This window comes from Diorhabda carinulata, chromosome 7 (assembly GCF_026250575.1).
Source record: "Diorhabda carinulata isolate Delta chromosome 7, icDioCari1.1, whole genome shotgun sequence".
NCBI lineage: Eukaryota > Metazoa > Arthropoda > Insecta > Coleoptera > Chrysomelidae > Diorhabda > Diorhabda carinulata.
Genome location: NC_079466.1, coordinates 3,097,243 through 3,584,829, shown reverse-complemented (window position 1 = coordinate 3,584,829; position 487,587 = coordinate 3,097,243). Strand labels below are relative to the sequence as shown.

The window sequence follows — 487,587 nt, the reverse complement described above, 5'->3', positions numbered from 1 at the left end:
AGTCTATGGTCATTGACATCCTTCCTCCACCAAAGGATGCGGTGTATTTCCGGAATGCTGCTCATCTTTAGCTAAGAAATAACCAAAGGAGGCGACAATTTTTCGCCCGGCTGCATCCAACAACATACTTCAGAGGGGATTTATTGATCTCAATCAAATTAAAATTGATATAAGACAGGAAATTCGTCTAATAGATATAAACGGCGTCCCATACTTTTTCTCTATCCTCTATTTTTCTGTCTCTAGTGGGACCTTCACTCTTCCAGCTCCATCATCAACAATTGACGTGATTTCTTGTTACGCATCTTCAATTTTTTCTATAAAGAAACATTACACCTTATTCTAATTCGTATACAACAGGAAATTTTACATAATTTATTGAAAGAACTATTTCGATTACTGCCAGCTTTTGTCCTTCTTACTTGTTATTATTATATAAGTTCTTCAGAACATGTCCAAAATATGTAATTTTAGGACTTTCAAACCCCTCGCCCGTCCTTGTTACAGGTTGTCACACTTTCGTAATATCTGTCCAGATAAAACGTCACCCAATTTTAAAATTTATGCATTTATTTAAAAATAAACTTGTTGTTTCTATTAAATAATGTAATAAAATCAACATAAAGTCTAATATTTAAGATTATAGTTTCTGATTCACATCTAAATTTCGCGTTTTAGTTTTAACAGACTACGTCACAAAACTTTTAACCTCCCCTGGCCCTTGTTTTATTGTCACATTTCTGTGATATTCACCCTCCCCATCAACGTGTGACATAATATATGGATGACTCCTAGTTACAATATTTTGCTTAAATCACCTGCAAGTGCCTTTGCCATTGTTGCCAATGTTATTGACAATTTAATTTTGATCCTTAAGAGATTCACCGCATTCAATAATAAATAATCATAAAATTTCACTATGTATCACATTTTGTATCTCCACCACTGAAGTCATAAAGTCACCGGAGGTAGCAAGTGCGAACATGTGATGCAACTGTCGAGCGGCACATACGTTTGACCAAGAGATTGAGATATTTGCGATTCAAAAGAACTAAAAAATATTGCTCCACTTTTTTTTAACAGAATTAATGATTGTGGGTTTTCATTCATGCTTGGTTGGAGTAGGTAGCGTTGAAATTTATGGTTTCAACTTTATTTATTTACTTACTTTTTACGGGTTTAATTTCATGTTCTATTATTTATACGGTGCGCTTAGATCAAAAGGTGGGTAATTTTAAAGAAGATAATTTCGTTTTAAACTCAACATTAACTATTTTTTGGAATTAATCATAAAGATTGATCGGAATAGTTGATAGGACTATAGTATTGTTATCACATCTCTCGGGTGGTAAATTGAGAAATTACATTTTTTATTTCAAAATGCATATTAACAAAATAATAAGGAAGCTCGATTATAATAATTTATGTACTCCTAAAATAATCACACAATAAAGTATGATATACGTAGCAATAAATTCACACAAACTAGGATGATGTAGGGTATTTTATTGTGTGTTGACTATTCCCTCAATTATTTCTGTTCGAGCTGCAATTGAAAATAAACACGCCGAAACAAGTGGATCCATTTTGGATTGGAATATAAGAGGATAAAATTTTTTGTTTCAACCCCTTGAGGCGCGTTCTCACGATGCGAATTTTGTTGACCGAATTGACACGATTTGAATCAGATTGAGTTCATACTAGTACTAAAAATTCATGTCGAATGTTGTAGTTGGTGTAAGAGCTAAAAAATGTTTTATGTACCTCGAGAAAACGCGACGATTTTGGGTGAGGCAACGGATTTTAAGAAGAAATCAGTTGGGAGCATCAGAAGAATTGTTAAAGATACTTAAAGATATAAAAACGATTAGAGAATATCTGAAGAAAAATTTAACGAATTCCTGGGAAAAGTTCGGGGAGGTCTAAAAAAACAAGATGCAGTAATGCGGCAAGCACTACAGGAGATTTCATTCCACACTTGCTTCCGTGCCTAAAAATATAATTTCCAGTTTTCTAAGGGATGTTTGTATGACAATTTATCAGGTGCTACAAGCTTTTGTCAAGATAAGTATAGATAACGTTATTATTATTATAATTAACATTAACATTACGGAGAACTCTAAGACTCTGGTTCCGCTGGTAAAATACCAGTTAACCAGTCATCAGATGTTACATTGAATCCTAGCAGGATGATACCTATATTATGTCCCATTCTCCTTTTAAATATTCCAAGCTGTTGGGTGGCTCTAACTGTAAAAAATCATCAATTTATATTTCCAGCGCCCCTATTGTCTCTCACACGTCGAAAAAATATGGCTAGAAGATTTGCTGTCTACATAACAGAATATTTTGAACTTAATTTCTATTCATATTTTCACTTAGACTCATAAATTCATTAGATCTTCTTTGGTTAGTGTGTATTTTTCTTTTCAATAACGTCTGTAGATTATCAGAATGATCTTTCTTCTATCTATCTCATTAATAGCATTTATTGTATGATGAATTTATTCACACCTAATTCAGTCTGTTTTCTATCTCATTTACCTCCATGCCAGAGCATTCTCAAACCAATATTGGAGATTACCTTTTTTTGCTCCACTGATTCAACTTCTCTAGCCATTCCTAAACGAATTCTTGTCTTATGACATTGGAGCTTAAAGCTCTAATGGTTGCTTGAGTATCAGAATAATATCTCCTGTCTGCGATATCTCCTTACCAAATTGAGCTGACCACATTTTTCGATGGTAAATATTTATTCTGGAAAATAGTTGTTGCATTAAAATTATTTGCTTCTGGGCCCCTGCATTGCTGTTCAAGTCCAAACTGCCGTTTTGGAGCCATTCCTATACCTTCTGTGGGAACTTCTATTCATTTCTGATATGATGCATTATCTCACTTATTTCCACATGTTCGCTTGCAAGTAATTTCTTTTTTGATATTTCGTCCTGAGGTATGTCTCAGGTTTGTTCAAATTCTGGTAAGAATCTCGGCCTATGCCTAATGATTCCTCTAGAGATTATTGGTAAAAAAAAAACAGTTAGATTGGTTCATATCCAACGCCTTAATGAAGTTAATATATCGATCAAACATCATCAATTGTTTAAACAAACCTCAAAGTTGAACCTTACTCAAACGTTTCGATATTTGAATTACTATCTACTCTAGCTGTTACATCATCAGTGAAGCACGGTTTTAACAGGATGGCGTTCCCTCTCATTTTGGTATGATTGTCAGAAAAAATCTTGATAAATATTTTCAGGTCATTTGATGAGACTACGTGGTTTAATTGAATTGCCATAAAAATTTACAGAATTAATTCTCAATGACCTTACAAAGGTAGAAATGCAACAGTCATATCGTACGATTGGTTCAAATAAATGTGTAGTAGATGTTATCAAAGAATATAGTCAAGTATTTTACATAAAAAATTTTATTTTGTAAATATTCCATTACGTCTTTGGTAATTGGAACTTTACAGTTGGTTCCTTTGGAGCGAACTTTAATGGTAGTAATCAAATACTAGGGGTTATTAGCTCTACATTGATAACACTGAATTTTTGACATTGGATCATTGCAAGAAATCTTATATACCTACATCTCCAGATACAATGGAAACCAGAACTGCATGAAGACGATCAATTCCATATACCTGGAATAAGATTTTTTGTTTGTCATCAGTCAGACGACTCAGAACAAATTTGGCATTCCCCCATTTTCCTACCACAAGGACCAGTACGAGATTTCTAGTTCTTGAATAAGTTTTCAAAGAAAAGTCGTTTATTTGAAAGATGCTTTCCAATTTTTCAAATTTACTATTTTTAAAGTTGTTCCTCGTCCTAAGCTGACTATTTTCCACTTTTAAATTGTACCTACCATTTTAAAATCGTCACATTATTATCTCATTATAGTAGCAGACTGGTAAAACGTCTTATTTCAACAAATGCGGATAAGGGACATTCCAGTGTAAATATTTCCAGCATAATTAAATCGTTTCCTTCTATGGTACTTCAACCTGCTGCGTGCCTTGACCTCCCAGATCAGCGATGGGGAAACTTTTTTCCTCGCGTGCCAATTTTTGCCAACGAAATATATGGCGGGCCGAGTTAATCAAGTAGGACCTACGGGTTTTGTGCCCGACGTGTACTGCCTTCACTGCCATTTCATGAGAATGTCATTTCTGATAAAAAGAAAATTGTACTTAACTTTTGTTTGCTGGTCGCGGGCCGGATTTCAACGCTTTGCGGGCCGGAGATGGCCCGCGGGCCGTAGTTTCCCCATACCTGTCCCAGATGTTACTATCTAGAACTGCTCTTTTACAGTTGCGTATCCTAAGAAGACGAATTGCGTTTTCTGTGACTACTGTCTTCTCTGAGGTCTTTCAATTGGCTTACATCCTTAAAAATTGATTTTAAGTACTTTTCTCGGCATTTTCTGTTCATCCATTCGCACTACATGACCATCGCAGTCTTTGTACTCTGACAAATTCCGTGATCTGAAGTTCCTTGTAGGTATTTTTGATATAAGTAACTCATGATTATATCTAGCTCACATTTCTCAGTATTTTTCTTTCAAAAGGATTTGTCTGGATCATAGCAGCAGTTTATAGTACTTACCTTATTTGCCTATTAACCTATTCTTTACTTTGTATTATCCTTTCTATCCTTGGTTAGCTGTACACCCAGGCGTGAGTAATTGTTGTTATAAAAACTTATTAGCTGTATACTTTCATTACACCACGTAAATAAATTCAAGTTATATTTTTTCAAAATCAAATCGTAACAGTGGCTCTTCTAATAACTCATTATTCCGTTGGTACCTCGTAGTATTCATTAACTCTGTATCAATTTTGAGGAAACTTAAAGAAAAATTTTATACCTCAATTATATGAATAAAATAAAATATTTTATGCTCCTCGTAAATATATATATTCATTCTATAAACAACTTTTCAAAAGTTTCACTTGATTCGACCATGTGATTTTAAGTTGGCGCCGAAACACGCGATTGGGAGTTGACCACAGTCACATGGCCTAGTTACGTCATCGTAGCTCAGGCGACGCGTGTCGGAGCGAGAAAGTTAACCTCATAAATCGGGTGCGAACGAGAGAGACGTACATAAAGCATGGTTAGCGGGGAGCGTCAACCATTATCTTGCGTCCCCGTGCGTCTGTTCCGCTTCAACATCGCTAACTGCTTTACGAGTGCGAGAGAAATGACAAAAGTGGTCCGCCCATAAACAGATCCGAGCCCCTTTACTCCTCAGGCCGATCGGGCGGAGCAGTCGAAGAGCTCGTAAACCATTTCTCTAACACTTAACTCACGTATAGCATAGGACAAGTTTGTGTCTCGCGCCTCTATACCGAACTATCAAATGCTATTTCAATAATAACGAATAAAATAGAAAATACGATTCAATATACATAGTTGTTTACAATAACCAGTCACGTGTTACGAGTTCAATTGTTTTAATTTTTTTTTTAATTAAATCTCATTGTAGTGACCGATGGACTTCTTGTTCCGGGCTTCTTCCGGGTCCTTCTGTTAGGTATCCGGCGGACCAACAGCGGAATTCAAAAGGTCAGTGCCTGTTTAATTACTTCCCACTATTAATCTCCTCCCTCCATCAGACAAAATTTATGACCCAATAAATCCAATATTATTTCATGTTTATGCTATTAAATGCTAATTTTATTTATTGAACCATGGCATCCTAATTGAATTAATGTATGTAGTAGGGGCATCATCGACAATTTTATATAATAAACACAAACATTGAACAGGCAAACTAAATAAAACCTAACCTCAACTTATCATGCTTATTATTCAAATAACCTCATATGTTATTTTTGAATAATAACCGATGAAATTGGGAAGTCTAAAATGGTTGTTTCAAATTTCGCGGTTCATCACTATTGTCTATACAGATAGAAACTGGAAATTGTACATTATAAACATAACTCGTGTATATTAGAGTTCAAGTTATCTTTCACATTTTCATGTTACTAAGTGCCTAAATCGCTACTTAAATTGTATAAATTTAGAATATGTTAACCTGATTTTTGTTTTACATATATTCATGATTCTAGTCACACACGATATTTGTCTATTTTTTATTATTATCATTGAATCAATGATAATAATTCAATTCTCAATAGGTGCAATTTATTAAAGTGGGTACACTCAAATATTTATTTTGCTATTACTCAAGAACAAGAATACCATGATTAATACAATTAAATTAGATCGTGTTTATCGTAATTTATCTTCTTTATACTTCTCCTTTATAGACTATAATCTTCTCATAGCTCACTTAATAAAAGGTGTGGGGTATCTAGATATGTATGTCCTGGAAGCAGGTGCAAATATCTCGAATGCAATATCTAACCACTTTGATATAATTTGTATTAAGAAAAAATTTATCAACAAGAATTTGTCGTCGTTTAATAATGTTTATTTCAAACAAAAGATTAATAACGTGACTAAAACTATGAGGGTACCTACACAGTATTTGTCTTGTACTACATTCTATTCGATAATTAAGTATAATAAAGCTTCACCTGTTTCAACTGAAACAACGTATTTCATGTAACAAATTTTCATCTAAAATCACATACGAAAATGAAACCATAAGTACGTTTAAAGAAGCGTCATATACCGTCGGAAAGCGCTTTTATTTCGGGCGATTAAGTACATTTTTACCTATAGAAAGTAAGTAGACTAATTCAATTAGGTTATATTTCAAATCTATTAACTATTTCATACGAGTTTACTTAGTGTGACTAGAAATCGCTATAAAACAATTTATATCGTCGTAATTCTTAAAAGACTGAACAATAGACGTACGTAACAGTCTGCGTTATTTGTACGCATCGTGTTAACACCTCTCTAAAGCGATATAAAGGCTCTTATAGTCGTGTTTTTTCAAAAGATCTCTATAATTTTTTGCTGAGATCGCTTTCATCTGTTTCCACACTTTTTATTAACCAAAATTGTCTTCCATTCTATGATATATTGTAATCCTTTTATCCGTCGCTATTAAAACTAGATGTCATCTACATATTCATATAACATACACCTGTTAATATCATTAGACATTACTCACAGTATATTTATTATAATTTATTACGAAACATATCACAGTTGAAAGAATTTTATAAAGGATGAAAAGTGGTAAAACGTTTTGAAATCTTTCCATCTAAATCTTTAGTACACTTTAGTACGCGTAAAACTTCAGATACTCATATCATAAAATGTAAAGTAGAATATCCTGAGGAATTAACTTATAGTTGTTCTATGCCGATCATTAAAAGGAAATACATATATAAAAAATATAAATTAAAAACCAAATTTAAACAATTGCAAAATTTCTTTTAGCTTTTCGGGTTATATAATACATCTAATTAACTAAGCCGTCTTTTTTCGATAAGGAGTCATTATCAATCTCACAGCAATTATTTTGATTTCATTGTTCACCTCAATAACATATCTAGTTTCCGAAATCATGTCTTCAGCGTTATGAAGTTAAAATATACTTTAATGTTTTCTTGTGGTGAATAATAATATTGTTTTAATCATCATATATTTGGTTACTAGGTGGTCGAAGAGCTCTTGTTTTCACGTTTAGATTTTCTCTCCTCCAATATAATCTCCCATCTCTCTTAAAAACTTCTAACACCAGCTAAACTGAAATTTTTTTCGGAAAGATTCGAGTGAAGCTCATGTTTATATTAAAGTTTTGTACAGTTTGTTTTTTTCGTTGTAACGAATCTATCTGATTAGATTTTCTCCCAGTTGACGTTTTACGTGCCACTTCCATTCTTTCGTTGCTTAAAAAGAACGGGTATTAATGGTTCCTTCTCCTACTCGAGTCATATATGACAACTACAATAAATGAAGTTTTCCTATACATGGTTAAATTGCAATTAAATTCCACAGAAGTATGAAACATAATTTTGTACCAAATTCAATTAAGCAATAACGCTTTTTACTGCCTATTGTTACAAAAAAATTCTGCGTGTTTTCTATATCAACAGAAATGTAAATCTTAACTTAGTTTACAATCCTTACATATTCTCTAACTATTAAGATTACCTAGTTATATTATTTTTATTAAAACTAGAAAACTTTTGTCAAAAATTGAAATAGTTTTTTAATAATTTTGAAACGATAACCAAACATTCTATTTTGAAACCGATAATATTACACATCTTGTTTTAGAAAATTCCTATGACTAATATATGATGTCCAGCAGCAATAGTTTTTGCAATTGCTGTTTTCAATTACGTTTACATAACGCTCATTCTTCGGCTTTTGATATAAAAAGTTTGGTAAAAGCGTTTTCGAAATACTCTTCATTATTTGTCAAAAAAAATTTCATAACGAACTAAATAGGAAATGAAAATCACATGAAGTAATATTTGGAGACTATGTATATTGTTCACTGTTCCAATTTAAGTAGTTTTTCCACCGTGATTCTTGCAGTATACTGTCGGGCGTTGACGTATGGTCTTTTTTCCACTTTTCACTTTGATTTTTATATATTGGTAAGTAAGTTCATGATAAAAATCCACAAAATACAACATCACCTTTTAAGCACGCAAGCAAGTCATCAGCATTGCCCTTGTTTTTTCCTCCATTGAAAACTTGTTTTTAACAAGGCAATCGGTTTTAACAAGAAAAAGAACTGTAGATTGTGACGCTTTGATTATGGTTGTAAATTTACTCTTCAAACTTTTGAACATACCAAGTACCCGTAATAGATTTGAAAAAGGTTTATGTGAACAATTTAGAGCTGATACAAGGATTGAGGATTTCTAGCTTGAACAGGCAGATATACTTTCTGACCAAAATTAGACACACTGGCTCTTCTACTATCGTCATTTAACAATTTCTCTTTGACAATTTTCTTAAACCAACGATGGTATTTCCTTTCTTTCTCCTCCAATAATCTGGACCCAAAGCACCAGGTATATTTCACAGCCTCATTTGCTTCGGCACCAGAAGCTCATAAAGCATGAAATATCGAATATGCTCTTCATCTACCATGTTATGCCGGTACTTTCGTAAAATAAAACATTTCGAAAAAAATCTTAGTTTAAAATTGCTAGTTAATTAGACTCCATAGTTTATGTCACACGTTTGTAGGTTATGTTAATTAAGTTAGCGTCGAGCAGAATTGAAACTGATACTAGAAAACAACATTTCCAGAATTTTTGTTATTATAATTTTTATTTAGATTTATACGATTTATACTCAAGTTTTGAGATATGTGATGTGAATATCTCAAATCTGACCTTACCATCATATGACTTTCGACGTGGATTAAACCAATAGCAGTGTTCAACTCGATTCGACTATTGGTGATGAAATACAATCTTGGATTTCCGTGTTTTGCTAGTTTTCCTAATTCAATCGTTGTCGCACTTCGGTAAAGGAGGAGTTTCGTGACGGTCGTCCATAATCACCTGTGGTACCAGAAAATATCGATGCTGTACATAAACTGATATTGCAAGATCGTCATGTGACATACCGAGACATACGTGGGCATTAGTTTCACTCACATACATTCAATAATGCATGAACTTTTGACTGTCAATGCCTCAGGATTGGACAATCGCTTAAAAGAAAAGCTTTGTAGCGTGCAAAGAAAATGTCGCCAGCGTTCCATTAGATTAACGTAGAACAGTTAATTCTTAATGGTACATCAGCATTTGTTTGCCAGAAGAAAAATCAAGAAACCAATTACCGACGAACAAATCATGCGAGCTCTCACACATAAGTACAAACAAAAACATGTTCTAACAGTCAAAACATCGATGGGTTATCCGCAGTATAACAGAAGAAACGGTTTATGAGTTCAAATTACATGGTTTGGCGGTGCTTCAATCAGAAAGGCTTCGACAATTGGTTCAAACGCATGCAAAAATGTATTAATCTTAACAAAGAATATTTTGAAAAAAATGAATATTTGTTTTTATTTGTCAAAACTTATCTCAAAACTTAACTAGCAACGCTCGTATCATTATCTATAAGTTCCATAGTTGTTCTCATAATTCAACGTATATAAAAAAATTTTCATTTAAAAAGCAACGTTTCGACTATCGCTGTATTGTAGCAACAACTTTCAATTATTTAGCTTATTTAGAGAGCCTCATTGTGTCAATTTCTTTCATGTGCATGTTACAGGTGTTCAAAAATCAAATATTTTATTATAAAAAAAATTTGAGGAGACACGTTGGATATTAAACTACATTCTTATGTGATTGAATATTTGCTTACATCTGGACTAATGGTGAAAAGCTTCAATTAAACTGTTTTTCGTTATTTATGTATCAAATCTATTTCTGCTTCTCTTAGTCCATAATTTTCTATAATACCCTAGGCTTATTCCTTTTTTAAAACATATTTCTAAACTTATTCCTTTTCGGAAGCCACTTAGGATTGATTCAATTAGTGTTAATCTTGTTGTTTTGGTTCCAAAATCTTCTTTGACTTTGTTGTTTTTGCAAATTGGAATAATGTATATTTTTCACTCTTTCGAATGTCACTACCGTAGCTCACTTCAATGACCTTTCACCCAACTGTCGTATTTTAATAGCCATATGAAGAGCTGATAAAAATGATATATAATCAAATAAATTGAAACTATTTTTTTTATACCAGGCCATAAATTGTAGCCGCACAAATTGATTTATTTTGACTATATATTTTGTGAGAAATCAGCTCCACATTCTATTCTCACTTATTTACAAGTTATTACATGTTTTTGCAGCGTTTCCTTTTATTTCTGTTCTTCATCTCTTCTCGACTTTTCATACTTCCTATATCTGCCTATCTATCTACTTCTTGATCTTCCCTCAAAGTTCATGCATACTAGTTGCTCATTATTTTCAACTTCCATTGGTCCGTGGATTTTACCAAATTATTTTTCTTTCATATAATCTTAGTTGTTCTATGAACACATTCTTTACAATAATATATTGATGTTGCTAACCGAAACGAAATTAATTAGATAGAAACAATTTTTTTAAACATTTTTTAATATGTAATTTAGGTACTTCAATGAATGAACTTTTTAACATATTGACTTCTAGATAAGAATATTTCGTACTAATTTTTTTCTGCTCCAAAATTGAATGACAAAAATCAAGGTTTGATATATACTGAGTTGCATCACGCCCTTATTCACATTCCTTACTTCGGCCAAAAGAAAATTTTTCATCACTATATCACTATTCCGATTTTGTTTGTGATTTGAAAGCGAGTTTGTAAATCGATAAAGTGTCTTGGAAATTACAAACGACACTATAAAGAATACTTTATACCTGGAATTATTGCATCTACAACTATAGTATTGATACCTTCAAATCGAATCGCTTCTTTTGGTACATACTAGTTGCGTCCCGCGGTCAACCGGACCTGTAAGGGTCTATACTAGTTGCGTCCAGGTTGACCTCTAAATTAAATGTTGAATGAAATACTTCACATGCATATATAGGGCGGAAAGTGGGAATCTTCTGCAATGTACCATTCAACAAGGTAATTTGCGAATTCCCGAACAGATATCTGATTTGTTAAACAGCTGCAAACTCTTCGGCAAAACAATTACCCATTACTTAATAGAGGCAGTCGGAACAAATTTTCCAAGTATTCACCAGTTTCTTCCACAATTTCGAGAAATGCCCAATAACTTCAAAATCATACCCAATTATGCATAAAAAAAATGATGGCATCAAGTTTTTTGTGATATAAATTTGAGTTTTGAAAGATATTCTTCCACATTTTTCTTCAGTATCAAAAACCAAAAAAACATATTTGATGAAATAGTATTTTGAAAATTATAATTATTTAGTAATTATGTGTTAGATGATTTCCCAGTAAAAATTAATTTGAATTGTATCGGTTCATTAGCGATCTTGTTTTAAGAAAATCAATAACTCATTATTCATAACTTATTGTATTATCAGTAATTTACCAATGAGGGAACAATTTCTCAATGTTTAGTTAAAATAACAGATTTCATCCAGATAAGTGCAAAGTTGCTTGCTTATATGATGTCAAATTTTATGGTACATATTCCAGTTAGAATCATAGAATGAAAGAAAGTAGAACAACCTTTCTTTCTTGAGGTGTACGAGTGTTTTAGTGATCATCGCTATTCAACTTGCACACCGTATCCATGTCAATGTTGCGCTGTGCATATTACCGTGTAAGCAGTCGATTGTTTGTCGGTAAGTAACTCCAGCAAAGTCGATTAAGAGAAAAAAGATTCCCACGAACAGTTAAAATATTATAGATATATATGATATAGATTCACTTTTACATTTACATTTCTTTTTATTTTATTAAATTTCAAAATGAGTAAGTTGCTTTACAGTACTCGATAAAAGCTTTAATTTACTATTGTAGTTAAAGTATATCAGACCAACTATTTTTTGGAACTAGAAATGTTTCCTCTTTAACATGCTGGTCGTGTTACTAGGTTACGAATTTGTAATGTAAATGTGATAGTTCTTCGCTTAAAAATTCATAGTATTTCAACAAAGCAATTACTCTTTGATCTTAAATGTGTTATTTTATATAATGAAATACCACGTGTATCAAATTGAATACACTGTGGTCAAAAAGACGTGAATTGTTAAACGTTATAACTTTAAATTCTCCGACAGGAGACTCTTCCTCAGAAAGTTATATTCGGCGTCAGCTATAGTATATAAATAACTGGCACTCAGATGGGGTGAACAATTGATATTAAATTGGACGCCACCAGCTTTTTAACGAACGACGTTAACAATTAATAAAAAAAGGCGGAAAAGCTGGAAATAACTCATGAAATAAATTAAATATAAAAATTGAATAATCTAAAACTATCCCCGGATACGATTATCCAAATTAATATTTATTGCTAAGAACAATAAAAAAACAACAAATAAATTTATTGAAAAAATAATAAACACAACATGTATTGAAGATATGGCTGGGATTTATCTATCAAAATCCGAGATGGTTGCAGCCCACAACTGGATTCCGATTTGTTGGAGTGAGTTGAATTTGTAGTCTGGTGGTTGGATCCTTTTGGTCGAAGCTCCCAATCTGGCAGGTGTAGAACCGTGGGGAAAAAATAAAAAGAGAAAGGAAATGGAAATAGCGATGGAAATTGTTGAAGAAGGAAGGAGTACGAAGAACATTAAAAAAACTGAATTTATATTTTTTTATAATATAAGTTCTATTCTATTCGTTCTGTTCCCCAAATATGGAAACTATCATACCAAATTTGCTTAAAACAAAAGGAAATCCACAAAGATAACTGGAATTTTTGTGAGCACAATGACTTACCAGCGAATATAAAGAATAAAATCATCACAAATTTACTAAAATTTACTTTGATTTGAAATGTAAATAGACGAGGAAGAATTCGAATCAATTTCCAGGTTTTATTCAATTTTTCGAATGTAGTGGGATGTCGTGGGCTTCCAAACAAAGGAATATTTAAAATCGTAACATTTTTGATATCATATTTGTTGTTTTCTTTCAGTTCTTCAGCTTCTCCATCTATATCGTCAGAAATTCTGTATAACCGCAACTGCGGAAGTAGGAACTAAAATAAATCCCTCCAAACTCAACTAGTTTTGCATAGAAAAAATGAATTTTTATTCAAATTTGAGAACTATGATCAATATAAACATTTGTTTTCTGAATTTGCCAAAAATGTTCAGGTGACGACACAAGAGATTCGTTTACAGAGGGATAGTAGCTGTTCACTACGAAAAATTTAACTCAAGATCTTAAACAATTTCTAATGAGGCGTGGTTTGTAATTTATCGTTAAATGGATAGATCTTTTTTCAAATGATGTATAACCTTCGAAAAATTACCATTACTCGTTTTTACTAACTTACGTACCAAGGGTAGCTAATTTATTATATCTAAAAACAAGTGGTGATTAAGTGATTATAATTTTTTTACCTAATTAAGTTTTCATCTAACCAATGAAAACCACAATTGAAGTATACCTCAACGAAACCATTTGGAATAGAAAACGTAGCTATAAAAGAAACAATAACCACAGAATCCTCTTGATAAGGTTTTACATAGGCCGAAGCTAAAAAATTGTGGCGATATTAGTAATAAAAATAGTATCTAGAGATATTTAATGAAACAAATATGCTATCTTCTAAATCTTTTCTGCATAGAGAAGAATCATTGTCACTGTTAAGAGAAGTGTTTGCGAATATTAGAACGCTTTTTCAAAGAAACGATATGTACTAACTTAGTTCGAGAACTACGTATTGGATTCTCCAAAAAGTACATTTGCCTTTCAACAATACTCAACGCAGTCTAGGCTACCAACATCTTATTGGGTAAGGTAGAACTTTTGTAGTAATAGTCGGTAGTTAGTACCAACTATCTCCAATCTAAATATATTTATTAGGAAACAGTAATTATTACTATTTTCTTTATTTGCAGTAGGTGGTTACTGCCTTGGAATTTTTGGAATCGTTGGTGACATTCATACTGTTTACACTACCACTACACCTATACTCACAATTACACTGTCTGACGTGCCTTTCAATAACCAAGTAATTACCAATAACCAATCATTTTCAGTGACCGTAAAAACAGTTTTTACAGTTCACCTTCACTCTTTGAAGACGATAACTTCGTTATCGAAATGCGCGTAAGACAGTGTAATTGTGAGTGTTGGTGTTGTGGTAGTGTAAACAGTGTGTTCAGTAGGTCGTATCTACCACTAAGGTAATTAGCGACAAGATTATAAATGAGCTAGAGGCTTTTTAATAGTTAATATCATTTAAATATTTCGAAAGATTTTGCTTTCCACTATACTTTTTTTAGTTTGCCTTGAAAATGAGAAAGTTTCGAAACAAACAAAAATTAATCGTTTTTGTTGACTCTATCGCTCAAATATATGAACATTATAAAAATTATTTTATATGTCAATTAAAAACAGCAAAGAAACGTTACTAATTTCAACCAAATTCTATGCCAATAATCTTAAGTACGTAATCGTAATCAGGTTAAATTGTTTGAGCCGTTTTTGAATTATAATGAAGAAGCGATATCAAAATTTGACACCATATTTAAAGTAATGCACAAAATTATTGAAACGTACAACGTTTATTATTATGGCTCCTTTATTGGATGAGAAAAGATAGAAATTCTAATGATGGTAGCTTACGGGGTTACTTTGAAGTCGTGAAGAAGCATGTGCCTTATTTAAGAAAAACCTCCAATTACTAGAAGCACAGTAAGCAGAGTTGTTTCAAAGTTTAATGAAGTTTGAGGGATGACTCAAAAACTGGGAGACTAGAAATAAGAGACGATGCAACAAAATATTTTTCACTCGTTTGTAGTGAGGTTAATAAAAGAGAAAAAGTTCAAACATTGTTTTGGGATGAACCGGACGGATTTTTAACAGCAAAGCAGTATTTGGATCCAAATAATAAGGAAAACTTGTATTTCCGAAGCTGGTTTCTGGATTCTCATTTTGGATGAAGATAGATTGGAAAACATGAATCTTTCCTGTGGGAACATTTCAAAAGTATAACCCCGCAGATTATCAACAACTGTAAGAAATAGCTTTGGTTTAATAGACTGTTAATTTCATTCAACACTTGAATTATTTATTATAAGTAATGCAGAAAACAAGCGTTATCAAATAATGTGGAAAACCGAGATTCGTATTTAAAAAAATACTGATAACGATTGAAGATTTATTTTTTTTATTTATGTCTGAAGACGCGAAATATTATAACCGTTTTCATCATGTATATTCCAAAATAAGGTAGGTTCATTTATATCGATTAATTTTGGTCTATATATTTGGTTGACTTGGCGTATGCAAAGACCTTCTATAGACACGTATTTATAAAACATTTGTTAGACTTAAGAAATAATGGAATAAATTTGATTTTTTTCCGGAATATCAACATAAAAAATGTATCGGACGACGTGGGTAGAAACTAACTGTTACACATCTGTATACAAATTGCAAAAGAATAAATTTTGAGGTTCGTTTCTTTACCGACAATAGTTTTTTCGAGGTCAAAAATTGGTATATTATTTGAGAAGATATAAGGATTTCTAAGAATATGAAAATAGTACCGATTGACCTTCTTAAAAAATGAAAAAAGGACATTCTCGATTCATATTTTAAAATTTTTGTCATCTACCTGCTGTAACATGAGTTATGTATTCACATTGTTTGTCATTAGAAGCGCTTCAGAACCCCCAAAGACGATAGACTTTTTATCGACCGATAGTTTAATCAGTATGTATAAAAGTAAGCACATTACACCGATTTGGTAGCGGCTAACAAATAATACATACTAATACTGATTAACTGTTATATAAAACTATCGGTATACGAAAGGTTTGTAGGGACTCCAGCTTTGGTGCAAAATTTCTCAGTTTAATTATGTAGTGATCCAAGACATTCATAATTATTGAGAAACTTCTGTATAAATTAAACGTGGAAACACTTTAATACCGTACATAAAAATTTTACATATATAGCTGCGTTCCGTTCACAACTTCTTTTATGTCATCATCGCTATTCTTTCTGTCAAACATCTCCTCAATAATTGAAAATTTTTTATTTTTTAAGAAGTATAGGATTTTATTTTGAAAAAAACTACAAGAAGCAGTTACAATGAACTGTTCACCGAAGGCGCCTTTCAATTTGGCCATTGTTTCGCGTGCTGTGTGATATGTGACACTGTCTTTTTAAAACTACATGTCAGGCATGTCCAATTCTTCCATTCTGAGCAAAAAAATCGTCAATCATCACATGGTAGCGCTCGCCATTCACAGTAACGTTCCGGCCTTCGTTGCTTTTGAAGAAGTACGGCCCGATGATGCCACCAGCTCATAATCCACGCCAAACAATGACTTTTTCGGGATGAATTGGTAGCTCTTGCAACGTTTATGGCTAAACTTCACTTTAGATGCGGCAATTTTGCTTGTTGACGTTCAATTCAACCAGGAATGAGCTTCGTCGCTGAACACAATTTTTCGATAAAAAAGTAGATCTCACTCCAACTATCCCAGCGCTTATTCACTAAATGTTCATGGGAGATGCAATTCTTGCACCAGCAAGGTAAGGTTTTACATCCAAATCCTTTCGGCGGCGGCGAATCGACATTTCACGATCATCAGAAACACTGGCGGATACAGCCGCAATAATTTCTTCGCTCCTCGCTGTACGTTTGCGTGTTAGTGGTTTAATGTCCAATAGTGTAAACTGGGTACGAAATTTAGTCACAAGTTTCCGAATAGCGTTGCAAGCGTTGATCGTTCGTAAGTCGATTCGTGATTAAATTATAGAAAAAACTGAACAAGTTTGACAATGACACAAGACAAGATTCACGCGTGATCTGTCAAAAACAGTGTTGCCAAAAAGATACCAGCAAAAAAATCACTCTTTATTTAATATAAATATATAAAATACAATGTTAGAAGATAAGTAAAGCCACTACTGGAGCGGAAGTGAAGATTCGTCGTTAGAGGATAAATGATTGTTAACAACTTTAATGTAGTTCTTATAAATATGATGTTTTTTTGAGAGTTTTGGGCTGATATACAGAGCAAACAATGATTATGTGATTATTTGGAAGAAAATGAATTCATTATAACACATATTTGAGTATTTTCAGTTTATTTTCAAGACAGTTCCAACAACTACCAAGTTTGCGTTTTCGACCACGACCCTCTTATCCTTATTACCTCCAATAAAAGTTGTTGAGTGGTTAAGAATCTTAATACAGATAGATGTAGATTGTTTGGGAAGTTTTTTTGGCTATTCAGCCACTCTGCACGTATACCTAGAAGATATTTTGTATAGGACTCTACAACTCATTACTCTGCTTCCAAAATACTTAGCCTCCTCTCATAATAGACTATTTTTCTGGGTTCTTCCTCTTCCCACTTCTCAAGATGTGTTAGTATTACTCCTTCAAGGTACTTATGACTTTTAGTAAAATGGGCAGATATAGGTAACACCAATTATAAGCGTTCAAGGCACTTACTTACAGTCTATTCACGATGTAATAAACTGACAGGGTAGTTGATTCCTGCAAAAATCTTTTTTTGCTAAATTGATTATTCAATATGGGATAGAATACCTAGCTACCAATTGATACCACTAAATAAAAAATTAGATAACCCAATATGTAAATACTACAGAGCAATATGCATATTATACTTATCGATTTGACAGCTGCATTCGAAGCAATAGAAATAAAACTGTTATGGGATATTATAAGGAAAATAGGTATCAGTAAAAACATAACAGAGCTAAAAAAATCAATGTAAGTAAGAGGAAAAGTTCAAATAGACGGAGAACGTCGACGAAGCTAAGATTTAGAGGTTTTACGATAGACAAAAACAAGGAGATAGTCCTAGTCCGAGATGATAAAAACAATAGAAGAATTAAAACAAACATCTCAATACTTTGATGCACGAAAGGGCAAAAAGAGCTCAAGAAGAAGATTATTCAATGTATATCGTTCTAGGGGGAAACCATTTTCGAAGGATTATATCTCTGTTATGTTCCATTAAAGCACGCCTATTTTTAATCTGTTTTCCAAATGTATCAAAGGTTCTGGTAAATGAGTTACCTGTGAAATTTTTTCACAATGATCGATTTGGTTTGAAATTTTCAGAAGAATCTTCATGAAGTTTCTAAGAAATGATTGATTTGGAAACTCAGTTTCAATGTATTTTCCTCATATTTTCGCTATAATCAGGATACCACACCATACATTATTAGACCAATAATCCAGAAGAGGAATTAGAATGGCGGGCCAGACGTAGTGCATATAGAGTATCATTAAACGAAATTTGGAATATCTCGACCGGTAACACGTACCACCAAAAAAAAAACCATACATTCAACCTAGTAAGCACAGACAAAATCATGGGTAGGATAAATGTTGACAAATAACTAGATTAAGAATCTGCAAGAGTCAAATTAAAATATGTTTTGATGTTATTATGATTTTATATCTTATGGTGAATTACTTTTGTCAAATGAATCACTAATTGTTTCACTGTGACTACATTAATAGTATTACTGAATAAAATACGTAAGGAATAAGGAAAGTGTGCGTGCTTGTTGCATCACTGCTTTATATGTACCTAAATGTCAGATGGAATACCTAAATAAACATGTTCACTATCATCTCAATAATTGAGTGGTTGAAAATTTATAAATGAACGTACATACTTCTTGTAAAAACGAACTACAGATACTATTTTTTCATAGCTTTTAAACAAAACATCCCCTGACAACAATATGTCCGTCAATCCAAATCTTTCTCGTTTGAAGCCTCATATTCATAAATAAAAAGCCAAACCATTGTTAAAAGTGTATAGTTTTTATCTATTAGTCCTTTATATCATATGTAATTTAGCTAATGATTCATATCGTTTTGACTTGTGGATTCGACGATATATCTATATCTATAGCCGAGTTTATTCGTAATTCGCAAAAAAATTCTAATATGGTATATAGGTAGATTTGGAAATCGAGATCTAATCCGCTTTTTGAATAAATCCAAACTATACTTCAATCATATCTAAATCATCATATAATTTGTGATTGATTTTCTTTTTCTCCTTATGCCTTCTTCGGCTTCAGATTGAGTCTCCATGTTCTCTTCCATGTTGTTGTTTATCATTACTGGTTTTTGCTTGCATGCTTTATCTGAAACACCCAATTCTATATTGCATATAATTATTACTGAAATAGTTATATAATTATTTATTTGGTATAATATTGTTGATTCATTGACTTTGTCAATTCTGCGTCTATCTTCTCGTCTTCTATGATGGATGTTACTTGATATGACGATACTGCTCCTCTAAAATATTTCTATTTAATCTCTTCAGTTTCTTATATTATTTAATTTTCACTACTTTTAATACTATTGTTTGCATTTCCATCTTTTCTAAGCATACCCACACCTCCTCTCTATTTGCATACATTATCTAAAATCACACTTAGATGAATTACATTCAAAATATATCACCAGGTATATTTATGTTGTTATACATCAAACTGACTGATTTTAATTAATTAATTATTCTTATTAGTACTATATTATCTAATAAACAATGTTAAACCTGAAACTATTTTTAAAAATAGTTAATTATGTAGTAATGCATAACGGGCTAATCAAACCCTGTGAATTCGCCTTTTTTGGCTTGACTACTTTTTGGTATTAACTTTACGACACTACTGTTTGACGCTTATGACGTTCTCTGTCTTTTTCTAACTCGCTGAACGTCTGTCACGACTTGGCTGAGGTCGTAGAGATTAACTTTATGTGACGTGGTGTATTACACACTTCCAGTGGATTTTATGAGGGATAAATGCAGACTATTACTTCAACGCTGTTATTTTATGAGATCTAGATATTGCACTGATTTCTTAACGACCTGCCACCTGTTTGTATTCAATGGGGTTAGAACTTAATAGTTATATAAGTGCACACTTTATTGTTTTAATACAGCGCAATTACTCGGAAAAATTATGAATGTTTTTTTTTTCAATATTTCGTATTATGACAATATTTGCAAGAAAATACGTTGGTAGTTTTCACTTTGGTGAAACTAGAAAATTTTATTATCAATTCAAATAAATGTTTATGCCGAATTTCAAGGATTTCACTCTGAATAGAAGCTCGCTGGAATTCCAGTATTCTGTAAAAAATTGATGGATCCATCTTTATAAACAGGCTTCAAATTGAAATTCAACAGGGGTGATATTGTTCAGTATTTTTTTTAAGTGTTATTATACCCACCTAAATACAACCTTTTGTATTTTACTGGGCTTTTAATTCATTTGGAAAGTTCTATATGTTCCATAAGGTTTACTAAACCATTTGCATTTTTCTTGGAATTAAATGCAATAAAATTATTATATTGTGAAAAAAGTACTTCATGTTTCATTATAATCTCTTTATGTGAATATGTCAAATCTGACATAGTCATCATGAAATTTAACGTTTTTAATGGCAAAGTACTCATAACGTATTGTTGTACAAGTACTATATGAATTGTTTACCGATACTTGAAATAATCATCTAGGTCAAAATATGCAATTGAATCGCGAACATTTACGTGCGATAATTTTCTATGATTTTTGACGTGAATTAAATAAACAGCAGTGTGCCGATCAATTCGCTCCTACTTTTGGTGATGAAAGACCATCTCGATCCACAGTGATTCACTGATTTTCCGAATTCATTTTTTTATGTAAAAAGAAAGCAAAAGGAGTTCGAGCCCTTTTCCTCTCGAGTAATTCAAGTAGTGTCTACCGTGTGGAGATGACTGTGGATATTGATCTTGAACTTCTGTAGGTTATAGTGCTCGGGTAGCCGATTCTAGGCGTCTGCAGGCGAACTCGGTGCTCATGAGCCACGTCTGTCTGTCGATCGGGTTTGTAGTTTTGTCGAGTACATCATTGATATACAGGAAAAAAAGAGTGGGTGACAAGAATTATCCCTGGGGAACACCAGAGATGACCTCAAATATTTATGAGGCTTGTCCATCGATAGCGACTTGGAAGGATAGGTTTTTGAGGATACACAGCTAGAGGATAAGTGAGAAGGTCCCCGGTTGATCTATATTTACGGAAGCAGTATTGTTGGTCGCTGAAGATGTTACTAGACTCTAGATATCTCAAGATTTGCTAGTTAACGACTTTTTCATGACCTTGGCAATGACTGGGAGTAACGCAATCGGAAACCGTCTTTTTCCCTTTTTTTGGTATGGGTAAATCGTGGTCGCACTTCTCTACAGGATAAATTTAGTGGTCGTCCAAAATGTTGTGCTGTGTTTCTGAAACTAGTGTGTATAAAATAATTGAAACAAGAGATAAAACAATCGATATTGATACTTCGGAGGCTTTGACTAAAGGAATGAAGCAAATTTAATGACAAAAGCACACAGCTTACTAGTCGTGAATTTTTTATTAATAAGGAATAACAACTGTTAAGAAAATTGTTTTCTCTTTCCAGTCTGACGAAAATCTGTCGAAAAAGATCTAGACGTGCTTTGTTTCTAGTTTGATGAGAAAGAGGAACAGTACTCTATTGGAAATTTATCTGAAAGAAATAGTAGAGTTTTGAGAAGGGAGTAGACAAATATATTATACAGATGAAACTTGGTTGAGTGAAGGACATACTAAAACAAACATTTCGAAGGATATAAATATTTAAAGAAAACATCACGTCTTGAAGAAATTTTAAAAACTAGATCTGGAAAAGAAATATACCTTTAAGAACACATGTTGGTAGTAACTTAGGATTTGTTAAGATAGGTTTAAAAAATGTTGATTAGCATGTGGAAATCGATGTGGAACATTATAAAAAAAGCTTTTATCTCTTAAAAATCGAGCTACCACCTGTTATATGGATAGCACTCTAGCACTCCATACCACAACCGATATGTAGAACCGCCCTACAGAGAAAAGCTCAAATTGCAGATTGGCTTGCAAATAAAAATATCAAATTCAATAAACTAATTTTGAAAATCGAATTACTAAACTTAGAACGATGGCCCTAGATAAATATACGAAATATGTATGGGTTGAACTGGCATGAGAACAAGACGTAATTCAACTTCGATTGTTATCCTACCACTAGAGCTTAAATGGGCTCCAATAAAAATTAATTAGCGAGGAACAATGTTACTTTCGATTTAAATGTTTGGTGGTGCCCGTAACAGTTTAACCTTACAAGCGTGAATAAAATCTATCGAATATACTCGTATATTAAAATAAGAGCGGATTAGGTACGTGGAATCTTGATAATTGAATCGAAATTACCATCGAACCCGTAGTTATAGATCTAAGCGTAGACACTACTGCTAAATCTGAAAATGAAATAGAATACTAACATTAAAATGAAGGTAACTTGTATCTGCTAACATTTTCATATTTTATAGAAAAAGCATCAAATTATTTTTAACTATCTTTTAACTATTGCTACTTTCACCTCAAAAGGCTATCACAGTTTAACAGGGATATTATATACAGAGGTGGATTTACCAGCAAGCTCAATAGGCTGTAGCCTGTAGCACCAGATTTCAAGAGGCGGCAAATTTCGTTTTCATTGGTCAAAAAATCTAATTTTGGTTTATAAAATTGGAGAAAAATATTGTTCAAACCAAGAGGAAAAGGAAATAAAGCAGCCGTTAAAGATTCCTGTGAGTGATTACTTTAGAGTTAATACATTGTCATAGATAGACTCATACCCCAGTTGTTACCATCGGTTCTACCGATTGGTGCCCTGGATAATATGTATTAAAATGATTAGTTCAAAGCTATTTTCAACCTGTGAGAATTTTGATACAATTAAGTCCTGGATCATTACTTAGTCTGTCTTCGGTCCTGTGTGAAGACAATTTGGAAAACATTTATTCATACTTTCATATAACACTTTGTATTGCTACGGATACACCTAGGGTTGCCAGATCGCCAAACCGTATAGCCGGGACAAACCATCCAGTTTAGCCCGACATTTTGGTAAAAAGGCCAGACACCCCAGAATTGTGTGTCTCAGTATTAATAGATAAAACAAAATAATTGTGTTGAAAATCAAGTTTTTCTTATTATTACTATAAATCTAGTTAAATTTTAATGAAATATAAATAAATTCGAATGCCAAATCAGTCTAAATATCTTATTATTAATATTTCATTCAAAATTAAAATCTAGATAAACATTTATCAATTTTTTTAATATCAATTTTTAATGAAATGCAATTGCATAAATGTGTCTTATTTATTTGCTGCTACTTTCCAAAACAAAATAAAAAACAATCTAATCCAAACAAACTTCTTCTATTTAAGTTAAACATTGAAAATAATTATTTAATTTTTTATTGGCAGAAGCCTGCAACTGTAAAAATCCTTACCCGTCAAATGTTTTAAATCAAAGTATATAACCAAAATTTTAGCTACAGTGTCAACATCTTTTGTGTTCTTTTGATCTATCAAGGAAAAAACTTTTTCAACGTTTGTGTTATGTCCTAGGATAGAAAAGTGATACTGACCAAGAATTCTGAAAAGCAATATTGACTACTCATCGATTTAAAACAGACTTCTTGTGTGGAAACTAGGGTTTTGCATTTGATCAAAATATTTACAGGACTACCAACGGCTGGAGTGACCGACAGTCGACTCGACCACGCTCGGCGCTCGTTCGTTTGTGAAATATAAAAAGCCTAACAAAAACGGGACACCATGAGCTTTAGCCGTACATGCAATCGGAAAGCCTAACTATGAGTCGCTTTATCCGGACGCCTGGCAACGCTAGATACACCAGCAACAAATTATTCGAATGAGAAAAGCTTTTCTTACTTGGAAGGATCCCACAGGTTACCTTTTTATTAACCAATTGTATCATAAATATTTATATGACTAAAGAGATATTATGGGGTTTAAAATATAATTTGGAGTACACATTTCGGTGACCGATCTATGTTTTATAAACGTTTATTCTATCTGATTCCCAACATTTCATAAAACTACGTTATTATTGCTTTTAAGGAACTTCAGGGCAAATCGTTTAAGTCATTTAATAGGTTTACAAGTACCGTTTTTCGCCTCGTTTATAAATAGGATCTGCTTTCTGTTTAAGCGATCTTAAGAAGTCTTAATCACATAATACAACTATTCTTATAACCTTCATAAGATTCGATGGGAATAAACAAATTAGCGTAGTTATTGAAGCTCGTAAATTGATTATTCAAAACATCGTAGCGACTGGTAAGTATTAGCATCATGGTCATGAAGATCAACTGCTCAATCGTCTGGAATATATTAATAATATGCCAGTTGCTAAAGTTTCAGTAAACATCAATATTTATGGATTAGCTTTGACTAAAACAATAACTTTCGCCCATGTTATGTATATGTATATTTTCGAACAACCATTATTCATACCGATTGGATTTTATGAATATGGAAAACCTTGTTCTGCATTCATATTTACATTCTGTAGTTTAAGAGGCACAGAAGATAATAGAAAATAGTTTAACACATAAATTAGGTGTTTCAATTACTCATATAAGTCTCATTTGAGTCTCCTTACCGCTTTGTTTCATGAGAAAATAACTGAAATCAGGAAATCAAAATAATGTATGGTTGGTGTTTTCATGCATGATTTATAAATAATACAAGACAACAACACTGTTTAACTAATTTGTAAAGTGTTTTATCAAATCACAGAAAATATTACATGACACAAATATGATCTTGCTTGGGTCGTTGCCGTTGACAAAGGATTATTCATTTTTTTACTTGTTCAGAACCATTTTCTGGAAATTTTCCATTGATGCTGATGAGAGTCATTAACGGCATAAAAATATTAATTTTCTTGTTTGGCAGAATTATAGGAATAGTTGAAGTTGCTTACATTCAATGGAGGGTAGTCTTTTATTGGAATAAAGGTTTCACAATGAAGTGGATTTTGTTGGTAAATTTTGGTAAAATACTTGTCGTCTTTCTGTCTTTAACATCATTTCAGGATTAATAATATTTTCATTCATATTATTATATTATTCACCTTACATGCACCATTAAACATCTTTCAATGTTTCAAATTCTTTCAAATGATAAGTAAAAAGTAATTTCATTCTTCACTAATACAATTACTCAGTGATGACTTATGAGTATAACAAAATAGTTTTATAGTTGTTTTATAGTATATAATTGTTCTTTTATGAATGTTTTGACCACCTCAATAAAACGGTCGATTAAAATGGTCCTATTTAGAGGAGTAAGAGTTGTTTAGATAATGTATAATCGTGTTTTGTGAATTCAAAAGGTAACAAAAATATGTATGAATAAGAAGAAGATGATTGAAATTTTCTTTACTTATGATAATGTCCATCAAATACTTCTTTGCCGTGAAAATACCTAATCAAGTATCTCATACATAAACTTTTCATAAAATTTCAAATTATAAATTTGAATTTTTTTTTCTGGTAAATAATATTAACTAAGGTATCGAATTTCAGTAGTCAGTAGAAGCAGCAAGAGATTAATAACCTACAGGTAGCAAATCTGTAAATCTGCCAATAATTACATATCTCCATGTGATGTATTTGACGCAAGAAATGATTCTACACTACTCTTTGGAGGCCATGCCCAATGGTTAACAATCCGTTTAAACGGATTTAAACTTTCACAGGGACAACCTATACAATCTAAAGATAGCAAAAATGAATTTTGCGATCAATTTTTTAACAAAAATACTAGTAATAAAATTTGTGGTTTAGGAGATGTGGATTTCTAAATCTTTATAGATCCCAAGGGATTTATAAATTGTTATTATTCATTGAAAATACTTACGGGAGGTATGAAAACACAATCAAACCTTTCTTGGGGGGCTAAGAAATAAATAAGCATTTCTACTACATACTATCGAGTATTATATTACTGGCATGAGGAAAAACTTGAAAGAGATTAATAATTATTTTCTATCTAGTAGACTACTGTCAAATAAGCCACTACGTGATATTCAGTTAACAATTGCAAGCGACTTAATTTGTTAATGTGAGTTTGCTGTCAATCTTTTCAAAACCTGTCATATCGTTTTGAAAGTTTCATTATGGTAGAATTTACCTTTAGTGAATATACAAACATACATTTGATGTAGGGTTTGGCTTCTGGTAACTCGTCAGAAGCCAGACAGTTGTATACTGAACGCTTTCCAGGTAGAATTATACCCGACTGTAGAACTTTTGTTAGGGTTGATCGAAGCACAGGTTTTTCTACAAAAATCCTATACATAGGATTCTCCAGGAGAAACTTTTTAACCCTTTCACATCTAAAAAGTGCATGTCATGGAAGTAGAGGATTATCCAGCAAAACTGGCCTACGCTCTTTGGTTTCTTGATAAGCAACGAGTTGAAGATACATTAGTTGGAAAAGTACTGTTTACTGAGGAAGCTGGTTTTATTAATTCGCATAATTTACACTTATAGACAAATAAAAATCCTCATGGTATAATTTAAATAAAGAATCAAACAGAATCAACATTGATTTTGTGTTAATGTGTGGCAAGGCAACAGGCTGATATTTTTTTGATAATAATCTGTATGGTCAGCCATATTCTCCAAAATGATTTCCCACCCATGTTATGTGATATGGGTGGGTCACGTACGATTGAGCCCCTCCCCACTTTCTAAATGAAGTGAAAAATCATCTTAATAGCATTTTTCCTAATAGGTGTAATGTCCAGGGGGGTCCATTTGCGTGGCCACCACGGTACTTTGAATTGAATACAATAGATTCATTTTTCTGGAGATATTATAAATTATTATTGTATTAAAATTCTGGTATATGCAACACCCGTGAACACAAGAAACGAAATGACGGAATAAAACAAAATCTTGGAATGCTCTTCCAAGTTCAAAGAAATATCCTCCGTAGACTCCGGAAGTGTGTTCAAATTCAAGATGCCCATTTATAGTTTTTTTGGTCTTATTTATTGTAAGTAATTTCAATAAATAATTACAAATTATGATAATTTTCTTCAGAATGTTTCTTTATAGCGTACAGATTCCTTGGCATGTACAAAGATCTAAAAATCTACATCTACGTCCCTGGCCTTCAGATAGTAGTATGAAATTATATATTCCGGCAAACACATACTATGAATATACGTAATCATCCAATAAAAATTCATAATGTTCGAATGTATAATTTAGAAAATATACTTAAATATAAGTTCTTATTCCAAATCTTTAAAGGCTTATAAATCGTCGTGTCTGAAATATTCACTCACTCCCGAATATTCGGCATTAAGTTTCGGAATACTCTGAATATTTGAATGTACCTAGCTCAAACCATAAACGTATAAGATCGTTTTAGCAACGTAAATTAAATTTCTCTAATTCATATCTCAAAATCATATCATACAATTGTTCAAATTCATTTTTTACTTTATATAACGTTTTGATAACGTTAATGGAAGAGTGATATTCTATTAGAGTCAAAATTGTCGCGTGTCGCATCGATTTCTTTGGTTGGAAATATAACATCATGTCTTTTCCTACATTATGTGATTTTTATTTGTAGAAATACTGTAATTATATTAACAAATTTTATTTTGAATTGAATGAAAACCATTAGAACAATCCTGTATAGTTCGAAGCGATAGTGAGAGAGGCACCTTCCAAAATATCTACCGGTCGTATGATAAGTGATAAGAAAGCCTTAATTATACTTCAGGGAAGGTCTATTTTATTCCTTTCTATTCTGTCGACGAAAGAGTTCTGACGATACCGAACCAACAATTGTTCCGCAAGTAGAGGGAATTGGCTCGTAATAGAGTGTTTACCAGCGCACAGTGGGTCGTAATTTCGACTCATTTGTGTAGAAACGGGTCGCGTTATAATAACGTTTATGGTTATTGGCCACCTGTTTAGAGATATTTCTGATGGACGCAGTGGATTGCCAGACCATTTTCCTGCTATGGTGTTTTCGTGTACGTGAATCATTCATTCAACTGAATTATTGGATTCTAATTGCTGTTTAGTAAGATTATGTAGTGATGTTAAAAATATTGAAATAGGTTCCATGAAAATACTCGTTATAATTTTAAAAAATTAATAGGATCAACAATTCTTCGAAAAAATCATTGTCTTTTGAGTATGCCTCTTCAATAATATTCGGAGGGTTCTGAGCTCTTTTTTGAGTAGAAAATCTTGGAATTCCAATTATTATTTGATTCCACAAAAGTAAATTTCATTACCCATATTATCCTATACTATTTTAATTCCCATTGCAGTTACGTGTTACTACTTTTTTGTTTTTTTTTTATTCCAAACCTCTTTATTAATTTGTCTCAATTGTCCAATTCGTTGGACAATTCCAGTCGTTGTAGCTGAAAAAGATATTCGGGTCAACGCTAATACGCTAAATTTTACTGTTTTGAGTACGAAAAAATCAGTATGAAATACCTGGTTCCGAATTGGGGTAAAGTACTGCGGCTCTAAATAGTCACTTTCATTACAGTTTGACCAATACACGGTAGACAATAAATTTTTGTACTTTTGTAACCAGTCTAGTGTTTGAAAGAGAGGTTGGGTTTCTTGCTAGATCCTCCGCTTTTTGGATATTTAGGTTAGCTTTAGGGGAGAACCAATAATTCTCTGTGCAAAATTATTTTACACAAACAATGTTTTTTACATTATTACTAGCAGTTAGTACTAGTGCAAATATACAGCTGTGCGGGACGATACATGGTTGTATACGCGCAATTGTCCAGATACTTTGACAATGTCTTGAACAACTTTGCCTCGAATATTGAAGTTAAACTTAATACTGCATCTTTGAAGATCAATTGAATGCAAGAGTTATTAAAACATGGTATAATTTTGAGAAGAAAATTCGAGCGTTTTGGCAACTTCTATAATATTTTCATCTCGGTCGAAGTTCACTTCACTTTCACATTCATGGACAAACATAATTGAGATTTTGGAGTAGACAGAGCCTTCAATGAAAACTCTTCCATATTCTCCAAGAGTGACGGTTTGGACGGCAATATATCTTTAAAAAGCATAGTTGGTCCGTACTTTTCTACAAGGCTAGCAGATAGAGAAAAGACCATACATTCATGCAGTAAGATGGCGAAACATGTTATATATCCAACGAGAGCTTCCCTGTGGTTAAAGAAATGCTCCCGAACAAACTGATCTCATGCATAGAAGGTATTCCATGGCCCGCCCTATCCCCGTTTAATTTATTTCCTTAAATTTTCTTGAAAGTCTAGTCCAAGCAAATAAACCACGAACAATACTCCCAATATTGGAAAAAATTTTTAGATGGTCAGCGATAAGATGGACAATATTATTTTTAAGATATAATTTTCCGTTTATCTTGAATAAACATTCGTTTTCTTCAATTGAAAATTGTAAAAATTGCTGTAGAAGCTCACTTCATGATGCTGAATTATCTTTTTGAATCTCTGACTGAATTAAGCAAGGAAACACTATTTTATTTTCGGATAATGTGACGCCGACATAGCGAAAGATATACTAAAGAATTTACTAACGAGCAACTTCTTTTCGAAGGTAAATCAGTATTGTATGGATAGTTGTATCATCTGAGCATTGCACAAAGTTAGTCCTCTTCCAGGGAACGTTAGCTACGGTACTTAATAATAATTCTAGATAATCATTATTTTCTTCGAAGATGAAGAAAAATATTACATAAATTGTTTGGCCTATTTTTTGTGCAAATAATCATTATTTTTTTATAAATAATTTTCTTCTTATCCCACTGTATATACCTTACATTGAATGTATCAATCCTGATAGGTCAAGATATTGCAGTTTTCTATATTTCACTGTATTTTCCGTTACCATCTTTTCACCACTTCTCCATTAGTTACTATTTCTGTTGAATGCTAAAATTAACAGTTTTTTAGCAATCATTTGTAACGTATACAAACATTTTGTGAAAGATAACTCACACACTTTCATGTTAATAATAGTATGCAATTCAATATAATAAAGACCTTTTCAATTTAAAAGTGGTGCAGCTAATACCTGGTATCGAATTAATTATAACCTAGCGCGTTAATTCTATATTAGAATTCTTCGTACGCCTATTTTATATTTAGGTACTTGTTATGTGAAGTTATCATAGTTTCTATAACTAGTGGTTAATATTCCGTCGAGTATTCACAAATTATACAATCATAATGAAAATTTCCAAGGAAAAGTATTTACATTCTCATTTCAAAAAATTTGGAAATCCTTTCTTTGTCTTAATATTTGAAAGCTTCCTGTAAAATTTTATATTTAAATTACAGAAAGGATAAGTAATATATATATATATATATATATATATATATATATATTTTAAGTAAGTACCGTTTTGCGATTCCGCCGCCGCAGCCCCAAGGTCGGCGTTCCGCACATGCGCGCTGGTTACCTAAATCTCTTGTCTACGCACTGACGCCTTTACAGTCTGATTCTTCATTGCGTACGTTGTTTATTGAGTGTTTAAGATGCCTCAAAAATATTGAGTCCCGTCGATTGTGAAGTACGGGCTGTTATACGTTTTTTTAGTGCTAAAGGCGTAAAACCGATCGATATTCATCGTGAGATCTGTGAAGTTTACGGACAAAACATTATGAGAGATCATCACCGAAAAAAGTGAAGTTTAAGCAAACAATTTTTACCCGGAAAATCATGTGCACAGTTTTTTGGGAGAGAAAAGGAGTATTGCTAGTGGAGTTTCGGCCTCGTATTGAGACAATCAATGCAGCGTCTTATTGTGAGACATTGAACTATCTGCGTCGTGCAATCCAGAACAAAAGACGTGGCAAGTTTAGTAAGGGTATCGTTTTGCTGCATGACCATGTCATCCTCCCTACAGCCCTGATCTGGCGCCCAGTGACTACCATTTGTTCCTGCACTTGAAGAAATACCTGGGCGGTCAGCGTGTCTTCAAGACGATAACGAAGTCAAAACAGTTATGATACAGTGGTTAACAAGTCAGGCGGCAGAATTTTATGAGGAGGGTATTCAAAAACTGGTGCCACGTTATGACAAGTGCCTCAATATTCACGGAAATTATGTAGAAAAGTAGATTAAGGTACAGGCTTTCATGTAAAATTATTGCGATATCTTTGCACTTCTTTTTTTTTAAGTTGACTAACTTCAATATATTTTCTGAGTTTTCGAATATATTCATCGTCTGGGAAATAATTAATTAAGATTTCCGGTGATTTTGATATTATTAAAGCTTGTAAAAATTTTTAAACTCATGGAATTCAAAATTCAATATTCAAATTGACTTTCATTGAAATATTGATTAATTGAAATATTTCAAATTTTTCATGAATTTTTCACTCAGTTTCATGACTTCATCGTTGGCCCTTTATTCGGCTGTCATTACTGCTAATCTACCAGCAGATATGGCACCGATTCTGTAATTAGATCTGAGTGTTGGATTTTTGAGGTCCTTCAAATTAGCTATTTGGGAACGTATTCTGTTTTTATATCGCATAACGGTATTTTTGAATTTTGTGAATATTGCTTCTCCCAATTTTTCAGCCAATTCTTTCGCAGATGCACAACCTGAAAACAAAATGTAACCTTGGGTCATTTGGAGCTTCTATAAAATATTTAGACTTCTTGGATGGCCCAATATAAATTTAAATCAAGTCTAAAATAAAAAAATAATGAATTTACCTTCAAAATTGTCATATGTGGAATCCGTCTTAATAGCTGCAGCCAACATTTCCCTGCATTTTAGTCTCACCGAATTTGTGGTATTTGAATGTTAGTATTAATTCGTCGAGGTACCCAGAGTAGACTCTCTGTTATTTTCAAGGCTTACTTGCTGAATCTACAGTTTTTGTCCTCTGTCATGCCTTAAGGTTGTTTTTGAAGAGGCAATGACCTGTCAGGAGATAGACCACCGGCTTAATGTCGTTTATAAAAATCTCCAGGAGCTCCTTGAACTTCTTCTTTTGGATTGTCTTAAGCTTGCAGTGTTTCTACACATGATCCCTAAGCTGAGATCCATAGCGGGACACACATTATTTGACCAGATGAGAAATGATAAAATAAGGGAGATATGCGACGTCCAGAATGTGGTGGGATGGGCGAGAAATCAGCGAAGGGAATGGAGAGACCACGTGGACAGAATGTCAGATGACAGGTTGGCAAAGATTGCAAAGGAAGAAAGACTACCAGGACGACCACCTACAAGATGGTATGAAAGCTTGTCTTCATAATCCCAGCTGCAGCTAAGCAACCATTGATGCAAACACAGTCCTAGAGTACTATGATGAAGAAGGAGAAGATCCTTAAGCAATCCGTTCAGTTCGTTATTGATGTGACGTGTCAATAGACCACAGTAACCTGATTAAAAATATGAAGACGCTGTTTTTTTGGCAAATACATAAAGATGAACACAAGAAGGTAGAAGGAAACAATCTCGCGAAGAAGAGGACCCTGATTTTCTTCACAAGATCGGAACGGTTATGTCTGTCATTTAGAATCAAGAGTAAAAGGTCTAATAAATACATGAACCTTAGCAGTATCGCATTCTTACATTGTTGCTGTCTGTACGTTTAAGTGCTTGGCTCGATATTATTCTTCAGTAGGTGGCATTCAGATTCATTTGGAGTATATACTGGTATTTACATGAGGTGAATAATCTACATTACTTTGGTGCCTTTCATCAGCTTTTCATCAGAACAAACGTTCAAAATTTCTCATTACCTTGCATTACCAGTATTCAAAGAAACAAAATGAATAAAACCAGTTATATTATAAAAACAATTCTAGATGTCTATGTGCTTAATCTAACGGGGATAAAATTATCTGGAGAGGACTAATAAGTTAAAACTTTCAATTCACTTGAAGAAAATCGAGATGAATTAATATTCTTTATATATGGGTGAGTAAGAGATACAAGAGAAGCAACAACCATAATAATTAATCAACAAATATGAATGAGAATTTTAAATGCTTCAAATAGCTGGACATTTTCATTCTGATTTCGAGTTTCGATTGATATCTGCAGTATAATCCTTCTATCTCATTTGAGAGTAACTCCAACATCTTTAATTCATTCATTCAACTAATTCCGTTCAACTTTTCTGTTCTCGTGCTATACTTCATGTGTTGTGGCTTAATTTTTATAATATTTGTTTTTTAGTATATATAAATTAGATTACAGATAGGTAGATATAAGTCTTCTCAATGGGAATTAGTGGTAATTTCAGTCATAAACTAGTTTGTAGGGCATATAATAAAAAAATCTAACCACACTTTATACGTTAAATCAATATGTCCTACTAGAATATTTGATGAAGAACTTTTCTTCAACCACACCATTATTTGGAAAATAATATATAATGTAAGGAGATATATGTTATCGGACACTCAGTAAAACCTACAATCCAAAATTTACTGATTTATTCTTATCTAGTTTTCTCAGAATATATACTAAGTAGAAGAAACTACTCATAAATGAAAGTCTTGTTTGTCAAATTTAATGGAAGCGTACATTGGAATTTTAAATGGGCATCCAATTTAATATATTTATGTTTAATAAGCTAATAATGTGCCTGATAATCAGAGTCATTCTTGAAGTCAAAATATTTAACAAACTACGCGTCTTCCGACGGAACTTGTTTTTTGGCTCATGTAATTTATGATAAATTACGATCATTACTGAATGTTAAACTGTAACTGTGGAGAAAAATATCAGCAATTACAATTTGCTTCGCCAAATTTCACACTTAATTGCAAATTTGGGTTACAAAAATATAATTTGTTTAATTTGAAGCAACTGTTGGAAGACAAAGATCAATGAGCACAAGAATATATGGATCTTCACTAAATAATTATTATAGAAGGAGAGTTATTGGTTGCAATTATTAGCTTTTTACATCGTTATTAGGTAAGGTTTAATGCATTGCCTCAAATAGTGGCTTTTTTCATTTCATGTCAAAGTTTAGAGAATATTATTGCAAACACTACTGTTTTAATGTCGTTTTGATAGGTAAATGCATGCATAGCTAGGATTACCGTCTAAAATTTCTGTTTTTTTTTCGTTCACAGAGTTATCTTATTAATAATATACGATGTTGGTCCCAGAAGTACCTGGACCAATAAAGAAAATACAAACATGTTGGAAAAAAATATATTTATTTTTCAGCCTACACTACTTTTAGATACATTACGATGTTCATTAAGCTCGAAACCCGTTTTGTAATAATAATCGTCAAGCTGACCACCGAGCCATTCTTCTTCAAAGTCTAGGAAAAGAAAATAATCTGAATGTGCTAAATACCATTGCAATAACGGATTTGTAAGCTCGTGCATTATCTTGATGGAAAAACACTTTCTTATTAGCCAAATGAGGCCGTTTTTGGTTGATTTCTCCGATGCAATAAGTTCGCATAATACTTGCCGTTGATAGTTTTTCCTTTTTCAAGATGGTCGATGAAAATTATCCCACGTGAAGCCCAATAAACAGACGCCTATAAATGGAACGGTCTCTGCCTTCTTTGGAACCGATTCTCTTTTTCAGTCAATTGTTTTGATTGTTCTTTTGTTTTGGTTGTTGAGTGTCGACCCACGTTTCAACCATGGTTATGAAACGGTGCAAAAATTCGGCTTTATTTCTGTTAAACAAAGCTGGAAACATCTTCACGACGCTGTTTTTATTCCATTGTAAGCAAACGCGGTACCCATCTAACGCACAGCTTTTTCATGTCGAAATTTTCAGATAATATGTGATGTACCGCACTTTTTGAAATGCCTACTGAGTCTAATAGCTCACTCACTTTTAGTCGACGATCATCCAGTACCACTTTGTCGATTTGTTTCAACATTTTTGGAGTCGCCACGTCAATTGATCGACCACTACGGCCTCGTTTAAATTCTGCTGTTGTTAACGAAGGAGCAGTCTCATCCAAGTAGAATCTAGTTCAGCTTTTATATTCGGCTGATGCCTTTCAAATAAATGTATCGAATCACATAACAATGATCAGTTTTTCCATGTTTACAAATTCACTGAAAACATTCACTATTGATGGCTGCCAAACAAATACTAAACAACGTGGCGCCTTCAAACTTGAAACATATGGTGTATAGATTGTATACTTTCTAATAGAGAGTTAATTTTCAAACAACTACCGCCACCTCTAATTCAGGCCAGGTACATCTGGCAGTATCCTTGTAGAATTATTATTTGTATTTGTTGTTGGAGTAAATGACATAGTTTTACTCATTTACATAAAAGTGTGTGAAGACTATTAGTTATCATTTTCTGACAGGTTTTGCTGATTTTTATATCACTTTCACAGCTTTTGGAACAATATTATTGATATTATATCTAAATAACTTACTCTGTACAGTTAAGCGAAATCTTCAGTTTTGCAGAGGACTCTGAGTGTTCTATGAGAGTTATTATTTGAACCACATTAACAAAAAATCGGAACTAGATTCCCAAAACATTCTAAACTAGTTCAATCACAAACCCTCAGTCTAATTTAATTTAAATACAAAATAAAGCACTTTAGCATTCTTATAAAAAGTAAGTAGATAAAATTTTATATTGTTCTATCTAAAACTGTCTCAAAATTGAATATATAGAAAACAATGAGGACTCTTAGTAACTTTACCAGCATAACCTCTTCTCTAAAAAAATCTGATTAATGCGGTTGGTGGTGAACCAATTCGAAATACAATTAGTAAATTTGAGTTTCTTTTTTATCAAATGCGGTCACTTTTTGGCAATTTTTCCATTACCTTATTAAGCAAAGATGCTTAACACTGTTCTGCCATTGTTTAACGTTTTTGAAGAGTCGATAAATCCCATTCCAAAAGAATGATCGCAATCACTTTTTTGGTAATCTACTATCTCGACTTTTTTCATTTACCATATACAGTTTTTAATCTACTTCAAAACTCGACTAAGTTTCCTCAAATTGCGTCGATACTTAATTTTTACCATTTCATAAAAAATCACACTACGACACACTTGTCAAATAGAAACTAAGTATTCATAATAGCTGAAATTTTAGTGTGGTATCTTTAGGTTGAAGTCAGAGAATTTTAAATTGTGATTTGCAGGACTGATTGAGTATTTCTTATTAATTGATTGTCGCTGGAAATATTTAATATACTAAATATATAATGTGAAGAATATAATAAGATTTTCCGTTTAGTTAAAACAAAAATATGAAGGTTTTACCAATCAATGATGTTCAAGAGACTAAGAAAAAAGTGCAATTTCTGAAAATCCATTAAATGGGTTTCTGAGTTAAAACGACGAATATAAGAATGCTTCCTCAAGCGTCTATTCCTCATTGCTTGTCGGTTAAAGCACAGATGATCATATAAAAATAATTAAATATAGACAGAACAGAATAAATATCTCTATCGATTAAAATAACAAAAATATTCGTAGAAGGCTTATTCGAGTAACATCAACCGTTTCACCACCCTACTCAAAATCGGGAAACTCTATTTACTCAATAGATGATTTCATTATTTTTTGCTCAAAGTATTGTAATGATTAACTAATACGAATGATTTCAAACCCTAAATACTTTCATAAAATTAATTGCAGCAATTATTATCAATTTCTATGTTGAAGAGAATACATTCATCAATTATATATTCAACTACTTTACCAATTGCACAGCTTGAAAGTAAGACGTAATATATTACCGTATTCAGTTATTTCGACTTACTTTATTCAGATTGTTGTTCACCAGTATATTATTATTTGCACCAGCAGCGCATCAAACAACCGCTTATAAAGGCAACCCAAAAAACGAGCTTTAGAAGACATATATATCAAATGCGTTAGTATATAGGCATTTATCTAGTATTACAATTTGATAACTGAGTAGTGCCAGTTCAAATTACTATTTTTGTCAGTAGTTAAACATTTTTTACTTCTCGTATGTGACGACATCTGATATATCACTTTATAAACATTAAGGATTTTGTGATCAGATCTTTATACTCTTGATACTTAAAATCTATGAAAAGATATTGATTCGATTTTTTGAAATATTACACTTCACATAAGTGAAGACAGATTTAGATTACTAGATACACTACCACGAATATTTTGCTTGTAGATTTTCATAACCGTGTTATTAACTAAAGGAAATCTTGAACTGAAAAAGTATAGTGTTAATGTAGTGATAATTAAAATAACAATTGAGAACTAAGAGCAGGGAAAAAGATCATTTCAGACAAGTTATTGAAAATTTTAAAAGTTAAACGGAGAAGAGCCCATAGTTTTCAAGCGGATTGACCAGTCAAGATTCTTTTTTCTGTTGGCACATTCTCTACGTTTCGTTTTGGAAAATCCGAGTTGAGATTTAAATATAGTTATTCCGCGTTTGAACTTCTTTCAAAGAATTTTAAGAGATTGCAAAAAATTTACATTTTGAAGCTCTTTGTTTCTTTCCAGTTTCTGCAAAGATACAAGAAAATCCTTGCATTCGCAGAGTGTGGGGAAAATAAAATTTCAATATAAATTCTAGTAAAGTATAGAGTATAAGAAACGGTGTAATTGAAACTAAAATCCACAACTGAAAACCATCGTTCAATTTCCATGTATATGTATGAAAATTCGGGTTCATATCGTCTATGAACTTGTTTGATGCCTATTTGCTACTCTTTCCTTCTGCTACAGTTCTTATTGTTCGGATTCCGTACATTCATTGATTTTTTTATTCCATGCATCCATGATTATCTGGGTCTTGATTTTTTCCTGTTCTTCTGTAGGATCCACTTCATTATTTTTTGCAATCCCCATCCTCTGCACGTACCCTTTTATGCACGCCTTTGAAGCATCTCGGAATTTATTCAGTCCGTTGTTCACAATGTGTCATTATATGTGCTTGTAACATTTAAATCTTATATGCTAATTCACGGCTGTCAATTTTCTACTTAATTATTTGATAATTCTTGAAAGCTATCGAACTGTATCGATTTTACTATTATTAACTTCCGCCACTATAATTGAATATGTTGAAGAAAATGTGGAAAAAAGTTAAATTTCTAAATCGAGTTGCTAATATACAGTTTTGTATGTATATTGAACCCGCATACACAACATAGAATAACAAAATTAATAATAATAATAATTTAGTGTTAGTAAACAAGCTAAAAAAAGTTGTTATAAAAATTGAGGCAACAAGATAATTGTGAAAAATGTTGGAATTCTAAATAACTCTATCTTTTTTTCCCAATAATTCATCAATTCGAAAATATCATTAGTTAGAAGACAGTTATGCAAAAAACAATCAATATTTCATAAATACGCACGACACTCATAACTAATTAAGAAATGAAAAATAATGTTTATTCCCCGTATAAAGTTCGGTAAACATCTAACAAACTGTCATTCCACATGGACTCATCATCTTCACTGTTTACCAATGAAAACATTGAATCGTGAACATAAATGCATTTTTATTGGCCGAAGCCGGATGTACACCATTTCTTCGAAATATTCCTGCTAAAAAGTCTGCGATAAGCAGTGGCGTGGCTTGGTGAGATTAATTTTATTAATAAATTTCTTTAAATAAATAGAAATATGGCGTTATTTAGACCATGGGCGAATGAAGACAATGAAACTGCACAGTATAGTGAGAATAAAGACAGGTTTGAATTTAATATTAAAGATTTAGATATACAAACAGAGCAAATTATTTTAAGTATATTGGAATGTTTGATTATAACTATAGTGAATTAATTAGAGTAAATAAACTTTCCATTTACCGAGTAGTCACGAAAGGGGTTGCTGTGAATCATTAAGAGAACCGAAAAACATGTAAAGAAAAACCGAAATCAGTTGATAAAGCTACTCAAGATTTTATACGTAGGACAGGGCTGTGACATTAGAATTAATACAGCACAAGGTATTTGATTATCCAGAATACAATTATACCAGTTTAGAAACATTGCCTTTTGTCCGGATGTGGTTTTAAACACAAAAAACTAAATAACCGAATCGTCAAGGATCGTTCGATGGCGTCAGATAAAAGACTACCGAAGTTTTAATAGACACATAATTTATCTAGACGAAACATAGTTTGACAGTCACGATGTAGTAAATAAAAGTAAAGAAAATAAAAATTGCTGTTTGAATGGGCCTTGTTCTAATAGGAAACGCATTATAATAGTACAGGAAGCATAGCATAATGCTTTATTAATGTCTACTAGAAAAATTAAAACCTGTGCAGCTGATTATCATGAAGATAGGACAGCAGAAGTATTTGAAAAGTGGTTTAATAGACAGCTTTTACCTAACATTCCACCACAATCAGTAATCGTTTTGGACAACGCATCCTACCACTAGCGGCAACTCCTTAAGATACCAAATAGTAGTAACAAAGCTCATATTTTAGCATTTATGTCTGAAAATATACTCCTATTCCTGTCAGCGATCGTAAAAAAAGTCCAACAAACAAATAATTGCTTACTGTTATTAAAGGTCTGAAGTTAGAGGAAATTTATTATATTGACAAGCTCTGCAAAGAACAGGGTCATACTCTTCTCACAGTTACAACGTAAAATCAGAATTATGAAAATGTAATCGGTCTCTAGAACTGAGTAAAGAGGTTGTAGAACTCGTAAAGAAAGTTCTAGCAGCAGGCCACCAAGAGCTTTGGAAAAATTGTGTTGAACATATTATCAAAGAAGAAGATGAGTATGTGGTATCACCCTCTTAACAACCCTTCATAATTCAATCAAATGATGACTCTAGTTCAGGCGATTCTGACTACCATTATTATTTATAAAGATTCTTTGGAATTGAAATACTTTTTTTCTTTTGTTTTATAACTTCTAATACTATTTACTTGAGGCTCTAACTATGTGATATGTATGCTAGATGAAAGATTGAACTTGCAGTGACATAAAAAATCACTTTTTGACCCTATATTTAGAATAGTAGTACGTCAATATCCACATACATACACTAAGTATGTATGTTCAGACTATATTATTTGCCATTGCTCTGGCCGAATGTCTGTGAGGTCGATTATCACCAATATCGCAGGAGCAATAACGAAAACCTTGGTCATTGTCGTTTGAAACAACAATTTTGATAGTTTTATGAACTTTCCCTAACTCTCTACGATGAGATACAGCATTTTGAAAATAGAAAAAAAAATAGAATTAGATTAAAAGTCTAAATTTTTAAACAATATTACCTTCGAAAAAAGTTTAAAGCGTCATGAAAATTTAAGATACCTAACATGCAGATTACAGTTGTAGCTACTCTAATTATAAGGTTAATAATAGGTTATTCTCCATATTTTTCACCTGAAAATGTAAAAAATATTTATTTCTTATCGATAATATTTTAAAAATAGTTCCCATTAGGATTAATCCACTTTCACATATGTTTGAACAAATTTTCGAGGCATGTTTACTACCTTCTATGTAACTTCAAAAATTGCGTTTAGAATGCAAAAAGACCTTTTCTGTTAAAAAAAACTTTAACCAATACTTATTTGCTTTCCTATGGATAAAACAAGAATCATTAAATGGCAAATCCGGGCTGTAAAAGGCATTGACTTCTTCTTTGACGTTTCTTAAATCCCACAACCAAAATGGGGTTCACCGATAGTTGTATCTAGTGACACTGAAACCATCACTAACAACTTTGGTGGGATTTGGCTTGTATAAGAACCTCACAGCTTCTGCTTTATATGCTTCAGAAATAACTCCAGACCATTATATAAACTTCTATCTAGTTACAGCTCACTTTTTCCAGAAAGATCTAGAAGAATACCTGAATGGTTATCGATTAGTTTCGGCTTTCGCTACATTAAGTTATGACCGGCGCTCTCAGATAACTTGTGGGTTTACCTGTAAATCGGTGATAATAGTATGGTATTTTATTTACGAGTAATACTCCTAGAGCAAAAATCATTCTTCTGAGTAATAACTATTAATACTCGCTCAATGAATAATTATACTATTACTAACAAATATCATTTGAAACATTAGTATGAGTTCATTAAGTATTGTAGAGATATGAATTAACAAATTTCCTCCCTCAAAATTATGTTTCGACTATTCAAAAAATCATTCTGTGAAACTGATCCTATAGAATGAAAAGTTTCATTGAGCCTTGTGTAATTATCAATTATAATTTCATTCATACATTATAAGGTGAAATATTTCACAACTAATTACTATTCCCGTGATGTGAAGTGTTTATAAAATTATCTGGGGAGATGCAATTTAATTATTCCCATATTTATATTCAAAAAACTCGCATAACATACATATTCATAATAAATCATTGACTTTTAATAGGTTTATAGCTATAGACGAGAGCTTATCTCTTCATCTTCATCACAAATTACACGATCAGGTCGCTAAATGGATACTATTAGCATTGAAAATCAGTAAATTGTTTTGAGCAGAAGCAGTTTTTTGTGATTAGTGAATTAATTTTGATTCTTTGCTTGCCACTGGCAACAAAAAGTTGATATTTAGTAACTCCAGTTTATTGCTTTTGCGCGTCAAACTTGAAATAAAAATTTGTATATTTAAACTTTTAAACATTTGACAGTTTCCTCAATATTTAAATAATAGTTTTACGATATAGTGACAGATATATCCCGAGTGCAACTTGTCACTAAAATCGTCTCAACTCTCGTGTATTGATTCGATGTTGAAAACATCTGCAAAAAATTATATTGACTTAAGTCAGTTCAAAAGGTTCGAAACTACAATTTTAAAAAACTAGGAATTTTATACAAACCTTCTCACATTGTTATAATTACTAGAATTGCTGGTGCCTGTAATCATGTCGAATTGGTAGAAATAATTTGAAATCTTTTTTAAAAGTTACTATTTTTTTTTTATTCAATGAGACAAAGGACTTGGACACTGCCATAAAAATATTATTTATTGACTATTTAACAAAATATTTTGCATTAAGAAAATAAATACACCGCCACGATTTCTTAAAATATTCCATAGGAAAGTGTTATGATCAAGTTGTGGGAATGATCGCCATTATCAAAATAAGAAACCGCTGTTTATGTACAAATTTTCGTCGATTATCCCGTATTTCATTGATAAACAGTGGAGGTGATATCACAGAATTAAAGTAACTATATATATTATAATATAACTGTGATATAACATTTTCCTACTTTCGAATATTTATAGTTTGTTTATAATAAAATATGAAATACAAAATAATCATCCAATTCAACGATATTTCAGAAGGGAAAATATTCCATCGAATATTTATTGGTATCACAAAAAAAGTAAAGATAAAAAATTTTCATTGAAAATGAAGAATAACAAGTCATCATGTGAAGATGAAATTGAAATCGGAGATATGAAGCATGGGGCAGCTGTACATCAAGCTGTTTGCAAACTGTTTAAACGCCTGGCCACTAAGTGGTACAATTCCATCTCCATGGGATCGAGCCACTATAAAACTACAGACCCTAAGTCTCCCCTCACACGTATAAATTATTCACGAGAGGAATCACATTTAATAACTTATATCTATACCAACTTCCAGACACTCATCGAAAGGTGCGTGGATTATAACCAACCATATTAATATTTGTTGAGTTCGAAAAGGCATTCGATAGTATAAATCTAAAAGGAAATGTTGCATGCCCTTACATAGTGCCGTATTGACCAGAAGTATATAACTATAATGAAAAATATAAGAGCTTGTGATAAAATACACGAAAAAAATTTAAGATTTTCACATCGAATGAGAACTACGTCAGGGATGTGTTCTATCGCCAAAGTTATACACGGCGCTATTGGGTTCTATATTTAAAAGAGTGGATTAGTATAAAAATGAGTTAAGGCGATTTACCCTACAATTACAATGTATCCTCATGAATCCTCTGTCCATAAAATTCGTATTTCAGTCGTGTATCATATTAAATAACTAGTTGTAATAATTTAGTCTGATATCGAAATCTCAAACATTCAGACTCTGCTCTAGGACCATATGATATGGGTGCAATCATAGTATAATTAGTATATTATAAGTTAATACTTCTTTAGATATCTTGGGCCAGAAATAATATATAGACATCATATTACTATTTAATAAAGAGAAATGACAATATCTAAACTAAATGAAATATAATTTGTTAAAGAATTCGATTACTGTACTTATGCCACTTAATTGGGCATTAAGATTTTAAAAATTCTTGGTTTTTAATATGATGAAGTCTTAAAGAAAAGTCGAAACGCCAACTTTATCTATCTTCCAAAAGTTATTCAAAAAAACTGATTCTGAAGAGACCTAAAAGGAAGAAGATTTAGAAACATGTACATACCAAAATTAAAAAAAATTATATTATGCTTTATAGTGGTGGACCTAAAATTCTGAAAATAATTTCCACCTATTTCTTGGGGAAACTTTTTTTATAATATTTCACCTGAAGCTGTAGTATAATCGGTTACTGAGATATGGCCGACGGCCATATTTAGAACATAAAATTGGCAACCAGACCTGTGAGATAAAACGTAGAAGCAGAAAACATAAAACGGAGCAGAAATCCTGATACCCACAAAAATTATTGGGAATGGATAATTTGATTAACAATCGAAATGTAACTGGGTAAGCTAGATATCTAGATTTACAGAGGGACTCTGGACAAAAAAGATTTTGGAGACGAGACCTCATCAACATGCACATTGTAGTAGAGAACGTCCTCCAATGAGATGGTGCGATGATGTGGTAAAAATTGGTACATTTCCTTTTTATTTTTTCTACAGTAAGCCTTTGGCGCATACTGCTGATTGTGATGATCCGTTGTGCATGTTCAATAGCACTATGCGTGGAGTCCACTTTCACTTGGAATGGTCTTCTTCTAAACATGTCTGCTCCATTAGCTCAGCATTGTGAGCGTGGGTTGCGTATAAAAATAAAATTATTCGCTGCGGTTTTGACCTCCTCAAGTATAATCACAATATCACAACTTACGGCTGTAGTATACTGGTCCATCTGGATAACTAAGAAAGTCGCTTGTAACACTTACAAATGTATTATCCGCATTAGCTCGCTTTTGTCCTCATCTTTTGCAGTATACGCTTTATTCTTTCTCGCAATAGGCTTCAATTAATTGTTTTTGCCATCCTCATCAGCCACAGAACACCTTTTGCATATTAGGAATTGATCTTTAAAAGGTGTAAAAAGCATAATTGTAATGTGTATAAATATGTTTATATGAATAGCAATCCTTTTTCACTAGAGTAACTCTTACATTTTTTTATACTTTTGGTGTTTCTTATTTCTCATTCTTACTGCAAAAAATTCAATATGCTTTTTTATGTTTTTGACTAGTCGTGTTTGGAGGAGTTTTATGACCTCTTTTGTCAGTGTCTGGAACAAGCCCAGTAGTCTCATACTTGTTTGCGTTGTTTTTTTTTAGAGGACCATTGCTTATAGAATGTTGACAGGAAGGAAGTTTTGCAAACTCTCGTCTCTCGGCCTTGTTTGACAAAATAAAATACATAGCTGAAATTTTTTTCTTGTCTTCTCTGTTCGAGTCATTTCCTTATCCTGCTGGTTTCGCTTTTTGTCACTAACTTCTAAATTTTCTTCCACTGGAGATGATATTTTCAATAGAGTTTTCCGTAAAAGTCTCCTTTGGAAAATATTCAAGGAGAGTCAGATCATTGTTAATATTATTCTTCTCCTTGAAGAAAATTATTAATTTAATTCGTTTTCTCCAATATTGAGAGGTATCAAGAAAAACAAGGAGCAAGGGCAAGGAGATATTATTTTCATTAGTGTGATACGTTTCAGACTGTCTGATTGAAGGCTCGTCTCACTCAGCTCACTAGAATGGTGTGTCTCATACTTTCTTCTAGAATTTGACCATTTTCTCTTCATATTCATTTGGTTACAACTGAATATATATTTAGAAAAGTTTTTACGTTTAACTTCAACAAATCCTCTTTCAACAGATTTCTTTATAGAAAAAAAAACTAATCTTGAGATGTGTTCAATCTTCAATTGTGTATTTTCCTTTGTCAACTGACATATAAGTCAAGAACGCTTCATTTTAATTGAAACAGCTCAAAAGGTTGTTGCAAACAAAACACAAATAACATTCCACTACTAGGTATAGCTGTTTCTTAATCTACACAATTGCACGGCGATAAAAATACCCGATAGCCCTTGTGAACTTTTACCATCAAAATGATGGCCGATTTGAGATGATGTCAAAGAGATAAAATCACCCAAGGTTTACTTCTATAAGATGATGCTTATTTGGGTAAAGTGATAGTGGGTTGTTATTTCCTTAAAAAAATATTCGATTTGGGTGTTTTTACCACTAATAGAGGAAAATCAGCTTTTCATTTGGGTTAAATATCTCATTTTCAGAAATAATTGGACGTGAGTATTCTTACCTTTCGACCCTCGATATACAAAACACTCTAATCTGATATCTTCTGCTCTAAACCATCAAATTATTTGGTAACTGTCACGACAACTAACAACTATTGAGAAAAAAAGACGAGATATTGACTTGAAAATGAATTGGAGCAATATAATACAAATATCCTCGGATGGCGCCGGGCCTGATTATTCCTCAATCGGCCAGAAAGCTAAAGAGAGAAAGAGAGAAACGTGTAGTAGAATGGTTTGTTATTGCTACGGAAAACGTAAATGCCGGTTCATATAAATGATCACTTACAATTCAGTAGATTTATGGGTACCTCTACGTTTGTATACACTTATAAATATATTGTCCGTTGATATTTATTAGCGACAAATTTGGATTATTCCGGTGCAGCTTATTTATGGTTTACTTTCGTACACAGTTTTTGAAATATACAACCAAAAAAGGTATATCTGGATAACAGGTGTAATAATTCCAACTTCTAATCCTTTAAGTAATTTTTATCTGTTCCATAAATCATTGTATTCCATAGAACTTATAAGCTACGTGCGCAAAAATTACATAACTGTTAACTTCAGGAAATAAATTTAACTAAGAGAAAAAGTCTCATTTTTGCATACTTCTTAGTAAGTTTTTTTATTCTATAAAAATAGAAATTAACCAATTTCGTTTATTTAAAAATGAACGGTAGCACAATTTCTAGGACCTAACCTAACCAAAAAATAAAATATATGGGAGAAATTTTGTGGAAAACCAAATACTAGTTGCAAATGCACGAAAGGCGTTTAGGTATAGAAGATTTGTTCACTGGCTTGAAATTTCTAAATCGTAATGCTGTTCACTCCTATTGGAGAAGATTTATTTTAAGAAGGTTTTTCATTTCAAATTACACTAAAGACTTTTATGGAGAACTGATTGTTGATATTTTTATGAATATCTCACTGCAATCATAGATTTATTACCAATTATGCCGAAAAAGAAGCTATTGTATTTAAGTAGACATTCAAAATTTGAGTATTTTGAAGTATTGTGGCTATCACCTTATTACTGTGAACTTAATCCCATTGAATTTCTAATCATGTTACTCCGTATTAAAAAATTTAGAGGAATTGAAAAAAATGTGATTATTTTATGGTTAATCGAAATAACAAAAAGTAGCTTGAAGTCTTACGAAAAAACACGCATTTATAGTTTCTTAAGTTATGGTTCTAAATTTTCTATCCTATCGCTGATTATTAAAAATATCGAAAAATCAAAATGTATTTTGTTGGTTTTCCGTTTTCTTGTGATTTGATTTAGAAATCTGCGTCAATTGTAAAAAAGAGTACAAAAGCAATTTCCTTTGTAGTGTTCTACCAGATTAATGATATCGATTTTGTAAGAAGAAAAATAAATTCCAAAAGTGTGTTTATCATTTCCTAAAGACCTGAGCAATGGGCGGATCAGTTTTTCTTACATCAAGAAATCTGAACCCTTATCTAATGCTATAAAACATTCAAAAGAAATAGTAAACAACCCATTAGAAGTCTGGCGCGGGGGTAAAAACTCCCACATAAGGAGATAAGAGGTTATTTCTTTTCTGATTAATGTTTCGGAAGGAAAGAAACATATTTTGACAACAAAAAATGTTTGAACACATTTATTATTGCGTGACATTTGGATTGCAATGTAATACTATTGTACGACTTCCTTTAACAGATTATAGAGACATTTTCAAAGATTTAATATCACAAGGTGATCGGATATATTGAAATGAATAGAGAACTAAAGTAATATATTTTTTAGACGACGCCATCTGAAAATTGTTCGTTCTGTATTCATTTACATACCGAAAGTTGCGTTTTGAGTGTTCCATGTAGTGAAACACTTTTGGGACGCTCTGGAGTAGACAACTCGTCCAACAAAGTAGCACTTTCAGTCCTTGGCATACAAATTTTCATTCTCATATATATGTTTATATATTGTATAACAAAAATTCATACGTTTAATTATAAATTGAGTTGCTTCATTGTATAGAGATCTGTTTGTAAATTGTAGAATCGGGTAGAAATTATCACTAACCATCATGATAAGAAACTTAAAATTCACTTCTACAACTTATGTTTTATGGTGATACCAAAAGCTTAAACTTATGTGAAAATATAAACTACTATTAGTCAAGGTATTGTATATTATGTATATTACAATGCACAATTATGGACAAGAAAGCAACTTGAATACTTCTTTAGTGAGGAAATTTCAATATCCTGATATAAATCAATTATAAACAACGTATCTAAATTCTATTTTCAGTAAAATCTGGTAAAACATTCTATGGTATCCTTCCTAAATTGTAGTTGATGTACCTCTACTCGTACCGACACGAATGTCGACCGTTTGCTCATGCTGACCGCCGCCTAAACCGATGGAGGTATTACACAATAATATAAATATGGTACCACTCTTGAACAAAAATAAATACGAAAAGCATGAATTTGTTGTACGATAGTGACGGAAGAGTCTGGTCGACTTCCAATTCGCGTCTGAAGGCTGTTAATTGTTGTTGAAATACTCACGACAATTTCATCGGAAATATGCTTATCGGCCAAACAGTGTTTAAGCTCTGGAACAGCTAAGGATACGAGTTTTCCGTGTGCAAGTCAAATTAGATTGGATGTTGTACTGACCATGCCTAGTATGAGGTCTATGGGATTTTTTATATCACGATTAAGTCATCTCCAAAAGGAAGTTATTATAGTGACGTAGTCGAGGTCACAGAAATTGTAACCGTGGTTTAAAAAAGATTATTTATTTTCAAAAAAAATTTCATTTGCTTGTTTTCTGTTAATAAATTACATGAACTAAATTACCAAACATTGACCTTATACCATAAAAATAATATAAAAAGTGTATAAAAATGTTTACATAATAATAATGATGTGCGTGTGTTTTTTTTTGATAAATATAAGCAAATGAATAGATATAAAGGGTTACTATTAGATTATCAAAATTATAGTAGTTAGTAAATTACACTAAGCATACTTTTCAACTTCTGTATTATATTTTCGACCATCTTATATCGTGCTGCTTGATTAATTATACCGAACAACGATGACACAACGTCCTTATACTATTTCTCATTGACTTAAGAAAAAATCTTTCACTGTGTGGGTTTCCTATTTTGTTAAAAACATTCCAATATATTCCAAAGAAATTTCATCTTACATTTCTGGCAACCATATAAATTTATCTTTCGACTTGGACACTTATTCAAAAATACCGTGAGCTCGTAGGTGTTAGATTTATGGTTCTTGTAGTTGTATAGTTTTATACGAGTGCCAACAGCTAAGGTGAAATATTATATTCTGAACATGACCTTACATATTAGATATGAAAAATATTTGATTTATTATCGACCTGTAACTGACAACCGTTTATCCACACTCTTCACACCGTAATATTCCTATAAACTAAAACAAATTTCTGTATATATTGCTTGTTACATAAATAGTATAACTAAATAATTATCTTCAATAGTTTAGAACATATACAAAAAGCTCTGTTTTCTCATATATACATATATAATGTATCAACATACTAGAATATCTTAGTATACTTCTTCTTTACGTATTGAGACTACAAAGTCAACTTTTAAATAAAAAGTAGCAAAAATTGCGAAACCAACAAAATATTAGCTCAAGTAAAGTAGAAACGGTGGAGCTCTTTAATCATGTGACTAATACGTCAGCCAGAATATTCATATGGATCAAATCAAAATGTAGCAACTAGCAAAACTCTTTTGATAAAAATATCCTTGTTCCTTGTTCGTGGTGATTAAATTACAAAATTCAAAATTAATTTTAATAATGCTGGCTTATTACTGGAGAGCTGATTTTTCCACGATAATTTTTCAATGCCTTTTTCCATATTTTCAAGACCCTTCTATCACATTATCCATCCCTACTAACATACTTATTAAATGTCTTGTAGTGGGCCCACTCATTGGCAGTGCCAAGAACTTAATTTGTTTCCTTTGGCATATGTCCATGTTTCATCTACAAATATAACTTCAATGGAAATAGACTATCACGATTTTCTCTATATTTTCGAAGAAAACCTGCTCTTTATATTTATATTTTTCAGTTCGTCATTTATGGTTTTGTCAGTAACATGTTTGGATTATGGATGCTTAAGCATTTTATTACTCTTTTATGATTAAAAATAGACTATAACAGAAAACAAGAATGAATAGAAATATAATTGATTTTACTGGTCGATTATGTAAGTTAACTTTTGTATATAAATTAGTTTGATTTTATTGGCGTATTTTTGAGTTGGATTCGCTCGAAGTAATTCTTAAATTTCAACGGATAATGTTCGTATCTTGCAACTATATCCATCGTACAAATTCTAGTAACTTTTTAAAATATTTTCTATTCTTTTATTAGTGTTAAATTATGTAGACCCTTGCTCCAATTTCCTCTTAAATAATATTTTAGTTTTTTTATCTAAATGGAAATGAAAAATCGTTAAAATCCCATTCCAAATACAATTTGTTTCTCGTAAGCTTCAAATCAGCGTTTTATTCAAATTTGAAATAATTCCAAGAGTTGTGTGTGTATATTTGCATCTATTTTTCTTTTTTAAATTCCGGTCCAAACGAGAACGCTCAGTGGGTTAATTTTGAAAGGCGCCCGCGATGGTTGACTTTCCAAGAGCAAGGAACCACTTCTTAACGAAAACATGCGACAAGCGACCTTTCAGCCAGAATAACGTGGGTTCTTGTGACAGTGAGGATGTCACTAGTATTTGCTTTAAAAACACCAACGTTGAAAAAATAACAAATACAAAGGGAGACATGCAAAACAAAAAAGTTCTTTTAGCATGTATCATCGATGATGCTAATGAATAAGTTGTGGTTGGTTTGTTTTTTCAGATTTTTTAGCGAGGTTTTATGGTAATAAGAGTAACTTCACTTTTTCATTCGTCGAATATAAATGAATTGAATATTTTGACGAATCTTTACTAGAATTTCACACAACTCAAATCGTATTTTAAATTGCCTTTAAAAAAGCCAGATTTTTATTTTTTTACTAACTAGCTGAATTAGAGAATTGACAAAGACTAGGACGAATGTATATCATAAACTATAGAGAAGACAGTGAATGATATCCAGAGAATCAAAACACTGTATTGAGAGAAAACTACATTATCTACACAAATAATAATCGAATTCTTGAAACCTATTGAGAAATTTTAAACCTCATCACAATCGAACGTTTCAGTACACAAGAAACATAAAGAGGATTGAAACGTTAACTAAATGCCAAATTGAAAAATATAGAAAATAGCAATAACATTAAAAAATAAGGTATTATTGAAATATAGAGAAGAATGTTGAAACTTTAGGCATTGGGTGACTTATAGAAGCCATGTATATGGCCCCTTAGAGTCGATACATTTCGACGCCATGACGACAGCATACAGACAGATTATCCACAAAAAAACTACAGGCTGGACCAACTCGCCATGCAAAAATCTGGATTCAGGCCTCGGATGAAAGTCTAATCATTTAACAATAAGGGCTTGGAGGCACATATCACTGAGGGAGAACAGTGGATTGGTGATCAAGCCCGCTATACTAAATAATGGAGCCACCTGGTAAACAAATGGCTCCAGGTTGAATGGTTTGGCCGGAGCAGAGTCCTGCAGAGGACACCCCAAAATAAGCGAATATTTTTCGCTTGGGAAATACGCTACGGTTTTCCAAGCGAAAGTATTAGTTGTGATACTCTGAAAAGGAAAGGTTATGCTGTAGGCTAGTGCTGGAGTGCAACAACGTCCTCCAAAATCTGGTATTGGTATCTAAAAGGGATGCTATCGCATTTTCAACGGTGTGTTTGCAAGGCGGGTTATTAATTATAGAAGCCAAGGCTGGATTTGATAAATATTAGAGGATATCTGAAACAGTAGAAAGCTGTGGTGTTTGCTTCCAAACGCATTTATGGGATAACTTTGCAGGACTGTTTGGAGTTGGTCAACGCTGTATGAGTATGATCAAAACCAAGGGCGAAACAAGGATCCACCACAATATAACATAAACCAAACAAAAGTCAAAATGATGGTTTTCTAGGGTTAGGGACAACGGAGAAGGCCTAGATGAGTTTGACAATCAATAAAGTCAAAGAAAACTACTTGTACGCAACGTGTGTCATTGATAGTATTAAGGACATATTAAACCATATTCATATCATCTAATCGAGAATGTTTAAAGACTTGTTGTTATTTTTTCTTTTAAAAAAACCTTTATTTAACCGGTAGCATTGAACTCACTAATTAGATTGTTAGATTTTATATCAACTTTCAGTAAAAGAGACAAAGAGGTTGTTCCACATAGGTTCTAATTACTCATATCTGATACGGATTTATAGCATGCAATTATGGCGAAGAAGCTTCAAGTTTCGAGTCTTAGCTTCTAAGTATACAAGCGAGAACTTTCTCGCTATACACAAGCATATTCAGTAACTTCTCCGTGAATTACGGCTCCTCAGCTATGTCATATAGGTATTTCATTACCAGCCTGATTTATATGCTGATTTATTTAGTAGCAACTTTGCAAAATGTATCCAGTAATTAAAATACACTTCTACCAAGCTCCGTAACATATTTCGTTGTTGCAATGTATATACTTCACTGTTTAATATATATTTAATTGACTATATGAAACCTAAATTGAAAATAAGAATATATTTAGGTCGTTTATATAGCAGTTTCATTAGCAATTGCAGAAGCTGTTATTGGAAATAGTAATCAAAGACTCACTTTGCTAATTAGAACTTGTATGTGCAAAGTAATGAAATGAAAAAAATTTGCTTCTCGTTTATATTCCAAGGAAGATATAGTGGACGTATTTCAAAATGCAAAATCTCAATTTGTGTTCATGTTCAACCAAACAAAATAGCTGAAACTTAAGCTTATACGTATTTTATTGGTCCTAATAATCATAAAACTTATTTCAATGATAGCTACCTTCTATCGTAGCGCATCAGCGTATAAATAAATGAGATTTTTAGTTAATTCTGGTTTTGTTTGATGGAATGTATTTTTTTGACAATGAAAAAATGAAATTCCATAGACTAGTCATGAAATTCCTAAGTAAATTATTTCTATTAACTTCATTATTGTTTCACTTAATATACTACATATTAAAACCGAGCTTTTATTTTACTAAATTAACTCAGATATCTATATTTTTTGAGTTTGCAATCCCATTGTAAATGACCCATAGCTAAGATCAGTTTCTTGGTAAAATAAGCACTGCTGGTGTTTTGGATACCTGATTGTTTGCTCGGTTTCGTTTCTGCGGTTCAGCCACCTTGGTTTGATAATGGGCATTCAAAATTAAATTATCAGATGCCTGTAACCTGCCCTATCTAATAGTTTTTCCCTTCGTTGAAATAATGAAATTAGAAATCTTAATAATACGAAATTTTTCTGTTTTTTTTTTCAGGTAGGCAGTGTTCAGTGTTCTTATAATTGATTATAGGAAAGGTGAGTAACATTTTGCTATAAGTATGAAATTTGCATCTGAATAATACACTGCAAATGGGGCAAGTCTATCGTTTCTTCTGTGAAATCATCATAAAAATAATTCATGAAGGCAAATTATCTGCAAATATAAAAATAAAGTGAAACTATATAATTTTAATATTTATATATTTGTGAATAACTTACTTCTAGTTGCATATGAACCAAAATTTGTTGTTGAAATATTTATCACTAATCTTCTTTTGAGTTTGATTTAAGTAGCTCTAACTGTACTCGGCCTCACTATTATCAAATTATAGAAATAAATATACCCACTATAACTTTTCCTTTTACAATAAATACATAAACACTATTTTCCATCCACATATACTTAATTTGGCTAAGACGATTTGTTCTAAAAATTGTAGATAAGGAAGTGACAACAAATGTTTGTTGTGGTTTTTCCAAGGATAAAAATTGAAACATTGAGTATTGATCAGATAGGTTACCAGATTTAACCCCAGCAAAATATGTTACTCGGAAGAAATATAGACAGCATGAGGCATACTTTTTTAAATACTTTGTATATGCATGGGAAATTTCAATATCTGATGACTGCATTTTATTTTTGACTCCATGCAGAACAGTTTATGAACAACGGCGTGGTTCTAAATTCATACGAAAAAATTCATGAGATGATTGCTCATATGGAATTGAGGTATCACCTGTAAAAGGTAATGACTAAAATTGAGTTTCGATTATTTTCATCTAGCCGTGTGCGGCAATCCATGACACGTAGAGTACGTTCATCTATTTTGGCTAAAAGTATTTTCCACCCAATTTATTGAAAAATTATAAATTATAGTGTTTATTTTTTTCCCCAGTTATTGCTTTCGAAAAAACAATTCGAGAACACAAAATACTTCTAATTTGAACAAGAATTATAATTTTATTTCATAAAACAACAATATACTCCTCTCTCTTCGCAATACACCTTTCCATACGTTTTTCCATTGATCGAAGCAGTACTGAAAGTCTTCTTTGGTGAGCGCCTTTAGAAGCTATTCCGTTTTTTGCTTTAACACTTCCATCGACTCAAATCGGGCCCCTTTCAAAGCAGATTCTATTTTTGGAAACAAAAAAAGTCGCACAGTGCCAAATCTGGTGAGTACGAAGGGTGATCGAGCACTGGAGTGCGCTTATTGGCCAAATAATTTTGATCAGAAGTCAAATTTGTGTAACCGTCAATCATCCGTATGCTCATTCGACGATGTGCACGCACAATTTGGTTGATTTTGGTCCCTGTTTCCGGAGTTGAAACAGTCATAGAGCGACCTGGGCGTTGTTCGGCTTCAGTGCTCTCTCGGTCTTCACTAAAGCGCTAACAACACTCAAAAACATGCGTACGAGTTAGAGAATTGTCCCCATTGGCCTTTTGCAACAATTTATAGCACTCAGTCGGAGTAACGAAAATTCATGCATGAGAAAAAACACGTTCGTTTCAAACCGCTACTGCACAAATACTATAATAGTGACGGAAACGTGTTTTGGGACGTGTATGGACAAGATATCTGGATACCCAACGCACGACTCGTTTTTTATCCCACCTGTCTAGGGCGCCCTCTAGGTGCGTAGTCTCGTTATTCAATAGCCAGACCTCCTATAATATAAGAGGTATATTGAAAAAATACCCTTGGTTAGTCCTTTGCGAATGTACAAAAATTACAGAATTTCAAGTTTCTAGTACTATTGAGATTTCAAAAAAAAACAACTCAAAAATACCGTTTAAGGATGATATCTCTGAAAGGAATGGGTTGAGGACATTATGTTATAAAAAAGATTTCATACGAGCAATCACCTAAATTTAGTTGCATGAATTTATAAACACCCTGTATATTTATGAAAGTAAATAACGACTAGTTCGTTGAGAGTCTTTATCCATGAAACATCCTTGTCATGTGAGTAGGAAGTGCTAATTATTTATACCCTCTTTCTCTGTCTACAGTTTAATACAACTTTATTACATGATGCGCCTATGTTCACTTATTGACGATACAAAAAATATGTTTTTGTTACGTTTTCAGTTATTCAGTTACACGCATCGGTGAAAACGATATTCCATCAATCAATGTTACTGTCAAAGCTCCGAAACAATGCCACGTTGTCGTGTAATTGTACCTCATACATCATGCGCATTGATAAAATCCATCTATTTAAATCTGCATAAAGTGGCGGTTTTTGCTCTTTTACACTTGGAGGATTTAGGTATAAAATATTCGTGGGACTTGGATGGATCATTTCTTGAAATAGATTTAAGGAGTAAATCTTTTCCAACTAAATAAATACGTGTCATAATTATAATGAATACGACATTTATCGCATTTTGTGCATACAATCATGATTGCAATTTCATACACTTTTTAATCACAAATAATAATCACTCTTTATTATAAAACAAAGTCCTCAGCCACGCCTGTCTGTTCCGCTAAAAATCCAAGAACTACCCGAGGGATTCTATTCCAATAGCTAGAGAGATTCATGAGAAAAGTTTTGTGTAAACTGGTTGAAATATGATGATGATTGTTGGAAAAAGTCGTCAAGCTGACTGGGAGCTTTCATCGAAAAAGCTGCCCAATACTTTGAAATACAACAACACAATGTAAAGAGGGATTATTATTATCATTGAAAACGTTTTTATTAATAAACGTTTGGTGCCGCTCCAACGTTTCAGTACAAATGGGGTAAAAATACAATGTATAGGCCGACGGCTTGGTAATATCACCCTAATCGTCATACTTTGCGGTGTACTATATATTGATGGCTTCTTGCTAATCAAACCATCATCTCTAACTAATTGATTTGTCTTCGCTATGTGCTAAATTTAACTCTCAGAATCTTCCTTCTCTGTTACCCCTGAATGGTAGCTAAAAAATATGGTCTCAAATATGCAACAAAAAATGTTTTAATATTATATCCTATATACCATTTAGGAAGAGCTCACTATATCTATTTTCTGACAAAATATTGAAATGAGGCAACATTATTTAAATAGATACAGCATTAATCTTATTAACTTACGCTAGTTAGGTTCATACTTAAGGCGAGATAATGCTTGCATTGTTATATTCTTGTACACGATATAATTGAAATGAGCTTCATGCAAAAAATTAACGCACGCGAAAATAAATTCAATCACCTTTTGATGACAGGTGTATTTAACTTATAAATAGAAACTGAAACTGTTACCAATGTTGTATGTAAAGAAATTTGTTAGTTTTTATTTTTATGATAAAGTTAAAATACTTCAAGTAATAGATTATTTCAAATAATAACCAGAAAACTCAGTTAAAGTATACAGTAGTTAAATTTTCTACTTAACCTCGTTATTATAAGAATCCTAGTTACCTGATTGTAAGGTGACCATTCGTATTGATTTTACCAGTACAGAACTGGTCACTGATGTACTTGTCCCTTAAGCAAATCAAATATTGGCTGAAGATTTGAGAAACGTAAGTTTAATTTTAGTGTACTTAGACTCCTCAAATCACAAAGAAATTTAACTTATTCTTTTACTTGTCAGATATTTTTCGTACAAGAATGGAATACAGGTAAAAATAATTGAAGTAAAGTATTCGCTAAGAGGAACGTCTGACATAGTTACCGAATATATTGTAGAGGTCTACAGAAAACATAATTTTGAAAGCAAGATGTTAGGGTTTGTACCGACAACACCAACATTAACTTTGGAGGCATAATAATATTTTTGCCAAGCTAAAAGCTAGTTTGGACGGACGGGAGCTTGGAGAAATTTGTTGTTCGACGCATATTATAAACAATTTTACTGTGCGCGTCAGTGAATTAAAAGAATTTTGTAATTTTGTAGACATAGAATAAAAAAAACTTTTGGGTTACAGTGCTACGCGGTGGTTAGCATTACGATCAGCTATTGAGCACGTGTTGGAAATATTTCCTGCATCAAAATCGTATTTTGCGTCTAATGAAAAAACTCCTACAATTATTGAAAATTATTTTGAGAATCCTGAAACCGGATCTTGGCTTTTCTTTCTCCATAATGTCGTCGTCAATGTTTCATAACACGGTTTTAGAGATAGAAGGACAGGATATTTCTATGTTGGAAACTACTACTTGGAGACTACTTAGTTAAATGGAATATTTGCAAAGAAAAAGTGGTGGAGTTTTACAGCATATGTTTTCAGTATCAGGAAGAATGGAAAGGACATTTGGGGGAATCGAGAAGTTTAATTGGATTACATGAAACATGAAACCTACGCATCAAATGGTTCAAGATTGCAGTGACTATTTAATTCAACATTATCCTGAAATAAATTTAATTGAATAACTAGTGCACCGACCGAACGGGTTTTTTCTTTATTAATCAACATCTGGACTAACGAGAAAATTGAAAGTGGAAACTTGCAACCTCTATAGAATTCTATGGAAATATACCGGAAAACAAAAATTTGTTAAAAGTAATTCATTCCTCAGAAAAATATAAAAAAACAAAATAAATTAATAAACTCCTTATGTTTTATTATGTTATTATATTAGGTATGGCTTATCATGTTATGTTATGTTTATTATGTTTTATTTTTATATTGTAAAATCATATTTTATATTTTCACATTTCTTGTATTTAGAGAAACGTAACATTTTTTGATATCTTAAAGTTTTTTATTTACTTAGATATACAGGCTGGTCGTTGGGTGAATTTTTGATAAAAATTTATAAAGTTGCTCGAAATTTATGTTGTCCTAGTTTCAGGTTAAAAAAATATCACCTTACCTGATTATTACTATATGTAACTGGTGATATAAAATAATTCATTCTGATTTTATGAATATTTATATATTTTCAGTTTCAATACTTCCATTGTTCGAAATAGTGCAACAAGTCTTTTTCTGTGAGTTGCTTTTTTTCAAAACTTCAACAGATTCAAATATCGTTATATCATATTATAAATATAGGAAAGGGGTTAAAGGCGCATAGTGCAAGATCCAAGATTCAATCGTATTCAATATCAATTTTGGGCACTGGTTTAGCAAACACTTTTCATGTTAAAATTTCAAAGTAAAATTTTCCGCATACATTGTTTGTCAATTCCTACGACTACTTAGCTGACGTCAAATCGAACCAGATTTTTCAATATTTTCATCCGTTTTTGAAGTGATAGGATGAAAATAAGTGGACGTGAATCATCTTCAACGTCTTCTCCTTTATCTAGGAAACGCTCAATCTTCTCAAAACGCGTGGACGCGGCAAACATCCATTGTCATACACTTGTTTCAACTTCTCCATCCCATTTAATTTTTGGGTAATATTTAAATATAACTATCTTGATTTTCATAGCATGCTTTTTTCCTTATTTTTATAGCAATTATCTTCTCTAATCAACTAAATTTACTATATAATCAAACGCAATAGGGATAAAACAAATTAATACGTAGATTATTGATATCTCCTCATTAAACCACTCTGTCGATTCTAATGAGTAAGTTTTTGACATTCAGCCAACTCTATACACCAATTGCAATTTGCAAATAATCTCACTATAATTTGAATCACTACACGATTTTTTCAATGTCAGTAATTTTCATAATAATTTTTATAGAAAAATACCAATTAGCATCAAGCCAAATGAATGTGTGTGCTTACATTTTGCTAATCCTGATTTTATAACTAAATTTCGTACCTTCATTACCAATTATTCAAACTTTTACGTAAATATTATGTTATATTCAAATATAATCCTTATAATCGACAGATGAAGCTGATGCGACACTGCGACAGACAAAATGTGTAAGTATAAAGGCGGGAACACACCTTTCATGCATCTTTCTGATCCGACTACGAACATACAGTCGGACAAGTGTCTGAGAGGGAAATGATACTAGAGTTTGAACAGCGTAGTTCACACCTTTCCGATACGTGCCCGATCCCAGTCCTACACGACTTGCAGTCTATTCGTTTCACGGCTGTAGGATACGTGTCGGTTGAAATCTGTGATAATATTTTTGAGTTTTTGCAGTGTTTGTTACTGAATTGGCAATAATGTCGGGTATAAAACCGAAAGAACTTAATCAAAAAGTGAGGAAGTATCTAGTACTATATGACAAGACAAATAAGTAGTACCTAAATACTGACTACAAAGGTATGATCTGGAAAAAGCTGAGAAGGAATTAAATGTCAAAGGTACGAATGTATCGGCCATAGCACCGATCCGTTCTTTGGAGCAAAATCGGACCCGAGTCGGATCGAAGTGGTGTCTGACAAGTGTGTGTCTCGGCCATAATATGGTCTACTAATCATGCGAAGCCGGTGCGGATGATTTTCATATTCCATGAAATACGAATTGATTATTAATTTTGAACGGTAGAAATAAACGGTACTTGTCATTATATATATATAAATTTCCTTGGTAATATTATTACTATAAAATGTCATTTGCTATTTGAATTTCATTCCCTTATTAGACGTAATTTGTTAGTTCCTATAATTTAGTTCATTATAGTGTCTCAATGAATAATTGAAATTCAATAAAAAGAAGACACAACGAGAATATAATTACAGGAAAATTATGATACGTCTACTAAACATGTAATTTGTAAAAGCATTTTTAAAATCAAAATAATATTTCTAATAGAAAGAAATTTTTAATGCAAACTGATGTTTTTATATTCGTTTATATTAATACCGTCCGAGTTCAAATATAAAAAATTATGGCTCTGGAGGTCGGAATCCACATTAATCACGTCTACTTATAAACATTGTAACAACACTAACGAGTGGTCACCTCGAAGTTGTTTTAATTCCAGATACCGCTTCAACACATGTAATCATCGCCACAAAATTTTAGTTCGCTTCCAGTTTGGTGGTATTATTATTACAAATATATCACAAATTAAAATAAAATCATGTTTTTGAAATAGCATTTGATACGCTATATGAAAATTCATTTCCGAGCATTCTGTCTCTCAATACGTCAGTTGAAAAATTAATTTCGCCTTTTACATTGCTAGAAGATTTATTGATAATTTTGATTAATTTTCACTGATATTCGATGCAATTTATATCTACTTGTTGTAACTATAAATTGAATCTTTATGTACTAGCTGTTTAGGAGCGGAATTATTTTTCTCGGTATGTCACTTCACTTTATATCCTTATACTTTGTAGCACCAAAGAATTTTGTCACTTTTTTGTAATTTTTTTCTAATTTTGGATCATTAATTACAAGCAATTTGTTTACCCGCTGACTTATTATGCATTATTATGGAATTTTAAAAATTAGGGCTTTCGCAAATTTTTAAAATTCATTTCTCTATTGTATATTGTTTAGTATCTACCTAATGCTAAAATACATTAAATAAAATAAAATTTATTATTTAGAAATTCTAGGTTTTAATTCTTGAATTTTCCTTTACAAAGTGAATGAATGAATCCTTTACGATTTGTATCATGTACTCGGACTACCTTTTCATTTACCTGGAATATTCCCATCCCGAGTTGACTCATCCTTATTTCAACGTCACGAGTTGTAGCGCTCCCGTAGCAAGTAATAAGATAAAATAATAATTGATGGAAAATGACTGTTAGATCACAACAGACAACAGATAAATCCTTTTATCATTTCAATAAAGAAAAACCCGAAGAAAGAGGAAAAGCAATACCATTCCACGGAAAAAAATAGCTAATGTTTCTTCTTATATATATAATAACTATATCGAACTTTTTATCGCCGTTCCAACCATGGTAAAAAACATAAAACGTATGATATGATATCTCTCCTATTTTCCAATAAACTAACAGTGTATTGATTTTTTTTGAAAGTTCTTCTTCATTCCTCAGTTAGGTATTGTGAATTTTTTGTTTCATTGGTGCCCAGTGAAAAAAGTCTGATATTGATACATCTGGAAATTTGAATGACCAAACTATCAACGATTTTTTTTTTAAAGTTTTGTTCTTCAAATGTTTTCCTTGACCAATATTATATTTCAAACATTTTGACCGTTTGGTCGGTTACCATCTTCAGAGTCAGAAAATTTGATTGGTTATCAGAACGTGCATCAATCAATATAATTGAGAGTGTTAGTATTGGATATTCCATACGGCGTAAATTCAATTTCGCTTATTTTGAAACATCAGCGAACAATGTACAATTTATACTCGCGTTTTTAAGCTGGTCGTGGGATTATTTTTAGTATAATTTGATTTCTCCTTTGTACAGAATTAATTTTAGAAGTTGCTTCAATTCCGTACCATTTTCATTGAATATATTGACTACTTTGTTCAATATGCCACAGCTAGGACAATCTGCAGGTTATATATTAAATATTCTACATATTCCTCGACCCGGCGTCCAAATATGCACTTGCCTTCACTCCAGACTAAGCATTGTACCATGGGATCTGTGTACGACATAGTGTACATACACTCGCGTGCTCGTGAGAAAGTCTGTTCCGCCAAGTATGCACCCCTGAATAAATCCATGGATGAATGCGAAGCAGGACATTTCAACACCCCGTGTCATTTCGACAGATCCTAATTGTATTTTGCATCGTGGTTTCGTGCGCGGACTCCTTCTTCTCTGCTATGTTTTATTGGGGATTCGTGAGGTTTTTTCTTTTTCTTGTTAAGGGTTAGCCCGCTGGTTATACATCCTTGTCGTTGTGATTATCTGGTCGTCGTGTGTGTGTGTATGTGTGTTTTTGCTGCCTCGGGTAAACCCTTTCCAATCTTCTTCGAAAAGAAAATATCTAATCCTAGTATTACTTCACCTTCTTTACAGCTGTCCCCGATGTATAAAGCGGCACTTAGTTATGGACTTTTCGATCTTAAGTGGTAAAAACATATTTGTGGCAATTATAGAAGGACTTATGTGGATTCGTAATAAGTATCAGTATCGCCGTCTAAGTTTGTCTCGATATTTATGGTACTATTGAATAACTGTGACTACTATTGAGTGACTGAGATGTTAATGTACTGGTATCATATTGAGCATCGTAATAACTTTGGTATTTTGTATTAATTATTTTATTACAAATTGGAGTGCGCCAATACATAATATGTTATATATCTGTTAATTTTAATACTATACTGTATTATTATATATAAGAATTGTACGTGTGTAGAGAATCTTATTACCATTATCAAGTTATGTAAAATTGAGGTTACTTTTTAGCATTATCACCAAACAGATTGAGACATTTTCAGTATCTGTGGACTCATTTTCCAATGCAACATATCGAAAAAATTTGACGCCAATGACTTCAAAAGGGTATTGACTTTGTTTTCGAAGCAACGTCCCCCCTATCTTCAATAGAAAAAAGTGAATGTTGCCTGGTACTATGTCAGGACTATACAGCGCAGTGTAGGATGGAAAATCTTAGAATGCAATTGTTCCAGAGGCTATTTAGTAGCACCAGAAATGTAGGCATTAGTTAGTACTATTCCAGAAGTAATCATACCTCTTCTATGATTTGATCAGCTCTCCGCAAACGTCGTAAATAAAATAATATAAAGATTTTCAGGAAAAACCAATAACGGCAACCTTGTTTATGTGGTGGTATCACAACGTCCACGTCAACAATGGCGGAGTGTGATGTCCAAGAGCTGCGTAGTCTCCTACAGAACATGTCCACTTTTTCCTTTTCTCGTAGCAGCTTCACTGAGCGTTTGAAACGAAGTTGAAAAAAGCCTGTATTCTTTTTTTGAATAAAACTTGTGTTGCCTTCAAAATATTCTGTCCATTTTTTTTTTATTTTACAAACATTTCCCACATGTCTAGTGTCTAGAGGCACCTTCTGTTGATTTCAAATTTTAAACTCTCAGCATTAAAACGATCCTATTCGATATAGTTCACTTTAAATTCGATAGAAACAATAGAGAGAATGAATCTATCAAAATTGAAGATGAATGTGGGTCCAAATTTAGAAACCAAGTGCATTGCGTTAATTGAAAAGCAATGAATTATTACTATTGAAATTCCCATTTTTCTTATCTAATGACATCGACTTCTAATGCTGTTTTGTATATCTTTTATCACGCAACGAACAAGTATGTAAGAAACCATTTCTCATTTTTTAAAAAACAAGTTTTAATGAAACGCACATTCCATGAGGCGATTTTGGTTTGAGGAAATGATAAAATAGGAGGACGTTCGAGAAACCGGTTACACTGTATCAATATATACCAGTGACGAAGATGTAAGAACAAATCAAAATGGAATATAATTAATATAACCTCTTTTTTATTTCAATTCAAATAAAGGAAAGAATAGAATATTTAACCAAAACATAAGAGATAAAAAACGTCAATAATATGATCATAATAAAAAACAAAGTATAATGAACCAATTATAAATATTACAAACACAAATGATGGTATCTTTCAAGAATATAGAGATCGGAAAAAAAGAAACGAAAAATCACACAATACATTTTGTCTTATGTATGTGAAAGAGAAACAATATGCATATGAAAGAGTTCAAACATCCAGTATCAACAGTTTAAATAAGATGAACTGGAGCATTAAGACCGTGGCTGTACGTATAATTTTACCTATTGATCTATAGCAACGGCTTTGTAAAGTACTTGTCTGTCAGCTATGCGGTTTACCTCTCCTGGTTTTAAAGAAGTTTCAATCTTAGTTCTATTTGGTTGCTTGCAGAAACGACAAAAGCTTTTCCTAGTTTCCCCAATGTTCTTTAGATAGTAATTCACCAGAAAAAATCCAGTGAGCATTCCAGCAACTTTTCTTAGCTCAACTTTACATCAACATTTAACACAGGATTGAAACCTGGAGGAAATACTTGAATCTGTGATTGAAAATCCGCTGACTATGCTTCAATTACAGAATACAAGTAGTATCCATTCAGTTCAATCATAGTTGTATAATTAATATCCTAATGCCTTTATAAACTATTGAGAAACAGAATATTGTCATACTACTGTTTCGGATGAACAATGAACGGCAGAAATATGTCTAATCGAAGTAAGACATCCCATACATGTATGCTGGTGAGGATCAGAAGTAGTAGTGGAAGCTATACTACAAAGGCAAACAGGATAGGAAATGTACCTGAAAATATCTAATCTTAATGGTTAGTGGAGGTAGAGGAGGACTTACGCAGCTACAAGATTGAAGGAATAATAACAGTTCGAAAGAAACACAAACTAGCAAATAAGCGAATAAGTGATGCACCAAGATGGTGGACTAATACAACCAGTTAAAAGGGTTCATTATTCGAAAGCGGCACATATTTTATTATATTAATCGTATGAATTACCTGGTGTTGTTAATAGTAATCTAAACTAATCCTGAATTTGGAATTGATCCGCTTCTGGTAACCAGTGTTTAATCAGGTCCCATCTTATCTATTTAGCTCTACCACTAATCTACGCTTATTGTATTTGTGCTTGGTTAAGTAACATAATTATTTGTACCAAGCGCTTTAAATACGTTTACTTTAATACCCTACTATGGTCAAGGCTAAGAATTTTTTCAATAAATCTATTAGATTGAGATAGATATAACAAAATCTATTTTGCAAAATACTGGCCATGTTTCTACTTTTATGTTTCTTCACTTTGATAACAAAACCGTCATGTTAAGTCCCTGACACTTTTTGGTATAATAAACAATATGCTTTCATGTATTTCTAGCTTTGCGGTATAATTATAATCACGTTGATAACCAAGAAGTAGAAGCGCCAAGAGTAGACGAAATTCTGAAAACTTTACAATTGTCAAAAAATTGAAAGTTAGGAAACATTTGTATTTAGTTGGTGAAACATGGACCGAAAATATTACACGAAATTATAACAAATATATTCAATAAGTCCCTGATGAATGGGAACGCAATCCCAGAAGATTGAAATATGGCGTATATTACGTCAATATATAGTTTATCACCAATATTTCAAAAACAGAATATCCGCCGGTAGGTAAAACGGTAGAGATCCTGAACTGCAAATAAATAGGGTTAGACGATGTAGACGTTTCAAATACCAAGAAAGTAAAATTTCAGAAGATGGAACAAAAACATGAGAAATGGAGTGTAACAAGAGAAACAATCTACACAAATTCTCTCGTCGTCTTTGGTCTGGAAACATTAACCCAAACAAAAAAAAAATGACAATCTAGAAAGTCATAGTGAAGCCCATTTTAAAGTATGGATGCTGGCAACAGACGGATAGACAGAAGAAAACCAGATCAGAATATATTCGAAATGAAGATATACGACGAGGAACAGATTGATTATACACGACTTTAGAGAGAAAACAGACTAAACAATTGCTCTGGTACGGACATGTGATGAGGATGGAGGAGTAGAACAGGTGGCCGAAGAAATCATTGATGTATTAACTGCGGAATAGAAGAAGACGAGGAGGACCCTCAAGGACCTGGAAGGGCGGGATGGATCCAACGATGAAAAAGAGACTTATCCAGGAAAACGAGCGGATAGATAGAAAATTGTAGCATTCAAAATACACCCATACGACTTATCTCTCATTACATGTCGGCTTTAATTACCAACATACTGCCTGCAACATGCCTTTCCTCAATTTTTGCGTGGTGGATTCTTTCTTTGAAATAGTTTCACACTGTATGGTGAATAAAACAGTAGAAAAAAAAACGAAATTGTTTTAAAAAATTATAGAGAAAGACAAGTTGATATGAGATAATTTAAGTCACAATAACAATTCTTATATACTTTTGTGAATTATATATATATAGAAGACAACATTTGCGATACCGAATGACAGCGGGATCCGATAAGTTCGTGCTAAACATGGTATATGCTGACAAAGTAATCTACAAATAGAAAATGCGAAGATAAATAAGTTCTACTGTTTGAGATGTATTAAACACTATAATTTAAAACATATAAACAAAGCCTTATTTACGACATATGTAACTGTCTCAATTATTGTTCTTCGGCCACTGTATTCGTTCTTTCTCATTATTCCACACATGCATTATTTATGGTATATTCGCTTGAAGCCGAATAGGACCAGTACATTGACATAATCATTATGAACAATAATAACGATGTTATTGCCATAAACTGGTGAATTCTTTTAATTGGTAGTGAAAAATTGCAATTTGATAGTTTCAAAACATAAGAAAAAATTAGTAAATATTATATTATACAACAAGTGAAGAAAGTCCAGCTTTTTCTACGAGTCAGAAACGTACTTTCCCCACGTGTTGCACACTATACTTTGTCTATATAGAAAATGCAGGTGGAATGATATGATATTTTGTGTTATAGTTTTACACATAAAATGAAATAACACTAACACTGATTGTATAGCAGACACGCCATCCACCACACCACTGACCCTCAATATTTTATTGTAAATAAATACAAATTTGGAATCGAATGTTTAATAATAAATTCTCTAATTTTCTTACCAATTGAAATCCCACTACTTACAAAAATCTAAGTGGATTCAGGAAAAAGCACCAAATGATAAAAACATGAACGTCGACATGTGCTTGGCACACAAGAATCACAAAGCTTCCTTCCTAGAGTGTTGTGTGGAATATCAAACTTTCAAACATTACAAATTATCTGTATTTTTGTTGCCGTATCCTAAATACAAGATACTCTATTAAATTGGTAACTTGACTATTAACATAGATTTTCGTCTTGGTCCCTTCCATTTTCATCATGTAATAATGCACTTATTTAGAATTTGTTTCTGCATTCCACAAGATAATAGTTTGTATTTGAGCGGAATTTTGAAGATCACGAAGCCCTTTTTCTGGTGTTTGAGGGTCAAGGAGAAACGCAACTGTGATTGACGCACAGATCTCAAAAACGACAATTTGGAACATGCGTTTGAAACATTGCGCAGTGCGCACGCATGTACCCAAATTGTGTAATTGCATAGCAAAAAATATGTTTCATATTTTGGAACAAAATTGTCGGGCTATTTTTTCAAAAAAGGTAATTTGTGATACATGTATATACGGGGTGTTTTAGAATTGGTTGTTATACCAACTTTTTTCCCTATAGAATCATATCCCGAGAGATTGGAGTGCTATTCCGAAACACCTTGTATAAATATTATTTTTCCATCTGATACCTAGTACAGTAGAAACTCGATTATCCGACCCTCAGTTATACGGATTCGCGATTATCCGGACTATCAACCGCGACCAATTAAATAATTAAGTAATATTGAGATAAGTTACAAAATATAAAATATCAAAGAGTGGGTCACTTGTGACAATAATGATCAAGACTTTCAGATTTTGTCGGATGACGAAATCGTAGAAAATATATTGCAGATAAATGAATAGCAGGAAATGCAAGAAGATGAAACAGAAGAAAATCTAGACGTGGAAAATGATGTAGGATCATGGATCATCTCATGATTAAGCACTTCAGGCTCTGAAAACAGCTCTCAAATGGTTTGATAAACAAACAGAGAGTGATACTGTGAGTTTTCTACAGCTGAAACCAATTAGTGATATAGCAGCAATGAAGAGATAAAGTAGCTTACCTCAAATGCCAATTACCAAATATTTGAAGCCAAATTAAACTTAGTATTAAATTATTATTACTTTTGATTGATAATATTATTATTTATCAATGAATATTACTATTATTAAACTCATTTTATTTCATAAAACCCGCTTTTCTTTATATATTCGATTATCGGGACTTTCGATTATCCGAATTCCTAACGACAACAATTACTCCGGTGAATCGAGCTTCCACTGTACTTCGCAACATTAAATATTGTTATTTGAGTGTATAAACCTTGTAAGTTTTGGACAACTCCTCAAAATATATCAAAAGTACACATTTGAAAAAAGATTTTTCCTTTCTTCTCCACTCCGTAAAGTTTCCGTATGCCAATATATACTTTTTATTAAAGCATTAATAAAAACTACCTTAAGAATTTAAAAAAAAACTTCCATAATATGACAGTGGATTCTACTACAAGGAATAGGGCAGTCTACTTTCATTAGCCTCAAACTATTTTCTGTCGTCTTAATCACAACATACGTGTAGCTATCCTCTGAAAGCTTTCTTTTTGGTAAATTGAGGATAGCATTTTGCTGCTAGGTATTTTTTAAGTGTTATTGGATATTTATACGACTCATATGATTATTCGATGATGATGATGACTTTGTTGGCTCAGAGTTTGATGTCATATCGGGTGTATATGGCACAACTTATATAAATAAGTCACCCCACTCCCTATCTAAGTGGCTTGTCTCTCTTTTGTTTCTTCTGCCTTTCTGTTCCCATTAAAAAATTTTGCAGAAAAGCAGTGTAACTCTTTTCATAATGTTTCATGAGTCCAGTCCAGTTAATATTTCTTCAATATTCTGAATTTATATATTAGTCCGTTTCAATTTTCTGGGACCGTTTGTCACGTTAAGCTTTAATTTTTTTTAAACTAAAATTTTATTCACCTTATAAAGTGGGGTTTACATGGAAAAAACCCATTATGTTGTATGTTTACATTTTGCTATAAAATGAGGTAATGTCATGTAATTTGTGACGTAAGAAGACAGTCTTTGTTTTGCCCATATTCTTTGTGGAAGAGTCCTTGGATCGTAGCCACTGGGTTTTGTCGATTTTTATTAATTCTTCATATACATGTATGTTTAGGCAAAGTGATATCTTATATTTATGAGCGTTATATGGTTTTTAAATTGAATAAGATATGAGAAAATCACATGGGTTTCCATATGAACTGTGTAATTGATAGAAACCGAAATGATCCTCTCCAGTAACAGTTTTCGGACATCGTCTTAGGCTAGATTGGAACTCCTGAACAAATTATGTTATTTTTTCACTGTACAAAATTTCATTCTCCCATCTTCTTTCCAATGATTTGTGAAAAAGGAATCAAGAATTTAATGAAAATGGTTAAATACTTCTCGAACAGTTAAAAAATTTAGTTCCACCTATTATTTTCATTTCCACTTTCAAAATATGGGTAAATTATAGGATTCGCTTCGCCGTGGCTTCAAGGTAAATCATAAACAAGTCAATTTTTATATTTGGTAAACGTCCCTACTAGAGCCTAGTACAGAGAGAGGAGAAACAGTTGAAAAGAGACGAAAACATCTATTCACATATGCTCAAAAAGTTATTTTTAACTTTTTAAGTTTGTAATCAAAGAATTTGCAGAAGATGTTCTGTCCAAGAAACAATGTTTTTGACACTAATTTCTCAAACTACATCGTACAAAAATGCAAAGCTATATGTGCCAATGAATCAAAAAATTTCAATATCAGGAATTTTTTTAAAAATCAAACCTGATAGGAACAAAGTATATTCGCATCAAACATACTGCCAAATTTTCGAGGTATTCTTGCAGAACTGAAAAGGAAACATATCCTTGAGATATGTTTGGTACGAATACTAGAAAGATTTTAAAACAACTTGGTTTTAGATATAAAACAGTCAATAAAAAGCAAACAGTAATGGAAAGTAGTCAATTGATAAAGTGGAAAAATTAATTTTTAACGAAAATTTTAACTTAAACGAAATATGGCTTAACAGCTACGATACTGTTTTATATTTTGAAGAGCGTTATACAATGAAGCAACTCAAAGAGGTATATAAACAGAAATAATCGCTAAAAAATATACTGTAGACGAAATAGCTAAAAAGAATGGTTAGATTGTTTCAAAAATACCTCCGTACTACTGTGTTTTAAATCCAATTGCTTCAATATAGTCCCAGCTAAAAAGACAGACAAAATATAACACTTTATTCAAAAATTCCTATTCCGTTGAGGAACAGATAATAAAAGAATGCTCAAACATTAGCACTCAGAATTGGTTCAATGCCATAAATCACGTAAAGAGAGTTCAAAATCAATATATGCAATCAGTTTTCAATAGACTTGTAATTGATTTAAACGAAAGTGAATCTAAGGAATATGAATGTGTTGCTATGATTCAGATTAATTGTATTGTAATTTGTAGTATATGTATTATAAAAGAAGACCACAGGAGAAAAACTTGGTAAATAACAATTTTAGAATTTGAGAATTTAAAATGTTATTTCCCCCTATGATTTTACCGTCTCAATAATTTTTTCTGTCAAACATTATTCAGCTCTTACGACTAACTTTCATCAAAAAGTGTGTACTCTAGTTTTTAAGTTACAAATGAAACATTTTAGCAGCAAAAACATCTCCTTGTTTAATTTTAAATTACCTTCGCTTGTGATATTAAGTATAGCTCTGAACACTTCTTAATGATGAGTTCCTTATCTATAATTATAATTTTACAAAGTGCGAATATCTGTGATAACATTAACGCTATTTGATGACCAACATTTTACATGATTTGTTCTTCGATAATTAATATCTAATAAATAAAACAATATCTTGGCTCCATCATAGTATATGTGAAAATTCGTTATTGTCACAATTTTTTCATTTATTTATAAGTTAGATCGTTCATCCTATTTATCATTTTCGGAAATTCTCATAATATAATACTAGTTATATTTAAGTTTCGTGGGTTTAAGTGGGTTATCGTAAATACTGTCTTGGGGATTTTTGACGCTACGCAATGACAGAGGCAGTCTATAAATCTTGAGTTCATGCGACCATTCAGCAGCTTTGAATTGAATACACAAATTGATTCAGTACATATATATATATATATATATATATATATATATATATATATATATATATATATTCGATTTTCCTGGTATCTTCTAAATGATGTTTTTGTTGGAGTGTTTTCTAAAAGTGTATATGCAGATATATCAGTGTGAAATTCTAACAGTTACGTAGACATGGCTAATTTGTATGTATCGTTATTTGAATGAACAATGGGTGGTAACTTATTTAAATAAAATTTGTTAATGAATAATTGGTAGGCGTTTTGGTAACCATACGAAACAGTAAATCAATTGATTTGGCGCCGCAATTAAATTAATATTAAATTATACTACTGATAGTATCTAGTTTATGAACAAATACTCAATGCCAACACTTGTTTTAAATATTCATGTGTATTCGATTGCTGACAATATCATGTTAACAATTGATTGAGATTGAACTGGACTATTAATATAGTATTTTTTTGTGGCTTTGATAATGGAAGCCCATTCAAACAGGTTTGGGAAAGAAAACCCGTTATAAAGAGCAGACATAACGGTTAGGAGAGAATTAATAAGAGTAATAGTTAAACAACAACTCACTGTATACCATGTGTGTCTATTAAGTAACGAGATTAGCGTTGCTGCATAAAAAGTACGCAAGCGCCAAAGGTTAGCGACTGTCAACTGTTTTGCCTGAAGTCTTTGGAATGCGATGTCCACCATGTCTGTAGACCAACCAATGTATAGGGGTGTTTTTTTGCATTGACGTGAAAATAATCGGCGTAAAAATAAAGCCACAGATTATTGTGAAATTTCATATGAAACTTGGAAAAACAGCAACCAAAACTTATGATTTAGTATAAGTGTAAGACAATGAATGTTTGTCGCGTCCAAATGATTTTGAGTGTATGTAGCGTTTTCAAAAAGTTAAATATGATTCGCGTTCGCTCTTAGCCCTACCTACGTCAAAAAACGGATGAAAATTACGAAAAAGTCGGTGATCTTGTTCGATCTGATTGTAGACTAAGTATTTGTTCTAATGCTGAATCTATAGGAATCTACAAAGAATGTGTACGTCAAATTTTCTACAACAAATTTTAAAGTAATTCAAAATATTTGTATTAACAATCAAAGCGATTGAAATCGTCTCAAACATATTAGAAAAGCTAACAACCAGTGAAGAATCGAATCTGCATTAAAAGGAACAATATTTAAGTTTGTTGAAGCTGTAGACCTTTGTGGATCCAAATGGATAGGGCGTGAGGTAATCATAATTATCGAATAAGTTTGATACGGAAAAATGACAATTTTTGTGAACTGCTCCACTCAATATCACTCACATTATGTGAGGAGGACTGATTTACATCACTAAATTGATATTAAAAGTTTATAGTTAGGAACATTTAACTGTATTTTTAGTATTTCTCTCCGAAGAGATTATAACAGACTAAGAATATTTAGAGAATGTTCTTTATTTTATCGGAAAAGAAGTGCATACAGGGCATAAAAAATCGGGGGACGGCGATGGAGAGATGATGACAGAATGCCAAATGACCGGTTAAGAAACACACATCGACCGACCGGATGATCACTTTTAAGATTATTTGAAATCTGGTTACGATCCCAATTGTTTCTTAAATAAACATGTACGAAGAAAAAAATTAGAAATAATTACTCGTTATTCAATTTTTAAGAAACGATTAGTGAACACAGCAACATTTCATATTATCAAGATTTTTACAACAAACTTAAAATTCAACATTTCTCTTTGAACCTTGAGTCGCCCTTAGTTCTCTTGACTGTACCTAGTTTTGACCAAATACATTGCTTATCATCGTCTAAGCCCGTGACTACCAAAGTGCTCGAGGTGTCCACGGAAGACTCAGCCACATCACAAGTTTCCATATATAGATCTAATCTAATCACTTTTTTTCGAGATTTGGAAATTGGTTATAATGTAGCTGCAAGAGGTCCACCGAATCCAGCAAAATTTTGAAAGACATCTTTGAAACAAAAAAGTTTGGGAGCTATTGGTCTAAACGAATAGTTCTATTGATTATATGTAATGCAATTATATAAAGCTCTTTCTGATAAAAACATCCTCATACTATAGAGAGAGGCCATTAATTTATTTTAATCATATTTAAATAAGTAGTGAACATTTACTATATTTCTTTCGAAACTTTTTTACCGTTTATATTTTTTAATTGATTGGGATTACTCAGGTAATAAATTCTTATATTTCACATTCCAATTTTGAAATCTACATGAATTTGATTATCATATATTATTTATTTAGTTAAATATTGTCTCAATACACTTAAATGTAATTCAATAAACTCGATTATAATTAATTGTTTAGTGTAATTTACGCCTTTAAATTGTAATTTATTGTTTTTTTAATTGAAAGTAGACAGCTATTTCTTAGCATTGAACTTTTAGTGACAACGCAATTGAAAAAGTATTCCTTATTAACATAACTCACACAATTTGCATAAACTGAAACAAATTGAAAAACAATTTATTAGATTCTAAGTGTAAATATTATGAAGTCACAAAAGTACTGCATTGTCCATTCATTTAACATCGTTATCGTTTCGAAATATCCTCATGGTTTCTCAAGAATAATTTTTTGTATGGCAAGTAATAGCTTCGTGGTATACGAGTTTCCCGAATAGTTAAAATATCTGAGTAAAAATGGATTTTCAACAATGGAAATAACGATGAATAAGGAAACAGATTGTCCATGTAAAATCATTATTTTGATGTTATCAATCTAGAAGTACTAACAATTGACTACCTACTTTTCCTAATAATCTTTTGTATTTGTATTTGGTTCCTTGTCCTGGTGAAATCTAAAGTTTGACATCTTTTGTATTATGGTTTTATATCCAAATCTAATGGACAATCATGACGACATAATTATTCGACCTTGTTTCTATCATGTACTAGATTGATTTTGTGATTAAAATGCTATTTTTTATTATGTTTATTACTGCACATATTTTTAGAAATTTATTCCCTCGCGTAGATAGATTTCGGCGATATTTACGTATTAAAGTACGTGGTCAACGTTTCTCTTTCACCAGAAGAAATGGTTGATGCGTTCAAATTACAAATTTTGGAGGTACCTCAATCGAACTGAAAAAAACGCGTCGACAATTGGTTTACACGCATGCAAAAGTGTATTAATCTTAATGAAGAATATTTTATATCCAATTGTAAATATTTCTTTCTATTTGTCTATCTCAAAACTAGATATTTTGGTACTCCTCATTAAAGCACCTTGTGATAGACGACATTTTTTTGTTCATTATCAGGCGAAAGAACAAATAACGTAGATGGTCCTTCGACCCGTGAACATTCCAGATGTAATTGACCATGGATTTTCTAGATTTCTACCACTACCACAGATTGGCGTTGTGATTTGTAAATGGTCACGGTTAACACAAAAGATAAATTGAAGTCGTTTAAATTCAAACGGCAAATCGGTTAAGCTCATCGGGATCCTCGGAATGAGAACTTCCTTGTTTTCTAATTTTCCTTTGAGTGTAATCGCGTAAGTCACATTGCTCGTCACTTTACTTACTTAAATATTGCTGCGCTCGACATGCTCTAAAAGCGTCAAAATAGTGTTTTTATAAAACACATGCAACAAATAACTATATTCGCACTAATTTCAATTTATTTTTAAAATATCTATATAATTGTGATATAATTTTGTTAATCTAATACACTTTTCTGAAAAATCATCTGCACGAATGAATATCACCATAATCATTTTTTTAATTACGAAATATATCAATACGAGCGCTGAAAATTAACTCGATGCAACATCATCTGAAAATTTAATTTAGCGTTAATTTAAATCGCGTAGATTTTGAATCATTTATTGATTACGAGCTGTCTCTGGTATTGTAATTCACGATGCGCATGGCAATTCAAACAGAAATAAACTGCAAGATTTATGACATGTTCTAAATTAAAGTACATCCTGTGTAAAAACAATGAATTCCTAATTAGACATCGGCTGAAATGTTTATAATCGATAAATCATTTGCAGTTTCGTAGGAAGCAATTATAGAAAAATGGTATCATAATTTTTATTTGATAATAGAAGTGAAGAGAATAACTGAAATATACCCAAAGTCATCAAATTACTTAGTAAGTACGAACTTCATCAACTATTTTTGGCAACTATCAACTTTAAATTGAGAGTGACTGAAATGATGAAGCATTGTTGGAGGGTAATAAGACTTATTAGAAAACGCTTTGAAGAAGCCCCGACAGGTGATACGTCTGCCGTACCCAACGATATTTCTAGCTTTGCAAACTTTTCTCAGCCGACAGTAAACAACGCATAGTTGGCCGGAGTCCATCAAAAACAAAACAGAATTGTCAGCCACGCACTTCGCCATCTTGACATATGGGTATTCGGAATTTATGAACATCGTTATTAATTTCAGGGGGCTCATTAATCACTTATCTAGTATATTAAGTGTTGTTCTATTTAAATTTGTTTTACATTGAGATTAGGTTTAGATAAATAGAAAAAACGTGGGATAAATACCTAATTTTTTCTTATTCCTCCATTAGGAAGGCAATACCAGTTTACGAGGATGATATTTATTATTCAACGTATCTCCTTTTAGCTTCATACACTTTTTCCAGCATTTTTCAATGATTTCGACACTCTTTTCAAAATAAGAATCGTCGAGCTACCCGAAATAGCTAAAAACTGACGACATCACCTTTTTCAAACTTTATTTCATTACTTTTGGCCTTTTCAATAACGGATGTGGGATCTGGTGCATTGCTTTGATAAAACAACACTTTCTTCTTGGCCAAACGCAGCTACTTTTGCTCTAAACAAATGTCTTCATAATTTTAAAATGCGAATCACGGAGGATATTAAAAGCTTACTTTTTTCAGGATAAATTAAAAATAATTGAGAATCATACAATTGACAAAGTGTTCTCGATCATCGGAAGTCTTCAGTGTTTTTTTTTTTGAATTTGTGGTTAAAGATATAAAAATATTATTACTACTTCTGTAATATATCGTGCAAAGAGTTTAACTCTCATGTTGTAAGGAATACAAAGTGAAAAGATCCCCGGAGCCAAATTAAAAGGAGGCGGAGAATCAATAACTATTTGTAAAATTGAATAATACTTCTGCCAAGAAGCAAAATTTGATAAAACTCTTAATTACTTTAAACGATGTTTTTCACAGCTTCCCAAAATTCTGTTGTAGAGAAAATTAGATAAGAAATCTTGTGTTATACAGGCCAAAAGTACCAGAAGAATGGAAATATTAAGGTATATCGAACAATCACTATCGATTTTGATAATTTCATAATCATTTCTATCGGAAAATATCTACATATATTGGAGATACATTTCAATTGTCTCTGTCAATATCAAGTGTAAAGGATTTAAACATCTACTATCCAAATTTTGTTTACTGAACACAGAAAATGTCCTTATTTTTTAGGTATCAGATCAAATATACCAGATCCAAAATGTGACATGTACATACATTAGACTTTTGTTTATTGAAAGAAGATATAAGGAAAAATAAGTAGAGGTATTGATTTGAATAATGGTTTGATAAAAATATTAGCAAAATGAAATTTTCATATGTTATATTGATAAAATTGATCTATGAACTTTTTTGTCAATGATTGCAGTATATATCTGGAAAATATATAGATTAGAGCTCGTCTGCGAATTTTGTTAGTCCCTATTTTTACTAGACTAATCAGAATAGAATATTTAAATGAAACACAAATTTCCAATTGGAAAAGAAAGAATTTCTTCGCAATTCAATGATTTGTAAGGGACTAATTCATATTTCACTTCATTTCAAAAGTTTGAAAATCTTAAAATTACTTCATCAACAATTAGTAGAAGAAAAAATTAGATGCGAATATTCCTTGGAGAAGTATTTTCAGACAACCATAAAGTTTTTGTAGTTATATCGTTTGCAACTACAACAGTTATGGTTTTGTAATGATTTCACTCCTTTTTTGTTGTAACATTGTGAATGATGTTACCAATTTTATAACAGGAAAGAAATAAAAGTGACAAGTGAGCGGATTTTGAACTTGTTGGAACGTAAGATCCTAAGAAAGATTTTTGGCTCTGCTTGCGAGAACGGTGCGTGGAAAATCTGGAGTATTGCTGACCTGGGACAGATGTATGACGAGCCAGATTTGGTGGTGTTCATCCGGGGTACGCGTTTGGGGTGATACTATGCCTAGAACCAAATTTTAACAGCATTGGGATCGGAATTTTTCACGTTTTACAGTTAATTAGTTACTTTTCCTAGTGCAAATTGCTACAGAGTTTACTAATTACTTGTTACTAGTGGTATGTTAACTTTCGCCTTTCGGATTGATTGTGTTAGAAAAAGATTGAATATGAATTTTGCTTTTTATAAACTCATGTTCATAATAATGCATTTAGAATGAAGAATTATCATTTCAGGTAATTGCATTTTTATTACTTTCCAATTACAATGATAAAGGTGGATTTTCTCAGATAACAATCATGCTTAAGAACAATTGATACATTAAAACATTGATTTCCATTCGTTTTTCGCTCATACAACCTACACAAGAATAGACACGAATACTTCTTTCATCAATCAACTTTCGAAGACTACACACTTTTAGCCACTAAATCTTAAAACAGTACGCATGAGCTGATATTAAACTCTTTGATTACTTCTAGAGCTTCCATACCTGCTTGTTATCATTCAATTCCTAATTGAACTCGAATTAAGTGATTAAGGTAATGAGACATACATAAATGAGTTTAAAAAAATATAAATCAGTCCTATCTCATCTGAAAATGAGTTAAAAAAGTAATTTAGGACGTAAATTAAAGCTAGAATCCTTCTAAAAGCTCAAATATTTCATTGATGTTGGGTAAGAACCGTATATAAGTGGTGGTTTTGTATGAAGCATCTCAGTTAAAAAAAACTCAACTCGATACTATCCTGTAGCATGTAAATAAGCTTTAATAATGAATTATTTTGTTAATATTCGGAATATTAATGGAAACATGTTTGGAAATATCCTCGGCGAACCCTGACGTGTATATTAATCAAGTACTGATTTATTACACAAAACCAAGAGTTCGTAATATAGTATTCGTTAGGTCAATTTAAGGATTAATTCGATTTTTTAAAATTATTTTAATATCAGGTATTATATCATAATTATTTCAAAATAGATTAATTTTCTGACGCACCTTCTGTTTCTATTCGAGAGGATAATTCCGAGAAGTCTTAATTTGCATGTTTATGAAGATGGATACTTGTTTTTGACAAGTATATAAAAGTTTATACGAAATTGGTCAGCTACATAAAAACTTTTGACTTCAAGGCGGAGGTATGTTGATGTAAAAGTGTGACAGATAAGTAATCGTCTACTATTTATGGAATTGTGTATCAAAAATATATTATAGATAATTTGATGAAAAGGAAAATGAAATAAATCTGATGATATTAACAAAAATATATTATATAATCAAATACTAATTTTCAGCATGAGTCATGAATCTTTCTGTTAAGAATGTCACAAACTGAGTTATGTGTTCTAAGCATAATAAGAAATGGGCATTGATAGAAAGAAAATATATAATCATATAGCGCCAATACCACTCCAGAAAAATGCAAGATTTTAGCAAACAAAATAAAAATTCACTATTAAGATAAGACGTGGGCTAAAAGGATTAAATCCCGAGATCCTGTAATTCCGAAAACCCGGTATCCCTGAATCCTGACATCTATATCTACCTCTAGTTTACACATTTTTAGTTACACATACTGAACTAATCATGTAAATAATTAAAATAACTGATAATTATAAAATTAAAGCAATTATGGGGAGAACTTTTTGAGCATAGTGAATTCCCTACGGGTGTATGCTTAGTGCAGTTCTAATCTACCTCTATACTCCATGGTACATATTTGAGTGAACTGTCAGACCTGCATCCAACCCCAAATAATCTACCAAGAAATAGACATAGAAGCAGGAGGTTTTAAAGCTGCAAAATATATTGACATGGATTGTATTCAATATTTTTTGATTGATGGTTAAAAAATGAAAATAACCAAGCTTGGTGAAGTAAACAAAGAAATGTGGTCAGTGCTGCTGCTGCATTGCTTTTAAAGTCTGATGGACAGAAAAGAACACCCAGGCGATGGTAGGCCAAGCCGTAGCTAGATAAAACAAGGGTAAACAATAGTTTAGCTATAGAATTAAAACGGGAAAAAATTCTTTGAGAATGAGAAAAGATACATACGAAAAACACCTCAGGAAAATAGCAGATCATAAACTCATTTCTCCCTAAAATTGTAGCTTGCACGCATTGAAAATGGGACTGGACCTATAATGCTACAAGTGTCAGTTCTTTCATGAAACAATCAGCTGAGCTTCATCTGCGCATGCTTTGGATCAAGAAATATTGCGTCTTTCATTGCATTACACGTTCATTACACGTTGTCTTGAATAATTTCAAGCGGCTTTAAGAAACATGTCGTGTCATTTTACTAAACTGCGTCTCAACTTTCGATTCACCTAAAAAATTTACTTTCTTGCGTCAATCGTGCAGGTTGGTACTAATTCAAGAAGAGTAATTAGTAAAGTAGAGGAGGACTCTTCACATTAAGCGAAATTATTGTCCATAACATGATGTTGACGATAAAAAATTGAATGATGAGACATCTGAAAGTTCTCATACATTGATCCCTGACAAGCAAAACAGTAAGTAAATAAGTTTTAAAATCAAAACATGTAACCATCTAGAAAAATATAACTAATTTTAAACATAGAATGTCGAATTAAGATTTCATAAATTTATACTCACATTAAAGCATATTAAATATTAAATTGCCTTCCAAATAAAATATTTTTTTCCAATGAATGATTTAAAAAATATATAGTCAAGTCAAAAGTTTACAGTGGGCTGATTTCTATGCACGCAAATATATAATGGTCCACTAGAAATTCTTAACCTTCTTCTATCATAACTCTATTGCAATAAATATAAAACAAATGTGTTTTCCTTGATCTGAAGCTTTCTCCTTTAATTCGGCAAGATTTGTTTGTAGAATTTGGTTAAGACCTGCTACAACTAATCAGAAGAACTCGAAAGATAAACAAAAACTACAGAGGAAAAGCTCAGGCCATTAATTTTGGAAACTTCCATGAAATATTTTCCAACGTTTTATCCGTTGAACTGATTAGGAAAGTTATTGTATAAAACTTTGTTGTTAGTTGGTATCAGAATGTTTACTTTCCATTTTCTTTATTTGCATTTGTAGCACCCCAAACTAATGCTACTACTAAAGCCGATAATATTGTTATTTTGGTGAAAACAGGATTGGGCCTTAAAATACTTTTTAAGTTTTTTAAATTTTTTCTTGTGTTGATGTTGGCCCAAGTATCTCATAGATGAGTTCTCTCATAGCTCAATCGGAACATATTATTATAATGCTGTTATTTATTCGCACTTTTTCTCTAAAAAATCTATTAAAAAATAATTGAACGCAATTATTCCGTCATCAGTGTCATTAAATACAGAGGTCGGTATTTTAGGCAACAAATTTGCATTAAGAGGAAAAAAAGCAATGAATTTATCAAAAGAAATTACGAAGAGAATTCGCAAAAGGGTTACTGTAATTGTTCAAATTGATGCCCATCTTGATCAATGCAATGTTTCTTAACGGTGAGGTGGGTCCACCGTGCATGTCCAGCGAAACATGTCAAGCAGTGCGCGAAGAGTTTCAAATTCTTCTTCAATTGCAGCTTGGGGGTCGAGAAGGGCGCGTGGTTACTTGAAAAAAAATAACAGGGTCACTCAACTAATTTTCTATCCATTCAGGGTAGGTACTTTCTTTTTTTTTATTGTTGACAATATCCTTTAGAAGATTAAATGATATAAATTGACAACAATTAACGTATTTCGAAATTTAAATGTTTATACCATGATAGCTCAGCGGTAGAGCTTTTGTGTTCCTTCTCGGAGGTCTGCAGTTATATCCTCAACGCTGGTCGATTCTTCTTTCACTTATTTCAATACCTTTTTTTATGTTATATTAATATTTGGAGTCACAGGGGCCTGTAGATGCGATAAACTCGTTCATTTGAAGTACAGCACAATCCAAGATATAGGAAATTTAATTTTAGTGAATATCACAAACACAAAAAACAACGGTCGTTTACTATACTTGGCGATTTTTATCTAAACTTGGCCATACAGTATACGGCACTTCGTCCGAATGATATAGATCTGCAGCGATTTTTTATTAAATATCGAAACAGTAAATGTCACCTTGTGTTAATGGATACACATAAAATTTCAAACGTTTTTGAAATTAACAAATCCTTATAAATATACGGGACATTACCTTCCAGGACTTCATCAACTATTATAGTTGACAACGGAGGGGACATTACCGCTTTAAAAGGATATGGTGGATGGAAATCCATCACTGTTGCTGAAGGGTACTTAGAAGATTCTGTTTCCAACAAGAAACAAACTGCACAAAAAATACTGCATTGGGAAGAACAATCATGTAAGAGTTCTGGAATTAAAAGAGATTTATATTCAGGAAACCTTTCAAATGAAAATATTTCCAACATAAGAAATATACACAAACACCTCAGTAATCATAACTTTTACACCGATGACAAGATGTCGAAGCCGAAAGCGGTGGCAGTGGCCCAAATTTAAATAACTTCAGTATACAAAACTGCACCTTTAATATCACAATTAAAAAATAGGTAATATTTATGCAAGTCATAACTGATTTTGTCATTTGTATTAATAAATAGTTGAGACATAAAAAATATATTAAATTTTTTATTTAATTTATTTTTACGTTTGAAGAAAAAATAGTATATGTCACTCGACAGTGCAAGAATCTGCGACAATAAACCTGTGTTGGTAAGAAAACTTTTAAAAGAATCAAATAGCTGTCTCGTAGTTATACTATGAAATTAAAAATGACTGATTCCGAGTTTTCTACGATTTCACAGAAATTAGAAGAAGTCAAAGTAGATTCATTAAATGGCAAATAAGAAAATAAGCAATTCTTTCGAATGTAGACGTTTCAAATTATTTCAAACTAATCACATTTCCGAAACAAAATTGAAAAGGTTATAAAGCCAAGGAAGCTGAGATTTTTGTGAGTACACAAATTAGTAAATTGTCAAATAATGTTGCCGATGAAGTATTTAATAGTAAAGGTTTTTGTTGTATGTGGGATTGCAGATACTTGTCGAGTTTGTGAAATGAGACAGATAATATTAGATGTTATTGAAACTTCGGAAACGTTATTAATTGAGAAACTCATGGAAACAGGATATTTGTAATTACTGAATTAATTTTACGGAAAGTACATAGCCCCTCGTACAGCAGCGGCAAAGGGTCGCCGCCTGTTCCAGGCAAATCACAATGGAAAATATATCAAACTAGTTATAAAGGTTTCCAAAACAGTGGCTAATTTTTTTCTTGAAAATGTTAACTCATATACAGGTCATTCATTTCGAAGATCGTTCACATGCTACACTTGAATCTGGGGGGACTTAATGACACTAAAGAAATATGGCGGGTGGAAATCATCAGCGGTCACTGGAGGGTATATTGATGAATCGGTAACTCACAGTTAATAGAGTGTTTAGAACGTGTGGTAGTGTTGAAATAACACCGAATTTGTGACCAAGTACATCAACGGTAGTTCTTAAGGGCAGGAACAAATAAAATTTCAACCAAATAAAATGTGTACTTTTGATATAAAGGAAAAGTAACTTTATTGTATAATAAAATATTCTAAAATTAAATATCTACCTTTGTTTATGGGTTTATATAGAATCCTTTTTATCAAGTTTTCATCGGATATTCAATAACGTAAATGTGTAAAATAAATTAAAAATTAACCAATTTTTAAAAAGCCGTTACAAAATAGATAATTTCAATACCGCACATTCGCCAATTTCCATTCGAATAAATTACAAATGAAAACTAATTTGAAAACACCAATATGGCGTTCATTCGTTTACATACACAGTGTATAGAATTCGTTCGCATCGGTGGACGGGACATGCATAATGCGTAAGCAATCACAGAGGAAGGGACGTAAAACGTGTCCAAACGGGATGGAGCGGGGTGAAATTCTACACCATGGAAATGAAACAGCTGTGCCTCTCTGTGCTCAAAGGGGTTGAAGTCTGTGCACGATCCAATTTGTCATTGTGTTTCGTTTCCAACTAAATATTAACTAGGCTGCATTAAACTTTAGAGAGTATTATCTACGAATTATAACTACGTATAACTACAGGCCTTTTGAAATTAGATCGGGGAATCCGAGAATTTTGTTGAAGTTGATGTTTTTCATTGGTTTAACGTATAATCAGACATGGACGTAAATTAGGGGAATAAAGATACCTCATTCGACTCATTACAATTTAAATAAATACAAGATATAATTTGGGGAGAATCTCTCGAAAATAATAAATATACTGTTCCAATCAAAATTTTAGTACTCATGATCATACAAATTAACGCAATTCATTGTATAATACATACCTAATATTGATTAATATAAACCAGAAAATTTAAAAAGAAAAATGAATATTTAATAATGGGAAACGAGGAAGAGAATAAATCATACCCAAATTTCAGCCATTTTGGACGCCATTTCTGTTTGACTATTGTTGTGAAAATATTCCTGAAAATTTGAGAATTGACCAATAAGCTGTCATTAAATATTTGATTTTGAATGGGATTATGCCTACGTGAATGAAAGAGGAGTTAAACATAGTGTACGGAGACTCCCGACCATTATTTACGAGCTTAATATTTTGGGCAGCCGAATTCAATCGCAACCTTATTAGCTTGACGATCGTTCGGGACAGCAAAAAATTGCACTACAACTAACAAAAGTATTGAAAAAGTTCATCAAATGCTGCTGAATAGTCATCTCAGATTAAGGTTAGAGACGTAGAAGATGTTATCGGAATGAACCTGCTCCGAAAAAGGCAAAGACGGTTTCATTGGCTGGAACAGTGATTGTTAAAAAAATGTGAAACAATAGCAGGAGATTATTACGAATCAATTTCGTCTACTCCAGAACCTGTTCAGTTTATAGCGTATGTGCCACCGAACAATTTCTCTAGGATTTGACAATAAATTCACAACGGCTTCGTCCACTGAATGTATCCATTACTTAATATGGTAAATTTGTGAAAATGCCACCGCATTTGAAAATGAGGAAGTACTCTTTCATCAGGAAACCGCACTTCTTTACACTTCGGTGATTGTCTAGGCAAAAATTCCACTTCGAATTGGTTGACTATTCAAAGTAAACAACAAATATGATCCCCAGTGGCTTTTTTGTTGAATTTTGCCTGTTCACAATAGATGAGAATTTGATCGTAAACTGCTATTTCGTGAGAAAGACGGAAACCATTATTTGGAACGGTTGAAAGCAAAATGTTTTGTTCCTTTATTAATTCAGAAACGTTTAAGAAAATCCTCGAAAATGCACTGCTAGTCAAGGACCGTACGTTTAAAGAGAAAATTCAAATTTTATTTCATCCTTTACTTTGTTTTGAATGAAATACTTTAATGTATTCATTGATTACGTATATTTGATGACTAGAGATTACTTGGGATAATAAGGTCATTAGTGAATGTTCCAGTGAAGCTGGACAATTATAAAATAAGTTACTAATAATTGATATTTGTTTCTATTTATTCATAAACCAGTTATTTCTAAGAAAGACTGTATCATGTGAAAAGACTTTTGAAAATAATAGAACAAATAATATTTGTATACTTCGTATTGGGGAGTTGAAAAAGCGATAAATTGAAATATTCAGAAACATATGTATCTCCACGGGAATTCTTTATTTAGAATCGCTAAAATATAAATTAGATGTTCACAGTTGATTCCGTATTTAACAATATAAAATCGCTCAACAATAGCGCTGATTGATCTACCTTTGGAGTTATTAAAAAAAACACCCTTTGGATAACTTCGCACTAATATATCATCATAGTTTTATTTAGTTCTTTTCGCTGAAATTATTCATGCTTCGCAGCGTATATGATTTATTTATAAAAAATTTAATGAAGCTTGAAATGAATTTCAAAAGATATCAAAATAAGAATGGTGTTCTATTGTTAAAGAATTACATTCGCAGCTCTACCTACGGAGGGGTGTTGGGACGATACACGAACACCATTTTGAATAACATATGGTGAATCTAGTCAAATCAAAAACGAATATCGAATTAGTGGTAATGCAAAAAATTCAATTTTCTAGATACTTTTTGATTTTTTGGTTTGCTATTTATGATAGCAAACCATTCTATCTATTGAAGGGATTGCAGATCTTTAATTTACAATATTTGTATTAGTACAAATAGAAAATATGTAAGTAGTTTATAATTTCCATATGGAAACAAATAATCAACTCGTTGAATTATTCCATTCCAATATTTGGAAAAATATTAAACAACGTTGTTGACTACATTCTTAAATTCATTGTGCTTCACGTAAAACACTTTTAGTATTTATTTAATTATTTACTATTTAGGTAATAGTAATCAGATTTATGTCATCTATACAGATTCTGTTACATAACTTAGTGAAAAGAATGAAAATATTCAGTTACGTACCAACTTTTCGATTGTCCCAAGGCACAGCTCATGTGATATTATGATTTTCAATATTTATAAATTATATATTGAGATCTTGACGTTTAATAGATCCCCTTCTATATATTCACCTGTCTAAAAATGCATAACTACCAACAGTTCTTGTGAAATAGGTAGGTGGACCATTTTATTCAAACCGAATACCTTTATTTGGGACATTTGCTCGGATAGGACCAGGAAATTCCCAGAACAAAACTTCTTCGAGAGATTAATAAAAAAATATTGGTCTGATTTTTTATACAATCCTTGTTCATTCGCTTTTTTTGGGCGTTGAGTACGCCTTCCCTCATCCAGCGTAGGCCCAATTTTACACAATTACACTCTCTGATGCGCGTTTCAATAACAAAGTTATCATCTTCACAGTCTGAAAGTGAATTAAAATTAATTTGAATTACTTGTTTTGTACTAACTTTTCCCACCAATAAACCCCGAGAAAAATAATTCCACCGGCAAAACCACTTAGGGGGAATCTTCACGTTTATTCCTTAATTACTAAACTATAGAGTTTTACAATTTCAATGCTTGTAGGAAATTGTGTGGCTTCAATTCTTGCATCAGCCGTATCTTATAAGGTTTTACACCCAAAACCTTTCGTAAAAGTTTCCAAAATATATTCATGTAAAAATGTTGATTTGGGTAGAAACTTTTACTGTCTATAAAACTGTAGAAACTCTTTTTATTCCAAAATGCAAACGCGTTTTTTTTATTTTGTTGTATACTTCCAACAGCAATTGATTAATTTCAGACCAAGAAAATTTTACTTAACAATATTTGGAAGGAATGCGTATGAAACAACAGCCTCAATGTATGTACCGATTATAAACCAGTATAGGTACTATATACAAACGCATTCAATAGAATCTCGTTCGCGATTCACATAACTCAGAATTATTGATAAATATTCTGTATATGCAGTAGATATGATTCAGTTGAACATCGATACGCAATCGAATATTTCAACAAGATTGATCTCGATAGTGTACAATGACACGCCTGAAACTGGTTTCATTTTTTCGCAAATAATTGACTGTGAATTTTTAATTTTCAAGTTAATACTAAGTGGTACAGGTTAGAAAATAACACAAATTCTTTGAACAATCTCATGACTTGATTCATTTATAACCAGTGAGGGATTTAAAGTAATTAGAGGCTAATAAAAAGTCAATAGTCCATAAATATTTTTTTTAATTTTAAACATGACACGATGTCTATTGTAGATGTGTTACGGAGAGCGTTTTTTATTAAACACTAACTTACACATCTAATGTCATATTTTTTTCATGGAAGTATAAAATCCTGTGGACGAATTCAGGAAAAACATCGTCTGCTGCTATTATTGTTTCTCTTGAAGGACGAAGTTTCCAAATTTCCAAATTACGAGTAATATCTGATTTTTAGTGAGTGAATAAAATGATACAAACTCTAATATTAAGAGAAAAATGAATAAGATACATAATAAACTACGAGATTTTTGTAAGTACTTAATTTTTATACAATATTTCAGCTTATTAATAAATTAAATATACGAATAAGTTTATTATAATGAATATAAAATGAACTTCTTATCATGTACCTTACTAAATTAGCCCTACCGCAGGACAATGAAAGATTTTATGATAAAGGCTATTAATTTTCGATGTATCATTTTAAATTCTGGGGAAGTGCAGTTAAAGAGGCTGGGTGGCTTTATCATTAAAAAACTCTGTGTCGAAAGCAAAAAGGGCGACCAGAAATTGGCCGCGATCCATTACCAACCCTACGTTATTCACCCTCCCAAAGTAAGAATATACTTAAGCTAATTATAATGTGAAAAATATCACAACACGAACTCCTGCAAATTTATTTCCCATTATCTGTTTTTTCTCGCTCTCCATCTACGAAGTTTCCGACTTTTTTTGGGCACATAACTCTCTAACCGGGTGCATATCCAACTTTAGATTGTATAAAGTATAATGTACAAAGAAACCCCTAATGTAAAATCGATGGAACACCATTACAGTCGAGACCGACTTCTAACTTCCCTAAATCATTGGTCCAAACGTGTTTCGTAACTTATTTCCTTAGATTTTACTTTTGCTGACTGCGATCTTTATGTGCATAAATAGCGAGGGTTTGTATAGTAGTAACTTTGTTATATTTGGAGTTATTTCATCAACTTGGAATTGAGAAATGAATATATGTGATAAAAAAACTATCAACGAAATTCTGTAAAAGAGAAAACCACTGGTATTATTTATATGAATTCTCAAACGTTCTTTCCTTTGTATATGCCAGTTAAACAAATTAAACTTGCTTCTACATTGATAGAAAATTGATTGATGATTCTTTATTATTAAAATTGAACAAATTACTAATAACTTTGCCTAATCTACATTGATATTTGCGTCCACCCATTTGATTAAACTATTAACTATTCATGTACATAATAATTAACGAATTGGTTCGGAGAATAAATGAACTATATTTTAAGTAATTTGTCAGAATTTCAAAAAAAGGGTGGTGATTGAAATTATTGTATTACAATTTTCTATTAATACATTTTAAAAAGGTAATTGATCATTTTATATTAAACTCACTAAAGAAATAAAAAAAAAACATGCTTGAAACCATGTTCAATGTAATCTCAGTGCCTAAAGTTGACTTTTTTTCATTAGTTAGTAGGCCGATACCTTGAAAGCTAAATCGGCCGGTATTTACGACACAATACGCGATTAGTTTCATGTACTTGTGAACTTTTTTAATATCTAATCTATTCCTATATCTACTATCTACAGTAATCTACTAATTGTGGTGTCACTTTGTTGTTAAATGTAAAACTATTGTTAAATTCTTATTTATTTGTCATGCATTAGTTCTTATTTTATTAATGTTAGTATTGTTACAATAAAAATAAAATAAAAATACGAAATAAAATAAGAGTTGAACTCTCCATGCATTTTATAATTGTCATGTAGGTTTACTGAAGTCTCCGGCTACCCGGTGAACCTTAGGCCCTTACTCCAGGATTTGTCCAGGAGTCTCTCAGTTCCGGTCGTAAGTTAGGTTAGGTTAAGTCCTTGTGTCTACGTGTTGTTTCTTCTGTGCATCTCCTGCTCTTGCTCGGAGATGCTTCCTACTAGTTTATTTAATTTATTGAATAGTTCATGGTTTATCTGATTTATTTTTGTGCGAGATCTCTTCTGAAGTTGTTTGGGCCCAGATATTGTCGACATTCAAATACAACATGTTTGGGTTAAATCTGTTAAGGTAAGTTGTATATGGTCCGTGACCAGTGAGGTAGTGTGTAAACCCTGGCGTTGGGTTGAGGGACTTTTGTTCCAATCTGACCTCGATTTTTGATATAAATTGGTAGAGTCTTCTTCTCTTTTCATTGATTTCCCAATCTCTTTGCCATTTGTGCTTTGTTGTATTATTTATCTTGGCTTTGTTTGTAATTTCTGGTTCTGTTTCTAATATTTTTTCCACTTTTCGTTCAGATGTTCAGAATTATGAACCAATAGATGGATGCTCTTCGCCTAACTTCCAAGCAAAGTGTAATGCCAAATGCTCCAGTCATTCTGACTAGGAACCCCTTTCTGGGTCGTTCTAGCTTTTCTCTATATTTAATGTTTTTCAGTCTATGTATCCATATACTCGCACTGTATCCTGCTACAGACGCTAGTATTGTATTCATATATATTCTAATATGACGATATGGCAACTTATATTCCCTCTGCGCGAGAGTCTATGCATTACCATGATCGCCGACTCATAGACACTTTTGTTGTAATGACTGAACAGACCTGACTCGTCCAGCACCAGTCCAAGGTCTTTACACTTCTTCGATCTTCTTACTTTGTAATTTTATAAAAGTATCTCTTGCAAGTTTGCATTAAACTATATGTAGTTTTTTTCCCGGAACTTCTAGTTTGACTTCTCTGCACCAGTTTGATAGAATGTTCCACAAACTATTTGCCTTAGCTTCCAGATGGTCATCATCATATGCAATCACCCCACTTGTGTGTTCGCTTTGGCTCACCTTGTCCAACAAATCTTCCATTATGAGGTCCTCAAAAATGGGACCACATACGGATTCTTGTGGAAATCCTTTCGTTAGATGTCCCGTTTTGCCGTCATTTAGACAGTGTAATGTGGCAAACCTATCTTGTCAATAACTTTTGAGTGTGCAGTAAAGGTCTCGAATATTAAATTTGTCTCAATCTGTCGAACAGCGCTAGCCACCAGAGATTGTCAAAAGCACCAGAGATTGTCAAAAGCACCAGAGATGTCGATAAATATGGTAATGACATATTTGTATGAGTGTCATGAATTTTCTGCATTCCTATGTTTATGGTATCTTCAGTTGATTTACCCTTCCATTAACCATATTGGTTTGGGTTTAATCCTGTTGTTTCCCATAATTGCATAGCAATTTTTCAACGTTTTCTCCCATAGTGTTTAACAAGAAGATTGGCCTCTAAGTCTCCTTTTCTTTATTATTACAATATTTGCTTGTTTATGAATGTTTGGAAATTTCACCTGTCGCATACATTCATTGTAAAGCGGACTGAAGCCTCCAAGGGGTTTACCGTCCATATCGCAGTGCCTGAAGTTGACAGAAAAAAAATCTATTTTAGCTTTCATCATAAAAATAACCGAAGAAGGATTTTTCCAATTAGGCACAAGAAACGGCCCCATAGAACAATTATATTCCCGATCCCAGTTCAGTGTTAGCGAACAGAAATTAATCAAAAGCAAAGAAGTACCGGATTTTATGGTACGTTTCCATAAATATCATTTATACGCTGCATAAATGAGATAAATTGCTTTTTTTTTTATTTTAATTGTCTATCATTAGTTTATTTATAGAATACCTAGTTATTTCATAGAATAAGTAGTTAAAGTGTCAAATAAATAACATATTACCCACTTTAACGGACAAGATAAGTTAGTTCATAAAATAACTTAGTATTCTATAAAATAAATGCTTTATATACTTTAACAGAAACATGTATACTAATATATTGCAACGCCACATCAACCGAACACATTAAAAAATAATTTACTGGACAAAATAAATATCATCCCAAATCTTATAATAATGATTATACTATTAGAAACATTGAGCAAAATCTCAATTTTGTGTACTGTAATTTCGTATAAAATTTCATTTACAAAATAAATTTTACTCGTGTGGGGAATGTTGTATTTTCTTCCGGAAAACCTGACAGCTAAATAGTCTTTTCGTTAAATATTTCTCCTACTTCGTTGAATAATTATCGTTGCGCACTTTCTTCAAGGAATTAGTTTATAGTCGATCATCCACTCTATACGAAGAGATTAATAAAATCTGTCTAGATTTCGAAACGTACTCTCTATCTACAACACCTAACAGCGGCAGAGGTTCAAATAAATTTTAATAATTTTGTGGTAAACTTATTCTTCACACTTCATGCTGCGTACCTGGTAGGTTGGAATACGTAATAAAAAAAATTAAGTTACAAAAAAAGCACCACTGCATCATCGACTCTACATGCCACAATCGAGAGCTTTAACCTTTTCGGCTTAAATCTAGTATATATAAACCTAAATGGTTTTCAATTTGTACTCGTTGAACTCTCTTTAACGCGCAGTTGTAAATTTTATTACTTTATTGCTGATATTGGTGACAGCTATTTTTATGAATTTGGAGAATCTTGAGATCCAAGTTGTTTTAATAAATTCAATTATGCCGACATCGGCAGTTTGGTCGTTATTGACATAAAAAAATGATAACCAGTTAATCAGAATATATATTTAGTATTTGTTGTTTAATATATTCTTTTCAATAGGCTCAATGGATATGACAACGGAGCCAATATGAGAGGTCATAAAGCAGGAGTGCAACCTAAATTTATCATTTCAAATTCGCGAGCCTTCCAATACCAATACCAATGCCAATGATATGGCAAAAGCATCATTTGAGGCCGCTAATTTTTTCAATACTATCCAAAAAATATACAATCTATTTTTTTCGGTTTCTACTTTTCAATGGACAATGCTTTAAAGGATTAACTTTGAAACCATTAAGTGACACTAGATGGGATAGTAGAATAGAGGTATAAAACCCTTAAGGTTTCATTTGAGAGATACAGTTCATGTTTTTGTGCTCAGTATTTATTTAGTATAAAGTATTAAACTGTATTAATTCAATAAGCAAAGTGTTGCAAACAAAAGATTAAGATTTAACATCTGCACTTGAAATTTTACAATACTGCAAAAAATTCTTTAGGGATCTAAGATCAGAAGAGTCCTTTAATGAAACTATTGCTGATACAAAAGTAGTAGCTGATGAAATTGACGTTGATTTTTAAACAACAATACAACGACGCCAAGTAAGAATAAAGAAAACCTTCGTATGAAAAAAACTTTTCATACGAAACGCGAGTTGAACCGATTTTAAAAGAAAGTATAAAATATACTTTTCATTTTACAATTGATCAAGCACTGAATGTACTGTATACTAGATTTGTACAGCACTATTTTCATACGACTTAAAAAACATGTCTAAAGAACTCTATTAAAACACTGCAAGGATATGCAAATAATTTTAACTGATGGCTATTATGTTGCTCCAAACCTCAAGAATATTGTTTACTACACCAGTAACTATATCAAGTGGGGAAAGGAGTTTCTCTAAACTAAAATTAATAAAGAAATTCTTACGATCCATTACCACGCAAAATCGTCTTTGGCTATTGAGCTTAGGAGTATTGGAAAGATATTTTTTATATGTACTGTTTTGTTCAAGTGCAGTAGAAGTAAAAATATTATAATTTTTTTCGTAGTCTCTGGTAACATTCTATAAAATAATTATTGTAAATATCTTACCAGTCTCAAACTATTGCTCTGACTAGATTGTTTAAAGGGACGGCAATTTGTCTTTTTGTCCAGGGCGACAAAAAATCTAGAGCGGGCGCTGGTATGAAATGAATTTGTGGTATTCGCCTACCTCAAAATCAAATTAAAATGGTGAGCGAAGTTGCAATTTTACTTTCAAACGAACAAACAAAAGAGAAAAGTGGAAATAAAAATGTAAATTTGAGTTTTACGGACACTACAAAGTTAAGAACAACTATTTTTTTCACATTAAAGTAACGGAAAGTTACTCTTCCGTGAAATCGCACTAGTAGGTACAATGATCTATACAATAATGGTATAAATATATGTATTGATACTACTACTCTTAAAACTGTTTATAGTTATTAGTTTATACATAGTGTTTATAGGAATTTTGATGCTTTGTGCCCTTTACATTTAACGCTTCATCTATTTCAGATGGTTTTTTAGTAAAAGTCCTTACTTTTTGAATGTTTATTTGGGTCTTCATTTTGTTGTTCCTAATCAGTTATAATTTCAGTTTATAGAGTCAAATGTATTTGAATGCGAATGTAGAAATAATTATTGATAAGGTAATACTTCATTGTAATCGTAATGCTTCATAGAAACAAGAGTAATTATTATGGTTTAATTAGCTTCAAAAGAACCGACGTAACGTAATGTTTTCATCACAATTTCTTCGAGACATTTCTAATATCTATTTCTAACGTCATGAAGATTTCGGTGTTTTTTTGGATAATAATTAAATGTAATTATCATGTTTTACAATGTGTTTCAAGTTGTTTATCAGCGTACAAAAAATACTAATTAGGATAATTATTTTTTTTTCTTCATGATATGAGCACGTCATAGATGAAATAATTCAAGGTAATCCATTTGTTTCATCTAACACAATGTACCAATTAATGAATGTATAATTTTCATTATATTCATCTTTGATTGAAATCAACAAAATAACGGTAGATAGGAATACATTTGTGCTTTGTAATATATTTAATACTATTTAGAGAAACTATTGTGGATATGATGGTAATATCGCACGAGGTCGCCTGTGGTATCGTGTTCAATATTTTCACTACAATATGCATAATCTACACGAGTAAAACTGTATATTTCTTCTACGACCCACTTAATATAAAACTGGAGAGACTAAGCTGCTATATCACGCTATAACTCCAAATCAATCATTTTGATGGATTAAGTATCTCTTTCTATTTATTTCATTCTTTGTTAAACATTTAGAAATGGGGCTCCATCCCAAACTTACTCGAATATCGAATTGGGTTATGTTAGGTCAATCGTGAAAAAGTATGTATTTCTTTTATTTAATATTATAGGTTTCAAGCACTTGACAGTTAATCATATTTATAACATCGCGGATGTTGATTCCGGTGCATACACCCAAAACGTGGAGTGTGGCATGATGAACGTGTTAGTTTGCCAAAAAATTGCCACCGTGATTTTTAAATGGATAATTATATCGCAGCATTTCTGTTTATACCCCGTTATGTTAATCACACTGATCGCTTGAATGCATTAGCTACAGCGATTCGCGATTTACATATTAAATGTAATTGTTAATCATTTTGTAATTGTTGATAATTCGTTTTAAGATATAAAATAAAGAATTTATGAAACAGTAAACTAAAATTATGTTAAAAATTATTTTTTTTCCCTATAACCATTTAAAAAAATGTTTCCCTACCCAAACATAACTTAATTTACCCCCTAAAAGGATCAAAAAATTTCCGGAGTAAGTTTGGGGTGGAGACCCACTTCTAAATATACTTTTTTACATTAAAACGAGTGTTAATAATTTATATTAACTTTTGACCATAAGGATATAAAACATATATAAAAACTTTGTCATTAATCATTTATTCAAATAATGAGTGTTTTACTATTTTGTTACCAAAATTAATAAGCAGCATTAAGAATATTACGTGAGCTGACGTCTTCTAAATCGAAAATAATTTTATTCGGGTTCTGGCTATATCAGAACAGCCACAACGCGTTTGCCAGAACGCGTTGTGGCTGTTTTCGGTCTATGAGCGTAGCATCTTTACGAAAATGGTCCCAGAAGTACCTGGCCTGACCTTAGACGGCTGTAGTTGCTTGAAAAAAAAAACACTGTGTCAGAAAGTACACAGCTTATGCAGCATATGTTTGAAGTTAATCTATACAGTATATGTTGCAAGTTTGAAGACTCTACGTTGATTAGTATTTGTTAGGGATACAATACTTATATTTGAAAAACCTTAGCGCAAAGCTGAACTAGGTTCTACTCTGAGTAAGATTAGGGGATGTTCATTATATCTTTATAAATCCAAACCCGCTATGTAATCATATTTTCCAATAAAAAATCCCCAATAAGCAAGTGAACATGTTGCATTGTTTAAAATTGATAACTTGCAGTCAACAGTTTTTGAAATAAGGGCATGTTTTTAGAAAAAACTGAAATATAAACTAAGTTCAATCCAAAGATTATTTGTAACAAAGTTTTTGCTTTGATAAATATTTTGACATTTTTTTTATTATTTCTCTATGCAATTCAATTAGATATTTTGTTTATTAATTTCCTTCTTGAAGACGCAAAAAGGACTACCGAACGATTGAATTATTCATCAAAAAAATACCAGCCATATAATATATATCTTATCCGAGAGCTGTTGTAATATGACAATGTTGGGCGTTGTAATTTTGTGAGAAAATGATAAAATAATCTTACGTGGAAAGCAGGTTTGCAATTAACGTTTTTTATTTAAATGGAGCAGTTGAAACAATTGTTGTTAGGAGTTAAAAAAGATTGCAGCTAAAAGTTCGAAAAAGGAAATATTTAATTTTTATAGCAAAAAAGTAAAATCAATGAATTCATCTTTACTTCTGTAATATATTGCGATTTGTGGTCATCTTCAAGAATATATATCTTAAAAACTATTTTGCTCTTTCTCATTAATCCGGATACTTAAGGTCACTTTTTAATTGTGAAAAAATGCTTCTAAGGTACAGAATAAGACACAAAATAGGTGACAATTCTACTAACTGATATCAGAACTTACCCAAGCGCATTGAAATGTACAAAATTTGCAAATTGTCTGGTGAATAGGTTTAGTATCTGTAGCTTCCAATGATAATGTATTGACTAGACGTTTATGCTCAAAAGACTGAGCTCCACTGTCGAACCACAACGAACAAACATTATTTAGGGTGTGTTCTCTTTTTTCTAATATAAATATTTTAGCAAGAATATGAGAAAAGATTATAAAGAGCTTGATGTTGTCGATAGTTCATGCCATTAAATCAGATTAAGCTCACAATGTTTTAACAATTATTTTTCACCTTACATCCTGCCTACAATGAGCAGATAATGATTTTCGAGTATGTCATGATGTCTTCGATTTTAATCTCATGCTCAAGGCATTTCCGAAATCAACTTTTAATATCAACGATCAATAATTTTCCTGTTCTTTTCTCGGGAGTTTCTATATTTTCATTATATCATATTTTACTAACCTTGTCTGTCGGTAAAATAATTTTTCTATATCTTATATCATGATCACCTAATGAAATTTTAATTTGTGATATTGAAGATGGACAAATACCGATCCACTCACAAAGGTTCCGTCGCTTTTCAATTAGCTTGTAAAAGCGGAAAGAAACAAATGTTTTGTCGTACACACTCATTCTTAACGATCTAATATTGTCTTGTTCCGCAAAACCCCAAAAAAGGAAGGTTATTCGTTCATCCCATCGTCCTTTTCTCTATTAAATTTTTGCCTCACGCAATTAGTTTTCCAGCAAACCTTTATGTCTAATTATACTGAGGGCAAATTTCTTCTGGTAGCCGGCGAAATTTATTAGCAGTCTCCGGTAGTGGACACAAAACACGCGTTTCATAAGTGCAGACAACGGTCGTTGAGAATGTGATGTAATGGAAAAATACCGAAAGTTGGAGAATTGCGAGGAGAACAGCGGTGGTATACAAGCTGGTGATATTAAATTTTCCAACCTTCTGCGTTTGTAATGTATTGGCGTTGGGGAGAATGATGGTTTTTGTTGTAAAGAACGATATGTTGAGATTCTCGTCTTAAGTTATAAGTAGCGTATGCAATGTTCGTGATAAGTTGATCAAGTAATTTTGAAATGTAAAGAATCTCTTCTCAATAATTCCGTTATACAATATTAGATATTTTAGACTTAGAATTATCATTGAAACAAACCTAACCTAACCTTGCGCTAAATTCAGCTGAATAATCTGGTCAACCAAATTTTTAAACTATTTTTCTCTCTATTAAAAAAGTTTCTCTATAGATATATTAGAAACTAGGTACCTAAAATCCATCCGCGGCATCCGCAAGGATAGTACGATGGCGACAAGGTTATCTATGTCAGATAAAAGACTACCGAAGTTCTAATAGACGAATGGGGTACAATAAGGGCTCAGTTCACGTCTGGTACCCTGTTTAAACCAAACTTCCTTACAGGCAGGTACGTTTCACTCGTCTATTTACGTTTTATAATTGAAAATTCAGTTGTAAGAAGTTAACGGGGTATAAGTAAGTCTTATAAGTAAGACTACAATTAAGTGCATCTTCACTTCTGCGATGGGTCCTCATAAATATGCTAATGCATGTTTACAATCATCTGTACATACAATATAAAAGATTATTATTTTTTGTAACATCAAATAACTTGAGTTTGATTCAAGTATAAATTACCTGCTGAAGCTGCGCAACCATGGTTTTGTACATCCTGATTTTTTCTTGACTTTTCATTAATAGTTAAAGTAACAGGACACCAAAGGACGTACAGGTCCTTTGAGAATACAAATATCATTCTTACGACAAAGTTGAACATAACCTATAGCTTTGTCGCCGTAACTATCACGTGGTGCTGTACAAGTAATGTAATAATTTATTATATTTAATATAACGGAGATTAAATACTTGAATATTTCCATTTATAATATTTTTTTTAACAAACTTACTTTGATGCCTTGGCACCTCGAACTTTAGCAGTATTGAGCCGAACGTCATTTTTTAAACAATTTGTTATCATAAATATATCAACATCATGTTGTCAGATTTTGACTTTATAAATCCTTTGTCTCTAAAAATAATTATTTTCTAGCAATAAATATTATTGTTATAGCTGTATGAAATAGCTTCAACATTACGACGTCATCAAAATTTTCTCAAGTTTTTCGTATAAAATGTCAATATTATTAATAATAAAGTTGTAAAATACATAAAAAAATTAATAATTTTTAAAAATCTCAATTAATAAAGATTCGATTGCTTTTTAACGAATACTTTCTCGCATGAGTTACATATTTTTAAAAGTATTTATAAAATTAATAAATTTATAAAATGAGGTATCTACGGTAGATCAAACAAAATTTTCGGCAAGAGTTTTTATAATCTGCAGATGATATTGGAAGAACTACACAATTTTTGAATCCATGAAATAATGCAGTGTTTATCTCATTACTAATTAATTTCCATTTATTTCTGTCCTAAAGGAAACAATGAGCTTCATATATTGTGGCATTACAAACATTTAATTTTTGGCGTTATAGATATTTTTCATAGCAAGTAACAATTTATTAATAAAATCATTAAATGGATTATTGAAATTATGCTAATATTACTGGATTACTAAGTAAGTTGATTAAATCAGGTTTTTAAATATTATTCCAACTCCAACTTAATTATTTTCAAGGTATTGAAATTTATTATGTAGCAGTTACATTACATAAAACACATTTGAAAAAAAATGTCTTCCACTAGTTACTTCATGTTGCAAATCGACGATATCGAATTCAGACAATTGGTTAATATTAGTTGTTAGTAGTTATAACTTCAATGGGTTGATTGCTGTTACAATAAGGATCCAAAATAACTTCGAATTTTGGTATATTTTACTTATTTATTTGTAATAAACTCTTTGTTAGTTTGTGAATTAAAATATGATACAAGATTTGTTATTGAAAAGTAGATATTGAAAACTAACATATTTTGAATATTAAAATGTGTGGAAAACTGTACAATGTGGTAATCGGAACTATTTTTACATTAATTAGATGAAGGTTTTTCTCTCTAAATTATCGATAATTATTGATAACCTCCTGGCAGTTTTTGACGAAATTCTAAAGATAATCTTCAATCGTTTGTGTTGAATGTTTTACGTTACAATACAAAATTTCAAACCGTTTCCTGTTCCCAATCTATTCACAAAAAGAAGTGTACTTAAACTTATTTACGTCGCCAAGCTCGGTATAAAAAAATCGCACCGGCGCGAGTGAAACGGAAGGTAAAAGACAGACAAATGAAATAAAATGAATCCGAAGCGATTCATCAGGTTATTCTCGAAAACCCGCAAATAGCACGCAGACAAGACCTGCAAAGAGAGCCAAAGTGTGAGCTTAACAAAACTGAAAATGAACAAAACAAAGACATGATCACATTGGTTGATGCAAATTTAACTACACGCCAGGGATTGATATGAAGCCCCTTAAATTAGAAAAAGGGTGGCCGGAAACAATACGCTCCTAACAAACTTTTAAAAAGATAATTTCCTTTCAGCAGCAACCATATTGCGAGTAGACTCCACTCAAATTTTAATTTGAATGAACTGGGCTATAAATCTACTGTTAGAAATATAATGCGGCATGCCGGGCTGGCGATTTCAACATCAGCTAAATTTACATCGTTATTGCTTTTAAAATTTAGTGCCGAGGAGTTGCAACTACTTTAATTTTTTATTCGTAAGTACACATGAGACATGGGGTCATCGTTTTCATAGGGATTTTCCTTTGCAAATGAGAATATTCTTTTCCTTATTTCTTCCAAGGGGCTTCATTTAATTTATTTGGATACCTACTTTGTAAATAGATTTATTGCAACGAATTGTTTAACTTAAGAAATATATATTTTACTTTTCGAGCGAATTTATCGGACTCTAAATGTTTGTTTGCTACCGTTTCTACTTCTTGTTATATTTGCTATGTAAACTCTGTTAGGGCTTGAAACATCTGCGTTAAGAATGATGCGTTCGTTTATTGATTTTATTTTCTTTGCATTCGAACTCTAAAAACAAAAATATATCTCATAAAATATATGTCTGTATTGTGAATTAAAAGAGCAACTCTTTCGTAATTTGAGTGTAAGTGTTTATTTCCATTAACAAGACATCTATGAATAAATACGTAAGTGCGAAATTCATTTTTTTTTCTAAAGAAATTTGAAACTTACCAGAGATTATGTGAAGGCGCAGTGGTAAAACTCATCATCCCAATGAAAAAATAACTATCTAGAACAAATGGAAAAAAAAAGAAAAAACACATTGGTATTGACACAATCCCACAGTCATTGGCTAAAAAAACCAATAAATGAAAGCGTCATGTATAAACAATAGCCACCTAAAGTGGAGCTCTTTTGACCCTGTATCTTGTTACTATTCTTAAATTTTTATATCCTTCGCAACAATCTGACCAACTTTTTATTTTTGCTGGCATTATTTCTTCATTAATTCTGTAATTCTTCTCATTCCTATTTTAATATGTGGTTTAATTTAATATATCATATTCCCATGTTCTAATATTTCTTTAATTTCATAATTCATGAGTCCTTAATAGTCGTTATCCTCTTTTCTAGCTTAATCCGAGAATCCGTAAATTTTTCTAATCAATTTTTTTTATTTCTTAGACCTTTTGATATGCTTATGCTTTTAAATGTTCTTGATTTTAGGTCTCTTTTTATCTCTAGTTTTTTCCGATAATTTTTGATAGAAAGATAATGACAATTTTCGTATTTATATTAATCAATAGATCACCAATTATGAACATCAAAATCAAAATAAAAATTCATTTTTTCCTACTCCTAACATCTTAAATATGTAGCAATAACTAATTATTTGTAGCTTTAGTAGAATTTACAAAATAGAGCTCTATGAATTTTGTTTAAACTATTTAGGTCTGTTTTATCATTCATAGCTTTCTGGTTCTCATAAATGAACCATTTCCAAAGAAGTAATATTATAAATCAAGTGCCTTGTACTAATTGTGACGTTGTCTACATAGGGCAAACCTCTCAGTATTTAGAAAATAGACTAAAAGGTCATCAATACGATAAGAAAAATAGAACTGCATTAGCGAACCACGAAATATCAAAAAAACATAAATTCAATTATAAATATTCAAAAATTCATGGAACGGAATTTGATAATTTTTAGAAACGTTTCACATTTATAAGAACAAAATAGCTATAAATGATAAAAAAGACATGGGCAAATCAAAAAAAATTTTTAGCTCTATGTTGTAAATTCCAATAAAACTACAAATAATTTAAATGATTGCTAGTACATATTTGAGATGTGAGGAAAAAATAAATTTCTATTTTGATTTTATTCTAAATTTGATGTTCGTGATGTAGGTGATCTATTGATTAATGTAAATACCCAAATTATCAGTGTCAATATCATATTTTGACTTAAATAAAAGTCGAAACGTCAGTTTTTATCTCTCTTTCAAGAATTATTAAAAAAAAAAACTAATTTTAAAACCTAAGAGAGACCTAAAATCAAGAACATTTAGAAGCATTTCCCTTTATATAGATATCCTTAGATCGTCCACATTTATTAGTCTTATTGTTGGTTTTATCGCCATTTTAAATTTGATGCTCGACTTATTGACTGGCTCTGCATGATGTTTTTACATATTTATTTTAAGCCCAATACATGCCCGAATAATTTTTGTTGCTAAATATTGTTATCGTGTATTTGAAGGCTTAAACTATTACAATCCTGAATTCATGTATCTGTACTGTTTTTGTTTGGTAAACTTCCTTTTCTTTTATCTTCCCTATATTGTATCTTTTTCTTATTTATCCCTATTCCTTTGTTCCAGCCCTTTTAGTTATTATTTTCCAATGTTTCTTCACAACTTAGTTAGTTCATCCATCAACAAATACTATTGCTCCATTTAATTTATTAATTATTATTCTTTCACAGATTTTTACTTATATCTACTTATTAGGCTTATTGTCATTTACAAAAACTTATTTTAGGAAGTGGTTGACACCTACACTAATCAATAATTACATTATGCGTTTCACTGTGAAATAGGAATTTGTTTTTGTTATGTGGAAATAAAATTCTATGAAATAGTGGTGGTGGCATTTTTTGAATAATTTTCCAATAAGATTATTGAACCAACTACATAATCACTTTTTTGATCAGTTTCCTTTAACATAACGTGAGATTTGTATATAGGTCTTGTACGTACATCATAGTTACGTGACAAATTGAGGTGTCCCAGCAAAAATTTCGAAAACTTTTTTAATCGCGAATTTATTTCTATAGAAGTTAACACGAACCTATTAAATAACTTAAGCATATTCTAATTCAAAATATACTTTTTTTAAAATTTCAGAATTGATATGTTTCTCGACCAAATAAAGTTAATATTGGCAATAAATTATTAAATAGATATGATGTAGATCCGAAAATCTTATACCCATTTTCATATCGTCAAATCCACATATCACAACTTGAACATTTTTCACATCCAATATGTATCAGAAATTGAACAATGGGCTATTTTTACTCACTTGAGAGACAAATTCTGGGGGTTTTATCTCATTTTTCTACCCTCGTCTTCCCCAACAAAGATAGATTACTCCGCCATTCTTGCAATTTCCCTGTCGTATCTAAGGCGATAAATCTTCGGTGATATATCACCATTTGGTGACTTAGGGTGAGTATACGCGGCGATCGTAGCGCCATAGGGCGGAGGAATTCCGAATAAAGAAATACGATCATATCAAAATCTCGTAGACCGAAGCGAGTTTATACCTCAATTTGAATTTGAATTGCATATTCAGCTTCGTTTTCAAATAAAAAAAAATTTCAAATATAATATATATCTGTGAAAGCGAAAAAAATTTATACTAGTGATATTATTATTAATATCATAGAATATATTAAGTGCAATCTTGGAAAATTGATTTAATTTGTTTCTCAATTACTTGCAGTGGCTCAATCGTATTAATCTAAAAATAATGTAAATGCATTTGAATATCTAATTGATAAGTGATAATATTAGGTGATTGATAGTACTGTCACTAAAAAATATTGCAAATGGAAATAAGATGTTGGAAGATAATACTCATGAAATTATTGAAATCCAAATTCATCTCTTTCATTACGTCAGTTGAATCAATTGAATTCGCCTACAATTAAAACTATTTTCCTAAACAATGTGTATTTATACAAATAATATGCTTATATCAATAAGCTTGAGTGAGATTTTTCAAATGAAAACAGAATAACAGAAATAAAGAATAGTAATGAACACAACTGGTCTTTGGGTTTGGGTCTTGCAGAAAAAGCAAGACCAAGACAAAGAACAAGCAGTCTAAGATTTATGCAGCTCCAAGACCTAGTATTGCAAAATTCACGCGCGACTAAGACGGAACACGCAAAACTCTTGTAGTTTTGCGTTTTTTTCGCAAAATTTTTATTTAACAGTTGCTCATAATTTTGGGGTCGAAATTTTGAAGCCAAAATAGGGAAAATTTCCTTCAAACGATTGTGCAAAAAGTATTAGATACTTTATGGTTATGTCCTTATATTTAGCGATAGTTGCATAGACGTACGTGATGTAGTTAATTGGGTGAATATTTCAACCCAACTTTACATTGAAGTAAGGCAGGAGCCGTATATGCTTAATGCTTATAAATAGCTCACTCGTATTTAAAAATCAAACGAATATTTGGGTATCTTCAAACTTAATATTTATATCGATATGTCATTCAATCAGAGATTAAACTTAAGTACAAGATTTAGCACCAGAAACAAAAATATAATTGAAACAATGGACTCCAATCAAAGAACGTGCTTAGAGATTAATAATTTTACATAAGACAACAGAGGTAAAACTTTTGGAAAGCTCATCGTATTCAGCTGCAGTTTCATCTCGGTATCCATCTACAGCACCTATATATGGACAACATCACATAGTAATAAAATTAGCAAAACGAAGAATTAAATGTAGAGGTAAATACTATAAGCGTTATTAGAAGACAAAAAAAAAGATTTAATAAGGACCATACTCGAAGTTAACAGATGTATATGGGAATAGGATATAACATTAGACAAAAGAGAGCAAATAAATTATTTACTTAAGACCTTAGCATTATAAAAGAGAATCAGACAACATATCATGTTAGTAGATCCAATAGATGAATATTATTACACCGACAAAAATATAAGATAATTTCCATTAATTTCAATCAGTATTTATTCAGAATCAAAATTGATATGGTTGATAAGTTAAATCAATAATTTGACTAACTGTATTTTTCAATGGCAAAACAGGTTTATTGAATTAAAACAAACCCGCCGAAGAACATTGCAATGCCGCGAATTGTGAACCCAACCTTGAATGCAATAGTTGTGAAGATATTTGTTGATTTCCATCGACCATCGTCCTGTATTTATGCCAACCAGCTGGTCGTTCGCTTATACAGTGAAAAAAAAATGGGACGCGGATATGAAATAGAAGTCAAGGACTACCACATTACGTTAAGTGAGTGTCTGAGATTGCCATTGTTATTCTTCAATCGTTTTGTAACAAATTTTATGGCGTTCTCGAAAGATTCAAGTAGTAAATGCTCGATACTGTATGAATATTCACATTGATTTTAATCGTGTTTCAAATTATTTGAGAGATAATTTTATTGAAAATTGAATTTATTCCAATATTATTCAATGGAATATTTGATTCAAATTTTAATAAAAATGGATCGAATCATTACTTAAATTTCCTTCCCATATGTACAATGATTTTCTCAACAACAATCGAATTATTTCAATAAATTTGATATTAGTGTAAGTCATAATACATAATCCAAATATTTCACTAATTTCAAATCTAAAACACCCAAAAACAAAAGAAGTAATATTATAAATCAAGTGCCTTGTACTGATTGTGACGATGTCTACATGGGGCAGACATCTCAGTATTTAGAACATAGACTAAACGATCATCAAGAGGATAAAAATAAAACTGCATCAACGAACCACGAAATATTGAAAAAACATAAATTCTTTCATGAAGATTCAAAAATTCGTTAAAGAATATCAAATACACGAAAAAGAGAGTTTTTAAAAATGGTTCACATTCATGGGAACGAGAAAGCTATCAATGTTAAATTGCTGTTAAATTTTTGTTATAAAATATTTCTGTTATATTGTTTTTATTTTTATTTTGAGATTCACGATGTAAGTAATCTAATGATTAATATAAATACGCAAATTGTCAGTGTCAAATATTATTTTAATGAAGATTGAAACGTCAAATTTCACCTGTCTCCAAAATTAAAAATAAAAAAACTAATTTCAATTCAGAGAGATCGTAAATTAAGACGATTTAGAAATATAAAAATATTACATATGTTTTTAAAAAAGAATTCAGCACGAAAGTGAATAGGAAAGTTTCATATCAATGCATTCAATGAATATTTGTAACAAAAGACAGGTTACTATATTTTATCCTTTCCTAGTTTCGGGGTTGTGTCCTGATGAATTCGTTCCTTAATGAATATGTGTAATAAATATCGAGACCCTCCAGAATTGTGGTTTCGAGATATTCCACTCGTATTCCATTTAAGAAGTAGCTACCGATTAATACTTGTATTTTTAATTTAGTTCGGCGATTTATTTCAGTTGGGGTGTTGAAATAACCATAGTCCTTCCATTAGACTTATTTTACCAATTTATACAATGGATTTTGTTCATTCAGAGAAAAGATAAGTCATTATATAAACTGTTTCAATTTAAATGAGTATAATCAACAAATCAAATATTTTGTTTTGCAACTAGGAAATTTTTCTTAGGGGAAAAGTCCAACAAGAGAGATATGACTCGAAACCAAACTACACGACTTTGCACTGAAGTTTTACTTCCATATTTGAGTTTTACTTCAGCTTTTGCATAAAAACGTTGAAGTTCTTGAATGAATAGCGAAAATACTTTGTTTCATGCAAATGTTGCAACCGTAATTTCTTATTATGACGTTGATGTATGCCTTCTTGAAGTTTATATGACATTAAATATTCATTGTTATACGGAAAAATTGTAAAATTTAAGGTACAAAATGGATGAACTATCTTTTAATATCTTAGTTTCGAAGAAAAACACAAAGTAAAGTTGTTCCCGTGTTGCAAGAATAAAGTACTGAAGTATACCTCAAGGAAAAGACATTTTTAAATAGTAACAGACGGCTTCTTCTTAATGCTTCTGTATTTCACTCCTAAGCAGTGATATCCAGCAGGCTAGATGTAAGTCAAAAGTCGTATATGTTCACTTTAAGTCACAAAATACAGTTGACTGCGTAGCTAGAAAGTTTCTAGTCTGATTTTCATGCAATTTTGGTTGATGCTGTTACACAGATTACATTTATTATGATCTACATTCATTCATCTTATTTAGCTGAGTATTACAAACCAGTTTTTCAATTTATACATGCTTGAAATCGAGAGAATAAATGTCAATTTTAAATTCAAAGAGAAAAAACCTACAAATCTTCTGCTTCTTATGAACTTCAATTATTCGCTATTCAAATACTCATCATGATCACTTTATTTTCATTCTTTCACAAAATTTTAATCAGCAATTTAACATAAGAAGTTGCAGACATTAAGTAACTTGTAATTTTTCTTCTATTCTCAAAACAACAGTGTAGCATATGACATTCCTTTACACGATACAACCAAAGGTACCGATAATTTCAAGATATGAGGGTCTGTCAGGCTTCAATAAATATTCCTATATTATTATATATTTGCTGGAGCCAGAGCTACCGTAAAAATATTAATTCGACTTGCAGGACTCTATAAACAAAAAATTATCAAAAGTTCTTTGGTACATTTTTTGTTCGCCAAAAGGTACCTGTGTGAAAAATCTTTACGTCAAATTGCAATAAAAGTATTTATAAAAATAACTGATATTATTACAAAAACTTCGTGATTTTTATATGAGGACTCTACTACAACTTTTCCTCTCTCTGCGTAAAGAGATTTTTATTTTCGTTTAAGTCATATTATGGAATTGGAAATTAAAATTTCCAGCAAACTTGTTATTTGACTAGGTAATTCAATTCAATTCAAAATTGGATTTAACAATGAAAAGGCAAGTCTTCAACGGCAAAAAAAGGGTTTCTATTTATTTCTAAAGAAATAATAACATTTTAAAAATTGATTGACTGTCCTTAAAAGATCTTTGAACCAAACAATTTTAGTAAATAATGTGAGCAGGGCAGATCCTTAGCTGGAATTGTGTGATTTGCAATTAGATTCAGTTTTTCAACATGTTATTCTTAAAATTTAAATAGGAATGCTCTTCCTCTGATAAATCTCTTGCCTGTTACTACGTTTATCCTCATTTTTTTGTGATATTTGTGATAATACTCAACCAAGCATTTTTTCTTTACAAAGCATAGATACGAAATAGTAAAAAAATTTTGTTTGATAACTCCTTATTAATTTCGTCTTTCTATTTTTTGTGATTATTTTTGATATGCTATATTCTTAATATTCCTTGCGGGTGAGGATAATTAGTACGTCGTCATTGCATCCAATGTTCAACACTTTATTTTCTCACATACATAGTGAAGAAACCACATGTATCAATACTAACCCCTACATTTCGAATTGAAGATATATTGACCTCTTTTGAATCAAAAAAAAAAATAGTATTGGTTGATTAAATTTTATCTAACATATAAGAATTGTGGTAATTAAGAAATTAACCGCTGAAGTGGCTTGGAGCATTTTCATATAAATAATTCATTCTATGGAGATAAATAGCTCACAAGTAAATGTATGCTCTAACGTTAAGAAGCAGAATCGGAGTTAGCTCTAATACAATAAGTCGATGAAAATTTTTACAATAACGTTTATTTGTTGTCAGACATTGAACTTAAATTTCTTTATTTCCGCTGTGTATAAAATTTATTTTCGTTTGCTAAATCTGTATGTAGAAGTTGCATGCAAGTAATACTGGTCAATTACCTAAATGTCACAAATAGAAAATATTCTTCATCTTTTATCTTTGTTTTAGGAGAATTTATAACAATACACTTTCGTCTTTTAAGATACAATAGTCCACATGTAACCTTCATTTCATAGTTTTCTAAGAACTGTAAATATTCGCATAGACCGCATGGTCCAGATGTTGTGATCTCAGTATGTTCTTATGCAGTTGACACAGGATAGAGACAAGTGCAAATAAAATCATCACATTCCACCTCAAACAAATAGTCTCAACTATGACGAAGTTATGTACCTGGTTTTCTTTCGTATTATTAGTGAAAGTAAGTTACAAGACAATGCACAACAGAATTTTTTCATTTTTAAGTGAAAATTATACAATAATTGTTGAACATTTGCCTGATTTGTAATTTCTTATTATTTTGTAAGCTAAGGTCCATTTCGCACCAAGCCAGTCTAGTCCATTCGCGTCCAGTCAAGTCGGACGCTTTTAAATTTGAAATATTAACTTACCATTAAAACAAAGAGAATGTGTAAATCTGGTTTCATACTAAGCGCGTCCCGTCAAGTCCCGCTTAGTATGAAACCAGATTTACACATTAAAATAATAATAAAGAAACGTTTACGTGGTCTCCGTTTTATATCTGAATGAGATAGAGGAAGTAATTCATCAATTTTTCAGCAGATTCGGGCTTCAAGCTTCAAATTGTGAAAACTGTGGTTAATAAAGAGCGTCGATGTATGTGTCGATCACGTTAAGTAAATAAAAATCATTTTCCTACGACTATTAGTACTCTGTATAAATAAATATTGTTGTAAATGTGTTGAATCTAGATATAAAATTTTTCTTTCCTCATTCGTATTATCAATATATCGAAGATATTGCTTCAATTGCTATTGGTCATATTATGTATTATTTATTTGTTAATCGTCAAATCATAGGAAAACTTCCTCTGAGATTGATTCTCTGATATATTTTACTGAAAAAAATCGTATGAAACCGTATGTCCTGCCCTGTAAATAACTGCTTAGAAATGTTTGGTATTCAAATTCAAACCAGTTTGGAAAAATTGTCTGCCCAATTATTTTCTATGCTTCTTTTCGAGAAGCTAATTTAGAATTCAAACTTGATAATTAGTATATACTCTTATATATTCGAAATCTAAAATTTTTTGTTTAACTTGTGTCAATGCATTAATTTATGATTGGATAATTTTCACGGTTTGTCAGATAAAAATGAAATAGTTTTAAGTGAATATTTGTCGGTCCTTCTTTAAAAGATACCAAAAAGTTTTTCTGATTAATATAAGTTGAATTCACCTGAAAAAGAAACCGATCACGTCACGAAAGGCTGCTGCCGAATTTATTAAAATTAGTGTCAACCAATACTTGATACCACATAAGAATGCAACTTAATCATTAGATAAAAATGGTAAATGTTACATCCTATCTATACTTTAAGAAAATAAGACGAATTCCACTGGCTTTGTTGTATTATCAGGATAAAAACGAGCTCAAAAGGTTTGAATTCAGGTAAAGAGGGTGTGGTTTTCTGTAATATCAACGTTTTTGTATAGAGCGGAAGATGTTCCTTCACGATTCATCACATTTCACAATTTGCATTTGATTCACTGAAGAACTTCACTCCAAGAAGAATAGAACTGTTTACTTGGTATGGTTCTTGAATGGTTAGGAATATTGTGCAAAAACAATTGAGTAAATACAAGATCGTTTAATTGTTCTTTTACTGGATAATTCATATTCAAAGTAAGATATGGTTTGGTGTGCGATATCTCTGATATAAAAATATCGTAGCAGCTGAATCGTGGAAATTTAAGGATTCACTGAACCGAAGTAATTGAGTTAAGCGGAGTAGGTAAAGGGGAGGTAACAGCTGCGGTCGTATTATTACAATGAAGCCTATATGGCTGATGAACAAGTTCCCCAAGTTACAGGAAAACCGCAAGGAACCTTTAACACCAACCTTCTTAATTGTGATATTCTTAATGGAACGATTTGTGGAAAGGGAAAGGGAAAGGAAACATCCTTCAATTAGTTTGAGTTGAAATGAGCGTTAACGTGATTGTACTAACCGAGTTATTTTTCCAAAAAATGAATGAAAAATGTAAGTCGTGTGGATAGAAATCCATTGTTGATTTTTTTATTATACATATGACATACATACGACAAGTCATTGAATATTATCTGGCCGAACAATTTTACAAACAGTGGAATAAGTTTCGTTATTTGCATCTTTAATTGGTATTGTCACAAACAAGTTCCCAAAATGAGTACTTATGCCTGCCCTGTCCAGCTACAATGGTTTTCTAAAATCGAAGAATTCGCGCGGCGCCTTTCATCTGCTTTTTTTATAAATAGAAGGAGGTTTATTACAGTATTTCTTTTAAATAATTTCTTGTGTTTCTTTTTGTTCCAGAACTTTGTAGAATTTTATTTGTGGTGTATAAATAAGTTAGTTAGTATTAAATGAAAAGTCTTAGTGAAGAGAACGACTTAGTAGAACTAATCGTAGAAATTGTTTAAGTGATATTTATGAGTAAATTATTATAAGTTAGATGTTTTTATTGTACTTAGTATATAAATATATCAAGAACCTAAGAGATATTTTTATCAATTAACCCCACAAATAGAAATAATAATTATAAATAAATACGAAAAACGTTACAATATTAATCTCCAACGAATCAACCCTTTTTGATTGATTCCAAGACCTCAATGTGCCTACTTGGAATTTCACCGAAGAAATGAAAGTTGTAGCAAAAAATATTAAAGTGATTAAAATAGAAATAAATGATGTTATATCCACAGTAAATTTGCCAATCGACTAATGCCAATGGAATGAATACGACTAAACTGAATATAGTTGCATAGAAAACCAAAACTAATATTATAAATAGCAAACAACAAGTTGTATAAGATGATGTATAAGATGACTTTAGACTAACCAAGTATAGGGAACTTCTGGAAAATAAAGAGCAAAATGCTCTAATGGGTTATGGCTCTAAATTGGAAACATAGAGAGAAGAAGCCCTCTTTAAAAATAACGAGAACAGAACAATACAATAACTTTAATAACAATGAAACATCAAAAATACTGACATTTATATACCTACTAAAATATATTTCTGAAGTTATATTTCAAAATGGCACAAACGTTGATTAATTGACATCTCTTTTGATATAATTGAATACTATTTCCAAATTTAGAAGTTAAATTACTATGAAAAGGATAATATATACTAAGACGATTCAACTGAAAATTAGTTACGGCTTAATGACGTAATTCTTATACCGTGTGAACGAGGAACGGAACCTTTTGTCGTCCTGCATATTGAAAAGAACATTTGTATATAGGAAAATTTTTATTAAAGGAAATGATTGTATACCACTCTGTAATTTCTTCTGGTTAGGAAAACATATTTTTTTAGAAAAGATTTATTACCATTTTACATCCTGTTTATGAATATCCTTCGGATAAAAAATGGAATCATAACAAAGGTCTAACTAGCATTTCAACAACTTTGGAATTACTTAAAAAATAATTATAAAATCGAATGAAAAACTCATCTCAAAGCAGTTCTTTTGGGGAATCTTCGTGATTTGACTGAATTTCCACAGAAGAAAATGTAGGGCTACTATACAGTGACTGCGGGACATGCAGTGTAAGTATCGTCTTGCAAGGAATTATGTTGAATGACGTCGAACTTCATATTATATAATTATAAACTGCCCAACGACGAATGATCTGGAAAGCGTGACAGATAAAACATCACTTAGAATGTTCACAGATGGAATCGCTATAGAAAAACCATCCCTAAATAATGATAAAACCTAGGAAATGCCTCAGGTTGATGCATCGAAAAAGTTTAACGGACGAATCTAAAGCAGAAAAAACAGAACTGGAATAGAAGTGTAAGGGTCCTGAGCAAAACAATCTGAAAGCCTGAGCAACAGACCAAACATTTTTCGAATAGAAATTTATGCAATTGAAAAATATATCCAGTTCAATCTAAAGAGGAATTATCGCAGATCATAATCCTATTCGATAACCAAGCAGCCATTAGAAGTTTAAGCTTCAATATTATAAAATACAAACTCATATGGAATTGCCTAGAGAAATTAAACGAACTAGGCGGGGGCAGACAAGCCATTCATGGGACCTGAAACCTGTGGTATCAACTACAGAACAATAGAAGAAAAAAAAAATTAGTAAAGTAGATAGGAGTAAGATCAATTATTGGGATAACATACAGCCGCTGAGACAGATAAGATCTGAATGTATTAACCTAAATAAGATCAATCTAAGAATACCAATAAGAGTCCTAACGGAGCACTATCGCTTCAATAGACGTCCAAAGATACTAGAATTAGCAGATAATGGGGAATGTATATTTTGTTGCTCAGAGGACGAAACCTCTATCCACATTCTCCAGAACATTATACCTAGAATATGAAGATATTTGGCAGTTACAGCTTTCTTATAGTTTGAATTCTCTAAAAGAAGTAGGATTAATTCAGCTGTAAACACTTGGCTCCCCAATATCGCAGCTAGGGGATACAATAGATCATTTGGGTCGCAGCGTATTTGATATTTCAATAGATTCAAACATACAAGAGAACAAAAAAAACTTTTTTTATTGGAATGAAGTATTGTTAGTTTTTAATAGAAAATTAGTGACACTTTAATCACCGCATCAATCAAAGCAGGAAATGAAGATTATGCTGATCATTTTTTTCAACTATTGGTTTAAGTATGATCATAATTTGTTGCAAACGGAACAACTGTCATCTCCAAATGTCAAAAGAGAGCTTATCCGTTCGAGAAAAAAAAACATTCTTTATCATGATAATGTAACTGTACTACTTTGACGAGGATTAATTTTACGCGATTTATGTTTGTGTCTACCCATAGTATCTGTTATCTGTTTTTGTGAGGTATTTTGAGATAAAATTCTCATATAATAAAATAATAATATTCGCGGCAGTCATGCTATTCCTGTGAACCCAGAATGATGTTGATCCTCCAACAGCTTCAATACAAATTGATAACCATATATTATAAAATTATGGATTAAACCCTCAAATTATTTGAGAAAGAATTTGTAATGTATCTTTTTGTACATTTTACCTTTCAGTTCTACAACAACCTTAAATTACTTAATAAAAATAATAGTGGTGTATAAAATAATACCCTTGAGCATACAGAAGTGTGATAATCGCTTCTTCATAACTGCGAAGAGCAAGTTTTTTGGTATATGATGATACATTTCGCATTTAGTTCCAACTTATTTAAGCAACAAAAATTTCTTTATACTGGAAATATTTTCACATAAATGACTAACCCGTTATTTATATCGTCAGTAATATATTTTAAACTACATAGTGGCTTTAAATTATAACAGGGATAAGCGATGTAACTTGATGTAAAATAAAAGAAAAAAAAGCTGCAGGTGGGAAATAGCGGCTTTTAAAGAAATTTGTTATATAAGCTGTTATCCAAAATCTATAAAATCCGACGACACCTGCTTAATAACTTCATCTTAAAAGAATATATTTTGAGTCTTGTTCATGCAAGAATATGAAAAGTAGTTAATCAGTGGAGAAGAAATATATAATACCTTACAAAAACGTGCGTGTTTTGAAGTTTACAGGGCAATACCACTAAGCCAAGGAACGTGAAGAAATGCTGCTGAAGTTCTGGATGACAGCAAGGTTGCATTTCCAAAGATATCTCAAACAAGCTCCTTATTGCTCTAATACTCTTGTAACTGGAACAATTTTTGTTTTCATGATGTGAGAAGATGTGGTTTGTACTTGAATTTTGGGACCACAATGATAAATAACACGAACTGCATGTAACTGATTCGATTATTGTAAAACATCAGCATCATATGAATTATAAGAGTTCTTGAGATAACTTATCAATTAATTCATTTGATTTTAATTGATAATGGAATAAATTGTTTTGATGAAATTTGTTGTGATAGATACTTGAGCAATAATTATTTCTACCCTATGTTGAAAATCTATTCATTTCATGATATTGTAAAAATATTCTATTTCAACAAAACAATGACTACATTCTGTTTCTTTAGAATGTTGCTTATTATTTCTTATCGATTTGGAATTTTCTGCCTAATTTTTGCAAACTAATTCTGTTTTTCGTGAGCCGTTTTAACCAAAGCTTCCCTCCTCTTTTTTGCATTTTATTTTGCTTTTGTGCCTGATCCTGGTTTTCTATCTAAATTGATTGTGTGGCTATTATCATTCTTACAAAGTGATTAACCGTAAACGATTTCTTCACATCTTGATTTTGTTCATGAAACTTAAAAGCAGAGACGTAATGTTTATATTTAGGACATTTGACAACTGCCTAATTACGAGAAACGATTAATTACAATCTCTGTCAACGCCCACTTTACTTACTAAGCTGTACTGATATTTTGTCCCCACACCCTAATTCAGTAAGTGAACATCTATTAGTTGTATAGACTTCGGCGAGATAATTAAAGTGAACCCCTCTCTTTTTTCGGCGCCACCTCGGTCCAAGAACAAGCAATTCTCTTGATGCTCGCCATTATCTTCAGATGTCAATAAATACCTGCTCTCCACTTGACTAGAATATTTGAAAAAGATAAAGAAAACCTTTTTTGAGTATAAATTATTTTTAATTATACTATAAGCTAACATAAGTATTAACAAATTTTTGAAAAATTTTATTTTCTGAGTAATTATGAATTTTATTTATGAAACCAGCGTCCCCACTCGGTTTCCCATGCAACTTATTACTAACTGTTGATTGATATCGTGAATAAAATATGAAGTGTGAACAAAAGCATGATTATTGACGTTCCCAAATGCTAAAACATTTGGAATATGTTGAAAATATCTGATTTCTAATTGGTTCTACACATATATATTTGATATCTTCGAATCATACCATCACACCTTGTCTCAATTATTACTTCTGGTTTTCACTTACTGTACAATATAGAATACAACTAAATACCTAATTTAATTGAGCTTGCAAAATCAGCTTAATTTTTTCGGTGAACAAAACGTAATCGGCAATTCTGTCAACCAGCTTTATGATAACGGTTACCCGAAATCAAAGGTTCAGATTGAAGCTTTCTTGCCTGTACTAGTAGTAATTCTGTGGCTAAAGATGCAGCTACATTTATCTACTAAAATGTTCATTTTGGAATTGAGAAGACCTTATCTCAAAAACTGTGATCTATAGTCATCCATATTTTCGTTCTCACAATGTTTGTGCTATGAAAAATGAAGGTTGTCACAACAAGGAACTTATGACGTTATCAGAGCTATGGTTGTTAGCTATAAAAACTAAATTGACTTTATATTTTGACTTGTACAAGCATTTTTCAGCTAAACGTTTCCTAATAAACGAAAAGAGATGATATGATTGGAAGAATACATCACATTTTGAACACCTAGGACCTTTAATTACATAGTTATTTGTTGTAGTTGTTAACTGTTATATTTGGTCTACTCAATTATTTGTTCTTGTTGTTAGTAATATTAGAGACAGTTTACAAATTTCTTAAGCTATCTCGGAACAGAAATATACCTTTTAAAACTTGTAGATCGCTTTTATTTATTTTTTCTCTTTCGGTCTGAATATGAACTTTAAACTCTAAGAAAAAATTTTTATGAAAGCCTACATTTTCTCGAGTATCTCAAACAATATTTTACAAAATTGAATACTTAGACGAATTACATATTATTATATAAAAATAATACTAATAATGGGTAGTTTAATATTTCATAAACTTTGTTGTTTGTTGACAACATGCAACACATTATTTTCGGTACAATACCTACCAACCATCCTCTTTACATGTCTACCTAACAAAAGCATTTAACATCCTCTAGGCAATTGGCCGAGCTTCCCCCTCCCAAATTTCTGTCGGCTCACCCTTAATGGTCCTGGGAGATTTAAACTTATCTCTCAATGCCACCAATCCCCCACTTAAATACGATAGGTCCGATCAGTTCTGAGTGGTAAACCTGAAACAATTTAAAATTATGAATTAGTTGATAGCTGATTCCCTTCTTAGAACAGTTCATAATTGTTTTATGAGTTTTGAAATGATTTTTTTTTAACGCGCGTCTTCGCTCTATGGTGCTATTAAGTTGTTTTTGATTTTGGTTCTTTTGTTTTTTAGTGTTGTTTGTGACGGTGTTTGGTTATGTTTAACGATTGCTGACATACCTCTGTGGATTATAGAAGTGAGTAATACATTTAATTTTATTATAATTATCAATTTTTATAGACTTAAATTGAAGTACTCATCATATAATAAGTGTTTTTGAAATTAGATTTCTACGTTTTTAATAACATGAAATGGGATTAGTTATAGAAAAATATTTAGATCGATTCGAAATATCATTTACTAACCTATATCTTATAAAAATATTTTATATTGATTATTAGAATAAACGTAGAAGCTGATAAAGAATACTTATGAAATATCATTGATTTAAATGACATGAAGTATTAGCAAAAATCTATTTACGTTTAGCAACTTTCATCCAGCTTCAATAATAGTGTAATTTATATCAAATGCATATTTATTAAGAATTAATCAGATTTTAATAAATGATTTATACCATCTGTAAGGTGTAAAATTGAATGTGTATGTATATTTATCATATATTGTCAATATAAATGATGTATGAGTGACCTCAAACGCCTATTAAATGTTAAATAACACCAATCAAGGTCACTAATATTACAAATTATAATATTAGAGTATTTTTAAATATAGTATCAAATTGATCCAAGTCATGTTTTTGTGAAGTTTGTATACTAATTGTTTTCGATCTCGCAAATTCAGAATTGTAAATTTTGAAATAGGTGAATCGATTGAAACTAGAGCTTTAATCGCAAGTCTGCATAGTCTTTGCAAAAGTAACGCCTAATTAAAAATATCTCGATGTACCTTGTACTACAACGTGAAAAAATATGGATCCACCAGGGGGGCCACTACAATCGCTGATAAACGTATTGTATTGATCAGTAAACTCAACTGACAACTTACAGAGATAGTAGCTCAGATCAATAAATCTAAGGATCTGCCTTTGAGTACTTCTGCAGTCAAAAGGAGAGTGAAAGAAGTTGGCTTTTTTGGAAGGGTGGCAGTGGAAAAACCTCTTTTAAGATATCATAATGAAATTAAGAGGTTGCAGTTGGGTAAAGAGCATGAACGTATGAAGAGTGGGAAAAGCTTTATGATGAGTCAAAGATTGAGGTTTTTCGGTCAAAGAGTATTTGTGTGCAGTTCAAAGGATGATGCTAGATCCATGTGTACCTAAGCCCGACTATAAAATGTTTTGGAGAAAGAGCGACTGATGACCTGGTAAAAATTGAAGGGATTTTGAAGAATGGAGGTTTTAAAAAATATTAATGAAAATGTGATACGTTCTGGCAAACGTCTTATCGGCAAAACATTTCTCTTACACCAATACAAATATCCAACGGATTCTTCGAAGCTGTGCAAGGAAAGAATTGGAATGTACTGAATTTAATTATTTTGCCTTCACAGTCGTTCGGCGTTAACCCGATTGAGTCGGATAAGGAAGTCAGAAAGCAGTCTCCTATTTCCTATCATCACATAAGCTAAAACTTCTCACCGGTAGTCTAAAGAGGAATTCTAATTGTTTTTCATAGATTATGATGATAAACGGTTTACGTGACGAAAATATACCTTTTTTAAAAAATTAAATATTAAGTAGAACCAAATTTAAATTTCAAACTATATCTATTACTTTAATACCGCGTTGGTTAATGCTTTTCATCACACCTTACCACTGATCACCTTTCATTTCTATAGTAGTTTTGTTGGTATTGAATTGCTCAAATCTCACAGTAAATTCATCTTTAGTTTTTTCTATGAGTGTGCTGAAATCATTTGTGACAACGATATTACTTTAAAAATTGAAAATAAAGTAATTTACCGTTCTGAATATCTTCTGCAAGCTTTTTAATTCACTGTGATCACTCCTTTCTTCATTTAAAAATGTATTTATTTCATTCAAGCACAAAACAAAACGTTTCAACGCCTCACCTTTAGGAAAACAACTCACTTTATTTTGAGAAAGGAGGTCGGCATATTGAGTCTTCATTTCTTATAACAATTCTTAAAACTGGCTATGGTAAAGTGCTTTTGACAAGTTGCTATAAACAAAGCACTTCTTGCTATATTATGCAGGGAAACTTCAGAATTTCGTGGTTTATTTTGCTCTGAAGAATCGTTATTGTCCCTTAATTTTTTCCCTCCATACATCTGGCTCCAACAGTTGCTATTGAAACAATTTTATTAAAATTAATTCAATTGTATTCGAGGCAATTTACATTCGCTATACCTTCCCCTCTAGTTTGTCCCAAGAGCTGTAGTAGTTCTAAGTTCTTTTTTTGGATCTTGGGAAGACATTTATCTGTTAAAAAGAGCAATGTGTGCCGTGTCTTTTATGTCATATGTCGATAACAAGTGAAAAGGCAGAAGTTGAATATCTTCCATTTGCAAATATGTTCATTTGAAGACATTTGACTATTTTATTCTATTCTACCTTGTACTGTTTCGGCGGATAATGGCAATTCTTTCAATATTTAAAATAACGAAACAATGCACGTATGAAGCAATTCTCGTCAATAGATCTAGAACGATATTTATTTTTTCAAAATCAATAATATTTGGGTATGAAGCAGATAGCTTGCGAAGTTTTGTAGGCACTTGTAAGACAAGATTTTCTTTCCTTTTTCTAACTATGGCGTACATTTCTTCTGCTTTGGTCACAGTATGTGCCGAGCAACTGCGACAGCAGCGCTGAAATAGGAACCGAGCTTATATTGTGAATATTCCTTGTATTTCTCCTTATATTGATTTGTGGAGTGCACTTGAGAGATATATATATAACATAACACTATTCCAAATGCACATCATATTCTTTAATAATTTAATAAATATTTATTAAATAGGATACACTAACGCTTAATATGAAGATAAGAAAAATAAATTCACTTCTACACTGACTAATGATTGCACCTCCATTTACACTAGGCGAAAGAAAATAAATTTCACGCTTTCATAAATATTAACAACGCCGTCTTTCTTGTCCATTATCCTAAAATAATTTTCGCTGGAAACTATTTTTCAAAAAAGTACCGACTGGAACCGATTCTGATATAAACGGACATTTCGGTATTTGAATTTTAATTGGGAAGGTTTATATAGAATTATCTGGTTTTCGATTCAACGTTCTCATTAATGCAGGAAGAATAAATTACATTTTTAAACATACAACTCATATGCTTTTTTGTTCCATAGACCACTTCCAACTTTTTGCTGTATCCGCACCAATTTCCAAATCTTCTTAAAAAAGTGAAGATTAGAGTTTTAACGAAAAATTACTTAAAAGTTTTTGAAAAAAAAAAGTTAGAATTGCTGTTAGATTGCTTGATAGGGTTAATTATTTGAAAATAAAATCAACTAAGCAAAGTTGGCCAATCGGAAAAACGACTCCATCCACCTCTACTTCTTTGAAATCTAGAGTAACTCACAGCACAACAACCAATCAATTCTCACCAATATTATTTAGAAAACTTCTCATTCGAAGTGCCAAAAAGAAATATAGTATATTTTCTTATGTATTTATTCAAATATATAAATTATTACACTAATAATTATTATTGTTAAAACAGTCGTAATATAAGCAAAAATGAACAATTTTAAGATAATGTAACTTCTACAATGGTAATTATAAAAAAATATAATTTTAATGAGAGGGATGCACTTGATACATTGACAGCAAATTATCAATATTTGGCTTGAACTTTTTTAAAGTATAACTTCCCGTTCTGTGATATTCAATCTGCTCCTTTTTTTCTTGTTAATAATTTTGTAATGACACTGAAACTTTTTTCGCCAAGATATGACCAGGGAAATGATATCAGAAGCTTTTACTCAATTCCCTACAGTCCAGGAAATTTTTCAGGTATTTCCACCTGAGCTAGTTAAAATTTTTATTACTCTCTTTTAAATGTCACTTTCAGCTCCTCGTTGGTGCTAAGCTCGGGTAGCTCCTTTTGTAATATCGCATTCTCCACTTCCGTTTCAACAATTTCAATATTCGAATCTGATTTGAATATCATCATGCAGGGCAATCACATCTTGAACGTGAGTCTCAATATCTTCATCAAGGCATTTTACTATAGAACTGAACATCCGTGGAGACCCAGGGTACATTAGTATGAATGAAGTTTCGATAGCGCTTATTGATTCCATGTGTTCTGAAGAAAGTTATTGAAAATCAAATTTAAAATTATTGGGAATATGGATTTTTTTGTTGGTTTAATCAAAAATATAGCCCAAATCAAAATTGTGAATCAAAAAATTATATACAGTAAAAGCTCTTTATTCGCGAATACAGAAACCGTGAATACGGAATGGTAATTTGAATGGGATTATGGGGGATACGTTCTTAGGTGACAAAATAAATACATAAAAAACAAATATACAGAAAAAATCAATTTTATTTAAGTTTTTGAACATTTAGATCAATTATCTTTGAAGAATTTTGTAATTTTCTCTTACTTGGCAGTTTTTAAAAGCTCCTTCAATTCAGACATACGGAGCAGTCGCATTAGCAATTTGCCTCTTAAAAATAAAGCTTCTTTCCATGGACGAATCAATGTTCATAAAGAAATCGCAAAGCTCATTTGCCATTCTTAAACCTTCAATAAGATTTTCCAAATTAAATGTCACATTTCCAGTGCTTGTTGAAGCCTCTTCTTCAATGGGCTGTGATTTAACATTTTCTCAACTTTCTTCTTCAACATAGGTTGAAGCAAAGCCGTCGTGTTGGGAGGTAAAAATGACACTTTTATATTTGGATGCATAGTTTTAAGTTCGCGAGGATGACCTGGTGCATTGTCCAAAAGTAAAAGTGGTTTAAAGTCTAAATTCTGTTTTTCAAAACAATTCCAGAACCAGTCACAAAAATAGCGCTTGTAACCCATGCTTTCTTATTAGCACGCCAAAACACTGGCAGGTTGTCCTTGTTTTAATTTTTTAAAGCCCGAGGATTAAACGATCTGTGAAGCATCAGTGGCTTAATGACACAATCTCCAGATGCATTCAAACATAACAGCAGTGTAACTCTATCGTTTGCTACCTTAAATCCAGAAGCAGACTTTTAAAAATAAATGTTTTATTTGGCCTTGTCTTCCAAAACAGTGCAGTTTCGTCTGCATTAAATACTTGCTGAAATATGTATCCTCCATCAGCTACTAGGTTTGCAAATTCTTCTGGATATGGCTTTGCTGCGCATCAACGGCAAGTCTCAACGCGTTTCTACAATTAACAGTCGCTGAGCTTCTTAAAATATTATCTGCCTATATTTTTAGGAGAAGTCAAGCCAACATTTTAGTTCTCACTATCGAAATCAAATAAATTTCCACTGACCTCCACTTACGATTGTGGAACCCCATTTTTTGTCACACCCAACGTAAACCCCCTTTCGAGTCTCCCGTGAATCCACCTGGAACACTTTGGAGATCACGGCTTTATTTTTTTTTTATTCCATCAATGTTGTAAAAGGATTTTAAAATTACAAGATATTTTATAGACTATATTCATTCAGAATATTCAAGCAATCTTGAGGAATGGATATCAAATTTTTCCAAGACTCCCAAGACGAAATGTTTGTATTTATAGTATTACCCTAACTGCAACTTTCTCTCCTTGATTGTCGTGAGTAGATCTTTATGTTTACTCATTATATATAGGACCTCTATATTTATTTTGTGTTTCGTCCAAAATATCCGCAGTATTCGCCTGTATGCGTACATTTCGAACGCCACAATTTTCTTCTTCGTGGCCGCATCCATGGTCCAACTGCGTATTAGCGCAGCATTCTGGAGTTCCAGGCTGCGGTGTGCCAGAAGCATCCTCATGTTGTTCAGAGTTTTCCGTGATTGCTCAATTCTTGATCTGATTTCGAAATTTGGGTCGCATTGCTGGTTGACGAGCGTGCCCAGATATCTTAGAGATGATACTTATTTAATGATCTCTCCACAGATTCTTAGAGTGGAGTTTCTTTGTATTTTTGAGAATAGCAATAGTTTGCTCTTAGACGTATTAATATAAGTATCTAATTGCTCACTATATTCTACAATAACGTCTATCAGAGGTTGAAGTTCTGGTAGGCTACTGGCCACTACCACGGTATCATCTGCGTAAGGAAGATTGTTTATAATGTTTTCATTGATCGTATGCATGTCGTTGTATTCTCGAGGTCTTCGTTCGATACTGCCTCAGAGTAGAGGTTAAACAACCTTGTCACACGCTTCTTCTTATTGCTATATCTTCTGATGTGTACCCTTAGAATTTAATTACTATTGTTTGGTGCCTGTAAAGACCGGTTATGATCTTTAGAACTTGTACGTCGATCCCAGTTGATATTAGGATGTGACAGACAGTTCCTTATCTGCCACCAATCAAAAAAAACAGCTTATCCCAATCTCATTTTCACTGTAGAAGTCCTCAAACGCAGATCCCCATATTTATTGATCTGGGCTACTATCTCTGGACCTATGAGTTGTCAATTACGTTTACTCCTGGTGGAAGCGTATTTTCTCACGTTGTAGTCCAAGAGATACGTCGAGGTATTTTTAATTCGGCGGCAATGGTACGATCACTTTTGCCTAGTCTATGAAAACTTGCTATTGATGCACATATTTCAACCATTAGCTCCCATTTGATAGCTTACAAGTTTGTCTTGCGTCTCACAGGGCTCACTGACAGACTGAACTATAATCACAGACAAAATATAAACATGTTCTCGTCAAATGTAAACAAATAACAAATACAGTATGAAAGAGAAATTTGTATTATTTGAAATTTCATCAATGGATTATTAGGCAGGCGCAAACTTTTGAACGTTAGTGTATGTTAATGTGATTACAATAAATCACTATTAAGTTCTGCAGAATTTTTTTTTAATTGAGTTATAAACATTCAGATTATTTGTGTAAATTGTGATAAATAATTGACATTTATAGTAAAATTGTGTCCTCTTATTGTTACTGTATTTTCAGGCATTGAGTCTTTAGTATTCAATATCTCTCTCAGTTGATTACAGTATTTCAGTTTCGTGTTTATGTTATACACATGCTTAGCATTATTAAAGAACGGGAACAAACTAGTCGATGACTTGACGAGCAATTCGGAACTTATATATAAAAATGGTATTTCACCGGAAGGTGCACGTACAAAACACACAATAAAAAATAAATAATTTGTATTCCTTCAATAAAACGAAGAATTTTTAAGTTCAACACTGTTTCTAACGGGTTTTAATGGATACATGAGCAATATCAATGTTGAAAAAACAGTAAATATGAGTTGTGAACCAAAATAAAAATTATTGATATAAAACAAAGAATGAAACACGATATATATTTTAACGTATTTGTTTGGGTATAATTTTATTTATTCAATTAGAATAACTGTTCTATGTTCTATAATTCAACATATCGGATTTCTATGTACATTCTCGGTAAAGCGGAACAAGACGAACTCACTATTATGTGATCTAAAATAGGTAACACTTCACTATCACGAACTTTGATCTATTTATTTTGATTTCTATCTCATATTTCCATCAAGTCCTTTAAACTTTTGACTTTGAACTAATGATTTAACGTTTTATAATCCTTTTTGCTTGATGAAGATTGGAACCCGACAACCTAACAAACTTTCCCACTTTATAATAGACGTATATGGTCGTTTTTAAACCAATCTTTTCAAATGCTTTGAACTGACAGAAAGGGTCCAATATATTAAGCAACAAAATATTTTAATTCACGTACACTACTATTTGGTGCAAGATAATATAGTCGCTATGTTGTTTCTTTGAAGTTTTCGTCATTGTTAACTTGATTGTTACAATATAAAGCTCTTAAGTACATTAAAGGCACATCGAAAACTTACACGATATATTTTCTCGGAAAGGCAGTGGACTGTAAATTACCAAACTTTACTTTTAAATTTCGTTAAAGAACTTTATAATTGTGAGACACATATTTGAGAGAGTCTAAATCATTGTAATCCGTTTATCTGCCTTTATCTAAACTTTGCTATTTCGCTGCTCGTATCTCTCTTCCCAAAGGACACGACGGGCCCTTCCTGCTATACTTGGTCCTTGCCCTTTCTTGCCTGCCATTTAGTTAAACTGAGTTTCCTTTTCTCCTTTGGCAATCTGGCTCGGGACGATAGCAGATTTATTTATTAAGTAGATGTGTTTCTCTTTATTATATCGATTGTTCCTAATTTATTTAGTTTCTAGTTATTTTATTACACATTACAAATCGTAATTATGATATTATAATGTAAATACCTAAGTGACACTTGTTGAGTATCTTATTAGTCCTCTTATTAGTGGTTAGTTACATTCTTGTAAACCTGTTAAGACTTGACCTCAATTTTCATTTAAATTCTGATAGTTATATGAACTGAATGTAAACTGAAAAAATTACCGGAAAATGGCGCATAAAAAAATTCATATGTTGTTTTTGTGTCTATTATAATCATCCAATCTTTCAATGCCTCGAGTTGTTCATCTTATTTTTGTCGAATATTATTTATGACTTTGAATTTTTTGTTCAAGGAAAATTGAATAGTTTCTAGTGTTTTTTAGCGTTTTCGACAAGTGGTCTATTGTTTCTGTGGCACTGTAGTCATAGGTATTTGTAAGCCCTTATTTTATCACGGATTACGGTATGTTCAGTTGATGAATTGTTTGGCTGCAGGAGTTGACGAGACCGTTAGCATCACTGAGGCGATTTAGTCTGAAAAGGCAATATATTATAATGAAATTCAATAATATATTTTAGTAAAAACTAGTCTTATATCAGAAATATCTAGCTACGTCATTTCATTGCTCTTTCTATTTAAATATTTAATGTAATGTGCAAAATACAACCCTTTGTACTAGTATAATTTCATCATTTGTATTATGTTAAATGAGATGTTGCGCTTTGACATTTTTGTATCACATAAAAAGATATTTTAGACTCTCTGTCGATCTTCTTGCGGTATTCGTGATAATTTACGATGGCAATAAAAGTCAGATCACCTTGTACCCACAATAAATTCTCACTTATTAACAAATAGACCCAAAACAGTTATTCAAAATTAGAAGGTCTTGAATGTTTTTTTTTTTTCGGTAATTTAAAGTGCAATGCTCTACGCAATAAACCACTTTAAAAAATGCAGTCTCAGTGGATTACCAATGACTTTTAAAAAGGGATACATAGACTCTAAAACTTATCATGATACTTTTGATTTTCAGAAATATATTGATGATGAACTCGTAATAATTCAAGAGTAATTTCTTCATGCTTAGCTCATTTAGATAAAATTGTCTCTTATTTGCAAATTATTTATGATAATCAGCAGACGTAGCGTGTCGTATACATTTGGAGCGAATAATATGCTACAAGAAATTGGTTGGACGAGGAGAAAAATTATTTTTTCAAATTTATGAATTTCCTCACTCACAAAGATATTAACTTGAATCTAAGAATACGATACACTAGATGTTACCTAGGGTCGATATTACTATAGACTGAAAAAATGACAAATGGAGAGATCCTCAGAAAATAGGGAAAATACAGAATTTCCTGAATATAGAAAGAAGTATAAAAGGCCCAAAGTACCGACTTCCTCAACTCAACTCAAAAAAACAAATGTATTGGCTGAGGAACATAGTCCATAGAAGAGTGGACAGGCCTGAGAAATATGGAAGATCTGGTCTACATAGCGGCGGATAGAGAAACCTACGAAAATGTAATCACCAACATTTAATAATAGTGGATAGGTAACAGAAGAAGATGTTATTTGCAATTTAATACTTTTCTGAAAACTAAATCTTATCATCTTGGTTGATCCGATTGATGATCTGTTCAAAAAACAAGGCGATACGAGTTCAAACTCCTTGTCCGAACAAATAGAAATTAACAAAAACGTTCGGATCTGTAATCAAACTGGAGTTTATAACGATATAATATGTAATAATAAATTTACATAAATATTTTAGAAACTGGGGAAAACACAAAATAAATTCTTAGCTAGCTATCAAATATATTACTGAAGTTGCTCACTAGAACAAACCTGTACGTTCCAGAAGGCATTTATTGAAATAAAAAGCCACCCAAAACTTCCATCATCCGTTAATCTAATTCAAGAGAGTCCAGTATTTATTATAGTTTTGATTTCCTTTCTACTGGGTTTAGTGGTAGTCCCTAACTATAATTATTCCTCCAGCATAGTTACAAGTACTTTACTCCTTGTACCTTCTATTTTGCGTTGGTGTGCTTTGCAACCTCTAGAAAATAAATATCACTTACCTACTCAAATAGTTCAGTTTTAGACCTCAGCAAAGCTCTCCCTACTCATCGATATCTTACTCATTCCCAGGAACAGCAGGTTCTCTAGTTGATTACGTTTCTGATTTATTTGCTCGTATTCTTATTGGCGTCTCTACTACTTGTCGTGGTCCAATTGTTTTCTCTGGTTACCTGACGGAGGTTGTTAACATTTCTATGTTGAGATGGATCCTCAGCTTTTCGAAATAACTGGCGTTCCCATTCTGAATCTTTTCGTCTAAATCTTCTTGTACTTGTTGTAAATGAATCTTTCTATCAATAATGAAGGGAATCTAACAAATTTTTATAGTTTTTCGTTAATGTACCTTGTTTTCATATATCAGATCATTTATTGATTATATTTCACGTAACTTCGCTTTTTAATAAAGTGTGTGTGTATCATGTGTTAACGTATATAATGAATTTGTCATTCTGTATGACCTGTGGATGTAAACGTTTATTTTCGTTGACAACATCTGTAACTTCTATAACGTAAATAATAAAATAAAAAACTAAAAGTGGCACATTTGAGCGGAGAAATAAATTCTGTGGTAGATAATGCCACAAAACCATTTATTAATAAATATATTTAAGTAGTGGATATAACAGTCTTTTAATATATCACCTATCTACGCTACTGACGTTAAAGAGCAATGGAATCCCGTTCTTCTTTAAGAATTATGGCCAGGAAAATAGTTTTTGTTCGAAAACCTTCAAAGAGCGAGGTCAGACTCTCGTCCCCCGTCCGATATAGGACCCCAAAGACTTCTCTGTCGAGAAAGAGAATAACAAAAAAACAAGAATTTTTTGTGCGTTTTATTGTTGGCGAACAATAGACTTTTTTGACTGTGAGGAAATACCAAAGGACAAGTTTCGCTTTAAATATAGAATTGTTTTGCGCCTGCTGCGGTATTTTTAGGATTATGTTAATCTCTAGGATGGAATATGGACAGTGCCAAAATGTGATGAACAAAAGAATGGGTTTGACGGTATTTTACTGCTCATATTTTAATATATTCCAATTACTGACCTAGTTATAGCTTATTATATTTTGATATTTAGCTAACGAAACGACGAAAGTGATTATTAACTAAACCGTTTCATTGAAATTTGTATTCTATATGATAGTAATCAGAACAAGACTAAGATGGATGAAATTGAAGACAGAAAACAATACGAAATGATTAGAAAGAAGAGTAATAAGCTTATGAGGAAAAGAAAACGTGAATTAATAATACTGTTAGAGAAATAAAACGGGAATGTTTAAATAAAAATAGAGTTTCTACAAAAAAGTAAATTAATCTAATAAACATACAAAGGTAATGTAAAAAAAATTAAGGATAAAGAAGGCAACCCGACGGAAAAAAACACCAAAATGAACAAATATCAGATTACTTTAAGAACTAGTTAACTGAACCAAGCACAGAAAAAAACAAGCAGCAGGAGAAAAATGATCGAGAACCTTATTAGAAGAAATAACAATAGAAAAAGTTGAGGAAATCATAAATAAAATAAGAAATGGAAAAGTACCTGGTAAAGTTGAATTAAGCATAGAGCTGATAAAGTATGGAGAAAAAACAAACTTCAAGAAAGAATATACCAACTAATTAGGAAAATCTGTTTTTGGGAGAGGATGCCAAAAGTATGAAACTAGGACAAATTATCACTATAAACAAGGTGATCAACACTGATCAACTATAAGGTATCATCCTGTTAAAAGTTGCATATAACATTCTATTAACAGTAATATAAAAACGACTAGCTAGTAGCACTCAAGAAATAGTGGGACAATATCAATGCGGTGTAGGTCAACAATAGATGCATTACAAACCATAAAACAGACAGGCTCTTCATCGATTTTGAACATGCCTTTGACTCAATAAAGAGAAACAATTTATCTACAGCAATAAAAGAACATGTTATAGATGCTAATACTCAAGATGACTAAAAGTGAGACAAGAGTCAGTATATTAATACCTAAAGGAGAATCTGGTGAGTTTGTGATTAACAACTCGCAACGTTAAACAAGACAGTTGCACAGAGAAAACGGATGGGCTCAATAATCAATGAAAACAAAAAAATATAATGAGATTTTGAATGCAATGTCAAGGGGGAAAGGTGAAAGTTGTCGAGTATGAACTTATGGAAGTGGAAAGTTTAGTACTAGATAGAAGAAAAAATAATGAATACAAATTCCATGCTAATTGGAAATTTACTAACCTTTTCACTGCTAGTGTGACTTTATCAATCTTTTCTGAAATCCATAAGAATGGGTTTACGGGATTATTTTAGTAAATTGTAGCAGTCAAATGTTTAAAATCCCGCGCTCGACTTTATGGATGCTCCGCAAGCACAGAACATTCGTCTGAACCTACTCAAATAGGGCCCTGCTTCGCCCTATTTGCTTCACTGGTCCGACTACAGAAGAGCGTCGCAGTGAAAAGGTTAAAAACTAAACTACCCACAAAAAAGAAGAAAGATCAATATATTATAAAACACCAGTAATGGTGTACTCAGCTGAAACAGTGACACTAACAACAAACGAACAAAAATGGAAACGAACGGAAAGAAAGATAAGAAAAGAAGTGAATTAAAATAGGTTATTGATTGAAGATTAACAAAAGATATGGAAGCTTAAAAATGTTGTAGTGGAAACGATACGTAGAACATAGAACTGTTGTTACTACATCTTTTGAAACCGGTGATGAATCAAATGAAAATAACATCGACTACGTTCAAACCTCATTCATTCTTTATGATTTTATTGTTAGAGTACCTTAGAGATAGAAAGTGTAATGTTATATAATCGAATATACATTTATTTATTTATTATATATTTTTGAGAGAACCATACTGTGGTTTTTGCTTTCAGATATATAATTTGATTGACCTGCTTTACAAAAAGTTTATAATACACTCCAAATAAGGTAGCAGAATCTTACAATAAAAAATCAACAATTTGTATCGAAATATATAGGTAGGTAATATACAAAATAAAAGTATATAGAAATAAAGGAATGTCCGTACAGCTTCTGGTATAACTACTTAAAGTAATTATTCATTCTGTTTTTGGTATCAAAGTCCAACTTAGTACTATCAAAGTACAACAAGATTACTGTCTTCCATAATGTCATCAAATGCAAATTATCCTGCTTTAGCAAACGCTACTCACACGAAAATCTCTACATTGGTGTCAATTTAACACAAAATTTGGGTGGAATTGGTACAGTTGTTCATTACTTTAGACAAATGAAAATAATTTCTGGTTATAATGCTACTGAAAACCCTTGGTTGGAATAACTCCAGATCTTCTATGAAAACCATCTGCTCTCAAAGGTTTTCTCCACAAATATTTAGTTAGTGTCTGTCAGCAATATTGTAATCGTAATATCGAAATGTACAAAAATGGGCAATTCGTAGAACATAGTTTTTGAAAGTTGTATCAATATTTTGAAGCTAATTTCTTCAAGCGACAAATACAAAAATTAAACTAATAAGTTTTCCCATGGAAATTCATTGACTGGTTTGAGCTACTTCATTATTTGGTCGGTCACATTAAATATATATCTACATATGGTAGGAGCTACGAAATATTTTGGTATTGTCTACATTAGTTTTATCCAAACACGAAATATTTGAATACAGTGCAAAAGTATTTGATAAAGTTTGTTACTAAAAATCACAAAATATTCACCTGCTCACTCTGTTCAGCAAATAGACTCCTACCTGTAAGACCTTACATTCAAAGTTAAACAAGAAAACTAATATTCAGAGCTCTGATTGATTAAAGCAGAGATTCCTCAAGGCAGTGTTCTGGCGCCAATACTGTACCTGTTATATACTTGTAATATCCCTGTTAAGGAAAATGGCGAAATTTGCAGACGAAATTGCAATACTAGCTGTTAGAGAATCAAATAGAGAGGTTGTCAAGAATCTTAAAATTTAATTAACAAAATAGATGACTTTTTAAAATCAATTAGGAAAAAAATGCCCAAATCAACCTATAAGAAGATAAACTTCTTTCAGTTTCAGACTAAACAATAAGATTATCTCATATAAGAAAACTGTCAAATATCTAGGAATACATCTGGATACGAAACTAAAGTGGCAGCAATATATTAAAAAGAAAATAAAGAAGCTGAAACTATGATATAACAAATTATAGTGGTTACTAGGAAGAAGCTCACAACTTAACTAAGGAATATAGTTAACGCCTCGTGGTATGTCTGCAATAAAGATCTAAACCCAGAACACAGTCAAAGATTGCTGAATGATTGCTGAACTTCTCGATAATCAAGATATAGTCCGCAGGCTTGAACTTGTGTGAAAAGTGATAGTTATAACCCAGTTCAATAGTTAATATCCACAATGTCTATTTCTTAAGTGAACCATTGGGAATATTTAGGACAGTAAAGTATTTAGTCGATAACTGCCTGTAGATAAATTGATATAATTTGCAATTTATTTATTTATTTTTTCAAATTATGACAGTATCAAAATATAGCAGTTGAATGAAAAAAACATTTCATCATTTCGAAAGCTCGGGCTATCGTTAAACGTTTACATTTAGGTTATTTTATGTATTAAATTCGCCTTACGATGGCGAGTTAATGGAAGAGAGACTTTTCAATTAGAAACTTACTTAACTATAACAAAATATTATATTTCATATATTCTAAATAATTATCTTTCGGAAGTTTCAATAAATGCTTTCATATTTTTTGATTTCGGAATCAAAACGAATCAGCATTAGATTGGACAGTTATCGTTTTCCCCTTTTCTTAATAATCAATAAAGATTAAATATTTGGAATACCAAATGGATATGACATTATTGGCCAAAACAACGGTTTTGCTCTATTAGTATACTTTTATCAAATGATATCTAATATATGCTTTTTGGGAGTAACGGTGAACCTAAAATATGTCAACTGTTATTATGACTAATTTTACAAGCAGAAAACCAGTTGTTCCATCGAACTTTCAGCATAATATTTACCTAAAGTTTATTCGGTTCTTTCAATAATTTACTTCAGATTCCAAATTCGTTTTTGTCCATATTTATCCAACAACGGAAACAGTTTTTTTGATATGAGTATTTTATTTTGACATTAGAATTGGTCAGATATTAGTACAAAGCTACCTTTATAATATAAAATCAACGATTTGGGGTTCAAGCTGCATATCTACAGTTTTTTCTTCATTCTTGTTCTGCTATTCTTACACTAAGGAAACAACCAAATTTATACATTCAAATTATTAAGCAGAATTATTGCAACTTCAACATTTGATGATTAATATTTATTTAAAGAGTTTTCCACCGCTTTAAACGAAAATATATATGCTAATTGGGCGCGATTTTTGTCTGTTTGTAAGAGATAAAATTTTAAACTAATGATTTATTTTTGGTGACCCCTTTCGTGGGTCCAGAAACAAACGGTCGCGTACTAAGCAATGCCAACGAATCACCAACGTTGTCCCTCTGCTTAATTGCCATGTAATATATGGGCATTCATAATTGCCGGCCACAAAGAATTCATTTATTATATATGGGGGTGTTTCCTCTAACGAAATGCATCATGGCTGTATGACACAATAATTTTCTTTCTTATTTGAACATCTGTTATGTTTCAATTAGTATTCAATTGAACTAATGTGAAGTTTACGTTCATGATCGGTTAATTTATAAATTCTTGTACAAAATTAAAGTACTACTGCATTAATCAACCTAAATATTAAACATGAAATGGAAATTATTCTAGATATCAACCAAACATGGTATAAACATCGTATTGTGCTATATTTTTGCTAGATAGGCATAATTAAGAAACTAAAACTTAAAATTGGAAAAAATAAAAATCAATAACACAGAATGGATTCATCTGAGTCAACATCAATACCGTTTCGGATTTCTTCTATCACTTTTCATTCTATTTGTTCATCATACCATGTTTACAATCATTCCGTGCTTAACAAAAGCTTGCAGGAAATTCTCCCACTTCCCAAAGACACCGCCATCGGTTGACTATGATTGACAGCAGGGAGTCGTCGAAATCGAATCCTTTTTAAGCTCATCCCACAGATTTGTCGATGAGCATTGACCAGCATAAATGAAAAATAAGGTCCAAGAAATGGAGCTAAGAGCATTCTTGAATGTCAATAATATTAAACACCGTGCATCTCATACGTATAGTTATCAACTGGTATAATAAAAAATTCCTCCCCAACAATATTTTAGAGCTATCAGCAAAAGGCACTTTAGGGGAGTTATTCTAACTTGCATATATTTCTCCTTAATAGACACACTTTAATTTATCTGGAGCAGAATCAGAAAACAAAACCATTCTAATACACGTTGATTCTAAGAAACCACATCCAATCTTCATGAGGCCTTCTTCAACCAACTTTGAACAAAGTATACCACAGAATCGAACAGATAAATTGATTGATACTTCGCAGTCTTGGAACATAGAAATGCAATTTTATTTACAATTCCACCAACATAGAAGATATCGCCAATCATCAACCTGATCGGGTATTTTTGCTATGCGATACTAGACGCTGTTCGTATGTTCATCAGCGATAAGGGTGACTTTTATATAATAATAGAACCGATACTTGAGTGTCATTAAAAACTTATAATAAAATAAAATTAAGGACAATCTAAATAAAACATGAAAACAAAAAGTTTATTTTTTAGACAGCCAGTATAAATTAGTGTAAATGAAGTTAATAAAACAACACAATCTTTTAAAACAAATATATATGCTTCAATTAGAAACGCAAAACTGCAGTTTTTGTCGATAATTTCGGTTAATTAAATTTTTCCAAAAAAAATCTGCGAGCCATATAATTTCTTGGATAGTTTTAAATAATATTTTATTTACTGAAACGTCGTTCGTCTGAAGTAAATAGTCAATACCAGAGCAAAATTTGGGAAAGAGGAAGTGAGATAATTTTTGACTATAATATCCAATATTTAAACTGGCTGCTTTTGATTACTGCGTAAGAAGATCTTTGAATGAAGTTATTTTCTTAAAGAATTATATACCGTCTTCTAGGGCACTATGAACGAGTCCAAAAAGTTTCCAACTATTACCGCCTTTGCTATTTTGTTATCAAATAAAGAATGTGTCTAGAGTAGAAAACCGTGAACCACTACCACAAGGTATACTTAATATTTTTCAAAGTATGTTGTCGAGAAAATGGGACACAAACAGATTTTTCATGTTTCTATATCCACCACAAATACTTTCATGCTTAGAAATTCATAAAAAACTTTACTGTATTCATAAAATTAGATACAGCCTACGGATACCCATTAAGCACGTCAAACTTTACACGTTGTACTTGATATTGATTACATAATTATCACTTTGATTGAATGAATGCTCTAATTATCTCGGTTTAGTAACAATATTTGTTCATTATTAAAAAGAATAATAATTTCTTTCATTTTTACAATTTAATTGTAAAACTGTAACGACACAAGAAATCTTCTTCGTAAGTCGACAACTACTGCGTTTATTCAATAACAGAACAATTTCCCAATTTGAAAACTGCGAGAGACATAATACACATGTGTTGAAGTATCGTGATCTATAAGCGAATAAGAAATAATTTACTACAAGAAATTAATATTTCAATATCAACATAAAAGTCATCGACCTCAATAAATGTACCTACCGTCATATAAAAATAGACAATTACATGCTCGGAATGAGAATATCTAAGATAATACTTGAACTGGGAACCTTCATTGTTTATAGACACTACCACTTTGTTGCACGAATCCGATCTGAGAAAACAAATATTTTACTGAAGTTCTACACTGACAATAATATCATTATTCCATTTTCATAATGCCCCTAAAAAATAATGTGTGATATGTTATATGATTTTCATCAGTTCATCGCTGAAATCGATTAAAATCGGTTATTAGTCTTTTAGTTTTAGTCAGTGCTTTCCTTCTCTGGCTACAGTGTATGCTGAATTTAATAGCAAAAGGACTAAATGATCGTCCACTGTGGTTACCTCAGGAATTATCGAAGCTGTGAGTAAACTAGTGCCCAAAATCTTTAATTTATCTATTGAAAAATCAAGATGTTTTACATTGGAATGGCAGTGGTCTAAACAACTGTTAGAGATCACATATGTTTTACCAAACGAAGTTTAAATGGATGCCTTATTTTTTAACTGACGCCCAAAAAACAGCTAGGGGGGATTGCGCCAGAGTTGGGATTGCGGTTGCAGCAAAAACTGCTTGTGCTAACATTAACGCTGCCCTCATCTTAAAAAGAATTTATATAGAGACGATTATACTGGAAAATCAAAGAACAGTGATTACTTACTGGTATATCACATAATAAGTTTGCGATTAAATAAAAAAAATCGTCAAAAAACCAGCTTGAGTGGGATTGATTGACATTGATTCCTGCTGAAATTTTTTTTTTGTTTGGCTTAGTGTTTTGAAAGAGAATAATGTTATTCAAAAATAACCACGAAAAACGGTTACTTGAAGACAAGTTTAGTAGTTTATATAAAATTTTCATACAACAAGGCCCTCTGAGAAATCTCCTGTTCAGACTTCTCCAAGGTCTATCGATTTTTTCCCATCAAGGACGTCTTCGACTATTTAACAACATTGACGGCCGATGAAGAGAAAATTGAAAATGTGTTTAATTAATGTTTTTTATGTATATAGAGTTTGATTGAGAATATAGCAAAGAAATCGAATAAAATCGTTGAAAATATTATTATAGTATTTGTCAGCATCTTGATGTCCTATCGTTATTCATATTATAGTTCGAGCTTAAAAAGCTTATATATTAAAAAAATTGATGATTTCCATTCCGATTCCGTTCAGGCGTTCTACCCAACCGATTTGCTTAATTTTTTTTTTTCAATGAAAGGTATTGATGCACAGATCAGCCATCAACCATCGGATTTCATCTAATTTTCACCATTCTCAAGTTATACTCAAATGCGATTTCCCCCTGTACATCACTTATGGGACTTTCTATCCTCAATATCTCAGGTTCTATTCAAGATAGAGACTTCGTTTTGGCTTAAGAACACTCGCTGAAACACCTTCTTTCTTTTGAGTTTTTGAACACTTAAATCGGTTGAGTTGGAGAGGAGCTAGACGCGGACATTCAATGTGGAGTTATGGATTTTTGTAGATTTTTGGCAATTTTTCTACATTCAAATACATATCTATATCTCAGGTTCTAATATAGCTATGGAGTTCGTTCTTTTCTACTATAATGATTTCTGATATTTAATGGATTCGATGCGAGCGAAGCCGCGGGTAAAAGCTAGTGTGTAATGAATCTTATTGATCTCAATTTTGAAAAAGAATTTTGTATTCGAGTAGTGCAGAATGAGTATTTTAATGAGTCGTCGCCTTATTTGATTTTTTTACTATAAAAATATAAACGCAGTTTTTCAATATTTTTTGTTCTGTTCCAGGTAAGCGACAAGTTACCAATATCAATATAATAGACAAATGGAGGCGAAACAGGTAATTAACATCATAAAATAATAATTTCCTGTTATTATTGCAGCCTCAAATACATAGTTTTGAGTATCGAATTTCTTAATTTAAAGAATTTAGCACTGTATTACGAATCTCTCTTAACTCTTGAATATTGATGGATTTTTTATCTATCTTATAATATCACCCTATTCGTCACATTATAAAACTTTTATCCAACATAAATATCATTGTTATAACCAAATTTTCTAATGTAGAAATTGATTTATTATCTTGCTACTTGGATCATCAACGCTGATTCACTTAGGATTTAGTTTCTAGATATCTTATATTTCACCTTATACTATCGTCACCACACCAACACTTGAAATTATACTGTACAGCGTGCATTTCGTTGACTCAGTTATCATCCTCAGCGACTGAAGGTGAAAACACAGAAAGGGATGAGCTTACCTTCAATTTCCGAAAAGGATAACTTGATTATATCAAAACATAAGTCGGATACTGAATGTTTACACCACCACTACACCAAACTAGTTTACCTTCAGTCTCTGAAGACGATAACTTGATTATCGAAACGCAAATCAGACAGTGTAGTCCAGAAATTCCAACTTATAAGTCATATAGTTTAATTGTGAATCGTGGGTTTGGTATTACATCACCAACATTTCCTGAAATTCTAACTAACAGATTATTATCGTTATCCTTTGTATGAAGAAACTATATAGTTTTTCTTCTTCATTGTTATTTACAACTTTATTAATCGGAAAAAAATAATTTCTGCAACCATTTGGTGACTGGGATAACTTATTGTTTTGTTTGATATAGAATTTTCAAAATTTAAAAGTATAATGTCTTCTTTTCAATTAAATAATTCACCCATACTGATTTCTCTAATCTAAACACGTAGGAACTTGTTTGAACCATATTCACTTCCCTTATAGCCTAAGACTAAAATCTCTTCTATTTTCAGTTTTATATACATGATGTCTATTATTTTGTATGTAAAAATTTCTATTTAAAGAGCTACTGGCATTTCACTCAAACAATTATGAGATTCAACTGAGCTCAAATAATTTCGTGAGGCCAGACTAACCAATAATTAAAAGATAACAGGCTATATTGATTTATGTTGTAGCAGAAGACAGACTTTAAATGGTACTCTTTTGTAGAATGGTCGGTATATAAAAAGAAGAGAGTAATTTAATATCGATATACGAAGATTTCGTGCTAGGCATCACTTTAATTTGAAAATAATCTTATATTATTGATAAATAATAGGAAATTGTTTGATTATTGACTTTGAAACCAAAGTATCCAAATTACCGTGAAAATAAAACACAGAAGGATGCTTTGAGTTCGATATACTATGTTCTATGTGTCTAAATGTTCTTATCTCTCACATTAAATGAGATTTGTGACTTCAAAATAGGTATTTATTCATGAGGTAATGTCATCGTTGAAGTTACCTTTCGGTTCAAGTCAACAAAAAATAGTCACTAACATAGATAGATAGATAGAAAATAGATGGTGTACGAGCTTATCTTTTAAATTTTAAATACGAATCATCAAGATATGTTTCTTGATATGCCACGCTAAACTCGGATATCAATAACCACAAAAAACCTTTTACTACTGCCTTTGTTTTGTCGTGAGAAGATCTAGCAATTGCGCTTTCTCTGAGGTCACTGGTACCTTTCTTCTAGCCATTGTAATTTTCGACACTTTTTCCTTCAGGAAATAATCTTACATTACGAATGTAGTGACCACAGTCCAAGAATTTTTTAATAACAGCATCGCTTCCACAAGTGTCTAGTCGTTACAGATTGCGTTAAAACGAGAGCATATGAATAACATATGCTTTCGCGTCGTCAGAACCGTTCCAAAATAACCATGCCCTAAAATTATCTGCTTCAGATACCTAGTAAAGGGAACACCTCCCTTTCATTATGACAATTACCATCGGTCAATGTTCTGTTGACGTTAGTCTGATGTAAGATTCTCAGTGTAGTAGACTCCTCCGTTAGTAAAGAGCTTGTCTTGACTGAGCCAAGACTTAGCTAAGTCTGTGAAATAACATAAATCACTTAGTCAATCCATTCATGTAAACTTTTACTACGCGATTCCTGAGTTCCAAAGGCACCCGATCACTGGCAAAAGCAGTAATTTCCTGCTTCCTGCATTTGGTCATCAAATAATGAATATAATGTCTACTCTACACATCATGTTATTGTTTTGATTTATTTTCCAACAAATATATCAACTCTTATTGCCACAATTTCAAGCATATTAATTTGTATCTCTATTCGCACGAATGTCTTGGTATGTTTTGCTGGAGAAGATGAAACTCAATTCTTGGTATTCTATTAAAGCTATTTCTCTCCACTCCTTTCGGCTCCTTACCTTTTTTCTTCATTTCTGGATGTTTTTCTCTATAAGGTATTCTTCCACTACTTCCCTCAACCGTTTTCTTGGTCTAAATAACCTAACCTAACTTTGTCTACTCTCCTCAAAAAATTCTTTTCAGTATTTGTCTCTCCCATATTTCCAATTTCTGTTTTTTTCGTTATTACTCAGGTTTCACAAGGATATGTCAGGGTGGATCTCAAAATTGTTTTATAAATTCGAACGTAGATCTGGATATCTCTTTCGATGTTAATATTCTTCTAAGGCTGCCTGCACAGCTGTTACTTTTAGCAATTCTTAGTTGGATTTCCTCTTTTTCTTGGCATTAATTATCTAATAGTACACCCAAATACATGAAATTTTCTACTTCCTCGAACTCTACTAACGTCCCATCATATATAAGTATTTTGAAATTGTTTTTTGTCTTCCTTCCATATTTATTCTTTATTTCCATAAAACATAAATTTTGTTTTGTCATTATTGTAGGCCTATCTTTTCTGCTACTGCTATTAGTTGTTTTGTAGTTTCTCCAATCTTTCTTCTGTTTCTTCTGAATTAATGACTTTTGTTAAATATCATACCTTTTCTGTTGATATTGGTTCTTCTTATTATACCTTCCAAAGCTAGATTAAATATTACCGTTGATAGAGGGTCGCCTTGTCTTAATCCTTGTTGTTTTTTGAAAGGTCCTCTAAAGTTATTTTAGCTAATTTATTTGCAATTTTTATTTTGTTTTTCCAAATTCAGTTCCCTCCAAAATGTCAAAGAAATGTTTCCAATCTACATCACCAAACAATTTTTGACGGGTATATGAAAGTTTTATACAGAGTGAGCTAGAGCTATACATATGGGCACAACAATTTTCCAGACATCTTAACAACTGATGTTTCCAGCTCTCCTCGAGGTCCACTGTGAGCTTTGTGCGATTCTATCTCGAAATTTCGTGTGTTTCTCAGCATTTTAATTCATCTACACACCAATTCTACGTTAGTGCTACCATTGCAATCAAGGGCGTTGCTAGAGAAGTAGGGCGGTCGCTACCTTCTCCCTTGGGTCAGGTAATAATATCCAGCCCAGAGGTAACTTTTGAGAATTCAGGTACAATATTTCACAACAAAGGAATACCAAACTCAAAACAAAATAATAACGTAGTTGATGATAATTCTAGTTTAGTAGGTATACGTTCCGTTTCGCAATTCAAAATATTATATACTTATGTATATTTATCTTAAACATTGTTCCAAGATTCGGTACCTTATTAGTTTTAAAAATGTTTATATCATTTGTCTTGACCCAAAACAGTTGTTGAAGATTGTTCGGGGATTATTATTGGATCATTATTTAAGGTATATCCACTTTGTAAACCAACATTATACATGTGTATTATGTTTCAACAGAATTGAAATCATCCGAACAGTTTAGACGATTATTCTATTTCGGTAGCTATATGGTTGGTAGAGAATATTAATGGAAAGTGACGTGATAATAATTAATACAAAATATTATCACTTGACGAAAGCTAAAATTACGAATTGAAAACATTTTCATTTGTTCAATTACATCCCAGAGTCATACGGGAAGTCATAGAAAAAGAAAGTAGTGAAGTAAAATGAAGAAAGTGAATAAATTTGGTGTATTTTGATCTATTGATTACAGAAAAATTCTAGTAAATCTCAGAATATCAAAGCATTGATCAATCTAAAAAAAATATTTTAAATATGTTCAAATATCTCCTATATAAAATTCCATTTTTATTTAAAGGGTTTAAATCAATGCTCTGTGGGAATGTGGAATGAAAAATATAAAACAGAAAAAACCATACTGTCACATTTAATAAATAAATAAACATCCATTCACAGTATGAGGCAAAGTATTTGGATAATAAACACGCTGTAAGACTAAAACTACACTTTCCGAGAATGGGAGGAATAAGTTTCATTAATATATTTAATTATTATATATATAATATACACGTTGTAGTCGAGAATGTCGTACACTTCATGTATAGTGTAATTGTTTGGAGAGGTGGATTAAGATCCTCATTTTTTCAAACGACGATTGAGGAGTACATATTTAGGGGTAAATTGAAATATAGGATGATCAATTCCATGTCACTATCTACACTTTATTAATACAAAGACATTTGGTATTTCTATGACTGTTTTAATAATAATAGCTCACAAAAATATACTTTATATACTAAACTGCCAAAAAAACAGAAAAACTTTTCCTCATCTCTATTGATTCGTCATTGTTGAATTTTTAACCGAGGAAAAACAATCTTTTTTCACCATAAAAAACATGACATATTACTTTTTGAATGAATTATATTTAATAGAGTCAATTATTATTGTTAAGATAAAACAATTACAATTCTGGAAGATATTCCACGTAAGCTAATTAGAACCCTGATTTTATGAGATATTTTGATTTGTTTGGAAAAAGATGGGCAATTCAATATTTTGTTAGAAATTCCAATTTAAACTATCATCTGTATATACTTCTACTACGGAAGTAGATTTCCAGCTGTCGCGTCGTGACCTTTTATGGATGTAATGTTGCCTCCCCTGCATTGGCCAGAAAAGTTACAGAGCTTCTCCTGAAACAGTGGCCTGTGCAGCTCTTATACATGTCTTTTTCAAGCTATTTTGTAATCACGCTGGGAATTGATTGATATCCGTATAAAAAAAGTTTGTTTCTTTATCAGCATTCTAAATAAATTTATTGATATCATCCCCTGATTTAGATTTCTTTCTCCTATATCTGACGCTTTTGTTCTCGATAAGCAAGAATAATTTGAAAAACTTCCTTATAACAACAATTTCCTTAACATTCAAGGTATTTTTCAATATTAAGTAGACACTCCATAACGTAGGAGGTTCCATGGTTGATCTATCCTCAAAATAGCATACAAGCACATTTTCAGAAACTATTTTTACATGTTTCTTGTCGCCACATTCACAAAAATGGTCAAATGTTTTCTCAGATATAACTACCACTATGTCAGTCAATATCCATCTTGAAAATAACTTGAAGCAACTACGAGCAAACACAGTCAAAAACGTGGCGTGCCAACAACCTGTTTCTATAATAACGGCACACGAATGCTGTTTTGATTTGTATCAAATAGTTATTTTCAAAACAACAGTCGCTCAAAAGCGTAAACTTATCGGGATAAACAACCACGTCAATATGTATTGGAAGTATTTATTTCTAATATATTTCAGACGAGGTAAATCGATATTCACAGTTGTATAAAAAATGTTGTTTGTATTTCGTGTATAAAATTCGTGTTTTCATGGCACATCGCAAGAGAATTTTTGGTATCAACCTTCAGTCTCGGCGAAAAATTTACACTCTCCTGTGCCACTAAGAAAATACTACTTGAGAAGATCTGCTTAATCTGTACTCGCACTGATAAGTATTATTACTGCTCTTAAATCTTAGATGCATCAACAAAAAGTCTCCATAAGATTCATTTGCGAATAATAAAGATTTAAAGAAGACCCATAGCATCTTGGAAATAATCTTGGAATTTTAATAACCCTCGAATATAACTCAAAACAGATTGCCTAAGAAAATCTATTTGTAGACAAAAATATTGAGAGAGGCTGCCCCTTGTGAGGATTCGGTTTTGGATCATGTAATTTAATAATTATTTCTGTGTTAATGCTATTCAGCACGGCATATATTTGGATCCATTTTTTATCTTATTTATCGATAGAAAATGCAAAATAGAGCTGATAAACTTACTTCACCATATCTGTTATTATTCCATGTTATTTTAGTTGTCGTCTCTGTTTAATAGCTTTGATCCAATAGACAAAGAAAATCTCGTTAGGAAAGGTTTTCGGGGAGAATAGATAACAACTTTTATCGCCTGCTGAAACTAACGCGACGGTATATGAGAAACCAAAGAACAGAATTAGGAAATTGTGATGTAAAAAAGAATCTTGTACCAAATATTTGAGATGTTGAGAACGGGGAAATTCCTTGGTTTGGATGACATTAAATGGCACAATAGAAGAATGTAAAAATTTTTAAACTAAAATTAAACATTATTCATATTGGAGCATTTTTAAAATTTTTATTTATCTGTAATAATATGTTGAAAATAAATAAACCACTAAATACGTACATGGGCACTATGTAAACCTTATCAGAATCTAAATGTTTAGTGTGTATCTATCAAATTAACCACAGTAAAATCACAACGAACTCCCTTATTTTCTCTTAAAACTCTCTGAATCCAATTTTTAAAAAAACCGTTTTACATAATCTAAAAATGATGTGAGTCTAGACTGAGGATATTAAAATACTCATAAATAGAATATTGTTGCAATTAATGTTACTAGTTGAAAAGTATTTAGAACTAGAAAACAAGTTAAAACCTGAAATGATCTTTTTCCTACTATACATTTTGTGGTCAATTTCTGTATAGTATTGTATACAAAACTCACAGTAGAAGAGAAAAAGATCAACAAAATCTAAAATCTCCATTTAAAATCGTTTTGCATGAGATAATTAGGAAAAAAACGTTCAAATTGCCGAATTCAAAACATCCTTCCAGTGAATTTTGAGAAGGCTAACTCGCCGATTTACTACGCAGACTAGACGAAATCAATCTTATATTTATATCTCTACAGGATGCTCTGGAACTTAATGCAAACAATTCGGGAGTGAGTAGACGTGAAAAAATACTGTGACATATGACTCATCTCATATGACTACTCGTTTCTGAGTTATAGGCCTTCACAGGTGCGAAATCAGAGCTTATATTCAAGTTTATTTTCTAAATTATACATTCGAACATTATGGATTTTTAATGGATGATTACGTATTTCTATCTAGTGTGCTTTAAGAAATAAATAATTCTGCACTACTATCTCAAGGCCGGGGTCAACAATCCTCAACTTTTACAGGGACAACCTGTACAATCTAAAGATAGCAGCAATGAATTTTTCAATCGATTATTTAACTCGATTGTGGTTTAGGAGATATGATATTTGGATCGCTGTACATTCCGAGGAAACTATTCGCCATTATGAGTCATTTTGAAGAAAATTATCAGAAATTGTAATTATTTAGTGAAAATACTCATGGGAGGTATTAACACACAATCATACATTTCTAATTGAATTGCATACTATCGAACATCGTGTTACTTACATAAGGAAAAAATTGAAATGTAGAAACATTCAATTGATTAGCCGACAATGAGACATCCATTAAAAATTCGAATGTTTTATTTAGAAATTCTGATTTCGCAGCTTCAAATGCCTACAGCTTTGAAACGAGGAGTCGTATGAGTATTTTTTTATGGCACAACATTATTTTTACGTCATCTACTCACTCCCGGAGTTTTTGCTTTGAGTTCAAACCCTGTATATCATAATTTTATGCCAGTGTTATTCAAAAAAGTTCTCTTATGCTTTTATACGAAAAAATGTGCTCTAATAAATCGACAGATGAGACTTTTTCCGATTTATTTAAACTATTTCACTACCATCAGTACTTTCTGCGATACATCATGTAATAATAAAAATTTATAGGGAACTACTATGTAGATATTCATATGATACTTTTACCCGCGGCTTCGCTTGCATCGAATCCATTAAATAAGTATCAGAAATCATTATAATAGAAAAGAACGAACTCTGTAGCTATATTAGAACCTGAGATATAAATCTTTAAATGTAGAGAAATTGCCAAAAATCTACAAAAATCCATAACTCCACATTGAATGTCCGCGCCTAGCTCCTCTCCAACTCAACCGATTTAAGTGTTCAAAAACTCAAAAGAAAGAAGGTGTTTTAGCGAGTGTTCTTAATCTAAAACAAACTCTGTAGCTATATTAGAACCTGAGATATAGATCTTTAAATGTAGATTAAATGTAGAAAAATTGCCAAAAACCTACAAAAATCCATAACTCCACATTGAATGTCCGCGCCTAGCTCCTCTCCAACTCAACCGATTTAAGTGTTCAAAAACTCAAAAGAAAGAAGGTGTTTTAGCAAGTGTTCTTAATCTAAAACGAACTCTGTAGCTATATTAGAACCTGAGATATAGATCTTTAAATGTAGAGAAATTGCCAAAAATCTACAAAAATCCATAACTCCACATTGAATGTCCGCGCCTAGCTCCTCTCCAACTCAACCGATTTAAGTGTTCAAAAACTCAAAAGAAAGAAGGTGTTTTAGCGAGTGTTCTTAATCTAAAACAAACTCTGTAGCTATATTAGAACCTGAGATATAGATCTTTAAATGTAGATTAAATGTAGAAAAATTGCCAAAAACCTACAAAAATCCATAACTCCACATTGAATGTCCGCGCCTAGCTCCTCTCCAACTCAACCGATTTAAGTGTTCAAAAACTCAAAAGAAAGAAGGTGTTTTAGCGAGTGTTCTTAATCTAAAACGAACTCTGTAGCTATATTAGAACCTGAGATATAGATCTTTGAATGTAGAAAAATTGCCAAAAACCTACAAAAATCCATAACTCCACATTGAATGTCCGCGCCTAGCTCATCTCCAACTCAACCGATTCAAGTGTTCAAAAACTCAAAAGAAAGAAGGTGTTTTAGCGAGTGTTCTTAATCTAAAACAAACTCTGTAGCTATATTAGAACCTGAGATATAGATCTTTGAATGTAGAAAAATTGCCAAAAACCTACAAAAATCCATAACTCCACATTGAATGTCCGCGCCTAGCTCCTCTCCAACTCAACCGATTTAAGTGTTCAAAAACTCAAAAGAAAGAAGGTGTTTGAGCAAGTGTTCTTAAACCAAAACGAAGTCTCTATCTTGAATAGAACCTGAGATATTGAGGATAGAACGTGTGTATGTGAAAAACTTCCATAAGTAATGTACAGGGGGAAATCGCATTTGAGTATAACTTGAGAATGGTGGAAATTAGATGAAACCCGATGGTTGATGGCTGATCTGTGCATCAATACCTTTACTTGAAAAAGAAAAATTAAGCAAATCGGTTGGGTAAAACGCCTAAACGGACTCTGAAGATTTCTCTATGAATTAATGTACGCTTATAGGTATATGTTTTACTAATGCATTGGTCTAACAAAAACCAACTCTTGCGGTTTTGATTTATATTCTGTGGTAAGTACTTGAAATTTTATACAAAGTGGTCAATTAATAAATGTTAAAGACAAGATGAATTTATGAACAATTACATATAATTGTGTAGCAAAATTTTTGAAAATTACTAATATAGATAAATTTATTCGGTGCAACTCCGTATAGGGGAATTATCCGAAGCGGTAGACTGTCGGTAATTGTAGAGTAATTGATTGCTCTTAATTGCTCCTCTGTCAATAGATTATAAACACAACCCACGATCAAGTTTGCTCATGCTTTTATGTACTGTTACATAGAGCACATCATGATTGTGGTATTGTGTGGCATTGAAACCGAGCAACATGCTACAATTTACCTAACAGGTTTCATTATACAGGGAGTTCATTGTTTCCAGAAATGATATTCTGTATTAATTAAAACTGATTTCAATTTTAGTATAACAAAGTTTCGGTGAATTTTGAATCGTATTCGTTTCGTGATTTGCGGAATTTTCACCATAATATTTGCCATTAAATATTCATATAGGATTGTAAATTATATGGATAAATTTTTCAAAAGTTGAAATTATATTTGCAACTATATAAGAATTGATTACACAAGCATAAAATATAGTAGATAGGCGAATTGATAGTCAGGTTCGTGTAGTTTATTATCAACAAAACTGTATCAATTACATCATATACAAAAAACTATTTTAGTTAAAAAAGGCTTGGAACTGTTTGGGAGGCTTTCCCTGATATTAACCACATTATCTTTCGCGCTTTACCAACGAAAGTGATCCTCCTTATTAATGGTTTGCTGACAAGGGCGAGAATAATTTTTTAAGATCAAAATTTTTGAAACCAAACCGATCAAACTAAACCTGACTATCAATCACTTATTACCAAAAGTACCAAACTTTTAATGAAACTTCGCTTTTCCTCTTCGAAAGTAAGAAAGCCAACTGTACCTAAATTAGTCTTCCGGTATCTCCATTGTTTAATAGAGTAATTTTTGAATAGGTAGACGAATTACATTACTTGGTACTTTTACAGACTTTAAAATACTAAACATCTCAAAACAAGAATATATTTGGAAGACTGGAAAATCATCAAAGACGTCAGTTTACCAAAATAGTATCACTCTTAACCATTATACTGATCATTCTCACAATTGTATCACAATAACTTGGAAATTCCAATGTTTTCAATGGAGATATAAATAGAATATATTTATTGTAATATGTCTCAATAGAATATAATACTTACATACTCTTGAATTTTTTGTACCCTGCTTAATTTCGGTATAAGTATACGGATTGATTATGATAGCGGTTTCATTTGTATTTGTTCCAAAGTATTATGGGTTGATAACATTTTGATTATATACTAGGATATGTTTAAATGAAAAGTTGCTTAAGATTTTCTTTGTTGATATTAATGCTCGCGAGGTGAAAGTTTTTCATTTAAATATATAAGTTTCCAGTTACATACGTACATCTTTATTCACATTTAGTGCCCAATTTTTTGAAGAGAAAGAAAAATAATACACAAAAAAAATAACGACCAATCAGACAATTAAGATTATAAGCATTTAAATAGTTTTTGAACAATTTAAAAGACACAAATGATGATTAAACCTGAATACTACAGACAAAAGTCGTCCGACGGATCGACCGTCCGATAAGACCTTACGCGATATCGTTGAATTATTATTTAGGTATATAGTATTTATTTCCTTTAAAGGATTATTCAAGTAACAAACAATAATTTTTTTATTCACATATGAACCCGTTTGTAGCTACAAATCTATTTGAAATTATTCAGTTTTCATTTAATTAAAGATTAATGCTTAAAGAACTAATTAAATAAGCAGAAAATAACCAAAGACAAAGAAATATTATATAGGTAGATGAGCCCCAATAAAAAAAAAACGAAAACATATAATTAAAACGATACAATAATACGCCATGAGGTACATTTGGAAAACTTTAAGGATAAAAATATCCCTGTTAAAACAAAACGTTCAGCCATGATTATCTAGAAACCAGAAAAACAATTCAAAAAAGGCAAGACACAGCTAATAGTATCAGTAAGAGCCATGGAAAATGGTAGAGACGAAACACCGTAATGAATAGAAAAACCAGAGTGATCAATATCAATCTTTGGCTTAACGCGAGGCAAGGCAAAATGAAAAGAATGTACAGTGTAACATTTCCAAGAAATTGAGAAATAATAGATTAAAACAGTTACAACCAGAGTAGTGTGGACTGAACCAGGAAATCATATATCCGACACCTAATGAAAGAAGAAAAGTCATATTCGGAGTATAGATGACTCTTCATACTGAAAATGTTTTTAGGAATATTCACAGTTTTGTGTCGTATGTTGATTTCTTTCGTAGACTTCCAGAGGTATTTTGTATTTTATACTCTCAACGAATTAATACAAACTTCCTTTTCATGCAGATATTATTTTAGAAAAGAAATTTTACTGTTTATCATTTAGCGAATATGGTGAGTTCTAAATTCTGCTCACGACTCGTGATAAAACAGTGATCAAATCTTGTTCAAGAATCCATCTCAATTCGTTTAATGTTTTTTATATATATTTTTAAACAATATAGTAGAGATGTAGAAACTGTCAATCTAATTAATAGTTTGATTCCAAGAAATCCAGCTGTAGACAAATATTTTCGTGTAAAAACAAAATTAATGAATACTTAATTTTTCATTTATTTTTTTCTTGAAAAACCGTAATCTTTATAAGGTAGTTAGTACCTATAATCAATTCTTTAACGGTGTTGAAAATTGGCCAAAAATTCTTTCTGTAATTATTGCCTAAATCATTATGTTTTCAAAAGGTATTGTTTTATTAGATACGTTATATACTTCTGACAAATCTCTTTTGTTTTCATTTATAGAGATTAAGAGACTATTTTTGTAAGTCAACAAATGCAGGAATTGTCATCAGCTGAAAACACACGCCACACACAAATACTTACGATGACTTATCTATAAAAACACTAAAATCCGCTAAATCGCATCGAGCAGACAGTGGCGTAAATCTTTAGCGTTTAACTTAAAAGTCTGCCTATTCGTACACTTCTAAATTTCAGGAGTTTAAGCCGCATCTGCCATAATGGATTAGGGTTGAGCCTCGCGCCTAGTGCCTAAGTGCGAGACGAATCCATGGCCCGCTGAATCTGACAGCGAATGGTCGTCTTGCCCCTCTCTCCCCCTAAACACACCATAAGCCTGACCCTAATCTAGCTGGCTGACAGTTCAACAGCTGCTTTCCGATAAAGCTAACCATGAACGTATGAGTATTAGTTGGCCGACGTCTCAGCGTGCGGATTATTTATGAGTTCTTAGGAAACTTTCAAAAATTAATTAGACATAAATCAGTGTCTATTTATCGGATAGTTTTTGGCTTAGTTTGGAATTCTATGAACGTTGTGTATGCATAGCAGGAACCTGTTGTGAAATTTTACTGTGTTAACTTGTTAAAGCCAACCATGTACAGTGCTTTTAAATGTTTAAATAGTGTCTGTGATTTAGAGAATGGGATTATTAATTATATATATATATCATAGTCATGTGAGTACCCAATAGCATTTATTTCTTATAATCAGGCAACTATTCATAGTTTTATATTTAGTCTTTGGTATCTAATAAGTAATTTAAATTGTTCTTTAATGTTTGAATAAGAATAATCCAATGAGAACCATTTATATCTCTGGTTGATGAATAAATTAACAAGGTGAATATGATAATAATGATAACAACAGTTTCTTCAATTGAAACTGAAAATCAAACACCTAATTTCTCGTTCATCAACAATGAAAATAAATTCAAACTAAGTATAATTCAAATATAATTTTTTCGTTCTATAATAAATACAATTTTATTATTAATATCTGACTGGATTCTCTATAAATCTACTTTTGAGGTAAATCACTTTCAAATTTGCTCTATTTCGAAACAAAATAATAAAATTTTATATCGAATTAGTCAAGATGCCAAATTTCAGACATTGTAAAAGAATTTATCGATAGATTTGTAGATTTATATTGTCAATCCTCAATTTCACATAAATAATCACAAATTAAGATGAATCCATCGATGGAAAATTGAGATATGAGAACAGTATGATGTATCTTGAAAAAGAATATATTCTAGAATGATCATTCATATTTAGGATGGGAACAAGTATTATTCCAAATATGTTTTTTCACTTTACTTTCGTTTTTCATCGACTTTGAATCATTTTTTTTAACTTTAAATACTTGAATGACAAAATGCCGTATTCTAAAATTCATTCATTCATATGAATACGTTATATACCAAAATATACTTTTTTGACTTATCCTAAATTGATCCACAGTCATGTTGTCCGAAGTATTTACACTAAATTTTGCCTATATTATTTAAAGTTGCACAATATTGATAAAGCAATTTATCACAATTCAAATTACATATAATATAAGCAATAGTGCAATAATGTTGATTATTAGTAATCAGCTTGAGTATTTTTAACGTGTATGGACCGCTTTAGCTTCGTCTACACTCAAGATATGTAAAACTATGGTTATTCTTGGAGCTGTCAGGCCGCTGCCCTTTTCGGCATGGCCTCCTATATTTATAATGGCTTCTCTTGATTTGTGGGTTTATTAGATACCAACTAATTTGAATGTGTGGTAAGCACTAGAACACGAGGGAGAACAGTCGATGTGTTTATAATCGAATTTATTTCGGTAATCGATATAAAACACGTACAATAAAATAACAATGATTTGTTGTATATTCTGGTTATATCTATAATTATATATTTTATGAATGAATGGATTGAATAAAATGATTGATTGGTTATTAACTTCACGTTGGATTGATAAAATGAGTATAATTAACAAAATAACACGATTTTTTTTTGTCTACAAGATTGTATTCAAGAATTAATTGGTTTATGAAATTTTATAAAATAAACTGTAATGGGAATAAAAATTTAACTGAGTACCTATTTTCTACTTATAGAGAAAGAATTATAGATAGCATTTCCAAATTCTACTTTATATAGTTCAATATTTTTTGTATTTAAAATCTCAAATGAAAATAAATTACTAATATGTACAACTTTTCATCACCTTCCGATTCAAAGTCCTCTTTATTTTCGGTTTCTATATAAGTCCAAGTTTATTCTATATTATTATCGATACTTTTTAAATTAAATTAATTTAGTCCGCCTTTTGTTTATAGTATCTAATTTGTTTGAGCAATGAGCATCTGTCAAACATATCCACACAAATTTAGTTAATGAAGTCTAACGTTATTTGCTTTATGTCTGAATGTCATTATTTCGTGTCTCGCTACACGTCCTCAATGGTTCACCTTAGTATATCCGAGTATTGTAATGTTTTTCTTATTTATTCATATGATTTCTATTCGTGGGGTTAATTAATGAACATTGTTTCTTACGTTCTTAGTATATTTAAATACTATACACTACACTAACTTATAATAATTGACTTAACACTACCACTCAACTTCATAAAAATTTATTTACTGTTCACTACGACTATTTATTATAAACTGAACTAAACTACGATACAGAAACTTCTTATGTATATATCCCAAACGAATTATAAAAGTTCTACAGAAATAAAGAAACAAAACAAATAAATAAATAGTCCTTCCTAGAAATTACTCAAAAGAAACAATGTAAATAAGCCGCTTGCTATTAAAACTTATATAAGAACGGAGATCAAACAAATTCCGGGTATTTAATCAAAGGCGGCGCCTTCGCCGAATTTCAGGATTCTACTATATCCAAGGACGACCAGCTACAGTGCGGAGATGAGTTCGTAACAGTATTTTAATTGATCGCCTAGATGCCAATTCTCTTCATGTCATGATACTCTTAACTCTGCTGTTATAGCTTTAAAACATAACTTTTGTCAACGGCATTATCCTTTCGATAGTTCAAATAAATGCTTTTTGAAACTGGTTTTATGAACACAAACTTGTACTAGCTTTAATTAAATATATTCTATCGCAAACTAAAGATATAAGTAAAATAAAATATTATAGATGTAAAAACTGTTTAGATAAATCCTAGAAAAATAACATTTTGTGGTCATGGAGTAGGAGTTTCCTAGAGTTTTCCTAACAATGGGTTATTTTGAAAATATCAAAAAATGTTATTGAGTCAAAATAGAAATATTTAATGTACATATTTTGAAATTATCTTCTCCAATAACTCCATTGGAAATTAAACATTAGTTTTCAAATGATAACCCTCGTATATTGTACTAATTTCGAATTGGTGTTTTGAAGTTTTAGACACAAGGTTTCTTGTTGTGTGGTAGAGGACACGTTTATTTCTTCTTTTAAATGGATCACACTCTATTTTATAGCCCAATTAGAATCTTGGGCTATTCAATTTTTGTCAAGCATTTCCTGCACCCAAAACTTTTTTGAAACAGAGTTACTTAACATTCCTAGTAATGAGAATCAATTTCAATAACCTATTCATTCCAAACAAAAAATTTATCAAAAGTATAACTATAAGCGTAATTTTAAACTAAATATTTTTACTGATAGCAGTTTTCTATGAATTTGATTAGATCGGAATGCCTCTCAATTTCTGTTAAATCAAGACTGAGCTGGCCAATCAGCTTGGCCTCCTCTTCTGGTCCACCTGTGTCCGAATCTCGTATATGTGCAATATTCTGATGATCATTATGATATATTTCCTGAATCTGTTCAATTGCAATCCTAGCATGTCTTCTAAATTCTATATTAAATATTAATTCACAGAATGTGCCACTGTTATACAAAGGTAGTACGCGTGACCATTTCAGGAAACATGTAATAAACCGTGAGTCCACGGGGACTCATCATCTCCACTGTTTACCAATGAAAACATTAAATCGTGAACATAAATGCATTTCTATTGGCCGCAGCAGTATGTACACAATTTCTTCGAAATATTCCTGCCAGAAAGTCTTCGATAAGCATTGGCGTGGCTTGTTGATTTTAATTTAATTCATAACTTTATTTAAATAAACAGCAATTTGGCGTTCTTTAGACCACGGGCGAATAAAGACAATGAAACTGTGAGAATAAAAACAGGTTAGATATACAAACACAGCGAGTTATTTTAAATATATTCGAAGGTTAAAAAAAGGAAAATATTCAGCAATCTGGAAATTCAATCATAATAAGAATTGCTGAATTAACTAGAGTAAATAAATTCAGTCACTAAAGAGGTTGCTGTGGATCATTCACAGAATCGAAAAATATGTAAAGAAAAACCGAAATAAATTAACACAACTACTACTCAAGATTGTCTACTTAGGATATATTATCCAGAATACCAATTTAGAAACAGATTTGTTACGTAGGACAATTTATAGTTTATATAAGGAGCGCAGGGTTGCGCCATTAGAAGTAATACATCAAAAGGTAGCAAATTTTCTAATTTACATTACGTCAAGTTTTATTTTGTCGGCATGTGGTTTTAAACACAAAAAACTGAATAAACGCATGGCAATAACCGAATCGTCAAGGATAGTTCTAGTAAAAGACTAACGAAGTTCTAATAGACAAATGGAATACAAAAAGGGTTATGGTACCCTGTTTAAACCAAACTCCCTTACAAGCAAGTACATTTTTTTCGTTTATTCGTCTATTGTCAACAAGTTAACGAGGTATAATAATGATTTTTTTCCAAATAGAACTAGAACGAAGTGCATCTGTCTAAATAACGGCGTAATATGCCTAGTGTATGCTGATTCGATTGCCTTTTAACTAATACTTTCTCAAATAAATTACACATAATTAATTTATAGGCTGAGGTATCTACGCCCAAGATAGATAGAAGAACTATATCCATTTCTAGCAAAACCCTCTTGATATTGCCTTCAGTAGTGTACAGTAATGTTTGCTTTATTCAGTTACCTTCTCACTATGAGGTAACCAAAAAAATTAGAATCGACCTTCCTCATACCTTTTATATGAATTTAATTACCCACACTTTTATAACAGTTAAAGGGTGACACATGTATTAAACTTAGACCACCTGTTTAATTAATTAGTATTCAGGTATGACTTTGTGATCAAATTCTTACGCTGATTGTAACTTTGAGATAAACTCAAAAGAATATGCCAACTTCTTCGTAAGTAAACAACATAAATCATTTGAAACCATAAAACTGAAGGTTTTATGTCTTTAGAATACTGATGGAAATATAGTAGTAAGCACTAAATCACACCAATTATCAATTTTAATGTACTTGATTATCTTTGATATAATTATTTTGTGTTTTATAGCGATCATATACCTACACATTTGTAACGGAAGTAGAAATACGTGAAAGACTTTACAAGACGATGGTATCCGTCATAAAATATGAACATTGTGTAAGTGCATGCGTTGAAATTCCATTTCGAACGCAAATTTTCTTATTTGATGATAAATATAAAGAGCAACTTGTAAGAATGAGAATCTATCAAATGATATACGAGGTATGTAATGAAGAAAATGATTGATACGGTTTTCAACTGGCCCCTTGAATGTTCCTCAGAGATTCAACATGACGGATACCTTGCTATGCATTTAGAATATTCTCAACATGATTAACAAACACGTAGAGATTTTCAAGTTGGCACTGCTTAAGCACAAATCGTTTGTCAAAATTTGACACAAGAGATCTTACACTTAGAGGTGTGTCTAAGCGAAGTTGACGTTCTCTGACTAACAGAAAACGTATACTTTTGATAAGCAATTGTCCACATTTAGCTGTTTCAACTTTTTAAGACACATTGACGGATTCACGCAAACCTTGGCACTACGTCACTGTCAAAATAATTTGTGTGCTACACGGAGTTGATATGATAAACCAGGGATGGGAAAACTACGGCCCACGGGCCATCTTCGGCCCGCAAAGCGTTGAAATTCGGCCCGCGACCATCAAACAAAAATCAAGTACACTTTTCGCATTATAAGTTATAACATTCTCATCAAGTGGCGGTAATGGCAGTGCACGTCGCACATAAAACAACATGTGCGAGCGCGGACTGGGGTATGAACGAAAACCGAAACAGAAGATCGGGTAGGCGCGCACGATCCGTCTAAATGAAGTCCGACTGTCGTCTAACGCACTACCCATTTGAAGCAACTATTTTTGAACACTAGTAAATTGAATTTTATCTAGGACACTATACCCAAATATAGTTGCCCACGCCCAGAAAATAATGTTTGGTACAAGCTATTTGTGCAAACAAACGTTTTCAATAATGAACCTAAGAAAAAATTTTCTTTGCGATACGCTTTCGGATAACCTCCTTTTCCCATTGTTAAAAATTTGGCGCAGTCGACTTATGATGAAGTCATGCAGAGACAAAAACTGTTCCACATGTTTCCACAAAGACCAGCACTCCTCAACCTTCTACTTCGAAGCTAACTAAGGTTCAATTAATTGCACTTAGCGCTTCAGAAAAATTATAGTAATATTTTAAGTCTTTCAAGTTTAATATTTTAGAAATAAATCGCTACTGGTGCTATCTTGCTAATGAGGGTATGATTTTATTTGAATGTGGAATTTATTAGGGTTAAATAACATACTGGAATGCCCATAGGATAACGGAAAAGCTGATCTATTAGGGAAAAAATCAGTATTTAAAGAAGTATTTTGTTATATTTAAAATATAACTATCCTGGAGAAGAAGCAGTTGCGTAGATTCTATGCAAGTACCTATTCGTTTCAGCACTATCCCAACACGTATGAACTGCTGGAACCAAAAAGACTGCAAAGTGTAGAAATAATGAGATATCATCATTTTTGGACATGTATATTCAAAAACTATGTACGTGGGTAAGAAGTAATATTCTATTCAATTTTAAATTGTGTCTTCGTATTTTGTACGGAAGTTTCTACAATCACTATATGGACAATTCTTAAGGAACTCTCTATTTGTCTACTTCTCAGTGTTAACTGAAGCAGTAAATGTTTCCACCCTCCTCTGAGGGACAGTTGATCTAGAGCTCCATCTTAAACTAAGCCAACAGCTTTTTTCCAGTCTGTAAAATTAATATTTACTAGCTTTTACCCGCGGCTTCGCTCGCATCGAATCCAGAAATCATTATAATAGAAAAGAACGACCTCTGTAGCTATATTTGAACCTGAGATATAGATCTTTAAATGTAGAAAAATTGCCAAAAATCTACAAAAATCCATAACTCCACATTGAATGTCTGCGCCTAGCTCCTCTCCAACTCAACCGATTTAAGTGTTCAAAAACTCAAAAGAAAGAAGGTGTTTCAGCGAGTGTTCTTAAGCCAAAACGAAGTCTCTATCTTGAATAGAACCTGAGATATTGAGGATAGAAAGTCCCATAAGTAATGTACAGGGGGAAATCGCATTTGAGTATAACTTGAGAATGGTGAAAATTAGTATTTATAGAATTTTATTACGTATCTTCCTCCGCGTAGTCTTGCACTTTTACTTGTATAATATAGATTGAGTGAAAATCAATAACAAGTTCCAATTGCGTAGAATTCGTTCCAATTTCTTATAAAGGTATTCTAAATGATTATGTGACATGTGTTGCCTTGTATGGAAATTCTAATATGTCACAAGTATTTTCTTTGAAAAAAAGTTTCCGTTTTTGGAATCAGATTACAAATCTGACGATTTTAGTCGAACCTTTCGTAGTGTAGGCTGAGTCTAGACTGAGTATTATGAAATGCATCCTTGGAATATAGATTAATATAATTGCTGTAAAAAATTGCACTGTTGCAAATAATTGAAAATTCGCACAATTGGCCCACCTAAGGTGACAACCATATAAAAAAATTACACACATTTTATAACCTACCACATGTGGTGTACATCACCAGCATACGAAATGATGTTTATTTATTTTATATGATTATAATTATCGCAATTTTTATGCGATACATAACCTCACATTGATCGTAAATACAGTACGCCAGTGCATCTCCTATTGTGTGGTCTAATAGGTCTATTTGTCATCTAGCTAACGTACTAGTGCTATTTTTCTATTAGAGAAGTGTCACGCGTAGCTTATACGAAAGTTTCCTTGAATATATTTATTGAAAACCGAATCAAAAATACTTTGAGGAAATAATAATTAACAAACATTGAGTCATCTGATATTCTAAACTTGATGTTTGTTCATAGCACGTTGCCATTTCGGTATCATTATTACGCGTCATAAAAAACATAATTTTCATTTTTCAATATTTTCGCCGAAATCACAAACGTTACCCAAACAAATTTGCTAACTTTTCGTTATTTTTTTGTCACTCTAGTAGTTTGTACAAATATTCTATACTCTGAACATACACTCGGTGATAATTAATTTATTTCAAACAATATACTAACATCATTTTCCTGTTCTGTACAAGAGACCATAGGTTGGGGTATGTTGACTGATTTCTTATATTAATTGAGCAAAATAGGTAATCACAATAAAACAAATTGTTGTGAATACCTCAAGATACGAGGTCTGGTTATTATACTCCCCTTTCCTCGCCACCCACCTTTCCATATGTTTCTTCCATCGATCGAAGGAGTGCTGGAAGTCTTCTTCGGTGAGTGCTTTTAGGAGCTCTGGCGTTTTTTGCTTTACCGCTCCCATCGACTCAAATCGGGTCCTTTTCAAAGCAAATTTTATCTTCGAAAACAAAAAAAAGTCGCACGGTGCCAAATCTGATGAGTACAGTGGATGTTCGAACACTGGAGTGTCAGATTTTTTGGCACCAACTTCTCCCAGATTTTATCATGTGTAATTCCTCATGTAAAATTTTCTAACCGTTTCTTTATGGGGGTTTACAGCCTCGGTAAGCATGCTCATTTGACGATCTGCACGCACAATTTGTCTCGACATTTTGCATTGGTTCCTTTTTGCGTTTTTGATCTACTGTATGTGATTCGTTCAACTTCATTACTGCTATAAAAACGGATTGAAATATTCAAGGTATTACTTCTTTTAGAAGATCCTACAACAGCATCAGAACATTCTGAAAAAATATACATCGATAATAATAACTGAATTACTCCTGTTAAATAGTGTGTAATAGATGTTGTGCTAAGGATACAGTTAATTTTTGATTTGAACAAAAAAAAACACAGTAATCGTGGATTTCTACCCACCTTTCGATTCACCCTGTGTTATTATTCGTCGTTGTTACACGAACGTATTCTGCGCGCTCTTCTATGTTGACTCACGGTAGTCCCAGCGGTCTAGAATACGGTGGTTAGATGTAAATAACTTCTTTGGGCAAAGTTAAGAAATATCTTGCTATATAGGAAGAAGTGAACTGAATATTATAAAAGGTAGACCATAATCAAATATTATGACAAAATAAACTAGTCTAAGTCGGAAAAGGGACTAAATTAGAATATTTATTCATCCCGAAAATTGCTGAATTTGTAAAATTGTGAAATAAGGGTCATCAATCTGAAAATGAATATAAAAAGATACAAAAGCAAAAGCCATATTTGAATTTATAATGAGTTGCAGCTCGAGTTAATCTCGAATCATACCTCAGTTTAGTGAACAATCTCCTAACATGGTTGAGTCACTGGAAATTGGTTATGACACTTTTGAAATGACAATGAAACATTGCGAATTTTCTCTAGATGCGATAAAAATGAAGTAGTGAAGAGATAAGGTAGTGGAAACATTGCAGATCACATAAAATTTTTTACCACGAACTACCACTACTCTAGACACAATCAAAGTTAGTTCTAAAATGTAGTTTTTCATACAATATACCATATAAAGATCTCGCGTTGGCATGTCGCAGGTAGTAGACCATATTATGTCTACATGTTTTGTCTGTCGCCGGGTCGCATCTGCATTATGTGTCAAATATGTAAATAAGATCCAAATTTAATATAATGTAGGTGCATACTACTTAATTTATTCTATTCTATAAACATCATAAACATAGAAACAATCACACAATTTTTTTATATATAACAATGACAACTTCTTTCTGAGGAATTCGCTAGAATAAATTTCCGTGGGCATTCAATTCTGGAGACAATTGTAAGATATTCATTAAAAGTATATGGTTTGGAAAATTATGGTAATGTGGATGAAATACTTGATGTAACTAATGTATGTAATGTATAATGATTAAACTTTAGCTGCAAATTAAGGTTAATAGTATATGTATAATAGAGACTATTATTCACGAGGCATAAATCACCAATTGAATAATACATCATTATACGCGAGTAGAATACTATACTTTATCCACAACTACTGAATATTTTTGTTCAAGTTTTTTTGTTAAAAAAATTTATTACATTATTAGAAACACTATTATTTTATTCTAACAAATATTTCATAATACATATTATTATTCATGTAAACTTGACTTTTTCGGAAATAAATTTGTTGAGGCAACTTCAGGAGCGACTCTAATTTCTGGTGATGTTTACGAAAATCACTTTCATTTCTATATACATTTAAAGTTTGTTTTTCAACGTAATTTAACATAACATCCTAAAACACTAACAGATCTAAACACATAATAATAATGACATTTTATTCCAAGAGCTGTACACTTCAATTTATGAATTGTTTCAAAAATCATGGTACGTTCAGAATCGGATATACGTCAAACATATTCGTGTCGCTGACAGTGTTCTAATCTGGTCAAGGAAAAGTTACTTTTTGAATTTTTTTTGTACAAAACTAAATTGAAAATATATAGCAGTGTTTTGGATGCAAAAATTTTTTGTATAAAAGCAATAACAAATAACAAGGTCAAGAAAGCATCTGACTGCAGTGATTAATGATTTATCAATCACTGCAGTGATGAATGGGTATTATTAAGGTCGAAAGCAAACGTAAATGAGTAAATTATACAACACTCGTAGATAAAAACGTTTTTGTGTATATATACGAAATAGAAATATCTCACCGTAAAGAGTTTTCTTATATTTCAAAGAAATTAAGAGATGTAGATGGACCGCGGATCAACTATTTCCGACAGTTAAAAATTCCTCATGAATCAATCTAACCATTCGTGGCAACCGTATAATAATCTGTTTTGTACTGTAAAAAACAATATAATTTAATTATAAAAAAAATAATAAAAAATTTCTAATCAATCAACTGACTCTATGAAAAATAATGTCAATTTTCAAAACAAGTCTTCGAAAAGGACAATTTCAAAGCTTTAACTCGTGTTAACGCTGCTGCTGCAAAATTAATCAATACTAGAAACTTTAAATTGAATATGCATATTAGTTTCTGGGTATTGTTTGATTCCTTTATATATTGGTAATTTTCTGTACTGAAAAATAAAAAATTTGTTAACTTTTAGGTGTGAGTTACTATGATAAAATGATTTGGGAAAACGGTTATCCAGTCATAAAGTAGATGTTTATCTTGGCAACGGATATCCCGTTGCGTTATATTTCACGCCGCACATTAACGCAACACGCTACCTAAACGTATTTTTTTTTAATTTATGTATTACAGTATTCACAAACCCAAGATGGACAAATTACAATTAAGCAAAAAACAATATTTTCACAATGTTTACAGTGTTAAATACAGGAAACTGTAGATTAATGGTAAATATAATTTATGGTCGTCATCGACACAAATTAGCAATGCATTGAAGATAATTACTTGGTAACAATATAATGATATGTTTTGAAATAAATTAAATATTTCTAATGGCAATTTTTAAATACAATAATAAATATTACAAAACTTCCAATAAAAATTGATGAAAATGAATACGTATATTCTATGAAATGAAGAAAAATTTGGAAAGGAAAATATAATCAAAATAATATGAAAAAACAGAGAATAAGATGTTTATGGGGCATATGTGGTGGAGACTCAGTAACTTCGTAAATGCTACAATGCGATCCAGGAGGTAGAAGGAATAGGGAATATCCAGATCATAGGGGGTAAAAGAAGTAGAGAAGGGCCTGAGTAAAACGGGAAATAAGCAATGGAAACAGAAGACCAAGGACAGGACCGCTTGGAAAATACAATTGGCAACAGAGTGGAATAAATAGACAATGGGGATTAATCCAATCCAAAAAGGACAAAGAAAGTTTTACGCGGCTCAAGTCGACAACCATATATATGTACTATTCTTCTGATGCCTATTGTGTTTTTGGCCGTTCCGAACGTTCGTCGCTGGTCAACCTGATATGGCCACATTTGAATTCAGTTACCAAAACTTTACGACCGTATAGATACACTGTGTTTAATTCCCCTATAATTGTATTGACTTTTAAAAACAAATTTTTATTATTAGGTCGACACTAAATTTTCTCCATTTTCAGGAAAATCTTCATCATGATCCACTTATTCGGTTATCAAACAGAAACTATTCACCTGAAATGGCTGAAATTACTCGCCCGATCTTTGCTTTTCCTGGAAGACAGATAGTGGGCTGTTGTTCTGAATGGAAGTGCACACATGCCGTGGGCCATCTCCCAGCACCTATTCAACGTTTCAGTCACTTATTTTATCCTCACCACATGTATTATTTGGTATAGAAGTGCCACATGTATTGGGGCAGAATATTGGATATTGATGAGGTTCTAACTAAAACGAGAGAAACTCGTAAAATAGTTAGTAATATTGCTAACTTTTCCTTGAATGTTGACCTTCATCTTCTCTAGAAGTTCGTCAAATGATGCCATAGATATTCGAAAAAACTTAGTATCCTCCTACAAAATAACGAAAAGAATGCTCTATGAAATTATCTTACGTCTTGATAATTATCTATTTATGAAATACTCACGGATTATTGATGTAAAATTAGAACTCAACATAATCCGGGCAGACACTGTAATTTCTCTCGCATTCGGGCAAAACCCGGACCGGACGTTCGCCCAGACCGTGAGTCCTCTGTTTAACTAAGGTTCGGTATTAAGAAGTAGGTAGAGGTAAATAAGAACTAAATGTATTTTGTACATATAATGAATCAAATTTGGAAATTATTTAGCCAGCATATAACATTTTTGCGAAGGCGAGGCGCAAGTACTATTTCTAGTATTTGGAAAGTAAAGTGACGGAGTTAAGTTGCTTCAATCCAATTATACGAAATCTATTGTTGTGTTTTTTAATTTAAACTATAAAGATAAGGGATCGTGCTCAGCTAATATACGTATCCACTTCAATTTGGCATAATCGCAAAATTAGAACTTTGTTATGATATTAATAATAAAAAATCTCTCTTTCGGGGTTTCAAATAATAGCCACAAAGTATTGGAAGAATAATTAAATCATGATTAACGTGCTTTGGTGTTCTTTATTTTTAAAAAGTCTAGTTAAATATTCGATTTGGCTTATTTGAATGCCATTATGTACTGTAGCAAATCTTAATACTCTCTTAAAAGCTATTAACATTGTAATATAAATTTGTTTGTTAACGGATTGTTAAGTGGTGTCAAAAAATGGAATACAGTAAAAATCTTGGTAATAAATTTACAACCATTAGTAAATCGAGAGAAATTAACCCATTGAAGTGATGGTTTTATTAGACGTTCAATTCAGATTGGGAGTGAGATACTTGAGGTTTTATAAACACATTTCAAATTTAATGAAGTTATAAATCAACTATATTAAACAAACCATAACCTAACATCAACTTGTGGTTAAGTTGAGTCACAATAAAAATAGTAAATGTTACAGTTTAACCTTTTAATCTATCAATTTCAACCGCATACCCATGAGCATGATCTTATTTATAAGTGCAAGAGTTTATGAAGCGTGAAACTGTTCACATTTTCTTGATTGCGCCACTTTATATAATTTTATGTAGATATATGCGAGATATGGGAGTCTGTATATCCACTTTTTATTAGAAATCGTTTCCTCTGTGTGACTCCTTGTGCGATTTTTTCAAATTAAATTGGTTGGGGGTCCCAATGGTACGATTGAAACGGCTTCCTGTTTGTAGTCTGATTTTTAATTTTAATATAAAAAAAGGTCATAAACATAGAAAATAACGCTTTCTAAAATGATACATTGCAAGATATTTTTCTTGGAAATATACGAGAGATCATAAATATCTGTTAATGTAATAGACGTATCTTATCTCACATCGTCACATGTATTGACGTTTTTATGTTAACGACGACATGGACAAGCTTGGCCAGTCAACAAGTGAAATGACTGGAACCTGCAATGGGAATTCTTCATCCTGTATAAAATATAAACTCCTGGACAAATCCCATAATCCTGTTTTGACAGTAATTCGTATTAATCCTCGTTATCGACTATAACTGTGTTAACTTTTTCTTCTGTTGATAAAAGGGAAGTTTCTGTAAGAAGAGTTGTTGATTGTAATTGTTTTCATTGTTGAGAAATTGATTTGGGAGTATATCAAGTAAAAAATTAACCGCCAAAGAAATTTGTCAATGGAGGAGGCAGTGCGAACATCGACTCTCCTGAATGAAGGATATTCGGACATTCAATGCGATATGTTGCTGGTTTGTTAACCAAGACAAGGGCGAAAACTTTGCACTTATCAAATTGACGATCGTTTTTTGAGACAACGTGCTCTTAGAAACAGGAGAGTTACCAGCAATTTGCTAAAAAATGAATTATCAGATGTTCGAAATATCGATACCTATATCTCCTCGAACGGTTAGAAACAGGGCTAAGCAACAGAAGACCAGCTAAAAAATCCTTGCTTACCAGAGAACACAAAATTCAGAAAAACGGGTTCTGTTCTACGATGAAACTAGAGTTATCCTCAAAGCTCCAGATGGACGTGAACGTGACAGTCGAAGGCAAAAAGAAAGGTTGGGTTGGGTTAAAGTACCTTTTAGTGTTGGCTCTAAAATGTATTGGGAACAAATTTGCTCCGATGCTCGTACGGAACTTGTACGAGGTCTATGAATGCCCAATATTATTTAGACAACATTATTGTCGAACATGTAATGCCTTTTGCTCCGTTTGTTGGGCCTAATTTTTTATTCATGCAGGACAACGATTGTCCTCACGTTGTTAGACAGTTTGTTGGCTACTTACATGATGTCAATATCCCTTTATTATAGAGTGGCCACCTAAAAGTCCGGATAGGAATCCTATAGAACACCTATGGGATTATTTCAAGAAGAGGATTCGAAGTCATATTCAAAGTACAGAAGAAGTGTTCAGGGACTCAGATAACGAATCTTTTAGTAATGACTCCGATGACGTGGATGATGCAGCATGCATCTACTGCAATGACTTTTCAGTAGATCAAGGTCCAAGGAGCAATGGATAAAATGCCAGGCTTCTATTATGTGGGCTCACACTGATTGTGCGGATGTGCCAAAAAAAAACAAAGCAGTTTATTTGTGATGCATGCAAAGACTAGTTTTAGCACGTAATGAACTAAATTTTTAAATGTTAAATCAGAGGATTTCTAGTTATTTCTTTCTTGTTTTATTGGTTTTTCGTATTCTACCAAAAATAAGGTTTTACTTTAAGATTTTTTGTAATACATTTGTTGAAGTGTACGTTTTGTGTTTTAATTTTGACACTTGAAGACTTAGGTTTAGAGGTTTGTTTCCGTTTTTAATTTTTAATACTCTTTAGAACACCAAAAATATTCGCATTAACCGTGTTCAAAATTAAAATATCAATATATATACAAAACATATGTCAATTTGTCTTAACACTCCCCTAAATCAAATAAATTAGAATGCAAAAAATGTATATCAGTTAATTAGCTCCTTAATTGAGAAATCAAGGATAAATAAAAATATGAGTTACATTTTTATACATTATACATAATGTTTTCAATGTCAAATCATATTTTGATAAAGACGATAAAGGTCTAAACGTTAATCTGTACCTGCTTTCTACTATAAAGATCTTCAGTGCCAAGTCGCTAAAATCAATATTTTCGGAGATATCTAACGATAAAGTTTTTGTAATTTCAAATTGTATACATCAAATTATAAAAAGTATCTCATATATCATCCATCACTACTTTCTTAACTAGTAATTATTTTTTTTTTTTAACTGTAACGGTAAAAAGATGTAAATAGTCGGAAGTTTGTCCAATATGAAAATAAGAAACCACCTCTTTCATTTCTTTTTAGTTTTAGTTATCACTTTATACACCACAAAAATTCCTAGCCTGTCAATTTATCTATAAATGTAAAACATTCGATACATATTTTTATTCTTTTTTTACTGTTCCATTAAAATATATTAATTTTAGCGACTTGGTACTAAGAACCTTTTTATAGAAAATTAAGTTTTTTACAACTTTATTGTTCACATTTTTTTGTAACTCTGTGGAAAAACGTGAATTTCATGGAAAACTCAAATTTATGTGGCTGTACTACCTCGCCGGTGGACACTTTTGTAGAGTATTCAGTTCTAAAAAAAAAACTGTCCATGGTCGAAACTATTATAGAACTACCACTGGGCTATAGATATTTGAAAATAAAAAATCAAAGTTTCTGTGTTTTTTAATGGGAAATCTTTACACATCTAGGTCGAGGAATTAAGGGCTCAAAATTTTAGGGAATTCTATTGTAAGTGAGATGAATAATGTAGATTTGAATTTTGTTTAACAACAGTTTTGAATATAACCTTTACTCGGAAGATGAAATCAAAAAAGTATGTCCTACGTTGTGATACTAATATCTGCTAATCAAATATTATAATCATTGGCTGTAGTTGATGATTCACCTTGTACGTTTTGTAACATAATTAAGAATAAAATATTATCATTTCATCATGATTTGTTTAATTGATAGACATTCTTGTTTGTGACATGCTTTTACTAGATGTGAAAAAACAATTAATTAATCAGACATGTTTACTAACCGAAATATATATTGTTGAAAATTAAAGTTACATAAAAATATCCTTGAAAAAAAAATCGTATTGGTGACGGTGCGTCTCGACACTGACAAATGATTGATGACAGTAACAGACCGATCAATTAAGCACAAACATATTTTTAGGTTTTTAAAATGGCGCCCAATATTTCATGTGAAAGAATCGATATTAAAACTCAATTAAATATATTTTTTTTCAAATACGTCTTTTTTCAGCATAACTAATGTTATAGGAACAACAATCTCTGCTTATCTTGTCTAATTCTAAAAGATTTATCTTTTAAATTTTGATTAGTTGTTGTTCTAATGAATATTATGTAACAAACGTATGATTAATAAATAGTACCACTGACCCATTTCACATAGGTACTACTGTGAGTTATAAGAAGCACAATATCGTATAAATTTGAAATTGTGGATGAAATTTACATCAGAAAACGCTAATTGTGTCAAAAGGCTTAATGTATTGTATATAAACGACAATGTATCCAGAAGTTATCAGAATTTTGTAGACGACTTGTTTGTCTTATATAATAAACATGCGTCATGGCGTCACTAGAGATATCACGTTTGCGTAGCCAAAAATTTAATATTAGAGGTTCCTTAAACGCTTATTGAATAATTTAAATTATTTCCATTGATGGAAATGAATTTGAACATGTACAGATGGTGTGTGGTTTCTGAGTTGAAGTCATCAAAAATACTCCAAATAAGTTTTTTATTTTTGTTGCAAGACGAGATACAACTCTTGATACTCATCTTAATTTTATGACGTATTTGATTTCTTCCATGGTTTCGAGAACAGTATATGTTTTTGTAAATTATTTGATGAAGTTGTACTGCGACCTCATAGTATACTGTATACCCATCAGAGCTGCTTTTGTCGACGATCATTTACACCTCGCCCCAGTTTAATCAAGTGCTGTAAGAAATCTAGTGAGAAGATGTGGTATATTTTTTCAAATTTCGAAGGATCCACTTTTCAGATTTATTACTTTTCTTTAAGCCATTGGAAAGCTTTTGCGTCCCATTCTTTGATGTTTATATTTAGGAAAAAAAATTATGTCAAGGACATAATTTCTGATATTGATAAAAAAATTTGGTTCATTTTAGTATTATAAAACAAATATCATTTGAATGACATATGTCGTCTATATATTAATGTACTGAATGTATATGAAATTCATATAAAAATATAAATACCAATTCTAAGGAACTAGAAGAACCATTCGTTTTTTTGATTATTGAAAAGTGACGTCGTTTGCTGTATTTGGTGTTGAGTATAAAGTAGCGTAAATTGAAATTTAGTTTTTCGAAACAATTATCAACCTTGAATCGTCAAATAAATACATTTGATTCTACTGTGCAATATTAAATCCCAAAATTATAATTTTTAATAGTTATTTTGAGAATAATTCTAGAATTTTTAGTCAAATTGATATAATAACAAGTATTTTATATTTTTAGCCCCCCTTGTACCCTTTAGAATACCAAAGTTATATTTTAGAGTCTACATCTACCTGTGGGTATCTGAATGTTCCGATTATTTTTTCTTCCCTTATGTTATACATCTATTACAGATTTCTTTGTGTGAAATACGAAAATCAATAAGTGAATAGTTCAACGATCTTTCACTAGGGAGCGTTATGTGTGGGATACTGACTAGTGCTACTCCCTGTCGGAAAGTAGCCAACAAGACTAAGGCCCGAAATATGAAAATCAATACATTAGTTCAAAAAGTTTTGCTTTGTTTAAAATTAATTTGAATTTGTTTTACTTCTATGATACAGTTTGTTGTTATGAAATATTACCCCTGCTACCTTAAGAAAAAAAGTTTTACAAGAAGTTTTCGTGTCGGTTTCGTAACGTACTTTTTTTGTTATACACACATAATCGACGTTGGATAGAACCACTGTACTAAGTGAAACTGGATGTGAGAATAAAATGCTATTAGAAAATGATTTTAATGGAATGACTAGTTCAGCTACCAGAACCACAAAGTTAGATTTATTTTTTGGGATTAATACAAACTCAAGTTTACCATTACAGTTTTCGAAAACAAAATAATTTCTACTAGACAATATTTTTAAACTAGGAGAACCATTTTAGGAAATCTGAATCACACCACTACAAATCACTAAAAAAGTTATTAGATTGGTAGAGATGACGTAAAATACTAGTGATATTAAAATATAAAGTCTGGAAGTAACGAATCCCAAACTAAAGAATAATTCAACTCAATAGACACAAGGTAAAAGTGACAATAAAATAAAATAAACAAATTGTAAAATTGAATTTATAAAGAATTTCAAGGTCGGTGTCTACCTTTGTAAGAAAGTTAAAAACATTAGCATCTACTATTGTCAAATTTGGTGACACATGAAGTTTTGAAAAGTTTTCTTTTTATTGATACAATGATCTGATCTGAGTCGTTTCTGATCAGATGGTAATAGTTCAGATTGAAGGAAATACTATAGTCGAAAATTGCATATTTCAGGAAGTAGAGAATGTTTGTTTTTTGTAAATAGAACTATATGAGAAATAAATCAGTTTAACAAAGAATTGATTCAGTATGAAATACAAGCAATCATTCCATTGCAATTACAAGAACTTATTTGATCCAGAAATACGACAAATATTTGTTTGTTCCAAAAATAAATAAGAAATTTCCAAATGATACGAAAAAGACCCAAAACCTATTAGAGTTAATCTTTACCCTTAAAACAGTAATTTTAGTACCTAGAAATCAGATGTGGTATAAAAATGGTATAATAATTGAAAGAACTATTTGCATAATTTTTTATTTAACATTATTTGTAACAAATCAACATTTCACAGTAAATCAGACCTATTAAATACATTGTGTATAATACGTTAACTCAAAAAAGAAACAGTAAATAAATTTATATAAAGTTATAGATAATTATTCACTAAGAATCTACCTCACTGTCGACACTAGAGAAAAAAACTATTATTGGTTCTATAAGATCATCAACAATCCTAACTAACTTGAACATTCCATCTTCTTCTTTCAAGACATGTGCAACACAATTTTCTCAGTGAATGTTTGTTAAATTTTCCAAGGATTGCAAGATCCTTTACATCTTTTAGTTTAAAAGTAGTACTATAACATCAATTCATGTATATTCAGGTGAATTAGCTCCTACTTCTGTCAAATAGTGTCGATTAACAATCCATTGAAGCCGATTGAGATAGATTGTCCCTTTATGTCTTCTGATGTCCTTTGAACTTGAATAACATCAATTCATGTGTATTCAGGTAAATGACTACTACTTTTGTCAATCCATTGAAGCCGTTTGCTTTTGCCAGATAGATTGTTCAAATCTGTAGATAATCTTTGAAAAAGCAAATATTTTGGAATTAGTATTACTTTCATTTAGTTAGGTTTCATCAAGGTAATAAATTGGTCTCTGTCTTGCTTATACTGTTTGAAGGATCTTGGATAATTTTTTCTAAACCTTACAATATCGTTGCGTTTATTAAAATACTCTTTCTATTTTTTTAAGTATTCAACAAAATGTAATTCTTAGTACATAAGATGAAATGAATAAAGCTTTCAGCTCATATGAAAATTAGGATAATTTGTGGCTTACTTTGAATTTATTTCTTTCATAACTTTATGTAGTGATGGACTAGAAATTTGTGGTTAATCTGGGCATTTTTTTATTCCAGTAAAATTTTCTTCAAAGTTGGCATTTTAAAAAAGAAACCATGAACAATATGTCAAATTATATTTTATGCTGTATCGTCGAAAATTTCTACAATTCCTTGACGACTCCACTAGTTAGAAGAGCCAATTTTTCCAGTGTTTCTATAATCTTTGAATTGATTTGAAACGTTTTCACCTTTCACCTTTGTCTCTGGTTCATCATCTGAGATTTGTTTATACAATTTTACAATATTTTTCTTCTTTATAAGTGGACTAAAATTACGGAGCTTCGTATCTGTTGGTACATGGAATATTATCGTCCAATTTCAAATTAGTAATGGCAAAAACTGTTTTTATATCCTAATAAAACAATAAAAAGAACGCAAAGTAGAACAAGATAGACACTATTTGTTCATAATTTATACAATTATCAATCATAACATATGTCAAAAGTGGAATCTACATAATTACCGACTTAAGTTAAAATCAATCCTACTTCATTGAAAACGAGGTATATATTTGAACTTCTATAGCTAAAGAAGGTATTCTAATAGTTTTGAATAATCTTTGTGTAAGACTATTCTCGAAAGAAATACATGGTTTCCATCTACTTTACAGAATTTTTAATGAGTGACAAGTAATAGAAATCAATTTGAGTTGTAATCGAAACTATATTTCTTACCGTAATCAGTAATGTTTTCTATTAGGTTTGTTATTTGATAGCTAAATATGTTGCTTTCATTTAAAATTCCTGATCGTCGAGGTTGATAGACCCGCTTAGACGTTTAGGAATTGTAATGTACTTGTCGGTACACAAGTAAGTAATGCTAATTAATTTGGCTGATGAATGCAAAGCAAAAAGTTCAATTTGAAACTGCAATTTCAAAATAAATTTTCTATGTAAGAATATAATTAATGTTTAGGACGTATATAACAGAAGTAACAGGCTTGTATTGAGTAGCAAAGAATTGGTTCTTTGTCTCCTATATGACACTTGTTACAAAAATAAATATGTAAATTTATGATTGTTACTCTACTATTTAATGAATAACTGCAACAACGAAGTATGACTTAATATAGATGTGGGCAACGCCTTTTCAGCACCTATTTTTTCATTCACAAGATCGCGCTCTTCGGAGGTAGTTATAATAGCGAATATACTTCTTGAATAGAACCAAACAAACTTTCAAATTTATATTGTTCTTGTTTAATCCCAGAAATGATCGAATAATTTTATTATCTGTAATGATGTCTGGAGACATTGCATTTTAATGGGCTTATAAACATACCATTATAAAATACTATATTTAACTGATACCTTTTAATAATGAAAACCAGGTCACTAATGAAAAAAAAAATCGCGGAAAACTACAATCAAAACAATTATATGTATGGTTACAATTCATCACAGGTTTTCTCACTTTGTAAAATTATAAGCGGCTTACAGTCACAGATAAGGAATCCATCATTAAGATTTGTGCAGAGTTGTACTTAATATATATATCAAGCGAAGATAATTTCAGTAAAATTAAATACAAAGATGAATTTGTTTCTCAAAAGTTTTATATATAACTAATTACATTTTATAATGGAAATTATCCATAGGGCTATAAAATATTAGGCAGAAAAAGCTGTTGAAACGACTTTTTATTTTTTCTTGTTTTTATTGCTATAATAATATATATGGTAACAGTAAAATCATAATGAGGAATAACTTTTCAACCTCATAGCTATGACAATTTCGTGGAAAATTCTAAAATTGTGACTTATCAAGTTTTTCTCTTATAGTAGTGATTCATAATACATATATACTACATTATAATTATTCTAAAACATTATCATTTTTCTTAGAAACTCTGTCGTATAAATCAATTATAAGTCTATTTAAAACTGGTCGCTCCAATTCTCGGTGCTAATGTTCGATCATTCTTATTTTATTAATTCCACAACGGAGGGGAATTTGTGGGTAAAGTGTCACTGATTCATGTCTATCTTTTTAGTTGGGATCTATTGATTCCATTGAATTTAAAACACAGTTGTACGGAGGAAATCTTAAAATAATAAGGCCATTCTTCTTAGGCTTTTCTTCTACCGTATATACCTCTATGAGTTGCTTCTTTTTATAATGCTTTTCGTAATATAAATCTTGTTCAAGTAACCACTCACGTATGTCTACTTCGGGAGAATATTTAGTTTGAATTTTACTAATTTGTCTTGAATGATACGAAGCGTTATCTAATACAATTATATTGTTTGCATTTAATGCTAGTACCAGTTTTTCTTCGAAGAACGTCCTTTCAATATCCTGTTGGTAATCTAAAGAGCTATCCTTAACAAGAAATTGAAATAAAAAATTTACCTATGGGTTGGGGTTTGCGTTTGAATTATTATTTTATATCTAAAACCAGGTTTTTTCAGATCTTGCTAATGTACCTACCCAACATACCTCAAGGATATGTTTTCTTTTTATGTCTCCAAGAACACCTGGAAGATTTGGCATTATGTTTGATACAAATTGAAATTAACCAGTAGAAGGTTTTATTTTTGACAAATTTCTTGAAATTCTTCTTTCGTCTCATTGTCACACCCTGCTTAGCAATTTTGTAGATTGTAGTCTTTTTTCAATTATTTGAACTATATTTAGGTTAGGCTCTGGTAGGACGCTTACTGAATCTGGAAATCGACCATATTTTTCCAGTATCATTAGATTGAGCAACTGGAATTCCAAGTGATTCATTTTTTGTGAAATGTTTATCTATACTTTCAAATGATTCACTAGTTTACAAAATGAAATATTGTAATGCGGACCTGGATAAGTTGTTTACTATTCAGGTCGCAGTTCTTTTTGTAAAGATAACATTTTGCACTATTTGATGACCGATTTTATTTTCAGAAAATCCTGGAATGGAGAAAAAAAATTATGATATTTATGTTAATTCTCAAAGTATTCTCGTGAAAGTGACAGTATTGCAGAGCCTTTTGTATATAAATCAATAACAAATCGACAAAACACGAAATGCATAGTATCCCCACACGTTATCCCAATCATTTTCCAATCTTACTTTACTTTCAATACGTTTTTGTATACAATTTTAAATCATTCAACGGATTTGTATAATACACATGATTATAATGTTTATTGTTGACTTTTATGAGTTTTACGACGTGTTTAATGGACATAACAGTCACTAAATCCATTTTATGGCACTATAACATAATGAAGTTAATACATATGGGTCTGACGGTATCAAAAAAGCCGCCAGCGAGGTTATGTTTGGTTTGTTTGACTTGTGCAAATTGAGGAGGTACTTAAAATAGACTTTTATAACTTGTTACACAATCAATCAAGTCGAATAGATCTTTAAATAGCGTAGTAAGTAGTCTAACATTTGTTTATCATTTTTATGGTTTATTAGGTCTTTATGTAGAAGCTAAACTTTACTTTTTAATGTAAAAAAATGATCAAACCTAAGTTGATTAATTGGATTAATTAAAGTGCGAAATAGGAAAGAATTATTTCAGAAAAAATTATCGATTATTGTATTCATACAGGGTTTCCTAATTTTACTAATGTGTTCGATGCAAAATGCAGAGCTATCATTTCGTTGGCCATTTTTATAGTAGTATAGTATTTGCAGTAATTAGTTTCAATTAAATAAATATTCATAACGTTAAATAAATATTATCGAAATTCGTTTTGAGAATATCTTACTGGTGCTTTTAGCTTTTCAATTCTGTTATGAAGTAACCCTAAAAAAAGTTCAAAGGATTTGTTCTATTCCTTATATTTGTATTTTTATTATTATGACTACTTATATTTAACTGAAATATTTTATTGTTTCATAGCATTCGTACATTTGTGGTTATCAAGCTAGCATGTCTTAGTACATTACTCCGTGATAACAACGTACAGAAAATAAGTATTAAAATAATAGTTGGCCGGATAGAATACTCAAGAAAAGACCAAACATAAAACTAATTATAAAATATGATTGAAATCTCTGCACTCCGTTGTCCACTCAATAGATCCTTTGCTACCTATCCTTCTGCCTGGAAAACAAGAATCGATATTCGCCAGGTTTTGCGAAATGGAGAGGTCCACTTCGTTGAAATCAGATGTCGAAATTTGGTGTTCGGTATGGAGTGATCTAATTCTTTGACTAAAATATCTTAAATAATATATCACAACGTAATAAGGAAAATGGATGAAACCACAGAGTTGGATTACTGAAGAATTGCAGCAATTATATCTAGATGTGATCAAGTTCAACACAGCATACGAGTTTTAACCAAGGGCAGGTCCAGTAAAAATTTTGAATACACTCCACAAGATTGATTAAAAAGATGGAGTCAAATATTATGTTTCAAAGAGAATATCAATATTAGAAATATTAGACAGAATTGAAAATATTTGCGGGAGGATGAATGTAATCAGAAAATACGTCAATAATTGTTTTCGATTGTCTCATTATCTGTCGATCGAATTTATTTCACAAATGAATTGATTTTGACTTAAATTGACATTGAGTGTACTACACACTAATCATATACATCAATCCCAGTTATCAAACTTATATCACGACAACTTTTATACTACTCTAGCAGCAATATCAACTAACTTTTAAGACCAGAATGGGAATGTACGTTTATTTCAACTATTTCAATCAAATTAATGATTGGTACAGTTTCAAGTAGCTTAAGGACGCAATTATCATCAAAATCGGAATTCACTTAAAAAGTGCGACAAGGAGTTTATTAAAAATACTCGTTCTAATGTAACTGATAACAAATACCGTTAACGAAACCATGTCAGGTTAGTTAAATGTCGTCAATAAGTAATTGATCTCTATATTACATTTAATTGTTATTCAGTAGTGTAATTTGCAGGTTTTATATCAATTTAATAACACTTTATTGGTGTTATTACAGTAATTAAGTTGCGCCTGATACCCGTCATTCTACAACCATTTGACGATGACTTTTATGTTTGTTTATTTAACTTTTCATTAGTACATTCTGTTAAAGATAATAAAAAAATGTATATGTTTTTCATCAGTATAGAGTAAAATGCGTATTGCAGCATTTACAAGGTGTTCAAAAAAATACGTCCATACAACTAGTATGTCTCATACCTTCATCTAGACAAGACAAGACAAGACAAGACAAGACTTACCTTTCTGCCTTATCAGTCTTCTACTATACATAAAAAATAGAACAAAACTTATAAATTTTATTGGCAAATAGGTACTTATAGATCTTATGTCATCTTTAATATACAGGGTTTTCGACCTGTCCAAACTTCTTTCTATTATTCTATACAGCTTATGGTTACAAAAGACCAATAATCAGCGCAAGGTGGGGTGCTAGGAGTTCACGTGCATCGAGCGTACAGGCACATTTAGAAAATATTTCGTGTATCTAGCGCACACTACCTAGGTCGACTCCGAAAGATCGTTCGACGAGCGCACAAGAAAATTCGATATGCCGAAGTGAGTCCTAGAGATGGGCAAACATACGATCTTTTAAATAATTATTATTATTAAAACAAAAAGAAGAACCATCAGCAACATCCAAGATTTTCCAAAATGAGCAAATGTTCAATATTATATAAAATATTGAACAAAAATTGTTTTTTTCTGAGCATTAGTACATTTTTGGTACTTATTAGATTCAAAATTGCTTATTTTGGATTATCCAAAATAATGCCTGTTAATTTAAAATGGTTAGGTTAGGTTAGGTTAGGTTAGGTTAGGTTAAGTTAGGAGACAAAGACTATAATCGCATTCTGGATTCTTTTTTCCATTTCTCGTCTGATTAATTCTTTATCATAATGTACGAAAAACTTTTATTTATAATGATTCATTTTTCAAATTTGAAACGCTACGACTCTTCTGTAGTTCCCTCCCAAACATTCCTAAGAATAGGTATGCTGTAATCCAGCTTTCACTTGTGTATAAACTGTTAGATTATTCATTTTTCTTTTTTTTTCAAATACTGTAGAATATTGTAAAGGAGCACATTGTTTTGTACTTTCCGTAGTCATGATATGTTGCCGTTATTTAAATTTCATCAACACTATCATTTCCTACTTCTACCTTATCTGATTATTTTTTTTTCTCCGTATTTTTTTCTTGCTAAATGATGCTTTATTTCCAGATTTTGTTTTTCAAGTTATTTGTGTTGCTCATTTTTTTTTTCCATTTCTACTAGTTTAATTGAATTTGTCACATTTTGAATATTTACTTTCGAATTATTGGTAGTTTACCAACCTTAATTTTAAATAAAATTTTCGGTTATTATTCTTTTATCTTCATCACAATGTTTTTTAATTCAATTTAGTTAGGTAGTGTGTGGAGTTGTGACATTGATTTTGATTGAATTTATAGCAAAGGGACCTTTTATTGACAAACTTCGATTACCTCCATATTATCGAGTTTTCAACCCAATTATGGATTACACTCATGTTAAATGCAAGTATAGTAGAAATGATATTACAATGAGATAAAAAAAATAAAAAGAAATTATGCTGAAAGTCCTAAGAAGAAATGCAAAGTTAGTTGTTATTCAGGGGAAACAACATGTCGGATCTTCGATACCAGTGCCCTCGATGGTACGTATCTGAACTAATCTATTTTCGCGGTTCGTTTAAATTTACAACACAGAATATCTACTGTTTTCTATGTTATTTATTTCCTCCCAGCTCCGAATGCGCAGTTTCCTGAATTAACGATAAAAAAATGGCACACGTTGTATTTATAAAGTTATATTTACATACATTTTCAACTAAACTAAATGTAGTTTTTTGCAAAAAAAAATAAACTAAAATATTTCAGCCCCTTTCAGACCAGGTATCGGAAAAAAAAATAATATAACAGCAGTAATCACTTGGGCGCAAGCACATTAATCATCTTACGTTACCGCCCCCTTTGGTTGGACACTCACTCTAACATTGACTGATTTATTGATGGAAGTGTCGGCTTTCTTTCGAATAAACATCATACTTGTTTTTGCGATGAGGTTCTGTAAAAGCAGTGAACCTCCTGTGATTCTATAGACCTGTTGTAAAAACAAAAACCGCTTTGTCTTTATTTATATTTTATTCTCGGTAAGATCACAATAAAGCCGAAAAGACAATGAAGTTGTTTAGTTGAATGAAGATGAATTTGAAAACAGATCATGCACATCCATCGAAATTTGTAGCAATAAAAACATAACGTAAAAATATTTTTGTCATTCATTTTTTATTTTTTGAAAAGGTAATGACAAGTTTGGGGTGGTGAAAAAAATAAATTCATCACATAACTTTTAACTGCGTCTGCATCAATGAGAGATAAAGCGAAAGGCATTACATTTCTAAAGGAACTGAAACTATCCTTGCACATTAACTCTGGGGCCATACTCAAAGTGTCATGGAAACTGAGCTTTGATGATCAGTACAAGTTTACAGAAGGAATAAAAATAATGAAATAATGCTGTGAACTCGCCAAATGATGAAAATTCTGACACTAGAAGAAGATACCCATATGATGGGAAAGGTGAAAAAAAATTTCTGTCAAAGTTGATGTTAAGAGAGCAAAGAGTGGCTCCATTGTACTTAGACTTTGCACGAAATATTTGGACTTTTTGTTTGTTATCGAAATTTTCTAATGAATTGTAATAAGTATATTATAAAAACCTGTTCAAGAATCTCACAATTGTTAACGATAAAAAATTTATGTACAAATATAATGTCCGTCTGTTTGTGACAAATTTTTGAAAAAGATTATGAGAAATTTATTTGTAGACTTAACAAATTCTTACTTCTCACGTTATATTCACAGCTGTGAGAACACAACTGTCCAAAGTTTTCGGTTATTTTTAGAATGCTAGTAAACTCAATTTATCTTATATGGTATTAAATAAGTAGATGGATAAACCATAGACAAAGGTTATCTCAGTATTTAGTGTCATATTTATAAATAAATCAAAATAAATTTCTAAATATTCTCTCCTAGATTACATGGTGATAAGCTTAAATTTATTAGAAAAAATGTTTTGAATGATTGGTACAAGTGGATAATTTGTCGATAATTAATGATGTTTTATAGAAATATTTGATATTTGTCAACGACAAGAACACGTTTTCTATCAAATTTTTGACTAAAAAACAAGCTTTGCTAAATTTTTTTCTATTAAATTACGAACAGTTGGCATGTTTTCAAAAACAAAAACAAAGTCAAAGTACATATTTTAGTTATAGTTTTATTAATAAATTTATTTTCCTCGTGATACAACACTTCTGTATCATCGAACCGACATTTATACTCCAAAGCTCAGCTTTAACGCACCCTATGTGCAACTCTCCGAAATTTATACTTGGATGAATCGTGACTAGATGCCGCCACTAGGCTGTTTTTGAGAACAACCCTAGCTGTGGGGTTTGTTGAAAATATGACCGAGGGTAACGACTTTTAAAACTCAGATAATTAGAAAGTTTGATATTCGCCTCTACCACGTAACTTGTTATGCTTCTTACAATTATAGTACAGATGTAATAAAACTTTAAAAATCATGAAATGAATGGTAAATTTTCCACATTGTTAAAATTTGTTATACGTACCATGACAACTTCGCATTTGATACTCTTTATTTGAATTATACTGAATTATACCTTTCTAGTTTATTTGTCGACAAAATTTAATAATCTTTTCTGCTTAAAAAATCAAATCATAAGAATTGACGATTTCAAATACATTTTCAAATATTCCTAACATCAAAGTTATCAACTTAATTTTCACCAATTGCATTGTTTTGAAAATGTTCAAGCAACTTTCAATATCACACATGTATCTGTATAGTATCGATTATAGATATATAGATAGATATTTAGATCATATGCTCACTATTCTCACGTGGCATTCTATTATACGTAAAGTAGCCCCGAGAGTGGATGATCAACAGTAACTTTTAAAGTTAAGCAACGCTAAAAACATCTCAAAGTCTTTAAGAGATAAGTATATCGAACCCACGAATGATAATTAGGACGTCAATATTTGCAATATTGAGCCTTCATGTATTTTAGCAAGTATTAATATGTGCAATTTAACATTTAGTTTATTTATAATGATCCAGGAAATTTCATCTTTATCTTCATATAATCAACTACATATTGTTCTCTTATTCAGATACGAGGGCTGATTTCTTTGCTTCCCCCTTTCCCACAAACCAGTGACTTATCGCGCATATTTCATAAGAAGAAATTTTTTCAGGAATTTGAGGTTCTCCTGAGCGAATTGCTGACGCGGATCTTTCATTAAGCGCGTTATCCAGAGCCGGATTAAGATTTATAAGGCCCGGGGCTAAAATAATGACGGAGCCCCCTTAAGTAATTCGGAAACCCGGAAAAATTCACAAAATAATATCAATACGTTAGATTTGTGGTATCAACACATCAAAAAATACTTGGACCTTGGGCCCGGGGCTATAGCCCTCCCAAGCCCCTAGCTTAATCCTGCCCTGGCGATATCTTGATTAAAAGAACAACTTCGCGCAAAATACCTCACGTAATTTTGATATTAAATATAGATCTCAATAACTGTGACTTCTTTTTGTAGGTAATTCATTAAAATTACATCTTCAGCATCTTAAAAGTTAACATTTCTAGCTGAAGGTTGTATCTTGCGGTGGTTAACCTCGATGTTTTCACCCATCACTCTGCATTTTGGTTTTTATATCATAGTAATGGATTTATCTATTGTTACTAATATTGACAAAAAAAATGTTTATTGTGTTAACGTGTGTACCAACATTTGCTGAAACTCGTGGTACCCATCATGTTGTTATGATCAATTCGGTAGTAAGTATATTTTGTACTACGTGGAAAGAGGGAGCACAAAGTTCAACTATTTGTTTAAAAGTCACACGTCATACATGATCGTGTAGTGGTTGAGGATACTCTACACCACATTTTTACTATTTTATATAATATTACAGATCCCCCTAATCTATCCAACAAATCTTTTTGACTTTGCGTTTGGGTCAAATTTTTTAAACACAAGTATTCAATCACCGCGCTGCTGGACACGATCTATTTTGACATTGAGCTGTGACTCTCGAATTCGGGCTTCTACTCTAGCCTCAACATTTCAGAGTGATGATAATCTGTTGTTATTATATATAAATAGGTCTGGTATTACGCGAAGGGTTGAAGCTAGGTAAAAATATTGATATTTTTTCTCCGATTAAAATTATTTTTGACCTTTACTTTCGAGCAATATATTCCAGTTGGAACTCCGCATGTGCGGAAACCAGATTCTTATCGTTTAACGACAAGCAAATATCTAATTTTCTAACGAAACGCAGCGACGAATGTTTAAGAAAACCGTAGCAATTATTGACAGCTGTTTGGGTGTACCGTTTAAATAAGCATTGAATAATCTGTAGACCGCAGTATCCTTTTTAACGTCATCAGAATAGGATATTTACTTCATGGATTTGTGTTTTTAATCTGAACAGAAGAACAATTGGAACAGCTTCTTCTTAGATATTATAAGTTAGCAAATAATTATTTCAAGGAAACTGAAAATTCTGAATACAACCATCTTATTTTCTTTACAGCGCAATCCTCTGAAGAAAAATAGAAAGATGCATAACGCTGTAGGGTAAATCAAGTTCGATTTTTTTTTAATTATTGATAAATTATCAATGTTAAGAACAGAGCTCGGCACGGCTATTACACTAGATACTAAAGTTAGCCTGCTAGAAGTCATATCGCAGTATTGCCAAGCTATTCAAAAAACTATATATGAAAATACAATCCATTTTCCAGAAATTTCAGAAATGTAGAAAACCATTTTTTCATCATTTTCAATGTTTTTATTAATATTTTGTTGATATTTATCTAACAGTGTTGATTTGCGAACGAATTACTTCAAGAAGGAACAGAAAGAAAATAAATGATTTATCACTTTATATATTTTCCGATATTAAATTAAATTGAGTGACGTCGAATCGTTTCTACTATTGATGAGTGCAGCTTGGCAACAGTGGAGGATTACTTACCGCATGTTATCGGGGCACTGTGTATTGGCCATTACTCTTTAACGGCCTCACACGAATGAACCCACTGATTAGTGCTAAGCAACAATGCCATGACGTGAGAGATAGTCCCAATTATCGAAAAAAATACAACGTAGCTTAAAAATAATTTGAGAAAACGTCAATTTCAAGATTTTTTAGATAAGTGAATAATTTCAGGCATGCCGCTGACGACGTATTGAAATATTTGGAATAACGGTTCAATTTTAGAAACTGAAAATGCGGATAGCAGAGATGATTCCAAGATAACATTTTTGTTTGTAATAATAGAAATGAGGAATTTTTTCGTGGATAGTTGATGAGGACAGTTGTCTCGGTATTATATGAAATGAAAATGATCCAAATAAAACTAAATAAATCATGTATAGACAATTGAAAATTAATCATCCAATTGACTATTTTACATACTTATAAATAATTGATCCAATACAAGCTTATGGTAGATCAGTGGATAAGAAAGAGTATGTAAAATTACTAGAAATAGATGCGAAGTGAAACGTTACTAAATAGGAATTTGATTGTGTCAAATGCTTTGGTTAGGTGATGGATTATATAAATAGATATAAAGGAGCTCAATGTTTATGAATAAATGAAAAAGGGATGTTTGGTGTGCACTTAGACTTTTTATCGAGAGGTTTGGATAGAAAAACTTCGGATGTGAACCTTAGCATTAATTTTAGGGAGCATAAATATGAAATAATCACTTTTACTCTTTTAATATCAAAGTCATCAACCTACTGTATGGAATTCATTGCTTAACATCTTCTCCAGACTTAGCAATAGATAATACAAACCTACTGATAAACGTCTTTCATGCATCTTGAAATTATGAGTGATAGTATCCACTGGATTGATGTAAATGTAGTGTTGGCTAGACATAATTTGGGACCCCAGGTACTACACATTAGAGAGAGGTGCAACAAATATGACAAAATGTGCATTCAATTCACCAACTATTAATTTTCATGTTTGTCAATATTGAATCTAGGATACAGTGTACTCTTGTGATCATGTTTTAATACATATAATTGGATCTCTATCGAAACTTTAGGGTCTTTAAAACAATCAATCAACCTTTATGGTTGCCAAGATAGGTCTAGTCAACACATGACTACCTATTCTGCTCACCTAATAAAAAAATACCATGAACGATGATGGTATTTAGCTGCATTTAAATTTTCCTTTTCCAAAGTATATAATTATTGAAACTTCATTGCGTAGCAATTCTGATTGGTTATGGGAGAGTAAATCAATTTTAGCTTAAGAAGTCACACTGCCTCTAGTCTCGGTTGTCTAACATAATAAATAATACGAAGCGGTTGCCGCCAAAGAAGTTTTTATGATGCTTTCAAAGCTTCATTAAATGTTTTTTAAGATCCTGTATATCATCTGTTTCAACGAGTATGTCTCATGCACTCATGTGTTGAGACAACTAGTTCTGGTTTATCAATCTGCTACTATAGCCGCTTTAGTTAGATTGTGTTTTCAGTGTCAATCGTAAAATATGAATCTCGAGCAACGCATCAACATAAATATGAAAAAAAGTTAAAAGACTAAAAGTGGAAATTTCATTAAAAATAAAAATAAATAAATGAACACACATGATCAGTTTAATAAAATGTGGTAAAGAATCCAAAAGAAGCTCAAAAAATCTTAAATGCTCTCTATGGTTATGATAAGGCAACTTTAAAGTTGAGAACGAGGAATAATTGAACCGATCAAAATGTGTAAAATGTTTATTTCAACCGGTACAGGTTCAAAATAAAAAAATTTATGAGCTCTTACTGTAAGAAGAAAGAGATCTGAAAATGGACAAATGCTTTCGTCCTCATGATAACACGCTTTGTTATCAGTCGCTTTCTTACCAGATTTAGCATCATGCGACTGGTTCTGGTCGAAAATAACATTATGAGAAAGGAAAACGATTGTCATTGTCAAGTTTGTGAAAATAGAATGAAATATAAATACTCACATCGCCAAAATTCTTGAACCACCCTCGTAAATTTTAAAACGAAATATTTATCATTACTCCTCTTTTTTACATTCCAAATTTAGATATCAATATTTAAAATATGGTTCATGTCGATTTATTGATTGTTGAGTATTTCTTTGTGGCGATAGAATTTCAGAAAACAGCGTTTGATGAAAATGTGGAACTAGGCAACTAATATAGAAAAAGATCGGTATGTAATAGGTTATGTACATAGGAATTAAACCATCTTCACCTATAAGAAGAACTTATGTCGTTTCATTTCAAGTACCACTATACAGCGGAGACTTGCTGGAACCAATTTGCGGTAGGAGACCATTAAACGTACCGAGCTACCTTCCAGATGAATTGCCGCTCGTTTAAAGTGGGCACGACCACGTAGAGACTGGCTTTTAGCTGGGATTGTACAGTGACAGGGCTTTCAAATAGACTTTTCTGGAGCAATTTCGCACAATTAATCTTGTTATCACCCTCTAGAAATTCATACCCGAGGAAAGACAAGTTAAATCCTTATTACAGAATAGGGAAGGACACACCATTAACCCATTTTTAACTCTTGAGTAGGTTTCTTGTATATTTAAAATTGGCAATCGTTTTATTTTGCATTATTCTTTGTTTGTAATTTTTTTATTATTCAATTAAAATTCAATTCATTAAATTTTCATTGGATACATAGAATTACGACGTCGGTACGATACGAATGTATCTTAATATCGTTTCCATAAAAAAATATAAAAATAGAAATTCATTTCGCTCAAAGCCAAGAGGCAAACGGATGTTTCTTGAAATGCAGATCGCGATATGAGCAATCAGATAGCGCTTTACAGGGTGTCGTTAGAACACCGCGCTGTCCATTGTACTGTCCGCCATATCAAGAATTTGTAGATGATATGGGAACAAGAAAGAATAGCTGAGAACAACTCTCGCTCAGGCGCAAATAAAAGATATACATCGTAGTTTGCATATGCTCGGTCGAGTTGTCCAAACGTCATGCCATATAGAACCATTCACAAAGACAAGTGGTTACATTTTACGAGGGTCTTATCAAAGTATCCACAATAGTTACATTCACGTTAAGCATCACGATCGATTGGAATTCGTCACTACATGTCGACACTGACTGAATGACTCAAGTCTACGTACAGAAATTCAATACAGTACGAGATAACCTAATTGATAAGGTGTATTTCTTTCATTAACAATTGCTGACATTTAAAAGACATATCGATTGAGTAGCATAGCCGAGGTTATAAATTTTATTATTAAAATAAGTTTAAGAACTGAATATATTCATTATAAGGTAGTCGGAATATTGGATAACGCTCTAAATAAATTAAGATCAAAATCCTCATAATCTATGTAAAAATATGATAACATCCTAATTTTTTTCAATACTATATTTGATATAAATAAATATTAAATAAGAAAATACTCGGAAACGAGTATCTGCCCACGATGTTTAAACTGAGTAATAATTGCATATGTTTGAAAAAAATTGTTGGTTGGTCTTTATAGTTTTGCGATAATATTCTCTGTGCAATTCCATTACTAATTTGTGAGAATATAAAAGTATATGAAAGAATGTCATCCACCACAAATACAACACGAACGAATTAAGTGGAAAATTTTATTGGAAAAATTCAATTTCACTACATGTTAACAACTTGAGACCACAAAAAGGCTACTGAAATAATATTACATGTTCCCAATTCAAGTTTTATTGAAATTAAAAAAAAAATAAAACAGCAGATTTGGATGATAAGTAATCACGTCTTATCCCTTTTGATTTGCATAAAATATCTAAACAGAAAAACACATAAACAGAAGGTGTTTCGGTCAAAGGAGGTAGAGAGATTCTTTGGATAGAATTTGGTAAGATAAAAAAAATTTAATAGGAGGAGGGTTTGTTGGGGTGGGCGCTGATAAAGGAATTGCAGCTCTGCAGTAAGACTGGGGTTGTGGTGGTTGCGTGGAGTTGTGTTTGCTAGTTTAAAGCTGAAGCTACTTGCATGCTAAAACAGAGCTTGCAAGTAAAAACGGCTCTTCTCAGTTTGGGTTCTATTTTTTTGACAAAATTTTATTTATCTTTTTCTGATTTCTGGAAGGTTTTATTGATCTTTCTTATTTTTAAATTTAAAAGGGGGTGGGTGGGTACAGCTTCGGCTGCGTTATTTCCTATGGTCGGCTGAGGTACCGGTTCACCAGGTTGCAAGGAAACCGCAGAAAACCTGCAACACCGAGTTCAAAGGAGGTATAAAGCTGGTTTATATACTGTGACATCTACAGTCTAACCTATATTTGAAACACAAGGTTGAATATTATTTGGAAAATCGATTCATAGTAAAAAGATGATAATTTCTTGTTGCAAATTATTGAACATAAACTAGGACAATTCGATTGAGATTAAAACGATAATTGGACAACCTCATAAAAAGAAGATTCGTTATGGGTGAGGGTATAATGTAGTAATTAAGGAGCATGCTAACGTTGAAGTAGAGATCTTTAACAAAATAAATAATAAAGAAATCTGTGTACATAATTTGTAGGTACGTCGAAATTCTGAGAACAGTTGAAGGACTGCGTGACCTGATAGGAGAAGTTCTTCCGACAGAAAATAAGTCAGCATTCATTTCGTATAAGTACTCGGATTCTTTGAACAGATATTTATATATATTTCTATTATTATAGATTGCGGCAAATTTCTGTGATTACTCGATAATAAGAACTTTTTTGTATATAGCGATTTTAACGAATATTGAAGAATACATTAGTTTAAGTGAAATAGAAGTAGTTAGTATATTTGACGTTATTTCAACAAAAATTGTAAGAATAGAGAAAATATGCATATATCATTAATTTAGAGAATACTCATATTATTTTTATATATATTTTGCTCCCAATATGTCTTTTTTCACGCCGCCTATGTTAGTACTTATCTCAATATCTCCATTCGTATTTTGTCCATAGACTTGTCTACGGGGTGTTAGCGACTTAGCGACATATGACACTGCGAGTACATTCATTCTATTTGTGGCTGATTGAATCAATCCGCTTTATTTCATTCGTATATATTAGCACACTTAACATAATGGATATTGAAAAAAATTATAAATTCAATATATAACAAAGTATATGTACTTAGTACCTAAATTGGAGGTGGATTTCGAGAAATTATCACTAAAGAACAAATTATAATCATTCAAGTGTGAATCTACACATATTTCAGAATTAATCTAAACCTTTTATGGAAAATACCTCTATTTTTAAAAGATTTTAAAACCGTTTTAGATGAACAAGTCTTCCACTTTTCAGGTAACAATGGATTCAACGGGGCTAAAAATTTTATAAAAACGTTTGTTCGCAAATATTATTTTTACCACACTCGGAAACTCATCTGAAAAGGTGGAAAGCTACCCCAGTCATTTCCATAAATTGGGGTTTTTAGGTAACAAATGTACAAATGATGCTATATTCTCCCTCCTGAATAATGTCTACTCTAGCATAAACAGCCATTATTTCACTGCAACAACTTTCTGTGATTTTTCTAAGTCTTTCGATTGTATTAATCATAATATTTTAATTAACAAATTGTTGTACTACGGTTTCAGAGGAATACCTCTATCATAGTTTAAGTCATACCTTACCAATAGAAGTAAGGGTTGATACAACGATGTCTTCTTGCAAGCCAACAGAATATGAAATGCCTCAAGGCTCAGCACTAGGTCCAATTTTGTTTCTTCTATTTATAAACGACATCAGTGGTAAAATATGTCTATTTGCAGACGACACTTGTTTCTATTGGAGCAACTCTGATCTCGCGACACTTCTTAGGACCATATCTGGTGAAATAATCACGCTTAAATCATAGTGCGATTCTAATCTTCTTTGTCTTAACGTTTCTAAAACTACTTTCGCTAGCATACAATAGTAGTTGTGGTATAAATACGTACTAACAAAATGAAGTTGAAAAAATTGTCTGCGTGATGGTCACCACGAATGTTAACAAATTCACACGAATAAGCTTGAAAAGACAGTTCCAGTCGTGCTGTATAGAAAAGAAAATTAACTTGCAATAATAATAATAATAATAATGGATGAGTCATAGATACAACAATATGATGTAGAGACTTTGTGAGGACTGGAAAAATTACCAATAATTACCAATAATTCCAGAAAAAACTTGATAGGACATGCTAGCCGTATTTTGGGATGTTGAAGGCGTAATTTTAATTGATTATCTGCAAAAGGAAACAACATATGTTTATTATACCAAGTTTGTTCCAAAATAGCATAGGCCATCTTCGAATTAGTTGAGTATCCGTCATATTCTCCAGATTGGTAGCCCATCAATTACCGGCTGTTTCCAAAACTTGAAGAGCACTTGCCAAGTGAGCAATAATATACTGCGGTAAATTAGTTTGCAGAGGATAAACAGTGCTTTTTTGAGACACACTATAAATGCTAGTACATTGATTGGAAAGTGTTGAAGCCTTACTGGAGAAAAAAAATATATTCCACAATATTGAATTGTAAGTTTCAGTACAGATTCAACTTATATTCTGAAATTTATTGAACGCCGTAACTGCATTTATAAACCGTCATTTTGTGAATTATATAATCATCAGTCCTGTTACTACAAATAAATTGAATACAGATAAATATTTAATAACAAATCATTTAGTCATATACAAATATCCATGTCATTCAATGTAATTATGAGGCGTGTCTATTTTAAAGAAGCCATCAACTTAACTGACATACTATAAGGGGATGTACTCGAAGAGGCGTAAAACTGTCCGATGTCCAACTCCTCCTTCCTCCAAATATAACAAATTATCAAGTGTACACATTTATTTGCCATGTATATTATACCTACATATGCTTGTAGTGGTTAATAATATGTGTTATGCTCATATAATTAAAAATAATTGGCAGTGCTGTAACATATGAAAATTGTTTAAATACATTATTATTTACACAAGACTTAGTCGTGTCATAATTGGACATTCAATGTAATAAAAATATTATAATATATGTTCAGTGTACTCAAGTTGGTGCCAAACATACAGGAAAACATTCAGGAGGTTATTAGCTCTATAAGAATATGATGGGTCTCTATTTTGTAAAACTTAATCTCAAACAAAGAGATTTGATAATTCTTTCTTTCCTAATTCTTCCCCTCACAATGTAAAAGGAATTGAATACTGACGATTTGGCATTTCCATATGCAGCTTTCTATTTTTTTTTATTAAATTTAAGAATAAATATAAAAACTTAATTTTCTGGTAATACCTCTCGGTAGGTTTTCGTGAAACAGTGAAGAATTAGAATACATGCTTATAGAACTACAACAAGAAGCAAGAAAAGTAGGCCTAGAAATGAACATTTCTAAAACCAAATTCATGACAAACCAACGGACAAACAAAGAGAGTATAAATGTGCGAGGACAACAGATAAAGAAAGTGAACTCTTATATCTACCTAGGTCAAGAATTAACATTGGGTAAAACCAATCAAGAACTTGAAATTAACCACAGAATACATCTAGGATGGGCGGCCTACGGGAAGATGCGACACGTCTTCAACTCCAACCTACCCCTCAAACTAAAAACCAAGGTTTACATGGAATGCATTCTCCCAGTAACAACCCACGGATGTGAAACATGGGTCCTAACAAAGAAAATCTTGAATAAATTAAAGGTACATCAAAGATCAATAGAACGGAAAATGATAGGAATAACGCTTAAAGACCATAAAACCAATGAGTGGATAAGAAATAGAACCAAAATCGAGGACATAGTGAGGCGAATAGGTAGTCTTAAATGGAACTGGGCCGGACATTTTGCTCGAAATAACACCAACTGGAGCGGAAAAATAACAAGATGGAGACCTTGGGGGGAGAAAAGAAGCACCGGCAGACCACAACAAAGATGGTATGATGATATCAAGAGAACAGCCGGACTTAACTGGTACCAAGTGGCACAGAACAGGGAAAACTGGAAAAATATGAGAGAGGCCTATATCCAAAGGATAGAAAACGGCTAGAAGAGAGAGAGAGAGAGAGAGAGAGAGGTTTTCGTTGCTATTTCTTAATTATATACTTATATAAATTCGAGAATTGCTATGGTGTGTTAAAATAAACTGGAAGAGATATCAATAATTATTTAAATGAAATGTTTTCAATGTTTATATTTTGAAATTATCTAATCATTATCTTATTACTATATCTTTTCAAACCTTCGATAGAATGCTCTGCTATACATATTCCTTTAAGAGTTATGAACTCGTTTTTGCGACAATCGTAAAATTAAAAAAAAAATGAATTCCGTAGTATAAGTAATTCTTTTTTTGTATACTGTGAGTATGTAAACTGGAACCTTCCATTTCTTCTTTGAAATGAACCATTCTGCATTTCATAGGACAAATAAAATATCTCGTAATGTAACTTGAATAACGTAAAAAATGAAAATGACTTTCGTCCATCCCGTATACAAAAGTGTCCTAATTGGTTGAGTAACTATTTTCCGAATTGATGGATTGGTAGAGGTGCAGAAGCTCCGATTCGGGGACCACTTCGATCATGCGATTTTGATCCATTGAATTGCACAATTTGGTTATATCTTGAGGAAAAAGTTCGTGCAACCGAGGTGAATTTACCTCAAGAATTGAAAGAGAGAATTAAATGTCACTTTAATGATCCCATAACTGACTCCCAACCGTTTAGAAGATTAATGGATTCTTTGGAAAAAAAAAGATAGACTCTTGTATTCGTGAAAACGTAGGACATTTTGAACACCTACTCTAATTGAATTCTATTTTATGTTATTAGCTTTGTTTTAAATGTTCATCTTGTGTTATTACTTCATAATTTTCATATCAAATATTCCAACAACGAAATTTCAATACAATGTTGCCAGTAGTTGCGGCAAAATCTTAAAATTCAATGAATTTATTTTTATGTCTGAGTCTCATAGAAGGCGCTAGTTACACGGTTCGTACTAAGTAGTATTGAACATAACTTTTTCAATATTAAATTTATTAAACAAAATTTTAAGTGATCTTAAACATCATTTAATTTAACACCAAAAAGGTACTCTTGATAAAACTCGATGCTGTGTGTCGTTTTCGGATTATTTTTATTTGAAAATTATGGAGTAATATGTTTTGGAAGCTGATATATCCAAAGAATTTGTTTATATTTGACTCTCATAGAGGGCGTTAGTTGTACGGTTCGTGTGTTTTTTCCTTAACGCCCTTTATCTTGAATATGAAGATAATTTTTTACTGAGGAAATCACAAATATTTTTCAATTTTCTATTTATCCCAAAGACGGAATCACCTTTTTGTGAAACACCATGTCTGTCCAATTTAATCGAATGTACATTGAGCTACAGATCGTTATTCACAATTTTCAGATAGACGACTCTGTAGAACGTTTCAAAACTTTATTTCAAAAGCTTCAATCGGTATTTCCTTCTCGCTTAAAAAAATCGTATTTCTTAAGTTGTGACGGAGTAATGCAGAACTCTGTATAGTTCTAAAATATGGACTAATAGACACCAAAAGTCGAGTCTCCAACTTAATTTTAATGGGAATGAGGTATGTGATATTTGGAAAAGACTGTTGAGAAACTTCAAAAACAAATGGTTATTAATTGCTCGATCAGTAGTAGTTTTCAAGTATCAATCTTGTTTAATTTTCAACCTCCCCCTTTCTATTTCGACTAAAACTAAAACATATATATCTATTTGGAATGAACTTATATTACACAAGGTGAAAATCAGCTTATCGGCAATAACTCAGTCTATTTCAATCAAATTTCGAACAAAAAGTGTTAATGTTTTACCCCATAAAAAATTCATCAACTATCCAAAAGATTTAACCACTTAATTTAAATGAACAAAAAAGGGGCGTATGGATAAAGTTTGCGCTATATTTGGTCACATTGTATAACTAACATATTGCTCTGAGCATTCGAATGGTAGTTGACCTACAATAGTCAACGAGGACTGATAATTTAATTGATTTAATCAATGGTAGCTTCATCTGTCTTATAACCTTCTTATATTTATTATACTTGAGATAAACGTACCATCCCATGATCTTTGCCGAAAAGACTATTCGCTTTTTCTCGTCCGGTACTTTTTCTCAATTCTTCACATCTGCTTATTAACGGCATCTAATTCTACTGTGCCCTTATAATTTTCTTATTTTAAATACGAGCCCAATTTTAGATTTTATTCCACGATTCCTATACACGCCTACTCAGTCCGGCTAATAATACGGTTCGGCGTTTGATTTATAGCGAAACTGTTCTACTTACATTCTTTTTTCTATCAAAAATAAATCTTTGATTCCGGCAGGTTTTTAGAGGTTATGAGAGGTATTACTTTCTTTCATTAGAATGCTGGTGATACGATTCGTGGTGTGCAAAGTGAAAATTGTACACCATATAGTTTCAATAACGGTTTTAGCATACACATAAGTAGCAAAAGAAAACTGATTAGGAAATAAAACTGTCACAAAGTCACAAATGGAATTTCGATGGAATTGCCCAAAAGATATTTGCGGAATACTTTATATTCGAGTTAATTGAATACTTATCAATCTTATAAATTTAAGAATCATAGAAAATTTTACTCCTATTACAAATTCTTATCAATTTCTGCCTCAACCCAATACTCTGTATGTTTTTCTAATTACGCAATGACATTTATAGATAGGGTTTTAGAAAATCTAATTTTAACATGAAATTTAATATTTAATAATAATCAGATATTGGTAGTAAGTTTGTGAACAAAGCCTCTAAAAATAATACAGAGAAACTAAAGGAATTTCGGTACTTTAATTTTATCCCAGGATTGTTATAAGTAGATTATTTGAAATCTTTTGCTATTTTTTTAATACCTTTTGTATTAAGGATTACGTTTCCATTTTAGTTTGTTTTCCTCTAAAATCTTTTCTATTTTGCAAACTATATTTCCGTTAAATTGAAGGTGAATCTGACGTTATATTCAATTGTTCATAAGTATTGTATATTATTAAGACTACCTGATGACCAGGCAAGAATCTATGGAAATATTTATTGAATTATTAGATTGCCATGGGTCTTTTACAAGTATATAAAGATTCAAGTCGATACAAAGTTAATAATCGTATCCAAAGATTATCTTACATAAACATTTTGATATATTATTACAGTTTAAGCGAATATATAGCATTGAATTATTCGATTATTTACAACAATTAATTAATTAACAGTTTCAAAAGAAAAAGTTCAAACTTTCATTATTGACTTGACAAGATTGAATTTAAGTGATATTAGTTTCAAGTCCATCGTTTAAACTACAATTTCAAAATATTTTTTACATACTTTTTTGTCTCTAATTCCTTGTACATTTTCAAATAACGGTCAAGGATTCAATTTCTTCTTGTACATAATGTTCCCACTACCATCTTACTTAACTCGTCTCGTAGTTTTTGTCTTCCCTTTCGTCCTTTAATAGTTTCCAATCTCATTCTAACAACACTCATATAACTAGAAAGGTATTTTTTGTTTATGTTTCTATATTTATACGTTTTCAATATTTGTCCATTTACTGCACAGTCAATTTTTATCTTTATTTCTTATTTGCTATCTTTGCATCGGTTTAATACGTTCAAGTATTGCCTTCATTTTGTTACAGGTTAAGTACCTAGGTCGTTTTAATTCGCTCTTCCCGACGTTCCTCGACTAAAAAGTCTGTGCTGGGATCTAGTAGGACCTTTACCGAATACGCATATCAACTTCTTGATGGTTCATCTTGAAGCCACAGTTGCCACATACTATACTTTTAAATATACTTATTAAATTGACTTATTCTGAAAACTAAATATTGTGATGCCGACCTGGACAAGAAGTTTACAATTCAGTTCGTAGTTCGGCGTCTTTTATCTCTCTTTGTAAAGAAAAGATTTTCGCTATGGTCAAAATTCTGGTTTGAATCTAACTAATGAAATTTCTACATAACATAAAAACATTTATAATTCTTTCATTTTTTCGTAATAACCAATTAATCACCTCCATTTTTTATATGTTTTCGTTGATCCAATTATTTGTTGGACGATATCCCGATTAGTCGCAGAATTAATAGCCTTTTTGTATTTAGTGTTCAAAGACCAGAAAGAAAAGCAAACCCGAAAAAAATTCTAGAAAAATAAAATGGATTTCCAACAAAGCCGCTTGACGCTTATGAATTATGAAGCTATAATTCAAACAAAAGAAAAGAACGGTTGACAGGAGTTGCTAGGTGGTTGTCCGGTTCCAAGTCGTTACGATTTTACCGCGACTTGAAGCGACTTCATTTCCAAAAAATAAAACTCATGCTTAAAACGCAGCTTTGATTTTACCGTTCAAAATAAGCAAATCAACTTTATTACTTAATAATAACTTTATAAGTTATCTATTGCTCTTAATGATACTAAATATCCCCTTCAATGCATTTAATTCCAGTCTAGTTTTGGCTGTTAAGTTAATCTTACATCCTTTTTTGTGTTTACAAACAATGAAAGAAACCAAAAAAAGGGCAAATCTTATCCCGTCCCCTGAATTGATTTGTATTCTATTATATATAATTTCTCCAGAAATTGTTGATAAAATCCGTGCCCTCATGGCTAGGGATCATCAATAAAGTAGGTGAGATAGCTACTTAAGGATATAAAACTCGAAACAAAAATTCAAAGCTTTAAATATTTTCGAACGTAAGTTTATAATTTTTTTCGTTGAAAGCTCACACTAGATGTAATTTGGGACCATTATGCACCAGACGCAGAAAAAATGGTCGAAATAATGGAATTTATTTCAGGAACGTGCTCCCAAGAAAGCAAAATTCCTTTTTTATGTTAATAAGATCATGAAAACAATGTTTCACAATTCCAAAGGTCTTGATAAATGAAATAATTTGTTTCAATTCTTTCATCAAACCGCCGAAGATCTGAAAACAAAAATACTCTATCTTATCTTTCCTCTCGAAAAATAAAGAAATTTTCGATAAAATTTTGTATTATCTGGATAGTGTACTGATAGTTGTTTTACTTTTTTCTTCAAAATAAAGGAAACATTTCGTTTGTATAAATGCAGATTTATTTTACATTTTCTGAGTATATTTAAAGGCTTTCAAAGAAAAATAAAATAGGTAGCAGTATATTTATAAAACTATCAAAAATATCAATCAATTTCCCATACTATTTCATAGTCAGCTAACGGTAGCGCTATCTATTAAACACCCTTAAAACTATAAAATTCCTAGTTCATAAAAGACTTAATAGATGGCGAACAGTTACAGACTCCAACAATTTCAGGAAAGTATATTCTGTGTTCAGTCGAATGCAGTCGCCGTCCTTGTTGACTTCTAAGCTGCTGTATATTCACATTTCGTTTCATTACTGTCGGTCCAAATATTTTACAACACACAGAACACTGTAATGTAACCAGGATAATTTTAGACTTTATATTCACTTTTTTGAATGGTTATGTTACTGGGAATAATCGTCTTAAGTCGTAAACAGCCGTTTACTCTCATGTTATGAAGCTATAAAATTTTATCACTTAATAATAAAGTGATGGTGAATGTGTTGCTGTTTTGATTTACTTTTTTATGATTCATTTACTAAGTTGTGACAGTAATGGATCATTAAGAATCGTAAATTGTTGTAAATGGCAGAGTTTAATAACTTTATTGCTTTTTAAATGGTTTTATGTAATGTTGTGGGTTCATTCAGAAATTTTGTTTGCAAACAGGAGTTCATTGATGTTTTATAGCTTATTAGATCTACTTAACGAAAATTAGGGTTGGAGGTGTTGATTTAAGTATCTCATAAAGAACATTATGAATTATTAATAATTCGTACAGACCTAAGTGTGAAACCAGTCGAACAGCCATTGGATTGTTTTGATTGTGTCGAACGGAATGACACAAACAAAAACAAATTTGCACCTATAGAGATTCTTTTTGAATACTCTATGAATCAATGAACAACTTATCTTCACGTCATACTGCCTTTAACTCATTACAATTACATTAGAATAAGGCTCAATTATTTATATTTATCATTTTTTAATTATAATTTCTTCAAAAACTAATCTATTTATTCCCTCCAAATTCTTGAAGTGAGACGAATATTTAAAAATGGATTTTCACCTATACATGGACGATCTGGTTGCAATGTAATACAGGAAGGACCAAATAAGATCTAATAATATGAAATAAATATAATCCTATATATAATACTTTATTTCAACAAATTTTTCTTTACATTAAGTGTATGTATAACTTTTTAGACTCGTTGTCCATTATACCACGCAATGTTTCTGTTTTAAGACTTAGTACTTAGTCTAGAATATATGTATTTATAAGTTTATAGTATAACTATGTCTTCTCAATATATCTACTAATAAAAAATCGTATTTAATTAAATCGTTCGAGAGTGATGGTCAAGGCAAATCTGAATTTCGTTAATAGACGTTCGCCAAAAATTTCACGCGACAGGTCGATAGTTTGCCAAGCATATGGGTGCAAAGAACTATTGGTCAAAATAATGCACAAAAAAGTGCATTTAGATAAATGCAAAAGACGCTAGTGTGCTGCTCTTGAATTTTCGAAGCCCCAGAATCTACGAATTTATTTGTTGACATAACCATTTAAATGAGAACACGCGTCATTCGGCTTCAAACCATTTAAATGAACGAATAGCGAGGTAGGAGAGTTTACACACTGCACGAAATATGGTTTTAGAAATGTCTAATGGGGACAAGTTGAGACAGGATCATCTGTAACAATCTGCGCAGTTTCCAGGTTGTCTTCAGTGCGAATATTTCAAGGTGAAATATTTCAGGGACCGTGAACTACTGAATCTAGGTCCTCGAAATGACCGACGAAACACCTAATAATGAAGGCTGTTAGAATTGGTCATACTTGCAAATATTTGAGCTGCAGCATAGCAAAAATATAAAAACTTACACAACAACAATAATTTTAACGTGTAATATTGCATTGTATATTATTCTATAATGCATTTTCAATGTTAATATACACTTTTATATTCTTCTGAAACTTTCTAAGAAAGATCTTTTAGATAATTTGTTTTGGGCCTTCCAAATTTTTCTATCATTTGCAGAATATAGAATATCCAAAATGTGAATTTATTTGCAATCGGGTTCCATTTGCGGTTACGATTTCCATTCTAATCTGTTCTGTTTTCAAAATTGTATACATCGTTTAAGAGGATATTCTGAATTATTCCACATATTTTTATTCTTTCTCCGCAAAATAATAAGATTCTCCATATGTATTGTTGGACCACATATATGGTTAAATTGATTGTCCTTCGGGGGAAACACTTCCGACAAAATTTAATCTGTCATTCGACATGAATACCAAACCTTTCGTAGATGACATGTACGCATATTGAAGTTAATATTAATAAGTGATATGTATTCACTTCTGACAACAATTATGATATAATTATCAATTTATAATCGTAGTACAAGTATAGTTATTCTCTCCCTTTATTGAAAATATTAATGGTTTATATTTGTTTATAAATAAATAACTGATTTAATATTTATAATGAACAGTGGTAATAAATAGGAAGATAATCAAGCAAGAAATGGGAAGTAATACCTGCACCATACCAGTTGCATAAGATGTAACTATAAAATGACCTAAAAATTAAATTTAGTTCCTCTAAAAAATAATCAGAGATATAAATGTGATAAAAATTTATGAAATATTCATTTGTAAATATGTTCATTGCATTGGAATTTCTGGTCGTATTAATAATGTCCAATTAACGAAATAAAAGGAAGTATCTCTGGTAAAATCGTAACACAGTTTGGGCAGATATATTGTCGTGATGGAAAAAATTGTGTTCTCCAACAATTACTTTTGAAAATTTCGAAACATTCATTTGAATTTTCGATGCAAGATATGTTTTTAATTAGCATTAAGTAAAAGCGGCACTCATCTTGCTGATTACTTTCTCATACAAATTATTGATACAGCGTCATCCTTGTTTATATAGCAACATACTTGTTACAAATTATTCCACAGAACGTCAATTGGATATTGCCTCATGTCAAAGTGATACGGCTCGTTCTCCATATTTTATGACAACATAATGATAAGCGTGCAAAATCTACTAAGGCCATTAACATATTTGCCACAGTGCCGCCACTTTCGAAGCGGAAGTAATTTTGTTTTTGTTTTTTATCCTAACAGTTCACATCAAAACACAAAATGTAATCGCTTACAGTAACTTTGTCGACTAGAGAATTCTTTTTCTGAGAATACTTTATAAGTTTATTTTGGAAAGTTATCAAGAATAGAACCATCAATTTTATGGTACACGATGCTGATGAGTACCATAATTATTAAAATATGTAATAATATCGTGAAACAATGCGCATTTTTTGAATGAAAATCGGAAAAAAACGTTCACTAACTTCATTTTTAAATATGTACCTATGTAAAAGTATTTGCTGCTAGCATATGTTCAGACTGTTGTAGTTATTCACCAGGAAAGTTTCCAAACGACCATTTTAATAATGTTACCTCATACCAAAACCAAAGTTTTTATAAATTTTGTAGTCACAGGAGAATTGTTCAAAATTTATAAAATGCAATGTTGCTGTACTTTATATCGATAACTCTATGGCTCACAACATTAAAATATTCAAAACTATAATAGAAATGATTCAGTCTCCAGTGCCACTAGAACCTGAATGCAACCAAGCTGTGGATGCACCTCATCAGCTTCGGTCTTAGCCTATATTCCAATTAACGAAAATATGTTGGAGCGAAACGACCTACCAGGAATTACTTTCCAAAATTGTTCAAGTATAACTGTTACTTTTTTTATATCTTAACTCACTTCAAGTTACAATTTTGATTAAAAGATTAAAAGACATAAGAAAACTGTAGAAAAATTACAGTATATGTACAATATATGTACTTACTTATGTCTTACTCGTTGCAGTGAGTTGGATTATTGTGTTTTCCAACATTTCAACTAACTCAAAAATCTTCCAGATTACTGATAAAGTAGATTTTGATTTGATGACATAATTTTTGAATAAATTACTTAATGTTCTAATAAATCCTATTAGAATACACTATAACTCTAGATTTATAATAAAATAATATGAATTTAGAGCAACTACATTATATGGTGCATAATATTAATATTTTCTCATTTGTTTCAGGTACAGAACTCTATAAATTTGGATTAAAACCCGAGCATCTAAAATTTCGGTAAGTATTTTTATGCCCACACATGTGAACCCAGAAGGCAAGGCATGTGACGTTATATTTGCCCTCACTAGGGACAGGCCCTTCAAGCCCTAGGTGTAATTAATAATCCCTCGACGAGAGAAAGCCCTAACACGAAAGCTTTTGGCAATTAGGTGTTTCGGACCATAGTTTTTGATGGAAACATTAGGACACACTTCGGTTCGGTGTAAATTGCAGCGATAACTGAAGGAAACAGGCTACCGGTATGGTCAATTATTTAGACCGTTCTTGATACTAAACACACCCTAATTTATTTAAGAGATCTAAGACTTTTTGATAATACCACTGATCTTTCAACCGGCACTTCATTTATAATTCGTTACCACAAATAAGAGCCATATTCCTAAAAATTAATGAATTATTATAAATGTTATCTTGCATCTCATAAACTTATAATCACTTCACTATCTTACCGTCAGTTATAAAATAAAAATGATGATAACTTTTTCTCATTATATACACTGTGAATACGATAATTTGTATATCAAGATCTTTACAAAATAAACACTCTGTATATGCCCAAATTGACGAATAATGTCTTGATTGTAACATAATCAACGATAAACACCTATATACATATAGACCTAAATTCAAGGCGATTTATCAACAAAAACATACAAAAAGGTCTAAGAAGAAAAAGTTACAGAAATTTACATAATAATCTATGTAAACTTATGATTTATATTATGAGGAAATATATGGAGTGCCGCAGTTTGTCAAGCAAGTTATCAACCACCTTATAGATATCGATATATTTTCCAGAAGCTCGTTTCAAGATAAAGTATCGTCAATTCAAACTTGTGCAATAGAAACATAAATTGAATTAGAATTGATAGTAGATCGTCGCTAATGTTTCATTCACTCAATGAATAATTTTAGATAGTCTCAATACGTTTAAAATAAGACCTTATTGGAAGGTGCTAAGAATTAGTCTCTAGCTAGATTTCTTGTGAGTAAATAGAAGAATTAAAAAACCACAAACATGAATAAAAACCAAAAACTTGTGTATTTCATGAAAACGAAGGGCAAGTATAACATTAATAATATATACTTTCCATTAAACAACAAAATAAATGTTATGGCTGCCCAACCTAAAGACGCACGTTTTGCGATAAGATACCAAAAATACGAATTGACGATCTTTAGGTGAAAATTGCATATATGGTGATGAAAGAACAATTTTCAATTCCTTAGATTATCAACAATCTCACTTAGAAAAGCTTCCATATTTAATAAATAATATCGGGTTGCTTTCGGAGAAAATTAAGAATGAGATTTTTGAGATGAAGAACGAATGCGTCAGTCACTCAGAGGAACTACCAAAAATAGTGGAGCTAAGTTGTAATTTTTGAAACCGTTGGTGATATTCATACTGAACACACTGTTTACGCCACCCCAACATCAACACAATTACACTGTCTGACGCGCGTTTCGATAACCAAGTTATCGTCTTCAGAGACTGAAGGTAATCTGTGTTCAGTATAAATTTGGATTATTCTTAGTATAATGATATCCAAAGCGCAAATCTCTTGAATAGCTTGAGGTACTGGCTACTCACGAATTCGTCTTTTCGTTACTACATAGTACCAGATATTAAAATCACTTGAACATTTTGAGTAAGTTCAAATTTATGATACTTTCCGCACTGTGGCTTCCTCAGACCGAATATGGTCGGAGATCTTGCAATCATATTAAAACGCACCAATTGAAGAAACATACATTATTTTAGTTCAAATTGAATTGGTTCTCAATAGTGTCACTCCATGTCTTACCTTTAACGATCCGAATGATGTGACGCCATTAACTCATGGCCTTTTTTAATTGGTGGGCAGTTAACTGCTTACCCTGATAAGGATGTTAGTGAAGCTTCTATTAATAGATTTATGTTCTGGGTGCAATGCTCAAAAATTCAATAGAATTTTTGGAAACGTTGGTCGACACAACGTCCTAGATGAAAAAAGATTGAAAAATAATCGTCCGTAGGTGATTCAGTTTCAGTTTGAGCTAAGGATATACCGCGATCAAACTGACCTTTTGCCCTAATTCCAGGGCGCGATGGCAAGTGTCGAACTACCAAAATCAAAACCAGTGACGACCCCAAGTACGATAAAATCATTTTTTAATAAGTTAAAATCTGTGATATTTTTGCGCTGTGGCATCTTCGGCCGATATTTTTCGATTATCTTAAGCATGCCAAATCTTTATTCGAAAATACTCAGTGTGGTTTATATAGCCGAAAGTAGTGGTTCAGATGGACTGGAGAATAGTTCTTAGATAGAAAACAAGTGAAACCGAAATGCGTTGACTGCCTCTAATAATCAATATTTAGTACGTTGTTAAGTATCTTCATTTCTTTACTACTTAGTTGTATTTTGTACTGAAACATTTTTACATATTTATTATTACACCAATTTTAAAACCATATAAATCTTTTATTTTCTGTTCCGGAGAGATACGGTGGTGTTTTTTAATAGTAATAAACCGCAATTAACAATATTGTACGAGTTGTCGGCAATCTTCACAGTCCACTTACAACATCTCGAATCGTACAACCTTTATTCTCATGATCTCTTCCTCCGTTTATATATTTTTGGCCAATCTTGCAGTTGGTAATCCTACAATTTCACATAGCAACCTTAACTAAGCCGCCTAAGCAAGTTCGAACTGAATAGTAAACAGCTTGGCCAGGTCCACATTACAGTTTTCAATTTTCAAAATTAATGAATCATTCAACAGTATAGATAAACAACATTACACAAAAAATTAATATCTTGGAATTTCTAAGTAAAATCTGTGACTCAATCGAATAATACTGAGAAAATAATAAACATGAATAGGGTATTATACATAAATAGAAATATTTTTTCTATAATCATCATGTACGTACTTTTAGTAGGGTTTTGAGTTCACAGTCAGTATTTACTTTCAAGATCAACCATCAACAAGTCGATTTTCAGATTCGGTAAACGTCCTACTAGAGCCTAGAACAGAGAGAGGCTAAACACTTGAAAAGAGACGTCAACCTCTATCATCAGATGCTCGAAAAGTTATTTTAACTGATATTAACCGACTTTGTAGTCGAGCAATGTCCAGAAGAGATGCTAGCTAGAAAACAATGATTTTAACAAATATTTCTATACTCCACAAAATTGTGACATTGGGGCATACAAGGTATGTTTCAGCAATCCTTTGAAAATTAAACCTGATAGGTCCGCTCCAATATACGAAACAATCTGCAGTATGCTTTGGAAGTTCACAAAACTGTCATTACTAGTCCGTTTAAAAACCGACAGAGATCATTTCCCTCTTCCAAGGTGTTGCTATGCTGACGGTACGGAATTTTATTCACGATTATTGCTTTTCGTTGCAGATCATGTTGACCAATTTTCATAAAACAAAATTGGATAATTCTTAAACAGAACAGAACCTATTAATGTCTATAACTACGAAAATCAGGTTATTATAGATTGATCTCAATTATAATTGCTAATATATATAATCCAGTAATCACACTTTCTATCTCAAACGAAAATAAATATTTTATGTAACAAGATCTTCAAGTTGAGTGGAATAGAGATTAAACTAGTCACTGGTAATCTAGTTCTACTCTTAATAATCTCCCCCATATCAAAAATAGTGTGTCCACTCTTCCATGGTCATTTGCTGACCCCTGGAAATGATTTATTTCTTGCTATAGGCTACGAAAATTCGGAGTGACCGGCATTTTGCTCGCAAAGTAGGGAAGGGACCGGAAATACAATTCCGGATTGCCAGCAACTAAATATCAAGAGGCGAAATGTCTCCCCAAGGAATTCTCTGGTGTGATTTCATGCCTAAAGAATCTGAAAATCGTTTACTGGAATTTATTTTAAGGAATGAATAAGAGGAGAGTAAAAAAGAATTGTTTGGGGGTTTGTTTTAAATCGCTGGAGTTAAAGAAATGCTAATTATTTTTTCATTTCATGTTCACTTTATCATATGATATATATATATTTACAAAGAATAATTGATATTTGCTCGAAACATGTCCAAGAATCTGTTTATCATTGTTTATGTTCTTATCCTCACATTCCTAAGATGCTTTCGACGTCAATAACACTTTCTAATTGAATGGAAAAATGATAAGAAAGTGAATTTTTATCTTATACATATCTCACATATAATTTTCCATTTTCTAAATTTATACGAGGGCTATTGAGAAAAATAAAGGTTTTGGAATTGCAAAGTGTAAGAGAAAATAATTATTATCCACATTTCGATAAAGATAAAATTGAGGTATTCATCATAGTGGTGGAGAAGTTTTAAAACTCCTCCGTCATTGACGTCAAACACTCAGAATTTATCTTTTTTTGGTGGAAGTGGTGGGATATAATTTCATCTCACTTACTTATTGTCACCAGTTTTAATAGAGTTATGAATCACCATCTGTTGTAGACCAGAAATGTCGAAACTGTTCCCAACTTCTGAATTTGATGGTCAGTAAGCAATTTTAACACCAAACCAAATGATGCGCTACTAACACAATAGAAGCGATTAAATAAAATTGACAAATAAAGTTCTCCTAAATACTGTCAAAACACCACTACTGTATCCAACTAACAATATTGCATGTTTGAAGCATAGAAACCAGTCCACGTAACTAACTTTTCTAGTGTTCATATACCTCTCCTACAATAACAATCTATTCACCCACGTATGTTTCTGATTGAATAATAAAAGCGAGCAGCCATTTATCAAAATTCATGCATTTCTTAGTTTCTTCATATAAAGAATTAGCCACGGATTACAGTTATAGTTAATATGCTAAAATATGGTAATGTTCGTTTTAAGGGACATATATTTTTACGGTGTATATCTGTTATTTGCGAACATCTTCTATTTCAAGTTTCGAACCCTTTATTCTCAAATATACCGTGTATGCCACAAGTATTAAGTTTTCAGACGATATAATCGGAAAAGAATTTATAAAAAAAAGTTGTAAACAATTTCAAGTGCTCTTCTTGAAAAAGGAATACATGGCCTGTGGTTTGCTGACGTATTTTTTCACATAAATAGTTAATTAAGACATATGTTGTAAAAAATTTGATATTAAGACAGTTGTTAGTTGATATATTATAATAATTTTTTTTAACTTCTTATTTCTTAGATTTTTTTATATGCTTTTGATGAACCTTCTTAATTTAAAGATATCTTTAGATATCTAATTGAAAATTTCGATCTGAATTAAAATATAATTTCACATTGACAATATTCACACTGATATTCATCAATAGATCATCTACAGCATAAATATCGAAATAAAAATTTGTTTTAGTTACAATAAAGTTGTCATATCTCAAAAATAAGTAAAACGTATCGACATGGTCAACAGATGATCAAAACTATGAAAATACTGTTAGGACTGAAGCGGCAGAAGTAGCAATTGTTCTAGATCATACAAAAAATACGGAAAATATAATATATTTTAACTTTAGGTGCCAGATACATTTGGACAGATTACTACAATTTTGTGAGATTATGACTAACCAAATAAAAACAAATACAGACTTTTTCATGGTATAAAACAGACCATTTAGTCCCAGAGCTAGGTACAAAAAATAGGGTCGATAAGGTGCGCTTACTCATTCTCCGCCTATTCGAGTCGCCCCTGACAACTAAAATGAGGGCAGAAACGAGCCGGTTTTTTTGAAATTCATTTATTGCGCCAATTATCAACCGATTTTGATAAAATTTTTTCAAAATTTCTGGGAATAGTTGTTCAGTATTTATTACCGGCTCATGGTACCCCAAGAAACTTCGAGGAACGATATTTAAATAAAAGTAAGTGAAATTTATATTATGCATTTCATTTTTAATAGTCTTTAATCAAAAGATATTATAAGTCATCGAATCAAATAACATCTTATGATTATATTTTAGCGAGTTTCCAAATTTGGATGGAGAAAAATCTATTGATCACGCCTTTACAGAAAAAAATCAATAATTATATAAAGTACTCATAAAATGATATGCAACATTACAGTAGAGCTGTAAGGCAATGCCTTAATGAACGATGTCTTTGAATGACAGGCTCCATTGAATTGCTTGCGAGATATTCCGATTTAACGCCCCAGGGTTTTTTATGAGGTATTGTTATTAACTGAATATGATTCGTTGGCAGAGCTAAGACGGGAAATACTTCGAAACGTTCGATTTAATGTCGAACAGCGAATTTGAATATCTAATTTATTGAATCGATATTAAAAGAATTCGTTAATTTTTGTCAAATTTCCCTCAATTATTGTATATTTTTTGGGAAATTAGTTTCAATTTACTGTTTATGTAACGGAAAAATATGAAATGAAATATTCCATACAGTTTCCTCTTATTGAAAATTTCAAATTGCCAACAATTTCATCACGGAAATGAACGAACGGCATGTCCCTTTGAATTGCAAAATTTGAGAAATCTGATTGGTCGACGGCTGTGTTTTTATTTTGCACACAGGTCGATGATTACCGATGAAATTATCATTTTATCCGCGGTGAGAGCTTTAGCCGAATGACATTTCAAATTTTTCTTTTGAACCATTGGCGAATTTAAGAGAATTTAAGAATTTTTTGTCAACATATAGTAATTTATATATTGAATAATACAAAACATCAGTTAATTGTAGAATTTGGAAACTTGCAAAACGATGGATTTTTGTGATGGAAATGAATATGACGACCTGGAGAGCCTAACTCCCTCTGAAATTGTAGAAAGAAACACACAAATAAGTGGAAATTATTACCGATATGAACATACATATAGATAATTCATTACCCCGTGGTCATATATTGTATGCTCCATGGAACGCTAGTAGCGAAACTTGATGTTAACATTACTAATTTTAGCATATTAAGAGTTCTGTTGAAGAAAAAATCAGTTAATTATGTCGCAAAAAACCAACGTCCTAACCAGTGACAACATTTTTTAATGCAGCTTCTGATGAATTCTATTTGTTAACAAACGTTTGTAATCATGACATGCAACTTTAATTCTTCTACCTAAAATTTACATTTTTAGACCGCCTTTATTTTTGGAAATTGTGGATGTACGCGGAAAGGTGAACTTCACAACGTATTTGTATCAAGCATTCATCATGTTCCGTCTACTAAAACTAATAAACCTCGACAATTGTTATTTCTAGCAATATTTATATGATTAGTAAAAATATATGAATCTACGAACTATGGGAATGACTGAAAAAGATGGAAGATTCTTTGTTAACTTTCAAAAAGCACAAAGCAATTTATAGGTATTGATAAATTTGGTAGATTGAGACTGGGGACTCGAACTTAAGAAAATTAGCAACAATTGTCGCCAAAAAAAACTGATGATCTGGGTCTGAACCGCTATAGTGAATGGTAATCCAGCATAGGTAACTGCTGAAGGTTATGTAAACGATTGAATTAGTTAGAATATAGAAATCTCTATAAATATTGTAAAAGCTGTAGGATTCTCTCATGTATCTTCCCCAAGCCAACCGCATCCATTTTGTGAAATCACACTTGCGCTCCAAAAAAGAATTGTCAGACTGCTACGTATAAAATTCAAAATTTTGTAACAGCTGAGTAACATAAAATGGTAAACATAACTGTTTGCAAGCATCAATTATTATTTTCAAAACTGTAGTAATTTTACCATAAACTTCAATTTTTAGTTTTTCTGTAGTTGACGAAACAATATCGTGTACAAAACGTGTTGTCGTTTTCTCTGAACAATCGTGTGAAATTTTCAATTTTCAACAGTTGTTATACATAAACTATTTTAAAATCGGTGTTAATATTGAAAAAAAAGGGTTGGTGATATTTTTCTAATCTTAAAAATCGTAAAAAATTATAACAAACTTCTACAGAAATTGAATTAATATTTCCAAATATTGGAAGAGACTCCTCCTGTACATAACCATTTTCTCTTATAACGGTCCATAGAAGTTTGTAGTAGATGTTTTCGTTTGCTACCAAATATAAAATTGGAAGTAAGCCGATACCCATAAAATTTAACTTAAATTGGAATGCAAAATTTCTGCATTAATTATAATGGTCACATTTAAATGAAATAGTAATGTATTAAGTAGAATCAATTTTGTAATTTGCAATTATAATATCTGAGTTGTATTTGGAATAGGCCAATTTGCCTACAAGAAAGAGGCGTATCTTGTTATAAAGGCAAAACACGGAAATTTAAATTGTCCTTTGAATTGAAGGGAACAGCAAACAGTTTGATAAAGATTAGAATTTAGAATACTTACTTGTAGCGGGTGTAAGCAAATGGTTGACTCAATTATAATTTGGTAATCCAGAAGAATTTTAAATCAGATAATAATCTGAGTATTGTTACAAGAATGAAGAATGCAGTATTGTTTCACAAAGTTAATTTTTATCTACAAAGAAAAAAGTTCTTAAAGTCGTTCGACAACCGCAAGAAATGTTTCCAATGAAATTTTCGTAGCTTTCGATTTAATCATACTATTTAAATAAATGCTAGTTTGAGAAAACCAAAAAAGTAGATTTTAATGGGAAACCAAACTAAAAATTGGAAAATTTCTTAAAAACATGTGTGTTATGTCGCTAATAAGATACAGGGTGTTAAATTTTTTGTAATAAATGAGCTCTGATTGTTAGTGATGCTACTAAAAGTAATACGAAAGAACATGCCGCTCATTCTATGTGACCTTTGAAATAATGTTGTCAAATACGCAAAAAACGAATAATAAATTTTTATCATACGGATTTTTTGTGTTAATAACGATGCCTGTGTTTACTAATACATACTGATATGGCATAATATGCGAATTATCCAAATAATCGTTTACTGACTATCCGTTCCATATTTCGTGCATCTAGCGCACACTTCCTGTGTCGGATCCACAAGATTGTTCAACGAGCGCACAAGAAAATTTGATGTGCCTAAGTGATTCCTAGAGAAAGGCAAACATAAAAACTTTTTAATAATTATTATCAGACATATTACTAAAGACAAAAATATTATACAAAAAGAAAAAACATCAGCAGTATCTAAGATTTTCCAAAATGAGCAAATCTTCAATACTATATAAAATATCGAACAAAAATTGATAGAAAAAATTATTTTTTCTAAGAATGAGTGCATTTTTAGTATTAGGTTCAAAGGAATTAACAGATTGCGTATTTTGAACGTTTGAAAAAAGCTTTGAATTAAGAATGATTAGGTTAGGTTAGGAGACAATGACTATAATCGCATTGATGAAAAAGTATTAACTCCGTTACTTTTTTGTTAACTCTTTTATAATTTTTCTTCTTTTATTTGCGGTAATAAACATTTCAAGCTAAATACGGGGATTGAAGATACCGTCTTTATACCTGCAAATGTGCGCTCTATGTACCACATATGGGCAGATTTAAATCCTCATGCATCAGTTATAGCACGGTTCCAACACTCCTTTCCGGTCAATGGTTGCCTTGGCATCATCGAGGATTGTTTAATAGGACCGTATTTTCTTCCTAATCAGTTAGACATATCTTCATTTTCAGAAAATGAATGAGGAGGCTCATTAAATACCGTTTTTCTTGACCATTGGATCTGACGAGAATCTAAACACCCGTGGCCCCATAGGTCACCTGGACACAATCCTCTGGAGATTTTCAATATCTTATCATACTAGGCTGTAATGTTATTCGTAACAATTTTAGTATGAAATTCAATATACCATTAGACGTCAAGCGGATGATTGCATTTTGACTAGAAGTGCACATTTTGAACGAAAATAATATAACAATTCGACAACCTGTATCCCACTGACTACAAGATATATTTTAAATTACTAAGAAAACACAACCCTGTAGATATACATACATACAAGTAAATATCTGGTATTAACTATATAAAAGCGAAAAGATCCAATAATAAATGATAAATTCATTTCCATCAATTGATACTAAGCTGTATTTCGGGAAGATTACACATGGTTCAATTTTACAAGTATTATCTGTTTTTCGATGCCTTGTTGTTTCTTCTTCATATACTTTTATATTTTTAAATAGTAGCTCTACTATTAGTTGCAGTAACTGTTCCATATAATAATCAATCAATAATAAAAATTTATGTTTACTACCCGTTCGCATTCAAAGGAAACGATAGTCCTTTAGACTTGATTGACATGAAAATTTTTGATATTTTTCCGATCAAAAGAAGGATTTTCAAGTTTAAGCACATTTCATTGACCTTTCATTTTTTCAAGTCTAAATGAAATTAAATATATATCATTGTCGATTATACATATTTAGAAAATCATCTATCGAGAGCTGCAGGTGCTGAAAAATATTCAGAAAGCAATTAAACGGTAAAATCTGGTCCCATTCTATTATTTATCAATTGATTTCTATGTCTAACTTCTCATTTTACTCTCAAGAGTTTAGATTTCTAGACAAAATAAAGAGCGGATCAACTGCAACAAATAAAAGCACAAATTTCATTAAGCTCGTCAATATTTATTTTCTAAGGATTATATTAAGTAGATCTTTATTTATTTCTTATTTCATCATACAAAAAGCACGATATTTTTGTTTCTTTTTTCATCAGCATTGTGCCAAAGAGAAGAAACTAACTGATAATAAAGAACATATTTCCTTCCACTTTATACTTTCACATATCCTTATCGATCTTGTCTAATTCCATCACTAAAATTTTGTTAGTTTGGTTGAATGCCATAAATCTTGTTTTCCAGATATTTTAGAAAAATCTAAATAGAAGTAGAGGTCAAGTAATCTTCCTGGACCTCTTCTTCCAAAACAATATTTCGAAAATACTTTGTTGACATAGATCCGCTTATTTTGAACAAAATTTGATGATGCTGCTTCTTATAGAAACTATAGATGTTGATCAAATCTGTTGAGACCTAAATCCCACCAATTACATTCAGTTAAAATGCTTGATGACATTGCAAATTACAACGTTGTTCAGATGTTGATGGGAAACTATCAATACTAACAACATGGCAGAAATATGGTTTCATCAAGATGGAGTCGTATTTAACACTATTAATGCATCATTCTGTAGCCATTGCCATTTCTTATGGGTTCACTAGAAGTTCAGTTTTCATTGAAGTCAATCTTCATTCGTATATTTGCAGGCTGCAATACGTGCTTTGTCTCGAGATATTCTTATAAAAATGTGTATTAGCGTATTTTTCTTTTATTGCTTTGAAAAAGTTGTTACTTGCTTTGATATTTGTCATTCTCAAATTAGGTTGTTTGTTGAGTGTTTCACTTTTCACTGTTTCACACCCATATATATATTCTGTTTCAATTTTATTTCAAGATTTGGTTGTACCTCAGTACCAAAGTACATCAATACACATAAGTCTGACATCATACTCACCGAAGTACAATCTCTGATAAGACATGGGAATGAAGTCGTGTTGTGCAGCTCTTTAATCATCTCCAGCATCCTTTGTGTATTTATCTACAGAATTAATTTGCTTAATTTACATCCATTTCCTACTTTGACTTTAATAGTTTATTTATTAGGATAGGAGAGGTTTCGTATTACCATCAGTCTGTTCAAATATCTTTCTTCTTTAATGCACAGCTTATGAAACAAATAGTACAGCGCTGTTACTTCGGAAATTCATCAGTAGTGTTAAGCTTCCTCCAAAGTTAGAAAACTGTATAAAATGGTCGTAATTTTGATGCTGCACTATTAAAAATTTGGTTTGCAAAGAATAAAAAGTACAACAAGTAAATACATAACGGTATTATATAATTTTTTTCTCATGATTCCATATTTGTCTTTAAATAACACCCCAAATTAAACCTCACCGTTATTTCGGCCGATCTTCGTCTAGAGATAAAACAAGTTGAACATCATTATTATTACAATGATACCTAGAACAGTTCTCCATAAAGTGAAAGTTGACGTGCCCTTAAATTGCATAATACCGCTCGTCGAAGGCATAAAACATTTTTACGACTTTTACCTTATGGTCATAAATGTTTTTATCTAAAACTGGAATACCAACTGTTACACTACAATAATTCATTGAATTTACCAAAAAAAGAGAAAGTCTGTTTAAAACGGTTCTATCGTAGGTAAAAAAAAATGTTGCACAATATTTTCAAAATATATGAATAGTTCCGAAAGCTATGTTTCAATAGTAACATGAATTGTTATCGGAATAAGCTTAAATTATGAAAATGCAGATTTTCAAAAAACGAATGATAATCACGTTTTTAGTGACTTTGTACATCACCGAAATGTGTTTAAAAATGATAAATTGTGTGTTTTTTAGAACTTTAGTGAATTTGTTAAAACAAATAATTCAATTTGGTAAGTTATTCTATTTTTCTATCTTTATTGAGCGATAAATATATGTTAGCCACAAGTTTTTATCTTCTCTATGTTATTTTTGATATTAGTTCAAAACCTGCATCATTTTATTATTAAGAAATGTTATGATAAATATCCTTTTTCCAGTTGGTACAATAGACACAGATACTAGTTTCTGTTTAGCGCTTTGATTATTTTGTTAAATTAAAATGCTCTGGATGTTCTCTGGATAAGTATTTTTCTAGAAATGTTATTTCGTATTCATGTTCATATAAGCCTTTTCTTATTACAATTTTTTTTACTCTCAAATATTTGAATATGATTAACAACGCTCATTTTTAATACTAACTAAAGGCTTTAGTTAATTTTCTATAGGAACCTTTGGACGATTCTAGCAATTTAACCATTTTTTTTCAATTGGTTTTTAAGAGATACATTTTCTAATTACTTTATACTTTTTTGTTATAAGCAAGTGTCGAAAGAATGTATAATAAGGTAGAACGTGGAGGTCACAACAAATATATTGACTTGAGCTAGAAATATAACTTTCCTTATCAAGTATTGTTATTGCCTATTCGCAAAGCTCTTAAGCTGTAATTTCTTTCAAATTTAAGATATCGTTCATGGAAATGAATATAAAAGAAAATGTTGAAAAACGTCTGAGTGTGTAGAAACATTCTCGTTTGGCGTCCCTCAAGGATTTGGCCAGTATACATCTTGAAAACTATTTGAATTTTTATATTGAAATTTAAAAGATATAAACCGTCATTAGTGTCCAACGTTTTAAGAGACCGTCTACTTTTTTATATCTACACATTTTGGGTCATTGTTCCACTGCTGTCAAGATCTCAGATCTTTTTTATTTTGAACAGAGCTAACAAACAATAGACACATCCTAGTAACAGCAGTTTTAATTGTTAATCCATTAAGGATATGGAAGAAATAGCATACCTGTTAGATATTTATACAAAAACCGTTTCCACTACAACTACAACTCCAGAGAAAAATTCTTTGCTTATGTCGAACAAAAGTTAAAACATGGGTTTTTCCAATAAAATCTCATTACATCTCATTGTCTGCAACAAAAATTAAGCAGTATTGAAACAATTCAAGCATCATCCTTTCAAAATACATTCAACGCATAGTCTGACTCCTACAGATCCAGAAAGGAGATTCACTTTTGCTGCTGAGATGTCATTACAAATCATAACGACATAGTTAATAGACATAATGGTTGATACTTGTCGGATGAAAATCTAAGATAGGTGTTAGAAGAAACGCAATACAAAATGAATTAATAATATGTGCTGCAGTACGTTTAATAGCCACTTGAATCGGTCGTATTTTTTGGTGGGACATTGACGGGCGAAAAGTATGATGGAAACAGGATGGTTCACCTTCTCAATTTTCTCCGCGATTTGAATGTGTATTTCCAAGACAGATGGATTGAGACAATTGGTACTTTAGCCTGCTCGTTTACAAGGAATAACCATGTTAGTTTTTTTTCTTGAATTATATTTAAAAGTATTAATGTATGCCACAACTTCTATCGATGTAGATGGTGAAAAAACAGAACGAGAGCAAATTATTAAGCGGTAGAAAGGGTTACTGTGTTCCAATTCTCTTTGAATCCATATTCTGTTTGATTTTCGAACAAAACAATTCAATCAATTTATTTGTAGTTGCTAAGTACCAATCGAAAAGATAATTACTGCTGAAATAGTATAAGAAAAACCTTTACGGCAGTGTGGAACAATATACAAGATATCTCATCAAGTTTTATGAAAATGATACAACGTGACCCAAAATATGCCTTAACGAAGTACCTCCTCACTCAAAATATGTACCATTACTCATGGTGTATAACTGTCATGTTTCAAAATCGCAATTCAAATATATATATATATTGGCGAAACTCTCGTGGGATATCACATATAACAAAATACGAAATGAGTACAGCATCTAAACAATTATTTATTTATAAGAGTAACAGTACATTACATTACAAAGTAATAGAAAATCACAAAGTAATCCGACAGAGGAAAACGAGTTTCCTGTTCGCCAATCTGGAGACGCGAGACAAGCATGGCAAGACCCTCCTGGCCATGTTTGTTCCCCTTACAACTAACTTAAAACTAATACAACCTGTTTTGTATAATGTAACAGTATATAAAAATTTTCAATACAATAATACTTATTTTAATCAACGTCGGTATAATTCCTGTTTAGTTTTATAGACTTAGATCATCTGTTGATGTCTTTAACAGGATCAAGTCTTATCTTAATATATATATTTTCGAAATATAATATAATACCCATAAGTTAAAACTAAAACCCAGTTCTTTAGCTTTACCCATTTAATCTATCTTTTACAATCAATAATCTATATCTTTGAGATCGTTCTTCTTGCTTTATTAGCTATTACATATATATATTTTCAATAATCCAATCTTTTAATTTTTTGTGAGAAGCTTTCATACTTATTTCTAGTTCTTTAAGTTCATTTGGCAACATATTAAATATATTTATTGCTTTAATTTTGTTATTTTTATTACTTACAGTTTTGTATGTTTTCGGAAGCTGTATTAATTTACGTCTTGTAGTACTGCTCGAGTTTAAGTATATATTTTATGTTTCCAAGGAATCAAGCTAGAAAGTTAAAAAATGTCAAAGATATTCGTTTAGATTTTGTCCGTTCCTTTAATTTTGTCGGATATTTTAAGTTATCATATTTCTCCTGTGAAATATCTTAAATTATTTTTGCTAAAATTTCTTCCTCGATTATATATATGTGGGTTTCACAATATTTCGTCAAATTGAATGAGTAATAAAATGTCATATTACCTGATAACATTTTTAAGAAATGTATATATTATTATAATATTCAAGTCAACCTACAGTTATTAGACTTAATGCTTGACGATCATCGGTTTATTCTTTAACAATTACAGATGTGGATTCAGTTCAAAATTTATTATTTTCCAGAAACTTAGTATAAAAAAATAAGAGTATTATTTGATAATAAAAAATAAGTCTGTAGCATGTAAAATCAATAACAAATGTTCAATAACACAATATACACAAAATAAAAATGACACTGTTCATCAACAAATTTGGAAAATTTCTGTGATTGTTATTTTTCTTCAGTTTCATTGCTTCCACACATCTTTTGTTATGATTATAACATCCCTCTAACAAAAATAACTTTATCAGTGACTAAGCACAGATGCTGGGAATCATTAACTAAATTCAGGCCTTCGAAAATGGCGAAAATAATAATAATTAAATGAATAGATTTCTCACAAAACATATTACAATAAGTTATTTTTCTTCTGTACAGTTTTTCTTTGAGTAAAACAAGGTGACTGCAACATTTTTGAATCTATAATATACAAAAAAAAATTAATATGTACCAAAACCTTGAATAAATCTATTCTAATGCATAGAAATATTGAAAATGACGAGAGAACAATATTAAATCTTATCCAGAGTAATAAATATAGACAACATATGATATGAAAAGAAACTTGAAGGAAAAAAAGTAGTTGGAAAAATAAAAGCGCAAATATTAAAATACGAAAACACAGTGTATTATTGAAACTCAAGTGCGATCTAGCATGCAAAAAAAGGGTTAGGTCCATATCCTTAAAACTGTATTAAAAATTGTAGTTAATACGTTCCTGTCAATTGAAAACCATCTGAACTTAACGGTAGCATGAAAACCCTAATACTTATACTTTTATCCACCTCCTTATCTCAAGATTCTAATTTATTGCATCACAAAATTATTAACATATTTCAAGAGTGGGCATCCTGCTTTAGAACCGGTTGTTCAATATTTATTGTTTGTCCAAGGGTAATTATCTCTTTATATACCAAAGGTAATACCAATTCATCATCTTATGTAAATAATGTGGTTCAGCACAATTTATTGCAGTATCCACCGTTTGAATTTGTTTACATTATTTTAATAAACAAAACAATATACGACGAATAGATATCTTGTCGATAATTCACATTAATGCCAATTCGGCTATTTATGCCACGATTAATAAATGTTGCCAATTGCAATAACAACTTAATAATTTTGTCGCCAATAAAATTTGTTGTCGCGTGCATCGAATTTGGGCCGGCGGTAAGTTTTTACATAACGTCATTTCCTACTGTTTTCTTTAGTTTTGCCTCATCCAAAGTCTGTCTATCTTGTCTATTGATAATATAGAGTCACGTGAAAAGTATTTTCTTATTCTTATTTAATATTTGTTTAACAATAACTTCAAAATATTCAAGTACATATATACCTTTTGCAATTTCACACGGTGTACGGCAAAGTATAGAATTGAAAAAAATACAACAAAAAAATACAATAGAACAGAACGGATTTCGTGCAGGACGCTTATAATATGATAATACATTTGTTTTACATCATTACCTCGTATATGTCAATCTTGAAAATGTCTACAACACGGCAGCTCGATAAAATCTCAACTTTGTTCGAGATAAATTAAGTTAGTATGTTATTGAAGGACTTATAGAGCTTCTTGGTGATGAAAAGATTTTGAAAATTATCGTAATGAATTATTAGCCATTCGACATTGTATGGAAATGAATTTTTATATGAATAATTTCTTATAATACTTTTTGCGTTAAAATTGAGAAAAAATGCATCATAAAAAAATAAATTTTGTACATTTGGGATATGAATTTCACTCTAGAAATTGAATGATCAATTTCATTTAGCTTCTTAGTTAAGTAAGTAACAGTTGCATGAGATGTAAGTGGTACCCGATTGTTCAAATAAATGAGCAAATTGGTAGCATTCGATAACATTGAAATTATTATTCAAATATTTCGCCAAAGCTGCTAAAAAAATTCTGGAATTCAAGGTAAGCATAAGAACAATGATAGTAGAAATTCTATTCTTTCACATTAATTCATAGCTTCCTTGAATTAAATGATTTGTTTGTCGTTTCGCGTCGATTAACAATTGAAACATATGAAATAAGGTATTTTCAACTTTAATCGTAATAATAGTATCTTAACAAGATAGGTCGTTGACTGTATTTCTTCAAGTTATCATAAGATCATTTATATCATATATATATAATAGTCTAATTTTCAATAAATTGTGTATAATTTCCTCCCGTTGTCAATTTCATGGTTGTAATTCATTAAGACACGTATATATATATATATGTTAAACAAAACAAATTTCACTTTCATTAAATTGAAATTCGTAATAATCGCATGTCAAACAAATTCGTTCTAAAATTACATCTCACGGAATAACTTGAAGTTTCGCAGACCGTAATTTTCCGGTAGAACGTGATTTCTAGAGCGTACTAACAAAGGGAAAAAATAGGAAAAAGGGATAAACCATATACAGTGTCAAATAAAGTCTATTGAATACACAAATCAAAATCTACAGATTATGTGCTGAAATATAAACAAAGAAGTAATAAAATGTCTTTGGTAGTTGATGTCGACTATGAGGTGCGACACAGTTTGAATTTCTTTTTCTTCTTCATGTGCCATGTCTGATCGGACGACCTCCCACTTCCACCAGTGCTGTGCTCTCCATTTACCACAGATATAAGTTTACTTTAATACATAATTCGAACGTCTTTTGTTAAAAAGCTATCTAGAAATGATACTGTTAGTGGTTTGCAAGTGCCTACCATCAAATCCGAATCTGAGTTCGTACTCGGGCCGACTTAGCAGACTTTTGAAGTGACCACAATTCACAAATTCAAGCTTAGGACAAAACTTCTATATCAATTATCTATCTTAATGTCGAACTGCTTCATATTTTTTCTAATTTATTGATTTTTAATTTGGGAAACGTAAGTTTATACTTTTATTCATCTATATTTGAACAGATTTAAATGTAGATTTCGAAAATGCAACGAAATATTCAAGTGCGCCACTGTTTTAAATTGACGGTTTCATGTCAAGAGGTAGTTTTCTGAAAATAGCGGCTGTGCCGTCCCTGTCCTAGGTAGGAGACACCCTCTGGTACCGGAATTACCTTTCTGATTACAAAATAAAATCATGTTTTCGATCTGATTTTTTGGTAATTTAAGTAATCAAATGTAAAACGCCGGAGACCAGGAGGAAATTATACAAATTCAACGAAAATTATCGAAATAATTGTAGCTATACTTCCAACTTGTACGCTTATAATTCATTTTGTTAATTAGAAAAATAATAACAGGATATGAAAACTTTAGAAGAAAGATTATCATCAAGTGAAGGAAATTGCATAAAATATAAAAATGGAGGAAAACGAAACATAAGTATCCATCGAACGGCAAAGTTACCCATTTCATTGAACTTGTGTTGAATTGATTTCATTTGTTATTTCAGTGGAAAAATTTCATTATCATTTTATGAGGAACTCAGGAAGAAATTCCAAATTTGAAAACAGATTTTTAGTCAATAGTCATATAACGGAATCATTTCTCCTTCAAACATTTTTCAATATTCGTTTTAAGCCTTAAATATGGAGGGTGTTCCATAAATAATGTCGGTTTCCAATAATCATTTCTTTTATTAAATATAAATAAACTAAAAAAGCCTTAATATTCAAAGTATTCTGAGGATTTACAAACGTCCAACAATGTTTTGAGACCTCAACATCTCCTTTTTTGCACGCAAACATTTCGCCATGTATCTGAATAAATATTAATCTGACGGTGCATGTCCCCCTAAATGCTAGATGTGAAATGAGTTCAATACCAACAAGTCGTTCGATCTTATTACGAGTAACTTTCGCAGTGTGTTGTTAAGAACTGTAATGTGAGAGAATTCATACATTCGCATCAGAGCTGTTCCCAATATATCTCTTCATTGATAGCTCGACCATCTGGAATGATTTCGAAATAAACTGAACTTTCATAAATTCACCAGATGCACAACAAGGCTTTCTACTCAAATCTAACTCGCTGGTGATTGTCTATTGCGTCACCACTGATTTTTCAAACTCGGGTTATTTGGATCAATCCATTTTTCATCGAAAGGAACAATGCGTCTAATAAAACAATCATCTTTAGGCAGGCAAGGATTTTGAATGGCGATGTATGGTATCTTTAGAAAGTCCAAAGGAGTCTGGTAATCAGCAAGTGCTGGTACTAGGTTTGTCTTCTACTCCTTCCTTTGTAATCTCAACATACCACGCAGGTGGACGACGTGAGCGCAAACGATCTTCAAGCGTTAAAATGATTGAACTAACGCTGTGCCGTTAGATTATTAACTGTAACTTTCCCTTCAATTTTTTACATATTTCATTGCTGCCACGGCTGCTTTAACATTCTGTTTCCAATACACGAATTTAATATTTATTGCACATCATACTATTTCTTATGAAAACTACGTCGTCAATAAACGAAGAGATGGTTTTTAAAAGAAACTAAAGCAATTGTACTATTTATAAGTTTAAAAAATTAACGACATATTTGAACTGAGGAATATGGGGAGGATAATAAAAATGGCATAAGATCAGTTTAGGATAGAAAGAAATAGGCAGATACAAAAAACTGAGCAAAACTACTAGAATAAGTTGTTTTAAAAATGGAGTAAACATAATAATGCAATAAGACCAGCGACGGAACACAAGAAACTAAAAAAAAACAGATTCAGAGTTTACAAACCACAAAGAAATGAATATTATGGATAGATTCTGACCTATAAATATTGTTATTATATGTTATATATTGTATCTAAAACAAAAAATCTAAAGGAGATTCAATTATTTCTTATCAAAACTCACATTAAGATACTCATAATCAAGTAAATAACCAAGATAAGTTATCTGAAACTTCTAACCTAACCTAACCAAAATATAAATGGTTGTATATCAAAAATATCATTCCTACATTCATCTGTGTTGGTTCGAATTTTTATAATTCGCAAACTTTAATTGAAGAAGAAAATATCTACTACCGCAGCAAATATTGAATCACATAGAGGCGGTTTTTAAACTGTTTCCATGTTGTTACATCTCATCTGAGCAGTCAATACTCCCTCATTCGGAATCTGTATTGAAGACAACATCAACCAGGGCTGCTGTTTAGTTCAGGCAATTAGACATAAGCAGATGCTCTTTGATCATATCCTCACTTCCATTTGTGAGCTATCAAATAATGATATCGAACAGTAATTAGAAAAGATCCAATTCAATCTGTCAATTGATCAGCTATTCTATTATTACTGAAAATTAATCAAAATCAATGCTATGTCCACGACTATTGGTCTTGTTTGCTTCTATTTCATCATTGAAATTCGATTACAAAGCAATTTATTTTCTGCCGAAAATAAAGGCCAGATTGGAGAGCGAGAGTGGAATGCCTAAGGGAATTTAGAGGATAAACTCGAGTGGAAAGAAACTATGATCGCCGGAAAATGGGGAAAGTCGCCAATAAATATCTGAACATTCGAGGATATCACATCAGTCCGATTGTACACAATAATCCAGATTGATTATTATAGAGAGAGAAATGCTTCATTATCAAAAAATTGTTTAACGCTTGGAAAACAAAAGTTTGCAAAAACTAAGAATCAAACATACAAATAACTAAATAAAGACACAAATAAAGTTTAACTACAATAACTAACGGCAATTCTAAGGTAATAATTTATATTAAAAATCAATAACAACATTAAACCAGTGCGTAGCATGCTCCGAATTAAATATTCATTGTAAACTATTGAGCCCTTAACTAATTCTGAATGTGGAGTAGATGAAGGTTGTCGAATGATTATGTATATGGAGAAAATTGTCAAAATTGGGCAGATCAGGTTTCACACTGGATGAAATAAGTAATTTTTGGCATAGAATGTATTAAAATCAAGTTAATGAACAAATATTCTTCTGGCAATCTCTTAATGGATAACAATATTTGGGAATCTTTGAAGAAAAATCATTTGCGAATTTTTTACTTAATTTTCTAAGCTTGTATTCCAAATAGAGACAAGATAGTGCGCCTTCTTAGCATCCAGTCTTAGCACCTTTTTGAATGAGAATGTTATTCAGTTTATTCTCTATCAAGCTCTATAAACTTTGTTCAACGTTTCAGTTTTTTGTATTTGTTGGTGAGATAACATTGTTAGAGTAATTTCTTCAAATTTTCAACCAAGCGAGAACCCCAACGAATAAAGCTTGTGCTATGAAATCTGCACATGTAATGTAAACACATTTACCTTGCTCTGTGGTAAAAAATATTTGGTTTTTTTAGATACTCCTCAAACCGACCCCAAGGTTCTCAAGGTAGTCCAAGCTTATGCCACGTGTATCCCAAACGGCCGGCTTGACTTCATTGGCTGAAAATCTCCCTTCAGCCTTTTATGTGCCGATTCACTCCGAGAAACCCGCTATTTAGTCTCTAGTGTGTTGATGTTGATTTACTTTTTGTCCGTAACATAAAAGCGTTCATATTGTGGTTGAATAATCATCCCTGGGAAATTGTGTTTGTGGTGGATTGTGAGCAAACACGGCAGCCACCTTCCATCTTGTGGAAAACACATTAATACTCTAGTGATCATTTAAATGAATCTCCGATCAGTCAACGGTACGTCTTAAATTTTATCAATTATTTTGAGAATAATCGACATGTTTCATACTTGTACATTGACAAGAAAACTCAGTAATCTACTATCCAATAATAAATCACTGGTTTGCGAAAAATCGAAAGGCTCTTGAAATGTGAAGCATTTATGGAGTTGTTGTTATCTTCAACTAATGTTGCACAGAACGATTGTCGGCATGGAACACTATCGTGTCAAATTTTTACTAACGATATTCTTAGACAGGTATGATAGTGATGACGAGACGAACATCGTAAGTTCAGTTTGTTGATGAGTGCTATGTACATCACCTTTATATATAGTATATCCGTAACGCCGAATATACACGGATCAACAAGTTTGGAATGAGTAACAATCTTTGTATTTGAATGGGGAGCTATAGACGGAGGAATTGGTTGCAACCAGTCGGCAACGCGTTGACAACCGATTTAAACAAAACTTGATCTGTTGATTTCAATTTCAATGGACGAAGGTTATCTTGCTTTCAATCTGATGACGACAACAGTTTTTCACCTCAACAGCTTAGTAATTCGTTACTGTAAAATTATTTTCTTCATTTTATTTGTTTTGTTTCTGGAACTGAATTTTTTTTATTATATATAAAAAGCAATCACTCGAGTAGGTCGAGTGATGTCTGAGATGTAGAGATCCCGGTGGATATTGATCTTGATCAAGTTTCTAGTCAGCTCTAGATCGCCTATAAGTCGAATTGCTCTCTTCTGTATTGAGAACGAGCTTCAAATGTGCGAGCAATATTTCAAAGATGAACGAATATGATAGTTAATACATTTGCAAAAGAAGTTTGGATTGGATTGTTTAGTGAGACGCTGAGATAATTTGTTCTTTTAATACTTCTAAATGTTATTAATTTTATAGTTAAACATTAGCCCCTGTCACTTTATTGAAATGAGAAAATGAATATGTTGTTATGATAGAATTATTTAATTTAAAAAATCTGGAAAGCTCAAAATTTCTGAGAATTTCAATTACATCCTATCCTATATCCCGTTTCATACATAAAATTTTACAACATTCTCTGAACCAAAACTATTGTTTACTTTTGAGTCAGTCAGTTTTCGGTCAAAATTGATTCTGCTATATGTGCAGAAAAATGTCACTAATAAGTTGGTAACCAGTTGGTACCTTTTTAGTTGTTTCTTTTCAGTTACTCCGTGTATAGTGGGAAATGCGAAAATCATGAATTATTTGTTTTAAATATTCATTCTTTACTTCTTATAAATAATGATTGTTACAATCATCAATATAAATAACAAAGACAATCAAATCTTAATATGAATATCACAAATTACAAAATTTGCATATTAAATTATCGTATTTATTATGAATATGAACCTATATATCTACATATCCTGTCAGTTACTAAGTAACAATGAGTAATTTATAATTAATCTCTTGGTTAATTTATGACTTCTACCGATTAGCAGAATGTTCCTTATCTACAGGAAAAGTAGCTGAAGAATTTCTATTCAGTTGAAATAAACAAGCCTATATATCATACCGAAATCTCACGTATTCAAGAATATAATTTCTTTTTGGATTTTTATCAAGAATCTGTACAATATCAATTGATTAATCATCAAATGTCTGCTGAAGATGATGTTTGAAATTATGAAAAACATATCTACGCTCAGATTATAAAGGGAATTCTTGTTTTTTTTCTGTCCTAATATCCTTCTCATATCAAAATTACCATTTGCTTGAGGCTTTTCAACTCTTTCTCGGTCTTTGAGGACGTTAACTTGAATAATATAGACGTGACTAGTGGAATTAGGTAGCGCTTTTACTAATCTAGCGATTTTGTTTTATCAAATCCCCTTCATATGTTTGGAAATGCAAAATTTTGAATTTATTACCACTGAATTGTACAGCAATACCTAATCAACTTGTTAACCTGACAATTTACTAGGTCGTAATATCATTACCCAAGAAGTAAGTTTCTTAGTTATTTATAACTATCAGCAAAATTCTAGTTTTTCTTTTCCACTGATGTTTTGATTTAGAGTTATTAAAAAAAATTCCTTAACGATTTGAAGGAAGTGTTTTTTGTATTGATCTTAATTTTATTTGTATATTATTATGGTTAAAAAGGATAATGCCCACTGTAGGTCTTAATAAAAAAAACCAAAGTGATTTACAAAATTAAGTGAGAGGCGCTTGCATGTTAAGAAACCGTCGATTATTCGGATCACGTATGCAGATAATTGTAAATGCATCATTTACACAATCAGATACTGAAGACACAAAAACTTGTATCTAGCAAGGCTCAAGGCTAATTACCAGGGGAGATCAAGGAGGCTGCTAATAGTTTTAAATTAGAATTTAGAGAAATGTGAGATAAAATGATGAAAAATATTGTTCTGTTATATAACAGAACAATAAATTAAAACTTGATAAAGTGGAATGTTTAGAAAACGAGAATTAGAAGGAATGAAAAATTTGGTAGGCGGTCAATTTTCAGCTAAAGATGACCTTAAGAGGACAACAATAAAAGCTTTGTTGGTTTGTGAAACATTTGTGGGTTTTTCTTGGTATAATGGTATAATGTATAAGAAAATGTTTTAAATTGATATAGGGCAAATAAAAATTCAAAAGTCTTAGCTGCTATAATAAACAGAAAAAGTAATTGCTGAAATTTATTTTCAAGTTTTCTATCATTAATTTCCAAGCATGATACCGTATTTTTCATCTAATTTATCACATTACGGTTCTTTTGGTTTCTTACAGTTACATGATCTTCTCTTAGTTTAGTTTCTGATGTTGATTTTTATGAAGTTTTTTGTTTGTGATTATTGCTTCTTATGGTGAATATGTCGAATTCCTTGTTCCATAATTAATTCTACACATCGACTATTATTGTCTATTTTTATTCTAATAAAAAAATTGATTGACAAACTAGTTAATAGGGAATACGTTTTTGCACACAAAGAATTTAATTTTATATCTAGCATCTGACTCCACGAACCTATTGCAGCTAGTATTGTTATAAATACAGAATTCCAGTCCAAATTGATATAGATTCAACAAATGAATTGTTAAGTTGAGTTTATGCGCTCGGCTTTTTCTGATATTTCAAATCTTCAATGATTTGGATCGTGCAGTATTGTTCAAACGCGATGAGGCATTTAAAAATCAGTAGAAGGGGAACTTCCAATCTTATCACATTACAATTATTTTATTATTTTCTTTGGAGTGGAAAATACGAATATTAAATTAAATATTCCACACTAACCAAATGTGATGGAGGTCAACACATGCGGTATACAATATAATTGGAAAATGTACTGGTTGGTATTTGTTTTCAATTTATTCTCACATAATTCACTTTTGGAATAGTTTGTATAATATATAGGCTAAAAGATCTGATTCTCTTGTAATGTTGTATTGCAAATAGTAAACGCCAAGTTAGTTCTAAAGCAGACTAAAAAGGTTGAAGATTTAGGAATGTTTTATAACTAAAATAATGGTCTTTAATGTATTTGTTCATTTTGATATAATTGTTTTCAATGAAACGCACGTTTTATGTAGCTGTATCATAGAATGCAAAGATAAAACTCTTACATCAGCGTTATTATTACATATATTAAGAAAAAAGAAAGAAGTGACTACAAACCAGTCTCGACAATATAAAAAACTGTCCGATTAAGTTCACCAAAACTGTACCACATATTCAAAGAAAAAGAATTCGATATTAGGAAAAGAATGAGATTGAAAAAACTCGAAATTTTGAAAAAATCATTTTGTATTTGAAAACTAATTCACTAATTTCATCTATTATTTTTCCATGAAACAATATTTTGCTCAAAAATGTGTCAAAAATCATTCTAAGTATATTTCCAAGCCTATCATCTATAAAACTATCGACTAAATTCACAATTCTATATATTTCCCATAAAAATTATAACATAAAATAATGGAATATAGCAATTGTTGAAATACTCTGGCACCCGTCAGTTTTGTTATTTATTTCCAACTGAACACATAGCTTTGAATTATGTCTGTAAAGTAGACAGCTTTTTTATTCGACAAATATAGAGTTTAATTAATTGACGCGATAGTGATCAAATAAATATCACAAATAAAACTGCTGCTAACGCCATAGCAATATTGAAATGACGCTGTTTCTCACTGCTCACTGAATGAATTATAGACCAGGACAACAACTCGTTATATTCTCAAAGTAACATAACTAACATTTTGATTTATGTTTGTTTCCAAAAATTAATTTATTGATATAATTTTACAGTTTTTCGTAACTATTATATTACAAATACAACTATCGGAACCGCATAATTTTACATTACAAAGTCCAAAATATTAGCTACGTTACTTGGGATACTGGTGGAGATATAGTAAAGTGATTGACCCAAAGTGTATTCAAGTAAAATATACGATTGAAAAAGAGGTTTCGAAATACATTGTTTCAACTGGTAAGACATCCGCAAACAGATAAAAAATCCCGATGATAAACCAGGTGATTCTTAAAATAACCAGCTCCGATCTTACGTTTATTAGACAAAAAATATAGAATAATATGCAGTTTAACAATTTTGATTATCGGACGAATGTTGAGGAAAAATGTTATTGCTTTATATCAAGTAGAAAATCCAAACAATATCAAATTTACAATCGACAGGGGAAACATGCTAGTTTCCATTGTACATGGGATGTGGAGATGTGTGTGATCATGGAATACGAACTCAAAAATGTCTTCCATAACTATTGAAACTTTTTCGATGCGGTCCTCTAGATTCATTCATTTGATTTGAATTTGGGCATGCGATATAATTAGATAAATATAATCAGTTGCTTGGAGAATAGAGTTTAATTATCATTAACAAAGGGATAAAAATTCAGAGATCTACCAAAACAGTTTTTCACAAAAGCCAATATTCAAGTGACGAACAAAGTTTACCATTAAGTAGAAAACTGATTTCTTCATTATTCACTCATAATGGTAAATTAATATGAACTCAACCAATGAAGCAAAAATTATATATTTAATGTGTTGTTGTTTCATATATGGAATTTAGACTTGAAGATAAGACAAAATGCAATCTGATGACAGTTGTCAAAATCCATATCCCGGCTTTGGAGTAGTTTACAACGGATAGGGGCGGTGTAAATGTGAAATGAGTTAGTTAATGACAAGGAACGTTCGTTTGTAAAAATTCTTCGATCATACACACAATTAGACAGTTAAGTGGAGATTTTAAAATCTGTTTCTACTGGAGAAAGCTAGGTCTATAAATATTATTTTGAGACAACCAAAGTCAAACATTAATGGCGTGGTTATTACTTTCCTGTGATTGATTGTGATTGAATTTACCAACAGACTGAGTAGGTTGTAGCCTACGGTGACAAATTGGTACAATTTTTTTATTTCGATTTACAAACTTTTAAACAAATATTGTTGACACGGACAAGACAAGTTTTAAAATTTTTAAAGAAATGAATAGTTTCCTGTTGTTACTGTGAAAACAGAATTTAGAAAACATTTATTCAAATTTCAATATAGCTCTGTATAACAATAAGCTTTTCTTGCTTGAAAAGCGTGAAGATCTATTCACAATCGACTAAGTCAAGTGCTCAAATTATTAAGTTTTATTGGATGTAATTCAAGTAAAAATCTGTAAAGCCTCCATTGATGTGATTAAAAAATATGATATTATATCATTTCAACATTTATAAATTTTGAATTCTATATTGGTAACAAAAAAGAGACCTTAAGCGGGCTTACAGCTTTCATTTTTATGCTACAAGTCGCTTTTGATTCGTAAATTTCTGGTCTGGTCGCTGGAAGTATTTCTGGCTCTCTAAATCTATCTTGCCCACCAGATATAAAATCTAGAGAGATCGTTTTAAGACCGTTCCATCTTGGAGAAAGTAAAGGAAGACTTGCAGTTATATATTCAGTGAAATTTGAACACTCTAAATAAAATATTTTTATAAGTAAATGTAGAAATAATTATAAAATGTTTATCATAATTGAGCATTCTGTTTCAACTTTCAACTTAGACCAGCTTGTAATATAATATTAACAAGCATAATTAAATACTTGTATAAAGGAACGGAATACAATTCTTTTTAGTGTGAGGTTTAAAAATTAGAATTTAATATCTATCTAACTTGGTTCGATAGAGAACAAAAAGAAAATTTATGGTGTATAGACAGAAGCGTGTTCAGTCACATTATTTATATTTAGCGTTTATATACTACTGATAATTGATTTTGTTCGATGATGAATAATTCTATCATGTATTGTAGGGGTTGATTTATATAAGAAGTCATTCATTTTCTGGTAAAATAGCAGTTTGGGGAGTAGACTTGTCCATAGAAATTTTCTGAAGAGGGTTGAATGCTTCGTCGTATATGATTCATCGTTGGTAATTGGTAAATCACACCATAATCACTATAAAAATATTTTTGAATCTATTTATAAAAAAATGGAACAAAGAAGATACGTCAAAGAATTAATTAATTTGACATGTACAATTTATTCTAAAATTAATTAATAAGAGACAACTTTTTGAAAAGTGAAATATCTGCTCAATTTTTTCATTACTGGAGAATTGAATTTATTGCAGCGGGATAATTAATTTCACGTAATCATATATTATTTTTATTGTTTTAAGAGTATATTATTGATACAGTTAAACTCTTTATTTTTAGTTACCTATAAAAAGAAATGAGTTATGTCGGTTATGAACTGAAAAAGAAATTACTCAAAATTCTCTTATTTATTGATTTTCACATATTTAGTGAAATTTGTAGTACTTTCTAAATTTATACTGTTTTTATAGAAATGGCAATCTAGGGAGCTTGAACAATAGTTTGGATAGGGCGAGGGATTTGCGAATTTGGGGGTAAGACAACGTAGCGACAGGAAGGTCAAAAGAGAGGAACTCAACTGATGAATGTCTCCCGAATATCTTTTGTGTTTACTCAGTCAAGTGTGGGTGCAGCAATGTCGGATTTTCTGAATACAAATAATATCCTACCATAAAATATTCAAAATGGTATTAGTAACATGATTGGTTCAGCTAATATCAATTCACAACTCAATTTTTTTCTTTTTTATTTACATTATTATTCACTATCAATTTCAAGACTCCTTATTCGATTAATGTTCTAGAATAATTAGATGTATAAATAAGAAAAATATATATATATATATATATAACACTTTGAAGTGATAAAACCAAATTTATCAATGACCCCTGTTATCCTCAGTTTATAATGCGTGGAAAAATTAATCAAAAATTGAGATAGGGAATATGATTCACGCAATATCATTAATTTATGCTTCATATCTCGATATTACAATGAGAATACTGCCATCCGTCCAATTGGATAACTGACAGCGTTAATCGTAGGCAGGTGGTGTCGATTATGGGGCGTATTTACTGATTATGTTAGCCCAAGTTGAATCGATAGAATTAAAAACGATCAACATTTGCATCGAATAACGTTCGTACTTTTTCCTTATTTTTGTTTTCATTGTCGCATGAAATTGGCTCTTGAAAAATGCGAATGCCTCTCATAAGTACTTGGGAAAATATGTTAATTTCAAATAATTGTATTCCTCTAAACAAGACGGTTCTAATTTATTTATACCGTTGACAAGAAGGTTGTCTGATTATAATTAGAATAAATTATATTTACGGTGATGGTACACTTGGTGATTATGTTGATGGAAAATGATTCAACTGTGATGAAATATTTTGTATATTTTCAGACTTTAGTCTTCGTACTGCAGAACTTTTAATAAGAAATTAAATAAAATAATATTTACATAATTTTAATTATTAGAATCTGAATTAATACTTTTTCTATTGCTTATCCGAGAAAAAAATAAAAATTCAACTTTGATATTGATGTCTCATAGCTCATAACAAATTTTCAATTATGTGTTTTCCTGTGAAATTTTGCGATATGAGTTTTAGTAAATTATTATTATTTGTAGCCGTTCTTTTTTCTATAACAGAAAATTATGTTTTATAATTTCATCATATTGAAAATTATTTCTTGAAATAGGTAAAAAATTTGACGGTTCGACCTATTCAAATTTAAATATTCTGATATATCTGCTCCTGACCTGTATATATTTTTTATCCTACTTTGCACAGTTCGCATATATTATGTCTTTTTACACCGCATTTCAATTCCTAGTCATAAAGTCCTTTCAACCCTCTAGGTATACATACAACTAATATTCAAGATTCATCTCCACGGTATAAATTCTGTTAGCCGACCTGCTCCAGCTGTTCTTTTCTTTCATGTTGTTACGTTGTTTTTTACTGTTTTTTCAAAGCAGTTGCGGATTGGGCCAGATAGTAACTGTTACCAGAACGTGTATCAATTCCATCTTAGTTGATGAGTAGATATTTTCATGTTATTATAAGTTCATCGGGACCACAATGCAACAACGCTCATTTTTATACTGTTTATAATTCATTGAAAATATTATTCTGATCACAATCGGTGTTCGTAATTTGATATATTAAACTTATATTTTGAGAACATTCGTGTATCACGTGAGATTTGAATTTTAATTCCAATTAATTTTAATAACTGATAAATACGAACAGTATCTTTATATCGTTTTAACAATGAATTGTTATATTAAATAGAAATAAAAAATACAATAGGTTATATTCGGTTTCTGAAGACGATAATTCAGTTGTCGAAACTTGCGTCTGAATTTATTATAAATACCACTAACGGCTCCAGAACACATATTGTATATTATTTTATCTGTTATTTAAAACTTTTTTAGATATTATAAACAGGTTTAATGACGGCGGTACGTTGTTTTGTTATAAAAATGATTTTTATATTAACTTTACACATTGTAAATTATGAGGGATTAATGACTAGGTAAGTAGATTTTTATTGAAAATATGATGACTGATGTTTACAGTTTAGATATTCTTTAATCAGTAAAATTTTTTATCATAATCTACTCCAAACAGTTTACTTATTTTCATCTGAATAGATATTCCTCAATTTGTCGACGCAGACGTGTTTTCTATGGTGGTACTCAGTCTTCAAATAACATTAATCAATACAAGCGTTTATGTCGGCAGGTGCTGCAGAACATATTGGTTGCGATATATGAAGCTATAATTTTTGCCATTTCTTGATTTGAAGATTCCTTTTTTGAGGTATATAATGAGGTCAGAATCCTATCTAGCTTATTTCATGGTTTTGGCTTGAATATTTTCAATATTTTACTCCTCGCGGCTCAAGCCCTCCAAAATTTATAATATACCACCGCGGTGGACTAACTTTAATATATTTTCCGACCTTTCGAATACTTATGTATTGATAGTCTGGGAAATAATTAATTGAGATTTTTTATATTGTTAATGTTTGTAAAGATTTTTTAAACTAATAGAATTCAAAATTCAATATTTCTTATTTAATTGACGTTAGGTTAGTTTAAAAATATTTACAAGCATTAAAAATATCAAAAATCACAGGAAATCTTAATAAATTATTTCCCAGACGATGATTACATAAGCTCGGAAAATATATTAAAATTAGTCCACTTTGGTGTTTCCTTGTCACGTTCCCAGTGAAAAACCGCATATATATATATAACGCTTTTCATCTCTTCTATTAACACTAAAAACTTAGTTAAGCTTGTTTGAATATTTCCTAGCTAATCAAGTTTTTAAATAGAGAAGCTATTCGGTTTTATTTTTTTGCAACAATAATAGATGAACGGAAAAGAGGGAAGAAAACAGTTTTCGTTATCTAATGTGGTCATATCTTAACGTGTACGATTTGGGAGCCTCAAAACACTGCGGCATTAACCTCATTGGCCAAAAAACGTTTCTGCTTTCTAGAGATGAGCTCAATGAATTGTTTCTACTGCATTTGTATTTGTTAGGTATAATAGTATAACCAAAGTTAATCAATATATCACATTTTAACAATTGTATTACGTTCGAAGATATTAAAACTTTTAATCGATTCAAAGTCATGCACCTAGCACCTATAGAGCATATCCTATATCACAAATTTTTATTTTAAGATCTGTAAGTAGGAGGACATCGATTTTATCAATCATTTTTGTAGTAGTTACATTAAATGCTGTTCGTTCAGTAAAGCCGTATTTATTTGGTCACTATTGAAAGCAGAGAATCATTTAAATCATTTCATGAAACGAAGCACTTCCTGGATATTACCTACGTAACTTCACATCGATTTATTTGATCATTTTTCAAAGTTAAAAATATTTATTCAATCAAATTACGTCCTTGTATGTGTAAATAGTGGTTATTTTTTGTTTAATTCGTAATGTCTTATTATACGCAACACAATAGCATTTTGGATCGATCACGGGTTCTGTTTAATTTGTTTCAGTGTTACTAAAAACATATATAGAACAATGTAAAATGAACATAAGAAAATAAAAAAAAATCCGGAAACATAAAGTGTCCTTGCTTCGATTACTTTAGATTTACAAATGATTACGAATTCTTTCTAATTAGGTATTTATTTCAAACTAATCTTCTTCGAATGCTATCTGACAGAAAGATAGTACATCAAAATTTGTAGCTATGTCTACTTGAAGATTTTGCCGTTCCAAATATGGCAATACCTTATTTTTATCAAACTCTGATTCTGAGTGTTATACATAAAAGGTTCGATGATATCCATCGATTTCTCGCTCTGATAAAACCTTCGTTATAATTTACTAATCACAATTATACTCGTGTTTACTTATCAAATCATTTGAAAAATAAATTTGATTTTCTGTTTAATACGCTTAATATGCCTAAAAAATTATATGTACCTGTATATTATACTGTTTAGTCAATCTTGTTGAAATTCTAAAGAAGAAAAATTCTAAAGTTATTTTCAGAATCTTCGGCAATACAAAAAAAAAGGGTGGTTTGAAAAGTGCAACATAAATTTTCAATTTTCCAAATGTGGTTGTAAAGATGAGCCCTGGTATTAGGGATGGTGAAGGGGGGTGAAACGAGAGAGGTATGGCGGGGTATTGATTTAGTAGCTAGCGGGCGTTCTAAGGCTTTGGAAACAGATAGACAGGCAAGTATGACGCATTATATATGGCGCTGGAGACGAAATCATGGACGGAACGGAAACGGATTTTAGAGGGAAGGGGAAGAGCGATGCTCTTTTGTCATTTTCTAAAGAGTAAACAGTGCGATTCGGAGGGTAGGGAATGTTTTTGTGTTTGTGCCTTGGATACTGTTTTACGCAGAAAACTTTTTCAACAAGGGCATTTATCATTGAGAAAAATTGTGTGGATTCTGATGTTTGTTATAAATAAAATTATCATCGCTTCTAGAAAAACACCGCACCGAACAGAAAAACATCTCGATTTTTTGCTTCATTCTTGATTTATACTGAATTATTCCTTCTATTTAATTTTGCTCTAATAATTTCGCTTTTCAATTATTTAAATTCCACAAATACTCTGAGAAACGTTAATCACTTCGCTTTGGGATTGACCGATTTATTCTTATTTAACTTTTAAATGATTATAAGATTTAAAAATTATGCTAGAAAAATAATGATTCGATTAAAAAAATGTGGATTGCTTATAGTATATTTACACTAACATAGTGGACCAACAAACTATATAACAATCTTTTCTGGTCATTACTAATCTACCGACAAAGTGCCGCGGTTATTCAGTGCAAATAAAAAGTTTGCTTGGATTGAAAATTCAAACGAATATTTTGATATCGTTAAACGTAAGCCAACTTAATTTTACCATCAATAAATAATAGTTGATGAAACTTGAGTATACCATTATACCTCATAAACAATTGACTTCACTCTAGAAACTTGCTCCTTCGAAAAAGGAAAAGCCACAACTGGATTATATCAGAAAATTGCCGCGTTTGCTGAGGAAAAATATACTGAACTGTGTTATGTTACCTCATACACTATACTCATTTAATCTGGACTGGTAGGAAGTTATTTTATACGAAGAAATGGAATCGTTTCGGGCGCTATTTCGTTAAACCATTTTCGTATATGAAATTGTAGGATTTTATATATTCCAAGATCCATGATCAACAAACCGCACCCTTTCCCTAGGAACATATTTAGTAGGTTATTATATTAATATATAGTAAAATAGTATTAGTACTTTCTAGAAATTTGAAAAAATCATTGAATATAACAAAATTTAATCAATAGAACTAAATACTGTACGAGGGTTGCTACTTAAGTTTTGAGATATGGTGTGAATATGTCAAATCTGACATTGCAATCAATGGTTAACGTACTCATAACGTGTTGTCTCATATGAGTGCTATTTGAGTTGTTTACAGATATTTGATACATTTTCGTGTTCCGATCGAATTGCTTCGACTTTTGATGATAAAGCACCATCTCGAACCATCGTGTTTCGTTCGTTTGCGAATTCAATCGTGGTCGGATTTTGCTACAGGATGAATTTTGTGAAGGTCGTCTAATATCAGCTAGCGTGCCAGAAATTATCGATGCTTTGCGTAAACTAATATTGCAAGATCGTCATTTGACCGTGAGATTTCAATTTCACTTTGATGAAAATAAGTGATACAACTATAATTTTCGTTTAAAGGCATTCCAAATGTCAGTTTTTTTCTTGCAGTAACAGGGTTATTAGTTCAAAACAAACTATCTTTGAAACTAAAATATAAATCTGCAAGAAAGCTTGTTACTCTGTTCCTAATACAAAAAGTCTTCTCAAAGCGATTTTCTATACAAGATACAATGGTTGCTTCTCAAGTTGTCTAGGATATATCGGTACATTCTTGTGTGGTACTTGTGTTAAAAACTAGTTCTCCAGTTGTGTCAATAGGCAACGATAAGAAACACCTAAGCAAGTGCTCTTCGATGGAATTACCAGCAAGATGAATAGTCCAGCAACATCACTGATACATTTGAAATTAGAATTTATTGTTCTTGTATCTTGTAGATGTCGCTCAAAAATTGCACTCTGGCACTGAAGAAATATGTTTTGCAGAATTTATTGGAGCATACATTGTGTAATGAGCACGACATGTGATTTTATGCATTTTTCAGCAATATTATGATTAATTTTAATACATGTGTTATTTTAATTATTTGATTATGACGGATCTTTACATGAGATTTAGCTGAGCACCGTTTCTTTCGCGTAGAGTGAAGATGATCTGGATTTTATCTATAGATCTGAGTTAGAAAAGATGAAATATTTTTGTCAATTCTTTCCAATAATACGAAACTCGTTAAATTACTTTAGATTTCGATAATTTTTCAAATTATAAGGTTTTATAATAACGCGATGAAAATTATTGGGCGGCCAGAGAATATTGGAAAGTGTATTTGTACAAAAATTGACTAGTTGTTACAATATCATCAATCATCAAATAAAAGAATTATCTCAGTCTGATAATAGTCGGTGAATCGTCTCATTTCTTTTAATTTCTTCCTGTACGTATGGATCAAACTCAGATTCTTGCGAGAGAACTCAATGTGTGGGTAGCTTTTAATTGATTGCACAAATAAATCAGAATATATGTCGAGTTTTGTACAATATAACAATTCCAATTATTCGAAAGTAATATAAATATATTATAGTCATAAAAGCTTTAAAAATTAAAACATCGTTGATTTAAATTTAGTTGTTTTACCAGCTCCCAACTTTTAATTATGTATACAAATTATATACATAAATAAAAAAATAAACTATTTCGACAATAAAAACATAGTCAAGTCATAAATAACCTAATCTATAAATAAAAGATGGTATTTATAATATTCTGGTGACAGCCATAAAAATGATATTAATATTCATTTAAATTTTGGACACAGCCTTCCATTTTTAATAATCATTTAAAGTGACAAACGAACGCCTCTGGTTATATATGGAAGTGGAGACGAAACTCAACGTGAGACCCACATATTTCCTCCTGTAGTTTCGAAAGGAATGCCATGTGTAAAAGTTGTTTCGAAAAGGGAACAGTGATGAGAACTAGACAGCTGGGTTTGAATTTCAGTCCGAAAACGTTCGAAACGAAACGAAAATAATTGTTACTGTCTTCCCTTTTTATATTTATTACAGATCGAATTTATGCAATGCGTTTAAAAAAACGGGATTATCCCAGTTTGTTGTGTCTTCTTACAAATCTAGTTAAAACAGGAATCCGTTTGTTTTTTAGAAGTCTTTATACAGATAAAGGAACCTTCATAAATTGCTAGTAAGTAAGGCGGTAGATAAATTATACACAGCTATTTCTACTGCTTCCTTTTTGTTCCAAGATAGAACGGGGCAATTATATTTATTATAATAAAATTATAATACAGTTATTGGTTACAATTTACTGAAAAAATTGTGATAAAAAATACCCAAAGAATTGTTGAAATATCTTCATTTTATAAATATCATATTTTCTATCAACGAATAGTTTAATGCATTTCATAAATTCTGTAAATTTCCTTCTAAGCATAATTTCATGACGCCTGAATATACATATATTAAATCTTTAACTTATATCCTATTCATCAAATCAAATATGAAATATTTATAATCAATAAAAATAACTTAATGAAACTCAGGTATAGAAACCAATCCCAATTTACTTCACCAACGAATAATCTTGCTTTGAGTCTTTCAACATCATATATATATTTTTTTTAATATTAAATTTTTCTACATAATAAAAAACAAAACATATGGAAAACGAGCGTTTCCAAAACTATCGACTTCCTACAATGAATTTAAGTCGTGATGGCCTAACGGGAGGCGATAATTTCATTTCGAATTTTATGTTTCCAGTTTCCGACGGTCGCTTGGCCGTACGGTTCTTCTATCACTCCAGCTTCATTTTTGAGGTTGCAGTACGAATTAATTTCCGTTGAAATGCAATTTCTAAATATTGTACAGTTATGTTCATAATTCCGAGATTATAAAAGACAGCTAAATACAACTATTAGGATTTCGAAATACTATCTATTCTTTGGAACTATGCGTAAGAAGATATATTATTCAATATCTTAAACATTTATTAACTAAATATTGATCTGATTCGAATCAATGGTGATCGAATAAAAAACTATGGAAAAATTGTAAATATCTTCAGATCTAACTCATGAAATGCATCAAGAACTGTTTAGATGCAACAGTGAACAGCAGAAATCGATGAAAATTCGAAGGTACTTTATTCTTAACGGCTATGTATTTGTTTGCATTTTTTCTTTGAGTAACTGAAAATTTATATATCCACGATAATAAAGTCTCTTAGCATATGAAACTGGCAAATGGAAGTCCTAATTCGATGTTTCAGCACCTCCGTGTGCCTATAACGAATTATAAAATTGTTATTTTCAATTATGAAGTAATAGTACTGAAAATTATCTCAAATAAAAAACTTTGTGTACTTTGTGTACACTATGGTGTTGATGTCACTTTTCTTGGTGGATAGCAGTAGGTCTAAGACTTACAGATTATAGTTCAATAATATCAAAGTAGGATTTGTTTGATAAAAAATTAACAATAGTTGAAAATTCAACAATTAGATAATTTTGATGACCTTGCCAACTACTCTATATAATTTAGTGCACCCATCTCTGTGGAAAAACTGTTCAAGTATCATCTAACCGTACCATCAAAATGGTTGTAGCACCATCGTACTGGAACCAGACTTATTCTGTAAACGAATAAATTCAAGTTCTATCTGGTCTCTTGAAAGTTGAAAATATTTATAACTATTTAATATCTCTCTCATAAGAAGGACCAATCATTATTCCTCTAACCATACCAAAAGTTCAGCTGTTGGGGATATTATGTAAAACTTTCTTCCATCTAATGCGGATTATTATCCGAACTATTGGAAAAACAGTGTTATTCACCTAGTTCAATAACATTTGCTTCGTAAAACTGTAATCGTTTATCAGGATCAACTTCATGCAATGCCGTTTGTAAGGATTAATTTTTTTTAAGTATCCTTCATACTGATATCGTTATCATTATTTAAGTTCGATATACGTTTTTCCTGTACAATTACATCATGCCTATTATATTAATTTTTGGTTATTTCGTGAAATTTCGGGACACTGTAGACATTGAAATATAAGAAATTCTGTCAGCACATTACGAGGATATAGGGGAAAAGTCTTAGCCTACTATAGAACCAAACAATATTTCAATGGCAAAATAATTTATTACTCAACATATTCTCCTTTTAATTGGATACCTAGACCTTTAAAAAAATGTTTCTTCTGCTCCACAGCTTTTATTAACTATCGTTGGAAGAAAATTTACGACCTTTTAAGCTTTTTTTCAGTTGATGAAAGAGATGATAGTCGGATAGAGCCAAATCTGGTGAATAAGGGGGGTTTTCTAGTAATTCAAACCCTAAATCACGAATTTTTTGCATGGCAACATGAGATTTGTGTGCAGGGGCGTTATCCTGCAAAAACAAAACACCTTTGGATAGCTTTCCGTGTATTTTCTCTTTAATTTTTTCCCGTAGAGTGGTCAATAATGTCGAATAGTAATCTCCAGTTATTGTTCTACCCTTATCCAAAAAGTCAATCATGATTACTCCATGGCAATCCCAAAAAAACTAAAGCAAGAAATTTTCTAGCAGGTTTTTGGACACGAAACTTCTTAGGTCTTGGAGAACCAGAGTGTCAAAATTCCATCGATTGTTGCTTTGTTTCTGGATCGTAGAAATGTACCCAAGTCTCATCCAAGTAACAATTCGGTTTAAGAGGTCTACATCGTTTTCGATGTCCAAATTGACGTGAACTATATGATGAACGCGTTCGTATGAAATATTCAATGCTTCAGATATCCGTTTTAGCCCAATTCGACAGTCTGATAAAATCATGTCATGGATTGCATCGATATTTTCGGGGACTGACACTCGATCGGTCATCATCTTCAAATTTACCTCTTTTGAAGCTTGCAGTCCAATTTTTCACGGTCGCATACGAAGAACATCGATCACCAAGGGTATAAAGCATATCTTCGCAAACTTGTAAGTGTGACACAACCAGAACGAAATTTAGATCCCAGTTTTCGAACGTCGCGTTCAATTTTCAGTGAAAATTTCAAATTTAAAACATTATTTACAAGAACTTTTGATTTCTATTACTTTTTTGTGTGTTATTATTTCCATGATATCTATTTAGTTCTATAGTAGATTAAGCAGTTATCAATAATTTATCCGCTCATACGGATTTTGCATTAAAGCTTGAAACTAATAAGCTATTTGTATGCTGAAACGCCAACAAGTATAAAAACTGCAAATTTCAGTGACCTATCAATGCCGCAGCTACATGTCAATTAATTGTACACAGGCGAATAAATAACTTTTCTAGTTCACAAAACTATCGACCTATCAGCTGATCCCATTTATCTACCATTTTACAAAGGTAAACACAACATATGAAAGAAAATCACCTGAAAATATGCTTCGAAAAATGGTAGGAATGCAACAAATGATGTATTTACGAAAAAATATGAAAAGATGTAATAGAAACAACCACCATAAATGTATGAATTTTCTTTATTATTGTTGTCGTTGGTAAGAGATGAGGGAAAGATGGTTTTGGAAATAGATACTACCATTTCAAACTGATAGAAATGAACGGGTGACGACAAATTAATTTTCATCAGATATTGTAAGTAGCTATGCAGCACAAGTGCGTTGAAATAATTAATCAACGAAAAAAAAAAAAAATATTTGAGAAAAACTCAACATACCGATTGGCATACTAGAAGCACCGAGCTTTCAGATACCTAAGCATAAAACAAAAAATTCTCTCCCATTAATTACGTTTATTTCGTGAAATTAAGTTCGAACATTTTAAAAATATTTTCATTTATTAGTTTCGGTCTGAATATATTGTGCGTAACCTTGTTGAGAAACAACGTGATCCCAATCAGAAACCATACTTTCTTTTCACTAAAAACACTCACGCCAACCAACGTCAGTTCACTATAGTTAATCTGAAAGAGAGATGAATTAATCCGAACTCCATGTCGACCAAACACTCTAATTTATAGCTACAGGAAACGAAATTTTGGCAGCGTTTTATCTAAATTTAAAATCTCTGTCGGCACAGAAACTACGGTGTAATTAGTTAGATGGCATTTTATTGTAATTAAAAAGTTTACTTCAGGAGCATGTGGAAGTTGAGAAACGTTCGAAAGTTTCTTCCGTACATGTACTCCGAAACTTATTGTTATTTGGTTTGTCGAAAATGTCAACAAGTCCGTTCGGATGTGTCGAACTCTGATAACTTCGTATTTAGTTAATAGGAACCCACACGAGTTTTCCTGACAGAAATACATAATAAAATTACTCTAGAAACTTTTTCAATAAACGAGAAATGAAAGCGCTAACTTATTTTCCTCTAAAAGTGGAGATAAATTTACGAAAACTTTTTTTCTGTGCATCCGTATTGTTATTGACAATCATAAAAATAAACAGTGAGTATATTGTTTTTATATAAACGAAGACTGTTTTTGTGAGGGATTCAATACATCTAGATATCGCAATAAACATCAAATAAATGAGAAACAAAAAGAAATACAATTTTTGAATACATGGACTTTTAAATGTCATTCACAAATACTCAAAGCATACCTAAATTTAGCCGGTCATAAGTTATTTTTTTCTGTTTTTATAAAATAAATGTGTGTAATAAATGTCTGGACAGTTGAGAAAAATAAATATATACCGTTGAATAATAGGTATTATTGATTTAATAAAATATGTCTGTTTTTGACATACCTATATTTATGTGGTAGATTATGAAGTAATGTTGATGCATAACTAAAAAAAATCGGAAATAATTTCTTAAAAATTTACAACAAAGTAATAAAATACAAAAACTGTTTAGCATTAGAATTTACAATTTATATTTGAACAGTATACGAATGGAATTTCTGAAACCGTTGGTGATATTTATTCTGAACATACTGTTTATACTACCACTGAACTAATTTACGTTTCTGTTTCTGAAGACGATAACTTTGTTATCGAAACGCACGTCAGACAGTGTGATTGTGAGTGTTAGTGTAGTGGTAGTGTAAACAGTGTGTTTAGCGTACAAATAAAAAAAGAAACGATTTCATAATATTCTTTTTTTCTAAAAATGAGGTCCTACCAATTGACCTGCAGAAATTTTATATAAAAGCGGCTTCCCCTAACACAGGTTATGTATAATTGATGAAGAATGTATGAATTGGTTAGTGAAAGTAGCTTAAGACATTTTACATTAAGTCTATTTTTGATGGAGTTGTATAACGATACATTTTTTGTTTTAATGAGTGCACTTCTTTTCTCGAATAAAAAACTTATTGCGGGAGGATGATTCATATTTCTTTAATATACCAACCCAGATAAAACTATTAGTTTTCAAATGAAACTGTCGATACAAACCAATTTACTTCTTTCGTATCGGCTTATATTTTAAATAGATTGTAAAAGTTTCAGGACTGATTAGGAAGTATATCTTAATTTATTTGATATTCTTCTATATAAATTCGGTACGTCACTATAAATGTATCGATTATCAAATTAGACATTTCTCGTAACGCCCAAACACATTGTTCAACTATATTTACATGATGTCGTTAACAAGTGCATTTTAAACATTTATCATTTTCTAAAATATATTAAACCTTCTTCAATACAAGTACTGGCACCAAAAACGGAAGCAGTCTGACAAAGATGAATTTATCAAAAATTTCTTAAATGTTACACACCGGATCATTTTCTCTCCTACCATATCTATCAGATTTATCGAATGGCAAACACACAAATTTTTCATGGAACAAACGAGGTTGCAGTTTAGTTAGACGTTCTTTTTATTATTGAAGTTGGAGAATATTTATTTCGTTTTTTTTATCAGAAGTCAACTATAATATATATTTTTTGCTTTATAGTTATATTCCATGTTCAGAATCATCAATTGAGCAATTTAGTGAATTTTCAAAATCATCTGATGCCCATTTAAAAATAGTGCTTTTGCTGTAAATTTCTGTGTGTTTTCTGAAATTGTTTCTTGGATTTCAAACCTATCCAGTTTTGTTGCGAATGAGCTTCTAAAAGATTTGCTTTTTTAAAAAGTGCGAAATTTCCTCCCGGCAACGTGGTTTTGTTGTTGCAATGTGCTTAGTTGGTTGGAAAGTATATTGAATATCTGTGGAAAATGATCATAATTATTATTATTATAATTTTATTACTTTATTGTAAATTTAAATTTCAAGAAGTAATTTCCAGTATGATCTTTTCTCATTTAATGAAAATGCGTCAATTCCACCTACCGCTATAAGTTTGTCCTTATACTATTAAGATGCCACTGGGTGTCACTTTGCAACCTTAGAACGCAATTAATCTCTAGAAAAAAGTAAGTGTTCTATATTTTGTGCATTGCTTGAGAGCTTAATTGCAGCCTGACTGAAAAAGACTGCAAAAATACTCAGCTTCAGCTATATTTGTTTTACTGAGGCAAATCTCAGCGATATCTGTGAAGTTCTCCTAATATCACAAAAAGAAAACAAACACAAAACAACTACTCGAGAAAATCAAAAAAACTAACACGAGAACATCGATTAACTTAGGCGTAAAGAGAGCAATGTTTTTTATTTGCAATATTTTCACAGATATTCAGTTAAACTGACAACGCCGCTAACGGCATAGATATCAACTCGTGCCCGCAGTGGAACTGGTGACTACCTATAGCTTTAGCATGATTTAAGCTACATTCGAACTTCAATCTGCCAACGGAATGCTAATTTTGCCCTTCTGAACTATGCCGGTCACTCGTTTTTTTATTGTACTCTCTTTTATTTGCCACTCTCTCATTCGAGCCGAGCCGCTCTTCATAATTAAAAAGTGTGGAATAAAACGTAACAGATGTTTAAAATATGCAGATATTTTTTATATAAAAAACGTTCATTCTATGGTATATATATAATATTTTTTCTAACAACAGTTTTTTTTGTGGGTTCAAAATTCAATCCTATCTTATATTGGATATACTAATTTTTAGAATGAAATATGATATGTGCGAACTATTTTTGAAAATGCTATTTCTCAAAATTATCACGGTAAATAGATCCTTATTTACCATGCCATTATTCCTCCACTTTCCATTCTTAAGATATATTTAAAGTCGATAAGTATCAAGAATAAGAGCCAGACTGAAAAGAGACAATCCGAGAAAGAAAAGTAAAAAAGCTTACGTCTTCTGAAGAAGTTTATACTAACAAAAAAGAAAAGACTGACTTGAAACGTTCCAAGTTTCGACTTAATGATTGGGAAAATATTGGAACAGCTTCAATGAAAATCAGAGTTCAATTAGCACACCTAATCAATGCCGATTTTATATTATGGTATGTTCATAGATTTGGGAAAAGAGGCGAAGTCTTTAGCAAAGAAAAATTCATGAAATAATGTCGTAGAGACCGATATCACTACCTGTAATTTCAAAATTGTTCGAAAAACTCTTACTATAAAGATTAAAATCTGTAATAGAAGAAAAGGAGTTAGTCCCCAACCACCGATTTGGATTTAGAAGAAATCTACAGAATAACAGATATGAAAGAAAAATATCCAGAGGACAAAATTTTTTGTTCTAAAATACTTCTAGATGTAGCCCAAGCATTTGACAAGGTATGGTACGAAGGATTGAACTTTATACAAACATTATACCCACCGAATAATTCTTCTGGAATTTTACTAAGGAATATTTCAGAATAAAACAAGAAGAAGCATAACAAAATGAAGTAATAAGGAGCGTGGTCTGTATACGCTGGTATATATTTTCAGACAATCACTTTTTTATTTAAAATCTGTAGAATTTACAATAAGGAAATGGTTAATAGCAATAAATAACTTAGCTTGGCAATTCCATTTCACTTGAAAAATATAGTTTTTCTTCAAAAAATGATATATTTCTTCTTTAACTGACAAAATGTGAAGTTCACAAGCAATTTCGTTGTTAGATATATACTATCGAACATTTGAAATAAGTTTGAATACTTTTGACTTTCTAGAAATACTTAATTTGAGTTGAATGCGGAGCCCCTGAATTGAATACCATAACTTGGTTTGTATATTAGCAACTTGTTATTGATTGTTAGTGGTATATTTGTAATAGTGATCCTCATAGGAACCTAAAGATGTGATACATTATAATAAGCTATATTCACCGTATCCAATAGACTCAAAAAAAGCATCAACATGTACATGTTGAAGCAATCGAGCTGCTAGACAAGAGGGGAATAGAAAGGAAACTTAATTTTTGAATGGGTGAAGTGAAAATGGAGCATAGCACATTCTTCTATCTTGAGCTCTGTTTAATCTTCTCAGCCACATTCTAAGAAACACTGCTGATTATATCTTAGCTTAAGACATGTTAAAACTGAGCCGTATTAAGTATAAAATGTTACGCTCGAAATAGGTCCTTAAGGCTGCAATAAAATTTTAAATTTTGGCGAAGGTGCATATTTTTTATATATTGCGGAATTCGTTTGATCTCCACTCTTTTTATAGCAAGTTGTTTATTTACATGGTTTCTTTTGGATAATTTCTAGAGGGTCTATTTATTTGTTGTGTTTCTTTATGTTCTAGAAGTCTGGATAATTCTTTTGGGATATTCTTTTTTCATATATAAGGAGTTTTGTACTGCAGTTAGTTATAATAAATAAGTCGTAGCGAACAGAAGAAATTAGCAAAGTAAGCGGAGAATTTTAATAATTATTTAGGTTAGTTGAGTGATAGTGATAAGTGAATTATTATAGTTAGTGTAGTGTGTAGTGTTCAAATAAATTAAGAACGTAAAAAACAGTGTCTATTAATTCACCCGCATGATCGATTTTAACCAAATTGTAATGTAACAAAATGCTTAATGAATGTTTAAAAAAAAAACTCCACATTCTTAGGATTAAAAAACCGTATCATTTGTGAGACTTTTTATCTAAACCCTATATAAACACAACCATGATTTTTTATTGTAATTAATGAATCTCGACATATCTGTCGCCTTTGACGCTCTGAATTTAGGGTTAATTCAAATATCTTATAACTTTGTCTATTTGATCAGATTAATTCAGGATCTCTGCCACTGTGGTTGAGAGTTTACTGTGTGTGTACATGCAGTAATTAGAAAACTGCGCTTAAGATGGGAGATGAAACGGTTCGACGGCAAATGATCAGATGCATACTGCTTAAATCAGTGAAAGAGTTTATCGGTTCATTTTTATTCGTTATTCCAAATCTAGTCCACTAGAAATATTATTAATCAATTGAAATTTCATAATGTTGACCTACAAAATTTGCAGCAAGGACTAGAAGTGGAATGATAGGTATTATGGACATACTGAAGCTTCAAGACTTCTTGTGCCTTCCATTATACTCAATAACCAACATTGTAGTTGCAGTTGCAGTCATCAAACTAATTAAGCCGTAAGGACTACAATTATATAGCACATTATTAGTTATATGGATGGACTTCTATGTCTACTGATATGATACTGTTATTTCAACCTTGGTTATATTGATTATTTTATGCTGCTTTTTAGAAAACATAATTGAGTTTAAATTGTAGATGAACTGAAAGGAAAAATTTCTCCACGTTTCCCAATAATTTTTCTAACGAAATATTTACTGAAGAAATATTGTCCACTAGAAGCCGGTATATAGAGATAATCGTACACATCTCGGAAATTAAAAGCAAAGCAGTTTCATGGTCTATTAATAACAGATATTAAAATAAGTACTGAATAAAATGAGGACAAAAGCGTGCAGTTATTTTTTTAAAGTTTGTAAATACTAATTATTTATTCCAAAAACACATTTTTCTAATAAAGTTACTTTATGCGGATGTCCATTTGTATGTTCTACTTGATAATGTTGGTAATGAAAATACGGAGTAGAAACTAATTTATTATAATGAATGTTACACATAAAAAATAGTTTTTACAGTAAAATTGAGAAAATCAATTTGTGCGTTATTCACAATTCATTTTCTGTTTTGTTAGTATTCTTAGTTAGATTCTTCCATTTGTTCTAAGAGCCAGTCTTTATATTTTGACTTTCAGAACAACGTTGTCCAATTTAGTAGTAGCCACGTTGAAATTTTTTAATCGTATCTATTCACATATCAATTATCATTACACACTTTTCGTTGAAAAGTTCTTGCAGATTCATTGGCTTTAATGAGTTCACTCTATATATTTGGCGTTTTTCTCTTTTTTTTTCGAAATGGCTTCCACTTGCTTTGTTTTGGATCAGTATAGGAAAACAGGAAAACTTTTGTCCGTAAATCAAAAGCAATCTGTGGTACGGTGCTTCGATGTTGAGGGATAAAGTCGTCAGCTTATTTTTGAGATATGTTTTTTAGTATATCGTTCCGCAAACGTTCCAGTACTATAATTTCCAGTTGGAACGCTGAAGTTTCTGAAATTAAATATAGCGTGTCCAAAAATTAACGCAAGGTCTCTAAAAAACAGATGGGCATCTGACTGTTTTGGTGAAAATGAACCTGTACACGATAGAATAACGCGTCTTTGTTATTGAACAATATTTTTAAAATGATGAAAATTTGGCTTCCACAGTTCGAAAATTTCATACAAATATGGTCGGAATAGTATTTTAACTTCGCAACTCTGAAGGAGATTAATTTAAAAAATCCGGGAAACAGGATCCATTGTAGATGCCAAATACACTGATGGTCTAAAAAGAAGTTGATCAAATGTCAAAATCGAAGCAGTGCGTGAGAGTGCTGATGACAATTCAGGAACCTCGATTCGGCGTCGTGGAAACTCTCTAAAAGTCAAACACAACTGAAACCTAATGACCATGCACAGCGAAGAGAGTTTGTTGTATAGATTATTGAGCATTAACAAATGGATGCTGATTTTTCGAGCAAAATCATCCTAAGGGACGAAGCACATTCTGTCCTTGATATGTTTGTTGATCGCCACAATTGCTTTTAGGGTTCTGAGAACCCATACGTGATTCTCGAAAACCAAATGCATCCAGAAAAGTGTCACTGTTTGCTATATATTTTGGAGTGGAGGTATAATTGGACCATAGTTTTTTGAAAATGAGGCTGGCCAAGCTGTGACTGTTACTGCTGACTTCTTACCGAAATTGGATGATACTGATGTGGCCAATATGTTGTTTCAACGGTGCCACATATCGGAATGCCCATGAAACACTTCAATTACTTCATGAGACATTTCCAGGTCGTCTACATTCTCGTTTTGGTGATCCTCGTTAAAAAGCATAAAACCACGCGTGCATTAAAAGAGGAGATTCAACGGAACATCAACGATCTCATTTATGGAGAATGGTCATGGAATATTTTGACAAATGAGTGCGTATGTATATGTATGGCGTGGAGGTCATGTGTGCGATTTGTTATTCCATAAATTATCCTATCCTATGTACTTTTTGATTGAATGAAAAGATTAACAACTGTGTTTTCTATTTAATTCAAATCTTCCTTTACTTTTGGGATAATCATTTAAATAAAAATACTAGAGGCAAATTTTGAAGCATCAGTCTTTGTGGTCTCCATTATGCATGATATGTATGACTTGAAATAAATGCAGCATAAGAAATAAATAATAAACTTCTTCAAATGCTTTTTTCATGATACCTCGTATATCTACTCTTGTTTCGAGGTTTTGAATTGTCGGGAATTATGATAGGAAATTTAAATATTACCTAAGATGTTGAGAAATGCTATCAATAAAACTGGATAAACTAGAGAGTTAGCCATTGATCCTTGACATAGAAACTTAACTAGTATTTTACCATATTTGATACAAACTTATATTTTCTAAATTTCACACAAATACCTCGAAAAATACTAGAAATAGTTGTCAAGCATCAAATATTAATGAAAAAACGTTTTTATGGCTTCCGGTAACAAAAAAATTAATTAAATGAGTGTTCTGTTAGCCACAACTATTTTACTATTTATACATCCGTAGTAGATAGGCGAAAGATAATTAAAATTAATTTTTATGTGTTACAAATTTATGCCGTTATCTAAGGTATTCCGTTATAAATGTCCAACAATGAATATATTTGAAAGAAACTTTCTGTTAATGAATACAGGAAAATTTCATAATTTGCCCACTATAATAAGTGGAAACAACAAATAAACGATATTAATACTATTTGCTAAAATTATTAAACCCCTAGTAAGGCCTATAAAGACTATACTGTAAAACTGTAGGAGGACAATACACAAACTCTAAAAATAATAAAAAAAACCATTTCATTCAGAAATTACCTCCAAAAATAAATACAGCTTTGTATTATTAAAAATTATAATTTTCTATTCATTGAATACGTTCAAATTTCAATAATTCACTTCGAATTTTCGAGTTTTGATAGGAATTCTTTTTTTTATTGCGTGACATAAATGTCTCACTATAAATATGTTACAAATAAAATACGGCAAAATAAAATTTAGGGAAGCTAAAAGCGGGCCTAGTTTGAAATATTTACGATCGGTGTTGATAGTTTTAGATTCTATTTTACCTCTTCAAAAGCTACTGTTAAGATCGTGTCGATTACAAAAAAGTGGATATCATCACAATCATATTTTTTCATTTGCATAGGTTGTTCATTTAACACCGATAACTTTGAAATGTTTGCATTACCTTTAACAAAATATTTATTAATTTGAATTGGAATATAGATAAGTGCAAAAATGCAAATAAACAAAGATGTCAATTTAATAAAGTAATTAATTAATTATGTAATGTTATCAATTAGTTTTGAGAAATTCATTCCAAGTAACGGTTTCATTCAGTGAAGAAGATTTTGTGCCATACCTCAAATTGATTCTAGGAACAATTTTTTCAATATTAACAAAGTTTCTTTGCGCCAACTCGTGATTTTAACACCCGCTACAAAATTTTAACTTCTTTTACATTTACATTGTACCAACTCGAGATCGTGGTAGTCATGAAAATTGGACAACTCGTGAAGGAAGATTATGCAGCTCGGTATGTTAATTATGAAATGAAAAACAAAATAAAATATATATTAACAGTGTATTCCAGTAAAAAATGTTTTACATTCGAAACGTATAAAAAAACAATGAAAATTTTCACATTTTGTATCTATAAGAGATCTGTTTCACAAATTCAGTCAGTCATTCAATCCTAACCCACCCTGACCAATTGCAAGAATGCATCATTATGTTGTATAGAATTTTACAAATCTCGGGCTTCTGCAAATTTTAAAAATTCATGTCTCTGGTAAAGCGTACCAAGTTTTTCTGGGTGTGATTTTAGTTAATAGCTCGTTGATTCTCGTGGCTTAAAATTCCGTAATTCTGTTTGTTCACGTAAGTGTTAAAATAGGAGCGTGCTTTATCACTTACTAGAATTTTGAAGTGAAACTATGGATCAATGGCAACGTTATATGCACACAACCTGCAAAATTTTTCGTGATAATTAGGAGGTCACAAGTTCACGATGACGAATTGACACTTTCGAATCATCGTCAATGTATTCGGTTTTTGCGAAAACTGTATATTCAAATTGAAGTTCCCAAAATGAAGAAAAATACTCGTTATTAGAAATATAAACTAATACACATAATTGAAATTTTTGAATTGAAGTTGCTTAATATCAAATTTAATAGAATCAACATTTTTATTATTCTGAAACCAAATATCAAAATATTTTTAGTTGAAGTACTTGTGAAAATGTTTTTTTATGAAATAGTATTTATTGACGATTGTTATCAAACAGTAAACCCATACTTACAATACGTTCATTTGACTTTTAACTAATGCTAATGTCTAATTATGACCTCATGATGTTGACAAATTATGGTTATTTATGATGAAAACCTTTTTTTAAAAACACCTAACCAAAATTGATTTTCACAAATGTACTAATACCAGGTGAGGCTATCAAATGATGAGGATAGAGATATTTATAGGATAGAGACATTTTATTTTGATATTTCGATATATACCCTTACATTGCTTCATGTGAATCTTTCATTTCTGGAAACAGTTTCTCAGTAAGTTCCTTTAGATGGGCGACTCAAATATTGTTCCTTTTAATACATATTTGACCTTAGGAAAGAGTAAGAAGTCGCCTAGCACAAGATCCAAGATTCAATCGTATTCAAAGTGTCACTACAAATATTTTTTTAATCTTGTTGTACAAATGTGAGGATTTTAGGCATCAGTTTTGCAAAAACTTTTTCCATGTTAAAATATCCATGTAAAATTTGCTGCACAAAACCTTTGTTTATTCCTATAGATTCAGTAATCGCACGAATACTTAGTCGACTGTCAGATTGACCAATATCACCAACTTTTTCGATATTTTCATCCGTTTTTGACGTGGAAGGGCGATTTAAACGTGATTCATCTTCAACATCTTCTTGGCCATTCTTGAAAACGCTTAAACCAATCAAAAACGCGTGGTCGAGTCAAACTTACATTACATATTCTTGTTTCGAAAAATTACAAGTTTCAGTTGCAGTTTTCTAAATTTCGTATGAAATTTCACAAAAATCCGATGCTTTAGTTTTACGTCGATCATTTTTATGGTAAAAAAGCCCCTATAGAAACGAAAGGCAGACACGGTAAATATCGCAATCGAAAGAGTATGGTCAACAGCTGATAGTCGTTAACTTTGGCGCAATTGTACTTTATGTATAGCAGCGCTAGTTTCTATATTCAATAGCCACATCGTGTATAACAATTATTCAGCAAAAATACAATAGTCTGATACAGAAGATTACTAAATCGAAAGTATATATTATAAAATAACTGCTGAATCTTATTATTTAAAAAAGAATGAGTTTTCGAGACCAGTAATTAACACAAGCGCAAAGATATTTCTTTTGACATCTTCTTATTTTTTACAGATATTCGAAATTCTTATTTTATGATAAGTAACTTGTGAAAAATAAAAAGTAGAATGTGATGCAAGTAGATGGAAAAGGGGGAGAATATAAGAAAAAATGAAGATAAATAATTTACGGGCGATCTGAGTTCAGGAAGGGGAAGGGGAAGTTTTTAAGGGTTCATCTCGTTTTCCGGATAAATAACTGAAGATTCTACAAATGATTAAAAAAATTAGGATGCGATTTTTTTTTCGTTTCTTAACGTTTTCTGAGAAAACTTACTATACTGTCGAACAGAAACTACTTTTTAAAGCATAATTAGTAAAAAAGAGTTGCGTCTAACCTAATTGTCGAAATCCGTTTCTACAAAAGAAGTAGGAACTTTTATTTATCAACAAGGTATCTTCAAGATGAATTAACTATCAAATTATAGATGAATGAAAATTAAATCATACTACTTCCTCGATTGCTTAATAAATATAATCTAATTAGTAGCCACATTTACGTCCACAAATTTGATAAATGGCAGAAAGTGTTACAAAACACGATCTAAATATATTTTTTATTTATATATTCAAATATATTCTTATGTAAATACAAAATTTGTAGAGCATTAAATTTTTTAAATTTATTTCTGGTTAATTAATACTTTGTTGAATTGACTGAAGGCTTTCAACAAAAATGATAATAACATTTAAATTATTTTTACACTATTTTCTTAGAAAAGAGTTTCCGAAACAAAAACTGATTCGATATAGATTTTTTAGATGGAATTTTAGAACATTAAATAATGATTCTTGCACAGGGGACAAAGATAATACAGGATAAAATCATTACCGCTCAATTAGCAAATTAAAAATCGCTGAAACTCTACCATATTTTTTCTCAAATATTTGAATTTCTTAGTTTCATTTATGGTTCATTGAGAAATTAGGAAAATTCCCTTGAAAAAAGTTTGGGTGCAACCGGAAGGTGAATTAACGTAGTAGATGTGTACCGTCTACTTAACATGTTTCCAAGTGATGATAAAACCTAATATCGGTAGGCTATCTTTAGTTCATAATACCATTTTTTTTTATTTACTTTGATAACAATTATATTCAGTGGAATGTACTAAGGAAGAAAAAGTTGTTGCTGAAGGACTTGCCATAAGTGGCTGACCAAATGTTAAAATAAGATAAAAAATGGAAATTGCCTTATCTCTGCACAAAGATCCACATTTATCAACAGTTTGATTCAACCAAAAGCATACCATCTGTATAAAACATATCTTGTTCCAGATCTGTTGAAGATGAGTCGATGTGACAAGAATAATGGGTTTCCATTGAATATACTCTTTATTTGAATAGAATATTTAACACAATAATAGTTTCTGGAGTCAGGAAACCTCTCTATATGAAGCTCAGACGCAGTATCGTTAGAAAGTTAATGTATTGGTTGACTACATCAACAATATATTTGGTCAACGTGCGTGCTTTTATTCTTCATTTGAATCCTCTTCTTCAGAATAATTATAATTTATAATAAAATAATTAAACAATTATCATAACTATAGAAATTGATTCAAAATAAAAAAACGTGTTGGAAATTACACAAAAATACTAGAAATGAAGAATTCTGGTATATAAGGTTTTGTTAATGAGCTGAAAAATAAATATAAGAGTTTGTTGTGACATTTTTTTTTCTCTTCTTGAATATGAATTTAAAGTTACAATCATATCCCTCCTTCTGTGTAGAAATTGGATCTACTATGAATTTGTTATTATCAATTTCATTGATTTTTTCCGTTATGACAATTATTAAGGGCAAGATTGATGTTATAGAAAATAAAGTAGATAAGGCAATCGAAAGCAAAAAGAAACCTTGCGAAAAAATTATTCAATCAGCTACCTTCTGAAATAAAAATAGCAAAAACTTTTGATAAATTTCGAGGTTTGACAAAGGCATTTCTACTTGAGAGATCTTATTATTCTGTGGCTTAAAAGTTTCTAGTGACAACAAAGATTATCTCTTGTTGAATTTCGAATAGAAATTCATACATAATGACTTGAAAAAATCGGAATCTGTTACGCCCATGAAGAGTTTTTATAAACTTAACCTACTTGCGATCTATCTGTTGGCACAATCTGTTCTCATTTATATACATTGTTTATTTTAATAAAATCACAATATTATATATACAGATCAATATCAATATGACAAATTTAATTGACAAGTAAAAACGTTAATGTTTAATTTTTTTATCTCCTATTTTAGGCGCAAACTGAATACACTGAGCACTTGAGGATGTTAACCCACACACTTTTGATTTTTTAACATACTTTTCCACTTTTCGACAGCTCGGATTTTTAGTTTAATAAGGAATTTTTCATTTTTCAAAATTTGTTGCAGCCATTATATATTGGGTGTCTTCACTACGACTCTTCTGAAAAGAGTTACTATCTCTGGGCTCGTGAGTCGTCGATTACGTTCACTGATCAATACATTTATCCTCAGCAGTTAGTTGGTAGTTTTCGAAGCCGCCCTGAACAATTTCTCTCTCAAAAGCTTCTGAAGGATGCATATTTATTCAAGTTGTATTTCACGGCACGTGGAGGTATTTTCCATTCGGCAGAAATAGTGTAGTTACTTTTGCCTAGACTTTGAAAACTTACGATGAATGCACTACCTTCAGCCGGTAGTTCCTTGGCTTTACCCATTTCCAAACTTACAAGTCGAAATTTGCGACAACAAAATCAATTCATGTACGAACTTCACAAAAATATGTCTTGGTCCAAAAACTATAAATGACAGCATGCTCTAATGTCTCTAGCTGGGACTAAACTACAATCATAAGCCAAAGAAATAATTCAGAGCTACAGAATAATTAATAAATCAGGTACAAGTTTTTATTTGTTGCATTTGCCAGAATATAAACATGCGCTCGTATTAAGTAAACAAATAACGGGCACTTATATTTTTGGTTTGTAATATACCGACCGCTTCGACCTTGGATTAACAATATGTGGTGTATCTAATTATATATAAGCGATTTTACAGTGGCATTATGACAAAATCAAACACCAAAGTGTCCTAACTCCAATATATTTTCGAGTTTTCGAATACTTATGTATTCATCGTTTGGGACTAAAATTATGGTCAGGTACAATATCAATCAATTCAGTCCTATACGATGAATATGTAAGTATTCGGAAGCTCTGAAATATATTAGAATTAGTATAAGAATTAGAATTTTTACAAAGCTGCTTCTCGTGTTTATCTGTTTATCAAAAAAATCCTCCTAAAGATTTTGTTGTGGACTTCACTGTAATATTCACAGAATGTGCATAATATGAATACAATAATTCTAATTTGGCTACCAAGAGGGTAACTTTTGTTCTGTTTACACTACCAAATTCTCAATTACACTGACGCCCGCTTCGATAAGTTTTCATCTTCAGAGATAAAAACGGATAAAACTACATCGGATGGAAATATCTGTTATTCGTTAACTAATAGAGTGTGCTGGAAAGAAATAGGTGTTATGTGTTGATTGATAATTGATTCGATCACTGGTATACCTGACTATAACACAACAAATGAAATTAATTAGCTACATTATCAGCGCATACAAATAAACGGATTGAAGCGCCAGTGGCGGATGAATTGGAGATATATATAAAAAAATAATAAATGTTGTGGGATTGTGGCAATAAAATACCAAAATATATTATTTTAAATACATATTTCTAGCTTCCGAATAATTATGTAATCATTGAAAGAGAATGAGTTAACCGAGAATTATGAGATTTTAAATTTGTAAGAAAAATTTAAATTCTTATGACTCAAAATGACAGTATACTTAAATATTGTGTTTAATTTTATAGATTTCATTAAGTTATTCCGCTACAATTTCGATTAACTCATTCCACGATGATAACTAGTTGGCAAAAACTTCTTTGGAATACCCTCAAAAATTCATCCACTGCCGTGAAACGTCGATCACACGAATGTTCAATTAGATTAAAGAATTAAAGAAATAACACATGGCCAAATCAAGCATCTATTGAACGATTCGAGAACTGCAGATAATTTGATTGCTTCCACTTATCCCGTGTTACGGAAGAATACTGCGTCTGTAACTTTCGTCACAAACCTTTGCTTTTTCTCCCTTCGTTAAATCACACACGGCTGTCCCACCTTTCTAAAATTCCTAAGAAATTCTCACTTTTGAAAATCGTTAAGTGTGGCTTACAACAAGTAACAATGTTTTTTCACATCAGATGTTCTTGTGAAATTGAATTTACTATTGAATCCACCATCAATAATTACATCAGCTGCTTGATAGGTGCATCTTGGATCATCTTTGTATCATTCTTTCATACTTTCCAACTCAAAAGCAGGACTTTCAACATGCATCTCATTAATAAGTGATAGTGGCTTACGTAGAAGTCAAAATATTGGTTTTTCTCAGATTCAGATTAAATATTTGAATTTAGATTTATAAAGAGAGAACACTTTCATCGAGCTCTTCATGTATATGAGCAAAACTACCTTAACTGGTCTTCTGAAACACCCTAAGCAACACTAAAGACAACTGTACTCTCTCAAACTGACAATATAGATTAATTTTTTCCAAGCTCGTGGTTTAACAATTTCCTAAGACAAGAGCTCGATAATTTTGCTGGAATTGATGAAAATACTTGAGAAATGGTCTCAATTCAAATACTGTGATCCTTTGGATGGAAGTCATAGATCTTTTTTCTATGGAGAGACATTGACTAAATAATATATAGTACAACTTAAACAAATTTGGACTATTTGAGACGAATAAATCGATAAAAAATTTACAATATATTTCAAATTTACAGTTCTATCTTGAGCAAAAAAAGCAAGTCAAAGCAAGACATTGTGATAATGTTATTTGCCATAGATAGATTTTCCTTTTTTGGTGTAAAATAGAATATGTTTTTCACCATCAAATATAATTAATATCATTATTTCCTTAATAATTAAACAAGATTTGAACAAACATAACAAATACTGACAAAGCATATCTCTATTATATTATAATACCACTCGAACATGAATATTTTCATGTACTGATAATGTAATTTCATTTTTAGTTTATAAAACTATATACGGATTCAAAACTAGCAAACGTCGAATAAATTTTTCATATACATTCCGGTGATCATTAGAATAATGTTTGTATTTGATTTGACTTCGTATTCCAATTAATCAATCTAATTGATTTGGCAGAGAGTACTAAATGCTGAACGCTTCCAATTGTTCAGTAAATGAATATCTAAAGCCCGACTCAAACTATTCGTGTACTTGGCAAGCATGATGTAAAGACTACAAGGTGTGCTATGGCGCACCAGCTGGGAAGCAGCCAAGGAGAATTCGCTCCCAAAACGACGCGCCAATTTGAAATATTTTAATTGAATCTATGATGTAAAGACTACAAGGTGTGTTCTTCTCGAAGGCTCATTTTCGACTCGTTCTGCGCATCTCTTTGGGAGCGAATTCTCATTGGTTGCTTCCCAGCTGGTGCGCAAGCAAACCTTGTAGTCTTTACATCATAGATTCAATTCAAATGTTTCAAATTGGCGCGTCGTTTTGGGAGCAAATTCTCATTGGCTGCTTCCCAGCTGGTGCGCTATAGCACACCTTGTAGTCTTTACATCATGCTTGGCAATTGCGTGAACTTTATAAAGTGCTATGGCAAGCCGGGCGCTCATACGAAGTGTACAATTAATAAGTACGCGAGCGTGAACATTTGGCTTTAAACATTGACAAATGAATCGTCAAAGCGCCTCGATATAGACAAGTATGTACTTGAATCGTGATCCCTTTGACTTGTGTCAAAAAACTAAAGATTGACAAATAATTATTTGAGTAACCTATTCACGCATCATGGCAAGTATACTCGAGGAACGATTATTCATACCCGAGATGTTTGTATTACATTCGTAAACAAATTTCTCCTCTTTCGTATAGTTTTTCACAACAATATAATATTAATTCAAGAAATAATTGAATTGAAAAAAATTGGAAACTTTGCTGAGATTATCACGTACATTTGTTTCACACAAAACAAAATTCACAGTCCGACAGCTTTCTAAATACGTTCGGGGAATAAACACAAACGCCTTCGACTATTCCTAATGCCTTTGTTGTAGCTCCTCTCGCTCGAGGAAACGGCGAAGGCGGGGGACGCATGAGCATTTCACGTCGCCAGCATCGCGACGCTTAACACAAGTGCGGGATTACCAGCGTCGGTCCAGCAGCTTCATTCTAGTATCTAACCGAATCGCGATTGCTTCTCAACGTTTTGTTCATGATTTCTTATGAATTGCCGCGTGTGCGTGGAAAACGTGATACGTAATAATAATAATCGTAAAGGTAAAATAACCTCATCTTCAGCTTTATAATCAGTGTTGAGTGATTTACATTGAAATGTATATGAGTTCAATTGTTTTTGTTGTCGGTCGATATATCAACAAGATAAATATACAAAAGTTAGTAAATGAGATATTAAATACACTGTTTCATTCTTGTGAATGGACAACTTGTCAATAAGGTTCAATCTCCACTATCCCTAAATTATTTATCCAAAAAAATTCAGCGAATGTTATAATAGTAGTTCCAAATTTCAAAACTTGTATATGAAAATGTTTTAAGAACTTCGTTTGATCACAAAATCACCTTTTGACTTCCATATCAACATTTCAATCTTCCATTTTATTTTCAGCAAGTGGTACAATTTTGTTTATTCTTTCTATTTGTCTTATTCGTATCATCTATGGATATAGTTTTTTTTTACTCGCGTCTCGTTAATTATTTTGATTTTGCTGATAGAAATTTATGATCATCATTTTAGTTTTATTAGTATTCACTTTTATTAATATCTTTTCTATTTTTAAGCTTATTCACGCACATTACCTACAATTTATCATAACTGTACAGTTTCAAACGTGTATCAAATCAATTGATAATGGTCCAATCTATGATTTTACGATTAGTTTCATTCTAAAGACACTTAGTAATATTAGTGTTCTGAAAAATTACATTTACATCATCTACGTTTTGAACATCCACTTGCCATTTGAAAATTTTTGAAATTACAAGGGAGTTTCAAGGATTTTAATAGTTTCTTAATGTTTATTGGAATGTTACATGATAGAATCTCTAAAAATGATTTACCGCTCAAGTGTGACTAGGCACATATTAATCAAAAGATATCGTCACGTTTACGTTCTTATGAAATGAATATTTATGCAACTTATTGGATTATAATAGATCCAATTGAATTAAATACTATTCACTTCTGTTTTTTCGTTGAATTGATTATAATTTGATAAATATTAACGTTCAAATAATCGGCATCTGTTTATTCGTCTAAAGAATATTCTTCTTAAAAATTCTTAAAAGGTTTTTACTGAAAACCTACGTTAAAAGATAGTTGGATCAATCTTCACCAATGTATTTCCAGCACGATGAAAAAAATATTAGATTTGGAAAGCAATTCAAGATGTAAAGGGAATATAAATGAGATCGTAAAAACGAAGATATATACGTGGGCTTGAGAAAAGTGGTCGTAGATAATAGCTATTTCAATTTAACCTGTGTAAGTAAAATTAGACTAAATAAGATAGAGCTACATATGAAAATCTGGAAATTATCAGAACTATTAGATTTGTACTATATAAAGTTTTTCAAATCGAATGTAAAAAGGAAATAATACCAAGTATTTTATGAGAACGGAACAAAACACGATTAGAGCGTACTTAAAAGTTTTCTGCTACCATAAAAACAAAACTAACAAGAATAACCAGGAGCTAACTGGAGGAAGAGAAGAAAGAGAATTCACGAAAATGTAAACGAAACAATAATGACTCGATTTCAATGCAACTCATATACAAAGGGAATATATACTTTTTATACAGGTTAGTGAAGAAGTATCAATAAAACCATATAACTCAATAGCGTTAGGTTAAAATAAATTTGATGTAAGGTAAGGGTTTTTGTTTGAGAAAATGAGGTGCTCAATTTAACCTCATCGAATAATTAGCTACACACGGAAACGAAGTAAATCACTAGATGTTGTTGTCAATTACTTGAATATGCTTAATTAACATCAATTAATGTGATAAATCTTTTGGTTACATCTTTATGTTGTAAGCCGACAAAATATCAAAGACAAAGCGCCATTTATATGATAATGTAAATCTTTCAACAACTGACAACAATAAAAGCTGAAATACATCATGTAACTTTTAATTTTATAGGGAACCGAAGTACTAAAATCAATGTATATGGCAAAAAACTGGTCCATATTATTTTATAAAGACGTCAACTCTGTTTCGTCACGGTGTACTAACCTTTGTTAGATATGGAGGGGAAGTATGCATGCTCGTTGACATTTTAAAATTAATTAGTTATGAATACCGAGCTCTCCGATAGGTCGCAGCTATGAGTGGAGGCTCTACGAATTTATGCCAGTGTCGGACACTCAATTTACGGTGATAGTTTGAAAACGGGCGCGTTGTTTTTGACAATGTGTACGGCAAATTGACTTCTAAAATTGAATCGGTTGTTTTTTGCGTTTCTAAAAATTTGTGAAAATGTGTCGACGGCGAAAGAAGTTTGTGTTTCCGAAAAAAATTTAAGGTGAGCTAATATACTAAATCCAAAAAATTATTAATCATATTTAAAAACATTATAAATTATTATCCAAAATAGGCCTTCAAATATATTAAATGGTTCACAATTTTCCATTTGAGTATTGTATTTCGGACATTCTATGAGATTTACTATTTTAGTTAATGACATGGATTACATCGGGGTTTTCATCCCGTTTTATTTGATAATTATGAACATAGTAGTCTCCAACAATGAAGAAATAATCATTTTTAGTTGTCTTTTATTGAGGAAAGTACATGCTTTAAATATATGAGCCCCGTTCCGTTTCATACTTCTAAAATTTTTAGAGACTAACATTTCAGGAGAAGTAATTCTTTTCATAAATATTATAAAAATTTATCTAATATAACATTTTGACAACAATTGGAAAGTGGTTGTTGAATGTCTGAATAAAATGTATGTATGAATAAACCTCACAGATAATAAAGAAACATCGCTTTGCATCGCCAGTAGTTTTGATATCAATATGGATTCTCCTATGTTTTTAACAATCTTGGGTTTTCAGTTTTCACTAAATTTGCGGGAGATGCTCGTTTCTACTTTTTCAATTTAGGTCCTAGAGTCTCTATAAGGTCTCAAAACATTACAATGCTGATTCTGTAGTTTAACACGCAGCTTGGTTTTGCTACCACTATAAAACCCTCATCCTAGTTCTAATTTTCTTTCATAGCGGGTAACAATTATTCTTTAATTTATATTAAATCTTAGACCTTTTTGTTGCCAATAATAAATAGCACTAGCATAAATAAAAAAACTAATCTTTTATTCATAAGAAAAAATATCTATTTATTCATATATGTGCGGTGTTTTTCACAACAAATTAGATAATATACATAAATATTTATTGAAATTATTTGATAATTACTTTTCATTTAAGTAAAAAAAAATAAAACAATTAATCATTCACTCTAACTTACGTACTTCAATAATAAACAATAGGGCATTGCTTTAGAAAATTTGGATAAATTTGGCTTATCCGCTTGCTCGGACGAATCTGTCAATCCGAAGATAGTCACCATTCCAAATGTCAACTTCTTCAGCTCACTGTAGTCATCCATGCGTTGAATACAAGAGCCTCAATTCGCGAGATTTTATCAGAGCTGTCCACTTTTATTCTCCAAATCTTCTAACTCTGTAAATTTTCCACTGCGCAAAGCTTTATTTTTAAATCGATCAATTTCATTTCTATAGATCGAGCTTCAATTTCAAATAGCTCAATATAAAATTCGTTACTATTTTTGCTGAGCGGATTTACTATCAATGCTAGAGTGGTTTTGTTGATTTTTAATTATTCAAATCTGTCAGCAAATTTATTTTGATACATTCATTGATTCATCTGAAGTAATTCTCAACAGTTGTACTGGTTTTATCGCGATAGTGCTTTAGAAATTGAAAAAAGTGATTTACCACTCTGAATATCTTCTGCAAAAAGAATTAATTTCTCAAATCATAGACTGGGTTTCGCTTTCCGTGGAATTGTAGATTTGGTTTATTCAATTTCTCTGTGATATTAACCATAAAATAAGATTTTTGCAGCCATTTGTCGCTCTGTGATTCAGGATGATTAATGCCTCTCTCATTTAGGAATGTATTTATTTTATTCAAGCACAAAGCAACATATTTCAACACCTTACCTTTGGAAAACCATCGCATTTTATTAAGAAGAAGTAGGTCGGTATACTGAGTCTCCATTTCGTTTTACAATTCTTAAACTGACGATGGTAGAGTGTTTTTGGCAAGATGCTATAAACAATTTTGATTACCAAATTCATAACCTCAACCAAGCGCTTCTTGGTGTATTATGCAGTGAAACTTTATTTTGTTCTGAAGTATCGCTGATGCCCCTTTATCGTTTCCTGTCATCCTTATGGCTTCATATTCTCTTCAAGGCCTTTTTGTGCCGCTATATCTTCCTCTCTAGTTTTTCCTGAAAGTGGTAGCAATCCTGGAAATTTTTCTTTTGGATCTCGGGAAGACATATATCTGACAAAAAGAGCAACTAGTGCCGTGTCTTCTATGTCGCATGACTCATCGATAGTAAGTAAAAAGGCAGTAGAAAGTTGAATATCTTCCACCTGCAAATATGTTACATTTGAATAAATTTCAGCTATTCAATCTTGTACTGTTTTCGCGGATAACAACAAATTTTTGTTTCAACATCTTTGGTTTGTTTTTGAAATTACTGAACAGTTCTTCAGATGCACTTATGAAGTGATCTTTGTTGTGTGTCACGGGGAAGGAGGCCAAAAAAGCGAGTACAAGTCTCTGAGAGTTATAATCGATGCCTAATCCTCGTTAAAAGATTCAAAGCCGCAGCTTCACATCCAAAGAGCCGTATGTGGTTCGCGAGCCGCTGGTTACCATCCCTGCTCTAGTGTATTTGATTCCACTGTTCAAATTGAAGTGTGTATAGTAAATGAAAGAGGTAGAAAGCTTGGAACCTTGCGAAGTGCGAATATCCAGTTTTTCAATTTGTAGATGATAAAGTGTATAAAAATAAGCCCATAATATTTATATCTTGAGATCCTTAATGTTTGGATTAGGACCCTTTTACACTCAACGTATAATATTGATTCTACTTAATTCAAATTCTCTGAACTTATTTTTCTAATAAATTCATTTGTGAGAAATTTGTGTTGGAAATAGCATACGTAACCTGACTAATCTATTTGCAGTTATTTGTATGTTTGTTTCTTAGTTTTTCTCAAGCTTTTGTCTACAAATTGTTAGCAATTTTTTGACAATAAAGAATTTATCTCTCTCTCTCTCTCTCCGTGTCTGTTGAAATCCTTCTTCTTTGTGTTTTGTATTTTTGGTAATCTCATTTGAATTTAACTATTCTGAATTCAACCTGTTTCTTAGCAAAGATCCTTGACTTATTCTGCTATATTTTCGTTATTATTTTGGTTTCTAGAACACTGGTAATAAAATTCTATTTAATCGAGAATAACAAGTGGAGAAGAATTGTAAATTTGACACTTTTCTTTCCATTTTCGAAGAAAAAGACAATTTGGCCACATTGGTTCGTCTAGGTGAATACGGCTAGCTCTGAGCGTGCATCCCGTTTGCCTTGAACCACCTTCCATGTTTTTCAACTATTGGTTTTGTACGTTTGTTTTTCTGTTTTTTAAATAGTATGGTACTTGAGTGATCAGAAATTTTTTTTATTAATCTCATTAATGCCAATAGAAGCGAACTTGTATTGTGGGATCCACTACATAATTATCCCGGATGGCAATAGGGGAAGAAATGTTGGTGGAGATTATTTTCCATGAAGAGAAGTTAGGAAATTCATCATTTTCATTTTTTCGCTTATAAAAGTATTAATTATTAGCAGAAAAATTTTCTTTCTAATAGAATATGGAAAACATATTGAAGGAATGAAATTTAGTGTTTTTGTCCCAATTGTTTTGTGTTTCCTATAGTAATTCCATAAATATTATTAATTATATTTTAAACATTAAAAAGTATTTAAAAAAAATTTGTCGGAAAAAGTGTAAAAAGAAGAAGGTATATTTTTCGAAGCGAAGATCCCAACGTTTAGGGAGACAAAATTTTAATTTAATCAATTCTAGAACGTCGTCGCTTACTGAAACACATAAATCTTTATGAAATCCATTGTCCGCATGTTTTAATTAAATATTCGAGATTGATAAATGGCCGGTATTGTCTGACAAAATATAAAACATTAATTACGTTTTATCCACACCTAGATGTGGATAGAGGACTCTGTTTATTGCAAATTTTGGCTAGGTAGTGACTAATTCAAACAATACTCATTTCATGACTCCATTTATGACAAGTTTTGCTAATTAGGAAATGATCAATTGTTGTAATTGAATGTATTTGACTCAAATTTTGAAATAATCACAAAATATTAGTTAGAATTTATTCAAGTTCTAGAACAAAATGCTCGTACAGCGAGTGTGACAAGATGTGAAAGGTGAACAGACTAAGAAGAGATGATGTAGATCATTAACATTTCTTCTTGAATTTTCTCAAAATTTATCACTTTTACTTCACATTCACTTCATATTAGAATGATTGGTATTGTACGAAGGTAGATATTCAAGTACTTTGAAGCATGTATGGTTGCTTCATACGAGTAATCAAAACGAATCAAATAGATGTCTTTACGATTGGTTCTGTCCATTTTTACTACACAGAATCATTAGTTCGAAGTGCACAAATGGATCAATTCGTGACTCATAGACCTCAAAAGACAGGAAATGCGGAGTGGATTGATGAGTATTTAGAGAACTTCAAAACCTAAATAGTTTGCTTGTAATCTTAAACATTTATTACTTTATTGTAAGTTAATTATAGAAAAAATAGATATTTCAAAATATTAATATTTATTTAACTATCAAATAGAAATGATTTATTCAATATTGAGGGATCACAAAAAGTGTAACGACGGAGACGGATGAAGTGGTGAAATTAAGCGTAACTTATGAACGACCCCTAATAAATATGAGATTGAATAAAATAGAAAATACCTTACGGTTTGATCGGTTGTAAAGATATATACAAAATATTTGTTCTGACTAGGAATATTGAACCTTTTTCATAATGTGCCTGTTGTCTTTTCTATCAACACCTATTTTTAACCTACAAGGACTAAATAGATTTGAGTAAAGGATTCATTTGTTATTAATAATAACGTTATCTTAATAAAGGATTTTTTCTTGATTGAAACGACCTATGACATCTTGATATATAAGGGTTAGTAAGTTACATAGTCCTATATTAAATTCAATAAATCCTGTAATATCATCGATTTTGGGAATTTCAGCCGAAACTCCTTTGAATATTTGAATAAATAAATCCCTATCGAGCTGCGGATGTTATTTATTCAAAGTCTCCTCTCGGACCATTAGTCACCACCTCCCTATTAAACTATTTGGCAATGCGAATCACGCGTTGTGTGTTGTGATTTTGTATTTTGTTAGAGGCTGACGCTGTTTTCAATTAATTTCAAACATGTTTAATAATAATTTCAAGCTGACCACCAGCATTATCCTTCTGACTTTTCAATTAGCTTTTCATTACAGCTACTGCATAATTAAATTTGCAGAATTCAATTTGTACCGGATATCAGGTAATAGGCTCTGTAACTTATATTGAAACAATTATATGAATATTTCTCCCTATTATAGGTCTGAGTTGTACAGGGCTGAGTAAAATGGTACATAATATACCATCAATAGAATGAACGACATTTGGTAGGTCAATTAAACGAAAAGTTTCTCAATAAAAAATTATCTATACACTTAAAGTAAAATAATGAAAAGACTTATTCTAACAGTATGTTTTCTTATACGAGTATACATTCAAATCATTTTCTTATCAAAAAAATTCTTGTTAATACCTTCACCAATAATTTTCACGTAGCAAACCTTTGTCTTAGCGCTTGATGGCGCAAAAAACGGCCCCGAGCCAATCTTTTGAGGTATTTCCCGTTCTTTTGAAATATCAGTATTCTAGAAATTGTGATTTTGACAAATGTTAGAGTTCATCTTCAATTTCAAAGTTACATACCCATACAAATTACAAAGATTACAAGGAAGGATACAAGGATTACGTATTATAAAACTATAAACTACCGGAATTTTCAAAATAGCAACAAATTTAATACATTTTTCAAAGCATATTTTCTATTTAGAATATAACTAAGTGAATTTACATTGTATTTATGTAGCTAAAAAGAGAAACTTTCATTTTCACGGTTTTTAACAGAAGAAAACTTTTATAAGAATAGACGGCATCCGTCACCCACTAAGCGTCAGTGTGAATTTGTGTATGCTAAGTGTTGTTCTGTTTACAATGCCCTATTTTAGACGAGGGTTTAAAAAGTTGGGCACATTAAAATATCCATCCTGTTCATCTTTTATACACTCCAAAGTGAAAGTTCAAAAAGTGTTCTTTGCAAATTTTGATTTACGGTGTAAACTTTTCGAAATGAATAAAAGTGAGTTTGCCTTTATTCTTTTTGAATTTGCATTACTGTGTTTTTATGTAATCTTTAGAATAATACCGAGCACCACATTTTGAGTTTTACCGTCTAGGTATTTTACTCGTATTATTAATATTTCATTATTATTATTATTTTATTATTAATACTACATGGAAAAATAGAAATAATATACTGCGGAATTAAGGGCGGTTTCTAAAACATTAGTCATTCGCGTTCTTCCCCTCCTATTTCGCGAATTGGCGAATGTATGAAGTTGTGATCCGTAAATACAAAGCCTTTCTTGGAAATATATCAACTTTGCAATCGAAAATTGCAGTAACGTGATTTGTAGCTTCACTTTTCAGTTTACCTCATCCATTGTTGTGTTATGGATAAATGTGTCATTTGATACGTAAACACAGCGGTAGAATCTATAATAAAAGTACGCCGCCCCTTTCCTCATATGCGAAATTTATAGAATATGAACAAATATTTTGCCATCATGATTCTATATATCACATTCTTCAACCTATTACATTATTATTGCACACTTATATTTTGACAATTCATTCAAATGAGAGTGCTAGGAATATAGCATAGGGTTAAATAAAGGATAAAATTTCTAAGTATTTTCCAATCATTTGTTTCGTTATCATCATTGGTGAAACAAAAACTATGTTAAGAGAAGAGCCGGGACCGCGAAAACTCTCTTTTTTGTGTACTTACTTATAATCATGAGCCAGAAGGTTACGTGTGTCTGTTGCGCAACGCATCATTGTTCGTTTCTTGGTCAAATATAATATTAAATCCGTGGAAATTTATTGAAAATTATTCGAGAAATTCGGGGATGAGTGCCTCTACAAAACTCGAGTGTATGAATGGTGTTCTGCTTTCCAAAAGGCCAAGAAGTGATGGCAAACTTGTCACATGCTCGGCGTTCCAGCACTGCAAGTTATTCATGAACTTGACTTGGTTATTGCAACATGTGTGGGACATGAACTGAACTGAACAATGAAATGTGAACGCGGAATATTATAGTAACCTTTTAAAATACACGGTGAAGCCTGTCATCAGATTAAAACTATGCGATAGTCCAATCTGTAGTGCGGTAATGCTGCAAAACAATGCCAGATCCCATATACCTCGGCTTACCTTAGAAAAGTTGAGTGAATTGGGTTGGTAAACATTGGAATACTCTTCTTATAGTCTCGATTTGTCATCATGCGACTATTATATCTTTGGTTCATTAGCGCAGCGCGATTAGAAAACAATAAGAATGTGATTACTTGTCAAAATTCAACGCTGCGACTTTTTTATCGCGGTTTATATTTGAAATACCCTCGTATAAGAAAGGGCTCTAGTCTAAATTTGAGCCTCCTCTATATGCACAGATAATATAAGAATATATGCAGGGATGCTGATAGGTCGAAGAAATTGATAGATATATGATACGCACTAAATTAATTAAATTGATACTATTTTACAAAAATTAAATATGGATGTTAAAATAAAAAAACGAGTACATTTATCTATCCCATAACAGTGCCAATAATAACATACATAGTAGAAAATTGGAGAACAGAAGAAATGATGATACAAATTTAATTTTAATAGAAATGAAAGAATAATAGCGAGAGTAACTGAACGAGACATGACAAAAAAGATATTATAGAATAATAGAACGAGATTCAATAAGTGTCATGATATGAATGTGTGAAGCTAGATTTTTAAAACAAAATATTGTTACCGAAAATATCAATTAAAATGAAGACCTGGTCAAGACATAACCGGATAGCTCAAATAAAAGAATCGGGTTTAAATCGGAAATAAGGAAAATGAAAATATACAGAAAACAGTGGGAGAAATAAGAATTCTAATTTTCGAAAATTGAGATGAAAAAATGGTCAACAATAAATATCAATTCCTGGTACTTTCTTTCAAAATCTGTATAGATATTATCATTTGTTTTTTATATTCTAAAATATTTTGCAAATGTCATATTTTACTGATCCCGACAACGTAAAAACCTATTCAATGACTGATGAAAATTAGCAAAATAGTTGTTCATCTTGAAAGTTATTGTTTCTCATAACTATTCCAATTTAGTCGGTCATGGCTACGCTTTCTTGTTAACTTTTCAATTATATGGCGGATATTACAAGATGTCTTTTCGTTTTAACACCGCAATCACTCTTCTCCAGAACGGAAAACATCCTAAATCATACTAAATCGAATTAACAACCCTTTGCACATGACTGTCACCTAGAAAAGAGACGCGAGTACATTTAGCAAAGATAGGAATTTCGTCTCTCTAAAAAGAGAAATATCTCACTTTCTCCCCAACTAGAATAATGAAAGTTACGCCGCAGTATTTTGTAAATCTCTAGACACACCATAGACGTCTCCAGCTGGTTTGTTTTGAAACTATTATAATATTATGAGATGTATAAGTATGATATATTATCTTCGCACCGATGTGAAAATTCGTGTTTATTGGAGCTTTTTTCTACATTTGTATACATCTTATTAATAGGTTTGGTTTGATTCCAGTACAAAAATGACGACAGAAATCCAGTTTGAACTAAAGTTACTCTATTTCAGAATCACGTGTAAGAGGTTATACGAGTTCTGACTTTTAAATAACGAGACTGGTTACGAAAAGGGTTTTATTATAAAAATCATTCTACATTCAAATGCCCCCTTCAATATACTCTCCTCCCTTCGCCATACACCTTTCCATACGTTTTTTCCATTGATCGAAGCAGTGCTGGAAGTCTTCTTTGGTGAGTGCCTCTGTCTTTTGCTTTACGGGACCCTTTCAAATCAGATCTTTTTCTAACATTTATAACCTTTCAAGGAAATCTGAGCAAACCCGTTGATGCAAGAACTTTTGGTCAGGAGTCAGATTTTTTTGGAACAGACTTTTGTCATGTGTAATTCGTCGTGTTAAATTTTTCTAACCGTTTCTTTATCGGCGTTTCCAACTTCGACAATCATCCGGATGCTCATTTGACGATCTGCACTCAAAATTTGTTTGATTTTGGTCACTGATTCCGGAGTTAAAACAGTTACATGACAATCTGGGCATTGGTTTCGTCAGTGCTCTCTCGGTCCACGCTAAAGCGCTTACACCACTCAAAAGCTCGCGCACAAGATAGAGAATTGTCCTCATAGGCCTCTTGCAACAATTTGTAGCACTCAGTCACTCAATTTGACATTAATCCTGTTTTTCGTCACACATGGTTTTCGGCACGAGAAAAAAACACGTTCGATTCAAACTGCTACTGTACAAATACTATAATAGTGACGGAAACGTGTTTTAGGACGTGCAAAGACAAGATATCTAGACACCCAACGGACTCTTCGTTTTTTGCCCCACCCGTTCCTGGCGCCCTATATACGGAGCAACTTATTATATATTTCACTGATGCAGCCTTCATTATACAGTACAAGCTTTGAATAAGGAAGACAAAATTTTTGAGAAAAGATCGATGTAAAAGCTTTGTTTTTAATGAACAGTGTGGTTAATAGAAGTAGTTTTCGTCTTCTTCGATTCTCCTCTTTCAACATCTTTAACTGATGTAGAAGGTTAAGCAAATTTTTATGACATTTTATAAAAAAAAAAATAAATCTACAAATAAACTTGTTTACTCGTCTATAATCATTATTTCTTTTTTATTTTTATTGCTAAAATGATCTCTAATTGTTTGAAGACATCGGTATATAGGCATACACCAGTCCGTATATTAATAACAAATAGAATAAAGTTCTTTTAAAAATTTTGTTTGACGAGTCGCCTTGGCCTTTAAATCGTTCCGCGTTTCTCTCGTTCCAGTCGGCACGGATTCACTACTCTTCCCTACTCTACCTTCCTCTCCTCCATCCACCAAGCACTTTATGGTCTCTGGAAAAGCCTATAAGCGTTATCACTTAGTTCACCCTGCTCGGCCCGTATAATACATTACCGATACTTGCTGAAGTGTGAAGATGTATTTTAGACGTTTTCGGAATTAATCTAAAGATTCGAAGCTGTTTATCAAATGGTTGTCGCTTGTCGATAAAGAAGCGCCATTTAATTGAAAATTGTATGAACAGTTTTTTTGCGATGTGATAGATTGATACGTTTCTTAGAAGTTTAACTATTTTCTTTTTTCTCGGATGTTCGTAAAACTAATTTACTCACAAAACATTAATCCATGTGTAGTTTAAGAAAAATTTATTTATATACAGGATATAGCCCAAATTCCATAAATAATATCTGTTTTATAAATTCAATCACGACTGTTGTATAATGTACCCATTATATATAATCGGTTTTTATAACTTTATCATATAAAACACTACTAAATATTATCAATTTAGTTAGGTACACAAAAAAAATTGAAAAAGTAACTTCATAGACTATAGTCGAACCCGCGACGTGCAGTTGTAAAACACGGAGCATTAACACTGAGTTATCTGCAACATAAAACTCAACAGGACTCGAACATTATTGTGTGTTCAGATGTCTCAATGTTTTAATATGTCGTGTTACAATATGTTGAAATATCCACTAAAAATACATATAGAAAGTAATAAAGAAAGTAACTTTTTTCATAATCACCAGAAATTAGAGAAGCTGCTTAAGCTGCCTCATCAAATTTAATGCCGGAAAAGTTGAAAAGTTTTTAATATGGCATATGATTTCGAACTGGCAACAGGGATTATCAATAACTATAAATAAATACCATCCTCTTGTAACATTAGACACCAAATATCTGTTAACTAAATACATAGATTTTTGTGTTGATTATTATAATTTTCGATAACTCTGTACTATGTTTGAATCAACAATAATATATTATATGATATATTTGTTAGAATAAAATAATAGTGTTTCTAATAATGTAACAAAATTTTCAACAAAAATACTATCATACAAATCTCCTTTTGAGAATTGAAGATTTTATTTTTGGGACTTTTTTTAACTGTTGTAACATACTTTACTTAGTTTGGAACTTATTATTTAACACCAAGTACATTATGTAAAGTTTATAATTACGCAGCCCTCAATAAGAAATATGGAATAAAGAAAATAGAAATATATGTATAGATAAAATGTATCTAATTTTTTCATTCAGGATTCGCTTCACAGAACGAAGATAAAACCCATCAGCATCAACATGTTTTCGATAAAATCGACTAGGGAATCACAAAAAAGAATTGCTTTAGTGTTTGACTAGGAAAAGTATTTATGCGATGATCGTTACTGGCTACGATGACGATAATTCAATTCTGTGCAGCTTTAGCATTGAACTTCATCAGTTTTTGTGTCTTCGAATCATATCGAATAATTGCAACTACACAGAAATTATAATGACGAAAATGTCTGGAATATGAAGAATATCATTAGTTATTTTAGTTGAAAAAGTGTTTTTATTATACCAACTTTCGTTGTACGCTCCTACCAGGGCTTGAATTCGCTATCGGAGTAGTAGCTTTTCCATTAAGTCAAACCCGTCAATGTGTGACAATAAACTAATTTGGAAATTATACTTAATCGCGACATTTTTCTCGTGTTTCTTGTTGCATTGATATGATCTCTTCAATCCTTTACGAGTATTATCTTCCTCATAATTCGTTTTCAACTATTTTCTTTATGTAATCTTTTATTTCATTGCGATGTTGTTGTAAACAATCTTTTCGAGACTCATATCGTTATCACTTACTCGAATTCCTGTCTCCGTGTGTCTATACTATGTTTTCTGCTAGAAGTCCAAATTTTTGTCCTGTTAAGATAATGCCTTTGATATGTTGAGATAATGTCTTTGATAAACATCATTTCCACTTTAAGAATCAGTTTTCTAAATGTATTCTTAAAATTGTTACAGAATGATTTAGTTTCTCCTCTTCACGGAATAATCGAGAAGGGATCTGCTGATTCACTTTGGTTTAGTAACCTCATCATTATAATTATTTCGTGTTTTTAACTAGCGTAACATTATGGAGGTGTCTATAAATGCTAGAGCATAAGTAGTAATGGAAAACTGTGAGAAAACTTAATATGAATGTCACATTCCTTTTTCATTACATGAAAAGATGAAAATCATCTATTGTTGATGATAACTGTCCATACATATACTTTCTGAGGACGCTGTATATGAGAGTCATATGTTCATGTGAGGTTTCAAGACTCCTGACACAATGATTGTGCCAGTTTCAAAATCCATCCAATTAAAAAGTTTTATCCAAAAAAAGTATATTCTTCGAAACCCTTCATTCTCGTAACATTGCCTCTTGATCTCCCCATAAAATTGCATACGCCTAAATCTTCCAATCATTCTTTTATACACTTATCTTTTGTCTTTGAAACTTTGTACATTTCAGCCAGTTATTTTACCTCCATAAACTTAAAGGGCAATGGTTTCATGGTTTCTGATTTATTTCTAAACTGCATCAGTACCACTTATGGTACGTGTAGAACGTAATTAAATATAGTTATAAACAGACTTCAGAAAATTCAACCATTTTTTTTTTCCAATCCATTTACAGGGATGGGAATTTTTTTCAGAAAGTTTCTGCTCTTTAAGGATCATTTTTCAAATTTCGTTTATCTCAAATCGAAATATTTCAAAAAACTAAACTCTTATTTTCTATTTTACTTTATTGTTTATAACTTTTGCATTTTTTTCAGACCCTCTTAGAATTTTGATGGTTTGTTTTAGATGCCATTCCGAATCAAAGCTATTAGCTGCAATGTTTTGATACTTGCTACCCAATCATCCCTTGTATCGTCGCATCAATTGCAGATTATAAAAACCCTTGCCGAAAATTTTGTTTGATCTATCATAGGCGTAGATACTTCATTTTATATATTATAAATATTTTAAAAAATATGTGTATCTTAAGTGAGAAAGGCAATCGAATCATTATAAATTGGACGGCATTATACGCCGTTATTTAGACAGATGCACTTAATTCTAGTTCTTCTTGTAAAATAATCATTATGATATCTCGTTAACTTGTGACAACTGAATATTAAATTATAAAACGTGAATAGACGAGTAAAATGTACCTGCCTGTAAGGAAGTTTGGTTTAAACAGGGTACCAGACGTGAACTGAGCCCTTTTTGTACCCCATTCGTCTATTAGAACTTCGGTAATCTTTTATCTGACGCAAATAATCTTGTCGTCATCGAACTATCCTTGACGATTAGGTTATTGTCATCGGTTCACTCAGTTTTTAGTGTTTAAAACCACATGCCGACAAAATAAAACTTGACGCAATGTAAATTAGAAAATTTGCTACCTTTTGATGTATTACTTCTAATGGCGCAACCCTGCGCTCCTTATATAAACTATAAATTGTCCCACGTATCAAATCTTGAGTAGCTTTGTAAACTGATTTCAGTTTTTCTTTACATATTTTTAGGTTCTGTGAATGATCCACAGCAACCTCCTACTCGACAAATGGAAAATTTATCACTCTGGTTAATTCAGCAGCTCTTATTATGATTGCATTATCAGATTGCTGAATATTTTCCTTTTTTAAACATTCGAATATATTTAAAATAGCTTATTGTGTTTATATCTCTAAATCTTTATTATTAAATTCATACCAGTCTTTACTCTCACTACACCGTGCATACACTTCACGCCATATTTTTATTTATTTGTTAAATTTATGAATAAAATAAATCTCACCGTGCCACGCCACTGCTTATCGCAGGTTTCTGGTAGGAATATTACGAAAAAACTGTATACATACGGCTACGGCCAATAGAAATGCATTTACGATTCGATTGGCAAACAGTGGAGATGATGAGTCCATTTGAACTGACGGTTTGTTAGATGTTTACCAAATTTTATAAGGGAAGTTGGTTCCTCGCATAACTGTCTTCTGCAATTGATATTGGAAGAACTATATATCTATATATCTTTATTTTTACATCTCCAGTTTCCTCTAGTGGTTTACCTACAAAATTGTAGAAAAAAAGTATTCAATAATTTTTGTACAATTTTAGGCTCAAACAAACTGCATTTTTATTAAATTAACCCTCATTTTTTATATATAGTAGATGAACAAATGAGAATAACTATACTTAAACGATAACAGACAACGTTGTATACGGCATTGTCATCACGTGACGTGTGTCAGCCATAAATAACGTTCATTCGGTATCACGGTATGTATTGTTTAATAAAATAATCGCTTTATAAAATTATTGAAAGCTAATAAATCAAGCATTTATTTTACACTGCAGATGCATTTCATATCGGCACGTATGATTGGTTGAACAGATACTCAATCGGAACGGAACAGTAGCCGTAAAAATATTTGTAACGACTATTGGTATCGGCCGTCCGTCGATGGATGATTTATTGGACAGGTCGACAGCATTGTTGCATTATATGTTAGCACCAACGATTGCACCGTTTGATATGTTCTATGAATTATGCAGAATAATGTACTTTGCATATATTCAAGACCGCCGCAGTGGTAGGCAAAACGCCCAATATTGGCTTCTTTAAAATACATCGATCACTTAACCCCTCTAGTAGCACTATATTTCAATCTTATCAACATAAAAAGGGTTTAAGTTGGATAATTTGTACCCCACTAAATATCTAAATAAATAATGGAAATTGATGTATTTGAGAATAATTCATGTTGTTTGCTTTTAAGGTAGAAGTTCTTAACAAAAACAAAGTAGAATCAAGTGTAGAACAGAAATTGCTAAATGTTGTGAAAACTTGACTCAATTTTGTTTTAGGACTACTTTGAAATGGAATCATAGTGTTGATAGGAATAATAATACACCCATATAACTCCGTACAAACTCCAAATATATAAGAATGCATAAAATAAGCAATTTTGATTCAAATTTTTGCTCTAAGCTAAGGATAACAATCATTATTATATTTATATATCTAGTGAAATTTCATCTCATACACATACATATCTACCCACAATTCCAACACATTTTAACCAAAGCAACTTCTTTGATTCTGTACGAGGTATGCATGGTAAATGGCAAGACGGATATGTATTTTTACTGTGAGACACGTACCGCTTTCATTTATGTTGATTTTATCTTAAGAAATAGGCAGAAATAGTTCAGTACAAGATTCGGTGATTGAAGCGAATGAGAATAATGAGTAGTTTAATTTGTCTAGAAAATAGTTTTTATTTTTTTTTTGTTGAATAAAGTATGAAAATTGGGTAATCCGATACATTCATGTTTTTCATTATTGACACTAGTAGTTTTTAGAACGATATGATCCTTGCCCCAAAGAAGGCAAAATAAACATACATTGATTTAATTGTGGCACTTGCTTTGACATGGAATGAATTTCTGAGTTAAAACAGCAAAGTAATTGTAACGTAAACCAATTTCAGAATGAAAAAATAATGATAAATGAGAGAAGTTGATTGTACATCATTTCTTGAATATGTCAACAAATGTCTATAAAAGTATGATGGGCCAAATCGATCCCAAAAATACAAATGTAGTTTAAACATTGTTGTATTCTGCTACCTGTATTTGTTTCTATAAAAAACTTTTAAAAGTTTTATTCTATATCTTACATGTCTATAGGTGTGACATCCATTCCTATAGTATCAGTATCTGTACTCCTGAATTTAGTCACTAGTGGTTATCCTCTATGAACAAAGAACGTTTGATACGAATCTCACTTTATTAAATGAGCATAAGAATAATTATTACAATAGGGCCGTAGTTTTTAGCTTGCCAAAAATTCGGGAGGGAGTAGGGACGTAAAAATAATCAATTCAATAAATAATAACAATAATGATAACCTTCTTCAGAATGTCTCTTTATGGCAAACGGTTTCTTGGCATGTATAACGTTCTAAAAATTTCCATATCCCCTAAATCATAAATTTTATCGAGTTAAACAAAGAGTACCTTTTTGTTAAAAAATCTATTGAAAAATTCATTGTTAACCATGCAAACCTTCCCACGTTATCTAAGATCATAGAAATATTGGTCAAAAAGAGGCTTTTATCATTTCTTTTTAAATATAAAATAATCACTACTCATTAATTTGGGTTTTTAACTCACAAATGCACAAATGATGCTATATTCTCCCTTCAAATTTCTCCCTTTTGATTGAGTTAATCATAATATTTTAATCCATAAATTACAGTACCACGGTTTCAGGGGAACACCTCTCGCATGGTTCAAATGATACTTTACCAACAGAAGTCAGCTTGTAAGGGTAGAGACAACGATGTCATTTTGCAAGCAAATAGAATGTGGAGTGCCCCAAGGCACAGTACTAAGCCCTATTTTGTTTCTTCTGTCGCATAAGAATGTTTTATGTTGCGTCATCTACTCATTCCCGAATTTTTTGCATCAAGTCTATGAACACACCCTGTACAACTTATAAAATACAAAATAACTTTTGAAAAAATCTATTGTATCTGCAACGATCTAAAAACGAAAATAAAAATTTCAATTGGATGTTTATTCGACACCAACCCGCTCAATTAAACTGTATTAATTTGCTATTAAGAAATTTAAAATATTGTTGGGCTGACCGATTATGCAATTGTTTGTTGAATTATTATTTAGCACACATCACTCCTCAAGTAAACTGCTCTTTCACAAGTGTTTACTCATGGCCATTGTCATTCTCTTGATTGTTTATAAAACATTATGTGTGATTAATGGAAAATAAATAATTTCCACTTCAAATATCTCACTCCCTATGTTGAGACCAGCAAACTATAGGTTTGAACCCACCAGTCTGCTACTTTAACCGCCTTAGTGAGGTCGTTTTTGCAGACGTGGAAAATCTGACTGTGGTAACAATTTAATGACTTAACAAATATGCTTTCAAGTCATATAAGCGATTCAAAAAGTAGAAATTGTTCAGTTCCGAACAATACACTGTCGGGACGTTCTACAACCTCATAAACATGGAAATTTGCAAATTAATGAGGAAAGTACTTAAAACTCGTAAGGGTCCATGCAAATCGGCTGATTATGAATCTGAAACAAATCGATGAGCCAGCTACTAACAATTAAAAGTCGTTATTATTATTAATCTCATTATGAAAGAAACTTTCCATTGATAGATTCAAGGTTGATAGTCCAGGGTAGTTCTTTTTGTGGAAATAGTTGAAATTGCCGTAACCTCTTTAGTTGATTAGGTTTAGAACAGAAAAAAACAGAGCTAAATCGATTATTGTGGCCTGTGTTCATCATTGACTGCCTGAAGATTGAAATAATGAATTGAAAGAATGAAGAGAACGGGTTACCATTTTTTATTTTCCAGTTGCCCCAGGCTGCATTATGATATCCACTATTTTGGCAGTTTTAACAATTTTGTTTTACAGATTTTGACAATAACGCCCTCTATAAACACCTAAATCTAAAAATTCAAATTCCTCCATGACCGTTATCGACAAACTAGACTACATTTATTCGTACATATTATTTTCACCTCTTCTCAAAATTTTATCACCAAGTTCTTGCCTTTGGTATGTTGATTATTATTATAAAAAAAAACTAGTTTTTCCTAGTTTTTAGAATGTATGGAATTATAAAACTAGTATTACCAATAAATATTAACTATTGCGAAATAAATATTTATTACCTTACGCTCAAATCAAATATCCATGAAATTTTGGAACGTTACGGTTTCATATATTATATAGGTATAATAAAATGTGGAAATTCACCTGAAATTTTTAATTAATTTAGCAGTATCCATTAAACGTACATTCTCACGATCTAATTATCTGAATACGTGGAATAATCATAGGCATATAATTAATTTGTGCGTCATTTAAATTTAAACTTGTTATTTATCGCTTGGCATACTCTTTTATGAATGTGAGAAATTGAATTTCTGATAAAAAACCGAGATCTAACAGTTTCTATCCAATATTCATATATTGTACGTGTCATCACTTTCTTTTTTAATATTTTCCACCTCGTATACTCGTTTCGTCCGTTATTTAATCTTCGCTTCAACGTCAACATAAATGAATATTCTTAATAACTTAAATTACATCTCATACTGAATAATTTGTCCATATTACGTCATAGCGATATTTTTGATGTCATGTATTCAGTATTTTATCCACGACTGTTGTAGAATGTACCCATGTCTGCATGGTCGACCTTAATAATACCCTTGAATCATTAATCACTGCTGTCAGATGCTTTCTTGATTTACCTATATTATATTGTTTTGATACAAAAAATCAGTTTTATTAATTTTATGACACTAACCTAACACTACTAAATATTTTCAACTGATTCCTGTACATATTCATAAAAAAATTTATAAGTAAATTTTCCTAGTTTAGACTTGAACTCGTGACCTGCAGTTTTATTGCACGGAAAGTTAACAGTGAGCTTTAAGAGACAATTTGTAGGTGTTTCTTAACGTAATATAGCCTGTGAAACAATTTATAGATCGAAGTACTTTTTAAACCAATATAAGTTCAACTTAAACCTGTCAACATTATTGTATGTTTAGATTTCTCAGTGTTTCAATATTTTATGTCAAATTATATTGAAAAATCCACTAAAAATCATATAAAAAATGAAAGTGACTTTTCTTTAACACCATCAGAGAATAGAAAAGCTGCTAAAGTTGCTACTATGTTTTAATGAACAATAATATATTATATGAAATATTTGTTAGAATAAAATAATAGTGTTTCGAATAATGTAACAAAATTTTCCAACACTAATGACTCGGTGATTTATGCCATTCGCTAGCGCTCGTGATAATAACATTCATCATACACTCGTGAATAAAATAATATTGGGGTAATATTATATTGACAGTGTCGTTAAAATGATGTAGATTTTTACTCCCAGTGACGACTACGGATTACAAAAACGGGCTCCTCTTTTAACTTATAATCAGAAAGACAACAAAAAAGACTAGTTTAGATGAATCTCATCCTCTCTAATAATAGTTTTCAGCTGAGTATTAGGATTCTCCACTTTTTTGTTGGAATCTAAGAATAAACATAATTGAAAAATTTGCCTTGGAGTAATTTCATTCATTAAAATAAAATACAATAAAATTCTTTTTTGTTTATAGTTTTTACTGGATTTCTCACAAACTACTACAAAAAATGAAGGCAAATAGATAGAATTTTAGAGGAGGTATTTGCCATCTCACAAACTGTTCTCAAATCACTGTGAAGTAGATATGCATATTTGTGAATTTGCTCGAGCTCGTTTTCAAATCTAGTCCTTTCACTATCAGTTTATTATTTCGTAGTATTAGCAATCAAGTTGAGAAAAAATTCAATTATTCATTCATTTTTTTTCCTTTGTCATAAAATTCTTATATATAAAAAGTACTACAATGCACAGATTTGTCCATATTTGGAGTATTGCTCGCACATTTGGCACTCGGCTCCCAAGCATACCCTGAGGATGCTCGACTCAATATAAAAGAGAACAATTCGACTTATAGGCGATGTAGAGTTAACCAGAAACTTGGACAGCTCAGAGCATAGAAAAATGGTCACCGAGCTGACTCTATTTTCCCATACTACCACCGAAGATGTCCAGGATAATACCACCTAAAGCAGTATTTGCTAGACCTACTCGACAGGCAGACATAGTTCATGAATATCGAGTTCGTCTACAGACACCTAAAATGTCAAATTATTGGGAATTCGTGCAACCCGTGGAATCACCTACCAAGGCACGTCTTACCCGAACACCACAACCTACAGAAGTTTAAGATCAATATCGATAGTTTATTTCATTTTATTTGTGGTATACACTGACTTGTCAACGCACCAATTGTGCAACCAATTCACACTAACTCATGCACTTGTACTAAAATATTCATCGATAGCAAAACAAGGATATAGCTATTAATAATACTTTGGTGAATAGTCTAAAATTAGACGCGAAATAGTGTGAATACGACTTTGAACAAACTGATTTTGATGTATTAACACAACGTTGTGATATTTGCGTTCATAATTTATGTTACCAAATAAACGTTGTGAAATGAAATTAATTTGGTTTTTCTTTTAATATCGCGGTTATATGAAAGACGAAAAAATATGCGACAATTATTATTAATTTGGCAGAAAATTCATTAATATATTAATAAACTGTGCATTCTGATAGATCTTAATGTCGGACTAACACACATAGCTCAAAATACTAACAAGAGTTGTTTTCATTTATTTAACTAACTTGAAACTGAATTTGATATAATCTAATTCTTCTCCGGTTTGATGAAAGAGTGACTTTTCGAAGGTATTATTAGTTTCTATCATGTTTCTGATGGTATCTGTAAAACTTTTCTATCAACTGATTCGACTGTTTTTCAGCCAATTTGTGAACTTTTACGGTAGTAAATAACGGCTCAGAGTCCCCATACACTGTGCCTAATTACTTTTTAATGTACGTATCGTATTACTTTCAAAAACAAATTATCAATTATATCTCGATACTCAGTTTTTTTTTTCTATTTTCAATCAGAAACTAAGGGTGCAATATGGCTGAAATTTTAGTGAGAATCTCTGCTGCCATATTCAGGTTGAAATCAAAAACTTTTCTTGCAACCCATGTACTTCGAAACACTGGAAGAATTTATAGAAACGTTCCGTACAAAAAGAAACTATTTTTCCTTGCAGTCTTTTGTAACCGTTAGCTGAGAAAGTTGTCGAACTGTAAATTCGCATACCTTGTATAATAATAAATATTATTTTTCTCAATTTTTGGTGACAACAATTTACAATCAAGAAGTTTACTTAATTGTTTATAAACAAATCGGTACTAATAATTGTATATTCTCAATTACCAACGAGTTGTCAATATTTAAATGGTTAAAATCGATCAATAGAATATGAAATATTTCATGTTTGATGATAGAAATTGTAATACGTAGATAGGTATTTTTCACTAATATCTGTATTTTTGAATTATCTACGGAATTTATAGTTTCTTGGACTTTTCGAAATAATTTTATAACAATTTATTGCCAAGGAATCAAAATATTCTCATCAGTATAGCATAGTAGTATGCATATTGCCACATGTTATTTTATATCCGGTATTTCATACCCTAGAATTTATTTCAAATATTTTACTCCACTTTGAAATATTGTTCCATAATAGCCGCGAACGTGACAAAAAAATGTATGCAAGAATCTCACTGATACGCGTTGATGATTTTCGTTTTTGGCCGAATATGATGGTTCGTTGGAGCACACGAGATGCTGTCTACCAGTGCCTCTCTTCATTTCTCGCATTTTCCATCGCCATAAATCAAGTGACAGGAGACAGGCTAGCGGAGAGCACTCCGTTGCTATGGTATCGTGGAATCCCGACAGTTTCGTACGAGAGCAAGCGAAACGAATAATACGAAAGAAGAAGATGGAGGCAGATCAGAACCGGGGATTTTAATCCTGTCGGGATGTCTGTGAGATGGGGAAAGTTAATAAGAGTTTGGGGGGATTAAAAATAATCCTACTGTTTTGCAATATTGCTAAGCAAACACTATACTGGTAGATTTATTAAATGGAAGATCGTTCAGTCGATTGTATGTTATATTGCTGGAAAAATTAGAATATACAGTTTTAAAAACGTGAGAAATCGTGTTTTTATTAAAAATGTATCGACAAAAAACTTTATTAATATCGTCTTCTGCGACTGAACAATCTAAATATTAGAAGTTTTTCAGATGATAATTTTTCATATCTATGTAATATAATAAGAAAAATCTCGTATTAAACATTATAATATATATTATAACCTCCATTTGTTTTGTTACAGGTACGGATGATTATTATTTTTTATAAATACCACATCGTTATGAAAAGTGAGTCATACTATTAAGTGAATAAATCTATTAACAAACTAATTAGATAGGTATTGGGCTTTCCTCAAACATTTTCACAGCTACTTTTTCTACACAGCTACGTAATGACGAATCAAAAGATGTGAGAATATATGAGAGTAAAAAGTGACTGTAATAATGAATTTTGAATTTAAATCACTCACATTGAACGTTATAATCACATTTATCTTCACATTTCTTCCTTTGGTTTTGGTTTAAATGCCCACGAGATCATAGTTTGAAGTTTGTAAAGAATTCTCCATAAAAATCCATGATTTCATTGAAAAATTGTCATTTTCTTTGAAATCTCGATGTTTAACTTTAAGCATTCTTTTTAAATGTCAATATTCAACTCTTTTCTCTTTGTATTTGCATATCTTTTTCCAGAAATCTGATCCGTCGTAGCGTCGTCCTGATTCAATGGATTGTTACATTTCCTCTAAGAAACTTGAAACAACTGTTTGTCTTTAAAATGTATAACTGGTAGGATCGTGCTTTTCAATTTTCGAATTAATTGAAACTGTGCTAAGAATTTACTTCCGAATCAATATTATCTGGAATAAACTGGCAGTTTTCCTGTTCATTCTCAAAGTAGCTATTTTTGCAAATATCTTTCTTCTCCCATTTCTGATTTTTCTAACTACCTCAAATCGTTGAAGCATGTGAATTAATATTAAGAGCTTAGTTAGAAATCTTTTAAAACTTTTTGCAATTTTCATTGCCAGCTTGTTATTTAATTCTTCCTTATCTGAGAACTTGCGTTGTTCTCTGTGTTCTTGATACTTTTATGTTCATTACCTTACTATCTATACCATAATTAAAAATGATACAGATTGCGGCAAGAATCGTGAGACATGGTAATACCTCGGCTATGCCCAACCATATAGAACTCTGGGCCAAGCTTGTAAGTCAGGCTTGGCCCAGTCTTGGTAACACTCTGGAGTGATAACGATGGGCCAAGCTTGGTCGCCAAGACTGGGCCAAGCTTAACTGCCAGGACTGGACCAAGATTAAATACCAAGACTTATTCATTACATAACTTTTGCTTCTTTATCTTTATTCAATTTCTTTATTTATTTTTCATTCAATATGATTTTTTTGATTTTAAAAATAAGCAAACATAAATTTTTATATTTAATCTTACGCTTACTGTAATTAACAATATAAAAATATCAGTTAATTAGTTAAATAAAAATATTAAACTCTTGTACATTGTACTGTCTGTACCACTATCGTTAACCTCGCTCACAGAGCTGATGTTCACACAATGCACACCATCTTTGAACTCTAAGATACGCATCAGACATGGTTACTTTTAGTAGTAATAAATAATAAAAAATGTTATAAGAAACACACACACTGAATGAACTAGAGATCGTATTGATCAGACCCATAATAAAAAAAAGTATGGCTGCTGACGAGCGAAAATACTCGAACCACGCCGTATGTGACCGAACAGCCGAAGCTTGGGTCCCCAATGAATGGCCAAGGCTGGGTTAACCAGGATTGGCCCTATCTTGGTCCAAACCTGGGTTGTCAACGAATGGTCAAGGCCGGAATATCCAGGCTTGGCTCTAGCTTGAGTAATCATTGATATGGCCGAAGCTGAGTTAAGTAGCCTGGCCCACGGCCAATACAAGTACGCCGAAGCTAGGCTTCCCAGGACTGGCCCCTTTGTCAACTCTGGGATTTCCTGTATGGGATACAACCAGGAGTCACATACCTCAATTTATGGCATGCCGCCTAGTGTTGCTCTGGTTTGAAAGGGGCCTCATGGACATTCCAATATTCATATAAATCAAATGAGGTTACTTTGTAATACATTTTATCTTCTTTCAAATTAATCCATTAAATACTTGGACCATAATATAATATGTAATTGTTAGGACTCAAATTGTGCATTTTGAAATAAAAAAATATATAATAGTATAAAATTCTCTTCAGTTTTTCAACTAATCATTAAAATGTGAATTAAGATTGCTGACATAAAATTTAATGTCAATCTTCCTAATTGTAGATTTCGAATTACATTAAACATTTTCCTTTTTCGTCATTAGCGACAATGAAAATTGCTATGACCTTGATGTTTTTTATATTGCTTTGGCGCCTATTTTTGCTAGGTCTCTTCTCTGTGGCGCCAACATTCATTCCTAATTCGGTTTGAACCGTTAATTTGGACTATTCATGATGAATAATAATTTTACTAGATATACATAATAACGATAAATTTGAGTTGAAACTGCTTATGTAATTCAATGACTTCTAATTCCTTTCCTCAATTCTCAAGTGTTATTTACTAATAATGATATAAAGAAGTTATCAAAATCAATTTTTTATGACGCGAAACGATGTAGCAAACATCGCCCAGATCACAATGATACTAGAAGGTAATCAAATGTTATCTCAAGACATTTGTTGCATTGTTCACACATTTAATTTTTTTATTATTGATATTTCATACTAATTTACTTGATATTTTCCAAAAACTCAATCAACCAGTTTTTTTGCTCCTCCATTGTATCAACAATCTCTTAATTGCAACTCAGTAATTATTTCATGAATCTGCCGTAAATTCATTCCCAGAATGATGACATAACCAAGCTTTTGTCGGAGAACAGCAGAGGAAATTATTACTAAAAACACGGGATCGTGAAAACATAACTTTTCCTTTTTTCTCTGGAATACATAGCACTGGGTTTCGCCCTTCGTCGTTCATCATTTTTAGTCTAATGAATAAAATTAATTAATCGCCGAGTTTGTGAAGAACTGGCACGCAGGGTTGTTGTACCGGCATATACAACTATTGTCTCACTTTGACACGAATACGAGGGTTGTCTAAGGAGTCTCCGACTTCAACCCAAATATATATGCGCTTGCGTATAGAGTGAGTGAGTAATTTTTATTGCTCACATATTTCCGTTATTTATTGTCGCACGTAGCACTAGTTTGAGTATAATATTCATTTCTTCTTTGAATTAATTACATTCAGTTACATCGGTGTTTCTTAAACGTTCGTTGTCTAGTTCAATACACTCATTTTCAATTTGTATTGCATAGAACTTCTCCTTCGTAGAAAGGAGATGCAAACTATATGTTGCTTTTTCCTAATTCAGTAAGTGAATTGGAATTGTCTATAGTTAAAATCATATCTTTACAAAAAGAGATTAAAGATACCCCATTGCGAAAAACTTGCCCAGGTCCGCATTACAATTTTTAATTTTGAGAATCAGAGTATTATTTAAACGTATAGATAAACATCATTAATCCTAAAAAAATTGGTAACTAAGTCAAAAAATACTGAGAAAATCATGAAACTAAATGGGATATTATACAGAAATCGAAATATGTTTTCTATAATAATCAAGTTGCTTCCTATAGTAGGGTTTCCGGTTCAAAGTCAGTAATTATTTGTGAGCTGTGCAAGTGTGCAGTGCAGTCAAATTATTTCTAAATAAGTTTTGTGAACAATAAAGTATGTAGTAACCGTGGCTTCAACATCAACCACCAACAAGACGATTTACAGATTCGGTAAACGTCCTACTAGAGCCTAGCATAGAGAGAGGCCAAACAGTCGGCAACATCTATCAACAGATGCTCAAAAAGTAGACAAAAGGAGACAATGTTTTTGACAAATACTTCTCAGACCACAGTCTAAATAGGCTAACTTCAATATGCGAAACAATCTACAGTATATTCGCCTCAAAGATAATACCAAATCTTCAAGGTATTCCTACAGAACTGAAAATCCTTGAGACATTTTCGATAAGAATACTGGGAGATTTGAAAAAAACATGGTTTTAGGTATAAAAGAGTAAATAAATGAAAAACATTCATGGAAAGTAGTCGTTTGATAAAGTGAAGAAACGAATATATAACAAAAATTCGGGACTATCGGAATGAAGGAAGACAAACAAAAAAAAATAAAAATTAGTCTTAACAAGTTTTTTTTTCTAGTTTTCAAGTTACAAATACAACTTTGGAGTTATTAATTCATTTTTCTATTTAATTGGACTGAAATTATATTCGCTTGTTATATTGAGTACAACTCTGTACAATTCTTGGGGGCTCCTTATCTTCGTTTGTAAGTTGAATATGGTTATACAATATATTTTCCCTATTTCATGACCGCCATTATACAATAATTTTATTTTTAGTGGCTCCATTTTCCGCATCAAATAATTGCCAAGACTGTTCTAGGAAGTGATTTCAAATGTTTTATTTATTTGCGGAAACCTCATTTTGATCCAACTTCTAAAATCACGTTTCAAAGACTTCAATATGGTTGAAGAACATTTTAAAAAAAGATCAAATGAATCCGCAAGGTCAGAAATCTACTGGATTAATTTGAAATATTTTCATACTCGTATATCCCAATACCCACACTTAAAAACAATTCATTTGGGCACGGAACAGTGAGCATTGGATCAGTAAGTGCTAATTTATTAAGTGAACTTAAGTTTGAACTTTTCTGGTTCCCAATAGTCAAATTGAGATTCTCCTATAAGTAAAAGAAACATACTTTCATCAGTTCAAAGAAAATTAGGTTTTTAAGAAATATTCACGAAAGAGCTGAAGAGGCGTGTTCTTAAGTTTGCTTGCAGATCGAATAAACAAATTTCTCTATGAGAAAAGTCGAGGATTTAGTTTTTTGTTTGGAAAATATTAAGTTGTGAACAGAAAATGAGGTGTCAGGACTCTTCTGGTAATTAAAAATACGTGAGTTGTGAATAACCAATAACAATGTTTTCAAATCAGTGTATATTTGGAGTTTTCGTTATCATAAATACTTAACGTATCTAATGACAATCATTTACCAGTAAAAATGGTATAAAAACGTGTGACTTTTAAGAATTATTAATTCCTGTAAAGCAGTGTAGTGTCTGTCAGTTTTGAAAATGAGTAATCTTTGTCACGACAGCAGTTATACTGAGAGATTTTACCCTAAGGGTCGTCCATCATTCCTTAATGAATAAAATTAATTAATTGTAGAGTTTGAAAAGAAAAGTGGCGGCAGAGTTTTGCTCCGTGTTATTCATAATGTTATTCGAACGCGGGAATTGTTTCTCTTGGTCGGGCGGCACTGTTGTTATGGTGTCGCAGGAGAACGGGGGTGTACGAATAGGATAGAAATAAGGGCCTAAAGGGCCGATTTGGCTGGGGGTGTGTGCACCGAAGCGCGCGGACTATTGTTGCGAGACCTTGCACGCTTTGATAGTTGATACAATGACCCGAGTGATTAATGGCTAATCCCCGCGCGGCATACACAATGCGCTAAGATCGGGAATATTCCGGATATTAGGATTCCTCGCCCTTAGAATTCTATCAAGTCTTCGAACGCCCCACCCTTCCTATTTTTAGACAACGAATATTTTTTTATTTGGAAGGGTGCAGCAGTTGGGGGATTGACCCTGGTCAGTCACAGTTATCTAGCATACACAACCAATCACACATCCAATACATCAAATTGTTAATTAGTTTAGACAGTTTATTACGATGAATTGATTTTTGCTTTTGATATCGTAAGTTAATTTCTTTATTGAACGATTTTATCAAATGACTACAAGGAATTCGTTTCCAATGGATACTCAAAATTAATCATTTTGATGAAAATATTTAATTGAATTATCAATTACATTTTTTTTAATTCCAATTTCTTCGTTAGGATGAACTTCACTTACTAGTGCACAGCAAAAAGTTCGTGACTTTTTAAATAGAACAACACAACTCACTTTGTTCAAATTTTATGCAATTTTTTATCACTTTTCATAAATTTGTGAAAGACCAACAAAATTTGGATCTAAATCCGGCGAATAGAGCGGTTTGATTCGTAGATTTTTAGAAAGAAATTTTTATTATCGAAATGATCACCCAATGACTTGCCACAATGATTGTTCCACTCTTTCAAAGGTTGTGAATGTGGATACATCCCCATCTATGACCGCCATTACTTTACTGGTTGACAAACTCACCTCAGCAATCTTTGACGCCCAAGAAACTTATTGTTTCGACTGCAGTTTTATCTCTGGTATACTCTGATAGATCCATAATTACAAAACGGGGAAAACTTGTCGAGCGCTATATACAGTCGAAGTTTACACAAGATTGTGTTTATAGTAAATGCTGAATAAATGCTGCACAAAACTTGCGAATAGCTTTCTTATACGCAAGTGAACAACATAATAATGAGACATTGTTTTCAATGTTGAAATGTTACCAGAATGTTCAGAACGTTTAGCATCATTTAAGCTCATGTGATCCCAACGAAATACTTTTCCCCTTAGAAGTTGATTGTGCAGAATTTGTACATTATTTATCAAGCTTATTTGGTTTGAATAATGAATGTTCCGAAAATATGATGTCTAAGAAGTCCAAGAAATTTATATTTTCCCACTTATGAAATCACGAGGTAGCCTGCTATTAATGTGGTAATGTAGTTCATTGAAAACGTGAAGCATTTATCAAAACTTTATGTATTGTGCAATATCAAGGACTAATTTGATTATTATGATACAATTTTCTTATTTGTTTTTCTTAATAAAATATCAACATTTTTCACATTAAATTTGTTTTTATAAACAAAGTTTAGAATTTCAGCAAATAGTAGGGAAATTTAAATATTTGGGCATATGTAAAACTCTTATAGGCCATATTATGAGTTTTTTGGAATGCTGCTTGAATTAGAAAGAATGATCGAAATTGTTGTCATATTCTTCTTAAAGTCAGGAATGTTCTGACAAACTTTCCCGAAATCGAATTGTTCTAAATCTATTACATAAGATTTATTGGCCAATACACGTAAATCAAAACCAAGCACGTTGTCATGATAAAGAACAGATCCGTTGGCCCATTTTTTAGATCTCCTACTATATTTTGGTAAACTTTCCAATATTCCCGTATAAAATTCGAAGAGTGTCACAACTACAGTTTCATCTTTCAACTTCCGTAACAATTTGGGCAATGAAATTAGGATTTCCTTGGAGATAATCTTTCAATATTAGAAAAATAGAAACATTATATTCTTTTTGTTTATCATTCCAAAAGTCCCATACTCTCACCAAATTTTACATTCTTCACAAAAGTCTTTAATAAAAAACAAGGGAGTTGTGTCCATTATCTTCCACTATAAGCATATTTTTGTCTGTTTGTAATGTCCCGGTCGTTCTTGGTCTCAACTTGATAATTTTTAATTTAAAATCTATATCAACCCCATACTACAGGCTGTAAACTTCGTCGGCATATTAAAGTCATATTACAACCTGTGCTTATACAATTGTGGAGAAAATTTGAAATTGTATCATAGATATTCTTCAGAGGTTTCAATTCATAGTGGTACGTTATGTAACTAAGATCCCCTGGTATATTCTTAATGCATTTATAGCCAGATACCTGCATATAAAAAAAGCGTGGTGTTTTTAATTTTATAGATGTAATTCAAAAACATGATTTCTACTTATAATTATCAAAATAATTTTGATGTTTAATAATTTATCTACTTATTGTAAGCAGATTGTAGATAAATGAGATTTGAAAAAACTAATTGTCGCAACAAAATTCATTTGCCGTGTTACCATTACATACACTACTATTCAATAAACATATATTCATTAATGCTTTGAACCAACAGTTAATAATTCTTATCACTTTTTCGAAAATAAATTTGTCAGATATAACTTAGTAAGTAGCTTAGAAATAATATAGCGCCTTTAGTTTCTATGAGTTGTTTGTTTTGATTTCTCTTAGTAATAAATTACATGACACAATTAGCATCTACTTAGACTATCTGGCAAACGAGGAAAAAGCACCTGCTCTGTTTAGTAGCAACAAGATCTAAAGTTGGATTATCTCATATTTTAAAACGTCAAATATTGTTAAACACCACATAACGTTATTAGTAAACCAAAACATGAAGTGACAACGTTAAAATAGTAGTTGTTTTGAATAACTAAAACTTACTATTTACGAATCAAATTATAATTGAACAATATTCGCCAGCTTCAAATGAAGTTCGAGAGAGTTTCCATTTCTTGCAAAACATCGAAAAAATAATCTTCTGATTCGGAACTGAAAGTAAACGGTAAAGGAGCTAAATCAGGTGATTAAATCGTATCACAAATCGATAATTTTTCAGTAATAATATCGGATAATGAATAGGAGCATTGTCGAGATGGGAAAAACTCTTTTCTTGGACAGTTATTGTTTTTCTAAATAATGATTTCACCTTTGGAATCTTAAAATACTGTGGTTATGAACTTATTGGACAACACATGGCTTTCGCTTTTTGAGAATTCTTCTTTTATGAAAGCGAACTTTTAATTAGCATCAAGCAACTACATCCACCTCACAAACAGCTTTTCCATATGTAATTTCATTTTCTTAGTAGACCATCGCTGAGCACATAGTTTTTATAGTAAATGACAGACGTGGACGTTCAGCAGCTTTCAAAAGCAGAAAATCCCTTAAAAATTATTCTATGGGAATGAGAATTATATTAACGTATATTTCCTTGGTTTATTCAATTGTTTTTCTACATACAAAATAATGTTTCTATGTTCGAAATCCTTTCTTTTCCATATATTTACACAACAATGAGAGCCATTTTCTTTAAATGTTTATTAAAACTAATTTATATGTCAGTAATACAGAACACATAAGAAACGAAGTAGAAAATATAATTACCGTGTTGTCAAACACTCTGCTATACTTCCGTATTTGCCTGGTCTAGGATAATAATAAAAACACGTTCTTTTGTGGGGCCTATTTTGAGGAAATGGGCTTGGCTGGAGAAGTGAAAGACGTACAGTGAGAAAAAAGTCGAAGATAATTGTTGTTCACGTTTTTATTCATCCAACATTCATTTACCTTCGAATTGGGAACTGCCTCTTGATGTTGTTAAGTATTTTACATTTTACAAATTTATTATTTTTAATAATACTTTCAAAAATATCTTGAGTAGCTTTGTTAACTAACCCCAGTTTATCTGCAACCCCTTTCATGTCTAGTCAATAAATGGAAAATTTAATTACCCTAGTTAGTTGAGAGATTTTTATTATGATTGCATCATCAGATTACTGAATATTTTCCTTTTTTAAACATTCGAATATATTTAAAATAACTTGCTGTGTTTGTACATCTAAATCTTTATTTATTAAATTCATACCTTTTTTTTTATTCTTACTAAGCTATGCAATTTCATTGTCTTTCAATTCAATTCAATTTATGATTTAAATCTCACTAAGCAACGCCACTGCTTATCGCCGACTGTCTGGTAGGAATATTTCTCTAAGAAATTGTATACATACGGCAGCTTCGGCCAATAGAAATGGATTTATGTTTATGATTCAATGATTAATTGGTAAACAGTGGAGATGACTGACGGTTTGTTAGATGTTTATCGAATTTTATACGGGGAGTCAACATTATTTTTCATTTCTTAATTTATGAAATATTGATTGTTCCTCGCATAACTGTCTTTGGCAATTGATATACAACTATACAAATGCCCGATACCTAGGATCTCAATAAATATCATCTAGAAGGGTAAATAAGCATGTTTTCATTATGATTCTAAACTGGAAAGCTACGGAAATATTTTTTATTATTTCTCTTATTTTGGATACAAAGGTATTAAACGAGGAGTGTTCTTCTTTGATACTGAAAGTCTAGAAAGATGCATTAAGAGCCAAGTACCTACTTACTAATAATTTTGGCTCAATTTTCTTGTAAAATAGAAACATGAGTTAACAAAAGTTTCTGAGGTCCCAAATAAATTCTCAGCTTATTCGTAAAAACAATTAAACGAAATACTGCTCTTCTTAGCTACCTCGTATTTAAGGCATACTTGTTTGTTGTTCCGAAAGTCTCATTCTTAGAGTAACCTATGAAATCTGAACTTCATCCGCTTTTTTTTGTGAGTATAATATGATGAGAAAACAGGGGTTCCTGCGTATACTATTCGGTTTCAATCAACGTTGTTTTTGCTTCAGTGAAATTTACGTTTCCTGTAGACTGAGCAATTTTTACCAGCTTGATAAATGGCCGCTGCTGATGACACCTATGAAATACGTCAAGGGAGAGGCGGGTCGTGGGGCTGGGGGGTGGGTCTCGATCGTGGATTTTCAATTAAAACCTATGTATGCGGAATAATGTGATGCCGAAGCAAGTTTCATACATGAAAAATGGCTTCAAAGTGATTTAAAATTTATTCACGCCAGAGGTGTACTCTTTTTTTATATTATTAAAAGCAGCCTTTATTACATCAATTCATAAATATATAAATGAAGATAATAGCAGAAAATTATAGACCAATTATTAAAATTGAATTTAAGTAGGATATAATTGGATTAATATTGGCGATGTATACTGCTTGAAGAACTACTTAAGCATGTGTAGGTTATCCGCGCATTGTGTGCCGCGTTTGCTCAATATGGACCAAAAGCATTCTAAGGACCATTTCCCTGGCCCCTGGTTTAATCAATATGAGGATTTACTATATTAACAGTGAATTGCAATCGACAAACCTACTCCAAAAAAGGCAAAGACGGTTTCCTTACCTGAATAACTTATGGCGACCGTTCTTTGGGATCATCATCTAATTGTGCTCATCCAAAGTCTTCAAAAGGCTGAAACAATAACAGCTGAGAAATAAGCATCATTTTTTGATAATTTAAATGAAGAAATTTTTTCACAGAATAAGTGTATAGTCCACAATAGCTGATTTTTTTCAACAGAACTGATAGAGAGTGAGGTTAACAAAGTTATCGTCTACAGAAACCGAAAGTGTGGTTTAAATAACGTAATTTTCAATTTTAACATATAATAGCTTAAACAAGTTTTAATTAATTATACCGTAAACCCAAATCGTTCATGACTTTTTGTAATTGTTGATTACCAACGTTTTGATTTTATTAGTATGTAAATAGCCTTCTGTATACATATCGAAAAATGTAATTTCTTCCCTATTATGTACAAACAATTGATAGCAGCAATTGGACATCTTTCATTACTACTTTTCTGTTTTTATAGTTGGTATGATGTCCAAGCACTTGTTTCCATTCGTTGGGTATAATATAAATGAATGAGGCACTTTAGGTAAAGCTTTCAGAAGAAGTTTAATATATTTGATAATCTAGATTCACATTCATAATTAAATTATTTTGACCAAATACGTATATTTCGTTTAGTTAAATCCTGAGAATATTCCAAATTCCTTTAGCATATATAATAATTGCGTGTGCGTATATAATACGTAAGCTGCATATTTGGCGGCATACCGTTGTATTGTAGAGGTCCTGGTCTCATGTAGATATTCAGTAATTTGAATACCGCATGTCAATGGTTGTCATTCAGGAATGCTGCCACATAAATGCGGCTGGCACCCTTGTGATATATGGAGTGGCCTACATACGATATTGTAGAGATCAAGGTAATTAGCATACATAGAAAGTCAAACGGAAATTGAAAATATATGAAGTAAAACAACAACTAAGAATTTAATTACAATTTAATCACAGAGTTGTTTGTTAGAACTGGGTTCAAATTTGCAAAATTTGCAATGAAAATTTCATATATTTCCAAATAATTTGATCAATTTCAAGTTCATGACAACACGGTGGAAATGTTTTATAAAGCTCTTAGTATAAATATTTTATCATAAAAACGTGCTTTGAAGTTGTGTAATACAGAATTGAATTTCACATTATAAATTAGAAAAAACAATTATCAAAATTGGTTCGTACCAATATATTACCAAAACTTTATCACTTTTAGACTGTCTTTTCTCAAATCAGCTAAAGATATGAAAAATAATACTCTTCTCTTTTATCATTTAAACTTCATTCATACAAGATATTTGTTTTTATTCCAGAAAGGGATGAATAAGAAATTTACTGTTTTTTTTGTGTCTACGTTCTGTAAATTCCATTTCAGTTCATTATAAAAAGGAAAAACTAATATTAGATTTTTCCAAATTTTTCAAAAAGAATAAATAAACGAAAAAAAATTATATTAATATAATGTAACTCACACCAAAATTGAAATTATGTGTTTCCCTGTAAAAATTTGCGATATTTGTTTCGACATTATTAATGTACAAGTAAGTTATAATATTTTAGTGAATTATTATTTTATTATCCAGTTTCTTTAATATTTGTTACAGCCTTGAAAATGGATGAAGTCATTGGAAAGCTTGGTTCACAATATTTAAAAATTTTCCCATGACTCCTCTTCCCATGATTGGAAAACTGATTTTTGTACAACAGAAAACTGTTTTACGTGATTTTATTTTCTAACTTTACAGTAACATCAAATCATTAAAAATATTTATTAACATATTGAATAAAATATTGTTTATATGATTTCATTTATCATTTTATAGCAATGTTTGTTTGTGTGTGTGTTTGCTGATTCTTTCTACTTCATCTAGCGAATTAAATTGGAATGTATGAAACTATTGATATTCTTACTAGTCTCCACCTCTACACCAATATTCACAAACACAGGCTGACACGTGTTTGGATAACCCAGTGTCTTCTTCAGATATCGAAAATAAGTAACCCTGAAATTATTCAGTCCAAATTTCTTATATTTTCCACATAATGTTATCCTATTCAAAATAAATTTCTTAAATTTTATCTCGGGGTCGAGTCGTTGTTCTCACTCTTGGTAGAGAAGCTGCAGTAGTCACAATATTTTGATTGGTCTCTAAATTTTGAAATTTATGCAATTTTAAGAGAAATTAGTTTCGAGAGAAGTCATAGGACTCAAATTGAAATGAATGATCATTAGCCAAATACAGGTTTTTTTGATGATGATTTTGTATAGTGGTAAGGACTCTTTGATTTCATAGATTTCTAAGAAGGATGTCTAGCTGCTAGAAAATAAAAAACTAGACAATTATATCAGTTACCTCTCCATATATTCGCGTATTCACCCAATTGAACACAATATTTGATTGTCCACTATTGTTTCATTTATGTAATCAAATCAAATCAAATCAAATCAAATCAAAAGTAATATGTTGACACATTTCAAACTTAAACCGGGAAAGTGTAAGGGATAAAAAAAACCGCTCTTCCACGAGGCGGTATTGCATTGAGTGTCATATCAAACAAAAGATGTTTTTTATGCCTCCAAATTGGATCTAGCATACAATATATTCAAACGATGCAATAAAATAACTAATTTCTCTCAATCTTATTTTGAGGTACCTTCACAATCCTTCTGACGTCTTAATTATAAGCAGGTATATTGTGATAAATGTGCCAGACATGGTTGGCCGATTGTAAAACATAAAAGATTTTTGTGCCATCTAAAACTATGTTAATCGACTGTTCGATTTAACAAATAGCAGGAATTAATCTAGTGTCTGGTGAACTGTTTGGAATAACGCCTCGAAGGATTTTTATGCAGAGTAAACGGAATAAAGCGAATTATTTAATGTTAGGGGCAAATGTTTCTTCTGAATATTCTATTCTGGATCTATATCAGTAAAAAATTTATATTGGTTGATTATATGCTTTAAATATTCAATAGTGAATATAATTCGACGTTTGTACACAATATACTAGATTATTTGGTGTGATAGATGCAACTAGCAATAAAAATTAATGATAAATTGAAAAATGAACTTTAGCAACAAGAGGTGAAGAGGATCACTTCTTACATATATGAATCTATTTTAATCTATCTAAGATCATTATAATATTTTTAGTAAATATCATTACTGTAGTTTGCTTTAATCAATATTTTGCGGGTGAAAAGACGTTAAGTTCAATTCAAATAACAGATATTTTCTCGTTTTTTATGATGAACTATCTATCAAATCATCCACGGCTTAAGACTATTTCAAATTTTCTTGATTGCCTGCCTTTATAGGCTATAAAAACAAGTATTATAGCTATTCTTGTTCGACAGAAATTGTGAGAACTTTGTTATTAGTTTCAATATCGGAAAACTTCTGTCGGCGGTTGCATTTGTAACCGGAATAGTACAAAGTAGAAAACAAACTTTTACTATATCCAGAAAATTGGATGCAAGGATGTTGATTTTATCGGTACTTATTTCAAAACTTTTTCTAGAAAGAATGAATTTTTCGAATTTCAAATTTCGAGAATATTTTTCAAAATTGTCTTTCTATACTCTTCATTTTTCATTATTTCGTTAAGCACAGAAAACTGTGTATTTGTTTGTATTAGTTTCATGTTTTAGTTTCAAGTGGGAAATTAATATAAATAGCAACAATACACATCGATTTTGAATAAAATTTTGATCTAAAATTATCTGATTATTTTCTATCTAGTATTTGTTACCCTTCAATTTTTAGTATATATGTAGAGAATAGAAAAAATATTTATTTTTTACGATCAATCTATTTAAGTGACTAAGTCAAAAACTAGCTTTCTACTAGCAAATTATGAAGGGAAAATGGTATTCTTTCAAATTCATAGAAATTGGAGTTGGTAAGTACAAAATCTTCATTTTCAATGAATAAATAACCTTTTTTTTTAAAGACCATCTTGTAGAACATCCTATTTCAAAGGTATTTCCATATATTTATATTTCCTTTAGACAATCTCTTTTTTTTTCTCCTTGCAAACTTTGAAGCCCCGTCGACCCGTTCATTCTCAGATATTTTTAAATAAAATGAAAGATTTTTATTAGCACTGAACTTTTATAAATTAAATATTTAACACTTTTATTGACTCTACGTGCTGCGGTTATTAAATATTGAGACTGATAGCGGTGAAATAAAATATTTTATTATTATTCATTCCATTATTCAAAACAATGCAGGAAGTCGGCTGCAACAGACTCAACTCTTGTTTCTTTCAATGCAAATTCGACATTGGGAAAGAGGTGCAAGATCTGGCGAATAAGGTGGGTGGTCTAGCAATACAAATATTCTTACGAGCTCATTGTTGTTCAAATGTGAGAATTTTAGGGACCAGTTTTGCTAAAACTGTCGCCATGTTAAAATTTTCATGTAAAATTCACCGCATACATTCTGTGTCAAGCTACAGCAATCGCACGAATACCTAACCGGTGTTCAGATCGAACAAGATGACTGACTTTTTTAATATTTTCATCCGTTTTTGGAGTGAAAAGGTGACCTGAATGTGAATTATCTTCTACGTCTTCTCGGCCACCTTGAAAACTTTTGAAACACGACACGATGAAGAGTTTTACAACGTTCTATTTTTACGTCGATCATTTTTAGGGCAAATCATAAAAACATCCCCTATACAAATAAAGACGACGGCTACGCTGCACACTGGAATACCGATTTTTAGGACATTGCTTTCTAAGTGCTACGCTACTAACAAATTTCACTGTTTTATTTGGTACAAATACACATTTTTTTACAATATGTAATTTACCACCTCTCTATGCACAAACAGCCAAACACCGCTTTCTGTATTTGTTATTGTGCCCAAGGTTGCAGGTTGTGGCAGCTAATCTCTTCGAATAATTCAAGTAGAAAGCCTAAAGAAAAGAACCCATAATTTTTTTCCTAAAAATATTTTCGAGGCGATGATTTTTTTTATGTTCAAATAGGGTCTAAAAGTGAATTGAGTAGAAAGGAACATGGGTAACACCATTTTATTTATTTATTTAAATTTACTTTTTTTGGCTGGGGTTTTATCCCCGTTTGTATTTTATCCTCAAAAAATATGAATTAATTGATACTTTTTCAAATTTTATACCGAGTAAATATTCTGTAAAGGTTTAAGAACGAGTTAATACAAAAATTAATGTTTTTGTTTTTTGTCATTGTCGCGTTTTCCCCATTAGTCGTTCCAGTGTGCGCTGGTGTGGTACTGGAAACTTTGGAAAAATTATTTCTGATAATGTGTCACATTAGAAACTGAATATCAAATATTCCAACTGAAAAATGTATCGTAATAGTAGAAAAGTTTTTTTTTTCTTTGTACGTTCCATACAATTCTGAATATTGAATCAGGTTATAGCAAAATAAACAAATCATAACGCTTAGTATACTTGGTGATTTATTTAACTTTAAAAGTTTATTAATGAAAGATAAATTGCAGAAATAGTGATTTCAATAAACTTTTTTTCTCAGTCTATATTCCAAGATATAACAATGCCCATTGCAGACCGATCCTTTTTGTTAACTTTTTAAATCCCGTGACATTGACTGATCGAGGTTATTTCTTGACACCAATCAAATTCTAGAAGCCCGCCTATTTTGAGACGCATCCAGTTGGTTGAGGTAGAATATCCGAGCGCGATCATTTGTCAGATGTCATAAGTTTCAAACTGAAGATTTCTTTCTCAGACAACTTGATTAAGTTTTCTTTTCGGAAAGAATGTAATTGAGTTTTTAATGAGTTAATTTTTTGAGAGAGATTGCTGTTTTATATCGGAGCATTTAGGATTAATACATCAACGTCTGTTTAAGCTTTAATGGTAAATTATCTGTTATTAATTTTATGTGATCACTTACCTATAATTTCCACTCCATTTTTCGGATAATAGGAGCAATACCTTCAAAAAAATTGAAGACAAGTATCACGAAGAAATGGAAAGAGTGAATATCAAATTCTCAAAGCAAAACATTGAAATAGTTATATGAGATAATAATGCGAAAATTACCAAAATTTGATTAACTTTGCAGCAGAAATGGATCTTGAAGCTAGCACAAAAAAAACATGGTCATTATTGTTACCAAATAGACCATTGTCTGATTTAAGGCCAGTTCACGAATCATTTAAAAAATGTTCGAGGAACAGATGCAGACAGCGACCATTTCTTAGTAATAGCGAAAACCAAACAAAACCCACAAAGGGAAAGGAAACAAAATAACGGTCCCTAAAAAACTTTAAATTGGAGAAATTTATAGAAAACAAAACAATGAAAGTAAGATATTCAAAAGAAATTGGAAAAATTCTAACTTAACCTAACAGAAAGCAAAAAAGAAAAAGAAGGAATGGTTCGAGAAAGAATGTAAGAAAGAAAGGTAACAGAAAAAATATAACGGGTGCTGCTGAAGATAAGAGAGAGATCCTCTATCGACTACGTTATTCAACAATACTGGAATGGATAGTATGAAGCAGCGGAATCAATACAACGGGAACATTAAAAATAAAAAAAAACACAGTTGCTAGCATATGCAGATGATGTGAAAAAAATTGGATAATTGGATTAGTCTACAGTTACATCTATTTTGGAACACTTGGCGATGAGGTAGAAAACATAGAAGCAAGGTAATTTGAGGAAGCAAACAGACAGGAAGAATAAACACGATACTAATCTCCAATAGAACATTTCCCAAAAAACTTATATCTATATCTACATCAGACAGTACTTTATGCACGTAAAACGTGGATACTGAATTAAGCGGAGGAGAACCAAGTAGACATATGAAAGAGGAAATTATTTAGGAAACCAGGAAACCTGTACGATAAATAAGGAATTAGCAAAAGACTCTAGGGAACTAGGGAGGCTGGGACGCTTAGTAAGAATAAAGAATAGCAAAGAAAATGACCGATATAAATATGGCGGAACACGAGAAAACAGAAGATCAAAAAAGATATGGTACGCGAAGGCACAAGGAGGTCTAATGGCATTCCATTTATTTCATTATAGGGTAAAAATTAACTATACCAACTACTAAAGTTATAGTATAATCAAGTTGTCTTTGAGTTCCAAGTTCTCAACCTTTTGAATAAGTATTTTATGATTGAATTAGTACTTTGGTCGGTTGGACTTGATTGTTAGTGAAGTTCTTATGTATAAGTTGAGTAATTTAGTTACATTATGTATACTATTTAAAAATTTCTAAAGAAAATAATAGCAATCCAGCAATGGATAACGAAAAGAGTTATTTTTAGAATGTTATTATCAATAGAAACGTAAAAACAGCTAATAAAAGAAATATTGCGGACATACCTCCAGTTGAACAAAATATTTCGACTCCAAGCTACTCTTCTAACTGCACCAGTCTCATTCGAACTAACTAATGCGCAACAGCTATTAGATAAAAAATTTAAGATACAATTGATCTGATGAATAATATATTGTAAAAAGTGCACGTTATAGACGAACTGCAAGAGCAAACCACTCACAGTGAATCGAAACTATCGACTATTGATAAACCATCTTCCAATTTCACAAAATTGCTTACTCTCCAAAATGAACTAGAGGCAATTAAATTTGAAGTTTACTGAATAAACAATTTCCACCTTCCAAAGTTGTCTGTGTGACTGATGGTTCTCACAACCTCTAAAAACTACAACAACAAATAAAAATCATTGCTCTAATATTTGAGTTAAGAAACTAATGAGAAAGATACTAATGGAATATTTTCAAAATCAATAGAATTTTCCATCAATATTGAATTTGAAAACGAGCAATTGATGGTCAATAATCGTGAAACTAGATTGACTGATGTTTTGTGACGATAATAAATTTCATAATTAAATAACATTTTAGTAAATAATGTTCGTCACATTATATTATATTTTCCCGAGTACTTGAGAAAATTGGAGAATAAAATTTCAATTTTACAGCCATTCGATTTTAATTTTAAAAAGCTATATAGAAGCTTTGACAGATCATTTCGGCTTTCCATAAAAACCCGGAATTTTTCCAGAAAGATCGAAATAGTTACTGAAAAGTGTTTTAATAAGTTCCCAAGATACTAATTACTTTTAACCCCCGTATCTTTCGCCCTCAATGTACACCTAGTATAGTAGAAAATTGGATGCTTGAGGCTATTACCGTATTCAAACTCTATTCGGTTGCCTGTCTAGAAAATAGACAGATCTAGCCTTCCATGTAAAACGATTAAACCACTTCAGTCCCTCAAATCTTTTCTTGTGTTTTTTCTTAAGAAAGGAAAACTTTTCTTGTATAAATTAAGAAAATTAACGCGATTTCACTTTACATGAGAGTTATTTACAACTGACTTTTTATTCCCAATAGAGCAGTCTGTGATGCACTTTTTAGGACAGTATTACTCGTCTTCAATGATAGTTTCGAAGAGTTTTAGTTTTATTACATTCAACTCCTTGAAAACTTAAGGGAGCAACTATCTGACAAATATTGTCTAGTGAAATTAATGGTCTTACAGATTAATAAATTTTTTCTTTCCAATAATTTCCATTCTTTTTCAATCTTAGACTGAATAATATTAGTACTGCCCAATATCTGAATAAGGAGATAGAAGGCTGGGTTGTCTTGTACAAAGAAAATTTCTCTACTCCTAAAGTAGTAAACAGTGAATTACATAAATGTATTAATTATTAGTTAACTGATTATTATAATTCTTACGTAATTAGGATCAAAAGCTTTGGGAATTTGAAAATTCTCTACGTTGCAGCTGCTATATTTTTAAAAGATCAGAGGGGCTGGCATGTTACTTGTTCATTGATCTGTGAAGTAATCTGACTCCGTGATCTCAATCTCCATGAAATACTTCTTGTGAATCTTTTCAAGTCCTCAATTTTCTTAATCGCGTATCATCGAAAACATTGTAAGCGATAACATTCTTACTACGGGCCACATGAACCAGTTGACAGGTTTTGTTTGTTAGATGCACAATTGACATTGGGCATATTGGAAGAAGGTGTGGTGGCAGAGGAAAGGAGTGGATGCAAAATGTGTTTCTTAGTAGAAAGTACAGTCTGGCTTTTCGCATGATTCTGGACTTAACGAAGCGATTTTGGCCGGTCATTTTGGTTTTATCTAAAACGGTTTGAAACGATGTTGGACTAGGCTAGGAATATGTAACATATATTAAGTGTTCTTTCGCCTTAGCGGACGTATGTCGGCTCGTTTGACCTATGTAGAGAAGAGGGAAATTCAAACAAGATATTCTACATACTCCATGCCATTGGCAATTTCATCCTTGACTTCGAATACACTTCGAATACCATATTCCGATATTTCTGTGTTACAGCTTCAATATAAGGAAGGGATATTTTTAAGTTAAGCTGGAGTTATAATTTGTGGATATTTTTTGCAAACACTTTAATCATAGTACGAGTATTGAGCTATGTTGTATGATAAAGGGACTGGGTATTGAGAAAACGGATAGTGTGGGTTAGATAGATGTAGTGAGAGGAAACATCAGAAGAAAGTATTTTGGTCATAAAGGAAAGAAATACTAGAGATGATTTCCACTTCCATTGATAATTGGTGGAAATGACAATAACTATTTTATGATTGAACATTGATAAGATTTTACATTCCATCCAAATACCAATTGAGACAAATTCTTCATATAGTCGCTATTGATAAATTTATAAGCAGCAAAAAGAGGATTAGCATGGAAGACGTATATGACATATTTAGACGTTGTAAGTTTGAATGAACACCTGTATGAAGAATATTTTAAATTGTTTTCAAATATGTTCCAAATGTACCGTCGAACAAACATAGAACTAAGCCGCATATTTGAGAAGAAAGTTAATTACCAGTTGATATTAAATTATGGAATCGTAACCGATTCTGAAAGGATTTAAACGATTTGTGTATTTCAAAATAAGTAGTTTCTTATCAGATTCTTTAAACAGCTCAATAAGTTCAAGGAAGATAATGAAATATTCCACGTACAAGAAAACTCTTAATTTTAAGCTATTGTCTAGGTATTATCCATTCTTTAATCGCTTAATTCTTTTCAAGATCGATCGTAATCACATCGTTTGATAGAAAGTGATTCAAATATGGATTTTTTTATCTGAACTATCAGTTTTGGGCGCCATGAAAAATTTTTTTTTTTTTATTTTCCGTAACTTTCAAAGAGTTTTACTAATGATTTATTACATTACATTGATCAAATATTTCTGGTTGATATTTCAATAAATCAAAAAAGAAATCGAGTGAGGTGTATTCTAATGCTCTAATTATTTATTTAAATAGTTTTTAATTACAAAATTTTGAAACGAATTTATACAAATATTGTATTTTACTTACGTAACTTATATACTCACAAACCCTTACAGTAGAGTATTCATTAACACTTATCACTACACTATCCAGTGAGTCTCAACAACTAATTTATTTAAATACACCGTTTGTCTTACGTTTCACTATTCCGATGTGTTCACTGTGACATCACATTGTTAAGGACGCTACCCGGCTGTAAGAGACTCATTTTATTTACCATACACTTTCCATAAACTTCGATTTCCAAGAAATATTTTACGCCTTCTTATGAACAGGAACAATATAAAGAAATTACTGCTGTATAAAAAACATAATGTAAATGTAATTGTAAATAGGAAGACCTTTTGGAAAATATAAAAAATACTCGGTGCAATCACCAAACTTCAGATTCGAAAAACATATTAGAATAGGATCGATTTCACGGTCGATATCAGTGGACGACTTTGTAACGTTATTATTATAATTAATATAATTATAATTAATAATTACGGCTGTTTGCTTTAGTTTCAAGAATATGAATTTTCGAATGCTGAACTTAGTTTAACATAGTTTAACATAGCATAGAATGCTATGTTAAACGGATTTCGTCCCATAATCGGAAAGAGTAACTATACACCCAATCTGGCGAATATTGTGGCTTAGAGAAGTCTCTCGTTTAGTGTTTGGTCGTACCAATTTAGTGAAAAAATGTTTTCGATTTGATTTATACATGCAGTTTAAACGCCACAATCTAGGTCTAATTTTGTAATGTACAAGGAAGATACATAGACAGAAGAAAAAAATATTTGCACTATCTATAAATATTGGTATTGATGTACAATATATCGGATATATCAAAGATGATAATCGTTTAACTTTTGTTGATATTAGAAAATAAACTAAATTCTGTCTATAATTTAAATATTGATTAAAATATAATGCAAAAAGTGTCAAATCTATGAAATAATCAGTCTCCACTGTATCCATTTTTGACAATGAACTAGTAGAAGGGAAATTATGCAGTTGTGTTTACAGAGAAATTTAGCACACCTGCATTGCTTTCCAAACTACAGAAATGGTTAACATGAAAACGACTTTTCTTGTAACTATATAATTATGTAAAAAAATAAACGCTCCGAATTTTTTTAAAATGAGAGGTTATAAATCAACACGACAAGTAATTGAGTACAAGGTAGTACTTAAAAAATAACTACCTATTACTACGTACATAACCGAACACACAACTCTGCTACTTATATCAAAGTAGGCTTCATTTAAATCTAACGGTCACACGATGATTAATAGGAGGTTACTTCAAAACAAGTATTTGATTATTTCCTGATACAAATTGTAGACGAGTTTCTTTTCTTACATGATTTTGCTGTTTAACTACACAGATCTGTCAAAAATTATATTTTATGTTGGCCGGATGGATGTACCAATGAAGACATCTTTATTGACTGCTAATAGCATTAAAAGTTGAAGAAGTAAAGTGTTGAAAATATTTTTAACACTAATGTCAAGAACATTTTTTCAACCTCATAACTTTGAATGGTACATAGTAATTATTGCATTTTTAATAGAACCAATGTTATAATAATTATATTTATCAGCAATAACATGAATAAAATAAAATTAGAAAAATTGCTGATATTAATACCTTTCGATTTGCAAGATTTTGAACTAACAGGCTGGTAGTCATGATAATTCCCTCGACGCTTTCTATTTTATGATTATTAGATTGATCAATTCACCTCAGCTAATATCCTCCATGCTTTTTTAGTTCCGTCATATTTCTACCAGAAATGTAGAGTACCTTCTAGAACAGTAACCTGTACTTATATTCCTTTGGGTTCCGTAGGTTCAGCAATCAAGTAAGGTCTTCTCCTTGAAATAATTCAACGTGCATATTCCAGAAAAAAACGTCTATATATAATAGTAGGAAGACACAATGCAGCGCGTATAAAAAAATAGTCGCAATATTTATTTATTAAATTGATATCATCTTCTAATGAATTGCAGAGCGACAAATTCCACATATTTCAAAAATAGAAACAAATTTTACCTCCTAGTCACATAATTTCAAAACCTCTGTACTTCTTCAAACGATTTTTAATACTTTGTTTCCTCTTAAAGAATGTTAGTACCATAAAAAATTCACCCACATCAATCCTATTTTCGATTCATAATAATCTCTTTTTGCAGCTTCTTCATATCATCAGAAATAAATACTATCTTTCATTATGCGGGATAAATATTTCAAAAGCAGCAAAAATTTTCAATAATAACCGTGTACTCCTTTCTCAGTGTCTATAGTCTAGTTTTTTGAACAAGAGAGTAATAGAACTTTATTTCTAATGCAAAACTTGAGACGGTCATTTTAAATATTATATAATAATCTAAATATTCTCATAAATATAGCTAATCCAAGTTCTCGATATTTAATCTTAAGTTGTCTAATCATAAGTTGCACAGAAAAATAGAAAAAGCTTTGGATAGGTCAACAGCCCTGAGCATTAGTCGTATCATTAACGAAGAGAAATGTAACGAGTTTCAAACAACACGTAAAGCTCCAAAGAAAACAAAATCTCAAACAAAAAATCATTTGAAAGAAAGACTTTGGATGAAAGTGCATGCGCTCTTTTTTAGAACAGAATTTCCGACAGTAGATAAAGTTCTTGACACGGTTCGAGATGATAAGGATTATGCCTAAATAAGTCGAAGTAACTATGAAAACTTTTTAAAAGAAAAAGGTTTCCGCTGTAAAAAGCATTCCAGAAAGCCTATTTCAATAGGAAAATTAGCTGAAGATTATAAAGAAATGAGAAACCTAAGAAGAAATATATTTTATTTCGATTAAACATGGAGAGGGAGGTAGATCAAATAAATTTTGACAAGATGAAACTGTTACAATAATTTATCTATTGGTTTGAATCCATCGTAAGGAAAATTTCACCCATAACCAAGTGGTTAAAGAATGGTTAACAGAATCGGTTAAATTCAAAGAAACTTCCCGGTTCTGTGAGAAAAGAGCAGTATCTTTGGGTTCTCTCATAAAAAGAAATTGGAAAAGATTGAAATGATAATATTGTAGAAAATCGGGGAATGATGGTCAGATCACCACCACATAATTGTAAACTAAACATGATTGTAATGATATGGGCATAGGTAAAGAGAGTTTCAAAAATTTTAATGTTGAACATAGGTTTTTAGATGCTGTAAATTATGTTAAGCCTGAAAGCTGCGAAAAGATAGTATATCATACGATAGAAAAAGAAAAATGTGTGAGCTGGACAATATTACTGATAAAATGATCACTCGTTGCAAATATAGGTTGTAACAGTTCCTCTTCTGATTCCATTTCTAATTTTGATATGTAATTACTCCATACCTTGTGGAAAAATAAAACATTGTAGAAACAATTGCAGTTTTTTATGTTTAACTGTTTAAAAGTTATAAGCAGGTTTATTAGGTAGAAATAATAGTGTCCGGCCGATATTGTTTTTGGTTTGATATCAGTACTCAATCAATCCATACATTTCTTTTTTATTTTGAAAACCATAAACTGTTGGGATGAAATATTGTTAAATATTGTACTTCAGAGGAAAATTATATTTCTCTGGCCCTTAGATCGGGGACTCATTGATAAATTCATAATAATATTATAAACTGAGTAATCTTCTACGTCGCTTTTTTTGAAATTTGTTTAAGGTCAAGTTCAGATATAGTAACTTTTACTTTTATTTACTATGTAATTAACTTAAGTGATAAATATTGAAAATGAAAGGTTGGAAATTATTTGAATTAATTACAACGATAAGATTTTTTTTCGTTAGATTTTGCTTCAATCATTGAAGGTTATCAGCTAGAGGTAAATAAAACAGTGATTACACTGTTTGTACTGGAATCTTCAAAATATTTTGCCAGATGGTATTTTTATAAGTTTTCAATATATTGATTCTTTATTTTAGATCGATGGAAACAATATAATTACTGATTGATTCACTTACTTCATTTTTGTTCAAACATTGGGAGATAACATGTATGATATTTTGGTAAAAAATAATAATACATAAAGTAAACTGGAAAGACGAGAAAAAATCGAAAAGAAGACTTGAATGATTAAAAAACTGACTATTTCAGATGTGGATTACGAAACTATAATATTCTATTCTTAAATTAACCTTTTTTATTTACCACTTACCACCTTCACTATCTACAACGCTCCATGCGAAAAGAACAGTTAATTCAGGACATATACAGCTTTCTCTTTCATAACTTCAACGTACCGAATTTTAATATAGATTTTACCTTAGGAAACAAATCGAATCGTTCGAACTTGCTAGAAACCTTTTAACAAATAATGCGTAATAAACTGGCATACTGGAATATTGTCTTGATAAAGAACCCATGTCTTTTCTTATGGTTATTTCATCAATTCTACCAGTTTCAGCAATGTACGAATACTTGATCGTAAAATCCTATAAAATTACCTATTTTTTCTATATTTTTCTTCAGAACTTTTTGATTATCTGAAACATCTTAAAACATGCGATAAATATTTACTACCTTACAGTATTTTATATAAAATATAGGTTTGAACTGCGATTTTTTCAGGTTTTATGTAAAATTTCACAATTAATAGTGGGATGTTAAAAAACGGCTATACTGATTTGTTTATAGTAGCTGTAGCATGTTCACTTCTTCTGTGGAAAAGTTTCCATTGTCTAGAAGAATATCAATATTTTGATTAATTAAATTCAAAGGCACTGTTGAAACCATAACATATAGGTAGATAACATAATATCCTATTTGAACGTTCACAGCGAAAAATACTGAGAAAGATATCGAATATTCAATATCGAATTCGAAAAGATTAACCATAATAAAGCATGCATAACAAGCCAAGTAGAATCAATGAAATAGAAGCTGAACAACTTAGGTATATTTGAATGTTTAGATGGCCAGAACGAACGCCTCAACAAATACATATCGGAGCAGATCCCGTCCGGCAAGAGAATATTAGGCATGCCCCGGACCCTATTTTGGTGGCTGTGAGTAATGCTTGTAGAAGCAACAGAAGAATAAATTAACAGTAAGATAGTAATCGGTTGCTTTTTGCTGATTGTACGGTGAATGGACGAGAACTGTAGATGAGCTGTTCGGGGATGTTGATGAGATACCGTCAGAACAATCCTAATGTTGTCAAAGTTGAAAATTGTCTACTGTTCAGTTGAATAAATATTTTTCTTTTTGTGACCAAAATATTTCATATGACTCTAGGTACTTGGTTTACCAAGAATCCTTCTTTCCTGCTTACAATGACCTTTCCTATCAAAATCCAAACCGAACAACTAAAAATAGCAAACAAATGAAAATTGTTTATCCCACTTATGACTATATCTATCTAATTACTATGCATTGCCTGAATAATGAACCTGATACTAGTTTTGAATCGTTAGTTTCAAAGTGAAAAAAGTTGTCATAATCGTATGTCTTATAAATCGTTTTTCAATTGTTCAATAATAAATATCAGATATAAACCAAAAACAATACTTTACGTATTTTAAAATTGGTTTTCTCTCAGAAATTCCGCTGCCAGTGACAAAGAGTAGTGAAGCTCATTCTGTACATAATAGATTCATTAGAGTTTTAGATGGTAGCCGTATCGATGTTGACACCCAGTATTAGTCATCCCCGACCTTTTTTTGGTGTTTCGCACTCTCACAGGATGTGGGTAATGGCAATGGTGGATGACCGACCCTTATCTATTAACAGTGGTGGACTAAGGGGGTATGGAAAATGTATATACGAGGGTTCTCTAAACTCTCCCACAAGAAATTTTTTCCGTAATAATTCTCATTTTTGTACATAGTTTTTTTTCCAAGTCTACAGGCTTTTTCCACCTATGCTCTAGCCTTTTTCATTCAGAATTAAGGTCGTCGAGAAACAGATCAGGTGAATACGGTGAATGGTCAACCAATTCGAAGTCCAATTCGTGAATTTTAACCATGCCGATCACCGAAATATGACAAGATGTCTTATCCTGATGGATTGTTTAAATGTAGTCGGTTGCTTGCAATTTCTCCCGTCACCTTTCAAGCGAAGATGCGTAGTACTTTCCTTTTATTGTTAACTTTTTTAAAGGTAGACGATCAAGACAATGCCAATCCCAATAAACGGTCATCATCAGTTTTCCGGAAGATGCAACCGTATTTGTCTTTACTGTTTGTTTATTTCAGGAGAGTATTGAAGGGTTGATCTACAGTTTGACTTATTTTGCCTAAGTCATCTCAATATACCCTGCGCTGTTATTCCAAAATGATCAAGCGCGGCACCCAATGCGAGAATATCTTACGAATGCATAATTTTTCAGTTAGAATATAGGATAAGTGTTTTTTTGTCAAACCGAAACATTAATCATCGCAATTTTTTGCCGTCCCTAGGTATTGACTCAAACTGATACGGCTACATTTAAATATAGCTGCCCAAAATTTGAGGTAAACACTATCTTAATATCTTGTCAACCCTCGTATTGATAGAAATTTTATTAGTTTTAAATGAGACATTGATTAGTCCACAACTGGATGATTAAAATCATTCCATCATTTATTTGAAAAACAATAACAACAAATAAGACCACTCCATATCCATGAAAGAAAAGGATATATGAGTTAGTAGTATACATTTTCCCATCAAGGTTTTTGAACTATATAGAGCTTGTTTTCTATTTAAGTTAATTTGCAAAAAATTGTTGACATTTTCATTGTTATAAATAGAAATAATAATGCAATTTTTCTATATGAAATACCATTACAAATTATCTATTGTTTGGCCTAATAAAGATTGACAATCATAAGCGGAGAGTCCTAAAGATAGAACTGTGCCTAAAACTGCTGCTAAATTATAGGTTATAACATAAGCTTTCGATGAAACAAACTTATATAAATATACTAGCTGACCCGGCCACGCGTTGCTGTGGCTGAAGTTTTTGTTATATTACATTATAGTAAACAATCTAAGAGGAACGATAAAAGAACATCAGACACGGAGTCCACTATGCTTATTTACACAGATGGTATTTGAAAAAAAAAATGGTGATCTCCTTATTTGACTTTCTACTACTATAACCCTTTAGTACAATGAAATTATTTACGAACAAAGACGAAAATGTTGATGGTGGTATACAAATTCACTGGATTGAGATTTGAAGGGGAAGTACGTTGAACACAATTAATTAAAATGTTCTTACACTTGATATTAAGCAGAAATCAATACAAAATAAAAATTTATCAGATTTATTATTTCCATTTAATTTTATAACAAATAAGTATATTACAGTATAATACAGTAAATAACATGTGACGCTTAAACATCATGAATGAGGTAGGCAAGGCAGACAGTCTTAAACTTTTAAACATTAATGTCTCTTTTTTTGAATTATAAATACTTTCAATTTCAATTTAATTTAACACCAATCGGTGCACAATGTTTTTGGTTAACCTGTCTTTAGCTAACACAAATAGATTCGACGGTTTCCCAACACGTGAACACGCAACATATATTTGCCCATGAGAAAAACATGGATTTTCCAAATCTAAACCACAAATGGACATTGTTTGACCTTGAGATTTATTTATAGACATGGCGAAAGCTAAACGAATTGGAAACTGTAGCCTTTTGAAGGGTATGGTAGAATCTGATGGTATCATCGGAATACGTGGCAGCAAAACCACTTTTCCTTTAAACTTCCCAGCCAAAATGGTTGCTTCAAGAATGTTACCGGTGATCTTTTTGATGACCAAACGCGTACCGTTACATAATTGAGGCGGATTCAAATTACGGAGGAGAATAATAGGGGAACCAATCTTTAATCGAAGATTATGTGGTGGCATTCCAGGTATATCTAATGAATTTAAAAATTCAATCGGAAAATTTACACTTTCATTTTCATCAACAACAGTATCGATTGATTTAAAAGACATCAGATCGCCTGGTAACAACTGTTGTATCTGGAAGTTAATTTCGTCAACATCAACGTTTTTGGCTGCCAAAATCGCCCGTTGACTGAGCCATTCATGATTCAAATAATTATTCTGTATATCCGGGAAAATACTCTGAATCAATTCATTTTTATCCTGAACAACAGTGCAAAAATTGTCTGGTAGTTTAATGCATTGCGTATTTGGTTGCAGTTCTATTTTACCGTTCCCAATATCTAGTAGTTGTTCGGAAAATATTTGTGCTGATGGATCATTTTGCAATTGTACTCGCATATTTATGGTCAATCGAAGTGTTTCAACACTTCGCCATAAGAATGATTGTTTCAAACATGCATTAATCTCATCCGCGAAAGTTGAGCGAGGTATAACCGGTAAGGTCTGCCGGAAGTCACCAGACAAAAGTAAGATAACACCACCGAAAAGTCTATTATTGCTGTTTAAATCTTGCATAGTTCTGTTTAATGCTTCAAGTGAATATTTGTGTGCCATTGTGCACTCATCCCAAATTATTATAGAACTCTTTCGCAACACTGCAGCTATTCCACTATTCTTTTTGATGTTACACATTGCATCTGGTTTATTATGAACGTCCAATGGCAGCTTGAATGTTGAATGTGCTGTTCGCCCACCATCCAGTAAAGTAGCCGCAATGCCTGACGATGCTACTGCTAATGCGATTTTTTGTTGCGACCGTATTTTGGCAAGAATCAACGATATTAAAAATGTCTTACCGGTTCCACCGGGTGCATCCAAGAAAAAAAAACCGCCTTGTTCAGCAGCAACAGCCAGCATAATCCGATCATAAATAATTTTTTGTTCTGCTGTCAGTAATGGTTCACTGTTCATGATAATTGTTGCTAAACTTCCATGGTCATATTGCTTTTCTCGTTGTAAATCGGTATTGACTAAGTCGGTGGCTGGACGATTAGGTGATGGCATACCATAATGATTAAGTGGTAAATTTGAAATAAGAACACATAAATCCTCGATCAAGACCAATGCTTCATTGTACATCTCTGGTGTATAATCTATGTTTTGGCATTGATTTGTTTGTCTAATTCGGTGCAAGATGTCTTCTGTCATACAATTTTTATATTTTTCCCACAAAGTTTGTGCTTGCGAGGGATAACATGTCGTCAAAATAATTGCAAACAACTGACGAATGTTATTCGGTGTTGATGTCAACGCAGCATCAGCAAGCGTTAAGTCCCAATGGTTATCGTCTTCTAGCAATTGCAGTTCACGACATGCATCCTGGTATGTATTGAATACTCGACCATTAATTGTTCGTAAAAATTCAAAAGACGTTGGTCCGGGAACATTCACCAATAACAAACGTAAATAGAAGCACTCACGTTGCTTTGGATGTACCGTGTAAAGTCTCCCCAATGTCTTAGCTTTGAATATGCCTGTAATGGAAGGATGTGGTTTTCCTTGTTTCCGTGGCTCCCATTTTTTACTGGATTTGTTCCATGTGAAGTAACGTGGAACATCACCATACACCAATGTCTTCGCGAATTGGCCAAAAACATCAGGTTTTTGACACAATGTAAAAAATTCAGTTAGAGTCGTTTTCGGAGCTTCGAACGCTCTTTGGAGAACATTTTCTCCAGTAAAGTATACACGTTGACCGTTTTCAAGATGTATTGCCAGATGTTGGACAGCAGGATCTCTTTCGTGGATGGGAAAGCTGAGAATATGCCAAATAGCTTCATTGCTGCTAATGTATCTGCCCATTTGGTATCGTGCTATTTCGTCATTTTTATTTATGTTTTGTACTTCAAATATGGCCAAATCACTGCCTTTGTTTACATATTTACAAATATACTTAATTGATTTAACAGAACTGCAAAGCTCAACATTGATATGAGCTTTGTAAGTTTTTGAAAGTAGTGGTGAGTATGGTACCACCCACTGATTATCAAACTCAACTTGATTTGGAAAGTTCGGCAGTCGCATTGTAAATGTGTGGCCACCATTCTCAGTACTTCTGCGGCGATACATTGGATAACCATCAATATCCGTGATCGTGTCATTCGTATGCGGCTTTGGGAAGTTTTTTTTACATTTTCCATTTTCCATGCACGGTGACGTCATGTTGAAAGCACCGCATGGCCCATGGATCATGTGTTTGGTGACAATATCAAATAATTCTTGATCAATTAATGGGTCTGGAATTTCGGCTGAAATTATTTGATCGATTTCTTCAGGACGGATTCTATCTTTAAGCCAAACCAAAATGTGGGCATGAGGCAAACCTCGCTTTTGCCACTCTATCGTATACAGCCAACAACGTGTGATACCAAAAATTGAATATTTAACAATAAAATCAATTAAGGATTTCAATTTTTGTTTAAACACCCGTGCAGTTAAATCATGACGATGAATGGCTTGTTGTCCTGGCAATAGTAAAGTTTGTATCTCTTCCCAATTCGGATTACATGTGAATGTAATAAATAAATCCGGTCGGCCGTAATGACGTACGTAAGTCATCGCATCTTGTATGTATTCCTGCATGTTCCGTGGGCTGCCGATGTAGCTTGAAGGTAAAATGAAAGCATTACCGATGTCATTGGGATTTAAATTTCCATCGATGTTTCCAGCAACAGCATCTCGTAAGTGAATATATTCTTCCGATCGTAGTTTCGCCTGGTTGAATCGAAGGAATCGCAAGCGTTCGCTTTCGACCTTAGCATACATATCAACAATGTATTGATGGAACAGCTGACGATATCGAAGGATATAATTGTCTTGATGTTGTCTAACCATTATTCGGTGTGCGTAGTAGTTCATTGAGCTAACTTTTTTATTTCTGTAATCACCTAAAAAAATAAAAAATAAAATGCAATACGAAATTAAAATCTATACATACAGTAAGAAAATAAATAGATAATTGTCAAATTTACCGGTATTTGGATCATACTGTTTGATATTGAGGTGATATTCATCTTGTCCTTGCCAAAATATTAATGGATATTGTAGTGCATCATATGAACGGTGTAGATCCGAAATCGTACTGACAGTGTTGTCTCGCCGTGTAATTTTTATAGATCTTTCGTCAACTGGATCACCAACCATGATAACAGCAACCTCATCAACAGTTGGAGCGTTGAATCTACCAGCATGTTCACCTAATGGTACTTTGTCGGCTTTAATGACGATTTGATAATTGTCATTTTGCAGTCGTGGCGAAACTCTTTTGATCAATTGAATTAGTTGATTGTGATCTTCTAAAAAATTTTCCAATAATATCACAATTGCTCTTTCCTCTGCTTGTTCAATAAAATTATACAGGCACCGAGTCGTCACGCGCTCTTCACAATCGCCCATAAAATAAATTTGAAGAAATTTCGGATTGTTATCAGGCATTGGCATCAGTGATCCGATTTTATGGTACACCTGGCCTTGAATTTTGAATGAAGTTTCAAAATTACGTCCATCGGATGCACGATCGCAAATTTTAGTTGCCCCAAATGACGTCATTTGGAAGCAAGAATTAAATTTGCGTATCTTACGCAAAAATAATTTGGAATCATCTGAATTGCCAGTAAGAAGGGATAATAAAGGCTCCGGCGGAGCGGGTAGAGGTGACAGCACAACTTTTCCTGATGCGCAGCACATGCCGGCTGCTTCATTCCGAAATTTCAATGCCTGACAATATTGACATACTTTATCCATTCCACCGATAGCAATTTTTGAATGCGCTGAGTAGTTAATATCTGGTGCATATTCAAAGGCAAGCCGAACGAATGATGCACGTGTTAATGAGCGGCTGATCCGTTGCCTTTGTCGATCTAGTACTCGTACTGTAGCTATGTTTCGTTCTCGTGCCGCTCTTGTTCTCGTAATATTCTGTCGCAGACGTTCGTCACGCTGTTCTTGAGATTCTTGTGCACGACTTTCTGCAGTCCTGATTCTTTGAGCTGCATTTCTTGTTTCGATTTGTTCTGGTAATTGCTGAGCTCTTTCAACACGTTTGCGTCGTGCCTCTCTGGTGCACGCGTTATTCAGTTTAGATTTTTTCGGTGGCATTTGACATTATTAATTTTAACAGATAATTTTGACTGTCAAATAATAATGTCAAATGCCACCGAAAAAATCTAACCTCAACAACACGTTTGCGTCGTGCCTCTCTGGTGCACGCGTTGTTGAGGTTAGATTTTTTCGGTGGCATTTGACATTATTAATTTTAACAGATAATTTTGACTGTCAAATAATAACAGACGAATAATTAGCAATAAATTAAAATTGCGACTATAATTTGAGATTTAAACTATCCTATCTCTCAAGTTGGATCGAACTGCACATGGTGTGCAAATTTTATTATAATCGGTTAAGTGGTTTAGGAGTCCATTGAGGACAAACATTGTGACACGAGATTTATATATATTAAGATAAGCAGTTGATAATTTCACCCTTTTCTAACCACTGTACCGTGCCATCCTTGCAATAATGGCCGTCGTTTGGACTCCCTATTGTAACGGTTCAAACAATACGAATTCTGAACGGTTGTCCAGTCCGCCCCCTTGAGTCCGCCATAGAAGGGTCTTCTCTCTAGACTATTATTATTAATTGAGACTTTTAGTTGAGTGACAGGGGCGTCCTTCAAATTCAAAACGGTACTGTAGGTAGGGAGAACACTAAATAAATTAGCTACCCAGCTTGAAAATGTTGTTCTGGACGGTTGCTTTAATTTAGGGTTGTATAAGCTGCTTAGGTAAATGCCGACAGAGAGGTATGTGAAAACGTGTGTGACCTTAACATAAAGAAAGTTTTCCAATAAGCTTCACTGTTCAACTACCGTATTAGTTTGTGATTTCTAAGTCTATGCTATTTTTTCTGGTGACCCAAAAGACAAATATGAAGTAGACTTAACTCTTGTTTTCGTATTTTTTCTTCGATAATTTTCAATTAAAATTTTGATGATTTTCACTTTTGTTGTGTAGTTCAAATTTTTTTCAATAAATAAAAATATATGTGGTCGGGAATTATTTCTCGCAGAAATAACAAAAAAGGCAATGAATAAGATGAATTATGACAGACTGAAATGTGAGCTCAAATAAAGTTTGAATACGAAGTCAACGGAAAGTAGAGAATAGAATTTTTTATATGATACGTTAAATTGATAGGCATAAAATATGACGACAAGAAAACTATATACTGAATCTTGTGAAATTGGGAAACGAAACCAGGTAATCGAAATTGATAGAATGTAATAATATTGTACAAACGGATTTCAACAGATTTAGACATAGACAACAAATAATATAATTTTGAGCCCGCCACTGTAAACTATATGATAATAATTGTGTGCCCTCTGTAGTAAACTCTACAAGCCCACCATGCACACATGATTTAGTGAAGAAGGCTGCCTCGTAGTATAGTTATCCATTTGGAATAATAGACTCATTAAAAGTAATTAAAACGAATAAAAAGTAATACGAAATTGAGCGATAGTAATCTGGAAGGTTGCGGGATGGACTAGATAAAATATTAGGACGATGTACCCATCACTTCCTGAAACTTGGTGATGTAATTACTTTCCAGGACCGGCTATACCGGAAATTGTATTTGAAACAATAAAGATTGTTATGTGTGTGAAAGGTAGTCACTTTGAACTAATTTGAGGAGTGTATATAAGAGTGAAAATTCTCGATTCAAATTCCATTTTTTTAGAATCCAGCTCTGCTTGGTTAAAGACAAATTTCTAACATATTTTAGTTTAGAAAACAGTAATTGGAAATTTTTGAAAACCTATAAAGGTAATTAAATTATTATATTACATATGGTTATTGCTTTGGTATACGAATACTGAATGGACAAAAGTATTAATTGGCATTTAATCAAGAGATTTCTTACCACAGGAGGCATCCATAATGACAAGTAAGTTACAAAAGCTTAAGAAGAAACTGATGCTGGTACGTAAGTTGTTTTGTAATCATTAGGTGCAGATCTAAAAATGACACTGACATTACCAACAAAAAACCTCACAGAGGTTTTATGAAGCCAACAGAATTTAAGGTGTTACGTACTTATTAACTCTATGCCATCAGTTTTATAAATAGGACAGACTTCACTTACTTCAAGCTCTACTGGGAAAACACTCGTAGTTAATGCCATATTAACTAGTTGTGTTATTGGGTTTGCTATAGAGTCTTTAAAGTTAATTATTTCCTTAAGAGTTACTCAATCATACCCAGGTACAGAGTTTTATTTGTCACTGAGGAGCGATTGTTGCGTACTGCAATAAATGAAGTTACTCCATTAGCATGAAAAAGAGGAAACTAGATTTTTTAGTGTATACGGTTATTTTACCAGTCATTACTCATGTTGGAACCATTACTAGTAACAATAATAGTGACACATCCATATTAATCATTACTCTACCGTAAATATTTTCATGTATCAGTTACCCAGGTTACCAATTCCATTTTTAGTTGGTTAGACAACAAGGCCGATAGCTTTTCACAAATTTAAAATTATTATGCTACATTTTTTTTGTTTTTAATATTTTTTTTCTGTTGTTTCAGGTAAGAGCTTGCGGTGTTGTGAATAAGTTTTCTGATCAGAAAATCTGCTACTTATCAAATGTAAGTGAACTGATATTATATGGATATTTGTAAATGAAAATATACAATGTACACTACCAAGCTTATCTATATTCCTAAAATACTTGAGACATTTTGAATATAACCATTGTTATTGAAATAATAGTATACAATTTTTGTATTATTTATTATTCCCGCAATATCTACCAGAGCACATCGAAGAAGTAAACGCATTCAGTTACTCATGATTTAAAATAAACTTTTTGTCATTAAACATCGATGTCGTTTGAATAGGAAAAATAGTTTTCTATAAAATAGATACATTGTTAAATTAACAATACAAGTCAGGCACTTGAGAATAACATTGATTAAAATTGTTGGTGATGTCATTAATTTACCCAAGGTCTTTACAGCTGGTTAGAAAAGTTCTCCAAATTAAGAGAGTCGTTTTTTATTCAACTTTGTATTCAAAATACTTTTTTGGTGTTATGTGTGTTATATTTCGTTTTTCTTATCCTAACCGAAAATATTTCCGTTGAACTATTCAGACTAACCTAATCTAATATTATTTGGAAGATAATTTCCGAAATTTGAATGGTTTTATATTTAACACAGACGACAAGGTTATCATATTCGCATATATTTTTGTTGAATAATAAAATATGATAATCTCATATGTTGTTGTATTTCAAAGTCTTTATCTAACTTCTGTTTAGTGTTAAAAATACCTAGTATTCATTTACATTGATTGTTTCTAGCTATTCAAAGCTTCATAATTTGCGTTTTCTACAGAACTATGCTTCACAGACAGGCAGTTTAGTTCTTTATTACCTTTGGAAATTTATCTACTAATGAAACAAATCAATATTTTGTAGCAAACGTGACGTACATTCATGAAGTATTTTTATAAATTACATTTATTCCTTTGTATTATCTTGGGATTGATCCACGGTTAAGTCTTTGTTTCCTGCAAATTTTAGAGTAATAAATAGTTTAAATGAAAGCTAAATTGGGTTTAAAACCTATGTTAATGACTCCTATTGCTTCACAAAATAAAAATTGATGTGTCTTACGAACTACTATCTTAGAAAACATAATTGTGATAGTAAATTTATGAATTTAAAATAATATCTTTTCTTCTCTATTATAAATTCTTCTGCAGTTTGTATTCTACACCTCACTATCTTATTTATGCCTATATAAAGCTATAAATATTTTAATTTTCTGTAGTACTGTTAATATTTCTTTTTGTAGCTATTACCTCAAAAGCTACTTTACATCAGGATTTTCCTTATTAAAACATTATTTGTTTTCGATTATTTGTTTCACATAAATTATATTTTCATTGTTTGATAACTTCTAGTGCTATTTAGTCTGCTCCATTAAGTTCCTCTACTTCTTCTAGTGTTATATTCTATTCTGGTTCTCTATTTCTTCTAATTTTGTATATCCAGTTATTTACCTAGTAGTATATTTAATGTGGGTAATATTTATTCGACTTCTATTTGAAATTGTCTTTTATTGCTTCTATTTCCTTGTTATTACTTCTTTCTTCTAACTGTAAAAGAGATACAAAGGTTGTTTATCATGCTTTTCCGATTCTAGTTTCTTTTGTTATCTTCCGAAATCGTTTTTTCTTTATTCATTACCTCCACATACTTTTTCTGCTCGATGATTTCTTTAAATATTGTCAGTACTTTTCTTTTTGGAATTCATCATTTGCAACTTTCTCGTAGCTGTGTGTAAAATTCTTCAGATGTTATACTTTGCCAAATACTTATCATGATCATTGTATACCCTAAAAATAACACTAAAACATATGTAAATTCAATCAGTATAAATTAATGTACACTTTTTGAAAAAAAATTGGTCATGGCTTCATAGAAGGGAAGTATGTATTAGCATAAAGAAAGTGTAATCAAACATTACCGTATGCTTCGTTTTTATAATGTTTGTGAAGAATGAGAAATGAGTTAGAGAACGACATTATTTTTAAATTTTAAATTCAGAACAAAAGTTATCAGTTGAGGAGTTTGAAAGTGTTTTTAAATATTTTCAAAGATTTATGATCATTTTTCAATAATAAAAATGCTACGTCACCAGAAATCAAGTGTGTAGTTATATCAAACATTTCCGTTTGAAATTTTATTTTATCCAATCATTTTAGTTGGGAATAACTACAAATTCTGTTTTCGCTAGTTAACAAAAGAGCTGGTGGTTTTACTATACAAAACAAATTTATACCCTTTTATATAGGGTTCGTTGGGGTTAGAATAAATACCTTCGATAGTTAGGGATTGATTTATGCTCGATTGTTATAAAAGATTCGTATTAGTACACCATTGATATTTCTCATACAATACTTTAAAAAAAATGGAGGTATAACACTTTTTAAACTTTAGATGTAGAGACATTTACTTATAGATGATTTATATTCAATTGTAATAGCTGTTATTGCGGCTACCACGTGGCTACAATGTTATGAAAAAAATAGTTTATACGGGATGTCACATACTTGAAAGTTATCTTTAATAATTTCCTAATACAGTTTTCTTATGTTTCGCATACAATCTGATGTAGGGTATGAAAAATATAATCGACAGAAGAAATTTATTAAAGCTAGTCGATTGTTTCTGTGGTTAAATATTACATGTAAATAGTTTCTATGATAAGTTCATTTTTGCTTCTTCTATTAGTTGGAAGTTTGTTATGCAAACCGAGTTAGTCAATTTCACCGCAGCCCAGTTTTCTTGAATTGAAAGAAAAAAGTAAATTCTCCAATGATTGTATCAATAAATATTATGAATTCGTTTAAGGAGACCATAATATCAACTGGAATTTTTGGCATCGTCAATTCAACTTCAATGCGGCTTCCGAGCGGACCCCTCGACGCTTCAAAATTTCGCTAAACAACGCAGTTGTTCATATCTGAATCGAAGAAATTAAATTAATAAAGAATGTAAGCGGACTCGGAAAGAATCTGTGGTCCGATAATGCCTAGCAAAAAAAGAAAATATAAGTGGATTTGTCTGATATATCAAATATGTATAAAAAGGAAGACGCAGAAATGCACAATGATGAGTCAATTAAAACTTCATAAGCGATGGCGTGGCTTTGTGAGGAAACAGCCAATACCGAAATTTAACCAAGTGTACAAGTAAACGTTTCCATCTTCATATTTAGCTGAATGTGAATTTAGTGCTGTAAATGATTTACTGGTAAAAAAAAAGAAATCGTGTTGATATAACAGAACGGGGAGGCTTGGACTTAGGCTCACCAAATTGCAACCTCACATAAAATCTCTCTAAATTTGGAATATTAAATTATTATCTTTATTAAAATTACGAATTTGTAAATTTTCATTACATGTTTTGAAAATTTGCTTACTGTGTTTCGTTAACAATTTCCTAGTGATTTCTTTCTAAAACCTATTTTAATCAAGTTTCTTTAGTAAACAATTAAATTTGTTATGTGTGTTACATAGGGAGGGATAAGAATTTTCGTATGGCTTGGACGAGACATGAAATTGATGAAAACCTGGCCAGACTTGGAGCCACTCAACCGATGATAGTCTCGGAATTTGCAAAGGTAATTCCTTAGCGGCGTATTAAGGAACACCTAAAAAAGAAAGTATCCTGGCACCCAGCATCATATAGCTGAGGTCACATAAACAATGTCGATGAAAGACTACAGCGAAAATCGGTTAAGGAAAGATTAAGGAATATAGGAAGACCGCTGATCCGGAGTGCAAACTTTTTGGAATAAAGACCGACCCAGTGGTAAAGCTTTGCCTTTAGGCCAGCTACGCCCAAAGGATCCTCTAATTATGGATAACCTCCCTAAGGCGAAATTACACAAACATTTAGCACCGACTTCGTTCTCAGTTATGTGATAAAATTTGATTCCACTTTCCACTTTCCATAACAAACTATGAAAAAAGATAATTAATTCATATATTATCTACCAGCTATCGCTCTAATTCACGGTACTCGGAACATCCTGTAAAGAATAGATAACAGAACAATATACTATCTTTAGTTTCATTCACTAAACTGATCGATTAATAATTCAAAAATAATATTTGCCGTTATCTATTCGATGTTGTCAGTTAAATTGTAACATGAAATATAACCTCGAATGTTTTAGCGTATTTATTTGAATGTCGTACGGAGCAAGCTTGGAAACAAGGAAAATGCTGTACTAAAGTAGACAGAAAAATACGTTTCGAAGAAAACATTTTTCAGTATGTTAGTAATTTGTGAATCGAATCAATTAGATCTAAGTAAAATATGAAAGTATTCAATAAATAAATGAGACTGGTATATGGCTTTCTGTAGGTAACTAAGTCAGTTGACTGGAAGCTACTAGTAATATGATAAATTAGGTAAAACATGACTATAATGGAAGGGTTGATCTACTGTTCACAATATTTTCAATTGTACGTATCATTTATGCTATGCTGAGATTGTAGTACATAATTGAACGGAAAAATTTCTCAACTTCGAGAGAAGAAAAATATGTGATGAATATATGATGTTGTATCCAGGAAAACTACATTTTTTAATATTTAGAAGCATGCGAGAGTCACTCAGAATATTAAGGAATGTATAGAAGGGTGCAGAGAGGGAAGTTATTCCTCTCCTAGTCGACTCGGCTCACTCAATAAATTAGTTGAGCGAAAATTACAGGCGTATTCAGGAGACAATGAAGACCGTGGCGAAAGTTCCAGATGATATCTATAGCTTCTGCCAAGAAGTCATTGGAACAGTTAAACACCTTATTGCAATTGAGAAAGTGTCGATAGGAAGCTGCGAGACGTTAGCTAGTGTTATTTAAAACCGAAACTAATGGACGCAACACTCTGGAAGGTAGTGAGGTTTATTGAGACAGCTAGTATGGTAAACACTGCGAGGTAGCACAATAAATCTTTTTGGTCAAAGTGTTGACGAAGCCTGATCGCCACTTCTCTAATCTATTCCAATCTTTTCTAAACAAAAGTATTATTATTATTATTCAATGTTAAGGGTGGAGCTTTATTTTTAACTACCAAATTCGCACAACTTCATAGAACATGTCTTATAAAAGGGAACATCATAAGAAACAGACTGAAAAGAAACAGAAATTCTGGAAAGGAATATAACTTTTATCTACATATAAACCCGGGATACTACTAGATGTAACTAACTTTTTGAGCATTTGTTTTCTGTTGAAGAATTGAAGTAATTGGTAAAACTGTTTTTGTGGTTAATTTGATCTTAAGATTGGTTACGATGCACCCTTTCCATAACCCTCAAACAATCCAGAATCAATATGCGTTAGATAAATTTTTGTCCTTCTCCTTTGTACTTCAATGAAAGTATTAAAGTAATTTCAAGAAATTGAATTTAATAATATTTTGATCAATCTGTTTGTTTTTCATTCTGCGCGATCCTTTTGTTGTCTCCCTCCAACAATGTAAAACATGTTCATATAATAAACAAACGGGTTTTTTTATCGAAAATGCCGGTACCACTTTAGAGCAAATTATAGGAAAAAAGAACAAGAAAAAAATTTTTCAAATTGATTCTATTGATTCTGTGATATCTTTGTCGAATGTTTCTTCTATCTAATTCCAGGGAAACAAAAAATTTGGAGACGAGTTTCTCTATAAATTGAGTTGTCGGAATCGGTCGCAATTACGCAAATCGTGGGATTGTAAATACCGACTTGAGTTGTGTAGAGTAGTTTACTATAATTTGTCGTGATCGCGAGCTGGGACAAGTAAAATTACTCAAGTCTGTGTGGTCCACATTAATCCGCACGGGCTAAAACACCGCTTAGGTTTATATTTTATGGTCCAATAGCCACCGAACAATAAAATTATTGGAAGTTATTACTGACAATTAAGGTTTTAAAGTACGATAAAGTGATAATTGTTTGGTAAACGATTTTTTTTGTTTAGTTTATTATAATTAGCATATAAAAACAGTTTTGATGGGAATACTAGTACTTAAATTGGGATAAAATAAAGCCATAGAAATAGTTTTATACAATTTATTCGTAATAAAATATTCACACGTTTATAAATAACCTTTTGGTAAAAATTTAGAACAAGTTGAAAATAAATCTACATATATACTGTGTCTGCGGATATGTGATATGTAAATTCTCTATTTACATTTTTTGAGAGTCTTGCTTGGTTAAAGACTGATTTCTAATTTGATTCTAGTTTTAGGAAATTAGTTGTTTCGAATCTCTATACCAAACTTCAAAATTAATGTATAAACAATTATACGAATTAATGTCACAAACCATTTGAATCGCAAATAACTTTTCCTAACCAAATGAAAATTTGAAATACTTGAATTTTGTGTAGAAAACTAGAAAGATCCAATGAGAAAGGAAAAAATACTTCTATTAAATTTAGTAGCTCTGTAATTCAGAAATAAATAAATGATGTTGATGATTTTCCAACAACTTGTTTTTTTGACTTAGTTTAGCATATAGTAGACATTCGCAAAATAAAAAAAATATCACATAACATTGCTGGAAAAACAGAATGAAGTACGACATGGATTCACCGTCAAAATGAGTGTTAATTTCTGTCATTCAAAAATGTATCTGTTGTTGGTCCTGTATATACATGGAGTTTCGAAATTCATGCGACAAAATTCAGGAGTTGATTGCTCGTGGTACTAAGACTGAGTTTTTATTTTGTTTTTTCTAAAATTTCAGTAAAGCTAGAAACTTGAAGCTCTGTCATTTTCGTGCAATCGCAAAGGACTATCTAAGGGTATTTTATCAATATTCCTCTTATTTTCAAGAAGAAGTTTTATGAAATAAAATTATAACTTGAAATTTCGGTTTCACTTAAAAATATTTTTTATTCTCAAATTGTTATCCCAAAACCAATAGCTGCAGAGAAAAAAATAGACATCATAATTTATAATGTTTTTAATAAGTTGAGTGGAAAACAGTAAAGATATGTACTTAGCCCTTTGCGAGTGCATGGAAGTTACAGAATTTCAAGTAACCACCTTTTAAGGGTGATATCTCGCATGAATTTAGAAACATCCTGTATTTCAATTAATTCCAATTGTAATTTTACCGTTAATGTTAACAAGTTACTTCATTATAATTTACATTAATATCAACTGTTTCAATTATTTTATTTGATTTCTTTCGTACTACTTTTGAATGTGTGTTTTTTTTAAATAAGTGTCATAAATATATTTAGATGCAGAAAATATCCCCAATAAAAGTAGAAATATATTCCAATTTCTTAAAAAGGCATAATAATTTATTTTAACTAGATAGTTTGTTAATTCACTTTGAATATTCATCATTCCTTTATTATTTGCTTGCTTTTGTTAAAAAGTATTGACTATTGTAAATTTTGATTCCAGCCAATAAATTAAGTTTTAAGCTTCCACGTATTACAGTATGAAACAATAATAATAACATTTGTAACACAATTAAAATATAAATGAAATCGTTACCAAAATCGAATCTCCAAGAGGATGTAAACCATTTTAACCACACCCAAATGTAAAATCGTAATTCAATTAGCAAATAAGCAAAAGGAAATCATTACCAATCATGTTTTGATCTTGGGATCGTAAAAATTAATTTGGTGAAAGTGTAGAGGTACATTAATTACCCACCTATGTATTATATACTAGAATATTTTTTAAAAACGCAAAATGTGGTGAATAGGAACACTTTTTTCTGTCTTAAGTAATATATTTTGTTTAAAAATTGATTGAAAAATACACCAATTTAAGTGTACATCCCCTTTATTATATATTTACTGGTTCTTTGGTTTTAAGCTGTAGATTATGAAAAAAAAAATAAAATGTTACTGTTCCCAATTAACTTACAGTAGGGGTGAATATGTGTGTATTTAAAACATGTGGGTGTGAATAGGAACGGTTTGAAATACATAATAAGTAAAAGAAATTACAGTAGACCGTGTAAAAACCTTTCACGAGGATAAATCAGATAACATATATTCTAAAATATAACGCTCATCTAGTAAGAAGAAAGAGATTCAATAAACGGTGTGAATAATTGATAAATATAACGAAGCCCAAGAACCTAGCAGATTCCGATGCTTCAATTCGCTCTTCCAACTTCATTATCCATCTTTAGTTGGGATAAATCAGTTTCCTCGATTTTTTCGTGAAAAAAAAAACTAAATGTATCCCTCGTTATCAGGTTCTACAACTTTAGAAACATAAAATAAGAATTTTCTTGGGTTTTTCCAAACACAATAATAAGTAAAAAATAACCGATTGAAATATTATAATTTGCTAACATCTTCATATGTGTGTGACAGCACCAACTCAGCATTACTGTCGTGTAAAGAATATACAACTGATTCGTCTTCTGATTAACTGTTTGCTGGTTGATTTTCTTTCTTTCTCTTCTCTTCAAGTGTTGCGGCCTTCTTTGTAGTTAAAAGAGCATTTATGTACTCGTTTTCAGTATCAGTCTGAAACTTCTACACTTTTCCCAGGTGTCACAGTGACCTCTTTTCATTTTCATTTAAGCTTAATTTTGAGGTACAAGAAATCTATTAGTGAAACTTTTTGTCAAAAAAAAACTTTAATAATTCTCAATATATAATTCTTTTAGCGCTCAAAAATGACTGCGTATTTCTTTGGTGCTTTTTCAGGGCCCAAAATATGCTACTAATCCGTTATTAAGGGATTAATTTAAATTATGGCCAGTCTAGTCCATAGGAATTGTTTCCCATTAGTTCTTCATATAAATTTTAGAAATAAATAAATAGAACAGTGGTGTAATTTACAATTACCGCCACTAAAAATTAAAATATTTCATTTAGCCCGCATATAAATAATTGAACACAGAGCATTTCAGGACTTTCTGAAGGAAGATTCGTGCTTAAATCATTAAAAGCGTATCGTATTAAAAAGAACGATAACCATAATTGAAATAGGTGGAGATCAGCTTAGTTCATTCTAAAGATAAAGTAAATAAATAAAAAAACTCGATGTATAAAAACATATTAATATTCAATTCAATTAGAAAAACGTTGCTAATTTTTTTTTTATTTTTTATAAGTAAACGATTACGTTTCGCCATAGGACTTTTATTCATATTTAAGTTTTTTAAGACAATATGCTGATGAAAATTGCTTTTGCTTTTAATAAAAAAGTTGACTAAGTACTTAAAAACGTTTAAAACAATGGGTCAGTCCGCACATTACAAAAAAAGTCCGTGATTTGTTTTTTGACAGTACAAATGTTTCAGCGACAGAAATTCAAGGACAAATAAGTAAAATACATCACTCAAATGATATGAATAGCAGCAAAATACGTAATAAGTAGGTGAAATCTTCTCAGGACGGCTGTCTGTGACGATGATGATGTCGTTAACGCCTTAAGCGGAAGATTCGTGAAAACCGGCAATTAACAATTTCAGCTTTTGCATCGGAATTGCCAAATGTGCTTAGACCATTTCTGCGTTAAATCCTTTCTGCAAAGTTGAAATTTTGCAAATTGTACGCACGTTGTATCAAGATTCAAAACGCTAGTCGATGAAATGGCATCACACAATATATCCAGCCACAGGATACATTGTCGAAGAGACAAGATCAACATGCAAGGTTAGGGTAACTTGAGATGAACACGATCTAGACAGTCGAGTTTACAACAAAATTGTAGATATTCATTGAGCACTTAGACGCTCATTTGTTGCTGCATTAACATTCCAGGACCCATTGTGCTATTAGTAAATATTGTCATCCCAACGTGCAGTCCAGCCTTTGCTTGGCAAGCCGTCCACCACAGATAATGAGGTACAAGGAGTAGTTTAAGATTGATTTCTCCTCGCAGGCGACACAAGTGCTCGAATAAGATATGTAAGTTATCCATATTGTAGGTACTCGCTCCCTCATTAAATAATTCAATAATGAGAATTGTACTTGATTCGAATATTTTAAAAGTAAGTCACACAGATGGTTCGACAACATGAAAACAACAATAGATTTATGTAGCATTGATGATGATTAAGTCAAGGAATCCTTAGTAAAAAAATTAAATACAGAATTCATGTTTCTAGGAAATATAAAAACCTGTAGTACTTCATCCACCCTAACCTATCACTCCATCTTTCACTCCACTAAATCACTACGATGACTAAAGACCATAACTTGGTTATTGAAAAGCGCGTTGTAAATATGACTGTTGATATAATGGTAATAAACAGTGTTGATGCAAACTTTGCGCTTTATAAACTTTCTTTCCACACTCAATACTCACACACTGGACACTTTGTTAAATTTAATGCATTCTCTAATATAAGTAAGACTTTCTACTTCCTTGAGTGATTCAACAATAATACTTGTTTGTGTTTATTGAAATATATGGTTGCTCAAAAATTGAGTCAATATATAACAACCATATAAAATCAAGTTAAAGTAAATCTAATTGTTACTTGCAAGATCCCGCACTTGTAACAATTTTATTGCGTTCACGTTGCAATTCTAGGGAGTCATGAATTTCTGATCTACTCGCCAAAGATTTCTTATTTATCTTCTTAGGTGCTCTTCTTTCATTCTCAACTAATTTCCGTATGTTTTTCAAAATAAGGGTAAACTCATGTTTACCCTTATTCAATATAGCCAGGACCTGGTCCACCATCGCCTGGATGCTCTTGTCTGTCCATCAGACCCCAAAAGCAAGGTAGCAGCCTATATATTTATTGCCAGTGATTCACTGACCTCTTTTTTCTTGTTTATTTTACTTTCCTTTGTTATTTTCATTTTTAAACTGTAAACAAATATTTAATATAATATGGGGCTAGGTACTATTACTCATTTAACTTTGATTAGTGGTAACCATGATGCAATGGCATAAGACTTGCAATAATTATACAGATGCATGAAATTATTGTATTGTCATATGGCTCTGTCAAGTGCAGAATTTTGGATTATCTAATCGTTGATAATAGTAAAAATTCAAAGACTTTGTTGTAAGTATTTTATTCTAGGTTTTCTTGCAATGCTAATGGTGAGACTTCATAAAATGATTGTATTGAAAGCGATCCTCTGTAACTTTTTATTTTATTACAAATTTATCCGATGTTTAGAAGGAGGAAAATAGAGTTAAAACTCAGTTACAAATATAAAATATATAATACGGGAGAAGCTAATATAAAGCCTATAATTAACAAACAATTGAAAAATTATGAATGTAGCGATAAGTAGAAAATCACATGTTTTTCTATGAAATAAAATACATGTACTTTCGTTAAAATATTCAAGGAAGTAAATGGGAATTCTAATATGAAATTTTTAAAACACTAGCAAAAAATAACTGCTTATTAGGGAACGATAATATTCAAATTATTAGTATATCTATTATACATTCAAATATTTACTGATAAAACAAAAACACAAATTTAAATTAACGGTTTCGCAATGAAATTCGGTCTCAGTAGACAATAACTTGGTTGTACATAATTTATTTTGGATACAATAGTTCAATAGATGATTTTGCATTTCGCACATTATATTTTAGATTTATCCTGTCTCAATATAATTTGCATGATAGTTGAATAATACCAAAACAGTAGATACAAATTATGCATTCGTTATGGTAAGGTTGAAATTTTTTTAAATTTATTCCAGGCCATAACAAAAATAGTTTTTTTGTTCCAAATTCTTCACGAGCGGCTATACATCATAATGAAATGTAAGGATATAACGAGAAACACACACACAACGTTGCTTAATAAAAGATTTCTATCAGTGTACCTACGCGCTGACCGTATAGGTAGGTAAATGTTTTACGAATTATGATGCCAGCGTTAGAAAATAAGGGTAGGAGGCTTTGAATAACAGTCGGCATGACAACTAACATTGGACCGCGTGAGCGCTAGATAAAGATAAACATTCAATCACGTTAATGTTAGAGAAGGAGGGATGAAGACCGTGCGTGCGCTCCGTATAGTGATGTCTGAAACGCTGACAGCCTGCCAGTACTATTACAATCCATTCAACCAATCCGCGTTTAGGTTCACTGTGCAAACCGTCTGTAGACCGATAGAAACCTACTAGTCGCACTTTTCAATTTTTGACAGTTCGGTTTCGAATCGCGTAAGTGTTTGTTTTATGTTTTATTTTAGCGCGATTATCGCGAATTAATGTACGACACTCGCGCGGAAATTGTCACCTCCTTTTTTCAAGTGAGTGTAATATATTAAGTGATGTGGATAATTAACATTCTCTCGGACTTTTTAAGATTTCGTTACAAGGTAAACCGAAAAAGAAATTCCTCAAATTTTGTGCACTGTGTGTGGTCCAATGATAGTTTTAAGAGGAATTTTAATACGATGGTTAATTGACACGTTAAAACCGAGGTATAATGTGTAACGGAAGAGGTATGCTTTAATCGGTTACGCTTTAATGTATCCCTATTGTGATGGAGAAAGAACTTCAAGGGATACGCTGCATAATATTTTATCAAACTGGTTTGCCAATTCGATTTACTGTAGATAATAACTTACTGAGAAACGTTTAGAGTTTGATTATTTTCACCTAATATCTTGATTAAAATGCAAAATTAAATTAGTTCAGCCTCCAGAATAATATTTGTTTAGTTGCCTTATAGTAATAAAGTTTCTCATTGTTGGCAAGCAATGGAATAACAGATCGTAAATTATTTTCAGGGGATTAATCATTCGAGAAAAATTGAGAATTTTTCAAATACTATTTCAGAGGACTAGGTGAAGTGCATTTTGTCTGTTGAGTTGAGGTCCACAAAGCCAGCTGAATATTTTTATATATATAAATTACGTTTTGATGATTATTTTCGAAAATTTTTTATTTTCATGTCCTGCTTAGAAGTTTTCACACTTTCATCATACTACCCAAACTTTATACCTAACCAAAGAACGATTAAAAAATGAAGAAGCTTTAACCCTCCTCTTTAACAGCCATTAATTATGAAAATTGAAATTTTCCTACATGAATGCGTTATGTTTAGTCTTCTTAGTTATGGTCTCTTGTATGTGTAAAGATAGTTTGTAATCCAGTTACTTGTATTATTACATGTCAATTTGTTATTTAATCCTAAGCCATCTCACCGTGAAGTGTATGGCTATTTCTTTGGGGGTCATGTCTTTACACCTTTCGTTTGCTCTTTTGTTTTCCCCCATTTCATTCCCTTTATCTCAGATTTTCAATCCATGATTTTCTCCTCTGTAACGTTTACCCGCTATTCTGGGTTCGAATGTTTTTTTTTTTGGTATTCTGTTTTCAAACATCCGGCATATATGTCCAAACCACCTCAATAGTGCTCAATCTTATTTGTACCTGTTTGTATCTTTAGTATTCCTCTAAGTACTTATATATTTTTCTAATGGATATCATTTCCATTGCTTTTATACGGTCTACATGATTTTGATTTAATGTCCATATCCCGCAAGTTTTTTTTGATACTTCGTTTACTTTCTAAAGAATGATGCTTGCATCCTTTTAAATATTGTATCTACTTTTAATATTATTTCATTTATTTCCTGCTCTAGCTTATCATTCCTTTTACAATGTACTTTATCTTCTCTTGATTTTATCAAGCTTTTAATTTCATATGAGTTTTATTCATTCCTTTATTTAATATTTCCATATTGTGCGTAGATCTTCTTTCGATCTAGCTACCAATACCATATCATATGCGAATTCCGTTATATATATGTTGATTCCATACTCCAAGCTTCTTTGTAAAATTTTTAGATCTGACTCCATGCTCTTTTCATTGTTTTATCTATTATTATTGTTAGCTTGTATTTCATTATCATAATAATCATCTTAAGTATATTCTCTTTTCATTTGATCAAAGGCTTTCTTGAAATCTATAAAACATGATGAATCACCTTATTTTTATTTATCAATTCCTCACTTGTCGGTCCAATTGTGAAGTCCTTTGTGCTTCTTCCACATCTAAAGTCTCTTCAATCTTATTTCTTATTCTTTTCTCAATTATTCTAGTCATTATTTTTGCTGGTATGCTTATTATATAGTTTTAAAAATTTTTTTGGTTGATTCATTTATTTCCTTTTTATCTATATATTTGATCATTTAACTAGCTTTATCATCCCTCTCTGACGCATTTCCTAGCTTTCCTTACTTTGTAAATTTATTAATATTATTGCAGAAATCGTTATTATTTTTTCTACTCAGCGAATTATTTCTTATTTTAAACTTATTATTACTAATTGTTGCTTATTTTTTGTTTATGTTCAGTTCCTTGGCAAGAAAAAATAATTTGATATTTGAGAATTTTTTTCCAAAACGTTCGCAATTTTTTAAATTCCAAGTATCGTCTACTGAATTTCAGCTATTAAAAACATATTAGATAAGTTACAACAAAACTTAATATTAGCAATACGAAAAAAATCAATTGGCAATTGAAGGATTAAATTGTTTGTTTTTTAAGTATTCTCTTCTTTCACGTCAGTGAAATGAATATTTCCGCTTTTTTACATACAGAAAAATTAAGGATTATTCTGTATTAATCAACAGGATAATTCTGACCACAGTACGAACAGGATTACTGTTCAAGGAATAGGTTCTATTCGCATTCGCATTCTACATAACAATTATCAGTCCGTTTCGTTATTAACGCTTTCCGAATCATCCATCTTCAGTACTCCTTGAATGGATCTGTATCTTCATACTAGTTTACTATACCTAAAAAAATGTTGATGGTTTTTAAAAATTAAATAAAAATTTATTAACGGATATTTCGAATGATACTCAGGCATGAAAAAGCGTCATTGCATGCTTTTAGTTAATGTTAATTGAGAAAAGAATATTTTTTCGTAGTCAAAACGAGATTAATTAATTTTATTTGGGAATAAAGGTATCTAAGTAAAGGTTATCTCAAATATATGATATATGTATCTAATGTGAAATTTTCAATATGAAGGTTCAAATGTACGTATTTATGTGAAAATTATATTATAATTATTCCTGCAATTATTGTAATGGACTGGAATTATTCGTATTAAGACGATACTTGCAATGCTTGACACTTTGAACGCTGACGTGAATGGATGCTCATGGAGTGGCCATTCGACGAAAGTTTTGCTTCCAACGTTGGCATTGGAACTTTAGTCATGGAAAGTCAGTTTTTTTTTGTTCGCGTAAAAGAAGTACCCAACAAGAACAACAACTACACACACTTCTTTTCCTCTTGCGTGTGAATGATACGTTTGTATGTATGTATGAAAAACAAAAGTTGCCCGAATCATCCAGTTTATTTTAAAAGAATTTATATCTGTTGTATAATGATCATCACATTTTGCCACGTTTTTATTTCGTTAGGTAAATTTAATTTTTGAATTTTATTCAAATACGTTTATACAGTACACACAATTACGACAGTATTTAAGATAGATTTTTCATACTCTTCTATGTTTGTATGTATACAATTGTATTGTCTTCTTCAGATAGGATGAGTCGAATCGTTTTAAGAAACTTATTTATTCTTCAGTGCTGCGTTCAGCCTTCCTCCCATGCTCCACCAAAGTTGAATGGTTGCGCCAAAGGTGAATGTTGGCGCAAACGTTAGATCCATCGTGTATTTGCAGCACTACATCCTACAATGTTCAGCAGGAATGTTCGTGCAAAGGTTGGTGTAGTGCTGATCTGAATTAGAGGTGATTAATTGAATAAACTGAACCTACACATTTCAGAGATTAGTTAGAAATAGTTGAGGTGTCGGCATATTAATTTTGAGTAAAAAAACTAATACGTTTGATAATTTGAATTGCAAATTAATGTTTAATTCTAATTAAAATAATCAACATGAATTGATGGATAGAATTATTGAGAGATTATTTATAGACCAAAAATCGTACTTTCGTTTAAACTACTCGTTGTTTCAATATAAATTGAAAATTTCAAATGTGGATTCTATTGATTTGAATCATTATTTTCTTGTTACGTGCAAACTCTGCATAATAATAAAATAACGTTTTTAACTGCACATGAAAACTGATAGCGGTTACCTATTTACAATGAAAATAGTGAAGTTTAATTAAAAACATATCTGGTCCTTCGACCCGGATATGTTTGTGCGTTTTTAACCTCGCGCCATTCCAGATGTTGAAATATTATTTTTACTTGTTAATTATACAAACTTTGACTTTAAAGTGGTTGTCGTATTGGAACAACAACAAAAATCATATTTCAATGTTAGGGCCGTGGCGAGTTGCACAAACAGTATCTATTAATAACAAAAAACGTAATTTTTACTGGAAATAATTTCATATTTCCCTAAGAATTCTACTCAATCCTATCGTAACCATTCGTTGGATTTTACGATTTTTTACATATTTTGTTTATTTCAGTGCTTGAAATGTTTTTCAAAGTTTCAAACTTGGTAAAGAATATTGTTGTTTTCCTATATACTTTTCAATGCTCCAGAATCATTTGCTCGTTTTTTTATAGGAGTAAAAAACTCAAAATTATTCATTAAATGTGATAATAATTACGAGGGTTGTCTAAAAAGTTTCTGATCTCAAACTGAAGAAGTCAAAAATTATGAATATAAGTTGGGAAATAAATTTGCGCTTGCGCTTGTTGAGAGATTTCACTCTAATTTCAGCCATTTTAGACGCTTTGGACGATTTCTATTTAACATTTGTTTAAGTGAGTTGTTTAAGAAAATCAGAAATCGTTGTTTGACAACGAGCGATGGAAAATAACTGTGACAACCAGTGATGTCATCGTAATACTTCACCAAATGATACTAGACCTCTGTTTGAGATTGGAGAAAATATTTATTGATGCGGCTTAAGCTAACGAGCCGGTTTTTCGCCTTGATTCATAATTGTAGATGAAACCTGGATACACCACTACATACCTGACACGAAAAAACAGTCAAGATTGACGATTGGAAAGAATGGACCTTCTCCGAAAAAGCCAAAAACAATTTAATTGGTCGGAGAAGCGATTGCGACCAATTCACGAATTGGTTCACCGCTCTCAGTATTCACCAGATCTGTAACTTTGCCCTGTTTCTTAATCTCAAAGTTCCACTTGCAGAAAAAACATTTTCATGAGATGAAGAAGTTTCTGTATAGGTAAACGAGTATTTTGAGAACGGCAACTATTATTTGGAAGATTAGACTATTTTGAAAAAAAAAGCTTATGGAAAACATGATCTTAGAAACTTAACACGTTAGTGAAGAAATTTTTGCTGGAGCTTACTTGGAATAAATCTAGGAATTGAGAACGGAATTTCTAATAGCGATAGAGTAACAAAGACATTTTGCTAATCATTATAAATAAACCTCTATAGAGGTACCTAGCAATATAGGTATTTAAAGAAGTTCGGAAGTGATTTCGGAAAATAATGTCACTGTTTCATTAGACGAAAGCTTTAAATATGGAGATTTGAATTATTCATTCATTGAAGGTCACCGAAAAGCTTGGAGATAAAACTTTTTGGAGAATGATTCAATGCTTAGTTCCACGATGTGTGTTTAAAGGTATCAATCTTTACATTGGTGTTATTCTTTGTTATGCGATGAGTAAATTTTTTCGAAATCTTTCTCGTTTGATTTAATAACACATTCCCAGTGGTATTTCTTCTTCCTGTAGCAATCTTGATCCTTTAAACGGCGTATCGAAAGTCAGAGCAGAAATAATCGAATACATTTCTCATGTTAGTAATTGGAATCAATAAATACTTTCATCAAGCAAGGACCTATGAATTACCACTGTCCATCGTCAAAGGCTGCGGTACTTACATTCACTGCTAAAACCAGAAGAGGTTTGGTACACAGATGAAGTCGTTGCTAAACACTCACACAATATATTTATAGGTCAAAGAGTCAACAAAGTCGATTCTCCGCCTTTACGCTCACCTAATCTAATCTGATTGGTTACCAATTTCGATTATTTCTGTTAACATCGGATCAACTGCATCCTCGATTGATATCAAATCTCTACTCCCGGTTAAACTATATGGTAAAAAGTAGAACTGAGCTTATATCAAGTTCGTGAATGAGATTAATTCGCCCAATATTGTATTGACTCACTCCAAATAATTTTGTTAGCATTTTTATTCTAACCGCGACAGTTCTATTTCTAATGCGCCTCCCACGTCCACTTTATTTCCCAGTGGATTTGCAGTGGTATGATTTTATTTAATACAGATTACCAGCATACTTTCCGATTTTTGAATAATATTTTTTAACTTTCCTGAAAATAATGAGCCATGTTCACTTTCTACTTGAATGACGATGACAAATACTGAAAAGCAGGCCTAATAGTTATAGATATAGAAATTATTTTTATTCAACTAAAAGATGTGCATAATAAAATCCACTTAATTATTGAAGATCTGCTTGGTTTTCGAGATAATCATTTTGTTTTGTTTTCGGAGACGTACCCTGTATAGTTTCAAACTATATTTTTAATTTATATTTTTCAAAAAGAAGCTATGAATATCAATCAACGCTGTGAAGAAAATTCGTTTCGGAAATAGTACATACAAATTCCGTTGTATTCACAAATTCCAACAACCTTCGTTGCCTATGTATAAAATGAATTCGTATAAGATGAAAGTTGAAAACTGTTAAAACGATACACGCCGAATTCACTCATGTAGTGCAATAAATATACACTCGAGCACTGCCCCATGTTTTTGTCACTGGTAGTACGGGGTCTAACAAATTGATTGTAAATGTCCTTTGAGAATTCACAAACAACACCGCCATGCTTTACATGATGATAATGGCAATTGATAATGTGTAATGCTAAATTGCATCTAATTAATTTCTCTGGCACCCTACAAATTTATACGGACGCTGACAGGTCGGTTTCCTATATGGAAATTCTTTCCGCTTAGATTTTCCACTAAAATATTTCATGAAACAAATTAATAACATTTTTAAAAGATTCTCTTTTATATTAATATTAATATATTTATATTGTGTTGTATTTTATTAAAACCATCTTTTATGATAAAATAAGGACAATTAAATATACAAAATAATGAAGCTGGAAATGACAACTGATGAACGTTACTCCAATTTCAAATCCATCCTAGCTGCAAATCTGTTGTTACATATTGATGTAAAAATGTATTTTGCGAAATTCCCTTGGTAACATCGCTGATGGAGGCGATTTTATCCTATGCGTTGAAGAATTTTTCATACCTTTAAGCTTCAAACCGATTCCCATCAAACAAAATCAGCTAAATGTTATTATTATGTTACGTTATGAGTAGTCTAATAAGAGTTTCTTACAACTGTATCACTATATCCTAATTTCGTTCGTCCTAGTTGGTATTTTTGTTTATTCCCTCTTATTTTTGATATGAGTATGTATAGAAAAAAGAGAAACTCAAACAGAAATGTCATTCCATAGAGGACGAAACTTTTTAAGATATTTACTTGAGTAGAATGAGAGAGGAGGAAAAAGATTACGAAGATCCGCACAAAGAGGAGATGCCGAGGATATTCGCCATATCAAGTCCTTTACTGTCTTAGGTATTTCCTATGATCCAACTAAGAAATTGAAGTTCATGGGCGCTTTTGTGGCAACAATTTATTGAACTGGGTTGCAACTATCACTTTTCACAACAATTTAAAAGCGTTGGTGCATTTAAGCATGTGTACTGTGTCGGTATTATCTAGGTGTTCCAACATTCCTTTGTTGATATGGTTATTGAGTTGTTCATCGTGACCTTAAACAATCTTTTTTATTACAGCTTTGATGATTTCTATTATGGGGATCCCGTATAGATCTTTATTGCGAACATTCGATTTTGTACACTTCAACTAATACAGACACTTTGTTGTTAATCGTACCAGATCATTTGTCTTCTAGCACATTATTTTTAATAGTAAGTTTTGAGCTTCTCCCTAATAGCAGACATCCTCCGTTTATTTCAATATGTTCCTGCGATTTTAGTCTACTATCATGGAGGCGTGTACAGAAAAATATTAAATCCTTTTCGGTAATTTTTTTCTGTCATATTAACAATATGGAAATTTCAAACAAATGTTACCATTTTAATAGTACACCCATTTAATATCCCATATTAAACAACAATAAATAATAAAAGTAGAAAATGTGTATTTATAACATAATATAATAAAATTAATTCATGTCAGTTCTAGGACCTCCCATTGAGCTAACTATCATGATTAGAGCTGTTAATGATTTAACATATAGGCCACGAAATAAATATGTTTTTCGAAACGATGCTAGTAATCAACTGTTACCTAATTTGATATATACTAAATGTATATAACTTAATTCCAGAATACTGAGATATTTTCACCCCAATTAGTTAATTTGATGTTGATGATGAGCAGGTCAAAAGCTTGGCATGACACTAACACAAGATTGAAGACTGGAACAAGAGAATTGGAGTAGCTGAAATATTATTCAACGCAATTAAGATACAGTTTCAACCCAAAAAAAAAATAGAAGAAAATAACAACAAAAGTATTTAAAAGAGTAACCATACCCATATTGACATACGGATTAGAGACATGGACACTCACTCAGGAACAAAAAGGCAAAATACAGTAATGAAATTTCTAAAAAAATAGGAGATTAAATCAATTTAAAACAAAATTAAGACAGAATATTTGGCCATGCTATGAGAATGAGAAAGGAACGATAAATACGAAAGATATATGAAGTACGAACTTAAATATTATAATAAAGAGTAATGATAAATTTGGAAGTATAGCGAAACATAATGCCGTAAAATTTATACAAAGAAAACAGAATATATAAGAAAAATATTTTAAAGTATCGACATTTAAGAATAAGAATGGAAAAAAGAGAAATAAAAGAAAACCGAACTTAAGCGAAAACACGAATGTAGAAATTTAACTTTATAGATATTAAAATTGAATGGTGGAAAAAAACAATAATTGGACATTTTGAGGTGGAAGTTACAAAAGATCATGGAGAAGACTAACTAATAAAGAAGTAGAGGAAGTTTTATCGATATCTGGATATAATTCATCGTATGAACACACAAGGAATAAGATGTTGGGGCGTTACAGCAATAAATGGCAGTTCAGACACATGTCAGTAAAGTTATTTTTGAAGAGATAGAGAAAGAGCAAAATCGGCATACTGACTAAAGTAGTCACATGTGATTGGAAGAAAAGAGATCCCATAAATGTAGAGATAAAGCTTATGATAAACAAAGATGAAGGCTACTAATAGAACGTATAGAAGAAGATGAATAAAATTGTTCTATGGAAATTTTTGTCAAAGAAACATTTCATATATGATAGAAAGAAGTTAATTAACAAATAAAATTTCGAAATTGTTATATTTTATGAAACTCACAGTAAATTATTCCGAATATATATGTTGTAAGAAAGAAACTATTTCAACCTCAAATTTCACCTCAAATTTCAGCTCCATCGTATTCGGCATAATTAATGAAAATTAAAATGTTATTGTTAAAGTAGAAATTTGAAAAAAATATAGTTGAAACGGCATTCATTGTCAAAACTTACAAAAATTTCTCTTATAATCAAGACCTGTCGTTCTGTGTATCAAATTTATTAATGGATAATACAACTGGATTTGAATGATCTTGATGAACAACTATATAATTATTGTTAATAAGGGTTCTATATCCACCTATTTTATTGATGTATTTTTCTCTAATCAATTAGGACGAACCCAATTATAGAATCGGAGTCAATTATATTGTATTGAAGATTCTAATCGTACATATATGACAATGAAAAGTATCAAAGCACTGAAGTATATGATTGAAAATTGAGCACATAATTGAAGAATTAAAAATAATGTTTGTTAAATGCTCTAGGGTAAATATCATCAGTTTGTGAACACCCATCAATGCTTTCCGCAGATAAGTTTGCCAAATTAGTGATAGTAGGACGGTCCTTTAAGAAATCGTGCGGATTCATTATTATATGCTTAAATGGTTATAGATTCTTATCGTGTAATAAAATTTCGTAATACTTTATAGATAATTCACATTGGCCTATAGGTCTGACTTTTTACGATTTCCACATATCACGCATAGTCTTGAGCAATATTGCTAAAGGCAGACCAAGTCAGATATTTTATTGTTTTCAAGTTGCCAGTATTTCATCTTCAGTGGAATGTATAGAGAATTAGAAGCGGAATATATAGTTTTTTTTTTATTTTAAAGAGGGCTATGCAATATGTCTATGCCAAGACATATTGCTGTCAACCAATGTCCAGCACGTGAATTGCGGTGATGTTGATGTTTTATGTCTAGACAGGACAGACTTCTTTGTAAAAGCAGCAACCTGGGTCTTTGCTACATCGAACTTAATCAGATTATTTCCACCCCACACCAGAATTATTTCAAAATAGGTGTTGGTAGAGTTGATCTTTTGATGCCTAGGGATTTGAGTGTTAGCTAAATATCAGGTCTGCAGTTCTGTCAAGGAGAAAGAGAGTCGATGACGAGATGAATTCCTGAGGAACGCCAACGTTGACCTCAAACCTTTCTGCGGTGTGACTATCGATAACGACTTGGGTGGAGACTTTGAGGAAGCTACTAAGCTTGTTGGTAAGTGAGGGTAACAAACCGTACGATCTTAATTTATTTAGAAGTTTGGCATGCCAAACCCTATCGTTGGTGACATAGGCCAGGAGATCCATGATTTCCAACAAATTTCTTATTTTGAAAAAAGTTTGTTTTTGTGAATTTATACTTGTTGATAAGATTTTATACCAAATTAAAACCTTAGTAGTATATCTATGTACCACCTCTCTGAAAAGGTGAAATATATATTTTTGTGGTGCGTATAGTGAACAAGAAAAAAATTTAATCTAATAGAATTATTAAAATTGAATTATTATTGTGGTGATGTTTGTTATGTTATTGCGGTTTGCGGCGGTTTGCGAATGATTTTCAACTGCTTTTCGTTTCGCTTTGCTCACGGCTAGCTAGGTTGGGGTCGATTTATCAATTTCAGTTTTCGCTACCGCGACATTTTTGTGTTATATGGAACTTTTATGTTTGCTATAGTTTGTACAGCAACATTAGCAGAAATGTAATATATGAAGAGTTTCTCTATTGTGTGTGTGTGTATTCTTTTATTTTATATATATACCAACCACATTATTACTTGATTTACGACCATTTTCATAACAAAACATTCTGATGTATGACAGGGAAAACAACAGATGCATTATCATGTCAACATATTAACTGAAAACGAGAATGTATGTAGTTGTGACACTGTTTTTTTGTAAATGTGCGATGGGAATTTTTTCTAGTTCATTCTTTTTTCATGTAAGTTTTCGCGTCATTTTGAATTGTAAAGTCGAGTATTATAAACGGTTTCTATTAAAGATGAAATAATCTACGGGTAGCGACGATGCTTGAGATCAGTCTTACAATTTGAAAGGCAAAACTTGATCAAATGCAGAAATTGAAATTTGCATGGATCAGTTAAATATATATTCTTGTGCTTTTAATAAAGTACATATAGGATAAGACATTTTCGGTGAGTTTCCAAAGGTAGTTTTGGTGGATGTTGTAGCATGCCAATCGGTGGATTACATGTCTTATCAAATGTTTTTCCTTTATCGTTAATTAATTATTGTAACACAGTAGTAATTTCTGTTTTATAGCCAATTTCTAAAAGTTCTGGAATAAATTTATTATCAAGTGAATATTAGTAAATTAATTAGTCATTCTATTCGCTACTCTGCAGCTTCCAGATTAAATACTTAAAGAAAAAACTAAGCCTCAACACCTTTGTATATCATCAACGACTGCATCTCCACACATACAACTATCCATTTCTTTATAAAAGCTTCAGTTCCATAAGTTTGAGAGTTTCAATTCATAAGTACTTCTTATTTTTGTAATATCTTTAATATTCAGGCCGAATACCATCACCCGAGGAAGAACCTCCTGCCGGAGACCTGAAGACCTTAAGGTTACAATATAATCTAAATATCTAATGGTATTGATATGCATCATAGAGCGAGTACAACGTTGCTAGATCGTGAAAACTGTACGGATACTGAGGAAATATAAAATAATGAGAATATATTGATTGATAAGCTTATGAAGTTTCATTTTATTTCGTTTCTTTGAAGAACTGTAGAATATATTTATGTATATATTGCAGGATATTACAATAAATTCATCTAAGAAAAATGTTCTTCGATTAAAACGATTTAAGTTAACAAAATAGTCAATTAGAGAAATTGAAAATTAACAAGAACATAATAATTATCTTAATTTTATTACCAACTAACTACAGATTGGAATGACTCACAATAAGTGTATGCAGAATGATATTTATTGAAAATGCTTTCTATTTGGTGCAAAATATTGATGAAAAACAAAAATCATGTGCCCAAGTAAAAAATCTGGAACAGACTGAAAAAATGATGAATGAGTTTTGTGAATTTATTTGAGAGTTATTTCTACAAGTTGTGAATTTGTGTTTTTATGATAAACCACACTTATTTTGCTTGATATAGCTTGATTCAAAAATATTACAACGTTCAAATGAGTTATTTTCTATTATTCCTATATTAATTCATCACAATAAAACTACACTATTCGTTTTAAATGATTGAGATATAATAATTCTCAAACGTGACCTTCTAGAAGATAACGGTCATTTATCGTACCCTTTTTATTTGTTTATATGCATAATTTTAAGATTTTTCTAGAAAAAAGACGATAAATAATTAACTTGAACTATTAACCAAGATTTGAGAGGACACAACTACTTATACGAGGGTTACTACTTGAGTTTTGAGATATGGCAACACTGAAGTGAATGTGTGAAATTTGACATTAAAGATTGACAGTTTTAATGGTGAACGTACTCAAAACAAGATGTCATACGAGTTCTATTTGAATTATTTATAAATACTTGAAACTTGGTGAAAAAATGGAATTGAATCGAGATAACTCTCAACGTAACTTTCAACGTAAATTAAACCAATAACAGTGTACCGATCAACTATCGTCGAATTTGGTAATAAAGCCATAAAAGGCTACCGTGTTTGGCTGGTTTTCCGAATTCAATCGACGTTGCATTTCACTACAGGATGAATTTCGTAAACATCGTTATGTGACATACAGTGAGATCGAGGCATACTTGGACGTTAGTTCCACTTGCATACATTCAGCATTGTATGAATGTATTGGTGCAAAGAGATTCTGAAAAGACGTCTATAAGATCGTGACAGGCGATATATCAAGTATTTATGCATATGAATCCGACACTAAACAACAATATGTATGTATGGGTCTTTCGAGACGAGCCAAATCCAACAAACGTTGTTCATGTACGAAGCACATGGTCGCCTGTTTTCTCGGAAAAATTGGAGATGTCGCTACTATCCATTGGAGCAACGTAGAACGTTTAATTCTGAATGGTACACCAGGATTTTTTGAATCGGGAAAACCAATCGCAAAATGCGAATCATTCTCCACAACGACAATGCGAGCTCTGACACATCAGTTCAAATAAAAACATTTTTGAACAGTCAATACATCGAATCGATGGGTTATCCGCCGTATAGTCCTTTTTTGGCACTCAATTCCTTCTTATCCTCTCAGATCAAAAATTAATTTCAAGGTCAACATTTTTTTCTACACCTGAGGAGCGGTTGATGCGTTTAAATCACATGTTTTGGAGGTACTTCAATCGGAATGGAACAAATGCATCGAAAATTAGTTCAGACGCATGCAAAAGTATGTTGATCTTAATGGAGATTATTTTGAAAAACCAACAATAAAGTCATATCCAATTATGAATATCTGTTTCTACTTGTCCATCTCAAAACTCATGTAGCAACCCTCGTATTGGTTATATTTTAAAAATATATTTATGATTGTAACTAACTTCCATGACAAAGAAAGGGCATCATTTGAGATAGTTATTGATTAAAAATTTTTTATTGTGAATAACCACATATCCGCACTCAACATTAATTGAGTTTAATTGTTATAATCTCGTACATATAGGATGTTTTTTCTGTTACAAAGTATGGTCTATCTCCTTATATTGTTAGTTTGTTTCTAAATAAGTGGATACGATTATAAGTAAGTATACAGATTTTGTTGATAATATCCATAATCAAGAAATTATACATCAAGATATTCCTGCAGATTTAATCTGCGTGTAATAATGTTGTATGAATAAAAACAGAACCTAATAAATGATTACAAAGGCCAAACCGGTGTGTAAAACAACCAACCAACTGCTTGATGCTCGCTGCTTTCAGCCATTGCATCGTTACCGGGTGTTCCTTAACATTCATTTTAGATTGGTACATTATTAGCTAGAAAATTATTTCAAATAACTATGCTTTTCATTGATGTTCTACTACTATGTAACAGCATAGAATGAAACAAAATTATAACTGGGTGGTCCCACAGTTACCTGGCCTGACCGAGAAATAGCGGTAGAAAAAAATATAACTGTTTTAGAAAGTATGGAGCATATGTTTTAAGTATAAAAACGCCACGATGTTTAATATTTGTTTTACAGCAAATAATAGTGGACGTTTACAGTGAATGTGAGAAAATCGATATAATTAGACTTATCATCACAGAACTCATAATTTTTTGTTAGTGGACTAGATTATGCGATGCGTCATTATAACAGAAGAAAAAATATGAAAAACGAAAAAAACTGAGTCATCATATTTTTTTGAGAAATAAATTTATTGTTTTGAAAAATATGTTTTATTATCAGCACTAAATAAACCTGTTTTCTCAGACCGTTTTACATATCTCCTATATTCGGAGTGTCGCGCTAATTAAAGACTAAAAGTATTGCTGGTTTCCATTTTCCTTGGTAGTGCTTTTTAAATGAGGTCTGTAGTTACCCAAAATGTTTTCGGTAACTTTGAAAAACGCTATCCAAGCTTCTCTTTCTTTTTTATTTTAGGCGGTAATCATCTTTGATTAATTTTTTGACGTCGGGTTCAACGAATACGCCTTCCTTTCTTTACGCGTCACTCAAAGAAGCATGATTTTGTTAAATTTGTAACCACTTCTATTTTTATCCAGGGCTTTTACAAAATTTTTGATTAGCCCTAATTTGATGTGTAAAAGTGGTGATATTATCTTCTCGAGATGAACTGAAGGTTCATTTTTTACCGTAACGTAATAAGTTCTTGAAAAATATATTGCCCTTACATAATGTCCATTTCTCTCTCGGCTGCTTCACTCGCATAAAAGGAACAATATTCCGTATATTAGATTGGAGTCCTAAAACCAAAGCAACAACTGCAATGTTCACAGATTAAACATTGGTGTTTGCTGTATTCTATCTTTTCTAGCACTAGCTTTATAATTTGGTATGTTTTTTTAAATGAACTCAGCCTTTAGTCTTAACTTCTTCCGAATAAAGAATTGTTTTCATGCTTCGACTTCCACAAAAAGCCTTTGTATTGGTCACTGGTTTACCAAAAGACATTAATATTGTCCATTAAACCCAATATTTATCATGGTTGCGAATACCTAGGTTGAAATATTCACGTTACCACTTCTTAATTAAAAGTGTAATGTTTTTTTGCTTTTAGATGTATATTCTGCGCAAATATAAGAAAAAAAAAGACGGGAAAATGTTTGCGCGACATTTTACACAATTCAGCTGTTAACTATCTTCCAAAGGTGCCTTTGCTAAAGCAATTGATGATAACTATGATCTACTAACAGAATTTAACTGGAAAGTGATAATTTGGTAGAAAGAAATATTGTAACGATTTAAGACGTGAAAGACAAAAGTGATATTTTCGAGTACCTTTGAGTGTTTTGCTTAGTGTTATTTTTCACTATCGTATTGGTCGACCAAATAAAGTGACTGTAGCAGAAATGGTGAAAAAAATCTACAAAGCAGTACAAAAGGATCTTGTACCGAAATTATGTGAGTTAGCCTTGTAGGTACCTCAAAAAACGCAATAAACTGATTTTTTTTCAGCTCATGTAAATTTGGTTCTTAAAATTAGAATAAATATAATGTAGTTAAGATGTTTTGAATAAATTATCACAGACAAATTACAACACTGTGCCATGATCTTGAATGAAACATTAATTTTTCCATCAATCGACAACCGAGTCAAAATATTAAAAACAATGGACTCAAAAGAGAACTGCCCACAACAACGATCTAAGTCATGCCGGCCGTTATTTGATTATATTCATTGACTTTTTCGAAAAATGATAACTATCCACAGCGAGTATTTATTTATTATTTAAGCGAAGAAATTATCATTTGGCTAAGAAGAAAATGTTATTTCATCAAGATAATAATCAACTTCTCACAAATCCTTTATTATAATTATCTAATGAATGGATTGAAGTTAGTATATAGCAGGAAAAACAATTTGGTTTTCCCGTTAAATCGATAAATTCTGGGACTATCTTGTATTGTTGAAGCTCCTCTATTATATATTTAGGTTGGAAATTTTATTTTCGTGATGAGTTATCAATAACTTCTTATGTTCCAGTGTCAGGAAAACGATAAAAAAATCATGTGTATTTGATAATAATTTAGTTATCAAAACACTAGCGACCAGACTTCATATGGACGGACTTTATGACAAATAATAGGGATTCCTGTCTGGAACAAGTTTCGGACAAAAGTTTCCTTATTCCTACAGAAATTATTTTCTTGTCTCTGATATGGTTTTTATTATGAGTACAACTGAAATTGAAAAGATGTTCTGACAGAAAAACAATATAAACAAGATTTGATGAAAAATTTTCGGCCTAATAAAGAAACAAGACATTTTTGTCTATAATTTTCCGAGGTGCGTTGTCCTGATGGAGAAGTACTTTGAAGACAGTTTATGACAAAATCTCAAATAACGATCATCACTTTTCCGACTGATGAAACTGTCTGAAATTTGATTATGTGAAGGAAATTGACGTAGTATTTAGTATATTGATTGGAATATGAATACTGTGAGCGTGTTATTTAACGTGTACAAACGAAATTTGTCACAAAAACTTGCCCACTTGATATAGAATTACTTGATAAAAGATTTTGTGTTTCTAAAAATACTTCATAATTATTTTTTTCAGTGTATCTTAGCTTATACTTCCGGTTGTTTACTATATAATAAAAAGGGTGTTATAATTCTATACATTACTCTGTTCCCCAGTTTTTTTATCAAATTTTTTTGTTATTCAATCATCGTGACTATCTTCGTTACCGCTGCCGAACTTTCCTCTGATAAATAACTCAAAAAGAAACTAAAGTTGTCTAATTTGATATAATCACTTTACAACAAGCGAAATTAAGATAATAAGATTACGGTGGGCCTTGTGGTTCTATACTATGACGTTGGCGATGGAGCTTGCATGTTAAAAATCCGTTACCGACATCAAGTGGGATTGACCTAAGTTTTATACGGTACGAAGAGAACGTGATGATAAAGAGGGGAGAAATGATGGAAAAGCTACGTTTACTACAGCTGATGCCAATCTCTATGGATGGGTGCCATTAACTTACTTGGTCTTGTACTATATTGGAATAAAAATAATAAAATGATTAAAAAACTTACATACGCGTTAAATTGTGAATCTATAATAACAGTGTTTCCATTTCTAAATGTTGGATAATATTATTATTTCCTCTCATCAGTCACAAAAAAGTTTTTAGTTCATGGTAACATGCTAAAGAGAAAACAATTCAATTTTTCCAGTATATTACGGCATTATTATTCTAGTTCTTCGAATTTTTTTGAAAGCTCATTACAGTTGATTCCTTTTTTAAATATCAACCTCAGCCTCGTGTAGAAACTACATATAGTGCGACAGTAATATGTGATTATGCGTCATGCTACTGACCTGCAATAAAATGGTTTTCGGTAAACCATAAACTCTCACCATAAGAATCTATCCCATTCGGTAAACGTAGGGCACCTAATTACAATAGATACTTTTCACCGATAACAACATAAATCTAATGGATGACATAAAAAACTATAGCTTTGAAACTATTAAATGTAGAATTATGTGGTTTTGAAGGTTGGATTTGTAAATTAGATTATTAAAAACGGAAAATATACAAAGTATTGATTTAGAGTAAAGATGCAACTTGTCCAATAGAATTATGGAGATGGCGTAAATTATTCGAAAAAAATTTTGTTGATTATTTTTTTTAAGCCTAATATAGATCGAAATATTAACAAGCTACAATGCTTATTAAATATACTGTAAAATATTCATGTATAAAGTGAATATTATGAATTGAACTAACATCAAATCAATATATTTTTTATATTAGTAACTTTAGCCTGACTATACATAAAACTGACAAATTTTGGTTCACGTGTCATCAACTGCGTCCCGTCATCGGTGGGAAAAACCATCTAAAATATCGATTTAAATTATAATATGTTATAATAATCTGTACGTATATTTAAGGTAACTAACGTATTTAAGTTGGCAACGATTGATTCGGTATCCTTATAGATAACTTTCCCATTACCTCATCATACGTGACCATTTTTTAGATAGAATTAGTTTGGAAGCTATCCTTAAAAGATAGATGCATGCCATTGCGCACCTGTTCGTAGATCTGCAGATATTCCAGAATGTATTATTTTGTTATATATCTCATAGGGATTAGTGTTTTCGATTAAAGCCGCCAACCCGCTTGGATTTTCACGACATTTCTGCGACATTATCCTGATACTTCAACAAGTTTATACAAAACATTGAGAATTTATAGACCCACACCTCCATTATGAATCAATTTATCTATTGATAAAAACCGCATTAGAATCCGTTCACTTGTTTTTAGGTTTATAATGTACGGACAGGTAAATTCATTGAAAAACTTTTTTTATTGTTTTATTGTAATTTCGAATGATGTTGCGGTTTGAGGACTCTTTTATTTGATCTATCAAAGCTAAAAATATATGGTACATAATAACTCAAATATTGATGAAGATGTTTAACTTCATCTCATAGATATACAGAAGATCTCAATTGTAAGTTTATGGTACATGAGATCCTGGGACCTTAAGGGTTGCCACCAACCCATACGTCCATCCGTTATTGAGTTATGCGTGTTTGCCTACGTTGCTGGCGCACCATCTAATAATGTAATGATAACCGGTCATGTAGCTATTTACTTTAGGTAAATTTGTTGTAGTTGCCTAAAGTACGTTACATCATGTGTTTTTTTACGTCAGAACTGAATTTTTATGCGGTTGTGTTGCGATCATCGCCTAAAAATACCTTTTTCACACTTTTATGTCCATAACATCGACAACTTTTTACTTTTAGGTTCAAAGAGAAACAGTGTCTGTTTGTTAAAAGTTAAAATTTAACAATACAACGCCAGTTAGAAAAGAATGACAATGGTTGGTATTCAGTTCAAGATTTCCGGATCGCAATCTCCACTCGCGCACAGTTCAGTACATGGCAACCGAGCATTACACTTTTATTTACATTCACATTTTACTAAGATCGCAAGTGAATCTTGAATAGTTGGGCTCGTTGTCCAAATTAGTTCCTACAACACAGAACTACCGCACGAATCGAAGTTCTCCCATCCCCCGGCAAATGTATTAAAAATTTCTTGTATCGCGATGAAGCACTGTCCCAAGCTTGCCCTCCTTGGTAGCCTGCTATATGGCTGTGTTGCTTCAATGCTATTTTACACGGCGGGAGAGTCTCCAGTAGTCTTCCTTTTCGGCACTCATCCAGTGATTACAACAATGCATCAAGAGCACACCGCTTGTAGCAGCGTGGTTGCATTATTGTCACAAATCACAATCAATGGGCAATTTCACGTATTACACTGGTATGTTCAACAGTTAAACTTTCGAAATATTACGAAAAGTTCAATTATATCAACTTTTAAGCTTCAAATAAGTCACGTGAAATTATACTTTGTCATGTTTCAGTCAGTTTGTCAGAACGGCGGGACGGATCCGGTAACAGTAGGCCTCAGATTGTGTCTTAAGGTCCCAGGAACTCATGTAGTGCAAAGTTGATTCGGATTTTGCTCCTTAGCGTCCGGACTATTAAAATTTTAGCTAGATACAAGTTAAACTGTAATTGGTATATAATACTTACGACTGCTTAATATATATTCGAAATAATGAATACGAAAACGAAACATTTTTCAAAGTAACTTAACATGTTTACAACAATGTTTTTATAAACTTCTTATAGCTACTGAAGCGTTTCGCTTATATACACAGATGTGTTTAAACGTTTGCATCCGGTCAAAATGAAAGGAGAGGCAGATGTTTTGAAAATGGTCGAAAAGTTGATGTACATTATTTCACTTATCGATATTCACTGACAAACATTATTTTAATTAGAAAAATTTTATTGTCTCCTTTCAGTAACTTAATTAATAGTCAATTTGTGAAAAAATGGGCAGCTTTTTCTTCATTTCATCTCTTTTCATTTTTCAATATATTTTTCCACAGAGTATTCCAAATTCCATAATGTAACTAGGATTTGAAAACTCTGGTTATTACATTACCTACATCTTATATTTTATTCAAATATCTTCGCTTTTTTCATCTATTTGCAAACAAATTTAGTTTTTATGGTTTGTTTCCAAACTGATGTACGATGCATGTTGTGAGTACCAGTTGAAATAAAATCATAACAATAAAATTATTTCCAAATAACATGGTAGTCGGCTAGATCGGGACTGTATGGGCGATTGTTACCAGCTAAAAGAAGTAATAAGGGTTTGTCGTCCTAGTGGGGGCGAACACCATAATGCAGCAAAATGATACCCGCAATCAGCATGCCACGCCTTTCTGTCTAAAACTCAGTACATGTGATGTTTTGAGCAGAAATTGTTTTTTTGAATATACACTACACTGGAGCATTATGATTAAAAGCACTAATCAATTTCGGCACCATTCGAGTACTCATAAAGTTTTCATCACAAACGTCAACAGCTTTGGATCCTATAGTATTGAGAACTGAAACTGGTTTTTCAAGATTTGAAATAGCTACGAATAATTTTTTTTCTAAAAGGCGTGAGGATAATAATGCAAATAACTAACCCATTTGAGTATTTCAATCTTGACAATGCGAAAAAATGAGTTACAATGTATTACAGATATGTTACTCGAATAATATAGTTGGATACCGGCAAATTATTATCTTGTAAGGCAACTGAGGATGATTATTATAATTTCCCTGAAATTGTATGATATCGGCTACATCGTATATTACACACCATCGTAGCTGCTGGTCACATAGTCTTTCGCTGTTAACGTATTTGTAAGATTTTAAATTACTATAATTTATTCCTGAAATTAAACTCGAAAATATATTGGCCTATCACTTGCTTACAAGAATTTTCAAAAAATAACGGATTGTTTCAAATTAAGAATTGATGATTCAAGTTATTTCAATTTCAGCTTTACTTGATAAGGGTCATTAAAAACCGCATGATATGATTTTGTGTTTTATTTTTAACTACCTACTATACAGGGTGGTAAAACCAAACGGATTGATTCATTTCGCTTACTGTATATTAATAAATCCAGAAAAGTGTTATTTGTCATTTTTAATGTGCAAATGTCATCACCCCAATTTTTTAAAACTGGTTCCGAATATATCGTTCAAAAAGTCCGTTAATTCTCCATTCAAAAATGCTTTAAAGTTTATGCGAAAATAAAGGAAACCATGTGACAATCGAAATGCTCCGTCAAACGTCTTGACAACATCCTAATGATCCTATTCTTGTCTATATTTTTATTGTTTTGATGTTGAATGTCAATTTGTTATTCAAACTTCCCTTTTCTTGTGATTATGTATGATAACCAATATAATGGAAATATTCAGCATGCCTTTCCATTGTACTATCCTTCTACCACAAATTCCGGAATTGGACCGATTATTAAAAAAGTGGTGCAAATGTTTCGACTTTTACGAGTTAATTTATTGAAATATCTATTACATAAAATTATTACCTATATTCCATTTTCGTTTGAGCTAAAAAATATATATACCACATGCTCATTATTATAAATATATAGTTATAGCAAAAAAATTAAAATAGTTCCCAAATATTTTTCCTTGTGACCATCTACAGGTTGTAGTAGTCCCGCTACTGAGATATTTTCATTATATTCTCTATTTCTAATTGAAAATATGAACTGTATTGTTCAAAATTTATTTACTGTCTAGTTTCCCATGGACATCTTGGGGTTCATCTCGACCAACTTTGGGAATCACTGATCTAGATGATAAAACACATACCTACCTACTTCAAATAAAATAAATATATCACAGTTGAAACGTTAATAAGATTCGTTAATGATATCAGCCTTTCTAACAAAATCCACAATTGAACTATATTTTTTCATAAATTGAATTGTACTATAATTAATTGTACATGACATTATTGGTGTATAATTGATCTTGAAGATAAATATAATTATCTTTCTTTCTAGCCATACTATATTTGTTAACCTATTTTCAACTTAACGATATCTCAATTCAGCTACTTTCCTTATATTTACTTTTTTGTCATCTGCTAATGAAGTTAATCTACTTTTTATTACCCATTTTCGTGTATGACATTCTTGTTTTCTCTCAGTTACTAATAATCTGTCTATGATAGGCTACGTTTATTCAGATATCACTGTCCTTCCCTGTCGACTGTAACATTTCCTCTTTCTTCGTAAATTTCAGTAAATTGATTAATATTTATATCTTTTTATTACAATTACTATGTTCTTCAACTCCTCTTGTATCCCTACTATATGTATGATTCTCCCAAATTTCGCTTTTATTTGTCCGCATTTTCTTCTTATTTATCCCCCATTGGTTGATTCACTATATTATTAGTTTTCAGTTCTCTTTCTAGTTTCCCTATTCTCCCTACTCGTATTGTCCAGTGCTGTTTCTATTCTTTGTTATTTTTTTCTCAGAATTTATTTTTTTAACGCTTTTCCCAAATTTGGATTCAATTGTTCCATTCCTTCCATAAAAAAATTATTCGTATTTCCTCTATCATCTTTCTCTTGCATCTCTTGCAACTTCCGATTCAGTGGCACGTTTATGCAACTAGTTCGATCTTTGATTTCCATAAGAACTGATTTGCTTGTTATCTTTATTTACTTGGATTCATTGATCGGTCTACGTCCAATCAACTTCAATTGAAACACGTCCAAGAACTAGTGGATCAATTAAATTCTGTAAACTATTTGTTATAATGTTTTAATTGATGTAGTTAATGTTGGTGAGAAAGAGATCAATTTAAAAACTTTTCTTAGTCGTTCCTCGAAATAGTGAACCAAAGATCTAAGCTATTCGAACGCAATAGTATCTAGTTAATTCCATTTTATTAGTAAGATCAAGACTTCAAATCTTGAATAAATATGTTAACTCATCGAATAAGGTTGAAATTCACAAGATTTGTATTACGATCCCTGTTAACGGAAAATGATTTATTATCCTTAAGGGAGGCAGCTTGAATGCGAACACGATCAGACATAACGCAGACTCCTCCGTATAATGAGACATGCATATGTATGTTTCATGCCCCGATTCAAGTGGTGTAAGAAGGGGCCATGTCGGATATTTTCTAATTATCCTTTGATTTATTATACTTTAGCTTCACTTCATTTATGTTATTGATTTTTTCAAGGAAAGGCTGTGCAGAAACTCGGCTTCTTTGAACAGAATTCATTGAATCGACTAGAAGTTTTCGAATCATTGAAGGACTAAAAATATTATTCTCCTGATTTGAAAATGAATTTGTTTGAACCGGACTTAGTAGGTAGTTGTAAATCAGAACCATATTAATAGAGAAAGCGCGAATAAAAAAGGCAGCGTTAATTTTATTATGTGTGAAATAAAGTGGGCAATTAAAGAATAAGTCCTTCACGAATAACATTATAATTATTTTCCAAGCCAATAATCAGTTGAAAGTTACGAAAGCTAAATGATGCTTACGGTTATAATATAACTTCAGAGGTTGATTTTAGAAATATTATTTATGCGTTCGGCCAAAAAGCTGCGCCTTAATGGTTCCATTCGAATTCATCATAATTAAGTAGATCACTACATCTATATTTAAATGATAAATTGCAAAACCGTTTATGTTCAAACATCATAAAAATTAGCGCCCACCAACATATTATTTTGATAAGTAGTTTAACAGAAATATTAAAACTTGAAACTAGGGTGGAGTCGATTAATGGTGCGTCAAATTAAAATTTCAAACAGCTGTACAATCTAAGTAGAAATGTTCATTTTTCGAATTCATGCCTTGTGAAATGGAAGTTTATAATAGACAGACGTTAGTAATGTGTTGAGCAACTAATAGTGGATTTATGCGGCAGGTTAAGCTATAAGTTTACGTAATCAATGAAGGAGAAGTTTGTGATTGATGTCCCTCTATATCATAAAAAAGTTGGTACATTTGGAATGACCTGTAAGAGGTTCTATGTTTTCAAAAATAGAAGAACATGTAAAATGTTTAATGTTCGGGACCGTCATATAAAATGCAAGAAATAACAATTGATGTAAATATTTCAATAGAACGGGTTTGGAATATTTCAATTGAAAGTTTGAGTATAGAATAGCTAAGGCGAATGCCTCGATTGCCTTGATGCAGATTGAAAGCACGCTTGTATAAAAATTTTGAAAGACTGTTTGAATATCTATGAACGCAATCAAAAAAAAACGAAACTTATACTTCGAAAATCCAGTGGAAACAGAAAACTTTATTCCCTGTACGTCCTCGTGATAAGCAAAACCACTCTTCCATAAAATTGTTCTAATAATCTGTTTTTCCAGTACTTCAACACTTTTTTTGGGAATGTCCTCATTCAGTTTTTAGTTCTCCTAGATAGATAGATAGGCAAGTATATTAATGAATACTTGTGGGTTTTCGCTTTAGCCGCCATATTCTAGTTTCGTGAAATGAGTTACCGATTGACATATCTTGTAACACCATTTTTTATTACCCTGCACAAATTTTAATATAATAGAAATTGCTCGTGCGACATAGCTATGCAGCTTTCATGTAGTGGCCAAAACAAAAACCAAAATTGGGGAAAGAACTCTAAATAAGTTGCAAAGGGCGGCCCGCGTTGCATTACGGTCATGTCCCACTGTAACACTACAAGTTATTTTAGACTTGCCCCCTTTAAAGACCTTCATAGAAAGTGAAGCAATAAAGTGGGCAATAAATGCAAGCAAGGAACAGAACATGAAGCCCGGCGACATCTCATCATTCTAAAGGAATGTAAGGTGCCAATAGATATAATTACAAATACCACGTCTTCCAAACTATGCTTCGCAAAAAAGGTATAAAATAATAATAAGTCGACAGCAATGGACAAATTCAGATATTGCCAGACTCAAAAATATTCTAACCTGATGGCTCAAAAAAGGAAAATGGCCAAGTGAAGGCAGGAATATATGACCCAGGAATCCATGTCGCCTTTCCAATTAGCTCAGAATCATCCATTTTCCAGGCGGGAACATATGCTATCTTGACTCTTATAAAATTGTGTTAAAGCTGGTACGAGACTGCCTCGAACCACCACCTTTCACAGGGTTCCCAAAATGGTATCAAGTCATGTTCATGAAAAAGTGGGAAAACGAAACCAAGAAACTTGGTAAAGACTCGAGGTCTGAAACAATTGTAAAGATTTCTTTTCTATTCCATCTATTGGTATAAAAGTTTTCTCATTGAACAAAGAAGAGCTAAGGAGAGTTACTGGACACTGTCCGGTAAACTATCAACTATCGCACTCACAAAGGCAATACATAAACAAAAAGTACGGTACTTACATTCAAGATTTCTAAAACCAGAAGAGCCGCATAGTCTCCAGGTAGGTATTTCACTTTGCAAAGTCGCTGCTACCTGACTGTGAACAGTACGGGGTAATGGCGATGGTAGATTCATGACGACGCACGCTACGCACTAGCTCATCTAATCATATCAAAACTATAGATTTGGATGGATTATTTTTTTGCCCATATTTATTTTAACCACCATAATCCAATCATGATCACAAACATTGTTAAATTATATGAAATCTTGTTAACATTGGCTTGAATTTATTTTATTACAATTTATACTCATTCTACTCAAATTATTCAATCCATATTTTTTGCTGGCCGATAATTTAATGATTCTCTTCCCTCAGTTTCTGCGTAAGGGACATTTTTGAGTTGCATTGCGTTAAATATCTACAACTAAATTCCAAATTATATTTCTTTTTCTATACCATTTTTTATCAGTTTTGATTCGGAGATGATTCTCTTTACAAATATCGTCTTTATATGGATCCGCCATAACATGCAATGTATGAAATATTTTTGGTTAGTACTACACTCATTGCATATCATTAGTATTTAATTTTTTCTGTCAAGATTTATTCATTAAAACGCCTCATTACATTCCCTTAACTCAAACAGAATAGGAATACTTCTTTCGTTCAATCTGTTTGTTGAATTATAAGAGTTTTGTAAAACTTTTTTAACTCTTAACTCACTATTATCCAGCGCGCTATTAATATGAATATTAAATAATATATTTGCGCATTCCAAGATAGTGATACAATACCTATTCTATTGAGGGAGTTCATAATAATAATTATAATAATAATAATATTTGGCATAAACATTGCATTCCAGAAAATTCTTTCCAATGTTATCGGTAAACTATAAACGATGCTATTTAATTATCTGCTTTGATTTAAATTCCAAAGATACCTATTTTATTATATTATCGACGAAAATAAAAGTATAAACAGTTGATAAACTGAAGGCCATTATAAACATTGATAATTAACATATTGTGTTACGTTTTCTTTCCGACAACTCCATACAAAAGCGAGTTTCCACGAAAGCAATTTGAAAACTATATTGATAAAATAATTAATTGATTGTTTAATTTATATATTATCTTTTCGAATTACCTTCAAATACCTATTATTATCTCATTGGATCTATAAACCAAAGAAAGGTATTTTTGATAAGTCACTCAGTAAACTTGATAGAATTTATATTTGAAATAAATAATATCTTTTTCTTCTTTTTCAGGTAAGAATGTAACCTACCTATTTAGCGATCTGCTGTAAGTACGTATATAGATCAATAAATTTCTTCAATTTCTTATTTCTTAGACCTTTTGATATATTAATGCATCTAAATGTTCTTGATTTTAGGTAATTGACTAAGAGGTCATCAAAAAAAATAGAACTGCATTAACGAACCACGAAATATCAAAAAAAAACATAAATTCAATTATAAAGATTCAAACATTTTGGAAACAGAATCTATTACACGAAAAACATTAGAACATTAGAACGAAATTTAATATATTTGAGATGTGGAAACTAAGGAAAAATTAATTTTTCTTATTGGAACAAAGTCCTAAGTTGATTTTATCCTTATTTTGATATTCGTGATGAAGGTAATATATTGTCAGTGTTAATATCACATTTTGATAAAGACTTAAAGAAAAGTCGAAACGTGAAAATTTATCATTCTTTTAAAAACTATCATAAAACACTAATTTTCATACAGAAGAGACCTAAAATGATGAACAGTTAGATGCATTAATTTATCATCTTTGCGCTTTGTTGCTCTTTCATAGATTCATTTGAAAAGAGGTCTGGAAAGTATTGTAGTTTCAAACGTTTTCAGTTTTAATCTAAACATTTTTGTTGTCAACAACATTTACTTTCCAAATTTTAAATGCAACCCATAACATCATACATATTAGAAAATTATTGCAAATAAGAAAATGATTTCAATATTCCCACTCCAATCATTAATTCTATTGGTTGTCTTGCAGAACAATGCCTTTTCTGTTAACCATCGCCAGATATTCTTTGATTAAAATTGCTTCCTACGATCCAATTGTTCACAATAAAAATCTGCATGACCGGGTAGTCCAGGTTTCATTCCTTCCAAATTAACAATTAACTGTTTACTCCACCAAACATATAGGGATGTAAACCTGGCTTCACAGTACTGTCTGGTGACTTTGTTCTGCTCTATTGTTGGATGAACACCCAATGTTTTTAATCGCAACTGTTGCTTTACTATCTACCTTATTATTACGCTTTTCTTCATGCTTTCACATGACTTCGAAGCATGCAATGAGCTGACAAATGACAATAATATCTCGATATGCGCAGAAACGATAATACTTTCTTTATATGTTTTGGAATAGTGTCTGGAAATACGGTGGCTAAATATTGATAAGAGTTTTTGACACAGAAATAATGTGTAAGCTTATGAGTAATAACCATACAACTGTTTTGTCAATAATTTAACAATAGTTTTTACCCTTTCGGATTATTGTTATAGATATTCAGAATTTACTTTTGCTAAAGCGATAATTTCATAGATAGAAGTTGACAAGTAGTCCATAAAAAAATTTTCTGAATATATCTTAACATATTTTATATATGGGTGATTCCGTTCTAACTGTGATTTTTTGTATTCAAAATTTCAAGTTTTTAAAATTTAACTTTTCTAACTTTTTTATGCATATTATTCATCTATTTTACTGTAAAAATAAAACTCTAAGAGGAATTTACTACAACTTCAAAGTATCACGAGCAAGACACAAATGTCGGATTTTGAGTTCCACGGTACTGACTCATTTATCCACGGTACTGACATGGTAACTTAAGATATTAAACAACAAGTGCATCAATTTTCCTCAGTTTGATCATAAACATTAGAATTTATAAGGTAATTAGTTTAAATCATTTGTTACGACAAAAAAAATTAATAATTTATCGGTAAATTCTAGGAATGGACATGACACGGTACTGACATGGTAACTTAAGATATTAAACAACAAGTGCATCAATTTTCCTCAGTTTGATCATAAACATTAGAATTTATAAGGTAATTAGTTTAAATCATTTGTTACGACAAAAAAAATTAATAATTTATCGGTAAATTCTAGGAATGGACATGACACGGTACTGACATTCAAGTGATGTAGTATAAGTTTTCTTTAAGTGGCAAGTTATATTGTATAAAAATAATGTTTAAATATCTTAAGAATTATTCAATTAACACAAAATTTTTATTAATTGATTATTAATTAATGACTAGTACAAAAAAACAATACAGGACATTGAATATCACAGTTATAATGGAATCACCCATATGTCAAAAAATCAAATGTTTTTACGTAGCTCGAAATTTTAAAACATATCAAATCGCGAATCAGAACGTTTTAAAATGCTTGTTTTTGTAACATGTTTTTTTTCTTTCAATATACTACTTGTTAACAGCTATACTACTTTAACTAAAAAAAACTTCAGCAAACACCACGATTCTAGATTTATTCACTCAACATAAAATTAACATCCCATTAAAAAATATAGATAAAATTTAGTTTACAAAATGAGTAACATATAAAATTAGGGCAGCTGTAGTGGTGAACATTATTAATATTCTGCTTAATTAAAAATTCAATAACATCAGATGCCAAATTTGTTTTAAATTAACTATATAATCAAAGATCCTATAGAAAGGCAACTACAGGTTTAACAATACTCCATCTTGAAACAACTCAATTATGAAAAAAAAAAAAGACAAATTACATTCTAACAACGGTTGTGAGAACATAGATGACATTGATGAATTGTGTGCTTTTTTAACAGCCTGTATTATGGTAGAAATTGTTCACTAAAATATCCAGTTACAAAAATTTAACGGTTTCTGAGATAATGATAATCTGATCGCTTAATTTCGGGAACCAGGTGAAGAACACATTAAGAAAGAACAGGTAGTTGAAGTTTAAACGGATTATCGAGATTAAACAAATTTGTTTAATTTATTCGTTATCTTCACATTAATAAAAATTTGTAACTTATAATAATATGAGTTTTATTGATAGACTTGAATATTCTGTGAATGTAACTTTTTTTTTATAAATCCGTTTCAAATTCCAGCTGCTTTTCCATATTTACAAAAGGTAATAAATTACTCAAAATGGTATATACCTGTCGTGGTTTCGCTTCTAGAGTCTGGTAACCTTTTTATCTAATTCTTAAGAACTGTCATTTGACGATGAGACAGGATTACGTAAAATGTATTAGAAATTGGGTCAGTTCTCAAAAAGTGAAACTATTCTTTCGAGCTTACATTCAAGAGATTACAGGTATTGAGCAATTCAGAGATTGTTGCGTGTCGAAAATGTGCACAACAATAAAAGAGACCACAGAAATTTAAAAATGTATTTTGACTTAGTTTTTGTAGTTTCGTGGTCGGTGGTAATCGAATCAAAGGCTATTTACATATAGAAAATAGTTAGAATATTGAAAAAACAATTTTTCTACACAATTTCATCCTTCTCTCATGTCTAGGTAGGCCATTAGAGAACTAAGTTGATAACTTCTTATAAAATGACGACTACTTGGACTGATTATGTGACATATCAAAGAAGATGAGGAATAAGCTTGATTAAATCCGAAATGATACAATGAGATATTTATGAAACACATCAAAATTGGTTATTAAGGTTTGAAATATCGAACTAACGTATGTCTATCTATCTAGATGCCATAGAAAACACAGATTTTATGATGTTTCAAACCACATATGTCATTTAAATTTTTGTCAAAGTTTAACTCAGTTATAGCAAACAAGTTAGGTATCCGAAAAAGTACATACAGATTAGATGGACGGTTATCAAAAACTGACATCGTGAATATATTTACAGATCAGAATATTGCACTTTCGACCATTTATAACACAATAAGTATATGTGAACAAAGAATACCATATTTAAAGATTACAAAAACTGGCTGCCTGAAGCCCTAATTGATGCCGTGTCAAATAGATTGGTGGAATGTGGAAAAGACATATTAAGAGCTTCAACTTGAGGATTGAATCGCCGATTTCGGGTTTCTCACATGACCATCAATCGACAACTAGAAAAAAAGGGAGTTGAAAATCGGAAAAGAAGAGAAGAAGAGTTGCGCAAAATCCCGATATGCTGTTGTACAACTATTTCAACTTAGCACAGAAATTAAAGGCAATTATTTTACACGAATGATATAGAAAAAAAAGCCGTGAGCAGCAGAGCTCCATCACGAAAGTCGAATTTTTCGTCGAATGAAGAATTTAACTAATACACAAACAAATCTTTCCATAAAATGAATTTCTTGGAAATGATATCAATTCTCAATCTTATTTCTTTATATGGAAAATTTGCTATTCCTCAATAACTTTCCATTTCACAAGTTAACTCTCTCTCTCTCTCGAATGAAAATTCATAATTTCAATAGACCCGGTGGTCTCGAACCCTCTTGTTCAATTCCAATTGACAACAAAGAAAAAATTGTCATAATGACAAGAAATTTCGAAAATGGGAAGTAAAAAAAATTCACCCTAGCAACGATCATACTCGTATTATTCATTAAATAGGAGGCGGTCCAGTTCAACAATTACAACGATCAAAATGATTTCGGGCGTTTTGTGGTAGAAGAACTGAAGAAGAAAACTTTGAACTTGAGAAAGACAATTCTTCAACATCACTCCTACTTGCATGTGAAGTTCGAACCCTGTAGTTAAACTTTTTCTGGCCAAAAAATAAGAAAATATAACAAAAATGACCATAAAATGGAGACGGGTGGAGATGAAAAGTTTCGACCTTAGACAGGAAATCATCTAGCAACTAATTGAACCTACATGAGAAATTTCATTTTTCAATCGCTTTTCGTTTGACCTGCAGATGTGAGCAAAGGTCAAAAACTACTTTTTTTGCACTGCGACCCCTCGAAATATTCATTTGTTTCCAACCAAACTCTAATAACATCAATCCGCCGCCAAAAAAGCCATGTATGCTAATTTTGAACCAAATCGGACCCATAGCAATTGCTCGAGAGACGAAAATAAGAATTGTAGCTTCAACAGATATATATATATATAAACTACAGACATTCGAAAAACCATCATAATCGTGTTCAAGAGGTCTCAAAACATGGGAAAAATGATGTGCCTCCCATTTTTCTTCTAGTCATGCCTACCGTAATAGTCTAATTTTTCCTTGAAAAATTCGACTAATTATCTTCATGTCGTGAAATAAAAATCGAAAAAGAAATTTGAAGATAATTTTTTTGTCTGGTGAGCCATATCCGAAGCAGGCATTTCACATCCTTATGTCGGGCAAGTTGGAGAGTGAGGATGCACGTACAGAGAAATGTTTTCCAAAATTGTTTAGGATTTTATCAATACACATTCAAATGGCTAAATGATATTCGGCCGGATCTAGCCTCTTGTCACATAAGATTTGTACTGAATGAAGAAAATCCTTCAAATGTTTTCCAACCTCGACCTATTGAATAGGTTTGCACTACAAATAGAGTTCTTCTATGAACGTCATAAATGGGAAGTTTACTTATGAAAAAAGCAAATATCCCTGAAATATTCCATTTCTTATTGTTTAACAAGTATTAAGGCTCTTCGGCAAATTGTGACGAAATTTTTCAGTACCTAATTTTATTAATTGTATATGCTTCGAGTCAGAAACCAGAAATAGAAAATAATTTATTTCTGTACTGTAAAGGTAACAGCATTCTTGAATTTCACAGTCTGCCAACTACTAATTTAGCTCACGTCATGCTTCAATATCTAAAGAAAATCTCAAGTTTTCAAAACAGTCGATAATCGCTAGTAGCCAAATGCTAAACTAGGCAAAAGAATACCTTTTTGCGCAACCCCTTTTATCGCCTTACGTAATTTTGGAACTAAGTTGACTGTCATTATGGCTTTTTCATGCAAGTAATCTGGTATGATAGTCTTTACATTATAGTGTGGATCCACGACTCATGAATTGTTACTAGTTTGCTTGTGTACATCTGTTAATGTCAGCTTCAACGTCTACCTTACAACACGAGATTATGGACCTCGTGTGAACACGGTACCAGTTTGAGCTGCTCCACCTGCATGTTCTACTAAACAACAATAAATAGTACTGGCAATAAAAAACTGTAATTTTGGGTGACTATGTATCCTTTCAATTCAATTTGACATCTATTCTGCATTCTGCTTTATCTTTTATTATTTTTAGATACTGGTTTGAGAATTCGAACTAAAATATTGCATAAGTGCTATATTAATAAAAATAAAAGTTGAGATTTTCAGATAACTTATGATTTAAAAAAGCACGTTCTCTTAAATATCATTTAACTGTCGTTATAGTATGAAAAAGTCAATAATTGTACAGATACTGTATGTAATATTTTATTTCATTAAGTGAAATATTACATCAAATCTCTTCCATATCAGCTAATATTGCGAAAAAATTGAAAAATATAGTGTTTTATATTCAAAGCTTAAGCTTTTATATGCACACGTATAACAGATTAGTTTCTATTCGTATTATAAATAAAAATTTATTTATTTTCTGTTATTAAAACTATTCAAATTAATCATTCGCTGCTATTAATTCTGATAACTGTATTGTTGAAGTTGCAAATTGAAAATTTAACTAAACTAAAAGTTCGCCCTTTACATGAAAACATTTTGCATTTCTCGCAGTTCGCCGAATGAAAGTGCAGATAAAGAGAAATAGCCGTGAACGATCAGATATTTATATCGAACCAAAAAACATATTTGATAGTTGAGTGGAAGCATGAAATCATTTTAAATTTTGTCGGAAACGATAAACATGCCAAAAAAGATTTATTTTAAAAGGTGATCCAATTCTATTTCAAATTTTATTATTTAAACTGCCTACTATATATATTTTATCAAATCGACAAAACAGAGAATGTCCCAATATTGGTTTGAAAAACTAATTAAACTCCCGATCAAATTAAATGAGAAGGGAATAACTCGTGAATAAGGGAGAAAATCATACATATCAGAAATATTTTTTGATAATTTTACTGAAAACACTTTTACCCTACCACTACACCAACACTCACAAATACACTGTCTGACGCGCGTTTCAATAATGTTTTGAATGGTTGTGTAGAGTTGGACGGAGTGTATTATGAAGGTCGATAATAAAATTTTGAGTGAAATTTTATTTGATTGTTTGTTAATTTCCAGATAATTATTAAATAAGTAAGCATTACACCATTTGTAAATTCCTTCAATCCAACTGCACTTTCTAATTGGAATAATTTCTTATTTAATACAATTAGGATACATCAGACAGACCAAATACTAGTCAGTGAATAGAGTTTTTATGCATGACAGTAATTTCCTTTGAAATATATTTATCTTTCGATGTACACAATCGATTTGAACAAATATCTTTTCTTGGTTCTTCTCCTTTCAGTTTCTACATCTAGAAATAAGAGATTAATCGAATTTCCTCGAGGAAAATTATTATCAGCAGTTGCGTCGGAGGAAAATAGGAGTAGACCCAGACAATAGACTTGGTACTGTCGATATATGTGTGTTTAAGACTGTTATTTAACAAAAATTTAGGTTTTCTTATATTGTTCATTAGTTTTATGCTATGTACGTTTTATAAATAAAATATTTCTTTGCGTATTTATAAGTTGGATGCAGTCTTGGGTTTCTAAAACACTATGGGCTTACTAGAAAATTTTTATGACCAGGATTGTAGCACCACGAAGAGGTCGGATTTGAAAAAACTTGTATTTTGTATAAAATGTTTATTTTCCTACAAATCAAGGCGATTTACACGAAGAAGCAATAAGGATCATCTGATAATTCAACCGATAATAAGTTCTTTCGTTCTATAAGAAATGGCGTTGTTAGATTCGTCGATTTAGTTTTCTCAATAGATCGGTCAACTCATTCGTATATTCTCAGCTGTTCAAAGTATCTTTGTACGATGAAGAAACTTGACTATCGTGAAGTAATGGAATCGTTAGCTTTAGATGGTGTAGCGCCAAAATACATTTACGAATTTCGCAAAGAATATTCATGAGGACCTAACCAAAAATTGAGCAACATACTTACATATTACAAGATATGATTACGCAAGATCGACGAATAACCAAAAAAGATTCAGTAGACACACTAGGCAACTCAACAGGCAGTGTACGTAATAGTTTGGCTAAAGTTTAGGGTAACAGATAGATACAATCGTATGCGACTTTTATAATAATATTTGCAGCATTGTATAAAGATTTAAAAGTACCACCTTAATCCGGAATATTATCATGAGGTCAAGGAGTGGAGTAAATATGGTGCTTCGGCTCCGAAGTGAAATCCAGAAATCGGATAAAAGTTTTTATAGAATACAGGCTACAGATATCCGTAGTTTAGACAAAAAATCATTCTGAATCGAGATAAAGCACTATCTTGCATATCTCGAAAACACATTGCGAATTACAGTGAATTAATGAACTCATTTCAGCATCAACTCTATTCGTCAGACTTGGTTTCGTTCTATTTCTGAATATTTTTACCATAGATTCATGGGCGGAAAAGAATTTCCATATTTTAACAGTCCTACAGATTCTCACTTTAGAGATGGAATCTATAAATTATAAAATCACTGAAACTTACGCATTGAAGTTCAGGAGGAATATATATTGAATAGTAAAATCTTTTTGAAATCGTGTTTTTTTATTGAACGAGCTGAAACTTTTTGAAACATATATTTTTTGTAGTATTGCCTTTTTTTTCTATTTTATGCCGTCGGCACGAAAAAAATACCCGTACTCACCTACGCATTATTTATTTTCCAGCAATGTTTGAATTACGACAAAAACCATTTGCGGAACGCGGTATATATAACAAGTTAGATATTTGAAGGTGCGAGTTGTCGCCGAATGAATTATAGCTGGCACTTTATCGTATAAAGCCCGCGTTGATGCTGATTCTGCAACTCTCCACTCATGCGTGTGCTCTTCGGTGATAATCACGCCGGATGGACTTGGTCTTGCAGTCTTGTCTGCAGTTTTAACTCTATCACTTCTGACCATTACTCGAATCGACAATGAAAGAACAATCGTTAATCAATAGATGTTTATGACTATTTATGAATTCAACGATGACTTTCATTTTTCATCGGCATTTAATGGAATTTTATTTGTATTATATCACTTGGGAGGTTTATTATTGAACACTGATTGAATTGGAAAAGATAGTGTGAATCTAATCATGTGAATTAGATGGTTTTGAAGTATATTCTAGAAAAAGACGAAAATAATGATGTCTTTTGAACAATTTTCCTTTATCGCGTTGTAGATAATGAAGGGGTAAGTTTCGGTAATTTTCATTGCAGTCTTTATTTTATTCAGTTGATATCTTGGTCACTCCTCATGGGTTTAACATCAAGTCAATATGAAGTATGACAGTTTATTACCATTCATTAAAGAGGATGTGAATTAATATTCGGAGAAAGGCTGTAACTTTCAATTCAATTTGATCATAAAAAATTAATTCAAATCTCATGATATTCTAAGTACGCCAAGTTTTTCCAAATTTGCTTTTTGAATAGTAAGTGTTGTGTCAAATATTTATTTTAGAGGGCGTGTACTGAAGGATGCTTTTAGAAGTATTGGTTAAGATTACTTAGATTCAGCTGCTTGCAAATTATATTCTCATCTAAATAAAGTCATGATAATTAGGTATACTAGGTGTGCTTTTGTTCGTAATGTAGGGTATATCTTTTAGTAACCGTATTTCCTAATATAAATGTAAGTTACCTAAAGCTCTAGAATGGGTATATATCAAGAAAATTCTATATTAAATAGAAGAATTCGAAATATGATTCTTATACTTTTTCAGACATCGGGTTGTACGGACTTCGTGTTCTAGAATCACTGGCATCTACTTTCATATCTTCGGAGCTTTTCATTTTTGGTTTATCTGATCAACCCACTGCTTTCTTAATCATCTGTAATGTTTTTTTGGATTACCTTTTCTTGCAAAAATGTATGATCTTCGAACAACCAAACATACTCCTGATTTGATACAGTATTCTTTGGAAGAGTTTCTGTTATTTCTGCTCAATTTCAAAGATATATTATTCGCAAAAACAAGACTTGTTTACCTATAGTGAATTTTTGTCTGTTATCACTAATTCACAATTAGTTAGTTGACGGGGTATGACATTATCCAATAGTGCAAATGTGCTATAAATGCAGTTCCCTTACAGGTAATTGCAACTTGGGAAATATTCAGTGAAATACACATATATAAAAACTAGAAAAAAATTATTGGGTTTGTTTATTTGATTTTTTAAAAATCTGTCATATTCAGAATTGCTTATTTTTATTCGTATAAAAATATTGAGAGGTTGTACAGAATTCAGAGTTTTAATAATGATATGAAGAACATTAACTATCGAAAGCTATTGGGTTACTTGAAGAGGTCTTAACACAGGATGTTGCAAATTGACTAAATGTGTCCAAGTACGATTTCGAGGATGTTTCATAGGATGCAGTAAACTGGAACTGTTGCCGAAGGACAGATAATGGAAGACCTAGAATAACAACCGCCATTGATGATTATCTGACTTTTGAAAAAAGTACCATTGTCCACAGATAAATCTTGTTATGGATTGTTTTCAGACAGTAGACGTGAACGAATATTGATAAGCCCTTTGACGTCCTTGTATTAAAGGCCTGTTTGCAAAATTCACCTCTTTCAAAAAGACACATTTTTTTTCTGGACAGGCATTTGTTTTAATGGTAAGTCAATGGTTTTGGATGAAAACATGACAGGACAGGTATATAGGGATCAAGTGGTGGTCTGCATACTACCATATTTTCTAATCGCTATAAAACCCAGATTATTTTTATTGAATATAATGTGAGACCAAATTGAGTTGGAAGAAATAGAAAATCAAGGTTTTTTTCATCAACCGTTTCCATCCAGGTTGCCGGAGCAGTTACAAAAAGTTGGCGAAGACCACAATCCACAACTTTGAGCAGGAATCGCACAAAATGTATTGGACAACTTATTGAATGGGAAGTAGATGTGTTTAATTCTATCAAACATTGCTATTTCCTTTACAAATTCTTTTGTTATATTATTCTACATTAGAAGTTTATTTAATTTATAGTTTTTTTTAAAAAAGAAAACACATTTATTGATTAACTTTTTGCATAACAACATTTTTGTTATAGCTTTTAAAATAGAATTCAATTAATATCCTCGATTTTAAACATCTTTTGAAGTGGGCGTACTGACGCTCTGTATATTACCCCACATACTCTTTATAATTTCAAATAATTCATTATAATTACTACTTGATCGTTCTTGATTGGTATTGAGAAAAAACACGAGAAGAATAGAATGTGGATTCCGATCAGCATGTTTGATAGCCGCGGGATAAATTTCTTTCCCCAATATTTTCTATGATCTGCGTTTGGTTAATTATACATAATCAGTCATAAATCAACTCATGACAGATCAAAATAGTTTTCAGAGAAGGATTATAGTGTTGCAAATGTAATAAACGACGTGGGAAGTAACCCGAATTGTTGTATTTGTCAATTGTCGTGGTGATGTAAGCGCATTAACTGCCGAATTATTTGATAAAAATAATCGTCAAAGTTTGTATCCAATTGATGGTCTCACATATTATATGAAATAAAAGCAATGATGTAAACTCAATAAGGTTGAGGGATAATTTACTTCTAATCATACATTATTTGATTTATTTGAAAAATAAATAGAGTTCAAAAAAACTAAAAAACACGCTTTTAAAGCACATCAAACTAAAAGAGTATTTTTTTTTAAATAAGATTGAAACAATAATGAATGATATAAAATACTAGTAGCGTGGCGCGCTTTGTTTCCATATTTCTTATACATCATTCATTATTGTTTCAATCTTATTTTTAAAAACTGCTTAGTTTGATGTGCTTCAAAAGTGTGTTCTTTAGTTTTTTTAAATTATATTTTTCACTTTTTAATTTCTTAATCGATATCACTCTCGTATAATGGCTTCGCTGCTTATATACTTGTATCGAGCAGTGTAGTTGGTAAATTTGACAATGTGCTTGATTTCCAACACGAAGATTAAAAGGTTAAAAACCTCAATCGAACGAAATTTTTATTAAATAATCCACTTGCTTAGTCCAAAAGAATTAAAAACAAACAAAACCGTATATAGCTGATATAAGCGAATTAAAAAAAGTCACTAATTATGTCGTCAACGCTGTAGAATTGTGGACTAGAACGAAAAATTTATAATGACATAATCAGATCAGACATTTTGTACTTTATATATTTTTCAACTTTTGATTAGTTTCCACTTCTTCCCTTGAAATTACATATAACTTTTCAATCTTTTCGTGTGGTTATGTAGCATGTTTGCATGTGATAGTCATTTTCACTTTTGTCATATTATTTACTGAATATGTAGTAACTAATAAGTTTGTATTCCACTTTCTCATAATTTGGCTAGACACTATCATATTTTATGATCTGTTTTCTTCTACATACTCCAAGCTCGAACTATTGTCATACTCTAAAGTCTCTTTGTTTTTTATGTTAATTTTTACCACATAATGAAGTTTGAAAGTTGAATTTTGGTTTTGGTTAATACTAAATTTCTTTTTTCATAATTAATAAAAATGCAGCATTAAACAGTTACAATTTGTTATAATATGAAAAAACAGATCCAATTTATATTTTATTCATACATCCGACGGAATAATATCTCAATCTGTTAGTGTCACTCGAAAAGCGTAGTTATTATGAACTCGAAAATAGATTTTTTTGTTATATCTATGCCTTATAACAGTATTCGTTATATACTAGCAATTCAAATTTTTATATTAAAATTAAAATTCAGCATATCTCGTCACTCACTAAGATAGTTAATAGCATAAATTTGTCTGGATACAGGTCTGATGTCTGAGGTCTATCCCACTTATGATTTTAGTTTAACCTAATATATCTTCAGTCAAAAGTTCCTCCTAACGAAGTATACCCTTTGACGTGACGCTGTTAATACACTTTTTAATCATCTCTCAAACAGAGGCAGCATATTTTTTTAACAATACTTTATACTTTTCCAATTTGTTATTATTTCAAAATATAGATTCTTATATCAAACGGAACCTACATCCTAAATATGTTATTGCCCTATGAAGATGACACTTTTATGTATATATTTCTTCGTTTAGTTGACAAAAATATGAAAATGATGAATTAATAAAACAAGGGCAGCCCAATTTTTTTGATCAAAAATATATGTAAGACATGTAACCAAATGTACCTGTTGTTACTCTCACGTTGAACGCTTGTAACAAGAAAAACTTCTGTTCATAGGAAAAAATTTATCATTGCAGGCTTATATCATGTACCATCTTCACAAAGTTTCCAAACAAAACATTTAAAATAAAGTTGTATCACAGTAAATTGAAAAAAGTTTTCTCATGTACTAGCAAACTTAGTTGCTTATTTACCACCTTAAGAAGTAACAGTATGCAGTCGTGAAATAGGACATATTTTTTCAAATATAATTATGTCCCAATAACTCAACTTTCATATGCATCTCTCTACTAAAATATGTCTATAATTAAATGCGATTTTAAGATTCTGTTGTAATCAATTTTGTTCCCTAGAACATATCAACAAGGAAATATATGGAAATTTTTAAATACACGGCAAAAGTAAATTGATGTGAACCCCAAAAGCCAAAATATGAGCCGAATATTACATTTTAATCGACACAAAGAAAACTTTACGTTTGGTTTTAAAAAATTAAAGTTTGCTATTAGTATTCTTGGTGAACCATTGGTCGTTGAGCCGAAAATTGTTTGACACAGTCAACAGTTTATATTGGACATCTTTTGCAGATCCAAAATCTGATTATTGCTTTCAACAGATTCCTTAAAGGTTTCAACCGAGCTTATAGTTTTTCTATTACATCCTCTTTCTTCTATAAATAGAAGTAAAAGTTAAGGAAGGAACTGAGCTGTTTGTTTCATTGGTTATTAGAGATAAACACAATTATATACATAATTATAATAAGCTTTAGAATTAGATTGACTGTGACAACATTGTATATCATGTGTTCACATTTCACATGAGAATTCTTCGAAAATTTATTTGACATGTTGACATATGTAAGAAACAGTTCATCAAAAGAATTTCTTCGTGTCATTATATGAAGAAGAAAGGTTAAAATAGGTTAAAAGATTAACATCGTTCTTTAACAAATACTGCATCTAGGATCATTGTAACCTCTTAACTAATTGTGAAAAATGGTTAAAAAACATTATTATTATAATTTCTACTTACGTAAGATCCATACGATAAAAAATTATATAGCAATTTGGTGAATACAAATATTTCAAATCACATTGTTATTCGTTTTTTCCCTATTTCTCCTAATGATTATATAAAATTGATGTCTATTTACAGAAAATTCATTGCTACATTTCTTTCAAATCAAATAAAATATTATTTGCATCTTTTCATCACTAAAACACATGTTAATGCTAACATTCTGTGGACAACACCTAATTTATTCTGAGGCCATTATTCGCCTTAATATCAGCCATGTTGATGGATAGCAGCCATGATTGTTTAGAATTATTTCCGTTCCCCTTCGGGGTTAAACTCCACCCTTCTTTCAATCACTTTTGGTGTTAACCACCCCCCACGGCCCTACCCATCACTAAACCAATGTTGCCGCTACTTCATAATAAACTTCCTGGAATTTCACATTTCATATTTCAGATTTTATCCTAATTGTGTTTTCTGCATCTACATATTTGAGAATATGAAATTCCATTGTGTGAATTGTTTTTCTAGTATAGTATTCGAATATTATATAAACAGTCTTCTTCGAGATAACCAGTAATTTATTTAAATGAACATATTTCGATGATATATTATCGAGAGAATTTCAAATGATTTATTTCACTTTTTTATTTATAATTATTTTTAAATAAAAAAAATTTGATCTAAAATCGGTACACACTAGTTCATATAAAGATTAATTTATTCTAAAAAAATCAAAGTGAACAATACAAGTGATTTCAAATTTATTATTTCTATTTAGTTATTTATATTTAAAAAAAAATATATCGAATCAATAGAAAAAACAAATACATTTTATTAAAATAGTGTAGCATTCAAATTTAATTTAGAATAAATTCAATTATCTACAAATTTGTTCAAAATTCTAAATATTTTAATGAATAAAAGACAAAGCTTTAAATATTGTGTTGATACTGAATTTTTGGATTGTAAATAAATATCTGTGTAATTTATGAAATTTTCACTAAAAGTGGCATCAACGCGAATATTTTATAGTTGTAAAAGTACCTTTCACTGCCATCTACTGGTAATTTAGTAGCTTTCTTGACCCTTAGGATCGTTTACGTCTTTATATGCTCGCATTGGATAGTTTATCGCCTAACTGACAGAGGGAACAGCTATCGGTTTTTATTGCTACGGCCAAACTGGCAATAAATTGAAATTGATTTAATGTTGATACAGTTAATTTGTTCCTTTAACATAGCTACTTAGGTTGTATTGTTGTGGTTACTGTAAAGATTTATGACTTAATAAGAGCCAAAGTTGAAATAACTACTTGATGTTTGAGATTGATTTTATGTGGTTTCAAACATTTAATACTTCGTTCAATTACAAGTTTCGCATATTAAGAGTAAAAAAAAATATAATTTAAATCGTTTGAGTTCATTCATTACATATTATAGTTTAAATGGAAGTATTAAATTCTGCGTCTTCACTAAAACAGTGACCTATTGAATCATTTTTACAACAGCATGTATGATTTCCATTTTCTCTTTCCAATAAAATTATAGAGTTATTTCTATTTTCCAAAGGTCACTTAAAACTATTTTGGATTTCGCAGAAGCAGATCTTATAATTCTAAATAACAATGTCTATATCCAAAACTATATGATTAATAAAATGAATTCAAACTATCAAATACAATTTCACATATAATTTAAAAATGAGTTAACGTCTTATGCATTTTAATTCTAAACCTGGTTTTGAACACATAAAAAAAGTACCGTGTAAGAACATTCAATGTCTCCCTGATTTGATTTGTGGCACTTGATTTCGGCCCGAGCGAACAAACTTCTACGATCGGGAAAAATTTTTTTCTCATGACGCCATGTTCTTAGCAAAGCTAGTGGGCATTTCAAAAAATTCACAATAATGAAAGCATTAGAAAGCTGTGTTCCGAATAGGTTTCAAAACCGAAGATGGAACATCACTTCGTATCTGAGACAAAACGACAATAAGAATGAAGAGTTGAAGAGGGAAAACTAGCTCCAAACAAAGAAAGTTCATTTGATTTGATTGAGAAAAAAAAGGGAAAAAACATCTTCATGTGCCTGTGTGAACAGAAAAAACCAACGAGTACATTCTTATATAAGCTAACGACTTTTCAAATACTTTTCAAATAATATTGTTGTGTTTGTTGTATGTTGTGCAATGCAGCGAACAATTTCATTGCCGATCAATGAAAAGAGAATCAAAGACGTTAAAAACGAGACGATAACCAGAATGACAATAGTCTACGATTAAGAAGTCGAAAAAGTATTTTTTAATAAGAAATTTATCATTTGGTGCAAAAATAGGACAAATTTAAATTACCAAAATATATTTGCCTGATTGTCCGGTTTAGTTCCAACACTTTTTTATTAACAGAAAATCCGTAACTCTAATCCCTACAACCCTTCCGGTTTTTCCACCAAAGTCTTCAATTCTCTTGCATTATTTTATTATTCACGAACGTGGAGGGGTGATAGAAAGTTGTAGATCTAAAATTTTATACATATTATGTTGACAAATAAATATATTTTACTTTTGGGTACTTCTGACACCAACCTCGTGTTAAAGATAAATTTTCAATTGTTTGAGTACAGAAACTTTCAAGAATCATAAATAGTACTTTGAATATATTTCTTAAGTTGAATAAGTTCACAATATACACACCTTGTTTTATTTCCAGATAGAGAATTTATGTTTGCTGCTATTTTATGATGATGAAAATTAAGCTGGCATTATCGCTGTTATAGGAAAAAATATATTTATATTCAGGTTCTGAAACTTTTACTGATTTGAATCTAGCTCGGGGCAAAACAACACTAACATTTTTTTTCGGTCAGTTTTGAAAGTTTCATATTATTACTTTTACAACGATTGCCAAGCAACCCGAATAAAAAGTAGAACGGTTTTACAAACTAGAAAAAATAAAACAAGTCAAGTTAATCTCTAAGATCAAGGTATAGCAGCCACGACGACCACGAGTGAACTTTGAATGGTTTCCAAGATTTTTATACAAAGCGAGGTCACCGAAGTTTTCCTACAAAATATTGACAAGATTGAATTTATGAGCGTTGTTACATGAAAATGAGAAAATAAAAAAATGAGTATTTATAACAAGAATGTTACAAGTGTCGTTAATTAAATTGTGGAAGGTTGTGATTAACCAGTCCAATCTTTTAAGGAGAAATAAAAGAGCTAATGTAACTTGAAGCAGTTTCTTAATACGAATCAATTAAGTAGTAATTTGCTTTTAAGTCATAACCAAGATAATAACTCTGATTGGTGATACTCTAGATAGTCCACCAGCAACTGTCACATCTGAATAGATTTAAATAATTTAAACTAAAGCCTTTAATAGAGCCCAATGTTTTTAAGTGAATAATATACTCAGTGACGTGGACACCGAAACAACTAATAAAGATATTTTTGGCAGAGGTAAATAATAAAAATTTCACTCCAGCATAATATGCTAACCAAATAAAACAACGAATTGAAGTCGTGTGGTTCTTACCCATTACTCATAATCAAATGATGAATACCTTCCTAATGTATCTCAATCTTGACTACTTCTTTACCATATTAACCATCTATTGAAGTCGAAGACACTGTAAATTTCTCCACCTTCTTTTGATTATGTCATAGTATGTTTAATTGGAGAAGAAACCTGAAATATTGGAGAAGCAAGGTAGGAGATGAGTTTAGATGGAAGTAGTCTAAGAATCGTCTAGCTGCCGAAAAGTTGCATTTCGAAATTATCCGAAAAAATAAGGGGTCAAACGAGAATAAAATATTCCTTGTATATATTAATTATATCATATCATATTGCTCTCAATGAAAAATTGAGAGCTTGCCTTGTATCTCATCTTCGCTCCCCCATCATACATATCCTGGCAGAACTAGATACATCTAGTTTGAATTCCACGTTGCTCTTTGTACCATTGAAGTAGATGATTTCGATAAACTAGACAAACTGTCTATGAAAACTTCGTATTCCTATAATCCTACCATGTTGTGTAAACCATTGAGTTGCTATTGAACTTGATGATGAGAAACGGACCTTCGGCGACGGTTATGGTCTTCTGCAGCCCTATTCACTATTTCATTATCAGAAGAACGAGTTATTGAGTTTTAAGATCATTGTTTACTCATTGAACAAGTTACTGATATTTCCAATATAATATCTGATGATATTGTGTAATAAGATAATTAAAAATAGATCTAATCTTGTAGTAAAAAACCCCAATGTATCAATTCAAAAACCCTTTGAACGAACCGTTTAGCTTTTGAAATTGACAATTGCCTACAGGTACTTTTACATAAACATATTTTTTGCTCCCTATAACTGCTGTTTAAGTACGTTTACTTATTGACGCATCATCATTTCATTCGTTCTGTCATTTTCAACTTTATATTCTTCAGTTCTCTTTTAATATAGGGTAGTTGACAGTATACATTAAAAGTACCAAACTCCTTTCAATAAATTACTAAATTTCAGTTTTGGTTAGATATTTCGAAATTAAATTCCGTGCACAAGTTCAACAAAGAGAGAGTTGCATAAGTCACAGTTCAGCAACAATAAAATGCGATGAGACAATCTTATCTGTCTTAAAATAAACCAGTTCCAAAGCTGTTAATTATTTGAAATGAGAGCGAACGAAATTAATGTACCACCTGTGATTTCGCCGACTAATTACTGCTGCAAACAACGTATCTGTTCAAGGATCTCATTAATTTACCTAAAAATTTGGTAATGTTATTATTTGCTAATTAATTATTTTGGAATTATGTAACTCTTAAAAATTCCTATTTACTTTTCTAAATACAACAGTTTTTACTTTATAATTGAATTCATTTTAATTAATTAGGTGAACGCTATAAGGTGTTTATCAAATTTTACTAAAATAAATATCATAAAAAAATATATGTATACCTATTAAATGTGGTCACTCAACGGGACCTGCTTAGAAGTAGATCATACATATTAATGTAATCAAAAACTAAAAACATTCATGAGAAATTTTTATTTAAATAATAATTCTAGTAGTCACAGTAAATATTTGGATTTTAATATTCACTTAGAAGTTAGTTAAATTTTTAAATCTTTCCACAGCTATTCGGCCATTTGGAATTCGTAATTATATTATAGAGATCTAAGAATTTAGTGCTAAAATTTCGAAAGTAATAGGGAAGATGCCGATTTAATATATAAGAAAATTTTATGATTGAAATGTTCAATAAATATAAAGAAGGGCCACTGATTGCAACGTTTTTATTTTAAATGATGATAATTTTTCTTTTCAATTATGAATTAACAATAACTTGAAAGAAATTATATTTTTTTATAAAACCAATCAAGATTCCGTATCGTTACTCCTGTTATAACAACAATTGAATTTTAAGTATTTTTGTTCTACGATAATATTATGGTATAATAATTTATAATAATAGTATAATATCATTGAATGTTATAACACATAACTGTCTTTGTTTCATATCTATTTAAAACAGATCTAACAAAATAATATAATAAGGTCTTATATGATTAAAATATTAAATTCATTGAGAATTGTTTTATTTTTATATAAAATTCAAATAATTGAACGATAATAAACAAGTTTCAGCTTTAGATATGAAACCAATTATTTTTTTTAATTTATTAGAAATAATCATTTTTTACATAATTGTTTTGGTTAGTTAATTTTAACTTTAAATTTAATTCAAATATTGGTTTATTTTTAACATTTATAGAAAAAAATTTTTTTTTTAACCAAAAGTTTTGAAGAAGGACATCTTGATATAATTTTAAGGTTATAATTCTCATCTTTAGGTTTTAATGAACTGCCGAGAAAGTCATAATTTTCTATACAGAGTTGTATGCCCAAAATTAATGAACATTCAATCTTGAAAAAATATAAAAACACGTCACATAAGGAAAAAATGAAATTGAAACTTAAATTTGCCCATTAGGAACATCTGTTTCCATCAATTGTTTGTCGGTGTCAGTCTTCCAATTAGCGTCCTACCAATTTTATTATGATTTCTTTAACTGGAAGAGAAATTCTAATGGTGGTATAATTCGGCAATTTGTTGCTTTATAGAACAGTAATCGTGGGGATGCCCGAAAATCTAGAAGACTAAAAAAATAAGCGATAATGCTAAGCTAGATATTTTGCTATCATTAAAAGACCACCATCACGAAAATACAACATCAAAATTTTGGTGAAACGAAGTTTTTAAAGAAACAATAACTGCACCAATACAAAATTCAACTTATTAACGAATTCTCAGGAGATTATCAAGATGTTTGGAGCTTTGAGATATTTCCAAGAGGCACTGTGATGAAAGTCCATGTTTTTTTAATAGAGTAGTATTTTCAAACGAGGCAACTTTCTGTTTGAGTATTACACTAAATCAACATAATTATTACTACTGGTCTAAGGAAAACTCCCACTGATTTCAAATCAAACACACCCAGTGCACCCAAAAAAATTAATGTTTGAATGTATGAATCGTCAAGAAAAGATTTATTGGTCATTATTTCTTTCGCGAGAATTTAACACCTGAACGATATTCGGAACATCTTCGTAGGGCATTAGTTCCGAACATAATTACGGCATTTCGAAATTCAAATAATAGGACAACCTTGCATCAAGTTTGTAGGAAGGTGAATTGAAAGAAGTGATTGATGCAATGGCTTCCCAGGTCACATGATCTTACCCCACTTTTTTCTGTGAGGGCAATTAAATAGTCGGGTCTCCGTTAACCGACCAGATAATTTAGAAGATTCGCAGACTCATGTCAAAGCATTGAATAATGGTATTTAGAGAATCTTTTTAATTCTCTTCTCGAAACTACTTTTTACTTAGTTTTTTTGGGTCAGAAAGTCAAGTCTCAATTTTTGACGATAAATAATTCAATTCAATTCAATTTTCTATTATATCTATTGTCCATTTACATGGAAATCTTCGAAATTAAAACAAAAATATTGTATGTTGCTTATTAGAATAAGTTATACCGACATAGTTCGATGAACCCACGTAATAAATCACCAAGAGTTTGAATTTGAAGTGAATAACTAGTAACATGCGAATCGACGTATTGCGGTTATAATGCGCATGCTTGATTACGAACCAACGTACTCGGAAAATGGAACTGTTACTAAAAAGTCAGAACATAGTGAATCCGGTCTCTAAATTAATTCGGAATTAGAACTGCGTACAAAGCTATTATCGTGTAGTAATTTTAAAAAATTCTATATTACATTGAAAACATATAATTATGTAGCAAAATTTTTGAATGATTTTTCTTTGACGCTTCTTACTCTCAACAATAATAAAATCGTATTAATAAATAATGTGATATTTTTCTCGTTTTTTTAACAGCTTCTTAGTGATGGCCAGAAGTTTATATACCGTGACAGTTCATCGCTATCCAACCGGTCACATAGTCTTTATCTTTTGAATATGCAAAAATTTTTCCAATTTAATATCTTTGAACTTCATTTTTTAACCACTGTAGAGTGAACAACTAATAAATTCATAATGTTGAGCGGTTATCAAGGACTTATAACAATATACTAATGTAATAATTATATCTCATTTTCCTCCTCAGAATTATCAGGTGTAATGATTTTTTTCCGTAAATTAATCAGTAACTTCGTAAATATTTACTGCCCGATCAAAGCGTTAATGTAACTGAAATATTTACTGTTTGAAAATGGTCAACTTAGACTCGGAACGTTGCAGGGCTGTACGATTCTGCTGATGCTGCTGCTTGACACTGGCTGGTACTTGATTGCTTCATATTTAATAGACATAGTTTCAATTAACGATGAAGCAGTAGATCTAGTAAATTATATTAATGTACAGGATTGTGTTTATTAATTTGTGTGTCAATTAATATTGATGTTGAATGAATATTGTCAAGTTGGTCAATTGGATGTAGCATAGTTCTTTGGCACAGTTTTCAGGTTTGTGTAAGTCTATTAGTAGATTCAGTACAGTTCGATATTGTTGCTGATAATTAGGTATATGTTCAAAAGATTAAAGAATACGTTGAAACGTAAGAATTGATAGTGTTTTTACAATTTTAATATCTCTTAGGAAGGACACATCGATTTTCGAAATCCGCAGCTATACCCTCGTGGTTTTCCAAACTTAAATAAGAAAGAAAACACTAACTTTTGCAGAAGATTGTTCGCTTTCATCCAACAATATTCCTATATTGCATAATTTTTATAGTTGTACCTTTTCTTGCCTTTTTAAATTATAAGTTTCTATACACCCCATGTAGAATTATAGATTGTACTAGATAGAAACTGTATCAAATATATGCATTAGTAAGTGTTCGCTGATTCACATAACTAAATTGTCTGAATATAATTCCAACTAAACGTAATATCGCGTTCTCCACAATGACGAATTAATTAGCAGATAGATCCGGAGAAATAGTCAGCTAACCCCAATTCACTAGATAGTTGCATTAAGTTAGAACAATAGGTTCGTTGTATAATCTGACATGAAATGGACACCCTATTGCACCTATCGCTGCTACTGGACCAGTTGATAGTGCCCAGTGATTTACTGGTCTGCATATCAAGAGACCATTGAAAAGGCAATTGAAATCGGGCAGCGTAATCGCACATGATGAAAACAATTCATCAATTCTGGTTCAATCGATGGAAAACCCTCTGACTGTGTAGTAACTTCATGAAAATGCGAACGGTTCGAGGGTTTACCAATGTCATCGGCAAAATACTAATAACATAGGCGGGTACAACAAATTTATAGAACAAAAAGAATAATATCAATTTTTTACTAATTAATTTCTATTATATTGTATTATTAGGAATGAAACATGGCGATTTAAATCTCAAATCTCAAGTTTCACACCGCGTCTTACACTATGGACAACCAGAATTAACATCCTGTAGTATTTGAAGCTCTATCAAGTATTTTGTGTGATTGTTTTGTTGCAGAACTGTACTTATTTTCCGTTTCAAAGTTGGATTTCCAGATAACTAAATCACAATGTGAAAAGTTGATGGCGACTGCTTTTACAACTTTTTTTGCAGTTGCTTAAATTTGGCTATATTCTTAATTATAGACGTAGAACTGATCATGAGATATAATTTTTAATGTGTACGTATATTTAATCCACATTTCTATTTTCTTTTTCTACTATGTTACTAGAAAAAGTAATTTTTCGACTCTGTTTGAACTCATGTCTAATTTTCTTATTCGTAAAAAAACGCGTGAAACCTACGTATGTAATTAGTTATTATATCAAAATAAAGTCAAATTAACTCAAAACTACATCAAACAAATACATTTCTATTATTGCTTTTTCTGGACGCGGCACTTCGTCTATCGTTTTCTTTTGTGTCATTACACTTGATAATTTCAAGATGTTCACTTTATTGGCAGCTATATTGATTAGCAGAAAAAAACTATCCCAGTTATAAAGTTTATAGATAGATATAAATTTACTAGATTAGAAGTAGAAATTTTTTATTTTTTCCTTTCCACCCAGCTCTTTTCTAATTTGCAAACAGAAATTACGTGGAAAGAACCACACTAGATGAATATGTTGATGAGGCAATAAGTCGTAACGCAGAATACCAGACGAAAGGAATTTTGCCGTGATGGAACAGAACTTTTTTCTTCGAATAATTTGGTTCGTTTATCTTAAGTGCGGCTGTAAAACGTGACAGATATTATTTTCTTCTTCTCTGTATAATAAATGAAGGTTATACTTTGGGAGAATGTCCCTCGGGGAAAGGTAATAGTCACATCTACTGTAATATTTTAATGGAAAAATTCATGTGAAATACGTTTTTATATATTTAATTGTTCATTTCAATTTTCATGCGATATAGCTTTGGATCAGTATTAACCAATCACGGTACGTATTGAGGAAGAATAGGAACTTTGTTTTGAAACTATAAGTACGGTTATACTCCACAGATTGTTGCAAATTTGGTCTTTTAAAGACAATACCAACATGAGAGTAATAATCACGATCTTAACCAATGAGTAATACGCATAACCAAATTCTTTGATTTGAGGAATTTTTTGTTTTTGACGTACACCACTGCGCAATCAACAAAAGAGCACGAGGGACAAAAGCAAGAGCGATCGTCGATACCATGTTCCGCGCTTGGAATTTTAATCGACCTAAAACAATCTGCGTTGGAAGCCGTCGCCACCCCCTTCGGACCGCTCCCCTTGGCGGACGGCGGCGACCGGAACCAGATAAATCCTATTTCGGCGCACTTCTCCCAGTACTTCCGTTTACTCGGATCACAATTCCGATTAAACACAACTACACAAAAGCGTTGGCAGAAACTGTGAAATATGGCCTTTATTCATACAATAAAAAGATCGATCTCGCCGTTTTATCGGAACCACTCTCTCACCAACTAACTGTTTTATTTACAAAATCCTCCGTTTAGGCCTAACTGTGGAATTCAAAAGAACATAAAGAGTGAAAAAATATGCGTTAAATAAGGAGGACAAGCAATTTCTATAACGATTATTTTAAATTTGTTCTAATACTAAACTACAATTCCGGACATGGTCATTTCAAAAATTGACACCATTGATTCACAAGAATTAGATAAATATTTAGGAGAACAACCTTATTTGTTGAAAACTCAATTACATAGGAGCTAAGGTATTTGTTGGATGCAGAAAATATGTTTCGAGTAGTCATGCGAACTGTAACATAATGAAACTGAAGTAACAATAATCTGATTTAAAAGATATTAAACATACAAATGAGATAATTAAATTCCAATGTTGAAGCTGGAGTTAATGTAATATTAGAAATGGTTCGAGATATACTTTGAATTGGGGTGCGAGAACTTCGAGAAGCGCAAGTGAATCGAGCGCACAGGCACATTTAGAAAACACTTGCGTACATCTAGCGCACATTATCTGTGTCAAATCCGAAAGATCGCGACGAGCGTACAAGAAAATTTGATCTGCTGAAGTGAGTCCTAGAGAGCGAACTTTTGAATAATTATTATCAGTAAAACAAAACGAAAAACATCAGCAACATATAAAATTTTCCAAAATGAGCAAATGTTCAATATTATATAAAATATTGAACAAAAATTGATAGAAAAAATTTTATAAGAATGGGTGCATTTTTGGTATTAGCTTCAAAATAATTGAAAAATTTCGTGTTTTGAATTTTCCACGAAAAAGTATTTTGATTTAAGAATGGTTAGGTTAGGTTAGGAGACTATGACTATAATCGCATTGATGAGAAAGTATTAACTCTTTGTTACTCTGTTGTTAACTCTTTTATGATTTTTCTTCTTTCATTTACGGTAATAAACATTTCAAGCTAAATACTAGGATTGAAGATACCGTCTTTATATCTGCAACCTCCTATATAATCTGTGCGCTCGAACCACCGTGCGCTCGATGCACGCATTCACTCTGCACATATCTAATATCATTTTAGCACTAAACAAATAATAAGTGAAGAAGAATCACTAAATATTAACAAAAACAGTTCGCCAACTGTCAACTTCTTAGTTTAGTTCTTTAATTTAGTGGGGTTATGAGCACAAAATACTTCAGTTCCGTCTGTATTGTTCTTTGGTTATGAAAATATTATTCGCGCTATTGCACCAATTTTCGCTGTGGTATTTTATGTTTTAAACTGATATCAGAAAAATAGGAAAAAGCAATGTCTTCAAGTCAGCAATGTCCTTTGGAAGATAGAATACTGATAAACAGTATCAGGAGCTTTCCACATTCGTGTGACGAAAAGGACCCATACAGGGAATTTTCATTGGTTTACCACTAATTCATAATTATCCTTAACTTACAGCATAAACCAAAAAATTACCACAAAGAAAATTTGGCCTAATATTAATTTCAATTTAAACCTACATAAACCAAGCTTAAATGTATTATAGGAAGTTTCTATGAAAATAAAACCATAATTTCAGTTATTTAATAATTTTGTCCTCATTATTTCTTGACAATTCCCATAATAACTCGGTTAATGTAATAAATAGAAACAGTTAAAAATTTAAACACAGGTGAAATATTTATCATTATGAATATCAAAGTGATTACAAATATTCGATAATTTTTAGATATTTTTTATATATTTTATCAAGTAATATTTTGATAGAAACCGCAACAAGTCGAAACGTAAATTTTTTACCTGTTTAAAAAAAACTAATTTTCTTCTTATAATATACAAAATTTCTTTCGTTTCGGCACATCTACAACTAGGAACGGCGCATTTTTTTGTAAAAAATATGCTAAATAATTTCATCTCCTCAAGCTCGCAATATTTTAAACCTATTTATCAATACTAATAAGCATCCGAAGTGGACAAGCATGACATGAATATTATCGTAATGATCACCCCCCAATTACATTAAATAATTAAGAGAATTAAGAAACATATGGTCTTAACTGAAGCAAAATATTTCTATTAATTTTTGATGTTTTGTTTGATAGTGTTTGTTGAATGGATACGACTTTACGAAGGCTAATTCCCTGAGCCGCTTACAATAAATTATTAATGTACTAATATTTTTGAGCGTCTCGAAAGAAACACTATTAGACCCCTGCAAACCACAAATATGATTTTATTATTCGAAGTAATTTGACTTGGGAATTGCTGCTGTTCAAATCTGGAGAGCACCGCGGTTGCCGAACTAACTTGAAGCTTGCCCAAGATATTGCGACTATTACAATGGTGGAAATGTGACTAGGTGCGTTATACTAATGTATGAGGACACCAGTAATTACATATTTTCATGTGACCTTTGTACAATCATCACTATTGAAAAATTATGATGTGTGGTTAGTGTTTTTGGATCTTAGTGAGGCAGTGGAGCGTTATTTTAAGGTTAGACTTCAAATCAAATTGTTGGTATCTAGTGGCATTTTGTTTGCAATCAGTCAGTATGTGTTAAACGATTGTGGTGTGACAATTCTGATAATCGTAGCTTCAAGTTTAGAGACATATGAAATGATAAAAGAAGATTCTTGGATATCGTTTTTGAATCTATACTTACTGGACTAAAATATTATTGTAGACAGCTCCTTCTATATCATAATCTTCATGTAGTTTTATTACCAGCAATAAAAGCCAGAAGGAAGAGATTAATGCATCACGAGTATAGATAATTTGTTAGGTTTGGTAACTTGTAGTTTGAAAAAAGTTTGTTATCTCAGCTAATATACTATTTAATAAATGGAGAAATAGGGCACGCCGTAAATTTTTTACTATTTTTAAAAATTAATTTTCAATCAGAAGAGACCTAAACTCACAACGGCTTAGAAACAAGTATAGGTATATAAAAGGGTCTAAGAAATGAGATGTTAAAAACACAAATTAAAACTAGAATATTTCTATTAACAATCATTTTTGTTCTACCCGGTATATTTAGACTGCGCCCTGCAATAGTAAACCGTTTTTTTAATATTATTTTTAGTTAGTTTATATTGTTGTGCCACCATCTTTTCGATGTATTACGTTATATCCTGTTAATTGTGGAAAAACTTAATGGGAACTCGAAACCATATATCATTTAAATTTTCGTAAGTATAAAAACAGACAACAGCGCTTCTAATCGATAAAGTATATATTTCACGCTAAACAAATCAAGTGGGTTTCTGTTTTCCCTTGACACGACCACCAATCTATGTGAGTGAATAAAGAAATCTATTTGAAAGAAACTTTCTCACAGGTTCGAGGCTGTGATAATTTACCAACGGCAACTCGTTGACAAGTGAACTGTCTTACCGGCTTACCAATGCGACGACGAATCGGTAGTAGGATGAAAAAAGTTTGGCTATTAACCGATAGATGAGGCATTCGGAATTCATATTTAGCGGCACATTTAAATAGTTTAATTTTAAAATTATTGTTTGATTAGAAAATATATGGCACTATAAACATGAAATGGTAGTTTATACAGTTCAAGAAGCTACAGGGTTCAGATAGTAGCTATTATATTAACAGAGATTTCTTAAATTGATTACTATATGTTATTTTTTATTAATTTATTATAAATATGTATAGCTAGTATGTTAATTAATGTTATTAACAGTACGTCTGAAATAAGTGATTCAATTTGAGCGGTTTGATCAACTATAAATTACAAGAAAGTTGACGTTTAATTTAAACATTTAAATTGCATTGGATGAAATTAATTGGTTGATAATGTTATCTACATTTTAATTAAATATATTTAATATGATTTATAAGAAATTTTTTAAATCAATGTCGTTTGTTTATCTTTTTATAAGTTACTTGATTCTTACCTTTTTATTGAATCCAAATTTTGGGCGATAATTGTGAAACCTTTTTTTTATTCTCCAAAAATACCTTCATCATCATTAGTATAATTAATAAATTTTGTAAGATATCAAAAACAGTTATTGATGCGATGAGTAGAATAATGTATCTAGAATATGTTTTGGAAAGCTCTGGTTTTGTCCAAACTTACGATTTCTTGTCCAGTGAACTATTGTAAAAATATGGTATTTTCTATTTTGAAATTAATATGTATTTATCCTTCACTTCACATTATTGTAAGGAGTGGAAACTACCCCTTATTTTCAAAATTCAATAAAATACCCCCTTATGATAATTTGAAAAAACAATTATAGTACTTTATCTCACTTAATTTATATTAAAAGTGATCTTTTTATTGTATTCAATTCAAATTTTTCATTATCTCTATCTTTCCACCCTTAAAAATCATTCCTTATTACTAAAAGTTGAAAAAAAACGTTTTTTTATTTATTTACACTCTTTCTATTCGTGGGGTGAATTAATGAAATAAAAAATGTCTTTAAGCTCTCAATTTATTTACACACCGTACAATACATTTAACTTATAATAATTTACTTATAAATATCACTTAAACAATTTCTGCGATTACATTTACCAATTCGTTTTTTACACTACGACTATTTATTTAAAACAAACTAAATGCGTTTACACAAATAATTTATATGCCTAAATAGAACTCTACAACTTTCTGGAACAAACAAAAACAAACGAAATAAATAAATAGTCTTTCCTAGAAATTATTTAAAAGAAATACTGTAAATAACTCGCCTGCTATAATAAAAAGTTCGAAAAGGAAACATCAAAGGCGTATCCGCCATGTATAAAAAGCAGATGAAAGGCACCGTGCGAATTCGCTGAATTTAAAAATTCTATTGCAGTTGGACAGGGCCGGCATAAGAACCCAATTCGCGAGCTTGTTCGTAACATTATTGATATTTTTTGTAGAGGTTGATTTGAGCCTGGTTGTCGATTAAAAACTTTTTCGTAGGAAAGTTTATAATTTATGAGGCTAAATAGTTTTGGAATAAATTGAACCCTTTATTTTTAAAAAGGAAACGTTCAAAGGGTTCCAAAACGGAACCACACCACACCTCTGTGAATTTTGGAAGATTGTCGCTCGATTAATTCTTTTAAAATTTTGTTGAAGTTAAGAAAAAAAATAGTAAAGATTCTTGTTCTCTAGCAATTTCAACGTATATTCCATATTTTTTATAAAAGACAATTTTTTTGTAAAATTAAAAAATGCTTTCTCCATTGTAACCAAATTTTTTTTAGAATCTAGCCCTCTTAAACTTTCAAACTTCTTAAAATTAAAGTGTTTTTCAAATTTATAACATTATATTATTTTTGTCATTATTTCATGTATTACAGACTAAAGTCTTATTTAGATGGTTTCAGTTCTTTAAAAATGATTTAATACATTTTTTTCGTAAAATTGACCTTTTCCACTAATTCAATTTTTCAAAATCATCGGTTCACTAAATAAGTTCCACCTTTAATAAATCATCACTCGGTTTGTATTTTATTACATTGAAAATATGCTTTCTTTATAGCAAAAATTTAAAATTTCAATCACGAGTAAGTCGTCAAAAAGTATTGATTTTTTGAAAAAACTCCACGAAATAATGTGTGCTTAGAATACTTTATCCTATCGATTTCTACGGTTAGTTTTAACAAAAAATTACCAAACCCTAAATGGGGCCGTCCATCGATTTCTTTACTTTACTTTAAGAATAGTTCAACGATGAAGAAGACAGTATGAAAAGAAAACTTTGCAGAAACAAAAGCCATTACAAGAAAATCAAGTATTCTGAAAACATTCCAAAATAATCGCTGAAAGTGATTTTGACCAAATTGCGTATGGTTGAAGGTAATTCAATAGTCTAGTGAATTAATTTCAAGATATCGTTATTTTGATGAGTTTCAATGTTGGTTTCTTCTCAAAAATGAATTATTGTGTATCTCATTATCGATGTATTTTAGAAATATGAATTAACCTTAACCTCGTTGCAGTCATTTTGGAATACTTCATCGCATTAATTGTATTATACCAGCGATGGACGGACATTATTGTTTATTTCATATAGATTACTAGGAAGATTCTACATTTTGGAGGTAGTGACAACATATGAATACTTGCCCTTTTCTCATTTAAATAACTCTGCTTATTAAAAACATTCAAGGAAAACGTTGATGGTAATTGGACGAAATGAGATTTGCATGTAAATAGTGACAAAGGCTCAGCAGGGGTGAAACTTTTAATTTAATCAAAGAACTTGACACTCCAGGGTGTTTTTGGATGGAATGGTTATGCAAAGGGCACAAAGCAAGGGTGAGAGAAGTATGAGGTGTAAATGTGTCGGTTTTAGCGGGTGCAACGGGATCCGCTCTGGGCCAATTAATATTCAGAGAGCCTTCAAAGTATCTCTGTCTTCTAATGTTTCTATCCTCCTCTACGCATTTATTAAAGCTCGTCTCGTTTGTACAACAATCAATAATCAAGTTGAAAATCAAGTTTACCATACCTACACGTTTACACCAAGAAAACTAAATTATCCCGATGTGAATATATATCTAAAGTGAAGCGGTGCTCTAGTTTTAAAGTAAAAAGCCAACTAATTCAATTATTCTTTCAATTGTAAATTTTTTATACTAGTCTGGATTTTGTTCCTAAGTACATGTGATTGAGTATTAAGTACAATAAATCAATTATTTATATAATTATATTCTTCTTCTGTAACATCAGTTTGGGTAATGATCATTTCAGAGCAATGTCTATGACTTAAAAACTGATCTTAAAATTTTATTTTATCAGTTATCGGGTGAATTGTTGTATTAGAGATGTATAGTGACATAAATTTTGGAGATATTTCTACATTTATTTTTCTATTTTCTAGATACTTACGTATATTTTATAATCTATGTTTGAAGACTATTTGCTTCAACATTCATTCTGGATTGTTTTAATGTGTGAGTTATTTATCGGAACATGACACAGTGTCTCGAAACATTTTTGTTATATTTAAATTTCTCTACTTGTTTTTTCGACGATTTTTCTTGTCTACTTAATTAGAAAAAGTTGAATTTCACTTTGGTTTATAATATTCTTTATAAGCTTACATGTAATTCGAAGGTTTTAAATAAAAAAATCTATCACATACATCTATTTTGGAATGCACATTATGTTGCAGTTCATGAACTTTCATTCTGTAGTTACAACAATCTTTGGTGTGTCATGCGTGAAATTCTTGGAAATCTACTTTATCTAATAAAATCTTAATGTCAAGTTAGAATACATTTTATATGTTCTTTTTTCTCAGAAATTTCTACTGTTACCTTATTTTGATGTCAAAAGGTAAATATTTTCTTGGTAGAACCTAACCGGATATAGAAACATTTTACATTACTGTTATGGTATGTTCTTTCTTTAGTTATTTCTTTGTTTTTTATTGTGATGTTCTGTCTTGTATCTAATATTTATAATTAACCGTTCTCACTAGTCGTGTGAATGTTAAACTTACACAAAAACATTTCCCAAGTAAAAGGAAAAGTGTTATAAGAAGCAATACTCCATTTGATATTCTGCTGAATACAGAATTCTACTGAATCAGAACAGTTTACATTACATTACAGTATTGATTACAAACCAGACGTTACCACCATTGATTCAGTATACTAGGCATTTGTATGACAATCTTGTTCAGAATTAAAAATGATGAAATATTATATATTAAACAGAGAAAAAAAGTTTCATTATTTAATTCGCGATTTGTGTCAAGAAGTTTGGAAGCTTCTGTCACTAATATAATATATAATCGCAAGCCGGTAGTTTCTGCTATGATCTCTAAGAATACGAAACCGAAGTAGCGGGCGCGTGCAATGCCGGTCTGTGCGACGCCGGCCGTATCACTGTGCTTCACCTCGTATAATAAAGTACGTAGGAACTTACCCCCCGGCACCTGCGTTAATTAACTTTCGGTAACTAGAAAAAATATACCACTATAGTAGAAGGATAAAGAGGTTTGCTCATAATATCATAATCTTTGTATCAATAAAGATAAACCAATTTTATTGAAAATAAATAAAAGCTGTTTGATAACAATTTAATTTTTTTTATCAGTAATAAACATATTTTGAAAACAGCCCTTATATTGATACTGCACTACACAAACTAAGATGCAAAATTTGATATTCCCAAAGTAGATAGTACATAGGAAATTATGAACTCATATAACAATTTCAATAAAATATCTATTAATTTTCATTTTATAAGTTTGAAGGATATTTCTTTATCTGCAAATCGAAAGTAAAGTGCAAATAATAAAATGACCTGTCGGATATGATAACGTAGGTTGGCTATCACAATAACATTGTTTTCAGATATATTTGGAAGCAAATAATTTCGAGATTAATTTTAACAAAGTTTGTCTAAGGTGCGGATGGTCGTCCAAACTTACAGCAACAAAAACATTTTCTTAATCCAGCTCTAAATCTTGTAATGCGCTCTCCTCTGTTCAATGATGCTTTAATTTCATTAGGCGAATCTTCGAATCTATCTTGCTTATAACAATATGTTTTATTCACATATCTTTTAACGATCTTACAATATTTGATTTATATTGTTGAAAGAATTCTCTTTAGAATTAGGTATTAGTTTTGTCGTCAATTGGTACGACTTTTTGGTAACAAATAATTCTCAGTATAATGTCTTCTAAGGCATCGATAAGATGATGCAATTCATTTTTGATAAATAACTTTTTTGCCCAAGTGCAAATTAACTTACTGGAATTATAACAGACTAAACATCTTGGACCAAAGTTAAATGAATCTATTGTTTAAAAATAATTTTCACAATACCTAGTATAATTTAATAAATTTGATTTTACCAATTTATTCACTTGCCGATCATTTTTGAATATAATTGTATCCATATCTATTTTATGTAATTTTTTTCTTGCATTTTTATTTACTTCTACAATTTTATCATCTATTTTTATCGTTTAAACTTTGCAGTAGCTGCAGTTTCAAGCCAAGTCATGACTGTTTCGTTTCATCCTAAATTTTTCGTTTTTCGTTACTATGACAGTTCAGTTTTCATGTGTGTATTTGAAATTATAACATGACAGTAATAATAAAACAACGAAAATCGTGGTTTCAAATCTCATTTGCACATCCTCGCTCATGTGTCTTCCATTTCTTTCTGTTTTCTGTTTCAGGAATGGATCAGCCCAGTATCATTACATACTTGAAAATAATTTCATGCTTCTATTTAACTGTATATATTGGCTTTATAATAAGATAAACGTTCAATTTAATCAATAGGAACTTTAGTGATCGATCTCACTCCAATTATGAATTGTGACTTAAAAATATCATGATTTAGATGGTAGAAAATCAACTTTATCACTTTCTATGATCAATAATTTTATGTTTATGTTTATTTCGTTTTTAGTTACAATTGTATTGAATACTATCGAATATTTTGTTTCATAAAAGGTACCTTTTCGGAATCCAATTTTTTCTTTCTTTCTATTATCAATTAGTACTCTTTCTTATATAATGAATTCAAACCTTGAGCTAGTCTTTGGAACAAAACTCGTTTTCTAATACCACAGTAACTGTGCGAATGCACTGTGTAATAAACTAATAGGAATATGAATAATTAACCGTATAAAGTGCTAAGTTTTTTATGGGAAAAGCAAGCACAAGAGGATTAACCCTACTACACTCCTGTATTTCGGGTGCCATGTGGAGATGCCTGGGTATATGATCTTAAACATCTGTACGTTGTCTGGAAAGACGTGCTTTGGTAGCTAATTCCACAGGCTTCCACTTCTCCAAAAAAAAAGGAGGCCCGATAAATTGACATTCTGGATGTCTGTAGGCGAACTCGGTGCTCATGAGCAACGTCTGCCGTCGAGTAGGTCTTGTATGTATAATGCTTTAGGTAGCATTATATTGAACAGATCGGAAGAACATCTGCCGTGGTAGTATAGGTAAAACATAATCAGGCTGGCGAAGATTCTTAGTGTAAGCTTGGGAACCGAGCTCCAAATATGCAAGCAAAAATGGACGAATCTGGACCTTGTAGAACAGGTAAATTTTTGTGAAGCTGCCTTAGCTAATTCAGACACGTGGCTATGCCAGGACATATTGCTCCTAAACTCAACACTTGACAGGCGAGTTTGCGAGGCTGGTAATATTTTATGTCCAAATAGGACCAAATTATAAGCTGCAGTCTGAGTCTTTCCTGCAATCAACTCAATCAGATTGTTTCCGTTCTTTTCAGAACGTTTTCAAGATCTGAATTGATGGAGGTTTATTGCGGCGGTCGATTCGAACGACCACACCAGTGTGCTATCGTCCACGAAGCTATAGATCGAGTAGGTCGTTGATGTACATGAAAAAGAGAGTAGGTGATGAAGCCCTGGGGACAAACCGTACAATCTCAATTTATTTAGAAGACTCTTCCATCTTAACATGTTTTACCTACCTATCAGATTCAGAAATATCTTTTTTTCGTATTCAAGACAAGTGTTTTCATTACATTATTATATTCTCAGTTCTTGTAAATTGATTATAATCGTAGATAAAGTAGGGTAGTTATAAGCTATTGCGAGGGTTATATTTCTGCCCCAATAAAAAAAATTATTTATGATCGAAGGTAATTTTATAGTTATTCAAAACATTCTCCATTGAGAGTAATAATAATTTCCATTTGTTCTAACGTTTTCTGAACGTCTTCTAGCAAACAATGATAGTGTACTATTGGAGTTGGTCATATTTTGTCGTTCTAACCCTCTTTTCGTGACATAACAGGCAATGCGCGAACAAATTTTTTTGATTTAGCTCGTCTTGAAAGATTGCTGTTTCAATTCAGGTTCCTACGTGTAGATCCATGGTAGTTTACTTGTAAGAGCTTCCACTTTTTCAACATTTCTATGCATCAGTTAAAGGAAGCCTTCGTTGTGCATTGGTTCATGCGAGATATTAATGCTCAAATATGCCTAAATCTCAAAGTTTGTTTAATTATATTAATCACAGCATCCATGTTTTCAGGCTCAAGTACAGACATTATCAGGTACTCCGCAAATTTCGTTCGTTTGTTAATTGTTGGTAACCCTAATCGAACTTAAATGAGAAAATTTTGTTGTTGACATTATGTTCAATAAAGTATAGTTAACACCGGAAAATCCTCAATGCTGTTAAAATTATAATTAGGAACCATCTCATCTTCAGGTTACGAATAAATCACTTAATAAAGTATTCGCGAAATAGGAAATGTTTAGTAATGAAGGAATGGAAAAAATGTTTGTGAAAATGCTATGTCGGTATAGAATCGTTTACAAGTCCGATGCTGCAATGACTCATAAATCTGTGACATTAAAAAACAAAGACAGAGAGTACATCAAAACATGTCCGTGGTAAAAAATATAGGTTTAGCAAAAAGCAAAAGCTTGATGGCATGATGGCGGCGTCACGTTGGCTGGTTGTGGTTAACGAATTACATGTGTGTGAGTGCGGAACCTTTTAGTTTGACAAATCGAGTGTCGGAGACTGAAGCCCGAAACTCTCTTGGGTGGGTGATTGCAATGACTTTTTTCCTATTGAAATTTTTTCGTTTTTCATAAGCAAAAGCCAATCCCTTGGAAATATTTCAGTGCATCTATTTTAAAAAATAGAATCTTCTTGAGTTGTTTTTTATAGAAATTTTTCAGGAAGATGTAAGAAATATATATATTGACCAACTTCACAATCCATTACATAGCAAACTTAGTTCGATAAAATTAGTGAAAAGGATCATATATAATTTTGTAATTATAATATACCAAATTCAAGCAAGTTTTTTGATTTAAAATTTAAATATCAATTTAAAATTTAAGTCTCCAAACTTGGAAATAAAACTAACAGGAACGACAATATTTGAAAAACTTCGAATCAGTTGACAATTCCATGAAATTAAATAGAAAGTCAACATTCACACACTACCTGTCATAATGATGAATTTCAACTCCTTGCAAAGAGCCGACGAGGATTAATATTATATAAATTTGATGTTCTTTACACTTTCGAGATTAAATATCAAATAAATAAATACAATCTTTAAAAATAATGAAAAACGCGCTTTCGAAGCACATCTAAGTGAAGAGTTCAAAATAATATTCAAAATTGGCTCAAAATAATAATGAATGAAAAATACTACTAATATTGTGAAAAAAAGACGTCGGGCGCTGTATGTACGAGAAATATGAAACAACAATAATATTAGTATTTTTCATTCATTTTTCGTATGGTATGGAAAAGTTTTTTCAATTATTTTCAAATATATTTATCAAATTGATTACTTCCTCGTATAATGGCTTCGCTGCATATATACCTACATCTCGTCGACATTTATATTGAGCCGAAACTGTGTAGTTGGCAAGGTTGTCCAAATTCCAATACGGAGATTGGAGGTTCGATTCCTCTGTCGAACGAAATTTTTATTAAATAAAGCATGTGCTCTTAGTCCAAAGAAGAGTTACAAACAAACCCACATAGAAGTGAAGCTGATTTAAGCGTGTTAAGAAGTGAGGTAATTCATTTAAAAGTACTTATTTGAGAACAAACATTAATTAAGGTCATTCCGTGTGTTATAGGACTTATCGCTTTAGACTAGGTAAAAACTCTTAAAGACATTAATCATATGTAAACGCTATAGGCTATGTAACGTTACAGTATAACCAATAATAACATCAATGTTTCAGAACTCCAATAGCGTGCATTGCGTAAATCGTTTTAGTTTAATTAGTAACAATTTCTTTTAGCTCGTTCCCAAGCGCTTTCCACAAATAAATTCCTTAATTATTTGATACATATGCTGCACGCAAATGTCCCCATTAATTTTTTTTGTCTATCATTAATTGTACTCTCATCATAAACTTCAACAAAATGTTGTAAAGGGAAACTTTTCTACTAATTAACAATCTAAGCAGTTCAACCCAACATCCAACACCGTCAAAGACTTAATAGTGGAGCAGTAAGAACATGGGAAAGAGTGGCCAACGGTGGCACCATGCGTCCTCGCTTCTTATTTTAAAAATAATTCTCGTATAACAAAATTATTCTGAAAACAACTCAATAACATATATGTATTTATTTTTCGAGGATAACTCAATCTAATTTATTTTATAGTACGCATTTTAAACAAAAATCTATTTACGATTATCTCCGAGCTAGGATAGCCCTTATAGAATCCCAACAATCATTCAATTATTTCATTAATATGATATTAATTTAAGTTATAAAGGATATTATACATTATCCAAATATTCCACTAAACTAAAATCTAGAACAACTAAAACCAAAAGAAGTAATATATCTAGTACCTTATAATTTTTATTATTTAATATTTAATATTTTATTGAAACTACGATTAATTTAACTGATTACAACTATATATTTTTGAGAAGTAAAAAGTAAGAGAAAATTAATTTTTATTGTTAAAACAACTTTCTATTTTGATTTTATTTCTATTTCGATATTAATGATGTAGGTGATCTATAGATTAATATATTTACGCAAAGTGTGTCCTGATGGAAAAACTCTCTATTTTTGTTTTAAAATACGGTTGCTTTTTTGCAACGATGCGTCATACTCCTGTTATTATTTTACCTCTTTGACATGTTCATTCTAATGTGCTTTTCATCCAAAGTGAGCAAACGCGGCAGTCAATATGAGGTTAGCTTACGCATGCATAATTCTTCAGGCAGTATATGGCAAATGAGGTCGTCTAGCATCATTTGGTAAACTTTCTGGATAATATCGCTATGTGCCAAAGTTTTTAGCCATACCAAACACATTTCGTCGTCCAGCTGATATGGCCACTTTCGAATTCAACTTTAAATCTTAACAAGGACTCATTTATACGATTGTCAAACAAAATTTTAGTGCAATACTTTAGTCTTAACCTTACAAACACAATATATTGTTGCCAGGCTTAAAATCTTTGTAATGCTTTTTTTATATTTGTATTGAAAATCAATGCAATGTCATATTAAAAATGAAAAGCACACAAAAAACAAGTAGAATATCAGTCGAAACCAAAAGCTTTACATCGACTGGTATAACAAAAATTAAATATTCAAGATTGGTAGAGTGTAATCCTTATTGAAATTATTAGACTTAAAAATTTCTAGTGGATCACTCTGTAAATTGGTATATGTTTTAATAATCTCAACTTGACATATGTTAACATACTCAATTTTTATCATAACGTACAGTTGTTTAATTGGGTCTGAAATTGAATCAAATTGTTATATTTATCAAATTAAATCGTAGTCTGTTTGATCTACGTTGTATTAAATAGATCATATAATTGTGTGGTATTTTAGAAAAATCCGGATCTATAAACTTTGTCAGAATCGGAAAGAAGCATGGCTAACTGGGAGCAATCATTGCATTCCGCGACCACATGTGTACATGATGCGTGAAACTTAATGATGAAATGTCTGGGTTTACATGTGTCACTCATTTTGTTAGCCTAAAACTTCCAGAAATTTATTCATTCACAATCTCAGCCCCGAATAACATTGTTTACCATCACCAAACATGAATATGATTTCGTATTGGGTCTCGAGTGAAATAAATAAACAATTTATTTGTATATTGTCTCTTAATACGATACATTGAGTGTACCCTAATGTAGTTTGTTTTGTTACAGGAGTACATGAAGTTTATCTTATACATCGGATGAAGTAAACAAGGCAGAAAAGTGAATAAACAGTGTTAAATTTAGGTGCGTAAAACGGTGGTGGCGATGAAAAAATGCAGCTCCAGTGATTAATGTTATTGTAGTGAAACCCAACTCGGTGTCGAATACTTGCTGTGATTAATAAAAATTAGCATGAGTTCTTACTTTAATAATTATATGCCAGACATGAGAAATGGTGGTGTTGTATCTGCTGAACATCAACATCAGCATTACGCTGCCGCAGTACAAGTGGCTCAAAGTGGTGGACCAGTCCAAGGCGATCCGAACTCGTGCTCGGGTGATCCTTCGGTTGTCGGCTTACGACAAGGAATACCTCCTCACCATTATGGCGGTCCTCCTACAGCGGGTCAGCCTCCTCAAGGAATGCCATATCCTAGGTTTCCACCGTACGATAGAATGGATATCAGAAACGCCGGTTATTACAACGCACAACAGCAGCAAATGGATGGTCAATATAGGCCGGATAGTCCCACTAATATGCATATGTCAGCGACAACGGGACCTCCAAATGGACATCAAACACCAATTGTGTATGCTAGTTGTAAATTGCAAGCGGCATCGGTGACCCAAAATGGGGTGCTAGGCCCCACTGGTAGTCCACCTTTAGACAGTGCACAAAGTATGAATACTCAACACATGGGACATCATATGCAGGAGCAGCATGCGCAACATCATCCGCAGGCGCATCATCAGCAGCAACATATGATGTATGGAGCACCACAAAATGCGAATATGCATCAACCCTCTCCACATCAACCTCCTCTTCAACAACAACCTCAGCCTGGACAGCAGCCACCAAACAACACGGCTTCTGCGCTACCTAGTCCTCTTTATCCTTGGATGAGGAGTCAGTTTGGTAAGTTAATATTCAATTATGTAAAATAATAGTAACAGCGTTCGATGAACTTTTTAATTAATATGTTTCACTACCAGATAGTTTCTCATAGTTTCGATATAAAATGTTATATTCTTGTGTTATACATTCACTTCAAAAATATTCGTAAAATGGTCACTTATCACTTTTATTATCTAGAATTTATTTGGAGAAAAATTTTTTCCATACAGTGTTCAATTGATCTATTGATTGCAATTTTATTGTAATGCAGAAGTTGACAGTACTTTTTTTGCTTCTAAAATACCTAGAAAACCTCGGTATGTTTTTCATTCAATTGTTTGTTTTGATTTAAATGTTTTCTTCATTACTCATAAATTTATAATTAAATTCGATGATATACTTGCCACTGATTAGGAAATATCATTGCGTTATAAATTTCATGAAATTCGTTATGCGGTAACTCTTGAAAATCCCTTAGAAAGTTTCTTTATTATCCATGCCACAGAGAGTGACAGGTTCAATAGGATTCAGCTAAAACTACCGAGAAAACTTGCATCGTTATAAAACATTTTGCGAAAGGTGATCTAGTTATTCAGTCACCGACCTTGTAAAGTCAGGAGGTTGACATTTATTATTTCAGTAAATTTATGACATTCCTTCGAACTTCTGGTTGAATTTTGCATAACCGTTCGTCGTCTTTGAATGTCTCAATTTAACATAAAACTGTCCTTTCCACCGGGGGGTCCGGTAAAGCTAATATAATGCTATTTTTACCATTAACACTGTTTTTAGGGCAAAAACTTATTATACTCATTTATTACTGTTACTTTCATCGTTGTAATTTAATATATCTTTGGTTTGAAAAATTATGGATGTCAGGAACTGAGATTATATTAATATTTGTGGGAAACGAGAATATTTTTCGAATAAAGATGATGATAATTTAGTTTGAAATACGCACAATAGATCTCTTGCTGTTTTATTAAGGTACCTTTTATTACCTTGTTAGATTCTGTGAGTTATTTTACTACAACTTTTTGGTATCAGTACTGTGTAAGTAGTTGTAGTGTAAGTATCGGAGAAGTAAATTTCGTAAGTTTGGTAGTACTATTTTATATGTGAATAGATTTTATTTTCCTTATAATAAACTTTAAACGTATTTAATTGATTATTAAGAAATAACACTGGTATTCAATAATTTCATTCAGAATTACTATAAGGTCATATTTCAACTATTTTGCCCCTTCAATTTGTCATTATATAGAATAGAAAAGAAAATTCTCAATCGAGAATATATTCAGTCTCAATGATCGAGTATGTAGTCTGATATGAACAACTTTGACAGAATTTCTTTGGAAATCAAAACAATTACTTGAAATATTTTCTCTCATATTCTACTTTGATTGAAAAAGCTCATCTAGCCACAATGATTTATTGAAATAAGCACTATAATTTTCCATTAAATTCATATAATTTTCTTTTGACTATGAAAAATTTCAATAATAATAGCACGCAATGAAATTATTTAAGTATTCTCTGTCCGTTATTATTGAATTTAAATTGATTTCCTAGTAAACAACAATCAAAATCTTTTTTTATATTGAAAGTGAAAGCGTGGAGCGCTTATTTAACCAATGTTGAAGGTACTGGACTTTTAAATAGAATGCCTAATTAAGATGTATGGAGTTCAATCGATATTTAAGTATGTATAGAAGATTAATTCTTTCCATAGTAATGATGTTTGTACTTTGACCAGAATTATTCTATATAACCATATAAACTACATCAATGTGAAAAGCGAATTCATTTCATTTATGTTGTTAATTCTTATCTGAATAGTTGCTCATGTTTTTCTCAATATACTCAACTTACCAACAATGTCACCTGAAATACTATCTCATTCTTTTCAAAAACCTCTTTTTACAAATCATTATTAACTTTTCCACTATTTACTTATTAATTCTAAATTCAATTTTGTGTTTGAGTTTTTCTAGCCTTTAAATATTCTCGCTATTGGGTACCTAAGTTATAAAACGTCACGTTTGACAATGTTTTTGTTCTCTTGGCTCTGATCTTTTCAAAATCACAAAATTCTTGAATTAGTGGCTATTCGTACATTTACAAAAAATATTTATCTATTCATGGAATGGGGTATATACGAAAAATAGTTTATTCATCACTCCTTATTTAGATTAAAACTTTAAAAATGATTATACTACTTATAACCGGCGCGTTCGCCATAATTATTAACTAGTATATAGCTGGCAACTAAGTACTCTTTCGCTTTTTACTGATAGAGAGCCTCGCTTCATTTTTTGAATAACTTATATATGTTAGTATTGTACTTTGCCGTTTGTCACGTAATACTGATCACGTTGACGTAACTTTAGCAGCATGTAGTTCGTGATTTTTATTAAAGCTATTAGTTGTGGGTTAATTTTAAATGGAGTGCAGGAACGAACATTTTCGGCATATTTTACTTTTTTATTTCCGTTGAGAGAAAAAAGCTGCAGTGGCTCACAAAAAAAAATTCCGCTCTGGAGATTGTTCCCTTAGAGATCAGCAACGTGCTTGTCGGCCTAGTGAAGTTGATGATGACCAAATCAAAATCATAATGGAAGAGGATCGTCATATATAACTGTTCGAAAAGTTGCGAAGAGGCTACATGTATCGCACACGACAATTGAAAAACACTTAAAATGTCTTCGGCTTGTTGAGAAGATTGATATTTGCGTCTCTCGCAAATTGAAAGAAATTCTTTTAGTTTGAAATCGATCATGGAACAAACATCGAAAGATTAAAACAACAAAAATGCTCATGCCGTCAGTTTGCTGGGGGTGTGTTTTTGAGTTGCTTCCAAGGGACCAAATGATCAATTCTGATGTTTACTCTCAATAATTGAAGAAACTGGATAGAGCAACCAGAGGAAAACGGCCAGAATTGTCAAATTATAAAGATTTAGTGTTCCACCACGATAATACATGGCTTCACACATCTTTGGCAACTGGTAGCAAACTATTGGAGCTTGGCTGGGAAGTGATGCCACATCCTGTACACAGCCCTGATCTGGCACCATCTGATTACCATTTATTTTGAAGTTTGCAAAATTCTTTGAATGGTCAAACTTTCACAAATGACGATGTCCTTCAATAGCACCTGGTTCAGTTTTTTGTTGATAAGGGCCAGAAATTTTATGACAGCGAAATCATGAGGCTGAAAGAAAGATGGCAAAAGGTCATTGAACAAAACGGACATTATATAATTTTGTAAAAACTATTATTTGCTATTATTTATACTAGAAAACCGAAATGACTTTGTCGCCCATCAACTTATGTTACCGGCCAAACCCAATTTCAGGACAAACTAGTTTTTCCTATACGCGATAGGATCAACTAGTACAGTTAGCCCAGTACAAATTAGTTGTACCTAATATAAATACGCACGCACATTCTAGAATAAACTAGTACGGATTAGTCTAAACAGTATAGTATATCTAGAAAGTTAAAAGAAAGTTTTTATTAGCAATTTTGTTTGTTTACTTCGACATCATCGTCCAAGACACTGACTTGCTTTTGTAAAAACTTTTCGTTCCAACCGTAACTTAGGTCACGTTTTCTATTATTATAATTTGTTAGTTGATATTCATAGAGTAATAAATTCACCTGACAACATCCAACCGTGTAACAAATTCTGAAATTAATAACGTAGAGTCTTGATCAACGGAAACATCATGACATAAGAATTAAAAACTTATTCGCCATTCTATTAAACTCAATGATGTGCAAAATTCAAAAGGCGTAAATATTATGTTTGGTACGGTTGTAAAGAGGAACGATTAAACTAATAGAGTTGGAATTTACATCTGTTGGCAACCATAAGCACGGGTAATAACAATATAACCGCCGTGGCACGGTGTATATAGCCAACTTGTTGAGCAAAATTTATGTAGCAAGGATGCACTCGTATCGCCATCGTACGGATCCGACTATGCTCGACTTCGCTATTAAATAAGCATTCCGGTGATAAATTGTGACGCGATGAGATTTGATAGTGCTGTAAATTATTTAATCATTTTCCTTCTCGTAAGGACTTATCATTATTAAATTATCAATCGTTTCTAAATTAATATCTACCACTATAATGGTTTCTTAAACAATTTGATTAATCATTTTCATTTAGAGATCTGGGTACTTAGGTAAAATAAAAATATTTCAATATAAAGTTACAGGGACCACTTCATTAGCTATACCTTTTTTGTACAGTTTCTAGCCGAAATTTTTGTCCTAAACTTTGGTGTCTACATCCAAACTTTCAAACATTTTGTGAGGATGTATAGTGCTGAGATATTTTAACATGTTCAAATGTCCGGGCTCCAAACAAAACAAATTTCTTTTATATTTCAAAGACTAAAAGCAAATGTATTTGTTTTTCTTCGCGCGCGAGACACTTATCGATCGTTAGCTTCTATGTTGGCTATCCTATTAACTATTATAGCTTTATTTACTACAACTCGAAATAGTTTGGTAGTTCATTTCCCGAATCATTGAGCATTCAGCTGTTATCTACTGTTGCTCTTATAAACGAAAATGCATTGAAGATATGGTATGACATAAAGGGGTTATTTCCCAGCTAAGACCCATTCTCCTATTGCTGCAACTTAGGAATCCAGTGAGTGGTTTTCTCGAAAGCTGGCGCTACTATCACCCAGGAGATAAACCGCTTGAATTATGTTTCCAAAAATTAAATATATACTTATTTTCTATTGAAATGAAATATAGATTATTCTTTAGTGACTATCTCTGCTAAAAAACATCGATATTTCACAAAATATTGATGTTCTAACATCGATGTTCTTAAGAGTGAAGTTATGTCTCTAATTCTTATATGCAGCTCAAGGTTAAGATCATGACTGCGAAGGATTGTGTTAAGTTTTATAAAAATTGTTCTTGGTTAGGGTATTTTTAGGACCATATGTTAAGTCTTCTTTGTATTTAGGTTTAGTCCGTAATTCTAGCAGATGATTTATGAATTTCTATAGTTCGTCGAAAGAGCTCGGCCCTATGTCAGTGAATATTAGTATCTAATAATACGTAAACCTTCATCAGTTAAAGGTGACTTTTGAAAATTTCTACCATTTTATCACTCTATAGAATATTCGGAATCGACATATTTAAACTTCGTGATTGATATACCTTCATCTTCAAACCAGCATTTACAAAAAAATGCTTTACGCGTACCTCATCCATATCGGATACCAAATTTTTTATACACTTTAGATTATTCTTAAAAATAGTTTTAATACGTTGCTCATAAGGCTTATACATAATTCTGAATTTTGCATTATGTTGCGTTTTGCTTTTCCGTAATTACCGCAAAAGTGGACTACAACTAATTTGGTGGAATAATGTCAGTTTCACAAATATTATTCAGAAAGTTTTATACCTTTTACTACCACTCTACTATTTTCACGCTTTTTCCGCAGTTTATTTGCTCTGGTCACTCCCCGTTTTCTCTTGTTACATCACTTTGGTTGAAAATTCTGATTGTGGACATCAAAGTATATTTAGAAACAGACTCTTTCGAAAGCATGAATATGTAAATGTAAATCAAATCAATCTAAATATATCGAGGTTGTATTAGTTTGAATACTTGGACTTGCTATAACTGTATATAAAATAAGTTTTGTACGGTTCCACAACAATTATAAGTTCACTTACTTCATACTTCATTTGGTCTGGACTGACCTATTCTAACTATCTGAATAGTTAGAATAGGTCTGCAATATCTGGCACAAATACCATACACTCTTGGAGGATAATAAATATGATTTTGAATCGAAATATAGGGCTACCAACCTTAGTGTGGCTTTATTGATTAATATTGAAAGTATTCACTGTTCAAATCTAAAAAACAACGTAGGGAAAGGCGCTATATCTTATGAAGAGTGGAGTCTACCGTATCTTTCGAATTCTAGACACTTATCCTGTTGAATTGAATTGAAATCGGTGTTCCAATATTTTTTCTTCTAAACTGAAACTATATATATATTCACCTTATAATCCAGGCACGCCTCTACTTATTTATGAAATAATAAAAATTAGTGCTGATTCAGTGATATGTCAATTACAACTTATGAATATTGCCATGGGTTACTGTAATACAAGACAAACTTCTTTAGTGAAGATGAAATTGGATACCTGACTCTGAATTTCAGAAACTATCACGCGAGTCATACTTTCCAGTATTAAAATAGTCAATCCCGAAAAGAATGCGAGGATAAAACACAACCACCAAAAAAGTTAATAAACCAACGAATGATATAAAAAAAGAGTATTTCCAAAAAAATTGTGTTAGTCAAGTAAGAAAAGCAACAATGTTGGTGTTGTTGAATGTTTACCAGTGTAAACATGGATACAATGACTATTTCGTAACAACAAAAACTTGTTAGCAACAATCTATACCCTGTATTTATATAAACTCGTTTGTCAGTAATATAAATAGACATCGAATTTGCATCTAATTTATTTCTAAGTAACTTGCAAAAGTATTGATGCGTCATTTGTTTCAAACGATCAGAGAGAACGTTTGAAAAACATAAATGACTAGTTTGTATTTCTATAACGTGAATTCTGATATCTGTAATAATAAATTGAGCTAAAAATAATTTCGATATTTTACATATATAATACAAAACATCCACCTCAAAGTGACTAATAGTTCGTTTGGTATTTTAGACCGTTACTTACATAATTTTGATAGGAGCTACAATTTATTATATTAATAGAATGTTTGTTATTATGATTTTCCATATTATTCTTGAGTCAAGTTTCAAACTCGAATAGGATTTAAGTGTAATTCATTATTCCTACCTATACTAATCTAGAAATATTGAATATCTAGCATTAATGTTAAAATGTGCAATTGAACTCTTATTATTACAATGAAAATTCCCAATATTTTTAAATTAGTAATTAATCAAATTATTTCATAAAGTTGAATTTATTGTGAAATTTGCAATTTATTTCACGTTAAAACTTGCGAGGAAGCTTGTAAATAAATTTCAATGAATGCAACCTTAGAAATAAATTATAAATATTATGTGAAAGTTTGTGAAAATAATTTTTGAAATATGGGAATAAGAAAAGTTTTAGTGGTTTATTCTAATATAATTTAGTGTTTACCAAAAATAGGAGTATTTCTAAAATTACATAGAGAAAGTACAAAGCTGAAATAATTTTATTCAAATCTACAAAAAAAAACAAATATAAGAGTAATGGATCAATAAAAAATCGAATTATAACCAAGAAAAAATAAATAATAAAGTGATAATAAAGTAAGAATACAATTAAGTTATATCACGTTTTAGTATAAATAAATTTAAATCATGTATATTTCTTCAAATTGTATACATTTGTTTAAATATTCAGAAATCATTGAACTTAAGATAAAAATTGAAATATCTGGAACAAGCAAAGGAATAAAAAAAAGGGTTTCCAAGAGCTGAATACAAAGAATGGATAATAGTTGTTCAGCTCAACAAATTTCAAAAAATTCAAGCAAAAAAACAACCCTAAAGAAGAAAAATGTTCACATATTATTTTTATTGCAATTAGGAGAGTGAGTTTTTGGAGGCTGAAAACACCACTATTGTTAGTTTTCATCATGTTTGTGATTTGATTAATCTAATAGGTAGATAAGCTTTAATCCTCACATCAAGAAAACTATTTTCTTGATGGGAAAATATCGAGACAACACTATTTCGAGTTTTTCACGGGGTAAAAACAATTAAAGAAACCGAGAAGAGTTACGAAAATACTGAATGTGCTACGTCCCATAAATGAGTGGTGATCTGCTTTCAAATGTGGGTATATGAACACGGATGAAACTGAAAACGGACCGTCATTCACTGTAACTATCCAAAAATGGTTGATAAAACTCGTACCTTTGTACGCGATTGCTTAAATATTGATGAAAAGCTGGCTTGCATTTAAAATTTTAACTAATGTTTGTATATCCCAACACAGAGAACGATTAAGAATTCTCTAAGGATCATATCATATATTTCATGGGCGTCATATATTGAATTAGTTTTTTGAGTTTCGGTTTATCACTCTATTTTCCTCTACTCGCCAATAAATTCAAAACTTGTTGTTTCTCTTTTGCTATTCCTATTACTTGAAAGTTGACGTCATTTCGATCCACTCAGAATAGAGTAGAGAGAAATAGAATGTGGTATACCGATGCTCTTTCTCTCTCTGCCGGCCGTTCGGTCCCACTTGAACAAGATCTCATACATCGCTCTCTCTATATTATTATTTTCATTTATTGACACTAATACTATTAATGTGAAATAATTACTGATTATCCATTCAAAATGAATAGTGAATTTAATGTTATATCAGTTTTGAAAATCACTGCTTTTGAATAGCAAAAACGCAAGAGTCGTCAGTATCTGCCATCAACAAGTGATGTAAACTAGAAGTTACCTATTAGACTTGAAAGTTATTGGACTGAGTCAAAATACGTTTTGATAACTTTTATTTCTACTTGAATGTTTTCAAACGTGACATAATAAAGTGGATTTGGTGATATTCACGTTACAGCCCCTCCTTCTAAGTTCCGTCATAAGTTATACCACTTGTGATGCTATTTTGAATTAATTCTTCCGTCCATATATCGTAGTAACTTCAAATTGGGTGTCAACTCCACATCAGACACAAGAGGTGTCATCTTCATTAATTATTTATAAAAAAGGTAAACGAGAACTGGTCATATACATTCGTTATTGTAGAAGAATAAGCCGATCTTTGTTACAATTTATTCTCTTATACTTGAAACTCAGGAGAAACGTTTTTTTCAGATTATTTTCTGTACCAAAACTTGTAAAAATGCTTAGGTGGCAAGCGATGTCAGACAAAAGAAATATTGATGTAAGAAGAAAATACGTTTTTGCGAAACTTTTTGTGTGGTTTGACAAAATTGGAAACTCAGTTTATAAATGCTTCTAATAACATTTTGATGAAAATTATGAATTCCGTTGACAAATGATAAAAATTTCTCTTACATTTTTGGATAAAAGACTATAGACACTGTCGTTTTCAATCATTAACTACAAAATGAAGAGGTAGAATGAAGAGTTAAAGTAACAGCCTTTTCACGTCTTTATCTGACTCATTTCTACTTCTAAATCGTTCATCCCATTTGTAAACAGTCATTAAAGCTAATTCATTATTTCTCACGAATATTTCAATATTTAGTGAGCTGTTTTAGCACTTTTTTCTTCTAAATTTATGGAACATATTCTTTGAAAAACAATGTGAGTAATGCTATAAAAAATTCATTCACATCTCGTATGTTTTATATTATTCTAAAGTTTCAACCCATCGATATTGATTATCTTGTGATGCTTTGAAAATTCTTGTAATCACAGTACCTTATACATTCTTAAGTAGTCCTATTTTTATGTTTGGGTGGTCTCCTAACTTAATTTTTAAGGTGTTTGCTTGATTCAATTAAGCCTCTTAATTAATGAAATAATTATTTCTTCTTCTATACCTTCATTAAAATCTTCAGTATAATTTACAACTGTTTCAAAGTTCGATTTCTATGGCCCATTTTCTAAATCTATTTTTCACCTATGTTCTCTAATCCTTTTTTGTATTACTAATAGCCTTTTTGACACTAGACGAAATTAAGTATGGTCTAATGTGTGCCTTCGACTGCGTTCAAAATTTTTTCCAAACAACACTATATTGTTTTTTAATACAATATTCGTTAAAAATAGAACAACATTTAAAAAAAAAAACGTCCACCATTACAACGATTCAAGCAAGTGTTCGTTCCTAATTAGAAATGCTGTCGACTCGCATGACTGATGGTTTTGTCGGTCACCCCATTCGACCCACAGACTGTGACTTATCTGATGAATGCAACCCAATTTTTGTTTCCATTCTAGTTACGTCAGACCCATGTCAAATGTATACCTACGAACAACCCGTCAAAAAACATGAGAATGGAACCGCCATGTTCTTTAAATATTTTACCTCGTAGCCAATAGTCTGTGAGCTACAAGTAGAAATTAGAAAATAATAATTAATCATATTAGGTAAGGGACTCATTAATTTTCTTATTTTCGAAATATAACAGTGGGCGTACTTAAGGGGCTTTACAACACGAATATTTTAGTTCCCTTTCTTTGAGATAATCAATTTATACAATTACTTAGGTACTACTAATGAGAAATTTCTATTGTTCTATTTGTTTTAGAGTAGTATTGAATTACCATTACGTCAATAGTTTCCTAAATAATGTGCTTGGGAATATTATTGTACCTTCGAACTCCATCAAAACATAAAAAGACTTCAAGAGTCCATGATTGTAAAGTTTGTTTTTCCCCTATAAAATCAACAATAAATTACTTCCAATATTGCTATTTTAGAGTGCTAGCAATATTCCATAGGACGAAATGATGTGAGATGTAGACAAACAAATATTTCCAACAAAAAAATTATATTCTATCGGTTCTTTTTTCAGGGCATAATTTAGAAGCATCTAATGACTTTAATCAAAATTGAAAAAGTAGATTACATTAATATAGTAGTTGTTATATGTTTTCTGGCCTATAGACTACGTTCTAAAGCCCGCCGCATTCTTTTCCCCATTTTTATTGTTAGTAGGGGGCCTCCATAGAACACAGAACAGAATAAATAAATCCTGAAATGTAAAATGGGAAAGCGGAGCTATTATTCCGCAGATTATGCAATTGTATGTCGACGCACAATAAAAACCCATATTTCTTTGTCACTCCCTATTGTGGTTATGTGATATCTCTCTTAAGTACTGCTGATGTTAACGAAAAACAAGAAATGTTGAAAATTATTTGAATATAAATTGCTCTAATACCACTTTTTGAAACAATTTAAACAATGAAAAAATCTAGTTCAATTTGTTAAGTTGGATACGTATTTTCTATTTGGAATATAATTTCCTCAGTATTGTTATCCAAATTTGTTTTTAAGTCATACAACAGAAAAAAAAGTATCACTTAAATGCAAATAATTTTTTCATACAATAGATTTAAAATTAACCAACAAATTTTATATCGAATAGAATTACATAAAAGTAAGAGGTTTTATGGAAGTATATTTTGAACGAATTACTTTGAAAAATCTGAAACTATAACAAGAAGGAATACAGCTTCTGTAAAAATAAAAAATAGTCTAATCAAAAATAGCTGATATACAAATATTGATATGAAATACTTTAATTAGAAGTATGTATACAATAAATAGGACGAAACTATTGATAACTCTGCATAAATAGTACTGTTAGTCACGAAAAGAAAACCAAGATTCAAAAGAACATTATGAAAAATAGCAGGCTCCAATAGCAGGTCAATGTATTGTGAAGAAAAAAAATAATGAAAGAATAACAGAACGATTAATAGATACAACAAGATATGTGAATGATATGAAGTATTAATATTAAGCACGAAGCTAGAAGTTGAAAATTGTGACAATAAGCATGCTGGGAGCGATAAGAAACATACATTCAGAATCCCAAATCAGCTATTTAGTAAAACGATTTAGTAGTAGATACAATAATACATTAAATAGCGATAAAATTTACAGTATTTTGGGAATATAATTGTACTAAAGATCAAAAATAACCGACAAATTATGATTTAAGAAGATATATCAAAAGAGAGCCACAGTAGAAATAGTATAATAGACAGAAAGAAGGTTAATATGTGCCAAAAAACACAGGGTTAAAAACTAATTGTATAATTTAAAAAATTTATGAATTACACAGATTTTGTTTCGCGAAACATTTTTCCCATTTTGGTATTTTAGTGTTTATCTTGTTACATTTTATATCAATATTGTCACTTTTTCAAAATTGAACGATTAATAGCATCCATGTTTTCCTTCATTTTGCTTTTTGCTTCGTACGCTACATGGTATGCTATTTACAAAATATGCAAATGAACTTAATTAAATTTAATTAAACAAGGGACATCTGCATATTATATTTGCATGGAGTCACAACGTTGTGACTTGTTTATAATTTTTTTGACACAAATTATTCATATTTCCATTTCGAATTGGACAACACGGCTACTGCAGAGGCCGAGTTCAACCCGTTGATGATAAATGTTTTTTTTTTTGTTTTTGGATCCACTATAGATTTTTTAAACTCTTAAAAAGACCTGCGTACTCGAATAAATGAATTGATATTGAAACAAATAATGATCTTTTTTCTTTTGAAGGGAGTATATCTTCAGTTAATGTTGGTGAAGCATTTTCAAACGAACAATTATCCGAAGTAAGAATGCTACTGGAACATAAAATAGAAGAATCATAATAATATGTGTGAGAATAGATAATATTATAAACAATACGGTTATGAAAGTCAAAAGCTCCCAAACTGAAGAAGCAATGTAATATACCGAAAGCTCATGTAGCGCCATTATTAAATAAAACGGTTATTTATCAATAAGTTCTATACATTATTACCAATTTTTCTATTTCAACAATAACAATACAATATTTTTATTTGCACGGATTTCTCCTGTTGATTTATCATTTTATTTATTGTGCCTTATTAATACTACTGTATTATTTTCTATTAGTTTTTCCTCGCTAGTATTTTCAATAGAAAAAAATTTTCACTGTACCAAACATAAAATATGAGCTGATGCTCATTATCTAATTAAGTTATTGTAATTACTAATTATTTCAACAAATATCTTACAAAGTTGATATCCCATCGGCTTTAGGTATAAAGAATGATCAGTTTATCTAAGTTAGCTTTACTAATATAAGTAAACGAAGTAATGAGAGGGGTCATTAATTATTAATATGAAGGCAAGCACATTTATCTTGATAGAGCTATCGCTACATGTAGATAAATTCATTTATTTGTGTTAAATAAGATAAGGAACGTTTGGACTGTTGTATTTATTCGAGATTTCTACCGTAACAAAACAAAGATTAAATTTGATTGATGATATTGATTACGTTATACATAAAGTTAAAGAACACTTCTGGTATCTTTAAAAAAACTATATTAAGTTTTGAATCAAAGTTCATTGTACTAATTTTATATTTATATCGGCAATATTAATTTGTTTTTATGTTATAGAGTAACAATTTCCGAAATTACATTCAATTCTCATATTGTTGTGCAAAATTTGCGCAAACTGCATTTAAGCATTTTTTGTGCACTGTATTTTTTGAGAAAATACCAAATTATGGTATTTCTCTGTTATTATAATCGGATCGTGCAAATAAATAAGCATTTTATAACCCTAAGTTAACTAACTTGAATGCTAAGGTCCTATTCATAATTATCTCTTGTGTCAAATAATTTTAGCAACACTAACTCGAACGATCCTATTGACTAAATTGGCTTTGTCTAGAAGCTGGATTACCTTAATGTTCCCATGTTGTAGTATACGTTGTTCATAACTACTGACGAATTTGCCTTTCGTCTGGTCAACAGTTTCTACATCGAGGTCCTTCTGGAAATCACTGTTAAGGCAGGTATATCAACGATATTCCTTGATACTCTAATTTGTAGAGAAGCAGTTTAGATAATTTGGCGTTTCTTCCTAGAAGCCAGTACATCTATTTTATATCAGGTTCTCACGATTCATTTTAACTTGTAATCTCCAGCGAAGTCCAGGCTTCAAGTGTCATTCCCAAATCGTTTATTCCTTCTAGTATATTTGGGTTTCGTTTGTTCGTAAATTTAACAAGAGCAGATTTGCTTTTCTTCAACTTTTCTTCAACTAGATTTGATATATCTCTATATATATCTTAGATTTACTGCCTCAATTTCTGTTAGATGACAGTATACTTATTCTTGTTTTTTTGAATATGTTTTAGTCTCCTAAGGAGTAATTTTTTGTATAATTTCGAATTAGGCTGATAGGATGTAACTTGGCTCAGATATCATTATTACTTCTGTTTCTCATTTGAATTACGTATTTGAAGTGATGAAGTTAAATGCAGGGGTACTTTTATTCGTCCCAATTTCCGTAGAAACTTCTTTTGGAAAAGTAGGTCTAACAATTGAATTCTTCTTTTCTGGTTGTGTTTCTTCATCTTCTTGTACCGGAAAGCTTTTTCTGAATGCTCCATGAAGCTCTGTATTTTGAACACAATATTTTTGTAGCCTCCTATGAAAACCTTAGCCTCTTGTTCTTGTACAGAGTTAAGTCGTGTGCGAACACTAAACATTGGTGATTATCATTGAAAATAGTTCCTCCTGTCATTTTATTTTATTTTCTCTAATAGCATATTAGAACACGGGTATTCATTGAGTAACGCCCTGTCTAATTTCTTGTTTAAACGTGGATGTCTATCTTTTTTATGCTACTTTATGCTTCTTATTGTATTTTCACGTTACCCATAGCTTAGTACATTTTCCTGATCTATTCTTCGATCATAAATTTTATCGAATTAATATATGTATTATTATTATTATTATTATTAAGATTTATTTCATATCTTTAGTTTTAAAATGTTTCTCGTGTACCTATCTACGCAACACACAACCTTGTTTTTATAAGAAAGTAGTAGGTGGTACTTAGAATTGAAATTGTGTTCTTCAGCCCAAGATTTGAAAGTTGATTAGTGATAACTAACCGTTGATGATAGTTTAAAACGTTTTGCGCAAAATATTCATTAATATATGAAAATTATGCATGAAATTATGCAACTTTTGTCATCGATTCATTAGTACTTTTTGATATCCTGAGAACTAATCATCCTTTATGAATCTCTGATCAATTACGATGTTGACTACACCTATATGTGAAACTGCACATGGGAAATTTTTCTTCCAAGAAGAATTAATTTACTGGACCATTTAACAAAATCTTCTATTTTAACTAATTTATGTTCTTCCGGCGATTCGCTCTCCTCATTGTAGTTTTTTCTATTTGACAGAAAAAGCGATTGGTAGGAAAACGACTTGATACTATGAAAAGGGAGTGGAAATCGAATCATCTAAGGGTTTCATTTCGGTGTGCTTTCAAGCGTTATCCGAACACACATGTCGGTTTTTTCTCCATCTCTATGTTTACGACGGAAACTAACATTTATCTTCGTCATTCTAACCTCCTTTTCCCCTCTGCCCCTTTCCGAAGCCTCACCCTTACGTTTCTTATTAAGAAAATAGACCTAAGGTTAGACAGAAAAATTTATCTGTGTCGTAGCAATATGAAAATTAATATCTCGATAAATATGTAGCGGATATGTTATGAAAAATGCGTTTTTGTATAAAATAATTTTCTGTGCGATTATTATGGAATAGTTCAACTATAACTTGTTTCACTTTTTTATTAACAAGAATATGTTGGTTATCATGAAAAATATTTTAAAAAGTTCTAACGAAATGCAATATACAAATGGTTGGATAAGATATTTTGAATATGAAATATAAGTTTTAAAAAACATATATCTTTATGTTTGAACTTTGACATATTATTACGTGATCTTTTTACTCATCTCAAGGTATAATTTTGAAATTAAAATTTATACAATAGATGTCAAATTTTATTATTTATTTTCTTGACCACAATATTAGATAATCTCTAAGGATTATTGGCACTGTATATTTGAAAATTGTTAACCGAAAGATGAAGCAGTCATATAAATATAATTTCTCATGATATCAATTGATATTTCCAAAGATATTTTTATCAGTTTTCTTCTTGTTTTTCCTGTGGTTTATTAGCAACAGCATTAGCAACTTTTAATTTATAAACCTCCTGATTGTTTTGGGATTTTCCTGAAACAAAATATGAAAATTGAACTCTCCGACTACGCATATTTATGTTACAAATTTGCATGTATTTTAGCAGATTCTTTTTGTCAAAAATATCAAATTTTCTAACTTAAACCCTATATCTTCGAGGGTACATTCAATTTTTTTCACAGTTTTCAATTTTTTACCATATTTCTATGGAAAAACAGAAACAGTAGTGGCAGTTAACTGAGGATTTAGCTGAGACAATTTAAAAACCACAAGGTTAATTAAGCTTCTTTTGTTTTTAGATAAAATTGAATTGTTGCTAAATAAACTATGGAGTAGTCACGTGAAGATAACCTTTTGTTGTGAATTGTCTTTTCCGAAAATATTCAAGACAAGTATTTTCCTTTTTTGATGAACATGGTCTGTAGTTGCGTAGCATCCAAGTCACTTATTATAAAATTTCTCTTCTTTTTTGTAAGTTTACTGAAATAAGGCTTTCACAAAACGTGGATTGACATTTTTATCACCTATTTCTATAGAGAATTTGTTTGTAGTTCAGCTGATTGACACATTGCAATAAATATTAGAAGTTATTAAAAAAAATACGACATATTCGAAATTTGTCCCCTTTTTTACTGCCAACAGTATCACATTCCTTTGAGATATTATGACGCTGACACGTTAAATTGGGATTATTGTCTCAGTTTCTTCGTCATATAGTTTTTGTTCTCTTGTTTTTCTTTCCTATTCTCGTTTTGTTACTTTTTGTTCCCTTTTTATCAACAGATTTCTTAGAAGAATCGTCCACAGGCGCAGTAAAGGCACCTTGAAATGTTCCTGAGAATATTTGTAAATTTAGCTTCATCAATAAGTAAGCTTTTTCTTCATTTTAGAAATTGTGGAGGTGATATACGTCTACAGGGTGGTTCTAAATTCATGCGACAAAATTCAGGACGTGATTGCTCATATGAAATTAAGATGGGTCTTTTCTATAACAAAATTTCCTCAGCCTACCCCTTTTCTGAGATAATATATTGAATAAAATTGAATATTCATTTTTTTTTTTTCTAAATTTGCATATTTTAAGTTGAATTTTATTTCATGAAATTCGAAAAAAAGTTTTGATATGAAATATAGTAAAGGCTGCCAGTTTTACCCAGGTATAAAGTAGTTAGTCCTTTGCTAGAGTACAAAAATTTAAAAAATTCAAGTTTCCACAATCACCTTTAAAGGGTGATATCTGGGAAAGGGTTGGGGTGAGAGAATTTTCTTATAGGAAAGACCCATTTCAATTTCATAAGAGCAATCACCTTTTGAATTTTGTCGCACGAATTTAGAAACATCCAGTAGAAGGTTTTCCATTGTACAAAAATTCTAATTTTCTAATAAATTATTGATCATTTTGTATGTAAATATATGTGGTAGTCACTAAATTATTTCTATAAACGCTTATCAAACTTTATTGAAAATATTTGTGAGCAAATGAGTTAAATATAAACCAAAGTGGAATTTTTTTTCTGTAAAACTATGGTGGATTGTTTTGAAATCTAGTGAAGTGATTAAAGTCCTCTCTGCAGCGGCCATTAATAAAAGTTAAAAGTAAACTTTTTAAATTCTGTCGATTCCCAAAAGGTTTCCGTTATCTAATTAACGATATTAGATTTGGATGCAGCGCACTCCGTGATGAACGCTGCTCTACCCCGAACAAGACGTGTAATTATTTTAACCCAGTCTGTTCTGAGTTTGATTTATTTCAACACAGACATGAACTCTGATTAGTTCGATGCTTCTTTAATTAACGTTAGCTTCGGCTTTTTATTTTTAGTGAATACTTTTGCTCAGCTCTACACTGTGATGCTTTCGGATTTGCGGTGGAATTCTTATTTCAGATTTAAACCGATTTATCAGATGTCATACCTGGTAATATGCTCACCTATTTTCATTTTCATAGACAATCTTCTACTCACACAGTAGCGTCACAAAGACTGAACGAAACTAAAATATATACGTACAACAAAAGTATCACTGAAAACCAAATTTCTTGTCACTTTCATGAAATAAAAACCTTTCAATTATTTCAAAGCCAAGCACTAGTGTGATAATTTGCTTAAATCACTTCTTTTTTTATGACACTTAACATTTTTCTCTGTCAAAAAAATATGGTAAAAAACGTTCGAAACGACTTCAAATTACGCAGGATAATTTCATTGACACGTTGTATTGCAGGAATAATAAGAGTGATATCATAAAACCAACATCATTAGTTACACTAGTCACTAATATAGTCATAATGACACTCGTATTCAATATAAATTAGGACACCATGTTATTGTTAAGCTCAGTCAGAGAATGAGCACTATTTATCAAATTGTATACCTAATATATCTTTAATGATTGAGACATTTTTCTTTATATACGTATTAAATATAATATTAAATGATTTACCTTCTCAATTTTTTGTAAAATGTCCACATTATAATGCTCAATAATAGTGAATTTATTTGCGAATGTTGTTTGAAATTTAATATTTAATATTTTCAGCTAGAATTTTCCCAAAAGAGCGAGTCGTTGACTCATAATTAAACCAATATGTCATTATGAAGTGGGGATCTAACAACAAACTGTACTTTTTACGATGACTATTGAAAAATATGAAATAAATGACATTGCAATAACGGTAACAATAATGAAAAGAAAAGAAATACGAAGGTAGTCTGGAAATTTCCGACCTCAACCTGAAGATGTCAGCAATAAATAGAAATATTAGGAAAATATGTTTTGAACGCTTAGTTTGGGTTTAATAATCGTAAAGTGAGTCGTTAAAGAGATTTTTCTGTCTGGCCTGTCATTAAATAGTTATTTTTGAAAGGAAATACGTCTACGAAAATGAAAGAGACCTTGTGTACACAGTCTCATTTATAATTGTCAAATTTTGGGCAAAAATTCCTAAATGATCGTATTGGCTTGACTGAAGAGGAAGAAATTTTCAGAAAATGATATTTGACGACCATGGAATTGAAGTTGTAGAGATAGAAGAGGCTATCGTATAGAAAGAATGCATTTACCACATAATGATTGAAGAATTGGCATCGATTCATTACTACAGATGAAACCCGAATCCACCAACTACTTATAAAACAAGAAAATAGTCAAGACAGTGGATTGGAAAAGACAAATCATCTTCAAAAATGGCAAAGACGGTTTAATCGGCTGGATAAGTGATGACGACATTTTTTTGGTATAGTCATGGGATTGAGTCCATGAGTATTATGCATCATTTCTTCATAAGGTGAAGAGTGAAAATGCAAAAAGTCATCGAATTTGATGAAAATGAAAGTGTTTTTCTATGACGACTACACACCTCTTACAATTCGGTGATCGTCATACCGAAAATTCATGAATTGCACTTCCAATTGGTTGACCACCCACTATAATCACCCGACCTGGCGTCCAGCTACTTTTTCCTGTTTCTAACCTTTATTCACTTGCAGAAGATTGTTAGCAGACGAGAACATTACGTAAACTCCTATTTTGAGGGGAAAAGACGGTAACTATTATTTGTAAGGGTGAAAAAGGTTAGAGCTGCTCCTGAACTCGTACTGTGCAGACTTGAAATGAAACTATAACTATAGAAAAAATGTCATGTTTTTTCGTTAGATCAGAAAGTTCGTAAGTCTTCCTAAAAAATACTGAGTAATGACTTCGAGATCACTTCTAAAACTTTACTGCTGTTATATGCGAGATGAATAATTTTATTTGTTATAAGTAAAAAGGTAACATACATTTCGTACTAATTTTATTCTAAATTCTGCTTGACTAGTAATGCACTTATACCTACGTTGAATCCATTTCTGGAAGCGTTTCTAAAAGTCTTTATTATTTATTACAGATTATCTGTCACTGATTTTTCTTGAAATATTGACCTTCACCTCATGAGTCGTAATTAAAATTGTGCTCAAAAGAAACTATAGCATTTGGTATTGCAAATTACTATCTCTTTTTATTTGTACTTAGATGAACCAGGATCTCCTGGCCTATGTCACCAACGTATAGACTGAAGCCATAGAGAAATATGGGGAATCCAGAGCAATCGCACCGGTCATATGGAAGGCTTTTGACAAAGTGTTGCATGCTAATCATCTAAATAAATTAAGATCGTACGGTTTATCGTCCTCACTTATCAACTGGCTTAATAGTTTTCTCAAAGACCGATCCATCCAGGTTGCTATTGATGGACGCACTTCAGAAACGTTTGAGGCCAACGTTGGTATTTCCCGTGGATGCATTTTATCATCTCTTTCTTCTATATATCAACGATCTACTAGCACAGTATTTATCTTGTCTTGACATAAAGTATAACCATCACCACAAATTAGCTTGTTGGGTGTTTAGGTTAGGAGCAATATGTCCTGGCGTGGTGGAATTAGCTGAAGCAGCTTCACAAAAACTTTTTTAAGACCAAAAAACTATATATTCTGCAATAGCTTCTAATTTTCTACACGGCCCAGATTCGTCCATCTTTGGAGTATCGTTCGCACATTTTGAGCTCAGCTTATATACATACCCTGAGGATGCTCGATTCAATCAGAAGAGAGCAATTCGATCTAGAGTGACCAGAAACTTGGACAGCTTAGGGTATAGAGCATAAAAGAAAGTTCGCTGATCTGACTCTGTTTTACCGATACTACCACAGAGTATTTGCAGGATATATTCGATAGGCAGACGTGGCTCATGAGCAACGAGAACGTCTGCAGACGCCTGTAACGTTAATTTATCGGGAATCTTTTCTTTGGATAAGCTTAAGCCTGTGGAGTAAGCTACCAAGGCATGTTTTTTTCCGAAGATTACAACTTACAGAAGTTCAAGATCAATATCTACAGGAATCTCCATACGGCAGACATCACTCGAACTACTCAAGTGTAATAGAGTTTACCTTCTTGTGCAATGTTCTCAATACATTGTGGAAGTTAATAATAATTTCAGAAGCAGAAGCAGAAGCTGAGATCACTATATAAAAGAAACAAGTCCAGAAATAACAATCTCCAATATTATTATGTAACATAAAAGAAAATTAATAATTTTGTATTCTCATTTGATAGGTGCGAGTTGTAGCTGTATTTTTACTTCCGCCATTTCTCATTTACTTACAATTATGAACTTCTTGTGAAATTTTCCAACAAGTCATTAATCATTCGCTGACATGCCGCCATATCAAATCCAGCATTTAATTATTCCCAGAATATTTTAAGTCAATTTCCAATGCTCCATTCCGAATTGGAAACGGTGCTATTGGTTATCTCTTTTTTTCAGGCCATTCGTCATCATCAACTCCGACATTCTATACTTCTGACAAGAATATTATTATACCTGAAATTATCTACATAATTAAGGTTAATCATATAGGCATTGGCGTAGAATAATGATAATTTATAAATTTATTAAAGAATTATATTTTCAAAATGTTGATAACTACCATAGGCGTATGAGAAGTTATTTCCAGTTGAGAATCTGTAAATTAAAAACAAGCGAGTTCTTTTAAAGCGGAGTTTAACCAGTTTAAATGACCCATAGGTAGAATTTTACGTTTGAATCCAGTATATCAATAATATCAAATCAAGTTCATAAAATGAGTACGTTTCCTATTTTTGAAATAGGAATACGTAAATTCTTATTGCAAAATTACATCAGAAACTTCAGATTAAATTGAGATGTTTCTAAAACTTAATAATAATGATAATACTAATAATAATAATAATAATGAAGGAGTCATATATAAAACTAAATATGAAATCTCTCAGTTCATATTTCTCTCAGCGTTGAAATAAAATCCAACTCAGATGAATCTCTTTACTAAAAACTCTTGTGGAATGAAAAACGACAATATTGTTTAAATAATTTCTGAATTAATTGAATGTCTTTTGGTGGGGTTTGGCGGCAGTATGCGACTATTCAAAAGCCTTTTTTTCAACTTAAATAGTGATCTTTTTTAAGATTAGCATCCAAAGGGATCTTCATTTAGTGTTTAGTGAAAAATACCGTTGTAAAGGTACAGAAACAAAGGGATAGTATTCACAGTGGAAATATTTGGAGCCGCTGAGAACAAAAAATACATCAACGTCAGAGCAATATTTACTTAGATTATGAAGAATATGATCCAAAATATCAAACTACGTTGAAATATTGGAAATATTCCGTATGATGTTTATACGACAGTGGTTCTCTTACAGAGAAGTCTTTGAAACTCATACAAATATACTGAAGACAGTTCGGAGACCGGATATCCAGGAAGTGGAATCATGGGGAGTACTCTGAAGGCTATACTCACCGGATAATGAAGAATGCGGTGATTTGATTTAGGTTCGATATTTTTGGGACAACCATCGTTTATTCGTTTGTTTCCAAAACTTTTTCCCGCCAGGTCTCCACTTGCACCATTTGTATTTCTAAATATGTAACATGCTTAATAATAATCTTTTCTCGATTGTTATCATTGTCCCATTATTTTGTTAACCTACTCGTAAATTTTAGCTGTTATTGTACAAACTACTTCCAAACTCATGCAAGAAACAACCAATGTAAGTCCGTTATCACTCATAAACCTTTATTTTCTTCTTTTCTAGCTTTATTGTTTTTGTCTCTTTTTTTTAAGAAAATTTTAGAATTTATTTTCTCTTTGGACTCCTATGTTTCATTGTACCTGTTACTCTAGCTTATTGTTGCCCTGCAGACATGTTCAAATCATCTCATTGTTGGATCTCGTCCGTTTTCAATACATGTTCTATATTCAAGTTCATCTTCTTTGGTTTATTCCATATTCGATTTTTTCGATGACACTATTTGACTCTACGTATGTACTTCATTTCCGCTGCTTCAATTTCACACTTGAATGTGTTTATAAGTACCCAACTTTTACGACCGTGCATAATAACTGGTTAATTATCTCTTGTATCATGACTCTTTCTTTTATATGCGATTCTTGGTTTCTATTTCCTTCTATTTCTTTATGACTTATTTCAATTTTAAAGATACTTTATTTTTACCCCTCTACCACAGTTTTTGGTTTTTTATATTTATAGTCAAATTCATTTTTCTTCTACTTATTATTATATCCTGCTTAAACTTTTTTAGCAAACCGTATAAAATAGTTTTTAAAAGCTCTTTCAGATATTCAGACAACTAACAAATTTTTATACCAAATTATTCAAATTTTACTTCTTTCAGTATATCACCATTACAATTGTGAATAATGTTGGACTTGTACTCTCTTTTAACATCTTGTTTCTATATATTTTAGTTACTATTCGATCAGTTAATTGAACGGAAATTTAATTAAAAAGTCAATCTCCTCGTGCACCACTGTTAATATCAGTGAGTTAACTAATACTAATTATTATGTGTACATATTTCGAAATTTCGCAAGAACGTCAAGACGCAAGAAGAGACAAGAAGGAAAAATGATTTATGCATCATTTATAAACTCATTATATGGGATACAGGCTGAGACCGCCTAAAGGCCACTTTGATTGGCGTCACAAGGCCGATTTTACCTCCCTTCAAACCAATGTATATAATTATGTTCCTTGTATATTTTTTTCTCTGTTGCTTTCTTCCTTGCAGTCGCCGATGTGGTTCAGGTAATAATTTGTATAATGAAAGCTTTTAAAATAAAATGCGGGATACAAAAATTTGACAAAGATTTTTGATTTTTAATGATAGCAATTATTGTAACTAGATTGGTTTGTATCGAATTTGGTCAGAACTTAGAAAAAGTTACGTCAGGATTTAATTTGGAAAAAGCTCAAAATGCTAACAATTTGATTTGTATGTTTTAAAAAACATTTTAGATGAATTGAATTATTTCTTGAATAAAAACATCAGCATATTCCGATCATATGGAAGTTTTCAAAAGGATATAGACAGATTATTGAGAATCGCAATTTTTTTAATGATTATGTACATTTAGTTTCGAGCTTAATTATTTTTCTATTTGAATTATATTTGATTAATAACATATCTTCTTTTGCAGAAAGGAAGAGAGGTCGCCAAACGTACACCAGATACCAAACTTTGGAATTAGAGAAAGAGTTCCATTTCAATAGGTACCTGACAAGGCGACGGAGAATAGAAATTGCACACGCGCTTTGTCTGACTGAAAGGCAAATCAAAATCTGGTTCCAAAATAGAAGAATGAAGTGGAAAAAAGAAAACAAAACCAAAGGAGAAGGTGGATCGGAAGGTGGTGGTGATGATATTAGTCCGCAAGGGTCGCCGCAGTGAACCACGACGTATTAAACAAACCATGTACCTTAATACATATGTTAGTCATTGCATTTGCCTTTTGCTACCAGCCAAAGGCCTTTTTGGAACCTCTTCAGTCGGGCTTCTTACACAATATATTTCCAATTCAGTTATTACTACGATTAATATAATTTAGTTGATAGATAGAAGGAAACAATGATGGTTTTCCTAATTTTGTGGATCAAACGTTATAAGTATATTAACCTAAATACCTCACTTCATCCACTGTCGGTTTTATATTCTTAGACGAAAAGTTACAAATAATTGGTCACATGTAAATTTTGTTGAAATGTAAAAGCAGCTGAGATACACAATATGTTTTTGTTGGTTTTTTATTTGCTTTCTTTACACACCAATTTCTCTTTAGATGCTATTCATTTTTTGAAAATTTGACATAACTTTTTATAATTTACCAATTTATTTCTCTGCTTTGTTTTTTGTAATATTTTTCTTAATATTAATATTCTGTTAAAGTTGTACTGTACTCATCATTGATGAAATAATATGTATTTGATGAACAATGATAATATTTCTTATAATAAAATTTTGGTATTAATAGAATCATTAAAAATTATAATTTAACACTAAAATGAAACATTTTTCAATTCCACATTCAGTTATTATTAAATTATTGATATATGCGGTGCTCTAGTCTAACAAACTAAAGGTGAAATTAGTCAGAAAATATTCGAATTCAAGGGCCAGTGTCGGAGATCTTTTAATTATTTAAAGAATGTAATATTTTAATTTAATTATAATATAAAGTTTTGGTTGTTTTATAATATAAAATTTTCGTGTTTTATTCGTAAAGAGATTTTTATGGTAAAGTAAACGATTCAATCCGCTTCTTTTCATATAGGAACATTATTATTATTGCTAGTATTATCGGTCTTACAATTAATATAAATTCATCAGAAAATCTGTGTCCAATCTAGCTCCTAATGATACAGTGGCAGTCGATATTACATTTTAACGACTGCCACTGTATCAAGATCAAGATTAATTTCATCGACAACGTATTGAATGTAATTGGCTCGATGTAGTGTGATGGGTGCTATTAACTAGATTAAAATTACAGTATAATCTCATTCAGTTTCCTTCTCACGTAACTATTTTTTGATTTGAAGTAAACTAAGATCGGTTCGGCCATGATAAGAAGTGTTATCCAATCTAATTACGGCGTACTCAAACTACAATATTTTTATATACAAAGATCATACAACTTTTCTCCATAAATTTCTCTGTATGAGTTACAATAAGCCACTATAATTTCCTTGTTAGAGCTTTGCAAACCGCCTGTCAGTGAAGCTTGCCAACGCTTTTAATCAATCCATAGTTTTTCAAACATATGTTACCGATCTCTTGGGTAAATAGTAAATACATCTCCAGATGATTTTTTCCTATTTTTCGACAATGCTAATTTCTCTTTATGCTTAGCAATCTTCTCATTATCAAAACGATCTTTTCGACGTGCCATTTCAATAATGGTTTACGATCACACTTCATATATCGCTTCAAAACGACTTATACGCTAAATGTTTAGATTGATTCTCATTGCTTGTATTAGCTTATGGTTCTCTTTTTATTGGTCTTGCGAAATATTTGTATTATTACAATCATGTTGTTAGGTATTTACTTTCATCTTTTTTTCTAATGTCAAAATAAAAATATAATTTTTGTCCTGTCTCCAGTATTTGAACAAAACTAAAACCGTTTCGCTACGAAAATAAAAACGAATATAAATAATCAGTAAACCGTGATTAAAGTAGTATTTATCTTTTGTAGTTTCAACATATTTTCAGTTGTGATCCCTCTACCGCTGGTGCGTTTGAATGTTTTTATCGACCGATAATATAGCTATCTAATTTCATTTTTAGTTTGTTAGACTTTAATAGAGAGTATCCTTACAATTTATAAGATGAATTAAATTATAGAATATTATTGATTGTCCTGTCCTGAATATTAGAAATCAATATTTTCTCATTTACCTGCAAACCTCAATAATTAAATGAGTTATAAATTAGAGGATAATCAGGTTCAGTGAAAAATCAGTTCAGCTGTCGTTTTTTATCTACCGTCTCATAATACAATATTTTACTTGATGCTGTACCAAATTTGTGTATAAGTTTTCTTAAAAATTGAAGATTCCGTTTTAACATTCGTTTCTGTCAACTTCACATACAATTTTTTGAGTAAAAAATAGTCGCCAGATTTAACTAGTTTTCTAGTAAGAATCTAATAGACCACATTTAAGGATATTTCAGGACAAGACAAACAAGACAAATAGATTCCGTTAATTGATAATATTCAGTACAATTATCATTTTTTAAACAGTTTAATAATTAAAAATAATTTAAAATATGAGTATAGATTTATAAGAAAAAGATTTATTGATATTTCATTTTAACCCTAAAGAAAATAGAAAGGATCGGTTTATCATAATTATACGAAAAAAATAAATTGTATAATCTGATCTAATAATTTTTAATTGGTTCAATATATTTTGAATAAATTATTAACTCAATTGTTGATATATTTTGTAAGAAGCCCATTACCTTACACAACCGTAATGACCTCTTAATAAGTCGTTTTTTGTGTATAATGAAATTCGAATATGTAAGTTTCGATACGCGAGAAATAGATTCATTTTTATAGTTTATTTATTTATATTGTAGATAATATAATATTTTTATTGATTTGCGCGAATATTAATTTTTTGGACTCCGGTAGAAAAACTTTATGAGGCCAGTGCAAAACGTGCAATTGTATGGAAGCTCAAGGACTTCCTTAGTGAAAGAGATTGAAAACTTATGTAAACCCGGATTTAAATTTTTTGTATAAATATTTTATATATTTTTAAAAAAAAATATGGCTGAGAATGTTTTTGGTATCGGCTTCTCATCTGGAAAATTGAGAAGGTCAGTGAAAGAATTTTTGTTCTAAGACATGTGTGTAAAATTATTGAAAAATTAACAAAATCGTTCTTTAAGCTTTGTGTACTTTGAAATCATTTTATTTGAAAATTACTCCAGAAAATTTGAAAAAAATATAGTTAGAATGAAGCATTTAAGTAATTCTAATCTAAATCAATAACACATAATAATCATTTTTGTTTGAATAATGAGTAAATATAATTACTATTGAATGAAATTCATAACATAGTAATAACCATTTGAGTTTCTATAATATATAATTTTAATTATCTTGTGTTATTATCAAGTCAAATTTTATAATTTATAATATTTCAGTATAATATATACGAGTGTAAATAAAAGCCCTCTTTTTCAAAAATTGCGATGCTTAAAGAACTATTTTACTGCACAAGCTAATTTGAAAAAAAAAAGTTTTAGAAAGTTCAAGTTAGTTTGTTCGAGATTTAATGTATTTAGATTTTTGTGTTACTGAAAAAAGCATGCAGATATTTATTAGGGAAAATGAAAACGTACTAGTAATGGTAGTGTCAGTTCCAAAAAACGTCATTTAATAAAAATACGAAGACTGACAGTACTTTTTGCATGACTTTATGTGCTTTTGTGATAAGAACAGTAAATAGGAAGACCTATTCCCTTTCAAAAATATCGCAAAAACTCTTTCGTTTAATAAATAACAAACCTCACTATTAAAATGTTCCATTTTTGATTGTTGATCGAAAGTGTGTTTATTGAAACTGATACTTCTAGAAAAATGAAGAAATTTGGCAATCTGTAGATCATTTGACAACGAAATATAACGTGCATCTGCAAGTTTTAAAAACGATGAATAAATTACACGTATGTGTATTAATATAAAACAGGTTATTTCTAAGAAAGCTCAAAATGATTACTAAAATATTTTTATTAAAGCTTTGTTGAAACTTTTGATTCTCTAACAGTTTTATGAAACAAATACAACACAATTTTTGAATCCAATTTTTATTATCACGATTGCAATTTTATTAACCCCCACGTAATTTGGTAGCGGTTGCGTTTTTCTTCCTTGCTTGTTATACCAAAGAAGTAGCCACAGCAACCCTAGTCGAAATCCATACTATTCTAAAGTTGCCTCTCTGTCTCTTATATTTAGAAATTGAATATTTCCTACCACTGATGACATCTCTTTCCGCATGTATTTAAAAAATCTATTGAATAATCGTGTTTGTGGCTATTCATACTGAATGAAATTAGAATTATAATATTTAGTATTCATTGAAGTTGACGTCTTCAGAGACTGAAGGTAAAACTGTTTTAATGTTTTTACCTTCAGTCTCTGAAGACCTACACTCGCATCGCCTCACTGCCGCTCCTCTTCGTGTCGGTTTTTCGGGCGTGAATCCAAGGACGTGACGGCGTGAATATAGAATAAATTGAGAGTATGGATGACCAGCACTCCTGTCACCGCCGTTCGCTAAAACTCAAATCATGTTGTCCTATTCAGTGATTAAGCTGGCTGGTGCATTCAAACTCGTCATTCAATTCATCCACCACGATATTCCTTAGCCAAAAACCGTCCTAATACAGGTACATCGCGTCAAGAAGTACTTAAAGTATTAATGATTGTATAGAATTTATTTTCAAATAAATTTTTCTAAATTTTATATCTAGTTCTTCCCTTTTCTTCTTGACGTAGCTTAGCATCCAAAGTATACCCAGATATGTTGCTGTGTTGGTATGTGGTATTTGGGTATTATTTAAGCTAATGGGAATGTGTTGATTCCTTATATTGGCCAAGTTCACATGGGCAGATTTTGTTTCGTTCGGTTTTACTCTCGACTGTCTTATATATTTTTTAATTTTGTAAATAGAGGCTTGCAGGTTTTTTGCTGCTCCATTATGATCATTACCTACTGCCAAAATTGCAGTGGTATCCACAAAAGTGGCTATGATGTCATTCTCTAGGTCAGGGATATCATTAGTGTAAAGTAGGTATAGGACAGGTCCGAGTACCCTTCCTTGTGGTACGCCTGCATTAATTTCTTTTATTTCAGTATTTCAGTATTTCAGTCTTGTTTTATTCTAAACGCTCTGTGTGTGATATATGACTGTAATAGCTGAGAGTATTATCTAGGAAAAAGGTTTCTTAATTTATACTTGAGTCCGTCATGCCACACTCTGTCAACTGCCTGCGTTACATCCAGGAAGACGGTGGAGCAATCTTTTTTATCTTCAAGTGTTTTCTTGATTATATTCCAAATTTCACTAGTTTATATATATACTCGTTTAAAAGATAAAACAGAGAAAGATATTTGAATTTCACTGTATAAGAAAGATTTTTGGTTTCCAAATCTCATACTCTTTTTTTAAATTTTCGTTAGTCCAATCTACAATCTACGGATCTCATTGGACACTTATAATTTCTTTCGACGGCATTTTTCTATTATTTCTTTTTCTGTGCTTTTACCATCTTGTAGTAACAAATCCTCAATCATTTCCAATTTGTCCACTTGATAGTCGTCTTACTATAGTTCAATAGTTCAATCTATAAATGCCATTTTCAACTCCAAAGAACTACGTGTCTAAATCAGCATATTTTGTCGGAATCATGTATGCGGAAGTAAAAAAATATTCTTCATGATAATATAACTACTGATACACCTTATCTAAGTCCACTAGATATTTTTTCACTTATGCAAAAGTCTACTTAATCTTCTAATATCTAAAATGGTAGCCTTAATGGTTATTCAAATAATATCCAACAGTAGAAATCTAAAACAGAACAATTTTCATAATTGCGTCAGTCAGTCATTCTTGTTGAAATTTTAAAATGAATAAGTATACCACAGGAAATTAAAACAGTACGATTGGAACAATATCAAGAACTTTTCCATTATTTTTTAGCCGAACTCGTATCAATAGAGTGTCTGGGGTCCTGTGATTGTTTAATTCAATAGTTTACTTACTGTCAATAATATACTAAAAATAATTAATTATCAAAGTGCAGTATTTGAGAATAAATTTCTTAAAAATAATTCTGTCATCCTCACGTCTCGTTAGGCCGACTCTGTGATTGCTACGATTTCGCTTGGGAATATTTTTTCAAAAGTGTTACTGAAGTCGGTTTCTTATCATAAACCTTAGATTTGATATAATCCTACAGATAAAAGCTCATGGGAGTTGAATTGCAACTATATTGAAGTCATTTTATCTTACCTTTTCTACAGATCTGTTTGCTAGGAAAAATTTCACGTACCCTTGTCAAATATGTATTGGTGGAACGTTTTGGAACTCTGGCATCAAACAAATAATATAACGCTACAAATTTACTATATCCGTAAGTCCTTTTCTATCCTCAAATAAGTAAGTGTCAATAAATTCGTGAATGTAGTGTCCATTGTGTTTTTTTTTGGATTTATCGCACCCCAGTAGCAGCTATTTTACTTATGTGTTAATTAAGATGAAAATAAGTTTTATACATGAACAAGATGCTTTTTAAGGTCAAGAAGCGCTCAATTTTATTATTAATAAACCCAAGCATATAATTAGCATCCTGCAGTTTCATTTTTGTGCAATTGAATATTGACAATTTCGTGTTTTTGCATTGACAGATTCTAGTACTCGCCACCAGGCTAGTTTACAGTTTTCACTTTTTTGAAACATTATCTAATGAGAAGAATGATGGGTGGATTATTTAAGTAACAAAAACTGCGGGCTCTGCTGAATCCTCTCATTCCTCCAATCACCGAATAACTGTTTTTGTAAAATTTTCTCTCCGCTATGAGACACACCGTCACATGAACTTTTTTATACACTTGGTATAAATTGCTACAGCTATACCCGCCGCGACGAAATATTGGGAAAGATCATCCTTGTTTGGTTGTACTATTAATGAAAGTTACTTAGCCTTTAATAATTTTGAATAACTTGCTCCATAAATGTGGATGTGAATAAGGAAATTAAATGATGTCGACAATGTGTAGCATTGAAATTTTACAAATAATGATAGGTTTTCACAAGGCCACAGACCCAAGCATCAATAGGGACTCAAATGAACGGAAGCTCTCTGTCTTATAAGCTAAAACTTGTTATACGCCTTCGTGAAATTCTGTCATAACAATTTAATATACAATACATGGAACTATTTCACATGACGTTGAGCTTATTTCAAAAAGTTTCTGAGATTTGTAAACACAACGACAAAAATTTTTATTATCCAATTTTCCTTATGGTTGAAATTTATTTTGATAATATTTATAAAAAAGTTTTTAATTGTGATTGTAATTCATAATTTTATTTTTATTACTGTGGTAGCTTCGAAGTTTATTTCTGAAGAATATTAAAAATAATTTTTTGAATTATTGGTTTCAATGTCCCAGCATACCGGATATGAGTGCCTATTAAACATTTGCTTAAAGATGACATTGAAAAACTATTAAAAAGGTAAAATAAACAAGGTGTTTAATATACTTGATGTTTCAGCTAACCCTTCAATGCTGAATCACCAGAAAGACTTAGTATTTTCATATAAAGGGGAATATAGCATAGCGTCACTTAAGTCCAAAAAATGGCTTTTTGATTTTTTAATGTCATTCGATAGAGTTTTTATATATGTATTGTCATTTTTAATTTCTACTTTAAAAATATGTGGAATATCTGTGATTTAACGGCATTGACAGAATGAAATTGGTTCAGGCCCTACAAACTGCTTCAGTTTGTCTCAAAAATATATTGATATTAATTTATGCTGCTAATTTCAATGGCTCTATTGCAGACGTCAAATTTTTAACATGATTTATAGTGATAGGCGTAAATAGCAATGCAATCTATTGCTTTCGAGTACCTGTTAGAAAGAGTGCAATGCTTAAAACAATTTCTTTATGATTAAATATCTATTATATATGAAAACGGATTTTTCTGTATTTAATTATTTGATTAAAATACGAAAATATTTTGTGTAATCATCAGTTTCAGAACTGTATATGAAATTCTGAGAAATAACCTAACCTGTAGTGTTGTTTATTACCTTGTAGATATGTCCTATCTGTATATTTGGTTGAAAAAACAAATAATTTATACGCGAAAGATGTAAATAAATCCGGAAAGAAAAAGGATATGAAATATACGATATTATATATATTATGCACTTTCATGCCAAAGTTAGAGTAAAGTTATCCATGTAGGATGATAATTTCAATACTCAATATAGTAATTATGTTATAACACCATTATATAGCATTTAAGAGAATCTCTACAATATTCACGGACATGAAAATGTTTCATTACAAACAATTTGATATCACGTGAGTTGTTTCCCATATTTTTAAGTATTACACAATTATATTTCTACTTGTTGGAATTTAGTTTAATTCTAAATTCCAGCAAACTCTGCTGGTTTTTGTTGTGTCGTTTTTAAAGTAGAATTAAAACTTAATATCCTAAAATATATGTCAAAAATATTATTGATTTCCTCACCAAATCATTGAAGCATCGATTATCAAATCAAACATCATCAGATTATATGTACACGAAAATTGATCATAAATTTATCTTTACAATTGATGAATGGCGTCGTTATTTGTCGTTGTATGTTTTTGCCTTAACTTCTGTTTTTCATTACCCATATCCTCTGCTAATGGTGACATTTTTTGAAAAGACTTCTGTTAATCAAAATAAAAAACCATGTACTTCGGAACAATATCGTGTGTTCTCTTCGCTAACATTATATGTAATGAAGCCGCAGAAAAGTGTTTTTAACTGTCCTCTCGAACTGATAGAAGTTCCAATTTGCAGAAGTCAATATAGAAAACATTGGGATAGTTCCGTTTTGTAAAATAAATAAGCTGACATGTTTGATGAATGGGTAACAGGATCTGAGAAAAATTTGGGAGGCCCTCATTAATATCTTGTTATTCAGTGTAACCAGTCTACATATTTTCCAGCCTGTTTCAGTTCAATTTCTTCTTTTATAGTTAGTTTGACAGACTCATTTGCCTGAAATAAGTAATTCTTCATGTCGATATATTGAAAAGTAAATTAGGATAGTCCTTACAGTACGATGCTTAGAGTCGAAGAGGGGTGAATTCGTAAGAAATTATGGTTAATAAAAAAGCGTCGAAAGAAGTTTTAGTTTTAGTTTTAACAATCAACGATACTAAGAATCTTGGACATTTTTAATAGATAAACTAAATTATAGTCCGGGAGCGGTCAATACTGCCGGGTGCAAAAGGGCCAAGAATGAAAAAGTGGTATTTTTATGTATTTTGAGCCGCTGAATCCAAATATGCCCGCCGTTTTGCGAAAAACTGGTACATGTTTAAATCCCAATTGTTTAAATAAATTAAGAACAAATGGTTCCTTCAGTTCGGACAATTTAAGAAAATAAGGTCTCTTCCGTATAATGCATATTTACAAATTTCGATGATTTTTACTAACTTTCGATGTTAATAACTTTTGACCAACTGAATATTTTTCAAAATTGATAAATCGTACTTGTTCTTTGAACCTTACTCTACAAATTGGTATACCTCGATATTAGTGCAGGTCCGGCGTTTGGCACTTATCGCGATTGACAATTAAGCGCTTTCTTAACGTTGCAGCAGATCCATTTAAATATTCCCGCGTAATATGGATTATGCGGGAAAATGACAAGAGACCTTATCTTCTTAAAATGGGCCGTATTTGCATAAATAGCATTGGCTGAACGAAAAAACCATGTATTCGTAATTTGATTAAGCAAATGCGATTTAAATAAAACGTACAAGTTTTACTCAAAAACGCCGGGCATATTTGGATTCAGCGGCTCAAAATAATATAATCGAAATTCCCATACGTCGTCATGGTATTCTCAAATAATAATTCTATTTTAAGTGTACTTAGACCTTTGACCTATAATAACCAGATACCAATTCAAGTTCAGAAGAAACAATAAAAAAAACTTAATTTAAAAGAGTTTGACTACGGTTATTGAAAAATCATTACATCGATCATCAATTTTAAAAATCGATATCACCGATCACTTTAACACAGTGGATAGGTCGAAAGTTGACCAGAAACTGTCTATCCCAAATATCTGGATATAGTTCTATCTTCTACGTTGAAGTTTGTTCAAAGTTTTTTGAAGAAACTAGAGAAAAAGAATCGATTCCAATGGGTAATGGAAACCGTATTTGTGCATTCTCAACTTTTGCTTCATTATATAATGGTGAAGTTATAGATTGACAGTTGTTCAACTGTATAAATATATGTTTTATTCAGTTTCATATAACAGAATTTTAAAATTAAAATAAGGTATATTAAACAACCCTCCTCTTCTCTCCTGGATAATCTCTCTATTCAAATCAGTTTTCAAATAATGAACTTTGTACTAATTTTTTTTATCAAATGAAGTACAACTACTATCTTTGAGATACACGACTCGCAAAATCACATGTATTTGCAGAAATACCATTAAAAATGATTTATATAATCGACGTCTCGGACCGCTCAAATAAAAGTTCACGGCTAATCACAAAAAAAAGAAAATTATTATTAAAAACAAATATTATTCGTTCACGACGCTTTCTTTAATTAAATTCCAACACAGTTTACACATTTTGGTCAATCACATTTTAAAGATTCGATACACAATTTCGTTTTAGACTACTAATATAACTTTTTATTTCGCATTAACTGAGACAATTGAAATCAACTTTGTTCTAGTATTGTGTGCTTCTAAATTGTTTCACTATTTCCACTTGTTTCGAGTATTTTTTAAAATCAAGTCTACTTTTTCATAAATGTAGAATTTTATGTAACAACTAGGTAATAATTTTCCCAAATTATAGGGCTGTAGTGATTTTTTACAAGCATTCACGTATGACTATGATGGAATTATAACCTCTACGTTTTTATGTTATGAGGGTGAATAAATAAAATTTTCTGCAGTTAATTTAGAAACAAACAATAAATTTCTATATCTAATTATTATATTTAATAAGGAATACTCGAAGTATGTAACTACAAATTCTTGAATTTGAAACACTTGATGAAATATTTTTGTGTAAAGAGGCTTTTTTGATACAAATTGTTTGTAAAATGTGAATATGTTGAATATTATTGTTCAAAAAATTCGAATACGAAAATTATTTTGTACATCTAAATTTGGATTCTGCAGTTCCAGATATTTTAAATATTTCATCAGAATTGCTAGTGATAATAGTAACGAAGATACGTAAACGATGCTACAAAAAAAGTATACGTAATTATTTTAATATGAAAAAATTATTAAATGTAAGAAACGTTAGACAAGTTAAATAGGGCCTTATTGTTTCCAAACAATTGATACTCACTAATACGTAATTGAAATTTTTGTAATTAAAAAAATTCCTATTTAAATTGGTTAACATTTATAATATAATTATAATATTTATACTCTAAATTTTAGGGATACGTAGATCACCCAGTAGATTATTGGAAATAAAATGTGTACATAGTTTTATAAATTAGAATTATTCTTAGAATATTGCATCTTCAATTGGGATTTATTAGAGTGTGATTTATTTATTAAGTTTATTTTTAGAATTGTCTTTGAAATTTAATTTCCAGTCACTCATATTAAGGTGTAGTATACACAGTGGAAGCAATATTGATGCAAGGGATAAATAATGTATAGAAATGTCTTGTTTGGAACTATCTCATTAGTTATAATAATGATGATTAAAGTACTAGCCGTCATGTGATAAAATTGCATGAGAAGATTTCTCAAAATCCAAATTTTATGATAAAATTTATATTCCAACGATTTCACAAACTCAATTTTGCTTATGTACGTGGACAAAAGCTAACTATAGAATTGTTTGCTTGTATTATCAAGTAAAAGTTGATTTCAGCTAGCATTGTAAAAGTGTGGTGTGACTTTCATGAAATAAAAATTCTGACGTCAAAAAATATTTTTTACATATTTATTTATAAGTAACTAGAAGAGAACGTTTCAGTATTTGCCCTTTCTTTACTTTGTCATGAGAATTGCAGATCTTTTTTCAAGTTTTGTCTCCATGTAATTGGAGAAAGCTACGTTGTAAGGTTTGTTTCGTTTTCATATTAAACTTATACGCTTCGGTATCTGACTAAACAAATAGTAGTTAGTCTATGTGGTATGGAGTACCTAATATTAATTTTTGGAGACATATATATCTAATGCATTGGAATTTTTAAAAATAATATGAGCAATTGAATTTCCATATTAATACTGACATGGAGGTTTCCCCTGATTAAGTTGGGCATGTTTTGGAGTTTCTGTCTTTTCGCATATTTTTGTTGAAACCTGCTCCTTCTTTTATCTTTGTTATTTTGAATATTTAGTTTTTCATTTGGTTGTTTTGATTCAATTTCTTCAGAAATATTCTATTATACGATTTGCTTAAATTCGTTAAGCTTGACGATTATCACATTATTACAACTTGGAAAATTTTCTATTTTCCAAACATGTATACAAATTTGAAACATGTAAATCTTATGGTTACTATCATACTAATTCTAATTGATAAACTTATTCGTATTCCAGAAAATAGTTGATAATAATAAAAAAGAATCTTCTTTAAATAAAATAGTTGCGTCCTTCAATACAGCAACAGTGTAAGAAATTAAAAAAACTTCAAAGGTTTCAAGTGGATACCGTAAAAGTAATTAACACATTTCGTTTTGTGCTAATGCAAAATATTCATCAATGTACTTCATTTCATTTTCTATATCAGTACCACGTTTGTGGATGCAGGCGTTTTGCCAGCTATTAAAAATTATGTAAAGTCTAGTGGTTACCATAAATTACCTACAATTTATCATTTTATTGGCAATATCGAATGCTTTAGGCCCGTCACACGTTTTCAGCATTTACTAGAAAGGTTTAGCGGATCGTGTGTGTAACCGTTTTTTGGGTAACTTCATAGTCGACAAATGCTAGAATATTAGATTTAAAGAGAACCATGATCGTGAATATAGAGACGCAACATATGATTGACTAGTAATTAAAGTGGAGGAGCTAGAATCCTGTTCTAGAAAAAAATACGTAAAGAGAGGATGAAACATGTCATTAGTAAGCTTCAATAAACATCTACACATTGGAAGTTGCTAACCATCTCTCATCCGAGCTAAAATCTTCCATTTATAATTAACGTGTGTAAACTCTAGCCTGCACAGTTGTATATGTAAGTCAGGTTTTACTAAATACGTGTGAAGTGCCTTTTAGTTTGGTAATGAAATTTTAAATAGTTTAAAACTAGATTTCCAAGAACTCTACGAACGAATATTTTATTGAATTGAAGGGAACAATCATATAGTGAGCTTACCAATTATAGAAAATTATATGCTTCGTTATGTCTTGGCATTAGATGAATTATATTTCAGACAAGAATCGTTTTACGATGTATACCATCGATGTGTAATAATAATGGTCGAAGCAGTTACAGAACCAAAACAGAACGTATCATAAACTGTATTTACCTCTATCCTAATTGTGCTAGCAATTTTAACTAAACAAAAAATATTAAAGAAGAAGAAAAAAACTTTGTTGTCAATTGACATAATATGAGTTCAATACAAATATCCGAAAATTTATATATATACTTATATACGTCGGAATATAAAATATATCATTTTTTGTCCTGTTGGTATTGTTTTTTCATTTTGCTTTTGATTAATTTTCACCAATAGGAATGAGAATCTTTGTTAATATTTTTCCAATCTAAGCATATGAAGCCACAATATATTTTCTACTATTTAAGTAATAATAAAAACAATTTTTAAAAAGAATAAAATGACACTATTAAAAAGCATATTATGTGGAGTCCAATGATAATTCATTTTTGAATCTTACTGAGAAATAAAATTTATTTGGTACTATTCTATTTATTCGTCGTCTCTGTATTTTATCTATAATTAATCCTTCACTTGTTCCTAGGCAATAATAAATAGGAACGCATAAAAAGTAAATTTCCGTTATCTACAGGGTAATCTATATTTTGCAGTGGCATGCTGTATATTTGTACCTATCTGGATAAAAAATAGAGATATAGTTCTTTGTGCTGTGGTGTAATATTTTAGATTTTAGATATACTGAATTTTTGAGACCTCTACCGTTTCGGGGGACAAGTTTTTTTATTATTTTGTAAATGGAGTTATTGTAATATAAATCATTATTTTTAACCGTCATATATAAATTATATTTTGAGTCTCAATACTTTATTACCTGGATTTCTGTCTTGTGGATTTCATCTTATATATACCGTACATATAAATTATATGTAAAAATAAATATTACTGTAAATTTAATTATGTTTTTCTATTATTCTTGACCTTTATACCTACTCAAAAACAAAATTGGGGACTATAAAGATTCTTTTTATTCTTGAATCTTAACTCTGGCTTTATTTCAAAAGCTCCGAAATTGGTAATGCTAAATATTTTATATAAAATTAAAGAAAATTCTCTTATTCGTCAATAGGCTTCTATACACACATGCCAATTTCGATTCAATTTAATCATATAAAAGATGGAGTCCTACTATTATTTTATTCCAATTTGATTCAACTAAGGTTATTTGAATTGAATTGTTATTCTTGAAATTTGCGTTGAGATATATCAGATATTTTCAAAAGTTTTTCAATTGTTTTTTTTTGTTTATGGAAGTGAATAACAGCACATAGGGTTAGTTGGGGTAGTGGTGAACTATTTCCAAAAAAAAATAATTCTCAAGGATATTTTTGAAACCAATGCTTCATGAAAAATTTCAAAGGGATTTATTTCAATGCGCTTTCTCTTGAGGGTGTTTTCATGTAGGTACAGCTGAAAATTTGTATGGTTCACAATAAAATCAAGTTTACATTTGCCCCACGCAAAATTCAAACTTGATCATATTTTGGGGTAAATTTGAAAATTTTGTTTGACGTAAAAATAAAACACCAGTAGTTTTAAAATACTCAAATTGTCCCAGAATATGTAAATTTGAGGCAAATTTAAACACGTTTACTATTACCCCAAAATCAAGTTTACAATTGCCCCGTCTCCTCGTTTACTGGGGTATTTGTAAACACTCTCGTACTTCTGTTCTCATGGAACTTAACCTCATATTGCAATATGCATTAGGCAAATACCATATCGAACACAAAGTTTTTGAGCAGCTCGCCAATAAAAATGCTTTATGCTCGAAACACACACAACATTCAGTCTATAGGAACAAGACTGAATGCATCAAGGTCCGGAGCGCTACTATAGTTATTCGAACCAATTTCAACTGCCAAATTCAAGAGATATGCAAGTTGTTTACAATTGCTCCTTCTGACCCTACTTATAATTCGAACATTGCTTTTAAAAACAATAAAATGTGAATAAATTCCGGCCGCTCTAGGGTTATATCCATTAAATATAGTTAACTATGTTGTTCCGGTTTCGATTATATGGTATATCAAGACCTTCAGAAAACAATTACTGTGCCATCAGACCCTAAGCATTCTGTCTCAATCATGCATCTGCACTTCACTTCCATCTATACAAAATGGTTCTTGTTTAACACAAGCGAATTGGTAAAAAGGAGTAGTCCTTGCAAAAATTATATTAAGAACTTGGTTTATGACGTACGTGTTTTGTTTAGTGTTGAGTGAACTTTCACATTCATACAGTTGTTAATAATCACTCCAAGTATTTCTCGAACTATTGATTCATCATAACAAATTGGAGTTGTGAGATTTCCTCAGAGTGGTGCTACAGCCGATACGGCAAGACGGAAAAATCCACCCTCGGCGAAAGATTTCTGTTCATTCCGTGGCCTCAGCGATATATTTAACTTTGTACAATCACTTCTAATGAGACTAATTCAAGATTAACCGATTTAGGACCCTAAAATCCTTGTCATGCAATTCCTCTCGAAGTTAGCCGTATTGAACAACAAATGTTGCGCAGACTAATGCAGAACTTATTTGCATGATGTATTGTTGAAAACAAACTGAAACTATTATTGAAATTGACGTCCTGTAGTAACTTTTTATACCTATAATAAACGTTTGGTCAAACATCATTTGTTATTTGTTGATTTATCATGAAAGAAAGAAGCAATAATTTATGGTAGCATCAGCTGATAATAATTCGCGCATTCTCCTTTTGTAGAATCTATTCAAAGTAGTGCGTTTTAAATGATTGGAAATTGTTTCAAGGTGATAATAACTAGAATTAGGAAACATTATGCGATTGATCAAATACAAAGAGAAAACAAGAAAGTAATGTGGAAATCAATTTAAAACAATGAGAGAAATCGTGGAAAAAAAGATGAAAACTCGGGAAACATTACTCATAGCAGATAAAACCAAAAAAAAACTTGAAATAGCTGAAGAACAATTAATCGTAGATCGAAGTAGAAGAAGCATAAGGTTAAATATGCAATGAAAGAAATATGAGAATTCTGTACGGATCTGGATCTATGAATGGAAGTAAAGATGCTTGACTACCACTATATGAAAACGAAAATAAAATACCCAGGAGATATTATGAATGTAATAGAAAATAAGGGTAGAGTTGATAGCTTAATGTAAAAAACTGACATCGTACCCATTACATATAACGAAATCAGTAAAAATTTCAACCACAGAAGTCATGATAATGGTGACAAAAGCAACAATATACTGATAGATTATCAAAATCTTATATTTAAGAATGTAGAACTATAGCTCATTGCAAAAGATGAGCTACAAGCTTGTACAAATAATAAAACTCAAAGGATCTTTTTTACTACGACACTGGAGATGTAAAGTTTTTACAACTAATTTGTTAGGTAATCTCATTATTTTGAGAAAAATCAGAATGTGGAAAGACTCTAGCTGCCAAAGATCTATGTGTAGTTAGGCAGTCTTTCCCCTACTTTGCAGAAAATGCTCGTTTCATTCTCTGCTAAATTTAATGTCTTCAATTCTTCATTAAGACGGCAAAGATAGTTATAAGTTTCAGAAAATAGGTCGGTGGTCAAAGACATTTTATTGGAATTGTGAATTTGTGGTTTTTTGATTCGGCATATCATTTTTCATTTTCTGCATGATTGATCTTTGAGGATTTATTACCAGGAACACTCGTTTAATGGAATTTTTTATGTTTGGCAAAATGTATTCCTTGTTCATTTTATTGTTCACTGGTTGTTGTTTTTGTCTCCCTAGTGACAATTTTGAGAAATGAGAGCATTCGTTATTTTATTTTTATATAAAACTGTTTTTATTCAGAATAAAACTTTATTTTCGTGATTACATGTGATTTGTTTCAAGTGTTTCAGATGGAACTAAAGCTATGGTAAATTCAACGATCAGTTTATTTGCTTATTCTACATTTACCATGCAGCTCATACAAATATTTGGATAAGTTGTATTTATGAATCACTAAAATTATTCCAGTATGTATAAAATATGACAAGATGGCTACATTTACAAGAGACTATTATTGGTTATATTTGTGAGTAACGCTCCGCCTTTCCATCCACATTAGACGTAATGATTGATGACTCTTCTTTGGCATGTACGAACCCCTCGCTGTTAACTAACTCCAGTTGGAGATAGAAATATAAACTGAACTTTATTTCTAATAATCAAGAAAAATGTGCTTCCGATACCGACCTACAATGACAAAAAATGTGTTGGTACTTAAACGATTTATAGTTTCTAGGATTACTACGTTCGTAAAATAAACATTTAAATTGTTACATACAGGTTAAAACATTTATACTTCTTATCATGGAACTAAGTCGTTGTGGTTTTCTTACTTATTATAATAAACAATCATAACAGCATCAATATAGGATTGAATAAAGAACGATCTAACAATATTCGTTGACGCTGATGATAAAGTATATATAAACAGCTCACAAAAACTAATGAATAGGATATAAGTCGTCAGCACTTATTATTGTTTAGATATTTAAAATAGAAAAGCTGAATTTGTGGCGATTAGAAGTATTCTAAACCATAAAGAGAAAAAAATTAGAATACCTGGATATCTAGATTACCTTCTGCAATCTGATCTCTAGAAAAGTGTAAATTAAAGGAGAACCAGAAGAATTTTCCTCATTTTGGTGGATTATCCACCACGACACTAAATCTTAATGTAACAAGGAGGACTTAAGATATAAAGTGGAAGTCGTATTCATTTTCTAATATAAGATCTTGAGCAATTTTGACAACCACATATCATTTCACACACATACATAATTCAGAAGCAAGAACTGGAAAGAAGGGTTGGTTCAGTCTACCGGTTGAGTGCCCTGGGAGTTGCCAGCGCAGTAACCGCCGGAATGAAACTATTAGAGTATCACCAGGGATCCCTTCACCTTCAGAAAACATCTACCGTACTAAGCGATGAAGAGTTGAGGAAGAATGAGCTAGATGCTCTCTGAACATGAATACTTCAGGCAACACAAGTACTATCATGAGAATTCCCCAGAGTTCCTAACCCGTAAAAGAAACAGCGAAAGTGCGATGTATATCCACGCTTCAGCATTCTTCGTCTCACATGGGAAGCTGCAATAGGAATTTAAGTAATGCCTGAGAATCACACAAGCAGGCAGTGGCTCTTGCTATTATGTAGGTAGATAAGTCGATTTCTCAAGTGACTGTAGACATTCTTTTAAATTTGCACGCTTCTAGCTTCGTTCACAGATGTATGTGGCGACGCGCGTGTTTATTTCAACTTTTTGAGTGTAAGTGGGTGTGAAGTATTCAATTTTTGAATTTAATAAGGTTTGAGAGTGTTTGAACGTTTAAGTATTCAAATAATGCGGTGTTCGACTATTCAAGCCTTTGAATATTAGAAATATGTTAGAGTATCTTCAGTTTTTGAGCGATTTTTATTGTTTTGGAGACAAGTTTTAGCGTTTGAGTGCTATAGTGTTCGAGAGTTTGAGCGCGGTTGGATGTGTATGCAGATAATAAAGTATTTGACCATATATTCGATTTAGAATACAAATACACTCAAAAAATACTGGAACAATCAACTACTCAAAGAATCTATGGCTTCGGCTCTTAAATACTTACTGAGACCCACAACCAGTCCAACATTGAAAAAATCGAACATTCCAACAATTCAAATATTTGGAGGACAATTAGACATCTAAATACCCAAAAAAGACAAACCCTGTAATGCTCAGTTGACCCTAAGTGTAAACGAGTACATACATAGATTCTGGAGCGTGTGTTTGAATTAGGAGAAGTTCAAGTGTTTACATGTTTAAGCGGGTTAGTGTTTAAGAGTGTAATTTTTGTGCCCGTTATCAGTTTGATTCCTGGTGCTTTCTTGGGATTGATTTCGTTATTTATTAAGTTTTTTAATCTTTTTAATTCTTCTTTTATCGTGAGCTCCTTTGATATGGAGTATTAAGACTATTTTTGATTTCTTGCGTTATTTTCTGATACTCTTTAAAAGGGAAAGATTTAAATTCTATTGCTGCATCCTTATTGGTTTTTCCTCAGTCTCTATCTTTGTTCTAATGGGATATTCCATTTGTTCAGATCTTTTTAAATATCTTCGGTCTAGATAGTTTTGAATTTGTTCATTATTCAGCTCGTTCATAAGTTTCTAAGCTCTTTCATTTTGATTTCCTGATTGTTTCAAGGTACAAATGTATATGCGTTGGGGTGTTTGAGAATTTATCGGTAGTCTGATTTTATGAATTTTTGCATTTTCAATTGTTAAGAGTGTGATTGTGATTTTGTCGTTCGTTACAGTGTATGTTTGTTTAACTGTTCATTATTTAAGTTTGTGAGTGAAAGATTATTCGAGTGTTCCAATAATTGAGAGATTAATTGTATGGGTTTGAGTATTTTAATTCCTACCACACGACACCACCTCATACCACACTTATACAGCATAATACCACACCACACCACCACCATTCCTTGAGATATAAATAAACGCTACTTTCTGAAAGTTAGTAAATACTAAATTTTATGATAGCTCTCATGTTACCGAATAGATTACTAATCATATTTTATTTTATGTCAATTTAGATAAGTTCGCAAACAAATCAATCAAGACCAGCTCCAGGACAAATTTCCAATTTCTTAACACCGGAGGAGAAAATTAGGATTGACAGGTAAGATAAGGAATATTTATTAACTTTTATTATAGAAATTTTAAAAAATTAAATCACGAATAGCATGATGCACTACACACTAACATGTAAAGTCTTATCTATGAATCCTTTCATGATTTATTGAAATTACAGGTTCGCAATTCTTTTTTACGATAATACATTTAATGGTTAAATATTTCAGGAGGAAGAGGTCAGAGTACAAAGACCTTATTTGATATATTGATTCAAGAAATGTTTAAAATTTATTCGAGGAATTAAAACATGGGCTCTTGCCCTAAATTTCTACCTAAAAAATGTCCCACTTTATAAACTAACCCATCGATCAAATACAAAACAAATAATTGTTGTGTCTTCAGTGGGAATTGTATTGTAATGTAGCTGTCAACTGAAAAATTGAGTCATTGTAACAGAGTACTTAAAAAACAGGGCTGGAATGAGAACGATGTGTCTACGTAAGTAGACTTAAATGATGAATGTATGAGGGTCACTTCTTGAATAAGGCTCTATTAGCATGTAAACATTTATCAATTGGCACCAGAACCTATTAACCTAATCGTTAAACCTGTTGGTGAGAGTTTCTCCAAACTCATCATCATTTTTCAAACAGTTTCCACAAAGAATAGGTAGGACTGTCTGCGAATTTCCTCATCAACCTTTAGTGTCACGTTATAAAGCCAACCACATCGTTCTTCATTGTGAGTATATGTCATTGCTTTATTGAAAATCCTACACTGTTCACGCATATTTACATTACATTCGACGATAATAGTGATTGACAAACAAAGCAGTTTATCAATACAACCAACGTCATTTAGAGGAATTGATTTTAATTATATTCGATACTGACTCTAAATGATTTTCTACCGACATATAACATGGTTTCTTCTAGCAGTCTGCTACAACATGCCTCCATAATTGATGATGCCCACGTTCACAAAAAGATAGATTGTAGGTTGGTGTAGAAAAAGTTTTATAAGTATATATGGTAATCGTAGCCGGCATCCATCTTCATGTTTCCAGTAGGGCTTGAAATAATAGAACCATAAAAGTGGGTTTCGAAGACGTATTACTCAAACTATGTGAATGCAGCACGGTGTGGTAGTTGTACAGATATAATAATCATAATGGTTAGGTGCTTGTAGATGATGATATAGCGACATTAACAGATCCATAAAACGAACAGGTTTGCAAAGGCGTACTAATTGAAGAATTATTGCTTACGTCAATAATTGCTCAATTACCATTAATAAGGAAAACAAGATTGGATTCTAAGTCCAGAGAGCACTGTCTGATTCTAAAAGATATTAACAGTAGTTGTTCAATCCTTGTTTCGAGGAAAATGAACTGCTCTTGTAATATGAAGACATACCAAAAGGAAAAAATCATATGGTAAATACAAAATCTCCTAATGACAAATCAAACTAATAAATGAAAGACAGATATTCTGTTTCAAATTGACGATAACTTGGATACCTTATCCGGTGACAAACAACTACCCTGGAACTGAAGTCTGATATTGAGGCAATGGGCCCAGTAAACGGATCTTGGAAGACATGCCTGGTCTATAATATTGTACTACTGGAAAATTTGGAATATGTGGAATATATGGAATAAGGAATTTTGAAAATATAGTCAAGCTACTAATTAGAGTCATAGATGGAATAAAGCTTTCCATTGGGGCGAAGACTGGCAAATGCGTTCAAAAATATTTAACAATGGTGCCGATACTGTGGAATTTATTTTCAAAAGGTTCATAGTTGACATTGATGTGAACGACGGAATTGGAAAAGTGTTTTTTTCGGATAAAGATGGACGGGAAAAAGTTAGTAAGTTATTTCAGGAAAGCTCGTTTCTAACCAAAACGGAACCACTACGATTCATATATTCATAAAAACTTTTCAGAAAAATACTATTGAGGCTTAGGAGGAATGTTGTTAGTACTTCACAAATTTATGAGCTCATACAGAGTGCTGATTTCCAAACCACTTTCGCAACAACCAAAAATAAATTCAGATGTTTCAACAATCCTCAAGTGAGATGTATGTTTTTCAAGAATAAATATCATTTTTTAAATCACATCTGAATGATTATGCTAATTTACAGTATAATGTAATATCAGAGTTTTATGTTCAATAATATCAAAGATGAAAATATATGCAAACTTCACTATAATCCACAGACGAACTAAAAAAATAAATTACTAATCAGCTTTCTTAGATAATGGCTGTATGTGGCAAGATCTTATCTAATATGCAATATCATATATTTTAACTGATTATAAAGTTCCAGTGCTAGCAATAACAGCCTATAGATTTTTCTTATTCTATTTGTTTTCCATGAGGGTTCAAATAATGTCCGTCAAGTTTAATTCTTAACTATTACAGATTTTCAACATTTTCGTTGATAAAGATGAAAAATTCAAACAAAACAAAAGAGATTTTATATATTCCTCACTACCGGAGTGTGATAAAATTATAATGCGTTATTTACAAACTGGAACTGTACAGCTTTTACCATACTTTTGATAAATTGTGCGTGATTATCAGAATTTCATGAATATATTTCACAATTTGCCTAAACTGATACCAAGTTTTCTGTTTTATTAGATAATACAAATATAAAACTTTATTTGCTACTTTTCAAATAACGAAATGTCTTTGGGTTGTGGAAACTTGTATGTACGATGTACCTTATCTCTATTTATATTGTTTGAAACAACTAATTTTGTTCATTGTAACTTGAATAATTCTTCTTTCATTGAATGATTACTTCTATGTATGGCTTTGAAAACACCAGCTTTTTTTTCCTCCAAAATTTTTTTTTCAATACTCGCATGAGAAAATGAATGTACATTAACGTATCTCATCTAGTCAATTTAGACTTTCCACTGTTTTTCAAATTTTCACACTCCATAATCGACACCAGTTCAATGGATAATTTCAACTCTACAAACACGCAATATCATATTAGAATTTCTTAACAAACATGAAATACTCAACTTTTAAATACGACCCTGTAAACGACAACTATCGTTTAATCGTCTATCTTTGTCTCGATCATTATTCTACCTCTTTTCTGCATGCGTTACGTGTTTCTTAAGCACTTGAATCAGAAGTTATGGGCAATAACAAGTGGTCTCTTAAAGTAATCTGCCACTAAATCATTGTGGGCACACGCTACACACGTTCATCTTAGTTGAATAGCTGCGGTCGTTCAACGTGTAAGACAAAGAAAGATGCACACAGCGGTGACACACAAAAGAGAGGACGATGAATACCACATCATATAAAATCGCAGATGATAATAGTTCAAAATAGTCTGTTGTCTTTTCCGCCATTAAATATTTTATGAGGTGTTTATGACTTCGAAAGAAATGGGAATCGAGCTTTCGTACAAGTAATTAGCATGATAATAATTTGTTTTTTAATGCCAACAGTTCGGGATTATGTATAATAAACATCATTATATGTTTCTAATCTCAACTAGCATATTTTATTATCCCATTCACTTTTTTGCATTCGAGGGTTGCTATTAAGTTTTGAGATAGATAGAAACAAATATTTATAATTGGATATGGATTTATTGTTTTTCAAAATATAAGAAGAATAAGAAGAAATTATTAGGTGCCAAAAACTTTTTCGTTTGAACTGATTTGTGAGATCTCGCATTGTCGTGATGAAGAATTATTAAACATCTGCGATTGAATTCCCTGACTTTTTCGAACAATTCTGACATATAAATGCTGGTGTGTTATTCACAAATAACCATTCTACGTTGATTTAATGGAACGGTGGCGACATGACCAGTTATTCCGAAAAAATAGACAATCATTTACTGCGAAGTGCTCCGTGCACGAACAAATTTTGTTGAACTTGATCTATACAGTCGATTGTTGATAAGTTTTAGGCTTATATGCATAGAGTCATATTATAGACGTCTTTTGAAGCAACGCGATTAACACGATTTTTGAACGATTGTCAAATTTTGTGGTATCCAACGCGAACAAATCTTGACAGCCAAATGTAATATTGAATGTATGCGAGTGGAACGAATACCCAAGTACGGTCGATCCCACGTTATGTCACCTGACGATCTTGCAATATCAGTTTAAGCACCACAGCATCGATATTTTCTGGCACAATAACCGATTTTGGACGACCTTCAAGAAGTTCATCCTGTAGCGAAGTGCGACCACGATTGAATTCGGAAAACCAGCGAAACACGGTTGCTCGAGATAGTGCTTCTTTATCAAGATTCGAAGTAAGTTGATCGGCTGTTGTTTTTTTAAAACACGTTGAAATTAAGGAAAATCATCGCAAGAAAATCTTCGCAATTCAATCCAATTTGTATCTGCATTTGTAAACAGCTCGTTCTGAGTACGTTCCCTATTGAAAATGTCTAATTTCATAGTGGAAATGTCAGATTTGACATATTAACATCAGTGTTGTCAAATCTCCAAATTTCAGTGGCCACCCTTGTATTTTTAGTATAGAGGTAGATCCAATCTGACGGAAAAGATATAATTATCTATGTTTATCTACTCCGGTCTTTAATGTCAATCGAGACTTGTTTTAAAAATATTGACGGGCACACAAAATAATTTTTTGGAGATCAACTTGACCAGTTCAAAAGTGGAAAAAACACAATGAAAACAGTTTTAATAGCTCTGCTGAACTGTTTAGCTGAACATTCAGCAACAAATAACTGAATGTGAAAAGTAAATTATTCAAATAGTATAAAATGATTATTAAGAACAAAAATTCGAATAACTCCCCGACTAGAATTTTGGGAGGGGTTCAGCTAGGGCCCTCACGAGGCTAGCCACACTGCCTCGTGGGGACCTCATGATGCTGCCTCATAGGGCGCACAAAGGGTATATAACGCCTTGCCTCATTCGTGCATCATTATGTATACCGCATGTGGACCTCATAAGGAAAATTAACTGTTACCCTATTTGAAAATTTTCAGGGAAATTAACCGAATTTCATTGGCAACATTAAAAATAATGTATTTTAAAATATATATAGATATATCAATTACAAACAATACATTCATAGTCATTACAATCTTAAAATACAATAAGTAATAAAGAACTATTTTTTAAATCAAACTTTCAGAATACAATATAATGCACGGGATAAACTACATAATGTATATTTTACTTTATATAAAAAAGTTACGCAATTAAGAATACTAATCTGAAATACTAGTCTAAATGCTCATTGTCTATTTCACTATTAGCTTCAGCAGGTTTCTTGGAACGAGCAGTTCGTCCACCGTCCCAGTCTTTACAATTATGTAGAGCTGAAGCCATAGCATCAAGAATATTTTGGTCTGGGACATCTTCGCCTGGTTTCGAAAAAACTTTTCTGAGCGTCGCTAAAAAGAAAACATTAATTTAGGACAATTATAAATATTAAATACAATATTTATTAATTATTTGTATTCATTTTGTGAAACTTGAACATTAATTTCACTAACCTTTTATAACTTTAAAAAGACATGTATCCTTGAATACATGTGATTTTTTTTTTGAAGTCTTAACTGGAGCGAACATGAGACCTACATCGCGAGATATACAATATCTTAATAATTCGCCAAAATTCCTAGTTATGGGTAAGCGTCTATTGACTTTTTGAAGTAATTTCCGAACCTAAACGTATAATTCAATATTCGGTAAGTATTCAAATCGTTAATATTATAATAAAAACTTTTTTTAAACATGAATACTTACGAATTTTTTTGTGAAAATTCTTATCTTTTTCAAGTTTTTCATCGAACTGATCAAAATCTATTTTTGTTTTACATGGAAGTTTTATTTCAGCATTTTCATCATCACTATCGACTTCAATATCTGTGTTATTGATATTATTCTTTGTTAATTGATGCTGAATCTCAATAATTTTTCCACTTAACTGTCCAATTTGTAAAGATAATGAATTATATTGACTATTGAGTTTAGTGAATTTCTCCGATATTTCATTTGAAAAAGTCTTAAAGCGGGCATCAATCATACGATATAACTTTTCTGTAACATAAGAAAAGAATATACTTCGTTTCCCAAATGTTGATAATTATAATTAATAATGCGGTTTCTATTCATCTTTCAATACCTACCAAATTGGTCACCTTCGATTTTTTCAATTGAATGTTGGTTTGTTGACGAGCATAATAATACTGGTTGACAATTCTTATCTAGCTTTTCCATTACATTAGGTGTTTGTGGATTATTTTCATCAATTTTTAAATTCGAATCAGATGTACTGGACGAAGATATGCGAGATCTTTTGATATTTTTTCTGGTAATGATTTTCTTTTTTTTTGATCTAGATGCATCGTAACAATGTTCTTCGTCTGAGTCTGTGGAAGAATAATATCTATCTTGTTTATCTTCTTCTGTTGGTAACTTTTGCGATGATGGCTGAGCTAAAAATTTAAAATATATCATCACCTTTTCGTACTTACAAATATATGTTTTCCAAGTAACAAAATCTATATTTTCATCATAAATTACCTCTATTCACACGTGTTTTTTCACCTAAATCGATGTTGATTTCATTTAACATCTTCAAAGATTCATCTCTGAATGTTTTTCTATTTTTAAAAAAATGCACATCATTAGCAGCCTTTACTTTAGCTGTCTCTTCATTTTGTGTAGAATAAGCAAATGGCTTATATTCCAATTGGATAGCCAATTCATTAGCTTCTTCAAACGTTCCTGAATATTAGAATAATGTACTTAATAAAAAAAATCAATAAAAAATGATAACTGAAAAAAATAGAATTTTAGAACAAAGGAGTTTTTTTGTAATTGTTGCGAAAAAGTTTTTTTTCATTTAAATAATAATTACAGTATTGAAAACTATTTTTTATCACTAAAAATAATATAGTAATCATAATATCATGTTAGACATTGACATTAAAAGTTTTTTTAAGCTAGAAATATTTTTTTAATTGAGGTTGTTAGAAAAATGAATCCAACACAAGAAACATACCTTTGTTCTATTTATCTTATTTTCTCAGAGTATATAAATTCGAGATGAAATTAATCAATCGAATAATTTCACAACTTACGAGCTCTTCCTCGGATGTCTACTGAATAAACTGGCCAATCATTTATCGGTTGTTCACAATTCTGTACCATTTTTGATAACGTATCCGATCGCTTTACATCGTATGGTGGAGGCATAAATTTGCACTTGATTGTGTCTGTTTTTTCATCATAAAAAATCCAAGACGATGGCACTATGTCAATATCTTTTTTTTTTTTCTTACCAACAAAAACAACTAGTCTATACTTATAATCTGCAACCACTTCTGATACATCATCATTTGATGTACTATTATCAGTACTCATGGTGATTATTTTTCGAGAATATATCAACTATTTTAATTATATCACTATTTATTAACCTACAATAATTATATGGTTAAGAGTATACACGAACGACTGAACTATATGTACTATGTACACTATGTGTACCTGAGCATGCGCAATACGATGTACATAAACGATATACTTTATGCAATACGTTCTAAAATATTGCAATTTCGTAAGGTAAATCCGATAAGACAACGATTAACAATTATTACAATTCATGAACAATTGTACTATTAACAATTAGTAGTAGTAGTAGTAGTAGTAAAGTAACAATTGTGACAAGTTTAATTTTACCAAAAATAGTATATTTGATATTTGTCAAATCGAGCCCTCATGGGGTAGACGAGGGGATTGCCCATCTCTTTAAAATACCATATATGTGTTAGGTTTACCCTATAATATCCTTATGGGAAACTCATACGGCATACCTCACTTCAATATTTATAATTTTTTCCGTGAGGTGCTCATGAGGAAGTTGCGGGGAAATCCCTCAATCGGCATGCCCCCCATTTGCCACATGAGGCCCACACGCTATATAAGGCATGCCCCCTCATAAATTCTAGTCGGGTCGCGGTGGGCTAATGTATATACATTTTAAGATCCAGAAACGATTATATCAAAAACTTCCCTTCTTACTAGTTACCCCTCGACAGATGTACTATTTATTTGACGGACTAAAATCCATTTGCATTTTCACGGCATCCGTTTATGTAAGGCTTTGACCACTTTTTTTTACAAACGCAAAAACTAAAACTTTTGAGCAATGATAAATTTTAAAATCTTTTCTTGTTACCACTACATCATTTTCATAAGTGCTTAAGAATAATCAAGGCTAGTTTCATTTATTATTCACAATATAACATCAATAGTATAGCCAACACATGAAGCAATGTCAAATAACTTAAATAATTCGTAATATTATAGTTTTGGGGGCAGGAAGAGTATCCATTTTTTACTTGGGGGCAAATATCATCACGAAATTGCAGAGTCCAACATTTTATTTGATATGACAATTTGATTTTCCTTGTTATTGGTATGGGAAATAAAATTTATTTGGAGGCTATGTATAACTTGTTCACCTGGTTTACCTATTTTTTACATATTTTTTAAAAAATTATCGGCACTAAATGCTCGCGTCTGCCCATGTTTATATCTAGCCATCTCCAGCTTCCTAGTATAGAAAAATTGTGTTCTTCATAATTTCCTCCAAAAATAGGAAAGTTCTCAAAATAGATGCTGTAGAAAAACTAAGGATATATTTTGGAAAGTTCAATATTAATAATAAATATAGTTTAAAAGAAACTAAAAAACGCGATTTTAAAGCGTCCAACGCTTTTTTCACAATAATACTAGAATTTTTCATTCATTATTGTTTTAAGCTTATTTTAAAAATTATTTTTAACTTTTGGGTGTTGATTCCATCCTCGTACAATGGCTTCACTGCTCACATACCTACATCTCGTTGAAACTTGTATTGAGTCGAACGGTGTAGTTGGTAAGGTTGTCGAATTGCTCAATTTCCAGCTCGGAGACCGAAACAAGCTCACAAACAAACGCACATACAGGTGAAGATAATGTAAGCGTGTTAAGATTACAGAAGTAAAAAAAGAAGCTTATTAACTGTAACTCAAGTGTACAGTTGGTAATAAAGATAGAAGTTAGGCTTCTGACGTGTGATATGTAAATTGTTGAGTTGATGAAAGGCAAAAGAAGTTCTATTAGTTGTCCGTATAGGTGGTAGGAACCTTTCGATAATTCTGTGACTGTTAATTCTGTTTAACTAATACATAAAAAATATTCAAATGAAGAAATAAATGAAATTGAATATAATAATATATCATCTGTACTCCGAGCTATTCGACATGACGAAGGGTCGCAGATACCGTTAAGTAGAGATTTTGACATTCACAAGGAATTTAGGGACTTAAGACGCATCAGAAACTAACTTTGCTGAAATTCACCAGATTATAATAGTGAGTTATTAAGAAAGGAAAACTCAGATTTTGTTCATTTTGGTATATATGGGTTGATGAAGAAACTATCAGAACCTCCGATAGGAGCCAAGGAACCTTTTTAAAAATTCTTCTAAAAGCTGTAGTACTCTATAATGGAAACAAGAAACCATTAACCTATTTTCTTCGATGGAAAAAAATTATACAATCAATATTTTAATGGTGTTATGAAGATATTGTTGCTTTTAATGTTTGTGGCAGAGCCGTGCAATAAAATCACGTTTTATAAAAACTGAAACATCTGTTGGGCCTGCACATTTTGTGAATATTATAGATAATATGACGGATTTAATTAATGGAAAAAACTTTCTATATAAGTAGTTTAAAATGATTTTTTATTAGACCTCAAATCAGAGAATTGATTGGGAGAAATCGAAGAGATTTAACAACTTGGAAATAAATTATGACTGTGGTGAGTGTTTTTTTTTTGAAAACAAGAACAAAAACTATAATATCTTTTTAATGATTATGAAGGCATATATTATTGAATGTCGTTCAAAACCCACTCTTTAGAATTTTGGTAATATAGTTATAGTAATAAAATTGTTGATACTATAGTTTAACACTAGGATTTATAAAGTAAAGAATTTATGAAGTGAAGATATTTGTATTCTTGTGAGAAGAGTAAATTAGTTCTTTGTCGACTAAATCAAAGTAGCAGCGTTGCCAATTAACTAAATGAATGTCAACATCTATCCCTCTTACTGGTGTTCCATATTTAGGAATGAGATTCATTCACACTCTCAGTTGGACGTCTAATCTGAAAGATTCTCTAGACAGAGTACGGAAGCAAGTCTCTTTAAGGGACTTGGACGAACCCTTCTTCATACGTTGGAAATCTACATCGGCCCATAATCGAATATAGAGGAAATGCATATTGCAACTTAACCAACTATCTCCTTAAAAGTACCTTATCTAGAGAAGTCCATTCTAAGGAGCTTCAAATACAGGTATCGATTCAGCCCCAGTGACCCCAGTGATCTATAAGCCCCAAACCTGATTCGCACTATCGATTAAAACAATTATCTTGTCAAGGCGACCCTCTTTTTAGAAATCCAAGAGAAAACTTCCCTATTTTCCCTTCGGAGGCTAGCGAATACCTACGAGGACCTTTCTGAAATCTACCTTCTTTTCTGAACAATTCCTCCATCGCCATTAGGTGAAACTCTCTTTTAAATTCTACCACGCCGATTGTCAGGGATCCTATAACCCTTTTATATCAGTCCACACCACATTACCCTCATAAATCCATCTCAATTATATTCCTTTAAAAAATTTTTTCCTATTCCCATCCCATTCAGAGATAATACGTTGAATCTCGTCTCTATGGGCAAATCTGTAAACATTATTATATATGTCATTATTCTAAAATACTGATTCATATTTTATTAGTGATTTGATATTTGACGATAGTTTCAATAATTATTGAACATTAATAAAAAAAAAACTAATAAGCATTTCTCGTAAGCTTCTAATCTATTTTTAAATAACAACTACTGTATAATATTTATGGAGTCGTGTCTAGACCACGAACCTTTAAAATAAAAATAAATTCTGTATCGAAAAAGTTGTGCAATAAAAAAGTAAAAAACATTTCTCAGATGATCATACTAAACACTTGTTTCGCCATATATTTCAGGGATCGTCGTCATCAGGACCGCAAACAGCTTTATGGAAAATGCTGGGGTGGCGCTCATAAATCAATAACGAGAAATTTACTGTCTCTCTCGCGCTCTCACCATTCCTCATTTCTCATTTCTTTTTTATTAACCCCAAACGTTGCAGGGCTGAACATCAATATTCTTATCAAGGATTTAACATTGTTTTGTATATTTTTTGTCGTTAGTCAAACCCTTGGGTGTTTCTTGAGAACATTATACATAAAGATAAATCTTAACATAATGGAATTATTAAAAAAAAAGAGCTTCTGTTGACTTTAATACCGTCTTCGAATAACTAGGCACTATTATATAAACCCACCTTTATTCTACTTTGCTCTCTTATTTGAGTTAGTTCTAGATACGTTATCCACTTTCCTTGTATAGACCTTATTCGCATTCAATAATTTATATAGGTAGGTACATTTTGTGACCAGAAAGGGCTCGAGGGAAACTCGCATATTATTCATAAAAATGGAGGGCGTGATTGGATATGAAAAATTCATGAACTCATCGTAGAAAATTCACACAATTAAAAAGCATTTTCAGTATATTAATCAGATAATATGAAAAAGTTGGGCTACTTTTGTTTGCATAAACCGTTATTCCTAGCCGTACGAGGTGCATCTGAAATATTGAAATGTAATTAGGTATCACTTTTCACCTCCGATATTGTTTCTAATTTTAAAAATTCTCCGACGTGGTCTGCCATTTCTCAAAGGAAAAAACATTCAACAAGCAACTTTCTTGGTTAATACCATGACGAATAATAAATTACCTCTTTGAAAAACCAAACTCGAGACAGCACTGCTATCCTTGCTCAATTAATGGCTAAAAATCGGAAAAGTAAGAAATTTATTTATATCCAATTATAAGTAGATAATATTAGTAACAAATATGCCTTGCATCATTTAGGTTACATATTTGATTTTTTTAAATAAGGCCTGCAACGAATGCCAATAATGATCTGATAATAATTTTTTGAAATTTTTAGTCGAAAACCCTTTAACTTTGGACAGAAAAAAATAAAATTGCGTTTCTTGCCGTCTAACCAAAAGGATAAAAAATATTTTTCCATTATTTTTTTTTCTTAATTCAGACTATTATATCGCTTTCTTGTCGGATAGTTCAATAGTAGAAGTAAATGATTTTAACATCATTTTCCGTAGAAAAATGTGTAGGTAGTAACATTTTTTTTGAAAAATTTTCTCGCCACAATTTTTCTATGAAGTAATTTTTTTTATATTTTCCCTCGTTAACGAGATATTTCAAAAAAAATTAAAAACTTTGTTTTTGCCTCAATTATTTGGCATTTCTATAAACGATGGCCCTGAAAACATAAATTCGTCTCAAAGTACCCCATTTGAAGTCTCATTTTTAACCATAATTGAAATATCATTGAAATACAAGGCACTTAAAACCTTCCTTTCTTGAAATACTACCGTTTTTTTAAATTTTTTTCTAAATAATTATATTTCATCACTTTCAAATGACTAATATATTTTGAATTGTAAAACTCATACAGTTTTGTAATAAAATTTCAGTTTCAGTTTTGAAAATACTAGACATTTTTACTTATTGTAGATAGGGGGAAGATTCGTTATCATCTTCTATTAAAAGTTGTCAAATTTGAAAATGCGACAAAACTCCATGCTAAACTATGTTTGATTTTTTATTTACAATAAGTATTTTATGTACTGACGTGAATTAATCGAAATAAAAATATCACAGGAGCATGAAAATAATTTTGTTATGTCGTTAATGTACAAATTATTTTTCTATATTGAAACATTTATTAATATCGAGAATATTGCTAGGTACTAACAAAATGCAAACTTCATTTCCAGATGTCCGCCGCCGTTCAGGAAATATGATCTTGACAAATTTTGCGGATGCAGCTAAGAACTGACATTTTCGATCAACGAGACTTTAACTTTTGGCTTGTTTCTTTTGAAAAACGCACGATGGCAACTTATCGATCATCGAAAGATAAGTGTTCATGTCCGCAAAGATGTTTGCTTTATGCAGAATAAGAAGCGTGTTTGAATGAGTGGTCTCTACCGCACCCATTAATAACTGCTGTCTGAAAATAAATAATAAGATATTAGTCTTTAAACATTTCAGAATTTTACCTTAGCAACTCTGCAACTCTCTTATAGCTTTAATAAAATGGAAACTATTTGAAATCCAGTGATAAAATAAAACTTCATGTGAAGGTACCAAATGTATTAGCTTGAACGAAGGTTGTGTTGTAATAACTTTAACCAAGTATAAAATATTTGAAGCGTTACCAAAAATCGACTTCCGATAACAAACACTAATTTTGGTATGATATTTGGAAACAAATTCTCATAATTCTGTAGTCTCCTCTTATAAATTATTTTTATTCAAAAATTTGGAGATGTGGAAAACCACTTTGGGAATAAATATAAGAAAATTTGTCCGCTTTGTTCTAACTGAACAAGATGGTGCCATATCTGTATAAAATAATGGCTATTGGAATAAACATTATGTCAGCGATTATTTTTACAAGTATACTTCCAACAAACCCATTCTTTGTAAAAAAAATTCAAACACAACAGGAAGCACTGAAAAAATGTAAAAGTTACAACATCGAATTTATCTAGCCAAAACACAATATCAATTTTTTGTGTAATTTTTCGTAATACTGGACAACTACAAAACTTTTTTGAGGTTTGTTCTTAGTATGGTAATCCCCAATTCCTTCATACTGTTTTAATGTAGTAGTATTTTGATTTTGGATGTCAACGATAACCTGAGATATATGAGATTCTATATTCAATATTCCATATGGTATTTTGGTAATATCTTATTTATAGGACTATATGGAGAATCCGTTTTGGATCTAAGATTATGTTCTCTTACAAATATCCAAAACTAACGAGTTTTTCTTTACTATATTTAGGATATCAAGAGCTTCTCAGGTAATCATGTTTTTGAGCCCAAAGGTGAAGTTTCCAGTTTTTAGAATTATAATATTTAATCATCATTTTATAATTATATGAACCGTAAATATAATTAGGCAAGCACTGTATAGTTTCATTGTTTTTCAATTGCTGTTGGTACAAGGTTTCCCACGATGACACGCAATAACATGTTTCTTAGAAATTACGTATATAAAATAGTTAAATTTCATATACATATAGAATACGATTCATGGTGACGTGATATACCAAAAGTACATATTCAACAATATTTACTGTTCAAAGAACTATAACAATCGTATTGAATGTGGATGGAAGTTTACGAATGAAATATTAAAATGTTGTAGGTATTCCATCAACAAATATGTTATATATGAGTGGTGATTGGGAACTTCTGGAACCTTTGGTAATATTCATACTAAACCTAACCTAACCTAACCTAACTTAATCTAACCTAACTTAACCTAACCTAACTGAACGTACTACCACTACATCATTAATCACAATTACACTGTCAGACGTGCGTTTCTATAACTAATTTGTCTGTTTAAAACTTTTAATTATAAACAAACGTCAATTGAAGCAAAAATTGAGCTAATCTTGACAAGATTTTATATATAAAGTCTTGTTTACTGAAAACAGTGACGAAAAATTGGGAATAAACTGGAAATATGAAACTGAAAAATATGGCGGTGTCAAAATGGCTAAAGATATATGTAAGAGACGTACGAATGGAGAACTAATGATAATATACAAGAAAATAACACAACTAGGCTACAAAGAAGAAGGTTAGAGCTCATTGACAGAATACCGCAGCAAAGAATTGTGAGAATGGAAACTGAAAGGGGAAAATGGCGAGAAAGAGGACGCCAAAAGAAAAATGGCTACTAGAATTCAAGTGGAAGATAGGAACGTTTGAGTGGAGAGAAATAGCTTGTAGAATGGTGGAGAAAATGTAAGCTTCTAGCTTCTAGAACTGAATAATACGTATATGTATCTATATACACACATTGAAATTCCTCTAGTTTCTTATTTATTAGACCATTTCTATCGCTAAATGATTTTAAGTCTCTTCTGATTGAGAATTAGTTTTTAAACTTAAATCGACACAATTTAAAATATAAACATTTATTTTGCTCTGGTATATTTACTGACATATTCATTTCTGTGAAAATACGAAAGTGAATGTTGTCGTTTAGATTCAATTGCCTCGGTGAAATTTCTGTATCTGTATTTACGAAACCAAAAATTATTAGTTAAACCACGTATTAGCTATACCATTCACATCATTGGATTCATTAATTAACTTGTTTAAAGTTGTGGTCGCATAAACGTGTCAGCTTTGATTACTAAATAATCCAAGTCCAGAGCATTAATGTCATCCAACATTATCGATCTCATGCCTACATTCAACAAAACTTTATGTACGTATACATAGTACCTCCCCGATCAAACACTACTTCGTGCAATTATATTCCCATTATTTCAAACAGCCTACAAAATTCTATCCACAAACCTTCCAAAAAACAAATTGATAAAAGAATTTTGAATTTAGCGCGTTCAGGGGCCATGCTGATTAAGGCCGAACTAACTTAACTCCTCCTAAACTACTTAGTACCTGTCAAACACATGTCAAATACGCACGGCCCAACGATTTGTCAATAGCGGCTAGCGCCGCCTCTGGAAGACTGTGCTGATCGTGATTGGCTGACGTGGGAATGATAACGTAATAAGCAGATGGTTATACAGGTCGGCTCTGTGTGCTGGCGACACTTTTACATTTTACGGAGACTTTTGGAACTAAATAGTTTATGTTGATGATTTCGTTAGGTTCAGATCTTACGGAAGACTACAGAAATATCAGTAAATGGCGTGTTAATTTAATACGAACAGTGTTTGTGTTTAAGTAGACGGGAAAAATATTTGTTTTTTTGGTATTATATTAACTGTCTCACAATAACTGATTTCATTTGAATATTTAGTTTACCGAATTTATAGAAAGTTAAATTCAAACTGTAAAACACTGTTTGCGTTCAAGACTGATTACATAATTGTGTGATGTGTAAATTCATCTAAATGGATCGTTGTTAGGTATACAATATTTGTTTTGCATTACTTTCCACTGTTTATTATTACTTTACGCTAATTATTATATGTAATACTAAAGATGATGAATAAAATTGATGAATTCAATTATATGGAAGGATGTATGAAATAACAAAAGAAATTCAAACTTTATTCGGGAGCTGGAAGTGTGTCGTACGTCTTGGGATAAGATAATACAGTATTACGATCATTATTTGTAAAAAATGTTCAAATACAGAAAAATGTGGAAGGATTTATGAACCAAAATTCACAATTCACATCTTCATCTTCTAGTTATTCATTTATATTCTGAATATCTTCTTGTACCAAAAATCTACTTACCATAAAGTAGTTCATAACTTAATAAAAATTCTGCCGCAAATTTAGTACTGAAAAGTTAGAATTCAATGCAATACAACTGACCAAATTATCAAATATCTTCGAACAAAAACCATTTGAGTCCGTTTTGTCTTCATTTACATTTACACAATCATGTGTCTCTGTAACTTGTTTATTAATGAAAGTTTTGATTATGTGTATATGGTTATAATCTATAAATATCATTACGTGTTAAAAATTATTGTGAGAAGGCTTGCAGACTAAAACACTGACCCTGAAATCCGATTACGAAACTTCTGAAGATATCTGAAAAAATCTAAGGAATTTAAAATTTAAATCATAATATCTGTATAATATAAGTTTCTTAAGCATTATCTATATCTATATGATGATTCATTTCAATAAGTTTGTTTCTTCTAGTTATTTGTTTGTATTCGATTTATCTCCGGTTGGAGTGTATAATTAAAAATATTATAACTCCAGTGCAGAAAGTTGAAATTGAATGGATTTCTTAAACTACAAGACACTAAATTAACAAATAGTTTTAAACAAAAACAACTTTTGTCTTCATTAGTCGCTTTCCCTTTACACAATTTGAGCACCCATGTTCCAAATTGTCGTTTTTAAGATCTGTGCGTTTAAGAACAGTTTCGTTTTCACCTTGCACCTCAAACACCAGATAAATATTTTGGCTCTATGAGCATCAAAATTTTGGTTTAAACACAAACTCTAGAATTGACGAAATATGCGTGTTTAATTCAAATTCATTTCGATTTAGATTTGCGTTTACTTGGATCATAATTTTCTTATATGTATTATTGGATTCGGAGACAAATTGGGAATATGCTTCATTACTTAATGAAGAAGTCTGTAAAACGACCTAAGTAGGTATATTTCAAAAAGTGTTAATCAAGTACCTTATATTTTAGATACGGCAACAAATAAAAAAATAATTTGTAATTGTTTTCAAATTTGACACACACAGAAATGTCCAAAAACGGAAAAATTTGCAAACTAAAATACTTATACTGTTTCTTTAACTTAACTGCAAAGGTTTGATATCTGTGAAAGAAATTCGAAAGTATAACATGATGCTAATTTTGAGAAAAATATCTGCGCAATATTATTGTTTATACTGAGATTATTTTTGGTTAAATTTACATGTATTATAGTAGTACTACTCAGTTTTCAAACTACTGGTTATATCAATGAAAACAACTTGGGTACTTTTTGATTTCATTATGGTTTGTGGAATTTCGATTTGTAGTCCATAGCGAGATTCGAAATCATTGAAAACACTTGATAAATAATAAATTATATATTAATCAATAATATAATATAACCGTCAAAATAAAGTTTTTCAATAAAAAAAAGGAAGTACTTACTGTTTCGTCTATAATCAACATATTTGGTATGATATGATAAAAAAAAATGATAAAAGATAGTCGTTCATAGTATTCCCATCAAGAGAAAGCAATTTTTATCTGCTCTTATTGAAGATATAATACATAAATACAACCATATACCTTCCAAAACAAGTGAAAACAATTTTTATAAATAATATTACTAAAAATGACTCAAATTTTAAATGAATTCTGTTTTCTATTTATGTTTTTAAACTAATTTGAAATTATTTGTTTTCAATTGAATTTTCTGTAACAAACCAAATCGTTGTCATTATGTGGTTGTTGACCAATCTCTCTAATCTAAACATATTCTATGATTTCTATAAGATAAATTTAAATCATTTTTTAGTATCATTTGGAAAACAATCTCGTATCAATCAAAGAAGAAAATGCCTTGATCTATAATTGCTCTCTTTTCCAATAGAATAGTTGCAATTAACTACTCGTTTCTTCTACTTGCTCGCCTTTAAAATTTTATTGCACAGTATAACATATGTTTATAATTGGCAATACTTGAATACTGTATGTGTGGTTTCTATTTGTACAGATGCTGGTGTCTGTGAGAGATGAATGTCTTTTTCTTAATCTGCTTAATACAACCTGTTCTACACAAGTGGTTCAAACTTATGTGCCTTAAAATATGTTATAATGCTAAACCATTTCAAATTTATTATGAAATAACGAATATTAAATCGAAATTGTCGGAGATATTGAACAATCAACGAGTTCCACAATAACGAGTTGAGTTGATAAAATTAACCCTTAACACGTTAAACGCCATGCCCAATTTATAAAATTTCGTAAACGAATCGAGTCCATTTTTTAGTTATGGATGACGTGTAAGTGCAATTTAAAAGATTTTTCAAAATTCTTTAATATAGCGAAGAGATTTCGATATATTTGATGACGGGTCAGTTGACCCAACGTGGACCGGGTACGATTCAAATACCATATAGAGGAAGAACTAAGCTAAAACCAAAATTGATTTTAGATTTTAATGAAGATAAGGAGCTGTTGGTATTTCTGATAGGTGCCCACAACAATCCTTTACGTAAATCATTAAAGTGGCACCGAAAACTAGCTTTTAAATTAGTGATACAACTCTAGTAGTGATTGACTTGAAATTGTTCCATCAACTACACCAAATTTGAAACATTTGAAAATCCAGATCAAGTCATACAATAAGACATTTTTGCTCCAGCTGTTATAAGATAATATCTCAAAGCGGCGAAAGAAAGACAGCTCAGAATGAAACAAGAAAGTTACAACGTACTGTATCGGGTGTATAAGAGAACCACCAATGTGTCTGGACTGTTTCATCTTGTAAAAAGAGACGTTTTTCTAAGACAAGAACTGGAATAATGAGTTTAATTTAATTTGATAGTGGAAGACATTATACGAAAAGCTCAACTATTGTGAACAACAGATAATTACGTATATGCAGATTATGTTATTATCATAATGGAATATGAGGAGAACTGGAAGTAATACTAATAAATTTTGGAATATACCGATATCATTAATACAGCATAAATAAAGAACAATCGACTTGTTGGAAAATGTTACTCCTAGAAACAGTTTTGGTCACCCAAGGGTAAAAATTAACGATGAATATAACGAAATAGATGAAACAGATAAAAGGTTTTCATAACGGAGTGAAATAGTAGAAACTCTTAATTTAAGGGTAGGAATTCTGGATACTCACATAAAAGAGGAATATTTGGAGGCAAAGAACTAAAATATAATATGATTGGGACATGTAAACATAATTGCAGTAGAGAAACGAGTTATTTTTAAAAAGAATAAGTGCAATAGGGGGAGATGCAGACATAGGAGGCTACTAGTAAAGAGAAGATGAATAGAAATTATAACTTTTCATCCGACATGGGTGTTTGAGGTTTATTGTCAATATATAATTATAAGGATATTTGAAATTAATTTTTTTTTTCAGAATAATAACTACTATCTTCATTCTCGTTTAGTTTCAATATAGATTAACTATATTTTAATAAGTTTCAATAGAAGGTCCATTAATTGGGTGTCGTAATTATACGAGATGGTTAAATGACGAGGAAATTATTTGAAGATAAATTGGATAAAGTCGATGTATCAACTTAACTAGATATATGTGTAATTAATTATAAAAAATGGCAAATTAAATAACATAATTTATATCTCAAGGTAATTTTCTAATTAGAAAATAAACTAATAAATTCATTAACTGTCTTGAAAAATCAACAAACAGTCTACGTCTGTTCTCTATAGCGTCTGTTATCTTATAACGGAAATACCAATTGGAGTATTTTAATCTATTTTTGTTTTACACCCAAATCATGTGTCGGATTTTTGGTTAGTTAACCTTCTATGTAAAACTCATACACGTTTATCAAAAATGAAAGTTGATCTGCTTATATTAAAGAATATAATGATAATATCGATAGAGGATAACCTTTATTCATATTCAGAAACAAATTTGAGATAGGCGGAATTTTATAATTTGGTTATATGAAGAATATTATTCATCAGTTGATGCCTGTAATTTTATCTACATGATATTGATTATTTCAGTAACTCAGTATAGTACATGTAACATGATGTAACATGTAACTCTTCAAACATTGCCAAAAATATAAAGTTAAGTACATATTTTAGATTTTTGAATTCTCTTTATATCAAACCATAAAATTATTGTATGTTCAACATACTATCTGTTGAATTTCATATGAGGGTATAATTTATGTACCTTCAAATGCGTCGAGGACATTTCTGAACTTATCTTGAGTAAATAAATGATTGTAATGATTTTTGAATCTAATTTCTCTAGAGATTCCGGCATTGTTGCAAATTTTTTCCACTCTAAATGACCCCGAAGAAAGAAATTTCAATGAATTAAATCAGGTAATTGGATGGTCAGTCCTCAGTGTGTCTTTTTCAATTTATCGACCAGGAAAGTTATTATTCAAAAATTGTCGTTGAATAGAAAATTATTCGCGTTACAAAATTCGAATAATCATTGGTTCTACATAATTTTTTAATGGATGTAAGTAATTGTCCCATCTCTACCAGGAATAAAGAACGGCTCTAAAATAAAAGCCCAAAAAATTTATTTTTAATGCTATTAAGTTTGATTTTTAACTTATGTATGTGAATTAGTTTTTTTTAATACCCTAAACTTGTACTCGTATATTGATTGTATAGGGGATTGTATCAAATCTGTAAAAATCGCGAAGAATTCAATCTGGTGGTCGTCTTCAACTTGTTGTCCCAACAGTATTATATATGGATAGAATTTGTGGTGCTTTGACTTTGGAATTCTGGAAGTTTGGAAGAACACCTTTCATTTTAACATATCATTAAAAATTTGTTTGGTTCGTATCTCGTTTAACAGATAGAATACGCTCAACGTCAATTTTTTGATCTACTATTCAATTCTCCTCTATTTTTAATTTTGTACGATCGATTTCGAGGAGCCTACATTAGATTTTGAATGAATATAGAATTTCATTCTATATCATTATTTAACATTCACAGCAACATGTCTATCATATCGTTTGGCTGCTTTCTTTCAACATGTTTTTTTCATAATATTCTATCCTGTAATATAACTGACACAAACGCGAACAAAAATTTACGTTATCACAAATAGGTTCTAAATATGAAAAGATAGACTAGTCTGTTAGTTATATTTGACTGTCTTATTTTTCTTGATTAAGATAACAAATTGATTCTTCCATCCTATAGATCGGTGGCTTGTTTTTAGATAGGTACTAAGAAAGAACGTTTCTCTGGCATGATTTTTCAAATACTTCAACTCGTGTGTGTTTTTAGACTCTTAACCATATTTTTTGTGACAGAAGATATTCTTATTGGCGCTAGTTTAGGGGTCGAGTATTGTGAGGAGGTAGCATAATAATTCAAGTTGAATAACTACTTGAATCTATTATATATACAAATATATACAAAACGTAAAACTGAACCGAGTCGTACGTGTCAAATCTATAGGAGCAGCGTAGCTGCGCTGAGATCTAGGCTTTCGAGATTTGCTCGCTTCGCTATCCCTGGGAAAAATGAGTTTCTCTTCGAATAAAGACATCTCGCCTGTAGATTTGTGTAAGTATGTTGGTTTTCCTAACAGGTAGTTATATCGAAGAGTTTTCGGGGTGTATTAAGGAATCACATTATAGGCATCACCCACACTTGGGTTTTTTCTATGATATTGTTGGTAGCATTCTATATAATATATAATATTCAAATTTACACATTTTTGTATCAACAGGGAATTAATTTCTAGTTAAAATATTTAACTACAAGTCTCCAAAATTCTCCTAATCCAAAAGAGATACCAAATTATATTGCGAGTTGTGAATCCCATTGTCAAATTTTAGTTATATTCCATAGATTAGAACACATACTACAATTTTTTATCGCCTGAAGTACTCTTGAATATATATAAAAAATATTGGGACAGAGATCTAGGTGAAAATAGAATATATTCCCATTTTAAGTGAATTGGGAAAAGCCCAAAGATTCTGCAAATATTTTGTTTATGGGAAAGTTTGATCATGTTCCTCTTTATATCCGGTTAACATATTTTTTTCTTGAACAACGTTGTTTATATAATTTGACGCAGTACAAACTTTACATCCAACAATAATCCATATTGCAAATAAATTACTCCTTAGAGAAATGTTCTATGATTAATTCCACTAGTTTTCTCTTAAAATTGCCTTAAATGAGCACTTAGATGGTAATAAAACCATAGAGTTAATATTAAAGTTAAAGAGAGAGAGACAAGTAAGTTGACTTGTTCTGTTGAAGCGTAGAGAAAGAGCTCCGGCTTACCAATCGGAATAGAGTAGAGAGAGGTGGAAAGTCTATGCCGATGCTCTCTCTCTCTCTCATCAGTTTGCTCTCTCTATTTTTATTATTACCTCTATGAATAATGCCGTAATATTGTAATATATCTAATTTAAAAGCTTAAATACCCACTACTCTTGGGTGACGCAACATATAAAATAGAATTTTTCAAAATTAGAGACTTTATATAGCTTTTTGTCTGAAAGTTGAGATTGCTATCGAATGCAATTGTAATTTGCTACTTTTACTAAAATATCGTTAACAAAATTATTTTTGTCGTCAATGTTAACCACGCTTCTCTACACTCACATGAAATTTAAACGTCATATGTAATTTAATTACGCCATATTGTTAGTACAACCCAAACAATTCTTATCGTGGTGTAAAACTGCAGGTGGTCTTCAATGTTTTCAAAACAACTTACCTGTTATTGTCTTTGTCAAATTTCTATAATTTTATCGGCTTCCATGATAAAAATGATTGTTGGAATGGTTATCAACGAATCAACAAGTACTACTTCATGTCATTAAAAAGGTCTTTACTTACTTTACTTTATTAGTTTTATTTTATTTAAAGTAAATTCACATTTTTGAAATTTTCAAAACTGTCAAGAGCGCCAGATTGATTGCTTCCAGTAAATTAACCATCTTAAGAGATGTTTACTAAACTAACGTATGTTACGGAACCCGAGACAGAACTTACGTTGAGATGTTAAAATCTATTTCTAATAAATTACACTTATCCTACATCCTTTTCGGTTCGCAAATTTTGTATTCACTATGACAATAAAATTGTCTATTTTGCATGTAAACTTTTAACAAATGATAACATGAAAATAGCTGGTAAAGAATTTTCGGTCGTTGAATTACGAATAAATGTTTTGATTTGATTTAGAAAGAAATCTGGCCCGTCGAGTTTCCGAATGAAGTATTTTTAAAATGATACTATTCACTGTAACTATTGGAAAAATCACAATACTGTGCATAATATGTTTTCTACGGTATATTTTTAGATATAAACTGGACCAATCGAGTAACCGCTTTAAACTGATCTCAAAGTTCAGTTTCGAGTGAGTAAAAGATAAATATGAACAAGTGCCTCGTTAAATCTGATGCTAATCCCATGGCACGACACTTTTTTTAATTTTTGTTTGTTGCGTTACTGTACCTATCGAGTAACCGCTTCGAAATATAATCAAATTGAAGTTCAAACATTTCTTATTAAGAAAATACATTACCACTTTTATTCTAGTAACAAATGCCTGACACTATATTTTACATTTTTTCAAGTCGTATACTATTATTATTCATATAGTAAGGCTAGCCAAACTTTGACTATTGTGGTGTGGAAAGAGAAAGACATTTTCAATAGAGTTAAAGTCGTTTTCTTTGAATCTTAAGGTAATTTTAGTTACCTGAGAAACAATCTTAGTAACAACAATGAGCGTCGCCCAGCCCTGCTGTTTAAGTTAATGAAAATAAAATTGAGCCGCTTTGGTTCGGAGGTGATCCAACACTTCTCTTAGTTGAAGACATTGTTGCGGTAGAATTTGAAGAAATTGATAATTGTGACGATAATTATTATGATAATGATGTTTACAACAAAAATAATGACAGTGATCATGACGATAATAACGATGATAACCATTATGAAAATAAAAGTAACCATGATAATGTAACGATGATCATGATAATAGTGACGATGATTATGGCGATAGTGATGATCGTGATGACATTTAATAATAATTCAATGTGTATGTTTTATTGTATATTTTTAAATATTTGAGTTGAAATATTAATTTTATAGTAGAATGTATGAGAAAACATTCATTGTATTTGAGGTTTGTACTTTATGGAATACTCTACTCGTGTAATTAAACGAAATCACTATAATTGTCATTCATTCATTTATTTCCCAATGTTTCTGTTATATGTTGTATGAGTAATATTATAAGGCTTGGAGAAATATAAAGTATAGTGCGAGGCATTTTTCACTAAAATAGAAGTGGTACTAGTATATTTTCTTAATAAGAAATGTATAAACTTCAAATTGATTATAGTTTGAAGCGGTTATGCACCAAATTTTCCCTGGCACTAAATTATTTTTTCAATAGTTACAGTGAGTATTAGAGATACTTCATCCGGTATCTTGATAGGTCAGGTTTTTTGCAGCCAATTCTTGGAATATTAATAATCCTTGTTCGGTCTCTGATGTTGTCATGAGAGTTGTTACTACAATTTCTAATGATTTTTTAGTCTTTTTCGGTTTGTATGGATAGTGCGTTATTCAATCATTTCTCGAATAACTAACAGGCAGTTCAAAGCGTAATCGTTCTTTTTCAAGTGTGGGATATTAGGAAGAGAAGTGAGTTTATTCTCAGGAAATTTGCTACAATATTCCCCAAAGTTTTCTGAATACAAAATTGATCTAAGTACTAGATGCCCTTTGGATTGAATCGATCGACAATTTAAGCATTTAAGACGATCTTTTGCACAATTTAAAACTATATTATACACCTCTAAAGGTGAAATCCGGTTATGTCTGCTATAACATGCACGCGTTTCTCTACTGGTCGCTTAATGTGTCTAATGCTTTTCTCAATATTATTTCGAATTTGACTGATACTGCTTTCAAAATTATTGTTAGCATCTGTTGTAGTTTTTGATTAAAAACTCTAACATCTTTCAGTAATATGTGTTAGTCCCTTTTATTGCTTTTTCGATAATCCTATCAATCTCATTTCTTTAGAGGTAGGCAGGATGTTTTAATTTTAGAGTACTCAACATTATGGTCAATGTAATTATACATTAACTTGTGCTTTTATGTTTATAGTGTAATTGAAAATGGAAATTTGTTCATAAGAGTTTTGATCTCAAATATTATAAAAGATTTATGAAATTCTTCTGAATTCTATCAATCATTACATTAATGTCGGTAGCAGTAAATAATTAAAGTGAAGTACATCCCTTGGCAATTTACTAATTATTTTCAATTTTTCATTGTAACACCTACGTTCCGAGCTTTGTCAGACGTCTAGCATGTGAATAATGGGTGTTGCAAAATGATTCGAAACGCAGTAGCTACCACTGCTTGATGATGGAAGTCAAAACCAGTGGTGTATGTTGGCAAAGTGGCAATATCAGGTTAAGGGTCGTTATAAATAGCGTTTCATTTGCGTTAGATTATTGCATATAGCGAGAACATCAAAATATATACAATAAGTGGACGAACAGTGAAATAATTCAGTATAGATTTTTTAATTCAGTTGAAATCAATATTCGGATACGATAAATTAATAAATTAATAATATCAGACTTAAAGACAAAGATTTTACTTCAAGTGAAGTTAAGGGAAATCACATGATACAGTGAGACGCTATTTACATACTTCTTACATCGGCAGTTTATAATTTTTAGCCCCGGAATTCAAAAGTTACGAGAATTTAACCTTGGACAAATCAATGTCAAAAATCATCGTCATATCCTCTAGAAATAGTACGGAATAGAATGTTGTATCTGTACTAAAAGACGTGCCCTGTGCTTCCTCTACCATGCTGCTAAGATAAGAAGTTTTCCTCTCCCGAAAAGGTTTTGACACGTCTGTAATCATATGACTTAGCCTTTGTTTTTTATCTTTTTCTCACAGCTTAGGGCGTAAAAGAATCGTGCTGCAGATCTAGTTCAGTCAGCGGTTGACTGGCTCCAACTTTGGCCAAGTCATTGGCAATAATCTTGCCAATGACTTGGTCCCGAGGTCAGAGCAGAGTCAGAAGCAGGTCTCTCAACCCTTTAGCCAGTTAATTTATTAAGTGCCTTGTAGCATATCAAATGTAGCTTAAATTTCTTAGTTATGCTTAAACTGCTCTTTTCAGATTCAAATTACTGGTTTGTCAAAATTGAATTTTGAGGCATTGCTTCTACTCGCCCTTCTCTGAAGGTGTGAGTTTGAAATAATGACTGTATAACTTATGGTTATGGCACTTCTATGTGTATTTGATACAATGTATAAACTTTCTCTTGTAGTGACCCTGAATAAACCATGTAAATCATGTAAAATAAGCGTCTGACATGTCTTATTAAATTCTATTTTGAAACAAAATACTCAACTATTATACCAGTGAATGAAAACCAGGTTTATAACTGGACAACTTCTTTGGTTGGTGAATTTATTGACAAACATGGTATTTTAATTAAATTTGATTTAACAACTATTTTTAGAACGTTTGAATGGAGTTTGTCCTAATCACACGAACAAAGCAGGATGCTTCTTCAGTACATGACTGAAGTACTCTAATTTTCGAGATTTTATGGTAGTCAATAATTCTCTTTGTGTTGCCGTTTTGCGTGAAACTTCTTCATTTGTGATTCTATCTGTCCGTGATATTCGTAGTATTCTCAATATCCACATTTCAAAGGCTTCCGATATTTTTCATTATTGCCTTTTTTTAAGTAGCTGCCTCCAATCCGTACCGATGGATCGCGTATATGTAACATTTTACAACAGGATTAATAAAAATATATCAAAATGGAACAATAAACTTAAATAACATCTAGTTTAATATCAAACAACTTTTTTTATTTGGATGGAATGAAGGAAAATAAGTAAAGAAGAATTTGCTACTTCCAAAAGATGTGATCAGAAACTGGAGAATTTTTCACTTTAACATTTAGGTATTGAGGAGAAATATTCGTAACTAGTAAAATTGTGTATTTTTGTTTACTTTTAACTACGAATCTACATTTTCAAGCACTCCACTGTCGCCAAGGTATCAACTCCGATATATTAACGTGATAAATGAATTTTATCCCCGTTTCATCAATTTTCATTCCCTTTCGTCAGTTTGAAATCTCACGAAGTTCCTTGTTGTATATATCCCATCCATTTATAATTAATTTTCGATCAAAGCTATTGTTTTGCCCATTGTTTGCCGGTTTGTTCCACTTCATTTCAAATTTTGTTTGATAAATTGATTCCCTACTGTTTGCCATTCCATTGTTGTCGGTGCCAAAATATTCGTAGGTACATTAATCATTTGTAATTTTCTACAATCACTTGCATTAACTTTTCCCTCTTTCCTCTCTCTGTAGCTGATTCGTTTCCTGTGGAGTGAAACCTGATATACGAAAGAAAGTGTTACAGTTAGAACGCGGTTTATAAATTACATTCTACAGATTTATTAAATTAGATGCGTATTTTCAAGAGCTTCAGAATACGATTACGGAATGTATTCACTTAAATATGATAATTTCGGATTATAAGTTCAACGGATTTGAGTTTGAGTGTGAATATACTATACCGGGATTAACCAACTGGACTAGGGGGTTTTTAATAGCTAAACCAATCATTACTGTGATTTAATATATGAACATTTTGCTTTGAATCAATACAATTTTTAGAAATATAATCTGTAATCTATTGTAAAAAGGGGGTTCATTGAAAAGAAACACTGGACTGATTTTCATCAATCTTTTAGTAACCAAACAATTTAAGAGGCAAAAATATACATAGATGAATATCTCAACATTATCACTCAATGAAATTCATTTTACGGAAGTGTTTGGTGCTTTTAAGTTGAGGTAATCAATGACATCGGCTAATTACGGACGTGTAGGTTTGATTGTATATTTGAATATATTTCGACTGGAACAATGGTGTCAATGTCATATGATTTTTTACCAGAATCGAGTAGGTTTATAATATTTTAGGTATAACATAAAAATTTTCTATTCGTTTTTGTTATTAACGTAACATTTCCAATTGAGGTTTTCAGATTTTTCCTATCGTTTCAGTATTTCTAATACGCGTCTAGAATAAAAAATTATTTAGCCTCTGCGAATAATGTATTTAACGCACATATGACTTCATTATCCAAAGTAAATTGTTTACCACGAAAGAATTAGGGACGACTCAAGTAATTCGAAGTCTGCATTAGCTATTTCAGCTGTTGCACTTAGCACTCCATGCGTGGAATTTCGATTGACCAAGTCTTCTTTGTCCTGATACAACTTCTTCTTATTATGAAAAAACTTTTACCCTTGATAAAAAATTTTCTAATGCTGACCAGACTAACTGACCTTTTATTGGTGAATCGAAATTTCACACAGGAGGTGCTAAGACCGCGGAGCCCAGCCCTGTTGATTTTTTTTATCTAAATTTGCAGTAATTGTGGCTGTCTTCTATAGATGATCTATTACGCCTTCACAATTCTAAACTATGGTAAGTGTGACCTGTGGAATTTCTTTGGCCGTGGTGAACCTCGATGTTCGCACTACTCACTGGGCATTTTGGTTTGTACACCTTAGTGATAGATATATGACTCACTAATTGTTGCTAATTATAGTATAACTGCATTAAAAAAAAGATTGCAAATGTCTTTTCGAGTTTGCTTGAGTTGATAAATTAACATTCATATATCGAAGTGACGATTTTTTCATGTTTATTTCGCTAAATATATTAGGTAAATAACATATTATGTAAGAAACCCCTATATTAAAATATTTGTCTAATAATAACATGCTGATATTTCAGAAAAAGAACTTTTTCAACATTTGGGTGTATGTGATGGTGGTTTCAACTGAGTTCTCAAGACTAATATGATACTGCAGCTTCTCTGCCAAATTTTGTGAGTCAACTGTTTTAAACTCAAGTATTTAATAACCCTGCGTTGCTCGACACTACTCATGTTGAGACTGAAAAGTAATTCTTGAATTAGGGATGCTACTGTAGGCTTCCTTCAATAGATAACTAACCTAACTAACCCAACGTGAGTCAGTTCATAATAGGTTACAGTATAACATGATGATAAACAATTTTTCTAATTCACATTCCGAATATAAATTATATACCTTAGTTTCAGTTCTGTACCTTTTTTAATTTGAAATATACTCACTTAATTTTAACTATTTTCGAGATGTAACGTGAGAATCAAAGAAAAACTTGTATCCAATACAGATTTGAAGATATAGAAGCGCTATTTACATTGCAGAAAGAGCTACCTACTACTTGAAACAACAGTTACTTCTTGTTCTGTTTCGAAAATGGTTATACATGATTGTTAGCTTTCAAATTTACTGAAGTAGATAATAGCAAAATTTAGACAAAACGACAAGAAAAAAAACGAGTTCTATAAATTGTTTGCATAGCATTACTGATTCTAATGGAACAAATACAATTTTGAGAGAAATTCAAGGCAAACGAGTTTTTCTAACAAAATTATTTGAGCCTTCTCACAGAGAACTTAAATAATAAACTGAGAGATACAATTTACAATCTGCATAATATTTTCTATCCATTAAATATTTGAATCTTTTAATAGGTAGTTGAGGTTATTTAAGTTAATTTAGAATTGAGAACGTTTTCTACATGTGGAGGAAATTTTTGACAAAAATTAAAATTAATTAGCATTAGCAGAGTACTTGCATTTCTTAAAAAGTATTTTTATTATTACATAATCACGTTAAAAATTAAAAGTATAATAAATTTAAATCTCACTTACATCAAAATGATCCTAGCAACAAAGATAATTACATCTCACAGATTCGTCAAAACAACCAACACTTTCAAACCATTTTTGTTGTATATTCGAATTTATAGTCGTGGTATTTTTACATCCTGGCACAAAACACGATTTATATCGTCAGATTAATCAAAGTTAGTTAATAATAACGCTTATTTAACAATAAACGAGAGAATAATTGTCGTATTTCCTTTGTATCATATATTCATTTTATACCAATGACGGCACGCAATATGGCGGTTTTATTGAAATGTTTAAACTACCTAGAAAATTTTTAAATTTTCAATAATTTTCGTCTCTATAAATATTGATCGAAGAATTAAAAAAACAATCATAATAAAAGTTGTATATAAATTATCCTAAACTATTTTTTTCTCAAACCATGCTAGTACCCTATTCGCCGTCACTTATTTTTGATGTCGTATTGGGGTTCACCTCTTGGGTTATGAAATTTTAAATTAAAAAAAGCTGGTTTAAAACACCTTTTACTTTCAATGGTTGCCACCCAACCGACAAAAATAACGTCATAATAATAGATAGTTTGCAAGAGACTTTTATCCATTCTAATTATTTTTATCAATAATTGAATGGATTAAATATGAATTATATGCAATACACATTCGTCTTTTTAAAAAATACACCGTATTAGTAAAAGTTTTTGTAATACACAAAATCTATTTACATTACTTCTAACAGAAATATCAACAGACAAATTTCTTTCTTATTCATTACAAACAGCATTTCATAAACCTTTCAAACGTGCACTGTTTGACATTTTCTCCGTCGTGTTAGAATCTTGTTACTGCTAATATGTTTACACTTCTCTAAAAAACGAAACCCCCTCGTAATCACTTGGTACTGCTCTCACAACAAGCAATGAAAAAAACCAAATGGGCATGCACAACATTCTATGCTACTTTATCAAACGTATGTAGTGAGCGTTGAATAGATTGGCTCTCTACGCTCCATATTGAAATTATGCATATCAGAAAGATGATTATTGAAACCAGCAATATCATAAGAATAAATGACAACGTTCAATAAATATTATGCTAATTATCTCGGTATCGCTATTAACTGCACTCCAAATACAATTATTTATTGATAAAGATCTCTCAATCCTTTTCACATAAATTTTTCACAATACCGATCACCTTCATTAAAGCGGTAGTCAATTAATGAAACTGGAAATTCATGACAAGCCAAAACCAGCTGCGTACTATGTAAAGCTTCCAAGTATTATGTATACATTAAAATAGCAAAAAAACTTTAATCAATCAGCAGGCTAAATGGAGTGATATCAACAAATCAAACTCAAACTGCGTAACTATGTTAGAGAGCTGTGCCAACACTAATTGATCACTGTATGTATGTCAGAAATTTCGTATGGAAAAAGATACCTACACATCAATGTATTATCAGCAGTCATAATAAGAGAGACCGTAATAGCTATGGATCAACTATAGAGGAAATCATTTGATCATAGGACACTTATTCATAACAGAAACATCTATATGCAAAAATTGAGAGGCAAAACTTGATTTAAAACATGCAGATGATGTTCAAATTGCGAGAATAGTTACTAGTATAGTAAAGAGCTGTATCCAGCAATTCAATGTGTGTATGTCAACGATAAGAAATGTAGTTATGTGACTAACTATGAAAAACATATATTTTTTTTGAAAATAATCGATTTCATTCATTAATATTATATTCTTGAAGAGCTTCTATAACTTTTAGGTGCCGTGCTTGTAGAAGGATTTGTCTTTTGCATTTAAATAGGCTTCAGTTTTAGCAATTGCTTCTTCATGTGAACTCAATTTTTTAACGGTGAACATTTTTTTGAGATCGGCGAATAGCCAGTAGTCACTGGGGGCCAGATCTGGACTATACGATGGATGAGGAAGCAAATCGAAGTGTTAATCGTTCAATTTTTTTCAATCACTATCGTTGCCCTCGATTTATGGTGCATTGTTTTGGTGGAACAGGGATGTTTTCTTTGACATATGAAGTCGTTTTTTCTTGATTTTTGAATTCAAATGATCTAACAATTCTATGTGGTATTCGCTATTGATTGTATCTTCCTTTTAGAGACAGTCTTCTTCTTCTTATAGTGCCGAGTCCGTTATCGAACGTTGGCGATCATGTTGGCTATAATAATTTTGTTTACTGCAGCTCGGAAGAACGAACCACTAACGTAAATAGAAATAGTCGATGAACAATATTACAAGCACCTCCCAAATTACTGAAGCCATAACTTTTATGTTCATGTATAATTGTAAACACACTGCTCTGGTATATTCACGGCCTCAGCTATCTTGTATGTGTAAACTTTTTTCATTTTTTCCATCACCTCAATTTGACGAGCAGAACGTTCACCATCATCGTTGTCTGTATGACCACGTTTAAATTCAGCAAACCAAATAGAAATGGTTCTTTTCGATGGAGCAGAATCCCGATAACACTTTTGAAGCCGTTGCTGAGCTTGTGAATAATTTTTTTCATCAAGAAGCAATGATGAATGAACACACGAAATTGTTTTGAATCCATTGTTTCGAAAATAAGAAGCTTCACTTAAAAGGCTGTCACTTTTTTGTGACTCATCGAAATGACATGAAATTCTACACATAGTTTTTTGAAAATTTATACTTTATAAACGTCATATGGAATTCATATTTGTGTGTCAGTCACACGACTTATTGAGTGATGAGAGATAATAGTGTTATTGGAATGAAGATAGCATAAAGGAAACGTAGTCTCAAAATTGAGAATATAATATCCCCAAATATGTTTATACCGTTAACATATTCATTTATTATTTTTTATAAGTATTAGTTGATGATTTACTAGTATTCTATATGTAGCTCATAATTTCAAAATTCTATATTCTTTCAAAATCATTTTCACGAGCGCCACTGAAAGATTTCAAAATGTTTTATTAAGTTTATGACTTCTTCCATATATACAGTTCCATACAAGTCTAGATCTCAACAACTTCTTATTTATATTCGCTCAAACAACCGGATCCGTGATTGTTTTTAATATAAATGTTAATTAAGAAGAAAATGTAATCTTTGTAAGCAAACTAATCAGTCATATCGTAACCAAAGCAGAGTAGAGTCGGTATCTTTGAAATATAAATACAAATAGAGCATATTGAGTGGAGGGCAATTAAGACATGACGTTAAAAGGTTTCTTTAAAGAATTTAAATTGAATATTTAGGAGTATGAATATAATGAATAACTTTTTTAACTAAAAATAAGGGATTCGAAAACACATTGTATGATATTTTCATCAAAAGTATGGCGACCCTCCAAATATTCTGAAAATACTTTTCTAGTTTTCTGTCTTTTCACTTAATTGAGAGAGGATGACAATTTTTTAGTCTCCTAAATAAAAATGTTTAAATATATAATTGAAAGAAGTTAGATTGAATAATTTAGTGAAATATTATGAAATTAATATATTTTCTCTGTTATCGCAAGATAAATTTCAACATTTCTTTAGAAATCAACCTTTCTCTCAAAAGTTTGTACAGATCCGAACGTTTTCAGAAAACTTTTGAGCTGTATTGAATGAAATCCAAAGCCACATTAAACACGTTTCCTCTCTTCTATAATACGTTATGAAAGTTTTGGTGAAGGATTCACGTAAATCTCGGGGATATTTATCAGTTTTTGTCGCCCGCAGAACGATTTCTGATCTCCTTTTTATATTCTGGGCCTTTCTCTCGATCTCTCAATCACGCTAGAAGCCTTGTTTCTTTACAACGCCTGCTGTTACATTATTCATTACCGACCAGTTTCAGCTCGCTCTATTTAGTTCCTTTTGAGAGATGTGATTCCAAAGCAGCAGTCTAGGGAGGTTAATATAATCAGTATTACAAAAATATTTTCAAACTTCTAAATTTGATGTACATGAATTTATCAAAATAATAATCAAACTAGTGTACGTATTTTTTTCAATACATTTATTTTCATTATTTTAGATTTATTCTGAGTTTAGTTAGAATTTTTATAAAGTGGTTGAGGTCATATCAACATTTACATACTTAAGTGCATCGATTATGATTGGTTAACATTACAAAACTCCATGATAGACCAGGAAGACTTTATAATTCCTGAACTATATTGGAACCCAATGGCTTGAATTGAGGTCAATCATATGACCAGCATAGACAAAATATGAAAATTTAAATATGATGGTTGTGTGAATTGATTTCTAATCAAATAAATTGTACGATCTATGACATAGATGAAATTCAACAGAGCAAACCACCTATGTAAACAGTTGTGTGATTTTTATTAAGTATAAGTTTTCATTGAGGGAACCTGGATGGCATACTTGGGGAGCCTTTGAGATATGGGCGTTTGGAAGGTTTAGTATACTATGAAAAAATTTGGACAGAGTCCAATTTCAAGCAAATACATCAAAAGTCTTTTCACTAATTATAGAAAAATCTAGAGCTCAAGTAGAATGAACCCATATAGAGAAATGTTTAACCGTAAAGAAGTATAAATAACAAAGATGATTTTCCATTGTGCGGTTAAGGTGATTACCAACGCACTTAATATTAAGTATAGGACGTTATGAGACATTATGATTAAATTATGCGATTTATTTGCTCATTAGTATTCCATAATAAGGATGTACCAGTTCCTCACAAGAAATCTAATTCTTATAGCGAGTGAATTCACTTTATATATTATTATTATTATAAATAATAATATAATAATAATGGCTAAGACCCCGAATGGGGTTGAGCCGCAAAATGTTCTCTAGATCCTCTGTTGGAGTGGGTCAGTACCCATAGTTCAGGTCTACACATTGTCGTTTATTTCCCGCCATAACTTCTTGTCTTTTCCTACTAGATCATAACTCCTTCTCTGCTTAGGTCATCTCCCACTTCTTTTTTCCATTTTGTCCTAGGCCTTCCGCGTCTTTTTCTATCACTGGAATCCTATTGCATCATATTGAAAGCCATAGGTTTTCTTCTCTCTATATACTTGCCTCAAACCTGATTTTTTTACAATATCTTCGCCGCCGAGTTCATCAGTTATTTTTCGGTTAGCTCTCATTCCATATTCCCCTTAACTAACTGTTACTGGTCCCATAATTGTTCTGATTATCTTCCTTTCCGTTCTCCTCAACTTTTATTCATCACTTCTTGTTTATGTTCTTGTTCCATAGATCATGAATACATGAATAAAATGGCAATTTAGTCAAAATTCTGTGTAAATGGAAATAATATTTGATTTTGAACAGAAAACAAATTTTCCAATGTAAATACATACATTCATCTTTTGTTTTAATAGTTCCTTTCCCTGAAATTTGTTATGACACTGACTTTTCTTTTTCTGTGGTATTTTGGCTCAGAAAATATCACAACACAAAAAATTAAGAAGTTTCCTTGGAGCAATTTGTATATTTAGAAGTGTTCCTTTTTTGTTCAAGCTTGAGTTTAAGATAACTCAAAGAATAGTTTCCAATATAAAGTTTCTCGATAGGTCGGCTTAACTTAGTTTCAAAGTTGGGTTTGGTTGAAAAACTATTTCTTTACGTGAAATAAAAATAGGGGAATAGATAATATTGACGTATCGAAACAAACAAAATATGAGAGTTATATGAAATACTTATTCTTGATTGATATTTTTCTTTGACATTTACGAATTAGATTCTATATCAAGGATATAGTCGATTAATGTCGATGTCATAAAATAACTGCCGTCTGTAAAAGCTCCTAATTAAAATGCTAGTTATTTGTAGGCTTTGCTTTACAGAACTGTATGACAAAATTCTAAATAAAATGGGAAAATGCAATTATTTTTGCAATATTAGAATGTTATTATAACTGAAATGATGCAACTAGATACGGAGGTATCTCTAGAGTAGATAGGATACAGTTGAAACAAGGATGGAACGAAGCCTTTAACCAGTCGAAGTACGAATTTTAGTGTCGGATGCATCGCTTTTAATGTTTAAGAGAAACAAATACAGATTTGACACCAGATCAATTAATGAAACAATTCATTCCGTTACTCAACTCACACCCTTTGAAATAATTATATAAATGTTTAGATATAAATAATCCAAATCCTCTCAATTTAATCAACCACTTGGTAATAACATTATATCCAAAATCAAAAAGAAGCTTCAAAATTATTATACAATATCGAAAACACTGGAGTAAAAGAAGGAATGATTAATAAAAGAAATGAAAACAGAACTGATCCACCTTCAAATTCTACCAAGAAATAGCATATATTAGAACCAAATTTAGAGATAAAATTTACTTAAATTCAAAAGGGCTGAAATTACAAAAGATTAAAACCGAGGATGAAGAAATTATACTGATAAATAATTTATTGTTACCAATTAATTTGGGATCATATAACCTTATCTTTAATAAGCATACATTTATATATTATATAGATTTAAAAGATATTAATAAGCGAATTTCATACTATAACTTAGCTGAACAAATGATGAGCAGAACAAAAAATTTAATTGACATTTTAGAGAGAAAATTTTGATTAAAGAAGAATGTCTCGTTATGGAAGAAAAATATTATCGCAAAGAACAATTTAAATTAAAGGACAATTGTACTATAGAACTGTGAAATGAAACAGAAAACTATAATAGAACAAGTAACTTTAGTGATACCAAATTTAGAAACTAAAGTGTAATTCAAATGTGCTTCGTACCGTTATTTAGAAATAAAACATCCATCAATTATTAGAATTCCAAAAAACTGTAGAATTCAAATAGAAAACTAATACACAAATTTTAATCCTATCACATTTAGACTTCAAGTTTTTAAATAATCAAATATAAAAATCTCCGAATTTAAGTGAAATTTTGAGAAACTTTATGAAATAGATAAAATTGCAAAAAACATGAAACCGATTCATGAAATACAAAATCCACAAAGCCATATGTCAATTGGACCATTTTCAATAATAGTAATAATTTGTGTAATTATTTCAATATTTTGGTTAATACATAAATTTAAAGGAAGACTTTTGAGATATAAGAAAAGTGAAGAAAAGAAGAATAAAGAATATGAATTTGAAGAAAGAAGTGGAGACAGAGAACAGGGTCTGAAAAATACCTCCGTTATATTCATTCTTAGGGATGGAGAAAAATCTAAAATATTCTAAAAATTAGAACGCAAAAAGATCATATTTTGTGAACATGTGTTAGTATTTATTTTAATATAAAAATAGGATTGTTGTAAACACTATTTAATGAATTTTAGTTAATTCAATCATTGAGATTAATTAGATTCATTCAGTATTTGTAAAATTAAAAATTGTAATTTGTGTTTTTTTGTTGATAAAATTTATAAAAATAAATTTCTGAAACTTAAATATATAATTAGATATTCTACATTTCAATTAATAAGAATAGTGAATCCCAACCCAACGATTATATGACCAAATTGATAATTCTAACAGCGTAACTCAATTTTAATGGTGCAAGTTACAACTTCATCATTCAAAACAGTCAAAGCTCGAATTAGCCTATCTTCTTTCCAAAATAATTAAAGCAAAAGTTTCTGAGACACATTGTTTTCGTATCATAACAATGATGTTAAGTCGAAGAAAGGAGTTAATTAATAATACGCTCAACCGTTCCGTTGCTGCGTTCTTTACTCTACGAAAGATTAATTTCACTACACCAGATTTCTATCGGCGACACTTGAAATGACAATGATGTCTTAGAAAGATCATTAATTTACTGCTTACAGGGACCCGCATGCTGTAATACAATCTTTGTGAGTTTGCCGCCATAGAAAATATAGATACGTTATCAAAAAAATCCTCGTATCGTCAAATAGTGTGGGAGATATGTGGAAAAAGCATAGATAAACAAAAAGTTATTTTTGTTCCAACAAAAAAGTATAAATCATTACAGAACGGTTTCCTTTGTATCAAAATATTTTTTCACACAAAATAATTTTGATATTATCATTGGAAACGTTTCATTGACAATCTAAAAACTAAAAAGATACATAGGCGGGAGATTATGAAAAATATTTTATAATTTTCTGAAATTGTATGAAATTATTTATTGACGTAACAGTATTTGTAATATTTATACGGTATTTTTCAATTCATTATTTACTCAAATCATGCCGAGCTAAATTCGTTGCTGAAAAAGTATTGCCAATGTAATTAAATATGTAGATGAATGTGAAAAAGATTATTCGAAGAAAGATGTAGGTACATGTTGTGTTAAGTTGTACCTATCCTTGATTGTATTGTAGAAAGTTTAATTCAAGACGATAATAATATACGTTGGTCACACAATAGACAAAAGTTTCCATTCTCACTCTATCAGAATTACAGGGCAAAATTATTTTTTAAAATCAGTTATAGCCGAGCAAGTGAAGATAAGAGAACAGATAATAAAAAATAAATTCAAAACTGATTTTTGAGTTTTCACATTTATTTTTACGACAGTTACAACTATTTATTTACAAAAGACGTGAGATGCTATGATTCAAACTGTGGGTCATGCAGTATTACTAATAGACTCTTATATTCGACCAAATAGCATCAGTTAAACATAAGAGCGGTTTGCCGGAAATTTTCGCAGATTGCATTACTACAATTATTATATAAATATAGAATAAAAGTAAATATTTTAACCCAATGGGTATAGAATATTTCATATTAGAGGCTACATATGCAAAGTTCGTGCTGTGATTGCTTGTTGAAATGAATAAATTGGAATTTTCCATCGTAGTACAAGTTAATTTTTCCGTTGATATGTGCTCCACAGGCAAAGTTATAGTGCTTGGCTAAATTATTAAACGCACTGTATTTTTTAAATTATTTTATGTTTTATATTATGCCGTAATTGTATTTGTAAACTATGATATTATTGATTTTTAATCAAAAGATTTCTTGCATTTAGTTTTGACATATGGCAACGCTGTGTTGACAAAGTCATGTACGGACGGGTTTATGTGGCTTTGTGAACTGTGATTTTTGTTTGACTACTCAGTTATTAGTAATTAGACTTTTTTCATTAGTATGGGTAGAAAAGGCGACCTTTCGAAAAGTCAAAAAGCTGAAGTGGAAACCCTTCTTAATCCAAAAACATTTACAAACCGGGAGGTATCACGAAGATTGAAGGTTTTTGAAGATCGTGTACCACGCATAAAAAAGAAACTGAGTCAGGGGAAAAATTAAGCCCAAAAAGAGAGAAAAAATGTTGTAGAAATTCATTTTTCTCTCCATGCTCAGAGAGATGTTTGAGGAAAATTTTTCTAGAAAATAGATTTGCTACAACAAAGGAAATAAAATCAAAACTCTAGAATTCCAGCGTGAATACTTCTGAGCGCACTGTTGAAAGAAAATTGAAAGAATTAGATTTGAAGTCTTGTTGCTCTTCCAGGAAGCCCAAATTATCAGCTGCAATGAAAGCAAAGCGTTTGAACTGAGCCAAACAATGTAATAAAAATATATGGACTTCTGAAGATCGGGGAGATATTGTGATTTAATAAAAAAATGAATTGATACAGTATTATCATTTTCAGTTAAATAAAACAGAGAAACATGAAAGTTTATATAATAAAGCTCTGTATGGTTAGCTTCAGTCTTCATGAAGATGAAAACTGTAGCAATAGTCTTATTGCACATTCTGTCGAATTTGGGTATTTGATTTCTATTTCTTCACAAAGTCATACCATCCATCATTTTATATTAAATAAAGTTTTAACTGGATCATCATTTTACAATTCTGTGAATTCTTCTTGTTACTGCATATTTGATATATCTGACTAATCCACTAACATCGCCTGCATCATCCATGTTGATAAATCAATTTGTCTTTAATCAGAAAATCTTTTTTTTTTTTAAATAGCAGATAGAATATTGGAATGATTCACAATGATAAGTAAAGCCGTATCCAACAAGTTTTTCAAAGACAAATCAAATACTTATACAATGTATATATTTATTGAATAAAGGAGCTTCTATACCAATTTTTACGGACATCATTTCAAATGAACACTAACTGTTGTGTGCCGCAGGGAAGTTAAGTTGACGACGCCAAACACCCAGTTGATATTTTGATATGGCCAAGCCATATGATTATACCTAATAATTAAATGTGGCACCGTAACCTAACATTGCATTTGAATGACCCGAGCTGGAATGGTTAAACTCTTGGTGACTGAATTTTCGAATTGCACCCCTTAAAAATCAAATTGTTTTCCTGTGGTGGCGTGGGCCTTAAACACTGATCAAACTGTAAAAAAGCAAGAGAGTGGAAATAAATTGTTCGTTATGACAATATTACTGAGCCTACTTTACTACGTTATTATTCAAAATTCACTGACCATTGATATCACCTTTTAACTTATTCTTAAAAAAATAATTCAGCGGACAAATCAGCAAATTCAAAAAATCGTGGCTTCTATAAGTATAGCCATACTAAATCGACTGTAACGTCTAAGAGTAATTATGCCTTTATCGTCGTTAGAAGTACATATCATAAATTACTGTCAAGGAGAACTTTTTGCCAATTTTCTTTACTTAAAAAAGAAGGGAAGTTCGTGTACTTAGTACAAATTAAACTGGCGAATATTGATTTTTTACATTAACCAATGTGAAGAAACAATGATGTTAACAGTTATTCGGTACTGTATAACAATATGAAAAAATGAATATATTATCAGACAGTGTACTAGGAAATTGATGGAAAATGAACTGTTAAAATTAGTGTCTTTAATATTGCTAAAGTTTTCAAAAGCTTCAATGAGATTCAAAAAGTGATGCAGGGATGTTACCAATAGTTTACTGCAAATAGCAAAAATTATTTCTTCGTTTAGTTGATTTTGAATGTTTCCTACATTCACATAATATATAACCTTTTATATCACCTTCATATTTTTGAAAATATTTGTTCGAATCTCTTTTGTAGACTTTATGTCACAGTTAAAATAAAATCGCAATCCGCAATTATTTGAGGGCATATTTAATGGAAAGTGTGCATTCTACTCTGTGAACGACTTCTATTCTAATAATATTTAATTCCGGACATACTGCATACGGTTTAATTTTTGCTACTAATTATTCCCTAATACTATTACCTATAAGTTTTTTTACTCATTGTTTTTTAGTTTTTGCAAGCTTTTGTCTACAAATTGTATGTAAAATTTTTTTGACAATATAGCATTTTTCTCTCTTTCTCTCTCATTATAAACGTTATGAAATTTATGATTCCAAAACTTATTTTCATAACTGTATAAACCACGAATAATTTTATTAAACATGATTTCCGAATTATAAAATTTAAAAAAATGCGAGTTCCTGTTCTAAACAAACGTTGATGAGCAATTGAAAAGTATTTCCAGTGATAATACCCTCTATGTATTCTAAACCCCTCGGCCGACAAAACCTTATTTCAATTTCATGAATATATTAGCATAGTAAATAAAACTCAGTAATGCATTTGATTTCGGTTGAAAAGAATCCCAGAGCTAATATGCAAACAGTAACCGCATTCGGTATTAAAAAAGTCCCTTTTGTACAAAGGCACAGAATGAACGAAGCGAACCAAACCACCCCATCGTATCATATTGACATGACAGCGCCTTAATGATACTTCCCCTCGCGCGGTAACGTTAGAATGTGACTAAAATTTTAGTCGTGATTGAGCAGTTTCACATTCAAAGAATCCACCGATGCTGTTTTGTCCCACATGACACTGCTACGCCGCCAACTGTGCTTTAGACACTGACAAATGATGAACTGTCACCGTGAAAGAAGAGTGATATGGCCGCGCCAGAGCTATTTCTCCTCTTCGTCGAGCCGAATTCCGTGCGACATACAGCCATTTTCAAAAATATTTTCCCCTCTCTCATATTTCCACCAGGGACGCAACTTACGGGGATTACGTACATTACGTCAATCAATAGTGAAATTAGACACCTGTTTCCTTACCACGATAATTATATTGCATTCGCTTTAATAAAAAATATTTTTTAATCTGTTGTGATTTAAACTATTGTCTGTAACTTTGTTGCATTTTTAGCTTCGGTAAAAATTTTCAATAGAGCAACAAAGTCAGTAAAGTATTTATTGTAATTGGAACAAATTAGTGGAATAATAAAATTATAATTATTTAAATCAAATAATAGACCATTATTAGAAGATTATTCATATTCATAACAGCAATGAAAAATAGAAAAACTTGAAAAATACATGCAGTTTGGAAAGTATCACACAAAACGACGGCTGTCTGGAGATTTTCCGACTTAACAAGTCCAGCAACTTTTTAAACAATTCCAAATAAGATTTGCCGTCTTTCTCTTCAAAATAAGCGATTACGTTAGTCAAAATGTCCTCGTTTGATTAAAACCTCTATTCAGCAAGTGATGCTTTAACGTTAGGAAGGAAACAGGAAAAAGTCGCTGGGGACCAGATCCGATGAATAAGGTGTGTGGTGACCCAATTCGAAGTGCATATTAGCATATTCGGACATATTAGCCATGGTAATAACCAAAGTGGCAGAAAGTACCATGTTGATGGAAAAGCCCTTTCTTTTTCTTAAAATACTGTCGCTTCTTTGAAATTTCTCCCTTTATCTCATCAACGAATAATGTGTGATACTTTCCTGTTATTGATTTACCTTTTATCATGATTATCCCCAAGAACAGTCGCCATCATGTTTCCGGTCGATGGGATCGGGATCGTCTTTGTCTTTTTAGGAGCAGGCTTGCCTTTCGCATTCCTCTATCTTTACTGTAATTTTTTTGTTTCAGGAATGTAGTTTTGGATTCAATTTCTATTTACATTTAAACTTTGATACTTTTTACTTAAGCCATGTCAATAAGGTATCAAAGTGATTGAATGCGGTGCCCAACATGCGGATAGCTTACCCATGCATAAGTCTTCAGTCAGTATATGACAAATACGTTCTTTCGATATGCTGATAACTTCTATTATCTCTATAACCTCAAGCTGGCGATCGTCCAGTGCATCTGATGAACTTTTTAGATAATATCTCTGGTTGCAGCTCTTGTTTTTGGCAGTCTTTAACGCTCACCATCTGTCAAGTTGATACAGCCACGTTTGCTTACAGCTGTCAAAAATTTTACAGTAGTAAAGGATAGTGTAGGGTCTCCAAACATATTATCTAGCTCCTCTTTCATTTGTGTAGTCGTATTTCCTTTCCAAACCAAGTATAAAGTGACAGCTCGATACACATTTTCTAAGGAATATTCTCCCGTACTCCCGAACAACGAAATTTCAAAAAGAATCTTCCAACGTCTGCGCAAATATGTTTCCCAATTTATATTTAGATCGGAAACTTTTCAGGCAATCGTATAACAATATTAATGCTGGATACATTGATAGAGAATTTTTAGACTTTTAATTTAGTTAATAGCAATTTAGATCTGCATTTGTAGTGCATAAGGATGGAAACTTGATCATTGTATTATGAAGTTTAAAATATATTCAATAAAAATTTAATCAAGTCGTAGAAAACATTTACAATTCATGATCAATCTTCAGTAGTCGTTCACGTTCTTAGAGAGGATTAAAATTTCTAACCAACGGGAATTTGGGAATTGAATTGAGGAATTGAATGAATGATTTTAGTTGATATTTACATTTCTGTTATTATAATCTTGTGACTGTATGACTCACAACTAATATTCTTGTAATAATAAGCAATAAAAAAGCAGAACTGATCAAACGATTTTGTCTAAAAACGTCTTGTTAATCGTCGTAAGCCAAGTATAAGATGGGAATAGTAAAATCGATCGCTGCGTTCGTTATATAGAAAATCTTTTTAATATTTGATATGAGAGGGAGAGGAAAGAAATTCCATAATTGTATTGTAAACTTATTTTCAACTGAATATAATTTTACTCTGATCACCTCATTTTTTTATTTCTAGTAAATTCTTGGTAGGTAGCACACATAAAATGTTTTATAAAAAGTTTTGAGCGGTACATTATTTTATTTTTCCCATATAATTTTCATTTAGATCAATGTTTTAAAATGTCTTTTTTCTTTGATATGATGTTACAGTTGTAAGACAATTTAGAAACACAAGTCTTCGTATTTATACTATAAATATGAATGTTGATGGTTGAATTACGTTGTCAGATGTCGTTTATGTCGAGCTCTTGGCCGATACTCCAGTGAATTTTAAGTGCAATTGAACCATATGCATCTAAACTTTATTCTTGAAAATGTACATGACGTTCTTGTATATCAACATTTCAATAGTTTTTGACATAAGTGTTCAAACAATCGTAGTTAGAGAGGCCACCGATTACAAATTTATGAAACAACAAGGTTGAAAGTATGAGAAAAGCACATAAAATTTCAACTGGGAAAAAACCTATTCAAATAGACGGTACTATGATATAAACTCCAACATTAAAATGGCAAATTGTAGTACTGAATTATAAATTATTTGGAAGAATATTAAGACCTATTTTTATTTTGATGAATCATGGATAAATTGAGACCATTTTCTAAAATAGTTTTGATGTACAATCTCGTCAAGCATTCATAAAAAGTTTCCAAATAGTGCAGGTTGCCGTTTGAAAAATTTTTTGTTATAAAATTCAATTATTACCGACGAATTCTGTAGTAATAATGGAAATAGGATAGCAAAAACCTTTCAATTGGCTATAAACCAAAGAAATATTGGCAGAAGAGGGATTGTTTAAAAAAACCTTTTGTATTTATTTAAAGAACATATCGACATTTAAGAATTTTTATATTAAAGTAATTTATTGTATACTATCACTGAGTTAAGAGGTATAGACTAATATCTTAGGGTTTCTCCATTTACATTCTATGATGTTTGCGTTCATACTAAAATCTAATGAAAATTCGTATGAGAATGTATCAATATTTACTTCTTTGTTGCTTAGAATCCTGTGTATGAACTTGCTTTCCTCCTTTTTTAAATAAACTTCAGTGAAGTTGACATTACTAAGTTATGTTATTTAGGAAATTCTGAATCGCCCAAAGGTAAAATCATCAATTCCAGATGTGACACCATGTGCTTAACGAAGAAGCCTACATATATCTATCTTCTTGCTTCCATTTCGATAAATTTTACATAAATAATAAAGGATATGAGTATTCAGATTTATTGCTAAGTTTGATATTCCCCTGTTGATAAAACTGGGAAGGAAAAATAGAATTCACGAGAAAATAATATGGAAGTGATTATAGTTTAAACGCTAGAAGTACACGTCTTGAAAGAGGTTTTTCTTTCTTATTGATACATTAGGACTAAGTCGTACAATTTTTTTACTTGAGTTGAGTTGAGGTGATGAAGATCAGTTATCATCATCTTCTAGATAGTTGTCCAGGAGGTCGAAGTATGTTATTTCTACTTTGACAAATTATAATTCACAATTCTACATGCGTGGTTGTGTGATTTTGTATGATTATTTTCACTTAAAATATTCACTTATTATTCATATATACAAGAAGCTTCTGTCACTCATAAATTCAACGTTTTTAATATAGTCTTTTTTTCTAATTATGATTATTACATTATTCACATAACGGATATTACAAACATAAACGCGAAGTAAGAAGAATAGGGAAGAGTGTACCTTTAGTCAACAAGAATATTTAGTCTTGATGTTGCCCTATATACACGTTGATTTCTTCGACTCCAAAACATTTTGTATTGTTTGTCGTTGAGAGTTTTTATCACAACAATGAAATTTTGAATAAGCAAAAGTACTACAAGCAATCCGTACATTTCTTTACCGATTGAGTGAATTATGTTGTATATTTTGGTTTTCTTAAAAATCGTTTCTACGAAATATTCTACTTAATAGTTTATTATTTTATTACTTTTATTATTATACAGTCTTATTTAAAAACATTCAAATAAGAATTTTGCAAGATGGATAGGCAAGGACAAACTGCTTGGCCAGCTTTATCAATGGGGTAATGAGAAACCATGTATACTAAAAGGCCAACAGTGAATAACGTGTAAGAAAGCATAATGAAGGCAGCATTGACGGACAAGTGTGGAGAAATGTAGATAATTCCATTAAATATTGTTATGGTTAGGTAATATTGATTTATATTACCAATATATTAATAAAGTTGAGAATATTTGCAATGAATTTGTGTAGAGACCACGGATCTTGTTCTGGAGAATGATAGTTATAGCTATTTTGGCATAAATTTTAATAAAGAAGGGACGGACGAATAAACAAGTCAAAACAGATAATAAAAGTACTTAATGAAATTCTATGGAATACAGGGATAGGCGAACCAAGAAAAATGAGAATATATGGTACCATGATCAAAATCACGTTAAAATATCAGATCAAAGATGTGGCGACTTAAAAATCAGAACAGAAGCTACATGAATGGACAGAAGGTCATCTAGAACATCAAGAACGAGTGACTAATGACAACATCATGAAACAATTGGGAATAGAAGAAACAGTTAAAACAAGTATAGAGCAGAGACATTTGGTATGGTAAGAGCATGTTTACAGAATGACGGAAGCAAGATTACCAAAAAAGTAATGAGATTAATACCACCAGAAAACCAAAAAAAAGAGGGCTAAGGAAAACATGTAGGAATAGAGTAACACAATCTTCCAGATATTTGTTGATGATTTGTGTTAGAATTATTTTGAAAATAAGACAATATTCGTCGACTTAGTACCTATGTTAAGTAAAAAATCATTTAGTGTATAATTACTCATATTATATAGAGTGTTTATTTCGTAATGATTCCGATTTAAATTAATCATAACTGTTCAAAATTGCATATTGTGATAACGATAAATCTAAATATAAGGAATTTATGTTTCTAAATGTTCTTGATTTTAGGTCTCTTCTGTTTCAAAATTAGTTTTCTTAATAATTCTTAAATATCTTTTAACGATTATTGGAAAAACTAATTTTGAAACAGAAGAGACCTAAAATCAAGAACATTTAGAAACATTAACATATCAAAAAGGTCTAAAAAATAAGAAATTAAAGAAATATAAGGAATTATACTTACAAGCTGTCACATTGTATGTTTGCTTTGTCTCGCATCTATTCGCTGATAACAAGCATTACCAATTATCACGTTTTGATAATATCTTTTTCAGATAATTCCAATTATAACGGATTTATCAAACATTAACGCAATAAAAATTACATGACCTTAGATATGCACTCTTCGTGAAGCTTTAGAATATAAGTAATTGAAGCCAATGTGTTTTTCCCAACCTCCCAAGATGGAAACGAATATGTAACTATTGGTCAGTGAAATGCACTCTGTGTAGAAGAGCATTCCATTCCAACTGATTTGAAGAAGGAAATGTCCTTAACGATAATATTGATAGAGCAATGTATCTATGTAGCTATAGAATTTATATTTCTCTAATATTAGAACAAAAATGCCCTAGAGAATTAAGTTATTTTATCAAGAGTCATTAATTGAAAGGAAAAAACACTTGGCGAGACCAATCCACAATAAAAGTGCTTCAGATATTCCCTATTTATAACGGACTGATCGAATTTTCCTCATGGTTTACAACTGCTTCATTCTACCTCGTGAAGGACCAACTAAATCTATATTATTACATTTCTATTCAGAATATTTTACTGATCAGCCTAATTTTTGATACTGAAAAACAACATATATCAGAAAAAAATATTTTTATGGAAAAACAATCATTGTGATTCCGGATATCGACATTTTCATCACAAGTTTAAGGTTGGAATTGGGTTTGGCGTAATATAGGATTTTGAACTACCAATCAATTTAAATAGACCTTTAATTTGGATTTCCTCAACATTTTTACGAATTACTAGAGAACATATCTCTAGCTTTACAAAGAAAGATATGGTTTTTGGCACTATCTTGTTATTTTCTAGTGCGCCAAAAAAAATTTTCTGCATACAAATATTGGTCGTCCTATAAGTCCTATAAGTACCTAACCTAACTTAACTTGTGTATGTACTATGAATTTGTTTTATTCGAATCGTTTAGAGCACATTTGATACGGCTACAGATTACTTCTAAACTAAAAATCCTACCAACGCCACTGTCGACGAATCCAGTGACACAAATGATTTTTTCCTTTGCAGAAAACGAGAATAAATATGAGGCATTTTTCGCTCTAATAATTATAATAGTAGCCTGTCTGTGATATTTTTCAATTTTATTTTTATGATTAAGAGGATTATTATTCATTCGAAAAATATTTTTATAAAAACCACACAACGTCACTGTGACTCGGTATGTTTTCATAATTCATTAAACGTGTCGGGATGGTTTTGTGAGATACGAATTTCAAGTACAATATTTAGGCCGGGGGCAAGTTCAGACAGAGTTAACACGTGCTGTAACTCTTGCTGTTTATTGGTATCGCCTAAATTGCGAGATAGAGCCAAAGTGAATGTTAAATAAAATCTGACATTCGCTAAGGTTTTTACAGGTTATTGGAAAAGGTGAACTAGTGAGAAATCCCCCAGTAATAATCAAAGCCAATGACCACAACTATAAAGATATTTTAAGAGCAATTGCCAATTTCATGTACAGCTATAATGAAGAAAAATTAGGCTAGGAAAAAATTCGAAATACGAGGTTCGCAATGTACTTAAGTTTGAGATAAACGATAAACAAATAATTATGATTGGATATGGCTGTATTGTTTTTCAAAATATTCGCCATTGGAATGAATACATTTTTGCATTCGCTTGAACTAATTATTTTTTACATTCCGATTGAGGTACCTCCAAAACATGTAATTTGAATGCAACCATCGCTTTTTTTCAGCGTTCAAAAATGTTTTTGTTTGAACTTATGTGTTAGAGCTCGCATTGTCTTTGTGAAAAATTATTCGTCTTCACACTTCTTGCAAACAAATGCTGTTGTTGTTTCCATTCTACGTTGCTCTATTAGAACGGTGGTAACAAGTCTACTTATTCTGAGAAAACAGGTGACCATTTGCTTCGAGGTGCTTCGTGTGCGAACAACTTTTCTGGATTCGGCTCATCTTGAAAGACCCATACAGTCCATTGATATTTAGTTTTGGGTTTATATGCTTAGATTCATGATTCGTCGCCTGTCACGGTCTTTTGAAGAAACGCGATCGAATGTTTTCAGCATTTCTTTGCACCAATCAACACGACCTTTTGACCGCAAAATTTTCATGCAATATTGAATGTATGAGAGAGCCTAAAGCAGAGCATACACGGTCAATAAAACTGACAGTAGGTATTGATAAAAGTACTGAAGGTGCCCTTCTTCAGTATTTTCTGTGATTACACGATCATTATTACTGAAAGTATTACTGATGTTCGTTTAATTCACACGGTCATTATTACTGTCAATATTATTCGTCAGTTCCCGCTTTCCATCCTTTAGTAGATAACTTAACATGGATAGAGCCTGTTTGGCAATAGTTATAGCTTCTGCTGTTGTAAAAAAAAGAAAAAAAAGAAGAATATGGGTTAAGGATTGGCTGTTGGAAAGAGACAGGTACACCCATTTAAACCTATTGAATGAAATAGTAGTTAAAAATCCTGCAGATTTCAAAAATTATTTTCGAATGAGTGAAACAACGTTTTTAACTTTATTGGACATGGTTTCACCTCATATTAAAAAGCAAGACACTAATATGAGACAAAGTATCAGTCCAAAAGAGCGACTCGCTGTTACTTTGCGATACCTGGCGACAGGAAGAAATTTTGCTGACCTCAAGTTCTCAGCATTGATTTCCCCAGCAGCAATTAGTTCAATGATAATTGAAACATGTGAAACTCTCATCTATGTGCTTCGAGATTATATCAAGGTAAGTTGAACAAAAAAATTCAATTAGTAAAATATTTTATTAGTATGTATAGGCATTTATACACTTTACAAAATTTTATTTTATTCAGAAAATGTATGATAGTAGTCCTTCAAGTTATTTTTTGATGAAATGCCGTTATCATCGATTGGATCATAATTGTTATTATTGTTTAAAATCATAATTTTTTGGGGGGAAGTGGTGGTGGTAGAAGGGACATGGACTGGACTAGGAAGGGTTCCGTTCAGTATTTGGGAAGGATTTGATGAATGGAGGCAGGAAGATTGCGGCTCGTTGATTTTAACGGAGTTGTGATGCAGATTCCCCATTGTAGCCTCAAATAAAATGTCGTTTATGGCCTTTTCGGCAAGTATTTTTTGGGACGCATCCAAATTTTGCAATTTTGTAGCCCAAACTTTCGCTAAGTTAAGATTGTAATCTCCTTCTTTTTCCTTGGTCAGGTACTCACACGCTAAATTCAGCAAATCTGATTGTTTATTACATTTTTTTTGTTTTTTGGATTTTCTGTTGTAATTTATTGAAGTCGAAGGCTGAGTGATAACATCGTCCTCTGGAATTATGTTTGTAGTTTCTTGAGCCTAAAAAAT

The 487,587-nt window shown here is 31.4% G+C and overlaps 5 protein-coding genes across 9 annotated transcripts in view; 2 read left to right on the top strand and 3 right to left on the bottom strand.

The window, feature by feature from the left end:
* The first annotated feature begins 5,306 nt into the window (after positions 1 to 5,306).
* LOC130896290 (homeotic protein antennapedia-like) lies at positions 5,307 to 420,001 on the top strand. Of its 4 annotated transcripts, XM_057804282.1 has the most exons (6): positions 5,307 to 5,576; positions 115,919 to 115,982; positions 135,651 to 135,702; positions 196,990 to 197,038; positions 392,020 to 392,926; positions 416,694 to 420,001. In XM_057804282.1, exons 5-6 carry the CDS (start codon positions 392,203 to 392,205, stop codon positions 416,942 to 416,944), a joined length of 975 nt encoding a protein of 324 aa, XP_057660265.1. In that variant the 5' UTR covers positions 5,307 to 5,576; positions 115,919 to 115,982; positions 135,651 to 135,702; positions 196,990 to 197,038; positions 392,020 to 392,202; the 3' UTR covers positions 416,945 to 420,001. The 4 variants fall into 4 exon arrangements, with proteins under 4 accessions (XP_057660265.1, XP_057660266.1, XP_057660267.1 ...); XM_057804283.1 differs by lacking the exon at positions 135,651 to 135,702 and having other exon boundaries at positions 5,316 to 5,576; XM_057804284.1 differs by lacking the exons at positions 5,307 to 5,576; positions 115,919 to 115,982; positions 135,651 to 135,702; positions 196,990 to 197,038 and adding an exon at positions 325,794 to 326,058.
* On the bottom strand, positions 183,827 to 311,281 carry LOC130896540 (uncharacterized). Its single transcript, XM_057804723.1, has 6 exons — positions 310,765 to 311,281; positions 310,156 to 310,653; positions 306,816 to 310,071; positions 304,543 to 304,600; positions 303,558 to 303,727; positions 183,827 to 183,977 (listed from the first exon to the last, which is right to left on the bottom strand). The coding sequence occupies exons 1-6, from the start codon at positions 311,279 to 311,281 to the stop codon at positions 183,827 to 183,829; spliced, it is 4,650 nt and encodes a 1,549-aa protein (XP_057660706.1).
* Positions 420,002 to 441,961: 21,960 nt separating the features above from the next.
* On the bottom strand, positions 441,962 to 444,572 carry LOC130896508 (uncharacterized). Of its 2 annotated transcripts, XR_009059583.1 has the most exons (6): positions 444,044 to 444,572; positions 443,484 to 443,687; positions 443,087 to 443,395; positions 442,704 to 442,997; positions 442,451 to 442,622; positions 441,962 to 442,348 (listed from the first exon to the last, which is right to left on the bottom strand). XR_009059583.1 is itself a non-coding variant. In XM_057804667.1 (5 exons), exons 1-5 carry the CDS (start codon positions 444,324 to 444,326, stop codon positions 442,176 to 442,178), a joined length of 1,263 nt encoding a protein of 420 aa, XP_057660650.1. In that variant the 5' UTR covers positions 444,327 to 444,572; the 3' UTR covers positions 441,962 to 442,175. The 2 variants fall into 2 exon arrangements, 1 of the variants encoding a protein (XP_057660650.1); XM_057804667.1 differs by lacking the exon at positions 442,451 to 442,622.
* A 41,807-nt stretch (positions 444,573 to 486,379) lies between these two features.
* The window catches only part of LOC130896419 (putative nuclease HARBI1), a 2,179-nt gene continuing 971 nt past the window's right edge, over positions 486,380 to 487,587 (top strand). Inside the window, exon 1 of the mRNA XM_057804483.1 lies at positions 486,380 to 486,982. Coding sequence (XP_057660466.1) covers positions 486,569 to 486,982 — 414 coding nt within the window. The 5' untranslated portion in view covers positions 486,380 to 486,568. The remainder of the gene's footprint in view (positions 486,983 to 487,587) is intronic.
* Positions 487,006 to 487,587, bottom strand: part of LOC130896420 (uncharacterized) — a 2,612-nt gene continuing 2,030 nt past the window's right edge. The window contains exon 4 of the mRNA XM_057804485.1: positions 487,006 to 487,578. Within this exon, the coding sequence (XP_057660468.1) occupies positions 487,063 to 487,578 (516 nt within the window). The 3' untranslated portion in view covers positions 487,006 to 487,062. The remainder of the gene's footprint in view (positions 487,579 to 487,587) is intronic.

Excerpts from the sequence above, each read along its gene's own strand:
- LOC130896540 (XM_057804723.1), bottom strand. The coding sequence starts at position 311,281 with ATGCCACCGAAAAAATCTAAACTGAATAACGCGTGCACCAGAGAGGCA. Across the intron at positions 310,072-310,155 it reads ACAGTATGATCCAAATACCG|GTGATTACAGAAATAAAAAA; the intron begins GTAAATTTGACA and ends TTATTTTTTTAG. Across the intron at positions 303,728-304,542 it reads GCAGGAAAGAAGGATTCTTG|GATTTTACGATCAAGTATTC; the intron begins GTAAACCAAGTA and ends GTAATTTTATAG.
- LOC130896508 (XM_057804667.1), bottom strand. The coding sequence starts at position 444,326 with ATGAGTACTGATAATAGTACATCAAATGATGATGTATCAGAAGTGGTT. Across the intron at positions 443,688-444,043 it reads AGACATCCGAGGAAGAGCTC|GAACGTTTGAAGAAGCTAAT; the intron begins GTAAGTTGTGAA and ends TCTAATATTCAG. Across the intron at positions 442,349-442,703 it reads GAATTTTCACAAAAAAATTC|CGACGCTCAGAAAAGTTTTT; the intron begins GTAAGTATTCAT and ends TTTTCTTTTTAG.
- LOC130896290 (XM_057804282.1), top strand. The coding sequence starts at position 392,203 with ATGAGTTCTTACTTTAATAATTATATGCCAGACATGAGAAATGGTGGT. Across the intron at positions 392,927-416,693 it reads TTGGATGAGGAGTCAGTTTG|AAAGGAAGAGAGGTCGCCAA; the intron begins GTAAGTTAATAT and ends CTTCTTTTGCAG.